This window comes from Papio anubis, chromosome 8 (assembly GCF_008728515.1).
Source record: "Papio anubis isolate 15944 chromosome 8, Panubis1.0, whole genome shotgun sequence".
Lineage (NCBI taxonomy): Eukaryota > Metazoa > Chordata > Mammalia > Primates > Cercopithecidae > Papio > Papio anubis.
The window spans coordinates 37,262,086-37,816,761 of NC_044983.1; the positions used below are offsets into that span (position 1 = coordinate 37,262,086).

General features: G+C 38.5%; 6 protein-coding genes, 1 non-coding gene and 2 pseudogenes across 12 annotated transcripts; 5 read left to right on the forward strand and 4 right to left on the reverse strand.

The window, feature by feature from the left end:
• Positions 1–16,569: 16,569 nt before the first annotated feature.
• Positions 16,570–55,683, forward strand: PLEKHA2 (pleckstrin homology domain containing A2). Of its 4 annotated transcripts, none has more exons than XM_031669490.1 (10): positions 16,573–17,037; positions 24,686–24,734; positions 27,432–27,529; positions 32,492–32,632; positions 33,802–33,948; positions 34,284–34,352; positions 34,946–35,016; positions 39,034–39,097; positions 50,707–50,784; positions 51,533–55,683. In XM_031669490.1, exons 1-10 carry the CDS (start codon positions 16,954–16,956, stop codon positions 51,893–51,895), a joined length of 1,164 nt encoding a protein of 387 aa, XP_031525350.1. In that variant the 5' UTR covers positions 16,573–16,953; the 3' UTR covers positions 51,896–55,683. The 4 variants fall into 4 exon arrangements, with proteins under 4 accessions (XP_031525353.1, XP_031525350.1, XP_031525351.1 ...); XM_031669491.1 differs by having other exon boundaries at positions 16,575–17,001; XM_031669492.1 differs by lacking the exon at positions 16,573–17,037 and adding an exon at positions 23,308–23,613.
• Positions 55,684–55,783: 100 nt separating this feature from the next.
• HTRA4 (HtrA serine peptidase 4) lies at positions 55,784–71,237 on the forward strand. The gene is made up of 9 exons (XM_003902668.4): positions 55,784–56,500; positions 56,803–56,902; positions 58,324–58,528; positions 59,755–59,949; positions 61,033–61,065; positions 63,805–63,919; positions 64,648–64,705; positions 65,100–65,195; positions 70,521–71,237. Exons 1-9 carry the CDS (start codon positions 55,945–55,947, stop codon positions 70,681–70,683), a joined length of 1,521 nt encoding a protein of 506 aa, XP_003902717.1. The 5' UTR covers positions 55,784–55,944; the 3' UTR covers positions 70,684–71,237.
• Positions 71,238–73,463: 2,226 nt separating this feature from the next.
• TM2D2 (TM2 domain containing 2) lies at positions 73,464–79,315 on the reverse strand. The gene is made up of 4 exons (XM_003902669.5): positions 78,863–79,315; positions 77,968–78,055; positions 76,218–76,333; positions 73,464–74,203 (listed from the first exon to the last, which is right to left on the reverse strand). The coding sequence occupies exons 1-4, from the start codon at positions 79,087–79,089 to the stop codon at positions 73,990–73,992; spliced, it is 645 nt and encodes a 214-aa protein (XP_003902718.1). The 5' UTR covers positions 79,090–79,315; the 3' UTR covers positions 73,464–73,989.
• Positions 79,316–79,496: 181 nt separating this feature from the next.
• On the forward strand, positions 79,497–192,272 carry ADAM9 (ADAM metallopeptidase domain 9). 2 transcript variants are annotated; one of them, XM_003902666.5, is made up of 22 exons: positions 79,497–79,795; positions 90,647–90,744; positions 94,718–94,776; positions 96,416–96,494; positions 98,576–98,652; positions 99,673–99,868; positions 101,259–101,324; positions 104,400–104,471; positions 105,844–106,013; positions 108,395–108,476; positions 109,270–109,403; positions 124,564–124,735; positions 138,535–138,627; positions 139,627–139,822; positions 159,327–159,432; positions 165,251–165,434; positions 170,697–170,777; positions 171,028–171,133; positions 177,784–177,925; positions 178,994–179,081; positions 189,138–189,205; positions 190,873–192,272. In XM_003902666.5, the coding sequence occupies exons 1-22, from the start codon at positions 79,699–79,701 to the stop codon at positions 190,964–190,966; spliced, it is 2,460 nt and encodes an 819-aa protein (XP_003902715.1). In that variant the 5' UTR covers positions 79,497–79,698; the 3' UTR covers positions 190,967–192,272. The 2 variants fall into 2 exon arrangements, 1 of the variants encoding a protein (XP_003902715.1); XR_002523772.2 differs by lacking the exon at positions 171,028–171,133 and having other exon boundaries at positions 79,621–79,795.
• Positions 101,023–101,091, reverse strand: LOC116268740. Its single transcript, XR_004175907.1, has one exon. It is a non-coding gene; the product is annotated as a small nucleolar RNA SNORD38 (small nucleolar RNA).
• A 1,388-nt stretch (positions 192,273–193,660) lies between the features above and the next one.
• On the forward strand, positions 193,661–357,912 carry ADAM32 (ADAM metallopeptidase domain 32). Of its 2 annotated transcripts, XM_021942239.2 has the most exons (25): positions 193,663–195,086; positions 206,657–206,736; positions 221,870–221,931; positions 232,363–232,438; positions 235,008–235,084; positions 236,488–236,665; positions 246,094–246,162; positions 249,343–249,414; positions 249,613–249,779; positions 254,672–254,753; positions 269,247–269,383; positions 287,754–287,934; positions 297,550–297,642; positions 298,978–299,176; positions 308,468–308,576; positions 310,237–310,420; positions 319,104–319,190; positions 333,754–333,856; positions 336,853–337,009; positions 344,245–344,283; positions 347,676–347,714; positions 349,155–349,193; positions 354,179–354,217; positions 356,601–356,639; positions 357,788–357,912. In XM_021942239.2, the coding sequence occupies exons 1-25, from the start codon at positions 194,936–194,938 to the stop codon at positions 357,792–357,794; spliced, it is 2,466 nt and encodes an 821-aa protein (XP_021797931.2). In that variant the 5' UTR covers positions 193,663–194,935; the 3' UTR covers positions 357,795–357,912. The 2 variants fall into 2 exon arrangements, with proteins under 2 accessions (XP_021797932.2, XP_021797931.2); XM_021942240.2 differs by lacking the exon at positions 349,155–349,193 and having other exon boundaries at positions 193,661–195,086; positions 357,788–357,906.
• LOC110743933 lies at positions 242,710–243,905 on the reverse strand (annotated as a pseudogene).
• On the reverse strand, positions 323,359–323,835 carry LOC101007687 (annotated as a pseudogene).
• Positions 357,913–393,548: 35,636 nt separating the features above from the next.
• LOC101008408 (disintegrin and metalloproteinase domain-containing protein 5) lies at positions 393,549–528,756 on the forward strand. Its single transcript, XM_021942241.2, has 21 exons — positions 393,549–393,670; positions 394,408–394,487; positions 398,468–398,523; positions 401,601–401,679; positions 402,008–402,084; positions 402,899–403,070; positions 403,951–404,016; positions 425,039–425,110; positions 425,285–425,451; positions 426,239–426,320; positions 431,779–431,915; positions 439,131–439,314; positions 457,266–457,361; positions 475,606–475,804; positions 486,699–486,789; positions 487,403–487,631; positions 504,992–505,078; positions 505,684–505,795; positions 518,410–518,572; positions 519,889–519,939; positions 528,599–528,756. The coding sequence occupies exons 1-21, from the start codon at positions 393,616–393,618 to the stop codon at positions 528,609–528,611; spliced, it is 2,268 nt and encodes a 755-aa protein (XP_021797933.1). The 5' UTR covers positions 393,549–393,615; the 3' UTR covers positions 528,612–528,756.
• Positions 528,757–554,676: the final 25,920 nt, after the last annotated feature.

Below are 554,676 nucleotides of genomic sequence, written 5' to 3' on the forward strand. Positions count from 1 at the left end.
GAGATCCAAGTCCTGGATCCAGGCTCCAAGGCATGGCTTGCTTTCTGTCACTTCTCTCCAGGGCTGTGGCCTCTGGCTGCTCCTGCTCTTCCAGTCTGGGGGCCCCACCCCAGCAGAGAATGTGACCTGGTTCCCTGAGCTGGACACATGTTGGATTTCTTTGGTCTCCTGACTCAGGAAGTCCTAGAATCCTGGATTGGAGGTGCCTTTGGCGGTCACCCAGTTTTGTTTACCTGTGGTCTAGATGAGAAGAGAGCCTCAGACACTGCACTGGATGTAGGCAGGAACATGGTCAGAATTAGGTGACTTGCTCAGCATCTTGTGGAGGTCAGGCACAAAGATGGAGGCCACCTACCTTTGACTGCTATGTCTGGGAGTCCCTGGAGTCACCACTGCTCTGGGAACAAGTTGCTTCACCCTGATTTGGGATCTCAAGGCTTTTCTTATTCTGGCCCTGAGTGCTGTTAGCTCTTTCCTTCCCCCACCCTTGAGTGATTTGGTAGAATGAACCTGCAAACGCTGACATGGCCTCTGAACAGCAAGGTCACAGGTCGTGGCTGTGTTGGGATGAAGAAGGGTGTGGGGTCTGGAATTTGGCTCTAGTTCTGGGGTTTGGGAAGAGGAAATTCTGAATGTCCCTGGGGTGGAGTTATGCTTTAAGATGCGATGTAGAAAACGATTTATGTGAATCTCTAGGCCACTATCCAGGGACTAATCATCTAGTGGTCTTGGGCATTTGTCTTCAAGATTTGATGGCCAAGAGAAAAACAGTATCGATGCGGAAAACATACTCAGAAAGTAAGCTGCTGCTAATTGCCTTCTCCAGGAAGGATTAACCCTAAGTAGAACTGAGCCCCGTGTGGCACCCTGCAGCCCTGAGAAACCTGCTGCTTACTTTCATTTGAAGTGCCTACTATTCAGAATGAACCCTTCCTCGGCACACTGTGACACCTTCAACTCAGCCTGGAATGCTGCTGTTTGTCATGCAGGGGGCCTGGTTTGCCTTCAGACCCTGCGATACCATTTTCCCTTCCTTTGCTCTTTTTTTTTTTCTTTTCTTTGAGACAGAGTCTTGTTCTGTCACCCAGGCTGGAGTGCAGTGGCACTATCTCGGCTCACTGCAACCTCTGCCTCCCGGATTCAAGTGATTCTCCTGCCTCAGCCTCCTTAGTAGCTGGGACTACTGGCACGTACCACCATGCCCGACTAATTGTTGGTACTTATTTATTTATTTATTTATTTTTTTGAGACAGAGTCTCGCTTTGTTGCCCAGGCTGGAGTGCAGTGGTGCTATCTCGGCTCACTGCAAGCTCCGCCTCCCGAGTTCACGCCATTCTTCTGCCTCAGCCTCCCAAGTAGCTGGGACTACAGGCGCCCGCCACCATGCCTGGCTAATTTTTTGTACTTTTTTAGTAGAGATGGGGTTTCACTGTGTTAGCCAGGATGGTCTCCATCTCCTGACCTCGTGATCTGCCTTCCTCAGCCTTCCAAAGTGAGCCATTTTGTTATTTTTAGTAGAGACAGGGTTTTACTGTGTTGGCCAGGCTGGTCTTGAACGCCTGACCTCAAGTGATCTGCCTGCTTTGACCTCCCAAAGTGCTGAGATTACAGGCGTGAGCCACTATGCCTAGCTTTTTTTGTTTTTATTTTTCAATTTGAGATCTTACTCTGTTGCCCAGGCTGGAGTGCAGTGATGCAATCATAGCTCAAACTCCTGGGCTCAAGTGATCCTCCCACCTCAGCCTCCCAAGTAGCTGGGGCTGCAGATGTGCGGCACCACACTGGGCTAATTATTTTTATTTTTTGTACAGATGGAGGGTCTCACTTTATTGACCAGGCTGGTCTCGAACTCCTGGTTTCTTTTTTTTTTTTCTTTTCTTTTGAGACAGAGTTTCGCTTTTGTCACTCAGTCTAGAGTGCAGTGGTGCGATCTGGGCTAACTGCAACCTCCATCTCTGGGTTCCTCCTGAGTAGCTGGAATCACAGGCACGTGCCACCATGCCTGGCCAATTTTTGTATTTTTTTTTTTTTGAAATGGAGTTTTGCTCTTGTTGCCCACGCTGGAGTGCAATGGTACGATCTCAGCTCACTGCAACCTCTGCCTCCCGAGTTCAAGTGATTCTCCTGTCTCAGCCTCTTGAGTAGCTGGGATTGCAGGCGCTCGCTGCTACGCCCAACTAATTTTTGTATTTTTAGTAGAGATGGGGTTTCATCATATTGGTCAGGCTGGTCTCAAACTCCTGACCTCAGGTGATCCACCTGCCTCTTCCTCCCAGAGTGCTGGGATTACAGGCATGAGCCACCACGCCTGGCCTGAACTCTTGGTTTCAAGCGATGCTCCTGCTTTGGCCGGAGTTAAGTCTTTGTTGCCAGTAGACTTGGCTTTGGGCACACCAGAGATGTACCCTGAGTGACTTACGGGTCTTCACATTCTCTCTGCATTCTCCTTTGTGTACTTCCTCCCACTCACCTGCTGTGTTAGCGCAAGTCATTCGAATGGATTTTTGTTTTGATTTACCTGCTTCACGCCATGCTTCCCCACTAGGGCTGTGCTTTACCCAAATTGACTTGCTTGGGGAATCCTATCTGGCTGTTGCCAGCTGCTCCCTGAAGAGTTGGATCTTTCTTCATACCCTGGATCACAGACTGAGAGTTGTGCTGTCAGTGGCAGATCACCCAGGACCACAGTGGCACCATCTTGGAACTCGAAAATTGACAGTTGTCAGGATTCCCCCCACTCTGATTTGTTACTGGGGCCCAGAACCTGTGCTAAGCCTAGACGCTGTGCCTCAGGCTGCTTTCTAGGCTGTCTGGGGTCAGCCTCTGCAGCAGGTTCCCCCGGCCCAGGGCAGGCTCTTACTCTTTCCTGCCAGTTGAGCTCTCAGGGTGTTTTGTGGCAGAACCGTCTTTGAGTTTGAATGACCAGGTAGAACTCACTAGTGGCCCCCTGCCGAGGATTCTGTATGTTTTCCCAGGAAGCAGTAGAGCTCACCTGGCTTGACATATTCTTGAAAAAGGAGTCTTGCTGTGATACAGAAATAATTCAGGACATTTTACTTCTTCCGTGGTTGGGTTAGTTCTTTGTTGTGTGAACGGCCAAACAGCCACTCCACGTTTAAGCGTGGATGTTTCAGATAAGTTATAAATGGTATTAGTGAGCATTTATTACTGTGTGCCAAGCACACTTCATTGGGTTTTTATTTCATTCTGACAACAAGTTTAATTGGTAGTTATTATTGCCCTCATTCTGAAGATGAGGTGGGTGAGGCTGACAGGGGAAGAATTTACCCGTGGTTACATAATAAAAAAGTAGCACAGCTGGGACTCTAACCCTGACAGTCTAACTGTAGTACCCCTGCCATTATTGCTGATAATGAGACAAGCACAAGGGTGACTGGGAGGATGGAGAGCCTGCAAAGGTAGTTACTGGTTAAGAAAGAGAAACCTGAGGACTCTCGGGGCTGGGAAGTCCTAGAAGGTAGGGTACTCGTGTGGCTTAGTTTTTGATCATAGTGTCCAGGATTTGATGAATATGTATTCATTAAATGAATGAATGAACAAACTAAAGAGGGCCAGGGAAGGAAGTGGCCAGAAGTCAGGTCCTTGGGGAATGTGGAGTGCCCAACATTGCTTTCCTGGGGTTGGGGACAGGGCCAAAATGGAATGGAAGCTCTGCAGAGAGGGACATCCTGGGGATTTTGGTCCATTGCTATGAAGAGAGGCATTGACAACTGTGTGTGGTCGTTGAACATCTTTATTTGATAGGGAAAAGGAGATCCCTGCTATGTTTTCTTAATTATTTAATAGGTAGTAATAAGCAGAAGATTTTCGGACCCAGGTCTCCTGTCTTTGTGTGTTGAAGCCACCTGGTAGGTGGTATTCACTGAACCTGAATCTGTTACTGCTGCTGCTACTGCTGTTGCTACTGCTGTTATTACTCACTGCAGCTTATACTTACTAAGTGGTTGCCATGTACGAGCCGTGGTGTGAAATGCTTTTACATGTGTTACCCCATCGAACCTCTCCATAATCCTGGGGCCTAGGGTCCGTTGTCACTCTGCTCATGGTTGTGCAGGTGGTAAATGCAGCATTGGAGCCAGATCCATCGACTCGAGTGTGCAACCTCCCCTTTGTCTGCCTCCCTCCTCCCACTGACCTCTGTGCTCAGCCCTGTGCAAGGTCCTGTAGATGATGTGGAAAATGAATTCAATGAGGCTTTTGCCACCAGGAAGCTTCAGGGTTAGTTGGGGAGAGGAAAACAACACACACAAAACTGTGGTGCTAATAATCCTGGCATATCATGTAACAGGGTAGCATATCATTAAGTGCCAGTGCCAATGCCCGGATGCCAATATTTAGGTTGAAGGAGAAGGGGTTGCCATTTTCCTTTGCTGCCACCCATAAGGGAAAGAGGTGGCATGTCATATGGAAAGTTCTCAGGCTGGGAAGATAAGAGATCAAGGTTGCAATCGTGGCTCTGCCACTAAGTTGATTTACATCCTAGGCAAGTCATTTATCCTGTGGAGTATGGGCACTCTAGGTGGTCCTTTCACCACCACACCTGGCTAATTTTTATATTTTTAGTAGAGCTGGGGTTTCACCATGTTGGTCAGGCTGGTCTCGAACTCCTGACCTTGAATGATCCCACCGCCTTGGCCTCCCAAAGTGCTGGGATTACAGGCATGAGCTACCGTGCCCAGCCTCTAGGGGATCCTTAATGTGCCTTTTATCCCTTCATTTCCTGAGAATAGAAGGAGATCCTGGAGTTCAACAGCATTATTAACACATATTTACTAAATTTATTCAATGTGCCAGATGCTGATCTAAATACTGTGGCTACATCAGTGAACAGGACAGTCTTTGCCTTCATAGAGTTTATGTTGTCTTCAGGGAAATAGACAATTGGGGTGGGGAGAGCTGGGGGCTCCCTTTGTAGAGAAGGTGTCACTAGATCCAGATGTTGAAGAGTGTGTGAGGTTCATTTTTGCTATACATTATTCATGTTTGCAGAGTATTTTGTGGGTTTTCACTTACTTTTAAAAATTTTTATTTATTTATTTTTTAAAGACAGAGTCTCACTCTGTTGCTGAGGATCCAGTGCAGTGGCATGATCTCAGCTCACTGCAACCTCCGCCTCCCAGCTACAAGAAATTCTCATGCCTCAGCCTCCCGAGTAGCTGGGTTTACAGGGCCTGCGCCACCATGCCCAGCTAGTTTTTGTATTTTATTAGAGATGGGGTGTCACTACGTTGGCTAGGCTGGTCTCAAACTCCTGACGTCAGGCGATCCACCCACCTTGGCATCCAAAGTGCTGGGTTACAGGTGTGAGCCACTATGCCCGGCCCGGTTTTCATTTCCAAGATGTCCTTTGGTTGTTATACCCACTCTGCCCCAAACAGAGATGAAGAGAAGGAGGGTGTTCTAAGTTGGGGAAACAGCAGTCATTGTGGGGCAGAGGTGAGCTCGCTTGGTTGGAGGGGCATTTAAGGTCATCAGCGTCCCCAGAAGAAGACCCTGAGACTAGGAGTCAGGCGCTGAGACAAGATCTGTCAGGAAGTTCTTTATTGAGGAAATGTTCCCGCGGGGACTATGAAGAGAGCTGGGGAAGGAGGACAGGGAAGGGAGGAGGCCAGCTCAGGTGGAGGGTGTGAACTCGGGTGGAAGTCTGAGCAAGGGATGGTTTCACTGTGGGCCTGCAGGAGCGCTGGGGTGAGTCATTCCTCAGTTTTGTCTCAGGGAGCTGGGCTTTCATGTGCCTGCACCGGGCAGTAACCGGCTCCAGCTCTGCACATGTGGGCAGAACGGCTTCCAGCAGCCCAGAGGTAGTTCTCTGAAGCAGAGCTGTGGATGCAGGCCATGGAAGGCACAGCCAAATGGCAAAAAGAGATGGAGGGAATTTGGGAGGCCAGCGGCAATGTCTGCTAGATGGGCATACGGTAGGGGCGTGTTGGGGATCAAAACACAGCATGGGCCAGGTGCGTCCTTGAACGTCTGGCAGAATTTAGAATCAATGTGATTAAGTAACGAATCAAGGCTTCTCATACAGGCAGTGGTGACTCTAAACTGATATAGAACAAAAACCCATTAGCTAAAAAGGACCCATCTAAATGGAAACTCTCAGTATTATTGATTATGGACACTAATTTGGCTAATGCATTTAAAAATCAATATGTTGACATATCAAGCAAACATTTTTTTAAATTATAGTGAGGACATTCAGCATGAGATCTACCCTTTTAACAAAAGTTTAAATGCATGATACCATATTGTTGACTGTAGGCATGATGTTATACAGCCAGTCTCCCCACTCTAGAACTTCTTCATCTTGCATGCAATCAGATAATTCTTGAACAGAAACAAATGCTGGCTTGATTTTCCTTAAAATATTACTACAATATTATGACACTAGCACTTGTATTTGAATTTCACATTGGTTCCCGTCATGACAGAGGAGATGAAATTCCTTAGGGCCGCCCTACTCTAGTACAACAATCTGCAGAGTAACCATGTTTTAGTTGCAGAGTATTGCTTATAGTCCCCCCGCTTTCTAATGTCCATTTGGCTAAGTAATTGCAAGACTAAATTATATGGCCCTGAACAAAGAGTAAACAGAAGCGCGAAAAACAATATTGCCCTAGATTGCTGGTCTTGTCAAATTTACTCTGTCAAATGTGTTTTTTCCGCTTTTTCCAAAAAATACGTAGATGCTTTTACTTTCCAAAGGCCACAATACGACTCATGGATCGTCAAATAACCAAAAAGACTGTATTGCTCTTGGTAACCCTGGGATGCCGATGAAAGCCCTTTGCTTTTATTTAATTTTTAAAAATAAACTGAAAGCAGTCCTTTCCATTGATGAGGTGAAGAGTGTTAGCAGTGTTGGTAACAAGATGGATATTTGGTGCATTTTAGTAGAAAGCATACAAAGGTATGGGAGGAGTTTATAATAACACATAATGTGTAATGGACGATACTGTTGTCTTAAAGGCTACATGAAAATTGGCGTTTTTAAAAAATATATGTGAAACTTTCCTAAGCAAATTTTGGCCGAAAGCCAGGAATAATTTTTGCATTGTATGCTTCAACCTGTCAGAATGCCAGGAACCAGGAAATAACGTTCTTTAAAAATTGGGGAATAGATGCACGTGGTGCAAAATTTGAACTGTAGGAATGCAGAGTTACTGACAAATTTCTCCCTCCCACTTCTGTCCTCTCGGCAGGGGGGCAGCCAGTCTTGACAGTTTCTTGTGTCTGTCTGGAGATAATCTCTGCCCATGAGACTATCTCTTAAGATCATGATAACTTTCAGATCTTCAGCAATTGTTTGGGCAAAGTGTCTTAAATTCATGGATTTTGTGTAACTGGTATCTTAACTACCCACATAGACATGTGATTTCCAGAAGTCAGTAGAATTGCTGATGTGCTTTTGTCTATAGTGTGTTAGAGTAAGAACGCAGAATCCTTTGGTTAAAAAAAAACCTCAAAAGAAGATTATAAGTGACAAAGCTGTACTTTTACCAAATGCAAATTTTGCTAAGGGTAAAATTATTATTAAAGAGTACTTTTTTTTTTTTTTTTTTTTTTTTTTTAAAGAGGCAGGGTTCTTACTCCGTCTCCGAGACTAGAGTGTAGTGGTGCAATCATAGCTCACTGCTGGATTTGACTGGGCCTGGTCAAAACATGTTTAGAATTAAAATTATATGTGGGCTTTTTGAGAGCTTAATGTAAAATAAAAAAGTGCAATTTTGCTTTATGTGTTTTCTGTAGCCATTGTATTTTTTAAATACTTTGTGTCTTTATAACAGGATGTACTTTGTCTAAATTTAAAAAAATTAAAAATAAGCCGGGCGCGGTGGCTCACACCTATAATCCCAGCACTCTGGGAGGCCAAGGCAGGCGGATCACCTGAGGTCAGGAGTTCGAGACCAGCCTGGTCAACATGGCAAAACCCTGTCTCTACTAAAAGTACAAAAATTAGCAGGGCATGGTGGCAAGCTACTCAGGAGACTGAGGCAGGAGAATCGCTTGAACCGGGGAGGCAGAGGTTACAGTGAGCTGAGATCATGCCACTGCACTCCAGCCTGGGTAACAAGAGCGAGACTGCATCTCAAAAAGCAAACAAACAAACCAACAAAAACTAAGCAGCACATTGAAAGAATTGTGTTAAGAGTTAGCACTACTCAGTAGTAAAGTCCAAGCAGCTAAACAGATAGAAGCTATGAAACTTAGCAGAGGTTAAATAACTATTGCAAAACCATAGTAATGACTATTCTCAGTTTTCTCAAAACTTCTCTTTGGTATGTTGTTGTTAGATTTTGCTTTACATTTTAACCTTCAACATTTGTTCAATATATTTATTATGTACATCTCTTTCTATATTTATAGATCTAGTTATGTACCAAAGAATGGTATGGCCAGACATGGTGGCTCATGTCTGTAATCCCAGCCCTTTGGGAGGCTGAGGTGGGAGGATCACTTGAGGCCAGGAATTTGAGACCAGCCTGGGCAATGTAGGAAGACCCCGTCTCTAAAATAAAATAAAATAAAATAAATAAAATAAAATAAAATAAAATATCAATCGTGGTGGTGTATGCCTGTAGTCCCAGGTACTTGGGAGGCTGAGGTGGGAGGATCACTTGAGCTCAGGAGTTAGAGGCTGTGATCAGGACGGGGTACTCCAGCCTGAATTACAGAGCAAGACCCTGTCTGAAAAAAAAGTCATTTTATTAATTTATTATCTAAATCGTGTCTCTAAGGCAAAGGAGGTTATTGCATGTTTGGGAGAGGGGTTCATATTAGATTTTGCTTCAGAGACCAGTTTTATTAGTTATATCAATTGAGCACAGGGCAACATGATGAATATATTCATTAAGGAAACATCCATTTTTTGAGCCTCCTGTCATCATCCACAATATATGGTAATGATATCAGTGATCTCCACCTGTGACATTGTTGTTATGAAGAGTAAATAATGTATGTGAAAATGCTTTGATGAGCTTTAAAGTGCTACAGATGTTATCTGTTAAGAAAGTTTGTTCTGGCCAGGACATCGGGATGGATGGCGAGGTGGGGAGAGCTGGAGCTGGAGATGACAGCTGGGGATTTGTCAGGGAGCTTCCTGATACGCCTGAGGTGGTGGGCATGGAGTTGGGTGGGGGCAGGTTTAGAGGCCACATGAGGGAAGAATGTTTGAAAGTTTAGTATCTGGTTGACTGGGGAGAGGAGGTGGGATTACTGACAGAGATTGGGGAGGGGAGAGGGAAACCGATTAGAAGGTGGTGGGGAAATGACATTGAGTTTGAGGCTGGATTGAAGAAAGGGCCGATGGAGTTGGCTTATTGAGTTTACGGCTTTAGAACCATTTAAGTGGCCAGCAGTCAGAGTGGCCAGAGTTGAGACCCAGATGCGCCCAGGAGATTATCTGAAGTCCAGGCCTCTGACCTGGTCTTTTTTTTTTTTTTCCTTTTTGAGATGGAGTCTCTCTCACTCTGTCACCCAGGCAGGAGTGCAATGGTGCGATCTTGGCTCACTGCAACTTCCGCCTCCCGAGTTCAAGCGATCCTCTTACCTCAGCCTCCTGGGTAACTGGGATTACAGGTGTGCACCACCACACCCGGCTAATTTTTGTATTTTTAGTAGATACAGGGTTTCACCGTGTTGGCCAGGTTGGTCTCAAACTCCTGACCTCAAGTGATCCACCCGCCTTGGCCTCCCAAAGTGTTGAGATTGCAGGCATGAATCACCGCGTCCGGCCTGACCTGGTCTTTAAGTCTCTGTCACCAGAGTTGGAAGACGGAAATAAAGGGAATGGGGGGTGTGGCTGAGAGACTTAACACACAATGAAACTTATCCTGTCTAAAGCTGATACCGGTGTCTGTCAACAAGAAATCGACATCCAAGTAATAGAATGAAAACATTAAGCCCACGCAGCAGAGGATGATACAGAATCGACTTCTCCTAAAGGGAAAGATTAAATACACAGTTTGAACTGGAGAATGGAGAGAGTGGCTATCAGCATGTCGTGTGTCCCTGTGTTAGCATCAGCCAGTGGACCTACAGGGCAGAGAGGAGGAGAGGTGTTTGGCATCAGAGCAGCAGGCAGAGCCACGGCCCAGGTCACCTGATGCCTGGGATTCGCTTGGCTCCCCTGCTTTGGTTGCTCATGTCAGGGTGAGGGCTTTGGAATGTGGGGCAGCGACAGCTATGCTCCTCCTTCCCAATCCTGTCACACCGTTCTCCTACATTCAGATGTCTACCCCAAGCTATACCCCCTCTGTAGGCACATTCTTTTCTGTGAGTCTAGATGGCCGTGGCTTTTGGTGGCTGAGCTATGATTTTAGCTCACAAACAGCCATGTCAGCTCATGCCCTAGCTCTGGGATTACCAGGGACGTCCCCTCCCTCCTTCTCCTGCTTGCTGCTTTTTACTGTCTGCTGGACGCTCCAGGGGCCTGTAAGAGAAGGTCAGATGGCATCAGCATCTCTCCTTCCTTCCCCCTTCCTGCTCTGAATCCCTGGTCTATTGGAGTTTGGCACCCAAGAGCCAGTTGGACAAGTTTCTGCCCTGCCCAGCTTGGGCAATGACACTGGGCCTCTTTTGGTATAACCCTGCTGGTCCTGCTCTTGTATTTACCTTTCGTTGATAATCAGCTCTTAGATAATGTCTCATGGGAGATGGCAGGGCCTAAAGGAAAGTGCATGGGATTTGGGAATCAGAAAGGGTTGTGCTTGAATACTGGCTCCCCTGTTTGCTGCCTGTGTGACCTAGGGCAGGTTCCTTCACCAGCCCCATCCTTAGTTTCTTCATCTGTGAAATGGGATTGTTAGGATTAGGCGACCACATGTGAAGATGCCTAGCAGCATGCCTGGCACATCATAATTTCTAAATATATGTCAGTTTCCTTCTTTCTTTCTCAGGCTGTTTCTTTGCCAAAGCACCAGATTGATGTTAGGAGTTTGAGCTCTGTCTTCATTTGGCTCCCTAAGAAAGTCACTTCCCCCAGTTGAGCCTTAGAGGACTCATGTGTGGTGAATGAAGAGGTATGCACAGAACCTTTGAGTGCTGACATGCTGTGAGTTTATGGATCAATAGTTGGGTCTTCTGGTCATTTCTGTGTTCTTTGTGACTCTCACTGGAAGAGGGGGAAGGGAGTAGGAGTCACATGGGTAAAAATTTCTCCTTCAACAAGAAATACTGCTGTTGCTAGAAAAAGGATTAACGTGGGAGGTGTGCCACATCCCTGTATGGACACCTCAGCTGCTTCCTTGGTGACGGAGAAGAATAAGCCATATATTTTCCCCTCCTAGGGAGCTGGCTCCTTCAAGGACCTTAGTGGCAGAAGAACTCTTTAGCAAAAAGGAAGGTACTGGCATTGTCTTCATAAAACCACATTTATTTATTTATTTATTTATTTTTGAGATGGAGTCTGGCTCTGCCGGCCGGGCTGGAGTGCAGTGGCATGATCTCGGCTCATTGCAACCTTCGCCTCCTGGGCTCAATCAGTTTTCGTGCCTCAGCCTCCCAAGTAGCTGGGATTACAAGCACATGCCACTATGCCCGGCTAATTTTTTATACTTTTAGTAGAGATGGGGTTTCACCATGTTGGCCAGGCTGGTCTCGAATTCCTGACTTCGGGTGATCCCCCTGCCTCAGCCTCCCAAAAAGTGCTGGGATTACAGGCGTGAGCCACCGCGCCCAGCCTAAAACCACCTGTCTTTTAACAGGAACCTGCCCTGTGCCCTATGTGGTTTCTCAAAATTTAGAAGTCCAACAAGTGTACAGACCACTCCTGACTTGTAGGCATCCTCATGTGGGATCACTGCCAGCCAGACACGGCACGGCACAGCATGGGAATCTCCATTCCCTCTTCCTCTCTCTCTCCTACCTTTACTCCCTCCTCTCTGTTGGCTGCTGGTGCAGCAGCCACGGTAACTCTGTGGGCTACTGGCTGGCGTGGCCTTTTCTCTTACCAGCTGCTGTGTCTCTGGGCCAGAGTTAGCAGGGCCAGCTGGTGCCTGCAGCCATGACCTCCAACCTGGAGGCACATGGAATCCCTTGGGAGCTCTGGAAACAGGCAGGTGCCTGTGCCCTATCCCAGACCAGTTCAAACCCTGAGGATGAAGCATGGGTCTTAGTTTGTTTAGAAATCTCCCAAGGTAGCCAGGAGACATGGTGACTCATGCCTGTAATCCCAGTACTTTGGGAGGCCAAGGCGAGTGGATCACCTGATGTCAGGAGTTCGAGATCAGCCTGGCCAATATGGTGAAACCCCATCTCTACTAAAAATACATAAATTAGCCGGGCGTGTTTGGTGCATGGCTGTAGTCCCAGCTACTTGGGAGACTGAGGCACAAGAGTTGCTTGAACCTGGGAGGTGGAGGTTGCAGTGAGCCGAGATTATGCCATTGCATATCCAACCTGGGCAATGGAGTCATCTCAAAATAAATAAATAAAGATATCTCCCGAGGTGATTCACATAAGCAGCCCTCCAGAACTTCATTCCCCCCACCCACTGGCTGCACTTTGTATCTGCTCAGATGCCTTCATCTCGATGCTTCCTGTCTCTCTCCCTATGACCTATTCTTCAACTCTGCCCCTACATTTTTGACCCCCTTTTCATTGGGGTTCAATCCTTTCCTGCCTCTTCTACCTGATCCTGATTCCTGTCCCACAGAGGCCTTGCCTAGGTCGTGGGAACTGCAAACTGAAGTGACCCCCAAGTTGGAACCTGGGAGATGTCACAAGGAAATGCTATTTGCCAGTGGTGGGCAGAGCTGCATTGGTCTTCCAATACCTGATGAACTCGGTGGGCTTGTATGGACTGGTTGGGAACTTCACCACCGTGCAAGTATGTTTTCATTTAAAAATTAAGGAGTTCCCTCTGTAAAGCAGTAAGATTCTACTCATGACCTTCGTGTGCTTCCGTCCAGTAGGAAGAGACCTAAACTCTCAGAAAAGCATACTCCAAATACAGAGTCCACGGCTAGATTTTGTCCTGTTGACCGGCTGTTCTTAAACTTGGGCCTGTTTAGGGATCACGTGGGAGCATTTTAAAAATGTCCATATTCTGACCACATTCCATTTAATTCTCATTCAGTGTTCTGTGGGGGAAGCTTGAGCATGGGTTTTTTTTTTTTTTTTTTAAATCTCTGTTTTCTTTTTAATAAATAGAGTCAGGGCCTTGCTGTGTTACTCAGGCTGGAGTGCAGTGACACAATCATAGCTCACCGCAGCCGGCTAATTTCTTTATTTTACTTTTTGTAGAGACAGAGTCTTGCTATGTTGCCCAGGCTGGTCTTGAACCCTTAGCCTCAAGTGATCCTCCCACCTCAGCCTCCCCAAGTGTTGGGATTACAGGTGTGCGCCATTGCACCTGGCCATTCTTGGGGTGTTGAAAACAAGCTCTCCAGGAAATTCTGGTGTGCACCAAAGTTGGAGAAGGATTTGTGTGCCTAAATCCAGAGAGAGGGGAGGTCAGGGCAGGCTGGAGTCAGTTCAGGCTTCGGGGAGGCAAGTCTTGAGTTTATCCTTTTCCTAGAGGAGTCTGAACTATGGCCAGGGAAGATGGGGGACAGCTTCAGTGGACTCCTCTCCCCAGCTCTGATCCCCTGCCCCTCCCTAGGTGCTGTTTCTTGGCCTCCCTGCCCTGACACCTGGCTGCCCAGGCCCTCAGCTCAGGCATCCCCACTCTGTCTTCCTTGATCAGAAAGCACCTTCCTGGGGCTGCTGATGTGTCGCCCTGGCAGTCAGCTGTCACCGTTCATCTATGTCCAGTCACTGGAGTGGACACTGAGTGTCACTTTGGATCAAGCCTCAAGGATCCTGGGGCTGTTTTCTCCCACGTCTCCCATTTCCCCTGGATGGGGAGGAAGGTGGGAGGGAGGCAGCATCAGACATGCGTCAGATTTTCCTGGCTTCTCCTGGTGTAGAGGACGTACAGTTGAGCCCAGGAGCAGACTGTGGGTGGGGTGTGGGTGAAGGGGTGAGGACCCCTGCCCTTCCCCCTGGGGTCCCTGGGCCTGGAGAGCAGCTGCGGCTTCTTTCTCTCTGAATAGGGAGAGCTGCCAGGGAGGCCGGGACAGACGGGTGGAGCAGCCCCCGAGGGGCAGAGGAGATGAAGTAGTTGAAACCTGATCAGCTCATAGTTGTCGTTCCGTGTGGGTTAGCGTCTGAATGGTTCCCCAAATCCCACTTCATCACTCATAATTCAGGCTAGGACTCCTGAGGCCGCTGGGCTGTGGTTTGGGGTGAGGAGAGTGTGTTGTGCAACAGCGGCCCTGAGACTTGGCATTTGCATCTTGTAATTAGTGCTGTGGGAGGGGGATCAGGACTCCAATAGGAAGGGGTGGGCCCTCTCGTGTCTTTCCATGGAATTCTCCCCACCACCCTATGAAACAGGGTTTAGCATCTCCGTTGTATGGGTAAAGAGACTTGCCTATGGTTACAGAGCATTAATATCACAGTTAGAATTCCAACAGCTCAAGCTTTTAAAATTACCCCATGCCACTTCCAGGGCACTGCATTGAAAGTCAGCTTTGGTTTAGGCTTTGCCACCAATTAGGTGACCTTGGACAAATCCCCTCACTCACAAGCCACTTTCGTAAACTGCAAAATGGGGTCAGGGTGTGGACCCTTAGTCCCCAGCAGAGTCCCGCGGTTCCTGTGTCCCTGGAGCCCGTTGGTCTCCCTCCGTAAGTCTGACCTTGGGCGGTGTGGCGTCTTTGCCCAGAGCGGTTCTCACTGCCTTTTGGGAGCTGGGGCTCCTATGTGGACTCTGATTTAAGGGCTACAAGGCCTATCTCTCCCTACCCAATAGAGGTTTCCTGAAAAAAAACAAAACGAAAAGCAGTCGCTATGTTGTTGAAAAAAATATAGAAGTGTAAATCAGACTGTCCACAGTTGACATGGCAATCTGGCTGTGAGAGGCAGCTCTTAGCTTACTGCCTCATTGGCAAAGGGAAGAACATGGAGTGCAGAGTCTTTTAGTCTTTTCTAGGTCCCCCACTCTAAGATTCTCGGGTTCCGAGAATACTTTTTTTGTAGTATTATCCCCGTCCATTTTCTTGCTTGAATTTGCTTCAAACGACATACGTTAATTTAGATAGCTGGGGTTAGAAGGACTCTTACCTACCACCTGAGGAGACATTTACAGAAAAGAAGAAGAAAAAAAAATATGTAATGTTTTTATAGAGACAGGGTTTCACTATGTTGGCCAGGGTGGTCTCAAACTCCTGGTCTCAAGCAGTCCTCCTGCTCCAGCCTCCCAAAGTGCTGAGATTACAGGTGTGAGCCACCACGCCTGGTCCACCTGAGACACTTCTTAAGGCTGTCTCCAGATAGGTCATTTAACTGATAATTCTTAGGTAAATTTACTAAATTCCCTTTATCCAAGATTCACCTTCTTTTATTGCTTTGAGAGGACCCCAGATAATGGAGACTTCAGAGGTTTTTCTTGGCAACAATTTAAGAGGTCAGCAGGAGCTATGCACGGAGTCTCAGATTCATAGGGGAATGGTCTGCATTCGAAGCCCCACAGCTGTGATTTCTGACCTTGACCGTGACTCTGGCATGGGACTGCCCTGGGTTTTCGCTGCTTCATCCCTGCCAATGGGGACAATAGAAAGCCAAAGATGGTGTGCCAGGTAGAGCACATTGTCAGACCTGGTGCCCGTGAGTCTCCTGCTGTCGTGATAGTGCATTCATTTCATGTTTTATACTGTACAGACACCTTTCCTTTGCTACTTATAACAGCCCTATCAGGTGGGCTGAACAGATATATGTATTTTTTATTTCTATATTGTGTGAGTTTGTATCCTATGTATTATAAAAAAAGTTGAACTGGCATAAAACAGGACAGAGTCAGTGAGATCTCAGGGCACACGCAAAAACTATAACAGCTCACACTTGCTGAGAGCCTTCTACATACAGGGACAATTCCAAGTGCTCTTAAATGTATTTATTTATTTTTTTATTTTGGGGGGATGGAGTCTCACTCTTTCATCCAGGCTGGAGTGCAGTGGTGAGATCTTGGCTCACTGCAACCTCCACCTCCTAGGTTCAAGCAATTCTCCTGCCTCAGCTTCCCCAGTAGGTGGGACTACAAGTGCGAGCCACCAAGCCCAACTTTATATGTTTAGCAGAAATGGGGTTTTGCCATGCTGTCCAGGCTGCTCTCAAACTCCTGACTTGAGGTGATACTCCCACCTCAGCCTCCCAAAGTGCTGGGATTACAGACGTGAGCCACTGTGCCTGGCCTTCTTAAATGTATTAACTCATTTTTACAGCTTTCTTATGAGGTAGGTGCTATTATCCCCGTTTCACAGAAGGAAAAGCTGAGGCTTGGTGGTTAAGGAACTTGTTCACAGTGGAGCTTATGCTTTTTTTTTCTTTTTTTTTTTTAGAGATAGGGTCTTGCTGTGTTGTGCAGTGGCATGAACATGGCTTACTGCAGCCTCCATCTCCTGGGCTCCAGCAGTCCTCCCAACTCAGCCTTCCATGGAGCTGGGACTACAAGTGTGAGCCACCACACCCAGCTAATTTTTAAAATTTTTGTAGAGATGGGGTCTTGATATGTTATCCAGGCTGGTCTCAAACTCCTGGCCTCAAGTGATCTTCCCACCTTGGCCTTCCAAAGTGCTGGGATTATAGGCATGAACCACTCTGCCCAACCTGAGCACATACTTTGACCACTGTACTAGAGTATTTCTTTATAATAGATAAGGCTTGAGGGTAATGTTAATGTCACAGGTTTCCATCAGGAATCCTGAATCATTATCCAGGAATTATCATCACCGTTTCACAGGTGAGGAATGTAAGTTAAAGAATGGTTGAGTACCTTGCTCAGTGTTGCCAGGGAAGTGGCATGAACAGAGCTAGAATCTTGGTCTTCTGTCTGTTGGTGCTGTTTCCACAGCCTTCTTAAAATGAAAATTATGTGCCTTTCAGAATCTGGCAATGGGGGCAGGAGCTGTTGGAGCTTTGCAGCTGACCTACATCTCGAAGGTAATGTTGACCTGGAACTCTGGGAATTCATACTCTGTAAGTGGATCTGGTTTCTAAGCAAGGGGAAGTGTCCAGTCCTTTGGGCATTAGTATTTTGGGACGTTGCATGGTGTTGAAATGTTCCTCTGACCCCACACACTGCCTGTGGAAGCTTAGCTGCTGATGGGTGGCTGTAGAGGTATGTAGTTAGCAAGTTGTTGGAGGGTGGACCTACAGCCTCTTACTCCTTGAACACATCCATCCATAATGCTCCCAGCTCCTGCACAAGGAGGTGTTATGTGGTGGAGGAGCTGGGGTAGGGGTGGGACATGATCCATGACCTTTTTTGTAATTGGGATGAAAGAGAACACGAAAACAATCACCAAAAATCCAGCAACTGTGAAGGATTCTCTCAAAGAGTACAGTCAAACAGAAAGTGTTGGGGCTTCACTGGAATTTTACTATTCACCTGGACAGGATTACGGTGGAGGGAAGGCTAAGAAGGCCCTGAGAAGCTACTCACATTGCCAGGAAGACATTCAGTGGCCAGATAACTGCTGGGGGTTGGGGCAGGTGGCTGCCGGGCCACCCCCAGTCCAGTTTGTACAGAAGGAGCTGGAGCAGGCCGTCTCTTGTGCTGAGAGCTGGGGTGGGGACTGGTTAACGGTGCCCACATGTAACTGTTGAATTCAGCTTCTATTAGGGGCCCCTCCCCGGAGCAGGCACCACTGCTGACCTGTGATGCAGCGGTGATAAAAAGGCCGGGAGATTTAGAGCCTCCCCAGAAAGAGGAACTCTTTGTACAGTGAGGAGAGCCAGGTGGCACCCCGCCAGCACTGAGGTTTCGGAAGTCCTGTGCTCCCCACACACCCTCACTGCAGGCCTCTTGGGAGCCTTTTCTGCCCTGCGCATCCCCTTTCATCCTCAGGGGCTTGGGGCCCGGGGGCCCCTGAGCCAAGGGTCTACTAGCTCCATCTTGTAACAAGCTTTGGGAGCCTTGCACCCTGGCGGGTCAGGAGATGAACCTGAAGGGGACTGGGGGACTCTGGAGGAGAGGACACCCTTGGCTGGAGGGGCAGCCAGCCCCTGTGCCTGTGGTGTGCAGGCAGAGTCAGGCAGACACAGCTCGGTACAAAGGCACAAGATGCAGGGCAGTGTCAGGGCGGATTAAAGAGGGAGAGAATGACCTCAGGGAAGGGGGAAGGGCCTTTTCAAGTCCAGCCTTGCTAGCACAGCTGCCCGCAATTTGTGCATGCCTTGTGGTGAGAAATGTGGCTGTCTCCCCAGGCCAGAGCAGCCAGAGGCCCAGGCCTGCCCGCCCTCCCTGGCTTGTCCTTATCTTGCTGAGAGCTCCTGAGGTCATTTCTTCAGGAGGGTCAAAGATGGAGAATTGAGAGCAGAGGAGCAGAGAACCTCGCAGTAATAAAGGAAAACTGAAACCCTCTCCTGTGTGAGAGGTTTTGGGAAGACTTTTTTTTTTTTTTTTTTTTTTCGGTTGAGGAAGAATGAATTCAGTCTCCTGCTGAATCATGATTTATAAATGCAGCTCAGATGAGGGTTTTAGAGTTCTCAGCCTTGGAGGCTGCCTCATTTAGAAAGGGTGACCTGCTGTTTAGTCCCTTCCCGAGAAAGGCAGGGCTGGGTGGGCATTTTGCAAAACCCACAGCTGCCACTGGGTCGGGTTACACAGAGCCCAGAGCCTTTAACTCCTGCCTGACTCCCTGCCAGAAAGCAGGGGGTTTTCCCAGGGTGACATTTAGCCATGGAGGCGCTGGGCTCTCCAGCTCTGCATTCCAGTCATTACTTGTTAACCCTTAGGTATTCCATCCTGGAGGAAAGCACTTGCCACCGTGTCAGGTGGCCTGGCCAGAGGGCAGCGTGTGGGCTGTCTGTTCAGGGTGTGTGCTTCTCTGCTGTCTGCTGAGGGCTGGTGTTGGGAAGATGAGGAAGGGCGTCTGGCCCTGGTCCTTTGGAGAGACAGAGATGAAAGTGATGATTGGATGTCATACAGAGCATCGATGGCAACAGAAACAGTTCTTAGCAAACTAGAAAATAATTAAAGCTGCCCTTTGACCCCTGCCTCTACCTCACCAGCTGCACAGCCAACCCCACTGTCCCACCCCCAGCTGTGTCCCGGTTGTCAGGGCCTTGCTTTCAGCCACCTCTCAGAAAGAACTTGTGGGGGATCATGGATCCTTTTTCAAGGCTGATGAAATTCATGGATGCCTTCTCCAGGTAAATGCATAAGTGTACGGACACACCCTGCTTTTGCCTATAATTTCAGGGAGCCCATTGACCTCCTGAAGCTGGTCCAGAGACCCCATCCCATGTAGGTGGCTGCTACTCTCCTGCTCCTGATGCCACCTCGTGGGGCAAGGTCATCCCCAGATACCAGGGCAGAGGCTGCAGCAGAGTAGGAGACCTTGTTTTGCTGCCACTGCTTCTGCCAGAGGGGCCCCAGCTCCTCTTCCGGCCATGGGCAGACAGGGTGGGGCTGGCCCTAGCCGTGCCTGGCCGCTGACGAGCTTGCAGCTCCTGTGGTCTGTGTTTGATCTGATAAGCACAAGTTCCTGAGAGTCTGTTGAGCTGTGGAGCAGCCCTGTCTGCGTCACTCTATGGGGGACCTGTGCCCACTCCCTGCTCACATCCCTGACCTCTGCTCGCTGCTGGGGTGTTCACAGGACCCACCAGGCAACCACTGCTGTGCAGAGCCTCTGCTGTGGCCACCTCGACTGTGTGGATGGCTGCACCTTGGTGGCCTCACTGGAGTCAGATGGTCGGGTGACCTCACCCGCCTGCAGCCACACCTCTTCGTGAAAGGAGGCGAAGCCACCACGTCTCCATGATAAGTTAGATTTCCTCCTTGCCTTTTTTTTTTTTTTTTTTAAATTTGAGACAAAGTCTCACTCTCTCGCCCAGGCTGGAGTGCAGTGGTGCAGTCTTGCCTCACTGCAACCTCTGCCTCCTGGGTTCAAGCGATTGTCCTGCCTCAGCTTCCCGAGTAGCTGGGATTACAGGTTTGTGCCACCATGCCTGGCTAATTTTTGTATTTTTAGTAGAGATGGGGTTTCACCATGTTGACCAGGCTGGTCTTAAACTCCTGACCTCAGGTGATCCGCCTACCTCGGCCTCCCAAAGTGCTGGGATTATAGGTGGGAGCCACTGTGCCCGGCCCCACCTTGACCTTTCTTTCCGTGGGACTCAACAACAGGTAGAAATCATTTCATTGTCCTCTTTTGCCACTCTGTGGCAAAGGGGAATAGTGTTTTTACTCTGGCTTCACCTATTGTGAAGCTGATCAGAGGCATTGAGGGTCTTACCCTTGCAATGAGCCAATCAGGGCAGAACTAGAACCGATGCTGTTAGTTCAGCAATGTGTTGGTAAGCCATTAGACATGAGGCCAGTGATGGTTGTACACGCATGCACTCACGCGTGCACTCTCACATGCCTCCTAACCAAAACTGGATAAACAGAGGAAAACAAACAAACACGAAGCCAGACTGTCTCTTTGAAGGCTCCAGTTCCCATAATAAACCCATGGGTAGCATTCTCACAGCACAGGCTGGCGAATCAGTTGTAGTCAAAATGAGCATTTGTTATCCAAGCAGTGAAAACTGTCCGCCTGTGGTGCTCTCTCTAGTCAGTGACAAATAGGAGTTTTTCAGAGAAAAGGCAATTCTCCTAATAAGCCAGAAAGGGTCTTGGAGTACCCAGCTTTTCAATGTCCTTCTAAAGCTGGAAGTAGACTGGGCACAGTGGCTCATGCCTGTAATCCCAGCACTCTGGGAGGCCAGGAGTTCAAGACCAGTTTCGGCAACATAGCGAGACCCAGTCTCTACAAAAAAAAATTAAAAAATAAAAATTAGCTGAGCATGGTGGCGAGTGCCTATAGTCCCAGCTACTTGGGAGGCTGAGTTGGGAGGATCGCTGGAGCCCAGGAGTTTGAGGCTGAATAAGCCATGATTGCACCTCTGCACTCCAGCCTGGAGACAGAGTGAGACCCCATCTCTTAAAAAAAAAAAAAAAAAAAAAAGCCAGGCATGGTGGCTCATGCCTATAATCCCAGCACTTTGGGAGACCGAGGTGGGTGGATCACCTAAGGTCAGGAGTTCCAGACTAGCTTGGCCAACATGGCGAAACCCCATCTCTACTAAAAATACAAATAATTAGCCAGGTGTGGCGGTGGGTGCCTGTAGTCCCAGCTACTTGGGAGGCTGAGGCATAGCTTGAAGCCGGAGGGGCAGAGATTGTAGTGAGCCGAGATCGCACCATTGCACTCCAGTGCCTGGGCGACAGAGCAAGACTCTCTCTCAAATAAATAAATAAATAAATAAATAAATAAATAAATAAAGCTGGAAGTAGAAGGGGAGACATGAGATAGGTGGGTTCTGAGGGCTGGGATGGCCAAACACAGTTCTGTTGTGGTCAGGATTATTCTGAGATCAGGGGCAGAACAACTAGGAGTTACGGACCAGAGGACTGCGGGAATGTGGATGCCGAGGGCCAAAGCAAGAAAATGAATTACTGACAGATCAATACTCAGGTGTAAGCGGGACAGAAGCCTACGCCATGGTCCAGATTGAATGGGGGGCTGGGGGTCAGAAATCCAGGAAGCAAAATGCCTAGGAGCCTGGGCTATTGTGTTAAGGAGCCACCAGCGTCCTCTTACCTGTGAGTTGACACACAGAGGAGTTTGGATACTCTGTGTCCGAACTTGGGATAAGTGGGTTTACCTTTGCTCAAATTTTCATTTTTTTAGGTCTTTCTTAGGCTCTATGGCTTCCACCTCACATCTCGAAATGCACATCCCTTATTAAATATAATTGGCCATAATATGTATATAAAATATTTGAAAGGATTTTAATCATTTTACTTTTGGAATGATTTGGCTCTGAGTAACTCATCCGGTTTGTAACCGGCTCTAATTTCTGGGCAGTCATCTTGCACACACACAAAAGGATTCTTGTGAGCTAAGAAAATCTAAAGTATCCTTTTTTTTTTTTCAGACAGAGTCTCACTCTGTCATCCAGGCTGGAGTGCAGTGGTGGCATCTCGGCTCACTGCAACCTCCGCCTCCCAGGTTCAAGCGATTCTCCCGCCTCAGCCTCCCAAGTAGCTGGGATATTACAGGCATGTGCCACCACACCCAGCTAATTTTGTATTTTTAGTAGAGACAGGGTTTCACCATGTTGATCAGGCTGGTCTCGAACTCCTTACCTCAAGTGATCCACCCGCTGTGACCTCCCAAAGTACTGGGATTACAGGTGTGAGCCACTGTGCCCGGCCCAGTACCAATTATTTTCAAATGAAAAATTTTTTAATGTTTCATTGAAAAATTAATGACGTTTACTTGAGTAATATCTTGTATGCATTTAAATAATTGTCAGGGAGGTTGATATAATGTTATGTAGGCATTAATTAACACTAGATATAGCATCTTCACTTTGTGTGTAGGAGGCCAGGTTTTCAGGTTTCATACAGTTTTGCAAGCCCAGAGAAACTCATGGGCCCTCAGCGTTTTGCCCGTAGTTCCAGGCGGGACACCGCCTGTGTTGATGTGTGGAGTGAGGCTTTAAAGGAAGTGAGGTATCAAAAGCTATAAATAATCCCTCCTGAGTTGAGCAGATTCTTTGTGGAGGAATAGCTGTCTTACCTGCACTATCATATTTAACCCTTATGTTAACCCTATGAAAACATGGCATTATGATCCTTTATTTGATAGAACAGGAAGTGGAGGTCATTCAGCTTCAACACCTGTCATTTGAGACTCTCTGTCTCTGACTGCCTGACCTTCTTTTGATCTTTTATAAAATGCTACCTCAGTTCCCATTTATTTGGGGCAATATTAATTTTGGTTAAGGAATCTGGGCAGGTGTATAGCAAGAACATAGAGCCAAGAGTAAGAACCTAGACAGACTGGTGAGTCAGTCATTGTTAGACCCTAACTGCTGTCAGCCAGGAAGAGACTTTCATTTCAATTCAGGACTTTTTCTTTAGCACCTGGCTTCTGATGACGCTGCCCATTACAGTAGAAGCCAGCTGGTTGTGGTGGTTCATGCCTATAATCCCAGAACTCTGTGAGGCTGAGGCAGGAGAATCACTTGAGGCCAGGAGGTTGAGACCAGCCTTGACAACATAGCGAAACCCCATCTCTAAAAAAAATAGAAAAATTAGCTGGGTGTGGTAGCACACACCTGTAGTCTAGCTTCTCAGGAGGGTGAGGTGGAAGGATCACTTGAGCCTAAGCAGTCGAGGCTGCAGTGAGCTGTGATTGCGCCACTGTACTCCAGCCTGGGTGACAGAATGAGATAGGGTCTCATTCTGGGCTCAAGTGATCTTCCAGCCTCCTATCTCAAAGAAAGAAAACCCAAAAACACCCACAAACAAATAAAATAAAGTGGGAACCACTCCTGGAGCCCCTACCTGAGGACACATCGAAGAATACCCTTGGCTGGAAAGGGATGGAGAGAATGGTATCCAGGGGAGGACTGTGACATCATGTGAATAGTCCCCGGCCTAGGACCCATGGGAAGGTGACTGTCTCTTTAGAGGCCCAGTGGTGGAGGCTGCCTCCAGGGAGTCTCAGCCTCCATCAAGGATTGTCCCTAATCTTTGTGGGCATGTGGTGGAATGTGAGTTGCTTTTCTTTTTTCTTTTGTTTGAGCCTGAATGATGTGAGTTCACATATGCAGATACTCAGGAGTGTACATGCCAGGGGTAGGATTGCCAGAGCAAGATGAAGTGCAGCAACAGGAGGTGTAGAAATACCTCCTCTATTTCATGCCCTTCCCTGAGATGTATAGGCATGTTCTCCGATTCCATCAGCCCCTCTCTGGGCACCTGGAAGGTGCTTATTTTCATGGTTAGGCCATCAGGGCAGATGCAAAGGCAATTGTTCCGTGTGTCTGAGTGCAGCGTGCAGCCTGCTGCTTCGTCTCTCTGAGCGTTCTGATTGGAATCCATGCATTTGTGGCAATATTGCCTTTAGCTTGGAGAATGATTTAGGGAGAGGGTTGGCGGATGAAAGAGGAGGGGAGGAGGGGAATCTTGCTAGTGTGAATGAGGCCAGGATAGGTTTCCGTCAGGACTTAGTGTCTTTTAAAAGTCTTTTTGGAGCTGGGCGCAGTGGCTCATGCCTGTAATCTTAACACTTTGGGAGGCTGAGGCGGGACGATTGCTTGAGCCCAGGAGTTTGAGACCAGCCTGGGCAACATAGCAAGACCCTGTTTCTGCAAATATTTTTCTTTTTAAAAAAAATTAGTGAGGCATAGGGGCATTTAAAAAAAAAATTAGCCAGGAGGTGGAGGCTGGAGGATCACTTGAGCCCAGGAGTTGGAGGCTGCAGTGAGCTATGATTGCACCGCTGTACTCCAGCCTGGGTGACAGAGTGAGAGCCTATCTCTAAATAAATAAATAAATAATAAACAAAAGTCTGTTTGTAAAGATGAACAGACCTCAAGATAATGGTTATCTCTGATGCGTGGGGATTCTATCAGGGAGGGGCACACAGGGCTTCTAAGAAATAGGACTGATAATGCCTGTTTCTTAATCTGGGTGATGAGTACAGGGTTTTCATTTAATTATTATTTAAAAAAAATGTAGACATGTTTAATGTACTCTACATGTATGAGAAATTTCACAATAAGAAAGTTTCAACGTTGTAAGAAACATATTCATGTTTCGTTTATTTCTTATTTCATTTAGGTGAGCATAGCTACCCCAAAGCAGAAACCAAAAACTCCATTTTGCTTTGGTAAGTACTGAGCCAGGGGAGGGACTTGTTTAATATTGATATGGCAACTTCCTCTTTTGCTTGGAGACAGTCCTGTGATCACATGTGACTATACCCTGTGTGTATGAGTGACTTAAATCACAGTGACGGTCCTGGGCGTCAAGTGATACTGTTTTCCCTGGTCTTGCTGCAAAGGTTGTTAACATAAGGACAGAAGTCCAGGGACTAATAACATTTCTGTTTTCTTTTTTTTTGTTTTAGTTTTTTTTTAAATTGATAATAATTGTACATATTCATGGGGTACATAATGTATAATTAGCATATCTGTATTAGTCTGTTCTTGAACTGCTATAAAGAAATACCTGAGACTGGGTAATTTAAAAAGAGAAGAGGTTTGGCCAGGCCTAGTGGCTCACACCTATTATCCCAGTATGTTGGGAGGCTGAGGCGGGCAGATCACCTGAGATCAAGAGTGAGACCAGCCTGGCCAACATGGTGAAACCCATCTCTACTAAAAATACAAAAAAATTAGCTGGGCATGGTGATGGGTGCCTGTAATTCCAGCTACTCGGGAGACTAAGGCAAGAGAATCTCTTGAACCTGGGAGGTGGAGGTTGCAGTGAGCTAATTTTGCACCATTGCACTCTAGTCCACCTCAAAAAAAAAAAAAAACAAAAGAAGTTTAATTGGCTCACTGTTCTGCAGGCTCTATAGGGCTAGAGGAGAAGCAAGAAAGAGAGTGGGGAGGTGCTACGCACATTTAAATAACCAAATTTCACAAGAACTCACTATTATGACACGACAGCACAGGGCATGGTGTTAAACTGTGAGAAACCGTCCCCACGACCCATCATGATCCAATCACCTCCCACCTGGCCCCAACTCCAACATTGAGGATTATAATTGAACATGAGATTTGGGTGGGGACACAGATTTGGGTGGGGACAGAGATCCAAACCGTATCAATGTCCATCATCATTTCTTTTAATAATTGTCCATATGCATTTCAGTTTTCTTGATGCCACAAGGCAGGTGCAAAATGTCCACTAGAAGTTTCTGCAAACCCTTATTTTAGAGCTGAGAAATGGTGTGCTCAGAAAAGATGGAGGACTCAGAGCAGAGGCAGATGGCAGTGCCAGGAAGGGGATAAGATAAAGGAAGGAGAATTCTGTTGAGGGTCTCAGTTACCCAAAGAGTGACATGTTGGGGGATGGTGTAGGAAGCAGAGTCACTGTGCACGGGTGCCTCAAGTCAGGAAGCAGTCAGTGAATTCAATGAATCCATCATCAGATAGTTACTTGGCTCCTACTATGTTCTCAGGACTGTGCTAAGTGCTATGAGCAAATGCTAACAAATAGTTTCTATTGCCTATCTTGGGTGGTCCTGAATGTAAGTTTTACAAAGGCAGGGATATTCCTCTGCCTTGTCACTGTGGTATCCTCAACACTTAAAGATGGTTCCTAGCGCATAGTAGATGCTCAGTAAATATTTGTCAAATGAATGAATGAAGGGATGAATTCTGCATCTACCCCATGAGACTTACCTCCTACAGTTCAAGCTTATGCTAAGAGAATAAAATATTCCCCTGAGCTATTCTCTCTCCCCACTTCAGATTAGTTCAAACTTCTTTGGTACGCTCATTCTTCTATTTCTTGCAAATTTCATAGCTAAGCTCAGAAATGACTGTCACGACTGGATTAAGAAAATGTGGCACATATACAGCATGGAATACTATGCAGCCATAAAAAAGGATGAGTTTGTGTCCTTTGTAGGGACATGGATGCAGCTGGAAACTATCATTCTTAGCAAACTATCCCAAGAACAGAAAACCAAACACCGCATGTTCTCACTCATAGGTGGGAACTGAACAATGAGATCACTTAGACTCAGGAAGGGGAACATCACACACTGGGGCCTATCACGGGGAGGGGGGAGGGATTGCATTGGGAGTTATACCTGATGTAAATGACGAGTTGATGGGTGCTGACGAGTTGATTGGTGCAGCACAGCAACATGGCACAAGTATACATATGTAACAAACCTGCACATTATGCACATGTACCCTAGAACTTAAAGTATAATAATAATTAAAAAAATAAAAATAAAAAAAAAAAAAGAAATGACTGTCACGTTTTGTGGTTATCAGATCTAAAAATATATATATGTAATAATAATGAACCTGGAAGTAAATTGTTGACCTAATGGAATGCTCAGAGGAAAGAACAGGTTGAGAGTGAGGCCAAGGTCACAGATTTGATCACAGGAAAGCTTTGTTCTATTTCCCAACCACAGACAAGACTCCCAGTCCAGACCAGTTGTGCCAGTGGAGACCAAGCATGGGTCCAAAATTCTGTATATACCATGATGACAGTAAACGTATTAGCACTGCCAGAATGCGGTTCACAGTTGTGTCTTGTTGACGGCAGACCAGCAGCCTCATCACTGCAGAACAACGCACTGAGGCTGCTGTTAACATGGTCAGGTGTTGCTCCTGTGGCCAATAGGATGTTTTTAAAGGTGGGAAAGAGAGTGAGCAGGTGTGGCCTGGGGCTTCCTAAATTCCCAAGGAAATGACTTAGCATCATGGGAGATTTCTTGTTCTGCTTTGTGGAGTTCACTCATCTTTCTCCCTCAAACACCTTAGCTTTGTGGAGACTTGTTGTGTTGCTTGTATTCTGACCCGGGAACATCTTCCCTTCTTTTCTGTGGCTTTTGTAGTTATCAATGCCCTGTCTCAGAGATATTTCCTTCAAGCCAATGACCAGAAAGATATGAAGGACTGGGTTGAAGCCCTGAACCAAGCCAGCAAGATCACCGTAAGTTTGGTTTCTTCTGTTTTCTGGGGGTAGTAAAAGTGCCTCTTCCCAGGCTGTGGCCTTGTTGGGGTTGGGGAAAACCGAGATGGCAGTGGGGACTTTCCCAGGAGCCCGGTCTGTACCCAGTTCTCTCCCACCTCTTCTTGTTCCTTGGCTTACCAAGCACAAGTTGAACTGAGAGTTTGAGTTTGAATCAAGTTCAAGGGGAAGTTCATGGAGCATCCCCTTTGGGCTTCCTGGGAGGGCTCCCGGTCGGTCATGTTTTGGGTGATTCTGGGATGCTGATTCAGAATGTGGTAGGATTGGAAAATGGATTGCTGACTGTGAAAAGTCAAGTAACGGGAAAAGCATATGGGGAGAGAAGGCAGAACTTTTTCCCAGCTTGGGGGGATACTCTTCTTACTTTCAGAGGCTGCCTGCAGGGTTAGTCCAAGCCATCCGCCTCCCTGTCCTGGAAAAGCCTTCTGTTTAAAAGCATCACAGAGCTAGTTCATGGACTGTCCTACAAGTGTGCTCTTTTTCCTTGAGTTGGCTCATGAAGAATTCCTTTCCTTTTCCTTGGAAATACAGAAAAAGAAAGGAAGAGGGTAGGAAGGATGGAGAGGGAAAACTATATGTTTTGGAAAAAACTAGACTTTTAATAAGACAGGCAGACTCCTGGCCTATATAGATCATGGCTTGTATACTGAAAAGTTTGTTTCTGTATCATACAGTCAGAAATGCTTATGTTTGAGGGGCTTCCAATAGTGACTATTACGTGCTGCAGCAAATTATCCTCCCAGATTGCTCAGGGTTCCTGTGAACAACTGTATAGAAGAAATGTGTACACATATCTAGTATTCGTGTTGCTAGACCTAACCTGAGTATAACTGAGTCCTATAAGCAGTTTTGCTGATTAGCTTCTTATTCTGATAAACCTTGGTAAACCCGTGAAAAGAGAGAGTGATGAAAAGAGAGAGGATGAATGGCTGGGTGCAGTGGCTCAGCCTTGTAATCCCAGCACTTTGGGAGGCTGAGTTGGGTGGATCACCTGAGGCCAGGAGTTTGAGACCAGCCTGGCCAACAAGGTGAAACCCCATCTCTACTAAAAATACAAAATTAGCCAGGCATGGTGGCACATGCCTGTAGCCCCAGCTACTCGGGAGGCTGAGGCAGGAGAATCTCTTGAACCTGGGAGGCGGAGGTTGCAGTGAACCGAGATCGTGCCATTGCATTCCAACCTAGGCAACAAGAGTGAAACTCCACCTCAAAAATAAATAAATAAATAAATAAAAATAATAAAATAAAATTAACGAGGCCTGGTGGCTGACACCTGTATTCCCAGCTACTCAGGAGACTGAGGCAGGAGGATCACTTGAGCCCAGAAGTTTGAGGCTGCAGGGAGTTATGATTTTACCACTGTACTTTGGCCTAGGCAACAGAGTGAAACCCCATCTCTTAAAGAAGTCTCAGGTAGTGTAAGCAGCTTTGGAAAGGCTCTGCATGTTGATCTGAAGCAGTGCATGACACCGGAGCATAAGCGGTGACAAACAGTGTTCTTCGGGATTTTGAGAGGAAACACAGCAGCCAAGCTTCTGTTCTTCCTTTTCTGGCCACTGGGAACTCTAAAAAGTTACTTTCCGGCCGGGCGCGGTGGCTCATGCTTGTAATCCCAGCACTCTGGGAGGCCAGAGTGGGCAGATCATGAGGTCAGGAGTTCAAGACCAGCCTGGCTAACATGGTGAAGCCCCATCTCTACTAAAAATATAAAAATTAGCCAGGCATGGTGGCAGGCACCTGTAATCCCAGCTACTTGGGAGGCTGAGGCAGGAGAATCACTTGAACCCAGGAAGTGGAGGTTGCAGTGAGCTGAGATCGCACCATTGCACTCCAGCCTGGGCGACAGAGTGAGACTCTGTCTCAAAAAAAAAAAAAAAAAAAGTTAATTCCCTCCTTCTTTGCTGGGTTTCAGGAATTCATCTGGGTCATTTAGGGGAAATTTCTGCCTGTTCCATGGTGATTTTAATCACTAAATATCAACTAAAAATCAACATCCCTAAAAATGTGGTTACATAATAACAGAACTCACAGAAAATGAGAAAGAGTAGCTTAGGTAGGTCGTGACATGTAGCAACAAGGAGTCAGGCAGTGCTAGAGCCAAATCACTTGATTTTAATGAGCTTGAGTTGACCTCATCTATAAAGAGAAAATCATGCCTGGTTGATAAGATTAGTGATAGTGCAGCAAAGAGCTTATCAGTGCATTGCCTGGCACTGAATGGAGGCCCAAAAAAACTGTAACTGTTGGTATCTCTCAGCCAGAAGGAAAATAGAAGGCGGAATTTCTGGCCTGATTTGGAGAGGTAGGGAGGGGGCAGAGGACATCCTTGTCTATGTAAACTGAGTGGGCAGTCCAGGAAGAGAAGGTCTCGTCATCTTTGTGGGGGCCCAGCATAATCAGGGTGCTCTTATTGTTTTGAACAGACACTAAATGACAGGGCTCTCATATAGCTCTGAGCTCTTGAAAGGGTCTGGATCCTTAGGTCTTTCTGACTCTGAAAGCTGTAGAAGTGGGAGAGGACCTTAGCTTTTCTCTCGAAGTCCTGGTGACATCCCGGCAGATAGATGTAGGGTGTTGCATTCTCCTAAAGGTGGGGCATTGTGATGCTGGGGCACTGGTGGGAAGTCAGGATTTAGTAGACATTCAGCCGTATTTTTGTTTTTGTTTTGAAACAGAATCTCAGTCTGGGGTGCAGTGGCGTGATCTCGGCTCACTGCAACCTCTGCCTCCTGGGTTCAAGCGATTCTCCTGACTCAGCCTCCTGAGTAGCTGGGGTTACAGGCGCCCGCCACTATGCCCAGCTCATTTTTGTATTTTTAGTAGAGACAGTTTCACCATGTTGGTCAGGCTAGTCTTGAACTCCTCACCTCAGGTGATCCACCCCCCTCGGCCTCCCAAAGTGCTGGGATTATAGGCATGAGCCACCGTGCCTGGCCGACATTCAGCTGTTAATCCTGGCTTTGGGTAAATGACTCAACTGTTCTGGGCCTCTTTTTTTTTTTTTTTTTCTTTCTAACAAAATGAAAGATTTCCTCAGCATTTGCAGACTCTAGTGTAAATGAGTGAAGTGAGCAAGGAGGAAGAAACATGAGAACAAGAATGAGGATAAGTGACATCTGACCCCTGGCCTCTCCCATTCTGCTGGGGAGAATGGTAGAGACTGTGCAAACATGGAATGCATTTTCTATCTAAAAGGGAACTGCTGCAGAGCTGAAAATCTGGATTTTTCTGTGAAATATCCCAAAACTTAGATGCAGATTTTAAAAAACACTGCATGTGACTAACAAAACATTGTTTGGGCAAAGTCGGTGGGTGGGCCACCAATTTGCAACCTCTGGCCTGTGATTTCCAGCTAACCATAAAAATTCTATGATGGGTTGGGCGTGGTGGCTCACACCTGTAATCCCAGCACTTTGGGAAGCCGAGGCCGGCGGATCACAAGTTCAAGAGATGGAGACCATCCTAGCTAATACAGTGAAACCCCGTTTCTACTAAAAAATAGAAAAAATTCGCCGGGCATCGTGGCCCGTGCCTGTAGTCCCAGCTACTTGGGAGGCTGAGGCAGGAGAATGGTGTGAACTCGGGCGGCAGTGAGCCAAGATTGTGCCACTGCACTCCAGCCTGGGCGACACAGCGGGACTCTGTCTCAACGACAACAACAGCAAAATTGTATGATGATTTGATCAGCTGTGGTACCATATCTCTGTCAAGGAAGAACAAAGATAACTCATTCTTCCAAAAGGGCTTGGTGTATAATTATTAGTACCACCTGGGAAGCCTTAATTAAAATATTTTGTAATATGTTTTTCTTTTAGTTGTGTTTCTAAAGCATTTAATATATTCTATCATTTGATAACCACAACAATGGTTATGATAAATATTATTCCTCTTTTCATTTTATACATGAGACGGTTTAGGCCTAGAGAGGTCTGATGGTTGCCAAAGGTCGCTCAGGTGGTTTGTGAGAGATGAAGGGTTATACCACACGCCTTCTGGCTCCAGACTTCATGGACCCCTTGTTCTGTCTCTACAAAGGCATGCATTTTTACCTGTTCCATCTGCCCAGAATGACTTCTCCCAGCTTCATGTTCCTGATTCCTTTTCTTAGTTTATTATTTTTTATTTTTTTCGAGACAGGGTCTCTTTTACCCAGCCTGGAGTACAGTAGTGTGATTATAGCTCACTTCAGCCTCCAACTCCTGGGCTCAAGAGATTCTCCTACCTTGGCCTGTTGAGCAGCTATGTGCTACCATACCTGGCTATTTTTTTTTTTTTTTTTTCCATTTTTAGTAGAGACAGGATCTCACTATGTTCCCCAGGCTGGTCTTGAACTCCTGGGCTCAAGTGACCCTCCTGCCTTGGCCTCCCAAAGTGCTGGGATTACAGGTGTGAGTTCCCAGATCTGGCCCCCAGCTCCTGTTCACCCTCCAGGTTGCCGTTTGAGTGTCTCCCTGCCTCCTCCTCTGGAGACCTCCCTGCCCACTCCGTTTCCAGCAGGTCCCCTGCTGTGCGCTGCCTCAGCTCCCTTGATATTCTTTGTGCCACTCACCACCACTTGTAATTACTCTGTTTGTTTTATGTATTTTTTTGTCATTCCCCCTACTAGCACGTAAGTGCCATGAGGGTGGGGACCCACGTGTGTTTCGCTGTCACTTTATCTTTGGTTTCTAGCCAGGGAAGGGCTGGCTCATAAGTAGGTGCTCAAGAAATTCCTGGAGTCAGTTTGTATCTGTGTTGGGGGAGGGCGTTGCTGGTGGAGACGCTCATATTCAGATTTGGACTGCGGAAGGCCCGGGGAGGACCTGCAAGTCTGACTGTAATTTGGCACATTAGCTTTTCTCACGGCACCCCCATTCTGCTTTGGGCTCCCCATGTTTCCTAAACATTCTGTTCCCCATTGACTGTTGCTGCCGCTCTCCCCAGGTACCCAAAGGTGGGGGCCTACCCATGACCACTGAAGTTCTCAAGAGCTTAGCAGCTCCTCCAGCCCTGGAGAAGAAGCCACAGGTGGCCTACAAGACAGAGATCATCGGAGGGGTGGTGGTCCACACACCCATCAGCCAGGTGAGGGGCCTGACTGGGGCTGCGGGGGGAGTGGGGGTGTAGAAGTGTCCATGGTGTGCCCGTGATGTGCTTGGAGCACTGTACTGGGGAAAAGGAGGGTGGGAGTTGGAGGGGAGCTGGTGCCAGTGGAGCCATCAGGGAAGTACAGGGCATGTTACAGCCCCATTCGTGGGTGTTAGTGACAGCATTGCAGAAGTGAAGGCCACTGCATCTTGAAGCCGAATGGCCTGTGCAGTTCTCTGCTGGACACAGGAGACACAGAAGATGAGGGTTTGTGAAACCCGTAGGAAATGGAATAGAGGAAGGCAAACAAGGCTGGAAACCAGCCTGGTGTCCCTCCTGGTTCACATTCTCTGTCCTTCCCTTTCTCCTGGGTCGGCCCAACCTCCCTGATGCTGGTTCTGTGAAAGTACCCGGTAAAGTGCATGACAGAGCAAAGGAAAGTTTTATTTTCCTGTTTTAATTATTTATATTTATGTAAGTTTTTTTTTTTTTTTTTCTGAGATGGGGTGTCACTCTGTCACCCAGGCTGAAGTGCAGATACACATAATCACGACTCACTGCAGCCTGCGCCTCCTAGGCTCATGCAATCCTCCTACCTCAGCCTTCCCAGGCTCAAGTGATCCTGCCACCTCATCTGGGGCTACAGGCATGAGCCCCCGTGCCTGGCTAATGTTTTTTTATTTTTTGGTGGAGATGGGGTTTTGCTATGTTGCTATTTAATTTTTTAGACACGGTCTCACTCTGTTGCCCAGACTGAAGTGCAGTGGTGCAATCATGGCTCACTGCAGCGTCAGACTCCTGGGCTCAAGCCATCCCCCCATCTCTGCTTCCTGAGTAGCTGGGACTACATGCCTGGGTAATTCTTTTTTTTAATTTTTAAATTTTAAAATGAAAATTAAACAAAAATTTTAAAACAGTTTTTAATTTTTTTGCAGAGACTGGGTCTCACTGTGTTGCCCAGGCTGGTCTAGAACTCCTGGGCTCAAGCGATCCTCCTGCCTTGGCCTCCCAAAGTGTTGGGATCACAGGCATGAGCCACTGTGCCCACCATTTATTTCTTCTTTAACTTAGGGCAAAGAGGCCAGAGATTCAGGCAGGGGGAGGTGGATGGGGCTATGGCTGCATAGAGGCAGGGAGGCGCTGATCCTGACACTGTTTCCTTGCAGAACGGTGGAGATGGGCAGGAAGGGAGTGAGCCTGGGTCCCACGCCATCCTTCGAAGGTCTCAGAGTTACATCCCCACGTCAGGCTGCCGTGCTTCCACCGGGCCTCCCCTCATTAAGAGTGGTTACTGCGTGAAGCAAGGGAATGTGGTGAGTGTCAGCACAGGGGCTAAACTGGGGTTCTGGTGACTCCTCAGAACCAGTAGCTGTAGACATAGCAGAGGTGAGAGGAGATTGACAGGAGGTGCCTCAGTCCTCCATGGAGCCTCCACCTTTGAGGGTTGACCATTGGCTGACCACTGGGGTCTGACCATTGGCCCCCGCCTGTCAGAGGTGTCAAGCCTGATATGAAGAAGCCCTTTCCCCTGCTGAATGTGGGGGCCGGATTTCTAGGGGGCTGGGTCTCTGGGAGCTTAGCATGAGAACACCCTCCACAATGCTGGGCACCTCTTGCTAATGTTCTGCCTTTTATTTTGTTATTACAGCGGAAGAGCTGGAAACGTCGCTTCTTTGCACTTGATGACTTTACCATCTGCTACTTCAAGTGTGAGCAGGTTTGTAGTAGCTTTGCTGCCCTGCTGAGAGGTCATGGAAACTAAGAGGTGCACAGATGCACACCCACAGGAGAGTGTGCATGAGTGGAGATGTGGGCACACAAAGACTTCAAAGGCACCTCTGTCTTATCTCCATCCATTCTGTGCACACATCTTTACAGTGACAGTAAGTGTCCTCTCAGCAGTGAGTTGCTGTGTGGTCAGAATCACAGCTACACAGCATCTTCTTAGATTTGTTTTGTCTTTTTTCTTGTTTTTGGAGATGTGGTCTTTCTCTGTCACCTGTCACCCAGGCTGGAGCACAGTGGTGGATTTTTTGTAGAGACAGGGTTTCACGATGTTGCCCAGGCTGGTCTTGAACTCCCGGCCTCAATCCGTCCTCCAGCCTTGGCCTTCCAAAGTCCTGGTAGTACAGGCAGCAGCCACTCTGCCCAGCCAGATTTTTTTTTCTCTTGCTGATTATTTTGAGACCGGGTTATTTGTCAACCTGATTTTAGCCAGCCATCTCTGAGAAAGGGGTATTTGTCAGCTGGTCTTGGTCATGATATGTCACAGGCAGCCTCACTTACCTGTCTTTCTGTTCTTTCCACCAGGACCGAGAACCACTGCGCACTATATTTCTTAAGGATGTTCTCAAGACCCATGAATGTCTAGTCAAGTCTGGGTAATTGTGTCTGTTTTTTCTCTTCTGATCCAAACTTCCATTTGTCCCCTTAAATCTCCCTTTACCACCCTTCAGAGACTCTATGCAAGAGTCATGAGCTTCCAAGAGCCAGGCAGAGGAGCCTAACAAACACCTTGTGACTGACTCACTGCATCCAAGCTAACACGGGGAGAAGACCGCCCTGGGCACATTTGCCCTCTTCCCATACCTTACTCTGGCTCCTAAGCAGATAGGCCCATATAATAGTTTCTGGTGGGCAAAAAGAAAGCATATAGAAACAAAGAGTGGGGCTCCAAAGCTTCTCAGGTATTAGGATTAAGTGCTCAATTCCTAGCGGAACTCAGGCTCAGAGGAGAGACCCGGCCTCTAGGTCATTCACCTCAGTGCTTCTGGTCAGATCACTGTACCAGTGCCTCTTCCCTGACCTTCTTATGCCTTTTCTCCTCCTTTTGACCCTGATGTCCCATTAACACAGGTGATTCATAGCATCTCTGTGTTACTCCCACTGGGAAAGAAGAACAGGTATTTTAAAGGGATTCCTCTGTCCTCTAGGAAATAGTTACCTTCCAGGTGTCGCATTACATAGGATGAGTTTGGGACTTGGCAAGGGATCTCCCAGGTCCAACGCCAAATACAGATGCCTATAGAACTAATCTTTAGAGACCCCAAGGGTATTGGGGCATCCAGAAACCCTCTTTCTGGCCACCAATCTGCAGTCTTTAGAGACTGGGTGTTTGTGTCCCTCCATCTCACGGCTTGTGCAAGCAGAACCCTCAGATATCATCAGGAAAGCTGTTCACAGCAGGCCGACTCTTCTCCCATGAAGGCACAAACAGTCTTGCATGAAAACAACGTGCTGTGTGACCCAAGAAGGCAGAGACAGAAGCATTCTCCTAAGTCTTGCAAATGGCAGTCGCAGAGTACAGTAGACTGGGGAGGTTCCCAGTGACTATTTATAATTCAGGAAAGTAGCTCTACATGGAAATTCCAGAAGTATGGCTCCAGAAGTAGGCAGAGGAAAGATTGGGCATGATGAGATCCTTGATTGTACCTGACCGTGGAGGGCCCTTGCAGATGTGAGACCACCTGGGCACACGGGGGAAGCTTAGAGAACCATAAGAAACTTAGGGTTAAATCCTAAGAGTGCCTTGAACTTTCCTGAATTCTCTGACTCTGCCAGAGTCACACTAAACTGAGTTAAAGCAGTCAGGGACTAGCAGGGAAGGAGGTCCTTGGGGCTTCGCAGCTTCCATGCCTGTTAAACTGCTTGGCTTCCCTGGAACCCAGTCCAGGGGTTTAGGACATCTTGATAATCAATGAATATTTGTTCAGGTGAATTGAATTGAGTTGAAAGGCTCCATGTAGCCTGGTGCTGTTTTAAAAATATATATATATATCTTTTTAGGCCAGGCCTGGTGGCTCACAGCCACCATCCCAGCGCTTTGGGAGGCCCAGGTGGGTGGATCGTCTGAGGCCAGGAGATTGAGACAAGCCTGGCCAACATAGCAAAACCTCGTCTCTACTAAAAATACAAAAAGCCAGCCAGTTGTGGTGGTGGATGCCTGTCATCCCGGCTACTCGGGAAGCTGAGGCAGGAGAATCGCTTGAACCTGAGAGGCAGAGGTTGCAGTGAGCCGAGATTGTACCATTGCACTCCAGCCCGGGCAACAAGAGTGAAACTCTATCTCAAAAAAAAAAAAAAAATACACACACACACACATATATACATACACATACACACACATATTTTAAATTTTTTAAAATTTCAGGAGTTTTTGGGGAACAGGTGGTGTTTGGTTGCATGGAAAAGTTCTTCAGTGGTGATTTCTGAGATTGTGGTGCACCCGTCCACAGCAGTGTCCCTGGTGCCCAATGCATAGTCTTTTTATCCCTCGCCCCCTCCCTCCCTTCCCACCCTGAGAAGTAGATGTGAAAGGAGTGGGGATTTCCCACCTGCTTTTCTTTCACCTCCTCAGTAGTTGTTTATGTGACTTTACTGGCTATGCATGAGTAGAATTTGAAAGGTTAAGACATTTTAGCCAGAAAGAAGCATTTTTTATTCAGAAACTTGAAATGTGCTTCAAGTGACTATTCTGTGACACACGTTATGCTGGATGCCTTCTGTACTTTATAACTAACTGGTCTTTGTAGTGACCAGCCTGATCAAGGGGGTCCTCTCATTTATCTCGGTTTTATACTTGGGGTCACAAAGGCTCCCCAAGGTTTTTACAACATTTTCAAACATCTCTTCCCTACATGTAGTCAGGATTCACTCAAGGTCTGTCTGGCCCCTGTCCTGTTGTTCTTGCTCATGGCTCTCTGGTCTCATGCACTCCTTTGCCCAGGTACCTGTGGCACTGGCCGAACCCCTGCCATTTTCTTGCAGGCTTTCTCATTCATGAAGCCGACCCCACCTGTGATCAGTCCTTTCCAAATCTTGGCATGTAACACACAATCTAGCATCTGATGCTACAGTTTTGCTTCCTTATGTTCTTTTTTTTTTTTTTTTTTTTTTTGAGATAAAGTCTTGCTCTGTCCCCCAGGCTGGAGTGCAGTGGTGCAATCTCAGTTCACTGCAGCCTCTGCCTCCCAGGCTCTGGTGATCCTCCTCACCTCAGCCTCCTAAGTAGTTGGGACTATAGATGTGTGCCACCACACCCAACTCAGTTTTGTATTTTTTTTGTAGAGACAAGGTTCACCGTGTTGCCCAGGCTGGCCTAGAGCTCAAGTGATTTGCCCACATTGGCCTCCCAAATGCTGGGATTACAGGCGTAAGCCACCACACCTGGCCCTTATGTTCTTTCATTGGGTAGGAATTAGATCTTTTACTCCTTATGTACTCCCCACAGTGGCTGGGGACATACGTGGCAGGCATTTAACAATGGGAAATAACTTGGGCTGCTTTGAGGTTTGTCACTGAGCATCAGCTACTCCCTGCCCTCTTCCTTGCAGAAGTCAGGATTTCTTTTCCAAAACCCACCCCCAGCAGTGTCCCCTGAAGGAGTGCTCTGAAGTCATCTCCTCTCCCCTTGCTTTCCTCCTCCTTAGCTCTTTGTCTCCTGGGCCCCACACAGTGAGGCAAGGAGCAGGAGCTGAGTGAAGTTGATGGGGCTGCAGTGTGGATGGAGGAGACAGTATAGGGAGTGGAGAGTTGGCTTCCTTAGGAGAGGCCAATGGCAGTGGAGTAATTAAAAGCACAAGCTCACCGGGTTCGGTGGCTCATGCCTGTGATCCCAGGACTTTGGGAAGCTGGGGCAGGCAGATTGCTTGAACTCAGGAGTTCAAGACCAGCCTGAGCAACATGGAAACACCATGTCTCTATGACAAACACAAAAATTAGCCAGGAGTGGTGGCACGTGCCTGTAGTCCCAGTGAGCCATGATTGCACCACTGTACTCCAGCCTGGGCAACAGAGCAAGACTCTGTCTCAAATGAATAAATAAATAAATAAAGCAGAGACTCTGGAGTCAGACCTGGGTTCCAAATCTCTGGTAACTTGGAGGAGTCATTTAAGCTCGGACTCTGAGTGTGGGTCTGGGTTTCCTTATCTGTAAAATGGGGGAAGTCTTAAGTGTCCCCCAGGGCTGTTGTGGAGATTAGATGAAATAATCTGCAAAAAAAGCACCCGAAACGGTGCTTCCCACAAAGCACCTCATACACCTTAGAGGGAAGGAGGGAGGCAGGAAAGAAGGAAACTGTAGGAGATGGTGGTGGGGGGGGTTGGATATTAGGCAGGAGGTTTTGGAGGGAAAGGAGCTTGTTAGAACTGCTGGTGGGAGAGGGGCCTGGGGAGGGTCCATCTGGATGGCAAAGCCTCCTGAGACCCTCTGGGAAATGAAGCTAGAGGCACCCCCTGGAGTGTTTTTCAAGGCAGGAGCTGAAGGAAGAATGGCTTGGAACCACCCCCGACCCATCTTCCTTTTTTATGGTAGAGGGCACTGGGGTCTTAACAGGACATATCAAGTCCTCTGTGTGTATGTCAGCAAGCCATAACATTCTTTCTCTTTCTCTGTCTAGTGATCTCCTAATGAGGGACAACCTGTTTGAAATAATAACAAGCTCCAGGACCTTCTACGTACAGGTAAAATGCTCCCTTCCAGAAGACTCCAGCGTTCCGTTTCTGTGAATGGTGCACTCATAGGCCCTGTCTTTTCCTTTGCTTTCTCTTTTCATTTGCTTGAAGTTTCTAGGCAGTAAATTTAGCCCCTGAGAGTCAGTCTGAGTCCCATTTCATCCTAAACAGGATGTTTGCCAAAAACTTCCCAACCATAAAATAATGAAAGCGGGTTGCGCCGCTCTACTGAGGAATGTGAGTGTGTACCAGTTGCTCTCAGCTGCTGGGCTCCAGCTAAGCAGAGAAAAGGAGAACTGGTCAGTGATTTCACTTCTCCTTTGGAGGGTATTTATAAGTCTCGTCTGTGTGTGGACATCACTGTGTGCGGAAGGACAAAAGCACAGAGGGCCCTGTGCAGGCACCAGGTGCAGAGCCAGCTGCACAGAGGAAGCCATTGTTCAGGCTCTGATGGTTCACTTATCAGGAGCTTCTCCCCTCCACCCACAGCTCTGGAGTTCTCCCAACTCCTTCTAAAGTCATAGGAACTAGAAAGGCAGATTTCCAAGCAGGGACTAACTAGACTTTCAGGGCCAAGTCCTAACCCAGCCTGCCTAGCAGTACACAGAGAGTGCCTTGATTCACAGCCTCATGGTGATGCTGGGCTTTTAGTATTAAAACTGACATTTAAGGCTAGGCGTGGTGACTCAACACCTGGAATCCCAGCACTTTGGGAGCCTGAGGTGGGCGGATCACTTGAGGTCAGGAGTTTGAGACCAGCCTGGTCAACATGATGAAACCCTTTCTTTACTAAAAATACAAAAAAAATAGCTGGACGTGGTGGCATCTGTGTTCTCATATACTCAGGAGGCTGAGGCAGGAGAATTGCTTGAACCTGGGAGGCAGAGATTGCAGTGAGCCGAGTTCATACCACTGCACTCCAGCCTGGGTGACAGAGTGAGACTGTCTCAAAAAAAAAAAAAAAAAAAAAGAACAGAAATAAAACACTGACAAGTAAGCAGGTTGGTTTTAGGTGGGGTTTCCCAACTAAAGCTTTTCGAGCTCCCGCAGCCCTTTCTTCTCTGCTGCGAGTGTCGCTCCCTGTTACGCAGCCTCCCTTCCCCGAGGGGCTGGTACCCTTTCCCATTTCTTGGGCAGCAATTCCTGTCATGACTCCTTCCTCCCGAGCCCGGCAGGTGTTTGAGTGACTTAGTCCTCTCGGAGCTACATCCATTTGGACAAGCACATGCCTTCCAGGAGGAGACAGCAGAGTAGGGGCCTGGGAGCGAACTGGAGCTGTGGAAAGGGCTGCCATGGGCATCAGAGCGACTAATTCACTAGCACCACTGCCACTCAGGGACAAGGTTTAACTTGTAGATGCACCACAAGTTTGTAGTTCTGACATTCAACAGATATTTGTAGAGCATCCTCAGAGGGCTGGGCATTTTTGTCTCAGGCGGGGGACACCAGGTTAAACAGAACAAATCCTGAACTCGAGAGAGAGAGAGAAAGAGAGAGAGAGAGAGAGAGAGCTCGTCAAGTCCATAGGCAGTTAAACTGTGGCATGGTGCAGGGGAGGGAGTGTTGGGGGAGATGGAGCACAAGGGAGTTTGCAGACAGTGAAACGATTCTGTATGACACTGTAATGGTGGGCGTGTGATGAAGAACTGTACAGCACAAAGAGTTGATCTAATGTATGCAAATTGAGAAAAAAATTTAGGAGGTCAAGTGACCCCAGCAGGAAATGCAGAATGTGACAGTAATGGAAATGTATTACAGGTCCTCCCTGAAGCAGGTAGGGGAATACAAAATAAAAAAGGTGTGATAAGTTCTTCTGCCATTAGACTGAAACGTGAACCATAAGCAGGGCTCCTCACTCAGTCTTAGGCAGTCAGGGGAGGGTTCCTGAAGAAAGATACAGCTAAGCTCAGTCTGTTGGGGGGAAAAGTGGCCCAGGCAAAGGAAATAGCAGGTATTTTTTTAAAGCCTGGTAATAAAAGGAGCATAGGGCAAAAAGGAGGCTGGACAGTTAGGCACAGAGGACCCTCATATGCCTTACTGAAGAGCTTGTATTTTATCGTTAGAATTAATGCCCTTAGAGGCTGGGTGCGGTGGCTCACGCCTGTAATCCCAGCACTTTGGGAGGCCCAGGCGGGTGGATCATGAGGTCAACAGATCAAGACCATCCTGGCCAACATGGTGAAACCTCTTCTCTATTAAAAATACAAAAATTAGCTGGGCGTGGTGGCGGGTGCCTATATTCCCAGCTACTCGGGAGGCTGAGGCAAGAGAATCGCTTGAACCTGGGAGGCAGAGGTTGCAGTGAGCCAAGATCACACCATTGCACTCCAGCCTGGGCGACACAGTGAGACGCTGTCTTAAAAAAAAAAAAAAAAAAAAAAATTAATGCCCTTAGAGGTTAAACAGAGGGTGTGATCTGACCTGCCTTGCCATTAAAAAATATCGCTTGGGCAAGTTATTTAACTTCCAGAGCCTCTTTTCCTCATCTGTGAAACGGAGATGATGATCTTCAACCCCAGCCCTTTTAATGACACACTGTCAAGGATTGCCTGGCCCTATGCAGTGTGGGGGACAGAGGAAAAAAGGCTAAGATAGGATGAGAGAGAACAGTTTGAAGGCATTTATTAATAATTTAGTGAGGGATAAAGGAAGCCTGAATGAGGGTAGATGGAGAAAAGTGGAAAATTTGAGAGATGTTAAAAAGGTATATTTTCTGGCACTTGAGAGTCGGTTGGATGAAGGGAGAGAGGACAGGTGAGGAAAATGCCCGGATGTTTGGCCTGAGCCTCAGGGTGGCTCATGGCACCAGTCATTGTGACAGGAGCATGGGAGGAAACACAAGGTTAGCATGGGTGGTTCAGAGTTTACAGTGCCTGCTGGACATCAAAGGAGACGTGTTATGGAGACCATTGTGGATCCACATTGCTTGGCATGTTGCTGACACTAAATAAATATTTGTTAAGTGAATGATTGTGCTGGTTGAGTTCAGGAGAGAGCTTTGGACTGAAGACAGCAATTTGGGAAACACGAAACCCAACCAAAAAATGTTTCAAAGATAGTCTACATGAGTGTACGCACAGTTACCAGAAGATTCTAATCACCCCATCTTCCATTGCCTTCCACTTCCCACATTTCTGGGATAAGAGAACACTAGTGTGACACAGAATAAATAAACGAGAGGGAGGACAAATCTGTTCACAGCACCTAACTCAAAAACAATGGGAAGAGAAGATTATAGATTAAAAATCATTTAAAATATTTATCAATTCATTAAAAATAGCATCTATAAAACTGGGCACCATGGGATGCACCTGTAGTCCCAGCTACACGGGAGGCTGAGGCAGGAGGATCATTTGAGCACCGGAGTTTGAGGGTGCAGTGAGCTATGATCTCACCACTGCACTCTGGCCTGGGTGACAGATCAAGACCTTTCAAAGACCCTGTCTCAAAAAAAAAAAAAAAAAAAGGCAATCGTAAACTCATTATAAGTTCGCAAAACGGATTTCGTGAAAAAATGTATTTCTAAAAAATAGCAAGAATAGTATTGTTTTTACAGTTTTGCACATCTATCTTTAATGGCTGGCATAATAGAAGACAACAGGATTCTCCTATCTGCTTCTGCATTCTATCTGTGGCCATATGTTGTTTTGATTGCAGAATATGGAGAAAATCTGGCCTCACACAGATGTGTATTTGGAAAAAAAGGAATATTTTAATAGCCTTTTAAGATAATTGTGGATATTCTTTGATTCTATACCAAAACTTGGCAAATGTTAATTTCTTAATGTTTAGGTGCAATGTAGAATCTGAAGCCATATCAAGAAATTTTTATACTCTTACATTAAAATCCATTGGTCAGTTTTGCACTTTGAATAGATACTTTTTATCCATGCATGGTTTTTAGCAGCATGTAGTGGTCATTTGGAAAGTAATGGTCTCACTGAAGTATGCAGATATTCAAAATGTTGACACATTTTATTATGTACTATCCAAAATCACATCATTAAGGTATCACCACTAATACCATTAACAGTCTTTGAGTGCAGAAAACTATTAAGCTCATGGAGGTAGCTGGAAGTTTTTTGAAATTCTAGTTTTTGCTTTGAAAGCTCAAAACTTACTCATTTTGGGGATAAAAATCTACCAAATACCTAACTCTGAATAAGTTTAACTGACAATTTGTATGTCAGTCATTTGTTCTAAGTAAGAATTGTGTTTTAGGCCAGGCACAGTGGCTCACGCCCTGTAATCCTGGGACTTCGGGAGGCCAACGCGGGCAGATCACCCGAGGTTAGGAGTTTGAAATCAGCCTGGCCAACATAGTGAAACCCTGTCTCTACTAAAAATACAAAAATTAGCTGGGTGTGGTGGTGCACACCTGTAATCCCAGCTGCTCGGTAGGCTGAGGCAGGAGAATCGCTGGAACCCAGGAGGCGGAGGTTTCAGTGAGCCGAGATCACACCACTGCACTCCAGCCTGGGAAACAGAGTGAGACTCTGTCTCAATAAATAAATAAATAAATAAATAAATAAATAAATAAAAATTGTGTTTCACACAACAGGTGAAAGAACATGACTACTGGTAGACTTTGGTCCTAAGGTGCTGGCAGCTTTACCCACCGTGCCAAAGTGGCCTTCTGACCTGCTCCCCAAGGTTATGCTCAGTAAATCTGCCAGAAAGAACCGTTCATCTTGAGTACCTAAGAGAGCTAGACCAAAGAGCAGGCAGATCGTGGTGGAGAAGACTCCCTAGGCAGAAGAGAAAGACTTGGGTTAGATTCTAACCACTTAGGTATTGGTCGTTTAGCTGTTTAACTCAGATGTCACATTTATGTATAATTTGTACCCTGTGACTTCTCACACTGTAGTAGTCTTGTCTGTTAACAAAAAGCTACCATTTTTTGGACACCTAGATGTCCCAGGCATAGTGCTAAGCAACTTACGGGTAGTATAAGTTAAAGTTTATCACTTTGTAGTATAAGTACTGTAGTAGTATAAGTACTATAAGTAGTATAATTTTATCACTTAAATCTCAGCCGTCTCTGAAATTATCTCCAGTTTACACACAGGAAAATGAAGGCTTTGAAGGTAAATTATTTGTGCAAGATCATAATAAATCCAGTGAATTATGGAACCAACTAGGAAGCACCAGGTGCTGGAGCAAGACTTGCCAACTTGGGTTGTTTACGAGCAGCCTGGTCCAGGCCTGGAGCAGTGGCTCACACCTCTAATCCCAGCACTTTGGGAGGCTAAAATGGAAGGATTGTTAGATCCCAGGAGTTCGACACCAGCCTGGGCAACCCAGTGAGACCCCCGTCTCTAAAAACAAACAAAAGTAAACCAAAAGAAAAGACAAAAATAAGAGCAGCCTGATTCAGAACCCATGATGTAGAGGGTGTGATCACAGACAACCAGGAAAGTCTGACTCTATTGGGAAAGACCAACTTGGGGTAACTGGATGTCTTGGCAAATGGATCATGGTGACCAAAAATCCAAGATCTGGAAGTAACCAGGTGTCTAAGCAGGTAGAAAGGCCAGTGATTTCAGCAAGCTTGTCAGCAGGTAAACAGTTCTCAGTTCTGGGCAAAAGTTCAAAATCACATTTCAATTCTTGAGATACTAGGCAAGCAGAGGTCACCATTTCCCCATTTCCCATTCATAGAAGGTCAAGGGAAGTAGGCAGTTTATCAAAAGGGAAATTAATTATTCAAAATGAGAAATGTGGTGCAAACTGGGCTTAGCTTGGCATAAGCCCCATTGTTGGAACTAGGGTGCTATGTCAGGACAAGGGTAGCAATATGTGGACTCAAGTGAGTTGCAGAGTGTTGCATTAGAGCTCTTTGGATACTACTGTTTAATTTAGACTACGGGGTGAATGATGTCACCTAGAACTATGTAGTGTGCAATCTACACAACCATATGCGGCAGGGCTGTGTCAGAGATAGGATTAATTCTTGGGAAAGGAGGGCTGCAGAGGTGGAGAATAGAATGAAGGAGGAGTTGCCTAAAAATTTTGGATAGCAGCAATGGCAGTAACCAGAGGTAGATATGGAAGCCTTTATGGCCTCTAGAATTCATTGCTTCAAACCATTGTATCTATTATAGTGCTGGGTTTATGTTAGATGGTCAATAGAATCTCACTGAACTGCAATAAAACTACAGGCTGCAACGACTCATTTTAATACCCTCTGTCCCACTCATCTCAAAAACTGCCTTCAAGGACAGAAACCCTACTTTTTCTTTTGAACCAAGCTCCAGAAACAGGTGCACACACATAAGCATACCAGGAAGAGATGAAGCTATGACCTTGGTGCTTCCTTTTTTGTTTTACTGAGTTTAAAGCATGTTTTTAGTCTCATGGTAATTCATCATGGGTGTGTAGACTTCAGCTATGATTTTTTTTTTTTTTAAACCTCTGGTTCATGAAGCTACTTTGTGATGTGGTTTTAAGATTTTGATGAAAGCTAAGCACAGGCTTTCCATAAAAATAGATATGTACATAACCATAATTTTTGCATACAATTTTGAAGTTTTGTTGAGTTTTTGTTTCTCATGAATCCCAGTTCTTGAAACTACTAGGAGAGATTTATAGGCCAGGCCTGGCGGCTCATGCCTGTAATCCCAGCACTTTGGGAGGCTGAGGCAGAAGGATGGCTTGAGGCCAGGATACGCTGCTCCAAAAAAAATTAAAAAATAAAAAAAAAGGTTGTAATTATCTCAATAAAATAATATTGTTTCTTCTCATATGGAATTAATTGCAATATCTGATTTTCTTTTTGAGCAGTATTTTAAAATATCATTTATTAGGGGGTAGCGTTTATCTTCATGGCTGAGTTACTATGTAGGTTATCTGACCAAAAAATGTTCTTAAGAAGGAATTAGAGAATTAGGGAAGAAATATAACTAGTAAACAATTTCCATCTTCACTAATTACTAAATGTTTTAAGAAAGAGATTTAATTATTTTACCTATCATATTAGCAAAGATTTAAAAAATTATAATATTTAATTCTAGCAAGGGGGCATGTAACAAAAATGTTGGCAAATGAAATATATATTATTGGCCAGAAATCCCTCTGGCCAGATGTAACAAGAGATTTAAAAGGGTGTGAATTCTTTAATTTAGTAATTGCCTTGGGAGCTGAGGATTCCTAAATATTCCTAAATATGGAAAAAGCTTTATCCCCAAAGATGTGAGTAGCAGCATTATTTATATAAGAGGAGAATAGGGAATATTCAAAATATATTTTAGAGCAGGGATCCCCAACCCCTGGGCTGTGGACTGGTACTGGTCCATGGCTTGTTAGGAACCCGACCGCACAGCAGGAGGTGAGCAGTAGGAGAGCAAACATTATCGCCTGAGTTCCGCCTCCTGTCGGATCAGCAGGAGCATTAAATTCTCATAGGACTGTGAACCCTCTTGTGAATTGTGCATGTGAGGGATCTAGGTTGTGCACTTCCTATGAGAATATAATGCCTGATGATCTGAGGTGGAACAGTTTCATCCTGAAACCACCCGTCATCCCCCTCCCCATTCATGGAAAAATTGTCTTTCACAAAACCGATCCCTATACTGAAAAGGTTGAGGACCACTGTTTTAGAGGACTAGGTGAGTGAACCGTAGTATATCTACTTGGATCCCCTGAAAATGTTTACAAAGACGCCTGATAACATGGAAAAATCCTTCTATTATTAACTGGAAAAAAAAATCAAGATATAATGTATCTTTGTATTTTGGAAAACAAAGAAAAATGAATAGCAAAAAGACTGGATTTGCTCTCAGTTGTTATTTTAGAATTTTGTGAGGTTTTAAAGCGATTTTAATTTTTTTCTTATTTCCTTTTTTTTTTTGCAAAGTTTAGGGAGAAGAGGTCTTGCTCTGTTGCCCATGCTGGTCTCGAACCCCTGGACTTAAGCCATCTTCCCACATTCTAAACGTTAGCCTTCTAAAGTTGTGGGATTACAGGCTTGAACCACAGGATCCAGCCGATTTCAGTTTTTTATTTTTGTACATTTATTTTCTATGTTGTCTTTAATGAGTCCTTATTACTTGCAAAAAGGAAAACAGGGAAAAAAATAACAAATTGTGTTAGGTAGTCACCCAAGAATAATAGTTGGTGTTTTGATTCTTGCACTTGAGGGCCCATCTAAATCAAGATATTCCTAGTTTTCTGTGATTCTGTGATTTCTTGCTAAGCAGAGGCTGGGTGAAGACACCCGGGCTTGCTGTGTGACAGTTCCTGGAGAAGGAGTTTGTGGGGAGGCAGTACTTCAAAGTGCAGTCAGGCAGGTGGCCTGTGGCCTGTGGGGGCAGCATTTGACATGGTGGGGAGCATTTCACTAGACTGCTGGAAAGATCATGGAGATAGCTTAACACTCCTGGAAACTGATTATCAGATTGTCATCCTGGGGATGTTCCTGACTGTTTAATGAAAATGTCAGATCTCCTATGTGACACAGGAGACTGTTTCTCCCTCAGTTCATAGGCCTCCTACCAAATCATCTTTTGTTTCTCTAGGAGGAAAATCTCTAATAAATGCTTTTCTCCTAATGGACGATCACGTCCATCTCATTCAAATTCAAAATAACCTTTTTTTCACCTCCAAATACATGATCTTATTTGATCTTGATGATTTGATCTTTGAGGTAGGAATTATCTGCAGTTTGAGGATGAGGAAACCGAGAAAAGATCTTATGGAGAGGGCAATGCGCTTATCTGTAAATGGTGGTTTTTAAGGCTTCATTTGTTTCTCTCATATAATAACAATGAAAGCAACAATAATATCTGCTACTTACAGAGCCCATTCTATGTGTCCGGCCCTATTTCAACAGCTTTTCCTAATTGAGGTCATTTAATTCCCTCAATAATTAAGCTTGTGGAACAGGCCAGCCCTGATATTTGTAATGAACCTTCTGGAAGCTTCTTGGAGTCCTTATCCTAGTGATCTTTTTGGACCAAGGATGGGTTTGTCTTTTTCTTGGGAAACCACCAGATTGTCAAGTAACTGGAAAAAGTCAAGCGGGGAGGGAGTGCTAGTAAGTTTGCAGGTAGAGCACACGTTGGAGAGGTGTTCGCTTTGGGCACTTGTCACTATACCCTTTTTGCCCTCATGTCACTATACCCTTTTTGCCCTCGTGCACCAGGACATGAACGGTTTCCCTTGTAGGTGTCTCCTGCACACATCTAACAAAGGAGGGTTTGTTTTGGGATGACAGGACGGTGTAGGGATGCAGGTTTGAGAATTTTTGTTTTACTGGTCATGTTTTTCCTGATAGAATGCAAAGAGAAGGAGTCACTTTGGGGATGGGGAGGATGAAGGGGGATGTGGAGACCTTTGGGGGCTATTGTGTGGTGGTGGCACAGACATCTGCACATGCACACCAATGCACGAGTGTGTATTTTGGTGGGACTGTTAGGGGATGATGCTGAAGACAGAGGAAGGCTAACAGGCATATTTCTGGAGATTCCACCTGGTCGCATCTCTGTGTCTGGCACCTGATGCAGCGCGTAACACGGGGTGGGGTCCTCAGCCAGCGTTTGCTCTGTTCACTTGAACTCAACCCCTGTAAAGCTGGAGGGCACGGACAGGCTCCACCTGCAGTAGCGAGGCCGCTGGAGTTTCCTCCCTTTTTTCATAGAGCCGCTGCTGCCCCCTTCTGGGGTTTACAGGTTGTTTCTGGGAGGAAATACTTAAGTTTAACGGCTTCATCCTTCACATATTGTAAAGCTTGGTGCTCCAAGTCCTACGATTCTTTAAAATTTTTTTAAAGTTTTATTCACAATAGCAAAGTCACAACTCTTTTTTTTGTATAAATTTAAGGGGTACAAGTGCGGTTTTGTTACGTGAATATATTGCCTATTGGTGAAGTCTGGACTTTCACTGTAACCATCAGCTGAGTATTGTGCATTGTACCCATCAAGTAATTTCTCATCCCTCACCCACCTCCCACCCTCCCACCCTTCCATGTCTGCAGTGACAATTACTTCACACTCTATGTCCATGTGTTCACATTATTTAGCTCCCAGTTATAAGTGAGAATAGGTGGTATTTGACCTTCTGTGTCTGAGTTGTTTCACTTAAGATAATAGTTTCATCCATATTTCTGCAAAAGACATGATTTCATTCATTTTTATAGATGAGTAGTATTCCATTATACATATGTACACCACATTTTCTTTATCCAGTCCTCTGTTGATGGACATTTAGGTTGGGTCCATGACCTTGCTATTGTGAATAGTGCTGCAATAAACATACGGGTGCAGGTATCTTTTTGATATAATGATTTTCTTAAAAAAATTTAAAGTTTTATTTTAGGCTTGGGGGCTAAAATATATACACACATACATGTGAAGATATAATGATTTCTTTTCCTTTGGAGAGGCACCCACTAGTGGGATTGCCGAACTGAATGGTAGTTCTATTTTTAGTTCTTTGAGAAATCTCTCTACTCCTTTCCATAAAGGTTGCACTAATTTACATGCCTATCAGCAGTGTATAAGGGGTCCTTTTCCCCACATCCTTGCCAGAATCTATTTTTTGTCTTAATAATAGCTATTCTGACTGGTATGAGATGATATCTCATCATGATTTTAATTTGCATTTCTCCAATGATTAGGGATATTGAACATTTTTTCAGATGCTTTTTGGCCACTTGTATGTCTTGTTTTGAAAACTATTCATGTCCTTTGCTCACTTTTTTTTTTTGAGACGGAGTCTTGCTCTGTCGCCCAGACTGGAGTGCAGTGGCATGATCTCAGCTCACTGCAACCTCCGCCTCCCACATTCAAGCAATTCTCCTGCCTCAGCCTCCTGAATAGCTGGGACTATAGGCGCACGCCACCACTCCTGGCTAATTTTTTGTCATTTATTAGAGACGGAGTTTCACTGTGTCGCCCAGGCTGATTGCGAACTCCTAAGCTCAGGTAGTCTGCCCTCCTCGGCCTCCCAAGTGCTGGGATTACAGGCATGAGCCACCGCGCTTGGCCTCCACTTCTTAATGGGATGATTTAGGGTTTTGTTGTTGTTGTTGAGTTGTTTGAGTTCCTTGTAAATTTCAAAACAGACCCAGTAGCTTATATTCTGCGAAAAGCCCCATTTCTGAAGGCAATACATATCTTGGAGGATTTACAGTAGGATTTGGCTTTAATAGGGCTGGAATTGAAAGTGGGATTATTCTGTTCCGATAGTTAGAGTAGAAAGGCAGCTATGTTGAGAGTGAGGAGAACTCGACTCTCTATCAGCCATAAACCTTGGGCTTTGGCTTTCTGGGCCTCATTTTCCTTTTTTGTAAAACTAGGAGGCTAGACTGGATCATTTGTTTTCCGGAGGGAGTGACGGACTTTAGCAGGGGAATGGGGTCTTAAACTTTCCCCTTCTCCACAGCCTGTACCCCATTTCAAAGCAGCTCCACTTTGAGCGGTTTTATTTATTGGGTGTCAAATAAGATATTACAGGGAAAACATGTCCTTAAAAGTGTGAAAGCTACTGGACTAGATGATTTCTGAGATGCTTTCCACCCCTAATGGTGTAATTTTATAAACTTAATATTGAGTCAGAGACTTGGAAGCTGAAATCATAGTGTCCAAAATTTCTTGGTAAGAGCCATGGATGTTTTGCAGGCGGACAGTCCAGAAGACATGCACAGCTGGATTAAGGAGATTGGGGCAGCTGTCCAGGCCCTCAAGTGCCACCCCAGAGTAAGTCAGTTCCTTTCTGTTGCACAGTGTCAACTCAGAGATGAACTCCTCTCGGACAGGCATGTTTTATTTGGTGATGTAGGCAAGCATCCCTGTCCCGAGATGCAGCTGAAGCCTCAGGCTCTCTTGCTTGTTTTTCTCATTCTACTAATTTGGGTACACATTTTTATTTTTCTCTTTTTGGTTGTGGGAGGAGATGAGGTAGGGTTGGATAGAGAAATGGATTTTTTTTTTTTTTTTTTTTGAGACGGAGTCTCACTCTGTCGCCCAGACTGGAGTGCAGTGGCATGATCTCAGCTTACTGCAACCTCTGCCTCCCGGGTTCAAGCAATTCTCCTGCCTCAGCCTCCCAAGTAGCTGGGATTACAGGTGCATGCCACCACGCCTGGCTAATTTTTTTGTGTTTTTAGTAGAAATGGGGTTTCACCATGTTGGCCAGGCTGGTCTCAAACTCCTGACCTCAGGTGATCCGTCCGCCTCAGGCTCCCAAAGTGCTGGGATTTCAGGCATGAGCCACCGCACCCGGCCGAGAAATAGAATTTCTGATATGTCCTGCAAGTCTCACTGCCAGGCTGACCTTGACATATCTGGAGTGAATCCCGTTGACCGTTTTTCATTTTTGTAGGCAAGCGTCCCTGGACCTACGAGGTGGTGATCCTGGTTGGGTACTCTTCCTGGGACTCTGTGATAAACATTGTCTGAAAAGCCCTAACTTTGTTGTGTCTTTTTCTTCCTTTTAATTTTATAGGAAACCTCCTTTTCTAGATCCATTTCTTTGACCCGACCTGGAATTTCCAGCCTTTCAAGTGGGCCCAACTCTATCCTGTGCAGGGGGCGGCCACCATTGGAGGAAAAGAAAGCCCTCTGCAAAGCCCCCTCTGTAGCCTCCTCCTGGCAGCCCTGGACACCTGTGCCCCAGACTGGGGAGAAGCTGCTTCCAGCTGGAGAGGCTTCAGAGGACTCTTTGTTCACGCCTCGTCCTGGGGAGGGCAGCACTGCTGGGGTGCTGCCCAGCTCCAGGATAAGGCACAGATCGGAGCCCCAGCACCCCAAGGAGAAGCCATTTATGTTCAACCTTGATGATGAAAACATACGGACCTCTGATGTGTGATGGAGCACAGTGCCGTGGGAGGGAGGGAGGGAAGACTTGAGAGAAGGAGACTGTGACTCAGTTTCTCTACCTTATTGGAGGGTAGTCAGAGGCCTTTATGTCACTCATATTCCTGTGGATGTTCTTTGGGAGGGAGGGGCCCATCCAGCTGACTGTGTGTGTGTGTATATGTGTGTGTGTGTGTGTGTGCGTGATATCAGTGCAGTGTATTTAATTTGGGGAAGTCACTAGGTTAGACCTGTAGGCATACTCCGTGGAGAGGAAGCTACCTATTCTATTCTAACTATTCCGAGGTCTTCCTGGAGAGGGATTATTTTAGCAGTTCCTCTCCAGAGGAGGCTGGAAGTCCAGTTTCACCACTGACCAAGTTTTATTTCCTTGTCCTTGTTTTAGTTTTTTCATTTTGTTTTCAGTCCAGGTGCCTCGCAGCTCTTTTGGAATGGGCCGGCGTTAGTCTAATCTTAAGCGCTGTGTGTTTTGTACCCTTGCAAACTTGCTTTCTCTTTCTTCTTGCTGTTGCCCTTTGAATGAAGCCTTGTGTGCTTGCATGATCAGACCCTGTAATAGGATGAGTTTCCATGTACTTAACATGAAGAGATACAAAAAGAATCTAGAGAGAGAGAGAGAGATTTTTAATGAAAGAAGCTTGGCATAGAAACATTGATTTAGAGGTTATGAGTTGCTGGCCAGAGATTCCTCAGATAAAAGAGCCTAGAAAATTGATTGTTGGGTGGGCGTGGTGGGTCACGCCTGTAATCCCAGCACTTTTGGGAGGCTGAGGTAGGTGGATCACCTGAGGTCAGGAGTTTGAGATCAGCCTGGTCAACATGCTGAAACCTTGCCTCTACTAAAAAATATGCAAAATTAGCCAGGCATGGTGGTACAGGCCTGTAATCCCACCTATTCAGGAGGCTGAGGCAGGAGATTCACTTGAACCTGGGAGGTGGAGGTTGCAGTAAGCCAATATTACGCTATTGCATTCCAGCCTCGGCAACAAGAGTGAAACTCCATCTCAAAAAATAAAAGAAAATTGAGTGTCCCACCCAAATTTTAGGGCTTACCTCCTTCCATTTGACAAAAAGATACTATTTCCAGTGTCCCTGGGAGAATTCTTCCATCCAATTTATATGGTGAATTGCTGCCAGCATTCAAAGGAAGAGCGAACTTAGCTTATTTCTGTCGGTAACTTTTATCAGCTAGATCAGTCAATTGTATTTTTAAGTTAAAAATTAGTGACTAGAGGAAGAGACTAAGAGAACTATTTTTACCTGAGTAAATGCTCTCCTCTTCGTGTGTCCAAATCTAATGCAGAGGTGAAAACACTTGATGAGAAAATCCTTAGTGGCTTGAGGGGAATCATGTTTCTTTCAGGACATGTTGTTTCCCTGAAGTCTGTGTCACACTGAGAACTTTTTCTGATTGCACTGCTTTGGAGCTATTCATTTAAACTGAGTTTGGCCTAGTTGTCCTGGTATAAAACAGGAAATCCACACTGTTCCCTCTTTCTCTCCCTTCCATCCCTTCCTCTGCCTTTCCTGTACACGCTGGTGTGCTTTTGCCCTCAGAAATTCTTGGTTTGGGAGTTATTTATGAGTGATTACGACATACTTGGAGCAGCATGATTTCAAGAAGCCATTCCAAATTCTTATAGCTCCTTAGCTCTGGTTTTACTCTCATATGTTCCCGAAGAAAATTCTTTGGCTATTCAAAGAAAGCACAAAATATGTGATGTGGATCTAATGAAAATGGGAACTTGTGAGATCTCTTTAAATATTCCCTGACTCACGGAAAAGATGTCCTCTTTTGGTGTTTACATTGTGAAAATCTATCCATTTATCTCTGTCTTTCTTTTCTTTTAAATCAATTATCTGATAGATTACTATTGCTAAATTAATTGGCCATTATAATAAGCTGATTTCTTATTCAGCAAGATCTCTCGAGAATGTGTTACCTTAAACATATTTAGAATCCATATGGTATTATCCTGATAAAGGGAAACGAGGACACTAAGATTGTCAAATGGAAATCTTCTTGTCAATTGGCAGACACTTGGGAATTCCACGTTAGGGCATTGCTTGTTTTTAATTTTTAAAAGACAGGGTCTCACTCTCTTACCCAGGCTAGAGTGCAGTGGTGTGATCATAGTTCATCATAACTTTGAACCCCTGGGCTTCAGCAATCCTCCCATGTTAGCTTCCCAAGTAGCTAGGACTACAGGGTTGTGCTACCACGCCTGGCTAATTTTTAATTTTTTTATATGTACAGGGCTTGGCTGTGTTGCCCAGGCTGGTCTCAAACTCCTGGGCTCAAGTGATCCTCCTGCCTCGGCCTCCTAAAGTGCTGGGATTACGGGTGTGAGCCACTGCACCTGGCCAGAACATTGTTAATGTAGTTCAATATGAGATAAATGATTATCTTCAGTGAAACAAGCTCTGAAACCATTCTCATTCCTAAATTGTATTTCAAACTTCCTATTTTGTTGATATTTCTTAACTTCTGGCCAATTTTAAACCATAATATTTTAATGTGAACCAAAGATGGTATGTGTTTGACCAAAGCAGTTAGTTTTAAATGTATAAAATTGAACCAAATGGAAAAAATAGGGTGGGGATGCAGTATAGATTGGTGACTAAGCGCATAGGCTCTGGAGTAAATCTGAGTTTTTTGTTAAAGGAACTCAAAAATGTACTGCATTTTCTTTGCGGAATAAAAGCCTTGCCTGAGTTGTGCTGTTTTCAGTGGTCTTGACTACTGTGTGTAACAGTATTTCAGGTGGTCTTCCCTATGGCAGAATAATGCCATCCATTATTCTTTAATTTTTATTTTTAGAAACAGTGTTTCACTCTGTCATCCAGGCTGGAGTGCAGTGGCCTGATCATGGCTCACTGCAGCCTGGACCTCCTGGGCTCAAGTGATCCTCCTGCCTCACAGCCTCCCAAAGAACTCAGATTATAGGTGTGAGCCACCACACCTGGCCACCATCCATTACTTTTGAAAGCTTCAAAAGACTTGCTTACTCAATGTCAGCTGATGGTTGATAAAAATAATTTGGCCTTTAGTGTTAAGTGAGACATCATAAAGGTATTGAGCCATGCATTATGGAGATTGGTGTCAGCTCAGAATATTGGAGTTATACATCTATTTCTGAGTTGAATACTCAGCTCCCATGAGAAAGAAAGTAGTTTTAAGGTCCAGCTTCTTAGTCTACTTGAAGTAAAAGTTTTTTTCTTTTCTATTTCTGAGTATAAATATACTCTTATATGGGCTAAAAGGACCCCATGAATAAATAGCAGGTTCAGTAGTTGAGGGGTAGAATTTAGTAGGTTTGTTTTCAGTGTAAATCAGATAACATATGTAGAGGTCACAGCATTTTGGAAATTGAGTGTCCCCAAGTGAGCTTTGTTTATAAACTTTAGACATGTTGGAAGTGGACAGGTTTGTTAAATCTTGTCTGCCAGCATCGTTTTCTTCCTTTGTTCCTTTTCCCTCTCTGTGTTATTGCCTGTGGCAGCCAGTCCTTCATACTAGATAGAGTTCAGATAAAGCAATGTTTGGCAAAAACATACTGTTTGACCTCCTCCCCCTCTGCTTATGAAGGGGTAGCATGATTCTGTGTTTTAAAGCAGTGATGTTTCAGCTGTGAAATGCACTGGCAGTAAGCACTAGGCTGAGTGCATGGAAACTGTTACGCTTCTCATTTTATGTGATCTCCTAATTGGTATGTAGCAAAACTTTTCTAAAACTGTTTTGTGGCTTGTTTTGTAATAAAACCATGTGAAATACTGAAATATGGCCATGTGTTTTTCTAATACCTTCTGACCACGGGTGGGTGAGCTTTCTTATCAGTCTGCCCCCATTGTCGGTTTTAGGGATTTCAGGAGGTAGGTTCCTCCTCCGGGTAGGGCTAGAGACCTTCCCCTCATTGCCTGGGGGAGAACCTGGCTCCGGGGCGCGGACAGGGGCGGGTGGTAGGGGATGTACGGGTGTGTATGTGGAGAGGTATGCCAGGCTCTGTCCCTTAAAGTTTGGGGGCCGGCGGAGGCGGCGCCATGGCCGGGAGAAAGTGTCTCTCATTTAGGAGCGTTTGCAGGTCCAGAGTGAAGTCACTGAAGAGTGGAAGCGAGGAAGGAAGGAGCAGGATGATTAGACCTCAGCTGCGGCCCGCGGGGCTGGGACGATGCCTCCTGCCGGGGCTGCTGTTGCTCCTGGTGCCGGTCCTCTGGGCCGGGGCTGCGAGACTACATACCCAGCTGGCCTGCCCCGCGGTCTGCCAGCCCACGCGCTGCCCCGCGCTGCCCACCTGCTCGCTGGGGACCACGCCGGTGCTCGACCTGTGCCGCTGTTGCCGCGTCTGCCCCGCGGCCGAGGGTCAAGTCTGCGGCGGGGCGCAGGGACAGCCGTGCGCCCCGGGGCTGCAGTGCCTCAAGCCGCTGCGCCCCGGGCTCCCCAGCACCTGCGGTTGCCCGACGAAGGGAGGGGCCGTGTGCGGCAGCGACAGGCGCACCTACCCCAGCCTGTGTGCGCTCCGGACCGAAAACCGCGCCGCGCGCCGCCTGGGCAATATCTCGGCCGTGCCTGTGCAGTGGGGGGACTGCGGGGATACAGGTGAGCCGCGGGGGGCGCGCACCCTGGGGACACTTTCTAACTCTGGAGGAGCGTAAAGGAACAAGACCTCACTGAGATAGCATAGTTCGCGCGGGGTCCTCCTGCGTCATTTGCCTCCTGGATTCGACCCCTCTCTGTTCCTGATTTCCTTTCCTCCATAACAGGGGCTCTTTACCTTCTGCTACGTGGATTCTCCCTCACCATGCACCTTTTGAACACTGACTTGCCTTTAACATTTTCCCAACTAGGATAGCAGGTCTGGTTCCCTCGAGGCGTACTCTTGACCCAGTATTTCTTCATAGGGAGCAGAAGGGCAGGCCCGCTCAGGAGGAATTACAACTTCATCGCCGCGGTGGTGGAGAAGGTGGCGCCATCGGTGGTTCACATGCAGCTGTGGGGCAGGTAAAGGAGGAGGAGGAAGACCTCCACTGTCCCAGCTAATGGTTTCTGCGTGCCTACCTACTCCAGACCCTTCGCAAGCGTCATTTAATCCTAAAACACCAGTGAGGAAACTGAGACGTAAAGAGGTTGAATAACCTGTTCAAGGTCATTTAACCAAAGAGCAGAGGCACAAGGATAACTTCCAAATCCGAGCTCCCCCTGCCCACTTAGGTGGCTGGTGCTTTTTCCCCGTCCTGCCACAGACAAAATTTAAGGTCAGATGTAAGAGCTAGTAGGCATTTTCTTTTCTTTTTTTGAGACAAGGTCTTGCTCTGTCACCAAGGCTGAAATGCAATGACAGATCATGGCTCACTGCAGCTCCATCTACCAGGCTCAAGTAATCCTCCCACCTCAGCCTCTGGAGTAACTGGGACTATAGGCAGGTGCCACCACACCCAGCTAATATTTGTATTTTTTGGAGAGACAAGGTATTTTTATATTGCCCAGGCTGGTCTCAAACTCTTGGACCCAAACGATCTGCCACCTTAGCCTCCCAAGGTGCTGGGATTACGGGTGTGAGCCACCACATCCAGCTTAGTAGGCATTTTGGTTGTGATCTTGCTCAGCCCCCACTTTGGATGCAAGGAAATCCAGACCCAGAGAGCAGGGTTAATTTGTCCTATGTTACGAGGCCAGTTGGTGGTGGAAACTAAGCCAGAATCAGAGCCCTTTGATTCTCTCCTGCCTGGGTCCTTGACACTGTGGTACGAGGCTCTTACTTTTGCCTCTAGTATTAGGATTGGGTTCAGCCTTTTCGCAGCAGAGAACCCATGGGCTGCTACACTAACCAACTCTGAAGAGGCAGTGTCCCTGGAAAAGGAGAGCTGGAGCCAGCTCTCAACCATGCTCACAAGAGATGGCTGGGGCCCTGTGCGTGCCAAGTCCATTGATACATGGAGAAAATTTGCGCATAGCCAGGGAAAAGTGAAATGTCTGAGAAAACTGTGATGGAAGTCTGGGCATGGTGGCTCACGCCTGTAATCCCAGCACTTTGGAAGGCCGAGGCGTGGGTATCACCTGAGGTCAGGCGTTCGAGACCAGCCTGGCCAACATGGTGAAACCCTGTCTCTACGAAAAATACAAAAATTAGTCAGGCATGGTGGTGCATGGCTGTAGTCTCAGCTACTCGGGAGGCTGAGGCAGGAAAATTGCTTGAACCCGGGAGGTGGTCGCAGTGAGCCGAGATTGTGCCACTGCACTCCAGCCTGGGCAACAGAGCGAGATTCTGTCTCAAAAAAAGAAAAAAGAAAAAAGAAATAAAGAAAAGAAAACTGTGATGGAGGTATGTTTAATAAGAGTGAGGTTCCCGTGACTCTCAGATGATATGGCTGTATGCCCTAACTTTCTTGCCCTCTGTCTATACTATTGTCTTGTGGAGACAGGTTACTTCACGGCAGGATGCCTGTTCCTGTGTACAGTGGCTCTGGGTTCATAGTGTCTGAGGATGGGCTCATTATTACCAATGCCCACGTTGTCAGGAACCAGCAGTGGATTGAGGTGGTGCTCCAGAATGGGGCCCGTTATGAAGCCGTTGTCAAGGATATTGACCTTAAATTGGATCTTGCGGTGATTAAGATTGAACCGAATGTGAGTATTTCAGGGCTGAGTCAGAGTCTGCATATTTGGAGATTTTTATCTATTTGCTGGTATTTTCTGCCCCACTGCACTCTCACACCACATCTTTTCTGTCAAATATATGCTTTTCTCTGGTTTCTTTCTGTTCTTTACTCCTTCTTATTTGCTTCAGTGCCTTTCTATATATCCCTTACCTTTTCTTTTCTCTTTTCTTTTCTTTCTTCTTTCTTTTTGAAACAGTTTCCCTCTGTCGCCCATGCTGGAGTGCAGTGGCTCAGTCTCAGCTCACTGCAACCTCTGCCTCCTGGGTTCAAGCGATTCTCCTGCCTCAGTCTCCTGAATAGCTGGGATTACAGGCGCCTGCCACCATGCCCGGCTAATTTTTGTACTTTTAGTTGAGACTGGGTTTTACCATGTTGGTCAGGCTGGTCTCAAACTCCTGACTTCAAGTGATCCGCCTGCCTCGGCCTCTCAAAGTGCTGGGATTACAGGTGTGAGCCACTGCGCTTGGCCTCTAACTGTTTCTATTAACTATCAAGCAGTCTTTTTTTTTTTCCCCCTCCTTCAACTCCTTCTTCAACAAACGCTGCTTCAGGGAAAATTATTCCTCTATTTGTCTTAGGATATCAGAAATTACTGCAATGGACTCAAAGTTGCTAAGGAATACTTTGAAGTCCTTACTACACATAGTACTCGTGGTGTGCACATCAGATATATTGACATGGTGTTTGAGAGCTTTTTAGAAATTCAGTCTCAGCCTTTACCCAGACAGATGTGCTGACTCAGAATCTGCATTAACATAACATCCCGAGGTGATTTGCACGCACATTACAGTGTGAGAAGTGTCACCCTGGGTGATCTTCTTTCTGTTTGTGGCTTATTCACTTTGACTGTTAAGCTTCGAGCTGGAATGGTGCTGTGTAAATTGCTAATGTCAGTTTATGTTCATCAGTGACTTCACTGGCTGTTTACTAATAGTAATTTCTATAAAGTAATTGTTTTCGATCTTAGAAATGGTCCTAGTCATCTTAACAATTGAGAGCTTCACGGTAGTTGGACTTTGAGGAAGAAGTAGAAGGCAGTCATAGAAGCTGTGTGAGTGGGTGCTTCTCAGGTGGTAAGGGCCAAGGTGATGGAGACAGCATCATATATGTGTTAGACACACACATTGGTCACTTCTGATCTTGATTTGTTCTTTACCCTTTCTGTCCTCCTCATGCCTCTCTGGGCACGTGCAGGCTGACCTTCCTGTACTGATGCTGGGAAGATCATCTGACCTTCGGGCCGGAGAGTTTGTGGTGGCTCTGGGCAGCCCAGTTTCTCTGCAGAACACAGCTACTGCAGGAATTGTCAGCACCAAACAGCGAAAGGGCAAAGAACTGGGGATGAAGGATTCAGATATAGACTACGTCCAGATTGATGCCGCAGTTAATGTAAGTCACTTAGGACAGAGGTGCCCAACCCGTGGGCTGTGGACCAGTACAGGTCCATGGCCTGTTAGGAACTGGGCCGCACAGCAGGCGGTGAGCCACGGGTGAGTGAGAATGACCGCCCGAGTTTCACCTCCCGTCAGATCAGCGGCGGCATTAGATTCTCATAGGAGTGCAAACCCATTGTGAACTGCACATGCAAGGGATCTAGGTTGCATGTTCCTTATGGGAATCTAACTCATGCCTGATGATCTGAGGTGGAGCAGTTTCATCCCAAACCATCCCTCTTTGTGGAAGAATCGTCTTCCACAAAGCCGATCCCTGTGCCAAAAAGTTTGGGGATTGCTGACACAGGAGGCCTATCCTCGGATCACACAATATTGGCAGTTCAGTGAGAAGAATATGTCAGAATGAACTTTGGCATTTTGGGAATGTCCAGGTTTGGTTAAATCGCTGTGGGAGGAATGGAATGACACTTTGTTAGAGTCTGTCCTGTTCAATGTGATCACTGGCATCCATGCTATTGGGTGGTCTGTTGTGGAGGTCACCTTTCCTGTAAGAAGGTGGTGGTCCCTTGACTGGGCGTGGTGGCTCTCACCTGTAATCCCAGCACTTTGGGAGGCCAAGGTGGGCGGATCATGAGGTCAGGAGTTCGAGACCACTCTGGCCAACATGGTGAAACCCCGTCTCTACTAAAAATACAAAAATTAGCCGGGCGTGGTGGCGGGTACCTGTAATCCCACCTACTCAACAGGCTGAGGCAGGAGAATCACTTGAACAGGGAGGCAGAGGTTGCAGTGAGTTGAGATTGTGCCATTGCATTCCAGCCTGGGCAACAGAGTAAGACTCCGTCTCAAAAAAAAAAAAAAAAAAAAAGAAGAAGGTGGTGGTCCCACTGCTATAGTTCTTTACCTACACTTACTTTGGTATTGGTGATGATAGGGGCACAATTTTGCCAGCCAGAGGGGAATAGGAGCTTACTAGAGTGGGCTGCTTTTGGTAAACTGTTTTGGGAGCTGTGTATAAAGGACAAGGAAGCATGTATTCATTGGCTTCACTGATGTCTTCTTCAAATTCCGCTTTTAGCCTGGGAATTCTGGTGGTCCTCTGGTGAACTTGGTAAGTGATCACTTTCCTTGTTGCTTCATGTTTCCTCTTAACTTTCAAAGACTTTATTAATTCCAGGTCAGGGGTGGTGGCTCAAGCCTCTAATCCCAGCACATCTGGGATGATTCCCTGGGGCCAGGAGTTTGAGACTAGCCTGGGCAACACAGCAAGACACCGTATCTACAAAAACAAAAACAAAAAAGGACTTTACGTTTTCCATGATGCAGACTCGGGTGCCACTCTTGTGTAGAGAGCTGTGGAATGGTGCTTTTCTGTTCTTGGACCTTAAATCAATAGTTAGAAAAAATTCAAGCTTGTTATCCTGGTGTGTGATCTCATCCCACTGAGAACACTGGGGTTCTAGCTCTGGCTTCCTTTGAAATTTCTCTCTTCCCCGTGCTTTCTGTTTTCATTGGCTAGTTACCAAAAGCCCTGGATTTTATTTATTTATTTATTTATTTATTTATTTATTTATTTATTTACTTATTTAATAGAGATAATGTCTCACTATGTTGGCCAGGCTGGTCTCGAACCCCTGAGTTCAAGTGATCCTCCTGCCTCGGCCTCCCAAGATGTTAGGATTATAGGCATGAGCCACCACACTGTGCCAAAAGCCCTGGATATTAAACCCAGGTTTATGCCGAATGACCAGCTTTGCTATGAAATGTAGATCCTTGAAGACCCCCTGATGCTGCATATGAAGAACTATCTCTCATTTAAAAATGCTAATTACATAATGTCATCTGTCCAGGTTTTTAGTCTTGACCTCTTGACCTGCTTATAGATGAGAGAAAAGCCACAACCAGCACTCCTGACTTTAAGTGAGCTGCCTGCCTTGGCCTCCCAAATACATTGCTGTGTCATATATTCTTAAATTGTATTCCATGTCTCTAGTGGAAATGCCAGGTTTTCTAGTTGCTCAAATACATGTGAAAACCTGAAAGAGTGCAGTACTGTTTGACATATAGCATGCGATCATCCTTTCTGAGTCCCTTTGCACTGATTGCTTTTGGTTCCTGTTTAAATATCACATTTGCTTTTAGAATGAATTTTATGCAAAATGATTGGTTTTTTTTTTTTTTCACTCATAGCATTGCATGTCATTTTTGTTTGTTTTGTTCCTGCCTTCTCCATTAGACAATGAGTTTACTAGAGCAGGGATGAAATGCAGAATTTCAGGCCATACCCTAGACCTACTGAATTACAATCTGTAGTTTAACACAATCAGAAATCTCTTTTCTGGCTGGGTACAGTAGCTCACTGCTGTAATCCTAGCACTTTGGGAGGCTGAAGTGGGTGGATCACCTGAGGTCAGGAATTCAAAACCAGTCTGTCCAATATGGTGAAAACCCATCTCTACCTAAAATACAAAAAAAAAAAAAAAAAAGAGAAAAATTAGCTGGGCATGGTGGCATGCGCCTGTAATCCCAGCTACTTGGGAGGCTGAGGCAGGAGAATCGCTTGAACCCAGGATGCAGAGGTTGCAATGAGTCAAGATTGCACCAATGCAACACAGCTTGGGCAACACAGCGAGACTCCATCTCAAAAAGAAAAAAAAAAAAAAGAAAAGAACAAAGAAATCTCTTTTCTATCCTTTCCCATTACCTAAAAGGCTACAGGAAGATGAGGTGCATAAAGAGGAAAATATTTTCTACCTCCTACCTTTAGCTTAGCAAAGCTTTGTTCCCTAAGATCAATTTTGCTAATTCTTCTGAATAGTTTCAATGCAGTGTTGCTGACAATCCCACAGCTTTTTACCTTTTCCATGTTTATTTTTAGTTTTGGTTAAATAATAAAAAGGCAAATGCTCCTTGTCCTACCTTTGTCCAAACACAAACTGTGGCTCACTTTTAAAGTCAATGTAACTTACTAAACGAAAAAAATGAGCTCAATAATTTTTTTTTTTTTTTTTTTGGGATGGAGTCTTGCTCTGTCGCCCAGGCTGGAGTGCATTGGCGCGATCTCGGCTCACTGCAAGCTCTGCCTCCCGGGTTCACACCATTTTCCTGCCACCATGCCTGGCTAATTTTTTATATTTTTAGTAGAGACGGGGTTTCAACGTGTTAGCCAGGATGGTCTCCATGTCCTGACCTCGTGATCTGCCCGCCTTGGCCTCCTAAAGTGCTGGGATTACAGGCGTGAGCCACTGTGCCCGGCCATGAGCTCAAGATTTTATTTTATTTATTTAATTAATTAATTAATTAATTTTTTTTGAGACGGAGTCTCGCTCTGTCGCCCAGGCTGGAGTGCAGTGGCCGGATCTCAGCTCACTGCAAGCTCCGCCTCCTGGGTTCACGCCATTCTCCTGCCTCAGCCTCCCAAGTAGCTGGGACTACAGGCGCTCGCCACCACGCCCGGCTAGCTTTTTGTATTTTTTTAGTAGAGACGGGGTTTCACCGTGTTAGCCAGGATGGTCTCGGTCTCCTGACCTCATGATCCGCCCATCTCGGCCTCCCAAAGTGCTGGGATTACAGGCGTGAGCCACCGCGCCCGGCCGAGCTCAAGATTTTAAAAAATCCTCAGCATCCTTGATCCTTTGGCCATGAAAAAAAGGTAACTTCTGTGCATGTGCAGTTGCCTTTTGCCCTATAAAGGAACATCCGTTGCTCTCTTTTGAAGAAGTACAAAGTTCCTCTCTGCCCGGTTTTCTTACCCTAAGTAACTAGCTTCACTCCTTCCTCTGTATGTTCTGGTCTTGCACTCGTCAGTCTGCAAAACTTCATGACTGAATGATGTCCCCTCCCTTGCCAGGATGGTGATGTGGTTGGCGTCAATTCATTGAGAGTGACTGAAGGAATCTCCTTTGCAATTCCTTCAGATCGAGTTAGGCTGTTCTTGGAAGAATACCATAAGCGCCAGTTGACAGGTAAAGCAAGTTGGGATGTTTTTGTTTGTTTCCTCGTGCTTTTCAGGAACATTCAATCTTTTGTGGTGACAGCAATTTTTTTGTTTTTGTGTTTGAGACAGAATTTTGCTTGTCATCCAGGTTGGAGTGCAGTGGCGCGATCTTGGTTTACTGCAACCTCTGCCTCCTGGGTTCAAGCAATTCTCCTCCCTCAGCCTCCCGAGTAGCTGGGACTACAGGCACCCACTGCCACACCCAGCTAATTTTTGTATTTTTAGTAGAGATGGGGTTTCACTATGTTGGCCAAGCTGGTCTTGAACTCCTGACCTCCAGTGATCCGCCTGCCTCGGCTTCCCAAAATGCTGGGATTACAGGTGTGAGCCACCACGCCTGGCCCAGAGACAGCCATTTGAATCCTGTAGACTACTGGGTCACTCACTTGTACGCAGCTCCTATAATGGTAATTTGAGCAGCACTGTTTGGGGGACTAGGCACAAACCAAGCATGAGTTGTACCCAGAAATATTTGGATTGAGCTAATGTGGAAATGAAACCCAGGGGCTGGAGGCAGGAGGTGGGTGGGAGGAGTGTAAAAGTGCTAATGACAAAGGTTCTCTGAAGCCTGTGTTTCATCCAGGTAACCTAAAAGGATAGCTATGATGGCAAAGAGATCCTGGGACATGGGTGTCTGCTAAGCTGCGGTAACAGTAAAGAGGTTTTGTTGTAACACATCATAACTTTCCTTTCCAGGAATGGTGTTTTCAAATAAGAAGTATCTGGGTCTGCAAATGCTGCCCCTCACTATGCCGTAAGCATGTGTTTGAATATGTCTGGGTTGTTTTTCAGAGGCAAAAACCATAGCTGCACAGTCTTAACAGAAAAGCTGAGCCACTTGGACCACAGCCAGGTACTCTTGTGACCCTAGGCCCTGTCTGTCTCAGCGTATGTATCTGCCTCTGCCTGTGTCAGCACTAACTATACATAGTTTATTTCATTGTGGCTGTATTTTATAATGTCCAGTGGTTCTAGGCTTTGGGATAGAGGCTTAGCCCGAACCAAGAGAATGACTGTGATTAGCTTGATGGAATCTTCCCTGGCCTTTGTGAGCCTAGAGCAGAACAGAGTACCTACTAAGAGTCTCAGGCTTTTACCAGGGCTCAGAAGACTAACTCATTGTTTTCTAATCTTCTCACTTCTCTTAGCCTTAGTAAAGAATTGAAAATACATTATCCAGATTTCCCCGATGTGAGTTCTGGGGTTTATGTATGTAAAGTGGTGGAAGGAACAGCTGCTCAAAGGTAAGTGAAGTGAAGGCCTTTGTCATCTACCTTTGCTTTTACTAGATGTGTGCCATGGTAAAACACAAGGGAGATCCAGACTTGATCTGTCCAATACAGTGGCCACTACCTACATGTAGCATGTACTGAATACATGAAATGTGGCTGGCGTGACTGAGGAACTGAATTTTGAATTAAATTAAGTTTAATTTAAATAAAAAACCCCAGGTCAGGCACAGTGGCTCATGCCTGTAATCCCAACACTTTGGGAGGCCAAGGTAGGCGGATCACCTGAGGTCGGGAGTTTGAGACAAGCCTGGCCAACATAGTGAAACTGTCTCTACTAAAAATACAAAAATTAGTGGGTGCGCCTGTAACTGCAGCTACTTGGGAGGCTGAGGCAGGAGAATCGCTTGGACATGGGAGGCAGAGGTTGCAGTGAGCTGAGATCACACCACTGTACTCTAGTCTGGGCAACAGACCAAGACTCTGCCTCAAAAAAAAAAAAAAAAAAAGATATTATCATTGTGTAGTAGTATATTGGGGTGTGTGTTATTTCAAGTGGATTTCAAAGACATAGGAAACAGAGTGTAAAATAACTATTTAAAAATATCACGTTATAATGATAATATTTTGGATATATTGTGTTAAATAAGATATATTAGTAAATTAAATTCATCTGTTTAAAAATTTTTTAAAATGTGGCTACATGAAAATTTAAAATTACATATGTGGCTTGCACTGTTGTCTATAGGACAACAGTGGTACTTGGGTACTTATAAAGGCTTTTTTTGTATTTTGGGAGGGAGGTGGTTCTCTATAGTCTAAGAAGAGTTCATGTTATGAATTAATAGCATAAGTTTAAATTAATTTGGCTAGGAATTCCCAAATCTACCCTTTCAATATTAATAGTTATTACTTAATAACTATTAAGTGATTAACACCTATTAGGTATTAGTAACTATTAACTATTCATTAATAGTTTTTTTTTTCCTTTTGAGATGGAGTCTCACTCTTGTTGCCCAGGCTGGAGTGCAATGGTACGATCTTGGCTCACTGCAACCTCCACCTCCCAGGTTCAAGCGATTCTCCTGCCTCAGCCTCCTGAGTAGCTGGGATTACAGGCACCGGCCACCATGCTTGGTTAATTGTTGTATTTTTAGTAGAGACAGGGTTTCACCGTGTTGGCCAGGCTGGTCTTGAACTGCTGACCTCAAGTGATCCACCCACCTTGGCCTCCCCAAGTACTAGGATTACAGGTGTGAGCCACTATGCCTGGCCCATTAATAGTTATTATTAAGAATGGGAAGAATTTAAAGTGTTAAAGGTTTGAGTATATATTTTAGGTTTTTTTTTTTTTTTTGAGACGGAGTTTCACTCTTGTCACCCAGGCTGGAGTGCAATGGCGCAATCTTGGCTCACTGCAAACTCCGCCTCCTGGGTTCATGAGATTCTCCTGCCTCAGCCTCCCAAGTAGCTGCCTTTACAGGTGCCTGCCACCATGCCCAGCTAATTTTTGTATTTTTATTAGAGTCGGAGTTTCACCAAATTGGCCAGGCTGGTCTCGAACTCCTGACCTCAGGTGATCCACCTGCCTTGGCCTCCCAAAGTGCTGAGATTACAGGCATGAGCCACTGCGCCCAGCCATATTTTAGGTATTTTAAAACAAATTTTTTGGCTGGGCATGTTGGCTCACCCCTGTAATCCTAGCACTTGGGGAGACTGACGTGGGAGGATTGCTTGAGCCTGGGAGTTCGAGACCAGCCTGGGGAACATGGTGAAGTGCTGTCTCTACAAAAAATAAAAATTAGGCCAGGTGCCGTGACTCAGGCCTGTAATCCCAGCACTTTGGGAGGCCAAGGTGGGCAGATCACTTGAGGTCAGGATTTTGAGACCAACCTGGCAAACTTGGTGAAACCCCATCCCTACTTAAAAAATATAAAAATTAGCTGGGTGTAGTGTTCCATGCCTGTAATCCCAGCTACTTGGGAGGCTGAGGTCGGAGGATTACTTGAACCTGGGCAGCAGAGGTTGCAGTGAGCTAGAATCACGCCCTTGTACTCCAGCCTGGGCAATAAAGCGAGACTCCATTAAAAAAAAAAAATTAGCCAGGCGCAGTGGCTTGCGCCTGTGGTCACAGTTACTTGGGGAGGTTGAGATGGGAGGATCATCTGAAGTCTGGGCTGTAATGAGCTGTGCTCATGCCACTGCACTCCAGCCTGGGCAAGAGAGTGAGACCCTGCCTCAAACAAACAAGCAAAAAAAAGAAAAAAAAAAACTATAGCAAAACCCCACAAAACCTACGTTTTTATTTGAATCCTGAATTCAAATAAAAATTTTTTTGAATTTATTTGAATCAGAGGCCAGCACTAAGACCTGTGTAATAAAGCAAAGGCTAGAACAGCTTCCAAAAGAAGGTTCTCCAGCTGATTTCACTGTTGTTTCAAAATATTTAATACTAAGTACTAAGGGAAGAGGTGCCTTGTCCTACAAATATCATTCTCCTGGGCTTCTCTGTTGTACTTCTTCTTCTTCTTCTTCTTTTTTTTTTTTTTTTGAGACAGAGTCTCGCTCTGTCCCCATGCTGGAGTGCAATGGCGTGATCTCGGCTCACTGCAACCTCTGCCTCCTGGGTTCAAGTGATTCTCCTGCCTCAGCCTCCCGAGTAGTGGGACTACAGGCGCACGCCACCACGCCCGGCTAATTTTTGTATTTTTAGTAGAGATGGGTTTTCAGTGTGTTGGCCAGGATGGTCTGGATCTCTTGACCTTGTGATCTGCCTGTCTTGGCCTCCGAAGGTGCTGGGATTATAGCCGTGAGCCACCGCGCCTAGTCTGTACTTCTTTATTATCCCTTCTCATTGTTTTTATTTTTCAAGAGCTCAGTAATCTGTTTAGATTATGGCACCACTTTCACTGGGGCTTTCCCTCTGGTGAAATCAGAGGGCACTGTTCAGCATAGCAGTCATAGGTCTCATGTTACTAAATTTGGCATATCTCTGGCTTTTCTGGACTTTTCTCATTCCTGCTCTGCTCCACTCTTCCCCCACCTCCTTATTTTTAAGTTCTGGTTCGAGACCAAAGCTATTTCTTTCGGCTAAGTCCTTGCTACTCAGAATGTGGTCTGCAGACCAGCGTCATTAGCTCAGCAGGGCTTGTTGGAAAGGCAGAATCATAGGTCCCACCTTTGATCCACTGAATCGGAATCTGCATGTTTAACAAGATGCCCAGGTGATTCACATGTATGTTAAAATGTGAAAATTAGTGCCGGAAGTTGCTGATGAACAGAAATCAGGACTGGGCATGGTGGCTCATACCATGATGTGGGAGGATCATTTGAAACCGGGAGTTCGAGACCAGCCTGAGCAACATAGTTTCTAAAAATAAATAAACAAAATAAACAAAATCAGCTGAGTGTGGTGGCAGGTGCCTGTAGTCCCAAATACTTGGGAGGCTGAGGCAGGAGGATCACGTGAGCCCAGGAGTTTGAGGCTGCAGTGAGCCATGATTGTACCACTGTACTCCAGCCTGGGTAACAGAGTGAGAGGCTGTCTCAAACAAATCTGTTCTTTCTGGCTTTCACCAACTTATACCTAATAATAATGATAATTACACCATTATCTGGCACTTACAAAACTTTTACTATATCTCAGGCACTATTTGAAGTGTTTTATTTTTATTTTTATTTTTTTGAGACTGAGTTTTGCTCTTGTTGCCCCAGCTGGAGTGCAATGGCGTGCTCACTGCAACCTCCGCCTCCTGGGTTCAAGCGATTCTTCTGCCTCAGTCTCCCAAGTAGCTGGGATTACACACCTAGCTAATGATTGTACCTTTAATAGAGACGAGATTTCACCATGTTGGCCAGGCTGGTCTCGAACTCCTACCCTCAGGCAATCCACACGCCTGGGCCTCCCAATGTGCTGGGATTACAGGTGTGAGCCACTGCTCCTGGCCTATTTGAAGTATTTTATACACCTGTTTGTGCTCCCAACATTTTATGATATAGGTATTATTTTACAGAGGAAGCAGCTGTGGTACAAAGAGGTTCATTAACTTGTAGAATGCAGTAAATCAGAGAGCAGAGAGCAGGGATGTGGGCCCTGGCTGAACCCTTCTATTATCCTGCTTTGGTGGTTGCTTTTTTGTTCTGAGAGGCAGAGTGATTTAGTGGCAAGAAGATGGGTTCCCAAGTTTGAAAGACCCAGGATGAAATCCCTCTCACAAGTTGCATGACACAGAAAAAGGTCATTTGTCCTATCTGAGCCATAGTTCCTCATATTTGGTGCATAGGTTATTAGTAATAATTTGTGGGTTTCTTTTTCTCTTTTCTGAATCACAGGACTAGTATGAATTAAGTTCTCTATAAGTTCTTTCTTTGTACTTACTGGTCCTAAGTCATCCTCCTAAACTGTCCTTGTTCTAAGGTTATTTCTTGATTTTAGTTTTATACTTAAGCATCTCTTCACATCCTCTTGCATTAAACTTTTTCCTTTTAAACTCCACATATCTTGATCAAACCACATTATCATTCTTCCTTGAGCTTCCCATTTCTATCAAATGGTGTCTCCTGGAGTCATTTGCTGTTCCTTTTTCAGCCTATTTTTACCAAATCACTGGCATGGCTATTTCTGTATTGCAGTGTTTTGTATTTGGAGCTGGTTTTTGCTTCTAGAATATATAGTCTATGTGAAGCAATTAAGTTGAAGGAAATAAAGTCACAACTTTGGGGAAAAGGAGCCTAGAGCCAGAGCTTGAAATATTTAGACTCAGAAGGTTGGCGGGTTTTTGATTTACTGGAAGCAGAATTTCTATAATGCAGCTCAGCATCCTTCCCAGCTCCATAAGCTGGTGAGCCGGGCAGCGGGGTGGGGGTGGGGGTGGGGGGCGGGGAGCGGGGGAAGATGGGCAAGTGAGTGGGCTGCCAGAATCAAACTAAGCCGAGTTTAAGTGTCTGGGAGAAAACATAGCACTTGGGCTTTTCACTTTGGCTGCTGAAGCTGGGAGTATGTTTGAAGTTCACAGAGGTCAGGGACTGAGAGAAATTAAAAGCTAAACTCCCCCTTCCAAACCAATTCCAAAAAATGGGAGGAGTAAACTTCTCACATGATTCTGATAGGAAATTAATTTTATAAAGGTAAAGGTAAACTGTCTAGAGGACAGTTGTCCTCTAGGGATGTTTTTGCAGCATATTTTAGAATGGCTTTATGATTTGGAAGGATTGAGGCTATTTCTGGTTTGTATGCTTAATGCCAGCAAAATAGTGCCATTAAGACAGAGATATTATAGATGGGGATAAGTAAAATTCTTCTTGTGGTTTCATGGTTCTCTTTTTTTTTCTCTCTCTCAGCTCTGGATTGAGAGACCATGATGTAATTGTCAGGATAAATGGGAAACCTATTACTACTACAACTGATGTTCTTGAAGCTCTTGACAGTGATTCCCTTTCCATGGCTGTTCTTCGGGGAAAAGATAATTTGCTCCTGACAGTCATACCTGAAGTAATCAACTAAATATCTTGTTTTAAAGTGGGATTATCTAAAACAAAAAACAAAAAAAAAACCAGTTATATCACCTGGTTTGGAGATGTGCCAAACATGGCAAGAGGTTTTTGGATCTTCTTCTTATAAAGAAAAATGGATGGTATCAACCCAAGTGCCCATCGATGACAGACTGGATAAAGCAAACATGGTACATATACACCATGGAATACTATGCAGCCATAAAAAGAACAGTCCTCTGCAGGGACATGTATGGAGCTGGAAACCATTATCCTCAGCAAACTAACACAGGAATAGAAAACCAAATACTGCATATTCTCACTTATAAGTGGGAGCTGAACAATGAGAACACATGAACATAGGGAGGTGAACAACACATACTGGGGCCTGGCAGGGGGTAGGGTAGAGGGAGGGAGAGCATTAGCAAAAATAGCTAATGCATGCTGGGCTTAACACCCAGGTGATGGGTTGATAGGTGCAGCAAAGCATCATGGCACACATTTACCTATGTAACAAACCTGCACATCCTGCATGTGTACCTCAGAAATTAAAAATAAAAATAAAAATGGTAATCTGTTGTGAGATTACAATTAAAAAATAAAAAAATGGAGTTTGAAACACATACACACATTCAGGGATCATTAGGTTGGGGTACTGTGCTGTTGCTAAGATGCCTATGTCAAGTGGAAGAAGAACAGTGTCAGGAAATCTGGGGGAACTGATAACATTTTATTAAAGGTAAGAAACAAATAAAAGACAGGCAGTTTCTAATGTAACCTTGAGAGGACACTGTAGTATTTTAAACCTTTATAGCCATAAACTAGATATAATACACACATATACAAACAGATCTGTCTACCAAAATTTAAGAAACAGCCTGAATAAAGTGCAAAGGCAATCAATTGTTAAATAATACTCCTTTAATCCATCAGGTTTTCAGGTTGTATCACATTTGGCCAGGTTTGTGGGTAGACGGATGATGGGTGTCATTTAAAAGTCAAATGAAAACTGGTAATTTTGGATTGTCTCATAGGAATATTGATGATTCTCAGCACTCTAGCAGTGAGAACTTTTGTCTCCAGCAGCTTTTCTGACTGTAAGAAGGGCATCTTCAGTAGTTTCTAGTCTTTTTCCCTTTTAACTAAGTTCTCACCCCTGGCAACATAAATGACTTCAAGCCTTGGAGCTGCAAAATTTTTTTTTTTTTTTTGGGGGGACAGGGTCTCATTCTGTTGCTCAGGATGAAGTGCAGTGGTGGGATCTTGGCTCACTGCAACCTCTGCCTCCTGGGTTCAAGTGATTCTCTTACCTCAGCCTCCCGAGTAGCTGGGCTTACAGGTGCACGCCACCACGCCTGGCTAATTTTTGTATTTTCACTAGAGATGGGGGGCGGTCTCACCATGTTGGCCAGGCTGGTCTTGAACTTCTGACCTTAAAAGATTCACCTGCCTCGGCCTCCCAAAGCGCAGGGATTACAGGCTTGAACCACTGTGCTGGGCCCAAAGTTTCTTATTTTTTAAAGAAAACAACTTTTGGTAGGGTTATGAATATACTTAGGAGGTTAAAAAAGTGTGAAATGAGGCAGGACTTGGTTAGGTGTAAAGTAGCATCTTATTTTGGGTAATATAATTTGTTTATGTTTTTTAGACTTCCCTTAGTTTTTAAAAAAATATATATATGGCATCCTTGAACTCCCTTAAACTTTTTTATTTGTATAAATTTATGGGGTACCAGTACAATTTTGTTTCATGTATAAATTATGTAGATGAACCCCTTTAAATTCTATGTAAAATCTGTGTATGAGCATATTTCTGGGGAGAGTCTAGTTTCTTCATGACCCATAAAAATTTAATAAATACTGTCTTAGGGTATAGAGATTATGAATTAAAAGTTTACCAATTGTTATGTGATAAGCAAGGTTAAGGTCAGTGTGGTACAGAACTTTCAAGACAGAATAGGATCATCTGTTTTAAATTTTTTACAGAAAATTGCCACCTTTAATAATGTAAAAACAGTGATCAGGAATGATAAAGCAAGAAATTCTTAGGAAAGCTACAAAATGATAGAATGTATCCAGGGAAGTTACTTTAACTGCGATATCTGGTTTTAAATTCAGTTATTATGAAGTAAACTGTGAGTGAGTTCTACCTTGTTTCTAGAATTTGTAAGTTATTCTGAGTAACAGCCTCTTCCATTGAGTTGGCCACACTGCCCACTTTTGATTTTATATTTCACAGTTCTTTTCAACTTAGATTGCAAAGGATGGGAACCGAGTTTTTAAAACCACTTACAATTTGGAACATTTCCTTTTATTCCTGGCGATTTGGGAATGCAGAAGTGTGGCTGGATCTCTGATTGCTGCAGCCCACAGGGAGAGATTTAGTACCGTCCTTTTTGAGAGAATGTGCTAAGTTTCTCTTTGCTCCCATAAATCATGTCCTAATTTAGTAGAAGTGTGTTTTTCTTTTCAAAGGCATAAGGCTCCTTGCTTTATCTCACCTAATCACGAAGAACAGTTTTACGGAAACTTGTATGAAATCTTAATTTTATTAGCATGGGCTGGTAAATGCTGATTTTTAGATTGGACAACTCTGCCAGGAGGAATAGCTCAATTCACACATCTGATGCCGCTGGCTTTCAAAACATAATTGGAATAAAGAAATTATCGCACTGCATATACTGTCTCTGGAACATAATGGAGACATAAGAGGGCTCATTTCAAATGACTAGGTTTCTGCAAAACAAATATAATTTTGAGTTTACTCCCCCTACTGAAAATACTCATACAGTACTCCAGGTTGGCAAAATTTATTCTGCATTTAAATTCAGAAAGTCAGAATTTCAGTGTGTATTACAATCCATGGCCATTTCTATTTCTGCTGAAGATTTTCATTGTTCAGCTTCAGTTCTCCTTGCATGAAGACTCAGGGTCACAAGAGGAATGTGGATACAAATATTCACTTTGCTCAACTTGTTGGGTCCGCTTGCTCCAAAGGACTGAAGATATAGCAATGTACAGAAAGGAAGACTATGGAAACCCATCCACAGCTTATAAACTCGTCACTATCCTTTATGTTTTGTGCATGAGGAAAGGAACAAATTTGATTCCCACAACACTTTTTGCTTGTCATTTCGTCTGCAAGGTAAAATCTGGTTTGAAATTCCAAAGTCTGAACAAGCCTTCTTAACCAAACAAATGCCCTCCAAAGAGGGAAAATAACGTCAGGTCTGATATCAAAGAAGAGTTTTGAGCCTGTAGAGATGAATTCAGAAGACAGAGCTTTCACCTGCCTCCCTGGGCCATGATGGCAGCTCTTTTTAGTAAACAGTGCACCAGTTGCTGCCATCACTTGGCATCAGCCCTCCAGTAATTAGCAAAATAAGGTCAACAAACCACCAAATCCCAAGTCCTCCAAGTGTCAACAGCTTCCCTACTGCAGTGCCAGTGTGTCCCAAACAGAATCGATCCACGCCAAAACATCCCAGGAAGAAGGAGTAGAGTAAAGTGGTTATGAAGTAGTGTCCGGTATACCTAGGTGAAAAGAACGAAAAGGAAGATGTTTTACTGCACAAAAATTTAAACCCTTAAAGATTAGTGAATTTAACATGAGTGATGAGAAGGTGCAGTGGCCCCTCTGTGGCCTTTTATCCTCCATTTTGTTTTCTTTTACAATATGGTCAATGAGGTGAGAGGATCAGGAAAAACCAAAGTTTATTATACTCCTAGGTCCTAGAGACAGGAGGCACATCATGTTACACAGGGCTACCTGACAAAGATAACAGGGTAGTTGGAAGACAGAAGCGAGGGGAAGGCTTTTGGCCACTATCTTCATTGGGGTTTCTTCAGGAAAGGCAAGACAGGGCAGGACAAATAGTTTAGAATTGGCTAGTTTGAATAACCTCAGCCGGCTCTAAGGTATAGGAGTGGTCCCTGGTTGCCTGGCACTTGGCCCTGAGAAGATTAAGGCAGAGGAATATTATTTCCTGGGGTGTACAGGCCAGAAACAGAAGATATGTCTCTGGACTAGTTTGCATATCAAAGGCATGCTCCTGGTTGGACCCTTTGCTATCTCTAAGAAATGACTAGCTTCAGGAAGGGCAGTCTCTTCACAGCCAGAAAGGTTTTTAAGATGTCAAACATCATAGTGCACACTAATTTAAAAAACTTTTTGACCATGTCGTGGTGGCTCATGCCTATAATCTCAGCACTTTGAGAGGCCAAGGTGGGAGGACCACTTGAGCCCAGGAGCTATAGGCCAACCTAGGCAACATAGCGAGATCCTGTCTCTACCAAAAAAAAAAAAAAAAAAAAAAAAAAAAAAATTAGCCAGGTGTGGTGGAGCACACCTGTAGTCCTAGTTACTCAGGAGGCTGAGGTAGGAGGATCGCTTGAGCCCAGGAGGTCTGTTTGTGCCACTACACTCCAGCCTGGGCAACAGAACAAGACCCCCATCTCCAAAAAAAAAAAAAGCATTTTTTATAATACACCCTCTTCACCTTTACTTTACTCTCCAAGAATCTCTAGTTGGTAGAGGGTCTCAACAGAATACTTGCTAAGATATGGAGCATCTCTAAGAACAAATACCGACTTTTGCAGAGTTGGATTGGACAAGAAGTCATCAAGCACATTTGCACAACAGGCACCATGGTAGGAGTAGGAGTCTGGGCTCCCATTCTCCTCTGTAGAGGCTCTTTTCCTGAGACTCAGCTGGCTTCCTGCGTGTAGTTCTCTAAGGTAAGGAAGCACTGTCCTTAAATGAACACTTGGTCTCCAAACACTCTTTCCTGTTGTTTTGTGGCAGTGAAAAGCAAAGACTTCTTCATAAGGCTCTGCCCTTAGCCACTGTGCTGACACAGCTGCAGTTACTCTAATATTACTAATCATAGCCATAGACTCTTTCCATTAGCAAACTGTATAAGGCAATTCTGTGCCTTCAAGCAGAATTTACAGAAATGACTTGATCCTTTACCTTTAAGATAAACTGATTTTCAGAGTGTGGAGCCTACACTTTTTATAATAAAACCTTTATTCTTGAAATACTAAGGCAATTTGCACAAGATTTATATCTATCGTAAGAATTTTGGGGCTAGATCATCTGGCCTAAAATTCTGTAGATGAGGGATAAACTGAGTGCCCAAAAGCACTTAGCAAGTTGGAGAAAAGAGACAGTTAGAGCTTCACCTTCTGGGCTTAAGTCCAGAGTCCTCTCTACTATAAACATATTGCTTCTATAAATGAATTATGCACAATGGTAGCCATAGACCCTCTTTGGTGGTTAAAAAAAGTCATATCAAAAAATAACAACGAGCTGAGCACAGTGGCATCATGTGCCTGTTGTCCCAGATACTGGGGAGGCTGAGGCAAGAGTATTGCTTCAGTCCAGGAGGTCCAGGCTGCAATATGCCGTGATTGCACCACTGCACTCCAGGCTGGGTAACAGAGTGAGACCCTGTCTCTTAAAACAAAAAATAAATAAATAAAAAGACAAGGAAAATGGCTCTACCTCCAACCAAGTACCAACTACTCCAATCAAAGTAACACTTACTTTATACAAGGTTTATTTTCTCGTAGGAAGGTCCTAGGACTGGCACACTCAATTCCATCTAAGGCATGGCACTGGACTGAAGTGTGTTCCACGTCGCTGTAGGCCTGACCGCCAAACTGTGGAATAACAACCAAGACCAAAACCAACTCACCCAGAGCAAGTGACACAAACATCTATCTTTATATTCACTAATAAAAGAATAAAAGTTGCCTCAGGACTACAATTATTCCAACAAGGGTGAGGTACGGCTGTGCTCAAGGGCAAGGAAATTAGTGACACACTTCATGTGATTTTAGATGAGTCCATCTTAAATGTACATTGTTTTAAATAAACTCCTGTTTTCTTCTTCATGACTGGCTTCTTCAATAATATAGTAAAAGAAAACACTCCAAACACACTCAATGTCATTAAAGGCTGTTTAGAAGAGACGAACACAATGCTTTACTTATCCCAATTTACACGAAAAACAGCATACAACAGCATTTGGGAGTGGGTATTTAAAAAGTCACTGCCTATTAGAGGTCTCTTTTATATCTATTAAAAATGAATAGAATTAGGAAATAACTCAGGATATTAACTGACTCAGGACTTTATTTAGGTCATAAATGTGTATTATCTGACATCTGTGGGACATCTGTAAATTTAAGTTCCAGCCAAAAATTTCAGAACTGGGCCTCTTACCATTGCTTAACTGAATTCTAGCCAAGAAATCACAGATATTCATTTTTTACTAGTACCTTATATCAGTGCTCATTACTATTTGCATCGGTGAGTTCCTCAAAGGGAAGGAACTGGGAAATAATGCTTACAGGATAAACTCAATTTTTAATTAAAATGGGCAAAAGTGATCTCTATACAATATTAAACTTTAATCAATAATTATCAACAGAGTAAAATTTCATTGTCCTAAAAAAATATTTATCTATACATGTTTTCAGTAAGAGTTGCTCTTTTAGTCTTACTACTGTCAGGTTTATTCCTCTGTGTCTGATTTAGTACAAAAAATGCTTTCCCATCATTCTCTTAACACCTGACCAAGTCTTGACTTGTATTATGCGGCATAATAGGATGGTGAGTCCATGGTGGGGAGGAGATACATCAACTTCACTGGTTATTTTTAGAGATAGATTAGGAACTGTACACTCAGCTTTAGGGATATTATTAATAAAACTTAATAGCTTTTTTCCATTCCAAGAAGCCACTGTTAACCAATGGCTTCCCCTGGAATGCTTTAATGTCCTACAAAGACATATACTGATAGACCCTATATGACATATACTGATAGACCCTATCTATCTCCTAAGGGCATGGTGGAATCTGTTTGCCTGGAGAAAAGAAATGTCACTGGCAAGAGAAGCGCTCTGTCCCAAATGCATGTGTAACAAAGATACTGCCCAATCCATCATCAGTGTTGCGAAGTGCACAGACTTTGTTTTGCTCTTTCAGGAAAAGTGCATGCCTTGGAGAGTCGGGGTGATATTTTAGTTTCAAAATCTGTCAATGGCCAAAGGAACCAAAGACAGGTTGGTCTTTGCACCTAGGTGGTTTTGGCACAGAGATTGTTCCTTCACAAGGAAACCAAATATCTTGCTCAGTCACTGACCCTGGCCATGCTGGAAATTGCCAGTAACGGTCTTTCTGACGAAATTCTTCAAAAAACTTTGTACCTCTTATACTTTTTATGTAACAGCATTTAGACATTCCTATTTCTTATTGAAGGGTTTGCTCTTACAACAAAACAAAAACTCACCTTGAGACAACCATAACCAAGTTCCTGGGATGCAGTTGCATTTCCAACATGATCCACTGGGTCTTCACATTCTATAAATTCATCAGGTCTGTAATTCACAAGATCATGATCATTATCATCATATGGTCTTTGCAAATCGCTGTTTGCATGCAAGTAATCAAACAGGCAAAAGACATTTCTTCATCAAGTTTTCTGGGGTTCAGTTTCACCCTGCTGACCCCTTTCCAAGCCAATTAAACTGAAGCACAGCAGGTCAAATGGACAGCCACCCAAATTAACCTTTTGTTGGAGAAGGGAGGTGTTTCTGGTCCTGTTTCTATAAGGATTCTACTTCTGCCACGGTTTCATCTCTTCAGTAGGCAAACAAGATTCTGGGGGCAAAAATTAAGCCAAAGAATTCTCAGTCCTCTTTGCATCTCTCAAATGCCTTTTCTTGTTTGATCGAAAAGAGATGTTAAAAAATGGCATGATTCTGCAACGGTAAGAATATTGATTGCTTTTTAAAAAAGTGCCTTGTAGGCAGAGACAAGTCGTTTATTCTATTTATGCCTTAGTACTGGCACCGAATCGACCGACTAATATTCTCCTTGGGCTAAAGGGCGCAGGGCAAAGAAAGCACAGTCTCATGCCTTCTTCCAGAGGGTATATGATGTTACTCCTACCCAGTTCTCCTCTTTGGGGATCCCAAAAGCTCTGTCACTGACGCACAAGGGTTTTCCCTGCACGGGCAGTGAGAAACCTGGTTCATGGTATTTGCCTTCGGAATGACCACTGGGTCCTCAGAGGGGCAGGGTCTGAAAAAACGCAGCATCTCCCCCAACCCTACCTTCCCTCAACACCCATATATCCCTGGCACACCCTCCACGTCCACCCGCCTCGACCACTGGTAGCTTACAGGTAAGAGCAGAGGATGACCGGAGAGTGGGGGTCGCCATATTCCCAGTTCGCAGCACCCCCGGGGCCCTCCGGGTGGGCGGCGCCAGCGGATGTGAGCTCAGGCTCAGCGGTCGCATTTTGCGAGTGGCTCCGAGACACACAATGCAGCAGAAGTAAATTCCCCAGCAGCAAAGCCGCCTGGCCGCACAGAAGTAAGTAACTAACCGGGCAACCACCTAGCACCATCTTCCCCGGCCCTGGAGCGGAGACCCGGCCTCAGCCACAACCCAAAGCCAGCAGCACAGACCCAATCACTGCGTGGTCAGGCCTTTCCGCGTGGCCCCGCCCGCGTGGCCCCGCCAAACAGCCAATGGACGCGCAGCTCGACGCTCCGCCCACCTCCACCAACCAACCAGAAAAGGCCGAGCAGACGGGCGGGACTGCACCGCCCTACGCTTCTGCTTCTCGATTCCTCTTCTGGTTCTCATGCTCCTCCTTCTTTTGCGCCGAATGCGTCCTCCAATCGGATCCGTCGACTCCCTAGGTGGGCGTGCCCGGCAGCCGAGGGGGCGGGGCGGATATGACTGGCGGACAGACTAGTGCTGGTTGCCACGGCCGATTTAGAAATCCTATTCTCGCGCCGGGGACTGGGTTTTTCCCTACGTCAGCGCAGCCAGGCGATGTCGGGAGCGAGCTCGGACCGAGGGCTGAGTTGCGTCAGTGCCGCGCGCGTGCTCGTCCCCGGGCGCGCGCGCTTCCCGGCCAGCCTTGGGGCCCCGGCAGGGTTGGAAAATGATGGAAGAGGCGGAGGCGGAGGCGACCGAGTGCTGAGAGGAACCTGCGGAATCGGCGGAGATGGGGTCTGGCGTGGGTTCGCCCTCGGGGACCCTTCGCGTCCGGTGGTTGCTGTTGCTTTGCCTGGTGGGCCCAGTCCTCGGTGCGGCGCGGCCAGGTGGGTGTCCGCCCCCCGGGTCCGTTGGGACTGCTGTTTCCTAGGGACGGGGCGCACGGAGTGAACCTGTGGTGTCCGGGAGTGGAGGGGCCCGGCCTGGGGATCGGACTCGGGGTCGGGGTGCGCGGCCGCTCCAGGTGTGTGCGGCAGGGGTCGCACCCGAGGCTCGGGGTCTGGCGCCCCAAGCCCTTCTTGGCCCGGGTCCTCTGCCCGGCGCCGCTTCCTCCGTGTCCTGTTCGGTGGAGCGGTTCCCGGCTTCCCCCATCCCCCGCCGCCTCGCGCGAAGCCGGGTCCCCCAGACGCCCCGAAACCCACGCTGGGGCGGGCGCTGGTCTCGGCGGGCCGGAGCCCTACAGGCTGGGCGCGCCTGCGGGCGTTCAGTCCTCCAAAAGCCTGCAGGGAGGGAGCTGGCTCTCGCTCGTGGAGTTAATGTCGCTTGGAAAGAGACTGGGAGATGAAACTTTTGCTGCAGGTTATAATTTGAAATTTTGACGTTCATGGTATCCTTGGGTCAACACAGCTAAATTTAGTGATTGAATAAAGGTGGGTGGTAGGACGCTCATTTCTCTTGGGTCATTTTTGTAGTAAGAATATTTTGTAACCGATGTGCTATCTTTCTGTATAGCCAAACTGTTTTTAAAAAATCTGTTTTTATTGGGTTCGTACTGTGTTAAATCCGGACAGATAATCCCTGCTCTGTTGAACTCACAGGATTATTGTAGGAATTAAGTCATTTGTGTGAAATCGTTTTTGAATTGTGAAACTGCCCTTGACTATATAAGATACTTGTATTGGAGATGCCCAAACATAGTGGAAGCAAATTGTCAGCACGCTGGCGTCTTTCTGTAAACAGGTTATTTATTTTGGATTTTGTATGAGATAATTGTTTACATGGCTGTATTTTCTCTATCAGCGACAAAGGATGATGGAGAATGGGAGTTTTTACTAAATCATTGATTGAGAGTTATTCAAAGGTGATGATAGAAGATTTCAACGCAGGACTGTTGACCTTCAGGAAACTAATTACTTGTTTTTCTTATCTTTGGCCGCTTCATTAGAAATTAAGTAAATTTGCCCCGGTGTGGAAATGTTGAAGCTCTGAAAATGTTTTGAATGGGAAGTTGCCAAATTTCTTCTGGTTAAAACTACTTTTCCTGTGATATTCTAGATGGTTAACGTTCACCGATGTTTAAAGTGAAGACGATTATACATCCGGAGTTTTATTAATCTGTGATTTTTTGTGTGTTTGTAAATGTAAATAAGACTGTATTTTTAAATGTTAATATAAATGTCAGTCATTACCGACCTGCATATAGATGAATGGAATATCCTGATGGTGTTTAACTGTGCTTTTGGCCAGCTCCTCATTTCGGCATGTGTATGCTTCTTCAAAGTTTAGCCACCGTTTCTGGAACTCCTGTAAACACCACACAATTGCTTGTAGAGGGGCAGAAGGTGACCAAATACGCTAAGTGCATCTGAGAGATTGGGGAAGGATTTTTAGAGAAAATGATATTTGAACTGAGCTACATCGGTGATTTTTCAAGTAGAATAGTAGGAATACATTCTAAGCAGAAGGAAGTTTTTCCAAGAGTAAGAGCCGGGGGTGGGGGGGTGGGGGGAGCGTATGAAAGAACATGACTTGTTAGGAAATGATGAAACTGTCAATATGACTTCATGCAGACTATAAGAGGGAGGGATGGAAGATCAAACTAAGGTAGGTTGTTACCAGTTGGGAAGAGTCTTCTATGGGGAACTAAGGGGTTTGGACTTTACCCTGTAGAGAGTTCTTTGGGCAGTGGAGGTTTTAAGTAGGGATGTGACCTAATCTCATTTTCTGTTAAGAAAACAGGCAATACCGTGGAGGATAGAATCTAGGAGGGAGAGACTAGAGGCTGGGAGACCGGTTAAGAGGCTTTTGTAATAGTGTGCAGTAAGTCAACTCTTGTTTCTCTTGGGGATGTTCATACAAAATCAGCTGACCACATTTTTGCACTACAAGATGTTTAAACCGTGCGCTGAAACATTTTCCAGGATTGAAAGAGGAATTTGAGGTACCAGGCACACATCAGTTACGTTAGGAGTTAAGTAGGTTTTACAAGATTTTTACTACCATTTATAACATTGTCTCAATGAGGAAATGCAGTATCATTTCCAAACAGCTGACTTTAAGTAAACTTTTTTTTTGTTTGTTTTTAAACTGATAAAGGTAACTGTGTCATTGTAAAAAATAACAAGGGGAATCAGGTATGAAACCTCTTCTGATTTTCTGAGGTAGTAATTATGATGAACAGATTTAGAAATTTTTTTTAAACAAAGACTGGCATTCTAAAGAAAATGACTGAAAGCTTACTCATGGTGAGTCACTGTAAAATGATTTGTGTAGTAAGAACTTAGGTCCATATTAATCTCTTTTTTATATGCCAGCAAAATATTTGAATTTGATATGTTTGTGTTTGTGCTGATAGGAGAATGTAGCCTTTTACATTTAAGGATGATTTGGTTTTCAAACTTTTAAGTAAAAAAGAAAGCATGTATAATTAAAATATGTATAAACCCAGTTGCTGGTTTCCAAGACAGTTTTCAAAAAGCACTTGAAGCTTTAACTTACCAGATTTATATTTGCTGTTTGTTAAAAATCCTGGTTTATAATAGAATTTATTATGGAATCCCCCAAAAGATGCAAGCTCTAAGTAACTGGAAGCTTTTTCTTGGGAAAGCTCAAACATATGACATAGCCTCATATTTCTTTTTCCTCTTTGATACCTAATATATACTGGAGGCTTGGAGTCATGCCATCCTTTTGAGTCAGCGCTATGGGACTGCCTCATAAATGAATACAGTCCTTTTGGTATCTCAGTAGCTAATCCCTCAGTCTTTTTTTTTTTTTTTTTTTTTTTTTTTTTTTTTTTTTTTTTGAGATGGAGTCTCTCTCTGTCGCCCAGGCTGGAGTGCAGTGGCGCGATCTTGGCCCACTGCAACCTTCACCTCCCCGGTTCAAGCAATTCTCCTGCCTCAGCCCCCTGAGTAGCTGAGACCACAGGCACGTGCCACTATCCCTGGCTAATTTTTTGTACTTTTAGTAAGATGGAGTTTCACCATGTTAGCCAGGATGGTCTTGACCTCTTGATCTCGTGTTCCGCCCACCTCAGCCTCCCAAAGTGCTGGGATTACAGGGACGAGCCACCGTGCCCGGCCTCTCTCACAGTCTTTGAATGGGTCTAGTGTGGACCCAACTAAAGTTGGATAGCACAATGTTGTTTGTATGTTGAGAGATTATTGTAGTTTATTTTCCATTTCATGTTGTTATTTTAATCAGATTATTTTCCCTAAGCGATCATATGTGGGACACTGGTTGAGTCACATCTTTTTTTTTCTTTCTGAGAGACAGGGTCTTGCTCTGTTGCCGAGGTTGGAGTGCAGTGGAGCAGTCATAGATCACTGTAACCTCGAATTCCTGGGCTGAAGCAATCCTCCTGCCTCAGCCTCCTGAGTAGCTGGAACTGCAGGGGTGTGTCACCATGCTTGGCTAATTAAAAACTTTTTTTGTGTGTGGAGAGGCAGTCTCGCTCTGTTGCCCAGGCTGGTCTCGAACTCCTGGGCTCAAGCGTTCCTCCTGCATCAGCTTCCCAAAGTGCTAAGATTACAGGTGTGAACCACCACGTCTGGCCTTAAATCACATCTTTTAAGAGTGAGCTAGGGAACCTTAGAATTTAACTTAACTTGGTCAGTTTTTAAATAAGGAGTTGTGTTTGTATTTATTTATGTTTATAGTAACGTAAGTATTGAGTTGCTAAACCTTATTGGAAAAAAAGAAAATGGTATCACCCCTAGACATGTTATATTATAGGGCAGAACTCATTCCCATTCATGGAAAATGTCCCATTCCGTTTGATGAATTGTTCTTTTCATGAGATTTTTCATGATTTAAATCATTTTAGGGTGATTTTAACCTCTTCCCTCTAGTAGTGTAGAATCTTCATACGAGTAGACCCCAGGAGAGCCTGTTTCTGATCAGTCTTATTGAAAGGTTTAGAATCCTGTTGTGAATATATCTTGGGCCTAACCTCCCATCCCAGCTGCTTAAGAGAAGTGATTAAACAGTCTGTACATAGCAATACAATGAAATATGATTTTGCTATCAAAATGACAAATGTGTGAGCTATGTAGATTTGTAGAAAAATTGATACAAAAGATGTTAACCGTAAAAAGTAAGGTTGACTTTTAGTCATATGTGATAATTACAACTATGAGAACTATGTGTGTTTAGCTATAACAATCAGAAGAGGTTATTTATTCAACACATATTTTATTGAATACATATTGTACCAGTGCAGGAAATACATGATGAATAAGATACCGTGCTTGATCTCAAAGAACTTAAATTCTTTACTGGAGGAACTTAAATTGTCTAGGACATTAAATCTTAGAAATGGGTGGTTTTTTCCCAAAGGGACACTTAAAACAAGTAACATAAGCCATTCTTTTTAAATGTAAAGATGGGTAAATGTTTAAGAAAAGTATAACACTAAAAAAGGTAAGAGTGTATGACATAGTCATAGAAATTATAATTAAGTATGTTTGAAGGTAGTTTTCTTTTTTTTTGAGACGGAGTCTTGCTCTGTCACCCAGGCTGGAATGCAATGGCTCGATCTCGGCTCACTGCAACCTCTGCAAGAATCACTTGAGGGTTCAAGCAGTTCTTCTGCCTCAGCCTCGCGAGTTAGCTGGGATTACAGGCACGTGTGCCACCACACCTGGCTAATTTTTGTATTTTTAGTAGAGACGGGGTTTCACCATGTTGGCAAGGCTGGTCTTGAACTCCTAACCTTGTGATCCACCTGCCTTGGCCTCCCAAAGTGCTGGGATTACAGGCGTGAGCCACCATGCCCGGCCCAAAGGTAGTTATTAATATATGGTATGTATTTATCCGGAATTGACCTGGTGAATACTAGAATGAAAAAAAAAAAAAAGGCAAAAACTGCAATTACTTTTGCACCAACCTATTATATGGCTCGAAATAACAGTGCTTTGTAGATCTAATTGAAACAATTTTTCTAGAAGAAATACTTTGGAAACAGAATTAACTTATTTATCCTGAATGTGGAAGCCAGGTTTATTTTATTTTCTACAGTGGAAGCACTTAAAAGTGGCTGTTTATGTAGTAGGCAGGAAAAAAATGAGAGAAGCCCATGGTTTGGAGTTCACATTTGTTTGCTTTGCAATTAGGTAGAATTCTCTTTTTTTTTCTCTTTTTTTTGAGACAGAGTCTTACTCTATTGCCCATGCTGGAGTGCAGTGGCACAATCTGGGGTCACTGCAACCTCCACCTCCTGGGTTCAAGCGACTCTTCTGCCTCAGCCTCTCGAGTAGCTGGGACTACAGGCGTGCACCACCATGCCCAGCTAATTTTTGTACTTTCTTTTAGTAAAGACGGTGTTTCACCATATTGGCCAGGCTGGTCTTAAACTCCTGACCTTGTGATCCCCCCGCCTTGGCCTCCCAAATTGGTGGGGTTACAGGCTTGAGCCACCGTGCCCAGCCACAATTAGGTAGAGTTCTTTTAACTCACTTCCCTATACTACAGTTACGGTTATGAAAAGCGTGCTCAGACTTCCTCTAAAACACGCTACAGAGTATAGAAAGATCTAAGAAGTTAGAGAAAGAAAGAAGGGCAGCTAACACCTTTTGCTTTCTTTAAGATTAGACATGCTAAGTTTCATGTTTCAATGGTTCATGTTTTCTCTTCAGGCCATGTTTTCTTTTTTTTTAGATGGAGTCTCCCTCCGTCACCCAGGCTGGAGTGCAGTAGTGCAGTCTCAGCTCACTGCAACCTCCCTGTCCTGGGCTACAGTGGTTCTCAGCTCATTGCAACCTCCCCCTTCTGGGCTCATGTGGTCTCGTGCCTCAGCCTCTCGAGTAGCTAGGACAACAAGCGAACACCACCAGGCCTGGCTAATTTTGCATAGTTTATAGAGACGGGGTTTCACCATGTTGACCAGGCTGGTCTCAAACTCTTGATAAAATAAATGATTAATTGTGGCATTTTGGTTTTCAAAATGAAGATTGTGTTTAAAATGCAAAAGAAGGAAAGAAAGTTATATGTAATCTTCCTATATTTAGCTTTTATTTTACTTCGTTGGCAGTCTGGGTAAACAATTCATAGAGGACAGAAGACTTGGTTTCTAGTCTTGGACTGAAACTTTTAGCTGTCACAGCTGGGGGATGCTATTGGCACCTAGTGGATGGAGGTCAGGGATGCTACAAAACATTCCACAGCACACTGGACAGCCCCTTTACAGGTTGGAGGTTTATACAAATAATGTTAAAGCTCTTTTTTTATATTAACATGGAAAAATGTTATTTTGGTTCCCATGAGAACGTGCTATTTGGAATTAAAAAAAAAAACAACTAAAGTGAATTGGGGGAAAATCTATGCAGGATATGAACAGGAAACAAGAAAAAAACCTGACCTAGAGATAAGGAAGGAATTTTGGGAAGAAAACACAGGAAGGAGGATTTTCATACAATTAGTATGTATTATTTTGATCGCATTCCTGAAGTATGTGCATTTGTTATGATGTTTTGGAACTTTTTACGGCATGGCTTTAATTCAGAAAGTGGTTGCTTGGATTTTAGAAGCAAGATGTCAATATCAGAATAACAGCTCTTACATACAGAAATTATTTCAGGGTGCTATGATTTTGAAAACCTTTTAAAAATAAATGGTTAGTTATGGCATTTTGCTTTTCAAAATGAGAATTGTGTTTAAAATGGAAAAGAAGGAAAGAAAGTTACATATAATCTTCCTATATTTAGCTTTTATTTTACTTCGTTGGCAGTCTGGGTAAAAGAGTCATAGAAGACAGAAAACTTGGTTTCTAGTCTTGGCCTGAAACTATAAGTAAACTAACTTTGCCTGTAAAGTAACTGAACCTGTTTCAAAATGAAAGCTCTTTAAATACCTGCCTGCCCATAAGAACTACAGATGCTTTCTTTTTGGAGGCATTTCTTTTTCTCTGTTATGTTTGCTTCTGAGTTGTAATGAAAACACTTCAGTTTGGTTCTATATTGTTTAGCTTCTAGTGTAACAGTTGTCTGTGTCTATCAGCATATATATTCTTTCTTTTTTTTTTTTTGACAGAGTCTCCCTCTGTTGCTCAGGCTGGACTGCAGTTTCTTAATCATGGCTCACTGCAGCCTTGATCTCTCAGGCTCAGGTGATCCTTCCACTTTAGCCTCCTGAGTAGCTGGGACCACAGGCATGTGCCACCATTCCCCACTAATTTTTAAATTTTTTTGAAGAGACAGGGTCTTGCTCTGTTGCTTAGGCTGGTCTTGAGCTCCTGGGCTCAAGTGATCCTCCTGCCTTGGCCTCCCAAAGTGCTGGGATTACAGGGTTGAGCCACCATGCTCGGCCAGCATATATAATAATCTTGTCTGTAATGATTTACTTAAAGATAATTTTTTTTTTTTTTAAAGTGAAAGCATGTTTATTAAGAAAGTAAAGGAATAAAAGAATGACTACTCCACAGGCAGAACAGTGGCATGGGCTGCTCAGCTGAGTATACTGATAGTTACTTCTTGGTTATATGCTAAACGAGGGGTGGATTATTCATGAGTTTTCTGGGAAAGGGGCAAGGATTTTCCTGAACTGAGGGTTCCTCTTCTTTTTAGACCATATAAGGTAACTTCTGGGCATTGCCACGGCACTTGTAAACTGTCTTGGTGCTGGTGGGAGTGTCTTTTAGCATGCTCATGTATTAGAATTAGCATATAGTGAGCAGTGAGGACAACCGGAGGTCACTCTCATGGCCATCTTTGTTTTGGTGGGTTGTAGCTGGCTTCTTTACCGCAAACTGTCTTATCAGTAAAGACTCTGTGACTTGTATCTTGTACTGACCTCCTATCTCATTCTGTGACTAAGAATGCCTGACCTCCTGGGAATGCAGCCCAGTAGGTCTCAGCCTTATTTTACCCAGCTTCTATTCAAGTTGGAGTCAGTCTGGTTTGAATGCCGCTGACATATTTTCCCTCATCCTTTTACATGGGAACCTTAATCCTAAGGATTGTAGAGGGACAAAGATCTATCTTCTGTGACTTCTTCAGGCTGAACAGGGGCAGTCATTCCTGCCTAACTATAGGGTATCCTGTATCCAGGGTAGAGAGGAGCTCGGTCACACAACGTCAGTATGCTGAGGGCCATTCACAACTCTTTGAGTTCTGTTGAGTTCACAACACAAAAGGTGATATCTAGAAGATTAATAAGATTAATAATTAATAAGTGTTCAATTTAAGAAAACATTCAGTAAGCTTATCCTGCATTCCCACACAGAGATTACAATAGCAATATATTTCATGACAGTAAAGCAAAATAAGTAAAATTATTCCAAGTAAACTAAATAGAAGGGTGTTCCATGAACTGGGCAGTTGTTGGAACCAAGCTGATATAGGGTCATTAACTGATTCCAGTATATGCCCAGAGTTAGAATACTGATCCAGATGTTAACATTAGCCATCCCTCTTGTTTCTTCTGAGCTGCAGTTAGAGGTCACTGATTGGTTCACTGAAATAAGCAGAGTCAGTTCAAATTGCAGGGAAAAACTCAAAAACAACTGATGAGACTAGAATTTAATGACAAGTGTACCATAGTTCTTGAAACATAATTTTTCTCTTTCGTGTCCCCCATTTGCATTAAAAACAAATCATGATAGGACTGATAGGATATGATAGTTTGCAAAATAAGCTTTAGTCTTATTATACTTCACCTGATTATTTGAAATAAGTGCAGTAAGAATAATTATTTGCCACATAGGCACTTTTTAATTGGCTTTGATACAACTTTGTTCCATAAGGAATCTCAGATAAGACTTTTTTTGAAGCTGAGCTCAACCATGAGTTTGCACAGTTAAATACAGGTATGAGTTGGGTAAATTCCTCTCCTCTGAGGTCCCGAGATAACTTGGTGCACCTGGGCCTGTAGATAGTGACATTCTTTATTTACAACAGATCAGGAACTTTGTACAGGGACTGTGTAGACAAGGTACATGGCCACTTTTCTCAAGGGGCTTTTATTGGTTCTGTAAATCAAGTTTGATTCCTTAAAGGAAAGCACAACATTCCAGTCAAAACTTGGTAAAATAACCAGTTTCTCCAGTTGTGTCCTGTTGCAAAAGAAAACAAATTCTTAAAGAAATATAAGATGCTGATGGGTAAAGAGTTTAAAAGCTGTTTATACATACGTTATATTGGATATGATATAATTTATGGTTTCTTGCTTGCAGCTGTTTGTATCTTTATTAATCCCAAACCAGACAAAGTTATAAACATTTTATATACAATGTTATCTTGGAAAAAGTTAGATGTAAATAATTCATCTTAATCTATATTTGAGAAATCTGAGGGGTATAAGGAAACTAATGAGTGAATGAACATATAGATTGGATCAAAGGAGGAGAGTATGAGAGTAGGGAGACCAGGTAAAAAAGTATAGTCATCTAGAGGTGAGGTTGGTAAGGGTTAAGCCATTAGTAATAATGCTGGAAGAAAAAGAGGTTGTGTTGGACTTGCCAAGAGATTATGTATTGGACTCCAACATGGTGCGTCTTCCTAAGAGATTTGTGTTGGCGATTTTGATTATACTCAATTTGGATTCAAGTGATGACTTTAGAACCCAGGCCCTGCTTAAGAAATCATGATTCCGTGCTTATAGACTGAACAGAATTGGAAGTGGGAGTAAGTCTGCATGACTTTCAGAGTTCTTAACTGTTAACAAATTTTGTATAAAGTTTGTGTTTTTGTGATGGATTAATGGCTATAATTTGAGAGCATGGCTACATTGTTGAGTATATGTTTGTTATATTTGTTAGAGTTAACCCATCAGATATTAAAAGTACCTTTTCCCACTTACAGTCCTTGTCCATTTAATAAATGTCTTAGTCTGTGTTGCTATAAAGGAATACCTGAGACTGGGTAATTTATAAAGAAAAGAGGTTTATTTGATTCACTGCAGGCTGTACAAGAAGCATGGCACAGGCATCTGCTTCTGGAGAGGGCCTTAGGCTGCTTCCATTCATGGCAGAAGGGGAAGTGGAGCTGGCGGGTACAGAGGTCACAAGGCGAGAGAGGAAGCAAGAGAGATGGGGGAGAGAGGCTCTTTTTAACAACCAGCTCTTGAGGGAACTAACAGAACAAGAACTCTTTCCCCTTCCCTGGCCCCTCAGGGAAGGCGTTAGTCTGTTCATGAGGGATCCACCTCCATGACGCAAACACCTGTTACTACACCTCACCTCGCAACACTAACACACTGGGGGTTAAATTTCAGTATGAGATTAGGAGAAGTCAAACATACAAACTATGGCAGTAGGTATTTAGTAATATCATCTGAGAGGATGTTATTCATGCTTGGTGAGGGGGAGGAATGGGAGATGAGGGAAGGGTGCTAGACTCTAGTATGTCTTCCCCCATTTCCCCACCAAACAGTTCTTTTCTTTCTTCTTGTGTTCATGCCTTAAGATTTCTTTTGAGAAAAAAGGGTTAGGGTTTATAGCTAAAAATGTTTGAAATGATTGCTATGTGTATTTATAATGTTTGGATAAAGAGTGGTATACTTTTTAAAGAAAATACATTTTCCTCCTTCATACTTACCTAATGCATTGCTATTTTCATGTATTAATACAACTTTATATAAAAGTACTTTTATTAGATGCACATTATAATATGGGAATGTAATATGGGAATGTCAGGTGATTTTTCTGTGATTTGAACATTCAGCTTTTGATTTTCATTATATTGTGTGCCCACGTAGTTTTTCAGTTTCACTTATTATATTTGTTATTGCCTTTTCTGTAGGCTTTCAACAGACCTCACATCTTTCTTCTTATGAAATTATAACTCCTTGGAGATTAACTAGAGAAAGAAGAGAAGCCCCTAGGCCCTATTCAAAACAAGTAAGTTGCATCTTGAGAAATAATGTGTTTAATTTTTTTTCTTTTCTGTTTTAGCACAGAGGTGTTATTTGTAGCAGTGATCAGTTCAGTGAGTTATTACTTGGCTGTTACTTAGCATAGCACAGCTGTGTTAGTAAAAGCAACATATTGAGCCTTAGTATCCTTTTTTTTTGAGATGGAGTCTTGCTCTGTCGCCCAGGCTGGAGTGTGCAGTGGCGCAATCTCGGCTCACTGTGACCTCCGCTTTCTGGGTTCAAGTGATTCTCCTGCCTCAGCCTTCCGAGTAGCTGGGACTACAGGCATGCGCCACCATGCCTGGCTAATTTTTTGGTATTTTTTTAGTAGAGACAGGGTTTCACCGTGTTGGCCAGGCTGATCTTGAACTTCTGATCTCAGGTGATCCGCCTGCCTCGGCCTCCCAAAGTGCTGGGATTACAGGTGTGAGCCACAATGCCCAGCCAGTATCTTTTTTTTTTTTTTTTTAAAAGACAGTATGATCGACTCGAAACATAACAGAATAAAATAGTTAAAATAGAATTCTATCACTAGGGTAGGGTGCTGATTATATACATTTTAATTGACAGGCAATGGTCACAGTGATTTTTATTATAATAAGAATTATAATTCTTATTATAATTATATAACCTGACTCAGTTTGTGATAGCTAGAACACTTTATACTATATCTTCACTGACAGTGGAGAGTGCTAATGTGTTAAATGCATATATTTTATATTAGGGAATATTTACGAAAATACAGGTTTTATTTCCATATTGGAAGAAAGTAACTGTGCTGTTAATGGGGTAATCAGTGCACAAAAATTATTTTTTGTACTATTCTTTTGTAAAGTTTGTTCAGAAATAATCTATTTGGACTTTAATTTTATAAGTCTTTCAACTTTATAAAAGTATAATTAAATTTTAGTATAATTTAACAACAGCAGGTAATAAAGCATAGAATTTAGCTTATTCTGAATTATATTAATATCTGAATTGCTGATACACTCAGAAATGTAAGGCAGCTTGCCTGTTTTTTAGGGAGTGGGCATTGTAAAAAGAACACTGGAGTTGAGGATCAGGAACTTTTAGTTTTGGTCCTCCCTGTGAGTACCACCACCTACTAATTGGGTTGGTCACTCAACTCCATTTACTCCTGTCTAACTGAGGAGTAAATGACTCTAAGATCTCCTCTGTAGAAGAATTTATACATTTTACTTGTTTTTGGTTTGAACTGGACAGCCTACTGTTTGATTATGTTTTGTCTTAGAATAGAGTTAATCAGTTAATCTCTGTTTGGATGCGATCTCGGCTCACTGCAGCCTCTGCCTCCTGGGTTCAAGTGATTCTTGTGCCTCTGCCTCCCAAGCAGCTGGGACTACAGGCATGTGCCACCATGTCCAGCTAATTTTTGTATCTTTAGTAGAGATGGGGTGTTGCCATGTTGGCCAGGCTGTTCTCGAACTCTTGGCTTCAAGTGATCTGCCTGCCTCAGCTTCCCAGAGTGCTGGGATTACAGGCACGAGCCACCTGTTTTCCTCCTTTTCTTCAGTGAATGGTAGACTTTCAGCCTAGGGACTGTGTTTTCTACTTTTTTGTGTCTCTGATAGTATCTTCATTTAGTACTTCCCTCATTGATACTTGGGATTGTCATAAATAACTGTCATTTTTATGCTTTGGTAAATATTTGGAGAAGTGATATGGTCAGTGCATATTGAACTGGATTTTGCTCATTCAACAGTGAATGTGATTTACTCATTCAAAAGTATTTATTGAGTTACTATTGTATGCTAGGTACCATTTAGCTATTGGGGATATGGCAGTGAACAAAACAGACAAAAATGTATGCCCTTGCATGAATGCAATCTTGTATTCTATGGAGCTTGCATTCTAGTGAGTGGGGGACAGAGAGAGACAAAACAAAAACAAAAAACCCCAAAACCAAAAATGTATATAACTTCAGATGGTGATAAATGCTGTGGAGAAAATTAAAGCAAGAAAAGGGATGGGAGGCTGGATATGGTGAGTTGCTGGGGAGAGGATTGCATTTTTCAGTAGGATGGCCAGGGAAAGCCTTACAAGAAGGTAGCCCTTTAGTAAAGACCAGAAGGAGGCAGGTGAACAATCCAGGCAGATACCTGGGGGAGGAGTAAACTATCACAAAATAATCTTTGGTCTCTAAGATTTATTTTTATTTCTTTTTATTTTATTTATTTATTTATTTATTTATTTATTTATTTATTTTTGAGACGGAGTCTTGCTGGAGTCCAGGCTGGAGTGCAGTGGCCGGATCTCAGCTCACTGCAAGCTCCACCTCCCGGGTTTACGCCATTCTCCTGCCTCAGCCTCCTGAGTAGCTGGGACTACAGGCGCCCGCCACCTCGCCTGGCTAGTTTTTTGTATTTTTTAGTAGAGACGGGGTTTCACCATGTTAGTCAGGATGGTCTCAATCTCCTGACCTCGTGATCCGCCCGTCTGGCCTCCCAAAGTGCTGGGATTACAGGCTTGAGCCACTGCGCCCGGCCCTCAGATTTCTTTTTAACAGACATAGCAGTGATGTTTTTACGTCATGTGATTGTCTAAGAGAGAATGATAGAAAGGCACATGATAAAGCTGTAGCAATGGAAAGAGCTTGGTGGTTTTGATGGCCCACTGGAGATTGAGGTAGATGATGAAGGGTTCTTGGCGTCCCAGGTGGGATGTGGAGGTAGAATGACAGGATCCGTAGTTTGGTCTAGCGCTTAGAAGTCAGAGGCAGATGTGCTGTGGTGAAGGGGATGATGCTGTTTCTTGACAAAATGTTAACCGAGCCTGGAAACAGTAGGGAATATTAAGTAGACACTTCTGATAATGTTAGTTGTCGAGTCCCTTCCTGACTTTCTTTTTTATTAAAGAGCTAAGGCAAAGTCAGATCTCTTAGTTCCAGAGATCACATTAAGCACTTGTGGCTAATGGCATGGTGAGTTACTGGGGAAGTTGTTTCAGAGTTGCCTGAGGTAGAGAAGATGATCCCATGAATTGGAGGATGTGTATATATGTTACTTTAATTCCTTGACTCTAAGATGTCATCAATTGTGAGACACACTATATTGTTTTATGTACCACTAATAAAGAGACAGAAGTGGCCCAGCGGGGTGGCTCATACCTGTAATCCCAGCACTTTGAGAGACCACATGGATTACCTGAGGTCAGGAGTTCAAGACCAGCCTTACCAATATGGTGAAACCCTGTCTCTACTAAAAAATGCATAAATTAACCAGGTGTGGTGGTGGGAGCCTGTAATCCCAGTTATTCTGGAGGCTGAGACGGGAGAATTGCTTGAACCCGGGAGGCAGAGGTTTCAGTGAGCCAAGATTGCACCATTGCACTCCAGGCTGGGTGACAGAGTAAGACTCCGTGTCAAAAAGAAAAAAAAAAAAAGAAAAAAAGAAAACAGAAGTGGTGCTGGTTAGACTGCTGTGCCTTTGTATGATGTGTCCTTGTTTCAGGGACATTAATATGAGGGAAAAAAGCATGTTTTAGAATTGATGAAATGAGGTAAGCCCTGTAATTCGTATCATAAAAGGAGTTGAATTTCTTTTCAACTTTATATAACCAGAACTAGGGATAATCTCTGGAAACCAAGAGTGTCATTTCATTTAGACAAAAGTAGGAACTGTCTTATACTGTAGGTAATACATTGATGGACTTGAGAAGATAATCCCTGCAGTTATAGCTGAATTAGAAATGAATTTGAGAAGAGTTAGATAGACATGAAGGTTATTTTCCATGATCAGTTATGAAAGGAAGGAAAGGATAATCAGAGTATATTTTTTATTATTTAAGGATCGACACAAAGTTCTTCTATTAAACTGTTCAGCCAATACCAAATTATTTTAATTCAGAATGGAATTTCCTGCATCTTATAAATGAGATGTTGTTGAAAAGTAATTTTCAAGATGATGTTTTATTCTTCTTTTCTCCTTCTGTGCGTTTAGGTATCTTATGTTATTCAGGCTGAAGGAAAAGAGCACATTATTCACTTGGAAAGGAACAAGTAAGACATTTAATTTATTTTGGCTTTTCAGTAATGTTTTTCCAATAGTATATTGGTTTTGTTTCTAGTTTGATATGGTTTAGTGGATCCTGAACCCTGGATTAAGCAGATTTAGCTCTTCATATCTGTGCTGCACAGTGGCAGCTGGCTGGGCAGGCAGTAACTTCCAAACAGGAAAGAAGGCAGAGACCAAAGCCAAGCACCCCCCAGTTTATTCTTTCCAAATGCATCACTAAGGGAGCAAAGGCTACACATGTGTGGGGGAGTTGGGGAGAAGGGGAGCCTGCAGTGACTGGACAGGGTCCAATTATTGGAAAGACTAAGGTTCCACCGGCTACTCCCATGCCTACTCACATAGACTTTAATAAAGGTAAAGAATATAATGCATCAGGACAAAGAAAGTGCAGGCAGTCATCAAGGCACGACCCCCAGGGTCCTTTTTCAGTTGTACAGATGTGCTTTGCCTCCAGATTATGAACTGCTGAGATATGTGTGAGGCATCATATTTTCTGGGGAGCCCAGGCACAAGTTTACTGAAGATATCTTTTCTACCTCGCTGATCATGTAGCTAAAGTCAGGCTGTGTACCTAACTAAATCAGATAAAAACCTTCCATTTGTTCATTTCTAGTCAATATAGACAGGCTGGTCCCGGGTGCCTCCAGGGGAGTTTTGAACTTGAAATAACATATTTATGAATCACACACTTAGCACTTTGCATCCCTGACCTGTCCATAAGGCCTGGAGATAAGCATACAGCTGCTGCAGTCCTGCTGCAAGAGAACCTGATCCTCATAAACATGCTTGATGCCACTGAACCTCCTTAACATGGAGTGAGGCTTTGGAAATCAGGAATAATTGCTTCTTTCAACAGTTGAGACAGAAATTTGCCTCCATACTTAGGAGTTTAATTCTTATTTATATAGAACTTTTAGAAAAGAGTGTAAAAAACCATTTATTTTTCTTCTGTAAATATGGTATCCTGTCAGTAACCCAGTTTTTACTTTTCCTGTGAGTTGTGTCTGAAAAATTCCGGGACATTATTTATGTTGCCTTAAGTTTTTTGCAGCTAGCATTTTATGACCATTAGAAAAAATGTGTAGCTTAATGTTACATATTATTTATGAGTAATGTACACTATTTCAGAGTTGTCTGTTTATGAGCTTTTTTTTTTTTTTTCTTCTTTTTTTTTTAAGAGACAAGGTCTTACTCTGTTATCCGGGGTGGAGTGCAGAGGCATGATCATAGCTCACTGCAGCCTTGAACTCCTGGGCTTAAGCAGTCCTCCCACCTCAGCTTCCGGAGTAGCTAGGACTATATGTGTGTGCCTCTATGCCCAGCTCATTTTTTATTTTTTGTAGTGACAGGGTCTCACCATGTTGCCTAGGCTGGTCTCAGACTCCTGGCCTCAAGTGATCCTCCTACCTCAGCCTTCCAAAATGTTGGGGTTACAGGCGTGAGCCACTGCCCGCCTGTTTATGAGCTTTTAATTTTATAGTAGCACATTTTAAAATAATAATTTATCTGGTGAAAATTCTTATTTACTCCGGCTCGTCTCCTCTAGAGATAATGCCTTGTGAATCATATCCTTAGTTGTAGATAGATAACATATATTTAAATGGTATTTTATTTCTCTTCCAGAGACCTTTTGCCTGAAGATTTTGTAGTTTATACCTATAACAAAGAAGGGACTGTAATCACTGACCATCCCAATATACAGGTAATATATTTTCCTCATGATCCCATAGCAAATTTTAAAACAATTATAATTTAAAAATGAGTTCTGTATAGGCACTCAGGACTGTTCCATTGCACAGCCCCACAGGGCACCTTTAACATTATGATATATGGGTTATCCTGGGAAAAGTGGGTGCATTTCTATGGACTAAGCTGTACCTTACAGCTCTCCCGGTACTCAGTAGTTAAGGTTTTTTTTTTTAAAGACTAGGAAAATAAATCTTCTATTTAATGGTAATCCTCACTGATGATGGGGAAAATTTGATATGTTTTGAAAATAGGAGTTTTCGATTTTTTTGTTGAAAGTTAGTATCTGTAAAAGTGAACTTATTAAAACATTTAATTCGTCGTTAATATTTAGTAAAGAAAAACACTCGTTTGGTGTTACATGTTCTAATGTTCTAAATTTTTTCTGAAAATAAGTCTTTCCTAAAAGAGGTGTGGTCCTGTCTGGATCAGAGAACAGAGTACTCCTGGGGACAGAGCTGGCCAGAATACCGAAAATAATTGGCAGATGTCAAATTTGGCTTTATGTGTTTATTACTAGGCATAAACATTTCTAGTTTTGTTTGAGTGTTTTACGGTCCTTTTTGGCACTTAGGTATTATACATTTTTTTTTTTTGCCATGGTTTTCATGAGAAATCTTTATTCCCATTACATGTTTTTTTTTTTTCTTCCTTATGAACTTTGTAATACTTTGCTAGGTTGAATTGTTTCTGTTGGTTGTGCACTTTTTGCAGCATTCTTCAAATAAATAGGAGGCAAAAAAATCTTTATTTTAGATTAATTATTAGTACTTACAAAAACCAAGGAACTGCTGACTTAGGCCTATCCTCTTCTGGTCCACTATCTGATTTCTTTATCTTAGTGCATTATTGGTCCATTGTTTAATAGCAAATTAGTAGAGGAGTTTGAGTTTACCTTACAGCATACACCAGATAGAAAATAACCCATCCATCCAGTCATGCATCCAACGATTACCAAGGCAGAAGGCCAAACACAGCGTAATTTGTGTCACTTGACAAAAGCTGTAATGGTAAAAGGCATTTTTTTCCTTGTGGAGGTTTCTTGGCATACTTTCTTTGGACATACACTGTTCGGGCTTTAATTTTGACTCATAATTTGCTGATGAAACTCTTTTAATCTGTTTGTGCCTTGGTATGTTCACTTTAAAATGTAATAATAGTTAACATTTTATGGATATATTGGGAAACTTAACTGAGTTAATATATAAGATGCTTATAACAGTCTGACAATTTTTAACTCAACGAATATTATTTGTTGCTATTATTTAAAGTATATGCTGTTAAAACTGCTAAAAATCAATTTTAATTATATAGAAACTTATGTAAGTATTATTTTATATAATACTTACGTATCATAAGTGTAATAGAGTTGTTATGCTTTTCTGGGTGTTTGAAAAATGTCAACCAAGACAGACGGAGTCTCACTTATTTCTTGGTTATTTAATATTGTTCAGGTAGATGAAAGTATGATTGTAGATTTGAAATACAAATTAAAACTTTGATACTGTAATTTTTTTAACATGGCCAGACTGTCATGTATCGTAATGACATATACTTTTGTCCATAAAATGAAATTAAGTTTCACTGAAAGATTTACGTACTTTCCCCTGGGGATTCTATTGCTTAAGATTAAAGTTTGTAAAGCATCATCAGTGTCTTCCACAGGGTCATTTTATACAAACACAGTTTTAGTGAGATGTCAGCCGGCTGCTGTTGGTTCTTGGATTGACTGTGATTTAAAATGTTGAAGATGACATAATGCGTCTTGTTCTGCTTCTAGGCTGAAAGGTCACTGAGGCAGAGCTGTTTGTACCTTGTATTCCCTGGAATTCTGCCTAAACATTTGTGTACTCATAGGGTGGTAGGAGATAGTCTGCAGATGGTCTAAAGAATGCCATGTGATACTATGAGATGCCAATAATATAAATAAAACTTTGTAGTTGACTGGCCTCAAGTAATTTTGTTAGCTCTGCAATTTCTGTGATGATTTTCAGCAATGTAGCAATATTTGAAGATAATACAGTATTTTTCATTTAGAATCATTGTCATTTTCGAGGCTATGTGGAGGGAGTTTATAATTCATCCGTTGCTCTTAGCAACTGTTTTGGACTCAGGTAAGCAATTTCTTTTATCTTCTTTTTTTTCTTTCCCCTGTGTCTTACCCTTTTTCCTATTTCTGTCTCCAAATTAAATCCTTTTGGGCACTTAGCAAAACTGGAATTTACTTTGATGTTACTGAACATTTTTATAGCTGTGTTTCAGATATCCTTGACATGTTTATTTAAGAAAGTATTATAGTTGATGAGTTTTACTATGTAAAGAGGAAAATTTTTTTGAGACCACTAAATCATTTTTGGTATTTAAAATAAAATATGCTTTAAATTTCTCTAGCACTTTATATTTATAAAATTTTCACTTGTATTATTTAAGACTTGTATTTAAGTCTCATTATGACTGTGAATAAGAGCTCATTATTTCCGTATTTAGGTGAGCAAACTGAAGTTCAGATAAATTATATTACATTTCAAATTAAGTTATAGTAATAAAATTACATTCCTTGAGGTCATGACAACATGGCACTGTACTGGTTGGTTGATTGCATGATTGTTTGAACTAATACGTATTAGTTCTATATAAGATGAATATGATTATCTTCACTTAAGTACTAACACTTATTTAATAGTTACTGTGTGCCAGGCAATATGTTTTGTGTGTTTTGTGCTTATTAAGTAATTTTGTTTTCAGAACAATCCTTTGCAGAGTGCAAACCAAGGCAGAGGTTAAATACCTTGCTGAGAGTCCTGCAGCTAATAGAAGACATTTGGAATTCGAACTCTTGTCCTCTGGTCCAGATGCCACATTCTTAATCACTACTTTGTAGTACCTTCCATTTCCCGTAGATCACTCAGGGAGGTTAAGTGACTTGCAGGCAGTGACCCTGATAAGTAGCTATTTGAGCTTTCAATATAGGTCTGCCCCAGCCCTGTCTGTCTGATTCTAAAGCCTCTATTTTATTCTCTATATCATGCTATGCCTACTTACACATTTAAGAAGTAGGACTTGAACTTAGGTTTTCTGATTCCTTTTGTATTTTCTTTTTCTTAAAATTTGTATGTGTGTAATGCAACATTCAGAGGACTGCTGCATTTAGAGAATGCAAGTTATGGGATTGAACCCCTGCAGAACAGCTCTCATTTTGAGCACATCATTTATCGAATGGATGATGTCCACAAAGAGCCTCTGAAATGTGGAGTTTCCAACAAGGATATAGAGAAAGAAACTACAAAGGATGAAGAGGAAGAGCCTCCCAGCATGACTCAGCTACTTCGAGTAAGGAAATAACATAATTCTTCATGGCTCAGACTACCATTTTAGAAAAATCATGTGTTTATTCATGAAACCAATACTATGAGTAGTGTTTTTTTTTTTTTTCTTTTCTTAATTTTGCCAAATGTATGCCAGACATTGTGATAGGTACTAGGGGATGAAAAGATGAGCAATATACAGTTCCTGCTACCAAGTTGAGTACAGTTTAGATTCTGTGGGTTTTGGAAATGAGAGCTTAAATCTGCAGCAGTGCTTACTGTGGCCTTGGCCTCCTGGGCTCAAGCAATCCTCCTGCCTCAGCCTCCCAGTAGCTACTACTACAGGTCTGTGCCACCCACCGTGCCTGGCTAATTTAAAAAAACTTTTTGTAAAGATGAGGTCTCATTACATTATCGAGGCTGGTCTTGAACCCCTGGCATAAAGCAGTCCTCCTGCCTCAGCTTCCTAGAGTGCTGGGATTACAGGCATAAACCACTGCGCCCAGTGCAAAAGAGTTTTTCTTTAGGTACCTCTTAGACAACTCGAATGGTGATTCTTGAACCCTAGATTGGAAAGAGAGACATGGCTTTAGGACTTTAACGACTTCAGGTGTGTTTCAAGGACACTCTCATCCCTGTTTGGAGACTGCTATAGCACTTCATGATTTACTCTTGACATGGCAGTCTCTTAGACTGAAATTGTTCTAGGACTAGATCAACTTCAGCTGCAGGGATTGTACCTTTCTATGAGATATGTTGCTGCCTTGAAAGAGGCATATTTTTAATTAACTTATACTAGTTGATGGCATTATTTTTATTGCCGCTCCTGCTGTCCACTCTTTTGACTTGGACTATTCTTTTTGACTTTAAACATTGGAAAACATTAAAATTTTTGCTTATTCTACTTTGCATGAATTTCTGTAAAATGACAAAACTAGTCATTTTTTAAAATGGCAACCTTGTTCTAACTTCTGCTCTGGGATATCAGTGGCTATGTTTTATCTTTCAGCATAGTAATGGGGTTTTTCATTAAAATGTGTGTGTGTGCATGTGTGTGTGTGTAGTTTTGATTTTAGAAAATTGGTAATGCTGCTTTGTAAACTTAAACCCATTTTGTCTGTAACTAGCATTTTTCTCATATTAGTGCAGATAACAGGTAACACTTCAACAACATTTTTTTCCCCTCAGACATACTTTATCATCACTTAAAGTCAGTAGCAGAACTGGACAAAGTTTTCATCACTAAGAAGGAGATAACACTTCAAAAAACATATTTTTTACTATCTTAATGTAGGATGTGTTAAGTAAAATAATTTTATGATGTTCTTAGCAGACATGAAATAGGTGATGAGAGATTAGGATGTTATCATGGCCTTATAACTTTCTTGCCTTTATGATGTTTGTGTTTTTGACAGAGAAGAAGAGCTGTCTTGCCACAGACCCGGTATGTGGAGCTGTTCATTGTTGTAGACAAGGAAAGGGTAAGATTGGTGACAATTTTTCTTCTTTTCCATGAAAAAGATATGAGAAATGAGCATTTAATGAAGGAAATATAAACTACAGTTTGTATTGATTTTACTTAAATAATGATTTTAAAACTAAAATGGTTTTTTTCCCTTAAACCTTATACCACCAGAATACCAACAGAAGCTAAATGTAGCAAAATGTGACTGCCTTTAAGTTTATTTTTTATTAATGATTTTTTTTCGTGTTCTTGCTGATGACTTGCTTATGCTGAATTTTTTGAGTGAATCTGTACTGCCTATCAGGCTCTTGAGAACTTTTCAGATTACTTTAGTGGGCTGTGGCTCTAAAAGGTTTGGCTTTGTTTGCTAATAAAATTGCTTTGCTTTCTAGAATTTGAGATAACCTATATTGCACTTTAAGAGATGGAAAACCTCCAGGTCCTGGCATGCTTTAGAAGGGAATAGTATTAATTTCCGTGTACAGGATCACATGAGGGCATTTTCCTTATTTATACTTAAGAAACTGAACTAAGTGCTTTGCTTTAACTAAGAGAAGTAATGTGTCCCTACTTTGGCATTTACAGGATTATCAGTTTTAGAGGTAATGGCTATATAGTTTATTTTCATGTTGGTTTTTTTGTTGATATAATAATACTTTACATATTTATGGGGTACAGGTGAGTATTTGTTACAACAGCTGTGTAATTTAAAATAGAGAGTATTTTTAGTGTTTTGACTTTTACTTCCAATTTTGTTGTCAGTGTGAAAAAGTTACTTGTGGAAACTTACTCTGATTGGCAGTTCCTTTCTTGTAAGCTGTAGAGACAGTTTTGAGGTTTTTTTGGTTTTAAAAAAATTCCTTGTTGTATGTAGGTTGCAAAATAACAAGCCACTCCAAATAACTAATTTGGAGAAAATATTAAGAGATAGACTCGGATTTGTACATTATAGGTTCATTGCCCTCAAGTGGCAGAAGGAAAAGCACATGGAATATGAACAAGTGTGAACTCAGCCCCAAACAGTGGGCAAAAATCTTCTGTAGAAGAATGTTTTGGACAAATCGCAAAAGTCAAGATTCAAATGTTTATCTCGGCCAGGTGCAGTGGCTCACGCCTGTAATCCCAGCACTTAGGGAGGCTGAGGCGGGCGAATCACAAGGTCAGAGAGGTCAGAACCATCCTGGCTAACATGGTGAAACCCTGTCTCTCCTAAAAATACAAAAAATTAGCCGGGCGTGGTGGTGGGCACCTGTGGTCCCAGCTACTCGGGAGGCTAAGGCAGGAGAATGGCATAAACCCGGAAGGCGGAGCTTGCAGTGAGCTGGGATTGCGCCACTGCACTCCAGCCTGGGCAACAGAGCAAGACTCAGTCTCAAACAAAACAAAACAAAACAACACGAACAAAAAACACAAAATGTTTTTCTTCATTGCTGTCTCCAGATGTATTTGTTATATACAGATAGAAAATTGTTAAAAAAAAAAGTTCAATTTCAATCAAGCCCTGTCAAATGTATTAAATTAAATTTTTTTTTCTTGTGTAGGAGAATCATGATTAGATCCCTAACTGATAAAATCTGATATATTCTGATATCATAGAGCAAAATCATAAATCCTTAAAAAATTTTTCTTCTGCTAAATTGGTTGTATAAAATAATGTTAAAAATAGACATTTGAGTTAGCCAGGTCTCAAAGAAAAATTAGTCATATTTATTTGGCTTAAGATGGTTAAAGTTCTGTATGTTTTCATCTACATATGATTTTTTAACTAGCGATTATTGGTTAATCTCTCATTTTTAATTCAACCCAGCATTTAGAAATGGTTTATTGGTGCTGATCTGTAAGCACTCTGGCTGTTTCCGTACCTCAGTTCTGTTTTCTGTATGTCACTTTCTTTTTTCTGTCCATAAATCTTCCTCCACTATGTGGAAGAAGTCTCTCTGAACCTGTTCTGGTTTGGAAGCCACACAGTTATTGAATCAGTCATTCCTTGCTCAACTAAAGTCTTAAATTGAAAAGAAGAAGGTTTATTGGTGACATCATTAGCCTAAGAGGTGGAAGGGTCAGGAAGTTCTTTAGATTGTCTTTTATTCTTTTCTGTCTGCATTTTGATTGCTTAAAACTCTACCTTTGTGAAATGCTTGAAAATACTTTTGCATTAAAATAAATAAAGGGAACATTAAGAAGATAATTTGTTTTAAAGTTCTACTAATTTGGAGAAAATGAAGGCTTCAGTGCTCTTTCATTATTATTCACTTTACCCTTTTACCGGTTTTTCTTTTATTCCTATCACTACAATGTAACCTTTACATTTCTTAATTTGAAATGTTGATAAATGTCTAAATGCTTCAATTTTTTGTTCAGAGGAAATATTTGGATTCTTATCTTCATTTTAACAGACACATTTTTATTCTTGTTTTTTTTTTTTTTTTTTTTTTTTTTTTTTTTGAGATGGAGTTTCGCTGTTTCTCCCAGGCTGGAGTGAAGTGGCGGGATCTTGGCTCACTGCAACTTCCGCCTAGCCCCCAGGTTCAAGCGATTCTCCTGACTTAGCCTCCTGAGTAGCTGGGGTTATAGGCACCCGCCACCACACCTGGCTAATTTTTGTATTTTTTTTTTTTTTTGAGACGGAATCTCGCGCTGTGTCACCCAGGCTGGAGTGCAGTGGCACGATCTCGGCTCACTGCAAGCTCCGCCTCCCAGGTTCACGCCATTCTCCTGCCTCAGCCTCCGAGTAGCTGGGACTACAGGCGCCCGCCACCACGCCCAGCTAGTTTTTTGTATTTTTAGTAGAGACGGGGTTTCACCATGTTAGCCAGGATGGTCTTGATCTCCTGACCTCGTGATCCACCCGCCTCGGCCTCTCAAAGTGCTGGGATTACAGGCTTGAGCCACCGCGCCTGGCCTGTATTTTTAATAGAGAGAAGGTTTCGTCATGTTGGCTAGGCTGGTCTCGAACTTCTGACCTCAGGTGATCTACCCTCCTGGGCCTCCCAAAGTGCTAGGATTACAGGCCTGAGGTACTGCACCCGGCCTTACATTTCTATTCTTAAACTACTTTGGTGATAATGATTCTCCTTCTTTGCTTTTCCAGTATGACATGATGGGAAGAAATCAGACTGCTGTGAGAGAAGAGATGATTCTCCTGGCAAACTACTTGGATAGTGTAAGTTGTATTTTCTATCAACCAGGATGATTCTGTCCTATTCTTTCAGTCTCAGAACAGACCTTAAAAATGTCTCATTTTGAGTTCTGATTTTCATAGGGCCTCAATGGCTCAGTCTTTGAGAGGTCTGCTTTCTGGTTTGTTTTGTAACTCTTTTTAATGTTTAAAGGAAAGTACCAGTGTAGAAAGACTTTGAGAAGAGCAAGAGATTTCATATTACCATTTACTTTATCTTCAGAGTAGCTAGGCTTAGGTGCTTTGGCATTTATGGAAAGATCTTTGAATTCTTGTCAAATGCATCTTATTTTGAATAAGGCTGCCTTCTACCCTGAAAACATGATACGACAATATTTGTGTGTGTGTGTTTGTGTGTGTGTGTGTGTGAGAGAGAGAGAGTTTGGTTTGAGATTTTGGAGTTCATCCAGTGGGAGATACTAAAGAATTCGATATATGTTCTTATAAAATAATTTTATCTACAAAGCTGATATGAACAACAAGCGTGATAGTGATGATAATGATGACGATGATGATGATAGCATTCACTTGAGTACTTACAGTGTGCTAGACACTGAGCTAAGTGCTTTACATTTATTAACCCATTTACTCCTTACAGTACCCCTATGAAATTAAGAGTTCCACAGTCCTTTTTCTGAAACCTCTGATGTACCTGTGATTAAAATTTTAGATAGAAGTTTAGAAAAACAGTGTGATTCACTCTGTATGTAACACCTCTTGGGGTAGCACCTTGTAATCAGACTCATTGATATTTCTGCAGTGAAATATAGGAGTATTTACATTAAATGGGTTAAATGTGGACTGTGAATTGGCTTGCATTATATCAGGGCAAATTTTGGAAACAGTTTTACCAAAAACTTAATTTCCAGAGTTTGTCAGATTTTAGAATAGAAGATAATAAGGATTTTGAATCTCTGTTACTATCATTTTATGGTTGAGGAAGCTGAGACTATTGAGAGGTTAAAGTCTTATTGTATTTTTTTTTTTTGAGATGGAGTCTTGCTCTGTTGCCCAGGCTGGAGTCCAGTGGCACAATCTTGGCTCACTGCAACCTCTGCCTCCCGGGTTCAAGCGATTCTCCTGCCTCAGCCTCCCAAGCAGCTGGGATTACAGGCATGCACCACCATGCCCAGCTAATTTTTCCATTTTAGTAGAGACAGGATTTCACCATATTGGCCAGGTTGGTGATCCACCTGCCTTGGCCTACCAACCGCCCAAAGTCTCATTGTGTTAAAGTAAAGATTGTTTTTTTAGGCAGGGAAGTTTTAATTTAAGTAGCCGTGTTACTTCATGTGGTTAAAAGATTTTTCTCACATTCTTTACTATATTTTATATACTTTTATTTCTCTCTTCCCAGATGTATATTATGTTAAATATTCGAATTGTGCTAGTTGGACTGGAGATTTGGACCAATGGAAACCTGATCAACATAGCTGGGGGTGCTGGTGATGTGCTGGGGAACTTCGTGCAGTGGCGGGAAAAGTTTCTTATCACACGTCGGAGACATGACAGTGCACAGCTAGTTCTGTAAGTATTTTTTTTTAAACTACTATTAATGAAATGATCAAAATAATAATTTTTGCTTATTTTCTTGCATTGGAATTGTATTCTTTTGAGGTTTTGGGTGTTCATTTAAATGAGGAAAACTTAGCTTGATGTGGCATTATCATGAGACCTCTTCTGTCTTAGATTCCTATCACCTTTCTCCCATGTCCTCCTTTTTTCTTGGGTTTACTTCCTCATTTGGGTATAGTGTGTTTTCTACTAGTTTTTTGTGAGCGGATATATGGAAAGAAAGCATTTTGACCTCGCGAGTGTATGAAAATATGTTTTCCCAGTTTCGGAACAGAATTTAAAATTTATCTTAATTTGAGTTCTGATTATTCTAGGGCCTAAGTAACTCAGTATTTCCTAGGCATGCTTTGAGTTTCTCTTTTTTTTTTTTTTTTTTGAGACAGAATCTCACTCTGTTGGCTAGGCCAGAGTACAGTGGCACGATCTTGGCTCACTGCAGCCTCTGCCTCCTGGGTCGAAGCAATTCTCCTGCCTCAGCCTCCCGACTAGCTGGGATTGTAGGTGCCTCCTCCCGCCCCCGGCTAATTTTTGTAGTGTAGTAGAGACAGGGTGTCACCATGTTGACCAGGCTGGTCTTGAACTCCTGACCTCAGGTGATCCACCCATCTCAGCCTCCCACAGTGCTAGGATTATAGGCGTGACACTGGGTATAAAATTCTCTCCATGAAATCCTTTTTCTTCACGATTTTGAAGGCATTGCTCTTTTGTCTTTTTTGTCCCAGCATTACTATTGGGAAGTCTGAAACATTCTGATTGCTGACCTTTTTTATGTGGCCTGTTTTTCCCCTGTCACTGGAAACTTGTAGGATCTTTTCTTGGTTCCCAGGTTTCTGAATTTTCCTGATGATGTGTTTTGGTGTGGGTCTTGGTTTTTAGTAAAATCGTATGCTCACACATCCTTGTACCAGTGAGAATACCATCTAGTTCACTAAATACTAAAAGGAGCAGGTGTCAAGCATACTATGCCTTGCCCAACCACACCCACCAAACTATCTTAACCCCCTCTGTTTGTGTGGTCTCCGTCTGTCCTGTTGGAGACATTTCCCAGATACTTGATGATTTTTAGTTGTTTGTTTACAGTTGAGAATGGGGTTCTGAAAAGGTTTTTGGAAGCCTTGAGTCCATGAGTGCATTTTGGAAACTATGAGTTCACTATAGGGTGGTCTGGCTGGAATGTTTCCTTGTCAATCTGCTTGTGTCAGTACTTCTGGTCATCTTCTCCTGGCTGGTCAGATGGCCCAGAGAAGGATTTATCCATTCATTTAAAATATATTTATTGGGTGTATACCCCAGGCACTGGGACATAGCAGTGAACAAAACTGGCAAAAATTCCTGCTGTCATGGAGTCCATGTTCTGGTGGAGGAGATTGGCCATAGATGAGATAAATAAGTACATGTAGTATGTTAACCAATGATAAGTGGTAAGGAGAAAAATAAAACAGGGAGGGTAGATATAAAAGCATTGGAGGAATGAGGTTGAATTTTGAGGTGACATGGCCTAGCCAGGGAGATGCCTTCTGAGTAAAGACCTGAAGGAGGTGAGGGAATGAGTCTGGGTTATATTAATACTAGGGAAGAGAGGTCCAGGCAGAGAGAACAGGTGCTGAGGTACAGGTGTGTAGGGTGTGGTTGGGAATCACATGGGGCCCATCCAGATTTTTTTTTTTTTTTAAATTTTGGAGACAGAGTCTGATTCTGTCACCTAGGCTGGAGTGTAGTGGTGCAGTCTTGGCTCACTGCAACCTCCGCCTCACGGGTTTAAGTGATTCTTCTGCCTCAGCCTCCCAATTTGCTGGGATTACAGGTGTGTGCCACCACAGCTGGCTAATTATCGTATTTGTTTTTTTAGTAGAGATGGGGGTTTCATGATGTTGGCCAGGCTGGTCTCAAACCTCAGGTGATCTGCCCACCTCGGCCTCCCAAAGTACTGGGATTGCAGGCATGAGCCACTACTTCTGGCCCATCCTGACTTTCACGTTCACCCTGCTCACTGCGTGCAGCTGCCCGTGTAAACATATTCATTTCCTTCGTTATCTGTCTTTCCTCACTAAATTGTGTGAATAAATAAACCTAATGTATTTTAGGAGAGGTTTCATCTAGAAGGTAAAAAGAAACAAACTTGTCTCGGTATCCAGAAAGTGTCTTCATTTGTCTGAAAAAATTAATAAGGGGATAAGGCATAATTATATTCTGATTTTAGAATTTTTTTTTTTTTCCATTTTTCTGCCATGATTTGTAGGTTCTCCTAATCCAGTTGAGATTATTCATAAAATAAAAGCAACATGTCCCTTTTTTCCCCAAGAACATTTTTTAACTTTTACATTTTCATTTAGAAAGAAAGGTTTTGGTGGAACTGCAGGAATGGCGTTTGTGGGAACAGTGTGTTCAAGGAGCCACGCAGGCGGGATTAATGTGGTACGTTGTTCTTGATGTTTAACTTTGGATGTTTGCACTGGGACAATATCTAGCATTTATTGACTGTGTACTTCCTCTCCTGGTGCTTAAAACGATATTTTAGGTGTTATGAGGAACACAGTAGAAGTGGCAGATCGGTTCTTTCCCTAGAGACTGGGTCAAGTTTTTAAATATGTATTATGTGTTTATTAGCTTTTTTCTTTTTTATTTATTTTATTTTACTTTAAGTTCTGGGATACGTGTGCAGACTGTGCAGGTTTGTTACATAGGTACACATGTGCCATGGTGGTTTGCTGCACCTATCAACCCATCATCTAGGTTTTAAGCCCCATATGCATTAGATATTTGTCCTAATGCTCTCCCTCCCCTTGTCCCCCACCTCCTGACAGGCCCCAGTGTGTGATGTTCCCCTCCCTGTGTCCATGTGTTCTCATTGTTCAGCTCCCACTTATGAGTGTAGCTCTTTACTTTTTATGGGTAAGGAAACATGTACTCCATTTTAGATAATTAAATTAGAACCATCAACTTGTTTTCCTATAAACTACCATGAGTAATCTGTTGGTGCTAAAGTGGTTATCTCTTGCTTGAAGGATCCATGTCCATCATCAGTGTGTGATTCATGTTACTTTCTTACTAGACTGAAATGTATAAAGACTGTTGTTGGATGCTTGATTTATCATATAGGCTGTCAACAGTGTAGTGAATAAATTTCCATTTGTGAAAAAATAATCTGAGCAGCAAAACATTTTCTTTGTGTTCAGAAACCTAATTACTACCTTCCTGTTCTGAACAGTTTGGGCAAATCACTGTGGAGACATTTGCTTCCATTGTTGCTCATGAGTTGGGTCATAATCTTGGAATGAATCACGATGATGGGAGAGATTGTTCCTGTGGAGCAAAGAGCTGCATCATGAATTCAGGAGCATCGTGAGTACTTGGGTTCTTTTTTCTTCTCCTTTATATGGTATTATAGATCCATGTTTCTTACACTGTGAGGGATATTCATGTCTACATTGGGAAAACAGGAAATGTTATTTCTGGTTCGCTGAAATTAATTACATGACACACCAATGATAAGTCTTTTTTATTTTTTCCAGCCTTTTAGATTCAGGGAGTACATGTGGAGGTTTGTTACCTGATGTATTGCTGAAGTCTATTTTTAATTTAATAATTCCAGAGAGCTTTAAGAAGGCAACACTTACATAGACACAAGTATGTAACTACACTCTTCTGTAAACCAATTATAGACTGAAAGTGTAAGAACGTGGCAAAGTTTATATCTGAATTAGAAATTAGGAGGGAGTTTCTGCTAGGTTCAGTGTGGATTAGATTACATTGAAGGACTGTGTAAGAAATTTCTTCACAAACCTCTTTTTGAGAAAGTGCTGCATTGTCACTGTAGGTAGAAGAGATCCTGACATATTTCTATTTACAAACCCTGTTTTATAGAGATAAAGGTGGGAGGCAAGACAGAGAAGAGCAGAGAGAATGGTTAACATTTATTAAGCTCTTTTTATGTGCAGGCACTGTTGTAGGCTTTTAAAAGGTGTCCACTCACTTAGTACTTATCAGTGAAATGAGGTGCACATACTTTATCTCCTTTGCAGATGAGGAAACTGAGGTCACACATCCAAATTGCTGACTGGGATTCAAAGTCAGGAAGTCAGAGCCTGTGATCTGATCTTAGAACCCTTTCCTGTCCCAGAGCTAAAAAATAATTATAATAGAAGGTCCCGTGGTGGTTGGGCATCAGAAATGTAGATTTCTAATGCAAATTCATTGTAATGCCAGCGAGGCTCCTTCCTGATTTAGAAGGCAGGAGTCCTAAGCAGAGACCTGAACCTAACTGTAGTGCATACGTGTGTAGCTGCTGAGCCTGAGTGAAAATTAGATATGAGAGATGGTATCTTTAACAAATACAGGATGGACATGGTGGCTCATGCCTATGATCTCAGCACTTAGGGAGGATTGCTTGAGACCAGGAGTTCAAGACCAACCTGGGCAACACAGTGAGACCCTGTCTCTAAAAAAAAAAAAAAAATTAAAAAATTAACTGGGTGTGTTGGTGCGTGCCTGTAGTCCCAGCTACTCAGGAGGTTGAGGCAGGAGGATCAGTTGAGCCCAGGAGTTCAAGGCTGCAGTGAGCTATGATTGTGCCACTGCATTCCAGCCTGGGCAACAGAGCAATACCCTATTTCAAAACAAACAAAGAAACAAACACACATGAAGATTTCACATAGGGAATATCTGTGGCCGCAAGTGTTCATGCCCCTTCCCACCTCCCTCAGGCTCCTGAAGCACTGACAGAGTAATAAAAACTTCTGTCAGCCAGCCTTTCAGCTGAAGATCTGAGTGGACAAGACAATTTTAATCACATGCTAGTATAAAGGGAAGCACTCAAGCAGAATTTACAGTTTTTGAACAAATACTAGGCTCAAAAATAGATATGGAAGAGTTAAAATAGTACTTACAAGAATTCATGCTTCATAAAAAAAAAAAAAAAATTAGGTACTTAAGGAAAGTCATATGTTTGTAAAAGATTTCCTGTAGGAGAGGGAAATAAATTTAGGATTTGCTTTGGCCAGCAGTGAAGTTGAGAAAGACGTCAGTTCAGGGAAACAAGAAATGAGTAATGAACAATGAGGTAAGTCAATAGATTAAAATAAAAAAGAAGCATTCAGAGGTAAGGAGGGAATGTTATGAAACAGTGCCATAGTGGAATTTAATATGGTATAGGGAGCAATGAAGAGTGGACCCATACTTTATTCCCCAACTTGTGAAACATTTATTGAGCACTGACTACCTGCTAGACTTTGTTCTCGGCACTTGGAATACCTCAGTGAGTTAGATCGACTCACCCTTCGAGGAGTTTACATTTGGGGGGGAAGAAAATCTATAAACATAAGAAAATCAATAATAGAGAGTGTTAGAAGGTGATAAGTGCTATGGGAAATAAAATAGAGCAGAATGTGGAGGATTGGGAGGGCTGAGGGTAGTGAAACAACAGAACAGGCCTCAGTATGACAAAACTGGTTGTTAATAACAGAAACCTGAGTGAGCTGGTATTTAAAACCACTCCCCTAAAGTAAACCCTGTGTCAAACAGACTTATAATTAAAATATTTTGAGGAGAATGGTATTTTGAATATTATATTTAAAACTTAGTGCATATTGACATTTAAATATGAAGATAACATAATCTCAAATTTAAGGTATCCATCATTTTCCCCAAGGGAAGAGCCAAAAAAGTGTTGTTGTTGTTGTTTGGTTGGTTGATTTGAATGTGTATAAACTTGCTAGGGATACAGTAGATAGAAAGGGAGTGAACTGTTTGTTACTGGATCTTGGAGAGTCTCTGTAGCTACAGGGGAGACTGACCCCATAGGAGTTGAGGTAGAGGGACACTGATGACATGAGGACACTGATAACATGAGGTAGAGGGACACTGATAACACTGATAATAGAGACGATTCCAGGGGAATTATTCAGCCTTATTCTCCCAGTGACTTCTTATCTCTTGAATAGAAGTGGCCAAAGTGAGTACCTATGTCTTGTCCAGCTTAGTGGGAAAGCTTTTGATTTTTCACTGTGGAGTATGATGTTGGCTGTGGGCTTTTCATATATGGCCTTTATTATATTGAAGTGATTTCCCTCTTCCTAGTTTGTTGAGATTTTTTGTTGTGAAAGAATGTTGAATTTTATCAAATGCCTTTTTGGCACCTGTTGAGATGATTATGTGACTTTGATCCTTGATTCTGTTAACGTGGTGTTAATACATTTTTGTGTGTTGAACCAGCCTTGTATCGCAGATATAAATCTCACTTAGTTGGAGGGCCTGATGTTTCTGATGTGTTGTTGAGTTCTATTTGCTAGTATTTGTCTCGAGGATTTTTACATTTATGTTGCTAGGGATATTGACTTATAATTTTCTTTTCTGGTTGTCTCTTGTCTGACTTTGATATTAGGGTGATGCTGGGCTCATAAAATGAGTTTGAAAGTGTTCCTTCCTCTTCAATATTTTGAGAAGACTTTTTTTTTTTTTTTTTTAAGCAGTTTTAGGTTCGGAGAATAATCAAGAGGAAAGTAGAAAGACTCCTCTCATACACTTTCTGTCCCCACACTTGCATAGTCTCCCCATTTCAACATCCCTAAACAGAGGGGTATGATTGTTAAAACTGACGAACCTACATCGACACATGTTGACTTCTCAAAGTCCATACTTTATGGCTCACTCTTGGCGTTGTGCATTCTATGGGTATGGACAAGTGTATGATGATAAGTATCCCTCATTATGGTATCATACAGAATATATCCATCGCCCTGAAAAATCCTCTGTGCTCCACCTGGTCATCTCTCCCTACCCCTTCAACCCTTGGCAACTGCTAGTCTTTTTACTGTCTCCGTAGTTTTGTGTTTTCCAGAATATCATATATTTAGAATCATGCAGTATGTTGCCGTTTTACATTGGCTTCTTTCACTTAGCAATATGCATTTAAGGATCCTCTGTGTCTTTTCATGTCTTGATAGCTCATTTATTTGTAGTGCTGAATAATGTCCCATTATTTGGATGTACCACAGTTTGACCATTTACCTACCGAAGGACATGTTGGTTGCTTCTAAGCTTTGGCAATTATGAAAAAAGCTGCTGTAAGTGTCTGCGTGCAGGGTTTTGTGTGACCATGTTTTCAGCTCCTTTGGGTAAATACCAAGGGATGTGATTGCTGGATCGTATGTTAAGAGAGTATGTTTAGTTTTGTAAGAAACTGCCAAATTGTCTTCCAAAGTAGCTGTACTACTTTGTATTCCCACCAACAGTGAATGAGAATTGCTGTTGCTCTACATCTTTGTCAGAATTTGGTGTTGTCAGTGTTTTGGATTTTGGCCATTCCTATAGTCATGTAGTGGTATCTCATTGTTTCAATTTACATTTCCCTGATGACATAGGATGTAGACGATCTTTTTGTGTGTTTATTTGCCTTCTGTATATCTTCTTTGTGGCATCTGTGAAGGTCTTTGGCCCATTGTTTAATCAGATTGTTTCTTGTCTTATTTTTTAGTTTTAAGAGTTCTTTGCATACTTTGCGTAAGAGTCTTTTATCAAATACGTCTTTTACAAATATTTTCTACTAGTCTGTAGCTTATCTTCTCACTCTTTTAATATTGTCTTTCACTGAGCATACATTTAATGTTTTATTTTATTTTTGGGACAGAGTCTTCCTCTGTCGCCCAGGCTGGAGTGCAGTGGCCAGATCTCTGCTCACTGCAAGCTCCGCCTCCCGGGTTTACGCCATTCTCCTGCCTCAGCCTCCCGAGTAGCTGGGATTACAGGCGCCCGCCACCTCGACTGGCTAGTTTTTTGTATTTTTTCAGTAGAGACGGGGTTTCACCGTGTTAGCCAGGATGGTCTCGATCTCCTGACCTCGTGATCCGCCCGCCTCGGCCTCCCAAAGTGCTGGGATTACAGGCTTGAGCCACCACGCCTGACCCATTTAATATTTTAATTCTTTCATGGACGATGCCTTTTGTGTTGTATCTAAAAAGTAATTACCATATCCAAGATGATCTAGTTTTTCTCCTATGTTATTTCCCAGGAATTTTAGAGTTTTGAATTTTACACTTAGATCTTTGATCCACTTGGAGTTAATTGTGGAGGATGTAAGATCTGTGTCTAGATTTATTTATTTATTTTTTGCATACGAATATCTAGTTGTACCAGCACCATTTGTTGAAAAAAACTATCTTTTATGTCTTTTGTCAGAGATCAGTTAGCTGTATTTGTGTGGGACTCTTTCTGGGCTCTCTGTCTTGTTCTATTTGTCTTTTGTTTTGCCAGTAACACAGTCTTTAAGCTTGTGCATGCATCATGTAGTTCTCGTGCCGTGGTTTTCAGTTCCATCCGGCCATTTAAGGTCCTCTCTACACTGTTTATTCTAGTTAGCCATTTGTCTAATCTTTTTTCAAAGTTTTTAGCTTCCTTGCGATGGGTTTGAATATCCTCCTTTAGCTCGGAGAAGTTTGTTATTACCGACCTTCTGAAGCCTATTTCTGTCAGCTCCTCAAAGTCATTCTCTGTCCAGCTTTGTTCTGTTGCTCTGAGGAGCTGCAGTCCTTTGGAGGAGAAGCAGCACTCTGATTTTTAGAATTTTCAGCTTTTCTGCTCTGGTTTCTCCCCATCTTTGTGGTTTTATCTACCTTTAGTCTTTGATGCTGGTGACCTACAGATGGGGTTTTGGTGTGGATGTCCTTTTTGTTGATGTTGATGCTATTCCTTTCTGTTTGCTAGTTTTCATTCTGAGAGTCAGGTCCCTCAGCTGCAGGTCTGTTGGAGTTTGCTGGAGGTGCACTCCAGACTCTGTTTGCCTGGCTATCGCCAGTGGAGGCTGCAGAACAGCAAATATTGCAGAAGAGAAAATATTGCTGCCTGATCCTTCCTCTGGAAGCCTCATCCCAGAGGGGCACCCGCCTGTATGAAGTGTCAGCCGGCCCCTACTGGGAGGTGTCTCCCAGTTAGGCTACATGGGGTTCAGGGACCCACTTGAGGGGGCAGTCTGTCTGTTCTCAGAGCTCAAACACTGTGCTAGGAGAACCACTGCTCTCTTCAGAGCTGTCAGACAGGGACATTTAAGTCTGCAGAAGATTCTGTTGCCTTTTGTTCACCTATGCCCTGTCCCCAGAGGTGGGGTCTACAGAGGCAGCAGGCCTTGCAGAGCTGTGGTGGGCTCCGCCCAGTTCGAGCTTCCTTGGCTGCTTTGTTTACCTACTCAAGCCTCAGCAATGGCAGATGCTCCTCCCCCTGCCAGGCTTCTGCCTTGCAGGTCGCAGGTCAATCTCAGACCGCGGTGCTAGCAGTGAGCAAGGCTCTGTGGGCGTAGGACCCCCTGAGCTAGGCACGGGATATAATCTCCTGGTGTGCCATTTGCTAAGACCGTTGGAAAAGCACAGTGTTTGGGCGGAATTGTGCCGATTTTCCAGGTACAGTCTGTCACGGCTTCCCTTGGCTAGGAAAGGGAAATCCCTTGACCTCTTGCGCTTCCTGGGTGAGGCGATGCCCTGCCCTGCTTCAGCTCACCCTCTGTGGGCTGCATCCACTGTCCAACCAGTTCCAGTGAGATGAACCAGGTACCTCAGTTGGAAATGCAGAAATCACCATCTTCTGCGTCTGTCACACTGGGAGCTGCAGACCGGAGCGGTTCCTATTTGGCCGTCTTGGAATGGCAACACAGTCTTGATTACTGTAGCTTTAGAGTAAGTCTTGAAGTTAGGTACCACCAGTCCTCCAACTTTGTTCTTCTTTTTCACTATTATATTGGCTATTCTGGGTCTTTTGCCACCCCATGTAAACTTTAAAGTCAGTTTTATCTATATTCACAAACTAATTTGCTGGGATTTTGATTGGGATTGCATTGAATGTATAGATCAAGTTGGGGAACCGACATCTTGACAATATTGAGTCTGCCTGTATGTAAGCATGAAATATCTCTCTGTTTATTTAGTTCTTTGATTCTTTCATCAGATAGTGTTATTGTTTCCCCATAGAGATCTTACACATATTTTGTTAGATTTATAACTAACTCTCATTTTTGGGGGTCCTAATGTACCTGATATTATGTTTTTAATTTCAAATTCTACTTGTTCATTGCTGGCATATAGAAAAGCAATTGACTTTTGTATACTAACCCTGTATCCTATAACCTTTCTGTAATTGCTTTTTAGTTCCAGGAGTCTTTTTCAATTCTTTTTGATTTTATATATAGATGATCATATTATCTCTGTACAAAGACAGTTTTTCTTTCTTTCCAGTCAGTATACCTTTTACTTCCTTTTCTTTTCTCACTGCAGTAGCTAGGACTACCAATAATTTGATTCTGCTTTACCTTCCTCATATTTTTTTTTTAGTGTTGACAGTGTATTTATTTTTATTTTTAATGGTTATGCTTCTAAAACATATTTAAATTTTATTTTTAATCCAAATTGAAAATATATTTTATAATTATATCACTTAATATATTTATATTTACTGTAATTACTGATACATTTAATCAAATCTAAATGCCGTTGATTATAAGATATAGCACTTTTTACATACCACTGAGAATGAAATATGGTGTCAATGAAGTTAATACTTCAATTGTAATCTGAAATGAATCTCAGTCTCAAAGTTATTTAAATATGAAAAGAATGTTTTAGAATCAATTAAATATAGCATTTGGGTTTAAATCTACCATCTTATGTCTTTCCTTTATTTGTCTTACTTCTTTTATGGTTTTATTAAACCATAAAGTAAGTTTTATTAAAACTTATTTTATAAAATGGTTTTATTAAACCATTAAGTCTTCGGTCTTAAATATTTAAGTTGATGGATGTTCCAATTGCCCTGATTTGGTCTTTACACATTGTATGAATGGATCAAGTGATTACATGTATCCTGAGAATATATACATCTACTGTGTATCAGTTAAAAACGGGACGACAACAACAACAACAACAAAATCTTCTGTGTTATTTCTTTTGGGTTGATAGAGTGTTTTTACTTTTATTTTCACTTTGTAGAAATGGGGTCTTGTTATGTTGTCCAGGCTGGTTTTGAACTCCTAGGCCTAAGCAGTCCTCCCACCTTAACCTCCTGATGTGCTGGGATTACAGGCATGAGCCACTGCGCACTGCCAGATAGTGATTTTAGCATATACTGTTCTCCTTCTAGACATATTTCTAGAATGGAAATTATACAGTCTTTTATTTTTTTTAAAGTTACCCTAGAAATTGTTACATATATTCTTGATTTATCTTGTCTACCATTAAATCTTATCCTTCCCCACACAGTTCAAAGACTATATAGTGCTTTAACTCCGTTCATCACTTTCTTGACTCATATAGCTGTGTGCCAGGAAGATACTAGTGATTGTTGAATGAAAATTGTTTATCATTATTCATTTAGATTTTGACCACTGCCCTTGCTCTTTGGTCCTCTTGCATCTCTGACCTTCCATTTGGGGTCCATTTTTAGGTCTGATCAAAAAACCAATTTTGACTTTCCTTTAGTGTGTGTTTAGTAGTAGTATATCTCTTAGTTTTTGTTTTTCTCCTCAGGGTGTCTTTATTTCTCTCTCTTTTTTGAGGATATTTTTGTTGAATATAGAATCATCATCAGTTATTTTTCATCATATTGGGATTTTTCCATTGTCTTTTGCCTTCCATGTTGTTGAGATGTCAGATGTCAGACCATTATTCCATTGAAGTGAGTCTCTCTATTTACCTATGGCTGTTTTCACAATTTTGTCTTCAAACGTTTTTTTGAAATTTCATTATCATGTTCCTGTTGTAGAAAGAAAAAAAAAACATGCATACATACATATGTAATGTATATATAACACATTTACACATATATGTCTTCATATCCTGCTTAGAAATTTTTTAGTGTTTTAAAGTTTGTGGCTTGATATTTTTCATCAGTCAGAAAATTCTCAGTCATGTCTTTACATATTGCTTCTTTACATATTGCCTGTGTACACAGGGTGTCTGCACATTTGCTGTGTCTCTTATGCCTCTGTGATTCTGGTGAACTGTGTGTTAGACCTCACTATGTCTCCTTTGTCTCTTATTTTTTAAAATATATGTTTCCTATCTTTTTGTGTTTTTTTTTTTTCTTCTGGGTAATTTCTTCTGATATCTTTCAGCTCACTGATTTCTGCCTTCATATGTATTTTGTCTGTTGTTAAACTTATCCATTGAGTTATTAATTTTGCTTATTTCATTTGTCAAATTTCTGTCAGGTTCTTTTTCAAATCTGATATTAGTTTTGTAGATTTTAGTTTCCCGCCCAAATTTTCATGCTTGTCACTTTTGCCCCTGATCATAGTAAGCATAAATGGTTTATGGCTATCATTTGATAATCCTAGAACTAGAATTAGGAGTCTTTATTGGGCTTTATCTGCTCAGTTTTTTCTTTCTTGTAGTGTATTGTGGCTTCATGTGGTATTTTATATTGTGTAGCCATTATATTTAAAATTTTTTTAAAGAATAATTTCTAGGCCATGCGCGGTGGCTCATGCCTGTAATCCCAGCACTTTGGGAGGCTGAGGCAGGCAGATAACGAGGTCAGGAGATCGAGACCATCCTGGGTAACACGTGAAACCCCATCTCTACTAAAAATACAAAAAAAATTAACCGGGCTTGGTGGCGGGCGCCTGTAGTCCCAGCTACTCAGGAGGCTGAGGCAAGAGAATGGCGTGAACCCGGGAGGTGGAACTTGCAGTGAGCTGAGATCGTGCCACTGCATTCCAGCCTGGGTGACAGAGCAAGTCTCCGTCTCAAAAAAAAAAAAAAAAATTTTTTTTTGAACTAGGATGAGGTTATGCTAGGTAATTTTTTTTTCTTTTATTTTTCCTCAGATTCCTTTTTACTACTAAGGTGATATTAAACTTTCTTTTTTTGAGGGCAGATTTCCTACCCTCTACTTCGCAGGCTATTTAATAAATATTAATTTTCTATCATTTTGTTTGGCTTCTTCTTTTTTTAGATGCCAGTGATGTTGTAGATGTTTCATTTTTTTTCCCCTCAGATAACTAGTCTTTGGGTTCCAGTTCTATTTAATAAAATGCATAATCTACCCTTGTAGTAAGATTTTTTGTTATTATTTATGATATTTTGGGGACAGTGGTATTCTCATGCGTTGCTCTTAGATTCCAGAAAGTGTGAGTTGCTCTTCCTGGAAGGTGCCTTTCTAGAGAATTGACTTTCTTGACTCTGCCCCTCAATGTCACCTCCGTCAGCAAGTTTCCATAATCAGGTGTTTTTTTTCTTAATCTAATTCAGTACCAGCACTTAGAATCTTCTCTTAAGACTTCCTAATCCTAGGCTGTGGGAATCAGCATAGTAATGGTGGAAATGTGTTCTGGGAATTTTCAGAGTACTCAAAGAAATAATGTTTTAAATGATAGTTGAAATTTTTTCTTTGTCATTTCCAGGTAAAACATTTTCATTATTGTCAATCTCCTTTTGAAGCCATTTTGGGAAAATCACCTAGATGTGAGAAAAGAGAGGAGGAGAGGCTATAAATCATTAATATTGTGGAGTCTAGAGGTGATAGAGAGTAGAAATACTTGAGTTGCTCTTGAAGCCACGTTATCAGGTGAAAGATCACTCTTTTTGTTGCTGTAGGTGCCAGGCAGGGATGGCTAGTGAAAGGGCATCTTCACTGTGGCCTCCAAAGCATTTTAAGGTCTCACCGAAGGCCAACACAGGGGGATGTTGTTACTATCTCCATCTGTTAAAGAGCACCAGAAATGTCTATGATTTTGTTATGCTTTTTAGTTCTATGGTCAATTCATTGTGGGTGAAACTTTTTTTTGGGGGTAGATTGCTGAAGGATCAAGCATTTGAAACACTGCTTATGAGAAAATGTCTTTCAATTACGAAATAATGAGCATATTTAAAAAACTTGTTTAAAGGTGATAGACTTTATATAGGTTAAAATTAGGGATGAAAATATAGGACTGTACATATGCCTGCACAAGTTCTATGGCCATTGTCTAATTAAATATATATAATTTAGAAATATATATTTATGTAGCATATATATTTAAATATATATTTAAGTGTGTGTATGTGTGTTTTTTTTTGTTTTTTGTTTTTGTTTTTTTTGGAGACAGGGTCTCGCCCTGTTGCCCAGGCTGCAGAGCAGTGGCATGATCATAGCTCACTGCAGCCTTAAACTCCTCCCACCCCAGCCTCCTGAGTAGCTGGGACTACAGGTGTGCACCACCATGCCCAGTTTATTTTTTGTAGAGACAGGGTCGCACTGTGTTGCCCAGGTGGCCTTGAACTCCTGGGCTCAAGTGATCCTCTTGCCTTAGCTTCCCAAAGTGTTGGGATTACATTATTAAATATATTCCTACAAAAAACATTATTGCATGTATACCATGTAGCAGGCACTGTACTTACCACATAAAGATTAACAGTACAAAATAAAAAACAGTTACAAGCCTCTGTTTAAACTGCAGTCTCCTTTGTTTATCAAATAATTACTATATACTGCTTTGACATTTTTACTTGCTGTCTAGGCTCAAACTCCTGTGGTCCCTCCTAAAGTCATCCTAAAATCTGATCTACCCGTAGTCTTCCCCATGTGAATTAATGGTAACTCCTTCCTTCTAGTATCCCAGGACAGCAGCCTGGGAGTCATTCTTGATTTCTCTTTTTTCTCACTCTTCATCTTAATGGCTGTTCCTTTAAAACAAAAGCAATTCAGCCACTTCTTACAGCTCCCACTGTTATCATTTTGGTCCATCATCATCTGTTTAGTAGATTTCTCTAAGGACCTTCTTTGTAGTCTTCCTCCTTAGTAGAACAGGTATGGTGATCCTATTAAAACATTAGTCAAATCATGTTACTCCTGCTCAACACTTTCCATGGTCTTCCCCTTCTAACTTCCCTATTTGACTTACAGTAGAAAGCCACATTCCTACAATGGCCTATTCCCATCTTTGCTGACTGTGTCTCTCATGACTCATTTCCTCACTGACTCAGTCTGCCAGGAAAGCTTCTACCTCAGAGTTTTTGCATTTGCTATTCCTTCTCTCTATAATGTTTTTCTCCCGGATACACAGTTTTGACTGAACTCTCACAGGTTTGAGATGCCTGTCCTGACTACCCTTTTAAAATCACAAGCATCCCTTCCTCTGCAGAGCTCATCACACCCACACTCCCTCACCTTTTTTCCCCATAGCACTTATTACCTTGTAGTATGCTACCTGACTTATTATATAAGTAAATCACTGAATCATAATCATAACCTTTACAGAGGCAAGGATTTTTATCTGCTATTTCACAGTTTCATCCCTTGTACCAAGAAGAATGCCTTGTACATAATAGATATTCAGTAAATATTTGTTGAATGAATGGTTGATTGATATTGCATAAAAGGACTCCTCCTTACAATATTCTTAGTAGCAAGAAAAAGAATAAGGAAGACAAGTCTTTCTGTTCTTGTTAAAAGCCTTGTGCTAAATCTTTTCTTTCCATGAGTCAGAATTTTGCCTTTGCCTATTCTTTTGTCTCAAACCATTGATAGTTTATGTTCTTTCTTTTTTCTTTCTCTGCCAGCGAGTCTTTTAAAATCCTTCCACATCCCACATCTATAGACTTTTTTTTTTTTTTTTTTTTGGTCAAACAGCAGTTAACAGTACCAAAATGTTTTAGGCAGACTGCATTCCAATCCAAGAGGCAGGAGTCAGTACTATCAACTTTTCTGCAAACCAGTTAGCAAAGAAGAGTTTAACATGACTGCTCAGGGCAAAAAATATGTTTCTTAGAGTTCCTTGGATGTACAAAAGACCCAGCCATAGATAGAGCTGCTTCTTCATTAACTAGAATGCAACATAACTTTCACTCTTGCTGCTACTTCTGGTACCATTGCTCAAACTGATGAAAAAGAGATTCAGGGTACCAAATTCCCCTGAAAAAATACAAATGTATATAAGATATAAATTTTATTGTATTTAAGATGTACAACATGTGTTGATATAAATATAGATGGTGAAATGGTTAGTCAAGCAGATTAACACGTCCATCATTCTGCATTGTTGCCCATTTTTTGTGTGTATGGCAAAAAGCACCTAAAATCTCCTCTTTTAGCAAAAATCTTGAATGTAATACAATATTATTATCTATAGTCCTCATGCTGTACCTGAGATATCTAGACTTGTTTGTCCTACATATCTGCTAGTTTGTATCAGACTTACATGTCCCATTTCCTCCACCTCCATCATAATTAGTGTTTTATTTTCTGTCTCTGGGTTTTTGACTTCTTTTTTTAGATTCGAAAATAAGTGAGATCATGCAACATTTTTCTTTTTGTGTCTGGCTTGCTTCATGTAGCATAACATCCTCCAGGTTCCTCCATGTTGTGGTAAATGTCAGGATCTCCTTTTATAAGGATGAATAATAATCAGTCTTATATGTGCCACAGTTTGTCCATTCAGCTGTTAACAGACACTTTGTTTGTTTCCATATCTTGGCTAATACTGCACTGAAAATGGGAGAATGAGGTGGTGTTTTCATTTTCTTTGGGTGTGTACCCAAAGTGAGATTGCTGGATCATATGATAGTTCTGTTTTTAATTTCTTTAGGGAACTCCTATTGTTTTCCACAGTGGCTGCACCAATCTACATTCCCACCAACAGTGCTCAAGGATTCCCTTTTTTCTGTACTCTTCACTTGTCACCTCTTTTATTTATTTATTTGAGACGGAGTCTCTCTGTTGCCCAAGCTGGAGTGCAGTGGTATGATCTCGGCTCACTACAACCTCTGCCTCCCAGGTTCAAGCAGTTCTCCTGCCTCAGCTTCCCAAGTAGCTGAGATTACAGGTGTGCACCACCACACCTGGCTAATTTTTGTATTTTAGTAGAGATGGGGTTTCACCATGTTGGCCAGGCTGGTCTCAAACTCCTGACCTCAAGTGATCTGCCCGCCTCGGGCTCCCAAAGTGCTGGGATTACAGCGGTGAGCCACCATGCCTGGCCATTTTTGATGGTAGTCATCCTAATAAGGGTGAGGTGATATTTCATTGTGGTTTTGATTTGCACTTCTTTGATGATTAATGATATTGAGCATCTTTTCATACACTTGTTGGCCATTTTTATGTCATCTTTGGAGAAATGTCTATTTAAGTCTTTTGTTCATTTTAAAAATGGAGTTATTTGTTTTTCTACTATGGAGTTGTGTGAGTTCTAAAAAATGTAGTTTGGATATGAGATACATGGTTATAAGATACACCTTAACATGGTTTGCAGAGATTTTCTCCCAATCTGCAGACTTTTCATTTCATCGGTTATCTTTGCTGTGCAGAGCTTTTCAGTTTGATAGCTATAGTAATCAAAATGGTATGGTAGTGGTATAAAAACAGACATGTAGACCGATGGAACAGAATAGAGAGCCCAGAAACAAATCCAAACATGTAGTCAATTAATTTTTGACAAGGGCACCAGGAGGATACAATGGGGAAAAGATAGTTCCCTTCAATAAATGGTTCTGGGGTAACTGGATTTCTACATGCAAAAGAATGCAATTGGACCCTTTTCTTACACCATACAGAAAAATCAACTCAAAATGGATAAAATACCTAAATGTAAGACTTGAAACCATAAAACTTTCTAAGAAGAAAACATTGAGGAAAAGCTCCTTGACATTGGCCTTAACAATGATTTTTTGGATATCACACCAAAAAACTCAGGCTACAAAAGTAAAAATAAAATAGAATTTTAATGTGACATGGATTCCTCAAAGATATAGGTGGTGTATAGGTCTATTTTCCACTAGTTTTCAAAGGTAAAAGCAGCCAGTGGGACTATCTGAAAGTATTTTATAGTCATTGAGTAAAAGAGTAGCTAAAAAGAAAATCCTAGGTAGGACATATCAAAATTGCATTTGTATAAATCTCACATAGCTTAAGTGGGACATTTCTTAAAGGCCAACTGACCTTCAAAGTACTAACCATGGTTCCCAGGAATTATCATAAAAGTTATTATATGTAAAGCTCAAACTGAAAACTTGTCATATAGGAGTAGCTGAAATTCTATACTGCGCAGTCTGCCTCTTGATGGCCAGTGTGTATCTGAACTGGAGTTTCCCATTTGCATTATTTTTGCAGAGCTCCTAATAAGTGGTAATGGGCATGGGTGAACAGAAAAATGTTATCCTTCAGAGTAGAAAAAAGACTGGAGACAACGTACAGCTACCTTCCAATATTTGAAGAACCTTTACTGTGTTAGATAAATAAAACTTTATTTTTCATAGGACTAAATAATTTTTAAAGTCTCTTCTGATGCTGAGAATTATCATTTTGTATTTCAATGTAAGTGATATTTTGGAAGTACAATATATTGTAAGAAAATAGTGAATTATTATATAGTAGCTGAAGTCATGTTCAATATTTATCACGAGTAGGTGTGAATTCTCATTTCTGTGCACATAATTATTAGCCTCTTTTCTGTCATTTAAAATATGCACTTTGTGGGTTAAACACATGACTTAACATTTTCAAAGTGAGTAATCGCTGTGACATAAGATCTTTTTCTTAATGTTTATTATAGGGGTTCCAGAAACTTCAGCAGTTGCAGTGCAGAGGACTTTGAGAAGTTGACTTTAAATAAAGGAGGAAACTGCCTTCTTAATATTCCAAAGCCTGATGAAGCCTATAGTGCTCCCTCCTGTGGTAATAAGTTGGTGGACGCTGGGGAAGAGTGTGACTGTGGTACGCCAAAGGTCAGTTTAATTTTTGATTTTTGCTTTGTAAAATTGCCATGATATTTGCAAGAAATAAAATTGCTTGTTTTGGGCAACTCTGACATAGGGGCTAAAGTAAAATTTAGCGGCACAATGAGGATTGTTATTTTGTTTGTATGGCTGTGTTCCAGGGATTGGTCATCTCCTTCTTCTCAGAGTATGACTAATGGTGCCATCTGTTTTGAAGTCAGGGAATGTGCCATGTTTATTCTCTCTCTTTTTTTTTTTTTTTTTTGCTATCTTCTATGATTTATGGTTATTAGCTTATTTGGTTTAAAGAATGAATTTCACGTGGCTCTTTATTTGTAAGCTTTCGCCATTCTGGTACTGCCATTGCAGGAATATTTATTTAGCTGGACTCATTTTAAAAATGAATTGGAGCTGGCCCATCTTCCAGAGTCCTTCAGTATTCAGAGTTCTTGCTACTCAAAGTAGCACTCTCTCTTTGTTAACCTTCAGTGTATGTACTGGTCTCTGGGTTTTTGACCTGTTATGCACACTCATTGCTCTAAACCCATGCCCATCTTTGTTAGGATTGTTCCGTAGCCATATTCCTTACCATACTTAGCCACGCTCCTCTCAACATGGCCTGCTTGAGCCCTTTCCTCCTAGGCCTTGTCTTAAGTTTGAAAGACACTTGTTCAACTGTATGTACGTTCTACTGTATTCTCAATCTTCTCCACAAGTGCGTCTTTTTCTTCCCTACCTGACCATGCCTGGCTTTTACCAGGTGACTTTGCTTTCCAGAAATGTAGTATGTGTCTTATGATGGAGCTGTGTTGGGCTTTTGTTGCAGTATTGATGCACGTCAGGGACTTTTGGTAAGTATCTTACACAGTATAACCCTCATAATAACCCCAAGAGATTGGTAGTTTTAATAGTCCCATTTTCAGGTAAGGAAAATGAGACCTGAGCAGGTTATGTTTAATTTCTAAATTAAGATGCCTTCAGGATGACTAGGACCTTTCTCTTTCTAGGCATTCTTAACTTCTTCCTGAAGTATTTTATTAGTCTTTTCTCCCAACTTCACAAACAAACTTACTGAAATAATAATCTATATTTGCTTCTTGAGCTTTCTCACTACAAAATTACTCTTAAAAATACTTCCTCCCCCTCAAATATCACAGGGTGTTTTTTGGTATAAAAGTTTCAAATAGGGCTGGGTGTGGTGGCATGTACCCATAATCCTAGCACTTTGAGAGGCTGAGGTGAGAGGATTGCTTGAGGCCAGGAGTTTGAAACTAGCCTGAGCAATATAGCAAGACCCTGTCTCTTAAAACAAAACAAAACAAAACAAAAAAAGCCCCCGAAAAGCCAAATAGTCTTAGCTATCCAGAGGCTGAGGCAAGGAGGATTGCTTGAGCCTAGTAATTTGAGGTTACAGTGAGCTATGATTGGATCACCGCACTCCAGTTTAGGCAAGAGAGTGAGACCCTGTCTCAAAAAAAAAAAAAAAAAAATTCAAGTAGTAAGTAAAAGCAACTTTACACACCTTTATTTCCCCCATAAATCTCTTACTTACTTTTTATTTTTTATAAGTTTGATGTATTTCTTTTTAGACTCTATTGCATACATTTATATACAGTATACAGTAGGTACATTTATAAATATTGGGCTTGTTTTAGGATTTATTTTGACTTTAATGTGGTAAGAATACTTCGCATGAAACTGACCCTTCTAAGAGATTTTTAAATGTCCAATACAGTATTGTTAACTCTGGGTATTATGTTGTACAGCACATCTCTAGAACTTTTTCTTTTTCTTTTTCTTTTTTTTGAGACGCAGTCTCGCTCTGTAGCCCAGGCTGGAGTGCAGTGGCCGGATCTCAGCTCACTGCAAGCTCCGCCTCCCGGGTTTACGCCATTCTCCTGCCTCAGCCTCCCGAGTAGCTGGGACTACAGGCGCCCGCCACCTCGCCCGGCTAGTTTTTTGTATTTTTTTTTAGTAGAGACGGGGTTTCACCGTGTTAGCCAGGATGGTCTCGATCTCCTGACCTCGTGATCTGCCCGTCTCGGCCTCCCAAAGTGCTGGGATTACAGGCTTGAGCTACCGCGCCCGGCCTCTAGAACTTTTTCATTGTGTGTAACTGAAACTTTATATCTGTTGATCAGCAGCTCCCCATTTTCGGTTCCACAAGCCCCTGGCAACCACTATTCTGTTCAGTGCTTCTATGAACTTGACTATTTTAGATACCTAATATAAGTGAAATCACATAGTATTATATCCTTTGTGGCTGCCTTATTTCACTTAGCATGGTATTGTAGACTCAAGTTTCATCTATGTTATTGCAATGACAAGATTTCCTTTGTTTTTGGGAAATACTATTCTGTTGTATGTGTGTATATGTATGTATATATGTACATTTCTTTATCACATTTTCTTTATCCATTCAATTGTTGACAGACATTTAGGTGGTTTCTATATCTTGGCTACTGTGAATAATGCTGCAGTGAACATAGGAATGCTAATGTCTCTTCAAGATCTTGATTTCATTTTAGATAAGTACCCAGAAGTGGGATTGCTAGATCACATGGTACTTATATTTTTAATTTTTAAAAGAACTTTTGTACTATTTTCCATAGTGCCTGCACCATTTTGCATTCTTCCCAACAGGGCACAAGGGTTCCAGTTTCTCCACATTCTTGCTGACACTTGTTGTCTTTTGTTTTTTTCCGTGATAGCAATCCTAACATGAAGGGGTGGCCTGCCCCTCCACACCTGTGGGCGTTTCTCGTTAGGTGGAACGAGAGACTTGAGAAAAGAAATGAGACACAGAGACAAAGTATAGAGAAAGAAAAAGTGGGCCCAGGGGACTGGCACTCAGCATACAGAGGACCCATGCCGTCACCGGTCTCTGAGTTCCCTTAGTATTTATAGAATAAGTTTAAGGGAAAGTGCTGTGCCTTGACATGCATTTGCAAATATCTTCATAAACCTTTTTAGTGCATAAAGAGCAGCATTGCGCTAGCAAGTCCCACCTTTCGCCCTAAGGCGGTTTTCTCCTTTCTCAGTAAACAGAACATACAATCCAGTTTTACACCGAGATGTTCCATTGCCCAGGGATGGGCAGGAGACAGATGCTTTTCTCTATCTCAAACTGCCAACAACTGCCAAGAGGCCTGCTTTCCTCTTGCACTAGTCCTCCTCAGCACAGACCCTTCACGGGTGTCAGGCTGGGGGGCGATCAGGTCTTTCCCTTCCCACGAGGCCATATTTCAGACTGTTACTTGGGGAGAAACCTTGGACAATACCTAGCTTTCCTAGTCAGAGGTCCCTGCGACCTTTGGCAGTGTGCATATCCCTGGGTACTTGAGGTTAAGGGAATGGTGATGACTTTTAACCAGCAAGCTGCCTTTAGGCACTAGTTTAACAAAGCACATCCTGCACAGCCTCAAATCCCTTAAACCTTGAGTCAAGGACAGGTTGGGGGTATGGTCACAGATTAACAGCATCTCAAATACAGAACAAAATGGAGTCTCTTATGTCTACTTCTTTCTATATAGACACAGTAACAGTCTGATCTCTCTTTTTCCCACACTAACAGGTATGAAATGATATTTCATTGTGGTTTTGATTTGCATTTCCATGACGATGAGTGACATCGAGCATCTTTTCATATACCTGTTGTCTATTTGTGTGTCTTCATGGAGAAATGTCTGTTAAGTCTTAGGCCCATTTTAATTCATTTTTTTGGTTTCTTTTAACATTTTTATGTATTTAGGGGATATAAATGCAGATTTCTTGCATGTATATATTGCATATTGGTGAAGTGAGGGCTTTTCATGTACCTGTTGTTCAAACAGTGAACATTGTACCCAATAGGTAATTTTTCTGCCCTCACATCCCTCCCGTGCTCCCACCTGTTGGGGTCTCCAGTGTCTGTTATTCCACTCTGTACGTCCGTGAATACTGATTGCTTAGCTCCCACTTATTAAGTGAGAACATGCAGTATTTGACTTTCTGCCTCTGAGTTATTTCAGTTAGGATAATTATAACCCATTTTAAATCAGGTTATTAGTTTTTCATTTTTTGCTATTGAGCTGTAGCACTTCCTATCTATTCTGAAAGTTTACTGCTTATCAGATATATGGTTTGCAGATATTTCCCCCTATTCCATAACTTGGCTTTTCACCCTGTGGATTGCTTCCTATGCTGTGTAGAAGGTTTTTAGTTTGATATAGTCCCACTTGTCTATTTTTGGCTTCTGTTGCCTTTAATTTTGGCATCATATCCATGAAATCATTGCCAAGACCAATGTCATGAAGCTTTTCCTCTGTTTTCTTCTAAGAGTTTTAATGTTTCAGGCCTTATGTTTAAGTCTTTAATCCATTTTAAGTTAATTTTTGTGTATGGCATAAGATAAGGTTCCAATTTCATTCTTTTGCATGTTGATATCCAGTTTTCCAGGGAGGAAGGGACTACTTTTTCACCATTCTTTTTCTTGGCATCCTTGTTGAAGATCGGGTGATCTCATATGTGTTGGTTTTTATTTCTGCATTCTTTATTCTGTTCCATTGGTCTATATGTCTAAATCTTATTTTATTTTAGATTCAGGGGGGTACATATGGATGTTTGTTACGTAGGTATATTGTGTCCTGGTGGGGATTGGGCTTCTGGTATACCCATTACCCAAACAGTGAACGTTGTACCTTATACATAATTTGTCAGCCCTCACCCTTCTCCCACCCTTTCCCCTTTGGGAGTTCCCAGTGTCCATCACCTCCATCTTTATGTCCATGTGCTCCCACTGTTTAGCCCACACTTACAAGTGAGAATATGCAGTGTTTGATTTTGTGTTTCTGAGTTAGTTCACTTAGGATAATGGCATCCAGCTCCATCCATGTTGCTGTAAAGGACATGATTTCATTCTTTTTTTTTTTGGCTACATAGTATTCCATGGTGTGCGTGCGTGCGTATGTGTGTGTGTGTGTGTGTGTGTGTATGATTTTTCTCATCCAGTCAACTGTTGATGGACACTTACATTAGTTTCATGACTTTGCTATTGTAAATAGTGCTGCAATGAGCATATCAGTGCAGATATCTTTTTTATATAATGATTTATTTTCCTTTGAGTAGATACCCAGTAGTGGAATTGCCGGGTCAAATGGTAGTTCTAGTTTTAGTTCTTTGAAAAATCTTTATACTGTTTTCCATAGAGGTTGAACTAATTTACATTCCCAGCAACAGTGTATAAGCATTCCCTTTTTTCTGCATCTGCACCAATATCAGCCTTTTTTTTTTTTTTTTTTTTGACTTTTTGATGATAGCCATTCTGACTGTTATAAGATGATATCTCATTGTGGTTTTAATATGCGTTTCTCTGATGTTCAGTGATGTTGAGCATTTTTTCATGTGTTTGGCAGCTGCTTGTATTTCTTCTTCTGAGGAATGGATTTTATTGAATCTGTAGATCACTTTGGGTGATATGGACAATTTACCAATTTTAATTCTTCCAGTCCATGAACATAGGATGTCTTTCCAAGTATTTGTATCATCTTTTATTTATTTTAGCAATGTTTTGTAGTTTTTAGTGTGTATTCTTTTTCCTCACTTGTTAAGCTTATTCACAAATATTTTGTTTTCAATACTATTGTATATAGCTTTGTTTCCTTAATTTCCTTTTTGTAGTTCATTGTTAGTATGTGGAAATGACCTTATTTTTTCGTGTCAGTTTTGTATCCTGCAACTTTACTGTATTTATTTATTAGTTATAACAGTTTTTTGATGGACTCTTTGGGATTTTCTATATGTATGATCTTGTCATCTTAAAAGAGGGACAGTTTTGCTTCATTTCCAATTTAGATGCCTTTTAGTTCTTTTTCTTGCTAATTGCTCTGGCTAGGACTTCCAATATCAAGTTGAATAGAAGTGGCAAGATTGGGCATCCTTGCTTCATTTCTGAACTTAGAGGAAAAACTTTTTGTTTTTCACAACTAAGTATGATTTTAGCTATGGGAATTTCATATATGCCCTAATTATGTTGAAGTTATTTTCCTTTATTTCTAGTTTGTTGAGAGCTTTTTGCATAAAGCATATTGAATTTTATCAAGTGCTTTTTCTGTATCTGTTGACATGATCATGCGATTTTTATCCTTCATTTTGTTAATGTGACATATTTCATTAATTAATTATTTTTTATTATTTATTTATTTATTTTTTTGAGACAGGGTCTTACTGTTGCCCAGGCTGATAACACAGCCTGTATTTGCCAGTGCTGCAAACACAGCTCACTGCAGCTTTGACCTAATGGGCTCAAGTGATTCTCCTGCCTCAGCCTCTTGAGTAGTTGGGACTACAGGCATATGCCACCATGCCTGACAAATTTTTGTATTTTTTGTAGAGAAGGAATTTTGCCACGTTGCCTAGACTGGTCTCGAACTCCTGAACTCAAGCAGTCTGGCTGCCTAAGACACCCAGAGTGCTAGGATTACAGGTGTGCACCACTGCACCTGGTCTCATTAATTGATTTTTGTATATCAAGCCATCCCAGTTTATACCCAAGGATAAATTCTACTAGGTCAGGTGTATTTTACTTTCAATGTGCAGCTGAATTTGGTTTGCTAGTATTTTATTGAAGATTTTGCATCTGTATTTATTTGGCACATTGGCCTGTAGTTTTTTATTTATGGCATCAGTTGAAATGTCTCCTTTCTCATTTCTGATTTTGAGTCTTCTCTTTCTTTTACTTAGCTAAGGTTGGTCAATATTGCTTATCTTTTGAAAAATACTAACTCTTGGTTTTGCTGATTTTTCAATTCTTTTTCTAGTCTCAGTTTTATTTCTGATCTGAAGTTCATTATTTTCCTTATGATAATTTTGAGTTTAAATTTTCTGTTGCTTTTCAAGTTTCTTGGTTTGTAAAGTTAGATTGTTTATTTGAGGTTTTTTTTTTTTTTTTTTTTTGACAGAGTCTCACTGTGTTGTCCAGGCTGGAGTGTAGTGGCACAATCTTGGTTCATTGCAACCTCCACCTCCTGGGTTCTAGCGATTCTTGTGCCTCAGCTTCCTGAGGAGCTGGGATGCCAGGCGCTCATCACCATGCTTGGCTAATTTTTTAGTAGAGATGGGGTTTTGCCATGTTGACCAGGCTGGTCTCGAACTCCTGACCTCAGGTGATCTACCTGCCTAGGTCTCCCAAAGTGCCGGGATTACAGGTGTGAGCCATCACATCCGGCCTCCTTTTAGTATTAGTTTTGCTGTATTTTGGAAGTTTTTACATATTGTGTTTTTTGTTTGTCCAAAAGTATTTTTTAATTTCGTGTTTGATTCCCTTTTTGACCCAGTGGTTGTTCCAAAGTGTGTTGTTTAATTTCCACATATTGGTGATGTTTCCATTTTCCTTTTTACTTTTATTGCCGTCTTTTTCTATTCTAATTGCTAGTTTCATCCATTCTGGTCAGAAAATACATTTGGTATGATTTCAGTCTTCTTAAATTTCTAAAGACCTGTTTTGTGACCTAACACGTGAGCCTAGAGAGAGTTCCATGTGCGCCTGAGAATAGTATGTATTCTGCCACTGTTGGGGAGAATGTCCTGTATATGTCTGTTAGTTTGATTTGGTCTGTAGTGTTGTTCAAGTCCTCTGTTTCCTTATTGATCTTCTATCTAGATGTTTTATCTATAATTAAATTGCAGTATTGAAGTTTCTTACTATTTTGTGTTGCTATTTCTTCAGTTTTGTCAGTGCTTGCATTACATATTTAGGTGCTCTAATGTTGGGTGCATATATATTTATTATTGTTATATCTTCCTAGTGAATTGTCGCTTTTATCACTATAAAATGTTTTTCTTTGTGTTTTGTGACAATTCTGACATAGAGTCTTTTTTCTTTGATACAAGTTTAGCTACCCCTGCTCTATGTGGTTACCATTTGCATGGAATATCTTTATTCATTCTTCACTTTCAGCCTACATATGTCCTTAGAACTATAGTGAGTCTCTTGTAGATAGCATACAGTTTAATTTTGTTTTTGTTCTTGTTTTTATCCATTCAGTGTACTATGTGTTTTTGTTGGGGAGTTTAACATAATTACATTTAAAGTAATTCTTGATAGGGAAGGATTTACTGTGATTGTTTTAAATGTTTTTTGTCTTGTAGCTCTTTTGTCTGCCCTTTCTTGCTGTTTTCCTTTGTATTTTTTTGATTTTGTCTGTGTGTTGATGTTCTTTTATCCCTATTCCTTTTTCTTTTATGTAATTTCCTTCTATAGGTATTTGTTTATGGTTACCTTAGAGTGTACATAAAATACCTTGTAGTAATAACAGTATTTTTAAGCTGATAACAACTTAACGTCAATTACAAACAAAAACTCTTCACTTTAAGTTCTCCCATTACACAGTTTATGTTGTTGTTACAGTTTACAATCCATTAATACTGTGTATCTTTCAACATATTTTTTAGTTTGTTTTTGTTTTTGAGATGGAGTTTTGCTCTTGTCTAGGCTGGAGTGTAATGGTGCCATGGCTCACTGCAACCTCTGCCTCCTGGGTTCAAGTGATTCTTCTGCCTCAGCCTCCCGAGTACCTGGGATTACAGGTGCCTGCCACCATGATTGCCTGATTTTTATATTTTTAGTGGAGACAGGGTTTCACCATGTTGTCCAAGCTGGTCTCAAACTCTTGACCTCGAGTGATCTGCCTGCCTCGGCCTCCCAAAGTGCTGGGATTACAGGTGTGAGCCACTGTGCCTGGCCTATAGTTATATTTTATGCTTTTTCTTCTAAATTTACACTAGAAGTGAAAGTGATTTACTCAGTACCATTAACAGCAACACAGTATTTTGCATTTATCTATATATTTATTCTTACTAATTAATTTTATACTTTCTTTTGCTCCTGTGTTGCTATCTAGCAGTCTTTCATTTCAAGTTGAAGAACTCCATTTCACATTTCTTAGAAGAAAGGTCTAGTCATGATGAACTCCCCTGCTTTTGTTTTTCTAGGAAAGTCTTAATGTCTTCTTCATTTTTAAAGGATAGTTTTGCCAGATATAGGATTCTTTCTTGGCAGTTTTTTCTTTCATTACTTTACTATGTCACCTCATTCCCTTCTGGCCTACAAGATTTCTGCTGAAAAATCCACTAATGGCCTGATGCGGGTTCCCTTGTGTGTGATGAGTTGCTGTCTTTCTTACTGCTTTTCAAAATTCTCTGTCTTTGTCTTTTGATAATTTGATTGTAATGTTTCTTGGTGTTGATTTCTTTCAATTCCTCTTACTTAAGATTCTTTGGGGTTCCTGCATGTGGACGTCCATTTCTTTCCCCAGATTTGGGAAAATTTCACCCACTACCTCTTTTAAATAAGCTTTTTGGTACTTTTTCTTTGCTCCTTGTGGGATTGCTGCAGTGTGTATATTGGTCTCTTGATGGTGTCTCATAAATCCCTTAAGCTTTATTCACTTGTATTTCTTTTTCTTTTTGCTCCTCTGACTTGATAAGGTAACCTGACTTTGAGTTTGTTGAATCTTCCTTCTCTTTGCTCTGATCTGCTATTGCACTCCTCTGTTGCATTTTTCCATTAAGTTGGTGTATTCTTCAGCCCTGAAATTAGTGAGAAGACCTTCTTCACTAATTAACCTGGCCAGAGCTTTTTTGGGCCTCTCAAACTTTCATATTTGTTAAAACTGCTGTTTCTGTTGTTATTAGCCCCCTGGTGTCTACACTGTGCTGGAGCCCATCAGTGTTCCAAAAGGGGAGAAAGAAGTGATTTGTTGGGCAATCCCTAGAAAAGCTGCAACATGTGACACGTGGTCCAACTGTTTCTCTTTTCAGGGCAAAGCTTGGAAGTGGTATTTTATTTATTTATTTATTTATTTTTTGTTTTTTTAAATCACTGTGTTAAACTGGGTAGAGGAACTGTGGCAAGTGTCTGAGTGATAGTTGGAACAACCACCTTTGTTCTTTGTAGCCTTCAGGGATCTAGCATATACCAGCTCCATCTGTGCTCTGAGAGAGGAGAGAGAAAAGCCAATTCCTTGGGTAGCTCCTAGAAAAATTGTAGCATTTGGTGTGTGGTCCTCCTGTGGGAGAAGCTAGGAGCTTTTTTTTTTTTTTTTTTAAGTATTATTATTATTACCCATTTACTTTGTGTTGAGACAGGGTGAGGAGCTGTGGCAAGTGTCCACATGCTAGTTTAACCTGCCACCTTTGTTCTCTGAAACCCCCAGGGATCTAATATATTCCAGGTCCTATATGTCGTCAGAGACAGATGAGATAGAAGGTAGTCCCCTTAGGAAGCACTCTAAAAAACTGTAATATTGGATGTGTGGCCCAACTCTTTCTCTCCTCAGGGAGATGCTGAGAGCTGTTTCCTCCTGATCTTATATGCCATGTCATGGGTTGGGATTGTGGCGAGAAAGGATCTCCAGTTTTCCTACTGGTTTCAGTGTGGCTGGTTTTTCAATTGCCTGCGACGTAGTAGCCTCTCAGCTAGTTTCTGGATTTCTTACAAAGGGAATTGATTAATGTGTTACTGTTGAATTGCTGACTTTTTATAGGAAATTTGTTAGCCTCCAATAAAGGTTAAAATGCACATGCTTTTAGATCTAGTAATTCTACCTTTATGTAACTATCTTAGAGAAATATTTGTATATATGCACATGGGATGTGTACAGGGGTGTTTATTGCAGCACTGCCTGTTGGAGGAAGGAGAATCCAGGGCTTTCTATTCTCCCATTTTGGTGATGCCATTCTGGCTTTTGTTTTTGTGTATAAATAAAATCAGATTTAATATTGTTTAAAATTGACTTAAAATCTGTTGTATGCAGATTTTTTTTCTATTTCGATATCCTGGACATTTTTCTGTATCATTTTATTATGTAGACATCACCCTTTAATTTGCTGAACAGTATTCCAATACAAGGATTTACTATGATTTATTTAACCATACTCTAATTACTGTAATTAGTGTTTTCTGTTGTGAACAGTGCTGCAGTATACATCCTTGTACACACCTCACGTGTATATATATAGATATACACACGTCATGTGTATATATACAAATATTTTTCTATGATAGTTATTGTACATAAAGGTAGAATTATTGGATCTAAAAGCATGTACATTTTAACTTACATCAGAAGCTAATGAATTTCCTATAAATAGTCTGGGTCAGTTTGCATTTCTGACAACAGTATATTATGCCATTGTGTATCCATAGTCTTACCAGCACAGGATAATATGTTTTCTTAATTTTGGCAAGCTGATGGGTAAAAAATAAGAAGATACTGTTTTAGTTTATAGATTTTCATGTGATTGTAGGTTATAGGCATCATTTTCTTCTATGAATTATTATTTTATGTATTTTTTATCAGTTCTGTTGGTTCATTGAATCTTATTTTAAATTGATTTTTAGGCCTCTTTCTATAAGATGGACATAACTCCTTTGTTATATATGTTCTAATATTCTTTATTTATAGCTTATTTAACTTTTTATAGGTTACATTTTATGTTGAAATTTAAAATTTAAATGAAGGCAAATTTACTAATTTTTTTCCCATAATGGCTTCAGAAATTTGTATCTTTAGCTGGCTTTTAGTATTCTTATATATAGATCATCATCATAGCCCCTCTACAAATTATTTTAGTTTTTGTTAAATTTAAAATTTTTATGTTAGCTCTTTGAGGAGGGGGCATGTGGAGTAAGCTTGGAAATTAAACTTATCCACTAATGATCAGTTGTTGTGGAACCATTTAAAAAGGTTCCTTTACGATAACCTAAGTTCTTATATACATTGTCTGTTTCCTGATTCCCTATTCTTTCGTGAAGCCAACAGTCCTGCAGTGTTTTTGAACTGGCCAGCATTCACCTACAAATCTTTATATGTTTTTAATTGGGTAAATGCCCCAGAGTGGGATGACTTGGTTAGATGGTAGAGGTATTTAACTTTTCGAGAAACTCTCAAACTGTTTTCTAAAGTAATTGTACCATTTCTCATTTCCATCCTTAGTGTATGAGAGTTCTCATTGTTTCGTATCCTCACCAATACTTCAAGTGGTGAGTCTTTTTAATTTTAGCCATTCTATTGAGTGTGAGGTGATGCCTCATTGAGGTTTTATTTGCATTTCTTTAGTGACTAATGATGCGTTGAGTGTGTTTTCATGTGCTTATTTGCCATCAGGTTATCTTGTGGTGATATGACTGTTCACCTCTTTCCCCTCTTTTAAAAATTTTGATTACTTATTATTGAGTTTTGAGAATACTTTGTATATTCTGTACACAAGTTCTCTATCAGATTGTCAATATTTTTTCCAAGTTGTAGCTTGCCTTTAATTAGCTTAGCAGTATGTTTTGAAGAGCAGAACTTTTACATGTTGATGAAGTTTATTTTATAAACTTGTAATTTTATCGGTTGTTCTTTTGGTGTCCTATCTAAGGACTTCTTGCCTACTCCACAGTTGCAAAGGTTTTCTCCTAGAAGTTTTATAGTTTTAGGTTTCACATTTAGTTCCATGATGCATTTTGACTTTTTTTTTTTGGTATATTTCAAGATGTGCATTAAAGTTCATGTATTTTTAAATGTTTATTATGAAATAATTATAGTCTGACAGGAAGTTGCAAAATAATATAGAGTCATGTACTTTTCACCCAGTTTTCCTTAGTGATAACACCTTATAAAGCTGTACCACAGAATACAGAACAGAACATTGACATTGCTATTTTAACAGAGAAGATGTCTCTGTGGGTGGAAGTTTTTTTTTTTTTTGAGGTGGAGTCTTGCTCTGTTGCCCAGGCTGGAGTGCAGTGGCCGGATCTCAGCTCACTGCAAGCTCCGCTTCCCGGGTTTACGCCATTCTCCTGCCTCAGCCTCCCGAGTAGCTGGGACTACAGGTGCCCGCCACCACGCGCGGCTAGTTTTTTTTGTATTTTTTAGTAGAGACGGGGTTTCACCGTGTTAGCCAGGATGGTCTCGATCTCCTGACCTTGTGATCTGCCCGTCTCGGCCTCCCAAGGTGCTGGGATTACAGGCTTGAGCCACCGTGCCCGGCCTGTGGTGGGAGTTTGGGGGTAAGAAGGAGCCATGGTGGCCCAGAGTATGGTGAGAGAAGCCAAGCAAGGTAAAAAGAGTGTTCAACTAGGGTGAAGAGCCACCCAACAGAGAAGTTAGACCCTGAGCGTGAAGATGAATGTCTTTATGGATGCTAACCTCTCTGTGATCATCAGATGTACTGTTATGAACGGAATGTTTGTGCTTCCCCAAAACTCATGTGTTGGAACCCAACCACCAGCATGGCTACATTTGGAGATGGGGCCTTTAAGGAAGTAATTAAAGTTAAATGAGGTCATAAGGGTGGGGCTCTGATCCACTAGGATCAGTGTCCTTGTAAGAAGAGACACCAAACATCTTGCCTTCTCTCTGCCCACATGCACTGAGGAAGGGCTATGTTAGCACACAGAGAGAAGGCAGCCCTCTGCAAGCCAGGAAGAGAGTCCTTACCAGAAACGGAACTAGTAGGAACCTTGATCTTAGATTTCTAGCCTCAAGAACTATGAGAAAATAAATTTCTGTAGTTTAAACCTGTGGTATTTTGTTATGGCATTGTAAACAGACTAAGTAAGGCACATACTATATGATTTCTTTCCTTTGAAATATGTTGAGACCTAAATACTTGCATCTGAAGAGACACTGTTAAATCCAGAAACAGTAAGCGACTGTTTCTGGAGGGTAACTGCTACAATCATGTTAGAATGAGGTAGATTTTAGGTGTAAGGTAAGAATTTTATTAATGAATATTAATGTCAATAACTAATTTCTTTATTGACAGTCATTTTATGTTCACAGGAATGTGAATTGGACCCTTGCTGTGAAGGAAGTACCTGTAAGCTTAAATCATTTGCTGAGTGTGCATATGGTGACTGTTGTAAAGACTGTCGGGTAAGGAATTCCTCCTTCTTGGGAACAAAAAAAAAGAAAAGGAAAATCTGTGTATATCAAAATTTATTTTTTGAGATTTCTGAGTGAGCACTATTTTTATTTTATGGTCATGGGAAAAATTTTATGCCACTTGTGTGTAATTTTAAAGCACATTCGTTTACGTTAAATGGTCTGTTGAGATTGTTTTCTAAGTAGAAGCATTTTTTTTCCTGATTTTTAGAGTAACATATGTGCTTGTTAGCAATAATTAAATAACACAAAACCATAGAAAGTAGAGCATGAAAGAGCCTCTGTCATTTTATACTCTTCAGGTAGCCATTGTTGATAATTTGTTAATATAATCACGTTTTTTCTATACAAATGTGATTGTATGTGTGTATGTCTGTTCTTAAGTGGGTAAGCACAGATACATATATTTTTATTATCTGCTTTTTTCAGTATGACACCATGAACTTTTTTTTTCCCATTCATGTAGTTCTATAATACATGGTTATTTAAGTAATATTACTTATACAGTTGTACCATAATTTCTTCAGTTAACTAATGATGGACATTTTGATTGCTTCCAATTACTGCTTATAAGAGAAATCACTGGTGCAGAATATTCATACTAAGTTTTGATATACATTTTATATATCTTTCACAAATGTGCCAGTCTGTACTTCTGCCAACAGTGTTATCAAATACTTGTTTCCTTATGCCAATATTGGTTACTAGTGAGCACTATACTCCTAGTTAGTTCAGTAGGTGTAAAGGGTTCTTGTATTTTTATTTAGTTTGCATTTCTTTTGGTTACAAATGAGGTCATGTTTCTTTACTTTCCATAGTTAGGACTTACATGAATTACCTATTGTTAGCCATTGTTCATTTTTCTATTGGGTTATTTAATCTTTTGTTATTGTTAGAATGCTTTGTAGATATAAATTCTCTGGTTTCACATTTGATTAATTTGTGGACATTATCCTGATACTTATGTTTAATTGCATTTTATTTCACTAGTTCCTTCCAGGAGGTACTTTATGCCGAGGAAAAACCAGTGAGTGTGATGTTCCAGAGTATTGCAATGGTTCTTCTCAGTTCTGTCAGCCAGATGTTTTTATTCAGAATGGATATCCTTGCCAGAATAACAAAGCCTATTGCTACAACGGCATGTGCCAGTATTATGATGCTCAGTGTCAAGTCATCTTTGGCTCAAGTAAGATATCATCATTTATAATTGATTGCTTTGATATTATTTATTTTTGATTTAGGTATTTTAAAAAAGGTAATGAAACATTATTGATAAAGTTGAGGCTCTCTTGTTTCTCATCATATTTCCTTTCTTCCTTCTTTGGAGGCAGTCATGATCATGAATTTAATATGCACAGATTCAGTTGATGTTTTCTAATTTTTCTGTCTATATCTTTTTATGTTTTTTGTGTATCGTTTACACACACGCACAGATACATTTGTAGTATCCTCTAGTTTTAATAATGTTGAATTGTGCACATGGGTCTGCTGTTTGCATTGTTCACTCAGAATTTTCTTGAAATTCATCTATATTGATATATTTATATCATAGTATATTAAAGTATTCCATTAGATAAATGGATCATGATTTAGTTATTCTCTTACTGATAGATATTTGGGATTTAAAAACAATTTATGTATTTTTACTTTTTAAAGTTCTTATTTTTATCGAGGGCATACACATAAAGAGCCAAATTATTGTATAATGCATCGTATGAACAAATAAGGACTGTTCCCACCCAGTATTCCTATCACTTGAGGCAGTTTTACCTTTTCTGGCTAAGATTTTTGTTAACTTGTGCTAAGTTTTTAGATAATCTCTTGGCAATGCTACGTTTTTATTTTTTTGTTCTAGGCATTAGTTATTAATTTTTCACTATAGAAGATAAGTTAGTTTTCTTTCCTTCTCTTCTTTCAACCCTTAACAACTCCCGTCATACCTATGCTCATTTTCCATTCTTCATCCTCCCAATATGGATTAATTGTAATTTTAGTTAGGGCAGTGTTGACTGTGTATTGTATAATGGCCACATTAATGCTCTTCACAGCTAAACTATATAGTAAGTTATAATTACTTTCCTGATTTCTCTAGAGTTACTAATTCTCTATCTGTTTTTCTCTCTCTCTTTTGGTTTGGTTAATGTCCTATGTACTTCCATTAATTAACTTGTATATTGTTAACCATTGGCCTGATTGTGCCTTCAGTTGATTAGTGGCATCGAGTATTCTGTTTATTTCAATTTGTTCAAATAAGTCTGAACAGAAGTCCTCTGTTCCTCTTCAGTCTTGACTGGTTTCCCTCTGTATAGTTAGTGTTCTCCAGATAAATGGAACCATTGTGTTGTGTGTTTATGTATACAGTTGTATACCACATAACAACATTTTGGTCAGTGAGAGACTGCATATACAACAGTGGTCTCATAAAATTATAAGGCTGTATTTTTACTGTAACGTTTCTATGTTTAGATATGTTTAGATATCTTTTCTATGTTTAGATATGTTTATATGCCATTGTGTTACCGTTGCCTACAGTATTTAGTCCAGTGTCACGGTGTACACATTTGTAGCCTAGGAGCAGTAGGCTGTACCACATAGCCCAGATGTGTAGTAGGCTATACCACCTAGGTTTGTTTAAGTGCACTCTGTGATGTTTGCACAATGACAAAATCACCCAACAACTCACTTCTAAGATCATATCCCTGTTGTTAAGTGACACATTACTGTAGATACTACTGTATATATAATCTGGAGGACTTGTTACATGAATCTAATATTAATATATAATACATAATTTACATATATACTATATTAAAATGTAATCTCATGTATTTATTACATGAAAATCGAATATATTCTCCTGGAGGACTCTGATATATTAGATTCATGTAATAAATCCTGCATAATAGCACGAGCCCATATATGAATTGGCTGTGTGATTGTGGAGGCTGCTAAGTGTCAGATCTGCAGGGAGAGTCAGCAATCTGGAGACCCTGTAGAGCTGATGGTATAGTTCCAGTTAGAAGTCTGGCAGGCTCATGACCGTGGAAGAGCTAGTGTTTCAGTTCAATTCCAGAGGCAGGAAAACAGCTGATGTCTCACTCCAAAGACCTTCAGGAAGACTTTTCTCTTACTTCAGGGAGGACTGGCCTTTTCGTTCAAGTTTAAGATTGATTGGATGAGGCCTAACTCCAATAGGGAGGGCAATCTGCTTTACTCAGTCTACTGATTTCAATGTTAATCTCATCCAAAATCACCCTTACAGAGACATCCGTAATTACGTTTGATTAAATATCTAGGAATTCTGTGGATCAATTAACCTTACTAAAAAGGGTAAAATTAACCCTAATAAAAAATCCACTCCTTGTCAACTAGACACCTTGTTAAACCATACCAAATCTCCAAATGTGGACCTTGTTAAGGGCATAATTCCACCTAGCATGATATAATACCACTGTCCTGCATACAAATAAAACCTCACTAACCTCTTTCCCAGAAAAGGAGGTAAAGTCTTTGAGTGATGTTTATTCTTCTTCTTGATATCCCATAACTTAAATACTGGGATATAAAATGAATAATACTTAAATACTATAATATCAAGTCAATATATCTTATGTTGCATGATAAAGGTATAAGGAATGAAAACATATTTGCTCAATACATGTGCGTGTGTATGCACACACACATACACACATGCAGCTATCCTTAATGAAACAGTCTTTGTTTCTGTAACTGGTCACGTGGTTGTAGCTGGTATTTATAACTAACTACCACCCGTTCTGTATTCCCTTTGCCTTCAGCAAGCACATTAGCTATTTGTGGTTCTTTATCTGTTAGGGTGACCCAAACTGTCATTCTTGAAGGGTCTGGGCCATTTGTAATCCTGCCTAGATTGGGTTGTTATAGTTTTCCATTGAACTTAAACTCGATCATGGAGGATGGTAACACTAAGAGATGCCCTAAGGGATCTCTGGCATTCTAGACATACTCTTCCTTGCCTCCATTGTGGAGTAGTAGGCCAATTTTCCTTTGGTAGTTTGGATCAGTAATTCTACCTGGCACAGAAACTGCCTTCTTTGCCTGTTGACTCAGAGGTATGAGGAGCCATTGTGACTGGGCTGCTGGCTTAATTTCTAGTTCAGTGGAATCATTATTGTGGCTCCTGGTGGCAGCAGTCCTCCCTTTGGAACTAAGGCCTCTAGTCCAGTAGAGCATAAAGTCATGGGAACAGGAAACAAAATTTTGCTAGTGGGTCACTATGGATAATGTTGTGTGGTGTTCCTCCCATTTCCACCCCTTGATACCTGGACACATGAATCCTGGTTATGGAAAAAACAGCATTAGATGTTGGCTGCTGATTGAGAGCATATACAGCCTTTCGGAGAACCTTGCCCCAGCACTGTAAGGTATTGCTGCTTAGTAGCACTGTAACTGAGTCTCCAAAAGGCATTTCCACCATGCTGTCAGCCAGCTGCTTCAGGATGGTGGGGAAGGAACATGGTAAGACTAGTGAATTCCATGTGCATGGGCCCATTACCTCACTTTTTTGCTATCAAGTGAATTCTTTGGTTTGAAGTAGTGCTGTGTAGAATATTATGATGATGGGGGAGGAATTTTGTACATCCACAGAAGGTAGTTTGGTAGTTCACAGGAGTGTTGCTACAGGGATGGCAAATCTATATCAAGAGTGCATGTCTATCCCAGTAAGAACAAAGCACTGCCTCTTTCATGATGGAAGGGGAAAAATCAGCCTGCCACCAGGCAGCTGACTGACTAACCTAGGGAATGGTGTCATACTGGGGACTCAGGATTGGACTTTGCTACTGGAGAATTTGGGCACTTAACAGCAGCAATAGCCAGGTCAGTTATTGAGAGGAAGTCCATGATGCTGAGCCCATGCATTGCCTCCAGCTCTGCCACTGTGAGTACTTGTTTCCTGAGCACATGGATGAGAACAGTTGGCTGGGGAAAGAATGAGTCATCCTGTCTACTTGATTATTAAAATTCTCCTCTACTGAGGTCACCCTTTGGTGAACATTCACATGGGACACAAATATCTTTGCCATACAACCCAGTCATTGGCCGTAGCCCATAAACTGGTATTTAATCACATCTGGCTATTTCTTCTTCCAAGGAAAGTGAACAACCAGCTGCACTTCAGGGATGTCCCAGAAAGGGGCTGCAGTGCTACAGTCATCCACTTTTGGTTCTTCATATCATGTAGAACCATCTGCAAACCAGGTCTCTGTCTTCTTTTCCATTGTTACCTGCTGGGTAGGAAATTCCCCATGAGGTCATACTTGCTGACTAGGAGAGAAAATGTAGTGTAGCAGGAGTGGGGAGCAGGGGCTTTTGGGGTACTTCTTTATGTAACTTGTGCCTTCCAGGCCTTGGTTGGGCCCAATTACATATGTAGCACTTCCATTTCATGATGGGGTGCTGCTGCACATGCTCAGCTTTATAGCTTGGTGAGTCAGATGACATCCAGTTTATGATGGGCAACTCAGGTTGAATGGTAACTTGGTGAGTGGCCCATGGTTACATGTTCAGTTTCTCCTTTAAGGCCCAGTAGCAGGCCAACAGTTTTTTCTCAAAAGGAGAGTAGTTATTCACAGAGGATCACAGGGCTTTGGTCCAAAATCCTAAATGCCTGCACTGCACCTGACCTATAGGGAACTGTCAGAGGCGCTAAACAGCATTTCTGTCTGTAACTGCTGGTTCAAGCACTGTTTGATTTCTGTCTGTAACTGCTGCTTCAAACACCACTTGATCAAGTGGGCTAAGCAGCAGAGCGTCTTGCCTGACAGCCTGGACCTATTGCAGATTTTCCCTTTGTTCTGGGCCTTGCTCAAAACTAGCGGCTTTTTGGGTCACTGGGTAAATGGGCCAGAATTACACAACCAAATGAGGAATATTTTGCCTTCAGAAATCCAGATGGACCACTCAACATTGTGCCATTCTGTTGGTTGTGGGAGTGGCCAGATGCAACTTCTCCTTCCCCTTAGAAAGGATATCTTGACATGCCCCACACCACCGGACATCTAGAAATTTCACTGGTAGAAGGCACCTGAATTTTTGTCAGATTTATTTTCTGCTTCCTGTTGTGCAGATATCTTGCTAGTATCAAGAATAGTTGCTTCTTCTTGCTCACTAGGTCTACTGAGCATAATGTCTTCAATGACTAGTGTGATATTTTGTGGAAGGAAAAGGTAATCAAGATCCCCCAAACTAAATTATGACATGGGGCTCTAGAGTTGATATTCTTCCTGAGTAGGACAGTGAAGGTGTATTGCTGGCCTTGCCAGCTGAAAGCAGCTGCTTCTGTGTGGATGGGTATAGGTAAAGGTATTTTTCAGATCATAGCTGCATACCATGTATTAGGGGGTGTGTTAATTTGCTCAAGCAATGAAATACATTTGGTACAGCAGCTTCAATTGGAGTCACCACTTAGCTAAGCTTATAATAATCCACTGTCATTCTCCAAGATCTGTCTGTCTTCTGCACAGGCCAAATAGGCAAGTTGAATGGAGATGTGATGAGAGTCCCCACCCCTGCATCTTTCAAGTCCTTGATGTTGACACAAATCTCTGCAGTCCCTTCAGAGATGTGGTATTGCTTTTGGCTTACTATTTTCCTAGGTAGAGGCACTTTCTAGTGGGTTCCACCTGGCCTTTATTACCATAATGGCCATCACTCCACAGGTCAGGGAACCAGTGTGGCGATTCTGCCAGCTGTTGAGTGTGGTCTGTTTCAATTATGCATTCTGGAACTGTGGGAAAAAACCCGGGACCCACTAGGCCTGCTGTGAGATCGACCTGAGGTAAAACTTCATCAATCACCTGACCTTCATAAGCCCCTACTCTGACTTTTTGGCCACAGTGACATTTTGGGTTTGCTGAATTATTTCAGTATAGGTTTCTGTGTTCTGAAAGGTCTAATTTTTTTTCTCAGTGCACAGTGTCTTAGTCTGATCAATTCTGTCTCAGTCTATTTTGTACTATTATAACAAAATGCTACAGACCAGGTAATTAGTAGTGAACAGAAATTTATTGACTTCTGGAGACTGGGAAGTCGAGATAAAGGTGCTGCCACCTGATGAGGGTTGTTTTGCTGAGCCATCACATGACAGAAGGTGGATGGGCAAGAGACAAAGTGGGGCCAAACGCACCCTTTGATAACAATATTAATCTTATCCCAGAGGGCAGAGCCATCATGGCCTAATCACCTCTTAAAGGTCCCACCTCTTAATACTGTCACAATGGCAATTAAATTTCAACATGAATTTTAGAAGGGACAAACATTTAAACCATAGCTGGCTGCTCTAACAAGATGTACTGTGGACTGTGTGGCTTAAATGGCAGACACTTGCTTCTCAGAGTTCTGGAGTCTGGGAGTCTGAGATCAGAGTGCCAGTCAATTTGGTTCTTGGTGAGGGATCTCTCCCTTCTTCTTATAAGATCGCCAGTCCCATCGTAAGGGTCTCATCCTCATGATCCCACCTAACTCTCATTACCTCCCAAAGGGCCCATCTCCAAATACCATTGGGGTTAGGGCTTCAACAGATGAATTGTGGGGTACACAAACATTGAAGGGGTACACATACATTCAGTGCATAACCATTGCCCTGGTAAAAGGCCATAGGTCCCTTGGAAATATCTGGTATAATGATTAATAGTATAAATTTTTGGCAGCATATGGGAGGGTTCTTCCTTAAGGAGATCTACCCTGCCTTTATTTGAGAGTTTCTGTTTCTGTAAACCGGCTCAAGTCAAGGAATTGATTAAGAGGCTGTGACCTTCTGTTTTTATGATTCAAATTAGACTCGTTTACTTGGCCTAGAATTTTCTTATTTGGTACAGATCAAGTAAGACTATGGGAAGCTGCGTATCTTGCTTCTGCTCTAGACAGAAACAGTGTGATCAACTAGCCAATGCTGTAAGTTTTTACATGGGTCAGGTTATTGTGATTGCTGCTTTGACTCTGCTCTCCATTATGGTAACCATGCCCTGCCCACCTTGCCTTTGGTGGTTGAATGTTGACACTTTCCTATCATCTAGGATCTGATACTTTCATTGCATTTAAGTTTCCCAACTCAGTGGCCATTGCTCCTACTACAAGGTCTGCCCTTTAGATAAGAGTGATCACAGAGCTTTTCAAGGATGCTAGGCCTCCCTTACAAATATATTTCCTACAGTCTTGGTAAAAGGTGTGTTTTCCGAATTCCTCCAGGGTAGGTAAATACATCTGAAGTGACAAATTGACTCCAACATTTTAGTCTCCCTCAGACTTTGGATCCCTTTCTCTGCATTAAACTGAGACAGGCCCTGCATTCCTGACTTGCTCACTGTGAGCTGCCTTTTGAGTCACATTTCAGCCAGTTAGCCGAACAAACTGTTAGAGACCTTTCTAACTCCCTGAATGGCAACATTCAGTGCAGACTCTCAGACTTGTGAGTCCTCATCAATAAATTCATCCCAATCCAACTTTATATTCCTCCCACCATTATCTCACACCCTTAATATCCCTTCCCACACATGTTCCCTGGATTTTTTTCTGTAAATTAGAAAATTCAAGTAGTCTTGGAGTGTGGTGAACCTCCTCAGGGGTCGTGTTTAGTATTTCACCTTTAGGGGCATTTTCTATGACTTGAGTCTAGTTATAGGTTTAGAAGCAATGAGATATTTTAGAGGTGGATCCTGAGGGAAATTGGCATTGTCGTGCATGGCACCTGCCTCCGGGGAGGCTATTACAGTTTCCTCAGGCAATGCAGGGTTAGTCCCCTCAGATGGTGGAGACGCTGTTTCTACTGGCAAAGACGACTCATCAGAATTTAGAGGCTCAGCCAGGTGCCTGTAATCCCAGCACTTTGGGAGGTGAGACAGACAGATCACTTGAGGTCAGGAGTTCGAGACCAGCCTAGCCAACATGGCGAAACCCTGTCTCCATTAAAAACACAAAAATTAGCCAAGCGTAGTGGTGCACTACTGTAGTCCCAGCTACTTGGGAGGCTGAGGCAGGAGAATCGCTTGAACCTGGGAGGTGGAGGTTGCAATTAGCTGAGATCGTGCCACTGCACTCCAGCCTGGGCAACAGAGCAAGACTCTATCTCAAAACAAACAAACACAGACAAACAGTTTAGAGGCTCAGTGTACCCAGCTTTATCAAAGTCTCCCCACATGTCCTCATTCCAACTTTCAAGAACCAGTTCCTTGCCGGTCAGTACCCTCAATTTAACACTAGATACCCTACAAGGCTAGGAGTTCAATTTGCTTTCAGCCAGTCACAGGATAAGATTCTAGGTTTGATTTTCAACAGTCTCAGCTCTGCAACTACTGGCGATATGGCTGTCCTTTAGGGCACACAGAGAAAATTTCAGGTCACTTATATGGTGTTTTTTTTTTTTTTTAAATTATACTTTATGTTCTAGGGTACATGTGTACAACATGCAGGTTTGTTACATATGTATACATGTGCCATGTTGGTGTGCTGCACCCATTAACTTGTCATTTACATTAGGTATATCTCTTAATGCTATCCCTCCCCCCTCCCCCCACCCCACAACAGGCCCAGGTGTGTGATGTTCCCCTTCCTGTGTCCAAGTGATCTCATTGTTCAATTTCCACCTATGAGTGAGAACATGTGGTATTTGGTTTTCTGTTCTTGCAATAGTTTGCTGAGAATGATGGTTTCCAGCTGCATCCTTGTCCCTACAAAGGACATGAACTCAACCTTTTTTATGGCTGCATAATATTCCATGGTGTATATGTGCCACATTTTCTTTATCCAGTCTATCATTGATGGACATTTGGGTTGTTTCCAAGTCTTTGCTATTGTGAACGGTGCTGCAGTAAACATATGTGTACATGTGTCTTTACAGTAGAATGATTTGTAATCCTTTGGGTATATGCTCAGTAATGGGATTGCTGGGTCAAATGGTATTTTTGGTTCTAGATCCTTGAAGAATTGCCACACTGTCTTCCACGATGGTTGAACTAGTTTACAGTCCCACCAACAGTGTAAAAGTGTTCCTATTTCTCCACATCCTCTCCAACACCTGTTGTTTCCTGACTTTTTAATGATTGCCATTCTAACTGGTGTGAGATGGCATCTCATTTTGGTTTTGATTTGCATTTCTCTGATGGCTAGTGATGATGAGCATTTTTTCATGTCTGTTGGCTGCATAAATGTCTTCTTTTGAGAGGTGTCTGTTTATATCCTTTGCTGACTTTTTGATGGGGTTTTTTTTTTCTTGTAAATTTGTTTGAGTTCTTTGTAGATTCTGGATATTAGCGCTTTGTCAGATGAGTAGATTGCAAAACTTTTCTCCCATTCTGTAGGTTGCCTGTTCACTCTGATGGTAGTTTCTTTTGCTGTGCAGAAGCTCTTTAGTTTAATTAGATCTCATTTGTCAATTTTGGCTTTTGTTGCCATTGCTTTTGGTGTTTTAGACATGAAGTCCTTGCCCAGGCCTGTGTCCTGAATGGTATTACTTAGGTTTTCTTCTAGGGTTTTTATGGTTTTAGATCTAACATTTAAGTTTCTAATCCATCTTGAATTAATTTTTGCATGAGGAGTAAGGAAGGGATCCAGTTTCAGCTTTCTACTTATGGCTAACCAGTTTTCCCAGCACCATTTATTAAATAGGGAATCCTTTCCCCATATCTTGTTTTTCTCAGGTTTGTCAAAGATCAGATGGTTGTAGATGTGTGGTATTATTTCTGAGGTCTCTGTTCTGTTCCATTCGTCTATATATCTGTTTTGGTACCAGTACCATGCTGTTTTGGTTACTGTAGCCTTGTAGTATAGTTTGAAGTCAGGTAGTGTGATGCCTCCAGCTTTGTTCTTTTGACTTAGGATTGTCTTGGCAATGCGGGCTCTTTTTTGGTTCCATATGAACTTTAAAGTAGCTTTTTCCAATTCTGTGAAGAAAGTCATTGGTAGCTTAATGGGGATGGCATTGAATCTATAAATTACCTTGGGCAGTATGGCCATTTTCACGATATTGATTCTTCCTATCCATGACCATGGAATGCTCTTCCATATGTTTGTGTCCTCTTTTATTTCACTGAGCAGTGGTTTGTAGTTCTCCTTGAAGAGGTCCTTCACATCCCTTGTAAGTTGGATTCCTAGGTATTTTATTCTCTTTGAAGCAATTGTGAATGGGAGTTCATTCATGATTTGGCTCTCTGTTTGTCTGTTACTGGTGTGTAAGAATGCTTGTGATTTTTGCACATTAATTTTGAATCCTGAGACTTTGCTGAAGTTGCTCATCAGCTTGAGGAGATTTTGGGCTGAGATGATGGGGTTTTCTAAATAGACAATCATGTCATCTGCAAATAGGGACAATTTGACTTCTTCTTTTCCTAATCGAATACCCTTTATTTCTGTCTCTTGCCTGATTGCCCTAGCCAGAACTTCCAACACTATGTTGAATAGGAGTGGTGAGAGAGGACATCCTTGTCTTGTGCCAGTTTTTAAGGGGAATGCTTCTAGTTTTTGCCCATTCACTATGATATTGGCTGTGGGTTTGTCATAAATAGCTCTTATTATTTTGAGATATGTTCCATCAATACCGAATTTATTGAGAGTTTTTAGCATGAAGGGTTGTTGAATTTTGTCAAAGGCCTTTTCTGCATGTATTGAGATAATCATGTGGTTCTTGTCTTTGGTTCTGTTTATATGCTGGATTATGTTTATTGATTTGCATATGTTGAACCAGCCTTGCATCCCAGGGATGAAGCCCACTTGATATGGTGGATAAGCTTTTTGATATGCTGCTGGATTCAGTTTGTCAGTATTTTATTGAGGATTTTTGCATCGATGTTCATCAGGGATTTTGGTCTACAATTCTCTTTTTTTGTTGTGTCTCTGCCAGGCTTTGGTATCAGGATGATGTCAGCCTCATAAAATGAGTTAGGGAGGATTCCCTCTTTTTCTATTGATTGGAAGAGTTTCAGAAGGAATGGTACCAGCTCCTCCTTGTACCTCTGGTAGAATTCAGCTATGAATCTGTCTGGTGCTGGACTTTTTTTGTTTGGTAGGCTATTAATTATTGCCTCAATTTCAGAGCCTGCTATTGGTCTATTCAGGGATTCAACTTCTTCCTAGTTTAGTCTTGGGAGAGTGTATGTGTCCAGGAATTTATCCATTTCTTGTAGGTTTTCTAGTTTATTTGCGTAGAGGTGTTTATAGTATTCTCTGATGGTAGTTTGTATTTCTGTGGGGTCGGTGGTGATATCCCCTTTATCATTTTTTATTGCATCTATTTGATTCTTCTCTCTTTTCTTCTTTATTAGTCTTGCTAGCGGTCTGTCAATTTTGTTAATCTTTTCAAGAAACCAGCTCCTGGATTCATGGATTTTTTGAAGGTTTTTTTGTGTCTTTATCTCCTTCAGTTCTGCTCTGATCTTAGTTATTTTTTGCCTTCTGCTAGCTTTTGAATGTGTTTGCTCTTGCTTCTCTAGTTCTTTTAATTGTGATGTTAGGGTGTCAATTTCAGATCTTTCCTGCTTTCTCTTGTGGGCATTTAGTGCTATAAATTTCCCTTTACACACTGCTTTAAATGTGTCCCAGAGATTCTGGTATGTTGTATCTTTGTTCTCATTGGTTTCAAAGAATATCTTTGTTTCTGCCTTCATTTTGTTACGTACCCAGTAGTCATTCAGGAGCAGGTTGTTCAGTTTCCATGTAGTTCAGTGGTTTTGATTGAGTTTCTTAGTCTTGAGTTCTAGTTTGATTGCACTGTGGTCTGAGAGACAGTTGGTTATAATTTCTGTTCTTGTACATTTGCTGAGGAGTGCTTTACTTCCAACGATGTGGTCAGTTTTGGAATAAGTGCGATGTGGTGTTGAGAAGAATGTATATTTTGTTGATTTGGGGTGGAGAGTTCTGTAGATGTGTATTGGGTGTGCTTGGTGCAGATTGAATTCAATTCCTGGATACCCTTGTTAACTTTTTCTGTCTCGATCTAATGTTGACAGTGGGGTGTTACAGCCTCCCATTATTATTGTATGGGAGTCTAAGTCTCTTTGTAAGTCTCTAAGGACTTCCTTTATGAATCTGGGTGCTCCTGTATTGGGTGCTTATATATTTAGGATAGTTAGCTCTTCCTGTTGAATTGATCCCTTTACCATTATGTAGTGGCCTTTTTTGTCTCTTTTGATCTTTGATGGTTTAAAGTCTGTTTTATCAGAGACTAGGATTGCAAACCCTGCCTTTTTTTTTTGTTTTCCATTTGCTTGGTAGATCTTCCTCCAAATCTTTATTTTGAACCTATGTATGTCTTTGCTCGTGAGATGGGTCTCCTGAATACAGCATACTGATGGGTTTTGACTCTTTATCCAGTTTGCCAGTCTGTGTCTTTTAATTGGACCATTTAGCCCTTTTACATTTAAGGTTAATATTGTTGTGTGTGAATTTGATGCTGACATTATGATGTTAGCTGGTTAATTTGCTCGTTAGTTGATGCAGTTTCTTCCTAGCATTGATCATCTTTACATTTTGGCATGTTTTTGCAATGACTGGTACCGGTTGTTCCTTTCCATGTTTAGTGCTTCCTTCAGGACCTCTTGTAGGGCAGGCCTGGGGGTGAAGAAATCGCTCAGCATTTGCTTGTCTGTAAAGGATTTTTTTTTTTCTTCACTTGTGAAACTTAGTTTGGCTGGATATGAAATTCTGGGTTGAAAATTCTTGTCTTTAAGAGTGTTCAATATTGGTCCCCACTCTCTTCTGGCTTGTAGAGTTTCTGCTGAGAGATCTGCTGTTAGTCTGATGGGCTTCCCTTTGTGGGTAACCTAACCTTTCTCTCTGGCTGCCCTTAACATTTTTTCCTTCATTTCAACTTTGGTGAGTCTTACAGTTATGTGTCTTGGAGTTGCTCTTCTCGAGGAGTATCTTTTTGGCGTTCCCTGTATTTCCTGAATTTGAATGTTGGCCTGCCTTGCTAGGTTGGGGAAGTTCTCCTGGATAATATCCTGCAGAGTGTTTTCCAACTTGGTTCCATTCTCCCCATCACTTTCAAGTACACCAATCCGACATAGATTTGGTCTTTTCATATAGTCCCATATTTCTTGGAGTCTTTGTTCATTTCTTTTTACGCTTTTTTTCTCTAAACTTCTCTTCTCACTTCATTTCATTCATTTGTTCTTTAATCAAATGAAAAGAGTAAAGATACTCTTTCTTCCAGTTGATTGAGTTGGTTACTGAAGCTTGTGCATTTGTCATGTAGTTCTCGTGTCATGGTTTTCATCTCTATCAGGTCGTTTATGGACTTCTCTGCATTGGTTATTCTAGTTATCCATTCGTCAAATCTTTTTTTCAAGGTTTAGTTTCTTTGCGCTGGGTTCGTAGTTCCTCCTTTAGCTCTGAGAAGTTTGATTGGCTGAAGCCTTCTTCTCTCAACTTGTCAAAGTCATTCTACGTCCAGCTTTGTTCCGTTGCTGGCAGAGAGCTGTGTTCCTTTGGAGAGGGAGAGAAACTCTGATTTTTTGAATTTTCAGCTGTTCTGCACTGCTTTTTCCCCATCTTTGTGGTTTTATCTACCTTTGGTCTTTGATGATGGTGACATACAGATGGAGTTTTGGTGTGGATGTGCTCTCTCTTAGTTTTCCTTCAACAGTCCAGACCCTCAGCTGTAGGTCTGTTGGAGTTTGCTTGAGGTCCACTCCTGTGAGGCTATTCCCAGTTAGGCTCTCCCAGTTAGGCTACTTGGGGATCGGGGACCCACTTGAGCAGGCAGTCTGTCCGTTCTCAGATCTCAACCTCCTTGCTGGGAGAATCACTACTCTCTTCAGTGCCTTCAGACAGGGACATTTACATCTGCAGAGGTTTCTGCTGATTTTGGTTTAGCTATGCCCTGTCCCCAGAGGTGGAGTCTACAGAGGCAGGCAGGCCTCCTTGAGCTGTGGTGGGCTCCACCCAGTTCGAGCTTCCAGGTCGCTTTGTTTACCTACTTAAGCCTCAGCAATGGCGGGCACCCCTACCCCAGCCTTGCTGCCGCCTTGCAGTTAGATTTCAGACTGCTGTGCTAGCAATGAGGGAGGCTCCGTGGGCGTGGGACCCTCTTAGCCAGGCGCGGGATATAATCTCCTGGTGTCCCGTGTGCTAAGACCCTTGGTAAAGTGCAATATTAGGGTGGGAGTGACCCGATTTTCCAGGTGTTGTATGTCACAGTTTCCCTTGGCTAGGAAAAGGAATTCCCTTCCCCCTTGCGCTTCCCCGGTGAGGCAAAGCCTCACCCTGCTTTGGCTCTTGCTGGTTGAACTGCACCCACTGTCCTGCACCGACTGTCCGACATGCCCCAGTGAGATGAATCCGGAACCTCAGTTGGAAATGCAGAAATCACCCGTCCTCTGTGTTGCTCATGCTGGGAGCTGGAAGCTGGAGCTGTTACTATTTGGCCGTCTTGGTGCCCCACCCCACTTATATGGTACTTGAACTAGGAATCCCTGAGTTTATCATCTTCTTTCCCTACTTTGTCCGGTAAAGTAAGGAGCAACCACTCAATCTCCTGCTGTTAGTATGAGAAAAAGTTTTGAAGGTATCCTATACATAGTTACCCAGATCCTTGCTTCTTGTAAATGTCTGATTAGGAGTCTCTAGTGGTGATATGTTTCTGTACTGCAATTACCATATCATGCTATGCACTATCAGTACTGTGTTTACTTTTGGAAATAGAGTTGTAGGTGTCTTTAAAAATCTAATCAGATTAGATAGCCCATTCTAGAAACCTTGGAATTGATTCAGAAAACTCATTCTCAAAGTTCTGTTCCTCTGGAACCCCTGTTGGTCCAAAATCTGAATTAGTTAGACTGCAGAAAAACAATGTCAATTGGATATATACATATTATGTATATATTTATTCATTTATTATAAGCAGTTGGCTCATGCGATTATGGTAAGCAACTGAAAATCCCAGATTTGTAGGATGGTTTGGCAAGCTGGAGACACAGAAGAGATGATAGTTTAGTTCCAGTCCAAGTTTGAAGGCCTGAGAACCAGGACTGCCAATAGTGTAATCAGTATTTATCCTGAGATCTTTCACCATAGTCTGAAGGTGAATCGTTGGCTCTTTCCCTTTTGAGTCTCCTGTTTGCATTTCCCGTATTATCCTTTTTCTTGGTTTATTTCCTCCTTTCATGGAACTTTCGTTTCAGTAGTTTCCTTAGATAGGGTAAATTAGAGGTAAATTTTTTGAGATCCTTCAACTGTGAAAATGCTTTTATTTGGACTAAATACTTGATTGATGGGGATGGAAATCATTTTCTTTTTTTTTTTTTAAATTCAATCTATTTTTTTAAAAAATTTATTTATTATTATTATACTTTAAGTTGTAGGGTACATGTGCATAACGTGCAGGTTTGTTACATATGTATACTTGTGCCATGTTGGTGTGCTGCACCCATCAACTCGTCATTTACATCAGGTATAACTCCCAATGCAATCCCTCCCCCCTCCCCCCTCCCCGTGATAGGCCCCGGTGTGTGATGTTCCCCTTCCTGAGTCCAAGTGATCTCATTGTTCAGTTCCCACCTATGAGTGAGAACATGCGGTGTTTGGTTTTCTGTTCTTGTGATAGTTTGCTAAGAATGATGGTTTAATCATTTTCTGTCACAGTTTTGAAGCCATTGCTTTATTGTCTTGTAGTTTACAGAATTGCTGTTGAAAAGTATGAAGCCATTCTGATTTTTGTACCTAGGGTTTCCCTTATCCCCTCTGAAAAAGCTTGGAGAATGATCTTTTCAAGGTGATATGCCTTGATGTGGGTTTGTTTTTATTCACCTTGCTGTGTAATTGGTGGGTACATTCAATCTGGGAATTCATTTTTTTTTTTAGTTCCGGAGATTTCTTCGCTTTCATTTTTTTGGTGTGATTTCTTTTCCTGGATCACATATTATTTGGATATTGAATTTCCTAGATTTCCTTGGATATTGGATTTCCTTATCTTTTCTGTCTTTTTATCTGTGTGGTTTTTTTTGTTTTGTTTTTTTTTTGACCTACTGTCTGAGCAACTTCTTCAGCTTTATCTTCTAACTCTTTTATTGCGGTTTTCATTTCAGGCACTATGATTTTAGTTTTCAGAAACTCTTTTATATTCTCTGAGTTTTTTTTCCCCACTTCTTTTTAAGAAATAATCTGTTCTGGGCCAGGTGCGCTGGCTCATGCCTGTAATCTCAGCACTTTGGGAGGCTGAGGCAGGTGGATCATGAGGTCAGGAGATCTAGACCATCCTGGCTAACATGGTGAAACCCCGTCTCTACTAAGAATACAAAATAAAAAATTAGTCGAGCGTGGTGGTGGGCGCCTGTAGTCCCAGCCGCTGGGGAGGCTGAGGCAGGAGAATGGCATGAACCCGGGAGGCGGAGCTTGCAGTGAGCCAAGATCATGCCACTGCACTTGAGCCTGGGCGACAGTGTGAGACTCCATCTCAAAAAAATAAATACATAAATAAAAAAGACATAATCTGTTTTTATTCCATGCATGAAACATCTTCTCTCATGTTCGTTAGTATGTTAATGATAATTTTTAAAAACTTTCCTTTCTTCTGCGTAACCTCGTTCCAAACATTACTTTTTTCTTTGTTTGAATTTCCGTCTTTCACATTAGCCATGTTCCTCATCTCTCCCATAGTCCCGGGTCCGTGGGAGGGGAATAAGGAGCAGAGGGGTCACTCTAGGCTCATGGGGGAGGCTTGTTAACTGGAAACTTTCCTGTAGGGTGATATGGTTGAACTTTTTAATTAGGGAAATGCCAAAAACCACATCTTTAGGTTTTTTTTTCCCTCTTGGGCTTGTTAGATTCCCTTATGAAGACCTTATCTATCTGCATCCTGGAGGGCCAAGACCTAGCTGTCAGCCGGGCGTGCTGGCTCATGCCTGTAATCCCAGCACTTTGGGAGGCCGAGGCAGGTGGATCGCCTGAGGTCAGGAGTTCTAGACCAGCCTGGCCAACATGGCAAAACTCCATCTCTACTAAAAATACAAAAATTAGCCTGGCATGGTGGTGGGCACCTGTAATCCCAGCTACTTGGGAGGCTGAGGCAGGAGAATCACTTGAACCCGGAAAGCAGAGGTTGCAGTGAGCCAAGATCACGCCATTGCATTCCAGCTTGCGTGGCAAGAGTGAAACTTCTCCTAAAAAAAAAAAAAAAAAAAAAAATACCTAACTGTCAGCATTCTGGGAGGGAAACAGGAGGTGAGGGAAAATAAGACTGGGACCTCAGTATGAGGCAGGCAAATGTTCAGTTCATCCCCTTGTATTTAGAACAGTTTCTGTGCCTGTTACTGTGCCTGGTATCTCTTGACTCCTGGAACCTTGTGTTTTACTCTCTCCAGAAAATAAACCTCCAGTCCTTTGCCAGGGTAGAGAAGAGACAGTCACTTGACTTCACAAAGATGGGAGGTGACTTGTGGGTCAAACTGCTTCTTAAACAGATTTAAAATTTTTCCTCTTTATTCCGGCCACCTGCCCCTCCTTATTTTCTATAGCCAGAGGTACCTGTTACTACCAGTTTCTTTTCTTGGAGGAATTCTGTGTGTAAAAAGGGTTGATCTCAGTTTTTTCTGTTGCCAGCTTAAGATTCAGTTTTCTGAGATACATTGAGTCATTTACTACTTCACCAATTTCTTTTTGGCTTCTAAGTTTTGTGCAGTCTCCTTTCCCAGTTCCATTGTCTATAGGTTTATGAATTTAAAAAAAAAAACAAAAAACGACTTTCTTTGCTTCTGTGGGATTTTAGGAGGGAGGGGGAAATACATGCATATATTCAGACTTTTTACCTGAAGTTTGTTGATGGCTTCTGATTTTAAAGATAAGTCAGTTCTGGTGTTATAGGTCTAGTTTTCATTCCTTTGAACATTTGAACTTGTGGAGAATAAGGATTTAAAAGTCCTTCACGAGCTCATGCATTCTCAAATTCCTTATATGTTTAGTACACACCAACTAAATATTTTTCAAATAAATGAAGAACTTAAGAGCTAACATAAGAGAAGGTATTGACGCTTACTATCAAATTTTACCCTTAAAAAAACCTTATGAGGAAGGCAGGGCTCAGAGAGCTAAATGAGGTCACACAGCAGAAAGCAGCAAAACCATGATCTCAGCCACCATGAGCATGGTGAGCTGATGAAGACTTACTGCTAGAATTTATCAAAGACATTGTTAAAAGAAGATACATTGGTTTACTTCTTAAATGGAAATAGGACATATGGAAATATTGAATATACAAATAAGCAAAAGGTAGAAAATAAATAGTTCTACTGTCAATATTCTGGATAAGTAACTGTTGAAAATTTCATGAATATCTTTCACTTTTTTAATGCATATGAGTGTATAATATACCAAAATGGTGTGATATTGACATACTGCTTTAAAACTTGCCCCCTTTCAGCCTGGACTGCATAGCAAGATTCTGTCTCACTAAAAAAAAAAAAAAATTAGGTGTGGTGGTGCATGCCTGCATTTCCAGCTACTTAGGAGGCTAAGGCAGGAGGATTACTTTAGCCTGGGAGGTTAAGGCTGCAGTGAGCTATGACCTTGCCACTGCATTCTAGCCTGGGCAACAGAATGAGACTCTGTCTCAAAAAAAAAAAAAAAAAAAAAGGCTAAAATGTAACTGCCTGTTTTCAATACTAACAATAAATTGTGAATACTTTTCCATGTTAAACACTTTTCTACAACATTGTGTTAATGATATACTGTAATTTATTTAAACAGTCAACAGTGTTAGCAGTAAACTTTCGTATAGTTTAGTGGCCACAACTAATGTGGCCTCCATTTATCCTTCTGGATAAATTTCCAGAAGCAGGATTGCTGTATTAAAGGCTTCTAAGACATTTCAACATGATCTCCAGAAATATTTTACCACTTTATACCTTCATTAGCTATAAGTGAATATTCATTCCTTCAAATGTTTCCAACATCAAGTATTTCCATTTTTATAACTTTGCCAATTTAATAGCATTTTGCAGCATAGGCAACATAGCAAGACCCCATCTCTACAAAAAATAAAAACAAAAATTAGCCAGGCATGGCGGCATGTACCTCTAGTTCTAGCTGTTTGGGAGCTTGAGGTGGGAGGATTTCTTGAGTCCAAGAGTTCAAGGTTACAGTAAGCTATGAACGTGCCACTGCACTCCAGCCTGGGTGACAGAGCGAGATCCTGTCTCTTAAAAAAAAAAGAAAAAAAGGAAAGCAAGAATAGATTGTTACTTTGTCATCTGTCGTGTTTGTCAATGTATCTAATTAGTAGGGACATCTAAACCAAGCATCCATTTATGATAAATGAAAAAAACAAAAGTAATAGCTGGCAGTGTTTTCTCCAACCCTTCCTAGCTGATCTAACCAGTGATGCAGTTGATTTATATGTAAGAGCAATGAGAATGAATATGCTGCAAATGGTACTCGACTGTGCATGCTTTTTAATTTATTTGTAATTTGTTATTTAATAGTTTTTCTTTTAGGGCCTGAATGTTTGAGTCCAGGCTAACTTTTAAGTACAATTTAAGCTTTATTTTTACATTTTGTCATTACATATGAAATGTGCAACAAAAATGTTTTATGTGTAAGGCATGAAAGGTTTTCCGTGGCATTGAGGCCATTCATCCAGGTGTTTAGACTGTTGTAGGGAATGCTTTTATTTCGAAAGCTAAATTGCCATAACTTTTTTTTCTTTTTTTAAATGTTTAATGTTACAGAAGCCAAGGCTGCCCCCAAAGATTGTTTCATTGAAGTGAATTCTAAAGGTGACAGATTTGGCAATTGTGGTTTCTCTGGCAATGAATACAAGAAGTGTGCCACTGGGTAAGTGGAGGTGCAGTCATAATGGAACATGAAAGATTATAAGATCCGTCATCTCTAGTATCTTTTTTTTTTTTTTTTTTTTTTTTGAGACGGCGTCTTGCTCTGTTGCCAGGCTGGAGTGCAGTGGCGTGATCTCGGCTCACTGCATCCTCCGCCTCCCGGGTTCAAGCGATTCCCCTGCCTCAGCCTCCTGAGTAGCTGGGACTACAGGCACATGCCACCACGCCCGGCTAATATTTTGTATTTTAGTAGAGATGGGTTTTCACCATATTGGCCAGGATGGTCTCGATCTCCTGACCTTGTGATCTGCTCGCCTCAACCTCCCAAAGTGCTGGGATTTTAGGCGTTAGCCACCGTGCCTGGCCATCTCTAGTATCTTTTACGACTGCTCCCTGTGACCGCTGATTTTCTCCCCCTTAAATACCTGACTTTTCAAACATTTTACAATACAAAGCTTCAGAGAGACTCTGGTGTTAGGAAAAGAACTGGTAACATAATTTGTCCCTTTAGACAGCAACTACAGTCTAATGGTTTTTAGACTCTTATTTTGTTTATCCTTGATTTATAATAAGAACCCCAACTAAACACCGTTTTCATTTTCCTTTCAATAAAAGATTATGTTACTAAGTCCCAAATAAAGGAACCTGCAGAATAAACTCTGAACTTCGTTATTTTTTTCTAGCTTTGTATAATTTCAAAATGATGAATTAAAACATTTTATATTTCTACAATTAACATTTGCTTTTTGTAAAACATTAATAATAAAACATTACAAAGGAGGAAAAAGTCATCTATAATCTCAATCCATGTATGTTCACTAATGTCAGTGGAATTATTTTCTTCTTCTCACTAATATTTTATATAATTGGAATTATTCTGTAATATTATGCATTGCTTCTACCCATTCTACCTCCTATGCTACCAGTTAGGCTAAGCAACTACAGTGAAACAGTGCTTGCTAAGAAGAAATAGCAACAAAGACCCCCATGTCACTAAATCTGACAGTTGTTTTCAGGTCTTCATGCTGTAATACTTGACCTGTCAGTAGCATTCAATTATGCTGGCCATTTTTTCCTTCTTGAAGAAACCTCTTTTTTTTTTGGTGATTGTGTAAAATATTCTTCTTCTCCCCCGACCCCATGTGATTTCGTTTACTTCTGTGGCTTCATTTGGCCCCCTCTGTGAGAAACTCCAGCCCTGCTGGCCTGCATGTGGCCTATGGCCATAGGTCTCTGCACCTGCTGTTCCCTCTGCTCGGCATGCTCTCTTTCCCCCTCTCAGCCTGCTCAGTTCTTCATCCTACAGATCTCAGGTGAAGTGTGGTTTCCCCATGGAAGACTTCTTCCACTTCCTCAGCAGGACCAGCTCTCCCTCTGACAGGTGTTCTTGATGCTGTTTGTTTCTTTTTCACAGAATTTGATATATTTTCATTATTTTTTAGTTCATAGTATTTTCTAATTTACACTGTGATTTTTTTCCTTTGACTCGTGTTGTTGAAAGCCTATTGCTTAATTCCCCAGTAGTTGGGAATATACTGGTTATCTATTTGGTTTTGATGTCTAGTTCAATTCCATTGAGAACACATTCTATATGATTTCACTTCTTTGGAATTTATTGAGATGTGCATTATTTAATTACACTTGGAACATTCATCCATACAGACTAATATATGGGTCTGCCCCTTAATACCAGACCAATATATGGTCTGTATGGGTAAATGTTCCCTGTGTAATTGAAAGAAAAAGTATATTCTGCAGTTGTTAGAGATGTTATTCTATAAATGTCAAGTTAATAGTCTTATTCAAATCTTTCATATCTGTGGTGTATGTGTATTATATATGTTCCTTCAATTTCTGAGAGAGGTATATTGAAGTCTCCAGTTATGATTGTGGATTTGTCTGTTTATCTTTTTAGATATGTAAATTTTTGCTGTATATCTTTTAAATTTGTTACTAGGTGCATACACTTTTAGGATTTTTATGCCCTCCTGATGACTTGGATGGCTTTAGCAAATTTATCATTAGCAAATTCTTTTCATTTCTGGAATATTCTTTTGAAGTATTTGTCAGTTTCATTAATTATGTGGCTCTTTTGTTATCACTCTTCCTCACCAAACTGTAAGGTTCAGTGACGCATTTTATCTTTTGCATTTAGCATAATGCCTGGAGGAAACATAATAAATGACTATTAAACATTGAATGAATGAAGGTACAGATGATATGGATGAAGAATGAATGGGTGGAGAATTAATATAACTGATTGAATGAACTGATTTAAAATCTAGGGATAAGTGGATTAATGCACACTTGGAAAGAATTTGCTAGATTCTTGTCTTTAGCCTTGTCTGGTTTCATATTTTTATGAATATCTTGTTGAAAATAGCAACTATACTTATCAAACTTAAAAATTACTGAATAACTCATTTAGGAAGCATTTTATAATAGTAATATACAAACGATATAGTCATTAAGAATATACATTTGAAGTTAGACTCTTTGGATTTGAATCCTGATTCAATCACTTAACGTCTCTGAGTCTTTGGACAAGTTACTTCACGTACATACCTCATTTTTCTGTTCGGTAAAATGGGGATAATAATGGCACCTGTTTCCAAGTGTTGTTTTGAACTGAATGAGTTAATGGGTGTTAGTACTAAGAGGAATATCTGGTTCATTGTCATGTTCATCATCATCATCATCATCACTATTTTTATTGTCATCTTCATTGTAGAATGTGTAAAATCTAGAAAAGTCTTTTCTACCCATTGAAACTACCAAAAACATCTAGAAACGTTTAAAGAAAGTATTCATATATGGTCCTACCATCCAGAGATACTCTCTTAAGTTTTTGTTATATTTCTTTTTTATGTGTATATACATTTATAAACATAAGCCACATGTTTACTTTCACTAAAAGGGTCATCTTTTGGTACATAGATAATGTCATTTTTTCAAGCATTGTAAAAGAGAAATTCCAAATATACTGAGGAGTAGAAAGAATAGTGTGATGAATACCAATATATCCCAGACCAAGATTGTTAATGCCTTATCATTATTTGCTTCATCAAGATTTTGCTGAACCATTTTAAGTAAATTACAGACATGATACTTTACTTCTAAATTCCTCAGCATCCATCTTCAACAAATAAGGCCATTCACATGATCACATCACACCTAACAAAATGAATGATTTCCTAATATCATCTAGTATCTGATCAATATTAGTATTTCCATAAGTGTCCTCAAATTGTCTTTTATAGCTTGTATTTATCAACATCAGGACTCAATCAAGGATCAAACATTGCCTTTAGTTGTTATGTCACTTAAGTCACTTTTAATCCAGAATACCTTTTAGACTGATTTTTTTTTCTTTTCAGTGACTTTGATGTATGGAAATGTCTGGGCCAGTGGGCTCATGTTCTGGATTTGTTTTAGTTTCCTCTTGGTGTTGCTTAACTTAGTTTCTATCATCTGAATTTTCTTTAAATCAGAAGTTAAGCCCAAAATCTTTTTTTTTTTTTTTTGAGTAGAGCCGCACTCTGTCGCCCAGGTTTGGAGTACAGTGGCATGATGTCGGCTTAGTGCAACCTCCATCTCCCAGGTTCAAGTGATTCTTGTGCCTCAGCCTCTGGAGTAGTTAGGACTACAGGCGTGCACCATCACACCTGGCTAATTTTTGTATTTTTAGTAGAGATGGGGTTTCACTATGTTGGCCAGGCTGGTCTCGAACTCCTGACTTCAAATGATCTGCTTGCCTTAGCCTCCCAGAGTGCTGGGATTACAGGTGTGAGCCACTGTGCCTGGCCCTAAACCCAAAATCTTAATTGAATTCAGGTTAAATATTTTTGGCGAGAATGTTCATAAACAATGCGTTATATCAAGGAGTCACTTAGTGCTGAGTAGTCTTATTAATATTAGTGATAGTCAGTGGCAATGACCAGATCTTACTATTGTGGAGTTATGCTTTTTAAAATTGCAGCTCTCAGGTAATATGTGGAGTGATGATTTTGTGCCATGTAAATATCCAGTTCCTGACCAGTGTTTCACTTTACGGATGATCCTTGCATGAAGCAGTTATTTTACTGAGGGTTGTAACTGAATTTTCTTTTCTGTTAATATTATTCAACAGTGAACATCTCTTCTTAGTTTTGTTAGCTGTTTACATTTCTTATTTTATGAGCTGCCTGTTTACATCTTTGCTAATTTTTCTGTTGAAGTGATTTTCTTTGTCTTAATGATTTGTAACAGCTTTTTATATTGTAAGAGTATTTTCCTTTACTCTTTAATGTATCACCAAGCCTATGTATGAAATACTGAGTATATCATAGCAATGTGAATTTTGGTAGGCTCCAACAGATCTTAACTGAGGTCTACTTTATGCCACACTTTGATTTTGAGGTTTTCATATCTAATTTCAGCTAATTATGTGAGATAGGCTTCATTTATCTCATTTTTTTTCAGCTGAAGAAACTGAAGCTCAGAAAATTTAAACACTTCTCTCAGGTCAGCTAGCAAATAAATGGTGACTTAAGAATAAATGTAAAGTTGGGACAAAATTATTAACTCTTAAATGCAGGATGAAGGAAAGATGAAGACTTAATAGCAGCACATGCAAAAATTAGGAATTTTAGTTAGTGATATATTCAAGGACATCAATAATATAATGTAGTTATAAAAGCTATTGTAATTTTGAACTTAATAGAAGTACAGTATCTAGAATAAACAAGAGCTCCATTTTTTTCTTTGCTCACCAGGCTGTCACTGAAATTTCATGCTCCATTCTGAGCACTATGCTTCAAGAGGCAGTGAGGCAAACTGGAACATATTTAGGAGGGAGCGTCCTTGTTGCATGAAAAGTGATTGTAGGATAGTGACCTGGTGAAGTAAGTATTTAGGAGCTGCATAATAATTATCCTAAAATAGCTGCTGTGTGAAAGAAGGAAAAGATATCTATGTAGTCTCATGGGGAAGATCTGGGACCAATGAGGAGAAATGTTTTGCAGAGGTAGATTTTTACCTAATAAGCAAAAGAACATGATGGGAACTAGAATGGGCAGTTTCAGGAGGGTGCAAGTTAGAGATATTGGGAAAAAATATCCTATGATGACTGGGCAGTCATATCATAGAGAAGACTCAGATGTAGAGTAGGTGCTTGGATCAGATGACAATCAGTTAAACAGGAAATCTCAGTACAGCATCATAAGAGTTATTGACCTAGAGTGTTATGAAAGGATATAGGAAGGGCATTTAATTCACACAGCCTTGGCAATAAGAATTATGGTCAGGGAAGCCTTCATAGAGTTCCGATATTTAATTAATGAATTCACGAGTTAATGAATCGATTCTTTAAATAAGTAACCAAGAGTTAGCCAGGCAAAGAGGGGTGGAATCCTTTCTTAGTTATTTTGCATTATAAAATCTAATTTCTGCTTTATCATAACTCTGTAAGAAGACATAATTGAATTTTGATACTGCTATATTATTTTCTGTGTAATAGAATTTATAAAATTATACTTAGAAACAACTTTATTAGACTTTTGAGCTCTAGACAGACAGTGAAGAAGATTAAGTGTGGTAAAAGAAGCAGCATCAGCACCAGCTGGTACCCTAATTTGCATCTTAGCATCCACTTAACTCTTTTTCCCCCTTTTCTGCCATACTGAAAGAGAGCTACTTTGACCTCTCTTGCTCTCATACACTTTCTTTGTTAAGATTCCCTCCATAGCAGCAAGCTCTGTCCATATGCAAATATATAAATTTCTTCTTTTGTTGTATATACTGGATGCATTTTATGTTGCATTATTTCTCTCTCTTTATAGGAATGCTTTGTGTGGAAAGCTTCAGTGTGAGAATGTACAAGAGATACCTGTATTTGGAATTGTGCCTGCTATTATTCAAACACCCAGTCGAGGTACCAAATGTTGGGGTGTGGATTTCCAACTAGGATCAGACGTTCCAGATCCTGGGATGGTTAACGAAGGCACAAAATGTGGTGCTGATAAGGTAATCAAAATATTTTTTATTTACAAAGTAAAATGAAAAAAGTTAAAAAAATTATACATAGTAAATGGTTGCTCTTTTCTGATTGTAAAAGTAATGTAAATTCATTATAGAAATTTTAGAAAATACAAAGCCACCAAAAGAAAGTTAAGAACTATAATTCTGTCATCCACATTTCTTTACTGGGGTCAGATAACCAGTGTTTTCCACTTTGAAATATACTGTGCATGGTTCCCTCCCCTACTGATATGCTACAATTTATTAGCCAGTTTGCTATTATTGGGACACTTTGGCGATGTCCTGAATTTCAGGGTGTGTGTCTGTGTGTGTTTCTGTACTAGAAATGTCACGAAACTTGTCCTGCCCATGTTCCTAACCACCCGAACTCTGCTGTTTGGATTAGATACAAGGCCAGAGTCAGTCAGCCCATGACTTATTACTAGTGGTTTCATATGAGAAGATGCCCTGGACCAAATTCCTTTTTCTGGAGAATATAAAATTAAGGAGGGTCATTAAGAGTGTGGGCAGAAACTGTAAAAATTCTTTGAGAGATGCTATGAAGTAGGAGCTGGGGTAGAAGGGATGTGGCAACCTTAAGCCATATACAAGAGATATGAGGGGGCAGGATTGTTGAGTAAGTTGAAGAAACCAACTCAGAGGAGAGAGAGAAGGAGGATATGTATTTGATTATGTAGCCCATGAAAAGAAAAGTGGGTGAACCTTCAGGTTACTTCACTTTCTCCCAAGTTTTCAGTTCTAATTCTGTTTCTCACTTCTTTTTACAAGAAGATCCATATATTTTTGGGCCTGTCCTTGCAACTAAGTAAACTTGATTGTTGCAGTTGTTATAAACAACGATAAGAGATATATACATTTAAATTTTTGATAGAAAGTACAATTTTCCTTTCAATAAGGTGGTAACAATCTATATCCCATCCTAGGCAACAGAATAAGACTCTGTCTCAAAAAAACAAAAACAAAAACAAAAACAAATTGTGCTGAAAGGCTCATGACAAAAACAACTCTGACACACTCTTATCTAATCTGCCAGTCTAGACGCCTAAAGGCAACTGCGGTTACTTCTGTTAATTACCTCCCTATTTCAAATTAGGGCCAGGCACAGTAGCTCATGCCAGTAATCCCAGCACTTTGGGAGGCTGAGGTGGGCGGATCACTTGAAGTCAGGAGTTTGAGACTAGCCTGAACAACATGGTGAAACCTTGTCTCTGCAGAAAATACAAAAACTAATCAGCGCGGTGGTGCATGCCTGTAGTCCTAGCTATTCAGGAGGCTAAGACAGGAGAATCGCTTGAACCTGGGAGGCACAGGTTGCAGTGAGCCGATATTGTGCCACTGTACTCTAGCCTGGGCAGCAAAGTGAGACTCCCATCTAAAAATAAAATAGAATAAAATAAAATAGCATGCTATTTCTAGATTTATCTATTTTAGACATTATCCACTAGTTTTATTTTTGATAGATAAGAATTCAGTTTTCTTAAGCAACTCCCAGTTTCCCGGCTCTACCTTTTCAAAATAAGTGCTTAATATTTGTGTAATTAATATTGAGGTGTTATTGAGTCAGTCCACAACAGCTCAGTGTACACTGGGCATACTCCAGACGAGGTGAGAGAAAACAGGGGAGGCTAAACAACTGGAGATCAAAGGATCATTTTTATTAGGAAGAAAGCATATAACATGACTTAAGTACATAGCAAAAATGGGCTTCCTCATGCTGCCCTACGCAATTAAACTTACCTGTCCAGCCTTACCTGCGAAGTTTAACTGCATGGTTGAAAGGGCAGACCAGAATGCACCCTTTTTGCCACCTCAGCTTACTAATACCTGGTACCACAGGTGTAACCAGCATGCCTGGCTAACTTTTTTTTATTTTTCTGTAGAGACAGGATCTCACTATGTTGCCCAGGCTGGTCTTCAGCTCCTGGGCTCAAGTGATCCTCCCTCCTCAGCCTCCCAAAGTGCTGGGATTACAGGTGTGAGCCACTGCACCTAGCTGGGCATCTTTCCATGTCTTTATTAGATCCATGTATTTTTTTCTGAGAAGTTCATATTGGTATCTTTTTGTTTTTCTGTTAGATTGTCATTTTTTAAGGCTTCTCATATGCGAAGAATGTTAACTGTCAGTCAGTTGTATCTGTGTAAATATGATCAAGAATTTGACACGAGCCTATTTTAAAATATCATGTTTTTTTTTTTTTTTTTTTTTCTGGTGCCTCACTGTGTCACCCAGGCTGGAGTGCAGTGGTGCAATCTCAGTGCAACCTCCGCCTCCCAGGCTCAAGTGATTCTTGTGCCTCAGCCTCCCCAGTAGCTGGGATTACAGGCATCTGCCACCATGCCTGGCTAATTTGTGTATTTTTAGTAGAGACGGAGTTTCACCATGTTGACCAGACTGGTCTTGAATTCCTAACCTCAAGTGATCTGCCTGCCTCGGCCTCCAAAAGTGTTGGGATTACAGGCATGAGCCATGGCGTTCGGCCTTAAAATATCATGAAATTATATCAGTCTTATCTGTTTTGTCTTGGTTTCATGTCATGTTTAGAAAAACTTTTTGTATCTCAGTATAATATAAACATCTGGCTTTTATTGGCACAATTTATTAACATTTCGTCCTATTTCTCTGATCTTATTGCTGCTGTTAAATATTTTCTTGATATTTTCTACTTGATCTTCCTCTCTTGCAGTATTACACAAATTATTTATTTGTGTGGGGTGTGTGTATGTGTGCACACACACTTTGGTAGTTATATGTCTTTCTATTCTGCTTGTTTACTTAATAACAAGAAAAACACATCAATATATTTTTCTCAAAGTTGTCATGATTAAAAATGGTATCTACTGATTGTTTCAGTGTAAGCTATACCACTTTTACTTCCAAACCCCCATGTCCCAGTTTTTATTTGGTAGGAAAAATATTGGCTTTAGATTCCAGGTTATTTTTAACGTATATCAATGTATTTTTAAGACCTTTTGTCTTTCTGGATTTTATTGCTGACTGCATAGTTTTTTAGCTATGACAGTAATATTTATGTACAAGAAAGGATAGCAAGTGGTTGGTGTGTGTACCTGGACTGATACACCTTGACCCAAACTGACACGCCGTTGAAACCATGTACCACATGTTCTGTACAGCTGTAACTTTGTAACTGTTGGTTTAATTTATAAGTCTAACACCTGAGTTTTCACACAGCAGCTAGGATCCTATCCCTTCCGGTATGTACCAAAACCTAGACTGGGCAGTTTGAGCAGACTGACAGCTTGGTTGGTACTTCTTCAGATCTGTATTCTTTATATATTTATTCAACATTTATTTCCAGGAAAAGCTAAACATGGGGTAGGGGAAAAAGTGGAAAAGAAGAACTCTTCACTTTCGTTTTTATTGTCCCAGGTAGTTCAACTTTGTTCCCCACTTGCATCCTGAAATCAGTAAACCAGAAGTCTTATAGTCAACTTTGCTTTACTTTGATGTGTGGTGGTTGTTGGTGGTGGCCATGGGTGGTAGGGGGAGTGGTGGTAGTATGTGAGAGGATGGTCTTACCTTCCCACTGTGAGAGTTTTTTGTTTTTGTGAGGCAGGGTCTTGCTCTTTCACCCAGGCTGGAGTGCAGTGGTGTGATCTTGGCTCATTGCAACCTCCGTCTCCTGGTTTCAAACGATTCTCCTGCCTCCCAAGTAGCTGGGATTACAGGCATGCACCACCATGCCCGGCTAATTTTTGTGGTTTTAGTGGAGATGGGGTTTCACCATGTTGGCCAGGCTGGTCTTGAACTCCTGGCCTCAAGTGATTTACCCACCTCGGCCTCCCAAAGTGCTGGGATTACAGGCATGAACCACTGCACCCAGTCCCCACTGTGAGAGTTTTTGAGTGTATTCCTTTCAGTTTGACTTTTCCCATTCCGCAAGGTAAACACTGCCAATCAGAACACCCTTTCTCCGGAGGACTTGGAATTTTCCTGTGCCTTAAAGTAAATCTGCCGGTTATTAACACATTTCATCTTATTTAACTCTTCAGGTGTCCACTCTGAATCAGTTATTGACAGGAAAATCTTCTTTTAACTGGCAGGGAAACTCTTGGTAAATATCTCCTCTAAAGACTTACGGATATAAGAAAACAGTATTTTGAAATCTTTATTCAGGAGTAGTGCATGGCTAGAGGACAGATGAGGAGTGACTTACTGTAGAATCTTCTGTAATTTTGGAATTTCTAATCATTTGAGTATATGTCCTATTTAAAAATTAATGGACAATTGGAGGAAACAGTGTTTGGAGATCTTCTGACTTAAAAGTACAATTCTGTTTAAACCTGTGTATTTTTTAGAGTGGTAAGGCTGTCAATATTTCATTGTATGTTTGTTCTCTAATTGTTCTTTATTTCATTTGAGCATTTACATATTCTGATCTTGTACACAAGATCAGTTGGTTAGTTACCTAATAAAATTTTACAATAGCACTCAACAGTCTTAAAAAGTTAGTCTTCTTTTTTTCCTCTAACATCACAACAGAGCAGTTTTCACAAAGATGTCAACTAAAAAATTTCTAAAATGTTTTTAGCAGATTTCTTTAGATCTTAGGTTTAATATTTTTTCTGAGTTAATGTTTTTTATCTCTCAGTATTTAGGATTCATTTCTATTTCATATCTCATCATATGAACTAGAATTTCTTGAACCATATAAGATTATGACTTATTTTCAATATTGCTTTTAATAGAAGTATCTAATCAGGGTACTAGAAAACAGATTTTATCTTGTCAACAAAGTACCCTTTTATTTTTGAAAGAATTTTAAAAATTAAAATGAGTTTTAAATATCAGTTGTCCTTTTGATATCTGTCACAGTAACAACACTTTATGAGAGGTATAATGGAAATAGATCTTCTGTCCTTGAATCTTCCTTCTAGTCCTGGGCTTAACTGTATCTGGTTACTTTTGATTTGAAAGAGTCCATTTGTGAATATTTTATTTAGGATCTTCACATCTATATTCACATGGAAGGACAGATGATAGTTTTATCTTTGTTTTTGGTCTTTATGTCATCTTTGTGTTTTTTGATAATTAATTTTGTGTCAGTTAATTAATGCTACTTATTTTTCTGCATTTTCAAAAATATAATATGGGAATTAATGGTTCCTTGAAAGTTTGAAAGAATTCTGCAATGAAGTAATCTGTACCCAGGTCTTTTTTTCTGGGTACTTTTAAATAAATGTGGTCAGTCTTTCTTTACTTAGTTCTTTTTTTTTTTTTTTCCCCAGATTTGTAGAAACTTCCAGTGTGTAGATGCTTCTGTTCTGAATTATGACTGTGATATTCAGAAAAAGTGTCATGGACATGGGGTAGGTAATATTTTCTTTTGGTTTGTTCCTGAATGTCGTGCTAAATAATGAGAAATCTCAGAGGGGACTAGATGAGAATTCCCAGGATTTTCAGATATTGGGGAATTTAGATTCCTGATACATTTTTCATTCTTAAACAGTGTCAGTAAGCTTGTATGAATTTAGTCCTTTCTCTTGGTTTCCATTCTTGAGTTGATGATACAGAGCAACATTCACAATTAACAAAAGTGGTATTTTGATTGTTTTGAAGGTATGTAATAGCAATAAGAATTGTCACTGTGAAAATGGCTGGGCTCCCCCAAATTGTGAGACTAAAGGATACGGAGGAAGTGTGGACAGTGGACCTACATACAATGGCAAGTAATATAGAAGAAAATTAGTGTGATCTCCCAGTGGCCCAAGGCATAAATTGGGCATCCTTGTACCTCTCCCTCATTTCCCACGTCAGTTATACATTTAATTATGTTGATTCAGCCTCCTAAATTCCTTTTGACTGTTTCCATTTTTCTCATCCCCATTTATTACTTTCAATTTCTTGCCTGGACATACATCATAGCCTCTTATGTAGGCTCCCTATTTTTCATCTTGCTTCCTTTAATCCATGTTTCACTCCACATTACAGTTTTAGTGTTTTCCTTCAAGAATTCAGTTTTGATTTTGTCAGCGTCTTGCTTTAATTCAGTGTGTTTGCATTGCTACTAGAATGAAGTCCACAACTCCTTAACATGGCTTAAATGCCCTGCATGACTTGCCCCAGCTTACCTTTCCAGCCTCATTTCACTGTGCTGAAGACATATTGTAACTTCTTTGATTTCCTCTACTAGACTACTATCTTTTACCTGTGGGCTTTCATACCATATTATTTTCACGTTGTTGGCACTTGGCTAATTGCTATTTAGGCTTCAGATTATACCTCATTTTCTAAAGGAAGTTTCCCCTGGCTGCTTAAATCTGAATTATCATTCCCTTCTATTGCTTTTCTAGTACTGTTAGCACTCTCTGTTAGCACTAATTACTATGCTAATTACTGATTTGCCTTTTAAAATTCCCTGATAGACCATGAGCTCCCAGTTTACCGGTATCTTTCTAGTGACATCATATGCTTTTTTTCTCTTGGGTAACTACCAGCTAGAATGACTAGTCATATAGTAGATATATGTTAAGCTTTTAAAGAAACTGCTAAACTGTTTCCCAATGTGGCTGTACCAGTTTACATCCTCACTAGCTGTATATGAGAGCTCCAATTTCCCCACATCCTCTCTAAGCTTTGCTGTTGTCAGTCTTTTTAATTTTAGCCATTCCAGTAGGTATGTAGTGGTATTTCAGTGTGGTTTTAATTTGCATTTCTCTAATTACTAATGATGTTGAACATCTTTTCTTGTACTTATTTGCCATCTACATATCTTCTTTGGTTATGTGTCTGTTTAAATCTTTTTTCCAGTTTTTAATGGGTTGTCTTAATGAGTTTTGAAAGTTCTTTGCATGTCACTGATTCAAATATTCAAGTGCTTTATGAAATATGCCTTGTATATATTTTCTCTTAGTCTGCTTACTTTGGGTTTCATTTGTTCTTTTTCTAGTTTCTCAAGGTGGAGAATGAGGTCATCTTTTTCTTTTCTGATACAGGCATTTTATTGCTATCAGTTTTCCTCTAATTCATCCCAGAAATTTTGACATGTTATACCTCCATGTTCATTCAGTTCTGAATACCTTCTAATATGCTTTTATTTTTTTCTTTGACTTACAGGTTATTTAGATATGTGCTATTTCTTTTGAAGTATCTGTGGATTTTTTAGTTATCTTAATGTTACTGATTTAAATTTTATTTTACTGTAGCAAGATAACTTATTGTATATGACTTGAATCCTTTTATTTTTTTAAACTTATCTTGTAGCCCAGAATGTGGTTTACTATTACGTATTCTACTATTCTTTGGTGGAATATTCTGTAAGTTATTAGTTCATGTCAGTTAATAGGTAGTCGGATCTTTCATATCCTTACTGATTTTCTGGTCTACTTACTCTGTCAGTTATTGAGAGGAATATTGAGTTCTTTGGCTATAACTGCCAATTTGCCTATTTCTCCTAATAGTTCTATCAATTTTTGCTTTATTTATTATGATGCTCTGTTATTAGGTGCCTAAACACTTAGAATTATTCTATCCTCTTTGTAAATTGACTCCTTTATCCTTATGAAATAGCCTTCTTTTTCCCTAGTAATATTCTCTGCCCTGCAATGAGATATTATTAATACAGCTACTCCAGATTCCTATTAATTAGTCAGCATGGAAAATCTTTTCCCATCCTTTTACTTTTAATTTATTTATATCATGCTATAATAATTAGTGCATATAGTTGGATCTTGCTTTTTATCTAATCTGCCATTCTCTGCCTTTTAATTAAGTTGTTTTGATAATTTATATTTAACTTGATATGTTTATGTTTAAATTTACTGTCTTGATATTTTCCGTCAGTCTGCCTTGTAGTGATACTGTAACACTTCAGTATATTTCCATTTCTCTCATTTTGTGCCATTGTTGTCACATGTTTTACTTCTACTATAAATCCCACAATTCGTTATTATTCATTTTTGAACAGTTGGTTATCTTTCAAAGAGACTTAATACTAGAAAAAGTCTCTATATTTACCCATATAATTACCATTTCTGGTGTTCTTCATTTATGTAAATTTGCATTTTAATCTGATTTAATTTCTGCTTGAAAGATTTCCTTTTACATTTCTTATAATACGGGTGTGCTAGTGACAAATATTTTTAGCTTTTGTATGTCTGAAAAAGTCTTTAATTTGCCTTGCTGCTTGAATGATAATTTAACTGGATAAGAATTTTGGATGATTGTTTTCCTCCCTTTTTACTTCTAAGGATATTCCTTGTCTTCTGACTTGCATTGTTTTTCCTGAAAAATCTGCTGTCATCTTTTTCTTTGTGATGTCTTCTGTATATGTCTTTTTGTAATCTCTGGTTGCTTGTAATTTTTTCTCTTTATCTCTGGTTTTTAGTAATTTCTTATAGTATGCCTTGGGGTACTTGGGATTTTTTGAGCTTTTTGGATCTTTGCTTTTATAGTTTTCTTCAAGTTTGGAAAATGTTTGGCCATCATTTCTTCAAATATTTTTTTCTGTCTTCCTCTTTCTGTCTTCTCATTCTAGTCCTCCAATTTTATGTATATTTGGCTGCTTGGCGTTATTTCACATCTCACTGATTGGCTGTTGATTTTTTATTTTTATTAGTTTTTAAAAATTTTAATTTAACTTTACTTTTTTTGAGACAGAGTCTTGCTCTGTCACCCAGGCTGGAGTGCAGTGGCATGATCTTGGCTCATGGCAATCTCTGCCTCCGGGGTTTAAGCAATTCTCATGCCTCAGCCTCCCGAGTAGCTGGGACTACAGGCGTGTGCCACCACGCCTGGCTAACTTTTGTATTTTTAGTAGAGACAGGGTTTTACCCTGTTGGTCAGGCTGTTCTCAAACTCCTGGCCTCAAGTGATCCACCCACCTCAGCCTCCCAAAGTTCTGGGATTATAGGTGTGAGCCAGCACACCTGGCTGGCTGTTGATATTTAAAAATTACTCTTCATTCTCCATGTTTAATTTTGAGTAACTTCTGTTACTCTTCAAGTTCACATTTCTTCTGTGAAGTCTAATTTGCCATTAACTTGATCCAGTGTGTTTTGCATTTTAGACATTATAGTTTTTATTTCTAGAAGTTCCATTTGTTTCTTTTATATATCTTTCATAACTCTACATAAGATGCTCAATCTTTACTTTTTTGAACAAATAGAATACAGTTGTAATAACTACTAATGTCCTTGTCTACTAGTTCTGTCATATGGGTAATTTCTCAGTTTTGATATTTTTCCCTCTTTTATTTTCTGCATTTTTGTATGCCTTATAAATTTTTATTAGATGCCAGAAATTTTATATCCTACCTTGTGGGTTATTGGATATTTTTGGATTTCTACTGATGAGGTTTGTACTAGTAGCTTGAGTTACGTCGACATAATTTGATCCTTCTGGGTCTGGTCTTGTTTTTAAGCTTGTAAGGCAGGACCTGAATAGCATTTAGTCTAGGGCTGATTCTGCTTCATTACTGAGGCAAAACCACTTCTGTTTATCCTGCTCAGTGCCACGTTAATTATGAGGTTTCCCACTGAATTATAGGAGCAAATACTCTTCCTAGTCCTGTGTGAGCTGTGGGGCTTATTTCCACCAATCTTTTCACATGGTTCTTTCTCTGGCTTCATGTGGTCTCCTTACATGCATATATCCCTCAGCACTGATGCAGATCTTTCAGCTTTTCTCTATAGCTCCCTTCCCTTTGGTACTTTGCCTAGGAACTCTAGCTGCCTTGCCCTCTTCAGAATACCAGCTCCATCTCTTTAACTGAGGGAGACCACTGGGGTTTGCTTTGGTGCCCACATCCCTCATTAGTGTCTGTTAACTTTCCTTAGACACTAACCTTGGACAATTGTAAGGCTCACCTTATTTTTTCTGCCTCTCAGGGATCATTGCTCTTTGTTGCCTGATGTCCAGTGTCTTGAAAACTGTTATTTCATATATTATGTCTGGTTTTCTGGTTATTTTAGCTGGCAGAGTAAATCTGGTCCCTGTTACTCCACTTTGGCTATAACTGGAAGTCAGAACTGTGGATTTTAATGGCTGTGTATCATTTCATCCTGTGGATGTGCTGTAACTTCACTTAGCTGTTTTCTGATTATTTGACATTTAGATTGTTTCTAAGATTTTGATAATGCAGTGTTAACATTGTAGTGTACATGTTAACGCGTATACATTTTTCCAATTGAAGAGTCAGTTGCCAGTAATGAGGTTAGTTTGAAGAGAATAATCCTTTTTATGGTTTAGGAGTAAAAATTCCTAATAAATTATATACATTCGTATAATGCCACTTAACAGTGCAAAGGTATCAGTTTCAAAATAATCTTGCCAGTGTTGAATGCTTTAATTTAAATTTTGTCTACTCATTAGTAAGTATAAAATGACATACGAAGCTTGCTTTAATTTTTTGTACAGTTGACCCTTGAGCAATGCAAAGATTAGGGGCTCCAACCCCCTGCGTAGTTGAAAACCCATATGTAACTTTTGGCTTCCCCAAAACTTAACTACTAATAGTCTATTGTTGACTGGAAGACTTACCAATAACATAAACAGTTGATTACCACAGATTTTGTCTGTTATATGTATTATATACTGTATCATTATAATAAAGCAATCTAGAGAAAAGAAAATTTATTAAAATCATAATGAAGAGGAAATATATATACTATTCATTAAGTGGAAGTAGATTATCATAAAGACCTTCATCCTCATCATCTTCCTGTAGAGTAGGCTGAGGAGGAGGAGGAAGAGGAGAGGTTGGTCTCAGGGGTGGTGGAAACACAAGATAGCCTGCATATAAGTGGACCTGCACAGTTCAAACCCACATTGTTCCAGGGCCAACTGTATTTTGATTTTCAGTTGGGATAAATATTGTTTCATATAGTTTTGGGATAAATATTGTTTCATATAACAACTTTTTACAGAAATTTCTGGTTCTTTAACAAACTTAAAATTATGAATCAGTTTACCACTCCTGTTTATATCTACTATATTGTTTCTCAAAAGAACACAGAACAGATAAAATACTTAAAGAATTTGTAAAAGTTCTAATGAAACTTAAAATCTAGAAGGCATGAAAATAAGATTGATAAATTCAACTATACAAAAATAATAAACTTCTCCATGGAGAAAAGCATAGTGCCATAGGTTAAAATGGGGAAACTATTTCCAACTTGTATCATGGACAAAGCTAACCTCTCTAATATATAAAGAAGTTTTAGAAATTAAGAAGAAAAAAGCAAGAGTCCAGTAGAAAAACAGTCAAAGGACTGAGCAGAAAAAAATAAACAATGTTTCCTTAAGAAAAAAATGAGGCCGGGCGCGGTGGCTCACGCCTGTAGTCCCAGCACTTCAGGAGGCTGAGGAGGACAGATCATGAGGTCAGGAGTTGGAGACCAGCCTGGCCAACATAGTGAAACCTGTCTCTTTAGCTGAGCGTGGTGGCGCATGCCTGTAATCCCAGCTGCTTGGGAGGCTGAGGCAGGAGAATCGCTTGAACCCAGGAGGCAGAGGTTGCAGTGAGCTGAGATTGTGCCATTGCACCAGCCTGGGCAACAGGGTGAGACTCCATCTCGGGAAAAGAAAAGAAAAGAAAAAAAATTATCAACTCATAGTATTAAAAAAAGTAAATTAAAATTCTATAAGAGAAAATTTTTCACCTACCAGGTTGGCAAAAATCTGGAAGTTTGGCTCTGTGGGTGAGGCTATGGGGAATTCTTATATATTGCTTGATATTACAAGCAATAAATTGTAACTATTGAAAGACAAATTGACAATACCTAAAAGAAATGATGAATGCACTTGTGTATTGATACAGCAGTTCTGCTTTAGGGAAATTATTCTGTAGTTATTATACCTACACTCATATGATATGACATATGTACAAGGTTATTCATTATAGCAGTTTTTTTGGTAGTAGCAAAAGATTGGAAAAATAAAAATGTTTATCAGTAGGGTACAAGTTAAATAAACCCTAGAACGTCTTCACAATGGAGTTTCGTATAGCTGTATGGAAAACGAGGAGGACCACTATGTTCAGATGAGTGGAAAAAAACTGATGCACCAAATGGTATATAAATAGTATGCTACCTTTTGTGTAAGAAAGTGTTGACAGTAGAAACATATTTTGTTCTTGATTGTTTGCTCAAAGAAATACTGTAAGATTGCAGAAGAAACTAATAAAAGTGGTTATTTTTGTGAAGGCAGAAATAAAGTGGGCAGGAATGAACTGTGAGGAACACTTCTCAATGTATTCAATTAATGTCAGTTTGATTTTTGAGTAATGTGAAAATTAATGTAAAATATTTATAATCATCTAGTATTTTCTGGGTAGTATGAGTTTGGTGACTGTTGATGTAAAATTCTTCTCTCTAGAAATGAATACTGCATTGAGGGATGGACTTCTGGTGTTCTTCTTCCTAATTGTTCCCCTTATTGTCTGTGCTATTTTTATCTTCATCAAGAGAGATCAACTGTGGAGAAGCTACTTCAGAAAGAAGAGATCACAAACATATGAGTACTTAGATTTTTTTCTTTTAATTTCTATATTAAATATATACATATATTTTCTGAGACAGAATCTTGACTTCCCTGGGCTCAGGTGATTCTCTCTGCCTCAACCTTCCAAGTAGTTGGGATTACAGGTATGCCACCACACCCAGTTAATTTTTCTATTTTTTTTGTAGAGATGGGGTTTCGCCATGTTGCCCAGACTGGTCTTGAACTTTTTGAAGCCATCCATCTGCCTCAGCCTCCCAAAGTGCAGGGATTACTGGAGTGAGCCTCCACGCTCTGCCTATATTAAATAATTTATAAAGTATTAATGCTGATAGTCATATCACCAGAGATTGGTAATCCTCTAAAATAGGGTTGTAAGTTATTTCTCTGACCTTTCGACATGATTAGCATGGGTTGAAAGGTGGTGGTGACCAAGCCGCCTCTCTTAAGGGGAGGAGAAAGGATTATGTTGGTCAGCCTTTAGGCTGCTGAAAGTGGCCCTCAGAGTTCATTTTGCTTAACACCAATTTCTGATAGAGGAGTAAGTAGATACTTCCTATCATACTTCCAACTGACCAGTCTATGCATAATTCCCCCATCTGCATTTTTGAAGTTTGAGTTCCATAACTACAGCTATCTTTCATACATCTCCACTGCACTGATTTGCTGTCACCTCAGCATGTCTAAAACTTACCTGTTACCTTTCCAGCCAATCCATTCACTACCCTTGTATTTCCTAATTTTTAAAATGACTACTTGGCAACCTGAGAATATGCTTTTACTCTTCTCTGATTTTAGGAAGACTTGAGAAAAGTTAGGGAACATTGGCCTCATTGACCACATTTCACAATTTCTTAAAATTTAAGTTTAATTATAAAATGTGGTTAGTAGTGCTTTCTAATACCATAAGGATTAAAAATATGTGAAAGCTGTTAAAATGACATAAAATTTTTAACTGTATCATGATTATCATCCCCACCACTACCAACGTCATTATTCTGTATTTGGGAAAATGCAAAATGTGTGTAATATTTCATGTAGAAATGTTTTAATCTTAATTTAGATCAAAAGTAATTGTATCTTTCAGGTCAGATGGCAAAAATCAAGCAAACCCTTCTAGACAGCCAGTGAGTGTTCCTCGACATGTTTCACCAGTGACACCTCCCAGAGAAGTTGTAAGTATAAAATGAAAAATTATTTTTCTTTATTGTATTAAAGGATCAAATGCTTAAAGATTAAAAACTAAGTTATGTAGATAGAGCTAGAAACATAGATACCTTCTTAAGAATTCAAGAGTATTGTATGTGGTCGCTGAGTTTTTTTGTTTTTGTTTTTGAGACAGTCTTGCTCTGTTGCCCAGGGTGGGGTATGGTGGCATAATTGCATCTCATTGCAACCTCTGCCTCCCAGGTTCAAATGATTGTCATGCCTCAGCCTCCCAAGTAGCTGGAATTACAGGTGTGTACCACCACGCCTGGCTAATTTTTGTATTTTTCATAGAGATGGGGTCTCACCACATTGGCCAGGCTGGTCTTGAACTCCTGACCTCAAATGATCCACCCGTCTTGGCCTCCCAAAGTGCTGGGATTACAGGTATGAGCCACTGTGCCCTGCCCCCTGAGTTTTTTAAAGGAAAACCAGCAGAGTCCTTTGCTCAGAGGACACAGAAAAAGACAGCTGGACATTAGGAATGCCTTGCCTAGCAACCAGGATTGGGAAATGACATGGGACCTATGCTATCACTACTTTTTTCTATGTCTGCTCTTTTCCTATTTTGAATACCTGTCTCCATCTCCCTATGGGATGTTACAAAGACTTTGGTGCTGAGCTATTGGATTGGCCTAATTGTCTCAGCTGTAGGACTGATAGTCACTGTTCCTGCAAGTGAGGAACAGTGTTTAGATCAGTGTTTAGATGACGGAGTGTTTAGATCATGACACACTTTTACTGATCTGCATATATCCCTAAGCAATATGTAATTTTAAAATCTGTTTTAAAACTTTTAAGAACGTTTTATTTGATAATTTGCACATATATCTGCAACCTGCTTTTCCCCTTAATCTCATGTTGTGATTTATCTCTATCAATAGATATAGCTGTGATTCATTCATTTTCACTGTTGATTAGAAATCTTTCTTCATTTTTTAATACACACACACACACACACACACACACAGACACCGAATCTCCCTATTCTACCCCCTTTTCCTTTATAAAAAGGAGACAAAAATTGTTATGCCCTTTCTCCTCTTAACCATATATCTTGGAGATTTTTCCACGTCATTATGTATACAGGATGGCCACATAGGCCCTATGTATGCTAGTTCAAAATTATCTGTATACTTTTCTTCATCATTGGCATATATGTATATATTTCTTATTTGATTTTGGCAAAATATATATAAAATTTGCCATGTTAACCATTGTTTTCAAGATGTTTTTTGTAAATTTAACAGTAGTGGTAAAAAAAAAAACAAACACTAATATTTACCATCTTAACAATTTTTACATGTATAGTGCAATACTCCTAAGAATATTTACCTATGTTTTCTTTTAGTAGTTTTATAGTTTCAGGTCTTCTGTTTAAATCTTTAATCCAGTTTGAGTTGATTTTGGTATATGGTATGAAATACCAGTTCATTTTCATTTTTCTTCATGTGGATATGAAGTTGTCCCAACACTATTAATTGAAGTGACTGTCCCTTCTTTATTGTGTATTCTTGGCACCTTTGTTGAAGATTAGCTGACCATAAATTTGTGGATTTGGGGTTCTCTGTTATGTTTGTCTTTATGTCTATTTTATGCCAGTAGTATGCTGTTTTAATTAGTATAGCTTTGCAGTGTATTTTAGAATTTGGTAATGTGTTGCTTCCAGCTTTGTTCTTTTTGCTCAAGATTGGTTTAGTGATTCTGGGTCTTTTGTGATTCCATATGAATTTTAGGATTTTTTTCATTGTTATGAAAATTGTCATTGGAATATTAATAGGTATTGTATTGAATCTGTAGTTTGCTGTGGTTATTTTAATATTAATTCTTCCAGTCAGTGAGTATGGGATATCTTTTCATTTATTTATGTCTTCAATTCCTTTCATCAGTGTTTTATAGGTTTCTTTGTACAGATATTTATTTTTGGGGTTAAATTTATTCCTATTTTATTTATGTATGTATTTTTGCTGTCATTCTAAATGGAATTTTTTTTCTGGATTTCTTTTTCAGATAGCTTGTTATAGTGTATAGAAATGCTACTGATTTTCATATGTTGATTTTGTATTATGCAACTTTACTGAATTTATTTAACAGTTTTTTGGTTGACTCTTTAGGGTTTTCTATATAAAAGACCATGTCATCTGCAAACAAGGACAGTTTTACTTCTTTCTTTCCAATTTCGGTGTCTTTTATTTCTTTTTCTTGCCTAACTGCTCTGGCTAGAACTTCTAGTACTGTATTGAGTAGAAGTGGTAGGAGTGGACTTTCTTGTCTTATTCCTGATCTTAGAGGAAAAGCTTTCAGTTTTTCATTGTTCAGTATGATGTTAGTTGTGGGCTTGTGATGTACGGCCTTTATTGTGCTGAGGTTCATTATTTCTTTCTTTCTTTTTGTTTTTGAGATAGAGTCTCACTCTGTCACCCAGGCTGCAGTGCAGTGGCATGATCTTGGCTCACCGTGACCTCTTCCTCACAGGTTCAAGTGATTTTCCTGCCTCAGCCTCCTGAGTAGCTGGGATTACAGGCATGTGCCACCCTGCCCAGCTAATTTTTATATTTTTAGTAGAGAGACAGGGTTTTGCCATATTGGCCAGGCTGGTCTTGAACTCCTGACCTCAGGTGATTCACCTGCCTCGGTCTCCCATAGTGCTGGGATTACAGGCATGAGCCACCATGCCTGGCCCAGTTTATTCTTTGTATACAAATTTGTTGAGAGTTTTTATCATGAAAGAATGTTGAAATTTGTCAAATGATTATCCCTCATTTCTTAAAATGATCACATGGTTTTTGTTATGTTTATGTTCTTCACTTCTGTTTTTTGTTGTGTAGCATATTTATTGATTTGAGTGTGTTAAACTATCCTTGTGTCCCCAGAATACATCTCACTTGGTTATTGGGAAATATCCTTTTATGTGCTGCTGAATTCAGTTTGCTAGTATTTTGTTGAAGATGTTTGCATCTATGTTCATAAAGGATATTGGCCTGTAATTTTCTTTGCTTGTGGTGTCCTTGTCTGGCTTTGTTTTCAGGGTAATGCTGGCCTTGTAAAATGAGTTTGGAAATATTCCTTCCTCTTCAAGTGTTGGGAAGAGTTTGAGAAGGATTGCATTAGTTCTTCTTTAAATGTTTGGTAGAATTCAGCTGTGAATTTATCAGGTCCTGAGTTTCTTTGATGGGAGACTTTTTAAAGTTACTAATTCAGTCTCCTTACTTATAATTGATCTTTTCAGATTTTTTGTTTTGTCTTGATTCAATTTTCATATATTGTATGTTTCTAGGAATTTATTTTTTTCTAGGTTCAGTTTGTTGGTGTATGATTGTTCATAGCAGTCTCTTATAAAACTTTGTACTTCTGTGGTATCAGCTGTAATGTCTCCTCTTTCATTTCTGATTTTATTTGATTCTTCTTTCTTTTTTTCTTAGTCTACTTAGTGGTGTGTTAATTTTATTTATCTTTTCAAAAAACCGACTCTTAGTTATATTGATTCTGTTAACACTATTTTTCCAGTATTTCATTCATTTTTGCTCTCATCTTTGCTGTTCCCTTTCTTCTACTAACTTTAGGCTTAGATTGTTCCTCTTTTTCTAGGTCTTGAGGTATAACATTAGGTTGTTTGTTTGAGATTTTTTTAAAAAATGCAGGCACTTATTGGTATAGACTTGCTATAAACTTCCGTCTTAGAACTGCTTTTTCTGTGTTGCGTACATTTTGTTATGTTGTGTTTCTATTTTTATTGTCTCAAGATTCAGTTTGTTTCTTGGTACACATTGGGGATTGGTTCCAGGACCCCCACATATAGCCCAATCTGTCTATCCTCAAGTCATGCTGTTGGCCCTGCAGAACCCACATATAGGAAAAGTTGGCCATCTATATATGTGGGTCATGAATACTGTATTTTCAATCTGTGTTTGATTGAAAAAAATCTGCATATAGATGTACCTGTGCAGTTCACATCTGTGTTGCTTAAGTGTCAGCTGTATTTTAAAATATTTCTTGTTATCTGCTATTGACCAAGTGGTTGTTTAGGAGCGTGTTGTTTAATTTTCCTGTATTTGTGAATTTTCTAAAATTCCTTCAGTTACTGATTTTGAGTCCTAATATTGTAGTTGGAAAAGGTACTTGATGTCAGTTTTTTAAACTTTGTTAAGGCTGGTTTTGCAGCTTGACATATTATCTGTCCTGGAGAATGTTCTGTGTGCATTTAAGAAGAATGTGTATTCTGCTTCTGTTGGATGGAATATGTTTGTTAGGTCAGTTTTTTTAAAGTCTAGTTTGAGTCAAATGTTTTCTTACTGAGTTGTTGTCTGGATGATCTATCTGTTGTTGAAAGTGAAGTATTGAAGTTTCCTACTAGTATTGGGTTGCTATTTAGCTCTCCCTCCAGATTAATTAATATTTGCTTTATATATTTAGGTACTCTAAATTGGCTGCATATGTATTCAGTTGTTATATCCTTGTGATGAATCGACCCCTTTACCATTAATGCCCTTTTTCATCTCTGTTTTTAATGTTTTTGATGTTACATCATTCTGTGTGATGTAAGTATTGCTATCCTTGTTCTGTTGGTTTCCATTTGCACAGAATACTTACTCATATTTAAAGGAATTACTGATAGGTAAGGACTTACTATTGCTGTTTTGTTTTTGACCCTTCCTTCTTCCCTTGCTGCCTTTTGTATTTCTTTTTAATTAAAAAAAATCAATTATGGATACATAAGAGTTGCACATATCACATGGGGTACATGTGATATTTTGAAACAAGCATACGGTGTGTAATGATCAAAGCAGGGTAACTGGGATAGTCATCACCTCAAGGATTTATAATTTCTATGTTAGGAACATTCCAACTCGACTCTTTTAGCTATTTTGAAATATACAATAATTTTTTTGTAGTAATATTTTGATTCTCATTTTCCTTTGTGCATATTCTATAGTACATATATTGTGGTATCTTTGCAGTTACATAAAATATTTTATAAATGTATAGCAATCTATTTTAAACTGATAACTTCAATCACAAAAACTCTACCCCTTTGTATTTCTTCTTCTTCCACTTTATGTAATTGATGACACAAAATTACCTCTTTTTATATTGCTTATCATTAACACAGATTCATTACTTTTTATGCTATGCTTTTAACATTCTAACAAGATTTAAAAGTGATTTTCACACTTACAGTACTACAGAATTCTCTACTTGTCTATACGCTTACCTTTATTATCGAGTATTGTATTTTCATATGGCTTTGTGTTGCTATTTATTTTCCTTTCTCTTCACCTTTTTTGCTCCTCTGCCACTTTGATTTTGAGTATACTGTCTTTGAGTCCACTGATACTTTCCTCTACCTCATCGTGTTTGTTGTTGAATCCTTCCAGTGAATCTTTCAATTTAGCATTACAGTTTTCAGCTCCAGAATTGCTGTTTCGTTCTTCTTTATAGTTCCTATCTCTTTGTTGATATTCTCATTTTGTTCGTACATCATTTTCCTGATTTATTTTAGTTGTCTCTCTGCATTCTCTTTTAATTTTTTGAACATCATTATGATGGTAATTTTTGAATTCTTTGGTAATTTATATATATCTGTTTCCTTAGGGTCAGTTTCTGGAAATTTAGTTTGTTCCTTTAAATGTGCCGTGTTTCTCTTTCTTTGTATTATTTGTCATTTATTATTGGGATTTTGGCATTTGAAGAATGAGCTGCCTTTCCCAGATTTTGCAGCCTTGTTTTATACAAGGAGGACTTATGCTACTCAGTCTGGCTAGAGATTCTGGAAACCTCTCAAAACTTTTTTTTTTTTTTTTTTTTGGAGACAGAGTCTTTCTCGGTTGCCCAGGCTGGAGTGCAGTGGTGCCATCTCGGCTCATTGCAACCTCCGCCTCCTGCAACAAGCGATTCTCCTGCCTCAGCCTCCTGAGTAGCTGGGACTACAGGTGTGTGCTACCACTCCCAGCTAATTTTTGTATTTTTTAGTAAAGAGGGGGTTTCACCATATTGGCCAGGCTGGTCTCGAACTCCTGACCTTGTGATCCGCCTGCCTTGGCCTCCCAAAGTGCTGGGATTACAGCGTGAGCCACCACGTGTGGCCTGTTGTCTAGTATTTTAAATCTTTTTAAAAAATTCTACAATATAAATATGACTATTGAATTATGAAATGTTTATTTAGGTTTGTGAGACCATACACCAATTAAATTAATTGTTAAGAGGGTGGACTGTGAGCCAGACTGCCCAATTTGAGTACTGCCTTTGTCACTTTATAAGCTGTGACTTTAGGCAAGATTCTCAAACTCTCTCTGTACTTGTTTCCTCATCTGTAAAATAATAATAATAATAGTACTAATCACAAGTGACTTTTGTGAAAATCAGAGGGATTCGTATGTGTGGAGCACTGAGAAGTGCATGTGGCACATGTGAAATGCTCTATGAGCTTTAGCTATTTTCCCATGTGTTCATTGTCTGCTTTCAACCTTATTGAATCTCAGCTTATTTTTCTGGTATTTAGCGAAGGTATTTTGGTAGTAAATTCTCTGTTTTTGTCTTTTCAGAATGTGTTTGGCTGACAGTTGTTTTTTTTTTCTAAGAACTTTAAAGAGACTATATTTTAACATCCTTTGTTGCAATTTAAACATTGTCTGTTATTCTAATGTCTGCTGTAGATGATATCTTTTCCATGTGGCTTTTTCTTCTGTATCTTTAGACTAGTTGGTGTAGATGTGGACTTTAAAAAACTCCTTTGCCAATAAATAGACTTCCTGAGTTGATTTACGTTTTTCAATTCTAGCAAACTCTTAGCAATTATTTCTTTATTGCTTTTGTCTCATTATCTGATAAACTCTTTCACGCATTTCTTGCATGTTAGACTTTTTACTATCTCTCTGTTTCTTAACCTCTCTTTGCTATTTCCAGTATTCTTGTGTATTCCATTCTGATTATATTGGATCTACCTTCTATTCACTGTCTCTACTAAACTATGCCAAATCTTCTCCTTAACCAACTCATTGAATGTCTAATTTCACTAGTTTTATAGTACATTTCATTCCTGTAGTTCTACTTAGTTCTGTTTCGAATCTGCCTGGTTATTTGTGATTGTTTGTTATAGTTTTATTATCTATTTTAAAGCTTTTATTTATTAAAGCATATTCAAACACCTACTTTATGTGGTGTATCTGGTCATTTTAGTATGTATGCCCTTGGTGGGTTCTCAGGTTTGTTATTTCTGCTGACTTTCATGATGGCTTATTTCTTAGTGCACTTGTGATGTTGATTGTAAACTCACATTCTTTGGAACTTTATATTGGAAATAAATATATTTGAGTCCTGAATTATTGTGGGTTTCTACCGAGAGTATTTTTCTTTGCCGGATGCGTGGGGCATAGTCAGTCTTTGATGTCTTTAAACTGAAATTTTTGTTGATTTTTTTTTTTTTTGACAACACAAATGTTATAAACTCTGGTCCCCAAACTCTTATGAGGATGAGTGTGGAGACTGTTTTGTAAGTTCCCCGTCTATTAGCAGGGGCAGTATCATCACAGGCCTTCCTTGAGGCAGGTATTTGTTTTTCTAGTTAACCCATGGGGATATAACCTTTCGTATGTCTAGGCTTTGTATAGGACCTTGTATTCACCATTCCATCCTGCTCAGGCCCTGGCTTTTCCTCCTTTATCTATGGGTTACTGAAAATGCATACTGCTGCCTGCCAAGGATAGGAAGATGTTCACAGGATGAAGGCAACTCCGTTGTTTGGACTCTTTCATACCTTCTTGGTTTTTTTTTGGCCTGTAAGATGTTTCTTACTTCCCACCAACCCAGCCAAGTGTTTCAAAATACCTTTTAAATATTTTAGGCAGCATTTTAGGTGTACTGTACTGGGAAGTTTTCTCTGGATATTTGGTCTACTCTTTGCAAGAAGTGAACATGTACTTCATTCTTTTTAATGACTGCATACTGTTCCCTCTTATAAATTTACCAGAAATTTAAAAACAGGTTGTTTCCAGTCTTATACCATAAAAAAATGTGGCACTAAGCCTCCTTGTAAATAGATCTTTGCATATATTAAAAAATATACGTCAAATAAATGCCAAAAAAGATTTTAAAATTTTAAAATTTTATTTTTAATTGGCAAATCATAGTTGTGTACGTTTATGGGGAACAGCATGATGTTTTATGTAAACAATGTGGAAATGATTAAATCAAGCTAATTAACATATCCAGCACCTTGCTTGCTTGTAATCTTTAGCTTGTTTTCATTAATTTATATTTAATTGACAAATAATAATTGTGTATATTTTGGGATATGGTGTGATTTTTTTTTTTTTTTTTTGAGATGGAGTCTCACTCTGTTGCACAGGCTGCAGTGTAGTGGCATGATCTTGGCTCATTGCAACCACTGCCTCCCGGGTTCAAGCAATTCTTCTGCCTCACCCTCCCGAGTAGCTGGAATTACAGGCGTGTGCCATCATGCCTGGGTGATTTCTTTGTAGAGACGGGGTTTTGCCATGTTGGCCAGCCTGGTCTTGAACTACTGACCTCATGTGATCCACCTGCCTCAGCCTTCAAAAGTGTTGCGATTACAGGCATGAGCCACCATTCCTGGCCACAATGTGATGTTTTGGTCTATGTATACCTTGTTGTAGGATTCAGTCAAGCTAATTCTCATACCCATCACCTCACCACGTTGTCATTCCAAAAGTGGACTGGATCCCTTTAGAGTGCTGCTCCTATGGCTTGTGGAAAGGGATGGAGACATTTTGTTGCATTTTTCACCAATTTTCACAGTACATATAAATCATTCTGTGGTGAAAAAAATTGCAGATGATAGACCACCTGTTCTGTGGTAGAAGCCAGAGGGTGCTCAAAGTCTTCACCACCACTGTGCATTCTCTGCCAGTCATAGAACTTTAGGAGTAGATAGTAAAGAACATAGAACTTTTAACAGTAGATAGTAAAGAACATCTTGGTCAAGATCACTTCATTATTGATTTAGTAATTCCATCTGATCTTTCCTAACGTCTTCTAACATAATGTGATACGTGAAAAATATTACTTTTACTTTCTTATTTGAGGCTAAGTCATACAGTTTCACTTTGTTGTAAACTTCAGCTACTTCATCAAGGAAGAATATAATGAATTCCAAAATCAAGGATTCTAGCTGAGTGGTATTTATAGTATTAGTTAGATACTGTATAGGTTTGGCAATACATTTTGGAAGATTTTATTTAAAATACATTGACATAGGAAATATGTTACCTTTTAACTAATACAGTTGGTTTGAAGCAAGATCATAGCACTTTGGTATTACTGAATTAAAAAAAAATACCTTAAAAGAATTAAGTATTCCACATTTAGTGGTAAAGATATGTCAAATAAGCAAAATATTTTATAGCATTATAACGCTATAATTCACAGCATTATAAATAAATACAGGTTGAGCACCCCTAATCTGAAAATCCAAAATGCTCCAAAACCCAAAACTTTCTGAGCACCAACATGATGCCACGGGTGGAAAATTCCACACCTGCCCTAATGTGACGAGTTGGAGTCAAAATGCACTGTTGAGTACTTATATGTGAATAAATCTAAGAAAATGATTGCTTACCAGTAGTATATAAATTCAGAGTCAGGAGTGATGGTGATACCAAACAACCACAGATTGTCCACATGAGGGGCTGAGAGAGTGACACCTTTGCTTTCTGATGACTCAGCATACACAGACATTGTTTTATGCACAAAATTATTTAAAATATTGTATAAAATTACCCTGAAGTTATATGTATGAGGCCTGTATGAAACATCAGTGACTTTTCTGTTTAGACTTAGGTCCCATCCCCAAAATACCTGATTATGTATGTGCAAATATTCCAAAATTGGAAAAAATCTGAAATTTGAATCTCTTCTGGCTTTAAGCATTTCCATTAAGGAATATTCACCTGTAGTCTGTTTATTGATTTTAAATATAGAGATTTCTTTTATGTAGAAATCATATTTATGAGCACATAGTGGTAATAACCTTATTATATTTTTCTTTTTAGCCTATATATGCAAACAGATTTCCAGTACCAACCTATGCAGCCAAGCAACCTCAGCAGTTCCCATCAAGGTCAGAAGAAAATTTGCTTAGATTTTTTTGACCAGAATAAAACCTAGGGGTTAATGTCTAATAATTTCCCCTGTATTTTAATGTAATTTAGTGAAAGGTATTTATTGTCAACAGTTTACAAGAACATGATTTGCAGAAAGGTTTTAAAATAACTTTTATATAAATTTTATCATATTGGTACAGGGTCAAAATGAAATATTAAAGAAGCTTGAGCAAGGCATAGATTCTGCTGCCACAGCTTTCATGTGCCTAAGATTTAGAAGCAAGAGCCTTTGAGGTAACCAGCAGTTGGAAACCAGATGGGTTAGAACAGCCTTCCTGTCAAAAACAGCTAAAAAAGCTGGACAATATAAGAAAATATGTATTTGAAGGCATAGGAGACTAAAGAAGTGAGGAATTGTGGGGGTAAGGTCAGGAGAGGAAGGAAAGCTAGAAATGGCCCCAGCTTTGGGGGCCACTTTTCCTTCCTAAATGAGTTTACCTGTTCTGACAATAGACAGGCTAGGAAGCTGAGGAGAGCGTTCTACAAACTCACAGGGCAGATTGGACAAAATTTGGAATCCTGCCAAAGAGGAGGCACCTTAGCAAACATCTCAGGTTCTGTGCTGGGACCCAGAAGTAAGAGTGGACTAGACCTTCAACTGATTTCTACAATTTCTTATGTTTTGCTCATGATCAAAAAAGCCAAGTGTAAAAGAAAATATGACTAAAACCAAAAAACAATAGGCCATAGAAACAGACTGAGAGGGTATCCAGTAAATAGACATGGACTTTAAAATAACTATGATGTCATGGAATTAAAAGTCAGTATTGAGAATTTCACCACAGAACTAAAAACTTAAGGAATCAATGCAAATTCTAGAACTGAAAAACACAAGAACTGAAATGACTCAATGGATGGGCTTAAAATCATCAGAAAGGAAGATAATTTATTACTTCATTTTGTATTACATAAAATGCATATGACCCTCCCATCCCCCAAAAGTCTTTCAAATTACAATTGCATTGTAACTCTGAGGACTATCTTCATATGTAATCTTTATTATACAGTAAGAATACATTGAAATCCAACTGAGGATCAGGGGAAGAGTATATAAATTATGAGGGAGACATTCACCAGGTAGTGTTCCAGTGTGTTATTGGAGTAGAGGTGTACTAGAATTGGATGATGAGGTTAGGAGAGGCTGTCCACAGGTGGAAGTGTGAGGTTTGAGATGGACACCTGGTGTAGAAGTCATAATACTTTTAATTCTCAGAGTGGATCTCATGTTGAGGGAGCTATAAACAGCTAGGTTTACACCTAGCAGTAATTTGCTGCCCTCAGATTCTAACAGCACAGGCAAGTGCTTGATCACTTGGTGTCTTTTACAGTTTATCTTTACCATTTCATGTGCTTTTTTTTTTTTTTTTGAAAAAACATGTAAACTAGAAACTTCATACAACATTGTTGATTATGGAGTAATATTATTTAAAGTAGTTATTCCATTTTAGACTCTAATTGGAGCCCTTTAGCCATTGAATATCACCTTAATACTGATCTCAGAATGTAAAGTACCCTTTCCTATTGTCAGAGATGTTGAGGATGGTGTTATGTTGAGCTTGTAATGAATATGGCATTATTTCACCCAGTCTAAACACGCTATTAACTATCTCTTTTCCCCTCACAGGCCACCTCCACCACAACCGAAAGTATCATCTCAGGGAAACTTAATTCCTGCCCGTCCTGCTCCTGCACCTCCTTTATATAGTTCCCTCACTTGATTTTTTTAACCTTCTTTTTGCAGATGTCTTCAGGGAACTGAGCTAATACTTTTTTTCCTTGATGTTTTCTTGAAAAGCCTTTCTTCCTGTTGAAACTATGAATGAAAACAAAATACCACAAAATAGACTTTACTAACACAGAAAAACAGAAACTGATTGTGAGAGTTGAGAAATACAAGGAAATTCAGTAAAGCCAGGGAATTTACAATAACATTTCCGTTTCCATCATTGAATAAGTCTTATTCAGTCATCAGTGAGGTTAATGCACTAATCATGGATTACGTTATTTTGAACATGTTATTGCAGTGATTCTCAAATTAACTATTGGTGTAAGATTTTTGTCATTATGTGTTTAAATGTTATTCTGAATTTTTTACCTTAGTTATCATTAATGTAGTTCCTGATTGAACATGTGATAATCTAATACCTGTGAAAACTGATTAATCAGCTGCCAATAATATCTAGTATTTTTCATCATGCACGAATTAATAATCATCATACTCTAGAATCTTGTCATTCACTACATGAATAAGCAAATGTTGTCTTCAAAAGAATGCACAAGAACCACAATTAAGATGTCACAATATTTTGAAAGTACAAAGTATACTAAAAGAGTGTGTGTGTATTCACACACAGTTACTCGCTTCCATTTTTATGACCTTTCAACTATAGATAATAACTCTTAGAGAAACTAATTTAATATTAGAATTTCTATTATGAATCATGTTAAAGCATGACATTCTTTCACAATAGCACTATTTTAAATAAATTATAAGCTTTAAGGTACGAAGTATTTAATAGATCTAATCAAATATGTTGTTGATTCATGGCTATAATAAAGCAGGAACAATTATAAAATCTTCAATCAATTGAACTGTTACAAAACCACTTGAGAATTTCATGAGCACTTTAAAATCTGAACTTTCAAGCTTGCTATTAAATCATTTAGAATGTTTACATTTACTAAGGTGTGCTGGGTCATGTAAAATATTAGGCACTAATATTTTCATAGAAATTAGGCTGGAGAAAGAAGGAAGAAATGGTTTTCTTAAATATATACAAAAAAGTTACTGTGGTATCTATGAGTTATCATCTTAGCTGTGTTAAAAAGGAATTTTTACTGTGGCAGAAATGGTATGGATAGTAAAATTTTAAGCACTAAAATTTTTTTCATAACCTTTCATAATAAAGTTTAATAATAGGTTTATTAACGGAATTTCATTAGTTTTTTAAAAGTGTTTTTGATTTGTGTATACATACATATACAAATACAACATTTACAATAAATAAAATACTTGAAATTCTCTCTTTTGTGTCTCCTACTAGCTTCCTACTCAACTATTTATAATCTTATTAATTAAAAAGTTATAATTTTAAATAAAAATTCTAGTCAAACTTTTATAGATATTATCTCACTAATTGTCGGACTTTTGCCAAAGTGTGCACAGTGGCTTTTGGAAAACAGATTAGTTTTGAAGAAGGCAAAAATTTCAGTTTTCTGAAGACAGCATGTTATTGTAACAATCAAGTATACATATTAAATATTGTGGGCAATCTCAAATGAAGGTCCATCATTTCATTTTAAATCTCTGAATGAATTCATATAAGACTCAAACGTTTATGCCGTTCACTCATGTAGCCTCAATTTTTGCAGTCGCAGTGCATATCACTGAAATTTTACAGTTGGTAATGTATTAACTATGTAACTTAACACTTGGAATTAAATAGTTCTTTGGATCTTTGACTAGTTAAGAAAGTTTTTAAAAAGACTATTGGATCTGAACTTCTTTTACTTTTATATACTTTTTAATATGCTTTATGTTTTTTACTTTCTTGGTCATGGATGCCACTTCAAAATTTGAAAATATTAAAGGATGTCCTTTCTATCTTCAAAAAAAATAAATAAGGGTAAATTATGCAAATTTGACATCTCCGTTTGACTCTGTATGTCAAAGTGACCTTGTTCAGAGTATTGCATTCTCCCTTTCTCCTGTGTCTGCAACCATAGAGTTAAGCACAATTTGGGTTTTCTAAACCCAAATCAGATTTCATTAAATTTCATAAATGTTTACTAAAACCTACCATTTTTCAGACACTGTATTAGGTACTGTGATATCTAAGTTCTGGATAGGGTATGTTCCCTGACTTTTAGAAGCACATCCTCTGTTATGAAGAGAGCCATACACACAAGAATAATACAAAATCAATCCTATTAAAGATACAAACCGAAAGGTTGGGGAGTAAGAAAGAACAAAATGATATAAGAACCAGAAATTCATTCAGAATACTTACCACTAATTGATGAGTTGAAGCATTTACTGTAATTGCTCTTCTGTTTGTTTCAAAGCAAGGTGAAACTAGCTGTGGCTCAGCAACTGCCTAAAAGCAATGTTAGCTTAGCATTGGCTGTTCCTATTGAGATACAAACTGGGTGTATTTTTTTGTTGCCTTGTTCCGCTATTCCTCCACCCAGCCAAGATGGAGTTTTGCTCTTGTCACCCGGCAATGGCACAATCTCGGCTCACTGCAACCTCCAGTTCCTGGGCTCAAGCGATTCTCCTTCCTCAGCCTCCCCAAGTAGCTGGGATTTCAGGCGCCCACCACCACACCCGGCTAATTTTTGTATTTGTTAGTAGAGACGAGATTTCACCATGTTTACCAGGCTGGTTTTGAACTCCGGACCTCTGGTGATCCACCCACCTCATCCTTCCTAAGTGCTGGGATTACAGGTGTGAGCCACCGCACCTGCCTGTTGCCTTGTTTTTGTTCATGTTATTAATTTCAGCTGTCGATGTCCCTGTTGAAATTACTTGCATCCATAAAAATCACATCTTCATTTGAAATGTGTTAATTCCTCAAGTGAGATTTTTCTGTTCCCATGAGGCCTTTTAGTTTATGTGTTGGCCTATTACATAGTATGAGAAATTAATCCATTCTTTGAAAAGAATGAAAAGCTAATGCATACAGATGGAGACCTGGTGTGAGGCTGGGAAGGAGAAGGCATTGCAGTTCCAGGGAATAAAGCATTGTTTAGGAAAGACCCGAAGTCAGAGCTGCCAAAGCACTGGGGATAGGAGAAATTAAGTGGCAGGTTCCGGTCTGAGTTCAGAAAAATTACTATGCTGAGGCATTTGGCTAGAATTTTCTACTGAAATGTAAGTACTGTAATTGTGGGCAAGAATCTTCTCTATCTCTTTCACTACATGAAATGAGTATTTATTGCACTGAGAAGTTTCTGAACGATAGAATGACATCACATGAGTTTTAGCCAATGGCCTGCGGAGAACCAGACTGGAGGAAAAAGCCTGGTTATGAAGTCCATTTGGGCAGCGTCAGTGAGGAAAAAATGCAGCTGGCGCTCTTCAAAAATATGAAGAGCTGGCGTTTCATATTGAAAAGTGGCTCACCCTTCCCTTCTTTGGAATATTCACACATCTGGCTAGTTTTGAAAAAATTTTAGAAACAGGTTTGGTAAATATGAATATATATTTGGGTGTGTATATAGATTTTAATTCAGAAAGTATTACACATTCGCTTTTGAAGGGACCGAGGAAGCCCCGAACGATGGCGGATGCCTGTAATCCCAGCTACTCAGGAAATTGAGGAGGGAGGATCGCTTGAACCCAGGAGTTCGAGACCAGCCTGGGCAGAATAGTGAGCACCCCCGTCTCAAAAACAAAACAAAGCAACTGGGAAGTGTCTGGTGCAGAAAAGCACACGCTGACTGTGAGTAAGTGTGTCAGTTCTTAAGGTCCATCAACACAAAAGCGAAAAGTTAGTGGAGGACTACGAGCGCGATCGCGACAGAGGGCGCTGGGTGGTCAGTGGCTCCAGCAACCATGCGGCGGGGTGCGCCGCGAAGGGAGCTGGATGTTTTAGTCTCGGGGCACCCGCTGCGGGCTCTTATTGTTCCGGACGCTGAACACCGAGAGCACCCCGGGCTCCGGGGCCTCCGGAGAACGCTGCCCCATGAACGCGCGGGGAGCGGCCCCCGGCGTCCGCGCGTACCCGGCAACTCCCGGCGTCCCAACGGCTTCCCGCTGGCAACCCCGAAGCCGCACCATGTTCCGCCTCTGGTTGCTGCTGGCCCGGCTCTGCGGCCTCCTGGCGTCAAGACGCGGTGAGCCAGCCCAGACCCTGACACTAGTCCGGACGCTCGTCACACTGCGGCCTGACTCCCTGCAAAGCCCGGGGCCCTCCCTGCCTGGGTCCCTTTGGTCCTGTCACCCTGGCAACGGGGCCTTTTCCAGGGGATTAGGCGCCCCGTCCGCATGGAGAAGCGACTCAGGACCCAGCGCCAGGGCTCACACCTGTAATCCCAGGGCTTTGGGAGGCCGAGGCGAGCTGATTGTTTGACCTCGGAGTTGGAGACCAGCCTGGGCAACACAGCAAGACCCCATCTCTAAAAAAAAAAAAAATTTAAAAATGTTCCGAGGTGGTGGTGCGCACCTGTGGTCCCAGCTACCCGGAGGCTGAGGGAGGAGGACCACGTGAGTCCAGGAGGTGGAGGCTGCAGTGAGCCGAGATCGCCCCCACTGCACTCCAGCCTGGGCGACAGAGATCCTGTCTTCTTTTTAAAAATTAAAAAAATTTTTGTGTGTGTGACCGAGGCCCTTCTGTTGCCCAGGCTGAAGTGCAGTGGGCAACAGAGGGAGACTCCAGCTCATAGTTCCCCAGAACTATGAGGAAAATAAATTTCTGTTGTTTAAGCCATGCAGTCTACACTATTTCGTTATGGCAGTGAGAGCTGACTAATATAGTACTTAACAGCAAAATGATTGAAAAAACTGTAAAAGTTCATTAGTAAGAGAACTGCTAAATAAACTGTAGTTACCTCCAAACAATGCAAATGGAACATTGTGGAGAGGGAGGAAGTAAGACACGCCATGTACTGACTCTGGCTGACAAGATTCAGAATAGTATGTAATAAGAGGAGGAAAATAAGGGCATATCAGAACATTTTACTTGCATGTAAGCCTCCCTGGTGATACTGTAAATGTTTGAGAACTCTTCCTACTCTTCTTCCTATCCTGCCACAATTACCTCTGCAGCATAGCAGAGGTGTGGTCAAGGCCAGGGTGTCAGCCTGGTTAGACTGGGGTGAGGGTTCTCTTCCTGGCTTGTAAACAGCTACCTTCTCCCTGCATACTCACAGGACCTTTTCTTTGTGTACAAGGAAAGAGAGAGCAGGATCAAATTCTCTGATGTCTCATCAGGGCACAAATCTCATCATGAGGGTCCCGCTCTATACCTGAAACCCTGGTTACCTCCCAAAGGCCATAACCAAATACTGTCACCTTGGGGGTTAGGGATTCAACATAGAATTTTGTGGGATACATTCAGTTCATAACATGTACAAAGTTTTAATGCAGTGATTGTCAAAGTTTTTGGGTTCAGAACTCCCTTATACATGAACAATTATTGAGATTCTCAAAGAGCTTTTGTTTATGTGGATTTATATCAATGTTTAACATATTAGAAATTAAAGTAGAAATGTAAGAATGTGTATCTCATTCATTAAAAATGAAAGTAATGGCCAGGTGTGGTGGCTCACATCTGAAATCCCAGCACTTTGGGAGGCTGAGGCAGGTGGATCACCTGAGTGAGGTCAGGAGTTCGAGATCAGCCTGGCCAACATGGTGAAACCCCATCGCTACTAAAATACAAAAAAATTAGCCAGGTGCGGTGGTGCATGCCTGTAATCCTAGCTACTTAGGAGGCTGAGGCAGGAGAATTACTTGAACCCAGGAGGCAGAGGTTACAGTGAACCAGGTTGTGCCATTACACTCTAGCCTGGGTGACAGAGGGAGGCTCTGTCTCAAAAAAAAAAAAAAAAAAAAAAAAAAAAAAAAAAAAGTAATATGCCTTTTATATGTTAACATACGTATCACATTTTCAAAATAAAAATAACTATATTTTCCAAAACAAAAAATATGAGAAGAGCAGCATTTTTGTGAATCTCTTTAATGTCTGCTTTAATAGAAGACAGCTACTTCTCATTTCTGCTTCTGCAGTCAATCTGTTGCTGTATATTTCATGTGAAATATCTGAAGAAAATCTAGACTATACAGTTGGAAAAGGAAGAAATACCTTAATACCTTTTTTCCAGATAATTGAAGGTATTCTTTGTGTACTACAACAAAAGTTGAGCAATGGTGGTTTAGTTGCAATGTAGAACATATCAATGAAGTTTTCTTAACATGCTGTATTAATCCATTATCTATCTTGAACTCTGGTATTTATCCATGTATTTTTGAATGTATTATTTTTTTAAAAATTTTTAAATTTTTGTAAAATACATGTAAAATAAAATTTCCATCTAACCATTTAAAAAATATTAATAGGGCTGGGCGTAATAGCTCATGCCTGTAATCCCAGCACTTTGGGAGGCTGAGGTGGGTGGATCACCTGATGTCAGGAGTTCGAGACCAGCCTGGCCAACATGGTGAAGCCCCGACCGTCTCTACTAAAAATATAAAAATTACAGATGTGGTGGCACGTGCCTGTAATTCCAGCTACTCAGGAAGCTGAGGCAGGAGAATTGGTTGAACCCAGGAGGCGGGAGCTGCAGTGAGCTGAGATGGCACCATCGCACTCCAGCCTGGGTGACAAAAGCAAAATTCCATCTCAAAAAATAAAATAAAATTAAAAATATTAATAAACTTTATTTTTTAGAGCAGTTTTAGGTTCATAGCAAAATTGAACTGAAAGAGTTTCCATATAGCCCCTGTTCCCAAATATGCATTTCTCCCACTATCAATGTCTGGCACCATGGATCCATTTGTTACAACTGAGCCTGCACTGACACATCGTTATCATCCAAAGTCCACAGTTTGCATTAGGGTTCATTCTCCATGTTGCACATTCTGTGGTTTTGACAAATGTACAATGACATGCATCCACCATTGTAGTATTATACAGAATAGTTTCACCGCCCTACAAATCCTGTGTGTTCTGCTTATTTATCCCTCCCTCCCCACTGCCGCTGGCAACGACTCATCTCATTAGTCCTCATAGTTTTGCCTTTTCCAGAATGTCAAGTATTTGAAATCATATAATATGTAGCCATTTTGGATGGACTTTTTTTTACTTAATAATGTGCATTTAAGGTTCTCCCATGGCTTTTCATGGCTCAATAGCTTATTTATTTATTTAATTGTTTTGTTGAGATGGAGTCTTACTCTGTTGCCCAGGCTGGAATGCAGTGGCAGGATCTGGCTCACTGCAACCTCTGCCTCCCGGTTTCAAGCAATTTTCCTGCCTCAGCCTCCCAAATAGCTGGGATTACAGGTGCCTGCTACCATGCCCAGCTAATTTTTTTGTATTTTTAGTAGAGGTGAGGTTTCACTATGTTGAGCAGGCTGGTTTTGAACTCCTGACTTCAAGTGATCCACCTGCCTTGGCCTCCCAAAGTGCTAGGATTACAGGTATGAGCCACTGCGCCCGGTTGCTTATTTATTTTCAGTGCTGAATAATAGTCAATTGTCTGGATCTACCACAGTTTATTTATCCATTTACCTACCAAATGACATCTTGGTTGCTTCTAAGCTTTGGCAGTTATGAATAAAGCTTCTATAAACATCTATGTGCAGGTTTTTGTGTGGACATAAGTTTTCAACTCATTTGGGTAAATACCAAGACATGCTATTGCTGGATCATATGATAAGCGTATATTTAGTTTTGAAAGAAACTGCCAAACTGTCTTCCAAAGTGGCTGTACCATTTGCATTCCCCCTAGCAATGAATGAGAACTTCTGTTATTAATGCTGTCATATTATAAATTATATGCATAACTATAAGTGCAAGAAATCCTGGCTGTCTTTTTTATTATAACTCAGAAGAGAGAATTTAAACTTTCAAAGGAAAATGCCAACTCCAAACTGCTGATGGTCCCGTCAGCTGAGGGATCTTGCTCAGCAATTTGGGAATGGCATTTTCACATTGAGCAATCACTCCTCATGTCCTCCTCCTTCCAGCCCCTGGCAGCCACTGATCTGCTTTGGATTTACCTGGCAACCACTGTCCCTTTGGATTTACCTATTCTGGGTATAAATGGAATCATACAAAACATGACCTTTTCTGTCTGGCTTATTTCACTTGCATAATGTTTTCAAGGTTCATTTCTGTTGTAGAATGCAGTAGAACTTCATTCCTTTTTGTGACTGAATAATATTTCATTGTATACGTTCACTCGTTTGTTTACCGATTCATCAGTTGATGGACATTTGATTGTTTCCAACTTTTGGCTATTAGGAATAATGCTGCTAGGAACATTCATGTACCAGTTTTTGTGTGGACATATGTTTTCATTTCTCTTGGATATGTACTTACAAAGGAAAATGTTAGGCCCAATGGTATAGGTATGTCCATTTCCTCTTCTGGACTTTGTTATCCCCCAATAAGGAACTGGCTATTCTGGGTCTTTTACCTCCTCATGTAAACAGTAGAATCTGTTGGTTGATATCCACAAAATAGCTTGCTGGAATTTTGACTGGGATTGCCTTGACATAGAACAAATTGGGAAGAGGCTGGGAATGGTGGCTTACGCTTGTAATCCCAGCACTTTTGGAGGCCGAGGCGGGTGGATCACTTGAGGCCAGGAGTTCAGGACCACCCTGGCCAACATGGTGAAACCCCATCTCTACCAAAAAAATACAAAAATTAGCTGGTCGTGGGGGCACATGCCTGTAATCCCAGCTGAGGCAGGAGAATTACTGAAACCTGGGAGGCGGAGGTTGCAGTGAGCCAATATCACACCACCGCACTCCAGCCTGGGCGACAGAGCAAGATTCTGTCTCAACAAAAAAAAAAAAAAAAGAAAAAGAAAAGAACAAGTTGGGAAACGCTGACATCTGATGGAGTGGCAGTGACTGCCTACAATGTTTTGTTGAAAATGATTCTGAGGCTTTGCCTAAATTTAGTGTAAAAACTATGATACCTACTAGATTTTTGAAGTGACATACGCATTTATGTATCAGTCTTTTCCTAAAGTGGGATAGTTGAGGCCAAATTTGGCTTTGCATCAGAATAATCTCTGGATATTTCTAAACATACAGATTTCTGGATCCAAATCCTGGAACTTTAAAAATAATTATAAACTTGTTAATAATTTTTATTTGGTATTATGTGATTACATTCAAAATCAAGTAAAAGAGGCTACCCTATATGTTACCATCTTTGCTGGGTGTCAATTTTACTATACTTTTAAAGAAAACGACTGTTTTATCAGTTTGATGGTACTGTTTCTGGACTTTTCTCTAGACACTTAGATATAAATATGTATAAATATAGACATATATGGTCCTTTTGAAGTAAATTATAAATGATGAAAGCATATTGTATACATTTATGTACATCATCTATTTTTATATATTTTGGATATTAATCATTTTATTTTTTCTATACCTTGCACAAGTTTTCTTCAATGTGTTATTGATCTTTTTATTTGTGATATCCTGATTTTTGTGCTAAGTTTATCAACACTTTCTTATGGCTTCTGCATTTTGTTTTCCTTATTAAGGCTTCCCTTGGTACAATGATTAAAACAAATAGTTTCCCATACTTTCTTAAAGTTATTTTACAACTTTAGAAAATTTAGCCTTTCAGTCTTTCTAATAGTTTTGTAACCTTGTACATGATGTCTGGTAATCCACATTGTGGTGCTAGATAGGAAACTATATTTGTATTTTTCCAAATGGATAATGAATACTGATATTACATCATTCCCCCATTTAATTGAAATGCAAAATTTAATGTGAAATTATAGTTGATTAGTGAAAAAAATATAGATGCCAATGTGTTGATTCGTTGAAACAAATCAACTTGGCTCCCAATACCTAATATGCAGTTATTGACCTGGCAAGTGTTATATTCAATTCCAGTCAGCAATGGTGACAAATGCCTTTATCTGACAAGAATAATACATTTTTCACCACCTTCCCTTCAAGCTGTCAACTGTCCTGTCATAGCACAGAGGGACACTGACCATTTTGATTTCCTATTAGAACATCATGAATGTAGTAGTAGACGTTAAACTATCACCGCCCCCTCGCTCCCAAAGTACACAAGTAGGTCTCAGTTAGAGACCTGTCATGAGACTGAGGATACACTAAAAGGGTTTAAATAAAGAGAGTTTAGCTATGGGACTATTTATAGAGATGTGAGCACCAATAATTAACGATGAAATGCACAGACTGGTAACAGTGGAAAGCCATATCACATGTGTTGAATTGATTGTTTGCAAAGATGGCGATGGCCTTAACACTTCCTCCATCCTTGTGTGTGCTTCCTTTTTGCAACATTTCTTTGTCATTCCTCCCATTGAGAGGTAGAATGTATTTCTTCATTCTCTGAATCTGGTTGGCCTCATGACTTGCTCTGGCCATTTGAATGTGGTAGAAGTGAGTTGTGAGACTGCCAAGTCTATGCCTCAAGAGGCCTTGCAGCTTCCTCTCTGCTGTCTTGAAGCACTGTCTTGACTGCTACATGGAGAATCCTAGACTAGGACGATAAGAGGGTGTGTGAAATGGAGATGACTCAACCTAGGCCATTCAGTCAAAAGACATGAATGGGGTCGTCTTAGTCTCTCCAGGCCTAGGCGAGCTGCCAGATGACTGCAGCCACCTGAGTAACATTATGAGTGTCAGTACAGTGGGTACTGCAGGGTGTCCTGTGTCATAACACTGAAGCGGCAGGGCAGTGCCATCTGTATCTTGAACTTGCTGCAGAGTCTTCTCTTGCGCTGGATCCCAGTCGATTTTGACAGCTTTACCAGTCACCCGATGAATGATTCAGGCTTTCACACCCCAAAACAGTATGTATTATCTCTGAATTCAAAAACTCAAAAAGGCCCGCCACTCGTTGTGACTCTTTTTTTTTGTGGTGGGCTATGCAATGTGTAGCCACTAGCATCTCACTTTGTACAGGATATCTCAGCATGCTGCAACCACTGGACCCCAAGAAACATCGGGGTTGTAACTATCCCTTAAACCTCCATGGGTTCTACCACATTCCGGCATACATGTATCTGACTAAAACATCTAGGGCACTTGCTACTTCTTGCTCACTAAATATATTAGCATGATGTCTTTCACATGCAACTTGACCAGCATGATGTTCTAATGGGAAATCAAAACGGACAGTGTCCCTCTGTGCTATGACAGGACAGTGTCCCTCTGTGCTATGATTTGTTGAAACAAATCAACACATTGGAGTCTATATTTTTTTCACTAATCAACTATAGTTTCACATGAACTAACTAATGAGACTTTAATTTCAACGAGCTACTTCATTTCACAAAAACTGTAATTTCATTCACCATTGATGGATCCAGGTCACAATTTATCCCTTGATGTATGTAAGTCCCTATTCTGATCAATGGACCATGCTGGTATTTTGAGTCCTCAGGATTAGTGTTAGTTCAGAGGCAGTAAATAATACTCCCTGAAAGTCTGGCTATTTTCCCTCCCCAGGGCATAGTCATCATGGTAAAAGGACACAGGACACTATGGAGGAGCCTGCAGGGGAAGATTCATAGCACATTCCTGTGGTTGCATGGCAAGGTCTTTCCTAAAGAGGACTCTCTCACTCCTCAATGAAAAGGCTGCAAGCCTTTGAACTGGGTCAGGTATAGGAACCAGGGAAGAGGCTGTGAGTCCTCGTGGTGATTGCATCAGTTTCTGCGCACCACAAACTAGAATTTTCTTGACTAGCCTGCTCATCTAGTTCATTTCTAGGGACTCTGTGATCAGTTAGATACTACCAAGGACTTCTGTAGGTGAAAGCATTTTGTTTTTCACACTGTCCTTGTGGCTTTTTCTGGTAATTGTGCTCACCTGTCTCTGAGAGTCAAGTGTCTGACATCCATTGTCTGCCACTTCAGAATTCCATGATTCCCAGTCAAAGCAAGGAATCATGTTTAAAAAATTTTTTATAAGTTTTATTTTTTCTTCCAACTTTAATTTTAGGTTTGGAGGTACATGTGCCGATTTGTTATATGGGTAAATTGTGTGTCACTGGGGTTCTGTGTACAAATGATTTCATTACCCAGGTAGTGAGCATAGTATCTGAGAAGCAGTTTTTCAGTTTTCTCCCGCCTCCCATCCTCCACCTTCAAGTAAGTTCTGGTTCTATTGTGCCACTCTTTGCATCCATGTGTACTCAGTGTTTAGCCTCTGCTCAAAAGTGAGAATATGCGGTATTTGGTTTTCTGTTCCTGTGTTAATTTGTTTGGGATAGTAGCCGCCAGCTGCACCCGTGTGGCTGCAAAGGACATGATTTCATTTTTTATGGCTGTATAGTATTCCATGGTGTATATGTACAACATTTTCTTTTTCCAGTCCACTACTGAAGGATATCTAGGTTGATTCCATGTCTTTGCTATTGTGAAAAGTGCTGCAATGAATATACGTGTGCATGTGTCTTTATGGTAGAACGATTTATATTCCCTTGGGTATGTACTCTGTAATGGGACTGCTGGGTCAAATGGGAGTTCTGTTTTAGGTTCCTTGAGAAATCATACTGCTTTTCACAGTGGATGAACTAACTTACATTCTCGCCAGCAGTGTATAAGCGTTCTCTTCCCTCTGCAACCTTGCCAACATCTATTATTTTTTGACTTTTTAATAAGTCATTCTGATTGGTGTGAGATGATATGTCACTGTTGTTTTGACTTTCATTTTTCTAATGATAAGTTTTTCATATGCTTGTTGGCCACATGTATGTTTTATTTTGAGAAGCATCTGTTCATGTCATTGGCCCATTTTTTAATGGGGTTGTTTTTTGCTTGTTGAATTGTTTAAGCTCCTTATAGAGTCCAGATATTAGACCTTTGTTGGCATAGTTTGTGGATATTTTCTGCATTCTGCAGGTTGCCTGTTTACTTGGTTGGTAATTTCTTTTGCTGTGCAGAAGTTCTTTAGTTTAACGAAGTCCCAATTCTCAATTTTTGTTTTTGTTGCAATTGCTTTTGGAGTCTTCATCATGAAACCTTTGCTAAGTCAAAGATGTCTATAATGGCATGTCCTGGGTTTTCTTCTAAGGTATTTATAGTTTTAAGGTTTACATTTAGGTCTTTAATCCATCTTGCATTGATTATTGAAGATGGCAAAAGGTTCAGTTTCAGTCTTCTGCATATGAGTAGCCCGTTATCCCGGCACCATTTATTGGATAGAGCGTCCTTTCCCCATTGCTTGTTATTGTTGACTGTCAAAGAGTAGATGGTTATAGGTGTGTGGCTTTATTTCTGAGTTTTCTAACCTGTTCCATTGGTCTATGTGTTTGTTTTGGTACCAGTACCATCCTGCTTTGGTTACTGTAGCCTTGTAGTATATAGTTTGAAGACAGGTAGTGGGAGGCCTCTTGCTTTCTTCTTTTTGCTTAGGATTGCTTTGGCTATTTGGGCTCTTTTTTGGTTCCATATGAATTTTAGCATAGTTTTGTCTAATTCTGTGAAAAACTATTGTTGGTTTGATAGGCATAGCCCTGAATATGTATGTTGCTTTGAGCAATATGGGCCTTTTAACAATATTGATTCTTCCTATCCATGAGTATGGAATGTTTTTTCATTTGTTTGTGTCATCTCTGATTTCTTTGAGCAGTGTTTTGTAGTTCTCCTTGTAGAGATCTTTCACCTCCATGGTTAGCTGTATTCCTACGTATTTTGTTCTTTTTGTGGCTATTTTGGATGGGATCGTGTTCTTGATTTGGCTCTCGGCTTGGCTGTTGCTGGTGTATAGAAATGCTAGTGATTTTTGTACATTGATTTTGTATCCTGAAACTTTACTGAAGTTGCTTATCCGATCTAGGACACTTTGGGCAGAAACTGTAGGGTTTTCTATAGAATCATGTCATCTGTGAAGAGAGATAGTTTGACTTCCTCTCTTCCTATTTGGATGCCTTTTATTTCTTTCTCTTGCCTGATTGCTCTGGCTAGTACTTCCAGTGCTATGTTGAACGGGAGTGGTGAGAGTGGGCATCCTTGTCTCGTTCTAGTTCTTAGAGGAAAGGCTTTCAACTTTTCCCCATTCAATATGATGTTAGTTGTGGCATTTAATGATTATGGTTACTTTTTTTTTTTTTTTTGAGACAGAGTCTTTCTGTGTTGCCCAGTCTGGAGTGCAATGGCATGACCTTGGCTCACGATAATCTCTGCCTGCTGGGTTCAAGCGATTCTCCTGCCTTCCGAGTAGCTGGGATTACAAGCATGCGCCACCACACCCAGCTAATTTTCGTATTTTTAGTAGAGATGGGGTTTCACTGTGTTGCCCAGGCTGAACTCTTGACCTCAGGTGATCCACCTGCCTTGGCCTCCCTAAGTGCTGTGATTACATGTGTGAGCCACCGTGTCTGGCCGACTATGGTTACTTTTAATCTTAATTTTTCTGTACCTTTATGTCACTGAACAGTTTCTACTTATACTGCTTGTTTTTAGGTTTAAGTCACATTATTTTGGATCACACTGTTAAGCAGATTTTTTTTTCTTTTTTTTTTCTTTTTTTTGAGACTGAGTATCCGTCCCTTTGGCACCCGGGCTGGAGTGCAGTGGCGTGATCCCGGCTCACTGCAACCTCCACCTCCAGGTTCAAGTAACTCTCCTGCCTCAGCCTCCTGAGTAGCTAGGACTACAGGTGCATGCCACCTGGCCAATTTTTGTATTTTTAGTAGAGACAGGGTTTCACCATGTTGGCCAGGCTGGTCTGGAACTCCTGACCTCGTGATCCACCTGCCTCGGCCTCCCAAAGTGCTGGGATTACAGGCGTGAGCCACCGCACCTGGCTCTGTTAAGCAGATTTAAGGAAATCGGTACGCTTATATGATCTTCCTCGTCTTCTGCTATAGTTACTGAAGTTGTGTATATTATGTTTATGTAACCAGAGCTTTTAACATTTGCATCTGTTATATAACTATGATTCCCACAGTTGTTTTAGCCTTTAGTCTATAGTTATGATTATTTTGTTCTCACTGTTAGGCATTTTACCACAACTCTGCTGATATTTTTATTGGGAGAAATGTCTCTGACTTTCGTGATAGACTCATGTGAACTTTTTTTTCTTTTTGAGTTTTGCTTGTAAATATCTCTCTTTTGCCTTTATATCTAATGGCCTTTTTGCTGAGTGTACATTTATAGGGTCTTCACTGTCTTTTCTTAAAGTTCTTTTTTAGACATTGTTCTTTAGTCTTTTAACATTGAATAGTGTTGTAAAAATTCTCAAGCCAGCCTGCTTATCTCCCTTTATACATAACATGATTTTCCTTTTTTTCATTCTATCATATTTGCAAGGAATTCTATCTTGGAAACCCAACAATTTCAGTAGAATATGTTTTAGTTTAAAGTAATGATCAGTTATTCCTGAAATACAGTATACTTTCTAGTCTATTGTTTTGAATCTTTTATTTCAGGAAAATTTTTTTGAAGTATGTCTTTGATTTTTTTTGGTGTATATTTTCTGTTTTCTTCAGGAACCACACATTTTGTGTCAGCTGAATACCTCTTCCCTTCTCCTTTTTTGTTCTTTCGTAAGTACCTTGTCTGTTTTTCAAAGTAAGTGTTTTCAAGCTTTATATAGAAGTACACAGCGATGAGCCACCCATACCTGCACAAGAAGTAATCTTTATGAAAGAAACTGAACAGATATTTAGTCAAATTTAAAGCAAGGGTACTAACTTTTTTTTTTTTTTTTATCTCTTTAGGTTTTCAAAATTCACTTCTACAAATCGTAATTCCAGAGAAAATCCAAACAAATACAAGTGACAGTTCAGAAATAGAATACGTAAGAGATATTTTTTCACAACCTAAATGTTTATATGAAATTTCTTATTTTTATTATATAGCTATGAAATATGTCACCCCATTTTAATATGAATATAATATCTCTTGTATTTCTACTGATAGGAATTAAAAGCTTTGATGGTAAAAGCAAATAGGTAACTTAGAATGTTCTGTATTTTTTTAACGTTTGTCATTTTCTTATGGTAAATTTTTTTTTAAAGTTTACATATAGAAGAGAATGTAGAATTACGTGTTTTATCTGAGTGATATCTAGGACATCAGCACAAAGAGAATAATTTTCTCCAAAATGTCTAAGACAATTTCTTTTCAATAAAGCCTCTTTCTCAATCTCCACCTCTACATCTAGCAATTCTCAGACAAGAAACCTTTTATTATACTATTTTTATTAGAAAGGGAACTACTTTATTTTATTCTTTGATTTATTTAGCAACTGTTTCTCTAGACTTGTCATGTACATAGCTATATGCTATAGGTGTCTTAGGCGATTTAAAAAAAAGAAATATGATTAAGCAAGATTTGCTTGTAAGTGACCACTCTTTTGGTAACATTCTATTTTTAATTGTTTTGTTGAGGTGCAATTTACACCACCACAGAATTCACCCATTTTAAGCATCCAGCTCAACAATTATTACAGCAGTACATAAATAGAATTGTGCAAACATTACCACAGTCCAATTGTAGAATGTTGCTGTCAACCCTAAAAAGATCCCTTATGCACATTTGTATTTCTTCTCCAGCCCTTGGCAACTGCTGATCTGTTGTCTGTCTCTATGTATTTGCCTCTTTAGGGGCATTTTATATAAATGGCAACATGCAATATGTAAGCTTTTGTATTAGACTTTTTTTCACTTAGGATTATCCATTTTGTAGCATTGATCAGGTTATTAATTTTTATTTCTTAAATGTGGATATACCACATTTTGCTTATCCATTCTTATTCTCCAGTTGATGGACTTTGGATTGTTTTCCGACTTTGAGTATTATGAATAATTCTTTTATGAGCATTCACGTATGGACATGTATTTTCCCTTGGGTAGATTCTTAGGAGTGAAATTGCTGGGCACATGGTAAGTTTGTGTTTAACATTTGTAGAAACTGCTACAGTGTTTTCCATAGCGACTGTACCAATTTACATGTCACATCAGCAATTTTTGAGTGTTCCAGTTTTTTCCCATACTTGTGGACATTTGACATTTTCTGTCTTTTGGATTAAAGCTATTGTAGTGGGAGTGTAGTGGTATGTAATTGTGGCTTCTATTTGCATTTCTTTAATGAATAATTATGTTGAGTATTTTTTAGGAGCCTAATAGCCATTTATATGCCTTTTCTGTGGAATGTCTATTCAAATTATTCTGCTATTATAAAATTTAGTTGTTTACTTATTTTTGAGTTCTATGAATTCATTATATATTCTGGACACAAGTTCTCCATCAGATATCTCATTTGGAATTATTTTCTCCCAATTTCTGGCTTGCTTTTTCATTTTTCTCAGTGGTATTTTCTGAAACACAAACATTTTCAATTTTGATGACATTCAGTTTATCAAATTTTTTTAAATGGATCTTGTTTTTGGTTTTGCATCTAAGAACTCTGTTATGGACTGAATTGTGGCCCTTCAAAGTTCATATGTTGAATCCCTAACCCCTAATGTGACTATATTTGGAGATAGGGCCTTATGGAGGTAATTAAGGTTACATGAGGTCAAGGGCCTTATGGAGATAATTAAGGTTATATGGGGTCATAAGGTTAGGGATTTAGTTAATCTAATAGGACTGGTGTACTTACAAGAAGAGGAAATATACTAGGGGTTCATGCATACAAAGTGAAGGTCGTGAAAGGATACAACAAGAAGGCAGCTGTCTGCAAGCCAAGAGGAGAGGCCTCACCAGAAATCAGCCCTGTTGGCACCTTTATCTTGGACTTCCAGCCTCCAAAACTGTGAGAAAATACATTTTTGTTGTTTAAGCCACCTCGTCTGTGGCATTTTGTTTGGGTAACCTGAGCAGAGTAATCAGATTTTGGTATTGTGAAGTGGGGTGCTGCTTTAACAAATACCTAAAAATGTTGAAGTGAATTTGGAACTGAGTGAAGAGTAGAGGCTAGAAGACTGGTGAAGTACATGCTAAGAAAAAGCCTAGATTGCCTTGAAGGAATGGCTGGTAGAAATATGGATGCTAAAGGTAAATCTAATGAAGGATCAGAAAGAAAAGACTTATAGAGAAAGCTTTTATAGTCTTAGAGAATATACATATAATTATGAACAGAATAGAATTGGTAGAAATATGAACATTAAAGGTGTTTCTGGGCTGGGCATGGTGGCTCACACCTGTAATCCCAGCACTTTGGGAGGCTGATTACCTGAGGTCAGGAGTTCAAAAGCAACCTGGCTAACATGGTGAAACCCTGTCTCTACTAAAAATACAAAAATTAGCCTGAGGTGGTGGCAGGCACCTGTAGTCCCAGTTACTTGGGAGGCTGAGGCAGGAGAATTGCTTGAATCCAGGAGGTGGAGGTTGCAGTGAGCCGAAATTGGGCCACTGCACTTCAGCCTGGGTGATAGAGCAAGACTCTGTCTCAAAAAAAAAAAAAAAAAAAAAGTGTTTCTGGTCAGGTCACAGAGGGAAATGAGAAATGTTATTGGAGACTGGAGGAAAGAGATCCTCGTTAAAAAGTGGCAAAGAACTTGGCTGAATTGTGTTTTAGTCTTTTGTAGAAGGTAGAAATTGTGGGGGACAACCTTGGTTATTTAGCCAGGGAGATTTCTAACCAAAATGCTGAAGATGAGGCTTGTTTTGTCATCACCGCTTATAGTAAAATGCAGAATGCAAGAGGAGAGAGGTAAATGGAAGGAATTATTAAGCAAAAAGGAACAAGAACTTGAAGATTTGAGAAATTTTCAGCCTACTTTGTATTTTTCAAAATGAGAAATCATGTTTTGGAAAGAACACCAAAGGTGTAGCTGGACACTCAGGCAATAAAAAGATTCCCCATGATTTAATCCGCCATGTCAGCTGAAGCCAGGATCAGAGATGGGATTACATCAGCAGAAACACTGCCAGCTGGAACTAAAGGGAACAGAGAAAATTGGATAGAATGAAGGAAGGCTGTTTAACTTCTGGAATTCTACAGGATAGGACAATAGAGTTGTCTGGCTTCAAACATGCATCATCCTTCCCAAACACCGCATGTCCTCACTCATAAGTGGGAGTTGAACAATGAGAACACATGGACACAGAGAGGGGGATATCATACACTGGGGCCGGTCAGCGGGTGGGGGGCTAAGGGAGGGAGAGCATTAAGATAAATACCTAATGTAGATGACGGGTTGATGGGTGCAGCAAACCACCATGGCACATGTATACCTATGTAACAAACCTGCACGTTCTGCACATGAACCCCAGAACTTAAAGTATAATAAAAAAAGAAAAAGAGAAGAATGACCCTGAAAGCAATTCAGAGATCATCAGGGCTGCCACTCCTGCTACCAGCCCAGGAGGCAAGGCTGCATTCTCTTTGGTTTCAGAGAATAGGGCCACCTCCTTGGTTTCAGTAGACTAGGATGTCACTGTTTATTACCCCAGGAACAAGGCTGTCACCCAGAGCTGTGGGGTCAGGGCCGCTTTACAGAGCTGAAGGGATGGGGCCAGTCCCTCGGGCCATGGGAGAGTTGCTGTCCAAGTGGGCCCAGCAGGGTAGAGCATCCTGTCAAGAGTATTCTTGAACCTTAAGATCTAATGGAATTTGTCTTGCTAGGTTTTGGACTTTGTTGGGATTGTCACCACTTTCTTTTTTTCTGGTTTCTCCTTGTTGGCATGGGAATAGCTATTCTATGCCTGTCCTACTGTTGTACTTTGGAAGCACATAACTTGTCTGGTTTCACAGGTTCACAACTGGAGAGGAATTTTGCCTCAGGACGAGTCATAACTTGAATCTCAACCATACCTGATTTAAGTGATATTTAGATGGGATTTTGAACTTGGAATTGGTGCTAGAATGAGTTCTTCATCCTGGGGGTACTTGATTCTTCATCTGGTAATTTTTAGTGTACAGTGAGTAGATTGCAAAAATTTTCTCCCATTCCGTAGGTTGTCTGTTCATTCTGATGATTCTTTTGCCCTGCAGAAGCTTTTTAGTTTAATTAGATCCCATTTGTCAGTTTTTGTTGCAATTGCTTTTGGTGTTTTCATCATGAAATCTCTATTTATACCTCTCTCCTGAGTGGTATTGCTTAGATTTTCTTACGGAGTTTTTATTATTTTGGGTTTTACGTTTAAGTCTTTAATCCATCTTGAATTAACTTTTGTATCGGGTGTAAGGAAGGGGTCCAGTTTAAATTTTTTTTGCATATGGCTTGCCAGTTCTCTCAGCACCACTTGTTATATAAGAAATCATTTCCCCATTGCTTGTTTTTGTCAGGTTTGTCAAAGATCAGATGGTTGTAGGCGTGCAGTCTTATTTCTGAGTTCTTTATTCTGTTCCATTCGTCAATGTGTCTGTTCTTGTACCAGTAACATGCTGTTTTGGTTACTGTAGCCTTATAGTAGTTTGAGGTCAGGTAGCATGATGCCTCCAGCTTCTTTCTTCTTGCTCAGCTCTTGATCCAGTGCTGAGTTCAGGTCTTGGCTCTTTGGGCTCTTTTTTGGTTCCATATGAATCTTAAAATAGTTTTTTTTTTCCTAATTCTGTGAAGAATATCAATGGTAGTTTAATGGAAATAACATGGACTCTATAAATTACTTTTGGTAGGCCATAAATTAGTATGACCATTTCATGATATTGATTCTTCCTATCCATAAGCATGGAATGTTTTTCCAGTCATTTGTGTCCTTTCTGATTTATTTGAGCAGTGGTTTGTAGTTCTCCTTGAAGAGGTCCTTCACATCCCTCATTAGCTGTATTTCTAGGTATTTTATTCTTTTTGTAGCAATTGTGAATGGGAGTTAAGTGATGACTTGGTTCTCTGCTTGCCTTTTGTTGGTGTATAGGAATGCTAGTGATTTTTGCACATTGATTTTGTATCCTGATACTTTGCTGAAGTTGCTTATTAGCTTAAGAAGCTTTTGGGCTGAGAGGATGGGGTTTTCTAGATATAGGATCATGTCATCTTAAAGACAATTTGACTTCCTCTCTTTCTATGTGAACATCCTTTATTTGTTTCTCTTGCCTGATTGCCCTGGCCAGAACTTCCAGTACTATATTGAATTGGAGTGAGAGAGTGCATCCTTGTCCTGTGTCAGTTTGCAAGGGAAAAGCGTCCAGCTTTTGACCATTTAGTATAATACTGACTGTAGATTTGTCATATATGGTTCTTATTATTTTGAGGTATGTTCTTTCAATACCTATTTTACTGAGGGTTTTTAACATGAAGCAATATTTAATTTTATCAAAGACCTTTTCTGCATCTATTGAGATAATCATGTGGTTTTTGTCTTTAGTTCTGTTTATGTGATGAATTACATTTATTGATTTGCATGTGTTGAACCAACCTTGCATCCTGGGGATGAAGCCTACTTGATCCTGGTGGATAAGCTTTTGGATATGCAGTGGGTTCAGTTTGTCAGTATTTTATTCAGGATTTTTGCACTGATGTTCATCAGGGATATTGGCCTGAAGTTTTCTTTTTTTGTTGTATCTCTGCCAGATTTTGGTATCAGGCTGATACTGGCCTCATAAAATGAGTTAGGGAGGAGTCCCTTTCTTTTCAACTGTTTAGAATAGTTTCAGTAGAAATGGTACCAGCTCTTCTTTCTACCTCTGGTAGAATTCAGCTGTGATTCCATCTGATCCTGGGCTTTGTTTTTGGTTGGTAGGCTATTTATTTCTGCCTCAATTTCAGAACTTGCTATTGGTCTATTCAGGGATTCAGTTTCTTCCTGGTTCAGTCTTGGGAGGGTGTATGTGTCCAGGAGTTTTTCCATTTCTTCTAGATTTTCTAGTTTATTTGTGTAGAGGTGTTTATAGTATTCTCTGATGGTTGTTTGTATTTCTGTGGGGTCAGTGGTGATATTCCCCATATCCCCCATATCATTTCTGATTGTGTTTATTTGAATCTTCTCTCTTTTCTTCTTTATTAGTCAAGCTACTGGTCTATCTATAGTATCTTTTTTTTTTTCCCCCCAAAAACCAGCTCCTGGATTTACTGATTTTTTGAAGGATTTTTCATATCTCTATCTCCTTCAGTTCTGCTCTGACCTTGGTTATTTCTTGCTGCCTTCTAGCTTTGGGGTTTGTTTGCTCTTAGTTCTCTAGTTCTTTTTGTTTTGATGTTAGGTTGTTAACTTGAGATCTTTCTAGCTTTTTGATGTGGGCATTTAGTGCTATGAATTTCCCTCTTAACATTGTTTTAGCTGCATCCCAGAGATTCTGGTATGCTGTCTCTTTGTTCTCATTAGTTTCAAATAACTTCTTGATTTCCATTTTAATTTGATTATTTTCACAACAGTTATTCAGGAACAGGCTGTTCAATGTCCATGTACTTGTGTGGTTTTGACAGAATTTCTTAATCTTGGGATTTCTGAAGATGTCTATCAGGTCCACTTGATCAAGAGCTGAGTTCAGGTCCCATATATCTTTGTTAATTTTCCGTTTTGATGATCTGTCTAATATTGACAGTGTGGTGTTAAAGTCTCCCACTATTATTTTGTGGGAGTCTAAGTCTCTTTGTAGGTCTCTAAGATCTTGCTTTATGAATCTGGTTGTACCTGTATTGGGTGCATACATGTTTAGGATAGTTAACTCTTCTTGTTGAATTCAACCCTTGACCATCATGTAATGCCCTTCTTTGTCATTTTTTATCTTTGTTGGTTTATTGTCTGTTTTGTCAGAAACTAGGTTTGTAACCTCTGCTCTTTTCTGTTTTCTGTTTGCTTGGTAAATTTTCCTCCATCCCTTCATTTTGAGCCTATGTGTCTTTGCACTTGAGATAGATCTCTTAAAGACAGCATACTGATGGGTCTTGGCTCTTTATCCAGCTTGCCATTCTGTGTCTTTTAATTGGGACATTTAACCCATTAACATTTAATGTTAGTATTGTTATGTGTGAATTTGATCTTGTCAGCGTGATGCTAGCTGATTATTTTGCAAACTTGTTTATGCAGTTGCTTCATAGTATCCCTGGTCTGTGTACTTCAGTGTTTTTGTAGTGGCTGGTAACAGTTTTTCATTTCTGTATTTAGTGCTTCCTTCAGGCATTATTACAAGATAGGCCTGGTGGTGATAATTTCCCTCAGCATTTGCTTATCTAGAAAGGATCTTATTTCTCCTTCACTTATGAAGCTTAGTTTGGCTGGATATGAAATTCTAGGTTGGAAATTCTTTTCTCTAAGGATGTTGAATATTGGCCTCCAATATCCCCTGACTGGGAATGCTCAGTTCTTCATCCTGGGGGTACTTGGTTCTTCACTGGGTAATTTTCAGTGTACAGGAGGACCTCCACTTGTTTTGGTAAATTTATCATCAAGTATTTTATTATTTTTTCTTGCTATTGTGAATTGAAATGCTCCTTTAATTTGATTTTTCAGATTGTTTGTTTCTAATATGTGGAAATACACATACAAATTTGCCACCTTGCCTAATTTGTTCATTGGTTCTGTTTTTTTTTTTTTTTTGTCTTTTTTTTGATGGATTATTTGGGAGTTTCTACAAACAGGATCATGGCACTGCAAATATGGCATTATCCTGTTTTATGCCTCATTCTTTCTTTTCTTTCTAGATGTCTTTAGTTTATTGAATGGAAACAGTAAGGGGGGACATTTCTGCTTTGTTTCTATCTTGGGAGAAAGTACTCAGTCTTTTAACACTGAATTTGTTTTTAACTAGTGAGGTTTTTGTAAAGGCCTTTATCATGTTCAAGAGGTTCCCTTCTATTCCAAATTTGTCAAATTTTATTGTGAATGTTTATTGGGTTTTGTCAAATGCTTTTTCTACATTTATTGTAATGATCATGTGTTTTTCTTCCTTTAGTTTATTGATGTGGTGTACTATATGAATTAATTTTTGGATGTTAAACCTTTCTTGCATTTCTGTGATAAATCGTGTATAATTCTTTTTATATGTCACTGGAATTTGTCTGCTAATATGTCATTAGAGAGTTTTGTGTCTTTATTCAAGAGGGTTATTGGTCTATAGTTTGTTTTTTGTAATGTCTAGATTTAATTAGTGTATAATTGTATAACCAGCATAATTCCGACCTCATAGAATACATTTAGAAATGTTTCTTCTCTATATATTGAAAGAATTGTGAATGGATTAATATTATTTCTTTAAACATTTGATAGCATTCACTATTAAATTCATCTGCACCTTGGCCTTTCTTTTTGGGAAGATTTGTAATTACTAGTGTAATCTTTGTTATAGGTCTATTTGGATTTTATTCAGTTTTGGTAACTTGTTTCTTTTTAGAAATTTATTCATTTTATCTAAGTTATCCAATATGTTGGCATAAAATTGTACATCACATTTCCTTTTTTTTTTTTTTTTTTCAAGACGGAGTCTCACTCTGTCACCCAGGTTGGAGTGCAGTGGCACAATCTTGGCTCACTGCAACCTCTGCCCCCAGGTTCAAGTGATTCTCCTGCCTCATCCTCCCAAGTAGCTGGGATTACAGGTGCCTGCCACCATGCTCACCTAATTTTTGTATTTTTAGTAGAGATACGGTTTCACCATGTTGACCCAGCTGGTCTTGAACTCCTGACCTCAAGTGATCTGCCGGCCTACATTTTCTTATAATACTTTAAATTTCTAAGGGACAGTAGAAAAGTACCTTTTTATTTCTTATTTTGGTAATTTGTGTCTTTTATATTATTTTTCTTGGTCAGTCTAGTTAAGGGTTTGTCCATTTTGTTGATCTTTTCAAAGAATAATCTTGTTTCATTGATTTTCTTTGTTTTTCTATTTTCATTTACTTATGCTTTAATTTTTTTTTGCTATTTCTGCTTGCTTTTGGTTAGTTTGTTATCATTGTTTAAATGTCTTAAGGTGGAAATTTAAGTTATTGATTTGATACCTTCCTCTTCTCTTCTTTTCTTTTCTTTCTACATACGTACCTAAAGCCACACATTTCTCTACAAGCATTGCTTTATCTGGATTCCATAAATTACACTATGGTGTGTTTTTGTTTTCATTAAAATATTTTCTAGTTGTCTTTGCAATGTTTTTGATTCATGGGTTATTTAGAAGTGTGTTTTTAAATTTTCAAATTTTTGAGGATTTCCTAGATTTTTTTCTCTTGTTCATTCTAATTTAATTCAATTGAAGCAAATAGTGTACTTTTGTGACTTCAGTTTTATTTTTTGAGACTTTTTTGTGGCCTAGAATATGGTCAATCATGAAGAATATTAATTATGCACTAAAGAGAATATGAATTCTGCAGTTGTTGGGTTAGTCAGTTGGCTTGTGTTGGCTAATAGTTTCATTTATCATGCCTATCATCCTGGCACTTTGGGAGACTGAGGCAGGCAGATCTCTTTTTTTGTTGTTGTTGTTGAAACAGAGTCTTGCTCTGTCACCCAGGCTGGAGTGCAGTGGGCATGATCTTGGCTCACTGCAAGTTCCATCTCCTGGGTTCACACCATTCTCCTGCTTCAGCCTCCCAAGTAGCTGGGACTACAGGCGCCCACCACCATGCCCTATTTTTTTGTATTTTTAGTAGAGAGGGGGGTTTTACTGTGTTAGCCAGGATGGTCTCGATCTCCTGACCTCGGATCCCCCCACCTCAGCCTCCCAAAGTGCTGGGATTACAGGCGTGAGCCACCACGCCCAGCCAGGAGGATCTTTTGAGGCCAGGAGTTTGAGACCAGCCTAGGCAACATAGTGAGATCTCATCTCTACAAACAAAAAAAAAAAAAAAAAAAAAAAAAAAAATTCCAGCCATGGTGGCACATGCCTGAAGTCCCAGCTAGCTTGGGAGGCTGAGGTGGGAGTGTCACTTGAGTCCAGAAGGTAGAGCCTGCAGTGAGCTGAGATTGTGCCACAGCGCTCCAGTCTGGGTGACAGAATGAGACCCTCAGTAGTTTCATTCAAAGATTTTTTTTGTGCTTGTTGATTTTTTGTCTAGTTGTTCTCTCCATTATTGTGAGTGGAGTACTTAAGTTTCCAAATATGATTATTGAATTATCTATTTCTTCTTTCAATTCTGTCAGTTGTTCTTTCATGTATTTTGAGGCTTGGTGTTTAATGTGTGTGCACTTATAATTTTTATGTCTTTGGGATACGGCGATGATTTTACTTTTGTGAAACGTCCTTCTTTCTGACAATATTTCTTGTCTTTAAGCCTATATTGTCTGATATTAGTATAACTTCTTTTTATGGTTACTTTTTACAATATATATATTTCCATTCTTTTATTTTCAACTTAATTGGAAATTGAATCTAAGGTGTTTCCCTTGTAGACAGCATGTAATTGGAGGTTATTTTTTACTTTTTATTTTTTGAGATGGAGTTTTGCTCTTCTTGCCCAGGCTGGAGTGTAGTGGCGTGATCTCGGCTGACCGCAACCTCCGCCTCCCGGGTTCAAGTGATTCTCCTGTCTCAGCCTCCTGAGTAGCTGGGATTACAGGCATGCACCACCACGCCTGGCTAATTTTGTATTTTTAGTAGAGACAGGGTTTCTCCATGTTGGTCAGGCTGGTCTCAAACTCCCGACCTCAGGTGATCTGCCTGCCTCGGCCTCCCAAAGTGCTGGGATTACAGGCATGAGCCACTGCGCCTGGCCCAATTGGAGGTTAGTTTTTAATACATTGTACAATCTGTCTCTGCTTTTTGGTTTGGATTTCTAGATCATTTGCATCAAATATAGGTATTTATATGGTTGAATTTATACTCAATATTTTGCTATTTTTACTACTTATTTTCTTTGTGGTGATCCAGGCATTCTAATATATCTTAAATATCATGATTTACTTTAGATTAATATTTATTTCTGATAAAATATAGAAACTTTGCTCCAATATAATGGAATTCTTTCTTCTCTGTACTGTTCTTCTCACATTATTACATCCATAGTTTTTAAACCCAAATATATATCATCATAGTTATTGCTTTTTCACAGTGCTATATCTTTTAAAGACACTGAAAGGAGAAATTAGAAAAACTATTAAAGTCTTTTATGTTAGCTCACAAATTTACCCTGCTTTTTGAGTTACCATCTGGTGTTATTTCCCATTAGCCTAAATAAATTTCTTCAGTATTTCTTGTGAGACAGGACTTTATTTCACCATTTTAAAAACAGATTTTGCTGGATATAAAATTGTTAGTTGATAGATTTTTTTTTCTTTCAGCACTTTTTATGTCTTCACTGCCTTCTGGCCTACATTATTTCAAATGAACAATCTGCCACTAATTGTATTAATGCAGCTTCCTTGTACATAATGAGTTTTTTTCTTGATATTTTCAAGATTTTCTCTTTATGTTTGACTTTCAACATATTAAATGATGTATCTTGGTGTGCATCTTCTTGTATTTTTTTTCTACTTGAGGGTTGACTGAGATTTTAGATGTGTAGACTAATGTTTTCCCTCAAATTTTGGATGGTTTTGGCCATTATTTGTTCAAATATTTTTTTTCTGACCATGCCATTGTTTGGATGTTTGTTCTCCCAAATCCCATGTTGAAATTGGACCCCAGTGGTGGAGGTGGGGCCTTATTGGAGGTGTTTGGGTCATGATGTCCCTCACGAATGGCTTAGTGGCATCCTCATGGTAATTAGTGAATTCTTGATCTATTAGTTGAGGCCTGGCGCCTCCCCCTCTCTCTTTCTTCCTCTCTCATCATGTGATCTGCTCCCCTTTGCCTTCCACCACGGTTGGAAGCTTCTTGAGACTCACATCAGAAGCAGATATTGTTGTCATGTGCAGAGATGTAATATCTACATGATTTCTTCAACTATAATCAACATCAGTGATGACTGTGAGTTTCCCAGTAGATTAGGCTATGTTTGTGACTGGGGACTGTGGTGAGGCTTTACTGGGGATGGGGGAACCAGGCAAGCCAGTCCACAGTGGTGGCAGTGGCAGGTCAGGTGGATGGGGCCCTGGGCAGTGTGTGACAGCAGCAGTGGCATGTGAACACCATTAGTGGTGGCAGTAGGTTAGGTCAGCCAGTTCCAGGCTCCTGGCTGGTGCATGTGGGTGGGCACTGGTCAGGGTTGTGGCAGGCTAGGTGGGCCATTTTCCAGGCCCCTGGGAGGCATGCATGGGCACTGGTGCTGGTAGCAGATGGGGCTGGCCAGATATCAGATCCCTGGATAGTGCATGTAGGCACCAGGGGTGTTGGGTGGCCTGAGCTTGCCCTCAGGCCCAAGGACTGCGTTTGGATGGGCCGGTCCTCAGGCTTACTGAAGGCCCATGCAACCGTACTGTGGCCCTGCTGCTGGGAGCGTGTGGGGTTGCTGTCAGTGTTGGCAGCCCCAGGCATGTGGCTCTCAGGCCCTGGGGAGTGCATGCTTCATCTCCCTTTGTCCTGGGGGCAGTCTTCCCAATGTGCTACATCACCCCTTCTCTGGGGCGTAGTACACGTTGTGGGCTAGAGTGCTGGGGACCCAGGTGCCCCACTTGTTCAGCTGGCATTGTGCTGTGATAGCCCTGTGGGTGGACATGGGATGTCAGCAGGGCTCCAGGGCTGTGGAAATGGGTCTCTGGGTCCCAGGGCAGGATGCGATCTGCTGGGGCTGCTCTTTCAACATGGGGCTGTGCTGCCTCTGCTTGGGTATCGAAGGGTGAGTGGGACTCAGTGTGAATTCCCTCTGAAACAATTCAGTCACCAGGAGTGCAGCTAGGCAGGGCGCGTGAAGGGTCAGGGGCTCCCCTGTGGCTTGTATTGCAGGCATTCATGGAGGGACCCTGGACCGTGGAATACCTCTCGCTTGCTTCTTCTCTACAATGGGGACTTCTCCTGGCCAGCCCAGCTGCTTCTTTGCTTCCCTTTCCTTCCAGGCCTCAGAGGTTCCCTGTCCCTTCCCTGCTGAAATTCTAGTTTTCTCTCCTAGATTCTCTGTTTGACATGTACTTATCTGCTCACTGTTTTGGTACCTCTTTGTTGAGGAGGCAAACACAAATTTACCGTAATTGTTTAGTAAATTATCTTATGGCCTCCATTAATCAACTCATCTACACTCTAAGATCTACCTAAACTTCTCTATATAGCCTGCAAATCAAGGTATTTCATGATAACACCCATAGTGAAAGTATAACTAAAAGAAGTATTATCTGGGATACTAATAATGGTTACTAAGTTTTGGTTTTGAGAAAAATATTCATCTAAGAACTGCTCAGGGAAACTGCTTGCACATCAAATCCACCTTAAAATAAGATAAAGATGGGGCCGGGCATGGTGGCTCACGCCTGTAATCCCAGCACTTCGGGAGGCTGAGGCAGGCAGATCACCTAAGGTTGGTAGTTCGAGACCAGCCTGACCAGCATGGAGGAACACCGTCTCTTCTAAAAATACAAAATTAGCTGGGGGTTGTGGCACATGCCTGTAATCCCAGCTGCTTGGGAGGCTGCAAGAGAATCACTTGAACCCAGGAGGCAAAATTTGCTATGAGCTGAGATGGCGCCATTGCACTCCAACCTGAGCAACAAGAGTGAAACTCTGTCACAAATAAATAAATAAATAAATAAATAAATAAATAATAAAAATAAAAATATAAAGATGCTCAAGCATCTGTGTTCAGTTATCACATTCAGATCAGGCTCACTAAGGAGCTAGTGTCACCAATGCAAATTTAAAAAGTAGGATGCTCTGATGTTTCAGGATTAGGATTTTCTCTTTGGTGCTTCTGCTTTATATTTGCCATATGCCTGTTTTGGTTCTTTTCTCAATTTATGTCTGGTTTTTCTTTTTTAAAAATTAACTTTTGAAATTTTGGAAGAATTTTAGATATACAGAAAAATTGCTAAAAGACTACAGAGTTCCCATATATACTGTTCACTCAGTTTCCTGTAATGTTAGCTCTTATATAGCTACATGGATACATTATATTTATTAAATACAAGAAATTAATATTGATACATTACTAGTAAGGAAACTGCTTTATTTAGATTTCTGGATTTCAACCAGTTTTTCTTCTACTGTCCATTTTGTTCTGGGATCCAATCCACGATACTACCCAGCATGCCCCCCTCTCAGGCTCCTTTGCTCTGTTTCTCAGTCTTCCCTGGAATTTCATGACCTTGACAGTTCTGAGGAGGTCAGGTACTTTGTAGAACACCCCTCGATTTGCATTTGTCGATATTTTCTCATGTTCAGTGAATTTTAGGGAAGATTAACATAGAGATGAGGTGCTCTCCTCATGACATCGTATTGTGGGGTACATGATATCAAGTTGACTTACCACCAATGATGTTGACTCTGGTTTCATTTCTGACCTGGCAACAACCTGCCTCATTCTTCTTTGATCTGTATGGTACCCTGGTTGCTTCTTATTTTCAGAGATCCTGGAATGCTTATCTTTTTTCTGTGTTTTGATATTGGTATCCTTTTCATTTTTATATGTTTTAACTAATTTTTTCCTCTGTTTCTCTAACTCTTGCTTTTCACATGTTCCCTTTTGCTGTATAAAATCTCATCACTGAGGTTCACTGACCTACAGATATTCCAACCTATTGTCATTCATATTCTAACTTGAAAATAGTAGAGATAAAATCAAAGACAATTTTAAATTTTGTTCAATAATCTTCTGTTTAAAATATAGGGAAAAGGTAATATATCTTAGGAGAGTTTTTAAGAAAATGGTTAAATAATTTTTATGATGGACAGAGTAAGCTTCACTGATGTGGACTATCCTCTTATCCCAATGATGCCACCTAAATAGGTATTTTAGCGTAGCGCGTGGCCTATTCATTCATAAGAGGTTACAGGTTAGTTACAGGTAGATTTTTAATCCTATGTGAATCCTTAGACTGGGTTTATTTGTGTGGAAATAGTAAAAGTCCATTATAAAATAAGTAAATATTAATTTTTTTTAATGTTTCGCTGCAGATTTTAAATCACATGTAGTCTGAGAAATGTAATGAAGATGTTTTAAGCATTGTTGGAAGAGATTAATTGATATAAAACTATTGTCTTGCTTCTTGTATTAAATTTGTCTTCACTGTCAGTTGTTTTCAATTCTCTAGGAACAAATATCCTATATTATTCCAATAGATGAGAAACCGTACACTGTGCACCTTAAGCAGAGGTAAATTTTTATTCTTTTGTTTTGGATTTTATTTTGTTTCTATGAAGCTGTTTACTCATAATAGAAAATAGAGTATGAGAAAAATACATGGAGTTATTATTAATTTTTAAAATTGTCTTAAGTAAACAGATGCTCTCCTGTGGCTTAATTAAAGTTTGGTTTTAATGTCTCAAGTAGTCTTTGGTAAAAGGGAGTTAGAACAAAAAACAGGGACTTATCTCCTGAAGACTGATTTATAATATTAAGTTGGCAGGACCAGCAGGACCTATATCATTAGGGCAGATGTCACAAAAATAAGTAAATCTGTAGCTGATTTATATCAGTTAGGGTTTATCAGAGAAGTGGGATGATCATGAGGAATATGGGATAGGGATTTAATACAGATCTTATAATGTTGCAGAGCTGGCAAATACTTTATGGAAAATAGTCCTAGCTTTGCTACTCTTCAGAGAATTATTAAATAATTGAAATGATTTTCTATAGGGTTTAATTCTCTGATGTAAACCCAATTGGGAAAGGCTGGCTTGGAAGTCATTTGTGACATTCAAGAGGACAGCTTCAGCTAAACTAGTAAAACTAGACTACATGGCATTGGAAAGAGGTGAATTATGAGAAACTAGAGGTAGCAATTATGGACTTTTTCAAAAACATCCCTCAGAGAAAAAAGAGGCTTACATGAATATTTTGAAGAAAGAGAAAACAAAATATTTTGGTTGACGGAAAATTTCTTAAGGAGAAGAAAAGAGAGATGAAAGGCATAAACAGGCTGGGCGTGGTGGCTCTCTGTATTCCCAGCACTTTGGGATGCTGAGGCAGGTGGATCAAACTCCTGAGGTCAGGAGTTTGAAAACAGCCTGTCCAACATGGTAAAACCCCGTCTCTACTAAAAAATACAAAAATTAGCCGGGCATGGTGGCATGCACTTGTAATCCAGGCTACTCGGGAGGGTGAGGCAGGAGAATTGCTTGAACCCGGGAGGCAGAGGTTGCAGTGAGCCGAGATGGTGCCACTGCATGCCAGCCTGGGTGACAGAACGAGACACTGTCTCAAAAAAGAAAAAAAAAAAGACGTAAACAAGTGGTTTATTGTGTGTAAGATACTAAGTAATTCTCCCAAAGAAAAGGTTAACTTACTCTTTTAGGCAGAAGAGAAAAGGAATATGGTGGACGATAACCCAAAGATCTTTGGGAAGAGTATGAGGGAAAGTTAGAGAGCTCACACTGCATTTGAACATCTTATTCAGACTATAAGCAGTGTTGAGAAATGGAGGGACCTGAGCTTGGGAGAGGGATAGGGCATGTGTATATCGTTTTGAGAAATTAACCGCTTAATGATTATGATAGCCTAATGACTATTAGGAAGCTACAGAAAATAGTTTATATGAAAAATAATGAGAAGCATAACTATGGCTGCATAGAGATAGGGAGTTTCCTTTGGTTTGTGTGCGTGTGTGTGTGTGTTTTTAGTTTTTTTTTTTTTTTTTTTTAAATTTAAGTTCTAGGGTACATGTGCACAACGTGCAGGTTTGTTACATAGGTATACATGTGCCATGTCAGTTTGCTGCACCCATCAACTCCTCATTTACATTAGGTATTTCTCCTAATGCTATCCCTCCCCCAGCCCCCCAGCCCCCAACAGGCCCTGGTGTGTGATGTCCCCCGACCTGTGTCCATGTGTTCTCATTGTTCAACTCTGACCTATCAGTGAGAATGTGCGGTGTTTGGTTTTCTGTCCTTGTGATAGTTTGCTGAGAATGGTTTCCAGCTTCATCCATGTCCCTGCAAAGGACATAAACTCATCCTTTTTTATGGCTGCATAGTATTCCATGGTGTATATGTGCCATATTTTCTTTATCTATTCTATCGTTAATGGACATTTCGGTTGGTTCCAAGTCTTTACTATAGTGAATAGTGCCACTATAAACATATGTGTGCATGTGTCTTTATAGTAACAATGATTTATAATCCTTTGGGTATATGCCCAGTAATGGGATGGCTGGGTCAAATGGTATTTCTAGTTCTAGATCCTTGAGGAATCACCACACTGTCTTCTACATTGGTTAAACTAATTTACACTCCCACCAACAGTGTAAAAGCATTCCTATTTCTCCATATCCTCTCCAGTATCTGTTGTTTCCTGACTTTTTAATGATCGCCATTCTAAGTGGCGTGAGGTGGTATCTCATTGTGGTTTTTATTTACATTTCTCTGATGACCAATGATGATGAGCATTTTTTCATATGTCTGTTGGCTGCATAAATGTCTTCTTTTGAGAAGTGTCTGTTTATACCCTTTGCCCACTTTTTCATGGGGTTGTTTTTTTTCTTGTAAATTTGTTTAAGTTCTTTGTAGATTCTGGATATTAGCTCTTTGTTAGATGGGTAGATTACAAAGATTTTCTCCCATTCTGTAGGTTGCCTGTTCACTCTAATGATAGTTTCTTTTGCTGTGCAGAAGCTCTTTAGTTTAGTTAGATTCCATTTGTCTATTTTGGCTTTTGTTGCCATTGCTTTTGGTGTTGTAGTTGTGAAGTCTTTCCCCATGCCTATGTCCTGAATGGTATTGCCTAGGTTTTCTTCTAGGGTTTTTATGGTGTTAGGTCTTACATTTAAGTCTTTAACCCATCTTGAGTTAATTTTTGTGTATAGTGTAAGGAAGGGATCCAATTTCAACTTTCTACATATGGCTAGCCAGCTTTCCCAGCACCATTTATTAAATAGGGAATCCTTTCCCCATTTCTTGTTTTTGTCAAGTTTGTCAAAGATCAGATGGTTATAGATGTGTGGTGTTATTTCTGAGGCCTCTTTTCTGTTCCATTGGTCTATATATCTGTTTTGGTACCAGTACTATGCTGTTTTGGTTACTGTAGCCTTGTGGTATAGTTTGAAGTCAGGTAGTGTGATGCCTCCAGCTTTGTTCTTTTTGCTTAGGATTGTCTTGGCAACACGGATTCTTTTTTGGTTCCATATGAACTTTAAAGTAGTTTTTTCCAATTCTGCGAAGAAAGTCATTGGTAGCTTGATGGGGATAGCATTGAATCTATAAATTACTTTGGGCAGTATGGCCATTTTCATGATATTGATTCTTCCTATCTATGAGCATGAAATGTTCTTCCATTTGTTAGTGTCCTCTTTTATTTCGTTGAGCAGTGCTTTGTAATTCTCCTTGAAGAGGTCCTTCACATACCTTGTAAGTTGCATTCCTAGGTATTTTATTCTCTTTGTAGTAGTTGTGAATGGGAATTCACTCATGATTTGGCTCTCTGTTCATCTATCATTGGTGTATAGGAATGCTTGTGATTTTCGCACATTGATTTTGTATTCTGAGACTTTGCTGAAGTTGCTTATCAGCTTAAGGAGATTTTGGGCTGAGACGATGGGGTTTTCTAAATATACAACATGTCATCTGCAAACAGGGACAATTTGACTTCCTCATTTCCTAATCAAATATCCTTTATTTCTTTCTCTTGCCTGATTGCCCTGGCCAGAACTTCTAACACTATGTTGAATAGGAGTGGTGAGAGAGGGCATCCTTGTCTTGTGCAGGTTTTCAAAGGGAATGCTTCCCATTTTTGCCCATTCACTATGATATTGGCTGTGGATTTGTCATAAATGGCTCTTATTATTTTGAGATACATTCCATCAATACCTAGTTTATTGAGAGTTTTTTTAAGCATGAAGGGCTGTTGAATTTTGTCAAAGGCCTTTTCTGCATCTATTCTGCATCAATAATCATGTGATTTTTTCATTGGTTCTGTTTATGTGATGGATTACATTTATTGATTTGCATATGTTGAACCAGCCTTACATCCCAGGGATCAAGCCGACTTGATCGTGGTAGATAAGCTTTTTGATGTGCTGCTGGATTCAGTTTGCCAGTAATTTTTTGAGGATTTTCACATGATGTTCATCAGGGATATTGGCCTAAAATTCTCTTTTTTTGTTATGTCTCTGCTAGGCTTTGGTATCACGATGATGCTGGCCTCATAAAATGAGTTAGGGAGGATTCCCTCTTTTTCTATTGTTTGAAATAGTTTCAGAAGGAATGATACCAGCTCCTCTTTGTATCTATGGTAGAATTTGGCTATGAATCCGTCTGGTCCTGGACTTTTTTTGGTTGGTAGGCTATTAATTATTGCCTCAATTTCAGAACATGTTATTGGTCTATTCAGAGATTCAATTTCTTCCTGGTTTAGTCTTGGGAGGGTGTGTGTGTCCAGGAATTTATCTATTTCTTCTAGATTTTCTAGTTTATTTGCGTAGAGGTGTTTATAGTATTCTCTGATGGTAGTTTGTATTTCTGTGGGAGTGGTGGTGATATCCCCTTTATCATTTTTTTATTGTGTCCATTTGATTCTTCTCTCTTTTCTTCTTTATTAATCTTGCTAGTGGTCTATCAACTTTGTTGATCTTTTCAAAAAACCAGCTCCTGGATTCATTGATTTTTTGAAGGGTTTTATGTGTCTCTATCTCCTTCAGTTCTGCTCTGATCTTAGTTATTTCTTGCCTTCTGCTAGCTTTTGAATGTGTTTGCTCTTGCTTCTCTAGTTCTTTTAGTTGTGATGTTAGGGTGTCGATTTTAGATCTTTCCTGCTTTCTCTTGTGGGCATTTAGTGCTATAAATTTCCTTCTACACACTGCTTTAAATGTGTTCAAGAGATTCTGGCACATTGTGTCTTTGTTCTCATTGGTTTCAAAGAACATCATTATTTCTCCCTTCATTTTGTTATTTTATTTACCCAGTAGTCATTCAGGAGCAGGTTGTTCAGTTGCCATGTAGTTGTGTGGTTTTGAGTGAGTTTCTTAATCCTGAGTTCTAATTTGATTGCACTGTAGTCTGAGAGAGAGTTTGTTGTGATTTCTGTTCTTTTAAATTTGTTGAGGAGTGTTTTATTACCAACAATGTGGTCAACTTTAGAATAAGTGCGATGTGGTGCTGAGAAGAATGTATATTCTGTTGTTTTGGGGTGGAGAGTTCTGTAGATGTCTACTAGGTCCACTTGGTCCCGAGCTGAGTTCAAGTCCTGGATATCCTTATTAACCTTCTCTCTCATTGATCTGTCTAATGTTGACAGTGGGGTGTTAAAGTCTCTCATTATTATTGTGTGGGAGTCTAAGTCTCTTTGTAGGTCTCTAAGGACTTGCTTTATGAATCTGGGTGCTCCTGTATGGGGTGCATATATATTTAGGATAGTTAGCTCTTCTTGTTGAATTGATCCCTTTACCATTATGTAGTGGCCTTCTTTGTCTCTTTTGATCTTTGTTGGTTTAAAGTCTGTTTTCTCAGAGACTAGGATTGCCATCCTGTTTTTTTTTTTTTTAATTTTTTAATTTTTTTGCTTTCCATTTGCTTGGTAGATCATCCTCCATCCGTTTATTTTGAGCCTATGTGTGTTTTTGCACATGAGATGGATTTCCTAAATACAGCACACCAATGGGTCTTGACTCTTTATCCAATTTGCCAGTCTGTGTCTTTTAATTTGGGCATTTAGCCCATTTACATTTAAGGTTAATACTGTTATGTGTGAATTTGATCCTGTCATTATCATGTTAGCTGGTTATTTTGCCCATTACTTGATGCAGTTTCTTCATAACATTGATGATGCTTACCATTTGGCATGTTTTTGCAGTGGTTGGTACTGGCTCTTCCTTTCCATGTTTAGTGTTTCCTTCAGGAGCTCTTGTAAGGCAGGCCTGGTGGTGACAAAATCTCTCAGTATTTGCTTGTTTGTAAAGGATTTCATCTCTCCTTCACTTATGAAGCTTAGTTTGGCTGGATATGAGATTCTGGGTTGAAAATTTTTTTCTTTAAGAATGTTGAATATTGGCCCCCACTTCTTCTGGCTTGTAGGGTTTCTGCTGAGAGATCTGCTGTTAGTATGACGGGCTTCCCTTTGTTGGTAATCCAACCTTTCTCTCTGGCTACCCTTAACATTTATTCCTTCATTTTAACCTTGGTGGATCTCACAATTATGTGTCTTGGGGTTGCTCTTCTCGAGGAGTATCTTTGTGGTGTTCTCTGTATTTCCTGAATTTGAATGTTGGCTTGCCTTGCTAGGTTAGGGAAGTTCTCCTGGATAATATCCTGAAGAGTGTTTTCTAACTTGGTTCCATTCTCCCCGTCTCTTTCCAGTACACCAATCAAATGTATACTTGGTCTTTTCACATAGTCCCATATTTCTTGGAGGCTTTGTTAGTTTCTTTTCACTCTTTTTTTTCTCTAATCTTGTCTTCTCACTTTATTTCATTAATTTGATCTTTAATCACTGATATCCTTTCTTCCACTTGATTGAATTGAAAGCTTGTGCATGCGTCATGAAGCTCTTGTGCCATGGTTTTCAGCTCCACCAGATCATTTAAGGTCTTCTCTACACTGTTTATTCTAGTTAGCCATTTGTCTAACATTTTTTCAAGGTTTTTAGCTTCCTTGTGATGGGTTAGAATGTGCTCCTTTAGCTCGGAGAAGTTTTGTTATTACCGACCTTCTGAAGTCTACTTCTGTCAACTTGTCAAACTCATTCTCCATCCAATTTTGTTCCCTTGCTGGTGAGGAGCTGCAATTCTTTGGAGGAGAAGAGGTGCTCTTTTTTTTTTTTTTTGGAATTTTCAGCTTTTCTGCTCTGGTTTCTCCCCATCTTTGTGGTTTTATCTACCTTTGGTCTTTGATGTTGGTGACCTATGGGTGGGGTTTTGGTGTGGATGTCCTTTTTGTTGATGTTGATGCTATTTCTTTCTGTTTGTTAATTCCTTCTAACAGTGAGACCCCTCAGCTGCAGGTCTGTTGTAGTTTGCTGTAGGTCCACTCCAGACTCTGTTTGCCTGAGTATCACCAGTGTAGGCTGCAGAACAGCAAATATTGCTGCCTGATCCTTCCTCTGGAAGCTTCATCCCAGAGAGGCACCTGCTTGTTTGAGGTGTCTGTCGGCCCCTACTGGGAGGTGTTTCCCAGTCAGGCTACATGGGGGTCAGGGACCTGCTTGAGGAGGCAGTCTGTCCATTCTCAGAGCTCGAACGCCATGCTGAGAGAACCACTGCTCTCTTCAGAGCTGTCAGACAGGGACATTTAAGTCTGCAGAAGCTGTCTGCTGCTGCCTTTTGTTCTACTGTGCCCTGCCCCCAGAGGTGGAATCTATAAAAGTAGTAGGCCTTGCTGAACTGTGGTGAGGTCCGCCCAGTTCATGCTTCCTGGCCACTTTGTTTACACTGTAGGCTATTCGAGCCTCAGTAATGGCGGATGACCCTCCCCTCATCAAGCTGCCGCGTTGCAGGTTAATCTCAGACTGCTGCGCTAGCAGTGAGCAAGGCTCCATGGGCATGGGACCTGCTGAGCCAGGCACAGGAGAATATCTCCTGGTCTGCTGCTTACTAAGACTGTGGGAAAAGTACAGTATTTGGTCAGGAGTGTACAGTTTCTCCAGGTACAGTCTGTCACAGCTTCCCTTGGCTAGGAAAGGTAAATCTCCCAACCCCTTGCACTTCCCACATGAGATGACACCCCACCCTGCTTCAGTTCACCCTCTGTGGGCTGCACCCACTCTCCAGCCAGTCCCAGTGAGATGAACCAGGTACCTCAGTTGGAAATGCAGAAATCACTGCTCTTCTGCATTGATCTTGCTGGGAGCTGCAGACCAGAGCTGTTCCTGTTTGGCCATCTTGGAAACAAGCCTCCCTTTTCTGTTTTTGAGAAAATGCTGATGTGACAGAAAAAAGATGTAGTAACAGATTGACTATAGTGGTGGCAGGGATTTGGTGGGGTAGAGGGAGGATGGGAACAGACCTGAGTCAGGTATTATGGCTCCCTGTTGGAGATGCTGGATATGAAGTGCTTGTTATCCCACAAGGGGAAATGTCCTGATGGCAGTTAATTTAGTTTAGAATGGGGGAGAGAAGTGTGAGTATCCACATTCTTTCATGATGAAAGCTCTCTGCAAATTAGACCTAGAAGAGATATACCTTAAAACAATAAAGGTCATATATGACAAAGCCATAGCTAACATCATACTCAGTGGTAGAAAGTTGAAAATTTTTCATCTAATATCAGGAACAAGATAAGGATGCCCATTTTCTTTCACCTCTTCTATTCAACATAGTATTGGAAGTACTAGCCAGAGCAATTAGGCAAGAACAACGAATAAAAGGCATCCTAATGGGAAAGAGAGATGTTAAATTGTTCCTGTTGCAGGTGACATAATCTTATATGTAGATTACTTATAGAAGACCCTAAGGACTCCACCAAAATTTGTTAGAACCAATAGACAAATTCAGTGAAGTTGTGGGATATAAAATCAACATACAAAAATCATAGCATTTCTATACATTAATAACAAATTTTCCAAAAATGAAATCAAGAAAACAATCCCATGTACAATAGCTACAAAAAATAAAATACATAGGAGTAAGTTTAACCAAGGAGGTAAAAGATGTGTATACTGAGAGCTATGAAACATGATGAAGGGAATTGAGGAAGACGCAAATAAATGGAAAGAACATGGATTGGAAGAGTTAATATTATTAAAATGTCCATACTGTCCAAAATGATCCACAGATTCAATGCAATCCCTACCAAAATTCCAATGACATTTTTCACAGAAATAGTAAAATTCCTATGGAACCCCAAAAAGGCCCTGAATAGCCAAAGCAATACTGAATAAAAAAAAACAAAGCTGGAGGCATCACACTACCTGACTTCAAATATATTGCAAAGCTATAATACTCAAAGCAACCTTTTTATATAAGCGGTAAATGAAACCACAGAAATGAACAAGATAAATCTATACAGGTGGGGGTGAATGTTAAAGGTAAGAAAGAGAATCAGCCTAGAATTGAGTGCCATGGAAACATTTAAGGGATGAAGGAAGGATCCAAATAAAGGGACTTAAAAATGTAGAAAGACAGGAGAGCCAGGAGGAAGTGGTATCTATCATTATTGCTGAAGAAGAGATGGTTTCAAGAAGGGGAATGTGGTCCACAGTAGGAAATACTTGAGAGTATTTTATTTATTTATTTTTTTGTTTTATTTATTTTAAAATTATTTTTATTATGTATTTGTTTTTGAGACAGGGTCTCTCTCTGTCACCCAGGCTAGAAAGCAGTGGTGCAATCTCAGCTAACTGTAGCCTTGAACTCCTGGCTCAAGTGATCCTCTCGCCTCAGCCTCCCGAGTAGCTGGGACCACATGAGTGTACCACCACACCTGGCTAATTTTGGTATTTTTGGTAGAGATGAGGTTTTGCCTTGTTACCCAGGCTGGTCTCAAACTCCTGAGCCCAAAGCAATCCCTCCACCTCGGCCTCCCTAAGCTTTGGGATTACAGGAGTGAGCCACCCCGCCTGGCTGCCTCAGAATATTTTTACTTGACATAAAACTGTCTTTTGGATTGGACAGTCAGGAGGTCATTAGTAATATTTGTGAGATCGGTTTGAGTGGAGGCTTTCCAACAGAAGCTAGTGTGGATGGCCTAATTAAGTTACGTTGGGTTGAAGAGTGAACATGAAGTGAGGAAGCATAACTAAAATAGCATCATGAGTACAGGGATTAATACCAAAGTTGAACTTAGACTGGACGTTTCAGTACATATGCTCAGATGAATATGACCTTTATACAATACTCTTCCACTTCATTATAAAAGTAATATATGTGCATAGTAATAAAGCTTTATAAAGAATGTAAGAACAGAAAACTCTTACAATCCAACATCCTGTTTATGTCTATTAAGTTTTTTTTTTTTTTTTTGAGACGGAGTCTCACTCTGTCGCCCAGGCTGGAGTGCAGTGGTGTGATCTCAGCTCACTGCAACCTTCGCCTCTTGGGTTCAAGAGATTCTCCTACCTTAGCCTCCTGAGTAGCTGGGATTATAGGTGCCCACCACCACACCCAAGTAACTTTTGCATTTTCAGTAGAGACAGGGTTTCACCATGTTGGCCAGGCTGGTCCCAAACTCCTGACCTCAGGTGATCTGCCCACCTTGGCCTCCCAAAGTGTTGGGATTACAGGTGTGAGCCACCACGTCCGGGCATCTTTTACATTTTAGAATGCTCTTCTTTCAGTCTCTTCTTTTCTTCTTAAAAGGAGTCCATTAAGGTAGGAAAACTATTTTGAGTAAATGTATATTGCTTTAAGTAAACATTAAATATATGTCAAAAGAAAATACTACCTTTATATCAGGTTAACAGATGTTTTATCTAAAGATTCAGACAGTAAATGTTTTAGACTTTGAAGGCCATATGTTCTTTGTCAAAACTAGTTAATCTCTCATCTTATAGCATGAAAAGAGCCATGACAATATGTGGGTGAATGGGTGTGGCTGTGTTTCAATAAACCTTTATTTACAAAACAGAGGGTGGGTCAGATTTTGGCTGAGAGTGTCAAGTTTACTGTGTTTTTACGTGTTTCAAAAAGAATAATTTAAAAAATTTCCTCTTTTTTATATTCAGATATTTTTTAGCAGATAATTTTATGATTTATTTGTACGATCAAGGATCCATGAATGCTCGTTCTTCAGATATTCAGGTACGATTTAAATTCTGTGTTTTATAGTTTTTTTAAAAAATGTTTTTTTTACATTAAATAAATGCTTTGTTATACAGAAGTCTCTCCGGATTCACAGGGGATATATTTAAGATATTTATTGATTAATGATCAGGCTTTTCCTGAAGTTTTGGTAAAGACAAATTAGATTGACTTAGCACCTTTCACATGGCCGAGAACATAGTCGCTATTTTTTTAATTAATAGATATTTTGTTAAATAAAATATTTATTATTTATTTATTTATATTTTGTTTGTAAGAATATAAATTAACGAGAAATGTGGACACAAATGTTATGAGACACAAATCACAGATCAAAAACTCTTTCTTTTTTTCTTAACTCTTCCTCATCTCATCCATCATTTATACATCCATAAATCCTATTGACCCTGCCCTTCAAACTAAGTGTCCAGCATCCACCTTCTTCCTCTGCCTCCATCCACTGAGACCACCCATTTCCAAGTAAACGCCATCTCTAGTTTGGATTATTGCCATAACTTCCTGAATAATCTCCCTGCTTCCTCACCTTGCCCATCCCTTCATTTTATTTATTTATCCCTTTATTTTATTTATTTATTTTTGTATTTATTTATTTATTTGGCCCAGGCTAGAGTACAATGGTGCGATCTTGGCTCACTGAAACCTCCACCTCCTGGGTTCAAGCGATTCTCCTGCCTCGGCCGCCTGAGTATTTGGGATTATAGGAATGCACCACCACACCCAGCTAATTTTTATATTTTTAGAAGAGATAGGGTTTCACCATGTTGGCTAGGCTTGTCTCGAACCCCTGACCTCAGGTGATCTGCCTACCTCAACCTCCCAAAGTGCTAGGAATGCAGGTGTGAGCCACCATGCCCAGCCTTAGTCAGTTCTCAATATGGTGACCATATTGATCCTGTTAAGACATAGTCAGATTACCCTGCTTCTCTGCTCAGAACCCTCCACGGATGGCCTCCCACCACTCACAGAGTGAAAGCCAGAGTCACCTGGTTCCCTTTTACCTCTCTGACCTCGTTTCCTGTTATTTTCTACCTCGTTCACTTTGTTCCAGCCTTGTTGTTCTTCAAATATAACAGCTATGTTCTCCTTTCAAAGACTTCATACTTTCTATTTCCCGGTATCCAAATGCTTGTTGTTTCCCAACAGACCCATATGTTTTTCGTCCTCATTTCCTTCAGGTCTTTACTCAAAATCACCCTGTTAGTCCTTGACTAACCCCTACTTTAAATTGGTCTCTTACTCTTAATACCCCATTTCCTTTACCTTTTTTTTTTTTGCCCTTTTCTCATGGCAGTTATCAATACATGATTTATCATATATATTTTATTTATTTACTTTATTTTCTGTCTCCCCAGTGCAATATAATCATCCCGAGGGCAGGGCTTTTGGTCTGTTTTATTCACTGACGTAACAACAGTGCCTAGAAAAGTACCTAGCACATACTTGGAATATAATAAAAATTTGTTGAAATATTAAACTAGATATATTGCTTCACTTACATTGGATGGGATCATCATTTTGTTTTATTGCTCCCTTTTCCTTCCCTTAGTTCCATCTAAGCAGTGTGTTACTAAGAAATCTTAACTTTATTTATAATAAAATTTATAGCACCATTGGGTATTGGAAATTATGTAATTTTCACATCTGTGACAATGTTTGTGACTCTGTGTATCTCCAGCTTGATTGTACTGTGCTGAGAGACCAATTCTGTGCAATTTAATTCCTTTGCAATCTGTTGAGTCCTGCTTTATGGCCTGGAGTATGGTTTCTATTTTGTAGATGTTCCATGAGTGTTTAGAAAGCATATATTCTAAAGTTTTTAGGTATAGTATTCTGCATGTATTAACTAGGTCATACTAACCACGTTGTTCAAACCTTTTGTAGATTCTGAACACTTGATCTATCAGTTACTAAGAGAAATTAACTTTAAAGAACTTTTTATAACTGCAGATTTTTAAATTTTTACTATTCTTTCAATTGTGACTTTATATATTTTGAAGCTGTGTTATTAAGTGAATGCCAGTTTGGAATATTTGTGTCTTCCTGGCAAATTGAAATGATTATCATTACCAAATGTCTCTGTTTATCTCTAGTAATGTTTCTGGCCTTAAAGTCCACATTTCCTCTCTTAGTGCGAATTTAGAATCATCCTTTCGGTTTGTGTTGGCTGTGTCAATTGTATTTTTATGACTCTTTTTTTAGCACCATATTAATTAGGTTTTTAAAGAAATCCAGATTTACCATCTTTGTCTTTTAATTGAGGACCTAAATTTATATACTGGGAGATATTTTTACCTAAAGCATGAGACAACACTTTGGAAGCAGGGTGTAAAATAGTAATCTCAAGTCATAATCTATTATAAAGTGTAGTTAATATAGTGTAAGTGGCAATTATGGGGAGAATTTTTTTCTGAATGTCACTTTGCTTGTACTGATAAAAATCATGGAGCCTGTGAAAAATATTCAGAAGGTTCTATCAAGTATAGAAGTAGGAAGTCACTAGAAAGTTTTGTCACTTCCTAAGTAACTACCTTACTTTTTTTCTTCCTAGACTCAATGCTACTATCAAGGAAATATTGAAGGATATCCAGATTCCATGGTCACACTCAGCACGTGCTCTGGACTGAGGTTGTTTTCTATTGTTGATTACAAAACACCGTAGTTATGATATTTGGCTGCAATGAATTTGTTCTCTTTGTATTAAGTGTGGGGCTGAAGGAGGATTCCTATGTGGACATTATTTAATGATATCCCCCTCTGAACATGTTTCCTATTCTCTTAATTCTCCTCACTTTCCTCACCGATCAGAAACATTTCTAACCTTTCCAGTGGTTTAGATTTCCTAGTCTCCTTGCTCTATGTCTTATGTTTCCTTGACTACAGAAAAGACCATTGAACGTGTTTGACTACAAGTGTTGGAGAAGCTAGGTTTAGGACAGCTCAGTCACTGTCTTGGAAAACAGGGAAATTAATCACTGTAATGCTGTATGCTTGCACACTTAGCAGTTGTGTAGGTAATTTCTGTTGCTTTTATAACTATAAAGAAGTGAAATGGAGAGTTGGTTTTGCAGATTAGGGTAATCTTTTGTCTTCTCAGAGTCATCTCTAAGACAGGTTTGGGTCAAAATACTGGACTGAAAATGTATTTATGTTACCCACCATGTATTTTAGTGTTGGAGATATAAAGTTAAACAAGAGATGCTTTTTCTCAAGGAAATCATCTTCCGACTGAGGAGGCAAATTATATATAAACAATTTTTAATACTCATAAAAATACTCATTTTTCTAATGATATTAATTATCTTGAGCTCTTCAAGAATTATTGGGTTTCCTCCTTAGGGCTTAGGGAGTTTTCCATTCTGTCAGGAAATTTTCCACCTTCATTTTGTAGTGTAGGATGCTTGTTTTCACAACTGTGCTTCTTCAGTGCTTCCTACACAGAACCCTGAAATTTGGATCTGAAATCTGTTTTTTAGGGAGTAGTGACTTGGGCTGTTACCTGTATTCAGAGAAAAATAGTGATACAAGTCATTTACTCTTTAAAATCTTGCTTTTAATTTCTTATTCAAGAGTATATAAGCAAAAGTAGTAAATATTTCATAATTCTGCCAAATTTTATTTTTAAAAGTAAAATGTCTCACTGTATATATTTGTCATATATGCAGTATAATCATTTTTCAAAAGCATGGCAAACCAGAGAGAGAGTCATCATGATTTCTGTTTACAATAGTTTTAATTGAGATACTGACTTGGAAAACAATAGAATTATTCAATTACTGTTATGCTATGTACTGTGTAACTAGCAACTGATTAAGTAACTTCTGCTGCTCTTACAACTATACAGAAATGAAATAAAAAATGTGTTTTGTGGATTAGGGAAATCTTTTGTCTCTTCAGAGTCATTTCTAAGATGGAATTCAGATCAAAATACTGGACTCAAAATGTTTTACTTTTTTTCTTTTGGATTTTGTCAGAAATCCATTATATAGATTTGATTAAAAGCACTTAAAATTGTATTTATAATTACACAGAGGAATACTGCAATTTGAAAATGTTTCTTATGCAATTGAGCCTCTGGAATCTGCAGTTGAATTTCAGCATGTTCTTTACAAATTAGAGAATGAAGACAATGATATTGCAATTTTTAGTGAAAATAACAGAAGCCTGGAAGAACACCCAATGGATGACAACGTTTCTATAAGTGAACAAGTGAGTTGTGTATGTTTTGTTACTACTTTTAAAGCAGTTATTACTTCCATTTAATTTATTTTAAAAATAAATTTATGAGCCCACTGTACAATTGTAGTAAATATCCTTTCCTTGTGAACATCTTATCTTTTTTTTTTTTTTCTCACTCTGTCACTCAGGTTGGAGTGCAGTGGACAGATCATGGCTTGCTGCCACCTCTGCCTTCCGGGCTCAAGCAATCCTCCCACCTCGATCTCCTGAGTAGCTGCGACCACAGACATGCACCACCACACCAGACTAATTTTTTGTAGAGACAGAGTCTCACCATGTTACCATGCTGGTCTCAAACTCCTAGGTTCAAATGATCCATCCACCTCAATCTCCCAAAATGTTGAGATTACAGGTGTGAGCCACCGTGCCTGGCTGTTCATCTTTCTGTTACCTAACAATTTCCTTGAAACCGTACATCGCCTTTTTCTCATTGCACCAATCTACCATTTACTTTTTATGATCCACTTTATTTTAGTTCTTATTTTGTTTGTTATATTCTTATTACTTTCCAAAAATTCCCTCTTGCATATGCAATATAAACTTTAAAAACTCAGTCCCTGCTTTTGCTTCTACATTTCTGGAAGTTACTCAATCAAGTCAATAATTTTAAAGGTTATATTCATGACCAATGAGTCAGCATTAATTAAATCATAGATATAATTAAAATGTCATAAGCAGAATTGCTGATTATGGTCATGTAAATTGTTCAGTGAACACACTATGTAACTGCATGTGTTGGTGCTTACAAAAGCAATTGTGAAAGAGAAAATTTTTATGCCAAGTAACATTGGCATCAGTATGCATAGTTTATACAAGAGTGTGTGGCAGTAGTCATTATTTCCAGTATATACTGTCCCTGTTTTCTGTCAGTAAAGAAAAAAACACCAGGCCAGGCGTAGTGGTTCATGCCTGTAATCCCAGCACTTTGGGAACCCAAGGTGGGCAGATCACCTGAGGTCAGGAGTTCAAGACCAGCCTTGCCAACATGGTGAAACCCCGTCTCCACTAAAAATATAAAACTTAGTCAGGTGTGGTGGCAGACGCCTGTAATCCCAACTACTCGGGAGGCTGAGGCCGAAGAATTGCTTGAAACTGGGAGATGGAGGTTGCAGTGAGCCGAGATCACACCACTGCACTCCAGCCTGGGTGAGGGCAAGGCTCCATCTCAAAAAAACAAAAAACAAACAACAACAACAACAAACACCAAACCTCAGAATTTAGCTGGGCATATAAACGAAGACTGTATTTCTCAACCTCCCTTGCCTCTTAGGTAGGGCAATATGACAAAATTATGGCCAGTGACATGCGAGCAAGCATAATATGTGTTACTTCTGGCTTGAATATTAAAAGGAGGGGTTTTATCTTCTTTCTCTTTTCTACTGGCTGGAGTGTGGACATATTGACATATTATGGTCCACAAGGATGAGGCTGATGCCATACAGGTAGCAGAGAAACAAGGTGATATGAGCCTTGCTTTTGAAGAATTTTCAGAGTGGAACTACCATACCTCTTCACAGATTTACGTGAGAGAGAAATAGACTCTAAGTTTTTTTAATTCACTATTATTTTCTGTCTCTGTGTGGATGGCAATCCTAAATCTTAAATAATACAGGATCCAAATGAGAGTGCAGCGCCAGAGTTTTCAGCGCTAGCAAATACATGTATATAATTTCAAATAATGTTTGTGAACTAGATGCTGAACTTTTTTTTCTTGCCTTGTAAAAATTTCTAATTTGCAATGACTGAGATGACCCAGCGTAGTGAACAATGTCAGTGCCCTGCCCAGATCCCCTCACATTCCTCTCTAGTATATTTTTGTGGGCCTGGTACAGGAGGGTGGGACACCCTATCTTTGTTTATGCCTTTGCTTTGAACATGTGCCACTTGTAACTCTTTTTTTGTGGGCTGCCCTTCAGCTAACTGAAACTGCTTTGCCCAGATGGCAAGGTAAACATAACTGCTAGAGATTTACATTTCCCCAGGGTGGTCCTTAGCCAGCACCTCACCAGTGTGGGAAAGGGTGAGCTCAGTTTCTTGTTACAGGTCAGGACCACTCTGTAGCACAACTTACACACCAGATTTTCTCTGTGGGACTGTGTCTGAGAGCATACTCTTTGTGTGGATTCCTCCTGATCCTAATACTGCTTCTCCCACTCATAACTGGTCTCTCCCGGGAGAACTTTCTTAGTAAATTATCTACATATAAATCCTGTCTCAGATTTATCTTTGGGTTTCCTTTGAACACCAAGAAGTTTTCACATATTTATTTTACAGTGAAGTGATAATTACTACAATAAAGTAATTTGAGCACATATGTCAGCCAAATTGCATTTGTATCATTTGGAAAGTGGCATGATCTGGAAAGCGGGGAAGCTTTGGATTCCCACAGATACCATCGTTTGTCTGGACAAGTGTTGAAGGAAAGAAAAACAGCCAAATGAAAGACAGACAGAAAGTTCCTCATATATATGTATATGTATGTGTATGTGTGTGTGTGTGGATATATATACACACACACATATAATTATACTTTAAGTTCTTGGGTACACGTGCAGAACGTGCAGGTTTGTTACATAGGTATACATGTGCCATGGTGGTTTGCTGCACCCATCAACCCGTCATCTACATTAGGTATTTCTCCTAATGCTATCCCTTCCCTACCCCCGACCCCCTCGACAGGCCCCAGTATGTGATATTCTCCTACCTGTGTCCGTGTGTTCTCATTGTTCATCTCCCACTTGTGAATGAGAACATGTGGTCTTTGGTTTTCTGTTCTTGTGTTAGTTTGCTGAGGATGATGGTTTCCAGCTTTATCAATGTCCCTGCAAAGGACATGAATGCATCCTTTTTTATGGCTGCATAATATTCCATGGTGTATATGTACCACATTTTCTTTATCCAGTCTATCATTGATGGACATTTGGGTTGGTTCCAGGTCTTTGCTATTGTGAACAGTGCTGCAATAAACATATGTGTACATGTGTCTTTACACTAGAATGATTTTTAATCCTTTGGGTATATGCTCAGTAATGGGATTGCTGGGTCAAATGGTATTTTTGGTTCTAGATCTTTGAGGAATTGCCACACTGTCTTTCACAATGGTTGAACTAATTTACTCTCCCACCAACAGTGTAAAAGCCTTCCTATTTCTCCACATCCTCTCCAGCATCTGCTGTTTCCTGACTTTTTAATGATTACCATTCTAACTGGCATGAGATGGTATCTCGTTGTGGTTTTGATTTGCATTTCTCTTAATGACCAGTGATGATGAGGTTTTTTTTTTTTTTCATATGTTTGTTGGCTGCATAAATATCTTCTTTCGAGAAGTATCTGTTCAAACTCTTCACCCCCTTTTTGATGTTTTTTTTTTTTTTTTCTTGTAAATTTGTTTAAGTTCTTTGTAGATTCTGGATATTAGCCCTTTGTCAGATGGGTAGATTGCAAAGATTTTCTCCCATTCTGATTATCTCAATAGATGCAGAAAAGGCCTTTGATAAAATTCAACACCGCTTCATGCTAAAAGCTCTCAATAAACTAGGTATTGATGGAATGTATCTCAAAATAATAAGAGCTAGTTATGACAAACTCACAGCCAATATCATAATGAATGGGTAAAAACTGGAAACATTGCCTTTGAAAAGACATTGCCAGCACAAGACAAGGATGCCCTCTGGCATCACTTCTATTCAACATAGTATTGGAAATTCTATAGCCAGGGAAATCAGACAAGAGAAATAAATAAATCGTTTTCCAATAGGAAGAGAGGAAATCAAATTGTCCTCATATGTTTTCTTAGTTACTGCATGTCATTGTAATTTATGATAATCTGTGTCAAGAATCTCAATAGCCTGGATGGATGCATAGAGCAAAGTGGCAATAATGGTAGCAACAGAGGCAGTAGAGCTCTACCTTTGTGTGACAATAGCATTACATTGACAGAGGCCAAACATGTGAGGCTTCCTGAACTGAGAGACTCAAGATATAGTTGCTTATACCAGTAGAAGAGTCAATGGATGGATTAATTTCTGAAGTAGTAGGGTTTTCCTTGATGTGCAGAAGCAGGATGACACGATAAATATAAAGAGCAGTGTGGCAGTAGATTCAGGAAAAGAGATGTCTAAGCCATACAGAGCACCAGTTGTAGATCTTGACTCACTGCAACCTCTGCCTCCTGGGCTCAATAAAGACTTAATTTGACATTTGCGAATTGTTTTCTATATGTCTTATATCTTTTTTTGTCTCAGTTTCTCTATTACTGCCTTCTTTTGTTTAGTTGATTTTTTTTTCTAGTATGTCATTTTGATTCCCTTCTCATTTATGTTTCTTGATGTAATTTTGGTTACTTTCTTAGTGGTTTCTCTGGATATTACAATAACATCTTAAATTTATAACAATCATAGTTTGAATTAATACCAACTTAGCCTCTATAGTATACAAAATGCTGTTTCTATACAGCTTTGTCTTCTTTATGTTTTTATTATCACAAATTATCTAATACATTAAGCTATGTTAATGATAATACAATGTACAATAGCTTAATAAGTATTGTGTGATACATTTGCTTTTAAATAATTTGGGGAAAAGTGAGGAACAACAAACCAAAAATATAATAATCATATCTTTTTTTTTTTTTGAGGCAGGGTCTCACCCTGTCATCCAGGCTGGAGTGCAGTGCTGGTGCTGTGATCATGGCTTACTGCATGCATCCTTTACCTCCTAAGCACAGGTGATCTTCCTGCCTCTGCCTCCCAATTAGCTGGGACCACAGGCATGTGCCACCATGCCCAGCTAATTTGTTTATTTGTAGAGACTCTGTCTTCCTTTGTTGCCCAGGCTAGTCTCAAACTCCTGGACTCAAGCAGTCCTCCCATTTTGGCCTTCCAGAGTGTCAGGAGTGTAAGTGTGAGCCACTGCACCCAGCAATAATAATATCTTCTATAGTTACCAATGTATTTACCTTTACTGTGTTTTTAATTTCTTTTATTGCTTCTTGTTACTGTTTTGTGTGCTTTCATTTTAAACTGAAGGACTACCTTTGGCATTTCTTGTAGGGCAGTGTATTAGTTTACTACAGCTGCCATAACTTTACCATGGACTGGGTAGCTTAAACGAGAATATGTATTTTTTCACAGTTCTGGAGCCTAGAAGTTTGAGATCAAGGTGTTAACCAAGTTGTGGTTTCTTCTGAGGCCCCTCTGCTTGGCATATAAGTAACCGTCCTCTCCCTGTGTCTGCACAAGGTCTTCCTTCTGTGTTTGTGTTCTAATTTTCTCTTACAAGGATACCATTTACATTGCATTAGAGCCCATCCTAATGACCTAATTTTCAATCTGATTACCTCTTTACAGGCCCTGTCTCCAAATACAGCTTCATTCTGTGATATAATGGGGTTAGATCTTTAACATATGAATTTTACTGGGATACCATTTGGCCTGTAATAAGCAGGCAGGTCTACTAGCAATGAACTTTTTCAGTTTTTATTTATCTGGGAATGTCTTAATTTCTCCTTTATTTTTGAAGGATAGTTTTGTCAGATATAGAGTTCTTGTTTGACAGTTTTTTTCCCCTCCAGCACTTTAAATGTCATCCCACTGCCTCTGGCCTCCCTGGTTTCTAATGAGAAATTAGATGTTAATATTATTGAAGATCTCTCATTTGTGAGGAATTGCTTTTCTCTTGCTGTTTTCAAGGTTCTCTTTTTATCATTAACTTTGGACAACTTGATTATAATATGTTTTGGTGTGAATTCTTTTGAGTTTATTCTACTTGGAGTTTGTTAAGCCTTTTGGATGTGTAGATTCATGTCTTTCATAAAATTGGGGAGGTTTTTACCTATTACTTTTTCAAATTTTCTTTCTGTCCCTTTCTCCTCTTCTACTAGGAACTCTTCTTATATATGTGCTTGATGGTGTCCCATAGGTCTCTTAGGCTCTGTTCATTTTTCTTCACTCTTTTTTTTCAGTATCAGATAACTTCTATTGAGATCCCATCAGCTGCACAATCTGTTCCAGGCATTAAGCTCCTTCTTCCTTTGCAATCTGGTCTTTCTTGGGTGGTCCCATGAATGCTTCTTTTCCATGGTTTGGAAGTGGCCATGGCCAAATTTAAAGGTAGTCTCAATGAACTTAACATCAGTCTTCTCCAGAGCCCACTGCTTGGTCTGCATCAAGACTTGTGGAGGATGAGCCCCTGCTTCTTAGTTCCCACCACACAGCCCTTCAGCATGACAAAGTCATTGGTCACTTTACCATAGTGGACAAAGCCACCCAGAGGGTTGATGCTCTTGTCAGACAGGTCATAGTCAGTGGAGGCATTGATCAATTTGCCATCCTTGATGAAGTAGCCCTGACTGATCTTATAGATCTTCTTGTTGAACTCAGTGCAATGATGGTAGCCTTTCTGCCCAGTACATGCCACAGAGAAGGTCATATGGGCAGGATGCCATGCCCCAATATAGGCAACCTTGCACAGCCCTCAGTGGGTCTTGTAGGGCAGTTTGTTGGTATACCAATGACTGGTGACTTCTTTGTAGCCTTTGCCCTTGGTCACCCATTTGATGTCAATCATCTTGTCCTGCCCAAACACTTGTTTCACAGGTACCTGGTCCTCTAGCCTCTCCAGGGACCAGTCCAGTTTCTCGGCCACAGTGCCTCTGTTCACCTGGATCTCCATCACATGGGTCTTCTTTTGACATAAAGGAAGCAGGTGCATCTGGGTGTAGGTATTGATGCGGATGACTTGACAGTACTTCTTCATGCTGTTGAAGTCCTTCTCCAGCTGCTTCTTGTCATCCTCACCCTGCCATTTCTTGCAGTACTTGGTAAAGGCCTTCTACTTAGCTTTATGCCAGTTCCTATAGAAGCGCCTTTTGCACTCATTGCTAATGTGCTCAACAAAGATGGTCTTAGAAATTCAGAGGCCTTGAGGGGTTTCCATATAGCCCAGGATGCCTACAATCACTATGGGCAGTGTCTCCACAATGGTCACAGCCTCTACCACTTCCTTCCTGTTCACCTTGGGTCCTAGCCGGTCAGCTTTCCACACAATGTGTCATGCCAGCCTTGTATCCCATGAAAGCTTTGAGGTGGACCAATTTAGAAGGGTCATCACTGGGGAAGCTCTTCACCTTACCATGATGCCTACTGCTGTGTTTCCAAGGCAGGAAGCCCAGGGACCCATGTCTTGGAGCAAAGGATTTCCTGCAAGACATCATGCCATCAAATTCTGCTGGTAGAGCTTTATTCTTTTTTTTATTGTGCTCCTCATGTTGAATAATCTTGATTGATTTGTTTTGAAGTTTGTTGATTCTTTTTTTCTGCTTGCTCAACTATGTTATTGAATCCTAGTGAATTTTCATGTATTTTACTTTTCAGCTCCACAACTTCCTTTTTATAATTTCTGTATTTTTATGGATACTCTCTATTTGGTGAAGTATCATTCTTCTGCTTTCCTTTAGCTTTTTTACATAGTTTTTCATAGCTTTTTGAACGTATTTTAACATAATTAATTTACCTTCTTTGTCTAGTAAGTACAATGTCTGGGCTTCCAGAGGTACCATTTCTATTTCTAATTTTCTGAGAATGGGCCATACTACTTTCTTGTTGTTGTTGAAATTTGAACATTTTGAGTATTTTGATGTGGTAATGCTGGAAATCAGATTCTTCCTCACTCCCCGGCAAGGTCTGTTGTTACTGCTTGCTGTGGGTTGTAGTTGTTTGCTTGTTTACTGACTTTTCTAAAGTAAAGAAATATTTTGTGAACAATATTGTCTAGTAGTCACCTAGTGATTTGATAGAGATTTCTTTAAATTACTGGAGCCGAAAAAGAAAAAAGACTTCCTTGGTTTTTACAGATTGACTCTGGGTTTTGATATACATGCAACACTTATTCCAGATGTTGACAACTAATCCTTGGCCTTGACTCCTGCTTGTACAATGTCTGAAAGCCAGGCAGAGGAGAAAGCTTAGTGTCAAGTCTTTTCTGAGTGTGTGTCCAGCCTTGGGCATGTGGGTGGCCCTCTAGATTTCCCAGTATATGCCTGAGGTTTTCAAAGCCTTCATTTCTCCACCCATTTCTTTACCCAGCCACTTTCTTCCTAGACTTTTTAGTGTGCCTTCTGCTTTTCTTGTCCATTTTTCCTTGCTCCAAGGGCTCCGGCCGGTATATTTGCCTTGAAATGCTTTTTATAAACACTGCCTTGGAGTCCACTCCAACTCTGTGAAATTTCATGGTGGAGGAAACAAAGGAAAGCTTGTGAGCAAAACCATTAGGGAGCCACTGGACAGCTCAAAACACATAACCATAATTCTTTGAGAACAAATTTGGTATTTCTTCCTCTGGCATGGGAAAGCCACACCAGGAACATGGGCCTCTATCTTCATGGATGCCAATGAGCTGGATGTGTGAGAAGGGATGGTAGGTGGGTCAGTTCAAGTACCACAATACTCTCTTATAGAAACCCAGCAGCTTTTTTCCCCCTCAAGCATTGTCTAGTTTTTTATTTGTATGTTTTTCTGGGGCAATGGCGTGAATAGGCCATTTGCTCTTATCATCTGGCAGGCTGGTCAGATGTGTACAGGCAGGGGTTCCAAGATCAGGAATGGCAGTATGAGAGGTGACTTAGGCTCAAGATTGGCAAAACAACACTTCTATTGCCTTTATTGACTCAAGCAAGTTACAAAGCCCAGCCCAGATTGAGAGAGAGGAAAAATAAACTCACCTCTTGATGGGAGGCACTGAAAAGTTATATTGCAAAGGACATGAATACAGAAAGGAGCGTGGTGGCTCACGCCTGTAATTCCAGCACTTTGGGAGGCCGAGGCGGGCAGATTGCGAGGTCAGGAGATTGAGACCATCCTGGTTAACACGGTGAAACCCCGTCTCTACTACAAATACAAAAAAAATTAGCCGGGCGTGGTGGCGGGTGCCTGTAGTCCCAGCTACTCAGGAGGCTGAGGCAGGAGAATGGCGTGAGCCCAGGAGGCAGAGCTTGCAGTGAACTGAGATTGCAGCACTGCACTCCAGCCTAGGCGAAGAGGCGAGACCCCCTCTCAAAAAAAAAAAAAAAAAAACACCTCAAAACACATATAGTTTTTAAAGCAAAAGTTTACTTCTGATATGCAGATGAAGTAGATGGAAATGCTAGGTGTTTTTTCTTAGTTCATAAACTGGAAGTTGTAAATATATTGAGATAGATGTTATAACTTCATGGGCAATCTTCTAACTACTTGAGTACGTTGCCATAAAACTTAAAACTTTATTTATTGATTTTAACCAATTTGATAAAGCAAACACCTCTGCATATCTTGTAAGTGCTGTGGTAATAGCTTTAAAGAAGAGTTCAAGTAAAAAAATTATGAAATTTTTCATGTATTATATGCGGTTTTCCTTTTTTCTAGTCAAAACCAGCTGTTCCAGATTTATTTCCTCTTTATCTAGAAATGCATATCGTGGTGGACAAAGCTTTGGTATGTGTTTTGATTTTTCTTTGCTTTGAAATATTTGCTCCAAATGTGTGATTATCCCTAGCTAGCTAGACAGAAACTAAAAGATTCCAATGTTCTTACTCACATGTCATAGAGACAATAGTGGAAAAATGTACAAACTGAGAAACTAAATAGTCAAAATAATACTAGTTTTGTCAGAAACGTTTTATTTGAAATACTTACATAAGAGTACTGCAGAACAAAATGTATTTTTTTCCCCTGGCACTTCACATTTCTAGAGTCCCTCTCAATCCATACTACCTTTTAATGGTGATTTTGGTAGAAGTGAAATTCTATTTTAGGGAAGTTTGAAGAGCAGAATGTAGTCTAGGGAACATTCCACCCTAGAATTTTTATTGGGACAAAAGTGATGATAGTATAACTATCTATTAGAATGACTTTCACTAATGAGTCAAGATGTTTTTTAGCAGTTTTTGGTGGGGCGCCCATTCTAGTCCATCGTTTACCTGATGAAAAGAGTACCTCGAGATTCTTAATTTCCATAAACAGTCTGAGGCCTCTGAATTTCAGAACCTTGGGGTGATAACTTAGTTTGCGGTCAACTAGATATGTCTTTATTTCTTCTAATAGTTGAAAGATTTCAGAAAATAGAGATTAAAAATATACTTTCTAGGTTTTATTCTGATGATAAGCAGCTGTTTGTGTATACCTACGGAACACCACAGTGGGTATGACTAGTCCTCATTGGCAATTTCTATTTCTAGGGTTTAGAGCTTGTCAGGAAGCCAGAGTTAAGGTCAGGGACCAGGAGGGATTTGGAGAAAGATGTGAAAATAACTTGATTTATTAGAGTACAGGGAAAAGGGCAAAGGGAACATTTAAGAGAACGCTGAGACATTGAGATAGCTGAGAGAAAATTGAGGTATTTCTGGTAAACACAACTAAGTTTCCAGGAAATATTTTGGATTATGAAAATTCTTCTGTTTTTGGATTATGTTATATATTTTGAGAGTAGTTTCAAAAGCTTGTCCAAATTGCCAGGTTTTCAAGTCATATAATGCTGATTAAATATTACTACTTTAAGTTCTTATACATGTTTACATTTTCTTTAATAAAAAAACCCCTTGGTTAGGGCGTGGTATATGCCTGTAATCCCAGTACTTTGGGAAGCTGAGTTGGGTGGATCACCTGAGGTCAGGAGTTTGAGACCAGCCTGGCCAACATGGTGAAGCCTCATCTCTGCTAAAACTACAAAAATTAGCCAGGCGTGGTGGTGCACACCTGTAGTCCCAGCTACTCAGGAGACTGAGTCAGGAGAACTTCTTGAACAAGGGAGGTGGAGGTTGCAGTGAGCCGAGATCGCATCACTGCTCTCCAGCCTGGATGACAGAGGAAGACTCCATGTCAAAAACAAACACAAACAAACAAACAAACAATCATAGTATTCATAGTTCCTTCAGTGACTTTATAATTTGTAAATCTATAATTATGGCATCGTGAATTCATTGCCATGATTGTAGAAAGCATATGGTTCTATATATACACAGTTTAATAATGGAGACAGACATGGAAACACAACTGTAAGTTGTTATACTATAAGAACATCCAAGTGGGTGTTTTAAAATGTAGGTTTTATTATTACTCAGGTATATTGAAGCCAACAGATCAGGAGATGGTTGCTATTGAAAAGACAGTCTGTTTAACTGTACATAGTACATACTCAGTTTCCAATGGTAGGGGGCACTCTCCATCATTCAGGGCCCACAAAGGGAAGTACTGAGGTCAGTAAGGAGGGAAGGTGTCATTGAAATATTTTAAATAGGGGAGTGACATATTTCTATTTTACCTTAGAGTAATCGTTTTGGTAATAGTGTAGGGACCAGATTGCTGGTGGGAAAATTGAGGGGGAGGAATCATTTAAGAGATTATTTTAATAATCAGGGTGAAAGCTTATAAATAGGTGGCATCAAGAATAAAAATAAAGGAACAACTTTAAAAGTTACTGATTGGGTTGAACTAGAAGAACTTGATTTGATTGATTTATTCATTTACTTAGCAAATTCACTGAGCATCATCTAGATAACAGTTGCTGTTCTAGCCATTGGGAATATAGCAGTGAATACAACAGAACAATTTCCGCTCTCATGGAGCATATAGTGTAATAAATGTAGAATGTGTTAGATAATAATACCATTCACTAAAGTAGTGAAAATGTAAGTAGGAACAGATTTTTGAAGGAAGATGATGAGTTTAGTTTTGAATATATTTATTTTAGTTTTGGATATGAGTTTACTTTGGGATAATTTGAGGCTCCTGTGGAACATCCAAGGTGATGTACTGTAGAGAGTTTGTCTATGGATATGTGCAGTTTGATGTAGTTGCAATCCAGTTTTTCAGATTTCAAGAGTGACGTATATGTATGTATACATACACACACTCATTTGTGTGTGTGCATGTGTGTGCAGTTTTATGCAATGGTATTACATAAGTAGCCTTCCATAACCATTGCCACAATCGAGATACTCAACAGTACCATCACCACAGGAGTCTCCTGTGTGATCCCATTAGAGCCACACCAATCCCCTGCCCTCTTCTGAGCCCTTGGGGGTCCACTAAGCCATTCTCCTTCTTTGTGATTTCACACATTATTGCATAAAGTTATCAAGCAGTCTGTATCCCTTTGAGATTATGTTTTCATGCTGAGCATAATTTTCTTGAAGTTTATCCAGGCAGTTCCATATATCAACATTTGTTTCTTTTTATTGCTGAGTTTATGGTAGGAATGTACCACAGTTTATTTAACCATTTAACCATTGAAGGACATATGAGTTGTTTCTAGTTTTTAGCTATTATGAATAAAGTTGTTATGGACATTCATGTACAAGTATTTGTGTGAGCATCAGTTTTTTGAGATAAATGCTCAGAAGTGAGATTGCTGAGCCATATAGTAAATCCATTCTTTGTTTTGATTTCAAAGAAGTTGAAGTTACCAAACTCTTTTCCAGAGTGGCTGTACCGTTTTACATTCCCACCAACAATGCCTGAGGGATCCAGTATATATTCATTTTTCACTTATTAATGTTTTGTTTTGAACTGTTGAACCCCAAAGCAGCCTCATACCTCTGACAGTAGATGGAAATGAATCTTAAAAATACTATATAATAAATTGTACTTAAGTATAAAATTAATTCTGTTTTTCAGTATGATTACTGGGGCTCTGATAGCATGATAGTGACAAATAAAGTCATTGAAATTGTTGGCCTTGCAAATTCAGTAAGTATTTTTCTTTTCATATTAAAATAATTTTTGTTTTGAAATGATAATTTGCCTAAACTTGATATGGTATTCCTGGATAATTAACCCATCCATATAAACTGAGTATGGGATTGTAAAAACATCGAATTAATTTCTGGGTTTTTATAAGATAACATAAATAGTAATTATGCATGTATTTATCTCTTCTGTTTTTAGATGTTTGCCCAATTTAAAGTTACTATTGTGCTGTCATCATTGGAGGTTTGGTCAGATGAAAATAAGATTTCTACAGTTGGTGAGGCAGATGAATTATTGAAAAGATTTTTAGAATGGAAACAATCTTATCTTAACCTAAGGCCTCATGATATTGCATATCTACTAATGTAAGAATAATGTTTCATTATTCCTAGAAAGAAAACAAAGATTTGTGATAATTATGTGGCTTAATGTAAGGAATTATTATTCATTTCTGAATATCCATGCTTTGATTATTTAGTATGTGCTTTATTCAGGCTTTATGCTCAATTTCTTGTTGTCAGGCAATAAAAAAAAATTACTAACATTTATTTCTAGGCTAATAAAGCTTTTATAAATGAAGACACTGAGAGTTCCAAGAGGTTAAGCCATCTCAAAACTCTTGGATCTGGTGATACTCCTAAGGTTTGAACCCACAGTTTGTATCTCTAGAGCCAAAACGCTTAACCACTACTTAAAGAGATGGGATTTATCTTGAGAGGTTTATATTCTTATATGAGCTTTGACCAAAGGCTTGGTAAATGTGGTTACAAAAGTTTTATCCTAATGAATTTTCTGAGTAATTTTAAAATGTTAGTTTTCTAATTATAAATTATAGCTATATATTTATAATTGTAATCATATTAAATTTATTAGCAGTAACCAGCAAGTGTCTTTCAATAAAACTATACATGTCTATATATGTATTTAAGTTTAGTATGTCAGTATTTTCTTTCGCGTGTGTGAGACTAATCTTTCCCTCACATCTCGGCCAGCCATAAATGTTGTTCCTCTTTTAACTTTTGGTAGTCTGATGGATGTAACTTAAGGTCATTGTCGTCGTTTTAATTTGCTTCTTTTCTGATGACTGGTGGATTTGAGCATCTTTTCAAATGCTTGTCGATCATTTGTATCTGTCCTTCTGTAATTGTCTTTTCTTGTCGTTTGACTTATAATTTGTAAGGGCTTTAAAAAATAATTTCATTATCTTTAATATTTATATTTTTCCCCATAAGTTATTGGGGTACAGGTGATATCTGGTTACACGAGTAAGTTATTTAGTGGTGATTTGTGAGATTTTGGTACACCCATCACCTGAGAGTATACACGGTATACACTGCACCATATTTGTAGTCTTTTATCCCTCGCCCCACCTCCCACTCTTCCCCCCAAGTCCCCATAGTCCATTGTATCATTCCGTTTTTTTTTTTTTGGAGACGGAGTCTCGCTCTGTCGCCTAGGCTGGAGTGCAGTGGCGCGATCTCGGCTCACTGCAAGCTCCGCCTCCTGGGTTCATGCCATTCTCCTGCCTCAGCCTCCCGAGTAGCTGGCCCCCGCCACCTGTATCATTCTTATGCCTTTGCCTCATAGCGTAGCTCCCACATTTTGGGGAGAACATACGATGTTTGGTTTTCCATTCCTGAGTTACTTCACTTAGAATAATAGTCTCCAATCTCATCCAGGTCGCTACAAATGCTGCTAATTCATTCCTTTTTATGGCTGAGTAGTATTCATATATATATATATGAATATATATATAATGCTGCAGTTTCTTTATCCGCTCGTTAATTGATGGGCATTTGGGTTGGTTCCATGATTTTGCAGTTGTGAATTGTGCTGCTATAAACATGCATGTGTAAGTATCTTTTTCAAAAAATGACTTCTTTTTCTCTGGGTAGATACCCAGTAGTGGGATTGCTGGATCAAATGGTGGTTCTACTTTTAGATCTTTAAGGAATCTTCACACTGTTTTCCATAGTGGCTGTACTAGTTTATATTCCTACCAGCAGTGTAGAAATGTTCCCTGATCACTGCATCCACACCAACATCCACTGTTTTTTTGATTTTTTGATTATGGCCTTTATTGCAGGAGTAAGGCGGTTTTGCATTATGGTTTTAATTTGCATTTCCCTGCTCATTAGAGATGTTGAGCATTTTTTTCATAAGTTTGTTGGCCATTTGCATATCTTCTTTTGAGAATTGTCTATTTATGTCCTTAGCCCACTTTTTGATGGGATTGTTTGTTTTTGTCTTACTGATTTGTTTGAGTTCATTGTAGGTTCTGGATGTTAGTCCTTTGTCAGATGTATAAATTGGGAAGATTTTCTCCCACTCTGTGGGTTTTCTGTTTACTCTGCTGACTATTCCTTTTGCTGTGCAAAAGCTCTTTAGTTTAATTAAGTCCCAACTATTTCTCTTTGTTTTTATTTCATTTGCTTTTGGGTTCTTTGTCATGAAATTCTTGCCTAAGCCAATGTCTAGAAGGGGTTTTCCAATGTTATCTTGTAGAATTTTTAGTTTCAGGTCTTAGGTTTAAGTCCTTAATCCATCTTGAGTTGATTTTTGTATAAGGTGAGAAATGAGGATCCGGTTTCATTCTCCTGCATGTGACTAGCCAATTATCCCAGCACCATTTTTTTGAGTAGGGTGTCTTCTCCCCACTTTATGTTTTTGTTTGCTTTGTTGAAGATCAGTTGGCTGTAAGTATTTGGGTTTGTTTCTGGGTTCTCTATTCTGTTCCATTGATCTATGTGCCTATTTTTATACCAGTACCATGCTATTTTGGTGACTATGGCCTTATAGTATGGTTTGAAATCAGTTAGTGTGATGACTCCAGATTTGTTCTTTTTGCTTAGTTTTGCTTTGGCTATGCTGGCTCTTTTTAGGTTCCATATGAATTTTAGAATTGTTTTTTTCTAATTCTGTGAAGAATGATGGTGGTATTTTGATGGGTTTGAATTGAATTTATAGATTGCTTTTGGCAATATGATCATTTTCACAATACTGATTCTACCCATCCATGAGCATGGGATGTGTTTCCATTTGTTTGTGTCATCTATGATTTCTTTCAGCAGTGTTTTGTAGTTTTCCTTGTAGAGATCTTTCTACTTCTTGGTTAAGTATATTCCTAAGCATTTTATTTTTTTTGCAGCTATTGTGAAAGGGGTTGAGTTCTTGATTTGATTCTCTGCTTGATCACTGTTGGTGTATAGAAGAACTACTGATTTGTGTACATTAATCTTGTATCTGGAAACTTTGCTGAATTCTTTTATTAGATCTAGGAGCTTTCTGGAGGAGTCTTTAGAATTTTCAAGGTAAATGATCATATCATCAGCAAACAGTGACAATTTGACTTCCTCTTTACCAATTGGATGCCTGTAAGGGTTTTTGAATGCTTAGATACTAACTATTGTTTATCTGTATGACAAATACTTTTTCCATATCTATAATTTTTCTATAAACTTTTTATTCTCTGCTACATTTCAGCAGACCTTGCTGGACTGAACAAAGGAGGATGAGTGCAGGAATAAAGACAAAGACAAAAGAGTATATTTGCAAGAAGGGGCCAGGGGACTCCTTGCTTCTAGTGAACGGGGGTCCTGAGCTTCTAGAGCCCATCGTATTTATTGAGTAAAGGAGATAGGGAGAAGGGGGTGGTTGTGGTCAGCTGCTTGACTTAGTGCAGGCCTGCATGACTGCATTCTTTGAACAGTAGGCTCCAGATATTCCAGTAGATAACCTCAAGGAGCACAGTGCCAGGGAGTGACTGCCCTCAGTATACCTTCTGCTGGCAGGCACAGATGTGAGTTTGCTCACATTCTGCATTCATGATGAACAGTTTGCTGTTTAATCATATAGCCTCCAGGGGAATGCTAAGTTGGTCACGACCCTTAGGCTTTCAGTTCCCAACACTATATGAAAACTTCTACATTTCATATGGTCAAATCTGTTAATCTTTTCTTCTTTCTTTTGGGTTTCCTGTATAGTATAGAAGGTCTCTCCCAACCCCAAATTTTAGTCTGCTAGATTTTTCTTTAGGATTAATATTATTACCTTTTATAGAATATGGAATTCATAGTTAGAACTGGAGCTGAACCTTTGAAGGAGGAGGGAAAGGAAACAAACACTGACAAAGCAAGGTAGTAGAGCTTGACAACTGATTTGATGTGGAATGGGCACGTCAAAACATGTCAGTATGAATTAAAAAATATATTACTGAGTTTGTCAGGAGTATGCATAGAATTTTAGGGGAAGTCTGAGTTATAAAAACAGGGCTTATTAAAGTATCTGTGGGAGGGAGAAAGAGTGTAAACAATACTTAGACATTGGAACATAAAACCAATGTTGGTCATTAGGAACAAATACTTGGAAACAAATGCTGGAAGGGTTAGATATAAACAATCTCAGAGAGACAGAATAAAGGTAGTGGAGAGGCAGTGTGATTGTGAAGTGAAGTGCAGTTGAGACAGAAAGGACATTTCAAATTGAAAATTGAATACCAAGCTTCTTAAGCTTCTTTACTCACATCCTGGCTTGTTTGGTGGGGGCTCTAAATAAGGCAGTGAATGCTTGGAGCTTCTATACCTTAGTGGTTGAGAATATGGCTCGGATTCAGACTGCCTAAGTTCAGATTCTTCAGTAGGATGTATTAGTTATGCTACCTTGAGAGAGTTACTTATACTTCCCATCTGACATTTGATTTGCTCAATGGGGACAAAAATAATATTCACTAGTTTGTTTTGAGTATTAAATGGATTAGTTGATGTAAAGCTCTGAGAATAGTGTATTATTATATGACAGTTTAAATGGCCCCTTACTCAAAGCTGAAATAATAATGTTTAGGTGTGAAACAATAAAGCACTCCTATTTGAAACTGTTGAACTTTACTACCTGGGAGCAACACATTTTAATCTATACAGTAAAATGATTTGTCACTGTCACTCAACAAAGTATTTTTTATCAGAATATTGGAGCAAAACCTTTGGTAAATGTAGCCAGATGTGATGAGAACAATAAAGGCATTAAAAAGTTGGATCCATTGGATATGTTTCAGATATCAAGAGTATTTAATCTAATTAATACTAATATGTCATATTAAATGGTATTGCAAATTTGAAACAATTAAGAACATATGGAAAGATCGTACCTCAATTTGCTTCAGATTTGGATTTTATGAACTGCAGACTTAAATTATTAGCAGGAATTCTCATTTTTAAATTGTCTGTTAAAATCAATTATAAATGTAAACTTATTTATTTAGTTATAGGGATTATCCTGATTATATGGGAGCAACGTTTCCTGGAAAGATGTGTATTACTCGTTATTCTGCAGGAGTTGCACTGGTATGTAACTGTTTAATCTTTTTTTTAAAATTAACACATTTAAAAATTATTTAACATGATAGCATATATTTTATACAATTTATGTGCATGTTTACATTTACAGATTGCATTTGTCTTCCATTACTGTTAAAATTTTTAAGTGTTTAGAAGGAAGAATATTTTGTAGATCAATATCTTGTTGCAATTAATTATGTTTGGGAGTTGGAATAAAAATATCATAAATACACATGCTCTTCTTGATACATAGAATAATGCATTGTGAAAAATTATCTGCAATAAAATTTCTACAACCCAAAATAGATTTTTGCTTGCAGACATAAAATTGGAGAAATATTCTTATAGATAAAATAGATTCAAAATCAAAACAAAAACCAGATTAAGAATTCCTTAAGATGTTTCAGAACTCTGAAAGCCAGTAAAATAAACTTTTATATGTATTTATAATATTGATAAATGTGATTTTATATATATAATAGGTAAAAATAAATGCATTATTAAAAAGTTGATGCTTCTCTTTGTGCTATTTTCTTACCCTACTCCTTTTTTAAAAAACAAGTTTAAGTACTATTTTTTTAACTTACAAAATAATTTATGTTAATGATGTCAAATTTGTTAAGTATATACATAGGAACATGTAAGAAAATTAATATAATCTTGCATTTTGCCACCAGGTGGAGATAACCACTATTAACGTTTTGATTGATATATGTATCTTCTTGTTTTCTTAAAACTTTTAAATAAAAAGTTTTAAGAAACTTAAAACTTAAAAGACTTTTAAATAAAAAACATTTAGAACATGTTTTTAGAAACTTTTATTCATTTTTTTATTGATACATAATAGTTGTATGTAAAGGCAGTGAGCAGAATGGTTGTTATCAGAGGCTAGGAAGGGTCGGGGAAGAGGGGAGGAAGAGAAGTTGAGTAATGGGTACAAAATTACAGTTAGGTAGAAGGAATAAGTTCTAGTATGTTTTTTTTTTTTTTTGACAGAGTCTTGCTCTTGTACCCAGGCTAGAGTGCAGTGGCCCGATCTTGGCACACTGCAACCTTTGCCTCCAGTGTTCAAGCGATTCTCATGTCTCAGTACAGAGGTGACCCCAACAACTGGCTGAAGTTTTTTGTATTTTTAGTAAAGAAGGGTTTTCAACATGTTGGCCATGCCAGTCTCGAACTTCTGGCCTAAAGTGATCTGCCTGCCTCGGCCTTGTAAAGTGCTAGGATTACAGGCATGAGCCACCATGCCTGGCCAGTTCTAGTATTCGATAGCACAATAGGGTGACTATAATTAACAATAATTTATAGTATATTTCAAAATAGCTAGAGGACAAGATTTGGATTGTTCTCAAAATAAATAAATGGCATATGTTTGAGGTTATGGATAGTCCAGTTACCCTGATTTGATCATTACATATCACCTGCATATATATCTTCTACTTTGTGTCTTTCTCTGTTTATCTGCTACTGTAGCTCTTTCTATGTATTTTTTTTTTCAAAATGTGATTTTGCAGCACCTGTTTTTATTTCTAATACTTAAACATTTTTTATTACTGAAAGAATGAATACACATGGTAAATTGTTTAAGCTATAGATATACAAAGCGAAAAGTGATAGTAAAACTTTCTACCCCTTCATTTAGTCCTATTGAAGAATTTAATAATTTCCATTTAAGTTCTTCTGTTGGTTAAATTTATTTATTTAAAAATATGTATGCCCTTACTTCTATTTTAATTTATAAACTGTAGACAATATTGGTAATATTATATTTGATATGTCGAGTCCACTCTCTCTACTTGTTGCTTATGTTTAAATATATATATTTTTATATAAATATATAAGTATAAACATATATATAAATATATATATTTGAATATTGGTTCTTATTTTTGATTTTACATAATATCTATATATATGTTACACAATGTCTACTGTTTGCTTGCTGTGAACAGTAAGAGGTGTAATGTAATTGTATGTTTCTTATACCCATTGTCAAGGTTTAGATAATTTATAACTAATTCTGTAGGGCTTTTGCACTTTGTCTAGAGATTGATGTAAGAATTAAATAAATAAATAACATTTTACAGTATTATAAATATATAAATAATATTAACTATTGGATAAAGAAATAAATATTTCTTATGCCAGTAAAGCTTTGATGGTCAAAGGAGGATATTTTAGGCATCAGAATCTAATGGAGCACTGACTTTTTTTTCTAACTTTTTTACTTGTTATGGGTGAAACCAGCTGCCACAGAAAATGTAATCCCATCTTCCTTTTCTTGGAATCTTTTACTACTTTTCTGGAATAACTCTTGATTTTTTTTTTAACACAGTGTGTATGAATCGCAAACATTGAGCTATTTTATCAATGAAAACACTTTTTTCCTTCAGAGTTTAAGTTCTGGGGTACATGTGCAGGATGTGTAGGTTTGTTACATAGATAAATGTGTGCCATGGTGGTTCTCTGCACCTATCAACCCATCAGCTAAGTATTAAGCCCCACATACATTAGCTGTTTATCCTGGTGCTCTCCCTTCCCTGGCCCCCCCGACAGGCCCCAGTGTGTGTTGTTCCCCTCCCTGTGTCCATGTGTTCTTATTGTTCAGCTCCCACTTAAAAGTGAGAACATGTGGCGTTGTTTTCTGTTACTGTGTTAGTTTGCTGAGGATAATGGCTTCCAGATCCATCCATGTCACTGCAAAGTCATTCCTTTTTACGACTGCATACGTAGTATTCCATGGTGTATATGTATCACATTTGTATATGTATCACATTTTCTTTATCCACTCTACTATTGATGGGCATTTGGGTTGATTCCATGTCTTTGCTATTGTGAATAGTGCTGCAATGAACATACGGGTGCATGTGTCTTTATAATAGAATGATTTATATTCCTTATGGTGTTTCTGCCTCTAGATCTTTGAGGAATTGCCACAGTGTCTTCCACAATGGCTGAACTAATTTACATTCTCATCAACAGTGTAAACATGTTCCAGGCTGGCCGCGGTGGCTCACGCCTATAATCCCAGCACTTTGGGAGACTGAGGTGGGCAGATCGCGAGGTCAGGAGTTTGAGACCAGCCTGACCAACATGGTGAAACCTTGTCTCTTCTAAAAATACAAAAATTTGCCGGGTGTGATGGCAGGTGCCTGTAATCCCAGCTACTTGGGAGACTGATGCAGGAGAATTGCTTGAACCCGGGAGGCGGAGGTTGCAGTGAGCAGAGATCGTGCAATTGCACTGCAGCCTGGGCAATGAGAGCGAGACTCCGTCTCAAAAACCAACCAACCAACCAACCAACCAACCAAACAAACAAACAAAGAAACATATTCCTATTTCTCCATGGCTTTGCTAGCATCTGTTGTTTCTTGACTTTTTAATAATCGCCATTCTGACTGGTGTGAGATGGTATCTCATTGTGGTTTTAATTTGCACTTGTCTAATGATCAGTGCTGTTGAGTATGTTTTCATGTTTTTTGGCCACACGAATGTCTTCTTTCGAGAAGTGTCTGTTCATGTCCTTTCTCCACTTTCTAATTTTTTTCCCTTGTAAATATGTTTAAGTTCCTTGTAGACTGTGGATATTAGACCTTTGTCAGATGGATAGATTGCAAACATTTTCTCCCATTCTGTAAGTTGTCTGTTCACTCAGATGATAGTTTATTTTGCTGTGCAGAAGCTCTTCAGTTTAATTAAATCCCATTTGTCAATTTTTGCTTTTATTACAATTGCTTTTGGCATTTTTGTCATGAAATCTTTTCCCATGCATCTGTCCTGAATGGCATTGCCTAGATTTTCTTCAAAGGTTTTGATAGTTTTGGGTTTTACATTTAAGTTTTTAATCCATATTGGGTTAATTTGTTGTTGTTTTTTTTTAGACAGGGTCTCACTCTGTAGCCCAGACTGGAGTGCAGTGGCACAATCTAGGCTCACTGCAACCTCTGCCTCCAAGGTTCAAGCGATTCTCTTGCTTCAGACTTGCCAATAGCTGGGATTACAGATGTACACCACCACACCTGGATAATTTTTGTAGTTTTAGTAAAAACAAGGTTTCACTGTGTTGTTCAGGCTGGTCTCAAACTCCTGTCCTCATGTGATGCACCTGCTCTGGCCTCCCAAAGTGTTGGGGTTACAGGCATGAGCCACCATGCCTAACCAACTTAATTTTTGTATAAGGTGTAAGGAAGGAGTCCAGTTTCAATTTTCTGCATATGGCTAGCCAGTTTTGCCAGATCCATTTATTAAATAGGGAATCCTTTCCCCATTGCTTGTTTTTGTCAGGTCTGTTGAAGATCAGATGGTTGTAGGTGTGTGGTCTTATTTCTGAGTTCTCTGTTCTGTTCCATTGGTCTGTGTCTGTTCTTGTACTAGTACCATGCTGTTTTGGTTACTGTAGCCTTGTAGTATAGTTTGAAGTTGGGTAGTGTGATGCCTCCAGCTTTGTTCTTTTTTCTTAGGATTGTCTTGGCTATTTGAACTCTTTCTTGGTTCCATATGATTTTTAAAATAGTTTTTTTTTCTAATTCTGCGAAGAATGTCAATGGTAGTTTAATGGAAATAGCATTGAATCAATCTATAAATTGCTTTGGGCAATATGGCCATTTTCATGATATTGATTCTATTTATGAATATGGAATATTTTTCAATTGTTTGTGTCCTCTCTAATTCTCTCGAGCAGTGGTTTGTAGTTCTCTTGAAGAGGTCCTTCACTTCTCTTGTTAGCTGTATTCCTATGTATTTTATTCTCTTTGTAGCAACTGTGAGTGGGAGTTCATTCATGATTTCGCTCTCTGCTTTTCTGTTGTTGGTGTAGGAATACTAGTTATTTTTGCACATTGATTTTGTATCCTGAGACATTGCTGCAGTTGCATATTAGCTTAAGGAGCTTTTGGGCTGAGAGGATGAGGTTTTCTAGGTATAGGATCATGTCATTTGCAAACGAAGACAATATGACTTCCTCTCTTTCTATTTGAATTCCTTTTTTTTTTTTTTTAATTTTGCCTTATTGTCCTGGCCAGAACTTCCAGTATTATGTTGAATAGGAATGATGAGAGAGGGCATCCTTGTCTTGTGCCAGTTTATAAGGGGAATGTTTGTAGCTTATGCCCATTCAGTATGACATTGGCTTTGGGTTTTCCATAGATGGTTCTTAATATTTTGAGTTATATTCATTCTTTCAATACCTAGTCTACTGAGAGATTTTAACATGAAATTTTTTTCGAAATGACTTTTCTGCATCTATTGAGATAATCATGTGGTTTTTGTCTTTAGTTCTGTTTATGTGATGAATCACATTTATTGATTTGTGTATGGTGAAACCAACCTTGCATCCTGGGGATGAAGCCAAGTTGATCATAGTGGATAAGCTTTTTGATGTGCAGCTGGATTCAGTTTGCCAGTATTTTATTGAGGATTTTTGCATCGATGTTCATCAGAGATATTGGCCTGAAGTTTTCTTTTTTTGTTGTATTTCTGCCAGGTTTTGATATTAGGATGATGCTGGGTTCATAAAATGAATTGGGGAGGAGTCTCTTCTTTTCAATTGTTTGGAATAGTTTCAGTAGAAATGGTACCAGCTCTTCTTTCTACCTCTGGTAGAATGTTAGCTGTAAATTCATCTGGTCCTGGGCTTTTTTTGGTTAGTAGGCTATTCATTAGTTCTGCCTCCATTTCAGAACTCATTATTTGTTTATTCAGGGATTCAGTTTCTTCCTGGTTCAGTCTTGGGAGGGTGTTATATGTCCAATAATTCATCCATTTCTTCTAGATTTTCTAGTTTCTGTGCATAGAGGTGTTTATAGTATTCTCTGATGATTGTTTGTATTTCTGTGGGGTCCACGGTGATATCCCCCTTATCATTTATGATTGTATCTATTTGATTCTTCTCTCTTTTCTTTTTTACTAGTCTAGCTACTGGTTTATCTGTTTTATTAATTTTTTCAAAAAATCAGCTCCTGGATTCATTGATTTTTTGAAGGTTTTTTTGTGTCTCTGTCTCCTTCAGTTCTGCTCTAATCTTGGTTATTTCTTGTCTTCTGCTAGCTTTGGGGTTTGGTTGCTTTTGGTTCTCTTGTTCTTTTAGTTGGCATGTTAGGTTGTTGATTTGAGGTATTTCTAACTTTTTGATGTAGCCATTTAGTCCTATGGATTTCTCTCTTAACATGGCTTTAGCGTGCATCCCAGTATGTTGTCTCTTTGTTCTCATTAGTTTCTAAGAACTTCTTGATATCTGCCTTAATTCCATTATTTACCCAGGAGTCCTTCAGGAGCATGTTGTTCAATGTCTATGTGGTTGTGTAGTTTCAAGTGAGTTTCTTAATTTTGAGTTCTAATTTGATTGTGCTGTGATTTGAGAGACTTATGATTACAGTTCTTTTGCATTTGCTAAGGAGTGTTTTACTTTCGATTATGTGATTGATTTTACAGTAAGTGCCATGTGGTGATGAGAAGAATGTATATTCTCTTGATTTTGGGTGGAGATTTCTGTAGATATGTCTCAGGTCCACTTGATCCAGAGCTGAGTTCAAGTCCTGTATATCTTTATTCATTTTCTGTCCCAATGATTTGTCTAATATTGTCAGTGAGGTGTTAAAATCTCCCACTATTATTGTGTGGGAGTCTAAGTCTCTTTGTAGGTCTCTAACAACCTGCTTTATGAATCTGGGTGCTCCTTTATCGGGTGCTTATATATTTAGGATAGTTAGCTCTTCTTGTTGAATTGAACCCTTTACCATTATGTAATGCCTTTCTTTGTCTTTTTTAATCTTTGATGGTTTAAAGTCTGTTTTGTAAGAAACTAGGATTGCAGCTCCAACTTTTTTCTGTTTTCCATTTGCTTGGTAAATTTTTCTTCATCTCTTCCTTTTTTTATTTATTTTTTGTTTTTTTGGAGACAAGAGTCTCACTCTATTGCCCAGGCTGGAGTGCCATGGCATGATCTCGGCTCACTGCAACCTCTGCCTCCCAGGTTCAAGAGATTCTCTTGCCTCAGCCTTCCAAGTAGCTGGGATTACAGGCACATACCACCATGCTTGGCTAATTTTTTGTGTTTTTAGTAGAGACAGGATTTCACCATGTTGGCCAGGCTGGTCTTGAACTCTTGACCTCAAGTGATCTGCCCACCTTGGCCTCCCAAAGTGCTGGGATTACAGGCTTCAGTGATTGCTCCCAGCCATCCCTTTATTTTGAGCCTATGTGTCTTTGCACATGAGATGGGTATCTTGAAGGCACTATACCAATGGGTCTTGACTCTTTATTCATCTTGTCATTTGTGTCTTTCAATTGGGGCATTTAGCCTATATACATTTAGCCTATTTACATTTAAGGTTAATATTGTTCTGTGTGAATTTGATCCTGTCATCACGATACTAGTTGGTTATTTTGCAGACTTTTTTATGTGGTTGCTTCATAGTGTTACTGATCTATGTACTGATCTGTGTACTTCAGTTTTGGTAGTGGCTGATAATTGTTTTTCATTTTCATATTTAGTGCTTCCTTCAGGAGCTCTTGTGAGGCAGGCCTGGTGGTGATGTATTCCCTCAGCATTTGCCTGTCTGAAAAGGATCTTATTGCTCTTTTGCTTATGAAGCTTAGTTTGGCTGAATATGAAATTCTGGGTTGAAAATTCTTTTCTATAAGAATGTTGAATATTGGGCCCCAATCTCTTCTGGCTTGCAAGGTTTCCGCTGAAAAGTCTGCTGTTATTCTGATGGGCTTCCCTTTTAGGTGACCTGGCCTTTCCATCTGACTGCCTTAACATATTTTTTTACTTTCAGTTTGATCTTGGTGAATCTGATGATTATGTGTCTTGGGGCTGAGTTTCTCATAGAGTATCTTACTGGGGTTCTCTGGATTTCCTGAATTTGAGTGTTGGTCTGTCTTGTTAGGTCGAGGAAGTTCTCCTGGATGATATCCTGAAGTCTGTTTTCCAACTTGGTTCTGTTCTCCCTGTCTCTTTCAGGTACCTTAATCAGTTGTAGGTTCAGTCTTTTTATATAATCTCATATTTCTCAGAGATTTTGTTAGTTCCTTTTACTTATTTTTAGTCTGTTCTTGCCTGAATGTCTTTTTCAGAAAGATAGTCTTCAAGCTCTGCTATTTTTTCCTCCTCTTGGTCTATTCTGCTATTGATACTTGTGATTGCATTGTGAATTTCTTGTGTTGGATTTTTCACCTCCATCAGTTCAGTTATGATCCTTTATAAACTGGCTATTCTCTTTATCTGCTCCTGTATTGTTTTATTATGATGGTTAGCTTCTTTGCATTGGGTTAGAACTTTCTCCTTTAGCACAACAAAGTTTGTTATTACCCACTTCTGAAGACTACCTCTGTCATTTCAGTCATCTCTGCCTCAGCCCAGTTCTGTGCCCTTGCTGCGAGATGTTGGGTTCATTTGAGGAGCAGAGACATTCTGGCTTTTTGAGTTTTCAGTGTTTTTGCATTGATTTTTCTCATCTTTGTGGGCTATCTACCTTTGATCTTTGAGGTTGCTGACCTTCGAATGGGGTTTTTGTGGGGCCTCTTTTTGTTGATGTTGTTGTTGCTTTCTGTTTGTTTTTCCTTTTAACTGTCAGGCCACTCTTTCACAGGGCTGCTGCAGTTTGCTGGGGGTTCACTCCAGACCCTAGTTGCCTCACTGTCTCCTGCACCTGGAGGTATCACCAATGAAGGCTAGGAAACAGCAAAGATGGCAGCCTGCTTCTTCCTCTATGAGCTCCATCCCAGGAGGGCACTGACCTTATACTGGCCCATATACTCCTGTAGGTGGTGTCTGTAGGAGGTCTCACCCAGTCAGGAGGAATGGGATCAGGGACCCACTTAAAGAAGTAGTCTGGCTGCCCCTTCACAGAGCAGATGTGCTGTGTTTGGGGGAGCCCTCCTCATCTAGACCACCCAGACTCTCTAGAGCCAGCAGGCTGGAAAGGCATAGTCAGCTGAACCACAGAGACTATGGCCACCCCTTCCCCCTGGAAGCTCCATCCCAGAGAGAGATCAGAGTTCTACTCTGGACCACCTGGAGTATCCAGAGACAGCAGGCTAGAATGGCCAACTCAAAGCACAGAGATGTGGCTGCTCCTTCCCCAAGGAACTCAGTCCGTTTCAGTCAGTCTCCAGCCTGCTGCTGTTGGCTGGCTTGAATTCCAAGTCAGTGGGTCTTAACTTATGCGATGCTGTGGAAGTGGGGCCTGTAGAACGACACTGCTTGGCTCCCTGCCTACGGGAATGCATGAACCGATCTCCCATCTGGCAGGAATTCCTGGGGATAGGATATTCAAAACTCCTGGGTGTCCATGTGTGCCCAAATGGCTGCTTCCCTGAGGCTCTGTGCTTTGGACCCAAGGCCCTGGTGGCATGGGCTCATGAGGGGATCTCCTGATCCATGGTTTGCAAAGAGCCATGGGAAAAGCACGGTTTTCCAGGTGGGGCTGCACAATCACTCATCACTTCCCTTCGCTGGGGATGGGGTCTCCCCTGGCTACATGCCACTCCTGGGCGGGCCATCACCCCACCCTGCTTTTCCTTGCTCTCCGTGGGTCAAACTGTTTGCCTGGTCAGTCCCAACGTAAGAACCTGGATACCTCAGTTGAAAGTGCAGAATTCACTTGCCGTTTTCATTCCTTTCCAGGAGAGCTGGGGACTGTAGCTGCCTCTAATCAGCCATCTTGGCCCTATCCCCTTCAATGAAAACACTTTTATTTTGTCTTAACATTTGATTGATAATTGGGATAGGTATAGAATCTTTGTCCTAACATCTTCCTACCTCAGCATTTTGAAGACTGATGTATCATATTTTTGCCAAGTCATTATGAAGTGAAAAGATGGCAAGGAAATTGAGGGCGTATGTAAAGGAATTTGAACTGATGAGTGAAAGAGAGAAGTTAATAAGGAAATTAGGAATAGTGAAAATGTGGTTTTCACTAGATAAACTTGTGGTTTCACAAGATAAAAAAAGGAACAAAGATTCATGACTATGTGAGCAGAGAATGATTGTTTTCTCTTTTATTTCAAATTCATTTATTTTTTAAATTGACATATAAAATTGTCTGCCTTTACTATGCACAACGTGATGTTTTGAAGACTATATACACTGTAGAATGGTTAAATCTAGCTAACAAATACATTGCCTCACATACTTATCATTTTTATGGTGAGAATGCTTAACATCCACTCTCTTAGCATTTTTTAAGAATATAATTTATCATCGTTAATTGTAGTTACCAAGCTGTACAATAGAACTCCTGAATGTATTCTTCCTATCTATCTTTAAATATCCATTCTTTGACCAACATCTCCTAGAAGAGGATTATTTTGAATTCTTTGTCAGTCATTTCATAAATCTCCTTTCTTCTGGGTACACTGCAGGAGCTTTATTAGTTTCTTTTTGTGATGTCATATTTTCCTGATTTTTCATAATCCTTGTGTCTCTATGCATTTGAGGAGATGGTCACCTCTTCTAGCTTTTGCACATATTCTTTTCTGGTAGCAGACCTTTACTTTTACTGTAACCTGGGATTCTGGATGTCATTGGTTACAACCGTGGATAGGCAGACCTTGGTGTTGGGTTCTCTAGTTGGGATTGGTTGCTTCCCGTACTCTGAGGTCAAATGGTATAGCTGGCTGTGCTCTGTGGTCTAGTGAGACCACTGGCTGGACTCTAACATCAGGTGGGGATACTGGCTGGGTTCTGTGATTGTTTCTGATGGAGCAGGATTGTAGGTTGTCTTCCCTGGCTAGGCAGTATTTTTGTATGTTTGGAATCTGTATCATGTTTCCTGCAGTATGATGCTGTTGGCTAGTCTCTCTGGTGTAGCACCTCCGTGGGCCAGAATGAAGAGCAACCCCAAAGAATCATGTGTTTATCACTGTGAGCCCCACCACTGTTTTTCATCTCCAACTGACCCCAGATGGCTTAACCCTACCAGCACTCCCAGTGATTCCTGTGTGATGAGACAGGTGTGAGCCTTTCACAAATGGTCCCAGAATGGTGGGGAAGTTAAATGTCTGCCTCTAATTCACCCCTACCGTACCAGAAACCATAGGCCCAGAGTAACTCTGCATGCAGTGCCACACCAGCCTGGGGCTATTCCCAATATAGTATATTCCCAATATAGTATAGTAAGTCACCACAGCCTCTGCCAGCTATATGCAGCAACTGATCTAGCAATTCCCATCCCATTTTTCCTCATCAACACTCACTCTGTTCTCAGACTCAAGCCTAATGGCTACGGGGGAAATGGCACCAAGTTTTGGCTGCTGCTTTGGGATATTTAAAAAATCATTAGTGACATCCTTCCTACCTCTCTGGATGTTGTTCCTTAGCTGGGGCCACAACTGAATCTTTAGCCAGCCATTATAGTCTTGTTGCTTTTGTGTTACAGGACATGTGGTAAGTAAATCTTGTAGTAATGAACCCATTTCTATAAATACTAGGCCACAAGATGTGACCCTGGTCAGAAACAATATTGTGTGGTGATGCAGAAGATATTCTTCAAGCACAAGAATGTGGTGCTTTAGAATCACTGCAGACAGGCAAGGAAAATCCATACCTGGGATACACGAGGACAAATCATTGCTCCTTCAATGAATGAACAGTCCACTCTAATAAACCCATCTCCAGTTGACTGGCTAATCCAACAGGGACATAGTGCAATGGTGGAAGCTCATCACTGGCTTCTGTTGATGGCAGGTAGAGTGCCCTAGATATATAGAAAGCCAGATCAGTTTCAGAGGATAATTTACAGTCATTATCTATCTTTTGCACCAGGGAAACAAACAAGTTAAATGATTATGTGACATGCATCATTACTCCTACAATTTCAAACTTTAATGGTGACGCTAATATATGCAGTATGCAATTCCCTAAGGGATGCCATATTACTCTTCATTTATCATCTTGGGAGCAGTTCCAGGCACTTCCTCTTGGCCCTCCCTGTCAATAATATGTCTCACTCCATTGGTCAGCAGACAATACATGCTAGTATTTCTATTCCAGGCATAATTCTGGGATTTGGAAAATAATAGTAGGACATATCTGAAGTTCTTTTGGATGTACTGTTAGATGAACTTGAAACAAGTTTCTTCTGACTACTTGACCTCCATAAGGCTGCACTTAGACCAGTAGATTAAGATGGTATTCAGTTTTTCAGGGTAACTTTAGTTCTGACTCAGAATCCAATAAGCCCCAGAAGTCCTAGCTATTTTCTTTTCCTGCATGCACAGTTATTCTAGTGAATAGCTACAGGTCCCTCTGTGGAAGGCTTGGAGGAATAGTCACAGTTTCATCTGTATGGCAGGTTCCTTCTTTAAAGGTACTCTCTTAGTTGAGAATCTCTGAGGTTGTGAATTGATTTAGGTCTGGGAATCTGCATCACAGCAACTCATGTTAAGTTGTTGCCACCAGACATAGATATCAAGAAAACCTTCAGTATGATGCTCATATATTTTATTTTTAGGGTCCCTGAAATAATTATCATAATCCCTGTAGGTCAAAACAGCTTTGATAATATGTAAGCCCCTTTAGCTTATGGTGGTAATTGCACCCACCTTGTCTCAGTTAAGCCGTGCCACATGGCCTGTAACACTCCTGGTCCCAGTGTTCCTGTTGCAGCTGGGCGTGGTGGCTCATGCCTGTAATCCGAGCACTTTGGGAGGCTGAGGCATGTGGATCATTTGAGGGTCAGGAGTTTGAGACCAGCCTGGGCAACATGGTGAAACCCTGTCTCTACTAAAAATACAAAAATTAGCCAGGCATAGTGGTAGGTGCCTGTAATCTCAGCTATTTGAGAGGCTGAGGCAGGAGAATCACTTGAACCCAGGAGGTGGAGGTTGTAGTGAGCCAAGATCATGCCATTGCACTCCAAGCTAGGCAACAAGAGTGAAACTCCCAGATCCATTGCATTAATTATGTGCTACCGTCATCTCTAGTCTACAAAACAACAACCAGCAGAGATTTTTGATGATATTGGTGTGTCTTTCAGCAAAGCATTTCCAAGTGTCTTGAAGGAAATATCCTCCCAGCTCTCTTTGAATGTTTGATCAAGGTAGTTACCCAACAGGTTTCACACAGTAGATTCATTCAATATTACCATATTCCTGAAACTCAGCACTTTTTCACCATACAGTATGCCAGCAAAGCTCCATTATTTTGACCTTACTGACAGTAGGCTCCCGTTAAGTCTAACTTCAGTTAACATGACTCCTGCTTTTACTTGGCACATTAAATACAAAATCCCAGGTAAGTCATGAATTACAATAAATTTTTTCCAGTACAGCCTTCTATTTCATACTGTCTGATCAATCCTTTTCAAAATATAAATTATCCCCTTCCAGAGCAGTACACGATACTTCTCCTTCAAGACCATGTTGAGAATTAATTCTTGATTTGGACCTAGAGGCAATGTGGGGTAGTGAGACTAATGTTCCAGCTATCTTCACTAAAACTTTTTTTTTTTTTTTTTTTTTAAATGCAGGAGCTCTCTCATTGTTTGGAGAGGGCTTCCTCTGCTGGCAAGGGAAGTAAAGAGATGTTATTCCAATTGTTCGCCTCCCAAGTTTCAGATTCTAATGCTTTTCCCACCAAATCTGATGCTTTTCCCACCAAATCTGGTGGGTTCCAGCTTGGTCCTCAGCCATGTCAATCCATGACTACACATGAGTTACTTCATTGCTGCTGCAGAGGCTTTCTGATTCCCCGTTTGCATTTTCCATTGCTCATTTGCAGTATTCCGTTTCTATTCTTCATTATGTGCATCCTTTAGGGCTCTTATAAGAAATTAGTTGACCCCAAAATCTTTATTATCCCTATTGTCACCATAACAATTAAATGTCTTTATCTTCCTCCTCCTGCATCATATCCTATGCCAGCTTTGGTAATAATTTGAGAAATCATAATGTCATTTCATACCATGAATTACCAATGCCCCATTTCTTTTTCGCAAGGAAGTTATCTGTGTTACATATATGAACAACCTAATCCAATAGTGCCATCTGAAGGATCTGTTTTCTGTGGCTTCTTTTCATACCCGTCACTGTGTCAATGAGGTTCCTAGTAGGCAGCAGGGTGAGCACTTAAATTGGGCAATTTGGTTAATGGCCATTTCATGAACTGGGGGTTGGAGGAGATGATATGGATTATCCAAAATGAGTTTTAGAGCTATTGTAAGAAGTTAGGTGAGTTGAAGATTCTGGTCCATATAACCAACAGTGTAATGTATATTTTCTTTATCAAAACAATTCTTTTGTATATTGATAGTAACTACCTAAGAATTATGTTAGGTGTCCAATTGTTAAATTATCACAAAGCTTGGCATACACTCAATATGCTTCTATCTCAGTAAAACTTCATAAGAAGAGCTTCAGCTTCTCACCTGTTCAAGGATCCATATGTCCCTAATTCTCTTTCATTTGATACAATAAAATATTCATAACCAGAAAATTATTTTTTACCACCCTCTAGAGAATTATCTTTCCTTAGAATTTTCTTTGTTGTTATTATAGTACCCCAAGGAGATAACTCTGGAGGCATTTTCAGTTATTGTCACCCAGATGCTGGCACTCAGTCTGGGAATATCATATGATGATCCAAAGAAATGTCGATGTTCAGAATCCATCTGCATAATGAATCCAGAAGCTTTGTAAGTTTTAACAAAATATTTATTGCTTATGTTTATTTCATTTTAAATATTCAGAGTGTGAAAATTTACTATTTACGTAAAGCACAAATTAGCTATCAATGGGCCAAGTTCACTACAAAGTATAAACATGTAATTTTAAATGTAACAGTAGTATTAAGTGTAAATTAAAGGCAATCAGGATAACAAATCCAATCTGCAAGATATATTAGCAAAAGAATATGAAAGCACTTAGTAAGGATCTTTAAAAATATTTCAGCAGAACATAATAAGTGGCCTTTGTTTTAGACAAGGTATTTTTGGTTTTGCTTTTAGAATAGTCTGATTTTATGGAAAAAAAAAAACAAAACCCTAACATCCAAAAGAGTAAGAAGTCCTAGTTGGAGACAAATATATATATATAAATATATATATATGTTTATATATATATTTGTGTGACTTTGGATAAATTACTTGACTTTGCCTAGGTTTACTTTTCTCATCTTTAAATGGGTATAATTATGCCTATTCTTTTATTTCACAGGGTGATATAAGAATAAAAGAAAAAAAGTGAAATAGGAAAGGGTTTTCTAAACTGTAGAGTTCTATAAGTATGTCATTGATTAGCTACAGTGATTTCTAAACTTATTAATCTTCCCCAAATGGTATATCAGACAAGAACTACAGCAGGTGTCATTAGCATTTTGTAGTTTTTCTGTTTGTAGATATGGCCTATGATGTGGGTAAGCCATTCATTACTGAAGAACAGTCAAAGGTCAAAAGTGAAAATAAGACATTAAATTTTGAAAACGTATTATTTTTATGGGTACTCCTAAGCACCTCTTAAGGGTTAATTTTTATGTTCTAAAGATAACCCAAACTCAACATATATACCCATAAATATAGCTCAAACTCAACATATTTCATATATATATACACACATGCAATTATATTAAAAATTAGCTCTAAAAGGAATGTGTGTATATATGTATATATACACACCCAAACACACATACTCACACATATCCATATATGTATATATATAATTGATATGCATATGTCCATATAGATTGATAAATGGAATCTATCTATGTATCTATCTATGTATCTATGTATCTATCTATCTATCTATCTCTCTGTCTATCATCTATCTATCTATCCATTCATCTATCACAACAATATGAGAATAATTATTTTGGGCTCATTGTTCATATGGCCAGCTATTTTCAAGTATGCTAGGACAATATGTTTTGTGTAGGTCACCCAGAGCCTATGATTAATGATAATAAGATGAACAAATATTTACATTGTACTTACTATGTTCTAGAGACCATTCCAAGCACTTTACATATATTAACTTATTGATTCTCACAATATCTCTACAGGACAGTTCCTATTATTCCCATTTTTACAGATGAGAAGCTAAGTTATAAAAAGGATAATTACTCGTGGTCAGATGGCTAGTTTGTGGCAGACTTGGGTTTTGATCCTGTATTAGTAAACCTTTAAGTTCATGTGGTATTTTATGTTTAAAATGCTTTCACATATAATCTCCGATTTCCTACAAATCTCTTGTGTATGAGTAGAGTATTATATTAATTTTTACAAAATCTAATAATAGCACACATGTATAACTCTTTTGCATATCCACAGTATATCTCACACATTATTCTATGTTAATTCTCAAAGAAAACACGTAATTAATTACATAATTCATTTTTTTCCCAATTTTTATTTTTTTATTATTTTTAAAAATTTTAAAAAAATTATTATTATACTTTAAGTTCTAGGGTACATGTGCATAACGTACAGGTTTGTTACATATGTATACTTGTACCATGTTGGTGTGCTGCACCCATCAACTCGTCAGCACCCATGAACTCGTCATTTACATCAGGTATAACTCCCAGTGCAATCCCTCCCCACTACCCACTATGATAGGCCCTGGTGTATGATGTTCCCCTTACCGAGTCCAAGTGATCTCATTGTTCAGTTCCCACCTATGAGTGAGAACATGCGGTGTTTGGTTTTCTGTTCTTGTGATAGTTTGCTGAGAATGATGGTTTCCAGCTGCATCCATGTCCCTACAAAGGACACAAACTCATCCTTTTTTATGGCTGCATAGTATTCCATGGTGTATATGTGCCACATTTTCTTAATCCAGTCCGTCACTGATGGACATTTGGGTTGATTCCAAGTCTTTGCTATTGTGAATAGTGCCACAATAAACATACGTGTGCATGTGTCTTTATAGCAGCATGATTCATAATCCTTTGGGTATATCCCCAGTAATGGGATGGCTGGGTCATATGGTACTTCTAGTTCTAGATCCTTGAGGAATTGCCATACTGTTTTCCATAATGGTTGAACTAGTTTACAATCCCACCAATACTGTAAAAGTGTTCCTATTTCTCCACATCCTCTCCAGCACCTGTTGTTTCCTGACTTTTTAATGATTGCCATTCTAACTGGTGTGAGATGGTATCTCATCGTGGTTTTGATTTGCATTTCTCTGATGGCCAGTGATGATGAGCATTTTTTCATGTCTCTGTTGGCTGTATGAATGTCTTCTTTTGAGAAATATCTGTTCATATCCTTTGCCCACTTTTTGTTGGAGTTGTTTGTTTTTTTCTTGTAAATTTGTTTGAGTTCTTTGTAGGTTCTGGATATTAGCCCTTTGTCAGATGAGTAGATTGCAAAAATTTTCTCCCATTCTGTAGGTTGCCTGTTCACTCTAATGGTAGTTTCTTTTGCTGTGCAGAAACTCTTTAGTTTAATTAGATCCCATTTGTCAATTTTGGCTTTTGTTGCCATTGCTTTTGGTGTTTTAGACATGAAGTCCTTGCCCATGCCTATGTCCTGAATGGTATTACCTAGGTTTTCTTCTAGGGTTTTTATGGTATTAGGTCTAACATTTAAGTCTCTAATCCAGCTTGAATTAATTTTCTTATAAGGAGTAAGGAAAGGATCGAGTTTCAGCTTTCTACTTATGGGTAGCCAATTTTCCCAGGACCATTTATTAAATAGGGAATCCTTTCCCCATTTCTTGTTTTTGTGAGGTTTGTCAAACATTAGATGGCTGTAGATGTGTGGTATTATTTCTTAGGGCTCTGTTCTGTTCCATTGGTCTATATCTCTGTTTTGGTACCAGTACCATGCTGTTTTGGTTACTGTAGCCTTGTAGTATAGTTTGAAGTCAGGTAGCATGATGCCTCCAGCTTTGTTCTTTTGACTTAGGATTGTCTTGGCAATGCAGGCTCCTTTTTGGTTCCATATGAACTTTAAAGCAGTTTTTTCCAATTCTGTGAAGAAAGTCATTGGTAGCTTGATGGGGATGGCATTGAATCTATAAATTACCTTGGGCAGTATGGTCATTTTCACAATATTGATTCTTCCTATCCATGAACATGGTATGTTCTTCCATTTGTTTGTGTCCTCTTTTATTTCACTGAGCAGTGGTTTGTAGTTCTCCTTGAAGAGGTCCTTTACATCCCTTGTAAGTTGGATTCCTAGGTATTTTATTGTCTTTGAAGCAATTGTGAATGGAAGTTCATTCATGATTTGGCTCTCTGTTCGTCTGTTACTGGTGTATAAGAATGCTTGTGATTTTTGCACACTGATTTTGTATCCTGAGACTTTGCTGAAGTTGCTTATCAGCTTAAGGAGATTTTGGGCTGAGACAATGGGGTTTTCTAAATATACAATCATGTCATCTGCAAACAGGGACAATTTGACTTCTTCTTTTCCTAACTGGATACCCTTTATTTCTTTCTCTTGCTAGATTGCCCTAGCCAGAACTTCCAACACTATGTTGAATAGGAGTGGTGAGAGAGGGCATCCCTGTCTTGTGCCAGTTTTCAAAGGGAATTTTTCCATTTTTGCCCATTTAGTATGATATTGGCTGTGGGTTTGTCATAAATAGCTCTTATTATTTTGAGGTACGTTCCATCAATACCGAATTTATTGAGAGTTTTTAGCATGAAGGGCTGTTGAATTTTGTCAAAGGCCTTTTCTGCATCTATTGAGATAACCATGTGGTTTTTGTCTTTGGTTCTGTTTATATGCTGGATTATGTTTATTGATTTGTGTATATTGAACCAGCCTTGCATCCCAGGGATGAAGCCCACTTGATCATGGTGGACAAGCTTCTTGATGTGCTGCTGGATCCGGTTTGCCAGTATTTTATTGAGGATTTTTGCATCGATGTTCATCAGGGATATTGGTCTAAAATTCTCTTTTTTTGTTGTGTCTCTGCCAGGCTTTGGTATCAGGATGATGTTGGCCTCATAAAATGAGTTAGGGAGGATTCTCTCTTTTTCTATTGATTGGAAGAGTTTCAGAAGGAATGGTACCAGCTCCTCCTTGTACCTCTGGTAGAATTCAGCTGTGAATCCATCTGGTCCTGAACTTTTTTTGGTTGGTAGGCTATTAATTATAGCCTCAATTTCAGAGCCTGCTATTGGTCTATTCAGGGATTCAGCTTCTTCCTGGTTTAGTCTTGGGAGAGTGTAAGTGTCCAGGAATTTATCCATTTCTTCTAGGTTTTCTAGTTTATTTGCATAGAGGTGTTTATAGTATTCTCTGATGGTAGTTTGTATTTCTGTGGGGTCGGTGGTGATATCTCCTTTATCATTTTTTATTGCATCTATTTGATTCTTCTCTCTTTTCTTCTTTATTAGTCTTGCTAGCGGTCTATCAATTTTGTTGATCTTTTCAAAAAGCCAACTCCTGGATTCATTGATTTTTTGGAGGGTTTTTTGTGTCTCGATCTCCTTCAGTTCTGCTCTGATCTTAGTTATTTCTTGCCTTCTGCTAGCTTTGGAATGTGTTTGCTCTTGCTTCTCTAGTTCTTTTAATTGTGATGTTAGGATGTCAATTTTAGATCTTTCCTGCTTTCTCTTGTGGGCATTTAATGCTATAAATTTCCCTCTACACACTGCTTTAAATGTGTCCCAGAGATTCTGGTATGTTGTATCTTTGTTCTCATTGGTTTCAAAGATCATCTTTATTTCTGCCTTCATTTTGTTATGTACCCAGTAGTCATTCAGGAGCAGGTTATTCAGTTTCCATGTAGTTGAGCGGTTTTGACTGAGTTTCTTAGTCCTGAGTTCTAGTTTGATTGCACTGTGGTCTGAGAGACAGTTTGTTATAATTTCTGTTCTTGTACATTTGCTGAGGAGTGCTTTACTTCCAATGATGTGGTCAATTTTGGAATAAGTGTGATGTGGTGCTGAGAAGAATGTATATTCTGTTGATTTGGGGTGGAGAGTTCTGTAGATGTCTATTAGGTCTGCTTGCTGCAGAGTTGAGTTCAATTCCTGGATATCCTTGTTAACTTTCTGTCTCGTTGATCTGTCTAATGTTGACAGTGGGGTATTAAAGTCTCGCATTATTATTGTATGGGAGTCTAAGTCTCTTTGTAAGTCTCTAAGGACTTGCTTTATGAATCTGGGTGCTCCTATATTGGGTGCATATATATTTAGGATAGTTAGCTCTTCCTGATGAATTGATCCCTTTACCATTATGTAATGGCCTTCTTTGTCTCTTTTGATCTTTGATGGTTTAAAGTCTGTTTTATCAGAGACTAGGATTGCAACCCCTGCTTTTTTTTGTTCTCCATTTGCTTGGTAGATCTTCCTCCATCCCTTTATTTTGAGCCTAAGTATGTCTCTGCATGTGAGATGGGTCTCGTGAATACAGCAAACTGATGGGTTTTGGCTCTTTATCCAGTTTGCCAGTCTGTGTCTTTTAATTGGAGCATTTAGTCCATTTACATTTAAGGTTAATATTGTTATGTGTGAACTTGATCCTGCCATTATGATATTAACTGGTTATTTTGCTCGTTAGTTGATGCAGTTTCTTCCTAGCCTCAATGGTCTTTACATTTTGACATGTTTTTGCAATGGGTGGTACCAGTTGTTCCTTTCCATGTTTAGTGCTTCCTTCAGGGTCTCTTGTAAGGCAAGGCTGGTGGTGACAAAATCTCTAAGCATTTGCTTATCTGTAAAGTATTTCATTTCTCCTTCACTTATGAAACTTAGTTTGGCTGGATATGAAATTCTGGGTTTAAAATTCTTTTCTTTAAGAATGTTGAATATTGACCCCCACTCTCTTCTGGCTTGTAGAGTTTCTGCCGAGAGATCTGCTGTTAGTCTGATGGGCTTCCCTTTGTGGGCAACCCGACCTTTCTCTCTGGCTGCCCTTAAGATTTTTTCCTTCATTTCAACTTTGATGAATCTGGCAATTATGTGTCTTGCAGTTGCTCTTCTTGAGGAGTATCTTTGTGGTGTTCTCTGTATTTCCTGAATTTGAGTGTTGCCCTGCCCTACTAGGTTGGGGAAGTTCTCCTGGATGATATCCTGAAGAGTGTTTTCCAACTTTGTTCCATTTTCCCTCTCACTTTCAGGCACCCCAATCAGACGTAGATTTGGTCTTTTCACATAATCCCATACTTCTTGCAGGCTTTGTTCATTTCTTTTTCTTCTTTTTTCTTTTGGTTTCTCTTCTCGCTTCATTTCATGCATTTGATACTGACTCGCTGATACTCTTTCTTCCAGTTGATCGAGTTGGTTACTGAAGCTTGTGCATTTGTCATGTATTTCTCGTGTCACGGTTTTCATCTCTGTCAGTTCGTTTATGGCCTTCTCTGCATTAATTATTCTAGTTATCAATTCTTCCACTCTTTTTTCAAGATTTTTAGTTTCTTTGTGCTGGGTACGTAATTCCTCCTTTAGCTCTGAGAAGTTTGATGTACTGAAGCCTTCTTCTCTCATCTTGTCAGTCAGTCTCCGTCCAGCTTCGATCCGTTGCTGGTGATGAGCTGCGTTCCTTTGCAGGGGGAGATGCGCTCTTATTTTTTGAATTTCGTTTTTCTGCCCTGCTTTTTCCCCATCTTTGTGGTTTTATCTGCCTCTGGTCTTTGATGATGATGATGTGCTGATGGGGTTTTGGTGTGGGTGTCCTTCCTGTTTGTTAGTTTTCCTTCTAACAGTCAGGACCCTCAGCTGTAGGTCTGTTGGAGATTGCTTGAGGTCCACTCCAGACCCTGTTTGCCTGGGTATCAGCAGCAGAGGCTGCAGAAGATAGAATATTGCTGAACAACGAGTGTACCTGTCTGATTCTTGCTTTGGAAGCTTCCTCTCAAGGGTGTACTCCACTCTGTGAGGTGTGGGGTATAGTGGGGGATGTCTCCCAGTTAGGCTACTCAGGGGTCAGGGACCCACTTGAGCAGGCAGTCTGTCTGTTCTCAGATCTCAACCTCCATATTGGGAGATCCACTGCTCTCTTCAAAGCTGTCAGAGTCATTTGCGTCTACAGAGGTTTCTGCTGCTTTTGTTGTTGTTGTTGTTGTTTAGCTGTGCCCTGTCCCCAGAGGTGGAGTCTACAGAGACTGGCAGGCCTCCTTGAGCTGCTGTGAGCTCCACCCAGTTCGAGCTTCCCAGCGGCTTTGTTTACCTACTTAAGCCTCAGCAATGGCAGGCGCCACTCCCCCAGCCTTGCTGCTGCCTGCTGTGCTAGCAGTGAGGGAGGCTCCCTGGGCGTGGGACCCTCCCAGCCAGGTGTGGGATATAGTCTCCTGGTGTGCCCGTTTGCTAAGACCCTTGGTAAAGCACAGTATTGGGGTGGGAGTTACCCGATTTTCCAGGTGTTGTGTGTCTCAGTTCCCCTGGTTAGGAAAAAGGATTCCCTTTCCCCTTGTGCTTCCCAGGTGAGGCGATGCCTCGCCCTGCTTCAGCTCTCGCTGGTCGGGCTGCAGCAGCTGACCAGCACCGATTGTCTGACAATCCCTAGTGAGATGAACCTGGTACCTCAGTTGAAAATGCAGAAATCACCTGTCTTCTGTGTTGCTCGCGCTGGGAGCTGGAGACTGGAGCTGTTCCTATTCGGCCATCTTGTTCCGCCCCTACATATTTCAATTTAATGTGTTTATTAGAAAGCATTGGAGTATAAGTAGCCAAAGTGATCTACTTTTACTTGATACACAGTTAATTAATAGGCACGCTTTAGCAGGTGTCAGTAATACCAGCAGTGATTTATTGGGTACCTATTAAAAGTCAGATAATTGAATTAGATACTTCACTTATTTAATTATACTTAATTCTCACAGCCTCACCTATCTATGAGGTAGACAGGCATTATCCCTATTATGCAGATGAAACTACTAAGACTTAGATAATTTAATCACTTTGCCTAACTATGTCCTCATAAGTCATAGGGTTGGTATTAGTCAACAAGTTTATCTAATTTCAAAGCCTTGTTTCATTCTATCGTCTACACTTCCTTCATATAGAAGACTTAATATATTGGCATTCACTTAAACTAAGTAGCAAGAAAATATTAGTAACATGTATTTGTAGTAAATTCATTTTTATACTTAAGCACTCCTTCCATGATATCTTTTTTTTGGGTAAAACTATGTCTAAATGTATTTTTATTGTTGAAAAAATTCTACTGATACATAATAATTATACATATTTATTGGGTACATGTGATATTTTCATATCTGTATACCTGTGTAATGATCAAATCAGGGTAGTTAGAATATCCATCCTCTCAAACATTTATCATTTCTTTGTGTTGAAAACATCAAATCTCCTCTTCTAGCTATTTTGAAATATACAATAAGTTACCATTAATTACAGTTACCCTACTTTGCTATTGAACACTAGAACTTATTCTATCTAACTGTGTCTACTTATTAACTAACCTCTCTTCATTCCCCTACCCACTCTTCCCAGTCTCTGGAAAGTATCATTCTACTCTCTCTCTCTTTTTTTTTTTTTTTTGAGATGGAGTCTCACTCTGTTGCCCAGGCTGGAGTGCAGTGTTGCAATCTTGGCTCACTGCAAGCTCCACCTCCCAGGTGCACGGGATTCTCCTGCCTCAGCCTCCCGAGTAGCTAGGACTATAGGCGCCTGCCACCACACCCGGCTAATTTTGTTTTTGTATTTTTAGTAGAGATGGGGTTTCACCATGTTAGCTGGGATGGTCTCAATCTCCTGACCTCGTGTTCCACCTGCCTCGGCCTCCCAAAGTGCCTACTCTATATCTTTATGAATTAAACTTTTAAAGTCCTGCACATGATTGAGAATTGTGATATTTGCCTTTCTGTGCCTGACTTTTTCCACTTAACCTAATGACCTCCTGTTCCATTCATGTTGTTACAAATGAAAAAACCTGATTATTTTCTATGGCTGAATAGTATTCCATTGTGATGTATACCACATTTTCTTTACCCATTCATCCATTGATTCACACTTAGGTTTATTCCATGTTTTGTCTATTGTGAATAGTGCTGCAATAAACATGAAGGTTCAGGTATCTTTCTAATATACTGATTTCCTTTACTTTGGATAAATACCAAGTACAAAGATTGCTGGTTTGTATTGTAGTTCTAGTCCTAGTGTTTTGAGAAACCTCCACAATACTTCCTATCAAGGCTGTATGAATTTACATTCCCACTAACAGCGTATGAGTTGCCTTTTCTTAACATCATTGCCAGTATTTGTTAGTTTGTATGTTGCTTGATAATAGCCATTCTAACTGGGGTGAGATCATATCTCATGGTGGTTTTGATTTAAAAATTTCCAGTGATTACTGATGCTGAATATTTTTTCATGTCAGAAAAGACAGCAGGTTGGCAATTTGTATGTCTTCCTTTGAGAAATGTCTATTCAAATCCTTTGCCCACTTTTAAGTGGGATTATTTGTGTGTGTGTGTTTAAACTTTAATTTTAGGTTCAGTTGTACCTGTGCAGGTTTGTTATATAGGTAAACTTGAGTCATGGGGGTTTGTTGTACAGATTATTTTGTCACCCATGTACTAATCCTGGCACCCAATAGTTGTTTTTTTCTGATCCTCTCCCTCCTCCCACCTTCCACCCTCAAGTAGGACTCAGTGTCTGTTGTTCCTCTGTATGTGTCTATGTGTTCTCATCCTTTAGCTCCAAGATATGTGGTATTTAGTTTTCTCTTCCTGTGTTAGTTTGCTAAAGATAGTGTCCTCTAGCTCCATCCATTGTCCTGCAAAAAACATGATATCATTCTTTTTATGGTTGCATAGTATTCCATGGTGTGTATGTGCCGCATTGTCTTTATCTGGTATACCAATGATGAGCATTTAGGTTGACTTCATGTCTTTGCCTTTGTGAATAGTGCTGCAATGAACATTATACGTGCATGAGTCTTTATGATAGAACGATTTATATTCGTTTGGGTATATACCTAGTAATCACATTGCAGGATTGAATGGTAGTTCTATTTTTAGCTTTTTGAGGAATCACCAGTGTTTTCTACAATGGTTGACCTAATTTACACTCCCACCAACAGTGTATAAGTGTTCCTTTTTCTCCACAACCTCACCAGCATTTGTTTTTTTTTTGACTTTTTAATAAGCATTCGGATTGGTATGAGATGGTATCTCATTGTAGTTTTGATGTGCATTTCTCGAATAATCAGTGGTATTGAGCTTTTTTTTCATATGCTTGTTGGCTGCATGTATGTCTTCTTTTAAAAAGTGCCTATTCATGTCCTTTTCCCACTTTTTGATAGGGTTGTTTGTTTTTTTTCTTGTAAATTTGTTTAGGTTCCTTATAGATACTGGATATTAGACCTTGGTCAGATACATAGTTTGAAAATATTTTCTCCTGTTCTGTAAGCTGTTTGTTTACTCTGTTGATTGTTTCTTTTGCCGTGTAGAAGCTCTTTAGTTTAATCAGATCCCATTTGTCAATTTTTATTTTTGTTGTAATCGATTTTGGAGTCTTCATCATGAAATGTTTGCCAGTTCCTATGTACAGAATGATTATTGCCTAGGTTGTCTTCCAAGGTTTTTACATGTTGGGCTTTACATTTAAGTCTTTAATCAATCTTGACTTGATTTATGTATATGATGTAAAGAAGGAGTTTCAGCAGGAATGGTAGCAGGTCTTCTTTTTCCATCTGGTAGAATTTGGCTGTGACTCCATCTGGTCTTGGGTTTTCTCTTTCGGTTAGTTGGCTATTTATTATTGATTCAATTCCAGAACTTGTTATTGGTCTTTTCAGGTAGTTAATTTCTTGCTAGTTCAGTCTTAGGAGATTGTATGTGTTCCAGAATTTATTCATTTCTTCTAGATTTCCTAGCTTGTGTGCCTAGAGGTGTTTGTGGTAGTCTGTGATGGTTATTAGAATTTCTGTGGGGTCAGTGTAACATCCCCTTTGTCATTTCTAACCTTTACCATTATGTAATGCCCTTCTTTGTCTTTTTTTATCTTTGTCCGTTCAAAGTCTGTTTTGTCTGAAATTAGGACTGCAACACCTGCTTTTTTCTGTTCTCCATTTGCTTGGTCGATTTTTCTCCATTCTTTTATTTTGAGCCTATGGATGTCATTGTATGTGAGATGGTTTTCTTGAAGATAGCATATCATTGGGTCTTATTTCTTTTTCTAGCTTATCACTCCATGTCTTTTAATTGGGACATGTAGCCTGTTTACATTAAAGGTCAGTTTTTATATGTGTGAATTTGATCCTACCATCGTGTTGTTAGCTGGTTATTTTGCAGACTTGTTTTTTGTGTGGTTGCTTTATAGTGTCACTGCTCTGTATATTTCAGTGTGTTTTTGTAGTGGCTGGTAATGGTCTTTTCTTTCCACATTTAGTGCTTCTCTCAGGAGCTCTTGTAAGGCACATCTGATAGTAACTAATGCCCTCAGCATTTGCTTGTCTGATGTCTTTGTTGATTTTCTGTCTAGATGATCTGTCCAGTGCTTCAAGTGGAGTGTTGAAGTCAACAACTATTATTGTATTGGGGTCCATTTCTCTGTTTAGTTCTAATAATGTTTGTTTTATATATCTGGGTGTTCCAGTGTTTGGTGCATATATATTTATAATTTTTATATACTCTTGCTGAATTGTTCTCTTTATCATTGGAGACTTTTTTCTTTTTATGTGTTTTGTCCTATAATCTATTTTTTTTCTGACATAAATAGTGAGTGTAGCTACCCTTTCATGCTTTTGGTTTCTGTTTGCCCAGAATGTTTTTTTTTTCCTTTTCCTTCACTTTTGATCTACATGTCTTTACAATGTAAGTGAAGTTTTGTAGGCAGCATATATATTTTTAAATCCTTTCAGCCAATCTATATTTTTCAATTTAGGAATTTAAGCCATTTATATTTTAGATTATTATTGATAGATTAGGACTTACTCCTGTCATTTGTCAATGTTTTGTGATTGTTTGATATATTCTTTCTTTCATTCTTCTTTTTTTTTTTAGGCAGGGTCTCACTTTGTCACTCAGGCTGGAGTAAAGTGGTGTGATCTTGGCTCACTGAAACCTCTACCTCCTGAGTTCAAATGATTCTCCTGCCTCAGCACCCCAAGTAGCTGGGACTAAAGGTGTGCACCACCATGCCTGGCTAATTTTTGTATTTTTAGTGGAGATGGGGTTTCACCATGTTGGCCATGCTGGTCTCGAACTCCTGACCTCAGGTGATCCACCCACCTCAGCATTCCAAAGTGCTGGGATTACAGGCATGAGCCGCTGCTCTCAGCCTTTCTTCCTCTTTTATTATATACCTTTACATTAGATAATTTGGGTCGTGAGAACATTTAACATTTTATTTTTTTTCTCTTCTCCTTTTCTCTTCTCATCTGTTCCATCAGTGAGTTGTATACTTGTATGTGTTTTCATGATGGTAGCTATTCTCCTTTTACTTCCTGGTTTAGGATTCTCTTAAGCATTTCTTATAGGACTAGACTAGTGGTGACAAATTCCTCGTTTTTTTTTCTTGTCTGGAAAAGACATTTTATTTCTCCTTCATTTTTGAAGGATAGCTTTGCTGCATATAGTATTCTTGGCTGATAGTTGTTTTCTTGCAGTACTTTCAATATGTACTTTCATTCTCTCCTGGCCTATAAGGTTTCTGCTGAGAAATCTGCTGTTATTCTCATGGGTATTCTTTTATATGTGACTTGACATTTTTCTCTTTCTGTTTTTAGAATTCTCTCTTTGTTTTCTACTTTTGATAGTTTGACTATATATGTGCTTTGAACAAGACCTTTTTGGTTGAATATATTTCGAGATCTTTTGTTACCTGTATCTTGACGTCTATATGTCTTGCAAAACTTTGGAGAGTTTCAGCTATTATTCCTTACATAAGTCTTCTGTGCCTTTACATCTCTTCTTCTTCTAGTCCCAAAATTTGAATATTTGGTTCCTGTATGGTGTTTCATATGTCATGTAGGCTTTCTGTCATATATGTATATAATTTGTCTGATCAGGTTATTTAAAAAGCTCTATCTTCAAGTTCAGAAATTCTTTCTTATGATTAATCTGGTCTATTGTGGAAACTTTCTTTTGTATTTTTAATTTTATTTATTGAAATAATCAATTTCAAGATCTCTGTTTAGTTCTTCCTTATGATATCTATCTCTTTGTTAAATTTCTCATTGAAATTATGAATTGTTTTCCTGATTTCTTTGTATTATTTATCTGTGCTCTGTTTTGTCTCACTAAGTTTCTTTATTATCATTATTTTGAATTATTTTTCAGACATTTCATAGATTTCTTTTTGTTTTGGCTCTGTTACTGCATAATTTTTGTATTCCTTTAGAGGTATATTTTTTCTTTCTTTTTTCATGTCTTTACATTAATATCGGCACATCTCGTGTATCAGTTGCTTCTTACAATTTTATGAATTGACTTTAATGGGGAAATACTTTTCCCTATAGATGTATTTATAGATGTATCCAGGTGACATGCTCAGGTGCCAGCAGTGGTGGCAGTTGGTAGAATGGACCTGTTCTCAGGTCTCCAGATGGCGTGCATGGGCACTGAAGTCAGCAGGTGGGGCAAGCTTGTCCTCAGGCCCCAGAACAGCATGTTATCAGGCCAGTCCCAAGTCCCTCTGAAGGTAGATGCAGATACACAGTGACCTTGACATTGGAGGGTTCTAGCTTGTCGTCAGTTGCAGCAGCCCTGGGCAGGAAACTTTCAAGCTCTGGGTAGAATTTGTTTGGTTCCCTTCATCCTTGAGGTAGCCTTTTTGGTGCACTGCACCACTCATTTCCTGGGCTGTAGATGCAGAATCAGCTAGAGTGCTGGAGACACAACTACATTCCTGGGTCAATCCTGTTTTGTGACACTGCAGCCCTCTGGGTGGATGTGTGGGTATGTCAGTGGGATGATAGGGATGTGGAGATGCTGGAACTGTTGGGATTCAGTTCAGGATCGAACCTGAATCAGGTGGTTTGGTGGGGCTGGGCTCTCAAAATGGTGTAGTGCTGTGTCAGCTTGCGTCTTGGTGGGTGGGGGATGGGGTGTTTGGGACCCAGCACAAACACCCTCTGTGAAACAATACCAACTTGTGGACTCCAGGCACCTGCCTACACTAATCTCAGAGCCTTTGTGGGCTGAGGGACTGTCCCATCACTAGGACTGCAGCCGTCCACAATGGGAATGTGGGTGGCTGGGCATCTTGTTTACCTTCTCTTGCGATGAGGAGTTGCTTCTGGATTTGAACTTATTATGGCCAGGCTGGCTTCTTTGCTCCTCTCTCTTTCTATGCCTCAGAAGTTTTTTTGTCACTTTTCCAATGAATTCCAGTGTTCTCTCTTAGAACCTCTATTTAATGTCTGGTTATCTACTTGTTCTTTTGGTCTTTTTTGTGCATGAGAAAAGTGCCAGTCTCCCTTGGTCAGCCATTTTGAAGCCCCCTCCTATTCCTGATATATCATTTTGATAATTTAATTTATATATAGTTTTTAAAAGTGACAACTTGTGTCTTTCTTATTCATACATTTAAAAAATTTATAATTGACCAAAATTTTTACGTGTATATGGGGGCACAGTGTAATGTTCCAACATTTGCATATATTGTATAATGATGAAATTAGGGTAATTCCGATATCCATCACTTTAAACATTTATCATTTCAGTGTGGCAATAACATTCAAAATCTGCTCTTCTAGCTATCTTGAAATATGCACTACATTGTCATTTGATATAGTCACCCTGCTGTGTAATAAAATACCCGCACTTACTCTTCCTGTTTAGCTAACTTTGTACACATTAACCAACCTCTCCCAGTCTTCCTCTCTCTCTTCCCCTCACCAGCCTCTGGTAACCACTATTCTACTCTCTATTTCTATGAAATCAACTTTTTAAAAATTTCACACATGAGTGTAATCATGTGGTGTTTGTTTCTGCGGTCTGGCTTATTTCACTTAACAGAATGTCCTCCTGCTCCATTTATGTTGTCAGAAATGATAGGATTCCATTCCTTTTTATGGTGGAATAATATTCCATTTACATATATACCACATTTTAAAAATTAGTTTATTTGTAGATGGGCATTTATATTAATTTCATGTATTGGCTATTGTGAATAGTGCTGCAATAAACATGGGAGTGCAGATATCTCTGTGATATTCTGATTTATTTTTTATAGCTATAAACCCAGTAGTGGATTGCTGGATCATATAGTAGTCCTATTTTTAGGTTTTTGAGGAAGGTTCATATTGTTTTTCATAATGGTTGTGTAATTTACATTTTTGCTAAGAATGTTCAAGATATTGCCTTTATCTCCATCTTTTATAGTGTGTAATTTTTTTGTCTTTTTGATAATACCCATTTTTTGATCACAAAGAATGAAACAAACACAACCTAAAAACTCTACCCTTTAACTCCCTTCTCCCCAATTTTGAGTTTTTGATCTCTAAATTTACATATTTTTATATTACCTATCTCTTAAAAATTGTTATTGTTTTTCAATATCTTTGGCTTTTAATCTTTATACCAAAGATATGAAAGTTTTACACCCCATAGTTACAGTGTTAGAGTGTTCCAAATTTGTTTACTTTTATACCTTCACATGTTTTCTTGTTGCACATTAGCATCCTTTTCTGTCAGATTGAAAAACTTCTTTTAGCATTTCTTATGGTTTGGTGGTGATGAATTCCCTCCACTTTTGTTGGTCTAAGAGTTTTGAATCACTCCTTCATTTTTAAGGATAGTTTTCCTGGGTACAATATTCTTGGTTGAAAGTTTTTTCCTTCAGGACTTGGAATATGTCATTCCACTCCTTCCTGGTCTTTAAGGTTTCCATAGAGAATTCTGCTGCCAGATGTATTGACACTCCTTCATATGTTATTTGCTTCTTTTCTCTTACTGCTTTTAGGAGTCTCTCTTGTCCTTGACCTATGAGAGTTTGATTATTATATTTATGCCTTGAGGTAGTTTTATTTGGGTTGACTCTTCTTGGTGATCTTTGACCTTCTTATAACTGGATATTTATATTTAGGTTTGGACAATTTTCCATTATTATTTATTTGAATAACCTTTCTACCCCCTTTCTCTTCCTCTACTCCCTTTGAAGGTCAATGACTCTTACATTTTCTTTTTGATGCTATCTCATTGATCCAATAAGTGTTCTTTGTTCTTTTAAATTCCTTTTTTCTTTTTTCTTCTTGATGTATTTTCAAATAGCCTGTGTTTGAGCTCATGAATTCTTCCTTTTGTTTGATCACCTCTGCTTTTCAGACCCTCTAATACATTTTTCAGTTTATCTGTTATTGCTCCAGGAATTCTGCTTGATTTTTAAAATTATTTCAATCTCTTTGTTAAGTATCTCTAATTTTCTGAATTGTTTCTCTGTGTTTTCTTGATGTTATTTGAGCTTCCTCAAAACATCTATTTTGGCATTTTCTGTGTAAGAGTTCACACATCTTTCTCCAGGTTTGGTTACTGGTGCCTTATTTATTATACTTGATGGGATCATATTTTCCTGAATGTTATTAATGCTTATGGCTATATCTGGGCATTAAAGAATTAAGTATTTTTTCTAGTCTTCACAGTCTGGCCTTGTTTGTACTGGTCCTTCTTCAGAGGACTTTACGGAAATTCCAAGAGTACTGGCTGATGAGTTAAGACTGTGGTCACTGCTGCCATTTCAGCACTAGATAGCACCTTAAGCTCAATTATGCTGTGGCTCTCTTGAAGATTCCTATGTATCCAACCCTGATGGACTTGGGGAATATCAGAGACAGTCCTGTGGGTTTCCAAGCCCAAAGTCTCTTGCTCACTTCCTTTTTCTTCCTCTAGCAGAAGGAGTCGCTGTCTACACTGCACTGTCTGAAGTTGCAGGAGAGGTGTGTGTGCACTTTCATGGCCACTGCAACTGGCAGCTTACTGGCTCACACCTGAATCCCATGGTCTCATAGACCAGCACAGTAATGGTTAGGGTTTGCTCACCTAACACCCACAGTCACTATTACCTGATTGCTGCTGATATTTATTCATGGCCTAAAGCTTCCTTCGTCAGCCAGTGGTGAAGCTGGCCAAGGCTTGGCTCCATCCCGCTGGGGTGGCGAATTGCCTTCTGAGCTGGGGCAGGTCTAGAAGTCTGTGGGCACCAGCTGGAATCAGGGATCACGGGGTTCAGCTGTTGCTTTGTTTTATGGTAGTGGGGCTGGTACATGTTTCTCAGGCAAAGTCCCATGCACACTTCTTTCTCCCTCTCCTAAAAGACAAATTCACTCTCTATGTGCACTGCTTCAGATTGGGGAAGGGATGGTGTAGGCAATGCAAAACTGTCATTCCTACCCTCTTCAATGTGTCTTTTCTTGTTATTATGCCAACCAGTTACTGTGATCTTTTACCTCATTCTTTTAGCTCTTGTGAAGGTATTTTCTTGCATGGATAATTGTTCACTTCAGTGTCCCTATGGAGGGATGATCACCGGAGGGTTCTATTCCATGATCTTGCTCTGCCTTCTCTTCCACATCTCATATCTTAAATCCTCACTTTCAAGGTAATGTGCACAGACAAATCTGTAATGAAATCTGGCACATAACAGGTACTCAATAAATCTCAGTTTCTTCCTTGCATTACAGATGTTTACTATATACAAATAAAGTAAAAATGGACTTCCTATGGAACTGTTCAATGAATTCTCTTTATTATTGGTATATGGGCATAATAATATATAATTTTGATAAATATACAATTTTTTTCTGAGCTATTTGAAGAAGTTCAGGACTAAGCACATTATCATTTGTTTAATAAAATTTTGTTGTTAATTGGGTGTTAATTTTTATTTGAAGTGATGTCTGTCCAAGTCTGGGTGCTAATTTTTATTTGGAATAATATCTGTTCAAATCCTTTGCCTATTTTAAAATTGGATTACTGTGTGTGTGTGTTTTGCTGCTGAACTGTACTTAGCTTTGTTTTAATAAGAACATGTATTCCAGTGAATAAAATCACATGACGTCCTCAACTATGATTTTGGCCTCTAAGCACTTACTATAAACATTTGTAATAGTCAATTGAATTTAACATTTTGAAATTAATTTATATCATATAGAAATGTGTTTTCAGAAGTATATTGCCAATGACATTATATGGATTCATCTTTAGGCAATCCAATGGTGTGAAGACTTTTAGCAGTTGCAGTTTGAGGAGCTTTCAAAATTTCATTTCAAATGTGGGTGCCAAATGTCTTCAGAATAAGCCACAAATGCAAAGAAAATCTCCAAAACCAGTCTGTGGCAATGGCAGATTGGAGGGAAGTGAAATGTGTGATTGTGGTACTGAAGCTGTAAGTATGATAACTAGGAAAATTGATTAATGAATTTATTTTTAGTTTATCTTTTTCATAAATGTCATGTATCTCAAATGAGTACCATGCAGAATGTTGACAGTAAGTGAAGCTGGGTTGAAATACAATAAAATACTGTCTAGGTTTTGTAGGTTGAAGAATTTTGAACAGGTTTAAAATGTACTGCACAAAATTATTGGTAATGGGAAAGAGAAGAGTCTAGAATAAACTTTTGAGTTTCAGACTACATAGAGTTCTTTACAAATCTCTGCTTAACCTTTGGACATTTTACAGATGTTTTAATGAAGATTGATTAAGCAGCCCAATGTGTCCTTTAGGGTTTTACTTCACAATGGAATCAGTAGTTAGTACAGGAATCTGTATCAATATTGTAATATGAACACTAGATATTTTGGTTATTCACTTGATAGGGAAACTCTGAAAATATAATGAATTCAAAAGGCCTAGGGTTTAATGCTTTTATATAATTCAATATTTGTAGCAGTACTGCAAATGTTATAAATTTCCTTGGTTACAGGCAGACAAAAATTTATTAGGATTTGTTCCATCCATAGGTCTGAATTACTTGTACCATATCACATTATTTTAATTACTATGTTTTTGTATTATGTTTAAGAATTTAGTAAGAACAAGTCCTTTCTTTATTTTTTATTTTATTTTAATTAATTTATTTTTTGAGATGGAGTTTCGCTCTTGTTGCCCAGGCTGGAGTGCAATGGTGCAATCTCGGCTCGCTTCAACCTCTGCCTCCAGGGTTCAAGCGATTCTCCTGCCTCAGCCTGCCAAGTAGCTGGGATTACAGGCACCTGCCACCATGCCTGGCTAATTTTGTATTTTCAGTAGAGACAGGGTTTCATCATATTGGTCAGGCTGGTCTCAAACTCCTGACCTCAGGTAATCCACCTGCCTCAGGCATTCCGAAGTGCTGGGATTGCAGGCATGAGCTACCACACCTGGTTCTTGATTTTTTTTTTTTTAAATCAATTTTATTGGGGTATAATCCACATACAGTAAAATGCACCCATTTTAAGTGTACAGGTTGATGAGTTTCAACAAATGTATATAACCTTTGGTATAATTAAAATATATTTTTTCATAATCCCCAAAAGCTTATTCATATTTGCAGTCATTTCTACCTCCACTTGTCTCCAGACAATTTCTGATTCTGTTACCTTTGCCTGGTCTAGAAAGTCATATAAATGAAAGGACATAGCACATATTGTTTGTGTCTGGCTTTTTCCTTTCAATATAGTGTTTTTGAGATTCATCCATTTATTTCATATCACAACAGTTTCTCCCTTTTAATTTTGAGTAATATTTAATTGTATAGATATACCATAATCTGTTTTAAACATTCACCTGCTAATGGACATTTAAGTTGTGAAACTATTGGTCCATTATTCTTAATTTGTACAAGTACAACTGCTAGGTCATATGAAACATGTATGTTTATAAGAAATTGCCAAAATATTTTCCAAAATGGTCATATCTTTTTACACTCCTGTCAGCAGCATATGAAACTTTGAGTTCCTTCGTATCTGAACTAGAATTTGTTATTATCCACTTCTTAAATTTTAGCTATTCCAGTTGTTTTGTAGTGGTTTAAATTTGCATTAACTTTTAGCTTCCACAAATAAGTGGGAACATGCAGTGTTTGTCTTTCTCCACCTGGCTTATTTCACTTAATATAATGACCTCCAGTTCCATCCATATTGTTGCATATGACTGAATCTCATTCTTTTTTATGGCTGAATAGTACTCCATTGTGTATATGTACCACATTTCCTTTATCCATTCATCTGTAGATAGACACTTAGGTTGCTTCCAAATCTTAGCTATTGAGAATAGTGCTGCAATAAATATGGGCATGCAAATATCTCTTCGACATACTGATTTCCTTTCTTTTGGGTATATACCTAGGAGTAGGATTGCTGGATCATATGATAGCTCTATTTTTAGTTTTTTGAGGAACCTCCAAACTGTTCCACATAGTGGTTGTACTAATTTACACTCCCACCAACAGTGTACAAGGATCCCCTTTTCTCCACATCTTCACCAACATTTGTTATTGCCTACCTTTTGGATAAAAGCCATTTTAAATGGGATGAGATGATATCTCATGGTAGTTTTGATTTGCAATTCTCTGATGCTCATTGATGTTCAACCCCTTTTCATATATCTGTTTGCCATTTGTATGTCTTCTTTGGAGAAATGTCTATTCAGATCTTTTGCCCACCTTTAATCGGATTATTAGATTTTTTCCTGTAGAGTTGTTTGAGCTCCTTATATGTTCTGGATATTATCCAGATGGGTATTATCCCTTGTCAGATGAGTAGTTTGCAAATATTTTCTCCCATTCTGTGGGTTGTCTCTTCACTTTGTTGACTGCTTTCTTTGCTATGCAGAAGCCTCTTAACTTGATGTGATCCTATTTGTCCATGTTTGGTTTGGTTTTGTGTGCTTGTGGGGTATTATTCAAGAAATCTTTGTCTAGTCCAATGTCCTGGAGAGTTTCTCCAAAGTTTTCTTGTAGTAGATTCATAGTTTGAGGTCTTAGATTTAAGTCTTTAATCCATTTTGATTTGATTTTTTTATATGGTAAGAGAGAGAGGGGCCTAGTTTCATTATCATGCATATGGATATCCCGTTTTCTCAGCATCACTTACTGAAGAGACTGTTCTTTCCCCAGTGTATGTTCTGGACACTTTTGTCAAAAATGAGTTTACTGTAGATGAATGGATTTATTTCTGGCTTCTCTATTCTGTTCCACTGGTCTATGTTTCTGTACCATATCATTTTGGTTAGTATTCCTCTGTAGTATAATTTGAAATCAGGTAATGTGATTCCTCTAGTTTTGTTCTTTTTGCTCAGGATAGCTTTAGCTATTGTGGGTCTTTTTTGGTTTCATGTAAATTTTAGGATTTTTTTCCTATTTCTGTGAGGAATGTCACTGGTATTTTTATAGAGATTGCATTGAATTTGTAGATTGCTTTGGGTAGTGTGGCTATTTCAACAATTTTGGTTCTTCTAATCCATTAACATGGAATATTTTTTCATTTTTGGTGTTCTCAATTTCTTGCATCAATGTTTCATAGTTTTCATTGTAGAGATCTATCACTTATTTGATTGAATTAATTCCTAGACATTTTATTTTATTTATAGTTATTGTAAATGGGATTACTTTCTTGATTTTCAGATTGTTCACTGTTACCATATAGAAATGTTTTTCTTCTTTTTTGATATAAATGCATAGAGCTATAAACATACCTTTTAGTACTGTTTTGCTCTATCTCATAGATTTTGATATGTTGCATTTCCATTATCATTTGTTTCAAGAAATTTTTAAATTTCCTTCTTAATCTCCTCATTGACCCACTGCTAATTCAGGAGCATATTGTTTAATTTCCATGTATTTGTAATAGTTTCCAAAATTCCTTTTGTTATTGCTTTCTTGTTTTATTCCATTGTGGTCAGAGAAGATGCTTGATATTATTTAACTTTTTTGAATGCTTCAAGATTTCTTTTGTGACCTGACATATGATCTGTCTATACCTGAGAACAAGTCATGTTCTGAAGAAAAGAATGTGTATTATTCAGTTGTTGGATGAAATGTTCTGTAAATATCTATTAGATCCATTTGATCTATAGTGCAGATTAAGTTTGATGTTTCTTTATTGATTTTATTGATTTTCTGTCTGGAAGGTCTACTGACTGCTAAAAGTGGGGTGTTAAAGTCTCCAGCTCTTATTGTATTGGGTCTATCTCTCTCTTTAGCTCTAATAATATTTGCTTTATATATCTGGGTGCTCCAGTGTTGGGTGCATATATATTTACAATTGTTATATACTCTTGCTGAAATGAGCCTTTTATCATTATATAATTACCTTCTTTGTCTCTTATAGTTTTTGTCTTGAAATGTATTTTGTCCGATATAAGTCTAGCTACTTCTGCTCTTTGTTTAGTTTCCATTGGCAAAGGATCCCTTTCCATCTGTTTATTTTCAGTCTGTGTATGTCTTTATAGGTGAAGTGTATTTATTGTAGGCAACAGATCATTAATTTCTTTTGTTTTTAAAATTCATTCAGCCACTCTTTGATTTTTGATTGGAGTGTTTAGTTGATTTATATTCCATGTTATTATTGATAAATAATAACTTTCTCCTGCCATTTTGTTATTTGCTTTTCTTCTTCCTTTCCTTTCCCCTTTCTTTTTCCTTTCCTTCCCTTCCCGTTTCCTTCATTTTCCTCTTTCCTTCATCTTCGTTTTAGTAAAGGTGATTTTCCTCTAGTGATATGATTTAATTTCTTGCTTTTTATCTTCTGTGTATCTGTTATGTGTTTTTAGATTTGAGGTTAGCATGAGACTAGCAAATACTATCTTAGAGCCCATTATTTTAAGCTGATAACAATTTAACACTGCACAAACAAGCAAGAAGACTAATCAAAATTCTGTTTTTAATTCCTCCCCCTGCTTTTCAACTTTTTGTTTTTTCTACTTATATATATTGTACTGACTATGTCGTGAAAAGTTGTAGTTATTATTTTGATTGGTTCATCATCTAGTCTTTCTGCTTAGAATAAGAGTATTTTTATGCGCCCCAGTTCAAGTGTCATAATATTCTGTGTTTTTCTTTGTAGGTACTCTTACCAGTGAGTTTTGTACCTTCAGATGATTTATTAATGCTCATTAACATCCTTTGCTTTCTGATAAAATAGTTTCCTTGTGCATTTCTTGCAGGACAGGTCCGGTGTTGATGAAATCCCTCAGCTTTTCTTTCTCTGGGAAAGTCTTTATTTCTCCATTATGTTTAAAGAATATATATATATATATTTGCCAGATATGCTATCTTAAGGCAAAAGGTTTTTTTCCAGCACTTTTAAATATGTCATGCCTCTCTCTCCTGACCTGTAAGGTTTCTGCTGAAAAGTCTGCTGCCAGACATATTGAATCTCCATTGTATATTATTTGTTCCTTTTCTCTTGCTGCTTTTAGGATCCTTTATCTTAGATCATTAGGGGTTTGATTATTAAACTCTTTGAGGTAGTTTTCTTTGGGTTAAATCTGCTCAGTGTTCTATAACCTTCTTGTACTTGGATATTGATATCTTTCTCTAGGTTTGGGTAGTTCTGTTATTATATTTTTGAAAAAAGCTTTCTACCCGCACCTCTTTATCTACCTCCTCTTTAAGGCCAGTAACTCCTAGACTGGCCCCTTTGAGGCTATTTTTAGATCTCGTAGATATGCTTCATTCTTTTTTATTCTTTTTTTATTTGTCACCTCTGTGGATTTTCAAATAGCCTTTCTTCAGGCTCACTAATTCTTTCTTCTGCTTGGTCAATTCTGCTATTAAGAGACTCTGATGCATTCTTCAGTATGCCAATTGCATCTTTCAACCGCAGAATTTCTGCTTGATTTTTTAAATAATTTCAATTTACGTTTAAAATTTATCTGATAGAATTTTGAATTCCTTCTCTGTGTTATCTTGAATTTCTTTGAGTTTCCTCAAAATAGCTATGTTGAATTCTCTGTCTGAAAGGTCACATATCTCTGTTTCTCCAGGATTAGTCCTTGATGTCTTACTTAGTTCATTTGGTGAAGTCAGAGTTTCTTGATGCTTATGGATGTTCTTTGGTTTCTGGGCATTGAAGAGTTAGGTATTTATTATAGTCTTTGCCATCTGGGCTTATTTGTAGCCATCCTCCTTGGGAAGGTTTTCCAGAGTATTCGAAAGGACTTAGGTGTTGTGATTTAGGCCATATTTGCATTAGGGGGTCACCCCAACCTCAGTAATGGTGTGGTTTTTTGCAGACTTAGAGGTACTGTTTTGGTGGTCTTGGATAATATCTGGATTACCAGGCAGAGACACTTGTTTTCTTTTCTTACTTTCTCCCAAATAAATGGAATCTCTCTTTCTTTCTGTGCTGACTGTCTGGAGCTGGGGTTGGAGAGACACATTCCTGTGGCCATCACCACTTGGATTGTGCTGGATCAGACCTGAAGTCAGCAGGTCACTGGGTCTCATGCAAGGCTTGCTGAAACCACTACCTGACTACTGCCTATGTTCTCTCAAGGCCCTGGAGCTCCACGATCAGCAGGTGGCAAAGCCAGCAAGGCTTGTGTCCTCCCTTTTAGGGAGCAAGTTCTCACAGCCCCTGGGCAGGTGCAGGGATGCCATCCTGGAGCCAGGGATTGGAGTCAGAAACCTTAGAAATATACCTGGTGTTCCGTTCTACTGTGGCTGATCTGGTATTCCAACCACTTGACACAGTCCTTCCCACTCTTACCTTTTTTTCCCATAGGCTGAGGAGCCTCACCCTATGGCCTCTACCACCACAGGCCTTCAGGGAGTAATGCCAGACCACTTCTGATGTTGAGTTTAGGCCCAGTGACTCCTTAGTCCGCTTGTTGTGGGTGTGCAAGACCTGGGACTCACTCTTCAGGGCAGTGGGCTCCCCTTTGTCCCAGGGCAGGTCCAGAAGTGCTATCTAAGAGAAAAGGCTTGGAATCAGGGAACCCAAGAGCCCTCTTGGTGCTCTGCCCCACTGTGGTAGAGCTTGTACCTGAAGTCAGCATGACTAAGTTTTACTCAAGGCCTACAGCATACTACCTGGGTATCACTGTTCATTCTTTAGGGCCCAAGGGCTGTTTAGTCAGTAGGTGATTGATCCTTCCTGGACTGGCTCCTTCCATTCAAGGCAGCAGTTCCCTTCTCTCAACCAGAAGGATGGGGTCTTTTTGGAGCTGTGCACTCTGCTGCCTGAGGCTGGGGGAAGGATGGCACAAGCATTCTCTTAGCTTCCCTGGCTGGTGTCTCTACAGGTCACTTGCCCCTGCAGTCTGGCTTGGAGCCCAGCTCACCACTAGGACTTGTCTAGTCATTGCAGTCCTTGTGTCACAGATTGCCCCTCAAGTTCACTTAGGGCCGCAGAGTACTCCAGCCCATGGTGGTGAGGCTTGCTGGAACTCAAGCTCTGACTGATCAGATGGATGGTTCCCCTCTGGCTAGGGCTGGTTTATATGCCCCCTCTATGGATGGGCGTCAGCTGAGGATAGCCTGGTTCTGCTTTACACTGTGTCAAGGCAACACTGAATTCAATGCAAAGTCTCACAATCACTGTGCTCTTTTCCCTGAATCACAGATTCTCCGCACCATGAAGCTGCTGCTGGGGGATGAGGGATGGTTGCTGTTGGCAACTCAAGACTTTCTTTCCCATCCTCTTTGGTGCCTCTTTCAGCAACATGAAGTCATTCAAGAGCAAGCTGTTTAATTTCCATGGTTTTTGAGATATCTTCTTGGTATTGATTTCTATTTTTATTTCACTGTGGCTTGAGTGTATGGTTGGTATACTTTCAATTTTAAAAAAATTTATTTAGACTTGGTTTATGGTTGAGCATGTGGTTGATCTTAGAGTATGTTCCGCGCATGGATAAGAAAAATGTATATTCTGTTGTTGACATATGGGGTACTCTGTAAATGTGTATTAGGTCCAATTGGTTAAGTGTTGAATTACATTCAGAATTTCCTTTTTAGTTTTTTGTCTTGGTGGTCTGTCTAGCACTGTCAGTGGGGTATTAAAGTTCTCCACTATTATTGTGTGATTAAGTGTTTTTGTAGGTTGAGAAATAGCTAGAATCTAAGTTCTACAGTGTTCAGTGCATATGTATTTGGTACCATTAATTCTTCTTGTTGAACTCTTTTTCATTATGTGATGTCATTATTTATCTTTTATTACTGTTTTTGGTCCAAAGTTTGTGTTATCTGATATAAAAATAGTGACTTCTGCTCTTTTTTGTTTTCCATTTGCATGATCTTTCTCCAACCCTTTACTATGAGCCTACTGGTTTTGTTACATATAATATAAGATGGATCTCTTGAAGACGGCAGATGGATGGGTTTTGTTTTTTTATTCAATTTGCGCTTATAGTCTCTTTTACTTATTTCTACTTGGATCTGTATTATTTCTTTCGTTCCACTAATTTTAAGTTTGATTTCTTCTTGCCTTTCTAGTTTCTTGAGGTGCATCATTAGGTTGCTGATTTGAGAATTTTCTCCTTTTTTGATGTAGGTATTTATTCTTATAAACTACCATCTTAGTATTGCTTTTGCTGTATCTCGTAGGTTTTGTCATGCTGTGTTTCTATTTCATTTGTTTCAAGCAATTTTTTTTATTCTTTATTTCTTCATTGACTGTTGATCATTCAGGAGCGTGTTGTTTAATTTCTGTGTTTGTGTAGTTTTTTAAGTTCTTGAAATGATTTCTATTTTATTCCATTGTGGTCAGAAAAGATACTTCATATGATTTTAATTGTTTTTTGAATTTGTTGAGATGTGTTTTTTAGCTTAGCGTATGGTCTGTTCTGAAGAATGTTTCACTTGCTAATGAAAAGAATATGCATTTTATAGCTGTTTGATGAAATGTTGTGTTAGGTCCATTTGGTCTAGAGTGTGGTTTAACTCTGATGTCTCTGTTGATTTTTTTTTTTTTTTTTGGTTTGGGTGATCTTTCCATTACTGAATGAGGTGTTGAATTATCCAAGTATTATTGTAATGTATTCTTTCTTTCTCTTTATGTCGATTAATGTTTGCTTTATATATTTGGATTCACCAGTGTTGGGTGCACTATATTTAGAATTATTATATTCTCTTGCTAAATGGAGTACTTTAGTATTATATGGGGACCACCTTTGTTTCTTTTTACAGTCTTTGACTTGAAGTCTATTTTATCTAATATAAATTTAGCTATTCCTGCTCTTTTGTGTTTCCATGTGCATGTAATACATTTTTCCATGCCTTTATTTTCAGTCTATGTGTGTCTTCATATACTGAAGCACTGTTTGGTAGCTATATGTTCTGTATGACTGTCTGTCATACCGAGTTCATCTTTGTACTCCTGTTGTCTGATGTAGGACGTACTTCCTCTCTGGTGCTTAGTTGATGCTTCTTAAGTGAGGGAGTGACTGGGTGCTTCTGTTTACAATATGAACAGCAAGCTAAGCCCGCTCCGCCTGCCTTAAGAGCTGTCTTGTAACAGCTTCGCCTCACAGGCATTCACACCGTGAATTCACACTGTGCCTTCCCCAGGTAGGTTTCTTTATTCCTTTACCCGAAACATCAAGGGCATTCTGTGAGCTTTCCTGTGTGTCTGCGGGGGCAGGTCTGTCCTTGGAAGCTAAGAGCAGAAGCACCGCAGCGCCCCCAGCCCTTCACTGTGCCCTCCCCCGGCCCCTTCACTGTGCCCTCCCCCGGCCCCTTCACTGTGCCCTCCCGGGCAGCCTTCCTCAGCTGCAGGGCAGTTGCTCTGTGGCAGCGTATAGTGAGGTCTTGCTTTTTATCCATTTTGACATTCTCCATGTCTTTTAAGTAGAGAATATAGTCCAGAGGAAGGTAAGTAGGTTACTAGTTACTCTCTTATGACTGGTAGTATAAGTCCTACATTAGTGTTTTAAATGTTTAGAGATGTTAAAACCTATAACTATCAGCAGCATTCATATCCCTTTCCAAATTCAAACAGTAAGCCCATCAAAATATAACTCCTTGTAAAGATTTTACTATTGTCATGATGTATTTTTACTTGTAATTTCACTAATTCATAGCAATGTGGACCTGCAAGCTGTTGTGATTTTCGAACTTGTGTGCTGAAAGACGGAGCACAATGTTATAGAGGATCATGCTGCAGAGACTGTCAAGTAAGATTTAAGTTTATGAACATTTTTCAGATATGTAATAAATCATGTGCAGGGTACTTTACAACACTTAGACCTACAGCTGTAAATCAGTTAAGTTACTTTTCAGATAAAGAGAAAGATAATAAACTCAGAATCGGATTTCTGATTTTTGTTAACTTTTCTTAGGTGTTCTACATGCCAATATTTTCAGTAAGGTGATGCTGTTGTTTTTTACACCTTGATTTAGAGATATTATAGGATTCTTCAATAGAGAAGACCTCCACTGAATGGAACAATTATTTATTTGCTTGATACAATATTTATATTATTGTAAAGAAAAACGTTTTTATGGGTTGTGAATAAGTATCTATATGTAATTGAAAGATACAGCAGATTTCCTTGAATGTATAAGGAATGAAGCTCACTAGAAGTAACATTTTTCACATGGTGCATGTAGCATAACATTTAAACTTTGAACTTATTATTCAAAGATCATTTGACTTAAAGATTATGTTTTAGTTTCTATGGTGAAGACATTGACTCCTGTTTTCTGTTTTTCTTTTCAGCTCTTCTAAAATATTATTAACAGGTTTCTCATAGGAGAATACCTCTGTTGAAGTATCTGTAATGCATTCTATCTTCATGACTGTCCTGCACTGATGCAGTTTTATGTATTCTTTTCTTAGGATGTTATTATCTGATTGCATTCTTACTTCTATAATCTTTTTAGTGTCAGCTGGAAGTCATCAATTAAGAATTATGAGATAGATGTTTTATTTAAAATTCTTTTTGTAAATTTCCACAATTCTGCGTGTGAAAGAGTCTACATACTTCCATGATGTGAGAGAAAGGTTATAGTTGGGTTCCTTCCTCTCCAAAAACTCTCACAGTTGAACTGCGTTTTTAATCACGCTTGTGTTTCCCTCTGCAGTTATTCTTGTTTCACAGTTGTCATAGAATTTTAAAGTATTCCATACTTACACACTATGGCTTGAAAAAGTATATTTCATTTAGAAATGGACTAAATTACAGTATTTTCACCCAAAAGAAATAAATTTCCTAAGCTTAAAGCAAACGTTCTTCTCTTACATTGAGAATACAAATAAAACTTTGACTTTCATCACATCAGATTTGTGTTTTACATTTTCTTGTACATATATCTTATCTCCTATTTTAGTCAAAAACATTCTATTTATATTTTTATATTATTAGCATAGTAATTTGTATAAAAAAGTATTAATATACATTAATTGATAGACTAAAGTGAAAATGATTAACACAATTTTGAAGTAAATATTAATAAACACAGTAATCCTATTTGTAATGCTTTATTTTTTATATTCTAATTTCTCTTAGATTTTACAATCAGGTGTTGAATGTAGGCCGAAAGCACATCCTGAATGTGACATTGCTGAAAATTGTAATGGAAGCTCACCAGAGTGTGGTCCTGACATAACTTTATTCAATGGACTTCCATGCAAAAATAGCAAGTTTATTTGTTATGATGGAGACTGCCATGATCTTGATGCACGTTGTGAGAGTGTATTTGGAAAAGGTAATATCTTTTTGTTACATCTAAATAGCCCTTAACATTGTTATTAACATTACCAGGATAATGGGGAATATTTTTAATATATATAAAATGTGAAATTTTTATATGGTATAAAATGTGGAATATATTATATGTATATATTTTATTATATGTATAAGCAAACATATACACACTAATTCTTCTTTTAAATGTTTATATTTTTTCCATCTTTGCTGACATAGAACTGACAAAAATTGTATGTATGTTTTTAGGTGTTTGATTTTGTTTTGATATATGTATACATTGTGAAATATTTGCCAGTTAAGCTGATTAACATGTCCATCATCTCATATAGTTACCATTTTCTTTTTTATCCTTTAAAAGAATTTTTGTATCTATCCTTTGTGCAGATTTTGAGTATATAATACAATATCATTTACTAAAGTCACATTGTTGTACATTACATCTGTTGAACTTATTTATTTTGCATAACTGAAACTTTGTACCCCTTGACTAGCATTTCCCCATTTCCCCCCTTACCTCAGCTTCTTGCAACCATCATTCCACTCTCTGTGTTTTTGAGTTTGACAATTTTAGATTGCATATATAAGTGAGATCATGCATTATCTATCTCTCTGTATCTGGCTTATTTCACTTAGCATAATGGCCTCCAGGTTCACCTGTGTTATTGCAAATGGCAGGATTTTCCTCCCTACTCTGACTGAGTAATATTGCATTTTGTATGTTTGTGTATATGTATATATATCTGTATAAACACAGACATATATATATATATCACATTTTTAATACATTTATCTGTTTACCTAAGCTAAAAGTGAACTTTCTTCTCTTATACTCGGAACACAAGTAAATCTGACTTTCATTACATCAGATTGTGTTACACTTTTTCAATCAAACAGACACCAGTTGTGTCCAAATCTTGGTTATTGTGAATAATGTAGCAATAAACACGGGGGTGCAGATATCTCTTTTGCAATATTGATTCATTTCCTTTGAATCTGTACTCAGTTGGAATTGGTGAATCATAAGGTAGTTCTACTTTTGATTTCTAAGGACGTTCTATATTGTTTTCCATAGAGGCTGTACCAATTTATATTCCCACCGACAGTGTATGGGGGTTTCTTTTCTCCACATCTTCACCAACATTTATTATCTTTTATCTTTTTGACAATAGTCATTCTAACAGATGTGAAGTGGTATCTCATTGTGGTTCTGTGATTAGTGATGAGCATCTTTTCATATATGTCTTGATGAATTGTGTGTATTCTTTGGAGAAATGTTTATTCAATCTTTTCTCCATTTTTGATCAGGTTATTTTCTTTTGGTACTGAGTTTTATGAGTCTCATATATTTTGGAAATGAATTCCTTACTATATACATGATCTGCAAATGCTTTATCTTATTTTATAGAAGTTAGCTTTTCACTATGTTGATTTCTTCCTTTGTTGTGCAAAAGATTTTTAGGATGCCGGTCTTCATCCCCTCACAAAAAACAAAAAAATAGGCAACTATTTATGAAGTATAATAGTCTTGCAAAGGCTCTAAGGTCCATCTGAGAACCCTCTAGCAGTACAGCGGAGAAAAAAATGGGAAAAACTGTAAAGAAGGATTGCTGATTACAGCAGCACATCTGAGATATATGGAAATGGTTATGAACAAAGAAGGGAGGAGGCCATCAGTATTAGCCACTCAGCATGTGCCATTGTCATCTCCAATAGCCTGCTCTGCAGAGGACAGTGGTGTCTTTTATTACTGAGGTAACCAACAGTCATCCCAGCCTCTGGCTCCATGGAAAATGAGATCCAAATGTGCCTTTCCTCCAAGAATCAGCTACTGTTTTATAGCTGTGGGACTTGAACAACTACCCCTCCCAACCCTGTGCGCACCCCTGACCCTGGAGCTGTGGTTCGGGTCTGCAGTGTGTGCACTCATGCCTCAGGCTCAGAGATAGTGCAGCTATGTGTGAGTCTTCACACTGAACCTAGGAACTTTTGTTCCTGTACACCCATGTGTGCTTAAGACCCTGACTCTCCTTCTGCTCCACAAACACCCACTGTACTTCGTACATCATTACTTATGTGGAAGCAGGGCTGTCTTCACCTTAGGCACCAGTGTCACTGCTGCCCCGTACCCTTTGGTCTCTTCATGTGTGCTTGTGATTCAGACCCTGGCTCTGTGGCTACTGCATGGGCACCCGTGCATCAGACACCAGTGAGGGAATACCCTCAAACCAGACCTTGTGCCAAATGAAATTGCCCAGGGCCATGACCTCCCTGGTGGGAGAAAAAGAGATTGAGGACCCCAGGATCCTTCACCATTGGAAACACAGCAGTCTCATTGTCCCTGCAGATACCACAACTTTAGCTGCTCAGGACCCCCTGCCATCTTTGTTAATGTTGACCTCAGTTGACAGAAATGAATGGAGGGTTCACTGCTGTGTCTTCATCAAAGCCAGAACCATCCAACTCTACCTTTCTAACGGCCTTTTTCCCACCTATAGAGTAAGATTTTTTTTTTAATCAATGAAAGCATTCTGTAAAGTTTCAAAATGGTGACTCTGCATCAAATTTGAAGGTATCAATGCAATACAATAAGAAACATGAAAAACTGAGGAAACTTATCACCATCAAATGACACAATAATTTTCTAATAACTGATCCCAAAGAAATAAAGATCTTCAAATTGCCTGAACGAGATTCAAAATAATTGTTCTAAGGATACTCCACAAACTTCAAAAGATCACAGAGAAATAACATATATTTTTTATAAAAAATAATCAAATTATTGGGCTGAAGAACACAATGAATAACATTAAAATGCAATAGATAACATCAACAACAGAATTCACAAAGGAAAAGAAAGATCTGTGAACTTGCAAATAGATTACTTGTATATATACAACTAGAGGAGAAATAAGAAAAAAGAATGGAAAGAAACAAAGAAACAAACACTATGGGATTTTGAAACAGCATCAAGAAAGCTAACATTCTCATTATAAGAGGTAAGAAAGGAGAAGAGAGACAAGGACAGAAAGCTTATTTAAAATAATAATAACTGAAAACTTCCAAATTCTTAGGAAAGATATAAATGCACAGGTACAGGAAGCTCAAAATCCTTCAGTCAGGTTTAATCCAAAGAAGATTATACCAAGCTCAAAATTCTTCAGTTGGGTTTAATCCAAGCAAGACTACACCAAGACATATTGTAATAAAACCGTCAATGAAGACAATGAAATTTTGAAAGAAGCAAGAGAAAAAAAAAGATTAAGTAACATAATCCAACATATAAGTTGGATTTTCTCAGCAAATACTTTGCCAGTGAGGAGAGTGGAACGATATAGTGCTGAAAGAAAAAAAAAATGTCGACCAAGAATACTTTATCTGGCAAAGCTGTTCTTCAGGAATAAAGGAAAGATAAAACTTTCCGAGACAAACAAAAGCTCAAGGAGTTCATTGCCACTAGATCTATCTTACAACAAATGTCAATGGGAGTTCTCCCATCTAAAACAAAAAGACTAATATGTAGTATGGAAATATATAGAAATATAACATTCACTGGTAAAAATAAGTATATAGTCAAATTCAGAATACCAAATACCAAAATGCCAATATGTCTCTAGTATAAAGGTTAATAGACAAAACTACTGGAATAATTATTACTATAATAATTTGTTAAGGAATATGCAACATAAAAATTTATAAATTGAGATGGATCATCATAGCAGATGGGAGGCAGGACTAGATTACAGCTCCGGATGGGACAGTGTGTGGTGGCTCACATTGTGAATTTTAGCTCCAGATCAACTGCAAGAACAAACCAGCAATCCTGAGAGGACCCACAGACCCTCTGAAGGAAGTGGACTGCTCCTGCAGGACCCAGGAGATACCCCAAATACTGTGAGTGCCCCAACTGTGGAAGTGGGAAAGGGGGACCCTCCCTTCCTCCTCTCCTGAACACACACCCCCATTGGAGAAACTGAAGGCCTGTCTGAGGGAGAAGTTTCTGAACTTACCTGGAGCTGTGTCAATTTAGAGAGCTGAGCAAAATACAGGGGTAGAAGAAGCAGGAGAAAGACCCTGGGAGCTCGCTGGGTCCCCAAGCTGACCATTCCTGCCTGGCACCACAGGGATCTATCTGGAGGATGGCCGGAGGAGCAGTGGGTAAAACTTCACAGGGAGAAGGAAACAAGACTTGGGGCTGTTGAAGTGGGGCATGGTGGGAGTGAGACAGGCCCTTCAGTTTGCATGGGAGCTGGTTGAGGCCTGTGACTGCCAGCTTTCCCCCACTTCCCTGACAACCTGCATGACTCAGCAGAGGCAGCCATAATCCTCCTAGGTACACAACTCCAGTGACCTGGAATCTCACCCCCACCCCACACAGCAGCCGCAGCAGGACCTGACTAAGGAGAGTCTGAGCTCAGACATGCCTAACCCTGCCCCCACCTGATGGTCTTCCTTACCCATTCTGGTCACTGAAGACAAAAGGGCATATACTCTTGGGAGTTCTAGGGACCCACCCACCACTGGTCCCTCTCCATGCTACCACAGCTGATGCTCTCGGGAAAGGACCACCTCCTGGCAGGAGGCCAACTGGCACAAAAACAGGGCATTAAGCCACCAAAGCTAAGAATCCTCATGTAGTCCATTACACCCTCCGCTACCTCCACCAGAACAGTTGCTGGTATCCATGGCTGAGAGACTCATAGACAGTTCATATCACAGGACTCTGTGCAGACAATTACCAGTACCAGCCTGGAGCTGGGTAGACTCGCTGGATGGTTAGACCCTGAAGACAGACAACAATCACAGCAGTTTGGCTCATAGGAAGCCACATCCATAGAAAAAGGGGGTGAGTACTACATCAAGGGAACACCCCATGGGACAAAAGAATCTGAACAAAAGCCTTCAGCCCTACACCTTCCCTCTGACAGAGACTACCCAAATGAGAAGGAACCAGAAAACTATTCCTGGTAATATGACAAAACAAGATTCTTTAACATCCCCCCCAAATCACACTAGTTCACAAGCAATGGATTAAAACCAAGAAGAAATCCTTGATTTACCTGAAGAAGAAATCAGGAGATTAGTTATTAAGCTAATCAGGGAGGCAATAGAGAAAGGAGAAGCCTAATGCAATGAAATCCAAAAAAATGACACAGGAAGTGAAGGGAGAATTATTCAAGGAAATAGACAGTTTAAAGAAAAAAACAATAAAAAATTCTGGGAATTTTGGACACACTGTTAGAAATGTAAAATGCTCTGGAAAGTCTTAGCAATAGAACTGAACAAGTAGAAGAAAGAAATTCAGAGTTCTAAGATATGGTCTTTGAAATAATCAAATCCAACAAAGACAAGGGAAAAAGAATAAGAAAATATGAACAGAGCGTCCAATAAGTCTGGGATTATGTTAAATGACCAAGCCTAAGAATAATTGGTGCTCCTGAGTAAGAAGAGGATTCTAAAAGTTTGGAAAACATATTTGGGGGAATAATTGAGAAAAACTTCCCTGGCCTTGTGAAAGACCTAGACATCCAAATACAAGAAGCACAAGGAACACCCGGGAAATTCATTGCAAAAAGATCATTGCCTAGGCACATTGTCATCAGGTTTTCCAAAGTTAAGATGAGGGAAAGAATCTTAAGAGCTGTGAGACAGAAGCACCAGGTAACCTATAAAGGAAGACCTATCAGATTATCAGCAGATTTCTCAACAGAAACCCTACAAGCTAGAAGAGACTGGGGCCCTATCTTCAGCCTCCTCAAACAAAACAATTGTCAGCCAAGAATTTTGTATCCAGTGAAACTAAGCATCATTTATTAAGGAAAGATACAGTCTTTTTCAGACACACAAATGCTGAGAGAATTTGCCGTTACCAAGCCACCACTAGAAGAACTGCTAAAAGGAGCTCTAAATCTTGAAACAGATCCTGTAAACACATCAAAACAAAACCTCTTTCAAGAATAAATCACACAGGACCTATAAAACAAAAATACAAGTTAAAAAGCCAAAACAAAAAACCCAAAGTACAGAGGCAACAAAGAGCATGATGAATACAATGGTACTTCACATTTCAATACTAACATTGAATGTAAATGGGCTAAATGCTCCACTTAAAAGATACAGATGTACCATATGACCCAGCCATCCCATTACTGGGGATATACCCAAAGGATTATAAATCATGCTGCTATAAAGACACATGCACACGTATGTTTATTGCGGCACTATTCACAATAGCAAAGACTTGGAATCAACCCAAATGTCCATCAGTGACAGACTGGATTAAGAAAATGTGGCACATATACACCATGGAATACTATGCAGCCATAAAAAAGGATGAGTTTGTGTCCTTTGTAGGGACATGGATGCAGCTGGAAACCATCATTCTTAGCAAACTATCACAAGAACAGAAAACCAAACACTGCATGTTCTCACTCATAGGTGGGAACTGAACAATGAGATCACTTGGACTCGGGAAGGGGAACATCTCACACCAGGGCCTATCATGGGAAGGGGGGAGGGGGGAGGGATTGCATTGGGAGTTATACCTGATGTAAATGACGAGTTGATGGGTGCTGACGAGTTGATGGGTGCAGCACAGCAACATGGCACAAGTATACATATGTAACAAACCTGCACGTTATGCACATGTACCCTGGAACTTAAAGTATAATAATAAAAAATAATTTAAAAAAAAAGATACAGAACCCCAGAATGTATAAAACCTCATCAATAAACTATTTGCTGGCTTTAGGAGACTCACCTAACACATAAGGAGTCACATATACTTAAAGTAAAGGGGTGGAAAAAGGCATTTCATGCAAATGGACACCAAAAGCAAGCAGAGGTAGCTATTCTTACATCAGACAAAACAAACTTTAAAGCAATAGCAGTTAAAAGAGACAAAGAGGGACATTATATAATGGTAAAAGGACTTGTCCAACAGGAAAATATCACAATCCTAAACATATATGCAACTATCACTCGAGCTGCCAAATTTATAAAACAATTACTAATAGATCTGAGAAATGACAACAACATAATAATAGTGGGGGACTTCAGTACTCCACTCACAGCACTAGACAGTTATCGAGACAGAAAGTCAACAAAGAAACAATGAATTTAAACTATACCTTGGAAAAATGGACTTAACAGATATATACAGAACATTTCATCCAACAGCTGCAGAATATACATTCTATTCAACACTGCATGGAACATACTCCAAGATAGACCCAATGATAAGCCATAAAATGAATCTCAATAAATTTAAGACAACTGAAATTATGTCAAGCACTCTCTCTGACCACATTTATCTCAGACACCCACATTTATTGCCCTGGTGCCATCCATGCACAACTATCTATGAAAGTGCATCCACTATTTTAATGCACATCAAAGCATTTGATAATGTGGTACTGGGGATCTAATTACACCATTTGGACCGTGGAAGAGCAAATTCTATTGCTTACTAAACTTAGTCAATATACTCTATTATAGGGAATATTTAACATACGACTTCACATTTGCAAAGTGCTGCCCTTTTTATTAGTATTTTCATTTCACTTTCGAAAACCAAGACAAGTCTGAGAGAAAGTGATGATTTAATAGTAATGGGAGAGAGTGTTTAAGGGAGAAATTAATGATAGGGGGTTATTGGTAACTTTAGATGCCATATGTAGACTAATAAAATTGAGTTGGTTGAAGACTATACTTTCAGCAGAATTCATCTGACTGCTTTGTGATCAAACATATTCTTTACATTATCTTTCTAAACTGAACTGAATTTTCAAATTTCTTTCTCCAGACAATCTCTCAGTGTTTAACATGCCCTGCATTGGCATTCCTAACCTGGTGTCTCACATTCACTATTGAACTGGTTAAACATTGTGAATACTCTGAACTAGTATTGCCTATCCTCATGGAATCTATATAATCTCCCGTAATGGACCAATATCAAAAATGGTGGAAAGAGATAAGATGAGGGGAAAACGAAACCCCAAAAAAGGACAGCAGAAAGAAAAAAATGTGTATCATAGAAGGTACAGGTAAACAGGAGAAACTTTCTTGATCTTGAAAGAGAATGGAGAGGCATTAGATGGGAATTAATAGTGACTAAATAGCTATAATATTAAATCTCATAACAATTCATTGACATATATTATTATCTACTTTTGTCAATAAAGCAGTTAGATTTAGAGAGGTTCATTTTGGAGAAGGTAACTGTGCTAGGCAGAATCCTAAAATGACTCCCAGAATTTTTCTGGTGTAGACACTACTTGGATAATTCCCTCCCTTTGAGTTGGGGTAGAACCAGTGAATATATGATTGAATATCAATCCTGTGATATACTAAAGGTCAAGGAATTTTGAAGATGTAGTTAAGGTCTACTATCAGTCAGTTTTGAGTTAATCAAAAGGTAGGTCGCTCTGAGTGCACCTGAACTAATCATGTGAGCCCTTAAAAGACAGGAAATGTTAGAAAGATTCTCCTGTGGGTTTGGAGGAAGAAAGCTGCTGTGTTCCGAGAGTGCCATGTGACTAGGACCTGTGAGGAAGTTCTAAGAGCAAAGAGCAATCCCTAGCAGACAGCTAGCAAACCTACAACTGCAAAAAACTGAACTACTAACAACCAGTGACCTTTGAAGGGGATATAAACCTGCAGATGACACTGCAGCCCCAGCCAGTATTTTGATCTCAGCATAGTATGCAGAGAAAACCCATATGACTTGCTGAACTAACCTAGTGAGTCCATGACAATAAATGGGTGTTGTTTTAAGCTGCCAAATCTTTTCTAACTTTTTACAGAGAAATAAAAAATGCGATATAATGAAGGAAAAAATAGATAAATACATAGGTTGCTAATTTTGGTCCCTTCAATTTAGACTACCTGAAGATACAATGAAGTTTCTTCTCATTGAAGAAATTTTATTGATTTTGTTATAGACCTGGTTTTTTATGAGTTCACGCTCAGAATCTAGAAGAATGGTATAGTTTTCTTGGTTTATCGCGCTATTGCTTTCTTTCACAGAGCCCTCTTCTAGTTGACACTTCTATAATATCTCCCCTCCACCTATATTATCTTTTGTGATGGAAATGGATGGAAATAAGCAAAAGGAGCAATAACAGTGGGCATTGCCATTCACTTTACTTTTCACTCTTTCCTTACAACCTCACTAGGAAAAATGTTTCAATTAGATATTAATAGAGATATAAAGGGAACATTATATGAAGAAATGGAGGAAGATGAAAAACCAATAAACATTTTAATCCAAATGTATTTCTAACTTTAACAGGTTCAAGAAATGCTCCATTTGCCTGCTATGAAGAAATACAATCTCAAGCAGACAGATTTGGGAACTGTGGCAGGGATAGAAATAACAAATATGTGTTCTGTGGATGGAGGTATGCTCTACAAATATAAATGATACTTTTCTTATGTTCTATTAGATTTTTAAAAACATTGCCCCCTTCTCTTTAGTTTATGTCATTCATTCCAGTGGTTTAAAGTATTACATGTGCATGGGAGTGAATCTCAAGTCAAAATCTCCAGCCCTGACACCTCTCTTGTGCTGCAGGCTAAAATTTCATCTTATTTTTAAACATTTATACGTGAATGCCCATTATGTTTCTAAATCCAATCCAAAGTTGAAATTCATAATAGCCACTGTACCTTTCCTGCTTATTTTTCCTTTCCATCCACTTGATTACTTGCCTATGAGGAAGACTGCTCAGTGTCTATAAAATGCAGTTCAATTCCTCCTGAATCTGAAGAGCCAGGTTTTTGATATTTTGATCATGAGTTTAGTTTTACAAAACATCTCTTAGGAACCTACTATACACCACACACTGGGCTAAATCCTAGTTAGCAAATCATACTCATACACTCATGGAATTTGTAGACTCATAAATATACCATGAAGTTTTATGCTTCCTTGACTTGCTTATGCTGTTACTTTTGTTTAGAAATACTTCACTGTTTCTGTTGAAAGCTTACTAATTTGTGAGTTTTAACTCAGATGGTGTCTCCTCTATGAAGTTTTCCTTAACTGTGAGGTTAGGATGTGTCCTCTAATCTCACAGTTACAGAAAACTTCATAGAACTTTTAAGAGAATCTTAAACCTCTGTAATGATTTATTTCACTTATAACATTTTAATGGAATTTGAATCATATTAGTATCTAAGCCATAGAAGAATATTAGACTGTAAAGTCCTTGAGTGTAGGGGTTACAGCTTTTTCATCTTTCTTTCCTTCTATAGGGTGATATAAAATGCTGTAGTGAATTGATTATTTGACAGTAAATATATAATCTGCCCAGTAAATAACAGATCACTAGTACTGTTACCAGAAAGGGGTCTAAATACGGATCCCAGGAGAGGGTTCTTGGATCTTGTGGAAGAGAGAATTTGGGGCAAATCCATACAGTAAAGTGAAAGCAAATTTATTAAGAAAGTAAAGGTATAAAAGAATGACTACTCAACAGGCAAAGCAGCAGCATGGACTGAGGGTTCCTCTCCTTTGTAGACCATATCGGATGACTTCCTGATGTTGCTGTGGCATTTGTAAATTGTCATGGTGCTGGTGGGAGTATCTTTTAGCATGCGAATGCATTATAATTGGAGTATAATGAGCAATGAGGATGACCAGAAGTCACTTTTGTCGCCATCTTGGTTTTGGTAAAATTTGGCTGGCTTCTTTATCTCATGCTGTTTTATCAGCTTATGACCTGTATCTTATGCCGACTTCCTGTCTCATCTTGTGACTAAGAATGCCGTAACCTCCTGGGAATGCAGCCCAGTACATCTTAGCTTTATTTTACCTAGCCTCTATTCAAGATAGAGTCATTCTTGTTCAAATGCCTCTGACAGTACCTTTGAAAATTAAGCTAGGATCAATGGATTTATACTTTTTTACTTTAAATGTTACCATGAAAACATTACGTTTTCTGTAGGTACATTGCCGTAAGTGGAAAACCATTCTTTTTTCATCACAGAAAGCAAATCCAAAGCATTCCTAACAAATTCCTAATGTATAATAAGCATATGTATTTTTTATGTTTTCAGGAATCTTATATGTGGAAGATTAGTTTGTACCTACCCTACTCGAAAGCCTTTCCATCAAGAAAATGGTGATGTGATTTATGCTTTTGTACGAGATTCTGTGTGCGTAACTGTAGACTACAAATTGCCTCGAACAGTTCCAGATCCACTGACTGTCAAAAATGGCTCTCAGTGTGATGTTGGGAGGGTAAATAATTTAAAATCTATTTTAAAAATATAGTTTTATTCATTGTTTTCCTCTTTTTATTTAAGTATCAAATTTTAATTTATTTCTAGTATTAGGTAATCTTAAATGTTTGGAAGCAAAATGAATAATCTTAAATTAGTCTCCAAATAGTAAGAGGGAAATGGGAAGGTCCCACTGCCCCCCCCCCCGCCCCCGCCAAACCCCTGTTAGAATTTCAGTGTTCTGAGCAAGGAAACTCCAAAAATTTGGAGCTTTCCTTGGGAGAGAGTCTTGGGAATATATTATAGTTAAGAACCTCATAGCATGGGACCTTGCTTTTCTTCTGGGAGAAGAAAGAAGAAATCTCACTGTCACTGCCAGCTTTTCCCCACTTCCCTGGTGACCTGTATGATGCAGCAGAGGCAGCCATGATCCCCCTTGGATGGTAACTCCATTGGCCTGAGAACCATCTCCCCCAATCTACCACAACGGCCATAACAAGCCCTACTCTAGGAGAGTTTGAGCTCGGACATGCCCAACCCTGCCCTCACCTGATGGTCTTTCTCTACCTGCCCTGGTAGCCGAAGACAAAAATGACAGTAACTCATGGGAGCTCTATGGCCCTGGTCATCACCTGAAAAACTTGAATACTTACCTGGGTGGACCTTAGGGCAAGCTTGTATCCCCCCTATACTACTACAGCTGATGCTCTCTTGAAATTGCTATCCGTTGGCTGGAGGCCAGCCAACTCAAGCCATTACAGCAATTCATAACAGAACAACCCTGCTCCAAGGAAGGAAAAAACAACAGCTAATTCCACTGCCTGGAACGTTCTGGCTAACCAGTGGTCCCGAGTCTGTCCACATAAAAACTTCATTGCTAGCATAACCAGCCTTGGAGAAAACCAATTGCACTAAACAAGACTATAACCAAGGACTCTCACAGAATCCACTTCACTCCCCTTCTACTTCCACCAGAGCAGGTGCTAGTATCAATGGCTGAGAGACCTAAAGATGGACCACATCACAGGATTCTTTGCAAACATTCCCAAGTACCAACCCAAAGTCCACTACCTCCACTGGGTGGCTAGACCCAGAAGAGCAGTAACAATCACTGCAGTCTGGCTCTCAGAAGGCCCCATCCCTAAGGGAAGGGGTAGAGCACAACATCAAGGGATTACCCTGTGGACAATAGTCTGAACAGCAGTCCTTGATTCCCAAATCTTTCCTCTAACATAATCTACCCAAAAGAGAAGGAACCAGAAAAATGATTCTGGTAATATGACAAAAACATGGTTCTATAACACTCTTAAAAGATCACACTAGCTTACCAGCAATGGATCCAAACCAAGGAGAAATTTCTGAACTGCCAGAAAAGGAATTCAGAAATTTGATTATTAAGCTACTCAAGGAGGCACCAGAGAAAGGTGAAAAACTACCTAAAGAAATTTTTTAAAGTACAGAATATGGACAAAAAATCTCCAGAGAAATATATATCATTAATAAAAAAATCACAACTTCTGGAAATAAAAGACACACTTAGAGAAATGCAAAATACACTGGAAAGTTTCAACAATAGAATTGAACAAGTAGAAGAATTTAAGAGCTTTAAGTCAAGGCTTTGGAATGAACCCAATCTGACACAGACAAAAACAAAAAAGAATAAAAAAGTGAACAAAGCCTCCAAGAAGTTTGGGATTATATTAAATAACCAAACATAAGAAAAATTTGTATTCCTGAGGAAGAAAAGAAATCCAAAAGTTTGGAAAACTTATTTGAGGGAATAATCAAGGAGAACTCCCATGACCTTGCTAGAGATCTAGACTTCCAAATACAAGAAGTTCAAAGAACACCTGGAAAACTTATCACAAGAAGAGCATCATCTAGGCACATGGTCATCAGGTTATCTAAAGTAAAGATGAAGGAAAGAATCTTAAGAGCTGTGAGAAAAAAGCACCAGGTAACGTATAAAGGAAAACCTATCAGATTAACAGCTGATTTCTCAGCAGAAATTCTACAAGCTAGAAGGGATCGGGATCCTGTCTTTAGTCTCTTTAAACAAAACAATTATCAGCCAAGAATTTTGTGTCCAGTGAAACTAAGCTTCATAAATGAGGGAAAGATAAAGTCTTTTTCAGACTAACAAAAGCTGAGAAAATTTGCGACTACCAAACTAGCACTACAAAAACTGCTAAAAGGAGTTCTAAGTCTTGAAACAAAACCTTGAAATACACCAAAATAGAACCTCCTTAAAGCATAAATTTCACAGGATCTCTAACTCAATAACACAATGAAAAAACAATCAAGATATTCAGGCAAAAACCAGCATGATAAATAGAATAGTACCTCAAATCTCAATATTAACATTGAAAATAAATGGCCTAAATTCTTCACTTAAAAGATTCAGAATGGCAGAATGGATAATAATTCACCAAACAAGTAGCTGCTGTCTTTAAGAGACTCACCTAACACATAAGGATTCACAGAAACTTAAGGTAAAGGGGTGGAAAAAGATATTCCATGCAAATGGACATGTAAAGTGAGCAGGAACAGCTATTCTTATATCAGACAAAACAGATTTTAAAGCAAAAACTCTTTAAAAAATGACAAAGAGGGGGCATTATATAATGATAAAGAGACTAGTCCAACAGGAAAAAAAATCACAATTCTAAATACATATGCACCTAACACTAGAGCTGCCAAAGTTATAAAACAATTCTTGATAGACCTAAGAAATGAGATAGATGGCAACATAATAATAGAGTGGGGTATTTCAATACTTCATGACAGCATTGGACAGGTCATCAAGACAGAAAGTCAACAAAGAAACATGGTACTTAAACTATATTCTACAACAAGTAGACTTAACAGATATTTATAGAACATTGTACCCCAAAATGCAGAATATATATCTCTATTCATCAACACATGGAACATATTCCAAGATTGACCATATGATGGACCACAAAATAAGCCTCAATGAACTTAAGAAAATTGAAATCATATCAAGTACTCTCTCAGGCCACAGTGGAATAAAATTGGAAATAACTCCAAAAGAAACCCTCAAAACCATCCAAATACATGGAAATTAAGTAGTCTGCTCCTGAATGATCTTTTGGTCAACAGTGAAATCAGTGGAAACTAAAAACTTCTTTGAACTGAATGATTATAGTGACACAACCCATCCAATCCTCTGGGATACAGCAAAAGCAGTGCTAAAAGGAAAATGTATAACGTTAAATGCCTACATCAAAAAGTCTGAAAGGGCACAAATAGACAATCTAAGGTCATTGTATTAGTCTGCTTTCATGTTGCTCATAAAGACATACCTGAAACTGGGCAATTTACAAAAGAAAGAGGTTTAATGAACTTAAAACTCCACGTGGCTGGGGAGGCCTCACAGTCATGGCAGAAGGTGAAAGGCTTGTCTCACATGGAGGCAGACAGGAGAAGAGTGCTTGTGTGGGGAAACTCCCCTTTGTAAAACTATCAAACCTTGAGAGACTTATTCACTGTCATGAGAATAGCACAGGAGAGATCTGCCCTCATGATTCAATTACCTCCCAACACATGAGAATTCAAGATGAGATTTGGGTGGGGACACAACCTAATCATATAATTCAACCCAAATCTCATGTTCTCACATTTTAAAACCATCCATGCCTTCCTAACAGTCCCCCAAAGTCTTAACTCATTTCAACATTAACTCAAAAGGCTATAATCCAAAGTGTTATCCAAGACAAGGCAAGTCTCTTCCACCTGTGAGCCTATAAAATCAGAAGCAAGTTAGTTACTTCCTAGATACAACAGGGGTATAGGTATTGGATAAATACAGCCTTTCCAAGTGGGAGAAATTGGCCAAAACAAAGGGGTTACAGGTCCCATGCAAGTCCAAAATCCAGCGGGGCAGTGAAATCTTAAAGCTCCAAAATGATCTCGTTTGACTGCATGTCTCACATGCAGGTCATGCTGATGCAAGAAGTAGGTTCCCACAGCCTTGAGCAGCTCTGCCTCTGTGGCTTTGCAGGGTATAGCCTCCTGGCTGCTTTCACAGGCTGGCACTGAATGTCTGCAGCTTTTCCAGGCAAACAGTGCAAGCTGTAGGTGGATCTACCATTCCGGGGTCTGGAGGATGGTGGCCCTCTTCTCACAACTACACTAGGCAGTGCTCCAGTGGGACTCTGTGTCAGGGCTCCAACCTCACATTTCCCTTCTGCACTGCTCTGGCAGAGGTTCTCCATGAGGGCCCCGTTCCTGCAGCAAACTTCTGCATGGACACTCATACATCCTCTGAAATCTAGGCAGAGGTTCCCAAATCTTGATTCTTGGCTTCTGTGCATCCACAGCCTCAACACCACATGGAAGCTGCCAAGGCTTGGGCTTCCACCCTCTGAAACCACAGCCTGAGCTGTACCTTGATCCTTTCAGTCACCGCTTGAGTGGCTGGATGCAGGGCACCAAGTCCCTAGACTGCACACAGCAGAGGGACCCTGGGCCTGGCCCACAAAGTCACCTTTTCCCTCCTAAACCTCCAGACCTGTGATGGGAGAGGCTGCCACCAAGGCCTCTGACATGCCCTGGAGAAAATTTTCCCATTGTCTCGGTGATTAACATTTGGGTCCCCATTACTCATGTAAGTTTCTGTAGCTGGCTTGAATTTCTCTTCAGAAAATGGGATTTTCTTTTCTATTGTGTTATCAGGCTGCAAATTTTCCAAAGTTTTGTGATCTGTTTCGTTTTTAAAACTGAATGCCTTTAATAGCACCCAAGTCACCTCTTGAATGCTTTGCTACTTAGAAATTTCTTCCACCAGATACTCTAAATCATCTCTCTCAAGTTCAAAGTTCCACAGATCTGTAGGGCAGGGGCAGAAGGCTGCCAGTCTCTGCGAAAACACAATTAAGAGCCACATTTGCTCCAGTTCCCAACAAGTTCCTGATCTCCATCTGAGGCCACCTCAGCCTGGATTGTATTGTTCATATCTTTATCAGCATTTTGGTCCAAACCATCTGACAAGTCTCTAGGATGTTCCAAACTTTCCCACGTGTTCCTGTTTTCTTCTGAGCCCTCCAAACTGTTTCAACCTCTGCCTGTTACCCAGTTCCAGAGTCACTTTCACGTCTTTGGGTTTCTTTTCAGCAGCACCCCACTCTACTGGTACCAATTTACTGTATTAGTTTTTTTCATGCTGCTGACAAAGACATACCTGAGACTGGGCAATTTACAAAAGGAAGAAGTATAATGGACTTACAGTTCCACATGGCTGGGAAAGCCTCACAATCATGGTGGAATGTGAAAGGTACATATTGGCAGACAACAGAAGAGAGCTTATGCAGTGAATCTCCCTTTTATAAAACCATCAGATCTCATGAGATTTATTCCCTTTCACAGGAACAGCACAGGAAAAACCTGCCTCCGTGATTCAATTACCTCCCACTCGTTCCCTCTCACAATATATGGGAATTCAGAATGAAATTTGGCTGGGAACATGGCCAAACCATAACAGTCATACCTTGAGGAACTAGAGAAACAGGAACAAACCAAACCCAAGTCCAGCAGAAGAAAATAAGTAGCAAAGATCAGAGCAGAAGTAAATAAAATGGAAACAATCAAAGGAAAAATAGATGAAACAAAAGCTGGTTCTTTGAAAAGATAAGCAAAACGGATGGACCATTAGTGAGATTAACCAAGAAAAGAAGAGAAAGGTCTAAATAAGTTCAATTAGAAATGAAATGGGAGATATTACAACCTATACCATAGAAACACAAAAGATCATTGAAGGCTACTGTGAACACCTTTATGCACACAAAATAGATAACCTAGGGGAGATAGATAAATTTCTGGAAATATATAACCCTCATAAATTAAATTGGGAAGAAATAGAAACTCTGAACAGACTAATAACAAGCAGTGAGATTGAAATGGTAATAAAAACCATTACCAATGAAAAAAAAGTCCAGAATTGGATGGATTCATAGCTGAATTCTGTCAGAGATTAAAAAAAGAACTGGTACCAATCCTACTGAAAATATTTCAAAAGATAGAGAAAGAGGGAATTTTTCCTAAATTGTTCTGTGAAACCAATATCACCCTAATATAAAAACCAGGAAAGGAAAGAACAAAAAAGGAAAACTACAGAACAATATCTCTGGTAAACAAAATGCAAGTTTTCTCAACTAAATACTAGCCAACTGAATACAACAGCATATCAAAAAGATATTCCACCACGATCAAGTTGGTATCACACCAGAGATGCAAGTTTAACATATACAAGTAAATAAATGTAATACAACACATAAGCAGAATTTAAAACAAAAATCATATGATCATTTTAATAGACAAAGTAAAAGCATTTGACAAAATCCAACATCCCTTTATGATTAAAACCCTCAGAAAAATTGGCATAGAAGGGACATACCTTAAGGTAATGAAGGCTGTATACAACAAAACCACAGGCAACATTGTACCGAATAGGGAAAAGTTGAAAGCATTTTCCCTGAGAACAGGAACAAGATAAGGATGCCCATTTTCATCACTTCTATTCAACATAGTACTGGAGGTCCTAGCCCGAGCAATCAAACAAGAGAAAGAAAGAGTATTCAAATTGATGATGAGGAAGTCAAACTGTCACTGCTTGCCAATGATATGATCATATACCTTGAAAACCCTAAAGACTCATCTAAAAAGCTTCTAGATTTGATAAATGAATCAGTAAAGTTGCAGGATACAAAAGTAATGTACACAAATCAGTAGCACTGCTATACACCAACAGTGACCAAGCTGAGAATCAAATCAAGAATTCAACCCCTTTTACAGTAGATGCAACAAACCCCCCTCCCCCAAAATACTTAGGAATATACCTAACAAAGGAAAACTATGAAACACTGCTGAAAGAAATTATAGATGACCCAAACAAATGAAAACACATACCATGCTCATGGATGGGTAGAATAAATATTGTGAAAATGACAATACTGTCAAAGGAATATATAAATTCAATATAATTCCCATCAAAATACCATCATCATTCTTCACAGAACTGGAAAAAGCAATCCTCAAATTCATATGGAACCAAAAAAGAGCTGCATGGGCAAAGCAAGACTAAGCAAAACAAAAACCAAAAAACAAAACAAAACAAAACAAGAAAACCCCAAAACCAAATCTGGAAGCATCACATTACCCGACTTCAAACTCTGCTACAAGGCTATAATCACCAGAACAGCATGGTACCACTATAAAAACAGACACATAGACGAATGGAACAGAATAGAGCTCCCAGAAATAAAGCCAAGTACTTACAGTCAACTGATCTTTGACAAAGCAAACAAAAACATAAAGTGGGGAAAGGACATTCTATTCAACAAATGGTAGTGGGATAACTGGCAAGCCACGTGTAGAAAAATGAAACTGGATCCTCATTCTCACCTTATACAAACATCAACTCAAGATGGGTCAAAGACTTAAATGTAACACCTGAAGCCATAAAAATTCTAGAAGATAACATTGGAAAAACCCTTCTAGATATTGTCTTAGGTAAAGTGTTCATGAACAAGAACCCAAAAGCAAATGCAATAAAAACAAAGATAAATAGATGGGACTTAATTAAACAAAAAAGCTTCTGCATAGCAAAAAAAAATAAATAAAATAATAATCAGCAGAGTAAACAGACAACCCACGGTGGCTAAGAAATGTGGTATATAAATACCATGGAATCCTACTCAGCCTTAAAAAGGAACAAAATAATGACATTTACACAACCTGGATGGAGTTGGAGTCCATTATCCTAAGTGAAGTAACTCAGGAATTGAAAATGGAACATCATATGTTCTCACTCATAAGTGGGAGCAAATCTCTGAAGATGCAAAGGCATGAGAATGATACAATAGACTTTGTGGACTTGAGGGGAAGTGTGGGAGGGAGTAAGGAATGAAAGGCTATACACTGGTTACAGTGTGCACTGTTAGGATGATGGCTGCACCAAAATCTCAGAAATCACTACTAAAAATCTTATTCATGTAACCAAACACCACCTGTTCCCCAAAATATATTGAAATAAAAATTAAAAAAGAAGAAGTAGTGAAGGTTAAATGGAACTGCGGCCTTGTTCCAATCTGACCTGCATCCTTATGAAAAATAGATTTGGATACACAAAGAGACACCAGGGGCTTGTGCACGTAGAGGAAAGGCCATGTGAGGACATAGGGAGAAGGCAAGTCTAGAAGAGAGGCCTCAGGAGAAACCAACCCTGCAGACACCTTGATCTTGGACTTCCAGCCTCTAGAACTGTTAGAAAATAAATCACTGTTGTTGAAACCACTTAAAGCTATGGTACTTTGTGATATCAGCCTAAGCAGACAATATAATATCCTTATTTAGATGTTTGCTAAAACTCTCTTATTATTTAAACACTGGACTTTTTGTTATTGTTTTAATTACTCTGCCTTAGAACTACATGAAGAAACATAGTAATAATAATATCAATTTAAAATGCAAATAAATCACAAATGTCTTTTCTTGCAAAACAAACAAACAAATAAACAAAGAACAAACAAAAAACACCCTTCTGGAATGCAGCAAAAGCAGTACTTAGAGGAAAATGTATCATTGAATGGCTATGCTTTTATATTACATAATTACTTACTGTAATGTTATGATGACTATACCCCTCTGACATGGAAACTTTTTTTTTATGTGTTGTTCTTTAGATTTGTGTAAATCGTCAATGTGTAGAATCAAGGAAAATTAAGGCTACAGCACTTGTTTGTTCTGAGCATATTTGTTCTGGACATGGAGTAAGTAACCACATGTTTCCCTCAATCACATTTCTTGGACACTTTTTTGCATCACTTATTAATTTACTGACATTTTTTGGCTCACTACCATGTGCCAGACTCTGTTGCATCTAGCTTCAGTTGAGAGCTGAATTAAGTCATTAAATTCAGCAGCCATAATTAGTTACAGAAGATATTTTGAGTAGAATTAAATTGCTAATGACGTAAATATATATTGTTATAATTGGGTACTTTTCAGAGGGTGTTAAATTTTCTGATAAATACATTAACCTGGTTCTCAAAGGAAAGATAATTGTGTTGTAATTCCTGTGTCTGTGAATATACAGGGATCATAAAAAACTATTGTTTTATTTATCTACTTTAAAAAATAGACTTTATTTTTTAGAGGAGCTTCAGGTTCACAGAAACTTTGGAAAGTAGAAAGTAGAGAGATTTTCCATATATCCACTCATCTTACAGAGGCACAATCTTTTCCAATTTTAACATCACACACCATAGTGGTCTGTTTGTTATAACTGATGACCTACAAGGACATATCATTATCACCCAAAGTCCAGTTTACATTAGGATTCACTGTTAGTGTCTCACATTCTATGGGTTTTGACAAATGTGTAATGATATAGATCCATCATTATAATATACAGAGAGTATTTTCATTACTCTAAAAATTATCTGTGCTCCATCAGTTCATCCTTCTCTCTCCACTAACCCTTGGCAACCGCTGATCTTATTACTGTTTTCCTAGATTTTTATTTTCCAGAATGTCATTTTATTGAAATCATATAGTATGTAGCCTTTTCAGATTGGTTTCTTTCACTTAGTAATATGCATTTAACGTTTCTCCATGTTTTTCTTTCTTTTTTTTTTTTTGAGACGGAGTCTCGCTCTGTCACCCAGGCTGGAGTGCAGTGGCCGGATCTCAGCTCACTGCAAGCTCCGCCTCCCGGGTTCACGCCACTCTCCTGCCTCAGCCTCCCGAGTAGCTGGGACTACAGGCACCCGCCACCTCGCCCGGCTAGTTTTTTGTATTTTTTTAGTAGAGACGGGGTTTCACCGTGTTAGCCAGGATGGTCTCGATCTCCTGACCTCGTGATCTGCCCGTCTCGGCCTCCCAAAGTGCTGGGATTACAGGCTTGAGCCACCACACCCCGCCTTCTCCATGTTTTTCTATGGCTTGATAGTTCATTTCTTTTTAGTGCTAAATAATATTCCATTGTCTGAATGTGCCATAGTTATTTATCCACTCATCTACTGAAGAACATCTTGGTTGCTTCCAAGTTTGGTAATTACAAATAAAGCTGCTATAAACATCCTTCTGCAGGTTTTTGTGTGGACATAAATTTTCACCTATTTTGAGTAAATACCAAGGATTGTGGTTGCTGTATCATATCGTAAGAATATGCTTAGTTTTGTTAGAAACTGACAAAACATCTTTGAAAGTGGCTGTACCAGTTTGCATTCCCACCAGCAGTGAATGAGAGTCCCTGTTGCTCCACATCCAAGCCAACATTTTTTGTTGTCAGTGTTTCGGATTTTGGCCATTCTAACAGGTGTGTAGTGGTATTTCATTGTTGTTTTAATTTGCATTTTACTGATGACATATGTGAGGCGTATTTCATATACTTATTTTCCATCTATGTATCTTTTTTGGTGAGGGACCTTTTAAAGTCTTTTGCCCATTTTAAAAGTTGTTTGTTTTCTTGTTGAGTTTTAAGTTTTCTCTTAGTATTTTGAATAACAGTCACATATCTGATGTGTCTTTTGCAAATATTTTCTTCCAGTCTGTGACTTATCTTTTTATTCTCTTAACAGTGCTTTTCACAGAGAAGGTTTTAATTTTATGAAGCCCAACTTCTTAATTATTTCTTGTGTAGATTGTGCCTTTGGTATTGTATCTAAAAAGTCTATGCAATACCCAAGGTCATCCAGTTTTTTTTTTTTTTTTCTGAGTTATCTTCTAGGAGTTTTTTAGCTTTGCATTGTACATTTAGGCCTATGACCCATTCTGGATTAACTTTTTGAAGGGTGATAGGTTTGCGTCTAGATTCTTTTTTTTCCTGCATTTTGATGTCCAGCTAGCACCAATTGTTGAAGTTTTTCTTTTCTCTACTGTATTGCTTTTGCTCCTTCGTCAGAGATTAATGGACTAGATTTATGTTTGTCAGTTTCTGGGCTCCTTATTCTGTTTCATTGATCCATTTGATTATTCTTTCTCCTATATCATATTGCCTTGATTCCTACAGACTTACAGTATGTTGAAGTTGGGTAGTGTTAGTCTTCTGACTTTGTTCTTCTTCTTTTAATGGTAACTTGACTATTCTTGATCTTTTGTGCCTCCATAGAAACTTTAGAATCAGTTTGTTGATTTCCACAAAACACCTTGCTGAGATTTTGACAGGGATTGTGTTCCATCTATAGATCAAGTTAGTAAGAACTGATATCTTGACACCATTGAGTCTTTCTATCCATGCACATGTAATGTGTTTTCACTTATTTAGTCCTTTTTTATTTCCTTCATCAGTGTTTTGTAGTTTTTCTCATATTGATCTTATATATATTTTGTTAGATTTATACCAAGTACTTCATTTTGGGGGGGAGGGGAGGCTAATGTAAATAGTATTATGTCTTTAATTTCAAGTTTCGTTTGTTCATTGCTGGTGTATAGGAAAATGATTGGCTTTTGTGCATTAACCTTGTATATTGCAACCATGCTACAATCACTTGTTAGTTCCAAGAGTTCTTCAAGTCTTTTTAGAATGTCTAAATTGCTGTTTATGTCATATATGAACAAAGACAGTTTTATTTCTTCCTTCCCAATCAGTATACCTTTTTTTTCTTATTTTATTGTATTAGTTAGAACTTCCTGTATGATATTGAAATAGGAGTGGTGAGAGGAGACGTCCTTGCATTGCTTCTTATCTTAGTGGGAAAGTGTCTAATATCTCACCATTAAGTATGATATCAGCTGTAGGTTTTTTTGTTTGATATTTTGTTAGATGAAAAACTTTCCCTCTATTCCTAGTTTGCTGTTAGTTTACTTTTAAATCACAAATAAGTGTTGGCTTTTTTGTTGTTGTTGTTGTTGAGATGGAACCTCGCTGTGTTGCCCAGGCTGGAGTGCAGTGGTGCAATCTTGGCTACCTGCAAGCTCCGCCTTCCCGGTTCACGCCATTCTTCTGCCTCAGCCTCCCGAGGAGCTGGGAGTACAGGCGCCCACCACCATGCCCGGCTAATTGTTTTTGCATTTTTAGTAGAGATGCGGTTTCACCGTGTTAGCCAGGATGGTCTCGATCTCCTGACCTCATGATCTGCCCGTCTCGGCCTCCCAAAGTGCTGGGATTTCAGGCGTGAGACACCGCGCCCGGCCCGAGTGTTGGCTTTTTAATATTAAATGCTTTTTATGTATCTATTGATATGATAATGCAATTTTTCTTCATTAGTTTATTGATGTGAGATGAAGTACATCAGCTAATTTTCTAATGTTGAACCAGTTACATGCCTGGTGAACCCATCTCAGCAAACAATTATTTGTAACATCAATTAAGAATAAGAAAAATAAAAATTTTTAGTTTACTTTCACTTAATTCCTTCTCTAATACTATTCTTTTTATATAAATAACATTTGATGACCTTTGTGATTTTCATTCTCTCTGAAGAATCTCTTCTGACATTCATTTCAAAGGCAGGTCTACTGGTGATATATACTCTCAATTTTTGCTTATCTGAGAGTCTTCATTTCCACTTTTGCAAGATAATTTCAAAGGATTAAATATTTCACTCATCACTCTTTTTGCTTGCATGGTTGCTGAAGAGAAGACCAGTATAATTTTTATCTTTGTGCCTCTATAGATATGGTATTTTCTCTCTCTGGTTTCTTTCCCAATTTGTTCTTTATCTTTTCTTTTCTGTAGTTTGAAAGTTATTATGTCTAGGTATAAATTTTTGGCATTTGTCCTGATTTTTTTGTGGCAGGGATTGCTTGATCTGTGATTTGTTGTAAGACATTAATTTTGGAAACTTATCAACTGTTATTGCTTCAAATATTTCTTCTATTCCATTCTTTTTTGTCTTCTTGGTATCCTCATTACATGTATGTTATGCATTTTTTTAGTTGTCTCACAGTTCTTGGATATTCTGTTCTGTTTTTTCAACCTTTTTTGTGTGTGTGTGTGAGCCAAATATTTATTCATTTCTTGCATTTGAAGTACTCTTCGATAACATCCTTGGCCTGAGACTCCTTTCCATAGTCCTTAACTACTACACAATTGCAACCAACCACTTTACAGGGTTTCCCCTCTCTGTCAGTTTTACAGAGGCCTACCCATTCTCCTGGTTTCTTGTTGTCATCAACCTTAATTAGGTTGATTTGGTGTTCAGCATAAAGGGCCTCCACCAACTTGATATACATAGGCTCATCACAGTTGGATGCAAGCACACAAAGATGGGCTTGGCGCTTGTCTAAGGCTTTGGCAGCTTCGGGAATTCCACGTGCTAGGCCATCGTGGATGTGGGCGGTCTTCAGCACCTCTTGTAAAGCAGTATTAACGTCCATTACACCTCCAGCAGCAATGCCGTCCTCGGCCATGGCGGTGGGTTACGGGTGAAGCAGCATCTTGAACGCACGCGAGCCTCCGCCTCCGCGCGACTCCGCGGTGGTAGGGAAACAACAACCTTTTTTTTATTTTGACTTTTTAGTTTTAGATGTTTCTATTGAGATATCCTCAAGCTCAGAGGTCTTTTCTCATCTCAGCCATGATTAGTCTATTAACGGGCCGGTCAAAAGCATTCTTCATTTCTGTTGCAGTGTTTTTGATCTCTAGTACTTCTTTTTGATTCTTTCTTAGAATTTTTATCTCTCTGCCTACACTGCCAATCTGTTCTTACATGCAGTCTACTTTATCCATTAGAGCTTTCAGCATATGAAATATAATTGTTTTATTTATTTATTTTAATTTTATTTTCATTGACAATAGTTGTACCTGTTGTGGGGGTATAAATGATAATTAATACATTCATATAATTCATAAAATTATCTTAATTATCAGTATAATTATCTTATATCTTAATTATCTTAATTATCAGTATAATTAAGATATCCATCATTTTACACATTTGTCTTTATGCTAAAACGTTTGAATTTATTTTTCTAGCTGTATTTGAAATATACAATAGGTTATTTTAAACTCTGGTCATCCTACTGATGACCAAATGTCAAAACACTTGGTCTTACTTCTTTCAAACTGGATATTTGTATCTATTAATCAACATCTCTTCATCCTCTCCTCCCATTACACATTCTGGCCTCTGGTAACCACCCACCTACTCTGTATCTTCGTGAATCCACTTTTTTAGCTTCCACATATGAGTAAGAACATGTGATATTTATCTTTCTGTGCTTAGCCTATTTCATTTACCATAATGACTTCCAGTTCCATTCATGTTGCTATGAGTGATGGGATTTCATTATGTTTATAGCCTATGTTTTACATTGTGTATGTATCCCACATTTTCTTTATTTTTTCGTCTATTCATGGACACTTCCATTGATTCTATATTTTGGTTATTGTGAATAGAGCTACAATAAACATGGGAATGCAGATAGCATTTTGAAGTGTTGATTTCCATTCTTTTGGTTATTTACTCAGTAGTAGAATTGCTGAGTCATATGGTAGTTCTGTTTTTAGTTTTTTTTTTTTTGAGGAATCTCCACACAATTTTTTTAAAGTGGCTGTACTAATTTACATTCCCACCTACAGTGTGTGAGGCTTTCCTTTTCTCCACAGCCTCGCCAGCGTTGGCTGTTCCCTGTCTTTTTGATAAAAGCCATTTTAACTGGATTGAGATTCTATCTCATAATTTTGATTTGCATCTCTCTCATAATTAGTGATGTTGAACATTTTTTCGTCTACCTGTTGGCCATTTGTATGTTTTATTTTGAGAGATGTCTATTCAGATCTTTTGCCCATTTTTTTAATCATATAATTTGTGGAGTTTTTTCCTATTGAGTTATTTGAGCTCTTTATATATTCTGATTGTCAGTCCCTTGTCATATGGATAGTTTGGAAATATTTTCTTTTATTCTGTGGGTTGTCTCTTCACTTTGTTGATTGCTTCTTTTGCTGTGTCGAAGCTTTTTAGCTTGGTGTAATCCCATTTGTTTATTTTTGCTTATGTTTCCTATGCATTTGAGGTTATATCCAAAAAATAATTACATAATCAATGTCTTAGAACTATTTTCCTACATTTTCTCCTGGTAATTTTATAGTTTTGGTTCTTTTTTTTTTTTATTATACTTTAAGTTCTAGGGTACATGTGCACAACATGCAGGTTTGTTACATATGTATACATGTGCCATGTTGGTGTGCTGCACCCATTAACTTGTCATTTACATTAGGTATATCTCCTAATGCTATCCCTCCCCCGTACCCCCTCCCCACAATAGGACCCAGTGTGTGATGCTCCCCTTCCTGTTTCCAAGTGATCTCATTGTTCAATTCCCACCTATGAGTGAGAACATGTGGTATTTGGTTTTCTGTTCTTGTGATAGTTTGCTGAGAATGATGGTTTCCAGCTGCATCCATGTCCCTACAAAGGACACGAACTCATCCTTTTTTATAGCTGCATAGTATTCCATGGTGTATATGTGCCACATTTTCTTAATCCAGTCTGTCACTGATGGACATTTGGGTTGATTCCAAGTCTTTGCTATTGTGAATAGTGCCGCAATAAACATACATGTGCCTGTGTCTTTATAGTAGCATGACTTATAATCTTTTGGGTATATCCCCAGTAATGGGATAGCTGGGTCAAATGGTGTTTCTAGTTCTAGATCCTTGAGGAATCACCACACCATTTTCCACAATGGTTGAACCAGTTTACTGTCCCCCAACAGTGTAAAAGTGTTCCTATTTCTCCACATCCTCTCCAGCACCTGTTGTTTCCTGATTTTTTAATGATTGCCATTCTAACTGGTGTGAGATGGTATCTCATCGTGGTTTTGATTTGCATTTCTCTGATGGCGAGTGATGATGAGCATTTTTTCGTGTGTCTGTTGGCTGTATGAATGCCTTCTTTTTAGAAGTATCTGTTCATATCCTTTGCCCACTTTTTGATAGGGTTGTTTGTTTTTTTCTTGTAAATTTGATTGAGATCTTTATAGGTTCTGGATATTAGCCCTTTGTCAGATGAGTAGATTGCAAAAATGTTCTCCCATTCTGTAGGTTGCCTGTTCACTCTGATGGTAGTTTCTTTTGCTGTACAGAAGCTCTTTAGTTTAATTAGATCCCATTTGTCAATTTTGGCTTTTGTTGCCATTGCTTTTGGTGTTTTAGACATGAAGTTCTTGCCCATGCCTATGTCCTGAAAGGTATTCCCTAGGTTTTCTTCTAAGGTTTTTATGGTTTTAGGTCTAACATTTAAGTCTCTAATCCATCTTGAATTAATATTTCATATAAGAAGTAAGGAAAGGATCGAGTTTCAGCTTTCTACTTATGGCTAGCCAATTTTCCCAGCACCATTTATTAAATAGGGAATCCTTTCCCCATTTCTTGTTTCTCTCAGGTTTGTCAAAGACCAGATGGTTGTAGATGTGTGGTATTATTTCTGAGGGCTCTGTTCTGTTCCATTGGTCTATATCTCTGTTTTGGTACCAGTACCATGCTGTCTTGATTACTGTAGCCTTGTAGTATAGTTTGATGTCAGGTAGCATGATGCCTCCAGCTTTGTTCTTTTGGCTTAGGATTGTCTTGGCAATGTGGGGTCTTTTTTGGTTCCATATGAACTTTAAAGCAGTTGTTTCCAATTCTGTGAAGAAAGTCATTGGTAGCTTAATGGGGATGGCATTGAATCTATAAATTACCTTGGGCAGTATGGCCATTTTCACAATATTGATTCTTCCTATCCATGAGCATGGTATGTCCTTCCATTTGTTTGTGTCCTCTTTTATTTCACTGAGCAGTGGTTTGTAGTTCTCCTTGAAGAGGTCCTTTACATCCCTTGTAAGTTGGATTCCTAGGTATTTTATTCTCTTTGAAGCTATTGTGAATGGGAGTTCATTCATGATTTGGCTCTCTGTTTGTCTGTTACTGGGGTGTAAGAATGCTTGTGATTTTTGTACATTGATTTTGTATCCTGAGACTTTGCTGAAGTTGCTTATCAGCTTAAGGAGATTTTGGGCTGAGAAAGGTTTTCTAAATGTACAATCATGCCATCTGCAAACAGGGACAATTTGACTTCTTTTCCTAACTGAATACCCTTGATTTCTTTCTCTTGCCTGATTGCCCTAGCCAGAACTTCCAACACTATGTTGAATAGGAGTGTTGAGAGAGGGCATCCCTGTCTTGTGCCAGTTTTCAAAGGGAATTTTTCCAGTTTTTGCCCATTCAGTATGATATTGGCTGTGGGTCTGTAATAAATAGCTCTTATTATTTTGAGATACGTTCCATCAATACCAAATTCGGCTGTGAATCCGTCTGGTCCTGGACTTTTTTTGGTTGGTAGGCTATTAATTATTGCCTCAATTTCAGAGCCTCCTATTGGTCTATTCAGGGATTCAACTTCTTCCTGGTTTAGTCTCGGGAGAGTGTAAATGTCCAGGATATTATCCATTTCTTCTAGGTTTTCTAGTTTATTTGCGTAGAGATGTTTATAGTATTCTGTGATGGTAGTTTGTATTTCTCTGGGGTCAGTGGTGATATCCCCTTTATCATTTTTTATTGCGTCTATTTGATTCTTCTCTCTTTTCTTCTTTATTAGTCTTGTTAGCAGTCTATCAATTTTGTTGATCTTTTCAAAAAACCAACTCCTGGATTCATTGATTTTTTGGAGAGTTTTTTGTGTCTCTATCTCATTCAGTTCTGCTCTGATCTTAGTTATTTCTTGCCTTCTGCTAGCTTTTGAATGTGTTTGCTCTTGCTTCTCTAGTTCTTTTAATTGTGATGTTAGGGTGTCGATTTTAGATCTTTCCTGCTTTCTCTTGTGGGCATTTAGTGCTATAAATTTCCCTCTACACACTGCTTTAAATGTGTCCCAGAGATTCTGGTATGTTGTATCTTTGTTCTCATTGGTTTCAAAGAACATCTTTATTTCTGCCATCATTTCGTTATGTACCCAGTAGTCATTTGGAGCAGGTTGTTCAGTTTCCATGTAGTTAAGCAGTTTTGATTGAGTTTCCTAGTCCTGAGTTCTAGTTTAATTGCACTGTGGTCTGAGAGACAGTTTGTTATAATTTCTGTTCTTTTACATTTGCTGAGGAGTGCTTTACTTCCAATGCTGTGGTCAGTTTTGGAATAAGTGTGATGTGGTGTTGAGAAGAATGTATATTTTGTTGATTTGGGGTGGAGAGTTCTGTAGGTTTCTATTGGGTCCACTTGGTGCAGAGTTGAGTTCAATTCCTGGATATCCTTGTTAACTTTCTGTCTCGTAGATATGTCTAATGTTGACAGTGGGGTGTTAAAGTCTCCCATTATTATTGTGTGGGAGTCTAAGTCTCTTTGTAAGTCTCTAAGGACTTGCTTTATGAATCTGGGTGCTCCTGTATTAGGTGCATATATATTTAGGATAGTTAGCTCTTCCTGATGAATTGATCCCTTTACCATAATGTAATGGCCTTGTCTCTTTTGATCTTTGATGGTTTAAAGTCTGTTTTATCAGAGACTGAGATTGCAACCCCCACTTTTTTTTGTTTTCCATTTACTTGGTAGATCTTCCTCCATCCCTTTATTTTTAACCTATGTGTGTCTCTGCACGTGAGATGGGTCTCCTGAATACAGCAAACTGATGGGTCTTGACTCTTTATCCAGTTTGCCAGTCTGTGTCTTTTAATTGGAGCATTTAGTCCATTTACATTTAAGGTTAATATTGTTATGTGTGAACTTGATGCTGTCATTATGATATTAGCTGGTTATTTTGCTCGCTAGTTGATGCAGTTTCTTCCTAGCATCGATAGACTTTACATTTTGACATGTTTTTGCCATGGCTGGTACCTGTTGTTCTTTTCCATGTTTAGTGCTTCCTTCAGAATCTCTTGTAGGGCAGGCCTGGTGGTGACAAAATCTCTAAGCATTTGCGTGTCTGTAAAGGATTTTATTTCTCCTTCACTTATGAAACTTAGTTTGGCTGGATATGAAATTCTGGGTTGAAAATTCTTTTCTTTAAGAATGTTGAATATTGGCCCCCATTCTCTTCTGGCTTGGGGAGTTTCTGCCGAGAGATCTGCTGTTAGTCTGATGGGCTTCCCTTTGTGTGTAACCCGACCTTTGTCTCTGGCTGCCCTTAACATTTTTTCCTTCATTTCAACTTTGGTGAGTCTTACTATTATGTGTCTTGCAGTTGCTCTTCTTAAGGAGTATCTTTGTGGCATTCTCTATATTTCCTGAATTTGAATGTTGGCCTGCCTTACTAAGTTGGGGAAGTTCTCCTGGATGATATCCTGAAGAGTGTTTTCCAACTTGGTTCCATTTTCCCCGTCACTTTCAGGCATACCAATCAGACGTAGATTTGGTCTTTTCACATAATCCCATACTTATTGGGGGCTTTGTTCATTTCTTTTTACTCTTTTTTCTCCACACTTCTCTTCTCTCTTCATTTCATTCATTTGATCTTCAATCGCTGATACTCTTTCTTCCAGTTGATCGAGTTGGTTACTGAAGCTTGTGCATTTGTCACGTATTTCTCGTGTTATGGTTTTCATCTCTATCAGTTCTTTTAAGGTCTTCTCTTCATTGATTATTCTAGTTATCCATTCATCCATTCTTTTTTCAAGGTCTTTAGTTTCTTCATATTGTTTACATAGTTCCTCCTTTATTTCTGAGAAGTTTGATCGGCTGAAGCCTTCTTCTCTCAATTCATCAACATCATTCTCCGTCTAGCTATGTTCCATTGCTGGCGAGGAGCTGCGTTCCTTTGGAGGGGAGATGCACTCTGATTTTTTGAATTTCCAGCTCTTCTGCACTGCTTTTCCCCCATCTTTGTGGTTTTATCTGCCTTTGGTCTTTCATGATGGTGACGTACTGATGGGGTTTTGGTGTGGGTGTCCTTTCTGTTTGTTAGTTTTCCTTCTAACAGTCAGGACCCTCAGCTGTAGGTCTGTTGGAGTTTGCTTGAGGTCCACTCCAGACCCTGTTTGCCTGGGTGTCAGCAGCAGAGGCTGCAGAAGATAGAATATTGTTGCACAGCGAGTGTTGCTGTCTGATTCTTACTCTGGAAGCTTTGTCTCAGGGGTGTACCCCACCATGTGAGGTGTGAGGTGTCAGTCTGCACCTAGTGGAGGATGTCTCCGATATAGGCTACTCAGGTGTCAGGGACCCACTTGAGCAGGCAGTCTGTCCGTTCTCAGATCTCAACCTCTGTGCTGGGAGATCCACTTCTCTCTTCAAAGCTATCAGACAGGGGCATTTACCTCTGCCAAGGTTTCTGCTGCTTTTTGTTTAGCTGTGCCCTGTCCCCAGAGGAGGAGTCTACAGAGGCAGGCTGGCCTCCTTGCGCTGTGGTGGGCTCCACCCAATTTGAGTTTCCAGGTGGCTTTGTTTTCCTACTTAAGCCTCAGCAATGGCGGGCGCCCCTCCTCCAGCCTCGCTGCCACCTTGCAGTTAGATCTCAGACTGCTGTGCTAGCAATGAGGGAGGCTCTGTGTGCCTGGGAACCTCTGGGCCAGGTGTGGGATATAATCTCCTGGTGTGCCCTTTGCTAAGACCCTTGGTAGAGCACAGTATTTAGGGTGAGAGTTACCTGATTTTCCAGGTGTTGTGTGTCTCTGTTTCCCTTGGCTAAGAAAAGGGATTCCCTTCCCCCTTGAGCTTCCCAAGTTAGGTGATGCCACGCCCTGCTTCAGCTCTTGCTGGTCGGGCTGCACCAGCTGACCAGCACTGATTGTCTGGCACTCCCCAGTGAGATGAACCTGGTACCTCAGTTGAAAATGCAGAAATCACCCATCTTACGCTAGGAGCTGGAGGCTGGAGCTGTTCCTATTCGGCCATCTTGGGCGCACCCTTCCCCATAGTTTTGGTTCTTAGATTTAAGTCTTGAATACATTTTGATTTTATTTTTGTACACAGTGAAAGATAATGATCAAGTTTTATTCTTCTGCATATGGTTACTGAATTTCCAGCACCATCTATTGAAGAGACTGTTCTTTCTCTGTTGTGCATTCTTGGTGCCTTTGTTGAAAATGAATTGGTGTAAATGCATGTATTTGTATCTGGGTTCTTTATTCTGTTCCATTGGTCTAGGTGTTTGATTTTATGCCAATACCATGGTGATTTGGTTACTATAGCTCTGTAGTATAACTTGAAGTCAGATAATGTTATGCATTTGGCTTTGTTCTTTTTGCTCAGAATTGCTGACCACATGTTAAGTCATGAGACAAGTCTTAACAAATTTAAGAAGACTGACATCACTCCAAGTATATTTTCTGACCACATTAGATTGAAGCTAGAAGTTAATATTAAAAGAAAGTGGAAAAACTTAAAAAATACATGAAAATTAATAATAACAGACAATTGAACAACCATTGGGCTAAACAACAAATCATAAGGGAAATTAGGAAATATCTTAAGACAAACAAAAAATGAAAAAAAGATGACATATGGAAAAAACAGTACTAAAGGGAAATTTATAGTAATAAATTCTTACATTAAAAAAGAATAAAGATTTCAAATAGACATTGTAACTTTACACCTCAAGAAACTAGAAGAAATTGAACAAACAAACCCCAAGTTTGCAGTAGGAAGTTATGAAGATTAAAGCACAAACAAGATAGAGAATAGAAAAATAATAGATAACAAGGAAATTAAGAGTTGAGTTTTCAAAAAGATAAAAAAAATGGACAAACTCTTAGGTAAAATAGCAAGAAAAAAAGAAAAGACTCAAAATCAGAAATGAAGGAGCAGATATTACAACTAATGTCACAGAAATTTTTTAAGAAGATACTGTGGTTTATATTTATACACCAGCACATTGGATAAGCTAGAAGAAATTGATACATTCCTAGAATGATATAACCTGCCAAGACTTAGTCAAGAATAAATAGCCTGAAGAGAACAATAACAAATAAAGAGATTAAATCAGTAAACAAAACTTTCTAGCAAAGAAAATCTCAGGACCACCAGGGGGCTTCACAAATGAATTCTGTTAAACATTTACAGGAGAATTAAACAAGAAAATAAAATTGCAGGCTAATATATCTACAAACATGCATGCAAAAATTTACAGCAAGACATTAACAAACTATATTTGCTGCACATTAAAAGACTCATACACAATGACCAAATCGGATTTATTCCTGGGATGCAAGGATGGTTCAGAATACACAGATCAATTAATGTGGTATGCTAATTGAATCCTAACTCAATATGTTAGGATTAACAGAAAGCCTATATGTAAAAACTCCACAGCTAAAATTATACTCAATGGTGAAATAATGAAAGCCTTTACTTTAAGATCTATAACAATGCAAGGATACTCACTCTGTGCACTTCTATTCAACATAGTATTGGAATTCCCAGATGAGGCAATGAGGCAAAGAAAAGAAATAAAGGGCATCCAAATGGGAAAGTAGAAATGAAGTAGCCTCTAGAGTCTTTTTTTCTTGCTATTTTACCTAAGAGTTTGTCCATTTTTTTAATCTTTTCTATATATTCATATATTAATATGCCATGATTATATACATAGGAAACCATAAAGGTTCCATAAAATTAGTAGAAGAAATAATGAATTCAGTAAAGTTGCAGGACACAAAAACAACACTCAAAAATCAGTTACATTTTTATACATCAAAAACAGACGGTCAGGAAAGGCGATTAGTTAAACAATCCCATTTACAACAGCATCAAAAAGAATAAAATATTTAGGTTTAAAACAAACCAAGGAGGTGAAAGATTTGTACACTGAAGACTATAAAACATGAAAAAAATTAAAGGAGACACAAAAAAGTGAAAGATATTCCATGGATTGAAGAAATTAATATTGTTAAACTATCCCTAACACTCAAAATTATCTACAGATTCAATGCAATCCTTATCAGAATCTCCATGTTATTTTTCAAAGAAATAGAAAATAAAGAACTTATATAAAACTAAAAAAATCCAGATAATTAGAAGCAATTTTTAAAAAGAAGAACAAAGCTTTTCAAAATATAGTACAAAGGTACAGTAACCAGAATAGTATGTAACTGTCATAAAATAGAGACATATAAAGCAATGGATGAAAATAGCTCAAAGATAGACTCATATATGCTGGCTCCAGCATGTCATTGGAGGGGTCACATTTGCATTAGAATTTAAGTATGCATTTTTGAAATTAATTGCATGGTAAATTTGTAGGTAAACATTTTAAGATGTCAAATTTTCTTGATGCAAATATTGAGAGCCTCACTTTATAGTTTTTTTTTTCCTTTGTGTGTGTGTGTGTCTGTGCTTTAGTCTAAGAAACCAAACATTTGATATGTGAGACTGTCGCTCTAAATAAACAAAATTACACCAGATTATGGTACAAAAGTAAGCTTGATGATCACCTTCTATGAGAAAATATTTTAAAACAATCATTTAATTTTTCAAAATGATCCTAGGTGTGTGATTCCAGACAAAAGTGCATTTGTTCACCAGGCTATAATCCTCCAAGCTGCCAAACACGTTCCAAAGGTTTTCCCATATTTCCTAAGGAAGACATGGGCAAGTATCTGTCTCTTCAAATATCCGTTTAATAAAAGTATCAAATTGCTTATGATCACTAAAACAGAGTTCGATTTTGCCACTTACGAAGCAACTGATATTTGTAATGAAAAGGTAATCAGAATTCTATCAAGAAATGGAAACCAAACATGCCATCTTAATCTTGCTTTCTTTTCTTTATAATTAACTAATTAATCAATTAATTTTTATTTTTTTATTTCAATAGGTTTTTGGGGAACAGGTGAATTTTGGTAACATGGATAAGTTCTTTAGTGGTGATTTCTGAGATTTTGGTGCAGCCATCACTCGAGCAGTGTATACTGTATGCAATGTGTAGTCTTTTATACCTCACCTACTCCCATCCTTCACCTCAATACCCCAAAGTCCATTGTATCATTCTTATGCCTTTGTGTCCTCATAGCTTAGTTCCCACTTACGAGTGAGAACATATGATATTTGGTTTTATATTCTCTAAGTGAAGAGTTACTTCATTTAGAATAATGGTCTCAAACTCCATCCAGGTTGCTGCGAATGCTATTATTTTGTTCTTCTAATGGCTGAGTAGTATTCCATGGTATATATATATATATCACACTTTCTTTTTTTATTTTTATTCTTTATTATACTTTAAGTTCTAGGGTACATGTGCACAACATACAGGTTTGTTACATATGTATACATGTGCCATATTGGTGTGCTGAACCCATTAACTCGTCATTTACGTTAGGTGTATCTCCTAATGCTATCCTTCCCCCTTCCCCCAATCCCACAACAGACTCCGGTGTGTGATGTTCACCACCCTGTGTCCAAGTCTTCTCATTGTTCAATTCCCACCAATGAGTGAGAACATGTGGTGTTTGATTTTTTGTCCTTCTGATAGTTTGCTGAGAATGATGGTTTCCAGCTTCATCCATGTTCCTACAAAGGACATGAACTCATCATTTTTCATGGCTGTATAGTATTCCAGGATATCACACTTTCTTTATCCACTCATTGATTGATGGGCATTTGGGCTGGTTCCACATTTTTGCTATTGCAAATTGTGCTGCTATAAACATTTGTGTGAGTGTCTTTTTATGTAATGACTTTTATATAATGACTTCCTCTGGGTAGATTTCCAACAGTGGGATTGCTGGATCAAATGGTAGATCTACTTTTGGTTCTTCAAGAACTTGCCATACTGTTTTTCATAGTGGTTGTACTAGTTTGCATTCCCACCAACAGCGTCAAAGCACTCCCCTTTAAGAACATCCATGCCAACATCGATTATTTTTTGATTTTTAAATTATGACCATTCTTGCAGGAGTAAGGTGGTATTGCATTGTGGTTTTGATTTGCATTTCCCTGATCATTAGTGATGTTGAGCATTATTTCATGTTTGTTGGCCGTTTGCATATCTTCTTTTGAGAGTTGTCTATTCATGTCCTTAGTCCATTTTTTGATGGAATTGCTTTTTTTTCTTGCTGATTTGTTTGAGTTCCTTATAGATTGTGGATATTAGTTATTTGTCAGATGCATAGTTTGTGAAGATTTTCTCCCACTCTGTGGGTTGTCTGTTTACTCTGCTGATTATATCTTTTGCTTTGCAGAAGCTTTTAAATTTAATGAAGTCCCTTCTATTTATCTTTGTTTTTGTTGCATTTGCTTTTGGGTTCTTGCTTATGAACGCTTTGCCTAAGCCAATGTCTAGAATAGTTTTCTCATGTCATATTCTAGAATTTTTATGGTTGCAGGTTTAAATTTAAGTCTTTGATCCCTCTTGAGTTGATATTTGTATAAGATGAGAGATGAGGATTCAGTTTAATTCTTCTACATATGGCTTGCCAGTTATCCCAGTGCCATTTGTTGAATAGGGTGTCCTTTCCCCATTTTACGTTTTTGTTTGCTTTGTTGAAGATCAGTTGGCTGTACATACTTGGCTTTATTTCTGGATTCCCTATTCCATTCCTTTGGTCCCTGTGTCTATTTTTATGTCAGTACCATGCTGTTTTGGTGACTATAGCCTTATTGTCTATGGCCATACCAGCCTGAATGTGCCCGATTTTGTCTTGCTCTTTTTTCTAACATTAAAATATCATACTTGAAGTTGAATACCTTTTAAAATTTCTCTTTACTGATATCATTGACTCTGTCTTTTAGAATATTTTCAACCTCTCTTCCTCAGCTTTATGACTGATCCTGTGACCTCAGCTCTAAACAAACATTTGCTCTGTGTCTAGTACTGTTAGTCTGTTTCTGTTATAGAAGAAATGAAATAGAAGACAAGATTTTGCTCTGAAAGAGTTTATCATTTAAATCAGAAAAATCCATCAGTTTCTGCTTAGGAGATGACAGAAGTGATGCTGGCATATTATTCTGTTTGTGCACCACAGCTTCCATTTCTGTCATTCATTCATTTATTGAGTTAGCAAATGTTTATTGAACTCTTAATATATGCCAGGTCCAGGTGCTGGTCTACACACTGGGGATGTACAGTGATAGCAAAGGACAGAATTAGGATTAGGAATCAATTCTTCTGATTTTTATGCCAGTGCCCTTTTAGTAGCATTGCGATGACCCCATTTATAAACATGATCCCCAAGGCCAAAAGCCAACAATCTACCAAAGAAAAATAGGATATACACAAATACACTGAATTCCTTTGATAATGCACCTTGTAAGAGTGCATTTTGGATAACCATGCAATTACACAATCCCACGTTGTATATCACTGAATTTTTTTGTCCCTACTTAGAGGGTTAAAATGAGAGTTTGCTGTAGCTGCTGTGAGACTTGAATACTTTTGAACTTTCCAAAACTTGGTTACCATGCTTTTAGAATGAAAGGTTGTAGAGATAGCCCCAAAGATTATGATTACAATTCTATGATGATATTTTCCATGTTCCTTGAATAACAATACAAATTCAGAACATTCTAATGAATGTGTTACAACTTGAAAATAAAAGTAGATAGTTTAATTTTTTATTTTTATTTTAATTTTGTATTTCTGTTTTTAGATTCAATCATGGAAAGAGCATCTGGGAAGACTGAAAACACCTGGCTTCTAGGTTTCTCCATTGTTCTTCCTATTCTCATTGTAACAACCATAGTAGTTTTGGCAAGGAAGCATTTGAAAAAGTGGTTCATCAAGGAAGAGGAATTCCCAAGTAGCGAGTAAATTGCATTTGTGTTCTGAAGTTAAACATTAGTTTAATTCAAATTAGTACCATTTGAATCTAGTTATATGTAAGACAATATCATGAGCAGCAACAATACTTTACATATCACTGGGATTTTGAGTATTACATCAATATGTCATTTAATTTTATGAGGTAGTTGTGAGTACCCCTGTTTTGAAGACACAAAGATTTGGAAGTGTAGTTTACATAGTTTGCCAAAGTCATTGAACTGTCAGTTGAGAGAGGAAGAACTCAAATATATAATATCTGTTCTTTTCTTATCAAAGGGGGATGATCTGTATCATCTACAACAGAAGTATTTATTAAAAATGCAGATTTCTGGGCCTTACTACAGACTAAATATTTTAATTCACATTGCTGGCTCATAAAAGAAATAATTTTAAAAATATTCTTTGGGTTAAATTTTCAGAAGGGAAATTTATAATTTAGATTATTACATTTTTATTTTTCAAGAAATAATTCAAACACTAAGAGAACATGACAAACATCCTCTTGCCCACCATGGGAAATAAACAGATGTTAATATTTTTCTTGTTTCTCTTATAAAAGAAGCCATTGTATTTGCAGCCGCAATTTCTTCTGGTATGATCCCCTTTCCTCCCGGTAGAGGATGTCTACACTGAATGTTTGTGTATTTTACATGTTTTTAATACATGTGGCATTATCCATATCCCATAACCTACCTAGTATTGTTTTATGTATAATTTTAAATAGCTATACTTTCTCTGCAGATGCATTTCCTTATCAATTTTGGTTTGTTTGTTTTGTCTTTCTTTTTTTCTTTTTCATGAGCAGTCCGCTCAGAGTTGTTTTTATTTTATTAGTAATTTGAAATATGTAACTTTCAGTTTCATTGAGGTCTCTATTTCTATTGTTTTTTATATCAAGTTTTGCTCTTTTTCCTCCTTTCTGGTCTTTTTACCTTTGCTCTGTTGTGACTCTAGATTTCTTGATTTTAATGCTTTCTTTATTAATTTTCAGCCTTTCTTATTTTCTAAAATAAGAAATACTTTAATAGCAAAAATCTTCTCCTTGTATCTGTCATTTTCTTTATACTCTCTGGTTTTTAAATGATAGTTGACATTCAGTTAAAAAATTTGAAAAATCTAGCAGGATTTCTTGTTTAAATAATGAATCAATTGTGGTCTTTAGTTTTCAATTATGTGATTTATTTTCATTGTTTTAAAAATAATTTTCTAATTTTATTAGCTTATTTTGAGAAACTTGTCTGTGTGATTTAGACTCTTCAATGTTGGAACAAAAAATGAAGTAAATTTTTAGAAATGTGTAAGCTTGATATGCGTCCTCCAATGTTTTTAGGACAAACTTTTAAATTGTGATGTTTCAAACCATTTTTATACATACTGTTTTTTTTTTTTTCTTTCCTGTCTGTTTGATACTTTGTCTTCTGTGAGAGGCAAACTAAAATTTTCAGTGGATTGTAGCTTTCCCTCTGATTGTTGAAACTTTCGCTTTAGATATTCCGAGGCAGTGACTAAATGCATAATGTTTATTTTAGTTAAATTTTCTTTTCCTTTAATCATTATTTATCGTATGTTAAATACAATTTTCACTGTTTTAGATTGCTATATCAACTTTCTCTTTAAAAATGACGTTTACTTGGTACATCTTTTTTTGTTTTTTTTCTCAATCTGTCTTTGCATTTAGCTGGTATAAACAGTCTTTATATGAAATGCACTAGTGGAGTTTGTTATGCTCATATGCTTAATCCATGATGACATATGTTTAGGCTGAAATTTGCCGTCCTATTTTTTTTCTGTTTACCATGCTTTTTTGGTATTTCTTTTTTCTTTTTCTATAATCTATTTTCTTTGTTTCACTTTTCTTTCTTTCTTTTTTTTTTTTCTTGAGATGAAACTTCGCTCTTGTTACCCAGGCTGGAATGCAGAGGTGCGATCTCAGCTCACTGCAACCTTAGCTCCCCAGGTTCAAGTGATTCTCCTGCCCCAGCCTCCCAAGAAGCTGGTATTACAGGCATGCACCACCACGCCTGGCTAATTTTTTGTATTTTTAGTAGACACAGGGTTTCTTCATGTCAACCAGGCTGTTCTCGAATCATTTCATTTTTCTGTTCTCTTTCTTTTCCTTAACTATTTGGACATTTTTGTATTCTGTTTTTGTTTTAGTGATTTTCTTTAAATTTTAGTATTTGTAGTTAATGTTATATAATGTCTAAATTTAATCATTACATATAGTCTTCTTGGAAATAACCCAAGGACTTCAGTCACTTAACTCCTTCCATTTTCAATGCTTGTTATTTGACTTTCAAATTTCTCCCAATAAGTCAGTGTTATTTTTGTTATTATCATCTTTATGTTTAGTCAGTGAATACTAGGATTTTCCAGTGTATTTCCCAGTCTTACTCACCATTTCTTTTCTAAAATTGTTTTGTTTTGAAATAATTTATGGACAAAAAGTTGCGAAAATTGCGTAGGGCTCTCATGTACTCTTTGCCTAGCTTTTTCCAATCATAACATCTTACATGAACACTGCATTTCCACAGCCAGTATAATGGTATTGGTACAATACTTTTAATACAACTAAAGATCTTATTCAGATTTGCTAGTGTTTGTATGCATTCACTTATGTGTGTGTATACTATTAGCACATTTTATCGTGTGATTTGTTTACCAACACCACAATCATAATTCCTTTTGGAATCCTACTTTTTCATTCTAGGTTCAATTATCTTTTTTCCCTTAGATTTATTGTGGTATGATTGACAAACAAAAATTGATGATTTGCCTGATATACGTATATGCTGTAAAATGATTATCACTATTACTATAATTAACACATCTATCACCTCATATAATTACTTCTTTTTATGTGTGTAGTGAGAACACTTAAGATCTACTCCCTTAGCAAATGTCAAGCTTTTTAGATATAAGGTCATATCATCTGAAAACAGAGACAACTTCTTCCTTTTCAATTTGGATGTCCTTTTTTTCTTATTTCTTGCCTAATTCCTGTGGCTAGGGCTTCTAGTACTACACTGAATAGAAATGGCGAGAGGGGCTTCTTGTTTTATTCTTGATCTTAGACCAAAACTTTTATTGATAGCTTTTCCCTGTTAAGTTTAATGTAGCTGTGGGCTTGTAATACAGGTCTTTTGTTATGTTGAGGTGTATTTCTTCTATGATGAACTGTTGCGAGTTTTAATTAAATATGTTGAATTTTGTTTCCTGTAACTATCGAGTGTATTTTCAGCCATCCTTGCATCACAAATATATATCCCACTTGATCATGGCATATGATCCTTATAATGTTCTAATGTGTCTTTGTTCTCTGTCCCCTTAAGGTTAAACCTCTGCTGCACTGGAGAGGCCAAAGTATTCCCAGTCTGCTGGCAACAACCCTCCAATGGGGGCTGCCAGCAAAAGCACTGGGGTGGGCCAGTGGTGGGTCCATGTATATGTGCATGCAGGCAGGGTAGGTGAGGGTTCCCCCATTTGTGCATGCTGACAGGGTGGTGAGGGTTCTGTGTGCCCACGCGCGCTGGTAAGGAGGTAGAGAGAGGCTGTGCTGGTGGCGAAAGGCTGCAGGCTGGTATCCCAGACTGTTACTAATCTGCTTCTGTCACTACAGTTTACGGTTCTTTTTCTAGAATTTTATATAAATGAAATCATATCATATGATTGTATGTACTTTGTATGGATTATTTACATCACTATAATTATTTTGATATTTATCCATGCTTTTGTGTGTGTCAACAGTTTGTTCCTTTTTATTGCTGAGAATTACTCAGCTGTATGAATCTACCTTAATTTTTAAAATCTATTTATCTGTTGATGAATATTTGGGTTATTTCCAGTTTATAGATGTTATAAATGAAGCTGTTGTGAACCGCTGGAAACAAATGCTCGGTGCCACAAAGAGGAACCAGCACTGAGACAAAGGATCTCTCAGCAAGGCAAATTTACTTCTGCAAAAGGGTGCTTCTCATAGGTCTGGTTGCCATGAGAGCACCCTGAACAAAGGAAAGCAGGGGTTTTTATTTCTAATGCAGCTTGTCCCTACCACTGTGTCCTGCCTCCATTGGCTGGACTTGGACCGCACAATTTAAGCTGAACCCGGTTGACTAACTTGAAAAGTGCAGGAATGCGGTTACACTGATGGAAAGGTAGGAAGATCAGTTTCAGCAGGATTAGCCATTGCAATGGGAGAGGTAATTTACAGAGTGGGTAGCAGATGTGGAATGTGGGCTGTATAGATAAGGACTGGCAGGAAGGTTGTTTACCAGGGCAGGGGGACACAGTGAGTAAAGAAGTCTGGCCTTGAAAGTAGGGAACAAAAAACAAGCAAACTTAAGCAAACTAAACCTTTGAAGAAGAATTTCTTACTATATTTAACATGAACTTTCAGGTACAAGTTGCTATGTGAATATATGCTTTCCTTCTCTTGTTTAATGCCCAGGAATAGAATAATTGGGTAATAAAATAAGTGTATGTTTAAATTCTAAAGGAAGAGCTATGTTTTCCAAAGTGGTTTTGGCATCTTGTATTTCAGCCACTAGTGTATGAGAGTTTCAGTTTCTCCACATCCTTGTCAATACGTGGTCTCATTTTTTTTTAACATTACCAATTCTGATATTGTGTAGTGGTATCTCATTATAATTTTAATTTGAATTTCTCTAATGGTTAATCATGTTGACACTTGTTTCATATGGTTATTTGCCATCTGTATACCTTCTTTGGAGAAATGTCTATTCAAATTATGGGTTATTTTCCTTTTTATCGTATTTTTCAAATCTTTTGATCATTTTTGAAATGGGTTTGTTGTATTTTGAGTGTTCTGAATATAAGTCCATCATTATATATGTAATTTGCAAACATGTTATCTCGGTCTAAGGCTTGTCTTTTAATACTTTTAACAATCTTTTAAACAGCAAATGTTTTAAATGTTTAGTAAAACCAATGTATCAATTTCTTTTTTTATAGATCACAATTTTGGTGCTGTAGCTAAGAAATAATTGCCTAACCCAAGTTCACAGATTTTCTCCTGTGATTTCTTCTAAAAGTTTCAGTTTTAGGTTTTGCCTTTAGATCTATATCTAATTTGAATTAATTTTTATATATGTTAAGAAATATGGAAATAGTGTATTTTGCCCAAAAATTTTAAATTATTCTTACACCATTGATTTTAAACTTTGTTAAGAAGGATCAGAATAGTCAGCCATAAAAAGACAGTACCATTCTGAGTAACTCTATCCATCTTACTCTGAATTACCATATATTCAACTCAGGTAGTAGGAACTCAAACTATTCCTGTCCTTCTGTGAGCACAAGAAATTATTCCCTTTGTTCATTTTGGATAAATGGTTTTACTCTGGCTCAGGTAGTTCCCTCACTGGCAAGCGTTCATCAGTTCTCTGCAGAAGATGCAAGGGGTTGGGGGGTTGGTCCTCTGCCAATCTCAGGATTCCTTCTAAACATTTTCTTTTGTTCTGTGGTATTCTGCCCTGTGAACCCTAGCTTCCTTTCCCTTCCTAGGACCCCAATTCTCTCACCTCAAGCAGAGAGACTACTGAGATTTGCCTCAGTTTCCCTCACTGCACTACAGCTTGAAAACTCTCCCTAGACAATAAGAAGACTCAATCACAGAACTCACCTTGTTTCCTTCTCTCAAAGTTCACTGTACTGCACTGTCTAGTAGCCAATGTGTGAAATCAATTGTTTCATACATTTTGTTTGTATTTTTGGACATTCTGGCAGGAGGGTAAATTTAGTCTTACTCCATCTTGGCCAGAATTAGAAGTATGCTTTTAGTATTTGCAACTTTCACATATTTTTAATCTCTGCATCTCACATTCTGATTAATTTTCTTAGCTCACTCTTTTATTTCTCTACTTTTTCTTTCCTGTCTGTCCTGGTTTAGACTTATGGATTCCATTCCTGCAAAGATCTCTATGAGGAGTCTAAATATTCTCAGATTAAAGCGTTTTTTAAGCAAATCATTTGTAGCACTTGCTGCATGAATTCATGTGTTAGTGTAGTGTTGACATTAACTCTTAGTGGTTTGTAATGATAGACTCTTTTATTGTCAGTGTCTTTGATGTTTCCCATGAGAATTCTGTGTGTGCTGTATTATGAAGACATATATGTAGGTTGTTGTATTAGTCTGTTTTCATACTGCTATACAGAACTGCCCAAGACTGGGTAATTTATAAAGGAAAGAGGTTTAATTGACTCACAGTTTAGCATGACTGGGAAGGCCTCAGGAAACCTACAATCATGGCAGAAGGCGAAGGGGAAGCAAGGCACCTTCTTCACAAGGTGGCAGGAGGGAGAAGTACCAAGCAGAGGGGGAAGAACCTCTTATAAAACCGTCAGATCTCATGAGAACTCACTCACTATCACTAGAAAGGCATGGGGGAAACTACTACCAAGATTCAATTACTTCCACCTGGTCTCTCTCGATGCGTGGGGATTATGGGGATTAGAATTTAAGGTAAGATTTGGGTGGGGACACGAAGCCTAACCATACCAGTTGTTTAGTTTTTTCTTTCTTAAAGAAAAAATATTTTTAAAAATTTACCATGCATGGTGTTCAAGAATTTGTGGGGGTGTGAACCGGGGTCCTAAAACTGCACTTTTTGGACACTTGGGAGTCCTACTTCTCTTCTTGATGCATTTTTTCTCTCTGTTTATGCATATTTCCCTCTTGCATTCCAAAAGTCACTGGTCAGAAATTTTATTATTCCTGTTTCATTGGTCCCTTCTGGCTCCTGGTTTAGTTAAAGAGTTCACTTACAGCATCTCTGCGTCCGAAGGCCTGGGGCTTTAGCTCCTTCTAAGTCAGTGCTATTAAAACTCTGGCCTCAGAGGTAGTCTTTTCTTTAAAAATGAATTAAAAACCAAAAGTTGGATTTTGAAGGTCAGGATCAGACATTTAAGGTCACATCTATATTCTGTGTTTAGAAGGGATCAGAAAAAGCAAATTTGGGTGTTTTTGATACTCTCCTCATTGCAGGATTTGAAATGTGCTCTTCTCATTGATGAGGTATATGAGTAAATGAAAATGTTATTTATTTCCATCTGTGTTCATTGACCTTTGGACAATATTTTATTTAGTAATAATTAGTCTTATAAGGAGAAAATACTGATTATAAAATGGACCGATTTTCATTCATGAAGTTGGCAAGTTTTCTTAGTACTAACATGAGACATTTTCAATTTTGTTTTTTAGATCTAAATCGGAAGGTAGCACTCAGACATATGCCAGCCAGTAAGTAGATTAGAAGGTGTTTTTAAGATACATGTTGAAAATTAAGAATTAATTGATAATTCACAATTTATTTCTCAATTTTTTTTGAACATCAATTGGTAAAGCAATGCACTGAAATCCAGACTGCTAATATATAGTCTAATTTAGTTTCTAATAAATTAGTCCTTTCTTCATTTAATGAATGTTTACTGGAAGTCTCTTCTGAGGAAACAAGGAATAAAATAGCTGATGCTAAAATGAAATAGGACATATATAATTAGTAAAGAAAAATAATTTATAGTGCTTAGAAGTTACCCAGCTTGTGTTATAGAGCCATGTGCTGCATAATAATGTTTTGGTAAATGATAAACCACATGTATGATGGTGGTTCCATAAGATTATAATGAAGGTGAAAAATTACTGTAGCCTAGTAATGTTGTAGTCAACACAACATCAGACAGCAATGCATTACTCACTTGTTTGTGGTGATGCTAGTGTAAGCAAACCTACTGTGCAAAGCAAAATATGTAGAATTCTCATGAGACAATCAATGCTACTTAACCTTACAAAAAAAAAAAAAAGGCACTAACGGTGGTAATGCCAACAGCCAAAGCAATCTAAAGAAATACAGGTAATTGAAAAACCTCAAAAAAATGCTTAGGATCTGCATAGAGGTTGAAAAACAAATGGAATCCATTAAACAATAAATAAAGGAGCTGAAAAAAGATTTTCTTATTTTTAAATTGTTTAGGGAAATCACTCAGAATACAACATAAACAGAATAATAACATATAAAAGACCAGTTAAGAAACAAAAGAATTCAGAGACAGAAAATTTAGAGTGGGGAAGAGTCAATATTTGAAGAAATAAGGTCTCGGACTTTTACAAAATTGAAGATGGGTAGTTAAGTGTCAGGGAATATGGAGTCCAGTTCACAGACTGTTAGAAAATAGTGAGAACTGAAGTTATAGTTAAAAAATATGAATAGGGGCTGTGTGTGTTGGGTCATGCCTGTAATCCCAGCACTTTGGGAGGCTGAGGTGTGTGGAGCACCTGAAAATTAAAAATTAAAAAAGTAGCCAGGCATGGTGGCATGAGCTTGTGATCCCAGCTACTTGGGAGGCTGAGGTGGGAGGATTGCTTTAGCTTAGGAGTTCAAGACTGCAGTGAGCCATGATCACCAGTGAGCTCCAGAAAAAAAAGAAAAAAGAAAAAAAAAAGAAATAAAATAAACATAAGTAGGATGAATAGGGACAAAATGCAATTTATTGATGATTAAAAGAACAGAACGATTAGGTCAATGTAATTGGCTCTCCCAAACCCATAATTATTGTAGAAATTTATACATCTAGATTCATGACTTCTGTCACAATCTATAAAATTCCATCCATTTGTTGTTTACCCAAGCAGTACACTAATTCAGTCATGAGTCGCTTAACACAAGGATACATTCTGAGAAATGCACTGTTAGGTGATTGTGTTATTGTGTGAACATCACAGAGTGTACTTACAAAATCCTAGATGGTATAGCCTAATACATACCTAGGTTATATCCTATAACCTTATATATATAAGCCTGTACAGCATGTTATCATATGGAGTACTGTAAGCAACTGTAACTGATTGGCTATTTATGTATTGAAACAGAAAAGGTACTGTAAAAATATGATATAAAAGATAAAAAATGATATGTCTGTATAGGGCACTTACAATGAATGGAACTTGCAGGACTAGAAGTTGCTCCGGGTGAGTCAGTGAGTGGTGAGTGAATGTGCAGGCCGAGGATGTTACTGAGTCCTACTATAAACTGTATAAACACTGTGCACTTAGGCTACATTAAATTTACTTAAAAATTTATTTCTTCAATAATAAATTAACCTTACGTTTTACTATAACTTTTCAAATTGATAAACTTTTTAATTTTATAAAACTTTTTGACTTTTGTCATAACAGCTCAAAAACAAACACACTGTACAAATTTCTTTCTTTATATCTTTATCAGCTTTTTGGTCTTAATTATTTTTTCTTTTTAAACTTTTTTGTTAAAAACTAAGACACAAACAAACACATTAGCCTTGGCCTATGCAGGGTCAAGACAACCAATATTACTGTCTTGCATCTCCACATCTTGTCCTGTGGGAGATCTTCAGAAGCGATGATAGACCTTGAGCTGTCATCATGTTATCGGCCAGGATAACAATGCCACCCTCCGGATATGTCTTGAAGGACCTGCTTGAGGTTGTTTTACAGTTAACTTTTTTTTTTCTTTAAATAAGCAAAAGGAGTACACTCTAAAATAGTGATAAAAAAGGATAGTATAGGCCTGGCGTGGTGGCTCACTCCTGTAATCCCAGCACTTTGGGAGGCTAAGGCGGGCGGATCACCTGAGGTCAGGAGTTCAAAACTAGCCGAGTCAACATGGTGAAACTCTGTCTCTACTATAAATAAACAAATAAATAAATAAATAAATAATAATAAAAAGTAACCAGGCGTGGTGGCACATGCCTGTAATCCCAGCTACTCAGGAGTCTGAGGCAGGAGAATAGCTTGAGCCCGGGATGCGCAGGTTGCAGCGAGACGAGATCTCGACATTGCACTCCAGCCTGGGAGACAGCGTGAGACTCCACCTCAAAAAACAAACAAACAAACAAAACGATAGGATAGTAAACACATAAACCAAAATCAGTTATTATTATCATTATCATGTATTTTGTACTGTACATAATTGTATGTGATGTACTTTCATGTGACTGGCAGCACTGTAGGTTTAGATACTTCTGAAGTCATTCAGCCTCAGCTCCTGTTTACTCTGTGAGCTCTCAGTTTTATCATTTTTATTGGCAACAGGAGAGTCTTTGCTGTGAGCCTCAGTTGTGTATCAAATGTTTGTGTGTGTGATTTTTTTTTCAGTACTCCTCTATGCAAGGAATGGAAAGGGAAAATTGTTGTGCCAGCTCACTCTGCTAGATTGCCTAGGGGGCAGTATAGGTTTTAATTTACAAAATACTGTCTTTTTTTTTTTTTTTTAACAATGAATAAAAAAACCAAAAGTTGGGGTATGAAGGTGAGAATCATTCAAAGTCAAATCTATGTTCTATGTTTAGAAATAGCTAATCTGTGTTTTTTCTGAACAAATCTATATTCTATGTTCAGAAAAAGCAAATCTGTGTTTTGTGGATACTCTCCTCATTGCAGGATTCGAAATGTGCCCTTCTTATGGATGAGGTATGGGGTAGATGAAAATGTTATTTATTTGCATCTATGTTCAGTGACCTTTGGACATCATTTTATTTATCAGTAGTTAATCTTTTAAAGAGATAATACTAATTATAAAATGGCCTGATTTTCATTCATGAAGTTGGCAAGTTTTCTTAGTGCTAACTTGAGACATCGCTTTCAATTTTTTTTTTTAGATCCATCTCAGAAGGCAGCACTCAGACATATGCCAGCCGGTAAGTAGGTTAGAAGATGCTTTTAAGATACATGTTGAAAATTAAGAATTTATTGATAATTCGCAATTTATTTCTAAATATTTTTGAACAATGTCAATTGGTAAAGCAATGCACTAAAATCCAGATTGCTAAGATACAGTCAAATTTAGTTTCTAATAAATTAGTCCTTTCTTTAATAAATGTTTACTGAAGTCTCTTCTGAGGAAACAAGGAATAAAATAGCTGATTCTAAAATGAGATAGGATATATATAATTAGTACAGAAAAAGAATGTATAGGGCCTAGAAGTTACCCAGCTGGTGTTACAGAGCCGTGTGCTTCATAACAATGTTTTGGTAAAGGAGAAACCACATGTATGATGGTGGTTCCATAAGATTACAAGGAAGGCAAAAATTCCTATAGCCTAGTGATGTAGCCATCACAACATCGGACAGCAATGCATTACTCACTTGTTTGTGGTGATGCTGGTGTAAACAAACCTACTGTGCTTTGCAGAAGACTCCTTGTGGAGGTCATGTTTTACCCTCCTGTGTTGATAAATTTTTACATTAACTGTTGCTCTGGAATTCATGGGAAGCATGGATTGGTGTCCTTATCCTATATGTGTGAAGAATGAAGACTCCTGTTTCTCTGTGTGATTTTTCCATCCAAATTCCTAAACCAGTTTAGGTGCTCAGGGTTCCCATGCCTCCTGGTGTTGATTTTTTATCTCTACTTCTGAAGCAGTTTCCCTAATGCATCTCTGTGTCTAGTGGCCACAGCTTTTACTATCCCTGCCTTTCAGGGCTTCCAGGTTTAGAGAAGGAGGTCAGCTTCATCTTTCTAGGAAGTCTCAACTCTTGATAAGCTGATGTGGCTTATGAAACTGAATTATGTACCCCCAAGCCATTCAGATTTACTTTGTATTTACCTTTTGCATTTTCATTTCTCTCTCTCTAACTATCACTAGAAATGGCCTTTTTTCTCGTAAAGGTTTAGTAAATAGTATGTGTTGTTTTTGCACTAGTTCTCTATGTGTAGGATAGGAGGGGAAATTACCATACCTCCCCATCAGCTCAGTCTTCTTGATATTAGTGTGGATTTTGAATCACAAGCTATAGCAATGTATTTATCAATGGACAGACTCTGAAGGCCAGAATCAGGCATTTAAAATGAAGCATATATTCTGTGCTGGAAAGTGAAAAAGAGAAAAACAAATCTGTTTTCTTGTTCCTCTGCTTAGTTGAAGATTTGAAATTTATACTTTTTATGGACATTGCATATGAATAAAAACTTTACTTGTTTGCATATGCTAATTTAGTAGTCTTTTGAAATTATTTGTTAGTGGTGATTCTTGGTATCAAATAATTAACACAGTTTATAAAATTATCTGACATTCATTGTGGAGGCACATTTTTGTTTAGTATTAATGAGGAAGCATTATTTTTTCGCTTTCTTTTAGAACCAGATCAGAAAGCAGCAGTCAAGCTGATACTAGCAAGTAAGTTAATTAGGAGGCATTTTTAAAAGTAATAAGTATGTGTTAAAAATTGAGATGAACAAATTGATAATTAATAATGACTTGCTAACTATTAACTGAGTAGCCACAATTAGTAAAGTACTATACCTTAAAACAAGCTATTTGCTGATCTAGCAACTTGTGAGTATTTGTCTAAATAAGACAATATCTTCTTTCCTGCAGTTTAGTTAATATGTGTTGGGAGATTATTTTGGAGAAACAAAGGAAAACATTTTTGGTGAAATGTTTAGGAGCTAATTCATAAAAAGGATCTTTTTGTATTTTTTTTTCTTGGAGTACACGAAGGGGAAGTTTACCTTTTTATTTGGAGATGGTACAACTAGAAACTAATATGTATGCTGATGAATAACTGAGTGAATGCTCACATAGGTCACTTGGGAAGAATTTGTTGAAAATAAAAAAGCATCACAAAGAAACAAAAATTCCACATCTTTCATAGCCTCTCAGTATTACTAGGTTCCCCTCCATTTCCTGAAAGGTGGATGTCTTTTTATAATCATCTACTAAGTCTTTACTTCCCCGCGCTCAGCAATTGTGGGTTTTGGGTCCTTCTGCAGATACAAAATGCTTTGACGTTTTTACTGCTCCCTCTCTGAGTTATAGTTTTTATATACATTTATAGGGGGCTGGTGTTATTCTTTCTAGGTTCCTCCAAGCCCACTGCTGTTCCCAAACACATCCAAATCCACAGGGCAAACTCTAAGCTGCACAAGGAGGTTGTATGATTTCTTTTGTTCCAGAAGAAATTTACCTCTTCAATAAGAATGCCTGCATTTCTCATTTCTAATCTGTCTCATTATTCTTCTTCCTTACAGTGACACTTTGGAGTCATGAGTTCATCTTTAAAATGTTGATTTTTATTATCATGTCCATTCTTATTATTGTGACCAAGGGAGTTACCATATAGGGATCAGGCCCAGCAAGCCTCAGGGACCCTTTTCTCTTACTGTATTCTGTCATCTCAGATAATAAAGCCCATGTCTATCTTGCTCAGCATTGTATAGCTAGCATGTAGCAGAGTGCTTGGCTTGTATTATAAGTGATCAATAAATATTTGTTGAAGGAATGAATGAATGATTACCTTTGATCTTCACACAGAGGCAACTAAACAAAAACACAAACACAAAGATACATAGAAAAATCTATATACATTTGTATACATGCATGCATGCACACACATCCATATATCCATGATGATGTTGTCGCTTCCTCCATTTCTTCTTTGCTCAATATATCATCTCTCATCCTGAAACCCTGTTAACATAATTCATCTCTCCCAGGGCTCTTTACCTCCATTTGGTGAGGGGTGATAGCATCACCCACAGGAAAATGTACATTTCAATAGACATTGTTTAATTTGGAATGTTAAACCACTGGTCTAGCCTTCTGGCTTAGCGTGCACCAGGGAATCATTTTAGAATAACTATTCATTTGAATTTTGGTAACATCATTTGACATGGTGGTTGTGCTTGAGTGATATAACATCCACCATGGTTTTCATGTCATTTATTTTTTGAGTAATCTTTAACTGGTGGGACGTCAGTGGAAAGGTTGTTGAGGCCAACGAAAGCAGAGAGGTGGAATGAATTCCAGTGGAGCAGGGTATTTCCTTGACCCCTTCAGGGGAATCATGACAGGGGTGCCTCCTTTACTCAGCCGCCTGACTCCTTATCGGAGGGAGCGCGTGGGTGAGTGAGGTGGGAACTGCTGGAGTGCAGGAGTGCTGGAACCAGCCGTCCATTTCAGCCCTGGCTGGGCGGGATCAAACTCCACTCACTGGAACCCACTGCGTTCCACCACTTGGGAAGGAGCATGCAGGTGAGCAGGTGCAGGAGCCAGAGCCAGCACTTTTGGGCGCTGGCAGGAGCGAACTCTGTGCACGCCCTGCAGCAGCATCCATGCGGAGTGCCTGTGACTCCCAAAACCCCAGGGGCGTGTTACAGTGCTCTTTTAGCTTAGATGGCTTAAGCGTTAACAGCTCAGTAGGCCCTCTGCCTTTTCTAGTGAGGCGGCTGCTCTCTGCCAGTGAGGGCAAAGGGACAGTGTGACAGCCTTTTGAATCCACACTTGTGGCTCCCAAACTCTTGTTGCATGAATGAATTGAAAGATGATAAATATGAGGAATTTCATTGAATAATGAAAGTGGCTCTCAGCGGGAAGGAGAGCTGAAAAGGGAATGGGCAGGAAATCTTCCCCTCAAGTCCAGGCACCTTGGGCTGGACTCTTCTCTGAAGTTATGCCATCAAACTGTCCCTCTGAAGTCTAGCCGCTTCTCTCTGACCTCCAGCTGTAGTCCCCGACAAGACATCCAGCTGCCTCTCCTCTCTGCCAGCTGAGTCTGGGGTCTTTATAGGCCCAGAACGGGCGGGGTGGGGCCGTGGGTGGTTTAGGAAAAGGCGACATTTGAGAAGGAAAACAGGGATAGAAGTTCTCTCTTTGGGCTGTGGTTTCAGGCTTTTCAGCTTGAGGGTGGCACTTTCGCCAGAGACCCACCCTTCTCTGCCTAGAATTTCTCTGCCATCTGTTTCCATCACCAGTATGGGTCACATTAGTACCACTTTAGTGTAATTATTTTAAATGTCTAAATTCTTTCAATATTTCCAGTCTTTTCCTAAGCAACCCAGAAGAATCTTTGAGAATTTATCAGCAAACTCTAAACATTACTCTCCTATATTATTGTCATTTGGCTTTTAGCTTCTTCTAGGTTTTTACCTACAGAATCCTACCCTCCATTATTATTATTATTATCATCATTATCATTTTTATATTAAATTAATACCTGCTAGGATCTTAAAACATGTTTATCAGTGGCTTTGCTCTCACTATTTATTGTTGAATCCACTGATTTTTCATTATGGGCCTAGTTTCCTTTTTTCTCAAGTACAACCCTTTTAGTTTCAGTTTAGAGATTCTGTATTATCAACATTTTGTGTTAAATGCCTGAACATGCTTTTTTTATTCCACACTCAATTTTGAATGATAGCTCAAATGGTTTCTCCTAGCTGAGAAGGACTTTTCTGCAAGTGTCTTGTAATATTCTGTTGTTGTAATGTGCCATGTACGGTCATTGATGAGACCTTAGTTGTCAGTATCATTATTTATTCCCCTCTCAATTAATGTGTTTTTTTCTAGGTGGCTTCTAAGATTTCCTTTTTTTCTTGAATGTTTTGTTATTTTATGATTATATGTTCTGATAGAATTTGTTATTATTTATCCAGCTCTGGATTCAGTATAGTATTTAGATATCAGGACTCAGGTCGTTAAATCTAAAAAATTAATTCAGTCATTATGTCTTCAATTATTGACTCTTTCTCATTCTTTCTCTTTTCTTCGTTAGAAATGATTATATTTAGGAGGGTCTTCTCATTTTAACCTCCATGTTTCTTTCCTTTTTTTTTTTTTTTTTTTTTTTTGGTGGGGTTTTTTTTTTTTTCCCTCCTTTTTTTTTTCTTTTTTTTTTTTTTTTTTTTTTTGAGGTGGAGTCTTGCTCCATTGCCCAGGCTGGAATGCAGTGGTGTGATCTCAGCTCACGGCAACCTCCATCTCCTGGGTTCGAGCAATTCCCTACCTCAGCCTACCGAGTAACTGGGATTACAGGCACCTGCCACCATGCCTGGCTAATTTTTATATTTTTAGTAGAGACAGGGTTTCACCATCTTGGCCGGGCTGGTCTTGAACTCCTGACCTCATGATCCACTCGCCTCGGCCTCCCAAAGTACTGTGAATACAGGCATGAGCCACCACACCCGGCATTAACTGGGGTCTTCATGTGTTACGCCTTTCTACGTCTCTATCTGACATTGTTTCACTTCCTTATATCAGTTTCCAAATCCTCCATTTTCTTAATAGCTATTTTTTTTTGCCTCATTCCTGCCTTGATTTGTGTGGAGATCCTAAATATTTCTATTTTGGAGATTTTTATATTATCTGTTGATCTTGATGTGTGAATTTTTGTTTTGCAATTTAGATTGATAAGTCCACCCTCAAGGGCAGTGATTGTTCTCATGGAAATTCTGCATGCCCTGAGTTGTAGAGGCATGCATTGGGAGGATGAGGGTATTTCAGGTTTGCTTCTCCTGGGGCATGAATGTCATAATGTTTTCCATTACGGGTAGTGGAACTGAGCAGTTGAGGTCTGCATTGCATGGTGCAGGCCTGTGATTCCTGCATCTCTAGATAATCCTTTTCTTTTCACTTGGCTGAGAAAATTTGCTAGTTGTGTTCTGAAGTGCAGTGGTCATAGCTTTTATTATTTTCATTAAAGACTACCAGGCTTGGAAAACAGCTCCATTCCAGCTTTCTAACATGTCAAGATCCATGCCCTCAACTCCTTCCAAGCTAGTGTTAATGAAAACCACATCTTTTAGGGTATAAGTAATTCAGCTTTAGCTCTTGTTTTCCCTCTGAGCTTCTAATTTCTTTATTTTTTTTTAAATGATAGAAGGAAAACACTTTGTGACTGTCAGTCTTAGTTATGTATATGTTTTTGTTTTCTTCAGCTTTTCTCTATGTATCTAACAGAAAGGATAAGTTTTCCTATTAGTCCAGTCTGCCAAACTGGTCAGAAGTAAATGTAAGTTTTAATTTACAAACTGCTGCAATTTGTGTATTAACAAATACAAAACTAACTTGGAGGCTGAAGGACAGGTTTAGACATTTACAGTTAAATTTATATTAACTTCAAAGTCATTTGAAAAACCTGCTATCTTGATACTATTCTCTACTAGAGAATTTACATTTTGTACCATATGTTGCATTTGGTGTTTGAGTAAAAAAGAGTGCTATTTATTTGCATGCTCCAAATATTTAAATAATTAGTTTTGGTGCTGTAAAATGGCCTGCTTTTCATTCTCAAAGTAGGCACGCTCTTAGTGTTGACTTTTAGATAGTATTTAAAATTTATTTTTGACAATATTTAATAGATATTGTTTTTAATTTATTTTTAGATCCAAATCAGAAGATAGTACCCAAGCATATACTAGCAGGTAAGCAAGATAGAAAGTGTTACTTATAAATAAGTATGTTGAAAATTCAGAATGAAAAAGTTGATAATTCACAAATAATTGCTCAACATTTTTTGAGCAGCCACAATTGATAAAGTCTACACCAAACCCAACTTATTAATATTTCCCATTCTAGAACAAGCATTAAATTCCATTAATCCTTTTTCTTCAATTGACTAAATTTTTATTGATTACCTACTCTTGCGGTACATAAGAAATAAGCTAGCAGAATTTAATAAGAGAATTTATAATTACTTTGTGAAACTAAATCATAAGCTGAACATTTTGCATCCTTTATTCTGGGATACACAAAGGGGAAATAGTACTTTTTCAGGTTGCATTTACACCCACAAAAACTCAATGTGAACAACTGAGTGAATGATTATTTCCACTTAGGAAGAGTTAGGAGACAGTATTACAAACACACTAAAATTCTACATTTCCCACAGACCCTCAATGTGCCACACATGTGTTAACAAGGGTTCTCTGAATTTGTTTAGAGAAGCTTTTCGTTTCCTACACCCCACAGTTGTGGCTTTGTGATCCTTCTGAAGTTATCAAATATTTACTGCTATGTTCGTCATGGTTTCTCCATTGTAGAGTTTTCATTTTCTTGTATTGCCTAGTATTTTTCCTTATAGTGACCTCTTTGAGTTACATTCAACCCACTGCTATTCCAAAATATCCTTTATACACATAGGTTAAATTTTCTAGGCTACACCACAACATTGTTTAGTTTCTATTTTCCCTAATGAAGGCACCCCATCCATTAGGAAAGCTACAGTATTTCTGTCTCCTCTATCCTTTCTGTTGTTCTTGGATGTCTCCTAGCATAAGCACCCTTTTACAGACATCAGTTACTTTCCCTAAGTTATGTTTGGTCTCCATTCTCTGTCACTGTCTCCAAGGGAGTTGTAATAAAGTGCTCAAACACTGCAATTCTCCCAATCTTCTGCTCACCTGGAAGCATTGCTCTCCTTTTAGGCTCTGAAATCACTTGATGGTCATGTCCATGTTTATTTTCCTTACCTATTTATAGGTAGCATCTTGCAGGGTTAATGCTCAACAAATACTTGCTTAACGAATGAGTGGTTACTCTTGAAGTTCACATGCGCACATATAATTCTTAGTGGTGTTACTACTCTAATTGTCCCCTTACATGATCTCTCCTCATAAAATATGCCATAATCATATCATAATCATCCTCTTTAAAAGTAATCAATTCAACTAGATTGAGGGATAGACAAGGGCATCATCTATAGGATAATACACACTGGATTTGGGGAGTATAATTTGGAATGTTAACCTGTTATTCTAACTTTGTGTTTAGCATACCCAGAAAGGTATTCTGTGATTATTCTTTCATTTAAATTTAGTAGGCTAAGCAGACATAATTGCTGTCCTTTACTGTTGTAGCATTCACTGTATTTTCTTGTATTTCTGTTCCTTTTACATTTATATTTTTAGTACTTTTGTTGCCATTGGGAAGCCAGTGGGAGATGTTGGTAGAGCCAATTCCTTGGGTAAATACAGTGAAACAATATATACATTTTTTAAAGCCAGAAATTTAATGGGTATATATGTCAGTAGACTCATACGTCTATAAATACAAATCTTTATTGGTTTGGGAGATAACTAATTATATTAAATAAGAATGTTTCATGGTCAGAGTTGTAGGAAAAATCAACACTAAGTTTTGAAGATATCAAAGAGCAAAGGTAGGGAAAGGACGGGAGAAGTGAAATTATACATTATCACTGAAGACTCTCAATCATATTGTATTGTCTTCTCTGTGAATTAATCTTGATTAATTTGTCTTCGGTTCATTATTTTTCTCTCCCATTCTTTTAGTTGGGGGATTAGAAATAAGGAATCTGTGGATATAAAAATGGAAAAGACTGGATGTGGTGGCTCACATGACAAAATGCTATAATCCCAGCATTTTGGGAAGCCAAGGTGGGAGGACTGGAGTTCCTCCAATTAGAAGGTCAGGAGTTCAAGACCAGCCTGGGCAGCAAACTGAAATCCCATTTCTACAAAGAAATAGAAAAAATTGGCTAGGCATGTTGGTGCATGCTTGTAGCCTTAGATATTTGGGATGTTGAGGCAGGAGGACATTTGAGTCCCCAGGAGGTTGAGGCTGTGGTGAGCCACAATCATATTCCTGCCCTCTAACCTGGGTGACAAAGTGAAACTCTATCTCTAAAAAAAGAAAATGGAAAAGAGGTAGAAATTTGGCAAATACTTCTTTTTTAGTACAACTTTGAAGGGAAAGAGGAAGAAATTGCCATAACAAATAAATACAACATAACTTTGACAGGTTGTATTATAACAACCTAAAAATGTTGTTTCCTTATTTACTTAGATCCAAATCACAGGAAAGTACCCAAACACAAAGCAGTAGGTAAGTATATTAGAAGGTATTTCTTAAAAATGAATACATGTATGAAATTAAAATAAAATTCAGAATACACAATTAATTCCTAAGTATGGATTGGGTAGATGAATTGGTTAAAGTACTGCACCAATAAATAATCTATCTTTCTTTTATTCTTTTTGTTTGTTTGTTTTTGACAGAGTCTTGCTCTGTTGACCAGGCTAGTGCAATGGTGTGATCTCAGCTCACTGCAACCTCTGTCTCCCGTGTTCAAGTGATTCTCCTGCCTCAGCCTCCTGAGTAGCTGGGATTACAGGCTTGTGCCACCATGCCCACCTAATTTTTGTATTTTTAGTAGAGACGGGGTTTTGCCATGTTGGCCAGGCTGGTCTTGAACTCCTAACCTCAGGTGATCTGCCCCTACTCAGCCTCCCAAAGTGCTTGGATTACAGGCGTGAGCCATCATGTCCAGCCTAAATGACCTATGTTCAAATGACCAATCTTTACTAATCTTGTTACTAATGAGTATTTAAATAACTTAGTTTGGTTTTTTTTGTTTTCAGTTTAGTAAAGTTCTCTTAAGTTTATTGAGAACTTGCTCTTGTTGATAGACTAGAATTAAAGAGTTGTACCTAATAAGATGGAAGATCTGTAAATTTGTTTATAAAACAAATCTGTAATTGTGACCATTTTATTCATTAGGCAGCATAGGCTACACTGCTTCAGGTCTATGAACTTCCAAAGACCAAAAGGCCAAAATACTGTTACACACACATACACGCACGCGCGCACACACACACACACACACACAATAATTGGCTGCAAGGTATGCAAAAAGGAAAATTAATGTGAATTTAAATGTCTAAAATATGTAAATACATTAACTTAATTGTTAAATTCATAAACATTTCATTTTATATGAAATAGTTTTAATTTTTTCATTTGCAAGTACTTCTGATTAAATATGATGGTTCCTCAGAAATCAGAGAAAAGCACAAAGTAAATAAGTGGCTCGTGGTCAAATAATTTCACAGGCAAAATTGTAAACATCCTTTCAATAATTCTTTTTTTGGTGCCACATGAATTTTCCACTTGGCAGTACCCCAGCTGCTTGTACAGTGGGAGGGAGTTTGCTGTCAGTACTTTGAGCACGTGTTTTTTGTTCTCTTCTACAGTAACTAGTGGTTCCTTCAGAAGGCAACGGATAACATCGAGAGTCTCGCTAAGAAATGAAAATTCTGTCGTTCCTTCCGTGGTCACAGCTGAAAGAAACAATAAATTGAGTGTGGATCAATTTGCATGCCAGTGTGTTCATTTTTTTTTCTTCCCTTTCCTTTACCCCCGGCGACCACAGTTTTGCAGCTGCAGGGCCCTTAATTGAAAACAGTCCTCCAAACTCATCTCAGCTGTCCCCATCCCCACCTGACTCTGCACGAGCTCTTCCCAATTGTCTTCTCTGCAGCTCTTCCACGACTCCTGCCCCTGTGCCCCCCGCCCCATGCCACCCCCTTTGTTGTACTGCCTGGGGCCCCAGAATCTGGGCAGTGTACCGTGTTCCTCCTTCTGGTCCTTCTCATGGGATTTGGCTGACTGCACACAGGTCCAATATATCCAGATAGCTGCCCTCCTCATCCTCCCCATGACCCCGGTCTGGGCTTCTGAGGGAGGACTGTTTGTTTCAGGGATTGTAACTTCCCATCCAGGCCTTTCCCTCTACCCCCGCCCGCCCACCTTTCTCTTGTCCCTTGGCCAAGTGACCCACAAGGTCAAGCCCAGAAGACAGAGAGGCAGCTTCTGAAGGACCCTTAGGCATAGGTCTTAAAGGCAAATATGATTCCCTTATTAGAGTTTGGTATGAGGCTTGAAAAAATGATTAGAGAAAGGTTCTCTCATTTTCCATTTTCTGAAATAATCTGAAAAAATTGTTTAGATTTTCAGTTAAATGTTTGTCAAAATTCACCAGTGAAGCTCTCTGGGACTGGAGTTTTTTTTTTTTTTTTTTTTTTGGCGAGGGCAAGATTTTAAATTACAGATTCAATTTATTTAATAGAGAACTATTCAGATTTTCCATTTATTGTTGGGATAGGTTTTTTTCAGACACTGTATTTTTTTTTAAAAAAGTTTATCCATTTTATTTAATGATTAGACTTGTGGCCTAATGTTGTTTATAATATTCTTTTTTATGTCTGTAGGATCTATAGTTATGTCCCCTCTTTCATTCCTTAAAATAGTAAGGTTTTTTTTCCTCTCATCAGTCTTGTGAAGAGTTTATCTACTTAATTAATTTAAGAATCTCTCCAGAACTGCTCTTGACTTTGTTATTTTTCCCTATTACATCTCTGTTTTCTATTTCGTTGATTACACATTTTATTAATTTGCTTTCTTTTACCTTCTTCAGGTGAAAGTTTAGATCATTGATTTTAAATCTTCTTTTCTAATGCATTTAAAAGTATAAGTTTGTCCTATGTACATTTTTAGCTGCATTCCACATATTTTATGTTGTGTCTTCATTGTATTTCAGGTCAAAATATTTTCAAATTTTTATTTTGATTTCTATTTTGAGTTATAGGTTATGTAGAAGCCTGTTTAAATCCAAATATTGGTGTTTTTTAGCTCATTTTTTCCTTATTGATTTCTCAATGGTGACTAGAGAACATATTTAAGGTGTAATCTCAATTTTTGAAATTATTTTCTTGAGTTGGTTAAGCCTATGATATACTTTGTTGAATGTTCTGTGTGTACTAAATATATACATGTGTATTTTGTAGTTGCTGAGTATATAGATGTTAATTAAGTCATTTGTTGATAGTGTTCTTGAACTCTTGTTTTTTCCTCTTGTTCTATCAATTCTTGAGAGAGACGTGTTGAAATTGCCAACTGTCGTGTTTTATTATTGTTGTTATGTTACTTGTTTTAGACATGTTAATTGCGTTTCATGTATTTTGGAGTTATATTTTAGTGCATGCATCTTTAGGACTGTTATGTTTTCCTAATGAATTGGCTCTTTATCATTATGCGATTCACGTTGTTGTCTCTAGTAATACTCTTAATTTCGAATTCTGATTTTGTGATAGTAATATTGCCATGCAGCTTTTTTTTTATTGGCAGCTTTTTAAGTTAGTCTTTTCACGGAGTATCTTTTTTCATTCTTTTACTTCCATTGCATATTTCCTTATATTTAAGGTGTATCTGATGTACAGAGTATGCAGTTGGTTCTTGTATTTAAAAAAAAATCCAGTCTGACAATGTTTTAAAATTGGAATGCTTAAAAGCATTCATATCTGTTTATTTTTGTTTATAATTGACACATAATTGTACATATTTATGGCATAAGTGTGATGTTTCAATATGTATGTATATTGCATAAAAAATAAAATGAGTATATTTAGTGTATTTATCTCCTCATATATTTATCATCTCTTTACAGTAAGAACATTCAGAATCCTCTCATCTAGCTGTTTGGAAATACAATTTGTCCTCCATATCTACAGGTTCCACATCCATGGGTTTCCAGGTTTCTATGTTTTGCCATAAATGACAGATTTCTTTTTTATGGCTGAGTACTATTCCATTATGTATATATATGACATTTTCTCTATCCTTGCATCAATTGATAAACACTAAGGTTTACTCTATATCTTGGCTATCTTGAATAGTGTTTCCATAAACAGAGGAGTGGTGTCTCTTCTTTATTGACTCATTAGTTGTTCAGGAGCATTTTGATTAATTTGCATATATTTGTAAAGTTTCCTAGTTTTACACCATCATGGTCAGAAAACATTACTTGACATGATTTCAGTTGTTAATTTGTTAAGACTTGTTTTGTGGCCTAATATATTATCTAACTTGGAGAATGTTTTATGTGCTGATAAGAATGTGTATTCTGCAGCTATTGGAGGGAATGTTCTGTGAATGTCTGTGGGGTCCAGAGTTGGTATGTTGGTCTAGAGTTACAGTTTAAATTCAATGTTTCTTTGTTGACTTTCTGTTTGGATGATCTGTCCTTTGACATAAGTAGGATTTCAAAACCCTTTACTATTAAGGTATTGCAGTCAATTTCTCCCCTTAAATTAATTAATATTTGCTTTATATATTTTGGTGCTCCAATTGTATGTGCTTATATATTTGTGATTGTATATCCTTTTGCTGAATTGACCCCTTTATTATGTAATGACCTTCTGTGTGTCCTTTTTTATGGTTTTAAATTCCAGTTCTATTTTATCTAAGTATAGCTACTCCTTCTCTCTTTTGGTTTCCATTTGCATGGAATATCCTTCTCCATCCCTTCGCTTTCAGTTGTTTGTGTCCTTACCAGTGAAGTGAGTCTCTTGCAGGCAGCATATAGTTGCATCTTCTTTTTTAATCTATTCAGCCATTCTGTGTCTTTAATTGGAGAATGTAATCCATTTACATTCAAGATAAGGTCCTACTACTGCCATTTTGTCAATTTTTTCAAATGGTTTTATAGTTCCTTCCTTCCTTGCTCTCTTACAGTCCTCCTTTGTGATTGAATGATTTTCTCTAAGAGGACATTTTGATTTCATGCTTTTTATTTTTTTGTGTATTTACTTTGTGGTTACCAGGAGGCTGAACAAAAAATCTTAGCGATACAATAAGTTATTTCAAGTTGAAAACAATTTAACTTTGATCTAAATAAAACAAAGACTGTATATTTTAACTCCACCCCCCCTTACATTACATTCTGAATTTCTGATGTCACAGTTTACATCTTTTTATATCACATGTCCCTTAACAAATTAATATAATTTTTTGATAGTTTTGACTTTTAACTTTTATACTAAATGTATAAGTGATTTACAGTCCATCATTACAGTATTAGAGTATTCTGAACTTGACTGTGTACTTATTTTAGCAGTGAGTGTTATACTTTCATATGTTTTTGTGTTACTATTAGTGTCCTTTTCTTTTGACTTGAAGAACTCCCTAGGTGTTTCTTGTAAGGCATTATCTAGTGATGATACATACCCTCAGCTTTTTTTTTTTGTTTGGGAAAATTTCTCACCTTCATTTCTGAAGAAATCTCTGCAGTATAAAGCATTAATTGACATTTTGTTTTTTTCTTCAGCACTTTGAATATATCATTCAATTCTCTCCTGGCTCATTTCTGCTGAGAAATCTGCTGATGGTCGTATTGGAACGTCTTTGTATTTAATCTGTTTTTTATCACTTGATGTTCTAGAATTTTTATTCACCTTTGATTTTTGATAGCTTAACTATTATATGTCTTGATGAATTCCTCTTTGGGTTGAATTTGATTGAGATGTCTGTGCTTCTTGCATCTGGGTATTGGTATTTTCTCTAGATTAGGGAAGTTTTCAGCCATTTTTCTTTGTATATGCATTCTGGCCCCTTTTCTCTTTATTCTCTTTCTGAAACTCCTACTGTGCAAAAGCTTGGTCCTATATGTCCATATACTTTCTTTATTCTTTTTGATCATTTGAATGGATAATTTCAAAGGCTCTGTCTTCCATCTCACTGATTCTTTCTTCTATTTGATCAATTCTGCTATTAAAAATTTGTTTTAAATTTTTCAACTCAGTCCTATTCTCTACCTCTAGGATTTCTTTTTTTTGTTTTGTTTTGGTTTTATTTGTCAATCTTGCTTTTTCCATGTTATTGTTTTCCAAATTTCATTTAATTTTTCTCTATATATATTCTTGTAGTTCACCAAACTTCTTTATGAGTGTTACTATGAATTGGCATTCATTTCATAGCTGTTCATATTTTTGGGGTTTGTCATTGGAGCTTTATTAGTTTCTTTTAAAGGTGTTATGATTCCGTGATTTTTTGTACTTCTCTTATCCTTACATTGTTGTCTGTACCTTTGAGGAGAGATTCATGTCTTCTGGTCTTACATGTGTTCTTTGCCAGGCATAGAGCTCCACTTATTACCTAGTCTGTGATTCTGAAAGGGCTAGCCGGTTGTGACACCAGAGAGGTAAGACTTGTTGTGGGTTTTCAAGTTGCCTGGGCTGCTGCTGTTGCTCCAGTATCAGAGGTGGCTACTATCTGAGCTCCAGTGACTGGTGAGACCACTGGCTGGGCTCTGCTATTAGGCAGAGCTGCTGGCCAAGTACTCTAATGGCTTCTGATCAGGCTGGTCACAAGATTTATTCCCTGGCTGGGCAATTTTGCTATTTGCTATCTGAATTTGGACAGGGCTTCAGGTGTGTTCTGAGGTTAGGTGGTGTTGCTACTCTGGAGAGGAAGGATCTGAGGCTATGGTCCCTAACTATGTGTGATTGAGGATTGCTTCCTTCTTTGGCTGGAGCTGTGGGATGAACCTTTAGCTGAGTTGAGTGGCTGTTTGACCTCAAGCAGGACTAGCTCCTACATTTCTCCAAATGCATACATACAGGTGGGAGTCTCCCTGCCTGGGTGGTGTCTTTGGGAGAACTTTTTGACTTTGCAGAGCCACTGCTTGCCTACTTGCCTTCCTGGGTCAAGCTGTTATAGCCTCTATGCTTCTCTGAGAACCATGGAGGTGGAAATATCCCTGCTGAGGCAGGGTCTTTGGGTGGGTTTTTTGGTTGTGTGAAGCCACTGCTTACTTTCCCGGTTAAAGCCAGTGTAGCTCTCTTGCTAGCCTGAGGTCCTTGGAGGTTGGAGTCTTCCTGCCTTGGTGGGGTTATTGGGCAAGCTGTTTGGCTGTGTGGAGCCACTGCTTACCTTCCTAGGTCAAAGTGGTATAACCTCTATTTCTCTGAGATCTGCAAAAGCGTGAGTCTGTTGGATTGGGTGGGATAATTGCTCTGGCTTTTTGGCTGTGTGTAGCTACTGTCTGCCTTCCTTGGCCAAGCGAGTGTGGTCTTTTTGTTTCTGAGATCCATGGCAGTGGCAGTCTCTCTGCCTTTGTGGGGTTATTGGGATGGGTGCTGAGACTGGGCAGGGAAACAACCAGTCTAGGAGCTGAAGCTAGACTGTGCTTCCTTCCATGCCTCTAAAGGTGGCTAACGCAGTTTTGCATATGTGCTATGGGACTGGCTGATATCTGATGGAGCACCACAGTTGGCAAAGATGCGGAGGTACCACCAGGATCCATGTGCTAGTTGCTTTCTTTGTTTCTAACTGACCCCCAGGCATTCAAGTCATGTCATTTCCTCTAGTGTTCTCTCTGAAGTGAGTCCCAAGTGGGTGTTTTGAGAAGTGTCTTGGTATGCTAGAGAAGCTGGATGTCTGCCTCCTATTCTCTTTTTTCTCCTGTAGAAACTGTGAGCTTAGGGAAATCCTCTCTGTCTGGTGCCATGCCAATTTGGGGGGCCAGGTGGGAGCATGGAGTGAGAATGTTCCTCTTACCCTTCCAATTCAGACTTTGTTCAGTTTTACATATCATGCCGGTGTCTCCAGCTTGTTTTCAGGTGTTGGAGTTTTCCAGTCTGTGGATGTTGCTGGTTAAATATTGTTGTGGGGCAAGTGGGTAGTGGAGTTCAAGACTTCTTACTTCACCAACCATCTTGCTGACATCACTCCTAGTATTTATATTTAAATTAATTTCTGATATTATTGATTTTAAATCTACCAGTTTCTATTTTTCTTTTTCTCTCATCTTTTTTATTATTTTGCTTTTTCCTTCTTTATTTATTTCAGGTTAATTGAGCACTAATCTGATTTTTTTCCGTTCTATGGGCTTTGTAGCTCATTATTAATAATATTTGGTGTTTCCTCCAGAGATTACAGTATGGATTCTTAATGTATCAAAGTCTACCTTGAATTAATATTATCCTACTTACCACACAACAAAAGAATTTTATATCAGTATGATTCCTATTACTTCCTTCTACCCTTCGTATTATTACATTTAAATCTATGTGTGTTGTAAATTCTGACATATTGCTATTATTTTTACTTGAAACAGTCAGTAGTGCTTTGAAAAAGTTTACATAGTCTTTTACATTTACCCCATGTTTATTCTTGCTGGTGCTCTTGATTTCTTCTACTTTTTTTTTTTTTTATTATACTTTAAGTTCTAGGGTACATGTGCACAACATGCAGGTTTGTTACATATGTATACATGTGCCATGTTGGTGTGCTGCACCCATTAACTCGTCATTTACATTAGGTATATCTCCTATTGCTATCCCTCCCTCTGACCCCCTCCCCACAATAGGACCCAGTGTGTGATGCTCCCCTTCCTGTGTCCAAGTGATCTTATTGTTCAATTCCCACCTATGAGTGAGAACACGTGGTATTTGGTTTTCTGTTCTTGTGATAGTTTGCTATGAATGATGGTTTCCAGCTGTATCCATGTCCCTACAAAGGAGACAAACTCATCCTTCTTTGTGGCTGCATAGTATTCCATGATGTATATGTGCCACATTTTCTTAATCCAGTCTGTCACTGATGGACATTTGGGTTGATTCCAAGTCTTTGCTATTGTGAATAGTGCCACAATAAACATACATGTGCATGTGTCTTTATAGCAGCATGACTTATAATCCTTTGGGTATATCCCCATTAGTGGGATGGCTGGGTCAAATGGTATTTCTAGTTCTAGATCCTTGAGGAATCGCCACACTGTTTTCCACAATGGCTGAACTAGTTTACAGTCCCACCAACAGTGTAAAAGTGTTCCTATTTCTCCACATCCTCTACAGCACCTGTTGTTTCCTGATTTTTTAATGATTGCCATTTAACTGGTGTGAGATGGTATCTCATTGTGGTTTTGATTTGGATTTATCTGATGACGAGTGATGATGAGCATTTTTTCATGTGTCTCTTGGCTGTATGAATGTCTTCTTTTGAAAAGTGTCTGTTCATATCCTTTGCCCACTTTTTGATGGGGTTGTTTGTTTTTTTCTTGTAAATTTGATTGAGTTCCTTATAGGTTCTGGATATTAGCCCTTTGTCAGATGAGTAGATTGCAAACATTTTCTCCCATTCTGTAGGTTGCCTGTTCACTCTGATGGTAGTTTCTTTTGCTGTGCAGAAGCTCTTTAGTTTAATTAGATCCCATTTGTCAATTTTGGCTTTTGTTGCCATTGCTTTTGGTGTTTTAGAGATGAAGTCCTTGCCCATGCCTATGTCCTGAATGGTATTCTCTAGGTTTTCTTCTAGGGTTTTTATGGTTTTAGGTCTAACATTTAAGTCTCTAATCCATCTTGAATTAATTTTCATATAAGGAGTAAGGAAAGGATCGAGTTTCAGCTTTCTACTTATGGCTAGCCAATTTTCCCAGCAATATTTATTAAATAGGGAATCCTCTCCCCATTCCTTGTTTTTGTCAGGTTTGTCAAAGATCAGATGGCTGTCAATGTGTGGTATTATTTCTGAGGGCTCTGTTCTGTTCCATTGGTCTATATCTCTGTTTTGATACTAGTACCATGCTGTTTTGGTTACTGCAGCCTTGTAGTATAGTTTGAAGTCAGGTAGCGTGATGCCTCCAGCTTTGTTCTTTTGACTTAGGATTGTCTTGGCAATGCGGGGTCTTTTTTGGTTCTGTATGAACTTTAAAGCAGTTTTTTCTAATTCTGTGAAGAAACTCATTGGTAGCTTGATGGGGATGGCATTGAATCTATAAATTACCTTGGGCAGTATGGCCATTTTCACAATATTGATTCTTCCTATCCATGAGCATGGTATGTTCTTCCATTTGTTTGTGTCCTCTTTCATTTAACTGAGCAGTGGCTTGTAGTTCTCCTTGAAGAGGTCCTTTACATCCCTTGTAAGTTGGATTCCTAGGTATTTTATTCTCTTTGAAGCTATTGTGAATGGGAGTTCATTCATGATTTGGCTCTCTGTTTGTCTGTTACTGGTGTATAAGAATACTTGTGATTTTTGTACATTGATTTTGTATCCTGAGACTTTGCTGAAGTTGCTTATCAGCTTAAGGAGATTTTGGGCTGAGACAATGAGATTTTTAAAATATACAGTCATGTCATCTGCAAACATGGACAATTTGACTTCTTCCTTTCCTAACTGAATACCCTTGATTTCTTTCTCTTGCCTGATTGCCCTAGCCAGAACTTCCAACACTATGTTTAATAGGAGTGTTGAGAGAGGGCATCCCTGTCTTGTGCCAGTCTTTAAGGGGCATGCTTCCAGTTTTTGCCCATTCAGTATGATATTGGCTGTGGGTTTGTCATATATAGCTCTTATTATTTTGAGATACATTCCATCAATACTGAATTTATTGAGAGTTTTTAGCATGAAGGGCTGTTGAGTTTTGTCAAAGGTCTTTTCTGCATCTATTGAGATAGCCATGTGGTTTTTGTCTTTGGTTCTGTTTATATGCTAGATGACGTTTATTGATTTGCATATATTGAACCAGCCTTGCATCCCAGGGATGAAGGCCACTTGATCATGTTGGATAAACTTTTTGATGTGCCGCTGGATTCGGTTTGCCAATATTTTATTGAGAATTTTTGCATTGATGTTCATCAGGTATATTGGTCTAAAATTCTCTTTTTTTGTTGTATCTCTGCCAGGCTGTGGTATCAGGATGATGTTGGCCTCGTAAAATGAGTTAGGGAGGATTCCCTCTTTTTCTATTGATTGGAATAGTTTCAGAAGGAATGGTACCAACTCCTCCTTATACCTCTGGTAGAATTCAGCTGTGATTCCGTCTGGTCCTGGACATTTTTTGGTTGGTAGGCTATGAATTATTGCCTGAATTTCAGAGCCTGCTATTGGTCTATTCGGGGATTCAACTTCTTCCTGGTTTAGTCTTGGGAGAGTGTAAGTGTCCAGGAAATTATCCATTTCTTCTAGGTTTTCTAGTTTATTTGCGTAGAGGTGTTTATAGTATTCTCTGATGGTAGTTTGTATTTCTGTGGGGTCAGTGGTGATATCCCCTTTATCATTTTTCTATTGCGTCTATTTGATTCTTCTCTCTTTTCTTCCTTATTAGTCTTGCTAGCAGTCTATCAGTTTTGTTGATATTTTCAAAAAACCAGCTCCTGGATTCATTGATTTTTTGGAGGGTTTTTTGTGTCTCTATCTCCTTCAGTTCTGCTCTGATCTTAGTTATTTCTTGCCTTCTACTAGCTTTTGAATGTGTTTGCTCTTGCTTCTCTAGTTTTTTAAATTGTGATGTTAGGATGTCAATTTTAGATCTTTCCTGCTTTCTCTTGTGGGCGTTTAGTGCTATAAATTTCCCTCTACACACTGCTTTAAATGTGTCCCAGAGATTCTGGTATGTTGTATCTTTGTTCTCATTGGTTTCAAAGAACATCTTTATTTCTTCCTTCATTTCCTTATGTACCCAGTAGTCATTGAGGAGCAGGTTGTTCAGTTTCCATGTAGTTGAGCAGTTTTAATTGAGTTTCTTAGTCCCGAGTTCTAGTTTAATTGCACTGTGGTCTGAGAGACAGTTTGTTATAATTTCTGTTCTTTTACATTTGCTGAGGAGTGCTTTACTTGCAACGATGTGGTCAATTTTGGAATAAGTGCGATGTGGTGCTGAGAAGAATGTATATTCTGTTGATTTGGGGTGGAGAGTTCTGTAGATGTCTATTAGGTCTGCTTGCTGCAGAGATGAGTTCAATTCCTGGATATTCTTGTTAACTTTCTGTCTCATTGATCTGTCTAATGTTGACAGTGGAGTGTTAAAGTCTCCCATTATTATTGTATGGGAGTCTAAGTCTCTCTGTAAGTCTTTAAGGACTTGCTTTATGAATCTGGGTGCTCCTGTATTGGGTGCATATATATTTAGGAGAGTTAGCTCTTCCTGATGAATTGATCCCTTTACCATTATGTAATGGCCTTCTTTGTCTCTTTTGATCTTTGATGGTTTAAAGTCTGTTTTATCAGAGACTGGGATTGCAACCCCCACTTTTTTTTGTTTTGCATTTGCTTGGTAGCTCTTCCTCCATCCCTTTATTTTGAGCCTATGTATGTCTCTGCATGTGAGATGGGGCTCCTGAATACAGCAAACTGATGGGTCTTGACTCTTTATCCAATTTGCCAGTCTGTGTCTTTTAATTGGAGCATTTAGTCCATTTACATTTAAGGTTAATATTGTTATGTGTGAACTTGATGCTGTCATTATGATATTAGCTGGTTATTTTGCTCGCTAGTTGATGCAGTTTCTTCCTAGCATCTATGGACTTTACATTTTGACATGTTTTTGCAATGACTGGTACCTGTTCTTCCTTTCCATGTTTAGTGCCTCCTTCAGGATCTCTTGTAGGGCAGGCCTGGTGGTGACAAAATCTCTAAGCATTTGCTTGTCTGTAAAGGATTTTATTTCTCCTTCACTTATGAAACTTAGTTTGGCTGGATATGAAATTCTGGGTTTAAAATTCTTTTCTTTAAGAATGTTGAATATTGGCCCCCACTGTCTTCTGGCTTGGAGAGTTTCTACTGAGAGATCTGCTGTTAGTCTGATGGGCTTCCCTTTGTGTGTAACCCGACCTTTCTCTCTGGCTGCCCTTAAGATTTTTTCCTTCATTTCAACTTTGGTGAATCTGACAATTACGTGTCTTGGAGTTCCTCTTCTCGAGCTGTATCTTTGTTGCGTTGTCTGTGTTTTCTGAATTTGAATGTTGGCCTGCCTTACTAGGTTGGGGAAGTTCTCCTGGATGATATCCTACAGAGTGTTTTCCAACTTGGTTCCATTTTCCCCGTTACTTTCAGGCACACCAATCAGACGTAGATTTGGTCTTTTCACATAATCCCATACTTCTTGGGGGCTTTGTTCATTTCTTTTTACTCTTTTTTCTCCAAACTTCTCTTCTCTCTTCATTTCATTCATTTGATCTTCAATCATTGATACCCTTTCTTCCAGTTGATCGAGTTGGTTACTGAAGCTTGTGCATTTTTCCCGTAGTTCTTGTGTTGGGGTTTTCACCTCTATCAGTTCTTTTAAGGTCTTCTCTACATTGAATATTCTAGTTATCCATTCATCCATTCTTTTTACAAGGTTTTTAGTTTCTTTGTGCTAGTTTTGTAGTTCCTCCTTTAGCTCTGAGAAGTTTGATCAACTGAAGCCTTCTTCTCTCAATTTGTCAAAGTCATTCTCCGTCCAGCTTTGTTCTGTTGCTGGCGATTAGCTGTGTTCCTTTGGAGGGGAGATGCACTCTGATTTTTTGAATTTCCAGCTCTTCTGCACTGCTTTTTCCCCATCTTTGTGGTTTTATGTCCCTTTGGTCTTTGATGATGGTGATGTGCTGATGGGGTTTTGGTGTGGGTGTCCTTTCTGTTTGTTAGTTTTCCTTCTAACAGTCAGGACCCTCAGCTGTAGGTCTGTTGGAGTTTGCTTGAGGTCCACTGCAGACCCTGTTTTCCTTGGTATCAGCAGCAGAGGCTGCAGAAGATAGAATATTGCTGCATAGCGGGTGTTGCTGTCTGATTTTTGCTCTGGAAGCTTTGTCTCAGGGGCGTACCCCGCCGTGTGAGGTGCGACATGTTGGTCTGCACCTAGTGGGGGATGTCTCTGAGTTAGGCTACTCAGGGGTCAGGGACCCACTTGAGCAGACAGTCTGTCCATTCTCAGACCTCGATCTCCATGCTGGGAGATCCACTGCTCTCTTCAAAGCTATCAGACAGGGGCATTTACCTCTGCCGAGGTTTCTGCTGCTTTTTGTTTAACTATGCCCCATCCCCAGAGGAGGAGTCTACAGAGGCAGGCCGGCCTCCTTGCACTGTGGTGGGCTCCACCCAATTTGAGTTTCCAGGTGGCTTTGTTTTCCTACTTAAGCCTCAGCAATGGCGGGCGTCCCTCCTCTAGCCTCGCTGCCACCTTGCAGTTAGATCTCAGACTGCTGTGCTAGCAATGAGGTAGGCTCTGTGTGCCTGGGACCCTCTGGGCCAGGTGTGGGATATAATCTCCTGGTGTGCCCTTTGCTAAGACTCTTGGTAAAGCGCAGTATTTAGGGGGAGAGTTACCTGATTTTCCAGGTGTTGTGTGTCTCTGTTTCCCTTGGCTAAGAAAAGGGATTCCCTTTCCCCTTGCACTTCCCAGGTGAGGCGATGCCTCACCCTCTTTCAGCTCTTGCTGGTCCGGCTGTACCAGCTGACCAGCACCGATTGTCTGGCACTCCCCAGTGAGATGAACCCAGTACCTCAGCTGAAAATGCAGAAATCACCCATATTCTGTGTCACTTATGCTGTGAGCTGGAGGCTAGAGCTGTTCCTATTTGGTCATCTTGGGTACACCCTGCCCCCCTTGATTTCTTCTTGTAGCTTTGTGCTTCCATCTGGAATCACTTTCCTCACCCTGAATAACTTTCTTTGGTATTCTGTGCAGTGTATTTTGGATGGTGGCAAATTCTGTACACTTTTATTCTGTTAAAAAATTTTTTTACTTTCATCTTGGTAAGATACAGTTATTATGATTTGTAATCCAATCTTGCACCACTTTTATTTTGAACATAGATAAGAGATTTATAAAAAGAACAACAACTTACTCAATCCCATGTTTTTCCAATTATTGCCTGTGGCCTATGGATTAAGAGAAGTGCCTCTAGAAGGGGAAACTGTAGGACAGGAAGGCCACATCTGCACGTTTTCAGGAAAATCCTCTACCTGACACTCAAATGACAACATTCCTTTCATTGATAGTATTTCACGCCATTTTTATTTTGCTTTCTTGCTCCCTATTGTGCTTTTCCATGGTCTCTAAGGCCCAGCCTGTCTGTCTCCTGCCTGTCTCCTGCCTGTATCCTACTCTTCTTTCCATTCCATAAAACCTGGCCACACTAGCCTCCTTAACAAGCCTGTTTTATGCCCATCTGAGGCCTTCTCCACTTCCTGTTTCTTCACTGTGGAATGTTCTTCACTAGTTCCTGTCATGCCTGTCTTCTTCTCATAATTCACATCACACTCAAATGTTTCCTCCTAGAGGTGAGCACTCAACTATAGTGCCCCCACCTGTCACTGCCCATTGTGCATAGAATTCTAAATTGGCATTTTTTTTCTTTGGCACTTTGTATTTATTTCTTCTTGGTTTCATTATTTCTGCTTAGAAATTATTCTTGTTTTTGTATGTTGGATTGTAATATATCTTCCATCACACCCCTTCAGGCACTTTTAAGATGTTTTCCCTTTGCTGTGGCTTCTGAAAATTTGATCATGATACGCCTATGTGTGGTTTTCTTTGAATTTATCCTTCTTTATGTTTACCTAACTTCTTTGATCTGTTGCTTAATGTCTCTCCACAATTATGGAAAATTCTCAGCCATTAAGAATCTTTCCTTTGCCTCATTCTCCTTAAGGAACTAAAATTATACAACTTCTTGTTCATTCAGTATTGTTTCATGTGTTTCTGAAGTCTTGCTCTGTTTCATTAATTTTTCCCTTTGCTGCTTAGTTTGAATAAGTTTTGTTGACCTGTCTCAAGTTCACTGATTCTGAATTTATGTATTTAACTGTCAATTGACAACTTATGATTGTGTATATTTATGGGATACAGAGTAATGTTATGACTCATGAATACAATGTGCAATAAATAAATCCAATTAACCTGTCCCTCACCAGGTTGAGGCTGGAGAATGGCATGAACCCAGGAGTCGGAGCTTGCAGTGAGCTGAGATCGTGCCACTGCACTACAGCCTGGGCAACAGAGCAAGACTCCATCTCAAAAAAAAAAAAAAGTCCATCACCTTAAATATTTATCATTTTTTTTGTAGTTAGAATGTTTGAACTTTATTCTCTTAGCAATTTTTTAAATGTGCAACACACTATTGTTACATTTCCCATACTGTGCAATAGATCTCAAAAAAATCCTTATTCCTTTTGTGTAACTGAGATTTTGTATCCTTTGACATCATATCCCCATTTCCCCACCCCAGCCTCTGTAACCACCATTCTACTCCCTGCTTCTGTGAGTTTGATTGTTTTAGATTCCACATATAAGTGGGAAGATGCAATGTTTGTCTTTCTGTGCCTTCATTATTTCCCTTAGCGTAATGCTGTCCAATTCCACCCATATTGTCACAAATGACAGAATTCTTCTTTTTTAGGGCTGAATAGCATCAATTGTAGCACATTTTATTTATCTATTTATTTGTTCATAAACATTTAGGTTGACTCCATTACTTGGCTATTGTGAACAGCACTACAGTGAACACAGCAGTGCAGACATCTCATCAACAAGCTGATTTCAAATCTTTTGGGTAAATACCCAGAAGTGAGATTGCTAGATCATACGGTAATTTGATTTTTACTATATTGAGGTAAACTCCATGCAGTTTTCCATAAGGCTGTACACGTTTACATTTTCAGCAGACAAGTGTTCCCTTTTCTCCACATCTTTGCCAATAGTTGTTATTTTTTGTCTTTTTGGTAATAACCACTCTGACAGGTGTGAGATGATATCTCATTGTGGTTTTAATTCACATTTTCCTAATTATTGATGATGTTGAGCATTTTAAACTATATTTGTTGTCTATTTGTATATCTTCTTTTGAGAATGTCTCTTCAGATCCCTTGCCCATTTTAAAACCAGTTTTTGTTTGTTTTCTTGTAAGTTCTTTGAATTCCTTCTGTATTTTGAATATTAACTATTTTTCAGATGCATGGCTTACAAATATTTTCTCCAAATCCTTAGATTATCTCTTCACACTGTTATATGTTCTCCTTGCTGTGAAGAAGCTTTTTAGTTTGATGTAACCTCATTAATTTATTTTTTCTCTTGTTGCTTGTACATTTGGGGTCAAATTCAAAAATCATTGCCCAGACCAATGTTTTGGAATTTTTCCCTATGCTTTCTTTTATTAGTTTTATAGTTTCCCATCTTATGTTTAACTCTTTAATATATTTTGAGTTGATTTTTGTATATGGTATTAGTGTCATTTAATATTATTCTGCATGTGGATATCCAGTTTTCCCAGTACTGTTTACTGAAGGGATTATTTTTCCCCATTGTGTATTGTTGACAATTTTGTTGAAAACCAATGGACCATACATATATGGGTTCAGTTCTGGGCTATTCTCTCTATAAAAATTGATGTGTCTATTTTTCTTGTCAGTACCATGCTATTTTAATTACTATAACTTTGTAATATCATTTGAAGTCAAATAGTGTGATGCTTCCATCTTTGTTCATTTTACTCATTACTACCTTGGCTATTTGACTTTTTTTTCTGATTCCATGTGAATTTTCATATTGTTCTTTTGTTTCTGTGAAAAATGACACTGGAATTTGTATGGAGATTGCATTGAATTTGTAGATTGATTTTGGTAGTATGGACATTCTAACAATATTAATTCTTCCAGTTCATAAATACAGGATTCTTTTTATTTATTTGTGACTTCTTCAATTTCTTACATCAACATTTTATAGTTTTTAGTTTACAGGATTTTCATCTCCTTGGTTAAATTTATTTCTAAATATTTTATTTTTTGTGACTATTGTAAATGGAATTGTTCTCTTTATTTTATTTCTGAAAAGTTGTTAGTATATAGAAATGCTACTCATTTTTGAATGTTGATTTTGTACCCTGTAACTTGACTGTATTCATTTATTAGTTCTAACAGTATTCTGGTGTATTATTTAGGGTTTTCTAGGTAAAAGATCAAGCCATCAGCAAACTGCACTTTTACTTCATTTTTCCTATTTGGATGCCTTACCTTTTATTTCTTTCTCTTGCCTAATTGCCCTGGTGTGGACTTCTAATGCTATATTGTATAAAGGTGATGCAAGTGGCCATTCTTGTCCACTTTTTCCAGATCTTAGGTAAAGGCTTTCAGTTTTCGCCATCGAGTATAATGTTAGCTGTGATCTTCTCATACATGGTCTTATTATGTTGAGGTGTATTCCTTGTATACCTAATTTGGTGAAAGTTTTTAATAATAAAAGGATGTTGAATTCTTTCACATGCTTTTTCTGCATCTGATGATATGATCATATGGTTTTTTGTCTATCATTTTGTTGATGTGATGTATCACATTTATAGATTTACATATGTTAAACTATCTTGCACCACTCAGGTAAATCTCATTTAATTAAGATTCTTTTAGGATGTTTTTGAATTCAGTTTGCTAGTATGAGGGAACTTCAAGAAGTTTATGGAAAATGTGTATTATGAAATAACTCTGCATGAATTTCAAATTTTTTTGCATCAAATTAAACTCATACTAACTTGTTATAACGTATTTCAACAGGAGCAAATTTGAGGCACTAAGAAGGAGAAGACATTATTTTTTTTTAAAGCCGCTATCAAAGTAGCATGAAGTCTGCTATAATTGAAGCAAAAACAAACATCAACTTACAGTAAAGCTTGGATGGAAGAATGATGAATAATTGATACTTATGAAAAATTTTGGGGTGCAATTCCCAAAAGAAATAATCAATTTACAAATGGATAACTGATTTTAAGAAAGAACAAGATGATGTTGAAGATAAAGCATGTAGCAGCAGACTATGCACCTCAATTTGGAAGAAAAAAATGCATCTTGTTTATGTTCTTATTGATGATGACTGAAAATTAACAGCAGAAATAATAGCCATCTCAATTGGTTCAGCTTACACAATTCTGGCTGAAAAATTAAAGTTCAGCAAACTTTCCACTCAGTGGGTGCCAAAACAGTTATTCCCAGATCAGCTGCAGACAAGAGCAGAGCTTTCAATGGAAATTTTAAACAAGTAAGATCAAGATCCTAAAATATTTATTCCAAGTATTTTAACAGAAGATAAAACATGGATTTACCAGTGCAATACCAAAGCTAAAGCACAGTAAAAGCAATGGCTACCAAGAGGTGGAAATGTTCCCATCAACAACAGATGTTACAACAACAATGTTTTGGGGGGATCTTCAAGGCATTTTGTTTGCTGACTTTCTGGAAGGCCAGAGAATAACATTTGCTTATTATAAGTGTGTTTTGAAAAACTTAGCCAAAGACTAAGCAGAAAAATGCCCAGGAAAGCTTCACTAGAGAGTCCTTCTTCACTGTGACAATGCTTCTGCTCATTCTTCTAATCAAATAAGGGCAATTCTGTGGGAAGAGAAATAATTGGACATCCACCTTACAGTTTTGACTTGGATTTTTCTGATTTCTTTTTTCCTAATTTTAAAAACTCTTCAGAATGTAATAATTTTTGTTCAATTAGTAATGCTAAAAATAGTATATTACCATCGTTAAATTCCCAGGATTCAGTTCTTTAGGGATAGACTAAATGATTGGTATCATCACTTAACAAAAATGTCTTGAACTTGAAGGAACTTTAGTTGAGAAATGAAGTTTATTTTTAAATTTTTATTATTAATATTTAATTCCATTTTCTATGATTTTTTGACATCCCCTAATGTTGAAAAATTTTGCATCCATGTTCATAAAAAATATTGGCCTATAAGTTTTATTTGTTATAATATACTTGTCTGGCTTTTGTATCAGAGTAATGCTGGCCTCATTGAAAGAGTTTGGAAGTATTCTCTTATCTTTGATTTTTTTGGAAGAGTTTGAGAAGCAGTGGTATTAATTTTTCTTTAAAAGTTTGGTAGAATTCAGTAGTGAAGCCATCAGATCCAGGGCTATGCTTTAATGAGAAACTTTTTGCTACTGTCAATCTCTGTACTCATTATTAGTCTGCTCAGATTTTCTATTTCTTTTTGATTTAGTCTTGAGTAGGTGTATGTGTCTAGGAATTTATCCATTTTTTTCTAGGTAATCCAATTTGTTGATGTATAATTATTCATAGTAGTCACTTATGATCTTTTTTATTTGTGTGGTATCAGTTGTAACGTACCCTTTTATTTATGATTTTATTCATTTGAGATTTCTTTCTTTTTCTCTAGTGTAGGCAAAGGTTTATTAATTTTATTTATCCTTTTGAAATGTTAACTCTCAGTTTTGTTTATGTTTTGTATTATTTTTCTATTCTCTATTTCAATTATTTCTGCTATGATCTTTATTATTTCTTTTCTTTTCCTAACTTCCAGCTTAGTTTATTCTTGATTTTTCTATGTCCTTGAGAAACGTTAAATTTTATTTCATATTTTTCTTCTTTTTGATGTAGGCATTGATTGGATAAATGTTCCTTTTATAACTGATTTTCTTCCACCGCAATAAATTTGGTATGTAGTGTTTCCATTTCAATTTTTATCAAGTTTAAAAAAAATTTTACTTCTGTGGATACATAGTAGTTTTATATATTTATGGGATACATAAAATATTTTGATACAGGCATGGAATATCCATGCCTATATCATCTCCTCCAGTATTTATATCCTCCAGTATTTATCCTTTGTGTTATAAACAGTCCAATTATACTCTTTTAGTCATTTTTAAATGTACAATTAACTTATTATTGACTATAGTCACTTTGTTGTGGCTATCATATAGTAGGTCTCATTCATTTGTTCTATTTTTTTGTACAAATTAATGATCCTCAACTTCCCTACAACACTCCATTCCCTTCTTAGCCTCTGTTAACCATCCTTCTACTCTCTGTCTCCATGAGCTCAATTGTTCTGATTTTTACATTCCACAAATAAGTGAGAACATGTGATGTTTGTCATGTGCTTAGCTTCTTATGTATTCTGGTTATCCCTTGTCAGAGGGGTAGTTTGCAAATATTTTCTCCTATCCTTGAAGTTGTCTCTTCACTGTATACTGATCATATTCTTTGCTATGCAGAAGCTTTTTAACTTAATGTGATCCCATTTGTCCATGTTTGCTTTGGTTGCCTGTATTTGTGGGGTGTTACTCAAAAATCTTTGCCCAAACCAATGTCTTGAAGAGTTTCCCCAATGTTTTCTTGTAGTAGTTTCATAGTTTGAGGTCTTAGATTTAAGTCTTTAATCCTTTTTGATTTCGTTTTTGTATATAGTGAGGGATAGGCATCTAGTTTCATTCTCTTGCCTATGAATACCCAGTTTTTCCAGCACCATTTATTGGAGACTGTCTTTTCCCCAGTGTATGTTCTTGGCACCTTTGTCAAAAATGAGTTCATTGTTGATGTGTGGATTTGATTCTGGGTTCTCTATTCTGTTGCATTGGTCTATGTGTCTATGTGTCTATTTTTACTCCAGTATCATGCTATTTTCGTTACTATAGCTCTGTAGCATAGACTGAAGTCAGGTAATGTGAATCTTCCAGTTTTGTTCTTTTTACTTAGAATAGCTTTGGCTATTCTGGGTCCATTGTGGTTCCATATAAATTTTAGGATTTTTTCAATTTCTGTGAAGAATGTCATAGGTATATTGATAGGAATTGCATTGAATCTGTAGATTGCTTTGGGTAATATGGACATGTTAATATTTTCCCAGTTCATGAACATGGAATTTCTTTCAATTTTTTGGTGTGCTCTTCATTTTCCTTCATCAGTGTTTATAACTTTCATTACAGAGATCTTTCACTTTTTTGGTTAATTCCTAGGCATTTAATTTTATTTGTGGCTATTGTAAATGGTATTGCTCTTTCTATTTCTTTTTCACATTGTTCACTGTTGGTATATAAAAGTGCTACTGATTTTTGTATGTTGATTTTGTATACTGCAAGTTTACTTAATTTATCAGTTCTAATAGTTTTTTTGTGTGTGGAGTCTAGGTTTTTCCAATTATAAGTTCACATCATATGCAAGCGAGGATAATTTGATGTCTTCCTTTCCAATTTGGATGTTCACTATTTCTTTCTCATGTCTGATTGCTCTAGCTAGGACTCTCAGTACTACGTTGAATAACAGTGGTGACAGCGGTATCTTTGTCATGTTCCAGATCTTAAGAGAAAAGGCTTTCAGTTTTTCCCATTCAGTTTCCCACTAGCAGTGGGTCTGTTGTCTATGGCTTTTATTATATTTGACTTGCATTTATTGAACCATCCTTGTATCCCAGGGATAAGTCTTAGTTATAATAAATGATATTTTAAATGTATTGTTGAATTCGATTTGCTAGTATTTTGTCAAGGATTTTTGTATCAATATTCATCAGAGGTTTTTTTTTTTTTTTTTAGTGTGTCTCTGTGTGGTTTTGGTATCAGGGTAATACTGGCCTTGCAGAATGCATTTGGAAGTCTTCCCTTGTCTTCTATTTTTCTGAATAGTTTGAGTAGGATTGGTATTAACTTTTTTTTTTTTTTTTTACATATTTGGAAGAGTTCAGCAGTAAAGCTATTGGGTCCTGGGCTTTTCTTTACTGGGAGACATTTTACTATGGCATTAATCCTGTTATTTGTTTGGTCTGTTCAGTTTGAATTTCTTCATGGTTCAGTCATAGTAGGTTGCATGTTTCTAGGAGTTTGTCCATTTTTTCTAGATTTTCTAATTTATTGTTATATAGTTACTCATAGTGGCCACTAAAGATCCTTAGAATTTCTGAGCTATCAGTTGTATTATCTTTTTTTAAATCTCTAATTTTATGTACTTAGATCTCCCTTTTTTTATTTGTCTAGCTAAAGGTTTGTCAATTTCATTTAACTTTTCAAAAAACCAACTTTTTGTTTCTTTGATCTTTTGTATTGTCTTTTTTCATTTCATTTATTTTTGCTCTGATTTTTATTTTTCTTTTCTTCTGCTAATTTTGGATTTGGTTTGCTCTTCCTTTTCTAGTGCTTTAAGATGTACTGCTAGATTGTTTATTTGAAAATTTTCTTCCTTTTTGATGTCTGTACTTGTAGCTATAAACTTCCCTCTTAGTACTGCTTTTGCTGTATCTCATAGGTTTTGGTATGTTGTATTTCAATTATCGTTTGTTTTAAGACATTTTTCAATTTCCTTTTTATCTCTTCATAGACCCACTGGTGACTGAGGAGCATATTGTCTAATTTTCATGTATTTTTATAGTTTCCAAAATTCCTCTTGTTATTAGTTTCTAGTTTTATTCCACTGTGACCAGAGAAGATGCTTGACATTATTTCAATTTTTTGAATATTTTGTGGGCTAACATATGGTCTTTCCTTGAGAATAATCCATGTGCTAAGGAAAAGAATGTGTATTCTGCAGCTCTTGGCTTGAATGTTCTGTAAATATCTATTAGATCCATTTGGTCTATAATGCAGATTAAGTCTGATTTTTTTGTTGTTGTTGATTTTCTGTTTGGAAGATCTGTCTACTGCTGAAATAGAGGTGTTGAAGTCTCCAGCTATTGTATTGGGGCCTATCTCTCTCTTTAGCTCTAATAAAATTTACTTTATATATCTGCGTGCTCCAGTGTTGGGTGCATAAATATTTAAAATTGTTGTATCCTCTTGAAGAATTGGCCTCTTTATCATTATATAGTGACCTTCTTGGTCTTTTCTTACACATTTTGTCTTAAAGTCTATTTTGCTGAATATCAGTGTAGTGACTTCTGCTTTTTTTTGGTTTCCATTGGCATGGAATATCTTTTCCATACCTTTATTTTTGGTCTAGGTGTATCTTTATAGGTGAAGTGTATTTCTTCTAGGCAATAGATCATTCAGTCATGGTAATCCACTCAGTTACTCTATGTCTTTTGATTGGAGAGTTAGGTTCATTTACATTTAATGTTATTATTGATAAGTAAGGACCTACTCCTGCCATTTTGTTGTTTTCTGGCTGTTTTGTGGTCTTCTCTTCCTTCTTTCCTTCCTTCTTGTTTTCATTTTAGTGAAGGTGATTCTTTCTGGTGACATGATTTAGGCTTTTGCTTTTTATTTTTTTCTGTACTCATATTTTTTTGCCTTGAGGTGACCATGAGGCTTGCCAATGCTATCTTGTAACCCATTATTTTAATCTGATAATGACTTAGCACTGTTTGTATAAACAAGAAAACAAACAAGCAAAGACTCTATACCTTAACTTTGTTCCCCTGGTTTTTAACTTTTTGTTGTTTCTAGTTATATCTTATTATACTGTCAATATCTTGAAAAGTTGTAGTTCTCATTTTTGATTTTTTTTTAGTCTATTTAAGATAAGTTTACACACCATACTTTCAGTGTTCTAATATATTCTTTTTTTTTTTTGCACACTGACTATTGCCGATGAGTTTTGTATCGTCACATGATTTCTTATTGTTCATTAACATCCTTTTCTTTCTGATTGAAGTACTAATCCCTTTATCATTTCTATTAGGACAGTTCTGGTGTTATTAAAATTTGTCAGATTCTGTTTGCCTGGAAAACTCTTTATTTCTTTTTTACATTTGAAGGATATTTTCATTGGATACACTATTCTAGGGTAAAAGCTTTTTTCCTTCAGTACTTGAAGTATGTCATGCAACTCTCTCCTGTCATGGAAGATTTCTACTGAGAAGTCTGCTATCTGGCATATTGGAGCTCCATTATATGTCATTTGCTACTTTCCTCTTGCCACTTTTAGAATCCTTGCTTTATCTTAGACCCTTGGGAGTTTAAGGGATTATAACATGCCTTGAGGCAGTTTTCTTTGACTTAAATCTGCTTGTCATTGTCTAATCTTCTCATACTTGGATATTGACATTGTTCTCTAGGTTTGGGAAATTCTCTATTATCCCTTTGAATAAACTTTCTACCCCTATCTCTTTCTCTACCTCCTCTTTAAGGCCAATAACTCTTAGATTTGCTTTTATGAGGCTATTTTCTATAATAGATCCTGTAGGCCTGCTTCTTTTTGTAATTCTTTTTCTTTTGCCTCCTCTGACTGTATTTTCAAATACCTTGTCTTCAAGCTCACTGATTCTTTAGTTTGCTTGATCCATTTTTACTAAAAGACTAAAAGATGCATTCTTCAGTAGGCCAATTGCATTTTTCAGCTCCAGAATTTCTACTTGATTCTTTTTAATCATTTGAATGTCTTCGTTATAATACATTTGTCTGATGGAACTCTGAATTCCATCTCTGTGTTCTCTTGAATTATTTTGAGTTCTCTGCATAAAAGGTCACACATCTCTCTTTCTTCAGGATTTGTTCCTGGTACCTTATTTAGTTCATTTGGGGAGGTGATGTTTTCCTGGATGGTCTTGATACTTGTAGATGTTCATCTGTGTTTGGGCATTGAAGAGTTAGGTATTTATTGTAGGCTACTCAGTCTGGGCTTGTTTGTACCATTCCTTCTTGGGAAGGCTTTCCAGATATTCTCAAGAACTTGGGTATTGTAATGTAAGCTGTATCTGCTTCAACGACCCAATAGTGCTGTAGTTCTTGCAGACTCGTAGAGGTACCACCTTGATGGTTTTGCACAAGATTGAGAGAATTCTCTGGATTAAAAGGCAGAGACTTTTGTTGCTTCCTTTAATTTCTCCCAAATAGAGTATCTCTTTTTGTTCTGACCCACTTGGAGCTAGGGGTGGAGTGACACAAGCATTCCTTTGGACATCACCAATACAACTGCACTGGGTCAGACCTGAAGCCAGCACAGCATTGAGCCTTATCCAATGTTTTCAGTAACTACTCCCTGGCTTCCACCTATGTTTGCTCAGTGCCCTGGGACTCTGCAATCAGCAAGTGGCATAGCCAGCCAGATCTTTGTCCTTCCCTTCAGGGCGGTGGGTTTCCTTAGGCTCCAGGCAAGTTCAGAGGTGCTGTCTTGGAACCAGGGACTAGAGTCAAAAACCTTACAAGTCCACCTGGTGTTCTATTGTACTGTGACTGAACTGAGACTCAAATCACAAGACACAGTCCTTCCAACTCTTCTCTCTCCTTTCCAAAGGCAGAGGAGCCTCATTCCATGGCTACCCCATCGCAGGCCCACAGGGAGTACTGCCAGAATACTGCCAGTGTTTCCTTAAGGTCCAAGGGCTCTCCCGTCAGCTTGTGGCGAATGCTACCTGGTCTGGGATTTATCCTTCAGGGAAATGCCCCCTGACTGCCTAGGGGCAGGTCCAAAAATGCTATCCAAGATGCAAGTCTGGGAACTGGGAACTCCAGGAGCCCACCTGATGTTTTACCTGCTGTGGTTGAGCTGGTACCTAAGGTGCATGACAAAGTCCTTTTTACTTTTCCCTCCACATTTCTCAAGCAGGCAAAATCTCATCCTATAGTCACCACAGCTGGCAATGTGCTGAGTTTCACCTGAAGCCAGCAAGTCTCAGAAGTTCACCCAAGGCCTTCAATGTAGTGCCTGGTCTCACTGCTGATTATTCAGGGTCCAAAGACTCTTCAGTAAGAAGGTGATGAATCCTGCCAGAACTGCATCCTTCCCTTAAGGTAGCAGGTTCCCTTAGGGTCCAGAGTGTGTCTAGAAATGTCATCTGGAGCCATGAACTGGAAAGGGGGCCTCACAACTTTGACCAGTGTCCTATCCTGCTGGGGGTGAACTGCTATCCAAGATGCGAGACAAAGCCCTCCCCACTCTTTTCTTTCCTCCCTCAGTGGAGGGAAGGGGTCTCTTGGAGCCACGAGCTGTGAAATATCCCATAGAGAAGTCCATGTGGGAAGAACCTGAGGTTGGCCTTCTTTTAACAGCCAGAAAGAAACTGAAGGCTCTTGCAAAACAGAATCTTTCCAGCAATGCCAGAATAGGTGGATAGTGAATACTTTCCCAGTCAAACTTTGAGATAACTGCAGTCCTAGCTGGCACCTTGATTCTTGCCTGTGAGAGACTGTAAACTGGAGGATCCAGTTAAGTGGTACATCACTTCCTGATTTACAAAAATTAAGATAATAACTCTCAATGTTTTAGACACCAGTTTTAGGGTAATGTGTTACACAGTGAGAAATAACTACTTCAGCTTGTAATCCTAGCACTTTGTGAGGCTGAGGCAGGCGGATCACCTGAGGCCAGGAGTTTGAGACCGGCCTGGCCAACATGGTGAAACCCCGTCTCTACTAAAAGTACAAAAATTAGCCAGGCGTGGTGGTGGGCGCCTGTAATCGCAGCTACTTGGGAGGCTTAGTCAGGAGAATCACTTGAAACCGGGAGGTAGAGGTTGCAGTGAGCCAAGATCACACCACTGCACTCCAGCCTGGGCAACAGAGTGAGACTCTGTCTCAAAAAAAAAAAAAAAAAAAAAAAAAAAGGACTACTTCAACTTTATTGCACAATGTTTGTATGAAAATATTACTTTTACAATTAGAAAACAATGCTTTTGACATAGAAGAGAAAATGTGATTTTAAAGATAATACTCTATAGTAAAATCCGTTTGTTTTAATCCACTTGTGCTGCTATAACGAAATGCTACCAACTGGGAAATTTGTACATATTAACAAGAGAAATTTATTTCTCATTGTTCTGAAAGCTGAGAAATCCAACAAGATCAAGGTGCTGGTTGGTGAGGGCCCAGTCTCTGTTTTCTCAGAAGGCACCTTGTTGCTCTTCTGGAGGGGAGGAATGCTGTGTCCTTACATGGTGGTAAGGACAGAAGGGGCAAAAAGGGACCACACTCCCTCTGTCAAGCCCTTTTATTACGGTATTAATCCATTCATGAGAGGGGCACCTTCATGACCTAAATGCCTCTCAAAAGCCCCCACCTTTAAACACTGTTGCATTGGGGATTAAGTTTTCAACACATTAATTTTGGGGGACACATTCAGACTGTAGCATTCTGCTCTTAGCCCCCAAAATGTATGCTCTTATTCACATGAAAAATACATTTATTCCACCTCAATAGCTCCAAAAGTTTTTTTTTTTTTTTTTTTTTTTAGATGGTGTCTCACTCTGTCACCTAGTCTGGAGTGCAGTGGCGCGATCTTGGCTCACTGCAACCTCTGCCTCCCAGGTTCAAGCAATTCTACTGTCTCAGCCTCCCTAGTAGCTGGGACTAGGGGCGTGCACCACCACACCCAGCTAATTTTTGTGTTTTTAGTAGAGACAGGGTTTCACCATGTTGTCTGGGCTGGTCTCGAATTCTTGATCTCAGGTGATCTGCCTGCCTCAGCCCTCCGAAGTGCTGGGATGACAGGCATGAGCCACCGTGCCAGCCCAAAAGTTTTAACTCCTTAAGGTATCAACTCAAAAGTCTAAGGGTCAGAGTCTCATCTTAATCAGAAATGAGTAAGACTCAAGGTATGATTCAGCCTGAGGAAAATTTACCTGCAGCAGTGAGCCTGTTTAAATTAAACAAGTTACCTGCCTTCAAAATACAATAGTGGGACAGGCATAGGATAGACATTCCTATTCCAAAAGAGAGAAATAGTCAAGAAGAAAGTGGTAGCAAGTCCCAAGTAAGTCCAAAACTCAATAGGACAAACACAATAAAATCTTAAGGCTTGAGAATAATCTTTTTGACTCCATTTCCTGCCTTGTGGATACACTGGTGTCGGGGGTTGGGCCTCCAAGGACTTGGGAAGTCCCATCTCTCTGACTTTGCTGGGTGCAGTCCATGTTTCAGCTCTCACACACTGAAGGTGCATTCCTACAGCTTCCCAGGCTGATGCTGTACACTGGTGACTCTACAGTGCTGGAGGCCTGAGAGTGACCCAGTCCCCACAGCTGCACTAGACATTGCCTAGTGGGGGCTCTCTAGAGTGGCCTCATAACCATTGCTCCATTAGACACTGCCCTAGCAGAGACCCTCTGCAGTGGCCCTAACTCTGTGTCTCTGTTAGGCATTGCCCTAGTGGGGATTTTATTCAGCACCCCTGGCTCTGTGACAGTTCTCTGCCTGGGCCCCAAGGATCTCTGAGGCATCCTTTGAAATACAGGTGCTCCCACAGCTCACACACGCTGTGCACCTACAGAATTAGCACCAGGTGGAGGCTGCCAGATTTTACTATGTGCATCCTCCAGACAAGTGGTTCAAGCTCCACCTGGGCCCATTTGTGCCATAGCTGAAGTGGCCATGGAGCACTGCACCAGAATGCAGGGGATGGAGATTTGAGGTGGCCCTGGGTATCCAGTCCTGAGGTCCCATGGGTGTCCTAGGTTTCTCCCTTAAAACCATTCTGCCTTCAAAACCCTGGCACTCTGGGCCTGTGATGAGAAAAGCAGCATCAAAGATCTCCAAAATGCTTTTAGAGTCATTTATGAATTTGTACAGGAATTTTCCACTGTCTCAATGGATAACATCTTGTTTCCTTCTATCCTTGCTAATCTCCTTATCAAGCATTTCATTTGGCCATACCCTTGGTATTTTCTCCCAAATAAGCCTTTTCGTTCTTTATATGACCAGGCTGAGAATTTTCTTTTCCAAATCTTTATGTCCTGCTTCCCTATTGATTATATATTTTACCTTTAACTCATTTTTCTCCTCTGGCATTTCACTACAACCAACCAGAAGAAGACACAGAGCACCTTCAATGCTTTGCTGCTTTGTGATTTCTTCCAGCACAAATCCTTGTTTATTATTCTCCATTTCTGCCTTCCACAAAGTCCTAGGTTACAGACACAATTCAACCAAATTCTTTGCCACTTTAGAGCAAGGACGGCCTTTCCTCTAGTTTCTAATACCTTGTTTCTCATTTCCATCTGAGACCTCATCAGAATAGTCTTTACTGTCCTTATTTCTACCAGCAATTTGTTCATGACAATTTAAGTACTATCTATGAAGAACAAGATTTTTCCTACCTCTCTTCTCTTTCGAACTCTCACCAGAATGTTTTTAATGCTCCATTTACAATAATATAGGCTATATTTTTTAGCTTATATATTTTTCACTTCAAAACTGTTCTAACCTCTACCCGTTACCCAGTTTCAAAACTGCTCCCACAGTTTTAGGCACATATTTATACAACGCCCCACTCATCTGGTACCAATTTCTGTCTTAGTCCCTTAGTACTTCTATAACAAAATACCAGATACTGGGTAATTTATAAAGAACAGAAATTTATTTTTTTTCACAGTTCTCAAGGCTGGGAAGTGCAAGATCCAGACCGGAAGATTCGGGTGTCTGGCGATGGCTGTTCTCTGCTTCCAAGATGATGCCTTGTTGCTGCGCTTCTGGGTGGGAGAAATGCTGTGTCCGCATTTAGCAGAAGGGATGAAAGGAGTGATAAAAAGAGCAAACTGTCTTTATTACAAGCCCTTTTATAATGGCATCAACCCATTCTTGAGGGCTGTTCTCATGACCTAAACAGCTCCAAAAAGGTCTCCCCCTCTCCAAGACTATTGCATTGGAAATTGAGTCTCCAACATGTGAATTTGGGAAGGCCACATTCAGGTCACAGTGATATAGGAGTTAAGAAGAAATTATTAGGTGGGCGGACCACGAGTTCAGGAGATCGAGACCATCCTGGCTAACATGGTGAAACCCCACCTCTACTAAAAAATACAAAAAATTAGCTGGGCATGGTGGCGGGTGCCTGTAGTCCCAGCTACTTGTGTGGCTGAGGCAGGAGAATGGTGTGAACCCGGGAGGCGGAGCTTGCAGTGAGCCGAGCTGGCGCCACTGCACTCCAGCCTGGGAAACAGAGTGAAACTCCGTCTCAAAAAAAAAAAAAAAAAAAAAAAGAAAGAAGAAGAAGAAAGAGAAGGAGAAGAGGAAGAGGGGTAAGGAAGTCCTCAGTAAGATTTTCCTTTTAACAAAAAGCAGCCCCCAGATCATTTCCTTTTCTAACAAAGAAAGAGCAGCCTGTAAAATCGAGCTGCAGACATAAAAAGGCAAGCCAGAAGCTTGCACAGGTGAATGCTGTCAGATGTGCCAATAGGAAAGGGCCTACCTGTGGACTAGGCATGTTCAAAATGGTGGCTCCATCTTCCCCTTTCCTTGTCAGCCACGTGCACATTAAGAAGCAGGCAGCATAGCATTGGCCAAGTAGAGACCCCATTTGCATAATAAAAGATTAGGGTGGGGTGGCTAGCTTCCCAGTGCATTATGTAAACATCACACCTGATCTAACCAATCTTTGGGCCCTATGTAAATCAGACACACCACCTCAAACCTGTTTATAAAACTCTGTGCACTCCTAAGCCGGTAGGAAGTCCCATTCCGGTTTCCCCCCTCTCTCTATAAGAGAGAGAGCTGTTATCCTTTCTCTCTCTTTTGCCTATTAAACCTCCGCTCCTAAATCTGCTTCTGTGTCGGCATACTGCATTTCCTTGGTGCAAGACGATGAACCTCGGGTATTTACCCCAGACAATGATACCACTTCAATAAGAATTAAAAATTAAACAACAGCAACAACAACAACTTCAAAGGATAAAAAGCAGATCTGATGTGATACATCTTTAGAAAGCATTTCCAACACACTTAATAGAAGTCATGTTGTCGTTCTTCATTGGGAATTTAGAGGCCGTTAAGATGTTTCTTACGTTTAAGAATGTCAAAACAGTTCCTTATTTATTGGAAAAATAAGAACTCACCTATAGATAATTACATCTTTCTATTAAAGCGTGTGATTATATTTCAGACTCAGATTTACAACTGTATGAACTTGGAAGTCAATTTTTGAAATCATATCTTGCGGAAACAAAATCAAATATATTACATATTTATCTAGAGAAAAACCTATGTTAACATAATAGTTATACATCTACAAATTGATGTTATATAACGTTGTAAAAAATGGATATTTATGTGTCCATCAATGATAGACTAGATGAAGAAAATGTGGCACAGATACACCATGGAATACTATGCAGCCATAAAAAAGGAGGAGTTCATGTCCTTTGCAGGGACATGGATGAAGCTGGAAACCATCATTCTCAGCAAACTGTCACGAGGACAAAAAAACCAAACACCACATGTTCTCACTCATAGGTGGGAATTGAACAATGAGATCACTTGGCCACAGGGTGGGGAACACCACATACAGGGGCCTGTTGTGGGGTGGGAGGCTGGGGGAGGAATAGCATTAGGAGAAATACCAAATGTAAATGACGGGTTGATGGGTGCAGCACACCAACATGGTACATGTATACCTATGTTTAAAACCTGCTCGTTATGCACATGTACCCTAGAACTTAAAGTATAATAATAATAAAAAAAAGAAATTAAAAAAACCCCAGGATATTTATGAAATTCTGCATTTTTTCAGGATGTTTTAGTAACCAAAGCAGTTGACTTCTGGGAATTGAATAATGGAGAATTCTTCAAAGGACCTCAACTATACAAGTATTTATAAAATATGTACAATAATACTTCAAATGTACCTATTTCATGTTTTTGAGGACTTTTAATTTGTTTTTTTACCTGAATTCTTACAGAATAGAATAGAAATAAACCTTCACACTCTGTTAGAAAACATTCCTGGTATGGTAATTTTGTCTCAGTCTCTCAGATTGTGGTTTTATAATCTATTATTCAATGATCATTTATTACTATTCAGCTAATGGATATGCCACAGAAGATTTATAGTAATAGTAAGTATATTTTAATCTACTTAATAAAAATATTCTATGGCTTTAATTTAAATGTATATCTGAAAATCTAGAATACATTTCTTTTTTAAAGTGATAACTGTAACAGCATGCAATGATCTTCCTTATATGTATCCAATTTTGTTTTAAAATGAAACCGCCGTACTTACGCCATACAGTAAGTACACTAGTTTTTAAGAAAGATAAGAAAATAATGAATTGTCAATCTACCTTAATTTCAGTGAAGCAGTTATCATTTCTAGGATTCATTCTCAGGAGGACTGTATTCTTTGCAATTGGTAAAGACTGCCACGAATAACTTCTTAGACACATATCAGGAAGGTATTTGCTTATGGTTTCCGGAAATCTGGATATTTGGTGAGCCTGATAATTTCATAATATCCAAGAACTTTTCTTTTTTTTCAGAAGTTCAAGAAAGGGCCAAGAGTCTCATGGGCTTCTTAGGTGTTTCTGATGCTCAGGAGGAGGCTGTGAAGCCGAAGGCATCCTTTCCATTCTGTTTCCTGCTGGTGTCTCTCATTTCAGAAATGTGTAAGAATGTGTCCAATCTTATCTTTAAGTGATGAAAATCTAAGGTAAGCTTCTCAGGTCTCAGTCTTTTATGTTTCTATTGGTTTTCTAATTATTTCTCTCTGTAATTTAATGGCGATAGAAGAATCTGTTTATGGGAGCTGAATATTTAATGTATTATAGAAGTAGCTTCTTCACAACATTTAATGGAGTCAAACATATTTGATATAAATTTTAACTTATTTGAAGAAATCTTGAAATATCCAATTGGATTTTGGGATGGATTTTCCTATTTTTGCAAAAAACAAAAATAATAAAAAACAACCCCCCCCCCCCAAAGACAACAAAACCGCTTTGGGATTTGGATAGGGACTGTATTGAACCTGTAGATAGATTTCGGTAGTACTGTCTCCTTAACAATATTAAATCTTCCAATCTGTGAACATTAGATGTTTCCATGTATTTATGTTTTCTTTATTTGCTGGCATGTTGTTCTCTGTGGACACAGATGAAGAAAGATTTCACACCCAACATTATAACCAGCTAGTGCTGGTCTACAATACATTTCAGCTAGAATGACAGCTATTTGCATGCAGTAGGTTAACTCCAGGAGGAATTAAAGAGAGGAACTGTGGTTTCTCCAGCCACTACATTTGCAAGTCTCTCTCTCCAATTTATTGGCCTATGCATGCGGGTTCACTTTCCTGAATTCAACTGAACTGCCTAGACACTTTGTCTAGCCCTGCCAACCTTGGGCATACATATGCCTTCTCCAAAGACAGATAACAGGTGCAAAAATGTGTTTTCTGAACAGGTATTGTGGAATCATGGATAATTAGCTGCTGAAGAATTTGCTTTCTGCATAAACCAAATTAGAATTAGCTGAAGTGATAACATACTTTCTGCTTTATGGATATAACATAAAGAGTGACCCACTGCAATCTATCTGTCAGTGATAGTATGGGTCAATAATTTTAGGAAACAGAGGATGCCTGGAGCAAGAACTAATTTGTAGCTAACTTCTCACTCATGAGCTACTTGAAGGTGTTCTCAAGCTGCCATAGGAATCATCTTGGCTGGACCCCACAAAAGGCAATATTCTTTTCTTCATGTCCATTTTATTCACTCCTTTGCTTCATTGTTTTCAGTGTGTTTGTCATGTCAGAGAGTCTATAGGTTTTGTTTGCAGATCAACAGTATTGTTCAAGGTCAATATATTCTAGAAATGTGGTGGGCATCCATATAGGAAATTAGTTTTTCAATTCTATTAGAAATGTCAGAAACTTGAATGTATAGGAATTAGACTAGTTCAATGCTGATTAAATTTCTCCAGTCATTAGAATACCAGACAGGTTAGCTAAACTATTAGGCACAGACAAGTAACAGAAATTATAAGGAGCAGCCTGATGGAACGTTAGCATCCAGGTACATTTCATGAATACTATCTTCAGTTCTGCCTACTTGACTAGGCTCCTTCACCTTTCTCTTTAAATCTATACCAACAGACTGTATTCTATGTGCTTGCCATCCTTACACATTTGGATGTGAGGGTGATGGAGCCAGCCATAAATCATATAGCAGATTTAAGGTCCAAGAAAAGCATTTCATAAGAGGTGAGTTTCCAGGATACCAGCAATTTCTTGTACGGAGAGATAAACCTCATGCGTCATTTCAACATCACTCTCATTTCCCCGTATAACTTTAGGGGTTTTCAGGTTGCACGTGACCTAATTCAGGTGAGGCATCTTTGGTTGTGGAAAGACTCAGTGAGATTTGTTTGCCACTCTAGCAACACCTAGCAACAGAAATTCAAGGTTTGTGTACATAGTGGCAGGTTCAGGGGGACTGTACCTTTTTACCACCTTAAAGACCTGTTGGAACACCATACCACCTCATCCTCAAAGAATGGTGCCTGAAGAATCATATCTAAACCTGGTTGATAAGGACCTGAAGGACTAGAAGACATTTATTCCAGGCAGAGTTCTAAAGATGTTCCTCCAAAATTCCTGTTTCCTAGTTATTCAATCAAACACAAAACTAGATATTTCTGTGAGGGAACTTTGTAAATGTAATTAAGGTTGATAATCAGTAGATATTAAGATAGGGAGATGATCTTGAGTAAATGCTATAATTCTAAGGTAACCACTAAAAGAAAAATGTAAAAACTACATAGCTGTCATGTCAATAAAATAGGAAAATAAAATAATAATGATCAATCCAAAAGAAGGCAAGAAAGGAGAGAAAAAAAAGGACAGGGCAAATGGAAAGTTAATGGTAATTACGATCCAACTATATCAATAATTCCTTAATATTAAATTGACTAAATGGTTCACTTAATATATAGTGATTATCAGTATAATTGAAAACACATAAACTTAATTACATGCTTATTCTTTAAAATTGGTGAAATATTATAAAACCTAGGTAGTGATCATTTTGTAAATATTCCATGGGTGTCTGGGAAGAATGTGTATTCTCTACAGTTGATCTAGAATTGTACAAATGTTTACTAGATCATGCTTATTTGAGTCATCCAATTCTCATATATTTTTGTTAAATTTTGCCTGCTTGATCTATCAATAATTATAAGAGATGTGTTTCAATCTCCAATCCTGATGATACTTTTGCCAGCTTTCCCCTATAGTCCTATCAATTTTTGTTGATATATTTTAAAGCTATTTAGTTACATAAATACATGTTAGAATGTTTCAAATTGAGAACATTATCATTTTGATATTTTCCCTCTCCATTCATCCCATCATAGTCATATTGTCTAAAAATATGCTTCCAGGTTATTAGATATATATGTTCTCATTATTTGATTTAGTATTTTTCTGTCACATATAAAACTCTGGAAAGATATTTGATTGCTGTTACTGTGACATCATTTATCATAATTTTCTATTTTCCTTATCATGTGATTTGTTCTCTGAAATGCCTTTCTGATATGTATCTTTACGTCAAATTTTATTTGAACTTATATATTGAAGAAAATTTTAAAACTCATGCTCTCACATTTGAATAATATTTCAGATTTCTTTTCAGTTAATACTTTAATAATATTAACCCATTGATTTCATGTATTCAGTATGACCATGAATGTTGATTTGATTCTTGTTCCTTGGTAGGCAACCTGTTCTTTTCCTTTAGAAAATTCTAGAATTTTCTCTTTGGTGTCATTTTAAATTTCAGGGGTGTGTGTGTGTGTGTGTGTGTATGTTTTCCTCTTCAGTGCCCAGTTTGTAATCTCTGGGTTCTTTCAATCTAAGGTCATTCTCTTACTTTTTAAATGTACAGAAACTTTTTCCATTATTTCCTTTAATATTTCCTCCTATTTTGATTTTTCTCTTTTTTTTGGGAAATACTATTCTCTAGATACAGACAGTTCTATTTCTATTTTCCATATAGCTTAATTTTATTTTTGCATTCCTACTTTTTTTCTTTCCTTGTTCTTTTCTGTCAGAGTTTGCCAATCTGATGTTCCAAATTTCCGCTTCATTAAGCAATTGTATCCATTCTACTATGAACTTCATGTCTTGTGACTTTATTTCTTGGTCTCTTGGTTCTTTTTAAAAGATTGTATGTTATTGTTCTTCTGCTGATAACGTCCCTTGGATTTGCATCCAAGTAATTTCAAAACATATTTATAAACACGCTTTCAGTATTTGTACTGAAAATTTACAGTTAATGTGGGGATGTGGCTGTATTTTAGTGTATTTAATATGATGTGTGCTAGGACTTGCAAAGGAAAGAGTGCCTATGGACCCCAATAAACCAAACTGTTTCTGCTTCTACTAAGAGGCAGAATTTTACAAGGTCTGAATAAAGAAATAAAAGCTAGGGATTGCAGGATTATACAGAATGTAGCAGTAATAGTTTGGGACAATAGAGAAGATTTGTTGGAAGTCTGAGCAGGGATTGTACGAGCTGTTTTGCATTCAATAGCTGTCCTATAATGGTGTCTCCAACCCTGGAATGTTACAATCACAGCGTTTGCAACATTTTCTGCAAACATGCATTTTGCCTAGTTCTAGCTAAACTGTTTGCATGGTATATAAATGTAATGGGAAGAAACTTGATTGCTGTCAGTAACCAGAATATTTTTATATTTGTTTCTTTTCTCACTGTAACTGGAAGTTAATTAAAAAAGCGATGGTCTAAGTAAAAGATATAAGCAAAAGCCTCACCAGGCACCACCCTAACCTGAGAATTGACAATTAGGAATCCTTTCTTCTTTAACAATAAACTGACTGGCGTATCAATGCTGAGACACTTCTCTTGAGTGCTCAGCTGCCCGCCAGCAGCGCATTACCTACTTCCAATCACCTCCCGCTTCTTCCATGTGCTTTTCCTCTCCGTAGCCTCCCTGGGCAGCCTCACGCGCGCTCAGCCCTGCGCGAGCTGCGCCTCTCCAGGTCTCAACGTCTCAACTGCTGTTCATCGCCAGGGCTCCAAGACAGCGAGCCATGTTCCTTCTTCTGGTGCTTCTCACCGGACTTGGTGGGATGCATGCAGACCTCAGTAAGTCCAGGAATCCAGGCTTGCGAGGGAGACCTTGTTCACTCTTTCCACCGCCCGGGTCCAGCTCAGACTTTACCCTGGCTCCACGCTCTACCGCTTTCTCCTGGCCCCTTGCCTCAAGGTCTGTGGCCAAAAAGGCAGAGAGGCAGCTTCCGACAGAAAATAGTTTTTTTCTTTGGGATGGCTTCCTGATCCAGAAAATGAACAAAAATGAAATTTGTGGTTTTTTCCACATACAAAAATTCTGCTACTCTACGAAAAATTGCATCACCGTAAAAAAAAGCTATTTATCAAGGATTGACTGATTTGGCAACTGTTAGCCTCCACCTGCCCCATTGAAAAGTGCAGATCATCCTTGTATTCAATATCTATATTCGTCCCTGCAAAATATCTCACTTTCTGGATGCATCTGTGTTTTCTCATTTCCACATCTGTTTACAACACCGAATTTGGTACTTAACGTTTAGTCAAGCTGTGCCAGCGCCAGACTGTGTGTGTGTGTGTGTGTGTATCTGTGTAGACAGGGATTTGCAGGGGAGAATGAGAATAAAAATTTGAGATCTTGACAAGGGGTCAGAAATTTGTAGGTAAGAATGACTAGAAAGACAGTGGAAAGGGCGAGATGTGTAGATTATATTAAAAATAGCCGCTAATGTAGAGAAACAAATGCAGAATCAGAGAAGTGAATAACATAAGATCACGGGTATCAAAATAACGTAGTTTATATTTATTTTTAGATCCTCATAAAACCTTCCTGCAGACCACAATTCCAGAGAAGATTTCATCATCGGATGCTAAAACAGATCCAGAACATAATGTAATTTTAATAATATTTTTAATATGAAATGTTGTTAAGTTGTGTTTAATGTCAAGACCAAAGGTGCTGAATGTGGGCAGGATTGTACTTCTTGGAGGCAGAGTTGACAGCTGAGAACAGGTTCACAAGAGGGAGCATGTTGATGTTTACGAATGTGTGAGACTGTGTGTGTGTGTGTTTCTGTTGATGATGAAGGATTTTAGGGATAAGATCCCCCGGGGTCAAAATGCTAGGTATAGGATCCCCCAAGTTTGAAATTTAAGGAGGTAGCAGAAAACTTGGATCCCCCTAGGACTGGGATTAGGGTGAGGCAAGTGAAATGAATCATGTAACTATAGGATCAGATCCTGTCTGTCTTGAAAATTTTGATATTGTTTTCATCATGGTGTTTTTTTGCATTGATTTTTAAAAAGGTTGCATTAAGATATTATTTATCTTGATAACCGAGTTTTCTGGTAGCCTAGTTCTGGCCCTAGTGATCCCCTAGAGATTTCTCTTAGCTTTCACTAAGTCAGTGAGGATCTGAATGGTGATGATCTCTGGGCAGGTTTATCTGTTAATGATCACGTCAATTTCACATCCAAGATTGAATGGTAGTGAATGTTCCTTCTCTAATAGTTCGGCAGGAGAATACTTCTTACATGGTTTCTACCAGTATAAGATAATCTATTGTTTTTAGTAATTATGGGCCTCCAAATTTATCTTTTTTCCGTTTAGCGGTTTCAGAAACCTTTCCTGTCTGTTTCACATAAGGATATACTATTTATATTGTTTCCCCTTCCCCATATACCCTTTCTTTACCTTTTCTTCTTCTAGTAGCTGAGGGTTATTTACCAACATGCTTATCATGCAGCTTTGAACACCCCTCTGCTCTGCCTCCCAAGTGAATTACTAGCTATGCTGTGGTGTATGAGCCCTATGACAGCTTCCCTTTCTGACTGGAAAGAAGAGGTGACATTACATCTTTGTTTAGTTTCCTTTTTCCTGAGATTAATAATACCAACTCTCCCTTTCCATTGTTTGTCACTGATAATCTTTGAATTCCTCACTTGTCTAATTTCTAGAATTTTTATAAAGGCATTTATAATATGGAAATTCAGTGTGTTTCTTTTAACTATAATGATTTAAAAAGGTACATTGTAATATATTTTAGCAACAAAATTATAATTATTGTGGGATGTGATTTTATTTGAATATGTTTGGTATCATATGGGGTAGGACCTGCAAAAGTAAAAGTGCCTAAGGGCACACAGTTATAAGATTTAGTAAATAAAAATATAGAATACCCAGTTAAATGCATGTGCACATAAAGATAAAAGAGAAATATTACATGAGGCTTACTTATACTAAAATTATTTGTTGTTCACCTAATATAAACTATAAGCATCTAAATTACATACCTCCTTCTTAACTTACAGCTTCCTGATGATTTGACTTCCCCTAAGAGTTCCCTGTTGTGTAGAATTTGCTTGTAACACTGCTTGCAGTTATACTCTGTTTCATTTAGATCGTAACATAATTTCTACAGTGGTTACACACAATGTATTTTATTCTTTTTTTTCTAGTGAATATTTCCAGTAGTTTTACAGTTTTCGCATTTTGCATTTAGATGTGTGGTCCATTTTGAGTTAATTTTTGTGAGGGATTTAAAGTCTGTGTCTAGATTTTTTTTTTTAATGTGGCAATACTATTGTTCTAGTACATATTTTTGAAAAGACTCTCTTTTAAAAATATTGTTTTGCCTTGACTTCTTTGTCAAAGATCCATTGACCATATTTATGTGGATCTATTTCTGGGATCTCTATTTCTTTGAACTATTTGTCTATGATTTTGCAAACACCACCCTGTTTTGAGGGCTGTACATTTATACTAAATCTTCTGTTTTTTGTTTTTTGTTTTTGTTTTTGTTTTTTTTGAGACAAGGTCTCGTTCTTTTGCCTAGGCTGGAGTGCAGTGACACGATCTTGGTTTACTGCAACCTCTGCTTCCCAGGTTCAAGTGATTCTCTTGGTCTCCTGGCTCAGCTTCCTCAGTAGCTGAGACTACAGGCATCTGCCATCATGCCCAGCTAATTTTTGTGTTTTTAGTAGAGGCAGGGTTTCCCCATGCTGGCCTGGCTACTCTTGAACTCCTGACCTCAGGTGATCCACCTGCCTTGGCCTCCCAAAGTGCTGGGATTATAGGCGTGAGCCACTGTGCCTGGCTTTATAGTAAGTCTTGAAGTTGGTAAGTGTCAATTCTCCAACTTTGTTCTTCACCTTCAATATTATATTGGCTATTTTGGGTCTTCTGGCTCTATATATAAAGTTGAAAATCAGTTTGTTGGTATCTATAAAATAGCTTGCTGATAATTTCATTGGGTTTACAGTGATCTGTGGGTGACATTGGAAAGAACTGATATCTTGACAATATTGAGTCTTTTTATCTATAAACATGGAATATCCCTCCATTTAGTTAGTTCTTTTTGAGTTTTTGCATTAGTTTTGTAGTTTTTCTCATAAATACATATTTTGCTATATTTATACCTAAGCATTTCATTTTTCAGGGTGAAATGTAAACGACATTGTGTGTTTCACTTAATTTATTACCTGTTCATTGTTGGTATAAAGGAAAGAAAATGAGTTTTTAATATTAACTTTGCATGCTGCAACCTTGCCACAATTGTTTATTTGTTCGGGGTTTCTTTTGGGTGATTCTTTCAGATTTTCTCCATAGACAATCATGTAATCTGTGAACAAGGACACACATTTATTTCTAGCCAATCTGAATCCATTTTATTTACTTTTTTTTTTTTTTTTTCGCTTTATTGCATTAGCTAGGACTTTCAGTATGATATTAAAAAGTGCTGGAGAGAGGGGAAGTCCTTTGCCTTCTTTCTGATTTAATAGGAAAACTTCAGGGTTCTCACAGTTAAGAATGACATCAGCCATTTAGACCCTATCTCCAAATATGGTCACATTTTGAGGTGCTGGGAATTAGTACTTCATCTAACGAATTTTTTGGGGGGTTACAGTTTGGCTTATATCAGTTGGACATTGTACATGAAAAGATGTGGAGGCTCTAGATAATGTATCTTTTGAGAGTTTTTTCCTCCTATTGGTTGGTTTTGTACATTTTTGGTTTATTTTAGTTTTTTTGTTTTATCTTTGTAAGATATGTGGATTTTAAACGTTATTGGTGCTTTCATATTCTCCTTTAATTTTCATCTTATTTGTTTAATATCAAAGGATTTTAGAGGGCACAATTTTAAAGGTCCCCCCCAAATTCCACTTATACTTCTTTTCACAATGCCATTCAACTAACTCCTCACAGAACATTTACCTGATACAAAGTACCTTGTTATGCTTCAGTATAAAGTTGAGGAATTGAAAACTGTTAAATGCTATTTCTCTTGCTAAAATAAATGTCTAAAATTAACCAAATACATAATTTAATGACTGTTGCATTTTCTATTGTCTTCTATGTTGTTCTCTAGACATGTCTTTAGTCTCCCTGTATTCTCTCCTACGTTCTATTCCAGAGGAGTTTGATTGCTCACACAGATGAGTAAAATGCAATGGCTTTTGATGTTATATTGCTGGAAGTATATTACATTTTTTGTACTTCTATCTTTTGGGAGGGTCTCTTTCAATGAGCAGGACAATTTACCTTCCAGGAGAGCTCTAGGTAAACAACCAATGCGTCCTCACAATTGAGGTGGACATCTTTGATGGTGGGGTCTGTCTGAACTGAAAGATAATAATCATCGGGTAAGCTTCTCCCTCAGAGGTGTGAGTAATAATGAATAGCAGGCAAGTGAGTGCTTTACTACCTAGTTCTCAATGCAGAATTCTGAAGCTCCAAGTATCTATGTGGGAAGGAAAGCCAATATAATGGTTACAGGTTGTTATTAATTTTGTCAATATTTTAAACCCTAATTTGGAGAAGATACACTATTTGGCATGTGTTATTATTGAATTTTTCTAATAATTTTGTTATAGGTTGTTTACATGATTACAATAGAAGGAAAGCCATATTTTGTCCATCTCAAAAAGCAGTGAGTAATTATTTTGTCCTTTCAAAATTTAATCTTTGGCTTCTTAATTTCTAAAAGTATGTATAAGTAGAGTGAATCATTTTGATTCAAATATACTGATACCTACTCTATACTGGGTATTGAGTAAAAACCTAGGCATGCAAAAGAGAATAAAACATATTACACTGTTAAAGAATTATAATACAGAATGATAGGTTCAGACACATTAATAGAAAGCAAATAATTTTATTATTATTATAATATGGTAATATGATAAATGTGTAAACAGTATTCCTGGGAAGTCAGGGGAGGCTTTTAGGGAAGAGGAAAGAGATTACTTGTATCTTAAGGGAAGAGACAGAGCTATGTAAAGAAGAGGGGCAAGACAGGGGAACACTTTTTTTTTTTTTTCTGAGACAGAGTCTTGCTCTGTTGCCCAGGCTAGAGTGCAGTGGAGTGATCTCGGCTCACTGCAACCTCTACCTCCTGGGTTCCAGTGATTCTCGTGCCTCAGTCTCCCAAATAGCTGGGACTACAGGTGTGCACCACCATGCCTGGCTAATTTTTTGTATTTTTAGTAGAGATGGGGTTTCAACATGTTGCCCAGGCTGGCCTTGAACTCCTGACCTCAAGCATTCCTCCCTCCTTGGCCTCTCAAAGTGCTGAGATTACAGGCGTGAACCACCACACTCAGCCAACATTCTATTTAGAGAAGAAATTATGTGTAAAGCATAGAGGTGTGAGACACAGTGGCTTTTCTGATATGCACAAAGCCAGTGTGAATTACTAAAGCAACCATTTTCTGAAAAATAGAGGTAAAAGATTCTGGAAAGGTAGGTAGGGGCCAGGTTGTAGAAGATTCAGAATGCATGGTCAGATATTGGGAGCCAAAAATGGTTTTAAGTATGTACTTACTTAGCCACATTGAGTCTCGTAGGCTTTTTTTGAGGGGACAAAGTTAGAGTTAAGGTGACTAATTATATGACTATACAGTTTAGGTGAGTAATGGTGGTGGTTTGAACGATGGCACCAGTGATAGCACTTGAAAGAAAAATTCGGTGGACCTCAATACAGATTTGGTGGAATGATTGGTAAACAGTGAGGAATTTCAGATAATTTAGTTGTCGCTCAAGAAAATGAATAGGCTATAGTATAATTAACTGAGGAACATGAACAAGGGATATATTTGTGTGAGGAAGTGGTGATTTCGGTTTTTTAGCACATGTGAGATACCCAAGTGTGTTTTTTCCTGTAGATCAGGGGTGTCCAGTCTTTTTGGCTCCCATGAGCCACACAGGAAAAATTGTCTTGGGCCACATGTAAAATACACTTATGATAGCTGATGAGCTAAAAAAAATATTTTAAAATCTCATAATGTTTTAAGAAAGTTTACAAATTTGCTTTGGGCCACATTCAAAGCCATTCTTGGCCATATGTGGCTAGCAATTTGAATCTCTGAAAATATTCAATAAGAATATTGGAAAATAGATTTAGCTATAGGTATATAGATTGAGCAGAAAGTAGTAGCTTGTGCTCTACTTTCTTGTGTTTTTTTTAATGAGTGCTGTTACGGAGGGTGCTTATAAATAGATCGTGGTTAAAGAGTGAACCCTGGGAAACAGCGATGTTTCCTGGGATAGGTTGAACAAAAACAGCAGCCAACATGGAAGATAAAGCTGGAGGGACCAGGGAGGTAGGAAGAATAGCAGAAGAATGAAGTGTTACGTAAATTGAGTGGACTGAGTGGCCACAGTTTTCAAAAAGAAGCTAGAAGTCCAATGTAAAATGTTTTTTTAAAATGCCTTTTGGATTTGACATTCTAATATTTGTGGATCTTTTCCAGGGATGTTTCAGGGATAATAAGAATTGAGAAACTGAAGGAATTGTGTGTAGACAATTCTTTTGATGAAACGTATTAAGAATGGAAAAAAATGTACATAAGGAATAGCCACAGGAGAACATGGGGTCAAGAAAGGGTTCTTTAGGATGATAATGACTTATTAGTATCATTTTAAATAGCATTATGATAAAAATCAGTAGAGCACAAGAGTTCAAAATTATAGGAGAGAAAAAGTAGTGTCCTCTGTATATGGCACAGGATGGTATCTACAGCACCAGTGTAAGGGCTTGTTCTGAATGAAAGAAGTAACCTTCTGGCAATAAAGGTAAGGAGTGCAGATGGGAACAGGTGATCTGAGAGGGAGGGAACATGGGGGTTTTGTGGGATGATTGACAGGAGTAGTGTCAAGTTTTTGAATAGTTACTGAGGGAAATAAAATTCTGACCAGAGTTATTGAGAAGAACTTGGCACTTAGCAAAGTTTAGCAAATATGAATTTGTAGTGAGACCAAGTAACTCTTTCTAAGTTTTCTGTTTATATTAGTCCGTTTTCACACTGCTGATACAGACATACCCAAGACTGGGCAATTTACAAAAAAAAGAGGTTTATTGGACTTACAGTTCTACTTGGCTGGGGAGGCCTCACAATCATGGTGGAAGGCAAGGAGGAGCAAGTCACATCTTACATGGGTGGCAGCAGGCAAAGAGAGAGCTTTTGCAGAGAAACTCCTGTTTTAAAAACCATCAGATCTCATGAGACCCATTCACTATCACGAGAACAGCATGGGAAAGACTTGCTCCCATGATTGAATTATCTCCTACTGGGTCCCTCCCACAAATGTAGGAATTATGGGAGCTGCAAGATGAGATTTGGGTGGGGACACAGAGCCAAACTGTATCACTGTCCTAACTTTACACTTTAATTTTGAAACTTGAGTATAAAATCTAAAATCAATGAGTGAAATAGACAAAGATTAGAAAGTTCTATGCTGGAAATTGGGACCTATACTATTTCCTCTTCATGTCTCTAGCAATTTGAGTTGCTCATTTATCTGCATTTTTGTATGGTATGTCATTCTAGTTAAAATGTCTCACCAAGCACCTAATTCAGTTTAAGTGCTAGAAATACATGGACAATAGGATAAAACAAGTCAATTAACACTACTTTAAATTTTTCAGTAAAAAGAAAATGTGTATGAATATTTTTTCTACCTTTTCTGTTTCACAACTTGAGCATTTTTTTAATTATTTTTGCCTAGATCAATTTTATCTTCAGCTTCTTTTATTCATTCTTATGACAAAAATGACATCCGTCATTCCAAACCTCTGCTAGCTCAGGTAAGAATTAGGTTTTTTTTTTGTTACATATTTGTAATTCTAGATTTCTTTAAAAAGACAAATATTCTATAATAACTAGAATGTTATTTTACATATTCGCTGAAATTGAGTAACTTAGGCTGGTGCTTATTTCTACCTGGCACAAATTTATTAGGTAATTGCCAATCATATTAAAGTAGAAATGTAGCTAAAGTAATAAATAGTAAATGTAGCTAAAGTAAAAAATAAAAAAATATAAAGTAGTAAATATAAATAAATATAAATAATATATTTGGGGTATATATTTAAAAAATAAGTTATCCATTAATTTTTCTTTTTTTTTTCTTAGATGGATTGCAATTATAATGGATATGTTGCGGGTATTCCAAATTCTCTTGTGACCCTCAGCGTGTGTTCAGGACTCAGGTTCTAGACTACTTAAAGATACTCAATTTGCCAATATTATATCCTGGTAGCCTATGAATTAATTCTCCATGTATCTGTTCTAATTCTATAATCACCTTTGTCATTTCAATTCCTTAAGGACTGAACCAAAATTACTAATAAAATAGGATTGATATTCCAGCAGTATCTGTTCCTGATGAGAGGCTACTTGTTGATACTGACAGGATCTGCTGCTTTAGGCATTAAGAAAGCTTGAGTGTAGGGAGATTGATTGGTCTCCTCATACTTTTTTAGTTTTCTCAAATTCTGTTCTTGTCCAATTTCTTAATGTCCTAGAATAATTGACAGTTGTGGAATGCATGGGACTAATGGACACTGGCTCTGCAGTCAGTAATTATTAGGCCTATTGTGCCTTCAATTCAGCCCACACAAACAAATGATTTAGGGTATCAAGTGTCAGAGGAGAGTTAAGTGTATCAAAGAGAAGGAATCAAAGACTAAAGAAGAGACTGCCTAGAGATTCTACAGGCTGGTTAGAAAATCTACACAACAGAAAGGGGTTTCAACCTGTTTAAGTGCACAGATCCATGCCACTACCATGCTTTCTTGAAGATAATCACAGATTTGTAATGTAAGGTAACATGTCTCCTGTGATATAGTGGTCCAGTTCTGGTGTAAGAAAGACCCCAAAAGATAAAGAGATAAAAGTAAAAAAACCTAAGGTCTTAAAACTTAAAAACTTTAAATCTTAAAAACTGTGGCCCAGATTTCTCACTATAATATTATGGTTTTGGTAGAATCATTTCAGACTTGTTTCGATTGTCTTAACACTCAGGGGAACAATGCAGCTGAAAAACATCTCATATGGAATTGAACCAATGGAGGCTGTATCAGGATTTATACACAAGATTTATGAAGAAAAATTTGCTGACACTAATATCCTCTTAGAAGAAAATGACACTTATTCTTGGTTTAATTCAGAGTATCAAGTCAGAAAAAGTTCAGAAGTAAGTATTGGCTCTTTTATTTTAATTTAGTATAATTTTGTGTAATGAAAAATACTTTCAGAGCCAAGATTTGGTGACTTATAAATCTTAAAACTATTCTACTTTTTCATGAGGGCTCTACATGACTTTTACAATGGTGAGAGAGTCAACTTATGTTTGTCATTATGCTTGCCATTAGATGAAAGCTTAGCAAAAACTTAATCTTAGAAATATGAAGATATGAGTATAGTATAAAAGAAACTGGAACATTAATTTTCATATGTGAGAATTTAGATAATTAATGTAAAATATTCCTTTTCTTTAATTACTCAGATAATTTAGGAGAGAATATTATACAACCTGGATTTCCCAGTTGACAGTTCAAAAATGGATGAGTGACTTACATAAAGTACATGTAAAGCAAAGCGATGAATTTTTTTCTCTACCAAGACCCATAGACTGCCTTAAATAACATGTCTGGCTCTAGCAAATTGCCATTGGTTGTAAATTTTAATATTTTTCTAGACTACATTGTTTGCCAAAAGTAACTTCCTAGTAATTGGTAGCAGAAAATCTGCTTGCATGAAAGATTAGTATGAAAAATTATCAAAAGGCTGAGAAAAACCAAAGCTTTATGTTATAAACTGAAAATTTCAGTTTCAATTATTATAAAAGTAAAAGATACCTGAGTTCTTACGTATCTTGAGAAGTCTAATAGAAAAGTCTTACTACCCAGGGCACTTTGAACTGGAATCTTCTGAATAGTACCTAAATTTTGTACTTGAAAATAGCCTCATTATGTAATCAGGAGCAATATATCTTTCAGTTTATCTCTCAATATAATTTCAGTAGAAGGTAAATTTTTGTAAATTCCTCATGACTCATGTTATGTGTTTTTCAGAAAACTGACTTTATTAAGTTATTCCCTCGATATATTGAAATGCATATTGTTGTGGACAAAAATCTGGTAAGTCTTACTTTATGCATCATTGTTTTAAAACTAATATATCTCTTTAACTTGATTTCAGTGAGGCAATGAAAATTACCAACCATGCTATTTTGCGTTTGCAATGAACACATTCTTATAGATTGTAAATCAAGTTTTTGTTATTTTGTATATAGCATCTACTCACTTTTGCAAAGTGAAGCATCTTAATTTCTAAAGCTTGTTGACTATTGTTGATTTTTCAAAAAACCTACATCCTCAGTGAAAGGATAGATTGCAACTCCCTTAAGCCCACAAACCTCATATACAATAATAATATTTAACTGCCTCAGTCTAATTGGAAGGATGGTCTATAAAACAAATATGCCACTTCTTTAAAGCAAAAGGAGAAAACATATTATCACCTGTTTTCTTCTCAGTTCTAGGTAAATGAAACAACGAGAAAAACAAATGAACAAAATACTCATATTGAGAATTCATGGCTATACTTTGGATCTCTTATAGATTTAGGCTCCGAATATTTATTACCTATGTGGTTAGGTTTCTAATCCATGAGGCTACATTTGTCCCAGATTGGTAAAAGCCAAGGGTGCATGAGGGAAGCAAATAGTATTTATATCTGGAGGAATGCCACTTCAGGCAGAATACCTCAGGACTCTTACAGATTAATATCAGCCATACATATATGGGCTCACAATCCATAAGGAAATAAAACACCATGAACAATGGTTAGCAAAACAAAAAATACACATATGGCTAATATTAATTTTTTAAAAATATAGTTTATGATTGGCAGAACAGTAAGGTGACTGTCATTAACAATAACTTATTGTATATTTTAAAACAACTTAAAGAGTGGAATTGGAATGTTCCTAACACAAAGAAGTGATATTAATGAATGTTTGAGGTAATGGATAGCCCAGTTACCCTGATTTGATCATGACACATTGTACGCCTGTATCAAAATATCACATGTACCCCATAAGTATGTATAACTATTATGTACCCATAATAGCTAAAAATAAAAAAATTAAAATAAAATACAATATTTTTCCCCTCAAAGAATCTGTTGATTCCAGAAAGGGTGAATATGAGTCAGGGTTGCTGAGCTAAATGTTGACAGGAATAACAGAACTTGAAGTTCATGGCTCATTAGAATTGAGTCGAGGGTACGTTAGCATAGCTAAGTTGACCCAGTACAAAGCAAATGCATACCCTGAAATAATATTTCTATCAAATTACAAAATCAGAGGGAGGAAAGCAGAATTTTAAGCATAATCAACAAAAAGAAGGCAATTAAGAGAAAGAAAAACACATATTTAGGATTTGTTTCATAAATCTGGAACAAATTTGAAAGCTAATGTTAAGACAAAAGGTTTAAACTGAAATACCTAAGTAATTATATGTAGGGGGATTAAGTACTGCAATTAAAAACCAAAGATAAAGATTAATTAAAAGCAAAGACAAAGATTATCGTACAACACACACACACATAAACACACACACATTCTGCTTACAAGTGACATATGTAAAATATCGTATATAAGTAACAAAAGTAAAATAATGGAAAAATACAAACAAATTTAAAAAACTAGTTTAGCTGAATTAATATCAGACAAAGTAGATTTTTAGACTTTAAAGTATTTCTATTGTTGCGTAGCAAGCCACTCCAAAATATAGTGGCATAAAACATAACAATTTATTTCTTTGACTGGGAACCCAGAGACTTTTTGCATTTTTACCAATCTTAGACCCTTTTAGTTTAACTTGGTCGCCTTTTATTGAAATAGCTATCAGATATGGTTTTGCTATGTCCACACCCAAATCTCATTTTGAATTGTAGTTCCCATAATCCTCATGTGTCATGGGAGGGACCGGGTAGAGATAATTGAATCATTGGGGCAGTTTCCCCAATCCTGTTCTCGTGATAGTGAGTTAGTTCTCATGAGATCTGATGGTTTTATAAGGTGCTCCCCACTTTGCTGGGCACTCATTCTTCTCCTTGATTCTGCCATGTGAAGAAAGACGTTGATATGGTTTGGCTGTGTCCCCACCCATATCTCATCTTGAATTGTAGTTCTCATTATTCTTACATTTGGAGGGTAGGACCCAGTAGGAGGTAATTGAATCATGGGGATAGGTCTTTCCTGTGCTGTTCTTGTGATGGTGAGTAAGTCTCATGAGATCTGATGGTTTTATAAAGGGCAGTTCCCCCGCACATCTTCTCTTGCCTGCCACCATGTAAGACATGGCTGCTCCTCCTTCACCTTCTGCCACGATTGTGAGGCCTCCTCAGCCATGTGAAACTGTGAGTCAAGTAAACCTCTTTCCTTTATAAATTACCCAGTGTCAGGTATGTCTTTATTAGCAGTGTGAGAACAGACTAATATACTATCTTAAACATTTTGTGGGATTTCTTTTTTCTTTTTTTATTTTTTTATTTTATTTATTTATCTTTTTTTTGAGACGGAGTCTCGCTCTGTCGCCCGGGCTGGAGTGCAGTGGCCGGATCTCAGCTCACTGCAAGCTCCGCCTCCCGGGTTTACGCCATTCTCCTGCCTCAGCCTCCCAAGTAACTGGGACTACAGGCGCTCACCATCTCGCCTGGCTAGTTTTTTGTATTTTTTAGTAGAGACGGGGTTTCACCGTGTTCGCCAGGATGGTCTCGATCTTCTGACCTCGTGATCCACCCGTCTCGGCCTCCCAAAGTGCTGGGATTACAGGCTTGAGCCACCGCGCCCGGCCCGGGATTTCTTTTTTAAACATTTTTTTTCCCCAAAGAGAAAGTTCCTCAAATTAAGATTTCAAAAGCATAGGAATACACTTAGGAGGTATCAGCTACTTTATTAAAACAAAATGCACATTGCTGTGAGGTGACTTGTGGCAACTATGAGGACTAACTTAGGTCTAGGTGCAGTCTAGTCGGGGGCTTGCAGGGGAAGTTCCCCTAGTGCCCTTTCTAGAAATGGTCACTAGTAGGAAATTGCCCATTCCTCTGGTTGTTTTCCAAATGGCATGTTTATGTCTGGATTTGCTTGCAGCACCATTTGTTTGATTGCTTCTAGGTGAAAAGGGATACAGTTCATAAGAAGGTTTAAAATATTGGGCTAGAATATGAGTATAGTGAGGGAGTACAGGTTCATTGTGTTTAATAATATATTAAATGGTAGTGCTTATAAGTGCATGATTTGGGAATCAGAGAGACTGGGGATTGAATCTTCATTTTGCTCATTAGAACTCTATTTTTCTTTTTATTGGGGAAAAGCACATAACATTAAGTTTACCATCATAACCATTTTAAAATGTATAGTTCAATAGTGTTAAGTATATACATACTGTTGCGAAACAGATTTCTAGATCTCTTTCCTTTTGAAACGGATACTATCCCCATTAAACATGAATTCCCTTCACCCTTTCCCCCCAGCTCTTGGCAACTACCTTTCTACTATCTATTTCTATGATTTTGACTACTTTAGATACTTCACAGGAGTGGAATCATACAGTATTCATATGTTTCTGATTGGCTTATTTCATTGACATAATGTCTTAAAAGACTCATCCATGTTGTAGCATGTATCAAAATTTTATAAATTTTTAAAGTTGAATAATCGTCCATTATATGTATATGTCATATTTTGTTTCTCAATTCATCTGCTAATGGACGTATGGGTTTCCACATATTCCTTTTGTGAATAATGCTGATGATACAGCTCTGATGACTGCAGGAACACCAGGGTCCTTGGGCTCACACTGATTTAGATAAAATGACACAGACACATGTGGCGTGGTTTTAAGGAGCGGAGAGTTTGTTAGGCAAGAAAGAAGGAAGGAAGAAGAAAACAGCTCCCCTATACAGAGAGAGAGGGAGGGAGGATTCTAACAATGAGAAATCCTGTGTGTGGCAGAAGAGTGGTTGCTTATATTGGGATGCTGGAGGAGGCACTGTCTGATTTGCATAGGGCCCAGGGGATTGGTTGGACCAGGTGTGTCATTCACATAGCCCACAAAAACCTGGCTCTCCCACGTGAGCCCTTTAATATGCAAATATGGGTCACCATGATGTTTTGAACACATGGTATTATCTGGAGATGGCCATGACACTTGTGATACCTGGTGACAAGGAGAAGAAGGCAGGAATTGCCATATTGAGTGGACCCATTTTTTAATCGCCGGCATTTGCATGTCAAAGCCTGCCAGCCTGGGCCTTCAAGCCTCCTTTTCTGTTAGAGAAGAAATGTTTCAGGGCGTTGCTTCTTTTTACAGAAAAATTTCCACTAAGAACCTCTACCCTTTCTAGCTGCCTAAAAATTATTTATTCACAACTCCTGTATTATTCCCCACCTCAAGAGAAGCAAACCTAACTGCTGTTAGGGGGTGTTGGATGATGGTTCTTTCTGGATACTTCCTGCTGAAAAAGCGCATCGTGTGGGCGAAGAGCAGTGGGGTCTTCTGAGGTTGATTTAAGTGTTCTCTGAAGAATGGCATGTTTATGTGTGGATTTGCTTGCAGCGCCATTTGTTGTTTGATTGCTGCTAGGCAAAAAGAGATAAATTTTACAAGAAGGTTTAAAATATTGGGCTAGAATATGAGTATTCAGATTACCACCATTAGTAGGGGTCCTATAGACCATAACTGATTGTAGAGTTTGACACCTGTTAGTTACACCAATGGATTGCAATACCAGTTTACCTTCACTAGATGTCGCTGTATGTTACTAGAAACCTTAATATAAAAGTAACGTTTTCCTTGAGAAAAGCATACCTTTCCCCCTTGACTTACCATTAGAGAATAACTTTAGCTTTAGGCTCTTTTATAACTTGCAATATGATTGGGAGAAATATGCTATTGGGTGGCTAAAATGCCATTAATTTTAACAATTCTTTTCCTTTAGTAATTAAAGTTTTTTATGACTTTTACAGACCATTTTATAAAATACTTAAACATTTTGACTTGTCCTAAACATCCATCCTTTAAACAACAAATCATTTCCTTTTTGGACAAGTATTTATTATATGAGATTCTTCCTTATATATATTTTTTCTCTATAACCTTTTAATAGCTTAGAGTGCATTATATTACCGACCTTTAGTAAAAAGTCCTATTAAACTTAATGATAGTAAAACTTTTATGCTTCCTTCTTATTCCTGTTACTCTTGTTATAAGCAAAACAACCTTGACTAAATATTTTCTCCAGCTATTAATTCTGATGATGATAATTATTAGGCAAAATATTTTAGCAATTAGAATTCTACAACAAGAATTCCGCATTGTGGGTGCTACAGTGTGCTACTGGGGTTTCAGTATAGCTTTATTGCAAATAGTAATGTGACTATAACAGTTTTCCACAAGAGGGGCATAATAAATAATTTCCATTGAAAACTTTACTTGCCAAGATCTAACATTTCCCTTTGGGGACTTACGAAGTTATAAAGGCAATCCCATGTACAATGAAATCTCCCTGCAAATATGCATGAAAATGAAGTTTTAACATTTGGCAGTGAACTTCGCAAGGAAAGGTTAGAAACAATGAAAAGTATCTGGCGAGGTGGGAGTGGGGCTGAGTAAGGTGAGAGTCCTCACTTAGTTACTTATTTTTTATGGTTTTTTTTAGCTTAAGATCTTCTATTTCTTCACATTGATATTCTGGCCGTTTTTCTGGGCTGTCAGGGGTTGCTCCCTCAGTTTTTCAGACTTTGACTTGAGTGTGATGTATTCAGGAGTTGATTTTTGTAACTTTTACTGCCGAGGGGGTTGAAAGAACAGCGTAGGGCTCTTCCCAGCTTGGCTTAGGGAAGGAGAGATGAGAGATTTTACTAATACTAAATTTCCTGGGTTAAATAAAGTTGGTTCTTATTGGAAGTGAGCTAGAGAGGCTCTATGTTTAACCAATTTAGAGGTTTTCTGCCTGAAAACAATTTTTGTGCACATTGATAAGTTTTATCCTTTCCCAAGTGAAAAGCTTGGTGAAGGAATTTTTTTTTTTTTTTTTTTTTTGAGACAGTCTCACTCTGTCACTCAGGCTGGTGTTCAGTGGCACCGTATCAGCTCACTGCCACCTCTGTCTCCTGGGTTCAAGCAATTCTCCTGCCTTAGCCTCCCGAGTAGCTGGGATTACAGGTGCCCGCCACCACGCCCAGCTAATTAAAAAAAAATTTTTAGTAGAGACAGGGTTTCACCATGTCTCGAACTCCTGACCTCAGGTGATCTGCCTGCCTCAGCCTCCCAAAGTGCTGGAATTTTAGGCGTGAGCCACTGTGCTCAGCCCCTTGTGAAGGATTTTAAGGACTTTCTATTGGCTGGAGGCTGGCAAATGGAGTTTGCCATTCTCTGACTATAGCCATTTTGAGGGCTGAAAAGTATGCCCTTGAGAAGTGGCCTATTTTGTTTTTGCAGGGGAATACTGAGGTTAATTTTTCTTATGGAGCCTTCCTAGATTGGAATGGCTTGAAGCATGTTAATGCCTTGAAGCTTCCTTGTCACTGACTTAGCTGCCTCATCAGCTAACCTATTTTTTTTTCCCTCGGCTACCTTATCTGTTTCCTTTTGCTGTTCTTTAGAGTCTGTTTTTGATATTTTCTTTGTGGAAGAAAAACCGAGGATAATAGCCTGCTAATTTATTGGTGATATTTGATAGGAGATTTATTGGTGGTAAGAAAATGTTTTTCCTTTTAAATGGCAGCATGAGCATGCAGAACTAAGAAAGCATACTTGGTGTTAGTATAAATGTTAGCTATTTTTCCCTTGGTTAATTCAAGTGCTCTTATAAGAGCTGTTAGTTTAGCTAATTGAGTGCCTGTGCCTGGGGAGAGTGTCTACTGTTTATTCAGCCTTATGTACTTCTTGCTTTCACCACTGTTTGTTAGCTAAGAAGAGCTCCCCCTAGAGGACAGTAATCCTGCCACTTTATGTGGAGTGTACATAGTTAAATTATTTCCTGTGGTTAACTTGGAGGCTTCTTTGAATAGTAGAACTATCATGACAATGGCTTGGAAGCATGTGTTAGTAGGTCTTCTTAACTGCAAATAAAGTTGAGAAAAATATTGGGTTAGAGTTTTTCTTGAGATGCCCCTTATGGTCATGGGAAGAGGGGAGGCCTGGATTAGAGAGGAGAAAAGAGAGAGACTGACTCTAGTGTTTAGAAGGAGGTCTACTTTCCTTTCTTAAATTTGCAGAATTAGCTGGAATTGGAAATTTAATTTCCAAAAAGCTCCTGTGCTGTAATGGCAGTTTGAGCCACTGGAGCTGGGGCTTGAGACCCGGGACCCATTAGTCCTGCTGGACCATGTGTAAGACTGGTTCTGAACCCAGTAACCTCTGCCTCTGGGGGCAGTTGCGTCTCCAGTGGTTTCTGTCACAAACTAGACAGGGTTGAGGTGGCTTCATCTTGCTACCTGGGCATTCCTTTGTAAAATGCCCTGGCCTGTCACACTAATAGCAATGAGCAGATGCACCTTGGGGATCCTGGACTTTGCAAACCTGCAAAGCTGCTGTTAGAGACTTTGTCCTTCTTCTGAGCTTGCTTTCTTTCTTTTGGGCCTCTTTCTGGTTCCTATTACAAAAGACTGAAGTGGCCACCTTCAGGAAGTTCTCTAAGGTGCTATTTGGTCCTATAGCTTGCTTCTGTAGTTTTCTTCTAATATTGGGAGCTGCCTGTGTAATAAACTTGTCCTTCAGGATGAGCCGTCCCTTGACTGAATTAGGGGATAAAGAGGTGTGTTCTATTAGTGCTTCTCTCAGCCTTTCCATAAAGGCTACAAGATTCTCATTTAGCTTTTGGTTTATTTTAGACAGTTTAGAGTAATTGAGTGGTTGGTCCTGGTTTTCCATAGGACTTCTAAAAGTCCTATGAAAAAGGGCAAGTGCTTTCTTTTCCATTCAGCTCCTGAGCTATTGGGGTTTCGGTTAGGGTTGTCTGCTGGAACTACTTCCCCCCCAATTGTGAATGGTGTTTCTATTACTTTTTCACTTTCCCAATCTGCTTCCTTACCTTTTGGTGTATTATGGGAGATATATTGTTCATTTTCAAAATTCGCCGCTGCTTGCAGAGCTGCCTGCTTTTCAGCTGCAGTCAGGGTCTGATTGAGGAGCAACATGACATTACTTCATATGAGGTGAAATACCTGAGTTAGATTTTGGAAAGTTTTTATATACCTATCAGGGTCATCAGAAAATCGGCCTAAGTCTCCTTTTATTTGCTTAAGGTCCTGTAATCAGAAGGGAACTTGAAGGGGGATCCTTAGATGGTTCCCCTGGAAGTTGCTTTGTTCATTTTGGGGAGCTATTTTACCTGGGCCTGCCTGATATAATTGCTCAAAGAGCTGGGTTGATCTTACAATGCTTGTAAAGGTTTAGTAAAAATGCTATGCCCTTGTGGAAAAGAAAATGAGTTGCTTTTTTCTTCAGTGTTCTGAGGTTGAGGAAGTGCCAGTGTTTCAGAGTACATTCCAGAGGGGTGCAAGCTGAAGATAATTTGTTACCCATTTAGGAAAAGAGAAGAGAATAAAAGCATCCTCTTATTCTCCTTCTTTTCCATGTGACCCAGAGTGGAGGAGAAGACAGGGAGCATCCTTGTATAGTTTTCCCTCCCTGGTTTCTGGATCCTGGCCCCATGTTAAACGTTCCACCCATGGTTGAAGGCATGGTCCTTCAAGCCATGGAATCAGATGAACTAACCGATGGGACTAACCATGCTTTACCCACGCAACCTTAGCTTCTCCGCCTTGTGTGATTCCCCTTTGACTTCCTAAACCTGTGTGATCTGCCTGGATCCCCAAAAAATGGATCTTGGGAGAGACTGTGTCACCTTTGGATAAGGTTCCTTTAACGTAGGCAATGTGCTAGATTGCCTGCTATTACAGCCCGTGTTAAAGCATTTACCCTTAAAAACATGGTTCCGGTTATCTTCTGAATTTAAAATCCCCTTACTAATTAAGTACTATCTTAATTGGAGACAGAATAGGTGCCTTAAAAGAATGTAGCAACCGAATGGCCATTTTCCTGCTGATGGGACAATATGGAGACTAAAATTTGGCTGTGGAAGACATCTTACTCCTAAATGTTGTGGCAAAGGACTGGCAATGTGTCTTATGAAGAGGATTTCTACGTCCACTAGGTGGCGCTGTTGGCTTAGAAATACCATGTGCTCATCAGCGAGTTAGTAGAGTGACCTCCCTGTGGGTGAAAGGGGAGAACTCTCTTCCTAGAAGACTGCAATGGCATTTTCCTGAGCTATATCCCCGTTCTACAGCATTTCCTGATCTTGCCTAACAGGATTATTTTCCTAGCCCGTAAAAGTTTCCACACATTCCACACACACAGAGAGTAAGAGAATACAGATAGAGAGAGAAGAAAAGTTTGGCGACAGGATAACTGGAAGAGAGCCTTGAAATTAAAGGACAGATTTAAGGTTGAGGTTTGCTCCTAATACTCACCACTCTAATGAATGATTTCTCGACCCATGCACCAAAATGATACAGCTCTGATGAATGGAGGAATGGGGGACTCGGAACAAAGAGGAACCCCGTGTGCAGCAAAGAAGTAGTTGCTTATATTGTGAAGTTAAAGGAGGCAGCGTCTAATTTGCGTAGGGCCCAGGGAATTGGTTTAACTAGATGTGTCATCCGCATAGCCCATGAAAAACCTGGCCCTCCCACCTTAGCCCTTTAATATGCAAATGTGGGTCACCTCAATGTTTTATCACATGGCGTTATCTAAAGATGGCCATAATACTTGGCACACCTGGTAACAAGAAGGAAAAGGTGGGAATCGCCATATTAAGTGGACCCAGGTTTTAATTGTCGGTATTTGCATATCAAAGCTTGCTGGTCTGGCCCTTCATGCTGCTTTTTCTGTTAAATAAGAAATGTTTCAGGGGGTTGCTTCTTATTACAGGAAAATTTGCACCAAGAACCTTTACCCTTTCTAGTGGCCTAAAAACTGTTTCTTAATAACTCCTGTATTACTGCCGTGAACGTTGAGTCTGTACTTTCAATTTTTGTAGGTATATACCCCGAAGTAGAAGGTTAGCTCATATGGTAATTCTATGTTTAACTTTTTGAAGAACTGTCATACTGTTTTCCACAGCAGCTGCACCATTTTCCATTCCCATTAGTAATGCACAAGGACTTCAGTTTCTCCCCATTGTTATATTCAGTTTGTTTTATTAATAATAGTAATTCTAATGGGCGTGAAGTGGTATCATCTTGTAGGTTTGATTTTCATTTCCTTAATGATTAGTGATGTTGAGTGTCTTCTCATGTGCTTATTTCCCATCTGTAGATCTTCTTTGGAGAAATGTCTGTTCAAGTCCTTTGCCCATCTTTTAACTGCACTGTTGCTTTTGTTGCTACTGTTGTTATAGAGATTTGGGATTTCTTTATGTATTCTGGATATTAATTCCTTATATAGATGATTTGCAAATATTTTCTTCCATTCTGTGTGTTGCCATTGTACTCAGTTGACGGTGTCCTCTGATGCACAAAAGTTTCTAATTTTATGTGGGTTTTTCTGTGTTTCCAGTTATAGTTTAGTCTATTCATCAAAAGCCACATTCACAGATTCTTTTAAAAACAGGAACCTTTACTCTGGGAGGCTTGCCAAGCTTCTGAGTGACAACTCCCTTAATATTAGAAACTGTTTTGTATAACTAAGGGTGTCTACTAAGCACAATCTTAAATCTCACAAAGGTGTCAACAAAATATATTATAGTTACACCCTTGATGTGAGATAGTTTCTTACTTTAAGCATGAATGGCTGGAGATGAGGATTCTCCTTACCATCTGAACAGTTTTTTCCTTTAGAATATCTCTTTCTTCTTTTACTTTATCAAAAACAGCAAATATAAGCGAATTGACACACTTAACACTGATTTTAAATTATTTTGCCAAAGTTCACAAATTGATTAGGAACATTTAAAATTTTTTTTCCAAAGACTACACATTGGGTACAGGGTACACTGCTCAGGTGATGGGTGAACCTCAATCTCAGAAATCACCAGTAAATAACTTAATTGTGTAACCAGACACCACCCTTTGCAAGTAAACTCTCAGGATTTTAGTTCCAGCGAATGAAGGCAAAAGTGACTAATCAGAGCAAATGAGACTGAGTCAGGTGCATCAGGTGCAGGGGGCATGAACCTCATCCAGCTGGCACAGAGCACTGTTTCTGTGGCCACCAAGCTGCAGACAAACCAGCAGACTGCAAAGAACCACATCACTTAGAAGCTGACAGAAGTCTTATTATTGTGATAGAATATGCTGAAACATTGAGCCTTACTGTAATACATCCTTTCATAGAGATTTCACAATGACAGTAAAACCCTGCCACAAGTGGCACTGTCAACTTTTCTATGTGCACTCCCTTTTCCTCACATCGACATTCAAATTACAGAGTCTCCTTCATCTAAAGGAGCTGTCCTATTGAAGCAGCATCGTTGCCTGGGTTTGTCGTGTCGTGCTGAGATTAATGACACGGACACACACACACGGAGTGGGTTAAGGAGCAGGAAGTTAAACAGGCAGAAGAAAGGAAAGAGGAGAGCAGCTTGCTCTTTCTTATGAGAGAGAGGTGTCCAAAAAGGAAAAGCCGGCCGACCGCGGACTGCACCAGATCTTATAGACAGGCTGGAGGAGGCAGTGTTTGATTTACGTAGGCCCCACAGTTTGGTTTGATCAGGTGTAATGTTTACATGGTGCCCGGGAAGGCTGGCTGCCCCGCCCTAATCTTATTATGCAAATGGACTTTCTACATGGCCAGCACTATCTTGTCTGCTCCTTACTGTACATGTGGCTGGCAAAGAGAAGAGACGATGGAGCCGCCATTTTGAACATGCCTGTTCCCAGGTAGCCTTTTCCTACTGGCACAACTGCCAGCATTCACCTGTGCAAGCTTCTAGCTTGCTTGTCTATGTCTGCAGCTTGATTTTACAGGCTGATGTTTGTTAGAAAAGAAAAGGATTTTGGAGTTGCTTTTCATTAAAAGGAAAACCTTACTGAGGACTCCTGTACCCTCACTATCTGCCTAAGTAATTTCTTCTTAACTCTCATGTAACTATCAGCTTGCTATTGAGACCAATTTATTTAACTTGCACTGCAGTACAGCCACAGAGCAGAGTAGTAGGTATAGGATCCAGGGGGAATGAGTCCTCCCAGCTGTCCTCTCCTGCCATTTGATTCAGTGATGACTTCCTCTTTCTTTTGACTTAGGCTGATTTATAGGAAAAAAGCACATTCCAGAATAATTAAGTTAACTATTAGCCAGATCGCCTTTAGCTGGCGGCTTGGGTTATATAACAACTCCCTAACTCTAGAAGCTAAGGAACAGAAGGCCAGCATTTTCTCTGATTTCCTGTAGTTTTAATGCTTTTCCACTCTCCCCTCCCCTTCTCCCAGCCCACTGTTCCACCACTTCACCGCATGTGCCTTTGAAAGTCTCTGTGGATCATATTCCTCAAGTATTTTGATTATCTTGGGTGCTTCTGCTTATACTGCCATGTATTCTGGCCTCATAAGATATTCACTTTACATGACCCTTGCTTGCTGCCTTTGACACACTCACCATATAACACTTGCAGAGCCAAAATTCTAGGAAAAGCACCTGCAATTATTAATGCATTAAACCGGTATTCCAAAATGACTAAATGCATTGTTTCTGCTGTAGAAGAAAATGCTGGGGTGAAGCCAGAGGAAAGGTAAAAGACCTGGTTTTCCTTAAACGGATATAGCCTCAGAGGCATTTATATTTTCAGAGGACCCAGTCCTGATGCTTCTGATCATTTTTCAAATCAACTTAATGAATAGGAGATGGGCTGCACATTAAACTGATATAGCAGGTAAATATCACCTGCATTGAGGGTGGGCAGCTGATACAGGGCAACCTTTTTTCTGTGATTCTAAAGAATTTGTAAGGGGAGTAAAAATGCGGGCTGGATTTCTGAATGAGATTTACGTTCTGCTCTCACTCTTGACTGGCTGCCACAATAAACACGGGGAGATATTTTTAAGCTCTCATGAGCTAAAAGCAATGCCAATTGCTATGGATTGCTTTTGGTAGATTTTGGGTAATTTCACATGACAAATGTTACCTCTGCTTATGACTTCCTTAAAAGATAACTAAATGCCGAGCCCACTGGAATAAACATCCAGAGTGGAGAGCTACATATACCCCAACATATTGTTTTTTCCAAAGCCACAAGCCTATGTCAGATGCTTGGTACCCCGCACTGCTGTCCAAGTGAAGCCTCCCTTTCTCTATCTTCCAAGTACAGCCCAAACCCTAAATGCGACCTTTAAAAGGATCCTTTACAAAGTGGATGTTTAAAGCGAATAAAATGTCATCTAATCATCGACTCCTTTTGCCTTAAGCTGCAGAGTCATCCACATTTGCTATTTCCTTCAAGACTGCTTTCTTTTCCTAAACACCGGAAGCTTCGGAGCCACTCACGCATTGTAGTAATTTCGCCTGCTCAGGGTAAAAAATAAGGCCTTCTCTGTGTTGATGAAATCAGGCTGGTTCCTCAGTAGGATCTGTGGTCTAGGACTACCCTGGAGAGACATGAATTTCTAATTTTTATGCTTGACTCAAATTTCATACATTGTTTTTATTTCAAAATCCAGTGCTTTAGGGCTGGGCGCAGTGGCTCATGCCTGTATTCAGCACTTTGGGAGGCTGAGGCGGGCAGATTGCTTGAAGCCAGGAGTTTAAGACCAGCCTGGCCAACATGATGAAACCCGGTATCTACTAAAAATAAAATTAAAAATTAGCTGGGCATGGTGTTGACACCTGTAGTCCCAGCTACTCAGGAGGCTGAGGCAGGAGAATCGCTTGAACCCAGGAGGCGGAGGTTGCAGTGAGCTGAGGTTATGCCACTGCACTCCAGCTTGGGTGACAGAGCAAGACTCCCTCTCAAAAACATCCTTTAAAAATCCAGTGTTTTATAATGAACTGTTAAGTTGCCTAAGGGGATCTCCATTCATATTATATGGTATTTCATTCATAGCTTCTCTGGGAGAGAAGCACAGAGCTGTACCTCTCAGCCAACAACACTCCCGCTTGTGATGTTCATGTATAATAATGAGAAATGAGGCTCCCATGGGTGTCCCACACACGTGCATACAAGAAATGCCATCAAAGTGAAAGTGTTGCCATGCTACACCTCGCGTAGGATCACCTGGGTTAGCTGGAAAAAAAATGTGTCAGTGTCTGCAGTCATGAAGTGATTCTGTATTTTATTGTAGAAATCCTATCAAGTATCAGTTTCAAATGATTTTTTTTTTTTTTTTTGAGATGAAGTCTCGCTCTGTTGCCCAGGCTGGAGTGCAGTGGTGCAGTCTCCACTCACTGCAGCCTCTGCTTCTCAGGTTCAAGTGATTCTCTTGCCTCAGCCTCCCAAGTATCTGGAATTACAGGTGTGCACCACCACACCTGGCTAATTTTTATATTTTTAGTAGAGACAGGGTCTCACCATGTTGGCCAGGCTGGTCTTGACTCCTGGCCTCAGGTGATCCGCCTGCCTTGGCCTCCCAAAGTGCTGGAATTACAGGCGTGAGCCACCGGGCCTGGTCTCAAGCAATTTTTACATACTCCATGCTTAAGTTGAGATGTTGCCTCTTTTTCTTTCTTTCTTTCCAGGAGTGTTAGCAGCTATAGTCAAGTTTCAAGAAGCGGGGAATGCTGTTGGGACTGTGCAGGCAATGGCCTAAAAACAATAAAAAGCCCCACTAAAAGCTGGTTTTCTTTTGATTATTATTCTGTACTGACAATTCTAAGTAATATCAGTGATAAAATAAATCACTGGGGAAGACCACTCCCACACCCGCCCCTAGTTGATACGGCACTGTGAAAGCACTCCAATATCTTTCTTTGTTTTTCTTTTTTTTGAGATGGAGTCTCACTCTGTCGCCCAGGCTGGTGTGCAGTGGCTCACTGCAAGCTCCACCTCCTGGGTTCACGCCATTCTCCTGCCTCAGCCTCCTGAGTAGCTGGGACTACAGGTGCCCTCCATCAGGCCTGGCTAATTTTTTGTATTTTTAGTAGAGATGGGGTTTCACCATGTTAGCCAGGATGGTCTCAATCTCCTCACCTCGTGATCCACCCATCTTGGCCTCCCAAAGTGCTGGGATTACAGGCGTGAGCCACTGCGCCCAGCTTCCAATATCTTTCTTAGGAAGGATACATCATCAGTTAAATAATGAAATCAATATATATTCACTGTAGAACATCTAGAAAACTTTGAAAAAGTATTTTTAGGAGAGAATTAAAATTCGTATAACCCCACCACTTATTGATAATCATAGACCTTTAGGTCATTATTACTTTTTTGGTTATTAAAAGTAATTCTGCCATAAATATCCTTGTTACATATATTTCTTTTGGCGTTTGTGATTTTTTTTTTGGGAAGTGCATTCTTGAAAATTTAACTTTTAAAAAGAATCGAATCTATATCATCATGTCCTGTAAAAAGTATTTATCAATTTATAATTCCTAGATTGGTGTACATCTCTCCCAACACAAAACTTTATCATGAAAAATAAATCCTGATTATTTAATTGGCAATTTTTTTTGAGTTTTCCAATTGTTGTGTTACTACATTTAATAGGTCACTACTTTTGTCCGGGTAATAGTAGTTTCCTCATTGCTCTCTTAGCTGCTGGTAACAAACGGCTCACCATTTCTCTAGCCTTTGCTAGAGAAGAGCTCCTCTGAAGCACCTGGAACCCTGGGTTGCTTTCTTAGGCCGAGAGTAGTCACACATATTTGTGGTGCTTGTTATTATAGCACCTTACTTACAAGCACCAATTTTAAACACTCTAGTACTCTGTAAAGAACCACCACAAAAAAGTGGCTTAATGCAAAAGCCATTTATTTAGTAATTCTGCTAGATATTTCTTTTGGTCTGTATGTGGCTTGGCTGGGAAGTTCTGCTTGTCTCCGCTGGGCTCATTAATGCTTCTGAAATCAGCTTCTAGTCAAGAAGGTGTCTTTGATTCTGGAAGTTGGCTAACTATGAGATAGGGTCACTGGGCTTTGTGTTTTTTGTCTACTAGGAGGGTAGGCCAGGCTTCTTCACATAAGTGTTGCAGGGATCCCACAGCATCAAGAGAGTGAAATCCAATGTTCAAACACTTTAAAAGTCACTTTTGCTGCTGTTCCACTAGCCAAAGAAACAGAAAGTTCATCCTCCCCTCAAAACCCCCACTACCCTTCCCAGTCCCTGGAAACCATCCTTCTACTCTCCATGACCATTAGTTCAATTGTCTTGATTTCTCAATCCCACAAATAAGTGAGAACATGCGATGTTTGTCTTTCTGGTCTTGGCTTATTTAACTTAACACAATAATCTCCAATTCTGTCCATGTTGTTGCAAATGACTGGATCTCATTCTTTTTTTCATGGCTGAGTAGTACTCCATTGTGTATATGCACCACATTTTCTTTATGCATTTATCTCTTGATGGACCCTTCTAAATCTTAGTTATTGCAAACAGTGCTGCAAGAAACATAGGGATGTACTGATTTCCTTGCTTTTGGATATATACCCAGCAGTGGGATTCCTGGATCATATGGTAGCTCAATTTTTAGTTTTTTTGAGGAAAGTACAAACTGTTCTCCTCAGTGGTACATCCCCACTAGCAGTGTACAAGGGTTTCCTTTTCTCTGCATCCTCATCAGCATTTGTCATGTGATGAGCCTCTTATATATTTTGGTTATTAATCCCTTGTCAGATGGGTGGTTTGCAAATATTTTCTCCCATTCAATGGGTTATGTCTTCACTTTGTTGACTGTATCTTTCAATGTGCAGAAATTTTTATTATTTCTTTTTTGAGATGGAGTCTTGCTCTGTTGCCCAGGCTGAAGTGCAGTGGCGCAATCTCTGCTCACTGCAAGCTCCGCCTTCTGGGTTCGTGCCATTCTCCTGCCTCAGCCTCCCAAGTAGCAGGGACTAAGGCACCCGCCACCATGCCCAGCTAATTTTTTGTATTTTTAGTAGAGATGGAGTTTCACCATGTCAGCCGGGATGGTCTCGATCTCCTGACCTGGTGATGCACCTGCCTCAGCCTCTCAAAGTGCTGGGATTACAGGCGTGAGCCACTGCACCAGGCCTGCAAAAGCTATTTAACTTGATGTGATCCCATTTGTCCATGTTTGCTTTGGTTGCCTGTGCTTGTGGGGTGTTGCTCAAGAAACCTTTTCCCAGACCAATGTCCTGGAGAGTTTCCTGATGTTTCTTTGTAGTAGTTTCATAGTTTGAGGTCTTAGATTAAGGCTTTAATCCATTTTGATTTGATTTTTGTATATGGTGAGAGATAAAGGTCTGGTTACATTCTTTTGCATATGGATATCCAATTTTCCCAGCATCATTTATTAAATTTGTTTAATTTTATCAAATGCTTTTTTAGCCTCAGTTGAAATGATCATATGTTTTCTATCCTTCATTCTATTGATAAGATGAATGATACTGATTGATTTGGATGTGTTGAACCATCCTTGCAACCCAGGGATAAATCCCACTTGGTCATAATGAATGATCTTTCTAATGCATTGTTGAATTTTGTTTGCTAGTATTTTGCTGAGGAATTATACATCAATATTCATCAGAGATATTGGCCTGTAGTTTTCTTTTCTTTCTTTCTTTTTTTTTTTTTTCATGTCCCTTTGTCTGGTTTTGGTATCAAGGTAATACTGGCTTTGTAGAATGAATTTGGTAGTATTCCGTCCTCCTCTATTTTTTGGAATAGTTTGAGTAGCGTTGGTATTAGTTCTTTCTATGTTTGGCAAAATTCAACAGTGAAGCCATCAGTTCCCAGTATTTTCTTCACTGAAAGGCTTTTTATTATGTCTCTCATCTCAGTACTTGTTATTTATCTGTTCAGCTTTTGGATTTCTTCTTGGATCAATCTTGGTAGGTTGCATGTATCTATGAATTTGTCCATTTCTTCTAGATTTTCCAATGTATAGGTATATAGTTGTTCATAGTAGACACTAATGATCCTTTGAATTTCCGCAGTATCAGTTGTAATGTCTCCTTTTCCATTTCTAATTTTATTTGGATCTTCTCTTTTTTTTTCTTAGTCTAGCTAAAGGTTTTCAATTTTGTTTAACTTTTCAAAGAATCAACTTTTTGTTTCATTGATCTTTCATTCTTTTAATTTCATTTATTTCTGCTCTGATCTTTATTATTTCTTCTACTAATTTTAGGTTTGGTTTGCTCTTGTTTTAGTAGTTCTTTAAAATGCATTGTTAGATTGTTTATTAGAAATTTTTCCTCTTTTTAAAATTTTTAAATTTTACTTTAAGATCTGGGCAGAACGTGCAGGTTTGTTACATAGGTACACATCTGCCATGGTGGTTTGCTGCACCTATCAACCCATCATCTAGGTTTTAAGCCCCACATACATTAGATGTTTGTCCTAATGCTCTCACTCCCCTTGCCCCCAAGCCCCTGACAGGCCCCTGTGTGTGATGTTCCCTCCATGTGTCCATGTGTTCTCATTATTAAACTCCCACCTATGAGTGAGAACATGCAGTGTTTGGTTTTCTGTTCCTGTGATAGTTTGCTGACAATAATGGTTTCCAGCTTAATCCATGTCCCTGCAAAGGAAATAAACTCATTTTTTTTATGGCTGCAGAGTATTCCATGATGTATATGTGTCACATTTTCTTTATCCAGTCTATCATTGATGGACATTTGGGTTGGTTCCAAGTCTTTGCTATTGTAAATAGTGCTGCAATAAACATACGTGTGCATGTGTCCTTATAGTAGCATGATTTATAATCCTTTGGGTATACACCCAGTAATGGGATTGCTGGGTCAAATGGTATTTTGAATTCTAGATCCTTGAGGAATTGCCACACTGTCTTCCACAATGGTTGAATTAATTTACACTCCCATCAACAGTATAGAGGCGTTCCTATTTCTCCACAGCCTTGCCAGAATCTGTTGTTTCCTGACTTTTTAATAATTGTCATTATAACTGGCATGAGATGGTATCTCATTGTGGTTTTGATTTGCATTTCTCTAAGGACTAGTGATGTTGAGCTTTTTTTCATATTTCTTGACCACATAAATGTCTTATTTTGAGAAGTGTCTGTTCATATACTTTGCCCACTTTTTGATTTTTTTTCCTTGTAAATTTATTTAAGTTTCTTGTAGATTCTAGATATTAGCCCTTTGTCAGATGGATAGATTGCAAAAATTTTCTCCTATTCCATAGGTTGCCTGTTCACTCTTTTTTGATGTAGGCACTTACAGCTATAAACTTCCCTCTTAGTACTGCTTTCGTTGTATCCCATAGATTTTGGTATGTTGTATTTCCATTATCATTTGTTTCAAGAAAAATTTCAATTTTGTTCTTAATTTCTTCATTGACCCACTGGTCATTCAGGATCATGTTGTTTAATTTCCATGCATTTGTATAGTTTCCAAAATTCTTCTTGTTATTAATTTGTAGTTTTATTCCATTGTCATCAGAGAAGATGCTTGATTTTCTGTCAGTTTTTTGAATGTTTTAAGACCTGTTTTGTGACCTAACATTTGGTCTATCCTTGAGGATGATCCATGTGCTGAGGAGAAGAATGTGTATTCTGCAGCTCTTGGATGAAATGTTCTGTGAATATCTATTAGATCCATTTGGTCTATAGTGCCGATTCAATCTGATTTTGTTTTGTTAACTTTCTGTCTGGAAGACATTTCTAATGCTGAAAATGGGGTGTTGAAGTCTCCAGATAATATTGTACTGGGGCCCATTTGTCTCTTTAGCTCTAATAATTGCTTTATATCCCTGCCACTTACCACTCTGTGAAAAAAAATAAAAATAAAAAGAATTTGCTTTGTATACCTGGGTGCTCCAGTGCTGGGTGCATATATGTTTAAAATTGTTATATCCTCTTGCGGAATTGACCCCTTATTTATTATGTGCTGACCTTGTTTGTCTCTTCTTATAGTTTCTGTGTTGAAACCTATTTTGTCTGATGTAAGTGTAGCAACTCATGCTCTTTTTTGGTTTCCATTGGCATGAATATCTTTTCCTGTCTTTTTATTTTCATTCTATGTGTGTCTTTATAGTTGAAGTGTGTTTCTTGTAAACAACGGATCAATGGATCTAGTATTTTTCATCTATTCAGCCAGTCTGTATCTTTTGATTAGAGAGTTTAATCTATTTGCATTCAATGTTATTACTGATAAGTAAGGAGGACTTACTGTTGACATTTTAATATTTGTTTTCTGGTTGTTTTGTGGTCTTTTCTTCTTTCTTTCATTCCTGTCTTTCTCTAGTGAAGTTGAGTTTTTCCTTTGGTGATTATTTAGTTTCTCATTTTTTATTTTTTGTGTATGCATTGTATGTTTTTTGATTTGAGGTTACCATGAGGCTTGCAAATACTGTCTTATACCATATTATATTAACCTGATAATAACACTATTTTGCATAAACAAACAAAGAAGCAAAAAGAAAACTAGTACAAACTCTATACCTTAATTTCATCCTCCCACTTTTTAACTTTTTGTTGTTTCCATTTATATCTTATTGTACTGAGTATGTCATATACTTAATATAATCTTTGCTATTTAATACTGTCTTGGCATTTTTAAGCAATTAGACATAGGAAGAGCTTACTGGAAAAAGAAGAAATTAGAACATGTGTTATAATATGTTGTGAAAAAGGATGTTTCTAACACAGTATACAGCATCATTTTAATGGTGATCCTGTCATTGAGGATTTTCCCACTTTCTCCACATATTGTTTTTCAGTCTAGGATTATATTTATAATAGAAATGAGAACTGCTTGAAATATCACATTTTAGAAATTCAGTATTCAATTTTCATAAAAAAGAAATAATACTGAAAATTGAATGTACTAAACATTGCTTAAAATCATGTTTTATATATTTTTATTAAATCATTATTTGCATATTATTACTGATTTCCTGGATTTCAATTGGAGTGGATTCCTATGGCTACTTTAGAATACAGCATATTGTAAAATAAAAGAGATGTGATATATTAATTATGTCCACTAGTTTTTACAAATCATTTATCTTTTTCAGTTTGATTACATGGGCTCTGATATAAACGCTGTAACGCAGAAGGTTATTCAGATAATTGGCCTTGTTAACACTGTAAGTTTTTAAAAGCTATTATTTTAAAATATATTTTATAAAAATGATGTGTATAATAATTTTCTGTGCTGTTGAAGAGCTTCCATAACCAAAGTACTGTATCAAATGTGTTTTTAGAAAATGTAATATAATGTTCAAGTTTATTTACGATTTTTAATTATATTCTTCTTTTAGATGCTTACCCAGTTACAACTCACTGTCATTATATCTTCCATTGAAATCTGGTCAAATAAAAACAAAATTTCTACTACAGGGCATGCTGAATATGTATTGTTAGAATTTTTTGAATGGAAAAAGGACCATCTTAACTTTAAACCACATCAAATTGCATACTTATTTGTGTAAGTGTAGTATTCTGCATTTTATAACATTAAAGGAATAACTCAAAATGACTTAATATGTTCATTATGAAAAATAAGCATTTATTTTATAGATATCTTGTGTTCTACCCATTTAATATAGATACTATGGAATGTGAGAAATGTAAGCAAGAGTCCTTGTCCTCAAGGAGTTAATGTGAGGCAAAACTTAAAATGTTTTATTAAACAACATAAAGTTATTCATAAAAGTAAAATTCCACAAAAGGTATTGAAATAACGAAAATTTTAATTGTGAGTGCTACAATTTATTTGATTTCCTTTGGTTTATGAACCTTTACCCCAGGTTATCATATTTCTATATTCCTGGCTCACTTCTAGGTAATTCTTATGTTTTTATTTTCTAATATAGTGAAGGGTTAAATTTTCCTACTATCTAGAATTTAATGTGCAGAAAAATCTGGTAAAAAATAAGTAATAAATGAACAAGGAGGTCATAGAAATTTAAATTTTCAGGGCTATAAATATAGAGGAAACCAGAATAAAAACTATAATCATTAGTGCAATAGTATTTCCATAAATTGTTAGGCCTTATCCTAATTATATTTCTGGATATTTATCAAATTCAAAAGAGAAAAGTGTATATTGAAATATTCTTAACATTGAAACTTTGAGAGAAATGTATTTATGGCATAATTCAAAGTAGTATGGTGCTTGGGAGATAGTAATTGTTTGATAATGTTTGCTGCTATGAAACTTATCACCAATAATACCACATTCAAATTCACTTATGGCAAAAGTTATTTTTCAGCTACAGGAAACTTCCCACCTTAATTGGAGCCACATTTCCTGGGCAAGTATGTAATAAGGATTTTGCTGCTGCAGTTGCTCTGGTAGGTAATTATCTGGTTTGCTCTCAATACTTTCATGTTTCAAATTTTCCTAAATATTTTAAAACATGCATAAATATATTACTTAGTTTCCTCATAATTTTATAGCTTTTATATTACTAATTTGGAGCATAATCAAGGGGTATGTCAGGAATGAGGCTAGAATGAAGCCAGTGGAAGCATGATGCATTTCCATAAAGATCAAGCACATTTACTCCTGGTTAAGGAGTAATGTTAGATCCTCCAATCCCTTTTCTCCTGGGATGTGATTATATTTTTGTGAAATTACTTGCTATCATCTTGCAGGTCACTCTGTGTTCATTTTTTCCCCATTTTTGTTCTCTGTGCTTCACTTGAGATAATTTCTATTAATCTGACTTTAAATAGAATTATCTATTCTACAACAGTTTCAAATCTGCTATTAAGCCGACCAATTCAGATGGTTGAATTTTTAAATTCTAGAGTATCTACTTTATGATTTGTTTAAAAACTTTGTTAATTAATTAAATCATAAAATCACATAATTGAGGTATAATCAACATACAAAAGCTATACTTATTTAATGTACACAACTTGCTGAGCATGGAGATAAGTATTACACTTGTGACACTGTCACCACAATAAATGCCATAAGCATATTTGTCATCTCCAAAAGACTACTTTGCTCCCTATGCTTATTATTATTAGTAGCATTTTGTCATAATAACATTTAATGGAAGTTCTATCCTCTTAGAAAATGTTTTTAAATTAATATTTTATATTTTATTTTAGATTCAGGGTATACATGCGCCTGTTTGTTACATAGGTATATTATGTACTGGTAGGGATTGGGCTTATAGTGTGCCTGTTACCAAATAGTGAACATTGTACCCAATAGGTACAAGTGGGTTCTCTATTCTCTTCCATTGATCTATGTGTCTATTTTTGTAATAGTACCATGCTGTTTTAGTTACTATAGCCTTATAGTATAATTTGAATTCAGGCAATGTGATGCCTCTAGATTTGTTCTTTTTGCTTAGAATTGCTATGGCTATTTGTGCTCTTTTTGTTTCCATATGAATTTTAGGATTTTTTTTTCCTAATTCTGTAAAAACTGATGTTGATAATTTGATAGGGATTGCATCAAATCTGTGATTGCTTTGGGTAATGTGGTCATTTTAATAATATTGATTCTTCCAATCTATGAGTATGGGATATTTTTCCATTTGTTTGTGTCATCTACAATTCTTTTCCTAGTGGTCTGGAGTTCTTGTACAGATCTTTTACCTCCTTGGTTAGATGTATTCCTAAGTATCCTCTGTGTGTGTGTGTGTGTGTGTTTATGTGTATGTGTTTGTGTGCCTACTATAAATGAGACTGTTTTCTCGATTTGGCTCTCAGCATAAATATTATTGGTATATAAAAATGCCACTCATTTTTGTTCATATATTTTGTATCCTGAAACATTACTGAAATAGCTTATCAAGTCTAGGAGTCTTTTGGAGGAGTTGTTAGGGTTTTCTAGGTACATGATCATGTCATCAGTGAACAGAGATAATTTGACTTCCTCTTTTTCAATTTGGATGCCATTTATTTCTTTCTCTTGCCTGATTGCTCTGGCTAGGACTTCCAGTACTATGTCACATAGGAGTAGTGAGAGTGGGTATCCTTTCCTTTTTCCATTCTTAGGGGGAATGCTTTCAAGTTTTCTCCATTCAATATGATGTTGGCTGTGGGTTTGTCATATATATAATTCTTATTACTTAGAAGTATATTCCATCTATGCCTCATTTGTTGAGGGGATTTTATCATAAAGGGATGTTGGATTTTGTCAAATGTCTGTTCTGCATCTATTGAGATGATCATATGGTTTTTGTTTTTAGTTCTGTTTATATGTTGAATCATGTTTACTGATTTATGTTGAACCATCCTTGCATCCCTGGAATAATGCTCACAGATTGTGCGCTTGATCTGTGTTCTCTCCCTGGACTTGGAGCAGCAGGAATGGAGGCAGTAGTGGCAACAAGTGAAAAGGGCTCGTCAGTGACCTCTGGGAGTAGAGTAGTATATATTCTGTTGGTACATGAAAGTGCCTGGCCTCCTTTGTTGATGTGGTGGTGTCAGCTGGCACTAGGCTCCTCAGCTCAGGCAGTGGGGCCAGGAGTAGCTTGGCCCCACAGGGGAGGGTATAGCAGCAGCTTGGCTCAGGGATGGCAGGCCACCAGGCAGGGATGTTTCAGTAGTGGCAAAGCATCAGGGATAGAATGGGACACCTCCAGAACAGGACACACTCCAGCAGTGGTTCTGGTTCCAAGCAAGCTGAGTGGAGTAGTTGCTCAGGCCATGGGGATAGGGCAGTGTCATATCCTTCTCATGTGGAAGCATAGCTCCTTCGGGTGGGTTCAGCACCTATGAGGACTGTAGGAATCTCCAGTGGTGAGGACTTTAGGTATCCAAGATGGCGATGGGGGCTGCTGGGGTCCTTTTGCTTACCTTCTCCCTCAGGGAGAAGTCCCTCCTGTATCTAGACTAATCTGAGCTGGGAGACACAGTCGTGGAGGCAAAGTGTTTTCTTCTGTTCTCTGTGTGGCTGTCCTGGGTTTCTATGTGTTTTTGTTTGTTTGAGTTGGAGTCTTGCTCTGTCACCCAGGCTGGAGTGCAGTGGTGCAATCTCAGCTCATTGCAATCTCTGCCTCCCAGGTTCAAGCAGCCTCCTGAGTATCTGGGATTACAGCCATGCACCACCACGCTTGGCTAATGTTTGTATTTTTAGTAGGGACAGGGTTTCACCATGTTGGCCAGGCTGGTTTCAAACTCCTGACCTCAGGTGATTTACCCATCTTGGCATTCCAAAGTGCTGGGATTACAGGCATGAGCCACCACGTGTAGCCCATCCTGAGTTTTTGTGCTACACAGGGCTTCTACTCTCCTTTGATATACTTGGCACCCTTATTTAGCTATTTTCACCAAAGCGTAGTTGCTTATTCATTGTTTTGACTGTCTTTGTAGCGGGGACAAGTGGTAGGGGCTTCAGTTGGCCATCTTGCTGCTGTCACTTCCCTCCCAATATCTTTTTTAAAAAAATTTCTTTTTAATTTCATTATGATTAGTTTAAATTTGTGTTTCTTTACTGTTCTGGTTCATCCATTTTGATTTCTGTTTGTATGTTTTTCAGCTTACTTTCCTCATAGGACTTTCACATATTAAATGCTACAGAAGGCAGGGCAAATTAAGAAAACAGATACTACACTAGGTATTTCAAAAGGATTTAGAACAGAGAATTAGTTATACAGGTATTTCACATCTGAAAAAAGTCAAAAGGGAATAATGAGTTAACAGATAATAAAATGATAGATACCACTCCAGAACTAAGGAAAATTGGGGTTCCCAAAATTGAGGTCAGAAGAGGGAACTTCCAACTGGCATTTAGGTCTCTGGAGGAAGGAGTACTGCCTCAAGCTGCTGCTACATTGAAGGGGCATAATTACATGGGTTCTGATAGTACTGGAAGAAGTTGGAGTCAGGAAACTATTGATCCTGGAGTAAACTACAAATGCTGGAATAAACTTCCACTTTAGGAGCAAAATGGTGCTGACTGGGCCATGGTGCTGAACGAAACAACTGTCCGCGGGGAAAAGAAAGCCACTTCTTTCTTCCAACTGCAGATAATTTGGTAACAAAAAAATATGAGAAATGTAGTTTGCAGACTCTTAGTCCCACAATCTTATAGCAGAGTATAGAAGGGTAGATTTGAAATTCGTTTTGTTGTTTTTTATGGTGCTTGCACTCATCTGTTATATCATTTTTTCTTATGAGATTTCTTAACATATGAGGAAAAAAAGAGGATTCTAACTTTTTCGTCTAACGGATAGTAGAGGGAATAGGGATCTACCAAGGTTAGGCAAAGATGTGACTTTTGCTACCATTTATTCCTTGCTTCTTTCCTCATAATTTCTTTTGATCAAAAGCTGGGATGGGAAAGGAGAGATTGCTTGCATTCAAGCAGTCTGCCAGGAAGTGAAATTGCTCTTTTTTGAAGGTGTACTGAAACGTTCGATGCATTCGTTTGTTATGTTGGCCGTGCTGTTTTTCTACCTGTTAGTGGGTGCAGGTGAATAATAAGCAACCCAGGGCAGTATGGAGAACCAAACATTCAGAAACATCTCCGTGGGTTGTGGCCGCCTTCTCTGAACTACTCTTTACTTATCACTCCCTCACTATCATTTACTTCAGGTTCATCAGAAACCAACTACCTTTTTACATTAGAAGATCAGTTAACTTTCTTCTATGATGTTGTTGTTTTTGTATTTTGGAGATGTTCAGTGGCCCATATTATTTTGCTATGTGGTGGAAGAATTAATTGATTTTGGTGGAAGTACTTAAATAAACAGAGTAATGTCATGTGAGTAATTAAGGCATATAACAGCTGAGTTATTCTGAATGTTTTCAATTTTACTTGCAACTTCAAAATAATTTGAAATTACTTAGAAACAGATGATAGCTGTGTTCTTTCTCCTATATCACAACACTTTAATTGTGTTCTGAATAGTCATCTGAGCAGGACTCTTAAAGGAAAACATAAGCATTGGAAATTATGTACAGGAGGACAATAATACCTATGAGGATGTATTATTTATCTATTGTGACATAACAGATCACACTAAAACTTAGCAGACAAAAACAATGCAGTTCTGTAGGTTAGGAATCTAGGAGGAATTCAGTGGGTAGTTCAAACTCTAGATTTCCAACAAAGACAAAATCAATGTGTCAGCAAGGGCTGGAGTTATTTCAAGGTTTGACTAATGGAGGATATGCTTTCAAGCTCAGTCATGTGGCTGTTGGCAGACCTCAGAAAGTCATTTCCAAGATCACTCATGTGGGCTTCTCTACTAGTTCACCTCACGGCATTGCAGCTGGATTCCCCTAGAGTGGGCAAGAAAGAGCAAGATAGAGAATTTAAGAAGCCAGTCCTTTTATAGCATATCCTGGACATGATGACCCATTACTTCTGCTATACTCAGTTAATTAAAAGCAAGTCAGTAAGTCCAGCCTATACGCAATAAAGTGGGATTCCACAAGGACATGAATATCAGGAGACAAGGATTATTGGGACCCATTTCAGAGGATGTCTACTATAGAAAGAATGCAGAATCGACTGTTGAAGAATATTAAAGGCATTTTGTTTAAAATAATTCAAAGAAGCCATAAACTAGGGTTTTTGACTGTTCTGTTTGCTAAGATAGCTGATAATGTCATTAAGTAATAGTATTTTGAAACTTAATATAACTATTATGTGGACTCATTCATGTTTAATAAATCTATAATCAAAAAATTTATATAATTACTATAATTGCATCCACATAGGTATCTTGAGTGCATTTTAAGAATTACTTTCATACACTAACTTTTGATTCAGTAAATATTGTTGTATTTTAGAACCAATTATAATTATTAGTTAACTTTTTCTTTTTCTTATATTTAGTACCCAGAGGGTTTATCCTTGGAGTCATATACTGTCATTATTGTTCAATTGCTTGGCCTTAATCTGGGATTAACTTATGACAAAACTGACACCTGCCATTGTTCAGGAGATGTTTGCACAATGACACCAAAAGCAGTGTAAGGATTTTCTTTATTAAATAGACTTGTTCTTTCTTTAATTAATTTCTTTTTTCCTTGTTTTCTTTCAAACTTTTTTCTTTTTAATTTTTGTGGGTACATTGTAGATGTACATTTTTGGGGTGCATGAGATGTTTTGATAGAGGCATGTAATGTGAAATAAACACATTATGGAGAATGGGGTATCCATTTCCTGAAGCATTTATATCCCTTGAGTTAGAAACACTCCAGTTACACTTTTTAAGTTATTTTAAAATGTATAAATAAGTTATTATTCATTGTAGTCACCCTGTTGTGCTATCAAATAGTAGGTTTTATTAATTCTGTTTTTTTTTTTTTTTTGTACCCATTAACCATCCCCACCTCTCTATAGCCCCCTACTACCCTTCCCAGCCTCTGGTAACCATCCTTCTACTCTCTATTTCTATGAATTCAATTGTTTTGATTTGTAGATCCCACAAATAAGTGAGAACATTTGATGTTTGTCTTTCAGTGCCTGGCTTATTTCACTTAATGTAATGATGTCCAGTTCCATCCATGTTTTATTTTTAATTGTGGATACATAATAGCTGCACATCATAAATACATACAGCATGCATATTTATGATATAGGTGTGATACTTTAATCCAAGCATACAATGTGTAATGATCAAATCAGGGTGATTAGGATTTCCATTACTACAAGCATTTATCAATTCTTTGCATTAGGGATGCTCCAATTCCACTCTTTTAGTTATTTTGAAATATGCAATAAATTATTGTTAACTGTAGTCACCTTATTCTGCTACCGAACACTAGATCTTACTCTGTCTATGTAACTGTACTTTTCTACTCATCAACTATCCTCTTTCTACCTCCCCCTCCAACCTTCCCAGCCTCAGGTAACCACCATTCTATTCTCTATCTCCACGCTTTCAACTTTTTTTAGTTCCCATATCTGAGTTAGAACATGCAATGTTGTCTTTTTGTGCCTAGCTCATTTCACTTAACATTATGTCCCAGTTTCATCCACATTGTTGAAAATGAGAAGATTTCATTCTTTTTTATGGCGAATAAAATCCTACAGTGTATATGTACAATATTTTCTTTCCAGATTCATCCACTGATGGACACTTAGGTTTATTTTATATCTTAGTTATTGTGAATAGTGCTGCAGTAAACATGGGAGTACACATACCTCTTCAATACACTAATTTTTTTCTTTTGAATATATTTCTAGCAGTGAAATTGCTGGTTCATAAGGTAGTTCTATTTTTAGTTTTTTCAGAAACATTTATACTGTTCTTCATAGTGGCTGCACTAATTTACATTCCCACCAAGAATGTATGAAGGTTTCTTTTATCTGCATCCTCACCAGCATCATTCTTGTCTGTCTTTTTGCTAAAAGTCATTTTAACTGGCGTGAGATAATATCTCATTGTAGTTTTGATTTGCATTTATCTGGTGATTGGTGATGTGCAGCATTTTTTTTTCCTATAGCTGTTTGTTGGCCATTTATATGTCTTTAAAAAAATGTTTGTTCAGATCTTTTGTCCATTTTAAAATCAGATTATTTGTTTCTCTGCTATTGAGTTGTTTGACTTCCTTATATATTCTAGTTATTAAGCCCTTGTTAGATGGGCAGTTTGCAAATATTTTCTCCCATTCTGTTGCCTGTTCACTACACATTGCTTATTAAATCCTGTTAGATGAGTAGTTTGCAAATATTTCCTCCCATTCTTTAGTCTGTTCACAATCAACAGTCACTGTGTTGATTGTTTCTTTTGCTGTGCAGAAGCATTTTAGTTTGATGTAATCCTATTTGCCTGTTTTTGCTGTGGGTGCCTGTGCTTTTGAAGTCTTACTCGGGAAATCTTTTCTCAGGCAAATGTCCTGGTGTATTTCCCCAGTGTTTCTTCCAGTAATTTTATAGCGTCAGGTCTTAGATTTAATTGATTTTGATTTGATTTTTATATATGGCAAGAGATAAGGGTCTAGTTTTTTTCTTTGGCATGTGGATGTCCAGTATTCTCAGTATCTTTAGTTAGAGACACTGCTCTTTCCCCAATGTATGTTCTTGGAGGCTTTGTCAAAAGTGAATTGACTATAAATGTGTGGATTTATCTCTGTATTCCCTATTCTTTCCAGTGGTGTACATATCTGGTTTATGACAGTACTGTGTTGTTTTGGCTACTGTAGCTTTGTAGTATAATTTGAAGTCAGGGATGTGATTCCTCTAGTTTTGTTCTTTTTGCCCAAGATGGCTTTGGCTCGTCTGGATCTTTTGTAGTTCCATATAAATTTTGCATTTATTTTTTCCATTTCTAAGAAGATTGTCATTTCTATTTTGATAGGGATTGCCTTGAATCTATCTGTAGGTTACTTTGGGTAATATGGACATTTTAACAATATTGATTCTTCCAATTCATGAACATGGCATGTCTTTCCATTTTGTGTCTGTGTGTCCTCTTCAATTCCTTGCATCAATATTTTATAGTTTTCATTGTATGAATTTTTCACTTATTCTAAGGAACACTTGTATTTCTGTTAATCAAACTAAAATTTTTGGCAATTATACAACACTACACCAAACAGCTGCAGAATACAGCTTCTTTGCAAGTGCAAATAGGCCTAGCACTCTCCCAGGCCTCTCCATGCCTGGGGAAACCCTTTCTCTTTACTATTTTCAGAATATGGATTATAGTTTTTTTCTTTTGGCCAGCTCAAGGGCACTTTCTATGGACAGGCCATATGAATTGTCTATTTTTAGTGATTCTGAAAGATCTAAATACTGACAGATGTAAAACATTGATAAAAGAAATTGAAGAAGACACAAATAGAGAGCACTTGTTTATGGATTGGAAGAGTTATTCTTATTAAAATGTTCATAGTATTTAAAATGATCTACAGGTTTGGTGTAATTTCTATTAAAGTTTTATTGTCATTTTTCACAGAAATAAAATACAAAGTATAAAATTTGTTTGGAACCACAAAAGACACTGAATAGCCAAAGCAATCTTGAGCAGAAAGAACAAAGCTAGAGGTATCACAATACCTGGATTCAAAATATATTACAAACATATAGTAATCACAACAGCATGGTACTGCCATAAAAACAGACAGATTGACCAAGGGAACAGGATAGAGAACCCAGAAATAAATCCACACCTCAAGTCAATTTATTTTTGACAAAGATGCCAATGGTACACAATGGGGAAAGGACAGTCGCCTCAATAAAAGATGCTGAGAAAACTGATATGTGGTGCTATGTTAACATCCAGAAGAATGAAACTGGACCCTTATCTCATACCATATGAAAATCAACTCAACATGGATTAAATACAAAAGCATAGGACCTGAAACTCTAAATTACCAGAAGAAAACAAAGGAGAAATTTTGACATTGGTCTGGGCAATGATTTTTTAGATATGACTCCTAAAGCACAGGAAACAAGAGCAAAGATAGACAAACAGGGTTACATCACACTAAAGGAAACAGCTAACAGAGTGGATGGACAACCCATAGACTTGTAGAAAATATTTGCAAAGCATACACATGATAAAAGAATAATATCCTAAAATATATAAAGAACACAAACATCTCAACAGGGAGAACATATACAAGTCAATTTAAAAATGGGCAAAGGACCTGAATAGACGTTTCTCCAAAGAAGACATACAAATGATCAATAGATTTATAAAGAAATAGTCAACATCAGTAATAATTAGAGAAATACCAATGAAGACAGCACCTCATGCCAGTTAGAATTGCAATTATCAAAAAGAAAAAATATATGAGTTGACCAGGATGAGGAGAAAAGGAAACACTTGTACTCTGTTGGTGGGAATATAAATAATACAGCCATTAAGGAAAACAATATGGATATCCCTCAAAAATACTAAAAGTAGAATACCATATGATTCAGCAACCCCACATCTGGGTATATATTAATAATAATTAAAATCAGTATGTTGAAGAAATATCTGCACCCATGTTCATTGCAGTTATTGACAATAGGCAAAATATGGCAGCAACCTAAGTGTCCATCAGTGGATGAATGGATAAAAACATGTGGTTGTCCTAGTTCATTTTGTGCTCCTATATCAGAATACCCAAGACTGTTAATTTATAAAGAACAGAGATTTATTTGCCTCACCATTCTGGAGTTTGAGAAATCCAAGGTGGAGAGGCCTGCATCTGGTGAGAACCTTCTTTCTCTATCATGCTATGCAGGAGGAAGGGCAAGGGCGCACAGGTGCATATATGAGAGGAGCTGAACTTGGTTTATAGCTAAACCACTTTTCATGATAACTGTGACAGTCCATTCAGGACATGCATGATGGAAGCATCCTCAAGGATTAGTTCTCATGGTCTAATCAACTCTTGAAGGTCTCACTTCCCAACACTGTTGCATTTATTGGGTATTAAAATTGACACGTGAATGTTGGGAGACACACTCAAATTATAGCGATTCACCCTGCCCCCGAAATTCACATCCTTCTCATAATTCAAAATACATTCATTTCACCCCAATAGCCCCCAAAGTCTTAACTTCTAGCATCAACTCAAAAATCTGAAGTTCAAATTCTAATCTAAGTCAGATGAGGGTAAGACTCTAGGCGTGGTTTATCCTGAGGCATATTCCTCTCCAGCTGTGAGCCTGTGCAATTAACAAGTTGCATTATTTTTTGGTGCTTCCAAGATACAATGGAGGAACAGGCACAGGATAGATATTCCCATTCCAAAAGAGAGAAATAGGCAAGAAGGAAGGGGTAACTGGTCTCACATGACTCCAAAACCCAACAGGGAAAAACAATACTGGCTTAAACCTGCAGAATAACCTCCTTTGACTCCATGTCCTACATCGTGGGCATACTTGAGTGTAGGTTGAGTTCTGCAAAACATCAGGATTCTTGCTTCTTTCTGGTCTTAGTCCACCCAGCAGCTTTCACAGGTTGGAGTCTCATGCCTGCATCTCTCCCAGACTGAGGTTGCAAACTGGTGGCTTTAAAGTTCTGGGGCCTCAGGGGCTGCCCCACTCCCATGGCTTCACTAGGCATTTCCCTAGAGGGAACGCTCTGTATAGTCTCACTCTTATGGCCTTGATGGGTTTTGCTCTAGTGGGAGCTCTCTGCAGTGGCTCTATCCCTGTGACAAGTCTCTGCTTGAGCTCCCAGGCTGTTGATGACATTATTTGAAAAAAATCTAGGTGGAGGTCACCATGGTCTGGCATCTCTTGTGTTCTGCAGGTTTGCAGAGTTAGCATTGTGTGGACATTGTCAAGGCTTACCACTAGTGCCCTCTGGAGAGGTGGTTGAGCCACACCTGGGCCCACTTGAGTAACGGATGGGGAAGCTGAGAAGCACTGTGTCAGAAAACAGAGTCCCAGGGTAGTCCTGGGCAGTGAACCTGTGGATCACACCTCAGGCCTGTTCTCTGAAACCATTCAGCCCTTCTAGAGCTCTGAGCCTGTGATGGGATGAGGGGAGAGGCATATTCAAGGATCTCAGAAATGCCTTCAGGGTCATTCTCTTGTTGTCTTCCTGGTTAAGCTGGATAGGACCTGGCTTTATTCTATCCATATTAATCTGTTTAGAAAACAGTTGCCTTTTTTTTTGTTTTGAGATGGAGTCTCACTCTGTCACCGAGGCTGGAGTGCAGTAGTGTGAGCTCAGCTCACTGCACCCTCTGCCTCCTGGGTTCAAACAATTCTCCTGCCTCAGCCTCCAGAGTAGCTGGAATTATAGGCTCATGCTACCATGACTGGCTAATTTTGTATTTTTAGTACAGAAGGGGTTTCACCATGTTGGCCATGGTGGTCTAGAACTCCTGACCTCAAGTAATCCTCCCTCCTCGGCCCCCTAAAGTGCTGGAATTACAGGTGTGAGCCACCGTGCCTGGTCAAAGTCGCCTTTTTAAACATGCTTTTTTATTTTTTTACATAGCCATGCTGAAAGTTTGTCAAATCTGTCTGTTCTGCTTCTTCTAATGATAAATTCCATATTTAAATCATTTCCATTCTCATTTTACTATAAGCAGCCAAAAGAAGCCAGGCAGCACCTTGAACCCTTTGCCACTTAGATATTTCTTCTGCCAGATATCCTAGTTCATTACTCTTAAATTGAGTCATGGATGGGGAAGCTGAGAAGCACTGTGCCAGAATGCAGAGTCCCAAGACAGCCCTGGGCAGTGAACCTGTGGAGCACAGGATGTCTTCTACCTGGTCCTCGGACGTCACTAAATTATTTGCAAATGTGTAGCAAGGATGGCCTTTACTTTGTTTCCAGTACCTTGTTTCTCATTTCCACCTGAGGCCTCATCAGAATGAAGTTTAAGTCCATAATTTTATTGGTTTTATGATCACAACCACTTAAGTAATATTTAAGATGTTCCAGACTTTTTCTACACTTCTTCTCTTCTTTTGAGCCCTCACCACAATCTCCCTTAATGCTCCATTTATGACAATCTGGGACTTTTCTGCTTCTCCAAACTCTTGTAGCCCCTACCCATTATTCAGTTCCAAAGCTGCCTTTACATTTTTAGAAATTTGTTATAGCAATAGCTCCACTACTAGTACCATTTTTCTTCTTATTCTGATTTGTACTGTTAAAACAGAATGCTGACAACTGGGTAATTACAAAGAGACGTTTATTTGCCTTATGGTTCTGGATCCTGATAAGTTCAAGGTTGAGGGGCCCACATCTTGTGAGAGTTCCTTGCTGTGTTATCCCATAACAAAAGGTATAAGGACAAGAAAGCATACACACGTACCAGAGAGGGGCTCAAACTCACTTTTATGACAAACCCACTATTCTTTTTTTTTTTTTTTTGAGATGGAGTCTGCCTGTCAGGCTGGAGTGCAGTGGCCAGATCTCAGCTCACTGCAAGTCTCACTTCTCCCAGGTTTATGCCATTCTCCTGCCTCAGCCTCCTAGGGTGAGGCTGGGACTACAGGCTTACCACCACCTCGGCCTCAGGTTTTTTTTTTGCATTTTTAGAGATGGGATTTCACTGTGTTAGCCAGGATGGTCTTGATCTCCTGACCTCGTGATTCGCCCGTCTCGGCCTCCCAAAGTGCTGGGATTACAGGCTTGAGCCACCACACCCGGCCTAAATTTGCTAATTGTTTTCTATGAAGAATAATGCTTTTTAAATCTCTCTTTAAAGTACCATATTATGGGATATATAAAAATATACAACATTAATTTGTGTCATAACCATATTTTTATATTTTAGGTACTCTGGTGGTGTAAAGGATTTTAGCGTCTGTAGCTTGGATGACTTTAAATATATTTCTTCTCATAATGGCCTTACATGTCTTCAGACAAACCCTCTTGAAATGCCAACCTACACGCAAAGGAGAATATGTGGCAATGGATTGTTGGAAGGAGGTGAAGAATGTGATTGTGGCAATAAAGACGTTAGTAGAATTTTTTTCTAAAATTTTAAAAATGTTCTAATAGTAAAGAAGATAAATGCCTTATCTATTAGTAAAATATATTTGAAAAATATATTATTTGGAAAAGATGGAAGCCTTTGTTTTCTAATACTATTATTTTTGGAAGCATGGTCCTTAGATAATTTTTGTCTTTGGTTATTGTCTTCTGACATTATTTAGTGTACGTATTAGTTCCAAATGTAAATTTAAATGCCATTAAGAGTGTCGAAGGGATTGAAAGAATATACCCTCAACAACAAGCAGAAATAAAAACAGACAACCACATCTAAAAACAGTAGATTATAACCAACAGGGTAGCAAAATGCATGGTTTGTTAATATAGGTAAAAACATTTTCTGTGGAAAGGTGATTCTTTTTTTTTTTTTTTTTTTTTTTTTTTGAGACTGAGTCTCGCTCTGTCGCCCAGGCTGAAGTGCAGTGGCCGGATCTCAGCTCACTGCAAGCTCCGCCTCCCAGGTTCACGTCATTCTCCTGCCTCAGCCTCCCGAGCAGCTGGGACTACAGGCGCCTGCCACCTCGCCCGGCTAGTTTTTTATATTTTTTAGTAGAGACGGGGTTTCACCGGGTTAGCCAGGATGGTCTCGATCTCCTGACCTCGTGATCCGCCCGTCTCGGCCTCCCAAAGTGCTGGGATTACAGGCTTGAGCCACCGCGCCCGGCTGAAAGGTGATTCTAATTAAAATATTTTGAAATTAAATCTATCATAATTATAAAAAATACAAAAATTTACAACTAAGATCAAACAAAAATAATTATAAAATATGATAAAGGGACATCAGCAAGATGGCCCATTAGACAGCACTAGAAGTGCCTAATGTTGGTCTCCCACCATAAGAAAGGACCAAAACAATGGATAAACAACTACATTTGACCAGAGTGACTTACATAGAGTGCTGGAGTACAGGAGAGGAATGGCAAATACCTAGTGGTGCACAGAAACTCAGAATGGCTGCCTAGAGAGAAGAAGGAAACACTATGGTTGTGGCAAGATAAACATGTAATGATAAACAACAAGAAGTAAAACTCAATCTGGCCTAGAAATATAGACTACTGGCAATCTTCAAAATAATAAAACTAATGAATCTTGCAAATCATTGAATACAAAAGTCAATATATAACAATGAGTTGGATTTCTGTGTAGAAACAGCAAATAGAAAATGAAATCAAATGGACAATTCTACATATGTTTCCCAAAACATGATATGTATAGATATAACAAAATACGTGCAATTGTGCACAATAAAAATTAACATTACTCAGGAAAAGCAAAAAACATTGAAATGAATGGAGACATATCCCATTTGCATGGATTGGGAGACATAATATTGAGATTTCAGCTCTACACAATGGATCCATACATTTAACACAGTCCCAGCCAAAATCCACTTATCTTTTTGTAGAAATTGATAAGCTGATTCTACAATAGATGTGGAAATGGAAATGACCTAGAATAAACCAAGCCATGAAAAGAAAAACAATAAATTGGAACACATATACTAATTTTCTATACATTTCAATGTTTTCTATGAAGTTATAATAATGAAGACAAGGTAGTATTGACCAAAGGATAAATATATACAATTAATAAAGTAGAACAGAGAATCCAGCTATAAAATGATTTTATATGGCCACTTTATATGATAAGACAAAGGGCTATTCAATGGGTGAAGAAAATCTTTCCAACAAAATTGTATAAACTAAACATATGTGTAAATAAAATAAAACTTCACATCTCACCATACACAAATAATTAACTTGAAATAAATTAAAGACTTAAAAATTAGAGTTAAAGCTAAAAAACTTTTGGGATAAAACATAGGAGACAATCTTTGTGGCTGGTGGTAGGCAAAATTTTTTAGATTATGGCAAAAAGAAGGAAGTTTAAAGAGAAAAATGATAAGTAGTGTTTTCTCAAATTTAGAACCCTTTTCACTTAGACTCTGATAAAAATAAAACGACAAGCTCCAGAATGTGAGAAAATATGTACAATTTGTATATTGACAGGTGGCTTTTATTCAAATATGTGAAAAGACAAGACTTAGTTTCTGATCAGGTATCTAAGACACTTGGAAGTTGCCACTCCAATCTGTCAACAAGTAAAAAGGTGAACAGACTGAATAAGCAGCAACTCTTTCTAGGTCTGTTGGAGAAGTGAGATCACAGGATGAAGCACTGCCCCCAAATTCAATATATCAACAAGTGCATACAGAGAATCACAACTTGCTAGAACAGAAGCATGTGAGCTAAACTTTCACACAGACAGCACTGGAGTCGAAAAGCCTAAACGAAAACTGACAAATTGCCAGAGGCTCAGTGTATATAACTGTGAGAGTTAAAAACTCGAGGAGGACCCAGTTATTGAGGATGTTCTCATACTTTTATGAGCTTCACCTCTAGAAGTTTAATCTTGTTCTCACAGTGAATATCAGAGAAAAATTCCCTTGTGCTTCCAGAAGAAAGAGGAGAAAAGGAACCATTTTGAAATAAGCCAGAGTGTTCAGTTCTTACCAAAAAGAAATGGAAGGGAGAAATTAGGATTATTATGTTTTTATGAATTGCACTATCCCTGAAGTGGTATACTGTTATTTGAAAGTGGACTTGGATTAGTTGTAAATGTATATTTTCATCTCTAGGGCCACCACAAAAAAAATGTTTTAAAAAAGTATAACTGATACACTAAGAAAAGATAGAAAATAACATTATAAAATGCTTAGTTAAACACAAAAGGCAGGCTGAGCATCATGACGTGCAGCTGTAGTTTCAGCTCCTTAAGAGGATGAGGTGAGAGGATTCCTTGAACCTAGAAGTTCAAATCAGCCTGAGCAACATGGTAAGATCATTTTTCTAAAAAGAAATAAAAAAGGAAAGGAAAAAAAAAAAAGACAAAAACAAGAAGAACCAAAGTCACACAAATAGAAAACAGCAATAAATATAGTACTTATTAATTCAACTGTATTCATTATCACTTTGCTTTCAGTGATTTAAGTGCACCAATTTAAAAAATAAAAGAGATTGTCAGAATGGATCAAAAACCAAGATCTAGCTCTCTGTTGTGGTGGGTAATACTGAGTGTCAGATTGACTGGAATGAAGGATGCAAAGTATTGTTCCTGAGTGTGTCTGTGAGGGTGATGCCAAAAGAGATTAACATTTGAGTTGGTGGACTGGGAGAGGGAGACCCACCCTCAATCTGCATAGGCACCATCTAATCAGCTGCCAGCACAGTTAGAATAAAAGCAGGCAGAAGAACGTGGAAAGACTAGACTAGTTGAGTCTTCTGGCCTCCATCTTTCTCCCATGCTGAATGCTTCCTGCCCTTGAACATTGAACTCCAAGTTCTTCAGCTTTGGGACTCTTGGAACTTTGACCACAGACTGAAGTCTGCACTATCGGATTCCTTACTTTTGAGGTTTTGGGACTGAGACTGGCTTCCTTGCTCCTCAGTGTGCAGATGGCCTGTTGTGGGACCTCACCTTCTGATCATGTGAGTCAATACTCTTTAATAAACTCCCCTTCATATATACATCTATCCTATTAGTTCTGTCCCTCTAGAGAACCCTGACAAATACAGTTGTCTACAAGGAGCCCTCATTAAGTATAAACATACATGTGGATAAAAATTAAAGAATGGAGAAAAATATGCTATGCTAACAGTAATTAAAAAATCTAGGAGTAGCTATTATTAATTTCAGACAAGCAGTATGCAGAATGAGGAAAGTTTTCCTGGATAAAGGGGGACAATTATAATGACAAAGGGGTCAATTCTGTAATAAGACATAAAAATTTTCAATGTGTATGTGACTAACAACAGAGTGTCAAAATACATGAGGCAAAAATTTATAGAACTATAAGGAGAAATAGATTAATCTATTATTATAGTTGGAGACTTCAACACTCCTTTATCAGAAAAAGACAGATCCAGCAGACAAAAAATCAGTGAAGACATAGTGGAATTCAACAATAACTTTAACCAACTAGATATAATGGACATCTATAGATGACTTCATCCAACAACAAAAGAATACACATTTTTCTCAAAGTCATATTGAACATTCCGCAAGACAGACCATGTTCTGAGCCACAAATCACCACTGAACAAACTTCAAGGAATAGATACCATAAAATGTCTGACCTCAGACCACAATGAAAATGAACTAGAAATTTGTAACAGAAAGATTGCTGGAAAGTCCCTAATACTTGAAGATTAAAAATCACACTTCTAAATAACACATGGGTTATGTAAGAAATATCAGGAGAAGTTTAAAAATAGTTTGAACTGAATAAGAATAAATACATAATTATCAAAAGCCATGGTATTCAGCAAAACAGTGCTCAGAGTAAAATTTATAATATTGGTTGCATGTATTAGAAAAGGAAAGAGATCTAAAATCAACAGGCTAAGCTTCCACCTTAATAAACCAGTAAAAGAACAAACTAAATTTAAGGTAAGCATAAGGAAAAAATAATAAAAATTAGAGCAGAAATCAATGAAACTGAAAACAATAAATTAATAGGTACAATGAATAAGATTAAAAGATGGTTTTTTTGAAAAGATCAATAAAAGTAATATGCCTCTTACCAGACTAAGAAAAAAGAGAAATGACACATATTACTAACATCAGAAATAAAATAGAGTACATCATTACAGATGGGGTATTAAAAGAAACTATGAACAACGCTATGCCCACAAATTTTATAACTTAGATAAATTGACTAAATCCTTGAAATATAATCTGCCAAATTTAAACAAAAACAGACAATATAAATAGGCCTATATCTATTTAAGAAATTGAATAAATAATTAATAACCTTCCAGAAGAGAAAGCATCAGGCCCAGACAAATCTACAAATAATTCTACTAATCATGTAAAGACAAAACATATACCAATTCTCTATAGACTCTTTTAGAAGATAAAAGCAAAGGAAATACTCTTTAACTTATTCTGTGAAGTCAGCATACTCAAATACTGAAAACCAAAATGAAGGCCTTACAAAGAAAGAAAACTACAAAACAATATCACTCAAAAGCATAGAGACAAAAATACCAAACAAAATACTAGCAAATAAATTCCAACAATGTATAAAAAGAATTGTACAATACAATCAGGTAGGATTTATCCCAAATGTGCAAGGCTAATGCAACATTTGAAAATCAGCTAATGTAATCCATCACATCAACAAAGTAAAGGCGGAAAAATTATGTGATCATATTAATAGATGCATTAAAAGTATTTTATAGAAGCTAACAATCATTAATGATAAAAACTCTGAGTAAATTAAGAATAAGGAAACCTTCCTCAACTCAATTAAAAAGTATCAACAAAGAACTTACCCATGAGGAATTGGAAGATTTTTCACTAAATCAGGAACAAGTGAAGGATGTCCCCCTTCACCACTACTTTTCATTATCACACTGGAAGCCCTAGGTAATGCAATAAATGATACATGTAAATAAGATTGATACACATTAGGAGGAAGTAAATTAAAGTGTCATTGTTTCCAAATGGCATGATAATCTATGAAAAAATCTGAAAAAATCAGCAACAACAAAAACTGTGTGAAACAAATAAGTGGTTATAGCAAGGTTGTAGGATACAAGGTTAATATATGAAAGTCTATTGGGTGAAACCCCCACCCCCGATATTCTTGTGGGTCTTTTCTATTTCCCTAAGTGTCAGCTGGTCTAATAAATAAGGAAAGAGTACAAAAGAGAAACATTTTAAAGCTGGGTGTCCGGGGGAGACATCACATGTCAGCAGGTTCCGTGATGCTCCCTGAGCCGTAAAACCAGCAAGTTTTTATTAGCAATTTTAAAAAGGGGAGGGAGTGTATGAATAGAGTGTGGGTCACAGAGATCACATGCTTCACAAGGTAATAAAATATCACAAAGCAAATAGAGGCAGGGCGAGATCACAGGACCACAGGACAGGATGAAATTAAAATTGCTAACGAAGTTTTGGGCACAAATTGTCATTGATAACATCTTATCAGGAGACAGGGTTTGAGAGCTGACAACCAGTCTGACCAAAATTTATTAGGCAGAAATTTCCTGTCCTAATAAGCCTGGGAGCGCTACAGGAGACTGGGGCTTATTTCATCCCTTTGACTTTGACTGTAAAAGACAGCTACCCCTAAAGAGGCCATTTCAGAGGCCTACCCTCAGGGGCCATTCTCTTTCGGATGTTCCTTGCTGAGAAAAAGAATTCAGCAATAGTTCGCCTATTTGCTTTTGAAAGAAGAGAAATATGGCTCTGTTCTGCCTGGCTCACCAGCAGTCAGAGTTTAAGGTTATCTCTCTTGTTCCCTGAACATTGCTGTTATCCTGTTCTTTTTTCAAGGTGCCCAGATTTCATGTTGTTCAAATACACATGCTCTACAAACAATTTGTGCAGTTAACACAATCATCACAGGGTCCTGAGGTGACATACATCCTCCTCAGCTTACGAAGATAACGGGATTAAGAGATTAAAGACAGCAATAGGAAATCACAAGGGTATTGATTGGGGAAGTGATAAGTGTTCATGAAATCTTCACAATTTATGTACAGAGATTGCAGTAAAGACAGGCATAAGAAATTATAAAAGTATTAATTTGGGGAACTAATAAATGTCCATGAAATCTTCACAATTTACGTTCTTCTGCCATGGCTTCAGTGGGTCCCTCTGTTTGGGGTCCCTGACTTCCTGCAGCAAAGTCAACCTTTTTCATATATACCAACAATGAACAGGTAGAATTTGAAATTAAAAATGCAATACCATCTACATTCTCATTCCCTGAAATTAAATACTTAGGTATAAATCTAAAAAAATGTTCAAGATCTATATGAGGAAAAGTATAAAACTCTGTTTTAAAAATTCAAAACACCAAATAAGCAATATTCCATGTTTATAAATAGGAGAACAATATTTTCAGATGTCAGCTCTTCCAACTTTGATCTAGAAATTCAATGCAATTCCAATCAAAATCTCAGAAAAGTTGTCTGTAGATACTGAGAAAGTGATTCTAAAGTTTGTATGGAGAGGCAGTAAACCCAGAATTGTCACAATATTGAAGGCCAATAACAAAGTTTGATGACTGATACTACCTGATTCAAGAGTTACTACAAATGTACAACAATGAGGAAAGTGTAGTATTTACATAAGAATAGACAGATAGATTGATGGAATGGGATACATGAACCCAGAAATAGACCCATATAAATATAGTCAACAGATTTTTGACAAAGGAGCTAAGATCATATGATGGAACAAAGATAGTATTTTCAACAAATGGTGCTAGAACAACTGGATATCCATGTGCACAAATGTGAATATTGACACAAACCTTATACCTTTTGCAAAAACTAACTTAAAATGGATCACACTCCTGAAATGTAAAATGCAAAACTGTAACACTTCTATGCGGTAACACAGGAGAAAATCTAGATGATCTTGGGTTTGGCAATGACTTTTTAGATGAAAAAAACCAAAGGCACATACATGAAAGAAATAATTGAGAAGATGGGCTGTATTGAAATTTAAATAATATCTTCTCTGCACAAGATGCTTTCAAGAAAATGAAAAGACAAGTCACAGATTTTGAGAAAATATTTGCAAAAGACAGACATTATAAAGGACTTAATCCAAAATACACAAAGAACTCTTAAAGCTCAATTATACAGTTTGACTGTGTCTCCACCCTAATCTTGTCTTGAATTATAGTTCCCATAATCCCCACGTGTGGTGGGAGGGACCCAGTGGGAGGTAATTTAATCAGGGGGTTGGCTCCCCTCTTGCTGTTCTTGTGATAGTGAGTGAATTCTCATGAGATCTGATGGTTTTACAAGAGGCTTTTCCCCCTTTTGCTCGGCACTTCTCCTTGCTGCAGCCATGTGAAGGATGTGTTTGCTTCCCCTTTTGCTGTGAATGTAAGTGTCCTGAGGGCTCCCCCCAAGCCATGCTGAACTTTGAGTCAATTAAACTTTTTTATAAATTACCCACTGTCAGGTATGTCTTTATTAGCAATGTGAGTCTGAACTAATATAGTAAATTGGTACCAGGAGTTGGGGGCTGCCGTGGAAGGGACTTTGGAACCCAAAGATGTGGAAGTGGCTTTGGAACTGGGTAACAGGCAAAGGTTGGAAGAGTTTGGAGGGTTCAGAAAAAGACAGGAAGATGTGGGAAATTTTGGAATGTCCTTGAGACTTGTTGAATAGCTTTGATGAAAATGTTGATAGTGATATGTACAATGAAGTTCAGGCTAAGGTGGTCTCAGATGGAAATGAGGAGCTTCTTGGGAACTGGAATAAAAGTGATTCTTGCTATGCTTCAGCAAGAGACTGGCAGCATTTTGCTCCTGCCCTAGAGGTCTGTGGAACTTTGAACTTGAGAGAGATAATTTAGAGTATCTGGCAGAAAATATTTCTAAGCAGCAAAGCATTCAAGATGTGACTTTTTAGAATTTATTCACAAAGATATTGTTTGGAATTGGAACTTACTTACGTTTCAAAGGGAAGCAGAGCAAAAAGTTTGGAAAATTCACAGACTGATGATGTGATAGAGAAGAAAAAACCCATTTTCTGAGGAGAAAGAGAAATTCAAACTATCTCCAGAAATTTGCATAAGTAATGAGGAGCCAATGTTAATCAATAAGACAATGACGAATATATCCCCAGGGCATGTCAGAAGTCTTCAGGGTAACCCTTCCCATCACAGACCCAGAGGCCTAGGAGGAAAAATGGTTTCATGGGCTGGGCCCAGGGTCTTGCTGCTTTGTGCAGTCTCAGGATTTGGTGTCCTACATCCCAACCATGGCTAAAAGGGCGGAGGCACAGCTCAGGCCATGGCTTCAAAGGGTGCAAGCCCCAAGTCTTGGTAGCTTCCACATGGTGTTTAGCCTGTGGGTGCACAGAAGTCAAGAATTGAGGTTTGGAACCTCTGCCTAGATTTCAGAGGATGTATTGAAATGCCCGGATGTCCAGGCAGAAGTTTGCTGCAGGCTGGCACCCTCATGGAGAACCTGTGCTAGGGAAGTGCAAAAGGGAAATGTGGGGTTGAAGCCCCTCCCAAGAAAGTCCCCACCGTGGCACTGCCTAGTGGAACTGTGAGAAGAGGACCACCATTCTCCTGAACCTAGAATGGTAGATCCATTGACAGCTTGCACTGTGCACTTGGAAAAGCCAGAGACACTAATGCCAGCCCATGAAGGAAGCTGGGAGGGGTGCTGTACCTTGAAAAGCCACAGGCGCAGAGCTGCCCAAGGCTGTGGGAACCCACCTCTTGCATCAGGGTGACCTGGATGTGAGATGTGGAATCAAAGGAGATCATTTCAGAGCTTTAAGATGTGACTTCCCCAGTGGATTTTGGACTTACATGGGGCCTGTAGCCCCTTCATTTTGGCCAATTTCTTCCATTTGGAATGGGTATATTTACCCAATGCCTATACCCCATTGTATCTAGAAAGTAACTAACTTGCTTTTGATTTTACAGGCTCATAGGCAGAAAGAACTTACCCTGTTGGGAAAGCATGATTGTGTTTTAAAATGTGACGAAGTGAGATTTGGGAAGGGCCGTGGGCACAATGATATGGTTTTGCGGGGTCCCCACCCAAATCTCATCTTGAATTGTAGTTCCCCTAATGCCCATGTTTTGTGGGAGGGACCCAGTGGGAAGTAATTAAATCATGGAGGTGGTTACCCTCATGCTGTTCCTGTGATAGTGAGTTCTCATGAGATCTGATGGTTTTATAAGGGGTTTTTCTTCCTATTGCTTGGCACTTCTCCTTGCTGCAGCCATGTGAAGAAGGACATGTTTGTTTCCCATTCTGCCATGACTGTAAGTGTCCTGAGGCCCCCCCAGCCATGCTGAACTGTGAGTCAGTTAAACCTCTTACCTTTGTAAATTACCCAGTCTTGAATATGTTTTTACTAGCAGTATGAGAAGAGAGTAATACACTCAACACTAAGAAAACAAACAACCTGAGTAAAAAAGAGCCAAGGATTTTAACAGACACCTTGCCAAAAAAAGATATACAGATGGCAAATACAAAAAGATGATCCACATCATATATTATTGCTGAAATGCAAATTAAAACACCAGGATACCACTACATACCTATTAAATGTTCAAAAATCTAGAACACTAAAAACACAAAATGCTGGTGAGGCTGTGGGGCAACAGGCATTCTCATTCATTATTTAATAAGCAAGATGAGTGGAATACAAAATAGCACAGCCATTTTGGAAAATAGGTTGGTGGTTTCTTAGAAAACTAAATATGCTCTTACCATATTATCCAGCAATCACTCTCTTTAGTATTTACCGAAAAGGGTTGCAGATTTATGTCCACATATAAACATGCACACAGATGTTTCTAGTAGCTTAATTTTTAATTGCCAAAACTTGGAAGCAACTAAAATATTTTTGATAGGTAAATGAATAAATAGTCTTTGCTACATTGGACAATGGAACAATGCTCTAAAATATTGTCTATTAAATAAAATGTGCTAAAAAGAAATTATCAAGTCATGAAAAAACATGAAGAAATCTAAAATATGTATTACTAGGTAAAAGAAGCCATCTGAAAAAGCTATGTACCACATAGTTTCAACTATATGACATTCTAGAAAAGATAACAGTATGGGGACAGTAAAAAGATCAGCAGTTGCCGGGGGTTAAAGGGAAGGGAGGGATGATTAGGCAGAACACAGAGGACTTTTAGGACAGTGAAACTACCCTGTATGATACTGTGGTGGTGGATACATGTTATTACAAATTTTTCAAACACATACCATGTAGAATACCAAAGTAAACCCTAACTAATGTAAAATTGAACTCCAGGTGATAATGGTGTATCAATATAGGGTTATCATTTGTAACAAATGTACCACTCTGATATGTTGATAAGGAGGTAGGCTGTGTATATGTGTGGGCGAGGCATGTGGAAAATCTCTGTACCTTCTGCCCAATTTTGCTGTGATCCTAACAATGCTCTAAAAATATTGTATATTAAAGAAAAATTAAAAAGACAAAATCAATATTTCTTGAGAGTACATATTACAACTCAATTAAAAGGAGACAAATGACCTAATAAAAATAGACAAAATAATTTGGACAGTTTACAGTAGATTATTTATAAATGACAATAAGAAAATGAAATGATGTTTAATATCACTAGTCACCTGGGAAAAATAATTAAAACCACATCATATACACTGCCCACATATTAGAATATCTGTAATAATACACCCCCTTCTGATAAAAATAGTGAGTTTTGTTGAGATGTACAGCAATTGAAATTTGTGTAAATTGCTAGTTGAGTGTAAAAATATTTGAAACATTTTGGCCATGTCTTATAAAGTTAAATATACACTTTCCTTTTTCCCTAGATTTCCATCTCTGAGTATTTTTTTCCCAAAGAAATGAAAATATATATCCCCTAAAATATTTGTACATGAATGTTTAGAGCTGCTTTATTCATGGCAGCCAAATACTAGAAACAATCCAAATATCCATCATCATGTAGACAGATACATTGTGGTATTTCTAGTCATTGGAAAACTACTCAGCAATAAAAAAATGAATAAAATGCTGGTAAATTTATCACCATTGGTGAATCGCAAAATGATTATGCTGATTGAAATGAGCCAGATTCACAAGGTTATGTAATATATGATTCTGTTTCTCTAAAATTATAAAAAATGGTAAGTAATCTTTAGTGTGAAGAAGTGTTTGACTTCAATAAGTAGGAGATGTCTCTGGTTGGCAAGGAGAGTGTTCTGTAACTTGAGTATATGAGTAAATGCATAAACTAAACATTTTAAATGGGTATAGTTTATTGCAGTTAAGTTAAAGGGTATATGCTTTCAGTTACGCAAGAATACCCTCTACTGTAAACTTATATAGCCAAAATGCTTCTCCCAGAATACTTTTGTTGATTCTGTAGTTAACTCAGTGTATGATTGTGATTCAACAATGATTCGCTAATTGGAGTTCTATCCTAATTTGCTGACTCTTACCAAGTAAATTTATTTTTATTAAATCTGGTATATTAGCTACTGTTGAATTATTTCTCAACCTCATACAAATTATATTAACCCAAAACCTTTCAGCACGCACACCAAGACAATCAACAAAATCTGAGTCAGGCCGTGATTTGTAGCACTTGCTGAATTCCTTCCTTTAAACACTCCTACAATGGCAGATTTAAAGTGACAAATGCAACATTATTAAATGCAGAGTTGGAAAAATGTGAATGGTAGCAGATCATTATACAGTATTTCCACCAAAAATTAATGATAGATAATATCTTCAAGGGTATAGCTAAAATTAAAATGTAGGAAAATAAGAAATGATGTTGTCAATATTTGCTACCTTTTAAAAATATAATTTATTTCATTGTAAGTTAATGAAATTCAATTTTTATTAATGGCTTTGTTAGCAACCAGTTCACAAAATTTCTGAAAATTTAACAATTGACCCTTGCAAGCCAGAACAGGGTTGGTCCAGCACACTAGGACATGTAATAATTGTAAATTAAAAATCACCCAAACATAGTTTCAAAATATTTTAAAGCGAAATTTTACTATGAGGAGAGACAGACAAATTCATAATCACTTTAAGAGGTGTTAACACATCTTTGGTAGCAAATAACAGAAAAAACATATGAAGGCCAGGCGCAGTGGCTCACGCCTGTAATCCCAGCACTTTGGGAGGCCAAGATGGATGGATAGCAGCTTGAGGTCAGGATTTCAAGACCAGTCTGACCAACATGGTAAAACCCCGTCTCTACTAAAAATTCAAAAATTAGCCGGGTGTGGTGGCAGATGCCTGTAATCCCAGCTGTTCGGGAGGCTGAGGCAAGAGAATTGCATGAACCTGGGAGGTGGAGGTTGTAGTGAGCTGAGATCATGCTACTGCACTCCAGCCTGGGCAACTTTGTCTCACATTAAAAAAAAAAAAAAAAAGAAAGAAAGAAAAAAGAAAAAGCAAATAAAAAAATTATTGCAGATGCACAATATTTGAACAACATATTAAAGATGACCTAATTAAAATATATAAAACATGTTTTCTAAGAGCTGCTGGGAACACATTATTTTATTTATTTACTTTTTATAATTTTTACTTTTATTTCAGATTGGGTGGGGGTACATGTGCAGGGTTGTTTTCTGGGTATATTGTGTGATGCTGAGGTTTCAGGTACAATTGATCCTATCACCCAGGCACTGAGCTTAGTACCCAATAGTTTTTCCACCCTTGCCTCTCTTCCCCACTTCCCACTCTAGTAGCCCTCAGTATCTATTGTTGCTACCTTTATGTCTATGAGCACCCAATGTTTAGCTTCCATTTGTAAGTTAGAATAAGCAGTGTTTGGTTTTCTGTTCTTGCATTAGTTCACTTAGGATAATGGCATATGGTTTTTGTTTTTAATTCTATTTATGTGATGAATCACATTTATTGATTCACATATGTTGAACCAATCTTGCACCCCATGAATGAAGCCTACTTGATCATGGTGAATTAACTTTTTGATGTGTTGCTGGATTTGGTTTGCTAGTATTTTGTTGAGGATCTTTATGTCTATGTTCATCAGGAACATTAGCCTGTAGTTTTCTTTTTTTCATTATGTCTTTGCCAGGTTTTGTTATTAGGGTTATGCTGACTTCATAGAATGAGTTAGGGAGGAGTTCCTCCTCTTTGATTTTTTGGAATAGTTTCAATGGAATTGGTGCCAGCTTTTCTTTGTATGTGTGGCTGAATTCAGTTGTGAATCCATCTGGTCTGGGGCTTTTATTGGTTGGTAAGTTTTTATTATTGATTCAATTTCTGAACTCGATATTAGCCTGTTCAGGGTTTCAATTTCTTCCAATTCAATCTTGGGAGATGGTGTGTTTCCAGGAATTTGTCCATTTCCTCTAGATTTTCTAGTTGATGTGCATAGAAGTGTTAATAATAGGCTCAGTATCTTTTACATTTCTATGTGGTTCGTTATAATGTTACCTTTGTCATTTCTGATTGTGCTTATTTGGATCTTTCCTCTTTTTTCTTTGTCAGTCTAGCTAGTGGTCTATCAATCTTGTTTATCCTTTCAAAAAACACTTTTGGTTTTGTTGATTCTTTGTATTTTTGGGTTTCAATATCATTTCATTCTGCTCTGGTTTTAGTTATTTATTTTTTTCTGCTAGCTTTGGGGTTAGTGTGTTCTTGTTTTCCCAGTTCCTCTAGGTGTGAGGTTAGAGTGTTAATTTGAAGCCTTTGTAACTTTTTGACGTAAGCATTTGCTACCATAAACTTTCCTTTTAACACCATTTTTGCTGCATCCTAGAGATTTTGGTATTTTGTGTCTGTTTTCATTTATTTCAAAACAGTTTTTGATTTCTGCCTTAATTTCGTTGTTTACTCAAAAGTCATTCAGGAGCAAGTTGTTTAATTTTCATGTAATTGTGTGGTTTTGAGAGATATTCTTGGCATTTATTTCTATTTTTATTTCACTATGGTCTGAGATTATGGTGTGATTTTAATTTTTAAAAATTTATTGCGACTCACTTTATGACCAAGCATGTGGTTGATCTTATAGTATGCTCTGTGTACAGATGAGAAAAATACATATTTTGTGGTTGATGGGTGGTGTGTTCTGTAGATGTCTATTAGGTCCAATTGGTTAAGACTCAAATTTCAGGACAGAATTTCTTTGTTAATTTTCTGCCTCAGTGATCCGTCTAATGCTGTCAGTGGGGATGTTGAAGTCCCCCAGTATTATTTTGTGGCTAAGTCTTTTGGTAGGTCTAGTAGTACTTATTTTATGAATCTGGGTGCTCCAGTGTTGGGTGCATATATTTTTAGAATAGTTACATCTTCTCATTGAATTGAACCCTTTCTCATTATGTAATGTCATTCTTTGTCCTTTTTTTTTTTATTGTTGTTGGTTTTATGTTTGTTTTATTTGATGTAAGAATAGAGACGCTGTTCTTTTTGTTTGTTTTGTGTTTGCATGATAGATGTCTCTGAAACAATTTACTTTGAGTCTGTGGGTGTCATTACCTGGGATATGGTCTCTTGAAGACAGCAGACAAATGGTTCTTGTTTTTTTTATCCAACTTGCCAATCCATGCCTTTTAAGAAGGGCATTTAGACCATTTAAATTCAAGGTTGATATTTATATGTGAAGTTTTGATACTATCACAAAGTTGTTAGCTGGCTGTTTTGTAGTTTCTGTTGTGCATTGTGTTATAGGGTCTGTAGATTAGGTACTTAAGTGTGTTTTCGTGGTAGCATATATCAATCATTCTTTTGTTTCCTTGTTAGAATTCTCTTAAGGATCTCTTGTAAGGCTGGTCTAGTGGTAATGAATTCCCTTAGCACTTGCTTATCTGGACAATATTTTATTTCTGTATTTATGAAGCTTAGTTTGGTGGGATATGAAATTCTTAGTTGGAATTTCATTAAAAATGCTGAAAATAAGCTCCCAATCTCTCCTGGCTTATCAGCTATCTGCTGAGAAGTTCACTGTTAGCTGATGGGTTTCCCTTTTTACATGATCTGACCCTTTTCTCTAGTTGCCTTTCAGACTTTTTCATTAGCATTGAACTTGGACAGTGTAGTGACTGTGTGCATCGGGAACACATTTTTTTTAACCATAATAAATATATTCAGTGTGTCAGTATTTTATCCCAATCACTGCCAACTAATCCTTGGTCTTGACCAAGTCATACCTAGCCCTAGAGGTTATGAGACAACTGGCGTAAAATTATATTTTCAAAGTAGGTATGTATTTTTAACTATGTAAGTAATACACAAATATATGATAATTGTAAAAAAATCAAACATTAAAGATAAACATAAAATTTCCCCTTGGGACCATCACTCCCATCTATAAGGTCCCCATTGTTAACAGCTTTGTGTATATTTTTTCAGACTTTTTATTCTATTTTTACATATATATGTGTCTATAGAGATATGGGCTATAATTCTGGGGAGGAAGTTTTGGACAAATGATACTCTGTACATTTTCTGCAAATTACTTTTCTTACTCAACAATATGCTTCAAATATGTTTATATCTATGCATAAAGGCTGCATAATGTTCCAGTGGAAAAAAAAGATACACAAGAGTATGTTTACCCAGTACATTACAACAAAGTATAAATCAATAAATAAATCAATTAATAATTTATTTTGCTGCCGAGAAGTTCACTCAGTAAACCAATTAACATAGCCTGAATATCCTCAATATTTGCAAAGTTAAAAAAAGTATGCTTTTAAATTACCAGTGGGTAAATATATTACAATGAAAATTAGACATTATCAAAACTCAGCAATATATCTATAACTATATTTCAATGAAAATTTATAGACTTAAATGTATAAATAATAAAGATAAGAGCAAGAATTAATAAAATAAGCAATCATTATATAATAGATAGCTTAAAAAGAAAACTTAGTTCCTTGAAAAAACCAAAAAAAGTTAAAAATTTTCAAATAACACTAATGAAACCAAATAATAAAAGGTATAAACAACCAATATTAGGACTGAAAAAGAAAAAAAAAAACAACTCAGAACCTACAGCTAGAAAGAGGACATGATACAAAAATTTATATTAATAAATATGAATATTCTGTGAATATGAGAAATTGCTAGAATGGTAAAACTTACAAATTACTGACAGTGAGAAACAACAAATTAGAATGTTCTCATAACTAACAAAAGAGTTGTATCTCTATTTTAAAAACTTCTGACAACTACCACCAGCTCAGTAGATTTCTCTGATAAATTCTAATATTGAAGGAAGTAATAATCCAATTTTCTTCTTCCTCTTTTTTTTTTTTTTTTAATAAACAAAGCTCTATTCATTTTATAAACCAGTGTAAACTTGACACAGAAAAAACCTTTGAGAAGCTTATTAGAGGAAAAAATTAGAGACCAAAGTCACCAGTGAACTTAGATAGAGAAATTCTAAACACATGTTAGCAAGACAAATTTGGGCTTAATAATGTAAAATTGATTTTGTATTTGAATATAAATCAACCTTATTCACCACAGTAAAATAAATAAGGACAAAATTTATGCTAGATCCAATAAATAAATACAAAACTTACTGTAAAATTAAACATCCATTTTCTAGAGCAGTGTTCTTCAATGGAACTTTTCATAATTATGGAAATGTTGTTTTGTGCCATACAATACACTTTCCACTAATCATATGTTAGTGTGTTGAGCACTCAAAATGTGGCTCATGTGACTGAGTACGTAAATCATTAACTTTATTTAATGTTAGTTAATTTAAATTTAAATAGCTACACATGGCTAGTAGTTGTCATATTTAACATTGTGGGTCTAGAATCTCTAGTTTTTCATTTCTTCCAGAGAAGTTAAGTGGAAGCATTGAGAAAACAGTAAACATTTGTGATTTTATGAACAATTTTTGAGGTTATTTAATTTTGGTTTCTACAGGTGAATAAATCTGGCTGATACGATTTGTTATAAAATGAATAATATAAGGAAATGTTTAAAGACAATGTTAGTTAATAAGATATCTAATAACTGTTTTCTCTAGGTTTTGGCCCCATAGGAATATCATTGAAATTATATGAAATATAGTGACATAGTACATTTCTTTTTTAAAATTTCAACTTTTAATTCAGCTACAGGGGGTACATTTGCAGGTTTGTTACATGGGCATATTGCACACAGGTGGTGAGCATAGTACTCAATAGGTGGTTTTTCAACCCCCTCCCTTTCTCCTTCCTCAAGACAATACATTTATTTTACACATTACTGAATGAGATATTGATTTCTATAAATCTCACATAAAGAATGGGATTATGAAAAATCAGTGAATTTTAGAAAAGCTTTATACTTTGTAAAGTTATATGTCACAGTTCTATTTGGTGGTACCTAATTATATGTGATTAACTAACACTTAGCATTTTTTTTTACAGAATTGTACACATAAGTTATGTTGTGATGCTTTAACATGTAGACTGAAAGATAATGCGCAATGTGGTTCCGGAGATTGCTGTTCAAAAGATTGCAAGGTAAGCGGCAGTTTGTATCTGACAATGGCTCAGCATCAAATGTCTTGACATACTTGTTTCAAGGAGATGGTAAACGTATCAGTAATATATTCAGCCCTTGCCACCATATTATATCCAAGCAACCTAAGACGCGCTATCATACTTAAATTCATTCAGTAATCTATCACTTCCTGTACTCTCATGTACACAATGCCTAATGCTGCTTCTCTCCCAGCTTGATGTTCCAACTCAACATATCAGTTGTTGTTACAACCATTTTGTCTCTCTTATTGACACCATTTAATGAATTCCTGGTGGACAAGAGGTAAAGCAAGTTGGTGGAATAAGACTCTCCAGTGATTGTTCCCCCACAAAAACATCAATTTGAACAACTGTTCACGTATGAAAATACCTGCATAAGAGCTAAGGAAGCCAGGTGATGAAACGGCTCCGTTGTCTGGGTTATATACCCTGGTTCTTTGTCACGGTCCAGAAAGAATTCAGGACACGGACACACACGAGGAGTGGGTTTGGGAGTGGAAAGTTTAATAGACAAGAAGAGAGAAAAAGCTTCCTCATAATGAGAAAGTGGGTCGCCAAAAAGAGGGTCTCCTGTTCGCTGTGGAACGCAATGGATTTTGTACAGAGACTTGAGGAGGCAGCAATTAATTTACATAGGGCTCAGGGAATTGGTTTGACCAGATGTGCGGTTTACACAGCCCTGGAAAAGACTGGCCCTCCCACCCTAGTCTTTTGTTATGCAAATGCAGCCTCCACCTGGCGGCGGCCATGATACCTGTACACGTGGTTTTACTTGGAGGCTGTCATGACACCCTTAAACATGGTGACAAGGAAAAGAGGGCAGGGGACACCATATTGAATGTACCTGGCTTCCAGATACAGCTGCCTGCATTTACATATAAAAGCTTCTAGTTTGCATATCTATGCCTGACTTACCAGGCCGCTTTCTGTTAAGAGAAGAAATGGTTTGGGGCTGCTTTTCATTAAAGGAAAATTCCACCAAGAGCTTTTACCCTTTCTAGCTGCCTAAAAATTATTTCTTAATAATTCCTGTATTAGTGAGAGGTCATAGTGCCTGGTTATAGCATGATAAAAAAAGCTGCATTAAAGAGGGTAGGAAGGACAGTTTTACATTACCTGCATCGCCCCTCCCTGAACCGCACAGCACAGCACAGCACAGCACAGCACAGAGAAAAGATACTGTCTGCTTGCCGGAAAAAGAGGGACGTAAGACTAGAACTGTACCTTTTAACCAATACCAGGTCAACCACAGTAAAACCAGGCATTAGGCAGACGCCCAAGGCCCTTGAATCTTGGCTGGTACTTATGATCTGAGCTTTCAGACCTGCCGCGGCACCAAACAGTAATCGGTAGCCCCTGCAAGATGGCCTCAAGTTTCGGCCTGCATCACCACCCACCTACTACAACAGTGTTGGGCTCCAAAAAGCCCACAGTGACAAGCTGACTTCAGCAGCTGGGAGGGTTGAATTCTAGCCCAATGTTTCAGTAACTTCAGCAGCCAAGAGACCGAAAATCAAACAGGAATCCTGGAGCTGAAAATACAATGAATGATGTTTAAGAATGCAGTAAAGAGTGCAAACAGCAGAACTGATAAAGCCAAAGAAAGAATCTGTGAAATAGGACACAACTATTTTGAAAATATTCAGTTAGAGGAGAAAACAGAAAAAGGATGAAAAAGAATGAAGAAAACTCACAGGATTTATGGGGCACCATCAGAAAAGGTAATATATGAGCAGCTGGTGTTCAAGAAAGAATAAAAAAGATAAAGAGATGGGGCCAGGCTGTGGTCATTAATCTGTAATCCCAGCACTTTGAGGCGGAGGCTGTATGGATCACGAGATCTGTGAGATCGAGACCATCCTGGCTAATACTAGGCAGTTCCCCGCTCTACTAAAAAAATTAGCCAGGCGTGCAGGGTCGGGCGCCTGTAGTCCCAGCTACTTGGGAGGCTGAGGCAGGAGAATGGCGAACCCGGGAGGCTTAAGCTTGCAGTGAACTCGAGATCGCCACCACTGCACTCCAGGACAGAGCGAGACTCCGTCTCAAAAAAAAAAAAAAAAAAAGAGAGAGAGAGAGAGATAGCTTATTTACAGAAATAATAGCAGAAAACTCTCCAAACCTAGAGAAAGATATAATCCAGGTACAGGAAAAGTCAAAGGTCTCCAATTAGTTTCAATCCAAATAATCAATAAATATATATGTTCTAATTGATCCCTATCTAGCCATTCCCCTGTCTCTCTCCCTCTCCACAGGCTTTTCTGTTCCTCCAAACAAAACAATATTGACAGTAGACCAATTAATAACCATACATTGCCTCTAAGCGTTCACCAGAAAGAAAGTTTCATGTTTTTTATTTTAAGTCAAGAGCTGGAAATGATTAAGCTTCCTGCGACAGGCATGTCAAAAGCTGAAATAGGTTGAAAGCCAGGCTTTTGTGCTAAACAGTTAGCCAAGTTATAAATACAAAGGAAAGTCCTTGAAGGAAAGTAAAAGTGCTAGCCCAGTGAACACACAAATGGTAAGAAAGCAAAACAGGCTTATTGCTGATATGGAAATAGTTTTAGTGGTTTGGATAGAAGATCCAACCAGTCACAACATTCCCTCAAGCCAAAGCCTAATCTGGAGCAAGGCCCTAACTCTCTTTAATTTGATGAAGGCTGAGAGAAGTGACTAAGCTGCAGGAGAAAATTTTAAGCTAGCAGATGTTGGTTCATAAGTTTTATGGAAAGAAGCTTTTTCCATAGCATGACTGCAAGGTGAAGCAGCAAGCGCTGATATAGAAGCTGCAGCAAGTTATCCAAAAGATCTAGCCAAGATCATTGATGATGGTATCTACACTAAACAATGGATTTTCAGTGTAGATGAAACAGCCTTCTATTGAAAAAAGATATTAATATAGTTTGGCTATTTGTCCCTATCCAGATCTCATGTTAAATTGTAATCCCCACTGCTGGAGGTGGGAGGTGTTTGGATTATGGGGGTGGATCCCTCATGGCTTGATGCTATCTTCACAATAGTGATTAAGTTCTCATGAGATCTGATTGGTTAAAAGTGTGTGGCATGTCTCCCCTCTCACCCCACCAACTCCCTCTTGCTTTGGCTCCTGTTCTCCCCATGTGATGTGCCTGCCCTCCTTTGCCTTCTGCCATGATTGGAAGCTTCCTGAGGCCTCCTCAGAAGAAGATGCCACTATGTTTCCTGTACACCCTGCAGAACCATGAATCAATTAAATGTCTTTTATTATAAATTACTCAATCTCAGATACTACTTTATGGCAGTGGAAGAATGGCCTAATACTGATGCTTTCTAGGACTTTCATAGCTAGAGAGAATTTAATGCCTGGCTTCAAAGCATTAGGCTGACTCTCTTGTTATGGGCTAATACAACTGGTGACTTTAAGTTAAAGCCAATGATCATTTATCATTCCAAAAATCCCATGACCTTTAAGAATTGTGCTAAATCTACTCTGCCTGTGCTCTATATTGGAACAACAAAGCCTGGATGACAGCACATCTGTTTATAGCATGGCTTAATGAATATGTTCAGCTCATTGTTGAGATCCAATACCCAGGAAAAAAAGATTCCTTTGAAAACATTACTGCTCATTGACAATGCAACTAGTCACCCAAGAGCTCTGATGGAGATGTATAAGCAGATTAATGTTTTCTACCTGCTTAGCACAATATCCATTCTGTAGCCCATGGTCAGACAAATGATCAAGGAGTCATTTTGACTTTCAAGCCTTATTATGTAAGACTCAAGCTGCCATAGATAGTGTCTTCCGATGGGTCTGGGCAAAATTATCTAAAAACTTTCAGAAAGGATACACCATTTAAAATACCATTAAGAACATTTGCAATTCATAGATGGAGATCAAAATATCAACATTAACAGGAGTTTGGGAGAAGTTGATTCAAACTTTCATGGATGACTTTGAGGGGTTCAAGATTTCAGTGGAGGAAGTAGCTGCAGATGTGATACAAATAGTAAGAGAACTAGAATTAGAAATAGAGTCTGAAGATGTGACTGAATTGCTGCAATCTCCTAATAAAACTTGAATTGGTGAGCAGTTGCTTCTTATGGATGAGCAAAGAAAGTGATTTCTTGAGCTGGAATATATTCCTGGTGAAGGTACTGTGAACATTGTTAAAATAACAATATAGGATTTGGAATATTACATAAACAAAGTTGATAAAGCAGTGACAACATTTGAAGGGATTGACATCAGTGTTGATAGAAGTTTTAATGTGAGTTAAATGCTGTCAAACAGCATTGCATGCTACAGAGAAATCTTTCAGGAAAGAAAGAGTCAATTGATGTGGCCAATTTCATTGTTGTCCTATTTTAAGATATTGCCACAGCCACTTCAATTGTTAACAGCCACCACCCTGATTAGTCAGCGGCCGTCAACATTGAGGCAAGATCCTCCAACAGCAAAAAGATTACCAGTAAACTGAAGGCTTAGATGATTGTTATCACTTTTTATCAATAAAATATTTTTAAATTAAAGTGTACATATTTTTAGGGCATAACCCTAGTACACATGTAATAGACTACAATATAGTTTGAACACAACTTATATGCACTGAGAAACCCCAAAACTTACGTGGCTTGCTTTATTACTCAGGATTTGTTTTACTGAGGTTCTCTGAAACTGAATCCACAATACCTCTGAGGTACATCTATATATAGAAAACTCCCCCCCCCCAAAAAAAACCCAAAAACTGTTAGGTTTAGTAAATAAATTCAGTAAAGTTGTAGGATACAAAATTTACATACTAAAGTCAGTGGTGTTCCTATACATTATAGTGAATTATTTCAAAAAGAAATCAAGAGAACAATCCCATTATGATAGATAAAAATAAAATAAGAATAAATTTAACCAGGGAGTTAAATGATGCCTACACTGAAAACTATAAAATATTGATGATAGAAATTGAAGACACAAATAAATGGAAAGCTATCCCCTGTTCATGGATTGGAAAAATTAATATTGTTAAAATATCTATAATACCTGAAGCAACCTACAGGTTAATTGCAATTCTTATCAAAATACCAATGACACTCTTCACAGAAATAGAAAAATATTTCCTAAAGTTCAAATGAAATCAGCAAAGACCCCCAATAGCCAAAGCAATCTTGTACAAAAAGAACAAAGCCATAGGCATCACACTACCTGACTTTGAAATATACTACACAGCTATAGTAACCAAAAGAGCATGGTACTGGCATAAAACCAGATACTTAGAGCAATGGAACAAAATACAGAGCCCAGAAATAATTCCACTCATTTATAGTCAGCTGATTTTCTACAAAGGTGCCAAGAATACATAACTGAAGAAAGGGTAGTTTCTTCAATAAATGGTGCTGGAAAAACTGGATGTCCACATACAGAATTATGAAGTTAGATCCTTGTCTCTCTCCATGTGCAAAAATAAAACTGAAATGGATTAAAGACTTAAATATAAGACTCAAAGTTGTAAAACTACTTGAAGAAAACAGGGAAAAAGCTTCATGACATTGTTCTGGTCAGTTATTATTTTGGACATGACTTCAAAAACATAGACAACGAAAGCAAAAATATACAAATGGGATTACATCAAGCTGAAAAGCCTCTGCACAGCAAAGGAAACAATCAAAAAAGTGAACAGAGAATCTACAGAATGGGAGAAAATATTTGAAAACTATACATCTGATAAGGGTTAATGTCCAAAATACATAAGGAATTCAAACAACTCAATAGCAAGAAAACAACCCAATTAAAAGATGTGGAAAAGATCTGAATAGGCATTTCTCAAAAGGAATCATATAGATGGCCAACAGGTATATTAAAAAAGTGCTCAATATTACTATCTTGAATATCTTGTCAATCAAAACCACAATGAGCTATCACCTCACTTCTGTTGGAATGGGTATGATCAAGACAACAGATAACAAGTCTTGGCAAGGATATGGAGTAAGGAGCACCCCTACACACTGTTTATAGGCTTGTAAATTAATACAGCCATTATGGAAGACAATAGGGGAGTTCCTCAAAATATTAAAAATAGAATTACCATGAGACCCAGTGATTCCTCTACTGGGTTTGTATCCAAAGGAAATAAAATCTGTTTGTTGAAGAGACATTAACACTCCTGTGTTTATTCCAGCACTATTCACAATAGCCAAATTATGGAATCAATCTCTGTGTCCATCAACAGATGACTAGATAAAGACAGTGTGGTATACATACACAGTGGAATACTATTTAGCCATAAAAAGTAGGAAATTCTGTAGTTTGTGGCAGTATAGTTAAACCAGGAGGATACTATCTTAAGATAAATGAGCCAGGCACAGAAAGACAAATAATGTATAACCTCACTCATATATGGAATCTTACAAAGTTGATCTCATAGAATTAGAGATTAGAATGTTTGTTGTAGGGAGGAAGGAATGAGGAGATGTTGGTTGAAGGATGTGTAATTAAGTTAGAGAGGTGGAATAAATTCAAGATAACTATTGTATAGCATAGTTACTATAATTATGTTGTATTTTTGACAAATGCAGAGAATGGATAGTAATGTTCTCACTACAAAAAAGCTATATATATAGTTCACTTTTAAATATTGTGTTGTATATGATAAATACATGTAATTTTATCTGTCAATTAAAGAATTCCCAAATAATTTTCCACACCCAGCAGAGTTCACTGAAATACTCTGGGAAAAAGAAACAAACTCTGGAACAGGGTAAATGGCAGACATCCATGAGACTGGAGGGAGTGTATGCTTTTAAAATTAAGTCATTATAGGATGTATAAGCAGTTTCAGAAAAAAATACTATTCTCAAAAAAAAAATTGCAAGGCTTGGCATCTTTGAACTAAGAGAATGTTGTAAGAATAGAACAAAACAAAACTGAAGGTGAATAAAATGGAGAATCATTACAGATAAACTACATTCACAATTTAAACTTAAGATAAATGCCAAACTTAGAGAATATCAGAATTCTGTGGCTCAAACTAGTTATTGACATGGAAGATAAATGTAAGAAATTAGAACCAAATGTAAGGATTATAGCAGAGATAAAAATAGAAAAAAATAGGTAGCACTGAACACACAGATAGTAAATTTTTAGAATCAATATAAAAACTCAGTGGCTTCCAGCGTTCTGTTTAGCTTTCTCACATTATTCCTAAAATTACATGGAGCAACAATGTGCAGATCAAACCTTGCCAAAATAGGATGAGATAAAAGGCTGGCATTAGAAGCAGACAGGTTCATTTATAGCTTAAAGTTATTTGTTCATTCACTAATTCAGGAAATAATTTACTCCATACTATCTAGTGGGAAATAGTAAAGAGAATAAACATATATGCAAACAAACACTAAACAAGATAGTTTCAGGCAGGGATAAGTGATTTAAAAATAAAACAAAATAGGACAATAGAATAAAAAGTGAGAGAAGAGGGTATTTTAGCCAGAGTAAACAGGAAATGTCTTTCTGCAGGGTGACATTAGAGCTAAAACCTTAACGACAAAGAAAATAATTGGCATAGGGGCTTCAGGGAATAAGTGAAGTGGTAGAGAGATCCTTATTTTGGACATGACTTCAAAAACATAGACAACAAAAGCAAAAATATACAAATGGGATTACATCAACCTGAAAGGAAGATGTATGCATAAAGGAAGAAAAGTGACCTGTTTTGCTCTAATTTAATGACTAATAGAGAAATAGCGTACTGGTCCTAGTCAATGTGACTCTTCAGAATTATTCAGCCATGATTTTTTTTTTCTCAGTGTTACTGATGGAGAAACAAAAGTATGTAGCTAACAGTTATTTTCAAAGTGTGGATTCTGTCAAGATTGTCAACTCAAATCACAATTAGGTAAGATGATTTAGAACCACATTCTAAAATGTTGTTGACTGCACATTCTCACTTATAAATGGGAGTACACATGGACACAAAGAAGGAAACGGCAGACACCAGGGCTTAGATGAGAGTGGAAGGTGTGAGGAGAATGAGGATCGAAAAACTGCTTATCAGGTAAGCAGATAAGCTTACCTGGGTGACAAAATTATCTGTGCAGCAAATCCCTGTGACCCATAATTTACCCATGTAACAAACCTGCATATGTGTCCCTTGAACCTAAAAAAATGTTGGAAAGAAAAAAAATGGAGATGTTAAGCTAAAAAAATATGGTTGACTAATCAAACAATTTTTAAATTGGTTCCTGTTTTAAAGGTGATAAAAATGATTTCGTTTGCATACAAATATCCGCTCGTGAATTTACCAACAGATTTGCTATAGTGTAGTGGTAGATGGTTTACCAGACAGAGTTTATGCGATTATTGAAATGGGCTCCATCATGGTTTGATGCTCAATTCTAATGCCAGATTGTTTTGAGAAGAAATGTTTCATGTGCTCTTTCTAGAGACAAATCTCCTGATAGAGCAATTACATAGGATATATTTGGTAAAGCTCTGGCCAGTCTGATAATTCACTGCCTACGTCCAGATAGCCTGACTGGTGAATTCTAACAAATATTTAAAGAAGGGATAATACAAAAATACTCCACAATCTTTGGCATAAAATAGAAGAGGGAGGAACACTTCAAAATTTATTTTATGAGAACAGTATTACCTTGATACTAATGCTAGACAAGGACATTACAAGAAAAGAAAACTATAGATCAATGTCCCTCATGCATATGGATGCAAAAAGTCCTTTAAAAATGGCAAACAGAATAAAGAAACATAAAAGGAAGTATCCACCATGACCAAAAAGGATTATCTCAGTAATGCAAAAGTGGTATAGTTAATTTAACACATCATACTAATATAATAAAGGACAAGAAAATACAAGATCATCTCAAGTGATGCAGAAAAAGGATATAACAAAATAACACCCATTATAGATTATTAACAAATTGTAAATAGAAGGGAACTTCCCCTACCTGATGCAAAGTATTTATGAAAAACCTACAGCTAACATCATACTAACCATGAAATTCTCAATGCTCTCCACCCTAAAATTAGAATGAAAGTGAGGATGCAAGCTCTCAGTACTTCTACTAAACATTGTATTGGAGGTCCAAGAGAGTAAAATCAGGTAGGAATAAAAATTGAAATGCATCTAATTTGGAAGACAAAAAGTATAACTGTCTTTATTTGCAGATTACATGACCCTGTGTATGTAAAATCTTAGGAAATTTACCAAAATACCTGTTTGAATAAAAAATGAATTCAGCAAAGTCACAGGATACACAATTGCTATGCAAAAATGAATTGCACTTTTATATACTAGCAATGGAAAATACAAAAATAAAATTAAGAATAGAATTTCATTCACAACAGCATAAAAATTAATACTTAGGCATATATTAACAATACAAAATATACATGCAAACAACAAAAAATTTCTGAAAAAAACACAAAAACCTAAGTAAATGCTGAGATATTTCATGTGAATGAGTTGAAAGATGGTATTGTTAAGACAGCGATTCTCCCTTCTGTCAGGGGTCTGCAGTATTACCCCTTGGTTCAGTAAATCAGTAGGAAGACTCACGTGATTGAACATAGAATATACTCATCACTATAATTTATTACAGACAAAGGATACAAAGTAAAATTAGCAAAGGAAAAAGGCTCATGGGTCAAGTATGAGGGAAAGTAGTCACAGGCTTCCAAGAGTCATTTCCTAGTAGAGTCACCCAATGATGGACTTAATTCCTCCAGCAATGAATTATGACAATATGTATGAAATATTGACTGCTGGGAACCCAGACCCTAAGCTTTTTTTTTGGAGGCTGGTCACACAGGCATCTTTTGCCTGGCATCTACCAAAATTCCAGACTCTTAGATGGAAATTGGTTGTTCATTACAAATAACAAGGTCTAAACAGTTCAGGCACAGTGACTTCTTAGTTAGGCAATGGTGGGAACTCTAACTCAGGTGTCAGTCAAAGGCCAGCCTTGCGAATATACCTTTCTAAGTATAGCAGTCTTAAGTCTGCTATGTTAACTCTTTTCTGTACATCTCTAAATTGATCTATGGATTTAAGACAGTCTTTGGCAAAATTCCAGTAGGCTTCTTTACAGAAATTGATGACATAATCCTAAAAATTCTGGAAATGCAAGGGACCCAGAAGTGCTAAAACAATCTGAAAAACAAATTGATGGAGTCACCATTTCATATTTCAAAAATTACTACAAAGCTAAAGTAATCTAGCTCAACATTGTACTAGCATAACAATAAATACATGGATAAATGGAATGGAATTGAGAGTCCAGAAATAAACTCTTATATTTATAGTCCATTGAGTTTTGACAAATGTGTCAAGACAATTTGATAAAGGAATAATAGTCTTTTCAGCAAAGGCTGTTGGGACAATTCAATGTCCACATACAAAAAAGTAAATTTGGACCCTTTTATCATGCCATACACAAAATTTAACTCAAAATAGACAATCAACCTAACTGCAGTAGTTAAAACTATACATCTATTGGAAGAAAACATAGGAAAAAATATTCATAACCTTGGATTTGCCAGAAATTTCCAAGATACAACACCAAAAGTATAATTCATAAAAGAAATAGTTGGTAAATTGGACTTTCTCAAAATTAAAAATCTTTGTGCCTCAGAAAACACTGTTAAGACAATAAAAAGACAAGCCACAGAGGGGAAGAAAATATTTACAAACTGTATTTCTGATATAGTACTTGTATACAGAATCTATGAATCATCCTAACAACTCAATAATTGAAGGGAAACAATCCAATTACAAATGTATGAAATATTTGAACAGGTTAAATACCTGTTCAAAGAAGATAGGCAAATATATACAAAGTTATATACAATGATATACAAAATATATAGAAATATATACAAAATGATAATTACATGGAATAATAAATAGATGAAAAATAGTAAAGACATTGTTAGTCATTAGCAATGTGTATATTCAAACAAGATACTACAAGACACCCACTAGAATGGCTGTAATCAAATGACAGAAAATAACAAATATTGGCAAAAACATAGAGAAACAGGAAATCAAAGACTGCTAGTAGGACCAAAAAATGGTGTTACTACTTTGGGAAACCAGTTTGACAGTCTCTTAAGCAGTTTAACATAAGTTTACCAATTGAATGAAGGACTCTACTCCTAGGTCTACTCAAGATAAATGAAAACATGTATTTACAAAAATTTGCATATGGATGTCTATAGCAACATTATTCAATGACCAAAATCTGAAAACAACTTAAGTATCTATAAACGAATTGACAAAAACTATGATATATCTGTATAATGGAATACTAGAGAGCAATAAACGTTGACAGAATACTCATACATATTACAATCTCAAAAACACTACTATGCAAGAGAAGCTAAATACAAAACCCTGCCTATTTTATCATTTTATTTGTAGAAAAGATCCCAAATGCAAATTTATAGAGACAGTAAGTAGATTAGTGGTTACCTGGGGCCAGTCACAGGCATGGGGATTAACTATAAATGGATATTGGGGATCTTATCCTATGCTAATAGAAATGTCCTAAACTTGGGTTGCGGTGCTGGTTGCACAACCATGTAAATTTTCTTTAAATATCACTAAAGTGTACACTTAACATAGGTGAATTTTATGGTATGTAAGTTATAAATTAAACCTCAATAAAGTTAAAAACAGAAAAGGTCACCCTGATGAAGATAAACTCCCACCTAGTGGCCAAGAAACATGTTTCTCCTGAATTTAGTGATTGTGGACTCATGAGTTGTGTTAGTTGATAATAAGTGAAAAAAATGATTTGAGCATATTTGTAGGCCATGGGAAATATTTATTAAAATGGTGACCTTGCAGGTTTTACAGTGAGAATTGTAGAATGATGGAAATGTCATCCAGTATGTCAGTGGAGCAGTTGACATCTCTAAAATGAAGAAGTAAATAAGAATATGTAGGTGTTATTGAAAATAATATCACATGGTGAGAAACAATGTGGCATAATAGAACAAAACTGAGATCAGAATCTTTGGATTTAAATTTGTGTCTATACTTTTGTCTCTCATAATGTCATATAGTTGTAAGAATATACGCATGTAGCCTTTTCAGGTTGGCTTATTTCAATTATCAACATATATTTATAGTTCATCTATGTTTTATAGCTATAGTTCATGGCTTGGTAGCTAATTGCTTTTTATAGCTGGTTAATATTCAATTATATGAATGTACCAGAGTTTATATATGTATTTATCTATTGAAAGACATTTTGTTTACTTCCCAATTTGGGTAATTATAAATAAATCTGTAATAAACCTCCTAAAAATAAAAAATTCCATTACCCATCTTGTCAAGTCACATTATAGAATCACAACTTCCTAACCTTAAAAACAGTGTTTGTTTTAATTATTTAACAGATATATATTTGGGGTGCAATGTATTTGAACATTGTTTTTTGGAAATATGCTAATTCAGTAAGCTATTCGTTTTTATCATACATCTTATTTGAGATTGCCACAGCTTTCTGGACACACACATGCACACACATGAGTAAGCGAAGATAATAGGTTGACCCTGAAAAAAGCATAATTTTCAAAAAATTAAAAGGGCTACTCTCATAATATACAATTAATATGTCAGAGTTTTATTCAACTCATTAATGAGGAAATGAGGAAGAATAATAGGCTTGTTCAAGAGTATGTAACAAAACTATATAAATAGGATTTGGGAACAAAAGAATGTTAGAATAATATTGCTATGTTCAAAACTGTAATATCCACAGGAAAAAAAATAACTTACTTGGCTATCTTTTCTAAATGATAGGAATTATTTCCTATTCTATCAGACAAAAACCTAAAAGTTAATACGTAACTTCACAAAGTCTATGACAATTAATCAATATTTCTTAGTTTCATTACGTTTTTTCTAACCTCTATTTCATTTTTTTCTGTTCTTATTTTTATTTCCTTTTTTCTATTAACTTTGGATTTTGCTTTTTCTAGTTCCTTGAGGTGTAATTAACTTTAGATTGATTATTTGATATCTTTCTTCTTTTTTGATGTAGATATTTATTGCTGGAATGATTTTTGCTGCATCTGATAAGTTTTAGTATATTGTGTGACTATTATTGTTTGTATCAAGATATTTCAAAATATTTTTACATTTTCATTTTAAGTTCTTCTTTGCTCCATTGATTGTTTAGCAGTATGTTGCTTAATTTTCATATACTTGTAAATTTTCCAAATTCCAAGTCCTGTTATTGACTTCTTGCTTTATATCAATGTGGTGAGAAAGATACTTGATACTATTTCAATCATTTAAAATTTTCTAAGACTTGTTTTGCTGCCTGACCTATGATCTATCCTGGAGCATATTTCATGCGTTCTTGAGAAAAATATATATTCTCTTGCTGTTTGATAGAATGTTTTTTATGTGTATATTAGGTCCATTTGGTCTAAAGTGTAGTTTGAGTCTGATGTTTTCTTATTAATTTTCTGTCTGGATTATCTGTCTGTTGTTGAAAGTGAAATACTGAAGTCCATTATGATTATTGTATTATAGTATATATCTCCTTTAAAGTCTATTAATATAGACTTTAATACACACACAATTTACTGCTAGACCTCAGAAATTAGGTTGATGGCAACACAATGATAGTGGGGGACTTCAATACTCCATTGAGAGCACTAGAAAGCTGCAAGAGAGAAAGTCAACAAAGAAACAATGGACTTAAAGTACACCCTAGAACAAATGGACTTAACACATATTCACAGAACATTCTACCCAATGACTGCAGAATGTACATTCTGTTCATCAGCACATGGAACATACTCCAAAATAGACCATATGATAGACCACAAAACAAGTCTCAATAAAGATAAGAAAATCAAAATCATTGTCAGGTACCTCTCAGACCACAGTGTAATACAATTGGAAATCAACTTCAAAAGGAACCCTCAAAACCATGCAAATATATCAAGTTGAATAACCTGCTTCTGAATGATCATTGGGTCACCAATGAAATCAAGATGGAAATTGAAAAATTCTTTGAACTGAATGGTAATAGTGGCACAACCTATCAAAACTTCTTGGATACAGCAAAAGTAGTGTTAAGAGGAAAGTTCATGGCATTAAATGGCGACATCAAAAAGTCTGAAAGAGCACAAATAGGCAATCTAAGGTCACACCTCAAAAAACTCAAAAAACAAAGACAAACCAAACCCAACCCCAGCAGAAAAAGAGAAATAACAAAGATTAGAGCAGAACTAAATGAAATTGAAATAAAAAAATACAAAAAATAAATGAAACAAAAAGTTAGTTCTTTGAAAAGACAAACAAATATGATAGACTGTTAGTGAGATTAACCAAGAAAAGAAGACGGAAGATCCAAATAACCTCAATTAGAAACAGTAATTTAAAAAAAATGCCAACAACAAAAAAAGTTCAGGACTACATGGATTCACAACTGAATTCTTTCAGACATTGAAAGAATTGGTACCAATCCTACTGAAACTATTCCAAAAGATAGAGGAAGAGGGACTCCTCCCAAAATCATTCTATTAAGCCAGTATTACCCTAATACCAAAACCGGGAAAGGACATAACATGGAAAGAAAACTACAGACCAATATCACAGATGAACATAGAAGCAAAAATCCTCAACTCAATACTAGCTAAATGAATTCAACAGCATGTTAAAAAGCTAATCTACCATGATCAAGTGGGTTTTAAACAAGGGATGCAGGGATGATTTAACATACAGAAGTCAACAAATGTGATACACTCCATAAACAGAAGTGAAAACAAAAATCATATGATCCTCAATAGATGCATAAAAGCATTTGACAAAATCCAGCATTCTTTTATGATTAAGACCAGCAAAATTGGCATAGAAGGGACATACCTCAATGGGAAAAAGTTGAAAGCATTCCCCCCGAGAACCGGAACAAGATAAGGGTGCTCATTTTCACCACTTCTATTAAACATCATACTGAAAGTCCTAGCCAAAGCAATCGGACAAGAGAAAAAAATAAAGGGGATCCAAATTGATAATGAGGAAGTCAAACTGTGGCTGTTCACCTATGATATGATCATATACCTAGAAAACCCTAGAGACTTATTTAAAAAGCTCCTGGGTCCGATGAATGAATTCAATAAGTTTCTGGATACAAAATCAATGTACACAGACCAGTAGCACTTCTATCCACCAACAGCGACCAAGCTGAGAATCAAATCGAGAACTCAACCCCCTTTACAACAGCTGCAAAAAGAAACCCTTAAGAATATACGTAACCAAAGAGGTGAAAGATCTCTACAAGGAAAACTACAAAACACTGGTGAAAGAAATCATAGATGACACAAACAAATGGAAACATCCCATGCTCACGGATGGGTAGAATCAATATTATGAAAATGACCATATTGCAAAAAGCAATCTATAATTTCAATGCAATTCTCATGACAATACCATTATCGTTCTTCACAGAACTAGAAAAACAATCCTAAAATTTATAGGGAAAACAAAAAGAGCCCACATAGCCAAAGCAAGACTAAGCAAAAAGAACAAATCTGCAGGTACCACATTACTAGACTTCACACTATACTGCAAGGCTATAGTTACCAGAACAGCATGATACTGATATAAAAACAGGCAAGTAGATCAATAGAACAAAATAGAGGACCCAGAAAAAGACCCAATACTTACAGCTAACTGATCTTCAATACAGCAAATAAAAACATAAAGTGTGGAAAGGACACCCTATTCAACAAGTGGTGCTGGGATAATTGGCAAGCCACATGTAGAAGAATGAAACTGGATCCTCATCATTCACCTTATACAAAAATTAATCAAGATGAATTAAAGACTTAAATCTAACACCTGAAACCATAAAATTCTAGAAGATAACGTGGTAAAAGCTCTTCTAGACATTGGCCAAGGCAAAGACTTCATGACTGAGGACCAAAAATCAAATGCAACAAAAACAAAGATAAATAGATGGGACTTAATTAAAAAGCTTCTGCACAGCAAAAGAAATGATCAGCGGAGTAAACAGACAACACACAGAGTAGGAGAAAATCTTCACAAACTGTGCATCAGACAAAGGACCAATATCCAGAATCTACAAGGAATGCAAACAAATCAGCAAGCAAAACAACAACAGCAACAAATAATCCTATCAAAAAGTGGGCTAAGGACATGAATAGACAATTCTCAAAAGAAGATATACAGATGACCAACAAACATATGAAAAAATGCTCAACATCACTAATTATCAGGGAATTGCAAATCAAAACTACAATGTGATACCACCTTACTCCTGCAAGAATGGCCATAATTAAAACTTTTTTTTTTTTTAAAAGATGTTGGTGTGGATGTAGTGAAAAGGGAAAACTTTTACACTGCTGGTGGGAATGTAAACTAGTACAATCACTGTGAAAAGGACTATGGACATTCCTTAAATAACCAAAAGTAGATCTACCATTTGATCCAGCAATCCCACTCGGGGGCATCTACCCAGACGAAAATAAGTCATTATATGAAAAAGACCCTTGCTTATGCATGTTTATAGCAGCACAATTCACAATTGCAAAAATATGGGACCAGTCTAAATGACTATCAACCAACAAGTGGACAAAGAACCAACAAGTGGGTAAAGAATTTGTGGTATGTATATATAGTGTATACATATGTGTATATATATACACACACATATACAATGGAATACTACTCAGCCATAAAAAGGAATGAAATAATGGCATCTGCAGTAACCTGGATGGAACTGGAGACCGTTACTCTTAGTGAAGTAACTCAGGAATGGAAAACCAAACATCATATATTCTCATCATATATTCTCAAACGATAAATCCTCATCATAAACATTTAAAAAGTATTGCAGGCTTTAAAAGGAGATATTTTAAGAATCCCGTGTGATGCTTAAGTAGTTAATAAGTGGAAGCTAAGCTATAAGGATGCAAAGGCTTAAGAGTAATATAATGGACTCTGGAGATCTGTGGGAAAGTATGGGAGTGGGGTGAGGGATAAAAGACTACACATTGGGTGCAGTGTACACTGCTTGGGTGATGGGTGCACCAAAATTTCAGAAATTACACCTAAAGAACTTATCCATGTAGCCAAACCCCACCTGTTCTCCCAAACAATTGAAATAATTAATAGTAATAATAATAATAATAATAAAGGTGAGATCCAGAACAAAAAAAGATGAGCCCATGAGGTGCACTTCTTGAGCAACACAATTCAATTTATTTAATTTTACCTCCATGATTGTGAAAACATATTTTTTCAATAATCTAAAGTCACTACTCTCATATACCTACAAAGTTAAAATATGTTTAGAAGAGTTTTCTCTGCCTCTCAATGGAGGATCCAATAGGATGATAAAGCTTGATTCAAAGAGTATTTGAGAAAGTGGGTGTTCATAGATATTTTTAAAAATGTTAGAATAGGCTGGGTGTGGTGGCTCACACCTGTAATCCCAGTACTTTAGGAGGCCGAGGTGGGAGGATCACGAGGTCAGGAGATCGAGACCATCCTGGCTAACATGGTGAAACCCTGTCTCTACTAAAAAATACAACAAAAATAAGCCAGGCGCGGTGTTGAAGAAAGAAGAGTTTTCAGAGATGATGATTAGATGCTTCTCAGCAAAAGTAAATTTGTAGAAAGGGAAGCCCAGAAGCAGATGAGAAATATGTAATTATGGAAGTTATTTTTAAATTTTTTGCAACATGAAATTTGAAATAAATATGAAATAAATTTTCTCATGTGTGTTCTTAGAATATCTTCATCATTTATGTGATACATTTCTTGTGTATAAAAAAATGGGTAATGCTTATAAGAGAAGCTAGAAACTCAAAGATAAGCAGACATCCACAAAGGAAAGAAAGACAAAGTGGAGCTGGGGAATATAAAAATTATTTGTAATCCATTTTGACTGAGCCCAAACTGCTCAGTTGGGCAGTTTCTGGTTTCTCCATATCAATCTTAAGAAGAAATCAGCAGCTATTTATAAAACAATAAATCCTCATCATAAACATTTAAAAAATATTACAGGCTTTAAAAGGAGATATTTTAAGAATCTCGTGTGATGCTTAAATAGTTAACAAGAAGATTTAATTTTCTAATTGCTATTAGAAACTTAGGGAGGAAAAAATGGACCAGCATGCAGAGCCTACAGAGAAATAAAACTTAAATATCATTGATATTTAAAGTTTTATGTTCCTCTTTCCTCCTAGTTCAAACCAGCTAATACGATTTGCAGGAAATCCGTTGATGAGGAATGCGATTTCACTGAATTTTGCAATGGAAGCTATCCATACTGTTTGCTTGACACTTATGTACGTGATGGAGAATATTGTGATTCAGGTGGAGCCTTCTGTTTTCAGGGAAGGTGTCGAACTTTTGACAAACAATGTGAAGATTTAATCGGAAGAGGTAATAATCCTAATTTTCTTCTTAGTCCCTAAATTCTGATTATTCCAAAGTCTGTTATTGAATTTTATGGAACAAAAATGTAAACATATGTGTTAATGACTGAATTCTTGCACAGTGTATATTATTAGTGTTAAAGAAAAGCAAAATAGGCCGGGCGCGGTGGCTCAAGCCTGTAATCCCAGCACTTTGGGAGGCCAAGGCGGGCGGATCACGAGGTCAGGAGATAGAGATCATCCTGCCTAACGCGGTGAAACCCCATCTCTACTAAAAAATACAAAAAAACAAACAAACAAAAAAAAACGAGCCGGGCGAGGTGGCGGGCACCTGTAGTCCCAGCTACTCGGGAGGCTGAGGCAGGAGAATGGCGTAAACCCAGGAGGCGGAGCTTGCAGTGAGCTGAGATCCGGCCACTGCACTCCAGCCTGGGCGAGAGAGCGAGACTCCGTCTGAAACAAAAACAAAAACAAAAACAACAACAACAAAAAAAGAAAAGCAAAATTATATTTTCTTTTTCTTTTTCTTTTTTGAGACAGCGTTTCTCCCTTTCGCCCAGGCTGGAGTGCAGTGGCGTGATCTCAGATCACTGTAACCACCGCCTCTTGGGTTCAAGCGATCCTCCTGCTGCAGCCTCTGGAGTAGCTGGGATTACAGGAGCACACCATCACGGCTGGCTAAGATTGTGTTTTTAGTAGAGACGGTGTTTCACCGTGTTGGCCAGGCGTGTCTCAAACTCCTAGCCTCAAGTGATCTGCCCACCCCATCCTCCCAAAGTGCTGGGATTACAGGCACGAGCCACTGCACCTGGTGCAAAAACAAAATTTTCTTGATTGTGAAATACAACAACAAAAAACCTCTCTGAATTTATATGGAATTATTGTTCCCACGGAAAAGAAACCTCAAGTGAAAATGCAGTTTTTCAAAATATTATATAGAATTTGTGGTGGGGGTTTAGTTTAAAGGAAGCAAGGTGTTTTAATCAGAGGAAAGCAGGGCGAATCACTGATTAGTTGGGTTTCAAAGGGCTTGCTGATAAGTGAGGGCTTCAGTTCACTACCAATCTAGTCCATTTTGATAATTTCCTATAAATGTCATTTGCTTCATTGGAAGATATAAATTCCTGAACATATGCAGTGTATGTTCTCTGAGAGTGAAATTTTTCATTCTTAGCCCTCCCTTGAGGTCTTCTCTAACCAGGTCGTAGATCTCTAAATATTGTCTACAGCAATGTGACTGCCAGGAATTTAGGGAGAAGGTGAGATGGAGGTTTTGATGATTATCATAATTTTGTTCTGCTTTTCTAACAATCATTATTTGTACCATATGGCAAGACAACAGCTATAGACTTTAAAACATTGTTAACATACAAACAAAGAGCTGGGTTCAGTAGCTCATGCCTGTAATCCCAGCACTTTGGGAGGCCAAGGCGGGCAGATCACAAGGTCAGGAGCTCAAGACCAGCCTGGCCAACATGGTGAAACCCTGTCTCTACTAAAAATACAAAAATTAGCCGGGTGTGCTCGGGATGAGGTGGGAGAATCGCTTGAATCCCGGGAGGCAGAGGTTGCAGTGAGCCGAGATCACGTCACTGCACTCCAGTCTGGGCGACAGAGCCAGAGGCTGTCTTGGAAAACAAAAACAAAAACAAAATCGTACAAACAAATGACCAGTAAAATTAGGAGGAATGGGACAGTACTCCAGATCTATGATTTAATGTTTCTTTAAGTAAAGCCGGGACTCAATGCTAGGCAGATAAAATTAGAGCCACATAGTGGATTGCCAATCAGGTGTCTTCCAGCTTATGCTATTCACTGTGTATTTAATATTATCAGTGATTTGGAGAGATTTTAAAGTCCTTTGTGAGAACTGTGGGAGTACAGGGGTATTTGCCCCAAATAGTACAATTTTTTATTTTTTTTGGAAGGGAAGCATGACTTCTAAAGCATCTTGATTTTAAAATAATGTATGTCCACTTCTAGTGACCACATGTTAATGCATCTAGGACGTGATAATTCTGCACTTGACTACCAGTGAGTTTTTGTACTTATTTTTGAAAAACAATCTCACTTTGCTAGCCTCCTGAGGGCAATAGAAGCCTGATGAAAATTTTTCCTTAATGGTACCTGTATTTCAACACATATTAAATCCAATTCTTTGTACAGTAACATGCTATACGGGTTTGCACCCTAGGAGCAATAAGCTACACCATATAGCCAAGGTTTGTAGCAGGCTATACCATCTAGGTTTGTTTAAGTACACTGTATGATGTTCACACAACAATGGATACATTGCTTAGAACATATTCTCATCATTAAGCAACTCATGACTGTACTCAGTAAATATAAGGTAGTATTATTATTAGATTATGATATGTATTCCCTACAAATACCCAATTATTTGACTAGGTCATCTATGAGCTGTCATGGTCAGCTAAAATGATCCTTGAACAGGGTTTGATATAATTCTGAAGTAGGCATTAGTTTTGCATGGTAAAACCTATATACTATTTGTAGGAAACAGACAATAAGAATTCTTATACCACAGGCCTAATACAAATCATCATGCACCCCCAAATTGTTGGTTTCTGGACAAAATATACTAATGAAGTTGTCATATTGAAAGACATAGCTTATTCATCAAGCAATAGCATTTAAAGTAGGGAAATCTGTAGATCTATGGTAAAAGAACGAGGTTAACTATTAAGTTTTTTTTTCAAAAAAATAAAACCAGTAAAGGAAAAACACCTCAACTGGTTACCACCTTTTTCTAAGCTCTTTACTAAATATTGTTTTTAGAAATGTCTGGCCCTTACAGTATGCTCCTCTTCAGTGTTATCTCTGCAGATGCAAAAACTTCCTATTGTAGGTATAATATAAAATGATGTTATTACCTTTGGTGTTATTTGGTTTGTAGTTATGTTTGCCCTCCATAAGGCTGAAAGTCTCATTAGTTGTAAAGTTCCGTATATTATTAGAGGGCTTCATGACCAAGTTGAGTTGTATATCATCTAGACAAATGTTAAGTTCTAATCCAACAGTTATATAAAGTTTTCTCAACCTCAGCACTAGTGATATTTTAGGCCAGATCATACTTTGTTGTGAGGAGTGGGGACAGGGAATGCTTCTCCTGTGCATTGTAGGATATTTGGTAGTGTCTGTGGCCTCTGCCCACTAGACAGGATGCCTGGAGACACTTTTGGTTGTCCCAGCATGGATGGGGTGAATCTTGGCTTCTAGTAAGTACAGGTCACCAGATCAGGTGATGGATGCTGCTAAATGCTTTACAATACACAGGATAACCTCTACAACAAAGAATTATGTCTGCCGTGCTGCATTGAGACCACCTTCTCTAGAGAGGGCCAGAAGTTTGACTACTTTTGCTGATTAAGACTCTGAAAAAGATTATATTCCACACTAAAGTATGAACAGTTTTTGTAAAACTAACCTGGTAATGTTTCTTTTTCAATTTTTAAGATGATTTATCAAAAACCGTATTGGATCAATATTCTTATGAAAGTGTCACAAAGATTGGCTCTGGGCATAGATATTTTCCAAACCATAGAAGCATACTTACCAGGGAATTTTACGTAAAAGATTTGCTGGATTATTGGATAGTTGTGTGAGAAGGAGAAATAAACAATATTTCGTGATTATTTAATCAACTAACCAAATATGTTCAGGGTTTTCAGCATATATGTTCACGCTTATTTAGTATATAGCACTATAAAATTTAAATGTAATCCTTGTACAAGGTCTGAGGATGCTTCAACTAATTTATCTGAAGCTACAATTGCTCTGGATTTAAGAAATAGACTATAAACAGATGATGGAGCTTTGATGAGCACTGGGCAGTTAGGTAAATATTCCTATAATATGACTCTAGCTTTAATGAACACATAGACACTAACATTTATGATAATCTGGAAAACACAGTAAAGATGATTATTGAAGGCTGCGTTGGGGTCTTTTACCTCTCAGTGCACTGAAAGATGTTCTGAAATGTTTGGAAAAGTAAAATCATGTATGGAACTTAGTATTGCATAAAATTAGGAACCAATTGTGTATTTAACCATTTAATCCTGGACATCCTTAAATTTATAAATGTCTTTCAGAAGTTTCTTTTGGATAATTATGAATAGTCAACAATCTTTTGACTATTTCAGACAAAGTTCTTCCTTTGGCTGACAAATTATGGCTAGGTGATAAAATAGGATAGTGAAGCTTTTCCTTAAAATTTTTATATTCCCTTTTAGCCAATGCAATAGATAAATATATAGAGATAGCTTGAAAACTCCAAATAAGTACAGATAGAAGATTGCCTACTTTGGATGAAGGTGGATCTGGAAGGAAACTTTATATTTTGAAATGCTGATTTAAACCGTGAGAAAAGTAAGGTGGATACTCAGAAAAGCCTTAATGTATTATTGTCGAAGTATATTATAAACTTGCTCAGTTGAAGGCAATTAAATGTTGGCTATCTTCTGTGACACAAAAGAATGCTGAACACAAGACTATCAAAATAATAAATTTAGCTTCAGGCAAGACTGAAAAAAGTGTATAGTGTGGTTTTTTTTTGTTTTTTAGTTTTTCAATGTTTATTTTAGCTTTGGGGGGGTACATGTAAAGATTTGTCACTGAGGCTTGCTGTACGAATGATCTCGTCACTTAGATAGTGAGCATAGTCCTGATAGGTAGCCTTCCAACCCTCTCCCTCTTTTTACCCTCCTCCCTCAAGCAGTCCCCAAAATCTACTGTTCCCGTCTTTGTGTCCAAGTGAATTCTGTGTTTACCACAAGTGAGAACACGTGGTATTTGGTTTTCTGTTCCTGCATTAGTTTGCTTAGGATAATGGCCTCCAGCTACATCCATGTTGCTGCAAATAACATGATTTCATTCTTTTTTTATAGCTGCATAGTATTCCATGGTGTATATGTACTACATTTTCTTTATTCAACCTACTGTTGATGGGCTTCTTGGTTGAGTCCATGTCTTTGCTATTGTGAGTAGTGTTGTGATGAAGATAAACATGCATGTGTCTTTTTGGTACAGTCATTTATTTTTCTTTGGGTATATACTGGTACCAGGATTGCTGGGTTGAATGGTAGTTCTGTTTTAAGTTCTTTGAGAAATCTCCACACTGCTTTCTATAGTGGCTGAACTAATTTATATTCCCATCAATAGTGTATAAGTGTTCCCTTTTCTCTACAACCTTGCCAGCATCTGTTGTTTTTGGAACTTTTCAATGAATGGTGATGTTGAGCATTTTAAAGTATATTTGTTGCCTCCATGTTTTTCTTCTTTTGTGGAGTGTGTTCATATCCTTTGCCCATTTTTTTAAAGAGTTATTTGTTTTCTGTTTGTCAAATTGCTTATAGATTCTGGATATTAGACCTTTATCAGATGTATAGTTTATGAATATTTTCTCCTATTCTGTAGGTTTTCTGTTTACTGTCTTGATAGTTTCTTTTGCTGTGCAGAAGCTCTTTGTTTTAATTAGGTTTCATTATCAGTTTTTGTTTTAGTTATAAATTCTTCTTCAAGGCTGATGTCTGGAATGGTATTTTCTAGATTTTCTTCTAGAGTTTTCATGTTTTTAGGTCTTATATTTGTTTTTAATCAATATTGAGTTAATTTTTGTATTTAGTGAAAGGAAGGGGTCCAGTTTCAGTCTTCTGAATAGGTCTGTTGTTTCACAGTAGCAGAATCTATTATATAAATAACAGTGTACTATATACAAAAAATAACTTTACTGACAGTATATCTTTAAAGGTCAGTTCATTTAGGAAGTCAAGGGAAAGATAAGGCATTGACAAATGCTACAGCATCATTTGATAAGTGTTGGGCCATTGTACCATTGCTTTTTGGTCATATGGAACATTGCCTATTTCAAAAACATTTTTAAAAATATGGCAATCAATATAGCCTTAATATCCTTAATTTTTAGAGAATGAAAGTTTTTTGATCAATGTTCTATGTTGGGGGTCAGTTGTCATCAAAGGAGATCTATGTTGGTGTTCCTAGCTTGCTGGTTTTCTGAGTCCCTTTGAAAATGTTCAGCTGTGTTTTGGAGTCTCCCAGATTTGCAGATTCTCATTCCAATTTATTTTTTTCTTATAATGTCTCCTATTTTGGATTTTATACAAAAAAAGAGGATAGGGCTTCTTTCATTTTAGGTTTCTACTCAATAGCATTCAATAATTTCTCTTCCTCTGAGGAGCTAATAGATGAATCACTATAGGTCTACTCCCTTAGACGGTAAGTGGATAATAAAATAATACAACTAAAAATTCCTGAGCAAACTTTTTATGTCTCCTTGTGGCTTTGGAATATGCTTTATGTGGTTCTTAGCTCAGGTCTAGGGCATAACTTAAATTAAATTTGCAAAGATTACTATCTATACTAACAGTATTAAATAGGTATTAAATCATTAAATTGGTAGTTTTCTTGGGAGAGACCTTGAGGGAAAAGCAATTTGAATAGGAATTTGGGGAAGCGAGGTGAGGGAACAGGACAGTAGGTGATAATGTCAAAATAGGGTAATGAATGTTAGAGGCACAAGGAGATAAATTTCAGATTGATTTACTTTCATTGGATTTTTCCAAAAAATCTTTAAGAGATGCAATTTTTGTATCAGAATATTGTTCTGAAGACCCTGAACTTTTGTTGTAAAGTCTGATCCTTTCATATTTGGTACTTCTGTTCTCAAGCTCTTTTTAGCTACATCATCTTTGGCATGTCAAAAGTTCTCTATGATGGCAATTGCTATTTTAAATCATCTTTAGTGAAGTTTTGGTGGTTATTGAGGTAAACTAAAAATGGGGATTACAGTGAAAATCTATTTAGCAGTAATTCTGTCAGGTGTGTTTTAGATGCAGAGAGACCAATTTTAAGACAATCATTTCAAACAGGGTCTGTAAGTTTTGTGAAACGGTACCTCTGTCTTTTGATTATTTTTCTCAACACTGTATAGTTAATAGCCCAAAAACAATTAGCCTTAGACTGTCCAAACATGATAGGGAGGTTTTCTATGTTAAAGTGATATTGATTTTAAAGACAAAGACTCTGTTCCTGAGGGTTTTTTAGAGCTCAGGGTAACCATTGTTGCTTCAGTGAAAACACAGCCTAATGGGACCCTCTTATATATTTTTCTTTAAGGCTGGGCTAGACAATGTCTTACAGAATCTGTATACTGCCTGAGTTCTTTGAAGGTTGTTTTAAAACACTCAATACAGGATCAAACGTCATAAACAATAGAAAGAACAAATGATTCCATAACTTGATTAATAAAAGAAAAAATATCAGCATATAAAGTTCACCCACCTCCTTGCTTTTGTTTTCTAGTTCAGCATTTTTTAATTTTTTTGAGATGGAGTCTTACTCTGTTGCCCAGGCTGGAGTGCAGTGGCTGGAGTGCAATGGTGCCATCTCGGCTCACTGTAACCTCTGCCTCCCAGGTTCAAGTGATTCTCCTGCCTCAGCCTCCCAAGTACCTGAGATTACAGGCATCCGCCACCACACCCAGCTAATTTTTGTATTTTTAATGGAGATGGGGTTTTGCCGTGTTGGTCAGGCTGGTCTCAAACTCCTGACCTCAGGTGATCCACCTGCCTCGGCCTCCCAAAGTGCTGGGATTACAGGCGTGAGCCACCACGCCTGGTCTAGTTCAGCATTTTGGATTCCCACTAGAGATGGGGCTTGACCACACATAAGGCTCAGGGAATACGCAATACTGTTGTAGAGTATGAAAGTTCTAATAAACAAAATCAACAAGAGTCTTGAAGGTATTTTCAATAGAAGACCTCTAGGCAATCATAATTCACTCTAATTTGAAAAACAAAAAGCTGAAACGATTTAGAGTTCTTGCTCTAGTTTATCTACAAGGCTGCACACCTAACAGAAGACCTACATCTTTCCTTATAACTTTGACATGAAGTAACTTTGAAAGCATATTTAATTAATGTAAAACGTCAGCATAATAATAAATTCTTTTAATGAGAGGGGCATCAGAGTCTGACAACTTCACTTCACTTTACTAAGGAAAGGAGGCCCAGGGAGGTCACACAAGTTTCCCTCTATCACACTGCCTAGTGGAGAGACAGACCTGAACACTGACTTTGGGTTCTGTTAAGTGATCTCCTCATTTGTGCCATTGCACCCTCCTGGCTGGACTGGCTATTAAAAAACTGTCTAGAACTTATATAACATTTCACCCTACTCTGGCATGATTAAAAGCTATAGGCGACTGGGCCGAAGAGCCACTGATGATATTAAACTTCAAAAATTGATTGACGGCATGAAAGATTGTATGAGATTCAATTAATTTCAGCTCTCCTGAGTAAATACTAATTGTGAAAATTGCATAATTTTATTTTCTTTGCTTACTAATGTGCTACTCAGTCTCATCACTTCAGCCTGGGCAATCCAAGCATAGGTCCACACTGGTTGCAACTTCTTTCTATTTTATACCAGAAAATATATTTATGAGACCCTCTGCCCCCAGCTAGGGCCTGTTTTATTATATTTTGATGCTTCTTGTTCAATTAGACATTTTGGTAATAGGTGTGGTCTGGAAATATTTTTATGTGGAATATAGTTTTATGGATCTATCTTATCTCACCTTTGTCTTCCCCCTGCCCCAGATATTTAACTGCAGAAGACTAAAATGATGCATTCTTTTATTTGTATTTCCTCTACTTCTCAATTCGGATGCCCCAAAGGGACCAAATTTAGAAGTAGCAGCTTGTAGTAGTAGTCGTCAATGTAACCAAGTGCAAGACATTGGTTTTCCTAACCAAATAAGCAGAAACACAGATATCATAGGCCTGCTCTGGGATTCAGATGGGGTGGGAAAGCACTGTAGTTCTACAGCAAAAGGAATTAACAACTAAGGTGAACAATTACATAAGCATCCACAAAATAGAGGTGTTTTGTCCAAAGTTTTTTGCAGCTGCGTAAGAAAAGAAAGAAAAAGAAGAAAAGAAAAACAGAAATAAATCCCCAAACGAGTCATTGACTTTTACTTGGGCCATACCAGGCAAAAAACCCCACAACACAACATAACAAAAAAACCAGCCACACATTCTTTTTTATAGAATCTCCTCCAAGAACATTTCTACAGCAGGTTACTACGGTCCCTAATGTGATCAGCCCTTGACATAGTCTCTCCCACTATTGACTGTGCACCTTGAGGTTCCAGGAGGCACAGCGACTTCAACAAGGGTTTGTCCTAAAATCTCCCAAACTAAACTTCCAGTCACTGCCTTTCTTAAACTGTGCTTTTAGGTGTTGTGGAGACCTCAGTTCAAAGCCCATGAAATGGAGGCAGGAATAGGAAAGCTGCTGAAGAAAATGCCGAAATCTCCCAGGGCTTTGGAGAATTAGGTGGTAGGACTGCCCTGCATAGGTATCATCATCCTAGGGGGAAAAGAAATTCCTGGCCAGGAATTTCACCCACAGCAACAGGGCCTTGAGAGTCAAAAAACAAAAAACAAAAAAACAAAAAAACCCCACAGAAATTGCTGCCATCCTGACCCTCAAAAATGGAACTGAAAAGAGACACCAGAGAGATGTTGGGTTATTAAGGGGTACATAGGAATATCCCATGTTTTGCTGCTTTTTCTCCTGGGTAAGGTAGGCTGCCAGGGCCACTCTGGGTTGGGTCCGTGGGCTTCAGGAGGTTGCAGAGAAAGCTTCCTGAGCCTTGTCAGGGAACCACTGGCTAATTGCAAAGGCTGTACTTGTTGCTCAGTAAAGCAGGGTTATGGAATAATGACCCGTCCCTGTCCCTGTCTAGAGTTCTAGTGTTTTGTTCATTGTAGATTTTTCTTGCACTAATTTTGATTTTTTTATACTATTGCATTCAGATGTTATTTATTTTGTATTCTTAGGTTTATACCTTAAATTTTGAGCCATCCTAATTGTGACTCTCTATATAATTTAGAGGAACTGGGAAGTTTAAATTAGATTTAATCAAAGAAGTATTTTGTTTGGAGCAAAGCACACAAACCCGATTACTTACTGGGTGAGTTCAAGAGTAGGCTTTTTCGAAAAAGAATTGCTGATGGTGGCGGATTCCACTCACAAATCTGTCCTGGCCTGTTCTGTAGCACCTTGTACATGTCTAGATTGTGCTCCTTAACAGAGTGAAATTTACAGATCATGTTCTCCAAGTATGAAAGTCTGTGAAATTATTGAAGAGAGCTCTCTTGTCAATTAAATAGTGGTAATAACAAATGATCTCTATTTTGATTACATATGACTAACATGATCAGTGAAAGCTACCTCTAAACTACTAAGTGAAAGTAATAGAACAGTTATTATAGATGTTTGAATTTTTCATAATTTTAAAATTAGACATAACTAAATATATAAAGGACTGAAGTAGATGAACATTGATATTCTTTCTAATTTTAAAATTCAACAATTTTTATTTAGTGATTATTAGGATCTAATAATCTAACAATGGATGCTGACTCTAGTGTGGAGCAAGGAGAGTTAAATGAAGTGTTCTTTGTGTTTGTCATCATTATTGCACTACAGATACTATTTTTCTACTGTTTCATTGGAATAAGAGTAAACAGCATTTTCACATGGGGTAGGGAAGTAAGGCAGGAAGTAAATAATTTATAGGCAATAGGGCGATAGTTGCTTATTTGTCTAACAATACAGAACCATTCGAATAATGTTTGTTTTCTGTTTGCTGCAGAAGAAAGTCTTCTAGGCTTATAAAAAGGAGTTTGTTTTTTAATCCTAGCTCTGCCCCCAGAAACTTTTTAGTTCTGGGTAATGATAAACTTTCTTATGGATCACATTATAATTTCCAGACTGAGTCTATCATTTCTTTAATATAATTTAAATTCTGTATTGTAATTTACTTAAGTTTTTGTGGTTGTTCATAGGTTCAAGAGGTGCTCCAATTTTCTGTTATGATGAAATTAATACCAGAGGAGACAAGTTTGGAAACTGTGGCACTCAATATTGTTTGTTTCAGTATGTATTTAGAAAATTATAAATCTGTTTGGAATGTAGGTTAGAGATTGCTAAAATCTAGGAAATATATTCTATGCAGTCAAATAGAATGTTGGGGGTCAGGTTTTCTTCATTACATAATCTGAGCTGGACAATATTATCCACTGCCTACAAGAACATGTGTTTGGTGCCTATAATGTTAAAACAACAATGACCATAAAAATGGCCTCTGTTTATTGTTGTGATGAGCTAGACATTGTTATGCAGCTTATGTATATTATACATTTATAATATAGGTTATAAATATACAACTTACATACATCAAATGTGTATAAGAATTACTTATCTCATTTACTATTGAAAAAACTGGAGACCAGAGATCATTTTCTCAAATTTCAGCAGCTATTGTGGAACAGATCACAGCTGTCATAGTGTAAAACCCACCAGTTTTTCACTTGCCAGTTTGCCTTGTGAAACAAAAAAGAATCATAACATAAGTCATTGTGCAACGAAAAAGTATTGAGAGAAAATTGGATTTAAATTAGTAAATCACTTTTTAAAAATTTCACTATATCAGCATCCTGTGTTATCTCAATAAACAATAAGGTAATTTTTTTCTTCCTTGTGCTTCTAGACATATTCTATGTGGAAAATTAGTCTGTACATGGGAACACAGAGACCTAATATCACGTCCAAATTTATCTGTGATTTATGCACATGTACGAGACCAAACATGTGTGTCTACGTATCTACCCAGTAGGAAGCCACCTCCAGTAGGTTCAACTGTTTCAAGCACATCATATTCAGTTGATGACAGAGATGAAACATTTGTACAAGATGGTTCCGTGTGTGGTCCTGATATGGTAATTAGAAATACAAAAATTAAAGTGTTTTAAAATTATTTTTCTGGTTATACTCATTTTGACAATATACTAACCAATGCATTTTCTTCCATTTTTTCTTGTGGTAAAATGCACGTAATATAAAAATTGCCATTTTAACCTTTTAAAGTGTACAATTCAGTGGTATTATATACATTCATAATGCTGTAAAACCATCACCACCCTCTATCTTCATAAATCTTTTCATTTTGTAAAACTGAAACTCATTTCATTAAACAATAACTCCCCATTCCTACCTCCCCTGATCCCCTGAAAAACCAACATTCTACTTTCTGACTCTATAAATTTGACTACTATAGGTATCTGACATAAGAGGAATAATATAGTATTTTTCTTTATGTGACTGGCTTATTTCACTTAGCATAAGACCCTTAAGTTTCAGCTATACTGTAGTATGTCAGAATTTCCTTCATTTTTAAAGCTGACTACTATTCCGTTGTATGTACATTCTGCATTTTATCTATACATCTGTTGATGAACATTTGTGATCATTCCATGTTTTAGCTATTATAAACAATGCCACTATAATCATGGCAGTATAAATATATCTTCAAAACTGTGCTTTCAATTTCTGGGGGTATATACCTGGAAGTAGAATTGCTGGATCACATGGTAATTCTATTTTTAAATTTTTGAGGAACTGTTGTACCGTCTTCCACAGTGGCTATACCATTTTACATTTCTACTAGCCATGCATAATGGTTCTAGTTTCTCCACATTCTCACCAATACTTACTTTCTGTTTTTTTTCTTTTTTCAATAGTAGCCGTACTATCAAGTGGTATCTCACTGTAATTTTGATTTGCATTTCCCTAATGATTTGTAATTTTGAGCAGCTTTTCTTGTGCTTATTGACCATTTGTATATCTTCTTTAGGGAAATGTCTATTTAAATACTATTCCTATTTTTAAATCATCTTTCTTTGTTGTTTAGTTTTAGGAATTCTCTATATATTTTGGATATTACTCTCTTATGATATGATTTTAAAATATTTTCTTTCATTCTTTGAGTTGCCTTTTTGCTCTGTTGATAGTGTCTTTTTTTTTTTTAAATTTATTTATTATTATTATACTTTAAGTTGTAGGGTACATGTGCATAACGTGCAGGTTTGTTACATATATGTATGCCCGTGCCATGTTGGTCTGCTGCACCCATCAACTCGTCATTTACATCGGAGTATATAACTCCCAATGCCTCCTCCCCCTCCCCTCCCCATGATAGGCCCGGTTGTGTGTGATGTTCCCCTTCCTGGGTCAAGTGATCTCATTGTTCAGTTCCACCTGGTGAGAACATGCGATTGTTTGGTTTTTTCTGTTCTTGTGATAGTTTGCTAAGAATGATGGTTTCCAGCTGCATCCATGTCCTACAAGGGACACAAACTCATCCTTTTTATGGCTGCATAGTATTCCATGGTGTATATGGTACTTACATTTTCTCAATCAATCTGTCACTTCTGATGATGGACATTTGGGTTGATTCAAGTTTTTTGCTATTGTGAATGGTGCTGCAATAAACATACGTGTGCATGTGTCTTTATAGCAGCATAATTTTATATCCTTTGTATATCCCCAGTAATGGGATGGCTGGGTCCTATGGTGCACATCTAGTTCTAGATCCTTGAGGAATCGCCATGCTATTTTTCCATAATGGTTGAACTAGTTTACAATCCACCAACCCAATTAACAAAAGTGTTCCCTGTTATTTCATCACATCCCTCTCAGCACCTGTTGTTTCCTGACTTTGAATGATCGCCATTCTAACTGGTGTGAGATGGTATCTCATTGTGGTTTTGATTTTATTCTCTGATGGCCATTTTTTCATATGTGTTGGCCATATGAATGTCTTCTTTTAGAAATGTCTCTGTTCATATCACTTTGCCCACTTTTTGATGGGGTTGTTTGTTTTTCTTTAACAAATTTGTTTGAGTTCTTTGTAGGTTCTGGATATTAGCCCTTTGTCAGATGAGTAGATTGCAAAAATTTTCTCCCCATTCTGTAGGTTACCTGTTCCTACTCTGATGGTAGTTTCTTTTGCAGGTGCCAGAAGCTCTTTAGTTTAATTAGGTCCCATTTGTCAATTTAGCTTTGCTGCCGTTGCTTTTTAGTGTTTTTTAGACATGAAGTCTTTGCCCATGCCTATGTCCTGAATGGTGCACTACCTGGGGACACTCTGGGTTTTATGGTATTGGGGGTCCCAACATTTAAGAGTCTCTAAATCCATCTTGATTAATTTTCATTATGGGGTAAGGGAAAGGATCAGTTTCAGCTTTTCTACTTATAGCTAGCCAATTCCCAGCACCATTTATTAAATAGGAATCCTTTCCCCATTCTTGTTTTGTCAGGTTTGTCAAAGATCAGATGGCTGTAGATAATGTGTATTATTTCTGGGGGCTCTGTTCTGTTCCATTGGTCTATATCTCTGTTTTGGTACCAGTACCATGCTGTTTTGGTTACTGTAGCCTTGTAGTATAGTTTGAAGTCAGGTAGCGTGATGCCTCCAGCTTTGTTCTTTTGACTTAGGTTGTCTTGGAGATGCGGGCTCTTTTTTGGTTCCATATGAACTTTAAAGCAGTTTTTCCAATTCTGTGAAGAAACTCATTGGTAGCTTGGTGGGGATGTATTGAATCTATAAATTACCTTAGGCAGATGGCCATTTTCACGATATTGATTCTTTCCTATCAGAGCATGGTATGTTCCATTTCCATTTGGTTTGTGTCCTCTTTGTTTCACTGAGCAGTGGTTTGTGGTTTCTCATGAAGGTCCTTTACATCCCACCTTAAAGTTGGATTCCTAGGTATTTTATTCTCTGTGAAGCAATTGTGAATGAAGTTCATTGTGATTTGGCTCTGTGTTTGTCTGTTATTGGTGTAAGAATGCTTGTGATTTTTGCACATTAATTTTTTGTATCTGAGACTTTGCTGAAGTTGCTTATCAGCTAAAGGAGATTTTACGGGCACAAGGACAATGGGGGTTTCTAAGTATACAATCATGTCATCTGCAAACAGGGACAATTTGACTTCTTTTCTAACTGAATACCCTGATTTCTTTTCTCTTGCCTAATTGCCTATTAGAACTTCCAACGCCATGTTGAGACTAGAATTGGTGAGAGAGGGCATCCTGTCTTGTGCCACGTTTCAAAGGGAATTTTTTTCAGTTTTGGCCATTCAATGATATTAATGGCTGTGGAGTTTGTCATAAATAAGCTCTTATTATTTTGGTACGTTCCATCAATACCAGATTTATTGGGCGTTTTTAGCATGAAGGGCTGTTGAATTTTGTCAAAGCCTTTTCTGCGGCATCTAATGAGATAATCATGTGGTTCTTGTCTTTGGTTCTGTTTATATGCTGGATTATGTTTATTGATTTGCGAATGTTGAACCAGCCTTACATCCCAGGGATGAAGCCCTTGATCATAGTGGATAAGCTTTTGATGTGTTGTTAGTCCGGTTTGCCAGTATTTTATTGAAGTTTTTTGCATCCCGATGTTCATCAGGGATATTGATTCTAAAGAATTCTTTTTTTTTTTGTTGTGTCTCTGCAGACTTTGGTATCAGGATGATGGTGACTCATAAAATGAGTTAGGGAGGATTCCTCTTTTTCTATTGATTGGGTAGTTTCAGAGAGGAATGGTACCAGCTCCTCCTTATACCTGGTAGAATTCAGCTGTGAATCCATCTGGTCCTGGACTTTTTTTTTTTGGTTGGTAGGCTATTAATTATTGCCTCAATTTCAGAGCCTACTATTGGTCTATTCAAGTTCAACTTCTTCCTGTAGTTTAGTCTTGGAAGTGTAAGTGTCAGGAAATTATCCATTTCTTCTAAGTTTTCCAATTTATTAGGGTGTTTATAAGTATTCTCTGATGACTAGTTTGTGGCAACCTGTGTGGGTGGGTGGTGAATATCCCCTTTATCATTTTAATTAGCGTCGATTTGATTCTTCTCTCTTTTTTCTTCTTTAGTCTTGCTAGTGGTCTGTCAATTTTGTTGATCTTTTCAAAACCAACTCCTGGATTCATTGATTTTTTGGGAGGGTTTTGTGTCTCTATCTCCTTGTTCTGCTCACGGTCTTGGTGTTTTCTTGCGCTTCCTGCTAGCTTTGGAATGTGTTTGCTCTTACACTTCTCTAGTTCTTTTAATTGCGATGTTAGAGTGTCAATTTTGATCTTTCCTGCTTCTCTTGTGGGCATTGGTGCTATAAATTTCCCTCTACACACTGCCTTTAAATGTGTCCCAGAGATTCTGGTATGTTGTATCTTTGTTCTCATTGGTTTCAAAGACATCTTTATTTTCTGCCTTCATTTCGTTATGTACCCAGTAGTCTCATTCAGGAGCAGGTTGTTCAGTTTCCATGTAGTTGAGCAGTTTTGATTGAGTTTCTTAGTCCTGAGTTTCCTAGTTTGATTGCACTGTGGTCTGAGAGACAGTTTATTTATAATTTTGTTCTTGTACATTTGCTGAAAGTGCTTTACTTCAATTATATGGTCAATTTTGGAGTAAATTGCAGTGTGGTGCTTTTGAAGATGTATATTCTGTTGATTTGGGGTGGAGAGTTCTATATAGATGTCTATTAGGTCTGCTTGCATGGGGTTCAGTCCTGGATATCCTTGTTAACTTTCTGTCTTGTTGATCTGTACAATGTTGACGGTGGGTGTTGAAGTCTCCATTATTGTGTGGGAGTCTAAGTCTCTTTGTAAGTCTCTAAGGACTTGCTTTATGAATCTAAAGTGCTCCCTGTGTGGGTGCATATATATTTAGAGATAGTTAGCTCTTCCCTGTTGAATTGATCCCGCTACCATTATATAATGGCCTTCTTTGTCTCTTTTGATCTTTGATGGTTTTAAAAGTCCTGTTTTATCAGAGACTAGGATTACAACCCCTGCTTTTTTTTGTTCTCCATTTGCTTGGTAAAATCTTCCTCCATCCCTTTATTTTTGAGCCTATATGTATGTCTCTGCATTGTGAGATGGGTCTCCTGGGCAGCAGACTGATGGATTATGACTCACTTTATCAGTTTGCCAGTCTGTGTCTTTTCATTGGAGCATTTAGTCCATTTACATTTAAAGGTTAAGATTGTTATGTAGACTTGATCCTGCCATTATGATATTAACTTTGGTTATTTAGCTCGTTAGATTGATGCAGTTTCTTCCCAGCATCGATGGTCTTTACATTTTTAGCATCATTTTTGCAATGGCTGGTACCAGTTGTTCACTTTCCATGTTGAGTGCTTCCTTCAGGGTCTCTCTTGTAAGGCAGGCCTAGTGTTGACAAAATCTCTAAGCATTTGCTTCTTCTTGTAAAGGATTTATTTCCTGCCTTCACTTATGAAACTTAGTTTGGCTGGATGAAATTCTGGGTTTAAAATTCTTTTCTTTAAGAATGTTGAATATTGGCTACTCTCTTCTGGCTTGGAGAGTTCTGCGAGAGAGATCTGCTGTGAGTCTGATGGAGGCTTCCCTTTGTGGAGTAGGCCCCGACCTTTCTCTCACAATAACCTTGCCCTTAAGATTTTTCCTTCATTTCAACTTTGGTGAATCTGGCAATTATGTGTCTTGGGTTGCTCTTCTCGAGGAATTATCTTTGTGGCGTTCTCTGTATTTCCTGGATTTGAATATTTGGCCTGCCCTACTTTAGTTGGGGAAGTTACTCCTGGATGATATCCTGAAGAGTGTTTCAACTTGGTTCCATTCCCCCCTCACTTTCAGGCACCCCAATCAGATAGATTTGGTCTTTTACATAATCCCGCGCCACTTCTTGCAGGCTTTGTTCATTTCTTTCTTCTTTTCTTTTGGTTTCTCTTCTCGCTTCATTTCATTCATTTGATCCTCAATGCGTGATACTCTTTCTTCCAGTTGATCCCGAGTCGGTTCGAGCTTATTGCATTTGTCGCGTGTTTCTCGTGTCATGGTTTTCATCTCTTTCATTTCGTTTATGACCTTCTCTGCATTAATTACTCTAGCCATCAATTCTTCCCACTTTTTTTTCAAATTTTTACCCCCAGTTTCTTTCTTTAGATGCAGTAATTCCTCCTTTAGCTCTGAGAAATTTGATGGACTGGAGGCTTCTTCTCATCTCGTCAAAGTCATTCTCCGTCCAGCTTGATCCGTTGCTGGCTGAGCTGCGGCTCCTTTGCGGGGGATGTGCTCTTATTTTTGAATTTCCAGCACTTTCTGCCCTGCTTTTTCCCCATCTTTGTGGTTTTATCTGCCTCTGGTCAGTGATGGTGTTGTACTGTGGGGTTTTGGTGTAGGTGTCCTTCCTGTTTGATAGTTTTCCTTCTAACAGTCAGGACCCCTCGGCTGTAGGTCTGTTGGGGTGTGAGGTCCTCAGACCACATTTGCCTGGGTATCCCAGCAGCAGAGGCTGAAGATAGAATATTTCTGAACAGCAGAGTGTACCTGTCTGATTCTTGCTTTGGAAGCTTCCTCAGGGTGTGCTCACTTTTCTGTGGTGTGGTCATCAGACTTTGCCCCTCTCCCCGGTTAGCAGAGCTGCTCGGGGGTCAGGGGACCCACTTGAGCAGGCAGTCTGTCCCTTCTCAGATCTCAGCTTGCTCAAGTGTTGGAGATCCACTGCTCTCTTCAAAGCTGTCAGACCCAGGTCGTTTTAGATCTTGGAGGTTTCTTAGCAGCTGTTTGTTGTTGTTGTTGTAGCTGTGCCCCTGTCCCCAGAGGTGGAGTCTAGAGACAGGCAGAGTTTCCTTGAGCTGCTGTAGGCTCCACCAGTTGGAGCTTCCCAGCAGCTTGTTCACTACTTAAGCCTCAGCAATGGCACCACAGCCTCACTGCTTGCCTTGCTGGTAGATCACAGACTGCTGTGTGCTAGCAGTAGGGGAGGCTCCGTGGGCGTCTGGGACCCTCCCGGCAGGTGTGGGATATGATCTCCTGGTGTGCCTGTTTGCTTAAAAGCACAATATGGGGGTGGGAGTTACCCGATTTTTTCCAGGTGTTGTGTGGTCTCAGTTCCCTGGCTGGGAAAGGGATTCCCCTTCCCCTTGCGCTTCCCAGGTGGCCGATGCCTGGCTCTGCTTCAGCTCTTGCTGGTCCGGGCTGCAGCTGACCAGCACCCGATCCTCGGCCTCCCCAGTGAGATGAACCCAGTACCTCAGTTGAAATTGCAGAAATCACGGTCTTCTGTGGCTGGGAGTTGGAGACTGTTCCTATTGACCCATCTTGCTCCGCCCCCCGATAGTGTCTTTTAATGCACAATTTAAAAACAATTACAAAATCCAATTAGTCTATTTTTTCTTTTGTTGCATGTACTTTTGGTGTCATAGCCAATAAATCACTGGCTTTTGCCCCATATTTTATTCTAAGAGTATTATAGTTTTAAGGTCTTATGTTTACCTATAGAATCCATTTCAAGTTCATTTTTGTATGTGGTGTTAGCTAAAGGTTCAGTTTTATTCTTTTGTGTGTGGACATCTTGTTTCTCCAGCACAATTTGTTGCAATGATTGTCCTCTCTCCATTGAATGGTCTCAGCACCCTTGTAAAAATTCAGTAGTATCTTTTGACCATATATGCAAGCATTTGTTTATGGGCTGTTTATTCTATTCCATTGGTAATATATTAGTCTTTATGCCAGTACCACAATGTTTTCATTCCTGTAGCTTCCTAGTAAGTTTTGAAATTGAGAAATGTGACTCTTTTAGCTTTGTTCTTCTTTTTCAATATTGTTTTTGGGGTTCCTTGAGATTCTCTATGAATTTTAGTATAAATTTTTCCATTTCTGCAAAAAAATCATTGGAATTTTTATAGTAATTATATTGAATCTGTAGATCACTTTAATATGGACATCTTAAACTGCCTTGTTAAATTAATTCTTTAAGTACTTTGCTTTAAGTACTTTTTGATGCTATCATAAATGGAAATGTATTCAAAATATCCCTTTCAGAGTGTTCATTGTTACTGTATAGAAATGAAGCCAGTTTTTGTATGTTGATTTTGTATTTTGCCACTTTGCTGAATACATTGTTAATTCCAACAGCTTGGTGTAATCCTTAGAGTTTTCTACCTGTAAAATTATGTCCTCTGGAAACAGAAAAGTTTTAATTGTTCCTTTCCAATTTGGATGCCTTTTATTTCTTTTTCTTGCCTAATATCTCTGACTAGAACTTCCAGTACAATGTTGAAGAGAAGTGGTGAAAGGAAGTATCCTTGCCCTGTTCCTGATCTTAGAGGAGAAGCTTTAAAGTCGTATCATTAAGTATAATGTCAGCTGTGGGGTTTTTATATATGGATTTTTATCATGTTGAGGTAGTTTTCTTCTACTTCATGACTGAGTGTACTTTGGGTGTTTGTGTCATGAAAGGTGTTGAATTTTGTTAAAACCTTTTCTTTATCAATTAAGATGATCGTTTTGTTTTTCTCCTTCATTCTATTAATGTGGTTATTACATTGGTCAGTTATCATACATTGAACCATCCTTGCATTCCAGAAATTGCAGTTGATCATAGTGTGTACTCCTAATATAGCGCAGTTTGCCAGCATTTTACTGAGGATTCTGCATCTATGTTCATAATGGTTATTGGTCTGTATTTTTTCTTTATAGTGTATTTTTCTGGCTTTGATATCAGGATAATGCTGTCCTTATAAAATGAGTTAGAATATGTTTCCTCTTCTTCATGTTTTTGGAAAAATTTGAGAAGAACTGGTGTTAATTCTTCTTTACACATTTGAAGCCATTACGTCCAGAAATTTTCTTCATAGGAAGGTTTATGATTATTAATTAATTAATTAATTGAATTATTAATTAAATCTCCTTATGAGTTAGGAGACTGTTCAGGTTTTTAAGTTCTTCATAGTGTTGATAGGTTTTTTGTTTCTATTAATTTGTCAGTTTTATCAAGCTAATCCAGTCCACTGGTAAACAATTGGTCTTGGTATTCTTATAATCCTTTCTATTTCTGAAGAATTGGTAGTAATGTTCTCACTTTTATTCCTGATTTTAGTAATTTGAGTTTTCTGTCTTTATTAGTATGTCTAGATAAAGGTTTGTCAATTTTGTTCATCTTTTCAAAGAACCAATTTTTGGTTTCATTAACTTTATTGTTTTACTCTGTATTTTATCTCTGCTTTACTCTTTATTTTCTTCCTTCTGCTAGAATTTGGTTTATTTTGTTTTGTTTTTTTCTATTTCCTTAAGTTGTAAAGTTAGGTTGTTGATTTTAAATTTTTCTTCTTTTTTATGTATCATTTATGCTAATAAGTTTTCCCCCTAGAACTTCTTTCACTGCATTCCATAAGTTTTGGAATATTGAGTTTATATTTCTATTTGTTTGTAAGTGTTTTTTAATTTTCTTAGTGATTCTTTCTTTGTTTCACTGGTTCCTTAAGAGTGTTTTGTTTAATTTCTATAGCTTTGTGAAGTTTACAGTTTTACTTAGATTATTTTTCCAGATTTTTAATTTACTTTTTTATTAGAAATTATTATTCTAAATTTTTGATAGATTAAATAATTTATTTTTAAATTTTTATAGATTCAGGGAGGTACATGTGCAGGTATTGGTGAAGTTTTGACATCTAGTGTGCCTGTCACCTGAATAATGAACATTGTCTCCAGTCAGTTATTTTTCAACCCTAACCGCCTGATTTTTCCCCACTTTTGGGGTTCCTGGTGCCTATTATTTCCATCATTATGTCCATGTGTACCCATTTTTTAGCTTTCACTTATAAGTGAGAACACATGGTATTTGATTTTCAATTTCTGAGTTAGTTCATATATATGATAATGGTGTCTACCTTTATCCATATTGCTGTACTGCATGGGACATGATTTAATTATTTTTATTGCTATATAGTAATTAATGTATGATATATCTTTATATATCTAGATATATAATTCATTTATAATATATAATATATAATAAATATATTATATATAATATATTTTGTAATTTATATATATATTATATTAATATATAATATATTAATGCATAATAAATGAATTATATAATTCATATATGATAAATTCAGAATAAATTCATATATAATCATATATAATAAATGAGTTATATACCTAGATATATAGATATATAATACAAGAATTACTACATAGTAATATATATAATATAAATACATAAATAATATGTAACAAATTCATTTAAATATAATATATGATAAATGCATTTATTAGATATATAATATAATTAATATAATTTATTATTTATAATGAATTCTTATATATAATAAATGAATTATATATCTAGATATATAAAGATTTTTATAAAAGATATTTATATAAAAGATAAAGATATATATCTAGATATATAAAGATATTGATAAATTTAGATAAATAATTCATTTATTATATATTATATAGTATATAATTAATTATATACTATATAATAAATGAATTATATATCTGTGTTATGTTTACACATGAATTATATATGTGTGTTACCTTTTCTCCACCTGAATTATGTATATGTGTTACCTTTTCTTCACATATATATAATTATATATGTGTTACGTTTTATCCACATCCTCACCAACATCTATTGTTTTTAGACTTTTTAAGAATAACCATTCTGAGGCCTGTCATGGTGGCGCACACCTGTAGTCCCAGCACTTTGGGAGGCTGACGAAGGTGGATCATGAGGTCAGGAGATCGAGACCTTCCTGGCTAACACAGTGAAACCCTATCTCTACTAAAAATACAAAAAAATTAGCCGGGCGTGGTGGCGGGTGCCTGTAGTCCCAGCTACTTGGGAGGCTGAGACAGAGGAATGGCATGAACGCTGGAGGTGGAGCTTGCAGTGAGCAGAGATTGTGCCACTGAGCTCCAGCCTGGGTGACAGAGTGAGACTCCATCTCAAAAAAAAAAAAAACAAAAGAAAAAGAAAAAAGCCATTTGGACTGATGTGAGATAGGGTGTCATCATAACTTTAAGTTACATTTCTCTGATCTTTGGTGATGCTCAGCATTTTATCATATGTTTGCTAGCCACTCGTATATCTTCTTTTGAGAGATGTCTGTTCATGTCCTTTGCCCACTTGTTACTGGGATTATTTGTTTTTCAGTTAAGTTGTTGCGTTCCTGGTGGATTCTGGATATCAGTTCTTTGTTGGATGCATAGTTTGCAAATATTTTCTCCCATTTTGTAGGTTGTCTGTTTACTCTGTTGTTATTTGTTTGCTATGTAGACACTTTTTTTAGTTTAATTAAATCCTATCTATTTTTTTGTTGTTGTTGTTGCATTTGCTTTTGGAGTTTTAGTCCTAAATTCTATTTGGAGTTTTAATCCTAAATCTTTTGGACAGAAGAGTTGTTTCCTAGACTTTCTTCAGGAATTGTTATAGTTTCATGTTTTAGGTTTAAGTTTTGAATCTATCTTCAGTTAAGTTTTTGGTTTTTTTTGTATCTTTTTTTTTAAAATTTATTTATTATTATTATACTTTAAGTTGTAGGGTACATGTGCATAACGTGCAGGTTTGTTACATATGTATACTTGTGCCATGTTGGTCTGCTGCACCCATCAACTCATCATTTACATCAGGTATAACTCCCAATGCAATCCCTCCCCCCTCCCCCCTCCCCATGATAGGCCCTGGTGTGTGATGTTCCCCTTCCTGAGTCCAAGTGATCTCATTGTTCAGTTCCCACCTATGAGTGAGAACATGCGGTGTTTGGTTTTCTGTTCTTGTGATAGTTTGCTGAGAATGATGGTTTCCAGCTGCATCCATGTCCCTACAAAGGACACAAACTCATCCTTTTTTATGGCTGCGTAGTATTCCATGGTGTATATGTGCCACATTTTCTTAATCCAATCTGTCACTGATGGACATTTGGGTTGATTCCAAGTCTTTGCTATTGTGAATAGTGCTGCAATAAACATACGTGTGCATGTGTCTTTATAGCAGCATAATTTATAATCCTTTGGGTATATACCCAGTAATGGGATGGCTGGGTCGTATGGTACATCTAGTTCTAGATCCTTGAGGAATCGCCATACTGTTTTCCATAATGGTTGAACTAGTTTACAATCCCACCAACAGTGTAAAAGTGTTCCTATTTCTCCACATCCTCTCCAGCACCTGTTGTTCCCTGACTTTTTAATGATCGTCATTCTAACTGGTGTGAGATGGTATCTCATTGTGGTTTTGATTTGCATTTCTCTGATGGTTAAGTTTTGTATATTGTTAAAGGTAAGGGTCCAGATTCATTCTTCTGCATTTGGCTAACCAGCTATCCCAGAACCATTTATTTATTAGAGAGTCCTTTCCCCATTTCTTATTGAATTTTGGGTGTGGATCTTTTATCCTGCAACTGTCCTGTGTTAACTTAGTTGTAGGAGTTTGATTGTGGATTTCTTGGGATTTTTTTATGTAGAAAATAATTTGGAAATAGAGATCATTTTATTTTTTCCTTTTCAATCTGTATATGTTTTATTTCTTTTTCTTGCTTTACTGCAATGGTTAGAACTTACAGTATGATGTTGAATAAGAGTGTTGAGAGAGGATGTCCTGGACTTTTTCCTAATCTAAGAGGAATGTATTAAGTCTGCCATCATTAAATATGATGTTAGATGTAGGTTTTTTTTTTTTTTTTTTTGCAGATGCCCCTTAAGTTGAGTCAACCATTTTCTACTGCTAACTTATTGAAGGTTTTTATTATACTTGTGTCTTGAATTTTGTCAAATGCTTTTTGTGTGTCGACTGATGTGGTCACATGATTTTTCTTCTTTAGTTCATTGAATGTTGGATTACATTAATCAATTTTTAAATGTAGAACCAGCATTACTTACTTGGTGTTAATATCCCTTGGTCATTATGTATAAATTTTTTATGCATTGTTGCATTTAGTTTGCTAATATTTTGTTGAATAATCTTTGTATCCAAATTCATGAGGGGTATTGGTCTGTAGTTTTTTTTTATTGCTGTTGTTGCAATGTGTTTATCTGATTTTGGTCATTTTATATGGCATTATAAAATTAATTGAAAACTGTTTTTTATTCTTCTATTTTTGGAAAGAGATTGTGTAAAATGTATGTTAATTTTTTCTTTAAATGTTGATAGAATTCTCCAGTGAAATCATTTGGGCCTGGAAATTTCACTTTTTAGGAGGTTTTAAACTATGAATTCGATTTCTTCAGTTGTTGTAATGGTCTTCAGATTATAAGCTGTTTCTTGGTGATTTTTGGTTGTTCATGGTTTGCTAGAAATTGGTCAATTTCCTCAAAGTTTCTGAATTTATAAATGTAAAGCTGTTCATAGTATTTCTTCATTATTCTGTGTAATGGCTGCAGGATCTGCAATGATATCCTTTATCTCATTTCTGATATTGGTGATTTGCGTCTTCTTTTTTAAACTTGTCAGTCTTGCTAAAGTTATTAATTTCATAAAAAATTTCAAAGAATTTGCTTTTTGTTTCATTGGTTTTTCTCAGTCTTGGTAACAATTTATTAATTTCATAAAAAAATTTCAAGACTCCACTCTGTTATATTGGTTTCTTTATTATTTTCCAGTTTTTAATTTCATATGGAACTTTCAATCAATTTCATTGATTTCTGCTTTTATTATAATTTACTTTCTTTTGCTTTGAGTTTAATTTCTTCTTCCTTTCCTCCAGTTTCTTGAAGTGGTAACTTCAATGATTGCTTTGAGGCTTTTTCTCCTTTATAGCATTTGGTCTTATAAATCTCCCTCACAGAACTGTTTTAGCTGCATCGTACATATTTTAATGTATATTTTTGTTTTCTTTTGGTTCTATGTATTTTTTTTTAGTTTCTTTGAGGGTTATTTGATACATGAATTTTTGATGAATGTATTGTTTTATTTCAACATATTTAGAGATTTTCCTATTGTATTTCTTTTACTGATTACAGGTTCGATTTTATTATTATCAGAGAACATGTTCTCATAATTTTAATTTTTAAAAACTTGTTGAGGTTTTCTTTATGATAAGGAATATGATATATCTTGCTGCATATTCCATAGGTGCTTGTAGAAATGTATATTCTGTTGCTACTGGTTGTAGTGACCTGTATATGTGTCAATTAAATCCTATTTTGTTCAGATTCCCGTATATCTGCTGACTTTCTGTATAATTTCTGTAAATTACTGAGACAAAGGTGTCAAAATATCCACTTCAATTGTGGATTTGTCTATTTTCCTTTCAGTGCTATTACTTTTTCCCTCATGTTTGGAGGCTTTGTGGTTTGGGGTGTAGATATTTAGGATAATTGTGTGTTATTGTTGGAATGATTATCATATCATGACATAGTGTCTTCATTTGTCTTTAGTAATTTTCTTTGCTCTGAAGTCTACTCTAAAGTATAAATATAGCTACTCCTGCTTTTATGGATAAAAGTTTGAACGATATATTTTTTCTGTCCTTTTTATTTAAATCTATCTCTGCCATTGAATTTGGGGAGAGTTTTTAAAAGCATCACATAGTTGAGTTATGCCTTCAATACAGTGTGGCCTGGTCTTTTGGTTGGTGTAATGTTATTGCCTAAGTATGTTATTTCATTATTTGTTTCCTCTGGTTCCTGTTCTTACTTTTGTCTTTTCTTGCCTTTCAATGGGTGATTTAAACATTGTTTTAGGATACTATATTGATCCAGTTATAATGTTTCTAAGTCAGCCATCTCTTTGAGTAGTTTTCATAGTGGCTGCTCAAGGTCTTACGATATATGTATGTGGCCTAAAGAGGCCACTTTGAGTGAAATGAGAAAACAACCTCGCTCCCATTTTAGTTGATTTACCTTCCCTACATTTAAGTATCATAGGTGGTGTTACAATTTTTGTTTCAATCATTAACTGTAATTTTAAAAACCTATAAAGAAATAGATAGTCCATTTTGTTTACTCATCTTCCTTTCCTTGTTTTTTACTTCCTTGGTGGTGTTCCAAGATTTCTGATAAACATTTCTTTGCTATTTCAAGTTTACTGATTTGAGCTCAGTCACTTGGCTTTTTTTTTTTTTTTTAATTTAGATTATTCTATTTTTTCATTCTATAATTCCCATTTGGTTTATTTTTATATCACCTGTTCCTTTGCTAAGATTTTTGTATTTTTTAATTTGTTTCAAGAAGATTTGTAATTGATTATTCATTTATTTTTATAATAGCTGCTTTACAGTCCTTGTCATATAATCCTATCATCTGAATCATCTTGGTTCTGATATCAGTTGGTTGTCTTTTATCATTCAAGTTGTGATTTTCTCAGCTCTTGGAAAGACTTAGTTGCATCCAGAAATTGTATTTATTATGTTAGGAGACTCTGTGTCAAATATAAAGCACTGTTTTAGCAGCAAGCAATCTCATTTAGGTCTTGGCCTTCTTTTATGGGTTGTTCCAAAGGCAGTCAGAGCCTTTACAATGTTGTTTGGTTGGCTTGGTTTACCTATTGCGCCTGGGGCTCTCCATGGTCTTTGCTGGTGTCTCCTGGAAGGATAGGAGATTCGTCAGGCCAGCCAACTGCATGTCTCTCTGTAGGGGAGAGGTACGGTGGAGTTCTCCATCAGGTCCCAAGTTTCTCACTCCCACAGTTTTCCTTATGTCTCTGGATAGAGAAAGGGGTCTCAGACCTGCACATTCAAACAAGCCTCCTGTGCTAATATATTTGTTATGTTTCCATCTCTCCTTTTTGTTCTACCCATTCACCTGGTAATGTCTTTACATGGTATGAATTTTCACTCAAATGATTACATAGTCTTTAGGTGGACCTTAGGTGGGTCTCTTAAAGAATGTTTAAATAGAATATTGAAAAGTTAGGCAATTCTCCATTTTCCCTATTTATTTACAAGTTCAGCAGTATATGTTATTAATGATCTTCACACCTCTTTTAAGAGCAATATAATATTTTAGTAATTTTTATACATAAATTTTTTGATGTTCTGACATATATAATCTAGTAATTTTGCATACATTATTAGTGAGTAAATCTTTAGAAAAGAGCTGAAGATCTCAAATGAATAATAGTTTTGGTTGAGTAAGATATTATGTGAGCAAGAATTTTTCTTCATTAGCATGGTTTTTGCGATAACATTTTTTGAATTGTATTTATTGTTTCAATAGAAAAGCCAAATATGTGTTGGTTTTTACTTTTTCTAATGGACTCTGATTTTTTCCTGATTGGTAGATGAATACTTTAATTAAACTATTATTAGAATATTATGTTCTACTATATGTGCATTATTGTTATTATTTATATAACATACCAAAATATGAAAACATTAACAATTAATTAATGTTGCACAATATAATTATGCAATATTATTGGAAACATGTAATATTCTATAAATTAACAATATATTTAATATGATTTTAATAGTCTAATTGATTTAAGTCAAGAAGATACTATGTGAAGTTAAATTAACATACTATTTTTGAGAGAAAGCTTCTGAGTAGACTTGCTAAATACAAATTTATTTCTATTTAGTAGCATTTTGATAATAAATAGCACATAAAAAAAACAGAGTCCCTGTTATTTCTTGCTCATTTCAGAATATATGGAATACAAATATGATCTGAAGCCTCCCTTACCATCAAAATCTAAATGGTATTAGCTCAAACCTCCATTACAGAGTCCTGACTCTCCTGTTTCTGCATATAGTCGTTATTATGACCCAAAGACAAAACTCACTCCAAATATAAAACTCTTTCACAACATGGTGAATTTAGTGACAGTTTTTTGATAATTAAAGAAGATCACATAAATGTATGTCAGACCTTAGAAAAATTTAAATTCACCCATGAAACTTTTCTTTCTTAGAAGGCCTTTTATCCATCTCACCAAGGGGAGTGTCCCATTGTCCCATTACCTCATATAATTACCTGTTGCCCTTTCTTCCCTCTTTCTTTGTATTTTGTCATATGGAAGAGTAAACTATCTTCCTTTGCTGCTGATACTCATGATTTTGAGATCTCACTTCTCTACTCAATAGTTCTCCAACCTGGCTGCTCTTGAGAAACAACTGGATCCTCTCCCCAGAGTTTTTGATATAATGCTCTCAAGGGGAGCCCACACATGGGTATATTTAAAAACGTTCTTCAGATAATTCTTGAACTCAAAGGACTAATCAAGTTGTTTTTTTCCAGTAATTTATCTAAGTTGACTTCTGATACTAAATGGAAAGAAAATAACACCTCTGGTTTCTTACATATGATTACATCTTTACAATCTGAAAGTACGTAGTTTATTTCATGTTTACTTCAATGTAGTCACAATTATTTTTTTTTCACTGGACACTCACAGCTTTTTAATGCAAACTTTTGATAATATGAATTCTAGTATTTTCTTGAATTTTTAAACGTGTTAGCCATGCACAAAATCTGATTTTTTGACTGATTTTATTTTGTACTTTTTTGCTTTGTTTTTAGTATTGTTTCAAAATGCGTTGTAAGCATGTTAGATTCCTGATGGATTTTGAAACGTGCGAGGCTTCTCTTGAGTGCAGTGGTCATGGAGTAAGTAACTGCAATGTTTATTTTAAGCAGCTTGCTTTTAACAATCAAACAATTTGAAGATTTTAAAAAAATGACTTTTTTTGCTTGCCATTTTTATGTCATTTGGTGTCATTAAACAGTCTATAATTTATAACCTCAATTTTGTCTTCTTAAGAAACTTATCAAACTACTTATTAGAGAAGACAAAGAGAAAACATTTAAGATGATTCTGGATGTTTAAAATGTTTGATGGATATGTGAGGTGGATATGCTATAAGCAATAGAAGACAGAAATGGTAAATAAAGATCATTAGCATTTTCTTGCTAATCATGCAAGTTAATTTAGTGTCTAGGCTGTCAGCTAGCAAGTAGATTATAATTAGTGGCAAGTTACTGGTAATTTGAGGTATTTGGGCCTGGCTATGGGGGGAGTTAAAAGAATTTTTTAGAAAAAATTTGATTTGATAACAAAAGCTAGATGTACTTTGCATAGTATGAACATCAGCAAGGGAAAATTTAATAAATTTATCTATTTAGATAAATTCTCTAGAATGAGATGCTCTGTGGAGTAAGTATAGATTATTCATTAGTCTCCATCAAAATTATTCTTTTTTTTATTATTTAAGATTTGCAACAATTTTAACCATTGCCATTGTGAAAAGGGGTATAATCCTCCTCGCTGCAAACCAAAGAAAGAAGCATTTGGAAGTACTGATGATGGACACTTAGTACCAGCTGGTTAGTGTTCTTAAAATTGTATTAATTATGTATAGTATGTAAGACAGTAAATTATAGGTTTCAAGCCAGATTACAAAGCAACTAATGTCAACATGCTTTTATTTTATTTGTAAGATTTAAAAAATGTTGACAGTGCAAGTTTGTGCTGTTCTTTCTATATCAGCATTGACATTGTTTACTGAGAAAAAGTATGGCCAATGTTAGGCAGTTTTAAAAGTAGAAATTTTGGTGTGTAAAATTTGACCAGTTAATTTAAACTGTTCACTTTGGATCATCTCCTATATTTATATTTACTATTATATTTATGTTTACTGTATTTATTATAAACTCCTATAAACTAGAGCTTATAATAGTGTCAGTATAGTCATTATTATATTAATGCCCCTAGAATCTTTCAGACTGTCTTTTCTTCCTATTCACTTATAATTGGTTGTCTTTCTCCTGCATTGTAAGGGCTCCATGCTAATCTTTGGAAATTTGCTCTTTCTAATCCTGTCCTGATGTTCCTGAGTGGTATTTTGAGATTAATCAGGCCTAGATGAATTGGGGTCAACTGGAGGTGCAGGGCATACCCTGGTTCTAGAAGGTATAAGTCTACCCCAAATAACTGGGAGCATAAATGGGCTGCGAACTCTACCCTCATCTCTCTCTTTTTTTGTGTGTGAGATGGAGTTTCGCTCTTGTCACCCAGGCTGGAGTGCCACGATCTCTGCTCACTGAAACCTCCACCTCCTGGGTTCAAGCAATTCTCCAGCCTCAGGCTCCCGAGTAGCTGGGATTACAGGTGCCCACCACCACGACTGGCTAATTTTTGTATTTTTAGTAGAGGAAGGGTATCACCATGTTGGCCAGGCCTCTACCCCTATCTCTTTTAGGACCTTGCAAGAAAGTCCTGAAACTTTGGGGCAGACTTATCTGTAGCTTGGATGCTATATAAAAGCATACATAGGCTGATCAGCTTTTTAAAGAGACAGTACAAAGCCACATCAAACTATGTATCAGACAAAAAATACCCCATAATAATTAAGCCTATAACATATAACTATATGCATATATTATTATTTTCATATGATAACATGAAAAATAAATGTTTATTTGAATATGTATTTTCAGTAAACAGTAGTTTACAGTGAGAAACAGAAATTCCTATAATATAGCAATTTAGGGGGTGGAGCAAGATGGCCAAACAGGAACAGCTCCAGTCTCCAGCTCCCAGGGCCAGCGACACAGAAGACAGGTGATTTCTGCATTTTCAACTGAGGTACTGGGTTCATCTCACTAGGGAGTGCCGGACAATCGGTGCTGGTCAGCTGCTGCAGCCCAACCAGCGAGAGCTGAAGCAGGGTGAGGCATTGCCTCACCTGGGAAGCCCAAGGGGGAAGGGAATCCCTTTTCCTAGCCAGGGGAACTGAGACACACAACACCTGGAAAATCGGGTAACTCCCACCCGAATACTGCGCTTTACCAAGGGTCTTAGCAAATGGGCACACCAGGAGATTATATCCCATACATGGCCAGGAGGGTCCCATGCCCACGGAGCCTCCCTGGTTGCTAGCACAGCAGTCTGGGATCTACCGGCAAGACAGCAGCCAGGCTAGGGGAGGGGCGCCTGCCATTGCTGAGGCTTAAGTAGGTAAACAAAGCGGCTGGGAAGCTCCAACTAGGTGGAGCTCACAGCAGCTCAAGGAGTTCTGCCTGTCTCTGTAGACTCGACCTCTGGGGACAGGGCACAGCTAAACAACAACAAAAACAACAACAACAACAACAAAAAGCAGCTGAAACCTCTGCAGACGCAAACGACTCTGTCTGACAGCTTTGAAGAGAGCAGTGGATCTCCCAACACAGAGGTTGAAATCTGAGAATGGACAGACTGCCTGCTCAAGTGGGTCTCTGAGCCCTTAGTAGCCTGACTGGGAGACATCCCCCACTAGGGGCAGACTGACACCCCACACCTCACAGGGTGGAGTACACCCCTGAGAGGAAGCTTCCAAAGCAAGAATCAGCCAGGTACACTTGCTGTTCAGCAATATTCTATCTTCTGCAGCCTCTGCTGCTGATACCCAGGCAAACACGGCCTGGAGTGGACCTCAAGTAATCTCCAACAGACCTACAGCTGAGGGTCCTGACTGTTAGAGGGAAAACTAACAAACAGGAAGGACACCCACACCAAAACCCCATCAGTACGTCATCATCATCAAAGACCAGAGGCAGATAAAACCACAAAGATGGGGAAAAAGCAGGGCAGAAAAAGCGGAAATTCAAAAAATAAGAGCGCATCTCCCCCTGCAAAGGAACGCAGCTCATCACCAGCAACGGATCGAAGCTGGACAGAGAATGACTTTGACAAAGATGAGAGAAGAAGGCTTCAGTCCATCAAACTTCTCAGAGCTAAAGGAGGAATTACGTACCCAGCGCAAAGAAACTAAAAATCTTGAAAAAAGAGTGGAAGAATTGATAACTAGAATAATTAATGCAGAGAAGGCCATAAACGAACTGATAGAGATGAAAACCGTGACACGAGAAATACGTGACAAATACACAAGCTTCAGTAACTGACTCGATCAACTGGAAGAAAGAGTATCAGTGAGTGAGGATCAAATGCATGAAATGAAGCGAGAAGAAAAATCTAAAGAAAAAAGAAGAAAAAGAAATGAACAAAGCCTGCAAGAAGTATGGGATTATGTAAAAAGACCAAATCTATGTCCGATTGGGGTGCCTGAAAGTGAGGGGGAAAATGGAACCAAGATAGAAAACACTCTTCAGGATATCATCCAGGAGAACTTCCCCAACCTAGTAGGGCAGGCCAACATCCAAATTCAGGAAATACAGAGAATGCCACAAAGATACTCCTCGAGAAGAGCAACTCCAAGACACATAATTGCCAGATTCACCAAAGTTGAAATGAAGGAAAAAATGTTAAGGGCAGCCAGAGAGAAAGGTTGGGTTACCCACAAAGGGAAGCCCATCAGACTGGCAAACCTTGAATCTCTAGAGGCAGAAATACCGAAGCAGAAGAGAGTGGGGGCAATATTCAAGCACTGGCAAAAGAGTACTGGCTCCCGAGGATTTCATATCCAATGAAACTGGTTTCATGGTGAAGGAGAAATAAAATCCTTTACAGATAAGCAAATGCTTAAGAGAGATACTGCCACCAGGCCTGCCTTATAAGAGACCACAAGATTAAAAGCAGCAGAAGGAACAACATTTTTAAGCCATTTCTACCAAGCATGCCCAAAATGTAAAAGACCAATAAGGCTAGGAAAAAGAAACTGCATCAACTAACGAGCAAAATAACCAGTTAATATCATAATGGCAGGATCAAATTCACACATAACAATATTAACCTTGAATGTAAATGGACTAAATGCTCCAATGAAAAGACACAGACTGGCAAACTGGATAAAGAGTCAAGACCCATCAGTTTGCTGTATTCAGGAAACCCATCTCATATGCAGAGACATACATAGGCTCAGAATAAAGGGATGGAGGAAGATCTACCAAGCAAATGGAAAACAAAAAAAAAGCAGGGGTTGCAATCCTAGTCTCTGATAAAACAGACTTTAAACCATCAAAGATCAAAAGAGACAAAGAAGGCCATTACATAATGGTAAAGGGATCAATTCAACAGGAAGAGCTAACTATCCTAAATATATATGCACCCAATACAGGAGCACCCAGATTCATAAAGCAAGTCCTTAGAGACTTACAAAGAGACTTAGACTCCCATACAATAATAATGGGAGACTTCAACACCCCACTGTCAACATTAGACAGATCAACGAGACAGAAAGTTAACAAGGATATCCAGGAATTGAACTCATCTCTGCACTAAGTGGACCTAATAGACATCTACAGAACTCTCCACCCCAAATCAACAGAATATACATTCTTCTCAGCACCACATCACACTTATTCCAAAATTGACTACATAATTGGAAGTAAAGCACTCTTCAGCAAATGTATAAGAACAGAAATTATAACAAACTGTCTCTCAGACCACAGTGCAATCAAACTAGAACTCAGGACTAAGAAACTCAATCAAAACCGCTCAACTACATGGAAACTGAATAACCTGCTCCTGAATGACTACTGGGTACATAACGAAATGAAGGCAGAAATAAAGATGTTCTTTGAAACCAATGAGAACAAAGATACAACATACCAGAATCTCTGGGACACATTTACAGCAGTGTGTAGAGGGAAATTTATAGCACTAAATACCCAGAAGAGAAAGCTGGAAAGATCTAAAATTGACACTCTAACATTACAATTAAAAGAACTAGAGAAGCAAGAGCAAACACATTCCAAAGCTAGCAGAAGGCAAGAAATAACTAAGATCAGAGCAGAACTGAAGGAGATAGAGACACAAAAAACCCTCCAAAAAATCAATGAATCCAGGAGTTGGTTTTTTGAAAAGATCAACAAAATTGATAGACTGCTAACAAGACTAATGAAGAAGAAAAGACAGAAGAATCAAATAGACACAATAAAAAATGATAAAGGGGATATCACCACCAACCCCATAGAAATACAAACTACCATCAGAGAATACTATAAACACCTCCAAGCAAATAAACTAGAAAATCTAGAAGAAATGGATAATTTCCTGGACACTTACACTCTCCCAAGACTAAACCAGGAAGAAGCTGAATCCCTGAGTAGACCAATAGCAGGCTCTGAAATTGAGTCAATAATTAATAGCCTACCAACCAAAAAAAGTCCAGGACCAGATGGATTCACAGCTGAATTCTACCAGAGGTACAAGGAGGAGCTGGTACCATTCCTTCTGAAACTATTCCAATCAATAGAAAAAGAGGGAATCCTCCCTAACTCATTTTATGAGGCCAACATCATCCTGATACCAAAGCCTGGCAGAGACACAACAAAAAAAGAGAATTTTAGACCAATATCCCTGATGAACATCGATGTAAAAATCCTCAATAAAATACTGCAAACTGGATCCAGCAGCACATCAAAAAGCTTATCCACCATGATCAAGTGGGCTTCATCCCTGGGATGCAAGGCTGGTTCAACATATGCAAATCAATAAACATAATCCAGCATATAAACAGAACCAAAGACAAGAACCACATGATTATCTCAATAGATGCAGAAAAGACCTTTGACAAAATTCAACAGCCCTTCATGCTAAAAATGCTCAATAAATTCAGTATTGATGGAATGTATCTCAAAATAATAAGAGCTATTTATGACAAACCCACAGCCAATATCATACTGAATGGCCAAAAACTGGAAAAATTCCCTTTGAAAACTGGCACAAGACAGGGATGCCCTCTCTCACCACTCCTATTCAACATAGTGTTGGAAGTTTGGGCTAGAGCAATCAGGCAAGAGAAAGAAATGAAGGGTATTCAGTTAGGAAAAGAAGAAGTCAAATTGTCCCTGTTTGCAGATGACATGATTGTATATTTAGAAAACCCCATTGTCTCAGCCCAAAATCTCCTTAAGCTGATAAGAAATTTCAGCAAAGTCTCAGGATACAAAATCAATGTGCAAAACTCACAAGCATTCTTATACACCAATAACAGAGAAACAGAGAGCCAAATCATGAATGAACTTCCATTCACAATTGCTTCAAAGAGAATAAAATACCTAGGAATCCAACTTACAAGGGATGTGAAGGACCTCTTCTAGGAGAACTACAAACCACTGCTCAGTGAAATAAAAGAGGACACAAACAAATGGAAGAACATACCATGCTCATGGATAGGAGGAATCAATATCATGAAAATGGCCATACTGCCCAAGGTAATTTATAGATTCAATGCCATCCCCATCAAGCTACCAATGACTTTCTTCACAGAATTGGAAAAAACTGCTTTAAAGTTCATATGGAACCAAAAAAGAGTCCGCATCGCCAAGACAATCCTAAGTCAAAAGAACAAAGCTGGAGGCATCACGCTACCTGACTTCAAACTATACTACAAGGCTACAGTAACCAAAACAGCATGGTACTGTACCAAAACAGAGATGGAGACCAATGGAACCGAACAGAGCCCTCAGAAATAATATGACACATCTACAGCCATCTGATCTTTGACAAACCTGAGAAAAACAAGAAAAGGGGAAAGGATTCCCTATTTAATAAATGGTGCTGGGAAAATTAGCTCACCATAAGTAGAAAGCTGCAACTGGATCCTTTCCTTACTCTTTATATGAAAATTAATTCAAGACGGATTACAGACTTAAATATTAGACCTAATACCATAAAAATCCTAGAAGAAAACCTAGGTAATACCATTCAGGACATAGGCATGGGCAAGGACTTCATGTCTAAAACACCAAAAGCAATGACAACAAAAGCCAAAATTGACCAATGGGATCTAATTAAACTAAAGAGCTTCTGCACAGCAAAAGAAACTACCATCAGAGTGAACAGGCAACCTACAGAATGGGAGAAAATGTTTGCAATCTACTCATTTGGCAAAGGGCTAATATCCAGAACCTACAAAGAACTCAAGCAAATTTACAAGAAAAAAACAAACAACCCCATCAAAAAGTGGGCAAAGTATATGAACAGACATTTCTCAAAAGAAGACATTCATACAGCCAACAGACACATGAAAAAATGCTCATCATCACTGGCCATCAGAGAAATGCAAATCAAAACCACAACAAGATACCATCTGACACCAGTTAGAATGGCAATCATTAAAAGGTCAGGAAACAACAGGTGCTGGAGAGGATGTGGAGAAATAGGAACACTTTTACACTGTTGATGGGATTGTAAACTAGTTCAACCATTATGGAAAACAGTATGGGGATTCCTCAAGGATGTAGAACTAGAAGAACTCTATGACCCAGCCATCCCATTACTGGGTATGTACCCAAAGGATTATAAATCATGCTGCTATAAAGACACATGCACATGTATGTTCATTGTGGCACTATTCACAATAGCAAAGACTTGGAATCAACCCAAATGTCCATCAGTGACGGACTGGATTAAGAAAATGTGGCACATATACACCATGGAATACTATGCAGCCATAAAAAAAGATGAGTTTGTGTCTTTTGTAGGGACATGGATGCAGCTGGAAACCATCATTCTCAGCAAACTATCGCAAGAACAGAAAACCAATCACTGCATGTTTTCACTCATAGGTGGGAACTGAACAATGAGATCACTTGGACTCGGGAAAGGGAACATCACACACCGGGGCCTATTATGGGGAGGGGGGAGGGTGGAGGGATTGCATTGGGAGTTATACCTGAAGTAAATGACGAGTTGATGGGTGCTGACAAGTTGATGGGTGTAGCACACCAACATGGCACAAGTATACATATGTAACAAACCTGCACGTTATGCACATGTACCCTAGAACTTAAAGTATAATAATAATAAAAAAAGAAGAAAAAATATATAGCAATTTAACTCTAACAATCCTTTACTGGGAATTTAAATTTTAATTTTCATTTTTATTTAAATTTCTCTTTTTATTTAAAATTTTCAGCCTATATTATTATATATCCTGAAGGTACATAAATGTAAGACTTTAAAAGAAAGAACATAAATTAGCTAATTGCTTGAACTTGGGAGGTAGAGGTTGCAGTGAGCCGAGGGCATGCCACTGCACTCCAGACTAGGTGACAGAGCGAGACTCTGATTCAATAATAATAATAATACAGTCATTTAGCCGCCTTATCTGTGATATCTGGGTCATTCTAGTGTTTGTATTATAATTGTTCTAATTTTTGTAATCCAAGTTCTTAGAAAACACAGTTACAATATTCTCAATTTGAAAAATTATACCTGTGCTCTCTTGATACAACAGTTATTCTGTAGTATAAGTCAAAGATGGACTGTTAACACTGATGCTTTCAATACCTTTGAATTGCACATTTAAGTTACATTAGTCAGAGTGAACACACAGATTGTGGTTGCCAACATCAGCAGTAATGGGAAGAAAAAGAAAAAAAAGCAGCAATAGCAACTATAGAAGATGGATAGTTGGTGCGTTAGTCATTTGACACTAAAACAGTGTTGCTTTTAGTCCCTATTTTTTTCATCTTTTATATTTCATTTTATATTAATATTTTATATTTTATTCTTTTCCCTGCAACCTTCCATAGTAGTTTCCAACCAGAAATTTTTCTATCCCAGTGACAGATTCACTAGTGTGTAAGACTTTCAGTACTACAACTAGGATACATTCTAGGTAAACCTGTATTATTGATATCCTAGGCCAACCACTCTAAGTCTAGATGGAAGTCCAGATGGCAGCACATGAGCCTGCAGTCAGAGAAAACCTTCTAACCCAACTAGTTTCCTTTAGCCATTTGCCATGGGCTCTTCTTTCATCTCTTCCATTCTGGGGCTTACAGGTCTACCCTGAAAGACCTGAGCTGATATGCTAGTTGGCTGTATGTTTTGCCTCCATGTAGTCCCTTTGGAGGCCCTGTATCCAGTCAGGGAGGCCTTGGGCTTTCCCCAGTAAAGCCTGGACTCAGTGTGGGAGAAACACTTGTGATCCTGAATGCATTTTAGGACATAAAGAGTTTGGGTTGCAAAGGTCATCTAAATGAGTCCAGGTTTATTTCATTATCCCCATTCTGCTTACTTTTAATATCACTGATTTGTGTTACCATAATATGACCCAGAAAAAGTGTCAAATTATGGATTAGATTGCCTTAATTATAAGCCAAAAGCATTGTTGACTTTTGTTACTATTTCATGAATATTTTCAAGGAACTTATAATCTGTTTTATAGCATTATGCATATAATCATATAAACATAAGTACATAATTGAATATGTATGTGCTTGTATGTATGACTATTTGCTTTTTGCATATGCTGGAGTCTAAATTCACACATATTTTTGCCTAATTTTCTACTTAGTATATAAAATTATAAAGAGTATATTTTAATCTCCCTTTATGATTTTTCTTTCCATAGTTTTTCATTTTATCCTAACCCCCAGAGATGACCATTAATAATACTATATACATACCTGATTTTCAAAGGTTATTATTAACCCTTTTAATCTTTGACAAGCTCATAGACCAGAAAAAATTATATTCTACTTACATTTCTTTAATGCTATGGGGCTTCCCAGTTACTTGATGGCGATAGGAAATTTATAATTTTTCTGTGAATTACTATTTCATCACCTTTGTCTCTCTATTCTATGCGTTTATTTGACCTTTTATAACATACGCATGCAAACACACATACACACACAAGTGTTGTACAATACTCATAAAATTTACCATCTGAATGCTTTTTAAGTGTTTAATTCCATGACATTAAGTCCATTGTTGTGCAACATCATCCCTCTGCAGAGCTCTTTCCAAGTTGCAAAGCCAAAACTGTAAATCAGTTAAACAATAAGCTCTCGTTCCTCCTCTTCCCAGGCCCTGCAAACTATTATTCTACTTTCTGTCTCTGAATTTGACAACTTCAGTAACTCATGTAAATGGAATGAATCATGCCATATTTGTCTTTTTTGAAAAAGCCTGGCTTTTTTCACTAAGCCTGATGTCCTTAAGGTTCATACATATTGTAGTGTGTGTCAGAATTTCATTTCTTTTAAAGGGTGAATAACATTTTATTGTATGTATATGCCACATTTTGTTTAGCCATTCATCTGTCAATGGATATTTGGGTTTCTTCCATGTTCGGGCTATTGTGTATAATGTTTCTGTGACTATGGGCTTACAAATATCTCAAGACCCTGTTTTCAATTATTTTGTGTATACATCCAGAAGTGAACTTGCTGTATCATGTGGTGATTATATTTCTAAGTATTCTGAGGAATCACCCACCATACTATTTTCCAGCAGCGACACTGTTTTACATTCCCACTAGCAGTGTACAAGTTATTTTCTGTTTCAATTTCTCCACATCCTTGTCAATACTTGTTATTTTCTGTTTTTTTTTTTTTTTTTTTTTTTTTTCTGATAGTAGCCATCCTGATGGGTGTGAAGTGGTATCTTTTTGTGTCTTTCATCCCTGTATAGGTATAATAGGATCTTATAGATCAGAAATTTATCATTTTTAAAAAGGGTATAGTTTTGTTAAAAATTGGTTATTGGGAGATATTTTCTATTATTGTATTTCAGCATTACTTGTTACATGTAGAAAATCTACTGATATTTGTGCATAAGTTTAATCAATGGATTATCACTGTATTGAGAAGTCTATTTGTTTATCTTTTTGGGGATTAACATTTTTGAAATGATGTAAACTGCAATTAATAGTAATTTTGCCACATCTTTTCAACAATAGTTCTGTGAATGGAGAGAGAGATAGAGAGAGAGAAAGAGAGAGAAACAGAAAGACAGAGGGAGGGAGGGAGCACGTACATTCTGGTCTCTCCTCCACTTTTTGTGAAGACAACAATCCCATCAGATTAGGACCCCACACTTATTACCTCATTTAACCCTAATTATTTCTCAAAGTCCTCATCTCCAAACATCATCACATTGGGAGTTGAGGCTTAAACATATGTATTTAGGGGGACACAATTCAGTCCATAAAATTCCGCTCTGTGTTACTCAAATTCATGTTCTTCTTACATGCAAAAAAAATTCATCCCATCTCAAGAATCCCAAAAGCCTTAAGCCATTCCAGCATCAATTTTAAGTACAAAGTCTCATCTGAATAACATCTAAATCAGGAATTTGAGATATGATTTATCTTGAGACAAAATTTCTCCCCAACTGTGAATGTGTAAAACCAGACAAATTATGTGTTTCCAAAATACATTTTATTTTATTTATTTATTTTTTTTTTGAGACAGAGTCTCACTCTGTCACCCAGGATGGAGTGCAGTGGTGCAATCTCGACTCACTGCAAGTTCTGCCTCCTGGGTTCACCCCATTCTCCTGCCTCAGCCTCCCGAGTAGCTGGGACTACAGGTGCCCACCACCACGCCTGGCTAATTTTTTGTATTTTCAGTAGAAACGGGGTTTCACCATGTTAGCCAGGATGGTCTTGATCTCCTGACCTCCTGATCTGCCTGCCTTGGCCTCCCAAAGTGCTGGTATTACAGGCAAGAGCCACCGCACTCGGCCCTGTTTCCAAAATATAATGGTGAAATAAACATAGGACAGACATTCCCATTCCAAAAGGGAGAAATTAGGGGTGATGAGTTTCAAGCAATTCCAAAACCTAGCAGTGCAAGTTCCATTGTATCTTAGGTGTGAGAGTTGGCCATACACTACACACCAGATACCGCAATTGCTTTATCTTTACTTTTCCATATGAACTGAGATATAAATTAAAAGCCTATCCAAATCCTATTTGGCTTAATGTTCTTCCCTCCAGGTCCACTGAGGTGGTGCATTACTTCCACAGTCCTAGGTGGCAGCCCCACTCCCTTGGCTTGGGAGGCTCCCCTGTTCATACTATCTTTACAATGTCCCACCCATAAGGCACTAGGCTAGGGCTACCTGGTCCACTGAAATTAAAAACGAGGCCCCACCCTCTATAACCAAAGAGAATGCAGCCTTGATCCTTTGGTCTGTGGCACCCTGATAATCTTTGAGTCAATGGTGCAATTATTCTTTACTTTTCTTGAAAGATAAAGCATGCTCATAGCCAAATAGCCCTTTTGTCCCATTCTTTTTCCTTCATTTCCAACTGGCAATGTTTCTGCCAGTATAATTCCATCTATGCTGGTATTGTCTTAGATTTCTGATTTCTGCTGAGATGGCTGATTAAATACATTATTCACATTCATAATCTCTTTATCAAATGATTTTCTAGCCCCATCCTTCGTATTCTCTCCAGAACACGTTTTCTGATTTTGGGAAATATGGATAGGCTGAGAATTTCTGGTTAACAATTATTTTAATTACTTATTTAATCCATCTCTCCTCTCTTTCATTTTACCATAAGCAGTCAGGAGGACTCAGGCCATGTCTTGAACATTTTGCCTAGGGGTCACCTCAGCTGTTATCCAACATCAGCTTGCAAACTCTATCTTTCACAAAACTTTAGAACACAATTTAGCCAAGTCTTTGCCATTTTTTTTTTAAACAGGAATGGCTTTTCCTTCATTGTCCAATAACATGTTGCTTTACTTCTGTCTAAGACCTCACTAGAAGCACCTTTAATATTCGTATTTCTCCCAACATTCTGTTCATGATTATGTACGTATTCTGTAAGAAGAGGTAGGCGTTCTCTTTTCTCTCAGTGCTCTCACCAGAATCACCTTTAATATCTATATTTCTATCAACAGTCCTTTATTGCAATCTAGGCTTTTTTTAGTTTGCACCTTAAAATGATTCCAACCTCTATCCATTTCCCAGTCCCAAAGCCACAGCTATAGTGTTAGGTATTTGTTAGAGCAGCACCTCCTATCTGGGTACCAAAATCTGTATTAGTCAGGGTTCTCCAGAGAAACTGAATGAATAAGATATTAGTTCATCATATGGTGGAAGGCTGAGAACTCAAAAATCATCAATAAAACACTAGTAGCATCCCACTTTATACTTTAGTTTAGTGTTTTTGTTTTTATTATATTCATTTTTTATATATGAAAGAAATGTTTAATGTTTGGAAATGATGTTGGTAATGATATCTTCTCCTTTTCATTAGGATAATAAAATCTCTGATGTAATTTAAAATTGCTATTTTTCATTCCAGAGAAAAGTTACATGGAGGAGGGAAGACATGCCCCTTTTCAAAAACAACGGTTTCAACTCATTTTCTACATTTCACTACCTGTGCTTATTATTACTACTGCCATTTTAATAAAACGGAAAAAATTGAGAGAGCTATGCTATAGAGGGGAAACTGAAAGTGAGAGGTATGTATATACATATATATATAATGTACACACAAATATATGTAAAATATATGTACATATATTTACTCTTATTACATTTAGAAAGACAAGAAAAATGTATTTGTGTTTCATCAGAAATAATCTCCAGCTGTAGGTAAGGCAATATAAAGAGAGGCTCAGGGAGACATTTACAAAATGGTTTGATGCCCTTTGTTATTTGTTTTGATATTGTTTCTCATCTCACAAATTACTAAAACCACACAGTTTACCACTAGTATCATGGTAAGAGCAGACATGGCTGCCAGGGGAATTTTGGAGGTTTATTTAGCCTCTTAGTTCACCGACCCTGTCCATAGAGTCATATCACCTATGAGCTCCATTAGAATTACATGACACTGCATTTAAAGGGAACTTCCAAAAACTAATTTATTAGATACAGATTCTCAGGCCAGTGATGAACATCTTTATTAGCACACCTAGAGAGGTATCTATAAACCTATTTTGACAATATTTGTTTTTCTAAATATAGATTTTGCTGATTTGTAAAATCATTTCTTAATTAGAAACTACATGTGTAGTTAATAATGTCAGGTTAAAGAGACAGGAGGCACCACCATGTAGGAAGAGAATTACACTTAGCTTCGGGAAACCTTGTTTTAAGTTATAAATCTTGCACGTAACCCTGTAATACTGTGAGTAAGTGATTTAATCTTTATTTACTTAATATTATTCTCTATAACTCTACAGAATGGGGGATAATAATAGCTTTTCAATGTATCTAAACTTTTGAGTACATCAGTTTAATGAGTGAAATCATCATGCTATCTGTAACCAGTTGCACAAAATTTTAAACTTCATATTGAGCCCCTTAGTCATAATTTACAATATTTCATCACAGATATATTTACATCTAGTTTTACCCTCCAAGAACTGATGCAAAGATAAAACACGTTTATATTTTCTGAGAGAGAGAAAGAAATATATTGAGCTGTATATAAAAAGTATTTAAAATTTGTGAGTGCTACTTTATGTTTTGGCTTATTGGAACTGAGAAATTAGGGATATCATAAAATAAGGGGACCTGCCTATATAAATGTGGGCTTACAAACATAAATTATTGATTAAATGTAGAATGAGAATGAGAAGACTCAATTACCAGACTGAGGTAACTGATGGCGTTTGTTCTAATATTGAAACAGTACCTGTTTAAGTTGTTAAAAGGAGATATTCATTTATTTGAATCGCTGTTTCTTTGAAGAACAGTTTTCATTCAGGTATTTAATTATTCAAGAATTACTATTTTCCTCACTTTAAAACAAAGTTTATCAATTTTATAGCTCTGTGTCACAAGAAAGCAGCAGTAACAGCAAGTCATCCCTCAGTGAAAGGTGAGTATAGAACTATGTGTTGAATCATTTTGCATTGTAAGTTTTGATCATTGCTTATGAGCACTTAAAAATGGTTAGTTTGAAACCAAACTTTTTTTATATATTTGTTTAATTCTGTCTATAGGTTATTTTATAATAATAAATAATAAAAAACTTGGTTTTGTGATATCTCAGCCTCTCGTTCTTGACCTATAAAAGGAGAGATTTTTGTGCACTCACACTAGCAACTACCATCTATTAGCATGTAAATCATGGGTTTGTTTTTTTCCTTAGCATTGGGTAGGAGCATTTGTGTTTTAGTGATATTTTACTGGCATATAAAAAGATAACTGATGCTCTAATTAGCAGTACCAACCTTGTTGGCATCAGGGATGGGTTTAGTGGAAGAAAATTTTCCCATAGGGAGTGGAGGGGGATAGTTTCAGCTCACATCATCAATCATTAGTTAGATTCCCATAAGGAGTGTGCAACTTAGATCTCTCACACGTGCAGTTCACAATAGAGTTCATGCTGCTATGAGAATCTAATGCCACTGCTGACCTGACAGGAGGCGGAGTTGAGGCAGCTTTGGGCCTCAGATGAGCCCCAGGTGAGCCCCAGTACTATGCTGATCTGGGAGGCTGTAGGCTTCGGGTGTGACACAGCAGGGTACCGGCTGTGATGGCCACAGGAGTGCTCATGTCTCCCCTTTCCCAATTCCAGGCAGCCCACTGCACAGACAGATTCCTTCTTCCTGAGGAAAAGAGAGAAAAGAGAGCAAGGGACTTTGCCTGTGAACATAGGAATTTCTCCCTATTTCCCTCCAAGTCCATCAGAGTTGTGTATTTAGGAGTCTGCAAGAGATACAGCATATCTGGGCTTAGAGATCCCTCTAGCACTGAAATGCCTGTAGAGGCAACAGACTTAAGTAAATTAATACTCAATCTCCTTTGAATTCTTGGAAAGTCCTTTGAAGAAGGGCAAGTAAAAACAAAGCCAGACTGTGAAGACTAGAATAAATACCTAGAGACAGTGATAGACTGCAATACAATAGTAGTAGGGGCCTTTTAACACCACACTTTCAGCAGTGGTCAGATCATCCATACAGAAAATCATCAATGAAATATTGGAATTAAACAACACTAGATCAAATGGCCCTAATTGACATTTACAGAATATTTTATGTAACTGGTGCAGAATATATGTTAATTTCATCGGCACATAGATCATATGTAAGGCCACAAAACAAGATGGAATAATATCAAGTATCATTTTGAAAAACAGTGGAATGAAATTAGAAATCAATGAAAAGAGGAACTTTGGAAACTATACAAATACATGAAAATTAAACAATATGATCTTGAAAGACCAGTGTGTCAATAAAGAAATTAAGAAGGAAATATTTTTTAAAATTGAAGGAAACAAAAATGGAAACATAACATACCAAAGTCTATGGAATGCAGCAAAACCAGTACTGAAAGGAAAGTTTATACCTATACATACTGATACCAAAAAAGTAGAAAGACTTCAGTTACGCAACCTCATGGTGCAATGCAAGAAAGAAAGCAAGGACAAACCAAACCACAAATTAGTAGAAGAAAATAAATAATAAAAACTAGAGCAGAAATAAATGAAATTGAGAATTAGAAAGGTCCATGAAACAAGAAGTTTGTTTTTGAAAAGATAAACACTTCTTTTGCTACATTGACCAAGAGAAAGAAAATAATGGATTGAATACTTAAATGAAAGATATGATTTATATGAGCACAAATCAGATAAAAAGACATTGCAATTGACACTTTAGTAATTTAAAGACAGCATTAAAGTAGAGATATTGTGAGCAAATGTGTGTCAATAATTTGGAAAACCTAGAAGAAATGGACAAATTCCTAGACACATACAGTCATAATGAATAATGACATAGTAGCTGCAATAAAAAGTTTCCCATCCAAGAACAGTTCAGGACTAGATAGCTTTAATATTGTATTCTACCAAATATTTAAAGAAGAACTAGTACCAATTTTACTCAAACTATTCTGAAACATTGAGAAGGAGGGAATATTCCCAATATCATTCTACAAGGCCAACATTTCCCTCAAAAACCATACAAATACACAGCAATAACAACAAAAACCTACAGGCCAACATCATGATGAACATGCAAAAATCCTCAACACAATGCTAGCAAACTGAATTCAACAACACATTAAAAAGATTATTTATCACGATCAAGTAGGATTCATCATAGGGATGCAAGGATGGTTCAGCAATGCAAATCAATAAATATGATCTATCACATAAATAGAATCAAGGACAAAATCCATGTGGTCATTTCAATAGATGCTGAAAAAGCATTTGGTAACACTCAACATAACTTCATAATAAAAACTCTTAATGTAGTTTAGCAGGAACATATCTCAAAACAATAAAGGCCATGTATATCAAACTCATAGACAGCAGCATTCTAAATGGAGAAAAATTGAAAGCCTTTCCTTTATGATGTAGGACAACACAAGAATGCCCATTTTGCTTCTTTTATTTATCATAGTATTGGAAGTCCTAGTCAGAGCGATTAGACAAAAGAAAGATATCAAGTTTGTCCAAATTGGAAAGGCAGAAATCAAATTCTTATGTGCAGATGATATGATCTCATACTTAGAAAAATCTAAAGACTCCTCCAAGGGGAAAAAACTGTTAGAGGTGATAAATGTAATTGGTGACATCGGGGGATACAAAATCAAACAAAAATTAGTAGCATTTCTATATGCCAACAGTGAACAACCTATAAATAAATAAAACAATCCTATTTACAACAGCTATAAAAATACCTAGGAATAAATTTAATTATAAAAGCGAAAGATTGCTACAATGAAAATTGTAAAACACTTAACTAACTGTCTGTGGTGGCTCATGCCTGTAATCCCAGCACTTTGGGGGGCCAAGGTGGGTGGACTGTCTGAGCTCAGAAGTTCGAAACTACCGTGGGCAACATGGAGAAACCTTGTCTCTACTAAAATACCAAAAAAAAAAAAAAAAAAAAAAAAAAAAAAGCCACGCACTGTGATGCAAGCCTGTAATCCCAGGTACTCGGGAGGCCAAGGCAGGAGAATCACTTGAGTGTGGGAGGCAGAGGTTGCAGTGGGCCAAGATCATGCCACCACATTCCAGCTTGGGTGACAGAGTGACAGAGTGAGACTCCATCTCAAAAATAAATAAAAATAAAAATAAAAGTAAAACACTTATCAAAGAAATTAAAAAGGACACAAAAAAGTGGAAATATATCCCAAGCCCATGGATTGGAAGAATTAATACTGTTTAAATATCCATAAAACCCAAAGCAATCTGGAGATTCAGTGCAATCCCTATCAAAATACCAATGACATTCTTCACAGAAATAGAACAATAATCCAAAAATTCGTATGGAACCACAAAAGATAGGCTCTTTAACAAATAGTGTTGGGAATACTTTATATCCTCATGCTAAAGATTGAAATTGGGCCATTATCTTATACACAAAGGCCAACACAAAATAGATTGAAGACTTAAATGTAAAATATGAATTATAAAACGCTTAGAAGAAAACAGAAAAATCTTCATGACATTGGTCTTGGCAATGATTTCATGGATATGACATGAAAAGCACAGACAACCAATGAAAAAAAGACATATGGGGCAACATTAAACTCAAAAGCTTCTTCATAGCAAAGGAAATGCTGAAAATCCAATGGAATGGGAGAAAATATTTGCAAACCATTTATCAGTTAAGGGGTTAATTCCCAAAATATATTAAGAACTCTTTCAACTCAATAGCAAAAAACTAATAACCTGATTAAAAGTTAGTTTAAGACTTGAATAGACATTTTGCCAAATAACATATATAAGACTCTTACAACTCTATAGCAAAATATCTAATAATTTAAAAAATGGGCTAAAGACTTCAGCAGACATTTCTCCAAAGAAAACATACAAGTGGCAAATAAGCATATGAAAAGATGCTCAATTTCGTTAACTATCAAATGTATGCTAATCAAAACCACAATGAGATTCACCTCACACCTGTTAGGATGGATCTTAAAAAAAAAAAAATCAACAATAGCGAAATGTTGAGGAGGATGTGGAGAAATTAGAATCGTTGTGTATATTGTTGGTGGGAATGCAAAATGTTGAAACCATTATGGAAAATGACATGGAGGGTTATCAAAAATAAAAAATACAATTACCATATAATCCAGCAATTCTACTTCTTGAAATTTATGGAAAAGAGTTGAAATCAGGAAACCAAAGAGATATTAGCATTCCAATGTTCATTGAAGCACTATTCACAACTCTCAAGTGTGGCTACAACCTAAATATCTGTCGATGAATAAGTGGATAAAAATAAATGTGACACCTCTCTCCTCCTCTCTCTCTCTCTCTCTCTCTCTGTCTCTCTCTCTCTCTGTGTGTGTGTGTATCTAATGGAATATTATTCAGCCTTAAAAAGGAGATCCTGTAATATGTAAAACATGGATGAACCTTGAGGACAAATACTGAAATAATTCCACTTATTTGAAATATCTAAAAAGTCAAACTCACAAAATTAGAGCAGAATGCTGGTTTCCAGGGACTACGGGGTGGACCAAATGGGTAGTTGCATGTCAGTGGGCTAAAGTCTCAAATATGCATGGTGAAAATGTTCTAGAGATTTCATGAAAAACATTGTCCCTAAAATTAACAAATCTGTATTGTACACTTAGAAATGTGGTAAGATGGTCGATCTCATGCTGTGTTCTTACTATATATAGCACAACTTTTTAAAAATAAAAACTTTTGCCATTCAAAAGATACCCTTAAGAAGGGAAAAAGGAACCGTGAATGTGGAAAAAATCTTTGTAATACATATTTCAAATGAAGGATTCACATTCAGAATATATACTGAACTCCTACAAATTGATTAAAAAAAGATGAGAATATAATGACCAAAATATTTGAAGAAACACTTCACAGAAGATGATATCAAAGGGGCACAGAATATGAAAATGTGCTTAATGCCATTACTCTAACTAAGAGATGAATTAAAATCAAAATGATATTTTCCTAAACCACTACAACAGTTTCTAAAATTAAAAAAATGGACAACATCAAGGATTGGCAAGGATATCAAGCTACTAAAACTCTCACGTGGTGCTGGTATGAGGGTATTCTGGTACAGCATACTTTTCACTACTGTTCAGGAGTTTAGCATCTTCTAAACCTGAATATTTATGTAATCTATTACAGCAGTCTGTGCTCATTCAGGGAATAGAAACAACACAGTGATTTAAGTAGGAGATGCAAGTATAAAGACTAATTTACCTATAATAGAAGAGTAACTATAAGATATTGGGAAAACATCCTCTTTATGAGACCCTAGTGGAGAGCACATAAGGAAGAGCTAACTTAGAAGTGAGTATCCTTCCCATGCTTGAGGTGGAAAAGATATAGTTGCCTCAGTGGAAAAGATGTAGTTGCAACCTACTGAATGGCAGGGGAAGTTTATTCATTTTCTTGAGTCAGATCTGGTCGTCAGTTGTGTGGCATGCAGAAGGAAACCACCTAGAGCACAGAAAACCATAGTTGAGCTGCAGCTGGTGGCCAGGTATGAGGGTATGTAGTAGAAGTGGGGGTGTCAGTTCAGTAAGAGGACTGAACCTCAATAATCAGATGTGAAATTCAAATTACAAACACAGTATGATACTACTAAATACATGCTAGATGGCTATCATTGTTAACAACTTACAATGTCAATTAGTGAGCATATGGAACAACTGGAGCTTTTATATCCCTTGTAGGGAATGTAAATTTGCAAAATCAATTTGGAAAACTGGTAAAATCTATTAAGGCTTTGCTAATGCCTATTTTATAACCCAAAAGATTCCACTCATTGGTGTGTACCATTAGTAATGTGCACATGTGTGGATCAAGAGACATGCACAAGAATGTTCATGGCAGAACTGGTTGATGAAAACACTGGAAACAACCTGACTTTTTATCTTATTGCCTTCTTTCCCAATATCAGTAATATATGTATATGTGGGTCTCTGTTTATTTAACATAAACTCAGTCAAAAGGTTTTTGGAGACATGGCCAAGGATAATCAGGAAAAAGATTCTGATATTCATATGAAAGAAAAATATGTGGTATCCAGGTAAACCTTAGTATTAAATAACATGAATTAAAATATAAATCTGTTGTTTGTTTGTTGATTGATTGATTGATTGATTGCTTGATTTTTTTAAGAGAGGGAGTTTCTCTTCATCACCCAAGCTGGAGTGCAGTGGCATGATCATAATTCACTGCAGCCTCAACCTCTGGGGCTCAAGTGGACCTCCCATCTCAACCTTCCAAGTAGATGAGACTACAGGCACACATCATCACTCCTGGGGAATTATTTTTTGTAGACATGAGGGTATCCCTGTGTTGCCCAGGCTGGTCTCAAACTCTTCAGCTCAAGTGATCCTCTTGTCTTGGGCTCACAAAATGTTGGCATTACAAGTGTGAGTCACCCATTCCTGGCCTACTTATTTTTTTAAAGTGTATTTTCTGACTAAAATATCTAAGAAATTTTGGTAGATACATGAATTAAGACAAATATTTTCATAATTAAAATAACTAAATAAAATCTCCATCAACAATTGATATGTACATCTTCTCAAATATTTTTCTAAGCAAAATATTAAAAATACTTCTTTTACTTTGAGAATATTGTGGACAAATTTTTATATATTAAAATGCAGTCATATCATTTTGTGGGATGTTGTATTCAAATTAAAAATAAATCATTTATTTTATGTTAGAAATAACAAATGAAGGTCACAAGTGAACACTCCGATAGTTGATTTCTCAGCAAGGCAAAGTTTACTTCTGCAGAAAGGTGCTGTTCATTAGTTTGGTCACCATGAGTGCACACCGAACAAAGGAAAGCAGCAGCTTTATCCCTAATGCATTGAGTTCCTACTGCTGTGTCCAGTCTCCATTGGCTAGAGTTGGACCACAGAATCTAAGCTAAACCTGATTGGCTAACTTGAGAAGTGCAGGGATGCGATTATACTGGCAGAAAACAGTTTTGGTGGGGTTGGGGGAGGAGGGGATCAAGCAGGGGTGGAGGGAGCATTGTGATGGGAGGGGTGATTAACAGAGTGAGTAGCAGATGTGGAATGTGGGCTCTATAGATAAAGACTGTGAGGAAGTTTGTTTCCCAGGGCAAGGGAACACAGAGAGTAAGGGAGTCTTGCCTTGAAAGCAGGAAACAAAAGACTAGGAAACTTAAACAAGTTAACCCTTTGAAGAAGAATGTCTTACTGTATTTAACATCTTAAAAGTCTATGATTATGAATGTTTGTGCTACTTCCAGTTTTTAGTTATTACAAATGCCCTGTAATAAACATTCTGGTATGGATATATATCTGTGAGCAATTGTCCAGTTATTGCCTGAGATAAATCCCCAGAAGATATCAAGAATAAATGTAGTGTAATATGAAGACTTTTGTTGTTTTAAAATATCTATTACTAAATTATCAGTCCGTTTGTATCCATTTGTAACTTTCATAATTTATTCATTTATTAGCTAGTTTGGATATGTGAGTGATATACTTTCTGAGCCCTAACATATCTTAAATTTACTTCTTTTATTATACTACCTTATTGAATTTTCTTTATAATTTTCCACTATGTTACTTAGTAATGAACTATTTCTATAAGGAATATAGAAATAGAAGTAGAAAATACAAAATTTGAACATATGGAATTAGAGGCATTTTGAGACTCCCTTTAGTATGAAGGAAGCTTATCATGTTTTACCTTTAAAAAAATCCCTTCACTAATCTTTCTGTTATGTAAATTGAGATTTTAGACCTAGCCTACTGTTACTAAATTTCTGCTTTTAAATATTGTTTATTTTGATTCTAAAATATTTTGTCTTTTTCAGTTTTATACTTAAGTTTACAACAAACATTTTGAATTCATTTTATATTTAACTGGTTTCATTTTTTGAAGTTCTAAAGAATGATTTTAACTTTTAATGGTGTTAAGAGCCATTTTCTAGCCAGAGAACTTGGAATGCTCGAATCTTGACTTTGCCATAACTTTCTTCTCTTATTCAATAAATAATGTGTGTATGTGAGTGTGTGAATCATTCTTATTATTATTGTAGTAGTAATGTATAAAAAACATTGATTAAAAATATATATGAGAGTAAAAGAATGAAATGGTAATCTTCATTAGCCCCAGCACCAGGGATGATCATTCTTAAAAAATTTCATTATATAGATATATACACCAATGTGCATGCATGCGTGTGTGTGTATTGTACATGTTGGTGTTATCTAATAAAAAGGTACTTAGAATTACCGCCTTTTAATTTTAACATAAAATCATTGCATATGTTTAGAATGGAGTTTTCAAGGCACTTTATTTATTGACCTAAATAGTTACCAAACATGGATTTAAAAAACCAATGTACTTTCACAAGTCACTTCTATTATAAAACTGAGAGTATTGTCATTTGAGGTAACAGGTAATATTTTTCTGGAATTTTTATTTTTTTAATGTTTTTGCTTTTAATCACCCATAGTTTTAAAATTACTTGAGTTAGAAATGTGTTAGCTACAAGAAAGAAAAATGACCAACACTGGCATTTTATTTGTTTTGTTTTCTCCTACAGCACCAGTCTCTAACAACCTTGAATGCTAATACTTGGAGAGAGGAGAGTAACAAATACATCATCAGAAACGGACCCGAACCAAGGAGGAACAAAACACAATTTCTCTCTCACTGTGGAGGGTTTTAAACTGTGAAATAAATCATCCGGCCTGAATCTCATGACTTATGTCCATTGAATTCTCTGTATTTGCAGTCCAAATTCTACCTTGTCAAATTTGGATCCATAAGATGCTCTGAATCAGGTGAAAGGAGCCTAAGACCTTACTTCATCTAATAAAGCTAAGAGGGACTGCCAGTCAGCCGCACAGCAGAGTATCTGTTTCCCCTTCTGCTTCTTAGGTTGACCAGAATCTCTCTCAAGTCTGACCTATCCCTTTTCTTTCAGAGTTCCTAGCCTCTAGCTAGTCTGTGACTGGTTACAGTGACTTTTATGCAGATGATATCTGAGCCCAGTTCCTCTCTTCTTACTCCTGCTTATTTTTGAAAGTTGTAAACCCACTTTAGTGTGTTAAAATACTTGTTTGCCAAAAGTAGATTTACCGTAAAGCTAGGGAAGCAAAAACTTAAGAACAACTTAGTTGCACAGATTCTCTTTAAAGTCATGAACCTAACTTTGTATTCTTAGAGTTTATCAAATTATTTATGGTTCAGGCCCCATTGAGCCTGAATCATGTCTTCTCTTCACACGTTCCTTTGGCAGTGGTGTGCTAGAGACAGCTCATATCATCTCGCCAGAGCTCACCAGTTAAAGTTTCAGAATATTTGCAAGTCAGTTGTTAAACAGCCATTATAAAAAATACTACTTAAATCTAAATACATTAAAAACCAACATTCAAATAACACCATTTATTCATTATTTTTTATTTTTATCTTTGCTTTTTAGGTTATGACCATTGCATCTTTATGGTTGAACTACTATACTATGGTAATGTGTGACTTACATGTATTACCAACTCTTCCAGAAATATCAAATGGTAGCTTGAAATTAGCCTTTGCTGAGACTGATAAACCTATCGTTGTGGACTTCCTCTCCCTCACATCACAGAAATAGCTGTATAATAATTGCTAGCAAATCACTGTTCCTGGGGATAGTTCACCTTTTTTCTGTTTTTGTTTTTAATAGCTTGTTGAAGGTACTTTTCTCTCATTGCTCAAATCTATCTCCAACTCTTTCTGAATATGAATACCCAACTGGTCTCAAAAAAATTGGGTATAGAAAGAATATAACTAAAGACAATAAAGGCCATGTGTTAAAAATTAAACCCCACAGCTAACATCATACTGAATGGGGAAAAGCTGAAAGCTTTTCTTGTAAGATCTGGAAGAAGGCAAGTTTCCCACTTCTACTGCTTTAATTCAACATACTATTGGAAGTACTAGCCAGAGCAATTAGGTAAGAGAAAGAAAATAAAAGGCATATAAATAGGAAAGGAAGAAGTCAAAGTATCCCTGTTTGCAGATTACATAATCATATATTTAGAAAATACTGAAGACTTCACCAAAAAAAAAAAAAAAGTTAGAAAAAATAAATCAAGATAGTAAAGTTGCAGAATGCAAAATTAACATACAAAAATCGGTAGCATTTCTATATACCAATAGTGAACTATCTGAAAAAGAAATCAAGAATCAAGTTAATTTACAATAGCTACAAAATTTTAAATATCTAGGAATAAATCAAGAAGGTGAAAGAACTCTACATGAAAAATATAAAAGACTGATAAAAGAAGCTGAAGAGAACACAAGTAAAAATGTCCATGTTTATAGATCAGAAGAATTAATATTGTCAAAATGTCCATATTTATCCAAAGCAATCTTCAGATTCTTCAGAAATCTCTATCAAAATACTAGTGAAATTCTTCCCAGAAATAGAAAAAACAATCTTAAAATCCATATGGAAACGGAAAAGACTCTAGTAGCCAAAGCAATCTTGCAAAAAGAACAAAGCTGGAGGCATCACAGTACCCACTTCAAAATATGCTACAAAATATAGTAATGAAAACAGCATGGCACTGGCATAAAAAAAGTCACATAGAACAATGGAATCAAATAGAGAAATAAATCCATGTTCAGGGCCAGCTAATTTTCATCAAAGGTAGCAAAACACACATTGGGAGAAGTACTGTCTCCTTTGCCGAGACCAGCTTGGTCAGGGAGACCCTAACCCAGTGGCACTAGAGGAATTAAAGACACACACACAGAAATATAGAGGTGTGATGTGGGAAATCAGGGGTCTCACAGCCTTCAGAGCTGAGAGCCCCGAACAGAGATTTACCCACATATTTATTAACAGCAAGCCAGTCATTAGCATTGTTTCTATAGATATTCGATTAACTAAAAGTATCAAGGGATGGGCCGAATTAAAGAAATGGGTTGGGCTAGTTAACTGCAGCAGGAGCATGTCCTTAAGGCACAGATCGCTCGTGCTATTGTTTGTGGCTTAAGAATGCCTTTAAGCAATTTTCTGCCCTGGGTGGGCGAGGTGTTCCTTGCCCTCATTCTGGTAAACCCACAACCTTCCAGTGTGGGCGTTAGAGCCATTATGAACATGTTACAGTGCTGCAGAGATTTTGTTTATGGCCAGTTCTGGTGCCGGTTTATGGCCAGATTTTGGGGGGCCTGCTCCCAACTCTCCTCAGTAAGTGGTGCTGGCAAAACTGGCTATCCACATACAGAACAGTAAAACTAGGCCAGCATCTCTCACCATATACATAAAATTAACTCAAAATAAATTAAAGACTTAAATTTAAGACCTCAAACTATGAAACTACTAGAAGACTATAGGGGAAACACTTTATAAAATTGGACTGGGCAAGGATTTTTTTCAATAAGACCTCAGAAGAACAGGCAATAAAAGCAAAAATAGACAAATGGGATTACATCAAACTAAAATGCTTCTGCATAGCAAAGGAAATCAATAGTGTGAAAAGACAACCTATAGATTAAGAAAAAGTATTTGCAAAATATGCATCTGACAAGGGATTAATACCCAGAGTATATAAGGAACTGAAACAACTCAGTAGCAAAACAAACCAAATAATTCAATTTTAAAATGGGCAAAAGACTTGAATAAACATTTCTCAAAAGAAGAAGTATGGCCAAGAGATACATAGGCATGTGACAAGGTGCTCAACATAATCGATTGTCATAAAAATGAATAGAAATTACCATCATATATCATCTCACCCCAGTTAAAATAGCTTATATCAAAAAGATAAAGAATAATACATGCTGGTGAGAAAGTGGAGAAAAAAAAAAAACCCTTGTACACTATTAGTGGGAACATAAATTAGTACAACCACTGTGGAGAACAGTTTGGGGGTTCCTCAAAATCTAGAACTTGGGGTATCATATGATCTAGCAGTCCCACTGCAGAACATATACCCAAAAGAAAGAAAATCAGGCCAGGCGCTGTGGCTTATGCCTGTAATCCCAGCACTTTGGGAGGCTGAAGCAGTTGGAAGTCAGGAGTTCGAGACCAGCCTGGCCAACATGGTGAAACCCTGTCTCTACTAAAAATACAAAAATTAGCCAGGCATGGTAGTGGGCACCTATAATCCCAGCTACTTGGGGGGCTGAGGCAGGAGAATTGCTTGGACCCGGGAGGCGGAGGTTGCACTAAGTCAAGATTGCACCACTACACTTCAGCCTGGGCAACAAGAGTGAAACTGTGTCTCAGAGAAAAAAAAAAAAAAAAAAAAAGGAAAAGGAAAAGAAAAAGTTCAGAATATTGAAGAGATATATGCACTTCTATGTTTGTTGCAGCACTGTTCACAATAGCCAAAAATTGGAAACAACCTAAGCATCCATCAGCAGATTAATGGATACAGAAAATGTGGTACACATACAGAACGGAGTACTTTCAGCCATAAAAAGAATGAGATTCTGTCATTTGCAAGGAGGTTGAACTACTGATCATTAAGTTAAGTGAAATAAGCCAGGCACAGAAAGGCAGACATCAAATATTGTCACTTATTTGTGGTATCTAAATATCAAAACAATTGAACTCATGGAGATAGGGAATAGAAGGATGGTTACCAGAGGCTAGGAATGGTAGTGGCAATGAGGGTGAGGGTTTTAGAAGGGAGATATTCTTATTCATTCATAGAATTGTATTCATTCATAGAAAGAATGAATAAGACCTACTAATTGCTAGCACAACAAGGTGACTATAATAGTATACTTGTACATTTTTAAATAACTAAAAGTACAATTGGATTCTTTGTAACACAAAGGAAAAATTGAGGGAATAGATACCTCATTCTGCATGATGTGATTATTACTCATTGCATAGTTGTATCAAAATCTCTCATGTATTTCATAAATATCTACACCTACTATGTATCCACAAGAATTAAATATAAAAATAAAATGGCCAAGATATACATGAAAAAATGGTCAACATCACTAATTGTCAGTAAAATTCAATTCGAAGTCATAATGAAATACTATTTCACCTTAGAATGGCTCTTATCAAAACACCAGGGGTTTGGTCTTGGTTCTGCTGCTCACTGCACAGAAAGCCAATGACTGAGACAATGAGTATTGCCAGGGAAGATGCTTTAATCGGGTGCTGCAGCCAAGAATCAGTCCAAATTCATCTCCCTGACCAAATTGGAGATTTATATAGCAGGGAAGAAATATGTAACTAGATGTGGGAAAACAGGAACTCAGGAGGGGTAAAGAAGCAATCATGGGCTGGGTGTGGGGGCTCATTCTTGTAATCCCAGCAATTTGGGAGGCCAAGGTAGGTGAATCACCTGAGGTCAAGAGTTGAAGACCAGCCTGACCATCATGGAAAAACTCCGTCTTACTAAAGATACTAAACTTAGCCAGGATTGGTGGTGGGTGCCTGTAGTCCCAGCTACTCAGGAGATTCAGGCAGGAGAATCACTTGAACCCAGGAGGGGAGGTTGCAGTGAGCTGAGATTGTGCCACTGCACTCCAGCCTGGGTGATAGAGACTCCTCTGAAAAACAAAACAAAACAAAACAAAAACAAAATAAAAGAAAAAAAACCCAAATAAATAAAATAACCAATCATGACAAATGAGACAATGAATTATTGTCGGGATGTGATGATCTGGTGAGTTTCAGTTTTTAAATACTTTCTGAGAGACCTGGGAGTCCTTTCCTGAGGAAGGAACTCAGATAAAATGAATGTAAGTTTTAAGCTTTAACACCAGAAGGGTCAATTTCTATGTTTATCAAAAACAAACAAAAACAAAACTGTCCATGGGACTCTTGGATTGGCTTCATGGCTATGATAAAAAATACAAAAAATAATGAATGTTGATGAGGGTGTAGAGAAAGGGGAGCTCTTTTGCACTGTTAATGGGAATGTAAATTAGTACAGCCATTATGGAAAACAGTAAGGGGCTAAAAACTCACATGTTAGTTTTTGGAACTACCATGTGAGCCTGAAATCCCATTACTGGGTATATATCCAAAGGAAATGAAACTATATGTTGAAGAGATATATGCCATCCCTTGTTTATTGTAGCATTGTTAAAAATAGCCAAGATATGAAATCAACATAAAAGCCTATCTACTGATTAATGTATTTAAAAATGTGATATATATACAAAACAAAATATTCTTCAGCCATATTAAACAATGAAATTATGTCATTTGCAGCAACTTGGATGAAGCTGAAGGGCATTATGTTAAGTGAAATAAACCAGGCAGAGACACAAATGATCTCAACTCACATGGGATCAACAAAGTTGATTTCATAGAAGTTAAGAATAGAATGGTAGTTACTAGAGGTTTGAGGTTAGGATACTGTATTAGTCCATTTTCATGTTGCTGATAAAGACATACCCAAGACTGGGAAGAAAAAGAGTTTTAATTGGACTTACAGTTCCACATGGCTGGGGAGGCTTCAGAATTATGGCAGGAGGCAAAAGGCACTTCTTACATGGTGGCAGCAAGAGAAAATGAGGAAGAAACAAAAGTAGAAACCCCTGATAAACCCATCAGATCTTGGGAGACTTATTCACTATCACGAGAATAGCACGGGAAAGATCAGCCTCTAGGATTCAATTACCTTTCCCTGGGTCCCTCCCACAACATGTGGGAACTCTGGGTGATACAATTCAAGTTGAGATTTGAGTGGGGACACAGCCAAACCATATCATTCCACCCCTGGCCCCTCCCAAATCTCATATCCCCATATTTCAAAACCAATCATGTCTTCCCAACAATCCCCCAAAGTCTTAACTCATTTCAGCATTAATTCAAAAGTCCACAGTTCAAAGTCTCATTTGAGACAAGGCCAGTCCCTTCTGCCTATGAGCCTGTAAAATCAAAGGCAAGCCAGTTACTTCCTAGATACAATGGGGGTACAGGCATTGGGTAAATACAGCCATTCCAAATGAGAAAAATTGGCCAAAACAAAGGGGTTATAGGGCCCATGTAATTTCAAAATCCAGCAGGGCAGTCAAATTTTAGAGCTCCAAAATGATCTGTTTGACCCCAGGTCTCACATCCAGGTCACATTGTTGCAAGAGGTGGGCTCCCATGGTCTTGGGCAGCTCCACCCTTGTGGCTTTGCAGGGTATAGCCTCCCTCCTGGCTACTTTCACGGGCTGGCATTGAGTGCCTGTGGCTTTTCCAGGTGCACGGAACAAGCTGTTGGTGGATCTACCATTCTGGAGTCTGGAGAATGGTGGACCTCTTCTCATAGCGCCACTAGGCAGTGCCCCAGTAGGGACTCTGTGTACGGGCTCTGACCCCACATTTCCCTTCCACACTGTCCTAGCAGAGTTTCCCCAGCCCTGCAGCAAACTTTTTCCTGGGCATCCATGTGTCTCCCTACGTCTTCTGAAATCTAAGTGGAGGTTCCCAAACCTCAATTATTGACTTCTGTGCATCCACAGGCTCAACACCACATGGAAGCTGCCAATACTTGGTGCTTCCACCCTCTGAAGCCACAGCTCGAGCTCTATGTTGGTCCCTTTCAGCCACAGCTAGAGGAGCTGGGGCACAGGGCACCAAGTCCCTAGGCTGCACACAGCACAGTGACTCTGGGTGCAGCCCATGAAACCACTTTTTCTTCCTGGGCCTCTGGGCCTGTGATGGGAGGGGCTGCTGTGAAGGTCTCCAACATGGCCTGGAGACATTTTTATCATGGCTTGGGAATTAACATTAGGCTTCTTGCTAATGCAAATTTCTGCAGTCGGCTTGAATTTCTCTTCAAAAAATGAGTTTTTCTTTTCTACTGCATTGTCAGGCTGCAAATTTTCTGAACTTTTATGCTGTTTCCTTTTTAAAACAGAATGCTTTTAACAAGAGTCAAGTCATCTTTAGAATACTTTGCTGCTTAGAAATTTCTTCCACTAGATATCCCCAAATCATCTCTTTCAAGTTCAAAGTTCCACAAATCTCAAGGGTAGGGACAAAATGCTACCAGTCTCTTTGCTAAAACATAACAAAAGTCATCTTTGCTCCAGTTCCCAACAAGTTTCTCATCGCCATCCGAGATCACCTCAACCTGGACCTTATTGTCCATATCACTATCAGCATTTTTGTCAAAGTCATTCAACAAGTCTCTAGGATGTTCCAAACTTTCCCACATTTTCCTATCTTCTTCTGAGCTTTTCAAAGTGTTCCAACCTCTGCCTGTTACTCAGTTCTAAAGCTGCTTCCAGATTTTCAGGTATCTTTTCAGCAACACCCCACTCCTGGTACCAATTTACTGTATTAGTCCATTTACACACTGTTGATAAAGACCTACCTGAGACTGGGAAGAAAAAGAGGTTTAACTGGACTTACAGTTCCATATGGCTGGGAAGGCCTCAGAAGCATGGCAGAAGATGAAAGGCACTTATTACATGGTGGTGGCAAGAGAAAATGAGGAAGAAGCAAAAGTAGAAACCCCTGATAAACCCATCAGACCTCATGAGACTTATTCACTGTCATGAGAATAGCATGGGAAATATCTGCTCCCATGATTCAATTACCTCTCCACTGGGTCCCTCCCACAACACATGAGAATTCTGAGAGATGCAATTCAAGTTGAGATTTGGGTGGGACACAGCCAAACCATATCAGGTACCAAGATACATTGGTCAATGAGTACAATGTTACAGTTAGACAGGAAGTTATAGTGTTCTACTACGCTGTAAGGTGACTATAGAAAATAAAAACATATATTTCGAGATAGCTGGAAGAGAAGACTATGAATGCTACTACCACAAGAAGTGATAAACATTTAAAGTGATGGGTACAGTAATTACCCTGATTTAATCATTTTATTCAATGTTTACATGCATTGAAGAATCACACTGTGCCCCATAAACATGTACAATTATTGTGTATAGGTTATAAATAATAAAAATGAATAATACAAAAAAGAATACTCAATTTTCTGGGTCCCTAGGACATTTGACATGGTTTGGAGTGAGCTTAACAGCAACATCTGTCAGAGTTCCAAAAGGTACATTTCAGACCTGCTCTCTGTTATGGAGGGTGGAGAAGCTGCTAAGAGATAACTAGAGTTGCACCACCAAAAATAACAAGGCTACCAAGTCTGTAGTCCAAGGACTTTACCCTTAGAGCTATTCAAATACTGATGAGCTGGGAGGTCTGAGAAGAGGAGCAGTACGTAAGGCAAACATTTATCAATTGCTATGATTAAATGTACCAAGTTTACGAAAACCTAAGGTAAGTGAAATACTCTCATGGCTCTGGGCCAGTGTGAGTTTGGGACATCTTATAAAATAGGATTTCTACTTTTACTGACATCTACCCTGAAATTGTAGAAAGAAGTGAAGGGGAGAAAAATATTTGAAGATGGAGTAGAAATTTCTTGGAAAAAAGTGACTTGCTTTTATATCTGAAGAGAGAGGTAAGTGCTATAAGTTTGAAGGTGCTGCAAAAAGAAAATATTTTGCTTCCTGGAAAAAAACTTTCTTGTTACTCAGAACTCCATACAATCTGTGTCAAAGGCTGGTGATGATTTTGGTTCCTTATTTTTTTCTGAAATTACTCTGGAAAAATCATCACTTATCTCTACAGTGTTAAATTTATGAATTCCTATTCCTCCTCTTTTTTTTTTTTTTTTTTTTTGCTTTTTAAATTGGTATTTGATTGTCTTTTTTTAAACTTGCTCCTTTCATTTCTAAAATTTTTTTATCTGTTTTGATTTTTAGCCCTGCATCTAATCTCTCCAAGAACTTTTTCTCGCTTTGCTTTATTACAATCAACTTATTTGTTTATTAATGTTTACTCACTCTTGATTTCTATCTCTTTTCACTTCATACCAGTAGTTTATAACTAAGTGTGTAGATTATTCCACTTGGGGAGATTTTCCAAATACTCATTACATAGCACCAATTCTAAAGATTCTTATTCAGTAGGACATTTCTCTGATACCATCAGTTATTATTTGGGCACAAATATTTGTATTGCTAATGATTCAAATATACATATATAAAGCTCAATATTTTAACTGAATTCTTATGCCTAGTGAACTTGAGAGTAGGTTCATGATGAACTGAACATCAGACGACCAATTCTCCATGAGTATTTTATGCAACTTTATATATTTTTTTCCTTTTAGATTTAGCGTGCAGATGTGCAGGTTTGTTACATGCATACATTGTTTAATGGTGAGGAGCAGGTAACCCTTTTTGCTGTTCTCCAGCCTCCTTGAGTGACATCTCCAGGTACGGGAGCAAACCAGATGAATAGGGCCTGAAGTGGAACCCTAGCAAACTGCAGCAGCCTTAGAGAAGGGAGACGTGACTATTGAAAGAAACAACAACAAAAACAAAAACAACACAAAGCAACAACAGCAGCATCAACAAAAAACGTCTCTGCAAAAACCTCATCCAAGGGTCATCTGAAGGCAGCCTCAAAGATTGAAACTAGACAAATTCATGAAGATAAGAAAGAATCAATAAAAGAACATTGAAAACCAAAAGGTCAGAGTGGCTCGTCTCCTCCAGATGATAGCAGCACCTCTCCAGCAAGGCTCCAGAACTGGACAGAGGATGAGATGGACTAATTGACAGAAGTAGGTTTCAGAAGGTGGGTAATAACAAACTTCACTGAGGTTATGGAGCATGCTTCAACCCAATTCAAAGAAACTAAGAACCTTGATAAAAGTTAGAGAAGCTGTTAACTAGAATAACTAGTTTAGAGAGAAACATAAATGGCCTGATGGAGCTGAAAAACACAGCATGAAGCATACACAAGTATCAATAGCCAAATCAAGCAAGCAGAAGAAAGAATATCAGAGATGGAAGACTATCTTGCTGAAATAAGGCAGGTAGAAAAGATTAGGGAAGAATGAAAAGGAATGAAGAAAACCTTCAAGAAAGGTGGGACTATGTAAAAAGACCAAACCTATGACTGATTGGAGTACCTGAAAGAGACAGGTATAATGGAACCAAGCTGTAAAGCACACTTTAAGATATTAACCAGAAGCACTTCCAACCTAGCAAGAAAGGCCAACATTCAAATTCAGGAAAAACAGAGAACCCCATTAAGACACTCTACAAGAAAATCAAGCCCACGACATATAATTATCAGGTTTTCCAATGTCAAAATGAAGGAAAAAATATTAAGGGCAGCCTGAGAGAAAGGCCGGGTCACATATGAAGGGATGCCCATCAGACTAACAGTGGATCTCTCAGTAGGAACCTTACAAACCAGAAGAAATAAAGTGGGGACCAATATTCAACGTTTTTAAAGGAAAGAATTTTCAACCCAGAATTTCATATCCAGCCAAACTAAGCTTCATAAGTGAAAGAGAAATGAAATCCTTTTCAGACAAGCAAATACTGAGGGAATTCATCACCACAAACTCTTCCTTGCAAGAACTCCTGAAGGAGGAACTAAATATGGAAAGGAAAATCTCGTATCAGCCATTGCAAAACACATGAAGATACAAAAACCAGTGATACTATGAAGAAATGACATCAACTAGCATGCAAAATAACCAGCTAGCTTCATGATGACAGGATCAAATTCACACATAGCAATATTAATCTTAAATGTAAATGAGCTAAATGCCCCAATTAAAAGACAGACTTGAAAACTGGATAAAGAGTCAAGACCCACTGGTGTGCTGTATTCAAGAGACCCACCTCACATGCAAAGACACACACAGGGTCAAAATAAAGAGATGAAGGAATATTTACCAAGCACATGGAAAGCAGAAAAAAGCAGGGGTTGCAATCTTACTCTCTGACAAAACAGACTTTAAATCAACCAGGTTAGAGACAAAGAAGGGCATTACATAATGGCAAAGGGATCAATTCAACAAGAAGAGCTAACTACCCTAAATATGTATGCACCCAATGCAGGAGCATCCAGATTCATAAAACAAGTTCTTAGAGACCTACAAAAAGACTTAGACTCCCATGCAAGGACCCCACTCTCAATATTAGACAGATCAATAAGACAGAAAGTAAACAAGGATATGCAGGAGTTTAACTCAGCTCTGAATCAAGTGGATCTAATAGATATCTACAGAACTCTCCATCCCAAAACAACAGAATATACATTCTTCTTGGTGTCACATGGCACTTATTCTAAAATCTACCACAGAATTGAAAGATTCTGCAAATGCAAATGACTGAACTTATAACAGTTTCTCAGATGACAGTGCAATCAAATTAGAACTCAGGAGTAAGACACTCACAACCACACAACTACATGTAAATTGAACAACCTCTTCCTAAATGACTCCAGGTAAAATAATGAAATTAAGGCAGAAATCAAGAAGTTATTTGAAACCAATGAGAACCAAGAGACAATATACCAGAATCCGCTGGACACAGCTAAAGCAGTTTTAAGAAGGAAATGTATAGCACTGAATGCCCACACCAGAAACTAGAAAACTAATTGACACCACAATTAAAGAATTAGAGAAGCAGGAGCAAACAAATCAAAAGGCTAGCAGAAGACAAGAAATAAATAAGATCAGAGCTGAACTGAAGGAGAGAGGGAGAGAGATGAAAAAAACCCTTCAAAAAATCAATTGATCCAGGAGCTGCTTTTTTTTTTTTGAAAAAATTAATAAAATAGATAGACTGGTAGGTAGGTTAATAAAGAAGAAAAGAGAGAAGAATCAAATAGACACAATAAAAAATGATAAAGTGAATATCACTGCTGACCCCATAGAAATACAAACTACCATCAGAGAATACTATACACTACTCTATTCAAATAAATTAGAAAATCTAGAGGAAATGAATACATTCCTGGACACATACACCCTTCCAAGACTAAACCAGGAAGAAGTCCAGTCCCTGATTAGACCAGTAACAAGTTCTGAAATTGAAGCAGTAATAAATAGCCTACCAACCAAAACAAACAAACAAACAAACCAAAAAAAAAAAAAAAAAAAACAAAAAACCTGGGACCAGACAGATTCAAACCCAAATTGTACCAGAAGTACAAAGAGGAGCTGGTACCATTCCTTCAGAAATGATTCCAAATAATTGAAAAGGTGGGACTCCTCCCTAATTCATTTTATGAGGCCAGCATCATCTTGATACCAAAACTTGACAGAGATACAACAAAAAAAGAAAACTTCAGGCCAATATCATTGATGAATATTGATGCAAACATCCTCGATAAAATACTGGGAAACCGAATCCAGCAGCATATCAAAAAGCTTATCCACCACGATCAAGTTGGCTTCCTCTCTGGGATGCAAGGTTGGTTCAACATATGCAAATCAATCAACATAATTCATTACATAAACAGAACCAATGACAAAAATCCCATGATTATCTCAACAGGTGCAGGAAATACCTTCAATAATATTCAACATCTCTTCATGTTAAAAACTCTCAATAAACTAGGTATTGAAGGAACAAACCTAAAAATAATGAGTCATATATGACAAACCCACAGTCAATGTCATACTTAATGGGCAAAAGCTGGAAGTGTTCCCTTTGAAATCCTGCATCCTATTCAACATAGTATTGGAAGTTCTGGCCAAGGCCATCATGCAAGAGAAAGAAATAAAGGTATTCAATAGGAAGATAGGAAGTAAAATTGTCTCTGTTTGCAGACAACATGATCCTATATTTAGAATACCCCATCATCTCAGCCCCAAAACTCCCTAAGCTGATAAGCAACTTCAGCAAAATCTCAGGATACAAAATCAGTGTGCAAAAATCACAAGCATTCCTATACACAAACAATTGAAAAGCAGAGAGTCAAATTATGAATGAACTCCCATTCACAACTGCTACAAAGAGAATAAAGTACCTAGGAATACAGCTAGCAGGGGATGTGAAGGACCTCTTCAAGGAGAACTACTAACCACTGCTCAAGGAAATAAGAGAGGACACAAACAAATGGAAAAATATTCAATCTTCATGGATAGGAAGGATCAATATTGTGAAAATGGCCATATAGCCCAAAGTAATTTATAGATTCAATGGTATTTCCATCAAACTACCATTGACATTCTTCACAGAATTAGAAAAAACTACTTTAAAATTCATATGGAACCAAAAAAAGAGCCCACATAGCCAAGACAATACTAAGCAAAAAGAACAAAGCTGGAGGTATCATGCTACCTGACTTCAAACTATACTACAAGGCTACAGTAACCAAAACAGCATGGTACTGGTACGAAAACAAACATATAGACCAATGGAACACAATAGAGACCTCAGAAATAAAACCATATGTCTACAATCATCTGATTTTTGACAAACCTGGCAAAAAACAAAACAAAACAAAACAAAAAACCAGGAATAGGGAAAGGATTCCCTATTTATTACATGGAGCTGGGAAAACTGGCTAGCCATATGCAGAAAACTGAAACTGGACCCCTTCCTTACACCTTATACAAAAATATACTCAAGATGGATTAAAGACTTAAATGTAAAACACAAAACCATAAGAACCCCTGAGGAAAACCTAGATAATACCTGTCAGGACATAGGCATAGGCAAAGATTTTATGCTGAAATTGCCAAGAGGAATTGCAACAAAAGCTAAAATTGATAAATAGTATCTAATTAAACTAAAGAACTACTGCATAACAGAAGAAACTATCATCAGAGCAAAAAGGCAATCCATAGAATGGGAGAAAATTTTTGCAGTCCACCCATCTGACAAAGGTCTAATATTCAGAATGTATAAGGAATTTAAACAAATTTACAAGAAAGAAACAATCCCATGAAAAACTGGTTAAAGGATATGAATAGACCCTTCTCAAAAGAAGACATTTATGTGGCCAACAAACATATGAAAAAAAGCTCAACATCACTGATCATTAGAGAAATGCAAATCAAAACCACAATGAGATACTATCTCATGCCAGTCAAATGGTGATTATTAAAAAGTCAAGAAAAAACAGATGCTGCCGTGGCTGTGGAGAAATAGAAATGCTTTTACATTGTTGGTGGGAATGTGAATTAGTTCAATCATTATGGAAGACTGTGTGGGAATTCCTCAAGGATCTAGAACCAGAAATACCATTTGACCCAGCAATTCCACTACTGGGTATATAACCAAAGGAATATAATTCATTGTATTATAAAAATACATGCACACATATGTTTATTGCAGCACTATTCACAATAGCAAAGACATGGAACCAGCCCAAATGCCCGTTAGTGATAGACTGGATAAAGAAAATATGGTACATATACAACATGGAATACTATGCAGCCACAAAAAGAATGAGATTATGTTTTTTGCAGGGACATGGATGAAGCTAAAAGCCATCATCCACAGCAAACTAACACAGGAATAGAAAATCAGTCACCACATGTTCTCATTCATAAGTGAGAGTTGAATAATGAGAACACATGGACGCAGGGAGGGGAACAACACACACAGGTGCCTTTGATGGGAGGTAAAGGAAGGGAGAGCATCAGGACAAATAGCTAACGTGTGCAAGGCTTAAAACCTAGGTGATGGGTTGATAGGTGCAGCATACCACCATGTCACACGTATACCTCTGTAGCAAACCTGCACCTTCTACACTTGTATTCTGGAACTTAAAATAAAAACAAAACAAAAACAGTGAAAAAGAAAGAAAAAAGCTCATTATTGTTTTGTTGAGGGTTTCAATTTCTTCCTTTTTCAATCTTGGGAAGTTGTGCATTTCCAGTAATTTATCCATTTCTTACATATTTTCTGCTTTCCATAGAGGTGTTGATAATGGTCTCTCAGGATATTTTGTGTTTCTGTAGCGTTGATTGTAAAACTACCTTTGTCATTTCTGATTGCATTATTTAGATCTTCTCTTTTTTTTAATTCTCTTTGCTAAACTAGCTAGCAATGTCTCAATCATGTTTAGTCTTTAAAAAAACAACTCTGGGTTTCAATGATTCTATCTTCCCTTCCTTCCTTCCTTTCCGTCCATTCCATTCCATTCCATTCCATTCCATTCCATTCCATTCCATTCCATTCCATTCCATTCCATTCCATTCCATTCCATTCCATTCCATTCCATTCCATTCCATTCCATTCCATTCCATTCCATTCCATTCCATTCCATTCCATTCCATTCCATCCATTCCATCCATCCATCCATTCCATTCCATTTCCATTCCTTCCTTCCCTTCCATTCCATTCAGGCTGGATGTAGTGCAGTGGCATGATCTTGGTTCACTGCAACCTCTGCCTCCCTCCTTCAAGCAATTCTCATGCCCCAGCTTCCTGAGTAGCTGGGATTACAAGCACGCATCACCACACTGGGCTCATTTTTGTAGAGACAAAGTTTCTCCAGCTTTGCCAGGATGGTCTCAAATTCCTGGCCTCAAGTAATCTGCCTGTCTTGGCCTCCCAAAGTGCTGGGGCTACAGGCCTGAGCAACCGAATCTGGACTTTCATTGATTTTTTTTTTTTCTGATGTAAGTTCTCATTTTCAATTTTGTTCAGTTCTGCTCTGATTTTCGATACTTCTTTTTTTTTCTGCTAGCTTTGGGGGCAGATTGTTCTTGTTTTTCGAGTTCCTTCAACTGTGATGTTAGGTTGTTAATTTGAGATCTTTCTAACTTCTTGATGCTAGGTGTTTAACACTATAAACTCTTTGCTTAACATTACTTAAGCTGTGTCCCAAAGATACCAAGTACGTTGTGTCTCTGTCTTCATTTATTTCAAATATTTTAAAAAATTTCTGCATTAATTTTGTTGTTTGCCCAAAAGTCATTCAGGAGTAAATTGTTTAATTTCTACGTAACTGTTTGATTTTGAGAGATCTTCTTGGTATTGATTTATATTTTTATTGCTTAGTATGATTTCAATTTTTGTGAATTATTTGAGACTTACTTTACGACCAAGCATGTGATTGATCTTAGAGTAAGTTCTGTGTGCAGATGAGAAGAGCGTATATTCTGTTGCTGTTGGGTGGTGTATTCTATCGATGTCTTTTAGTTCCAATGAATCCAGTGCTGAGTTTAAGTTCAGAACTTCTTTGTTAGTTTTCTGCCTTAATATTCTGTGAAATGCTGTCAGGGGGAAATTGAAGTCCCTGACTATTCTTGTATGGCTTTCTAAACCCTTTTTGTAGATCTAGAAAAACTCTTTTTTATGCATCTAGGTGCTCCAATGTCAGGTATGTATAAATTTAGGGCAGTTACATCTTCTTGCTGAAGAGAAGCAATGGTTATTTCTCAGTCTTTATTTTTTTCTGATTAATCAGCAGCATTTGGCATAGCTGATCAGTGTCTCCTGTATAAAATACTTCCTCATTTGGCTGCAGGATACCACAGGCTCTTTCTTTAACTCTTGCTAATGTAGTTACTGCTTCTCAGTTTTTTTTTTTCCCAATACCTCCTGATTTGTCTCTAGAAGTTAGTACTCTATGGTGCTGTCTTTGAATTTTGTTTTTCTAGATACATTATTGCCTATTTCATCTAGTCTTATGGTTTATTATTATATCTTTAAAAATAGCTAAAAGAGATAATTTTAAATGTTCTTGTGTAAAGAAATAAATATTTGAGTTGATGGATATGTTAATTAACCTAGATTTGATCATTCCACAATGTATGCATGTATCGAAACATTACATTGTACCCTATGTATAGATACAGTTATATTTGTTAAAAGTAAAAATAGTAACATAACAATCATATATGTGTTAATTACTCCCAGTATCTATCTCTGCTTTATACTTCTTCAGTGAACTCCAGATTCAATTATTTCACTACCTACTTGATAGTTCCACATGAAGATACTTATTAGAATTCTCCTATTTAACATGACCCTAATGGACTTCTGATCACATTGCCAATACCATCTGCATTCTTCTAGTTTTCCAGAACAAAACCTTGGAGTCATTTTGCCATCTTTTTTTGTTACTTTGTTTTCCCCTCAAATTCAGTGAATTATTAAATCTCATGTTTTCTCTTTAAAGTACATCCAGAATTGTGCCTCGACCCCTGCTACTATTCTATTTAAAACCATCATCATGTTGTGTGGATGGCTGTAATAGTCTTCTAACTGGTCTTTTTACTTCTGCTTATTTGCCTTGCAGATTATTCTATGAAAATATTGATCTGATGCTGTCACTTATTTGTTCAAACTCTCTGATGTGTCTCATTTCTATGACACCATCTGTAACTATATTCATGCTCACTCCAGGCACATTGCTCCCCAGCTGTTCTTTGTATAAACAAAGGATACTTTGGTCTCAGGGTCTCTGCATTTTTTCCTAACTCTATCTGGAATACCATTTATGTGAAAATACATGTTACTTCTACTTTACGTCTTTATTTACCTCTTCAATAAAATTTTCCATGTCATCCAATTTACATTTTGTTACCACCAGTCTTTCCCACCTAGGCTTAATTTATTGTTATATAAAACACTAGAAAACTAAGAATTTTGTCTTTTGTTTACTGCTGTATCCCAGTGCCTAGAAGAGGGCCTGTCAGATAGTAGACACTAAGTATTTGTTGAATGAACACATACACAGCCACACATGTTAATATCTGATCCAAAGGAGTCACAGAGTCTGTTCCAGTGTTAAGAAAGTCTGAACTCTCTGATACACCATTTCTATGAATTTCAACCAATTACTTAATTGCTAAGACATAGTGAAATTACCATCATCAAAAAATGCTGTTATATGAATCCTATACATTCACATTAATTTTATTGTTTATAAACATATATAATATTAAATTCATAACTCAAACATTATTTCTATTTATCTTTGATAATTCTTATTCCAGAAGTATTTGTTTTATGCATATAATAAGAAATTAGCTGTTGGTATTCTGATTCTTCACATTTTAAAGCAAGACAGCTGTCTTTGACATTTATTTTCACATGCTTCTCTCTTGAGCTAGACATGTTACTCAAGACTGATATTTTTTTCCAGGTTGAGTATTTAGTTCAAATATTTTATTGCATTTATTTGACCACTGCTTCAATTTGACTGTCGTAGACAGATGGTGCACGTGACAGTGATAAAACCCAGGCACAAGAGTATACTTGTTGGGTCATAGGTGGTCAAGAGTATAGAGAGTTTTCACAACTTTTGTCTTCCCGTAAATGTGTATTAATAATTCTGTATGACTGACATTATTGTTATTAGCAAATCTTTGAGAGAGTTGAGAGAGAGAGAAAAAGAGAGAGAATAACTGCAATGGCAAGAGTTAAATCATGAGACTGGAATACTCTATAAGCTAAATGAAGAAAATAATTCATGGAGTAGACACTTACCAGCTATGCCAAATGCTGCAAACAGGATCAAGAAAAGTGAAGATTAAAAAACAGCCATTGTCATTAAAAAATACAGGGACCATCGATGATCTCTTAAAAATAAACATTTTTATTGCAGTTGTAGAGTCATGAAAGGCCAACATGACGTTTGTAAGCCTTCATTAATTAGGGTGGTAGTCATGAATTAAGTGAGAATAATTTTCTCCAGCCTTGTTCAAGTACATGGTTGCAGGCAGACAAGGGGCAGTTGTTATAAATATGTATTTTAAAAGATGCAGGCAGAGAAGAGGCTGTTTGATTTCATTTGTATGAAATTTTGAAAAATAAAAAAGCAAACCAGGAAAGAGAAAGCAGAGATTTATTGTTGCCTGGAGCTGTGGGTGAAAACAGAGATTAACTGAAATGACATGAAAGCTCTCATTTGGAAAATAAAATGTTCTAAAGCTGATACATGGTTGATGGCTGCAAAACTGCATAAAGTTATTTAAAAAATTGAATTTTACATGTCAGTGAATTTTATGATATATACAATATGCTAAATAAAGTCTTTTAAAAAATAAACACATATATGATTTATACATTATAAATATTAATAAGTATGCAACTAGATAATTTCCCACCAATAACCGCTTGTATAACTATATTCAATTTCACATTAGACATAATATATAACTTGTTGTTCTTTATTTTAATGGCTTATACTCAGTTGGAGATTTATAAATATGTAGCTTATTTCTTTAAAATGCAAAATTCTCACAGATCTAATATACAAGACCTGATGAATCCTAAGTGAAAAATAGATCAATAAAACTGTACATTTTACTGCATTTGTGAATTTAAATATTGTACAAAAACTTTAAAAAGGAAAATCTAAGCTTGAAGAAAAAATAATATCTTATCGTTAAAGGGTACAAACATACAATAAGTAGAGGGAATAAATTAAATGCTTGATAGCAGAGTAGGATGACTATATTTAATGAAATGTTATGTAATCAGGTGATGGGCACCCTAAATACCCTCACTTGATAACCATGTATTATACACATGGCCTGAAATTTCAAAAAAAAAATCATGCACCCTATACATTTGTACAAATATGAATAAAATAAAAATGAAAATAAACACACGAAGTAAAAATGCTTCAAAATTACAACTTGTAAAATCAATATTATTGGTCATTTACCTTCTCTGAAATTTCATCCTCATTTTGCCCTATCTTCTGTGGAACTGGGGTATGCAAGAATATTCCTTCAGAATCTGCAGTTGAAAAATGTTTTTTGATTTTATGTTGTTTGTATCAACAATCACCTCAGTCAAGCAATACTTATTAATCCTGAATCGATGGTGGGGTCAAAATGTAGGAAAAGTTATTTATGAGTGTCCATTCTCCAGTGTGATATACACTTTCACGACATTATCAATGGCACATTGAAAATGATTGAGATACGAAATATCAAACAAAAAAAAATCAGTCTCTGCAGTTCCACAGGATAGTCCAGTTTCTCTTCTGAATCACACTGGAGCCCATTTCTCCTCAGATTGAAGGCAGTGCATCCCCATCTCTATTCTCCATCACGGAGTGGGGAGACCCTGAAAGTCCTGCTGTGTGTGGGTAGCTAAGACCCTGGGCCCTGATGCAGAACTCAGATATCTCCTCTGTTAATGTCCTTGGCTCACGTGGCCTGATCTGAGAAGGTGTGACACATGAGAGGCACCAGCATGGGATCCAGGAAAGGGGCTGTAGAGGATCTCAGAGATACAGGAAATTGTTTTCCAGGAATAGTCCAACCCTTTTCTGAGCAAAAGGAAAATAAATTTTAGGCTACTATGGACTTAGGTGGGCTTGAAGCCTTCCATGCTCAGCAAGGAAGGTAAAGGGAAAGAACATGGCTTGGCCAGAGTGCAGGAAGCACAGCCAAGGACAAAGGCCCCCTGAGGCTCATGGAAGCTCTTGGTCACTGGGCCAAAGGGCCACTTCAGAGTATCGTGTGCTGTCCCAGAGCCCTTAAGGTGACAACTGAGGTTGCTTTCTGCCTGAGTTGGCTCAGCATTATGGAATCCAAGGGCCTAGGAAGCTTCAGCAGGGCAAGGAGAGGAAACACCAGACACAAACACACACAATGGAGCACAACTGCTTTGCTGTGGGGAAGCTTAAATTCTTTAAACCCTTTAGTAGTGATGTAAAGGCAAATAAGCATCATTTGGACTCATAGTGAAGTTCTTGAAACTGTCTCTGCATCACAGTTTTTTTTTTTCTGGTAGGATTTATTTATTATGGAGAAACAGGAAAATAGAAATATTAATTACCATTACTAGCAATTACTACTAACAACTTCTTACATACACTGCCGACTTAAATGTTTAATATGTTTGCAAATGAAAACAAATCAAGAAAATGATACTTTATCCTGATAATTCCATCAAAAAGCACTTTTTCTCAACTATGCATCTTTTAAAAAATACTAGATTACAATCAGTGGAGAAAGGGAAAGAAAAGCTTTAAAATGCAACCTGACTGTGTTGTGTAAATGGTGATTCTAAGCACTACTGAAGAACCTGTGGAGATCAGAAGGGCAGCAAGGCAAGGGGAGAGAGGAAAAGTGACACCACTGTAAAAGGAAGAGTATGTATCTGCCTTCCTGAACTTTGACAAATATCTTAAACTGCACATGTCCAGAACTAATTCTTTTTTTTTTTTTTTTTTGAGATGAAGTCTTGCACTGTTGCCTGGGCTGGGGTGCAGTGGCACAATCTTGGCTCACTGAAACCTCTGCTTCCTGGGTTCAAGCAATTCTCCTGCCTCAGCCTCCCAAGTAACTGGGATTACAGGTGCCCGCCACCACTCCTGGCTAATTTTTTTTTGTATTTTTAGTACAGATGGGGTTTCACTATGTTGGCCACGCTGGTCTCGAACTCCTGACCTTGTGATCCACCCACCTTGGCTCCCAACCTGCTGGGATTACAGGCATAAGCCACAGAGCCCAGCCTTAACTCATCTTTTATCCCATTCCTTACCTAAAACCCCAGTACACCATGTTACAGGGATGAACTGTGTTGACAGTTTCAAAATAAAACTCTGGTCAGGGCTAAAACTCAGGCCTACTAGAGACTGGTACATCTGGGCAATAGAAATCATAAGATAGAGGCAGGACAGTGAGCATAAAGGCCCAAAATTGCCCTCATTGCCATGAGGTTGAGAAAAATCTAGTAGAACAATCCCAATTTGCATTTTAAACAGCCTTATTAAGATATAATTCACATACCACAAAAATCACCCACTTAAAGCATAAGACTAAATGATTGTTAGTATGTTCACTGGTATGTGTGACCATCAGCATAATCAATTTGAGATAAGTTTCATCTTATTATGAAGAAACCCTATACCCTTTAGCCATCACCTTCCCATACACGAGTTCTTTATCCCACACCTCTACTCCCTAAAAAAAACCATTAAACTAAGAGCTGTTCCTGTTCTAGACATACCATACAAATAAATACACATGTAAATATCTAGTGTTGGTGACTGGCTTTATTTACTTAATATAATGGTTTCAAGGATCAACCATGTTGAGTAAGAGTGGATATACCACCTTTTGTTTATCCATTCTTCAGTTGATGAATATTTGGAATAGGAAACTCTGGACCTCTGTGATGAGGCTCCTCTACCCCTGTCCCAGGAGCATCTTGGTTTGTGATGGAGACTCTGTAGGTCCTAATTGGGCTCCAGGTGGGCTGGTGGATCCCTAATCCATGTGTAATGCTCTGCGATGTGTAGAAGTGCCCCCATCTCAGCAAGAGGTCGAGGGGAGGGGAGACCAAGACAAGAAAATCTTACCCAGAAAAGCCCAGCTTCAGGGAAGACAGAGTGGCAAGTTTGGGTTTTCCCAAAGGACAGAGAAATATTCTAGAGCAGTTTATACAGGGCCAAGGAAGCATAATACCTGGTGGTACAGGTGTCTATGACCCAGAGCTCAGATTGAGCAATTCATTTAAGGTAGGATTTAGGCTAATGACTAATGTGACTGTGGAGCTGACCTTACTCATGAATACTTCCTCTCTCAATATTCCAAAACCTAGAATGAATAGGACAAGGGGATAATTAACTATTAGAGGGGGGTGGGCTGCAGGTGTCCTGTCTTGGGATGAGAGCAGTCAGCATGCCATGGGCATCTGAGAGTGGGCAGGAGCAGTGGACAATGGAAGTGATATGGATTGGAGAAAGGGAAACACAGCGTGGAAGAGGGTGGTTCCCCAGAAAAGGCCTACCTTCAAGCCTGGATATCATGGCCCTAACAGAACAGGCATTCCCGTTTTCATGCCCAAAAAGTTGCCTTTTGGCCCACCATGACCCCTATCTTGTACTCACATAAACCTTGAACTCTAGCATCTAGAAGCAGACAAGCAGATGAGGAGACAAAACAAGCAGATGGACAGCAGAGTGACATGGCAGAGAAAAAGAGAAGAGAAGGAAAGTCTGAACACTGAGAAGAGTTTGGCAGGGGTCAGCTGGAGAGGAGTCTGGCCACTTGATGCTCAACTCCAGGGGAAGGTCATCTTCCCACTCCATTCCCCTCTTCCAGCTCCTCATCCATCCCACTGAGAGCTACCTCCATCACTCAATAAAACCTCGCATTCATCTTGACAGAGCAGGAGCATCATGGTCTTGGACAAGCACAGTCATTTTAAAGTTCACCTTGATCAAAAACTGCCTAAATCCAAAGGGCATCAGCCTAATGGGTAAGGTCAGCATGACCATAAACCACAAATAACATCTCCAACCAGAAACATTCCAAACCCCTCCCTGACCAGAAACATACCAGCCCCAAGATAACCTCCCCTCTCGCTGGAGGGATGTCAGCCTCAAGATAACCTCCTCTCTGATCAGAGACGTTCCAACTCTGCCATAAACTTCTCCCCCACACAGAAACATTCCAAGCTTGTGATAAGCTCTCTCACCCTAAAAAACCAATAAATACTCTGAGTCTGTAAGAGACAGAGCTCCTGACCAAAAAAAAAAAAAAAAAAAAAAAAAAAAAAAAAAAAAAAAAAAAATCCAGAAGGCCCTCTCAGGTTCATTCTCCAAAATAAACCAGTCTTTGACTGTTGGGCCACTTTTTGTGTTTCTTTCCTCTTTCTTTAACTCTTACAAATTCTTCAAGCCCATGTGTGACCCAATTCTTCCGGGCAGGAGCTGGAATACAGAAAGCTGTCACATTGGCCCTCTGCCCTTGCAAAAAGGCAGAGGGTCCACTGAACTGGTTAACATAAGCCTTATGTGAACGGCAAAGTGGAAAGAGCTCTGTAATACTGGGGTTGCAGGCACCCACCTCCTAGACACTACCATGGGTCTGGAACCCAAAGCACTCAATCTGGTTCCTGCACCTCCCTGTCTGTGTGCTCCCCATCACGTTAAGGGTTTGAGCAGTGTTGGCACTGAATGGGCAAGCCACACCCCTGCCATACCTCCTGTGAAGAGATCCAGGAACTCTCCTGTTTCACCTGGGGTCCAGTCCAGGATACAAAGAAAGGTGAGTTAAAAAGCAAAACTGTCAGATCTGCCTCTTCTCTGAGACTCTGCCACCTCTCTCCTTCCTGCTCTGTTTCCCTCCAGGGAGGTCTAGCCATCACATGGGACTGGAGTAAAGCCATGGGGCAACCAAAAGCACTTTTTTTTTTTTTTTTTGCTGAAAGGCCCCAGGACTGAATTCTGTAGGCCAAGACCCCAGACTTCCATTGGTGTCTTTTCTTCTCTCACAGTTTAAAACGGCTCTTATCTCTTCCATTATAATGTCAAAGGTTTTGCTACATGTTGTGGCAATAATATTAAATAGAATGAGCACTTGGCTCAGCCATCAAAGATGCAAATCAGAACCAATACTTTTCGTTTGTTCTTAAATGTGCCATCCCCAGCCTGACAGCCACAGGCACGTGTGGCCCCCAGCATGTCCTCTCGTTACCCCCTCCTGTCCTGGCTCAGGCACCTAGAGGTGTCCACAGCATGCACAAGAGGAACAGGAAAAGACTGTGGCTGCCACAGGGACCTAGCACAGCCAGCTACCTGCCCATTGTGTCAACAGAACTTTTCCTCCCCAGCCAAGGAATTTAGCCAGATCTGAACCAGAGGAAGAATACAAGGATTAAAGGGACCCATTTGCACTGAGCAAGGGGTTCTTCCCCCAGGACCTTCCCCTTTTGCCTCGTAAGCTGTTTTTTTTTTTTTTTTTTTTTTTTTACATTTTCTTAGAGAGGGTTCCTACCCCCAGTACTCTGCTTATAATAGAGAAAATAATGGAAGAGTGACCCCTACTGATAACTGAAAATTCAGCAGAGCTCATTTGAGACAATCTAAACAGACACAGCCCCTGAAATACTTTGTCTGAAACTCGATTCCAAGCATCAGGCTGAAGTCCTAGTAAGGAAAATCAGATATGAGGGATCCAAAGCCAGGCAACAGGCACAATGTAGATGGGCAGGACAAATTCCTGCCAACTAAACACCCCCACCTCATGAAAGGTGGCTATGTTCCATGGCATAATGAGGCCCAGGGAACTCAAAAGTTTGCCAACAGTTGGGAAGGTGGAGGCATAGGTGAGAGTGGATAATTCCTATTCTCTAGGCCTTCCCTGCTTCATGGGTGCATGCTGCATTAGCACCCATGCATGGCACCTGCTAAGGTTGTCAGGACTTGGGGACAAAAAGATGGAAGAGAAAGGGAGGATGTTCACTTTCTCTCTCACACCCCGAGTTTTCACTGAAAGAAATAAGAGAGTTGAGGGATGCCTCTATTCCCTATCTTTCAGAATGGGCAATCAGCTGTCTTTACCATCCCCAGCTTATACTCCTCTGAAGTGTATTCTGAACCACTGGAACTGCTTTGACACTCAGAATGTGAAGGAAGAATGCCTCATAGCCCTCTGCATAAATTTTTGGCCAAATTATGGACTGGAAGACCATTCATTTCAGTACCATCAGGCAGTTGGACCTTTTCTGTAGATGTGAGGACAGATGGTGTGAGGCCCCATATGGGCAGGCTTTCTATACCTTGAAAGGTCATCCAGACCTTTGCTAACAGTGTAGGAGAGATCCAGCCCTACTGTTTGTTGTCTCAGGAAAGGCTGCAAGGGGTGAGCTAAGGGAACTAAAGATACAAATCCTAGAGGCACCCCCAGCAGAGGAGCCAGTTTTCTCCAGCCCTGCTCCTCCAGGTCCACCTCAATCTCCCTATCCAACTTCAGCCTCTCACTTACCCCCTCCTAGAAATCTTCCCCTGAGACAAGCCCCCATCTCACCCTTGCCCTTTCAACAGATGCTTCAGATGCCTGGTGAGTTTGACCCCTGTAAAGTCCAGATCCCCTTCTCACTACAGGAGTTAAAGCAAATTAAGGGGGCTCTTGGCAAGTTTTAAGATGGCCCTGTCCAATATATAGA

Bases quoted from the DNA above. Each gene is read 5' to 3' on its own strand.
- PLEKHA2 (XM_031669490.1), top strand. From the start codon at position 16,954: ATGGGGGCAGGAGCTGTTGGAGCTTTGCAGCTGACCTACATCTCGAAG. The intron at 34,353-34,945 runs GTTTGTAGTAGC...TCTTTCCACCAG, and splicing joins GCTACTTCAAGTGTGAGCAG to GACCGAGAACCACTGCGCAC. The intron at 35,017-39,033 runs GTAATTGTGTCT...TTCTCTGTCTAG, and splicing joins GAATGTCTAGTCAAGTCTGG to TGATCTCCTAATGAGGGACA.
- LOC101008408 (XM_021942241.2), top strand. From the start codon at position 393,616: ATGTTCCTTCTTCTGGTGCTTCTCACCGGACTTGGTGGGATGCATGCA. The intron at 398,524-401,600 runs GTGAGTAATTAT...ATTTTTGCCTAG, and splicing joins TTTGTCCATCTCAAAAAGCA to ATCAATTTTATCTTCAGCTT. The intron at 431,916-439,130 runs GTAAGGATTTTC...TTTATATTTTAG, and splicing joins ACAATGACACCAAAAGCAGT to GTACTCTGGTGGTGTAAAGG.
- HTRA4 (XM_003902668.4), top strand. From the start codon at position 55,945: ATGGCCGGGAGAAAGTGTCTCTCATTTAGGAGCGTTTGCAGGTCCAGA. The intron at 56,903-58,323 runs GTAAAGGAGGAG...TTGTGGAGACAG, and splicing joins CACATGCAGCTGTGGGGCAG to GTTACTTCACGGCAGGATGC. The intron at 65,196-70,520 runs GTAAGTGAAGTG...TCTCTCTCTCAG, and splicing joins GAAGGAACAGCTGCTCAAAG to CTCTGGATTGAGAGACCATG.
- ADAM9 (XM_003902666.5), top strand. From the start codon at position 79,699: ATGGGGTCTGGCGTGGGTTCGCCCTCGGGGACCCTTCGCGTCCGGTGG. The intron at 96,495-98,575 runs GTAATATATTTT...TTTTTCATTTAG, and splicing joins CTGACCATCCCAATATACAG to AATCATTGTCATTTTCGAGG. The intron at 124,736-138,534 runs GTCAGTTTAATT...TTATGTTCACAG, and splicing joins GTGACTGTGGTACGCCAAAG to GAATGTGAATTGGACCCTTG.
- ADAM32 (XM_021942239.2), top strand. From the start codon at position 194,936: ATGAACGCGCGGGGAGCGGCCCCCGGCGTCCGCGCGTACCCGGCAACT. The intron at 206,737-221,869 runs GTAAGAGATATT...TCAATTCTCTAG, and splicing joins ACAGTTCAGAAATAGAATAC to GAACAAATATCCTATATTAT. The intron at 344,284-347,675 runs GTAAGTAGATTA...TTTTTTTTTTAG, and splicing joins ACTCAGACATATGCCAGCCA to ATCCATCTCAGAAGGCAGCA.
- TM2D2 (XM_003902669.5), bottom strand. From the start codon at position 79,089: ATGGTGCTAGGTGGTTGCCCGGTTAGTTACTTACTTCTGTGCGGCCAG. The intron at 78,056-78,862 runs GTAAGCTACCAG...TGTGAATTACAG, and splicing joins GTCATCCTCTGCTCTTACCT to ACCTGATGAATTTATAGAAT. The intron at 76,334-77,967 runs GTGAGTTTTTGT...GTTATTCCACAG, and splicing joins TTGGTTATGGTTGTCTCAAG to TTTGGCGGTCAGGCCTACAG.